This window comes from Pan paniscus, chromosome 7 (genome assembly GCF_029289425.2).
Source record: "Pan paniscus chromosome 7, NHGRI_mPanPan1-v2.0_pri, whole genome shotgun sequence".
NCBI lineage: Eukaryota > Metazoa > Chordata > Mammalia > Primates > Hominidae > Pan > Pan paniscus.
The window spans coordinates 70,729,687-71,306,402 of record NC_073256.2 but is presented as its reverse complement, the minus strand read 5'-3'; the positions used below and the strand labels follow the sequence as shown (position 1 = coordinate 71,306,402).

The 576,716-nt window shown below is 40.2% G+C and overlaps 1 protein-coding gene and 1 pseudogene across 3 annotated transcripts; one reads left to right on the top strand and one right to left on the bottom strand.

The window, feature by feature from the left end:
* Positions 1–112,650: 112,650 nt before the first annotated feature.
* Positions 112,651–553,904, bottom strand: XKR4 (XK related 4). Of its 3 annotated transcripts, none has more exons than XR_004672896.3 (4): positions 552,638–553,574; positions 298,449–298,648; positions 128,030–131,505; positions 112,651–121,131 (listed from the first exon to the last, which is right to left on the bottom strand). XR_004672896.3 is itself a non-coding variant. In XM_034966105.4 (3 exons), exons 1-3 carry the CDS (start codon positions 553,441–553,443, stop codon positions 130,559–130,561), a joined length of 1,953 nt encoding a protein of 650 aa, XP_034821996.1. In that variant the 5' UTR covers positions 553,444–553,904; the 3' UTR covers positions 112,651–130,558. The 3 variants fall into 3 exon arrangements, 1 of the variants encoding a protein (XP_034821996.1); XR_004672897.3 differs by having other exon boundaries at positions 129,348–131,505; XM_034966105.4 differs by having other exon boundaries at positions 112,651–131,505; positions 552,638–553,904.
* LOC100968289 (myotubularin-related protein 5-like) lies at positions 193,100–206,481 on the top strand (annotated as a pseudogene).
* Positions 553,905–576,716: the final 22,812 nt, after the last annotated feature.

The window sequence follows — 576,716 nt, the reverse complement described above, 5'->3', positions numbered from 1 at the left end:
TCTGGGCTTAGATTTTTTTTTTTAATACCTTGGTAGGGGTGATTTTTTTTTTTTTAAAGAGACAAGGTCTCATGCTGTTGCCTAGGCTGGAGTGCAGTGGTTCAATCATGGCTCACTGCAGCCTCAAACTTCTGGGCTCAAGTGATTCTCCTGCCTCCACTTCCCAAGTAGCTGGGACCACGGGCATGCACCACCATGCCCAGCTAATTCTGCAATTTTTTTTGTAGAGACAGTGTCTCACTATATTGCCCAGGCTGGTCTTGAACTCCTGGATTCAAGCAATCCTCCCACCTTGGCCTCCCAAAGTGCTGGGATTACAGGCATGAACCAAGGTGCCCAGGCTAGATCATTATTTCTCAACCCTGGTTACATATTAGAATCACGTGGGATGGTTAAAATATAATATGCCTGGGCTCTACCCCCAATTAGTTAAATCATAATCTTGGCAGGGTAAGGATTTTTTTTAAGGTTGCAAATGTTTCTAATGTGTAGCTATAATTAGAATTTCTGGTCTAAACCTGGGAACCAAAGGGTTGCTCTCAGGTGTTGATAAACTTGCTGAAACTGCATAATATTAAAAAATTGGAGTGGCTGCCTCACTCATAATGTATTCCCTTCTTCGAGAGGAGTCTTTATTTACAGCATAAGAATCAGGTGGCCAGAGCCCATCAATTCAGCTTAAACATCCAACCCAATGAATCCATCAAATCTATCAGCATCTTTGCCCTGGAGCCTTGCTTTTATTTTTCCATTTTTTCATTTCTATTTTTTCTTTATTAAACTCTTTCTCAAAATAAACATAGCTTTATTTTTTGTATTAAAATAATACATATTAATAGAAATGAATTCAGACAATACAAAAAATTGTAAAGTAAAAATAAAATATACATTTAATTCCATGATCCAGAGAGAAATCTTATCAATATTTAAAAATTTATATTCACTTTTTATTCAAAAACACACAACATAAAATTTACCATCTTTACCATTTTTAAGTCTATGGTTTAGTACTAATAAACACATTCACGTTGATGTCAAACAGATCTCCAGAACTTTTTAATCTTGCAAATCTGAAACTCCCTTTTGGTATTTTAAAATACTTTTTAAAATTTGATATTCTCATTTTGTTTATGCATCATTTTACTGATTTTATTAAGTTGTCTATCTGTGTTCTCTTTTGGCTCATTGAGTATCTGATGACAGTTATTTTACATTCCTTGTCAGACAGCTCACGGATATATGTTTCTTTAGGGTTGGTTTCTGGACTTTCATTTTATTCCTTGGATTGGGCCATATTCCATATTTCTCATGTTTCTTTTTGTATGCCTTGTGATCTTTGGTGGGGAATGGGGGAAAAGGGATTAAGACTTGGGTATTTGACTCACTCAAAACTGCTCAACTACATGGAAACTGAACAACCTGCTCCTGAATGACTACTGGGTACATAACAAAATGAAGGCAGAAATAAAGATGTTCTTTAAAACCAATGAGAACAAAGACACAATATACCAGAATCTCTGGGACACATTCAAAGCAGCGTGTAGAGGGAAATTTATAGCACTAAATGCCCACAAGAGAAAGCAGGAAAGACCTAAAATTGACACCCTAACATCACAATTAAAAGAACTAGAAAAGCAAGAGCAAACACATTCAAAAGCTAGCAGAAGGCAAGAAATAACTAAGATCAGAGCAGAACTGAAGGAAATAGAGACACAAAAAACCCCTCAAAAAATCAGTGAATGCAGGAGCTGATTTTTTGAAAAGATCAACAATATCCATAGACTGCTAGCAAGACTAATAAAGAAGAAAAGAGAGAAGAATCAAATAGACAATAAAAAATGATAAAGGGGATATCACCACAGATCCCACAGAAATAGAAACTACCATCAGAGAATACTATAAACACCTCTATGCAAATAAACTAGAAAATCTAGAAGAAATGGACAAATTCCGGGACAAATACACCCTCCTAAGACTAAACCAGGAAGAAGCTGAATCTCTGAATAGACCAATAACAGGCTCTGAAATTGAGGCAATAATTAATAGCTTACCAACAAAAAAAGTCCAGGACCAGATGGATTCACAGCCGAATTCTATCAGAGGTACAAGGAGGAGCTTATACCATTCCTTCTGAAACTATTCCAATCAATAGAAAAAGAAGGAATCTTCCCTAACTCATTTTATGAGGCCAGCACCATTCTGATACCAAAGCCTGGCAGAGACACAACAAAAAAGAATTTTAGATCAATATCCCTGATGAACATTGATGCAAAAATCCTCAATAAAATACTGGCAAACCAAATCCAGCAGCACATCAAGAAGCTTATCCACCATGATCAAGTGGGCTTCATCCCTGGGATGCAAGGCTGGTTCAACATATGAAAATCAATAAAAATAATCCAGCATATAAACAGAATCAACGACAAAAACCATATGATTATCTCAATAGATGCAGAAAAGGCCTTCGACAAAATTCAACAACACTTCATGCTAAAAACTCTCAATAAATTAGGTATTGATGGGACATATCTCAAAATAATAAGAACTATCTATGACAAACCCACAGCCAATGTCATACTGAATGGACAAAAACTGGAAGCATACCCTTTGAAAACTGGCACAAGACAGGGATGCCCTCTCTCACCACTCCTATTCAGCATAGTGTTGGAAGTTCTGGCCAGGGCAATCAGGCAGGAGAAGGAAAGAAAGGGTATTCAATTAGGAAAAGAGGAAGTCAAATTGTCCCTGTTTGCAGATGACATGATTGTATATCTAGAAAACCCCATCATCTTAGCCCAAAATCTCCTTAAGCTGATAGGCAACTTCAGCAAAATCTCAGGATACAAAATCAATGTGCAAAAATCACAAGCATTCTTATACACCAATAACAGACAAACAGAAAGCCAAATCATCAGCAAACTCCCATTCACAATTGCTTCAAAGAGAATAAAATACCTAGGAATCCAACTTACAAGGGATGTGAAGGACCTCTTCAAGGAGAACTACAAATCACTGCTCAATGAAATAAAAGAGGATACAAACAAATGGAAGAACATTCCATGCTCATGGGTAGGAAGAATCAATATTGTGAAAATGGCCATACTGCCCAAGGTAATTTATAGATTCAATGCCATCCCCATCAAGCTACCAATGAGTTTCTTCACAGAATTGGAAAAAACTACTTTAAAGTTCATGTGGTACCAAAAAAGAGCCCACATTGCCAAGTCAATCCTAACCCAAAAGAACAAAGCTGGAGGCATCACACTACCTGACTTCAAACTATACTACAAGGCTACAGTAATGAAAACAGCATGGTACTGGTACCAAAACAGAGACATAGACCAATGGAACAGAACAGAGCCCTCAGAAATAATGCCTCGTATCTACAACCATCTGATCTTTGACAAACCTGAGAAAAACAAGCAATGGGGAAAGGATTCCCTATTTAATAAATGGTGCTGGGAAAACTGGCTAGCCACATGTAGAAAGCTGAAACTGGATCCCTTCCTTACACCTTATACAAAAATTAATTCAAGATGGATTAAAGACTTAAATGTTAGACCTAAAGCCATAAAAACCCTAGAAGAAAACCTAGGCAATACCATTCAGGACATAGGCATGGGCAAGGACTTCATGTCTAAAATACCAAAAGCAATGGTAACAAAAGCCAAAATTGACAAATGGGATCTAATTAAACTAAAGAGCTTCTGCACAGCAAAAGAAACCACCATCAGAGTGAACAGGCAACCTACAGGATAGGAGAAAATTTTTGCAATCTACCCATCTGACAAAGGGCTAATATCCAGAATCTACAATGAACTCAAAGAAATCTATAAGAAAAAAAAAAACAGCCCCATCAAAAAGTGGGCAAAGGATATGAACAGACACTTCTCAAAAGAAAATGTTTATGCAGCCAACAGACACATGAAAAAATGCTCATCATCACTGGCCATCAGAGAAATGCAAATCAAAACCACAATGAGATACCATCTCACACCAGTTAGAATGGTGATCATCAAAAAGTCAGGTAGCAACAGGTGCTGGAGAGGATGTGCAGAAAGAGGAACACTTTTACACTGTTGGTGGGACTGTAAACTAGTTCAACCATTGTGGAAGTCAGTGTGGCGATTCATCAGGGATCTAGAACTAGAAATACCATTTGACCCAGCCATCCCATTACTGGGTATATACCCAAAGGATTATAAATCATGCTACTATAAAGACATATGCACACGTATGTTTATTGTGGCACTATTCACAATAGCAAAGACTTGGAACCAACCCAAATGTCCAACAAGGATAGACTGGATTAAGAAAATGTGGCACATATACACCATGGAATACTATGCAGCCATAAAAAAGGATGAGTTCATGTCCTTTGTAGGGACATGGATGAAGCTGGAAACCATAATTCTCAGCAAACTATCACAAGGACAAAAAACCAAACACCGCATGTTCTCACTCATAGGCGGGAATTGAAAGATGAGAACACATGGACACAGGAAGGGGAACATCACACACTGTGGCCTGTTGTGGGGTTGGGGGAGGAGGGAGGGATAGCATTAGGAGATATACCTAATGTTAAATGACGAGTTAATGGGTGCAGTACACCAGCATGGCACATGTATACATATGTAAGAAACCTGCATGTTGTACACATGTGCCCTATAACTTAAAGTATAATAATAAAAAAAAAGACTTCGGTATTTGAAACAAACAAACAAACAAACAAACGTGACTTCTCCAAGTCTCTATGAACTGACTTCATGTAGGAGAAGACCTTGACTGATCAACCCTAATACAGACTCTGTCTAGGACCTTTCAAACCTTTTCTGAGGATGTATCTTCTCTGCGTTTGTGTGTACTTTTTGTCATCTACAGTTCCCTAAGAAGCATATCTCTGCTTTTTCTCAGAAGCCTGTAGTATCTTTCTTTGCCTTGTGTCTGCTTGAGGAACTGCTCCTCTAACACCTCATGGTTATCCTGTCTGTTCTCAGCAGCTTCCAAAGTCGCCGGTCCCATCAGTGATCTGAGTCAGGCAAGACAGATAGCAGTTCTTCAGGCATTCCTCAGATTAACCAGAGCTGTGGATGTTTGGTCTACCCTTTTGTTTCGGTCCTGAGGAAGAATCCTTGCTGTGGGAGGTTTTCTCTTGGTTGTGCTATGCTAGGCTGGATCGGGAAATGACAAGGACGGGTGTACAAAATGTTCCTGTCCTTTTTTGCTGGAATTCCTTATTGGTTTTATGTTCGTCAGGGTGCTATAATATTCTTGTCTGGTCTCCAAAGTTCTCATGAAGGTGTTCTGGTCTGTTTATTGTTGTTAACTTAGTGTTATTGTGAGAGAATGAGAACCTAATGCTCCCTGCTTCTCCAATTGCTGACATTCTTATTAACATTTTGATGTGTGCTTTCCATATTTTTCTATGCATATATAAAAATATGATTATATTATACATATTGTTTTGTAATCCTTAAACAATGTAGAAACTTAAAGATAATGGACTAGAAGCGCTCATGTGTGCTACTCTCAAGGAGAGAAAACAAAAGGGCAAGTAAACACTGACTCTGCAGGTGGATCATCTGAGAAAACACTTTGGGATCCATCAAGGCAGAAGGGGGACATAGAGAGCAGAGAGGAGCAAAGCTGTGCACCAGCCTGTCTGGGTCAGCTTGGAGCCAGGAGAACCTCTCTAACATGGGAAAGGGCAAATGACTGAGATCTTCCCTCGGGATTCACACTGTCTGCAGGGACCTGTGAAACACTGGGAATGAGATATTCACCCTGCCCCCTACTCCCATACTCCCACCATGCTTCTAGAGTGAGTCAGTGAGCAACCCAAATGTTTTGTGGGAGCAACTCGTGAGTACAGGGGGACCTCTGCAAGCCTTGGGCTCTGGAGCAGATCAGCACCAGAGCCATAGATTCAATAGAGGCCATAGTCATGATGCCTGGGAGCAGTATGATTGCTCGACACCCCCTCATTGGACAAGGCTTGGCACCAGATTCTGGCCCAGGAGTCCCACAGCTGCCTCAACTCAGCCAGCAGCTGCAGCCTCCTGCTGTCCCAGGAAGCACCCACACAGCAGTGAATCCGCCCCTGTCACTGATAGCCAGGCAGGCATCATATGTAGAGCTCCCAGCCCAGTAGTCCTGCTTCTGTGTGAATTCAGCTGGAGGGCACAGCCTCCTGTTGTACCAGGAAGCACCTGAATGGCAGGTCATGTGACTCCACTCATGACTGCTACAGGTAGCCAGGCAGACAATACCGGCTAGAGCTCCAGGCCCAGCATTCCCACTTCTGTGTGAACTCAGCTGGCAGGAACAGCTTCCTGCTGTCCCAGGAAGCACCCAGATTGCAGAGTGGGCAACCCCACTGCCCTGCCACCGGCAGCAAGGTAGGCAATGCCTGCTACAGCTTCCATCCCAGTGGTCCTTTTTCTGTGTGAACTCAGTCAGTGGGTGCAGCCTCTTGTCCCAGGAAGCACCTGGACTGCAGGGTGGTCAACCCCACTCACTCTCACCACTGGTAGCTGGGTGGGCAACACCTATTAGATCTTCTAGCCCAGTGGTCCTACTTCTGCCTGAATTTTCTGAGAGGCACAGCCTTGTGTTGCCCTGGAAACACATGAAGTGCAGGGCAGGCAACTCCACCAAACCCTGCCTTTTATAGCCAGATGGGCCACACCCACTGGAGTTTCCAGCCCAGTGGTCCTAATTCTGCTTGAACTCTGCAGGCAGGTACAACCATGTGTTCCCCTGTAAAGCACTTCAATAGTCAATTAGGGCTGACCTGGCAAGGATATGGCCTTTCTGCCAAATGTGGTCCCTGTCTGAGGGAACTCTGTGGACCAGAACACCCAACAAAAGAAACTCAGGCATGGAGATAGAAATTGGAAGGGGGGCTCCTCCAAGATCCAGGAGTGGTCTAGAATTGAAGCCAGTTGACTGAGCCTACCTTATACCATGATCAAGCCCCTGATGGCATCAAAAGAGACAAAATTTTTAAAAAGACCATCCAAAGGACAGCAACCTCAAAGACTGAAGAAACATCATCCCACATAGATGAGAAAGAACCAGTGCAAGAACTTTAGCAACTCTAAAAGACAGTGTCTTCTTACCTCTGTACTAGCTCTTAAGGAATCGTTCTTAACCAGGCTGAAATGGCTGAAGTATCAGAAATAAAATCAGAATATGTATAGGAACAAAGATCATTGACATCCGGGAGAAAGTTGAAAGCCAATCCAAGGAATCCAAGCAATCCAATAAAGCGATACAGGAGATAAAGGATAAAACGGCCATTTTAAGAAAGAATCAAACTAAACTGATAGAGCCAAAAAACTCACTTTAAGAATTTTGTAATACAATTGCAAGTATTAACAGCAGGCTTGACCAAGCTGAGGAAAGAATCTTAGAGCTTGAAGACTAGTTCTCCAAAATAACACAGTCAGACAAAAATAAAGAAAAAAACAATAAAGAAGAATGAAAAAAACCCTCTGAGAAATATAGGATTATGTAAAGAAACCCAATTCATGTCTCCTTGGTGTCCCTGAAAGAGAGGGACAGAAAGCAAGCAACTTGGAAAACATATTTGAGGATATCTTCCATGAAGATTTCTCCCAACTTTGCTAGAGAGGTCAACATTCAAATCCAGGAAGTGCAGATAATCCCTGGGAGATATTATATGAGATGACCATTCCCAAGACACACAGTCATCAGATGCTCCAAGATTGAAATGAAAGAAAAAATGTTAAAGGCAGCTAGAGAGAAGGGGTAGATAACTCACAAAGGGAACCCTATTGGGCTAACAGCAGACTTTTCAGCAGAAACCTTATAAGCCAAAAGAGATTGGGGTCCCATATTCAGCATTCTTAAAGAAAAGAAATTCCAACCAAGAATTTCATATCCAGCCAACTAAGCTTCATAAGTGAAGGAGAAATAAGATCCTTTTCAGACAAACAGATGCAAATGGAATTTGTTACCACCAGACCTACCTTAAAAGAGGTCCTTGAGGGAGTGTTAAATATGGAAAAGAAAGACTGTCACCAGCCACCACAAAAACACATTTAGGAACATAGACCACTGACACTATAGAGTAGCCACCCAATGAAGTCTGCATAAAAACCAGCTAACAACATGATGACAGGATCAAATCTGCACATATCAATATTAAATTTGAATGTAATGGGCTAAATGCCCCACGTAAAATGCAACAGAGTGGCAAGTTGGATACAGAAGCAAGACCCAATTCTATGCTGCCTATAAGAGACCTGCCTCACATGCAATGACACTCATAAGCTAAACATAGCAAGATGGAGAAAAATCTACCAAGAGAATGGAAAACAGAAAAAAGCAGGGGTTGCTATTCTAATTGCAGACTTCAAACCAGCAATGATAAAAAAGACAAAGAAGGGCATTACATAATGGTAAATGGTTCAATTCAACAAGAAGACCTAACTATTCTAAATATATGTGCACCCAATACTGAAGCAACCAGATTCATAAAGCAAGTTCTCAGAGACCTACAAAGAGACAGATAATGACACTATAATTATGGGAGGTTTTGACACCCTCCGGACAGTATTAGACAGATAATTGAGGTAGAAAACTAACAAAGATATTAGGGATCTGAACTTGACATTTGACCAAATGGGCCTAACAGACATGTACAGAACTCTCACTCAAAAACAAAAGAATATACATTCTTCTTATCTGCACATGGCACATACTCTAAAATCAGCTACACAATTGGCCATAAAACAATCCTTGGCAAATTCAAAAAGCAAAATCATACCAAACACACTCTCAGACCGCAATAAAAATAGAAATCAACATTAAGAAAATTGATCAAAACCAAACAGTTACATGGAAATTAAATAACCTGCTCCTGAATGACTTTTGGGTAAACAATGAAATTAAGGCAGAAATCAAGAAATCCTTTGAAAATAATGAGAGCAAAGATACAACGTACCAGAATCACTGGGACACAGCTGAAGCAATTTTAAGAGGGACGTTAATGGTGCTAAAGGCCCATATTAAAAAGTTAGAAAGATCTCAAATTAACAATATAACAACACACCAGAAGAACTGGAGACCAAAATCAAACCAACCCCAAAGCTAGCAGAAGCCAAAAAAAATAACCAAAATCAGAGCTGAATTGAAGGAAATTGAGATGCATACAAAAGATCAATGAATCCAGGACTTTGTTATTTGAATGGATAAATAAGAATGATAGATAACTAGCTAGATTAATAAAGAAAAAAGAGAAGATCTGAAAAAACACATGTAGAAATGTCAAAGAGGATATTACCACTGACCACAAAAATACAAAAAACTCTCACAGATGACTATGAACACCTCTATGCTCACAAACTAGAAAACCTAGAAAAAATGTATAAATTCCTGGAAACATACAACTTCCCAAGATTGAACCAGGAATAAATTACATCCCTGAACAGACCAGTAATGAGTTCTGACATTGAATTAGTAATAAAAATCCTGCCAAAAAGAAGCCCAAGACCAGAGAGATTCATAGCCAACTTCTATCAGCTGTGTAAAGAAGAGCTGGTGACCAGGTGCAGTGGTTCATGCCTGGAGCAATTTGGAAGGCTGAGGAGGGTGGATCATTTGAGGCCAGGAGTTTGAGAACAGCCTGGCTGACGTGGCAAAAGCCCGTTTCTACTGAAAATACAAAACTTAGCTGGGCTCAGTGGGTCGTGCCTGTAATCCCAGCTACTCAGAGACTAAGGCAGGTGAATCATTTAAGCCCAGGAGGCAGAGGTTGCAGTGAGCCGAGAATGTGCCATTGCACTCCAGCTTGGCCAACAGAGAGAGATTCTGACTCAAAAAAAAAAAAAAAAAAAGCTGGTATTATTCTTACTGAAACTATTCCAAAAAATCAAGGAGGAAGGACTCCACCCTAGTTCATTCTATGAGGCAAGCATCATTCTGATATGAAAACATGGTAGAGACACAACAAAAAAGGAAAACTTCAGGCCAATATCATTGATGAACATAGATGCAAAAATCTTCAATAAAATACTAGCAAACTGAATTCAGCAGCATATCAAAAAGTGAATCCATCATGATCAAGTAGGCTTATCCCTGGGATGAAAGGTTGGTTCAACATATGCAAATCAATAAATGTTATTCAACACATAATCAGAACTAAAAACAAAAACCATGTGATTATCTCAATGGATGCAGAAAAGGCTTTTAATAAAATTTTCAACATCCCATCATGTTAAAACCCTCAACAAATTAGGCCTTGAAGGAACATACCTGAAAATAATAAGAGCCATCTAGGACAAACCCACAGCTGACATCTTACTGAACTGGCAAGAGCTGGAACCATTCCCCTTGAGAACCAGAACAAGACAAGGATGCCTACTGTCACCACTCTTATTCAACATGGTACTGGAAGCCCTAGCCAGAGCAGTTGACCAGGAGAAATAAATAAAAGGCATTCAACTAGGAACAGAGGAATTCAAACTATCTCTCTTTGCAGACAATATGATTCTATACCCAGAAAACTCCATGGTCCCTCTCCAAAAGCTCCTAGATCTGGTTAACAACTTCAGCAAAATTTCAGGGTACAAAACAAATGGACAAAAATTAGTAGAATTTCTATACACCAACAACGTCCAAGCTGAGAGCCAAATCAAGAACACAATCCCAGGCCAGGTGCAGTGGCTCAGGCCTGTAATCCCAGCACTTTGGCAAGCCAAGGCAGGAGGATCACTAGAACCCAAGAGTTTGAGACCAGCCTAGGCTGAACGTAGCAAGAACTTGTTCCTAAAATATAAAAGTTAGCTAGGCATGGTGACACACACCTGTGGTTCCAGCTATTTGGGCGGTTGAAGTGGGAGGATCACTTGGGCCCAGGAGCTTGAGGCTGCAGTGAGCCACGATCACTATGTGCTCCAGCCTGGGTGACAGAGCAAGACCGTGTCTCAACAAAACAAAAATGCAATCTCATTCACAATAGCCACAAAATGAATAAAATACCCAGGAATACAGCTAACCAGGGAGGTGAAAGATCTGTACAATGAGAATTACAAAACACTGCTCAAAGAAATGAGAGCTGACACAAACAAATGGAAAAACATTTCATACTCATGGATAGGAAGAATCAATATTGTTAAAGTGGCCATGCTTCCCAAAGCAATTTACAGATTCAGTGCCATCCCTATCTGATTACCAATGACATTCTTTGCAGATTTAGAAAAAACTATTTAAAAATTCATATGGAACCAAAAAAGAGCTGAAATAGCCAAGGCAATCCTAAGTAAAAAGAACAAAGCTTCAGGCATCATGTTACCTGATTTCAAACTGACTTCAAATTATACCACAAGGCTACAGTAACAAAAAAAGCATGGTACTGGTACAAATGCAGACACATAGACCAATGGCACAGAATAAAGAGCCCAGAAGTAAGGGCACACTCTTACAACAATCTGATCTTCAACAAAGTCAACAAGAATGAGCAGTGGGGAAAGGACTCCCTGTTCAATAAATGATGCTGGGATAACTGGCTAGGCATATGTGGAAGATTGAAGCTAGACCCCTTCCTAACACCATATGCAAAAATCAACTGAAAATGGATTAAAGACTTAAATGTAAAACCTGAAACTATAAAATCCCTGGAAGATAACCTAGGAAACACCATTCTGGACATAGACTCTGGAGATGGTTTCATGATGAAGACTCTGAAAGCAATTGCAACAACAAAAAAATTGACAGGGACCTAATTAAATGAAAGAGCTTTTGGACCACAAAAGAAACTAACAACAGAGTAAAAGATGAACTACAGAATGGGAGAAAATATTTGCAAACTATGCGTCTGACAAAGGTCTAATATCCGGAAACTGTAAGGAACTTAAACAAATCAACAAGCAAAAAACAAGCAACCCCATTAAAACATGGGCAAAGGACATGAGCAGACACTTCTCAAAAGAAGACATACACATGGTCAACAAGCATATGAAAAAATGCTCAATATCAGTAATCATTAGAGAAATGCAAATCAAAACTACAATAAGATACCATCTCACACCAGTCAGAATGGCTATTATTAAAAAGTCAAAAAGTAACAGACGCTGGCAGGGCTGTGGAGAAAAAGGAATGCTTATACACCGTTGATGGGAAAGTAGATTATTTCAGCCATTGTGGAAAGCAGTGTGGCAATTTCTCAAAGAATTTAAAACAGAATTACCATTTGATCCAGCAATCCCATTAATGTGGGTATATTCCCAAAGGAATATAAACCATTCTGCCATAAAGACACATGAATACATATTTTGTTGCAGCACTATTCACAATAGCAAAGACATAGAATCAACCTAAAGGCCCATCAATGCTAGACTGAATAAAGAAAGTGTGGTATACACATGCCATGGAATACCACACAGCCAAAAAAAGAATGGGATTATGAAATCACGTCCTTTGCGGCAATGTGGAGGGAGCTGGAGGCCATAATCCTAAGTGAAACTAACACAGGAACAAAAAACTAAATACCGCATGTTCTCACATATAAGTGGGAGCTAAACCTTGAGTACGTATGGACACAAAGAAGGGAAAAACACATTGGGACCCTCTTGAGGCTGGAGGGTGGGAGGAAGGAAAGGATAAAAAAACTATCCATCAGGCACTATGCTTATTACCTGGGTGACAAAATAATCTGTCCACCAAACCCCTGTGACATGCAATTTACCTATATAACAAACCTGCACAGGTACACCTAACCCCCCCAAAAAATTAAAAAATAACATAGGCATTTTCTTTACAGTAGATATTGATCTTCATTAGTATTTTAGATTTGGGTAGCAACATTCCATTATATGGCTGTACCATAATTTAATGAATTAGCTATTTAGAATTTAGCAAACATGCCTTCTAGTTTTTCACTTTCAGTAACACTATGATGAATACCATTCTACCATAAAAAGGGAGGAAATTCTGATGTGCTACAACATGGATGAACCTTGAGGACATTGTGCTAAGTGAAATCATCCAGTCACACAAAGATAAACACTGTACGAGTCTACTTATATGAGGCACCTAGACTAGTCAAATTCATAGAGACAGAACACAGAGGGGTGATTACCAAGAGTTGTGGGGAGGTAGGAATGGGAGGTGTTAATAGTGATGGGTGCAACAACTATATGAATGTACTTTGTGCCGCTGGACTGTACACTTAAAAATGGTTAAAATAGCAAATTTTATGCCATGTATATTTTAGCCCAATTTAAAACATTACTGGGGTCATCTCCAAAGGACATAAGAGACACTCAGAAAGGGCAATTTGACAATCAAAAAGAATAATTATTGCAGTAAGTTAATATATGTATATGCCATCTTAAAATTGATAAGTTTATGATGCTAAAAAATTCTCACTTATTAATCATTTTTGGATACTGCTAGGAAACCAATTAGCTCATTATTCTGCCAACTGGTAAATAAAGGTAAAATAACTTTTTTTTTAAAAAAAGTTATGTGTAGGGACAAATACCATTTGCAGCTAGTTTGAAGGATCTGTCTTTTTGGCCTTCATGCTTTGGTATTTATTTTCACTGAAACCTGGCTATTTCCTTGTATGTAGGCCTTTTGCCAGCCTAACAGATGAGGTTAGATATGGCCATTCAAAAGAAAAATGATCAAACATCAAATGTGTTTTTTGTGGGGCATGAATCTCAGCCAGGAATGCAAAAATGACCTTTTTTCTTGATCCGTAGCTCTAGTTGTTGAGACAATATTATATTATTACTTTTGTCAGAATAGGATTAAATCTGATTTCCTGAAAATGGAACTTAGAACACTAAAGTTGGAGATTATTTAAGTTGGAATTTGAGTAGTATACAACATGATATTATGAACATATGCATAAAATATTGATTTTCTTCTAGGATTTGTTTGCATTTGCTATAGAACTTTATTTAAAATTGTTGACTAGATCACTCTCCATGAACAAAATCACCTAAAATTGTAAAGAGCACCAACAGCTAGTTGTATTTTATTTAATGTCCATTTTATTGATATTATATGTTTTGTTTTTTTTTTTAAGAGAAGGACCTGTCCTTTCTTTTTTTTTTTTTTTATTATTATTATACTTTAGGTTTTAGGGTACATGTGCACAATGTGCAGGCTTGTTACATATGTATACATGTGCCATGTTGGTGTGCTCCACCCATTAACTTGTCATTTAGCATTAGGTATATCCCCTAATGCTATCCCTTCCCCCTCCTCCCACCCCACAACAGTCCCTGGTGTGTGATGTTCCCCTTCCTGTGTCCATGTGTTCTCATTGTTCAATTCCCACCTATGAGTGAGAACATGCGGTGTTTGGTTTTTTGTCCTTGCGATAGTTTGCTGAGAATGATGGTTTCCAGCTTCATCCATGTCCCTACAAAGGACATGAACTCATCATTTGTTATGGCTGCATAGTATTCCATGGTGTATATGTGCCACATTTTCTTAATCCAGTCTATCATTGTTGGACATTTGGGTTGGTTCCAAGTCTTTGCTATTGTGAATAGTGCCACAATAAACATACGTGTGCATGTGTCTTTATAGCAGTATGATTTATAATCCTTTGGGTATATACCCAGTAATGGGATGGCTGGGTCAAATGGTATTTCTAGTTCTGGATCCCTGAGGAATTGCCACACTGACTTCCACAATGGTTGAACTAGTTTACACTCCCACCAACAGTGTAAAAGTGTTCCTATTTCTCCACATCCTCTCCAGCACCTGTTGTTTCCTGACTTTTTAATGATCGCCATTCTAACTGGTGTGAGATGGTATCTCATTGTGGTTTTGATTTGCATTTCTCTGATGGCCAGTGATGATTAGCATTTTCTCATGTGTTTTTTGGCTGCATAAATGTCTTCTTTTGAGAAGTGTCTGTTCATGTCCTTCGCCCACTTTTTGATGGGGTTGTTTGTTTTTTTCTTGTAAATTAGTTTGAGTTCATTGTAGATTCTGGATATTAGCCCTTTGTCAGATGAGTAGGTTGCAAAAATTTTCTCCCGTTGTGTAGGTTGTCTGTTCACTCTGATGGTAGTTTCTTTTGCTGTGCAGAAGCTCTTGAGTTTAATTAGATTCCATTTGTCAATTTTCGTTTTTGTTGCCATTGCTTTTGGTATTTTAGACATGAAGTCCTTGCCCATGCCTATGTCCTGAATGGTATTACCTAGGTTTTCTTCTAGGGTTTTTATGGTTTTAGGTCTAACATGTAAGTCTTTAATCCATCTTGAATTAATTTTTGTATAAGGTGTAAGGAAGGGATCCAGTTTCAGCTTTCTACATATGGCTAGTCAGTTTTCCCAGCACCATTTATTAAATAGGGAATCCTTTCCCTATTTCTTGTTTTTGTCAGGTTTGTCAAAGATCAGATAGTTGTAGATATGAGGCATTATTTCTGAGGGCTCTGTTCTGTTCCATTGGTCTATGTCTCTGTTTTGGTACCAGTACCATGCTGTTTTGGTTACTGTAGCCTTGTAGTATAGTTTGAAGTCAGGTAGTGTGATGCCTCCAGCTTTGTTCTTTTGGCTTAGGATTGACTTGGCAATGTGGGCTCTTTTTTGGTTCCATATGAACTTTAAAGTGGTTTTTTCCAATTCTGTGAGGAAAGTCATTGGTAGCTTGATGGGGATGGCATTGAATCTATAAATTACCTTGGGGAGTATGGCCATTTTCACGATATTTATTCTTCCTACCCATGAGCATGGAATGTTCTTTCATTTGTTTGTATCCTCTTTTATTTCATTGAGCAGTGATTTGTAGTTCTCCTTGAAGAGATCCTTCACATCCCTTGTAAGTTGGATTCCTAGGTGTTTTATTTGTTTTATTCTCTTTGAAGCAATTGTGAATGGGAGTTCACTCATGATTTGGCTCTCTGTTTGTCTGTTATTGGTGTATAAGAATGCTTGTGATTTTTGCACATTGATTTTGTATCTTGAGACTTTGCTGAAGTTGCTTATCAGCTTAAGGAGATTTGTAAACCCCACCAGCAGCTAGTTGTATTTTATTTAATGTCCATTTTATTGGTATTATACATTTTTAAAGCAATTAATATTCCTTCAAACATTAAACATAAAGAATTAATATTCCTCTACATAGTTATATGCTCTTAAAATGAATAAGTCAAAACTTATACATTTAAGAAATGAATTACCCAAATGCTTAAGCATTGATTGCAAACTTAATCAAATCCTTCTAAACATCAAATAAAATTACAAATCTAATCTATCTAATACTTCACACACATTAAAAAGCAAAAAAAAAAAAATGCACAGCATTGTAGCAATAATTACAAAACTGATTGTATTTACTAATACCAGTTACAAATATGCTAATGCCATGGATGGATAAATTGATTGATTAATTTTATCTTCCTGTGATTGTATTCCTTAGGATTGCAGAGAGTTTTATAAGACCTAATAGACAAAACAACAACAACAAAGAAAACACCTCCTCAGACTAGCTGAGGTTGCAGGATACAGTTTTCAAGAAATTGATTCTTGGTTAGGACCCAGCATTCATTGTGCAGGCCAAGACTTTTAAACACGAATGACGCTTAGTGCTTTTTTTGTAAGTCAGTTTCCCTTTTTATATTAATGAGACTTTTAAGTCCATGTCTTTCACAAGACTTTTAGTTCCTGAAGCTTTATGTATTTCCAAGAAATGATATATTCTCTAACTTTCACATGTTCTGCATTTCCAAGCTTATATTGCCATTATGACCTGATTTCTCAGTACAATTGCAAATTTATGGGTGTCTTGCACTATATCTAATAAGGTCATCCAGAGTTTTTACAGCTAGAAGTGAATGAGGAATTAGTCTCATCTTTGGGACATTGACTAATCGATCACATTGGAACAATTATTTATCACCACCAATATTGATGAACTGCTAGATTCTGTTTTTATCTGGGTATTTCATAGTTCACTGAGGTTCCGTTCTCTTTTAAAAATATCTTTTTTCTCTGTTTTTCAGATGGATGATTTCTATTTTATTTTCTTGTTTATTCTGACATCTTCAACCTATTGTTAAACCCATCCCATGAATTTTGAATTTCAGGTATTATACTTTCATCCTAGATTTGTTATTCCCTTCTTTTTCTTTTATGTTTTCTATTTTGCTGCCAAGACATTCTCTCTTTGCATCACTTATGGGTATATTTTCTTCTGTGTCATAGAATATAGTCATTGCAGCTGCTTTAAAACCTTTGCAAATTCTAACCTTTGGCTTATCTCAGAGTTAGTATCTGCTGATTGTCTTTTCTTTTAAGTATAGGTCACATTTTCCTGTTTGTTTGTATATCAGAGAATTTTGGAATGTGTCCTGGATATTGTAAATGATCTATTATATAGATTCTGGATTCTGTTATGCTATCACAAAAAGTGTTGTTGTTTTGTTTGTACAGGCAGTTAACTTAATAAACTCAAACTGCAAACTCTGTCTTCCCTGTTCTGCTCCAACCTGGAGCTGGGCTGTGCAAGTGTGATTCAGAGGTTGTCAAGGGATTTGGACAGAATTTGCCTCTCTGGCTCTCTCCTTTCTGATATTTCCCTTCTCATTTTCCAACTACTGTTTCTTCCCAATCTCGGCTATCTTTTTCTTCAAGCTAGTAATACTTAAAATTGTTTTTTAACTCTCTGGTTTAGCCACCCCACATGGTATAGATTGATACCTCTCCTCAAGGCTAAGAATCATAAAAATGGGAATCTCATTCAGTGCCTTCCCATCTTCCATGTGTCCATCCCCTTCTACTATGTTCCTGCCTTTGTTTGCTCTTTTCTACCTTCAGGTAGTTGCTTTTATATTTCATCTAGAGTTTATAGTTGTTATTTGTAGGAAGTTTTAGGTTTTCTTTTTATGATTCACTGTCCTCTCTATGTCCATAAAGTTCATGCTAGAATCAAATGGTATCCTACATTTCAAGTTATTTAAGGGAAGCAATTGTAATAATTTGCTTCACTTGATCTCACAAAATATTTTGTGCATTATGAGGAAAGATGGGAGCACAATGGCTTTGTCTGAAATTCTCACTCTCCTATCCTGTGCATGCTGCAGTTAGAACACGAGCATGTGGCAGAACCATCAGGGCAGGACAGCTCTGGCAGCCAGCCGCTTAGAAAGGGCCTCACCAGATGGCAGTCCCATGGTAGAGTCTACCTCAATGTTACAGCAAATTAAGTTTTGTTTTACTAGTGTTTTAGAACTGACCAGCTTAACAAACTCACAAGAGTCCAGTGTGCACCAGAAAGTTAATTTATTGATCTGCAGCAGAGATGTGAATATTTGTGTATGACATACAAGGTGCTTTGCATCATGGTATCAGTGTTTCTGTAAGCCAGATTACTAATCTGAATGCTGTTCCCTGGTATGGAAATGGGCCACAGAGAGATAAATAATAATTATAATAACAATAACAATACCTGTCATTTGCCTGGTGCTTTAAATTCCTTTTTGTTAATCTTCACAGCAACCTTGGAAAAAAGATATTAGCATTCCTATTTTATAGTTGAAGAAGCTGACACTCTAAATTTGAGTATCTTTTTTAAGGTCATAAATCTAGAAAACATTGGAGACACTTTTCCTGCAATTTCTCTGAATCAGAAGACTTCTTGATCATCACACTAAAGGGTTTACATTTTAGATAGAAAAATCAGTCGTGGTCTTCACTGAAAGCACCAGGCTATGCACAGTTGATTGTCTTTGGCAGTTTGGGCTGCTATCACAAAGTACATAGCCTGGGGGGCTTATACACAACAGGAATTTATCTCTCATGGTTCTGGAGGCTGGAAGTCTGAGATCAGGGTGCCTGCAGGGTCAGGTTCTGCCGAGGGCCCTCTTCCAGGTTGCAAACTGCTGACTTATTGTATCTTCACATGGTGGAAAGAGAGCCAGGAAGCTCTCCTGTCCCTTCTTATAAGAACACTAATCCCATACATGAAGGCTTCATCCTCACTACCAAGCTACCTCCCAAAGGGCCCAGCTAGAAATACCACCACATTGGCATTAGGTTTTCACATATGAATTTTGTGGAACACAAATTTTGTCTATACCATTGATTTTCGCATTTCTAAGGTCTTTGCTATCTTTTGCCTTTTTCAGCTGTCCGGCCTCAGGGTGTCTTCATGACTGTGGTTTCCTTGTGCAGTGACCGTATGTGTGTGTCAAACAGCCTCAGTGCTTATGGGCTGACCTGCAGGTCTGCTACAGGAATGTATTAGGTGGGTGCAAAAGTAATTGCAGTTTTTGCATTGTTGGAATTTGTCGTTTGATATTGGAATACATTCTTAAATAAATGTGGTTATGTTATACATCATTTTAATGGGCACTTCTCTCTTTATGCTTTTTGCTAATGACTTATTACTTGCTCTTTATTTTAGACTTTGGAAACGATGTTTGACAAAAAGCAAATTTGAGCGATTTTCTTGTTCGAGTTCGAAATGGGTCATAAAGCAACAGAGACAACTTGCAACATCAACAATGCATTGGCCCAGGAACTGCTAACGAACATATACTGCAGTGGTGGTTCAAGAAGTTTTTCAAAGGAGACCAGAGCCTTGAAGATGAGGAGCTTAGTGAAGGGCCATAAGAAGTTGACAATGACCAATTGAGAGAAATCATTGAACCTGATTCTGTTACAACTACAGGAGAAGTTGCCAAAGAACTCAACATTGACCATTCTATAGTTGTTTGTCATTTAAAGCAAATTGGAAAGGTGAAAAAGCTCGATAAGTGGGTGCCTCATGAGCTGAGCGGAAATAAAAGAGAATTATCATTTTGAAGTGTCACCTTCTCTTATTCTATGCAACAATGAACCATTTCTTGATCGGATTGTGACGTGCAGAAAAAGTGGAATTTATATGACAATCAGCGATGACAGGCTCAGTGGCTGTACTGAGAAGAAGCTCTAAAGCACTTCCGAAAGCCAAACTTGCACCAAAAAAAGACACTGTCACTATTTGGTGGTCTGCTCCTGGTCTGATCCACTACAGCTTTCTGAATTCTAGCAAAGCCCTTACATCTGAGAAGTATGCTCAGCAAATCGATGAGATGCACCGAAAACTGCAATGCCTGCAGCTGGCATTGGTCAACAGAAAGGGCCCAATTCTTCTCCATGACAACGCCTGACTGCAAGTCACACAACCAACATTTCAAAAGTTGAATGAATTGGGCTATGACATTTTGCCTTATCCACCATATTCACCTGACCTCTCGCCAACCACCTACCACTTCTTCAAGCACCTTGACAACGTTTTGCAGGGGTCCATAACTAGCAGGATGCAGAAAATGCTTTCCAAGATTTCATTGAATCCTGAAGCATGGACTTTTAAGCTTCAGGAATAAACAAACTTATTTCTCGTTGGGAAAAATGTTTTGGTTGTTATGGCTCCTATTTTGATTAATAAAGATGTGTTTGAGCCTTGTTATAATGATTTAAAATTCGTGGTCCAAAACCACAATTACTTTTGTACCAGCCTAATATTTCAGAGGAAGTGGGGCAGGTTTATATTCTGCCATGTGGGGAATCCTGGATTGCCCCACACTGAACTTGTGAGTTATTCTAGGGATGCTGTCATGTCTCTAGAAATTAGTTCCAGGTAACTAATTGCCTGGTCGGCTGCTTAAAGTGGCTCTGATTTTAAAATACCATGAGGGGATATATTTTTCTTGTTTGAACTCTCAATGCCCAGCTGTTTTAATATAGGTTTTATTCTTATTTAGGTATGGCAAGACCAATGGCTCAAAAGACGACTGCCATTGAAAAGATAGTTTGTTACTCACAGTTCCCAAGAGGAAGAGGCACACCATTCCATGGGGCCAAAGGGAGGATGGGGAAGCACCAGGGTTGGTCAGGTGGCAGAGGGAGTGAAAAAATGTGCAAGAGCCTTTATTATAGTTTCCATGAGCCAGAACAGGTGAGGCAGGGTAAACAGGCTTAGAATTGGTTGGTTTAAATAATTTCAGTGGGCTCTGGGGCATAGGGGCTGTTCCTGGTTGTCTGGTACCTGGCCTTAGGATAATTAGAGAAGGGAAATAGTGGCCCAGAGTGTGAGAGGGCAATGAAGGAGGTGGTGGGAGTAGAGTCTGGATTGGTTGCTTTGCATGTGAAAGATGAGCTCCCAGGTGAGTTGTTTCCCCACTCTAGGAATTGGCTACCCTGGAAAGGGCAGTACCTTCTGGGTCAGCAAGGCCCTAGAAGCCAAAGCATCAGAACCCAGAAAATAAAGGACATGGTTGATAACACTAGCAGAAAGTCATGCTCACCGACTGGTGATGTTTTGAGCATTGACACTGAGAAGATGGGCTCAACAGTGAGCTGCAGTGATGAGCAGGAAAGACAAGGTCTCCGCTTTCGTGGAGCGGGGCCAATGGAGTGCATGAACTTCTTGGGTTTCTTTCACTGCAGATTGAAACTCCACTATTTTCACTAGAACATTTTTTTTGGAGGTGTGTGTGAAAGGGAGGCAGCAGAGGGATCGGTTCCCTATGGGTCCTGCAGCTCATGTGCCATTATAAAGAGTCCTCTGTGCCCTCGGCCCCCATCACAGGGCAGGCAATGAAGTCCTTCGTCCCCTGTGAGATGAGAGGACCCCATGGGTGCTGGGCACTTTGTGAAGTGCTTTCACACGCCTGACTTCCTGTGTCCCTCATGACACCCTCTGAGGTGGTTATCATGTGTGTTCTGGCTCCTCAGATGTGGAAACATAGACTCCAGGAGATGAATAGCTCGCCTGAGGTTACCCAACTAGTGGGCCAGGTGGAATTTGAACCTCGCTTTTCTTAGAGCTTGTCAAAGCTACATGCAGTGTTGTTTTCTGGTGTGAGGTCCATCTTGGCTCTGGGAAATCAAAGAAGTTAACTTAGTGAGTTGTACACTTTTTTATCTCCTCTTGCCCTGCTCCCCGAACAGTAGGATAGCATTTTTGCATCTTTCACAGTTGGGAGCATTCTGCTGCCACTTTGGTTGGAGAGTGGGGAGGGGAGGGAGACCTTATGAAGAGTTTTCAATGGGCATCCTCACCCCAGATTTCCAGGTTTATGAGTTTAGGAAGAAAAAGAAATGTAGACACGATATTCACCAAAGCCTCAATACTACCAAGATTTTAGGTGGGAGGTGATGTCACCAGTAGGAAACACCAGTTAGGCTGCCCCCAGCCTTACTGTGTACACGCATGTAGTCTATCCCTGCCTTCCTTTCTGACAGTGGCCAGCAAGTCAGTGAATCAGCTTCAGAATGAGCCATAAGTGAGGATGTTCATGGTTTTTATTCTGCCTATTGTTTTCTGCCTTTCCAGATTTTTATAGAAGTTACTCGGAAGAGAGAAGGCATGCGACAATTTGAGTTTGTCCTTGATGTCTTTGGCTGTGTTTTTGCAGGGCTGTGTCTACATAGATGAAGGGGTCAGTAAGTAGAGAAATTTGAGAGGTTCTAAACACGTCCTGTCCTTTCAGATTCTTACAGGCAGAACCATCCCAGTTGTAACCCTTGTGTCAGCAGTTCTGCTGGCTGACAGCACAGATGAATATTCAGACTGTTGGCAGGTTTCTTAGTGCACGTCCCTGCCTGGAAACCTGGAAAACGTACCATAGCACTACAGCTTGTAAGCATGATATTCTAGCTTGTCAGGAAAGTTTTAATAAGAAATGTCAGGCAATTGAAAGTCAAATTCCCTTGCCTGAGGAACTAGAAAATCTGTTTCAGGAAACAGGCATTCTGCAGGGCCGTCCCTGCAGCATGGAAGCTGCCCGAGGCCTGTGGTTCCCTGGCAGCTCTTCCTGCTAAGGGGCCTTACAGGAGATTGGTTTGCTCGCTGCATGCACACTGTCCACTCTCTGCTTCCCTGCAGTTTTTTAGCCTCAGCAGCTCTAGAGTGTGTCTTGGAAATCTGCATTCTTAATAAGTGAGAAAAGCTTAGACAGATGGCTCAGTAAATGCCACAGGCACACCATAATTAGGTCACGGCAGGGCACTATCCTTACAGATACGTTGGGGACATCATATTAACTATATTTTCTTATTTTCTGCTTTTTTTTTTCTTTGGCATTTGGGGCCTCACTGACCGTGGAGAGAGGCTGCCCCTCCCAGGGCTAACTAATTCTTAGCCATAGCAAACAATTTGCCTGCGCACCTGTGTTGGACATGCAAATCAATCAATTCTGATTTACGTGCCCACCTCTCTCCTATCAGCAGACTTCTGCAGCCTGGGACTCTCGCCCTCTGCCCTGAAGCACCCAGAGCCAGGCACCAGACAACTAGTGGATATCCCTATACCCCAGAGCCCGCTGACATTATACAAACAATGTAATTCTAAACCTGTTCAGCTGCTAGTCCTGCCTCATCCATTCCTGCCCTAGAAAAATCACAATAAAGGCTTTTCCCATGTGCTCCTCTGGCTCCTGCTGCCTTCTGACAGCTGGTTGCTGCCCGGTGGCCTGCCTGGCGTGGTGAGCCGCCTCTTCCTGGGAACTTTGAGTAACAAACTATCTTTTTGTTTTTTAAATTTTATTTTTAATTGACAAATAATATTGTGTATCTTTGTGGGATACAATGTGACATTATAGTATATGGATTCATTGTGGAATTACTAAGTTAAATCAAACTTTTCAATGGCAATCCTCTCCTATCTTTGCCCTCGCCATAACAGGATCATAAAGCTTGCATTTTCAGAACAGGCATATGGGCAAGCTTACATACACTCAGGTGGAGACAATAACTGGTCTCTAAAGACCATTTGTTAATGATAATTGATTTAGGAAGCTTCTATAAGTCATCTTATCAATATTTTTACCATTGAATTAGGTAAGCATGTAGAAAGCGTATAAAAATGTGGATGAAAAGGTTTTGAATAACTTATATGTTAGATGACAGGGTCAAGTTTTAAAATAAAAATATCTTGACACATTACATTTATCACTAATACAAATGAGAGAGTAACAGAATAACTGTAGTGAACTCTGTTAAGAAATCAATTGCTTAATGGTAACTTAAACATAGTTCACATAAGAAAGATGTAGAGGTTGTAGGATGTAAATAGTTTTTCTAAAAAGTACAACACAAGGAAGGCTGTGCGCGGTGGCTCATGCCTGTAATCCCAGCACTTTGAGAGGCTGATGTAGGCAGATTACTTGAGGTCAGGAGTTTGAGACCAGCCTAGCCAACATGGGGAAACCTCTTCTCTACAAAAAATACAAAAATTAGCGGGGCGTGATGGCGCATGCCTGTAATCTCAGCTACTCAAGAGGCTGAGGCAAGAGAATCACTCGAACCCAGGAGGTGGAGGTTGCAGTGAGCCAAGATCGCGTCACTGCACTCCAGCCTGGGAGACAGCCAGACTCTGTCTCAAAAAAAAAAAAAAAAAAAAAAAGCGGCCGGGCGCGGTGGCACATGCCTGTAATCCCAGCACTTTGGGAGGCCGAGACGCGCGGATCACGAGGTCAGGAGATTGAGACCATCCTGGCTAACACAGTGAAACCCCGTCTCTACTAAAAATACAAAAAATTAGCCGGGCATGTTGGCGGGTGCCTGTAGTCCCAGCTACTCTGGAGGCTGAGGCAGGAGAATGGTGTGAACTCGGGAGGTGGAGCTTGCAGTGAGCTGAGATTGAGCCACTGCACTCCAGCCTGGGCGACAGAGCGAGCCTCCGTCTGGAAAAAAAAAAAAAAAAAAAAAAGCAACACCAAAGTGGGGTTCATTACGACCAGTGATATTGTCTGGGTTAAGGGATCTGCTGGTTTCACGTTGTACACTTACTATTACATCGAAAAGGCTGGATCCATTGTGATCATTACTTAAATGTTTCTTTTTAATTTTAAAAATTTTATTATTTTTTTAAGAGATGGAGTCTTGTTCTATTGCCCAGACTGGAGTGCAGCAGCATGATCTTAGCTCACTGCAGCCTAGAACTCCTGGACTCAAGTGATCCTCCTGCTGCGGCCTCCCAAAGTGCTGGGATTACTGGCATGAGCCACCGCCCCTGGACTGATTATTATTTTTAGAGAGCTCCTTATGAATTGGAATGTCTCCATAAAAGGATGACTAGAATTATAATGGGGTGAAAGCCATCAATGAAAATGGAAACCTCAAAAATTCTAAGAGTTATATGTGTAAGGGGGTTGGATTTATTCTGTGAGTTACAAGGCACAGAACTAAGGCCCATTGAGAAATTCATGGAGAATTGGATTTTACCTTCATATGAGAAAGAACTTTGTAATAATTAGTATCGTCAAAAATAAAATGAGCTTTCTAGAATCATAGAAAGCATTCAAACTGAGTAAATAACCACAGTTGGAGATGCGCTTTCTGTATTCAGTGGTTGGTTAGACTTGCTTACTTCAAAGGTACATTCTAACTCTAAAATTCAAAGCAAACTGAATTTTTTTTTTTTTTTTTTTGGAGACGGAGTCTCGCTCTGTCGCCCAGGCTGGAGTGCAGCAGAGTGATCTCGGCTCACTGCAACCTCTGCCTCCCGAGTTCAAGTGATTCTCCTGCCTCAGCCTCCCCAGTAACTGGAATTACAGGCATCTGCCACTGCGCCTGGTTAATTTTTGTATTTCTAGTAGGGACAGGGTTTCACCATCTTGGCCATGCTGATCTCGAACTCCTGACCTCGTGATCCACCCTCGGCCTCCCAAAGTGCTGGGGTTACAGGCGTGAGCCACCATGCCTGGCCAGCAAACTGATTTTTTTAACACCTTTGAGCCCACGATCTTTTGTATATGAGATAGTATACACCTCATAGGGTTTCACTAGCACATCACTCTCCTTTTTATTATAAAAATATAATAAAATTTAAATGACCATATTATTTTTCTTCAATCACATTAACAATATTTCTTTGGGGGGAAAAAACCTTATATCTGCAGGATAGCACAGGATAAATCTGATTTCTACCCTGAAGCTAGTGTTAAAGACAAAATGGTTAGTTTCTTCCTACTTATTCCCCTCCCTGGGACACACGCTTGGCCTGAATGGTCAATTTTATGTCATCGTCTAACTGTATGTTCTACAAATGTGACCAATAAGATTAGGGATTGTAGAGAGTGAGGTGAAATGAGGTGCCTTCTAATTTTATTGCTAACTTTTTACTGTTTGAAGATCTTGAAGCTAAACCTCAAAATCTTTGATAAGTTTCTCTTATTTTCAACAAATTGTGGACAAATTAAACTGGCTTTATCAATTTCATAGCTGGGAAAATTGTAAATCTTTTTCCTCCAAATTTTGCTTGACAAGGACTCTTTGTTAACTTAAAAATGAGAGAACAAAGAGACAAATAAAACAGATTCCCAAATTGACCTGGTTATGAGGTGTCATATGAAATAGAATTTGGAAGAGCCCATCACTGATTATATTTTAAATCTATCACTTGCCCCAAACTCCACTATTAACAAATTCCATATGAAAGTCTCTAAGTTTGGACATTGGAAATGAGATTAATGTCACAATAATGGGGAAAGATACCTGTTTATAAATTTTGTGAGCAAAATTGGAGAAATCTAGAATTTTTTATTCTGGTCTTATTCTGGTTTTATAACCCAGGGAACAAAATAGCCTGAACTTATTGGGTCTCATAATGCGTCCTCATTAATATAGTTAATTAGATACTAAAGTTAATTAAAACACCTGATGAATACTTCTTGCCACCTGAATTCCTCATGGTCTATTATAATGGATTATTTTGTTTATTCGTAGTAACTCTATTGGAGTGTCCTCTCTGGATAGACTCAGGATAAGGTCTCTAGGTTATATTTAAACCTTTTACAAGACAACTTTTTAAAGAATAGCCAAAGAAAACAGGTAAAACCAGAGCTATTGTGGTCAAGCAGTGCGGGGAGAATCTTGGACCCCGACTTCCTGGCCATTCTCTTTCATATGATTCCACCTAAGAACATGCTAGTCTGTCCCATATTCAAACAGGAAAATTCTTTACCCCCCTAAATTAATGAGCCATTTGGAACAGTCCATCTGCAGGTACCAGTTGTCCCTCGACGAATTGCCAGTTTGGTTTCTCAGGCTGCTAAGTGAGCTTTGAGAGCTTATTCCACTGTTGACTGTTGGTATGGAGAAGTAGATCAAGGACTAGATTGTTCACAGTTTTTGTTGCCTTTGATCTTGAACATAAATCAGTCACAATCTAGCTTTCCAGTAGTGCAAAGGAAAGAAAAAATAATAAAAAAAAGAGTTGGTCAGAATCAGGTGAAAGGAATTGAGTATACATCCCAGTTACTGACGTGTGCACATAACTTGTAAATTAGTACCACTGTGAGGTTCAAAATCAGCAGGAAGAACAGTATACTGAGAGGGTAGGTAAGTATAAGCAGTTTAAAAGAGGGGTGTATTTTGCTCCCCTGTCGCACCTCATAAAAAATGTACATTAATGATTTGAACTGTTTTTAGGTGCGTTAGGATCACACACCCGTGGTCCCATTTGCTGAACATGTGGGTTTATAATCACAAATAAAAGTCTCAAAGTGGGCCTGCTCTGTAAGTAGTGTCAGAAAGAATGACTTAAAGCCAGCGATTCTAAAACCTTTTAGACCAGCATTTATGGAAAAATGCCCTTCAAAATTCAGCTAGCTGATAACCAACAATTAGGTACAGGGGCTCAGCTCATTCAGATGCCCAGGGGTGCATTTTCCAACTAATTCTGCCCTGGAAGCTTCATCAAGAGAGTTTAAAATTAGTTGTTTCATGGGTGAATCATTGAGATATTTTTAAAAGGCAATGATGAGCAGTTCATAAGTGCTTTAATTTTTTTTTCAGTGATATCAATGATGTCCTCCAGTGTGGATTTCTGGACCCAGCCTTGAAGCAGGCACAGAGCTCTGTTTGAAGAAATGTTGGCTCTAACCTGGGAATATTCCTCCTTGTCCATCTTCTAGTCTGACAGAAGTCTGGTTATGTTCTTAATTTTTATAAGATTATTCAAATATATTTCTTTTAGAAACTTGCAGCAAGAGTATGTCCTCTGGGCTCTTGCCAGCAAATGACCATAACTTACTTCTCTCTGTAGCTATATTTTAGGCAGAAAGAAGGATTCATCCATCCTTTCTAAATTTCCCAAAATGTGGTGCATGGGTTATCAGCACGGAATCACTGGGGAGTTCCTTAAAAATGTCAAGGCCCCAGCCCCACCCTGGAACTATAAAATTCCAATCTCTGGAATGGGGCAAAGATGTCTGCAATGAAATAAGTGGTGCTGCTCCTGAATCATGAGCCCAAGCTGTCCACATTCTAAATCTACCTGGGACCAAGCCAGATCACAGAATCATTTTTACCAAAATGTGTTCTGGTGTAAAGTCCTCAGAGGCCTTGGGAAGGGCAATTGTGTAGAGACAGCATCCAATTTTCTGAGGCACGGTGGCTGTGATACAACCCCTCCTTCCCTGCTTTCCACTGTCCATGTGGACAGGACCCTGCCTGGAATGGGAGCAATCATAAATCATAATGCTTAACCCTCCTTTTTGGCCAGGATTCATCTCTCTTACTCTCTATTGGGTCCCTGAAGAAGTCTCCAGTTTCCTTTATATCTTAATCATCTTATGGTAGTCATTAAACAGAAATGCAATATTGTTGTAGTTGTAGAAATACTCTTCAGGATGTCATCCACTGTATCACTCCATCATAGTACCTCATTCACTGTTACCTGGGATAACTTCCCTTGGGTCTCACAACTATTGGCAGCTGTAGCCTGTCCAATAAATAACATTTGTAGCACCTTATGGTTAATGTAGATTTTGTAACTGTCATGTTTTTGGCTTTGCTTTGGTAATTAGGCAGTTCAGCACAGCCCACTTTCAATAACTAGTCATGTAGACCATTATGGTCTAATATCTATATATTAGCTTTTTAATTTTTATCTCATTATGTAACACCAATTCTTACTTTGCTATGATTTTTTTTCACCTGTGGAGTAAAATTTTTAATTGTCCTGGTACATACTTTTTGACTCAAAATCTATTAGGAATGAAGATATAAATGTAATAATAAGTAAATAAAAACAATAATACATAAACAAATTTTTGTTCTCCTTGTGCTCTGCACATAAAAGGCATTTAATGAATCTTTGTTGAATGAATGAGTGGTGAATTGTAGAAGATGTGTAAAGAAAATCTGGACATTTGCTATTTTAGCAGAGGACAAAAGAATAGAACCAGTAGTTACTAACAGTTACGGCAGCTGACAGGGACTGTGAGCTACATGCCACATACTTGATCATACTTAATCTTCACAAGGAATGAATGAGCTGGGTGTAGCCAATATCTTTAGTTTACAGATAAAGACTCTGAGCCCTAGAGAGGGCACTGACATCTCCAGGTCACCAAGGGTAAAAGAGAGAGCAGAGTTTTGAGCACATATCTTAGAGCCAAGCCCTTGGTTTAGGTGTTGGCAAGAACCCAGTGGCTACAGTACTTTGTTTGGCTTCTGCCCCTTGTTCCAGACACTAATTTGTCCTCAGTAATTCAGCTCTTAGCTGAGATAATCTTGTCTTCTGAGATCAAGACAAAATTAATACAAACTCTTGCTTCACCTGCTAGGTGAAATCCAATGTCTTCCTCAGGGGTTTCATGGTTCCTGAAGGCTTTTGTTCCCACAGTCAGTTCTGGCTCAGAGTTTCTGCTTTAGTGGGGTTCTTGAACCTCTCCCTGTCTCTCTCCTTCAGCTATTCTGTTCTCTGCCATATGCTGTCTGAAAGGGGAACTCACTTTCTTTGGCTAAGTTCCACAAACCCATTCTTGTGATTCACTTGTGGTTAGCAAGGCATGGGGAGACAGGGGTAATTTACAGACAGAAAATCCCAACTTATTTAACATTGATCATTGGCCCTGTTCTTAAATGTCCTTCAGCCGCCTGCTTGCCACAGGAATTTCTCACTGGCCACTTTCTCCAACAGGTGCCAGCCTTGTGGCTCAGTACTTCTCCCTCTCCTCACCCAGTGGCTACACAACCCAGAGAATTGGGGGTGTGGCTCTGCAAAAGGTGTTCCCTGCTTTGTGAGTATGGAGAGTTTTAATCAATCAGTTTGAAGATCACCAACTTGCAGATTAATTGATCTGTCTGAAAATGCCGCTGTGGTCAAGGTGTTTCTCCTATTTCCCTTTCATAACAGCTCCCTTTCCTACTTTACAGAAGACAGGCATGCCTTTCCCCTCAGCCCAATTTTTTTTTTTCTGTTGCCCAGGCTGGAGAGCAGTGGCACAATCTCGACTCACTGCAACCTCTGCCTCCCGGGTTCAAACGATTCTCCTGCCTTAGCCTCCTGAGTAGCTGGGACTATAGGCGCGTGCCACCACACGTGGCTAATTTTTGTATTTTTAGTAGAGACGGGGTTTCACCATGTTGGCCAGGATGGTCTCGATCTCCTGACCTCATGATTCACCCACCTCGGCCTCCCAAAGTGTTGGGATTACAGGCATGAGCCATGGCGCCCGGCCCCCAGATTTTACCATAGAGTATTGCCCAGTAGTGTTAAAATCGTGGAACAGAGGGCTCATTTAAAATGATGGTGTGGGCTTAAGAAAGTGATGGGCTCCACTGAGTGGTTAGCGATTCCTTTTTAAGTCACGTGGTTTCCAATTCTTGGCTTACAACAAAATTGAAGAAGAACCTGATTGCATTGCAGCTGATAGATCATTTAAAAATAAGCTTTGAGAATACACAACTATGCAGTATTTGCGGAACAATACTTAGAGATAATTCAGCAATTGAATGAACCTGTAAAATGCCTTGCTTTCCATCTACTTTTTTTTTTTTTGAAGCAAGCAAAGAGTTTATTAATGGACAATAAAGTACACACCAGAAGAGGAGTGGGCTGGCCCAGCTGGAAACAGCCTTGAGAGTTACATGTTGCAGTTTTTATTATCATAGACTTAAAAAAAATTCCCACCTCTGTCTTAAGTGTCTTCCTTTGTCTAGTTTCCTGCTTCCTGGTAAATCTCTTCTTTTATCCCCACTGAGTTTCTGCCCAGGTCTGTGAGATGCTTCCTTACTGTCAGCTGATGTACATGTATGAGTTCCAGTGATCAATGAGTCTTAATGGCAGCATTGCTCATTACTACCACCCTAGAAAAATCATATAGCAGTCAAATCTGTACTTATTGTGCCTGCATATCTCTTAGGAATTGTCCTTTTGCCCTTTCCCCCTTTTTATCAGCATGTAGCTAGCTACATTCTGACAGTTTAACCACAGTAGGAGCTATTACTGGGTGTCTTAAGGGGTGTTTCAGGGTACACTTTCTTCATAGGTATTTCCGCTCCTCTCTGATCAAATTTAGCATACATCTTTTGGGTTGTCTTTGGAGCATGAGATTTTTCTCCGCCAGGGGGTCTTTTTGTTTCTGCTCACATCTAACTAACTGACTACTCTAAAATTCCCTCCTCAATAGATTGAGACTCTAAAAATCTTTGAGTCTAGGGGCACTGTGGGTCTTCTGTAACTACTTCCTGCTGACATGAGATAAAGAACTCATCACTGTCTCATTCTCTTGCTCTTTGTCAGAAAAAGATTTCCTCCATGTTCTCCCAGAAGGTTTAACTTGCAGTGTTCAAAGGAAATGTGTAGGGACATGGCTGTCCAGAAGGGAGGAAAATAGGTCGATATTCCCGTTGCAGGACCATTTGAAATCTGAGAGTTTCTGTATGATTCTACTGTGTGCAGTAAGGGTTGAGGACCAAGTAAAAGCTTTGCCACATTCTTCACATGTGCAGGGTTTTTGCCCAGAGTGAATTCTCTTATGTTTAGTAAGGTGTGAGGATCTACAAAAGGCCTTGACACATTCTTCACAGTTGTAGGGTTTCTCTCCAGCATGATATTCTTATGTTCAATAAGGTTTGAGGACCTATAAAAGGCCTTGCCACATTCTTCACATGTGTAGGGTTTTTCAACAGTATGAATTCTCTTATGTTTATTGAGGGATGAGGACTGAGTAAAGGCTTTGCCACATTCTTCACATTTGTAAAGTTTTTGTTCAAAATGAATGCTCCTGTGTATAATAAGGCTGGAGGATTGGTTAAAAGTTTTGCCACATTCTTGACATGTGTAGGGTTTCTCTCCAGTATGTATATTCTTATGTTCATTCAGGCTTCTGGACCGTCTAAAAGCTTTGCCACATTCTTTACATTTGTAGGGCTTCTCTCCAGTTCTTTACTGAAGAACAAAAATGCTTTATGAATGACTCCTAGCCAATAAAAACAATCTTATCTCTTCTCCCCAGATGGTGCAGTAAAGACCCCAAAATATCGAGAAGCTTTTCTGAAATATTACAAGTATGTGGAAGAAAGAGGAATAGAGTCCTAAAGTCCTCATTCTAGGGTTGTGGGACTGTAATTTGTGACTGCAGGTGTGAAGTGAGGCACATAGAGTGAAGATGTTAGCATCATGGTTTATTGTAACTTGTTAAAACAACCTGTTCAATATGCTCTTTCTTTTTTGATATTTCGCAGAATTTGTTTTTGAAAGAGGTTGATCAAGTTTGTCCCTGCTTAAAAGCTCTGATGGATCAATTAGTAAGGGGCTGTTTAAATAAATTATTAGGCTGAGTGCCGTGGCTCACATCTGTAATCCCAGCACTTTGGGAGGCCGAGGCGGGTGGATCAACTGAGGTCAGGAGTTCGAGACCAGCCTGGCCAACATGGTGAAACCTCATCTCTACTAAAAATACAAAAAAATTAGCCGGATGTGGTCGTGGGCACCTATAATCCCAGCTACATGGGAGGCCGAGGCAAGAGAATCGCTTGAACCTAGGAGGCGGAGGTTGCAGTGAGCCAAGACCACGCCATTGCACTCCAGCTTAGATAACAAGAAAGAAACTCTGTCTCAATAAAAAATTATTATACAGCTTTATTTTTGCCACTTTTATTTATGCCACCTTTAAAAAGAGTGAAGACGACCTGACTGCCTCTATATGTATGTAAAGATATAAAAGATATGTTGCTATGAATGCAAGTCTCAGAACAATATTTAAGGAAGAATCCTATTATTTGTGGGTGGTCCTCTTACTGTTAATATATAGGACATTTTTGAATCATTTATCCTTAGGATGTAGGGTTGGGAGTTGTAGGGGAGCTAAGAAAGGAAAAACTTTTATTTTTCTCTTTGAACCCTTCTGTACTGTTTTTTGTTTGTTTGTTTGTCTGTTGTGCGATATGCAAGTTACTTCTTTTTTTTTATTACACTTTAAGTTCTAGGGTACATGTGCACAACGTGCAGGTTTGTTACATATGTATACATGTACCATGTTAATGTGCTGCACCCATTAACTGGTCATTTACATTGGTTTCCCCTTCATCCATGTCCCTACAAAGGACATGAACTCATCCTTTTTTATGGCTGCATAGTATTCCATGGTGTATATGTGCCACATTTTCTTAATCCAGTCTATCATTGATGGCCATTTGGGTTGGTTCCCAGTCTTTGCTATTGTGAATAGTGCTGCAATAAACATACGTGTGCATGTGTCTTTATAGTAGCATGATTTATAATCCTTTGGGTATATACCCAGTAATGGGATGGCTGGGTCAAACGGTATTTCTAGTTCTAGATCCTGGAGGAATCACCACACTGTCTTCCACAATGGTTGAACTAGTTTACACTCCCACCAACAGTGTAAAAGTGTTCCTATTTCTCCACATCCTCTCCAGCACCTGCTGTTTCCTGACTTTTTAATGATCGCCATTCTAACTGGTGTGAGATGGTATCTCATTGTGGTTTTGATTTGCATTTCTCTGATGGCCACTGATGATCAGCATTTTTTCCTTTTTTTTTTTGCTGCATAAATGTCTTCTTTTGAGAAGTGTCTGTTCATATCCTTTGCCCACTTTTTGATGGGGCTGTTTGATTTTTTCTTGTAAATTTGTTTGAGTTCATTGTAGATTCTGGATATTAGCCCTTTGTCAGATGAGTAGATTGCAAAAATTTTCTCCCATTCTGTAGGTTGCCAGTTCACTCTGATGGTAGTTTCTTTTGTTGTGCAGAAGGTCTTTAGTTTAATTAGATCCCATTTGTCAATTTTGGCTTTTGTTGCCATTGCTTTTGGTGTTTTAGACATGAAGTCCTTGCCCATGCCTATGTCCTGAATGGTATTGCCTAGGTTTTCTTCTAGGGTTTTTATGGTGTTAGGTCTACCATTTAAGTCTTTAATCCATCTTGAATTAATTTTTGTATAAGGTGTAAGGAAGGGATCCAGTTTCAGCTTTCTACATATGGCTAGCCAGTTTTCCCAGCACCATTTATTAAATAGGGAATCGTTTCACCATTTCCTGTTTTTGTCACGTTTGTCAAAGATCAGATGGTTGTAGATATGTGGCATTATTTCTGAGGGCTCTGTTCTGTTCCATTGATCTATATCTCTGTTTTGGTACCAGTACCATGCTGTTTTGGTTACTGTAGCCTTGTGGTATAGTTTGAAGTCAGGTAGCGTGATGCCTCCAGCTTTGTTCTTTTGGCTTAGGATTGACTTGGCGATGTGGGCTCTTTTTTGGTTCCATATGAACTTGAAAGTAGTTTTTTCCAATTCTGTGAAGAAAGTCATTGGTAGCTTGATGGGGATGGCATTGAATCTATAAATTACCTTGGGCAGTATGGCCATTTTCACGATATTGATTCTTCCTATTCATGAGCGTGGAATGTTCTTCCATTTGTTTGTGTCCTCTTTTATTTCATTGAGCAATGATTTGTAGTTCTCCTTGAAGAGGTCCTTCACATCCCTTGTAAGTTGGATTCCTAGGTATTTTATTCTCTTTGAAGCAATTAGGAATGGGAGTTTGCTGATGATTTGGCTGTCTCTTTGTCTCTTATTGGTGTATAGGAATGCTTGTGATTTTTGCACATTGATTTTGTATCCTGAGACTTTGCTGAAGTTGCTTATCAGCTTAAGGAGATTTTCGGCTGAGACAATGGGGTTTTCTAAAGATACAATCATGTCATCTGCAAACAGGGACAATTTGGCTTCCTCTTTTCCTAATTGAATACCCTTTCTTTCCTTCTCCTGCCTGATTGCCCTGGCCAGAACTTCCAACGCTATGTTAAATAGGAGTGGCAAGAGAGGGCATCCCTGTCTTATGCCAGTTTTCAAAGGGAATGCTTCCAGTTTTTGCCCATTCTGTGTGATATTGGCTGTAGATTTGTCATAAATAGCTCTTATTATTTTGAGATATGTTCCATCAATACCTAATTTATTGAGAGTTTTTAGCATGAAGGACTGTTGAATTTTGTTGAAGGCCTTTTCTGCATCTATTGAGATAATCATGTGGTTTTTGTCATTGGTTCTGTTCATATGCTGGATTACATTTATTGATTTTCATATGTTGAACCAGCCTTGCATCCCACAGATGAAGCCTACTTGATCATGGTGGATAAGCTTTTTGATGTGCTGCTGAATTTGGTTTGCCAGTATTTTATTGAGGATTTTTGCATTGTTCATCAGGGATATTGGTCTAAAATTCTCTTTTTTTGTTGTTTCTCTGCCAGCCTTTGGTATCAGGATGATGCTGGCCTCATAAAATGAGTTAAGGAGGATTCCCTCTTTTTCTATTGATTGGAATAGTTTCAGAAGAAATGGTAGTAGCTCCTCTTTGTACCTCTGGTAGAATTCGGCTGTGAATCTATCTGGTCCTGGACTTTTTTTGGTTGGTAGGCTCTTAATTATTGCCTCAATTTCAGAGCCTGTTATTGGTCTATCCGGGGATTCAACTTCTTCCTGGTTTAGTCTTGGGAGGGTGTATGTGTCCAGGAATTTATCCATTTCTTCTAGATTTTCTAGTTCATTTGTATAGAGGTGTTTATAGTATTCTCTGATGGTAGTTTGTATTTCTGTGTGATCAGTGTTGTTATCATCTTTACCATTTTTTTATTGCCTCTATTTGATTCTTCTCTCTTTTCTTCTTTATTAATTTTGCTAGCAGTCTATTTAATTTGTTGATTTTTTCAAAAAACCACCTCCTGGATTCATTGATTTTTTTAAGGGTTTTTTGTGTCTCTATTTCCTTCAGTTCTGCTCTGATCTTAGTTATTTCTTGCCTTGTGTTAGCTTTTGAATTTGTTTGCTCTTGCTTCTCTAGTTCTTTTAATTGTGATGTTAGGGTGTTGATTTTAGATCTTTGCTGCTTTCTCTTGTGGGCATTTAGTGCTATAAATTTTCCTCTACACACTGCTTTAAATGTGTCCCAGCGATTCTGGTACACTGTGCCTTTTTTCTCATTGTTTCCAAAGAACATCTTTATTTCTGCCTTCATTTTGTTATTTACCCAGTAGTCATTCAGGAGCAGGTTTTTCAGTTTCCATGTAGTTGTGCAGTTTTTAGTGAGTTTCTTAATCCTGAGTTCTAATTTGATTGCACTGTGGTCTGAGAGACAGTTTGTTGTGATATCTGTTCTTTTACATTTGCTGAGGAGTGCTTTACATCCAACTATGTGGTCAATTTTGGAATAAGTGTGATGTGGTGCTGAGAAGAATGTATATTCTTTTGATTTGGGGTGGATAGTTCTGTAGATGTCTATCAGGTCCACTTGAGGCAGAGCTGAGTTCAAGTCCTGGATATCCTTGTTAACTTTCTGTCTCGTTGATCTGTCTAATGTTGAGAGTGGGGTATTAAAGTCTCCCATTATTATTGTGTGGGAGTCTAAGTCTCTAAGTCTCTTTGTAGGTCTCTAAGGACTTGCTTTATGAATCTGGGTGCTCCTGTATTGGGTGCATATATATTTAGGATGGTTAGCTGTTCTTGTTGAATTGATCCATTTACCATTGTGTAATGGCCTTCTTTGTCTCTTTTGATCTTTGTTGGTTTAAAGTCTGTTTTATCAGAGACTAGGATTCCAACCCCTGCTTTTTTTTGCTTTCCATTTGCTTGGTAGATCTTCCTCCCTCCCTTTATTTTGAGCCTAAGTGTGTCTCTGCATGTGAGATGGGTCTCCTGAATACAGCACACTAATGGATCTTGACTCTTTATCCAATTTGCCAGTCTGTGTCTTTTAATTGGGGCATTTAGCCCATTTACAATTAAGGTTAATATTGTTATGTGTGAATTTGATCCTGTCATTACGATGTTAGCTGGTTATTTTGCTTGTTAGTTGATGCAGTTTCTTCTAAGCATCAATGGTCTTTATAATTTGGCATGTTTTTGCAGTGGCTGGTACCAGTTGTTCCTTTCCATGTTTAGTGCTTCCTTCAGGAGCTCTTGTAAGGTAGGCCTAGTGGTGATAAAATCTCTCAGCATTTGCTGTCTGTAAAGGATTTTATTTCTCCTTCACTTATGAAGCTTAGGTTTGGTGGATATGAAATTCTGGGTTGAAAATTCTTTCCTTTAAGAATGTTAAAAATTGGCCCCCACTCTCTTCTGGCTTGTAGAGTTTCTGCCAAAAGATCCACTGTTAGTCTGATGGGCTACTCTTTGTGGGTAACGCGACCTTTCTCTCTGGCTGCCGTTAACATTTTTTCCTTCATTTCAACCTTGGTGCATCTGACAATTAAGTGTCTTGGGGTTGCTCTTCTGGAGGAGTATCTTTGTCATGTTCTCTGTATTTCTTGAATTTGAATGTTGGCCTGTCTTTCTAGGTCAGGGAAGTCCTGCTGGATAATATCCTGAAGAGTGTTTTTCCCAACTTGGTTCCGTTCTCCCCGTTACTTTCAGGTACACCAATGAAACGTAGATTTGGCCTTTTCACATAGTCCCATGTTTCTTGGAGGCTTTGTTCATTTCTTTTTACTCCTTTTTCTCTAACCTTGTCTTCTTGCTTATTTCATTAATTTGATCTTCAATCACTTATACCCTCTCTTCCACTTGATCAAATTGGCTACTGAAGCTTATGCATGTGTCATGTAGTTCTTGTGCCATGGTTTTCAGCTCCATCAGGTCATTTAAGGTCTTCTCTACACTGTTTATTCTAGTTAGGCATTCATCTAATCTTTTTTTGAAGGTTTTTAGCTTCCTTGCGATGGGTTTGAACATCCTCCTTTAGTTTAGAGAAGTTTGTTATTACCAATCTTCTGAAGCCTACTTCTGTCAACTCATCAAAGTCATTCTCTGTCCAGCTTTGCTCCTTTGCTGGCGAGGAGCTGCAATCCTTTAGAGGAGAAGAGGCACTCTGGTTTTTAGAATTTTCAGCATTTCTGCTCTGGTTTCTCCCCATCTTTGTGGTTTTATCTACCTTTGGTCTTTGATGATGGTGACCTACAGATGGGGTTTTGGTGTGGATGTCCTTCTTGTTGATGTTGATGCTATTCCATTCTGTTTGTTAGTTTTCCTTCTAACAGTCAGGTTCCTCAGCTGCAGGTCTGATGGAGTTTGCTGGACTCCAGACCCTGTTTGCCTGGATATCACCGGCGGAGGCTGCAGAACAGCAAATATTGCAGAATGGCAAATGTTGCTGCCTGATCCTTCCTCTGGAAGCTTCGTCTCAGAGGGACACTTGACTGTATGAGGTGTCAGTCGTCCCCTACTGGGAGGTGTCTCCCAGTTAAGCTACTTGGTGGTCAGGGACCCACCTGAAGAGGCAGTCTGTCTGTTCTCAGATTTCAAACTCCATGCTGGGAGAACCACTGCTCTCTTGAAACTTGTCAGACAGGGACATTTAAGTCTGCAGAAGTTTCTGCTGCCTTTTGTTCAGCTATGCCCTGCCCCCAGAGGTGGAGTCTACAGATGCAGGCAGGCCTCATTGAGCTGCACTGGGCTCCACCCAGTTCGAGCTTCCCGGCCGCTTTGTTTTCTAGTCAAGCCTCAGCAATGGCGGAGGCCCCTCCGCCAGCCTCGCTGCCACCTCGCAGTTCGATCTCAGACTGCTGTGCTAGCAGTGATCAAGGCTCTGTTGGCATGGGACCCACTGAGCCAGGCGCGGGATATAGTCTCGTGTGCCATTTGCTAAGACCGTTGGAAAAGCTCAGTATTAGGGCGGGAGTGTCTTGATTTTCCAGGTACCATCTGTCATGGCTTCCCTTGGCCAGGAAAGGGAATTCCCAAACCTCCTGCGCTTCCTGGGTGAGGTGATGCCCCGCCCTGCTTTGGCTTATACTCCATGGGCTGCGCCCACTGTCCAACCAGTCTCAATGAGATGAACCCGGTACCTCAGTTGGAAAAGCAGAAATCACCTGTCTTCTGCATCACTCATGCTGGGACTTGTAGACCAGAGCTGTTCCTATTCAGCCATCTTGGAAAGATCTCTTGCAAGCACTATGTGCAAGTTACTTCTAACAGGAAATAGAATCTAGTTAAAAAATAAATTCATCTTTTTAAAATTTTTATTTTATTTTTTAGAGACAGTGCCTTGCTCTTTCACCTAGGCTGGATGTATTCCAGTGGTGTGATCATAGCTCACTGTAGCCTCTACCTCCCAGGCTCAAGTGATCCTCCCACCTCAGCTCTCTAAGTAGGTGGGACTACAGGTATGTGCTACCACACCAGGCTAATTTTTAATTTTTTTTTTTAGTAGAGACAGGGTCTCACTATGTTTCCTATGATGGTCTCAAATGAACTCCTGAGCTCAAGCAATCTGCTCACCTCTGCCTCCCAAAGTGCTGGGATTATAGGTGTGAGCCACCATGCCTGGCCCAATAAATTCATCCTGAAAATAAAAAAAAATCTTGATTGATGATGGTGCATTTGGCTTTCTGCTTTCCTCTGCCTGGGCTTCTTTTTTCCATTTCCCCTCCCATGGAATGCAAGCTCATTCCTCAGTCATAGGTCAACTATTACTTCTTTTGTGACTGCTCTCTCACCTGCTGAAGAAGAATCAGTCACTTCTTTCCTTGCTCTCATGATACTTTGCAACTATTTCTATGATGGCCCTTTTCACATTACAGCTGACTTTTGAACAACATGCGTTTGAACTTCATGGGTTCACTTATATTCAGATTTTTTTCAGGAAAAGTTCCACTAAGTGTGCCTGTCTCTCCTGCCTGTACTTCCACCTCCTTTTCTTTGCTTGTCATTTTTTTTTTTTTTAGTTTGTTTGTTTAGAGGTAGGGGTATCTATCACCCAGGATGGAGCGTGGTGGTGCTATGAGAGCTCACTGCAGACTCAAACTCGTGGTCTCAAGCAATCCTCCCACTTCAGCCTCCTGAGTAGCTGGGATTATGTGTAGGAGCTACCACACCAGCTCCACCTCCTTTTCACCTCTTCCGCTTCTACCACCCCTGAGACAACAAAGACCAACCCCTCCTCTTCCTCTTCCTTCCTGCTCAAAGTGAAGACAGTGAGGATGAAGACCTTTATGATGATCCACTTCCATTTAATGAACATATTTTCTCTTCCTTCTGATTTTCTTGATAATATTTTCTTCTGTCTAGCTCAGTTTATTTTAGGAATACAGTATACAATCCTGGCTAACACGGTGAAACTCCGTTTCTACTAAAAATGCAAAAAATTAGCCAGGCATGGTGGTGGGCACCTGTAGTCCCAGCTACTCGGGAGGCTGAGGCAGGAGAATGGCATGAACCTGGGAGGTGGAACTTGGAGTGAGCCGAGATCCTGCCACTGCACTCCAGCTTGGGCAACAGAGCGAGACTCTGTCTCAAAAAAAAAAAAAGAATACAGTATACAATACATATAACATGCAAAATATGTGTTACTTGACTGTTTCTGTTGTCATTAAAGTTTTCAGTCAACAATAGTCTATTAGTAGTTAAGTTTTTGGGGAGTCAGTCATATGTGAATTTTTGACTTTAAATGGGGGTCAGTGCTCCTAACCTATGCATTGTTCCAGGGTCCACTGTATATGATAAAACTTTTTTTCTGTTTGCACCTAGTAAGACCCACATTGTTATATTTTTAATACTTAATAGTGTCTAGAACTTAGTCCTCAGAACATTCTAAAAGTATAGAATTCAATGTAATTTGGATGAGCCATGAGAATCCAAAATTTATTCAAGCATAGGAAATATCTGGGAATAGCCTTAACAAAAAATGTCCAGGATGAACTCATTTTTGTGGTGGAATGTTCCAGAACTCTCTTTGGTAAAGCAAGCAAGGACTATATTCTAGAACCTCATTTTTAACAGCAATCAGTGGCAGATACAATGCATATTTGAATCAAATAACCGAGTACTTATTTACATGTCTTTAATATTTTTATTTTGGAATAACTGTAGATTCACAAGAAATTGCAAAGTTAGTACAGAGAGGTCCCCTGTACCCTTTGCCTTTTTCCCCCTAGTGGTAAGATCCTACATGGCTATAGAACAATGTCAAAGTCAGGAAATTGAAATAGCAGAAGAGATTTTCATCAGTCATGTTGGCTACTACCTTCACTTTCTGGAGCGCCAGTGAGTGTCCTCACTACATAGGAGGTCCTGGGGAGGCTGTAAGGGGACAAGACAGGAAGGGAGGGGAGCACCATGACGATACACGGTCAGAGCAGCCACTGTTGTGCCTTGAATCATCTCAAGGCCCCTCATGACATCCTCCAGGATACAAGCCCTGATACATTTGGAGCCCCTAAAAAATTTGGTCTTGTATCCTGGAGGATGCGTCTAGCAGCTGTCATGTCCAAGAGGGAAAACAAATATCACACTTATTTCAGCTTCATCTAGACAGCAGAGAATCCTTGACTTTGAGGAAGCTGGAGTGGAAAGTGAGGGTTTGGGCAACTGATGCCATTTGTATTTTTTCCCTTGAGATATAATTCACATTGCATAGAATTCACCCTTTTAAAAACTATAGTTCAGTGCCTTTTAGTATAGTCTCAAAGTTGTACAATGATTACCACTGTCTAATCCCAGAATATTTTTATTATTCCAAAAAGAAAGCCCTTGCCCAGTAGCAGTCCGTTCTTAGTTCTTCGTCCCTCCAGCCCCTGGCGCATTTCAATCTCTATGGATTTGTTTATGCTGGGCATTGAAAACAAATAGGATCAAACACTATGTGATCTTTTGTGCCTGGCTTCTTTCACTTAGCACAGTGCTTTCAAGGCTCTTTCAAGTTGTAGCATTTTTCAGTATTTGATTTATTTCCATGACTGAAGAATATTCCACTGTATGTCTATACCAGAATTTGTTTATCCATGTAGGATCGTATATGGCTATAGAACAATGTCAAAGTCAGGAAACTGAAATAGCAGAAGAGATTTTCATCAGTCATGTTGGCTACTGCCTTCACTTCCTGGAGCGCCAGTGAGGTGGATGTGTCCATTTGATGGACTATTGGGTTGTTCCTACTTTTTGGCTATTAGGAATAATGCTGCTATGAACATCTGTGGGCAAGTTTTCTATTTTTAAAAGTGCATGCTCATGAGAGCTCATTTGATTTGAACTATGCAAATAGAGTAGTGAAGATTCATTTATGCTAGACTTTAAGTTTGTCTGGCTAGTCTAGGAGCCAGTGCATTTTGGGAGTAAGAAATAAAAGAACCTCGGTTTACTTTGTTATGTGTCAGGGATGGGAAGAGAAAATATCTATCTGCCTGTGTCTTCTACATATTTTCAAATTACCTTTAGAAATTTAGTTCAGTGATGTTATTGGCTGATTATGTCTTCATTGTCATGGACATTTCACAGTTTATTTCAGAAATGTCTCCTGATACATAAAGTCTTTTAGAATTTGACAACCTATTCAGTAGCTTGATGGTTCCCAAACTGAGTGCCAAGGTGCCCTCAAGAAGGTTACCACAAGAAAATCACAGGAGCATGGCAGGATATTTTATATTTTTGAGTTCAGGGCACTCAAAACTAGGTACTGTTAGACAAGGGTAGGTTACAGTTTCAACATTAGATAGTGATACATTCTGTTGAAGTAATATCTTTGGGAAGCTGGAATTTTGGCAGTGTCTCTGATGAAAAGCAAGTACTACATGAAAGTCAACGTGGAACATAGGCCGGGGCGCAGTGGCTCATGCCTGTAATTCCAGTACTTTGGGAGGTCGAGGTGGGCAGATCACTTGAGGTCAGGAGTTCGAGACCAGCCTGACCAACATGATGAAACCCTTCTACTAAAGATACAAAAATTAGCCAGGTGTGGTGGTGCATGCCTGTAATCCCAGCTGCTCGGGAGGCTGAGGCTGGAGAATCACTTGAACCCGGGAGGCGGAGGTTGCAGTGAGCCGAGATAGCACCATTTCACTCCAGACTGGGTGACAGAGCAAGACTCCACCTCAAAAAAAAAAAAAAAAAAAGGCCAGGCACAGTGGCTCACGCCTGCAATCCTAGCACTTTGGGAGGTGGAGGTGGGAGGATTGTGAGGTCAGGAGATCAAGACCATCCTGGCTAACACAGTGAAACCCCGTCTCTACTAAAAGTATAAAAAATGAGCCGGGCATAGTGGCAGGCACCTGTAGTCCCAGCTACTCAGGAGGCTGAGGCAGGAGAATGGCGTGAACCTGGAAGGCGGAACTTGCAGTGAGCCGAGATCGTGCCACTGCACTCCAGCCTGGGCGACAGAGGGAGACTCCGTCTCAAAAAAAGGAAAAAAAAAAGAAAAGAAAAAAAGAAACTCAATGTGGAACGGGAAGTGAGGGTGGCTGTGTCCGTTCTGATTCAAAGGTTTGAGAAGCTGTGCAGTGCCCAACTGAAATATATCCCCAAAATAAGCTTTGTTGGGATTTACATGTTATTTGAACCTAACTACTTAATAAATGGAACTTTTAGGTATTTCTTTTGACTCCAGGGGTGCCATGAGAAAATTGAGGACCGAAGGCTGCAATAAACCAAGAAGTTTCAGAACCTTTGCTCTAGTATCATGTTTTTACAATTTCTAATATTTGCCAATAAACTCTCATTATTTCTGTAACATATCCCACCCTTTCATGAGGCCATGCCCTTGCATGTGCCTCTTTAACTTGGAGATCCTCTTTCTTGCCATTACCTTTTTTCCTGGAAAATTTTATTCACCCTTCAAGACTCAACTCAAATATCCCCTCTTCCGGGAAGTCTTCTTGACCTCCCAGGCGTAATTGGTTGCTGAATCTTCAGTGTTTTCAGAATATCCAGTTCATTCTCCCACTCTAATGCTCCCCACATTGTGCTATAATTTACCTGGATTTCTCTACTTCTCCTATTAGAAATTCCACAAACAGCTAGGTGAAGTGGTTCATGCCTGTAATCCCAGGGCTTTGGGAGGCCAAGGCAAGAGGGAATATTGTTTGAGGCCAGGAATTTGAGACCAGCCTGGGCAACATGGTGAGACCCTGTCTCTACAAAACAACTAAATAAATAAATTAGCCAAATGTGATGATGCACACCTGTAGTCCTAGTTACTCAGGAGGTTAAGGCAGGAGGATCTCTTGAGCCCAGGAGTTCAAGCCTGTAGTGAGTTATGATCATGCCACTGCACCCCAGCCTTGGTGACAGAATAAGACTCTGTCTCAAAATGAAAAATTCCACAGCCACAGAAACCACATCTTAGCACTTTTGTGCTTTCAGCACAGGGCCTAGGGCTCTGGTATGGACTGAGTAGCTGAACGAATGAACTGAGTAATAATACAAGGAAGGTATCTATCAGGCTCCCTACCACCTCCCATTTGGGATTCACATTTTTCATTGGGAGCAATTTACTATGGTGATATTGGAAAAGTACTACTACAATCACAATCACAGTGCCAACAAAGCGTTCTAATCAATCAGACAGACCATTTGAATGCAAATTTTGACCATTTCAAAGGCAATTTCCTGACCACCTCAAAACACATGCCAGACGCAAAAGTTGTGCCAATCCAAGATCTCTATTTTAAATGACTGAGTTCACTGCAAGTTCAGTCTGAATTGGGCTTAAATGCAATGAAATTGATAACAGATGAAAACTCAACAGGTTGCAGAATAATTATATACTTGTTACGATGTCCTCACTAATTGGAACACTAACTCAATGACCCTTGGCTTCTGAACTGCTACTGGGGTAACTGGCTGATACATCTGTTTGGTATGAATCTGCATATTTGCTCATTTGCCAAAAATGTAAAGTGGAGCCCTGAATTAGTTTCAGTTCACTTAATCACTCCCAAGCCGAGGAATCAGCTGAATATATCATAATGCTTCCCCCTCCCTACATCACACCACATTTTATATGTAAGCGAACATTCAAAAAAGCCAACTTAAAAGCAGAGTGTCCAGAATGTTGATTCACAGAGATGCAGACAGCCTTTGGCTGAGCATGCATTCCTCTCATTTATCTAAATGGGAGCCAGGTGCTTGCACCAAAGAGGAGACTGACAAAAGGAAGCTTTTTGGGAGCTCTTGTTTTCAAGTGTAAGGCAACACTTGTATCTTCTTAAAGGAAGGCCCCTTTAACTGTATTTCACTCCCTTCAGCAATGTGTGTATTAATAGATAAGTGTTTGCTCCAGGGTTTCAAAAGTTGTCCTTCTAACAGAATTAAAGTTTAACCTTCATTAGTCCCAGTGGTATTATCTCTAAAATAACTTCAGTTGTAGTTCTTTAATGCCAAGTTCATTTTATTTTATCATGGTTCTTAAATTATAATAATCGTCTCATCCCTTAGATTCAGTATAATTTTGTATTTATATTGTACTTAGCAGACTCAGGTTATCATTAAATGTTCTACAAAAATAAAAATATGGGTTCAGTAGCTGTAACCAACCAGTAGAGATGAAATGTGTATGAAGAAAGGGCCTCACTTCCTCTTCAAAACACCAGTTTGAACAATGTCTTGCATTGCTCCTTTTGGCTAACATTTATGTCATCTTTATTTCGGAGCATAAAGAGCAGTGAGTGATGGAGTTACATTTTGGTTTAGAAATCCGTTTATATGAAATGAACTCAGTTTGCTGTGCCAGCTTCACCATGCTGGACAGGGCCCTAAATCTTCTCCTCCCAAGCCCTGGACTGTTTCCTTGAACTGATACTCTGTTATAGTTTGGATTTTTGTCCTTGCCCAAATTTCATGTTGAATTATAATCCCCAGTGTTGGAGGAGTGGCCTGGTGGGAGGCGATTGGATCATGGGGGCTGTGTCTAATGGTTTAGCACCATTGCCCTAGTGCTCTCTTATGATAAAGTTTTGCCAAGATCTGGTTGTTTAAAAAGTATGTAGCACCCCTCCCCATTCCTCCTGCCAGCTATGTAAGACATGCCTGCTTCCCCTTCACCTTCCACCATGATTGCAAGTTTCCTGTGGCCTCCCTGCCATGTTTCCTATACAGCCTGCAGAACGATGGGCCAGTTAAACCTCTTTTCTTTGTAAATTGCCCAGTCTCAGGTAGTTCTTCTTAAAAATTTTTATTTAAATTATTTTTTTAAAAGATGGGATTTTACCATGTTGGCCAGGCTGGTCTCAAACTCCTGGCCTCAAGCAATCTACCCACCTGGGCCTCTCAAAGTGTTGGGATTACAGGTGTGAGCCACCATGCCAGCCTCAGGTAGTTCTTTATAGCATTGTGAGAACACACTAATACATGCTCATTTGTCAAGTACTGATTCAGTCTCTACCATGTGCCAGGCACTTTACAAGATACTGGCTTTTAGCAGTGAAGGAGACTGATAATATGCCTGACCCCATGGAATTTACAATCTAATGGGAGACACACAGCAAAAGCAACTTAGCCCCCTCAATCAAGATCATTATACAATAATGATATGGTTGACACAAGGTGCTGGGAAGGAATAATTTCTGGATATAGGGAGAGTGCTGGTAGTCAGGGAAGGCTATTTTTGTAACCTAACTCCTACGGTGATGGTAAGGGAAGGCTCCTTTGAGGAGGCACTGAGATGACAGAGTTCCTTGATCCCCTCAGGGGTCTTGTGACAGGGGTGTGGTCCCTTTGATCAAACCTCTTATGGAAGGGGGAGCATGCACACAGGCAGCTGCGGGAGCCAGATTGAGTGCTTTTGGGCTCCAGCCTGACGGTAGCATCTAGGGGTGTGTTACAATTAATGCTCTTTCAGCAGTTGCCATCTGTGTACAGCTAAGTGTTAACAAGCTCAGTGGAGAGTCAGGGTGACATCTTTTTATACCCTGCCCTCTTGGTACCCAGGTCCTTTTATGGAGTCCAGGAAGAATCAGGTCAAACCAACTTGAAGGATGGTGAATGCAGGAATTTTATTGAGTTATGGAGGTGGCTTTCAGCTGGATGGATGGGGAGCTGGAAAGCGGACGGAGTAGGAAGATGATTTTTCCCCTGGAGTTTGGCTCTCTTGTGGCCAAACTCCTCTCTGACCTTCCCCAGCCAAACTCCTCTCAATGTTCAGATGCTCCTTCCCTTCTCTCCTTCTCTGCCACTCTGCCACTCTTCTGCTTGTGGAGCCTTGGGTTTGAGGTTTGTATGGGTACAGCATAAGGGGTGTGGTGGGCCAAAAGGGAATATTTGGGCATGAAAACAGGAATGTCTGTTCTCATTTAGGGCCATGGGTTTCCAGGCTTGAGGGTAGGGCCTTTGCCAGGGAACCCTCCTCTTCTACCCTGTATTTCGCTGCCTCCTGTTCATATCAGTACCATTTAAGGTGAATCCCAGGGTGTGAAGGCACCAGCCTTGATGAGACCCAAGAGAAGGGCACCACAGGAAATGGGAACAGTAAGTGCAAATGTCCTGACAATGGAATGATACCAACCTCTGTCCCTCAACCCTCACCTCAACTTCAGCTCCCACCAGTGCCTCCAATACATTTTTTCCCATTTATCTTTCACGTATGTAAATTGATTTAAGATTCCCTCTGGTAGAGCCCCTGAAGTACCCCCAAAGCCAATCTTATGTAACACCGAGAAGGCAGGGGTTTTAACAAATTGCATAAACTAGTATCTAAAACTAAAAATATGCAGCTTTTCTAGAAGATAGCGCCATGGGGGCAGAGTCTGTGTTTTATCAGGGGGCCCCACGAAACTTATAACTTTCTAAGGCATGTCCTGTTTTACATCCTGTGAAGTCTATTTACAGACCAATGTGAGGAGTTACTATTTTGTCTGTTTTGTCCCCTCTAAGCAGGCCTCTGAAATGTCCCTAAGTTCCTGGATTCTTTTAATGCTGGAGGGAAATTGACCAAAAGGCAGCCCCAGCATTGATTGTTGTATTATTAGCCTGTGGCCTGCAGGGTTTCCCCACTACAGTAGGGACATCATCATGCCTACATTCTTCCTATTCCAGGAAGACATTTCCATTGAAAAGAGGTAAAATGGTAAAAAGGGGTGACAATGCATGTAAACAATCTCACCATCTGCCTAGAGTAGGAAATTGAGGAACACAAAGGCAAGGTGACTTTGCCTGATGAGAGTGGGGCTGGGGTAGGCTGGTGACCAATTCTGAGCCCAAATGACTTTTTTGAAATGTTCCCTGAGCACACCTGATTCCCAACCCCAAGGGTACTGTGAATTTGCACAGCTTCTGTGCACCCCAAGTACTCTGTCCTTGCCCATCCCAGTGAATTGGAGAGTATCTTACCGTAAACCTATATCCTCATTTGCATGGTGAACTTCTCTGTGTTTTGCTCTCTATGTTCAGAGTGCGTGCTCAGAAGGTGTTTGTCATAAATAAGTAGATGATATATAATCAATACAGCTCCATCAAAGCAATATTGAAAATGTTGACTGTAAACCAGCAGTGGTACCAGAGTCCTGATGGACTATGATAACTGGAGAAGGAGGAGGAGAGAGGAGACTTCCTCAGCAGAAGCCCTACCCACAATGAAATAAAGGCCACCACTCACTTAGCACTGCTAATCTTTCATCCACATAGACATTTTATTTTCCTTTGGGAGATAATGGGCAGAAGGTGGAAGAACTGAGATGTTTTGATGAAATTATTTCCTTACTTAATGGGAAAGTCTGAATGCTTTTTGTTGCTGTAACATCTATCCAAAAATGTGTGTTTCAACCTCTCTGCCTTAGCAACTCAGCAACCTTAATATTTTGAACAAAATGAAATCTTTCTTTGGAGGTTGAAAGTATTGTTATGCCTTGAGAACATCATAACGTCCAGACCCCTGCCCTGGTTTCTTTTGGACAATGCATAGGAAATACAGCTGAGTCTGCCCTGACTCCAGGGCATGACCCGCACATTCTTTGAGTAAATTTTAAAATAATTGAGTTTCCCTATGACCCATGCTTTTCCCCTGAAGTCATAAGCTATAAAAAGTTCTGATAAGTTTATGTTTCTGGTTAATCAAGGTTTACTGTCTGCTTTAAACTTAGTGCCAGGTGACACCTAGTAATCATTCTTTGTTTGGAGCATCACAGGCAACAGAGAAGTCAAGTTCATCACCAAGAGGCAGCTGTACTCACATCCTGGAAGAGATTCAATTCATAAACCTCTCATCTTTCTTCATTTTATTACCCCCAGTAGGGAATCTTTTAGCCTGATGCTATTAGTAGACAGGGCATGACCTTCCACTCTACTGTAATATTTTATCCTTTTCTATGTCCTCAGTTGGTGTGCTTAGTAAGAAGTTTCTCAAAAAATGGATATGGAGAGAGCAGGATAATTCCTGCCTTCCTAGAATATGTCCCAGCGATAAGTGGGCAATGAATGCTGATGAGTATTGATTACTTCCTTAATGAAGCCACATGTTCTGGAGTGTGTGTATGTGTGTGCATGTTTTGCAGCTGCTGTCTAGACTATACTCTGTATTACTCAACCATCAGGATGATTACAAATAATGAAAGAAAAAAATTGAAATGACATCGGCTGCATTAATTTTACCCATCTACAGTACTAACAATGTAGTTAAGAAAACATCCCCGGGATGTATTTTGCCTTCATAATGTATCAGTGGCAATAGCTGCAAAGAGTTTCTGGAATTTCACTCAAGTCACAGATGTGAACATGTTTTTATAAATTGACTTATAAAGAAATAATTATTTTGAGTAGAGCATGGAGTAGAAGTGGGCTTCATTTGATAATGATTATTATTATTATTATTTTCTTGAGACGGAGTTTCGCTCTTGTTGCCCAGACTGGAGTGCTGTGGTGCGATTTCTGCTCACTGCAACCTCCACCTCCCAGGTTCAAGCGATTCTCCTGCCTCAGCCTCCTATGTAGCTGGGATTACAGGCATGTGCCACCACGCCTGGCTAATTTTTATTTATTTATGTTTTTTGAGGTGGACTTGCTCTGTCATCCAGGCTGGAGTGCAGTGGTGCGATCTCGGCTCACTGCAACCTCCGACTCCCAGGTTCAAGCGATTCTCCTGCTAATTTTTGTATTTTTAGTAGAGATGGGGTTTCACCATGTTGGCCAGGATGGCCTCGAACTCCTGACCTCAAGTGATCCACCCACCTCGGCCTCTCAAACTGTTGGGATTACAGACGTGAGCTACTGTACCAGGCCAGATACTGATTATTTTTGATGTCATCCATTTCTGAAGACAAAAGGACCTGGATCAAACACCTACACACTGGGTACTTGATCAGGTAATTTGCCATCCTGAGCCTCAGAAACTTGCCTCAAAGGCTTGTTGGGAGGATAAAGCTGAGGAGGAAGCATGTCACAGGAGGAGAATGTTGGCTCTGAAGTCTGACAACCAGCTTTCACCCCTCATTGACTGGGTAACACTGGATAAACTGCCTGTCTTCTCTACGTCCCATTTTCCTCATGTATTAAAGGTAGATACCAATAGAGTCCTCATAGGATTTTTGTGAGGAATTAGATGGAGATATTGCAAGTCAGATGACTGTATTATAGTAGGTGTTCTTAAGGTGTCAGGGATGTTCATACTCTCCTCATAAGCCTGAAGAACTTCTACTTTTCATATAAGATTCAGCTTAAATGATGCAAGCCTGATACCAAAATCTGACAAACACACTACAGCAAAGAAAATTACAGACCAATGTTCTCCATGATTTTAGAGGTGGAAATCCTTGACAAAATTTTAACATGTGTACTCTAGCAATATATAAAATGATAATACATCATGAAGTGTGGAATGGAAAGGTGATTCAACACTGAAAAATACCAATCAACTCATCGTATTAATAGAATAAAAAAGAAATGCTACAAGCTCATTTTAATAGATGCAGAAAAGGCACTTGATAAAATTTAACACCCATTCATGAGAAATGTTCTCTGCCATGTCACAGCAGAAAATATATTTCTCAATTTGATATGGCTAACATCTTAGTGGTGATATATTGAACACTTTCCCCTTAAGACAGGAAGCAAGGTGAGGATGTGCACTCTACTCATTTCTATTTAAAACTAATGACTAGACAATGAAATAAGGCAGGAAATAAAAAAGACATAGATTAGAAAGTAAAAAGTAATACCATCTTTACAGATAACACAATTATATACATAGAAAATCCTTAAAAAGATCTAACAAAAATTCAAAATAATTTCTAGAATTAATAAGTGAATTTTACAATGTCACAGGACACAAATCAATGTATAAAAACTAGCTGTATTTCTATGTACTGGCACCAAGTAATTGGAAAATGAAATAACAAACTACATTTATAATAGCATCAAAACCCAGGAAACACTTAGGAATAAGTTAGCAAAAGATATACTGTCTTTTGGGAAATTACTCTGATGCTGTCCTAGACATCACAAAACAAGTGTTCACAGGCCAAATTAAAACATTAGGTTAAAACCCAAATCACATGTTTTGTTTAGTTAATTAATAACATAAACCAAAAAATCAAGGAGAAAGATCTGGGGTATTTTAATATACTTTGGCGAGGAGGCAAGTAAGTAGAAGAACCATATTGTCTGGATCCTGGGCCATGCTATGTTCACTTGTCCTGTCTCTCCTGTTGCTTAATCAGCCTTCCCCTCTGATATGATTAGAGGGACAAGAGCTGAAGTTTGAGCAAAGACAGAAGGTGTCCTGGGCTAGTAACACATGCTTGCTCTGTTGGAGAGATGCAGGCACAAGAAAACCTGGCCACAGTTTTAACTTGCTATTAGTTTGCTGAACAGCCATGGGTTTTGTTTTTCTTGGGGCCAAAATGGATGTCACTAATGGGTGGTAAATTAAGACCTTTTGAATATTGAGTGTTCATGAATATTTAATGTATCCTGAATAGTTTGTGCTGTTTGTATATTTAGCACTGCATATGTCTCATACATATTTAATAATTCCTGAATATTTATTTGAGGTGTATCCTGAATACACCTCCATGACATTTGGTGTATCATGAATATTTAGTATCCTGGTGCCTCATAAATGTTAGGCATGTTTTGCACCTTCCATCCTTTTCTTCTTACATTGGGTACGCACAGGCTTTACTTTGTAACTACTTATCTTGTATAATACCTCTTGTGAATTGTCTGTTCTAACAAAGATTTTGCTTATTATGCTATCTATACTTAAAACACTTTAAAAGTTTTTGCTAATGTTTAAAGTTTTTGCCAATGTTACCAACTACAAACATTTTCATCTTTCATAGTAGAATCAAATACTCCCAAAAGTCAATGTACATTACATGTGTAAGACCACTGTACTGAAAATTATAAAACGTTGCTAGGAGAAATTTAAACAGACCTATGTACGTGGAGAGGTATACCATGTTCATGTTTTGGAAAACTCAATATTGATAAGATGCAAAATTTCCCCAAATTGATCCATCAATTCAACATAATCCCGATTTTGAAAGTCCCAGAATGCTTTATTTTGTGGGGAAGGTAGAAATTCACAAACTGATTCTGACATCTGTTTGTAAGTGCACAACAATTTTGAAAAAGAATAACGAAGTAGAAGGACCTAAGCTACTTGATTTCAAGCCTTACTATTGGTGTTAGAATACACATATAGAGTGGATTCCACAAATAGATTCACATATATGTGATCAACTGACTTTCAACAGTAGTGCCAAAGTAATAAATGTGGAAAAAGAATATTTTCAGCAATTAGAGCTGGTTTAACAAAATTTTTAAGAAATGCACTGCAACCCATGTCTCACACTATGTACAGAAATTAATTTGACATGTATCATTGCCCTAAATATAGAAGCTAAACAAAGAGAAAAAGATAGGCAAACATTTTCATCATTTTGGGATAGGCAAATATTTTTTAGACACAAAACACTCCAAGAATAAAAGAAAAAAATGTACAAATTGGACTTTATCGAAATTAAAAATTTCTGCTCTTCAAGGGACACCATTAAATCAATAAAAAGGCAAACCATAGATTGGGAGAAAATATTCACAATGCATATGTATAACAAAGGTCTCATGCCTAGAACTCAATAATAAGATAATTCTTTTTTTAAAAAATGACCAAAAACTTGAACAGATACATAAATGAAGACTACAATTGTTCAATAAGCAAACAAAAAGATAATCAACATCACTAGTTATTAGATAAATGCAAATTAAAACCACAAGATACCACTTTACTAAAATTTTAAAAACCAGTGATACCAAGTGTTGGTAAGGATCTGGAGGATCTAGAACTCCTGTATTGCTGTGGGAGGAAAAAATTATGCAACGACTTTGGAAAACTATGCACCAATTTCTTATAAAATTAAGCATACCACTATCTGTGACTCAACAATTCTACTGTTAGGTACTTACCAGAGAAATTAAATGTCCACAAAAAGACATGTATTTGAATTTTCATAGCAGTTTTATTCGTAATAAATTCAAACTGAAAAGAACCTAAAAAACCATTGACAGAAAAGGATGAGTTCATGTCCTTTGCAGGGACATAGATGAAGCTGGAAACCATCATTCTCAGCAAACTATCACAAGGACAGAAAACCAAACACTGCATGTTCTCACTCATAGGTGGGAATTGAACAATGAGAACACTTGGACACAGGGTGGGGAACATCACACACCGGTGCCTCTTGTGGGGTAGGGGGCTGGGGGAGGGATAGCATTATGAGAAATACCTAATGTAAATAACGAGTTGATGAGTGCAGCAAACCAACATGGCACATGTATACCTATGTAACAAACCTGCACGTTGTGCACATGTACCCTAGAACTTAAAAAATAATAATAAAAAACCATTGACAGAATAATGTCTAAACAATACAAAAAAGAGAAACCATAAAGGGTACATATGATATGTGCCCTCAGAAGTCTCTGAATCCTCCTATGGGCTCTATGTATGCTCCTATTGCATGTGATGGCTGACAACTGCTTTGTTGACCCCGTCTCCACGTAGGCAGTGGAGAGCAGAGCTTTCTGTAGCAGGTAGCTGAAACAGAACTCACGGAAGAGGAATAAACTTCCCTACTTTTCTCTTTTATACCCTCAGGAGGGGTTTCACACCTTCTTGAATATAACCGAGCAAATACACTATAACAACTGTAAAAATAAGTTGTTATGCAATGGAATATTATTCAACCATAAAAAGGAATGAAGTACTGATATACACTACAACATGGATGGATCCTGAAAATATGCTAAAGGAATGAAGCCAGATGCAAAAGGTCACATAGTGTATGACTACATTTACATAAAATATCCCAAACAGGCAAATCCATAGAGACAGAAAATAAATTAGTGGTTGCCAGCAGCTTTGCAGGGAGGTGGGGTGGTGGGATAGGGGAGGGGATGGGAAGTGACTGTAAATGGGTATGAGTTTTCTTTTGGAGTGATGAAAATAGTCAGGAATTAGATTGTGGTGATGGTTATACAACATTGTGAATATAGAAAAAGTCACCGAATGGTAAACTTTAAAAGAGTGAATTTTGCTGAGCATGGCGGTTCACCCCTATAATCCCAGCACTTGGGAGGCAGAGGCAGGCAGATCACTTGAGGTCAGGAGTTTGAGACCAGCCTGGCCAACATGGTGAAATCCCATCTCTACTGAAAAAATACAAAAATTAGCCAGGTGTGGTGGCACACGCCTGTAATCCTAGCTACTCAGGAGGCTGAGGCAGGAGAATTGCTTGAACCTGGGAGGCAGAGGTTGCAGTGAGCCAAGACCATGCCACTCGCCACCGTGCTCCAGCCTGGGTGACAGAGTGAGACCGTGTCTCAAAAAAAAAAGAGTAAATTTTATGCTATGTGAATTACATTTCAATAAAAATACCAGTTGATACTTTTCAGTCCTTATTTTCTCTCTGTTGCATTTTTCATTCTTAATGCCTTCTTTCTTGACTCACTTTCTTCTGCTTTTCTTTTTGATACATTCTTCTTCTGATTTTACCTCTACTTCTCAGATTCGTCCTTTTAGATTTTCATTGGATATTCTTATTTCCATATTCATTCCTCAAAGCAATATTGATGGTCCTCAGAGTGTTGTCATGAGTCTGCTCCACCTCCGGGCATCTGTCTGCCTGTTGTTTCCATTATCTTCTGTATCATGGTTGATGGTATGTCCATATGTTCCACCCACAACTCTGTCCTGAAATCCATGCTCTTACACTCAACTTTCCATGCTTGGCTGTCCCACAAGCTCCAAATCTCAACATGTGCCAAACAATTTACCTTTGCCCCAAACCAAACTTGCTAGTACTCTTGTTTTCCTTATCTCAGAAAATTAGGGATCCTTCTTGACATATCCACTCCCGAGGATGGTCTCCCAGAGAGGGTGTTGGCTCCCAGCAGAGCTTCATAAAAATTGGCCACAACCCCGTGCTCATGGCTTTTGATTCTGTTAAGGTGTCCAGGTGGCAGGTTGGGATAAGAAGCCTCTGTGTCATCCAGTTGCAGCAGAGGTTTGGGCCTCACTTCTTGTTTATTTCAAGAGAGATTCTAGCAATCCAAAAATAATAATTAAGTGAAAAAGAATCTAGTGTAATCATGAATGATTTTGTTTCAGCAACAGGTAAACACTTAATTTTTAGCTCATTGGAAATGAGAATAATAAATATAAAAATAAAACAAAAATGCCTAAATAGTGGAACTACTTAATTTAATTTCTCTTTTATTGCTTTATGGATGTTGTTCATGGATTTCCAAACAAATCCCGGAAAAAAAGGTAAGTTGTTTTGTTAGGGAAATAACATCTCATCCTGGTCCATTCATCATTTCAGAGTGACAAAGCAAAACCACATTTATCAAAAAATTTACAAAGTTAGAGAAAACACAACTATAGAAATAAAACTACTAGTGTTCTTAACAATGGTATAAAGAAGCTGCAGAAACCCATCTAGGCAGGAAGAGAAATGAACAATCTGGTGGGATGCCTACAAAACACAAAAGACCTGCAAAGGAGGAGGCCTGAGACAGCTATGAGAATGATCAGAAGCAGGGGGAGAATGAGTCAGAGCTCAAAGAAATAAAAAATGAACACTGCCAAAACTATCTCAATGAAGAGTTTTCAAATCACTAAACACAATATTGTTAAAAAATAGCATGGCTTCACTGCAGTGGTCTTCAAGGGCTTATTTCAGATGATAAAGAAAGACTGGAGCCATGAAATTGTTACTTTGCATTTGCTTTAGAAAAGGGACAGAGAGTTAAGATCTACTTCAGATCAAAATGTCAATGTCTAGGAGCTATGGAAACAGAACTAAATGGTGCTTGGAGATAAAAAAGCAATTGATGCCAAAGGAAATGCATTGTCCTGTTTCCATTTTCTTATGACTATGGGTTTTAGAGTAAAGAATTGGTGAGTTAGTTAAAGACAGGGCCAAAGGGGAAACCAAAGATTGGATCATGAATTTTCATCCTGGCCTTGTTACTGAGAGCTCCTTGATTTTGTCTCAATCACTTCACTTCTCTGTGTCTCGCTACACATTGAGATTTGCCTGCTTCCTCAGGCAAGGACGTACAAAGCCCCCATTGTGTGCTAGGGCTGTGTGGCCTTGCACGTGTGACCGTTTTAGTTCACATCCCTCATTTGAAAGATGGTATCAGCTGAGACTCAGAAAGAGCTGTTAGCCACGGACAGAGCTGTGATGAGGACTCGGTTTGTTCCTTTGAAGCCAGAGCTCTCAGCATCACTGCAGGCTGGAAAGTAAAGGCTAAATTCATTATGCTTTGCATGGAGTGGAAAGTTCCAGTTAACGTGGAGGGAAAATTCCTTTACTTCATTCCGTAGATAATTAATATCAGCATTAAGTTATTTCCATTTTAAAAATGCATAATAAAAGCTCAGTGCCTCATTCTTCTGAAATATAAAGCTGTTAAAGTTAGAGATTAGATATTTTATTTTATTTTTTACAGATATGGTCTTGCTCGGTTATTCAGGCTGTAGTGCAGTGGCATCACACTTCATGGCAGCCTTGAGCTCCTGGACTCAGGTGATCCTCCAGCCTCAGCCTCCCCAGTAGCTAAGACTACTAGCTACTGGGCGAGCCACAACACCTGGCTAATTTTATTTTCATCTTCTTTGTAGAGATGGGGGTCTTGCTATGGTGCCCAGGCTGGTCTTGAGTTCCTGGTCTCAAGTGATCTCGTGCCTCAGCCTCCAAAAATGCTGGGATTACAGGCATAAGTAGATACCTGTTTTTTTTTTTTTTCAAGTGAGACTAGTTAACGTTTGCTGAATACTCATTAGGTTCCCAGAATGGCTTTTGGAGCTTTGTGTTTAGTGCTCAGTACCGTCTTATGAGGTCATTACTGGCCACATTTACGGATCAGGAAACAGAGGCTTAAAGAGTGAAGGAAGGAGAAGGTCATGGGACCTCCAGCTGAGCCCATTTCTGTGCCCCCACTGCATTACCACTGCGGCATGGAGAGGCCCAGGGGACCAGAACTACTTGTGCAGTCCCAGAACATGGTCTTATGAGAGAGGTAATATGAGGCATCCACCTATAAATGACCGGCTGAGGGGTGGAACTGGGAAGAAAATGAGGTGGGGAACAGATGCTGGAGAGGTTGTGGAAAGTGGTGGCTGCAGTGCTGGGAGACATTCTCAGCACCAAACCTTGGTCTCTCCCGCCCACTAACACCTGGACAAGGGAGCACGTGCTTCCTTCAACCCACACCCACGGGACCCCCGTGACTGCTGTTTTCCTTTCAAAGCTGCCAATTTTAATGTAATTAGTATACTTCCTAATACATGTAATATGTAGAATGATATGAATATAAATCATATTTGGAGTATTTTAATGTATATTGATTTTAAAACATACGTGCATAGTTTTGATTAATAAATATAATGATGACCATCATTTATTGGATGTTTGCTATGTGTTTAATAGTGAGAGGAACTATGATATAGCACAATACTAAAAGTATTATCAATTTTAGGAACTCGTCTAAGCTTTAAGAACCTGCCCAGGCACGGTGGCTCAAAGTTCTGTAATCCCAGAACTTTGGGATGCCAAGGCAGGCAGATCACCTGAGGTCAGGAGTTCAAGACCAGCCTGACCAATATGATGAAACCCTGTCTCTACTAAAAATACAAAAAAAATTAGCTGGACTTGGTGACACATTCCTGTAATTCCAGCTACTCGGAAGGCTGAGGCAGGAGAATCGCTTGAACCCAGGAGGTGGAGGCAGGAGAATCGCTTGAACCCGGGAGGCGGAGGTTGCGATGAGCCGAGATCACGCCACTGCACTCTAGCCTAGGCAACAAGAGCAAAATTCCATCTCAAAAATAAAAAAATAACAAAAAAGAACCTGCCTGAGGTCACTTTGAGGATGGTGAAGATGAGATTTGAGCCTCCTCTGTCAGATTCCAAAGCTGGTAGTTCTTAAATAGTGCCCCTAGACTAGGTCCAGGGCAGGAGGAAGGAGGCAGGCCCTGGCCTTAACTGTGACTCCTCCCTCTTCCTCACAAACCCCATCTCTGCTGTCTCCAGGACACCCACTTCTCCCCACCTCCAAGGCTGCTTCTGTCCATCCATTTCATTTTCCACTTTTGGAAGGGCCAAAGAGGTCTTTCCAAAACCCAACTTTAAACATGCCCCTTTCCTGATTCCAACATTTCAGTAACTCCCCAGTGACCTTTAGATGGAGCCAGGCTTCCTGACCTCTGAGGCCTCATTTCTTCCCACCAACCCTGAACTCACGGCTCTCGCCAGACTAAGGGACTTTGATTTCCTTGACCTACTGTGCTTCCTGTTGTGATTCCTGTTGTTAGGACTTTTTTTCTGTTTCTAATTTGGTCTTGAGGTTGCTTTCTGGAGAGTGGCCATAAGCTTTAGCTCTGCCCTGGCCAGGAGGAAAGTTGTTTGGTAATTGTGTGTCAGGTGAGACACAATGAGGAAGTGAATCCAAAATTCATGAAACAGAAGAAATTTATTACTCGCAGGTCCCAGCAAGGTCAGGGGTGTTGATTGGAGGCAGACGAGAAATCTGGAGGTGGCAGGGAGCTCAACTAGTGGTGGAGAGAGAGACAGAGAGGAGAACCTGTGGAACTATGCCTTCATTGAGCCTGTATTAAGCTTTATTAAGGTTCATGGGGATTATTTCTTAGGCTTCCCAAGAGGGGTGTGGATTGGCTACTTAAAAAAATATGTACATGAGGGGGAACCAATTTACACGACTCTGGCATTGACCATTAGGTTGTATCATGGTCAGTAGCTGTGGGATATGTTGTGTTTTGGGTCAGTGGGATGAGGAACAAGAGGGCCATGTCACAAACAACCACATGGGGAGGGGATGTTTTAATTAGGCCAAACGTGGCAGGTCAGCTGTATGCACTCTCTTATTACATAAATAAATAAATAAATAAAAGAAAGGAAAGTAGACAAAAGTGGCAGAGTACAACTGAGTTTTAGACAACTTATGCCTGGCTTAAAAATGGATGTTGAGGCAGCAACTACATTAAATAAATTGAAGACACTCCCTTTCAGCTGTCACTCCCTCTGTTGAGGTCATCTTATTTCCTCCATTGTCCTCTTCCTCCTTCAGCCCCCAGCATTGAGGCACTGCCCCTTGAAAGTGTTGGCTGAGCCCCAGGCATGGCTAGGTGCCCTCTTTGTGTCCCCTCAGCACTCACCACATTTTACTGCTGGCCCATATACCCCGCTGAGCTCTGAGAGCTACAGTCAAGGGCAGTGTCAGGTATGATTCTCTCCAGCTCCTGTGACAGCAACGAGCCCTAAGAAGTGCTTCATAAATATTTGACTGCATGTGGATAGGTATGCCTGGTATAGTGCCTGGCAGAGAATAGATGCTAAATAAATGGTAGTCATTTTTCTTTATTATTCCAGCTCTAATATGCTGGGATTACAGAAAGCTGATGAATCACATAGCTGGCATCTGGTCGGCACTGATCTTTCTGTGATGAGTCTACCAATTTGCACAATTCCAAAACCAAATATAGACTACAGGGGCAAAGAATTTCCATTTACAAATAGAGATGTGCTGATGGTATGCCTCATGGGTGAATTGGGGGACTGTCTTGAGTGCTAACCTGCTGTGTCTCACAGTGTCCTCCATGGCACCTGTTTGGAGATGTGATGTGCTCTCCGTGGGACTTGGGCTTGCCTATGTTGTGTGGTTTCATTCTCTGATTGTTGGTCCTATGCTTCATGCTCAGGAGCCTTTCTTGATTTCCCCGCTGGGCGTGACTTCTGTTTTTCTGTACTTTCAAAGCATTTCTCATTGCGCTGTACTGAAATTGAGAGGTAGAGCAAAGACCACCTGCAGGAACTGAACTCCTAGTAGTTACTCTGCATGGCTGTGAACATTCCATGTCAGGTACTGCTGCATGTAATCTTGATGAAAACCTCGAAGAAGGAGCCATTTTTCATGCCCATGTTAGAGATGGGGAACTTGAGGCTCAGACACTTGCTCAGAACTAGCAGAGCCCCCGGCCTAATTTGAACTCAACTCTATGAGCTGCAACTCTACCACAAGGCAAGGTCATTTTGCTTACTTGAGGGTAGTAGACTTAGAAATATCATCCATTTTTTGACTTTATGAGTTTTTTTCATGCAGAAATTTAAAAAATGTTTTATGTAGTCAAATTTCTTCTTCCCTTTTTACATGGGCTTCTGGATTTTGAGTCTTTCCTACATTGGAACACTCTCCCAAGAGCTCCTCTAATGCTCTTATAAAGGTTTTTATTTTGTTTTTCTTTTTAAAAAATATTGAGATCTTTCAGGTATCTGGAGTTAATTTTGGTGTCAAGAGGGAGTTAGAGATCCAGTTTATTTTTTCCCAATAGCTACTTGTTTACGGATATATCCTTCTTGCCTCCACTGATATGCAAAGCTTCCTTTTTTCTATACTAAATGCTCCTCTGTATGTGGTTTTATTTCTAGACTCTCTCTTCTGTTCCAATTTTCCTTTCTATTTATACATCAGTATGGTTTATTAATTATTATAGCTTTATACCATATTTAACTCCTTGGAGGGACTAGATTACTCCCATTGTTCTTGGTTTTTAGAAGAATTTTCCTCATTGGTTTTGCACATTTATTCCACAGTTCTTTCCTGAAACTTAACTTTTCACAGATGACATAGATGTGTACATATTAAACATATGGATAACTTCACTTTGAGCTTCTGGACAAAAGGACTTGTCATCTGTTTTTAAGCAGTAATTCACTCATGGGTAGAAAAGTGGCTGTATTTTGCATTATCTGGTGCAGAGCTTGGGCAGTTAACAAGAAGGGAGAAACTTGGAAGGTATTATGGATTGAAGGTTTGTGTTCTCCAGAATTTGTATGTTGTGACCCTAACCCCCAGTGAGATGGTATAAGGAGATGCGGCCTTTGGGAGGTGATTACGCCATAGAAGTGGAGCCTACATGAATGGGTTTAGTGTCCTTTTAAAAGAGACCCTCGGAGCTCTCTTGCACCTTCCATCATGTGAGGACACAAGGAGATTACCATCTGTGAACCAGGAAGTGGGCCCTCACCAGACACCAAATTTGTGAGTGCCTTGATCTTGGACTTCCCAGCCTCCAGACCTGCAAGAAATAAATGTTTATTATTTTAGACACCCAGTCTATGGTATTTTTGTTATAGCAATGTGAGCTAAAATGGAAGGAGGGATATATAGCTAAGGACTAACATCCTGTTGCCCAGAATCAAGACTGTTAGAGTTGGAAGACATTTTAAACATTAACTTGTTACTTGATAGAAGAGGAAATTGAATTTGTTGGAATTTAAGTGACCTGGCTAACATCATAGAATTAGTTGGTGGCAAAGTCAAGACAAGACCTGTCTCCTGTCTGTCAGTTGAATCTTCTTTCCACTACGTTATGCATCACTCCTTCTAAAATCATTAGCAGAGGGATTTTCTTTTTGAAGTAAAGGTGCGGGAAACTTCAGTTCTTCCTAGTCCTTCCCTTTTAAACTTTTCACAGAAAGTCCGCATTAAAAGAAAATGTACCGGCTGGGCGAAGTGGCTCACGCCTGTAATCCCAGCACTTTGGGAGGCTGAGGCAGGCGGATCACAAGGTCAGGAGATTGAGACCATCCTGGCTAACACTGCGAAACCCCCTCTCTCCTGAAAATATAAAAACAAAATTAGCCGGGCATGGTGGCAGGCACCTGTAGTCCCAGCTACTCGGGAGGCTGAGGCAGAAGAATGGTGTGAACCTGGGAGGCAGAACTTGCAGTGACCCGAGATCGCTCCACTGCACTCCAGCCTGGGTGACAGAGCAAGACTCCACCTCAAAAAAAAAAAAAAAAAAAAAGGAAAATGTACCAGATCTGAAAATTTTGTTGTTTCCCCTTCATTTAAAGCCTACTCAGTAAGTTAGCAGGAGTTGAAGCATAACAGTAGAACTTTAGAACACTTTTTTCTTTACCCAAATTAGTAATGGTAACCCATACATTTTATAAGAATTGCACCCCACTTTCCCTAGGCTTTTCATTGTTTCCATTGATAAAACATCCTCTACCATCTGGAGAGAGCTAGAACTTGGCTTCGTTTCCGTTTGGCAGCAATAGCACTTTGAGTAGTGAAGGGAGAAGAATGAGGTGTCCCTGGAGTCACAGTTTCCCCAGCCAATGATCGTTAGTTCTAGAGATAACTTTATATTTCTCTCCACAGTGATGGAGTAGAAGTTTCCAAGTGAATCCCTCTGACAGCTGGCTACGGGGGCAAGCATTATGCATTATGTATCCCAAATGCATACTCACTTTACGCCAAAAATATTGGATAATATTTTCAGACAGCTAAGAGGAGACAGATACCTTCTAAATTAAAATTGATGAAGAATAACTGAGGGTGCAGCTCGGAGCCCGTGTTTATCTTCCAAAGGTTAAATCTGGATAAAAAAATTTAATCTCTGCCATGTCATGCTTATTACTTGGATGATATATATCTGTGTTAATTATTTTCTATTTACGTGAAAGGCAGTTTAAAATGTGCGAAAGTGTAAAACAAATGCATACAGCTTTCTTTCACATGAGCCAATTTTTTATGCCCCATTTTCCAAAAATATGTATCTTATTCCAGGAAGAAGTCAAGATCTGTGGCCCGAGTTAAGTATATTGGCTGTTAACAGTCTGCATTGCACGTGGCTATTTATAAAATGCTCTACTTTTGCCATCTGTTCTCTGCGTTCTCTTGCCTCTGTCTATTCTACGTCCTTTTTTCCCAACATTTTGTTGGGCTATGGCTCCTGAAAGAATTTCCAATCCTCTTTTTTTCCTTTGGCTAGGGTTCCTTTGTGATATTTGATGTCTTTCAGGGATTGTCTAATGATGTCTTATGCACTCCACCCACTCCCACGTTATATATTTTTGGTTTTGGTTTTTGTCCTTCCTTCGGCTCAGCAGCAAAAATGCTGCTACAGCTTCTCCTCCTCACCTCACCTGGACCCAGGCTGGACTGGCGCCTCCAAAGGGTGCTGGTGAGTCCCCAGGACCATCCTCCCCCTGCTTGTCTTCCCAGTAGCTCAGGCCTCACTGCTTGCTGCTGGACACAGTAGCTTCTTCCATCAAACCGGAATCCATTTTTAAATCACTGATTTTTAGATCAACATGATTTTCTTAGAGATCACAAAAGGCAGTCTCCCCATTTTATGGATGTAGAAACTGAGACTCAAAGATGGCAAATCAGGCCAAGCACGGTGGCTCACACTTGTAATCCCAACACTTTGGGAGGTCAAGGCAGGTGGATCACCTGAGGTCGGGATTTCAAGACCAGCCAGGCCAACATGGCAAAATCCCATCTCTACTAAAAATGCAAAAATTAGCCAGGCATGATGGTGGGCACCTATAGTCCCAGCTACTCAGGAGGCTGAGGCATGAGAATTGCTTGAACCTGGGAGGTGGAGGTTACAGTGAGCCGAGATCATACCACTGCACTCCAGCCTGGGTGACAGAGTGAGACTCTGTCTCAAAAAAAATAAACAAAAAAGGTAGCAAATGGCTTGCAGAGATGGCAAATGGCTCGCTTTTGGTAGAGCAGAATGATATAATTAGTAGACTTTTAGCTGATGTTCATGACAAATTTAAGATATGGACAAGAAAACAAATCCTACAAATATAGTAATGGTGAGAATCATGAACCCTTATTAACCTCATGATAATCCTGTATCATAGAAAAATATCACAGATTGGGTGGCTTAAACAGCAGAAATGTATTTCTCATAGTTCTGGAGGCTAGAAGTCCAAGACCAACAGACCAGCAGGATCGGTTTCTCCGGAAGCCTCTCTCCTTAGCTTGCAGATGGCTGCCTTCTTCCTGTGTCATCATATGGCCTTTTGTGTGTGTGTGTGTGCACATCCCTGATGTCCCTCAATGTGTCCCAATTTCCGCTTCTTCTAAGGACGCCAGTCATATTGGATCAGGGCCCATTCTAATGGCCTCATTTTAACCTAATCACCTCTGTAAGGGCCCTGTCTCCAAATGCAGTCACATTCTGAGGCACTGGGGGTGAGAACTTGTGTCCCCTCAAAGTCCATAACATCCTGTGAGGTCAGGATTACTTATATCCCCATTAACTGATGATGAAAGAAGACACAGAGATGATAATGAACTAGCTCACGTTTGCTCAGAAAATAAGTGGTGGAGCCAGGATTTGAACTCAGGCAATCTGGCCTCAGAAACCTGCCAAGAGTGTTCAGTGCTCAGAGTCCTGCGGAGAAAATGTCCCATAATGACACTATTACTATTATAATGTTAATATTGTCTACTAAATAACTTGTGATACATAAATATCGTTTTCTATGAAGAATAGGTTTTTTTTTTTTCATTTGCCCTGACTTTTGCCAGTTCCTTTGGTTCTCCTTTGCTGTTTGTCAGCAAGGTCAAAGGTTCATGTCATCCAAGCCTTGTATAACACAGCTATGTCACCTAAGGTACAGCCGTGTCACCTGAGGTGTGTATAACACAGCCATGTCACCTGAGGTGTGTATAAAACAGCCATGTCATCTGAGGTACAGCCATGTCACCTGAGGTATGGCCATGCCACCTGAGGTGTGTATAACACAGCCATGTCACCTGAAGTTGTGTATAACACAGCCATGTCACCTGAGGTGCATATAAAACAGTTGTGTCACCTGAGATGTATATAAACACAGCCATGTCATCCGAGGTGTGTATAACACAGTTGTGTCACCTGAGATGTATATAAATATAGCCAGACACCTGAGGTGTGTATAACACAGCCATGCACCTGAGGTGTATATGAAACAGTTGTGTCACCTAAGATGTGTATAAACACAGCCATGCACCACCTGTGGTGTATATAACGCAGCTGTGTTACCTAAGGTGTGTATAGCACAGTGGTGTCACCTGAGGTGTGTAGAGCACTGTGTGTGTATAAACACAGCCATGTCACCTGAGGTGTGTTTAACACTCTGTGTCACCTGAGATGTGTGTAAGCATAGTCATGCACCTGAGGTGTGTATAAACGCAGCCATGTACCACCTGTGGTGTGTATAACACATCTGTGTCACCTGAGATGTATATAGCACAGCCATGCACCTGAGACATTCGTGAAGAGTTGTGGAAATGTAAAGGAAATATTAAAGGAGATTTGAGTTTTCCTTTGGAACACCTAAGCCTAGCTCATTCAGAGCTAATTAAATGTGAGATCAAGGGCATATGAATAAGTAATTTTAATCACAGGATTTTCATAAAGAAACTTAAACACACCCTTATTTTACAGAAGTTTCCTATAGTCTACTTTCATAAAAGATGGAAATACCTGTATATTGGTCCTACAACCTGGAAAATATTTGCCAAAGAAATTCAGAAACACAACAGAAGGAGAGTTGAATGCTGCTAAAGAATAAAGCCATGTACAGGAAGGCTGTGGACTCATCCTCATTACTGGTCATCCTATCATCTCATTCAGCAGTGAGCTGCCATCTCCTTTCTAACTGCAACTTTAACATATCTGGGGACAAAAATAGCTGTCCTCACTCCCTTAGAGTTCACAGGAAAAAATTACCACTGCAGGCCTTGCTATTATAAAATGTCCTTGGTCCCCACCAGCTGAATGAGCCCCAAAAGACAATATCAGTGACGCTGCTAAAAAGAGTCAAAAAGGGCCTTTTCCTCAGCTAAAGGAGAAGGCCCAAAGTTCAACCTCTACTGAATACTTGTCAATGAAACAAGATTAAAAAATGCCCACGAATTTACACAGAAATAGCAAATCTTTTAAAATATCAAAATAAAAGTAAAGCCTTTTCCTGTCATTTCAAGTATCCTAGTGAATAAATGAAAAAAATGCAAGTATAACTATATTAAGGTTTTAAGCCTTTTACTTCCCAAACTTTAATGATTCACTGCAATATCACATCATGAAATGTAAACCTATGCTATAGAAAAGCTGTCAGTGACAGGAAGACTGATGTTTCATATCCTCATTAATAACATAATTTCTCATATAAAGCATGGAAAGAGTAAATGTAATACACATTTCAATTTTCATGATGAAGGTTTAGATAAATCAGTCATTATCTCTCTTTATTTTATTGCTTTCAAGTATTGGCTTCTAGTTTTCCAAACAACATCTAGGCACCTTCTAACAGACCCTGTCACATAACCTTAAGGATGTCAAGTGAAACTCCTGATCTGTTTATAAGGAATTTTAGACCCAGACTCAGTGTCATCTCTACGTCATGCAGCTCCTGCTGCGTGCTGGTTCTAACACCCCAGTGTGCAGTCTCCCACACCAGCCGTCTGTCTGCATCTGTCTCTACAGGAAGATGCTTCTGGGGAGGAGAACAGAAGAACATTCCCTGGCACAGATAATTTGTAAGATTTCTTAGACCTCAGAGAAATTATAATCTCTGTATTAAGAACAGTTTTATCTAAGGTAATGATATCATCTAGGTACTTCCACTAAGCCTAAATATGTTTTTTCCTTGTTCCTAATATCACATTCACTAAGATATTTACAATTCTAAAACCAGGTGCCGCTTTTACATCTTGCGCAGTGATTAAGTATGGGAAGCAATCTGAAAAATCCCAAAGCATGCAGGTTTTACTGCAGCTGCAAACTTGTAAATATAGTGAGTGAATACTTAAAAACAATTGCAGCTGATAAGTAAGAAATGTCAGCACGCTTCTTTCTGAAAAGGATTTGAGGAGAAAACAAGTACCTGCCTATGTAGAAACGTGTGCAAAAACTGAGACATTTAGTATGTTATTAAAATAGTGACTTCAGTGATAAAATGATCACAGGTAGACTGGTTCTCTGCACAAAACAAGATAGGACCTTTTACAAAAAAGTGCAAGTACTGCATATCATACGCTGTAGCATGCTAGCGAGCTCAGCGGATGTGATGCTCTGGCCCTATGTTTGGGTTGCAAATCCATTTAGGGTTGCAGAGCCTGGAACCAGCTCTTGGAATTTTCCTCTGCAGTCTGTGAAAAGTAAGGTGGTTGTTAAGAATGCATTCATTTTTCCTGGTTGTCCAGTTCTGTTCAAATATTACTGAGTGTTCACACTTTATTTAATAAGATCAAGCTGTGAGCAATTATGTGTCATGATCCATGTCAACAAAGTACTTGGACTTCAAAGGAAAAACAGTGTGTTTGCGCAGGAGTGTTGAGGAAGTATCTACCTAGGAGGAGTTTAAAAGATTGTCCTTAGGATAAGTCTGGAATGTTAGGCAGACAGAGCAGTGGAGATGCTGGGAGGAGAGCGGAAGGCCTTCCAGGGAGTGAAGAGCAGGAGCAAAAGCATATCAAAGTGGTCAGGGATGGGATGAGTTCTGCAGAGGAGAATATGGGGGCAGGAGCAGAGAATCTGGTGGATGAAGGCCAGGCTGTGACAGGCCTTAAGCTGTCATAGTGCATCCAACAGGGAAGCCTTGGAGACACGGCCCTCAGAAGTGTTTGGAGCTTGGTTCCGAGGCTTCACTGCACTTTGGTTCCCCATCTGTCTTTTCTTAGTGTTCTATATAGGTCTGGATGCCAGTTGTTATCTCATCCAGCAATGCTCAGACTTTGAGATAACTGAATCACACAATTCAAACGAAAATCATGCTCACAGCAAAAAACAAGTCTCCAATGTGCTTGCTGTTTGCCTGGATGCAGTGGTCAGTCTTCCGCAGAACGTACCTCCTTTCCAGTTAGTTATTGAGGCAAGGAGATAAGTCATTGTTGCCTAGATCTCGGGTTCCTCTTGCCTTTGGACCCGGCATGCTGTACCCAGTGATTGCAGAGAACACTGCAACATGCCTTTTTTTGTGCCTCACACTGAGCAGCCCAGTTTACAAAAATGTTGGTGGTCTGTACAGCAGCGTGTCAATTTTTGATATGATGCAACTGAATCAGGCCCTAATTTTTTTTTTCTTGGCTGTAAGGAGAGGAGATATGGTTCTTAATGTCACTGAAGGAGTGGAAGAGTGGGAATGTTCCCCGAAGATTCTTCTGGTAAGCCAAGAGTGTGGAGGCCCTGCAGGTCTGGGGACCATGTGTTATCCCTGCATAGGCTCAGTAGGCTGGGACTCCCATACGAAACACTAGAACTCTCTCTGAGCCCCAGGCACTATTGGCTTTAAGTGCATGTGAATCTTGTAGTGAAAAAAAAAAAAAAGGTTTCAAGTGCCAGGCTTGAGATAGATTTTAAAAAGTCTTTTGTAGACATTATAGGTGTCTTTATGGGTTGAATTGTATCGTCTCCTCACAAAAGGCATGGGCTGAAGTCCTATCCCCCAGTACCTCAGAATGTGACTTTATTTGGAAATAGGGTTGTTGCTGATGTAATTGATTAAGATGAGGTCATACTAGAGGAGGGTGGGCCCCAATTCCACAACTACTTGTGTTCTTATAAGAAGGGGAAATTCAGAGACAGACGTGTACACACACAGGCAGGACGCCCTGTGAAGATGAAGGCAGGAATCAGGGTGATGCTTCTACAAGGCAAGGAATGCCAAAGAGTGTCAGAGACCACCAGAAGCCAGGAGAGAGGTGGGGAACAGATTCTTCCTCCCTGCCCTCCGCGGGAACCACCCTAATGACACTCTGATCTCAGACTCCTGGCCTCCAGAACTGGGAGACAGTCTATTTTTGTTGTTTAAACCACTCAGTTTGTGGCTTTTATTGTGGAAACCCTGACAATCTAATAAGGTCTCAACCACAGAGGTGGAGGCCCTGCCTAGGGGAGCACCCTCCATGCAAAGGGCATGTCTTGAAAGGAGGTGGGTGAAAAGTGGTCCTTATTTTTCCAAAGTTTCTGGGTTTTTTTCCTATAATTGCTGTGCAATTTCAGTCAGTCACTTTTTAAAATCCAAATGCTAAATTTCTTTATCTTACGGAGAGGGTGGCTAGTTTGGTCAAAGTCCAAATGGTGGTATGCTTTTGGTTCTGGTTTAATTTGCTGCTGTTTTGGTGAATCTAAACATTTATTCAGGTTGCCTGGACTAGAGCTGTAGTTCCAAACTAGAGTGAAAGTCACACTAGTTTATTCTTTACTTAGACTGTTTTCACTGAGCACCTAGTAGGTGCAATATTTTATTTCAGGTACTATGGAAAATGCCAAGTTAGAGGGAATATAACCCATGTCTTCAAATTACTCCAATGGAAAATATTGCTTATAAATCAATAATTATAAAACTAATTTTTTTCAACTTTTATTTTAAGTTCCAGGGTACATGTGCAGGATGTGCAGGTTTGTTACATAGGTAAACATGTGCTACGGTGGTTTGCTGCACAAATCAACCCATCACCTAGGTACTAAGCCCAGCATCCCTTACCTATTCTTCCTGATACTGTCCCTCCACCTACCTCCCCATTGACAGGCCTCAGTGTGTGTTGTTCCCCACCATGTGTCCATGTGTTCTCATCATTCGGTTCCCATTTATAAGTGAGAAGAGGTGGGGTTTTGTTTCCTGTTCCTGCATTAGTTTCCTGAGGATAATGGCTTCTGGCTCCATCCATGTCTCTGCAAAGGACATGATCTCATTCCTTTTTACAGCTGCATAGTATTCCATGGTGTATATATACCACATTTTCTTTATCCAGTCTATCATTGATGGGCATTTGGGTTGATTCCATGTCTTTGCTATTGTGAATAGTGCTGCAGTGAACATACACATGTATGCATCTTTATAATAAAATGATTTCTATTCCTTTAAGTGTCTACCCAGTAATGGGATTGCTGGTTCAAATGGTAGTTCTGCCTCTAGATCTTTGGGGAATCACCACACTGTCTTCCACGATGATTGAACTAATTTACACTCCCATCAACAGTGTAAAAGTGTTCCTTTTTCTCCACAACCTTGTCAGCATCTGTTGTTTCTGGACTTTTTCATAATCCCCATTCTGACTGGCGTGAGATGGTATCTCATTGTGGTTTTGATTTTCATTTCTTTAATGATCAGTGATGTCGAGCTTTTTTTCATGTTTGTTGGCTACATCAATGTCTTCTTTTGAGAAGTGTCTGTTCATGTCCTTTGCTCACTTTTTAAAAGGATTGTTTGGTGTTTTTTCTTGCAAATTTATATAAAATTAATTTTAAATTGATAAGTGCTCTAAGTGAAATTTTATTTCTAGTAATGGCAGGCTAGTTTACTCAGTTCAAGATTTCTTCTGAAAATAATAAATTATACTGGACAAAATATTTTAAAACAAAGCACTGAAGAAATGGGGAAGGACCAGGGCAAATCTGAGGGGTAAGTGGAGCACTGAACAAGGAAGCCACTCCTCTTTTCCCTGCCCTCACACCCTGGCTCCTGTGACAAGCTCAGAGCACCTCGTCCAAACAAAACCAAGGAAACGCTTTATCTGGGAAGGTTGGGACACCATTCCTTGGGTTTGTCTTGGAGATAGCCCAGTCATGATTTAAATTTTTTTTTTAGTTTAATCTTCTACATTCAGGAGGTACATATGCATGTTTGTTACATGAGTATATTGCATACTGGTGGGGACTGGGCTTCTCATGTACCCATTACCCAAATAATACTATTTGTATTTGGTAGTATTTGTATTCGGAACATTGTACTCAATAGGTATTTTTTTGACCCTCACCCCTCTCCTGCCTTCCCCACTTTTAGAGTTCCCAATGTCTATTATTTCCATCTTTATGTCCATGTGTGCCCACTATTTAGCTCCCACTTATGAGTGAGGACATGTGATATTTGGTTTTCTGTTTCTGAGTTGGCCCACTTAAGATAATGGCCTCCCCTTCCAGCTATGTTGCTGCAATGGATATGATTCCTTTTTTAAGACTGTGTAGTATTCCACAAGATATATATACCACATTTTCTTTATCCAGTCAACTGCTGATGGACACTTAGGTTGGTTCCATGATTTTGTTATTGTGAATAGTGTTGCAATAGACATATGAGTACAGGTGTCTTTTTAATATAATGATTTCTTTTCTTTTGGGTAGATACTAGATAGGTTATTTTTTAAGAAGAAATATCCAAGGAGAGAGATCTTGGAAATATCTACATTAAGGGTTTAGGAGGAGAGTGAGAAGCGGTACATGGAGACCAGGGTCTCAGAAGTAAAAATGAGAACCAGGAGAATACTACATCTCCAGATCCAAGAGAGAAGAGGTGGATATCAGCTGAATCTACTCAGGCAGAGCTCAAGGAGGGTGCACACTGAGAGACGACTGTATTTGAGGACTAGGGGGTCATTGGTGAGGAGAAAGAGGGGATGGAGAGGGAAAGGGAGATGGCTGTTGGGTGAAGTGGCTGGAGTGAAGGCAATGACATGAGGGAATTTTTAGGGAGGAAGAAAGACTAAAAGGTCTTGTATAGTTGCAAGGATCAGAGAGGCACAAAAGAGTATTTTGATGCCGAAGGCTCTGGAGGTGGCAAAAGGAAATGAGACCGAGGTGAATGAATAAAGGAGAACTGTGTCTTCTCTGGAGGCAGGAGTGAGAAGAGAAAGCAGGGAACATGGGGCCGAGAAAGGCCACGTGTGCCATGAGACTGGGGAAAGACCCGGAAGAAATGCATTTGATGAAAATATTAACTAAAGGGCTCTCCATGCACAGGGAATTCTAGGTAGATATAAACTCAGATATTTTTAGAGGAGAAAAAGTAGGCACAAACTATTCCTTGCAGCTTCAGTGTTTTTGACATGTTTTTTGACAATGGTACAAAGACCTCCTGTCGTGTTGTAGAGCTCTGGACAGCTGAAACAGACTGAATGGCATTAGCTCAGGGTTCTGCTCACTTGCATGAAGGCTGGAGAAGGCAGCCCAGGCATTTATTTTTCCAAGGTATCTTTGTAGGCAAGACAAGTGCTTCATCTTCTTGAAATTGCCTCTAATTCCATTAGTGTGCTCTGGCAGAGATGTTTAATACCCGCTTCTTTACAATGGCTGCCATTGGCTGCATTTCTTTCCCATGCCCACTGAATTTTCAACAATTTCTCTGTCGGAAGCAGCTAGGGCTGCTTGATTCTGATAGGACACCCTGAAAGGGAAAACAGTGCTTTGCTCTCTGACTTGCGTTCCAAGCGATTGATGCAAGCCGACCCTAACTGATCAACTTGGGATAGAAGGAGGCCACTGTAACCCTGATTATCTCAAAATTCAGTCCGAAGAGCAAATAACTCATCAGAGTATAAGATGTACATTCCAGGAAGAGCTCCTTTTTGCTGAAACAGTGACACCACATTTGCTACCTTCTGTGACACATGCTGTTTTCAGAAACGCACTCTGGGTGTGAGCTCTGGGGAATGTTTCTATCCACAAGCAAGGCAATGTTAGTGTTTGTGTCTGAGCATCGAGCTGTGCAGCACGTTTTTATTTATATTCAGAGTTTACAAACTGCTTCAGGGAGCTCCTCTGGGAACTGCAGTGAGGAGAGGTGGGTGCCGGGCAGGCACTGGAAGGAGGCTTTTGGCATTTGAATAGAATTTGTTTGAACAAAAGTTCCTGATGGGGGAAGAAAAGAAAGGAAACCGCTATTTTAAATCAACCAAAGCCTATTGCCTATCATGTTTCTTGGCAATTAAACAAGCAGAATTTTTTGGAAAGAAAGTTATTACCCTGGTTTGTAAATAAGGAGCTTTGGGTTATACCTTAACAGTATCAATGCCACTAAAAGGAAACTGATTTTTTACAGTTTTTCACCTTAGTGAACCTCTAAAAGCCATATCTTTTCCATCTGTCAAAATTATACTCCTTTTAAAGATATTTCTTAGCCCTAAGGCCTTGCACAAAATATTGCTCTTCTAATAGTATATCCCAGATTCCTCAGTCATTAATTTTCTTCCAGCCTTCTTGTTGCATTTGTTAATGTGTTTATTATACTGCAGATCACAGAAACCTTGCATTAGATTTGCTTGCATTTTTGTGTTTTGCATTTGTCTCTTCCACAAGACTCTGAGCCTCTGGACAGCCCCCATTCATCCTCATATTCCCCATGGCACCTGTCTAGGCATGGGGACTTGTACAGAGTAAACCCTAAATAGATTCTAGTTTTCCTGAGTTCTCAGAAGTCACAATTTTTCCAACAGGATAAGGTAGCCAAGTAAATATTTATTGTAATGAAAATAAAGTGGCTGCCTGTAATAATAAAGTACGTAGGGCAATGTTTTTACTTATTTAGAGAAGTCATGGATGACAAAAATCATTGTGGTCAATAATTGGAGACAAATCTTCTTAAGTCGTAGTCCTTATCAACTATTCTGTTTCTAGAGGCTGCTAAAGTGTCTAGTTTGACAGCTACCAGTATATCTTTTATACAGTGGACATATTCGAGAGACTTGTGGACTCATTTGAAATATCTTCATCATCTTGAGTCATTGTAGACCAGGTACTCATTCTCATAAGTCTCTAAAATTGTTCCAATAGCTGTTCTTGGGAATAAAAGTGCAATACATTTGCATAGAATTTTCATCACAGAACACAGGTGAGATAGGTTCCTTATCGATGATGTGAACTCCTTGGGCTAGCTTTATTTCTCTACACTCATGAAGCTGGGTAAAATTATTTAATTTTATTCAGTTGTATCTATACTAGGTTGGGTATTGGAAACCCAGGTATGTTGAATAGTGGCCCCCAAGGATGTCCATGTTCTAATCCCCAGAACATGTGAATATGCTATCTTATATGGCAAAAGGGACTTTGCAGATGTGGTTAAGAATTTTGAGGTGGGGAGATTGCCCTACATTCTTCAGATGGGCCAAGTGTAATCACAAAGGTCTTTATAGGAGGGAGGCAGGAGACCAGAGTAGGTAGCAGAGGTACACTGATGGAGGTAAACGGTTGGGAGGATGCAAAGAAGGCCATGAGCTGAGCCAAGAAGTGCAGGTGGCTTCCCAAAGCTGGAAGAGTCAGAACGGATTCTCCCCTGGAACCCCCAGAAGGAACCAGCCCTGCCCACACCTTGATTTTAGCTCTTTAAGATTTATTTTAGGTTTCTGACCTCCAGAACTGTAAAATAATAAATTTATGCAGTTTGAAGCCAAGTGTGTGGCAATTTGTTGCAGCAACTGTAGGAAATGAATACAGAAACCATACAGAGCATAGTCACCATCCATAGCATATCTGTGTCTACCAGGCTGCTGTACACTTCTCACTTATAGCTGATGTTCTCTGTCATTTTTTCCTTGGACTAAGCTCATGGAACAAAGCTTAGGAATTTAGAAGCACAGGAATAAGTGAGTTTAATTTTTCCTTTAAAGACTAGAATAGCATTGGAAATGGAACATGCTGAATAAGAGTAGAAACAGCTTTTCTCTATGGCCCTGTCAGTACCCTTCCTCCTGTTATGCTTCTTTTATCTTTGAGGTGAATGCTCCACCTGCTGTTGGAAAGCTGTTTAGTGCTAACTAGAAGCTTTGCTCCTGAACTCATCATAAACTTCTCGGTAGAATTGTTGATGTGATCACAGGATCAGAAGGGGCAGTTTGACCTTTTTTAAAAAGAGTGTGTTTTATTTGGAGTATTTTGTTTGCAAAGAACACAGATTCAATCAAGTTGTTTCATGGAATTAGATGTTTATTTTAAGTGGAAGTTGATTATAAATGTGACAAATATAATTTTGTTCCATAATATTGGGACAAAAGGAAACGGGTATTTTTTAATTTTTCTAGATCAAATACATTTGGCTTGGCCCCCACTTGCCAGAGTTGCTGGTATGTTTACAACTAGTGATGACTGGAGATTGAGAGGTCCTATTCCTCTTCCTTGGGGTTTTAAGAAGCTGGGGCTGTCCCCAGAGGACAAGCTCCAGTGTGCATGAATGCCTCTGCTTCTATCACACTAATGTCCTGTTGGCCAAAGTAGTCATAGAGCCAAGCCCAGAGTCAAGTGAATGGGTGGCCAAGTATGCAACACCATGAGCACTGAGAGCAGGGCTCATGAGGGACCCACAATAACCATTCAGCAGAGACTCTCTTAGCTTTTCCATTCAAACCACTTAGCTTTTCTATTCAAACCAGCTCACTTCAGGTTAAATTTCTCAGTCATGAATTTTTATAGTATTTGGTGATTACTCTTTTCTGGCAGTAATCATATGAATTTTTTTTTCTAATGGTCTCTGTTCCATTTGACTGTTAGTGCCATGAGGGTAGGAAACATGAAGGTCTTTTTCCATGCCAAATCACTTCCAAAAGACTTTGTGCCTAGAAAAGTATAGGAGAGGGTCCTCTTCCCCCAGCAGAATGGGACCAGACAGACTATTAGGTGACACAAACATGTCCACTAGGTTGCTCCATAAGCAGTTTTCTTAGACTTAGCAACCCTGTGTTGGATGCGCCGATTACAGAGAGTTGAGGATGAAGTTTGGGGCCATGTGTCTTCAGCATTAAGTAAGTGGTCTCAGATCAGGTTATAGAAGCATCAAGTCTGAGGGCAGGCTAGGTTCCATCGCACTGTTCTGATTCCAGAGCTATCCCTTCATCAAGCAGTTTTTGGTTGCTCATTTTGCTCCCTAATAGGCCCCTGATTAGAAAGAGAGATTTCCCTCTTTGTCAAGTATTACGGTTTCCCCCCTCTTACAAGTTAGAGTCATATAGGTTGGTTGAAGAAATCAGCTCTCCAGATTTTTGATCAGTGATAGATGCTTGAGAAAAAGCAGGATTGAGCAGTCTGAACACAGGCTTTAGAATAAGGCAACCCTGGATGTGAATGGGGGTTCTGCTGCTTCTTATCTGCCTAGTATTGGCCAAGTCACTGAGCCCCTATGGGTCTGTTTCACCATCTGCAAAATGGTTATAATAATATCTTTTCTTTAAGGTTTTAATGAAGATTAAATTAAATACTGCAAATAGGACTACCTTCTTCCCCACCTGAGCCTTCCCTTCCTCCCCGTGTCCCCCTCCCCAGTTGGTCACATACTGCCTGGTATCAAGAATTCTTAGGACAACAAAACCAAGCCTATGCTAAACCCTTAGGAAGAGATAATGTGAGATTAATGTGTGGAGACAGAGCATGAAGTGTTTGGAAACACCAATTTTAATCATAAGAAAGAAAAGGATCTAAAAAATAACTTATTTTTAGACTCTAGTGAAATATTCAAGCCAAGAGCAGAGTTCTCTATTAAGTACAAAAACATTACACACAAAATGAGAATAATCTATCTCAAAGCTCATATTTATTGACTTGGGGTGATTAAGATACCTACTTACATAAGCATTCTGAGCCTTTTTTATAAATGGTTGGAAAATCCAGAAAAAATTTGAAAGAAACCCAAGAACCACTCATGAGAAAGGATAGAGAAAACAACATAATAATTATTTTTATACTTCTAGTTTTTTTTCTGAAGAATAAAACAGGAGGATTCTATGCCCAATCTTCCTTTGATGCTGATAGTTTGGAAATAATGGGATATACATGGAAATATATGGAAATATATATATAAGGAAATATATATATATTGGAAATAATGGGAATATCCCATGTAAGCACATGGATATTCAGGATCTAAATGACAAAGAAGACAGGCATTAAATTGGTTGAAATTCACTACATAATTCTGGAGAAATCACTACATAATTCTGGAGAATTCACTACATAATTCTGGAGAATTCACTACATTCACTACATTCACTACATAATTCTGGAGAAATCATTTCTACAAGGGCTTTGTCCAGATGCTTCAAAATTCTATAGTCCGAGAAATCCTGCACCTTGTGTTATCCAATGTATTGCTGCTCATATTAACAACTTTTTATTTATTTATTTATTTTATTATACTTTAAGTTCTAGCGTACATGAGCACAATGTACAGGTTTGATACATAGGTATACATGTGCCATGTTGGTTTGCTGCACCCAACATCTCATCATTTACATAAGGTATTTCTCCTAATGCTATCCCTCCCCCAGGCCCCCACCCCCCAGCAGGCCTCGGTGTGTTATGTTCCCCACCCTGTGTCTAAGTGATCTCATTGTTCAATTCCCACCTGTGAGAACATGTTCTGTTTGGTTATCTGTCCTTGTGATAGTTTGCTGAGAATGATATGAATAGTGCCGCAATAAACATATGTGTGTATGTGTCTTTATAGTAGCATGATTTATAATCCTTTGGGTATATACCCAGTAATGAGATTGCTTGGTCAAATGGTATTTCTAGTTCTAGATCCTTGAGGAATCACCATACTGTCTTCCACAATGGCTGAACTAATTTACACTCTTACCAACAGTGTAAAAGCGTTCCTATTTCTCCACATCCTCTCCAGCATCTGATGTTTCCTGACTTTTTAATAATTGCCATTCTAACTGGCGTTACATGGTATCTCATTGTGGTTTTGATTTGCATTTCTCTGATGACCAGTGATGAGAATTTTTTCATGTGGCTCTTGGCTGCATAGGTGACTTCTTTTGAGAAGTGTCTGTTCATATCCTTTGCCCACTTTTTGATGGGGTTGTTTTTATTCTTGTAAATTTGTTTAAGTTCTTTGTACATTTTGGATGTTAGCCCTTGTCAGATGAGTAGATTGCAAAAATTTTCTCCCATTCTGTAGGTTGACTGTTCACTCTGATGGTAGGTTCTTTTGCCATGCAGAAGCTCTTTAGTTTAATTAGATCCCATTTGTCAATTTTGGATTTTGTTGCCATTGCTTTTGGTGTTTTAGTCATGAAGTCTTTGCCCATGCCTATGTCCTGAATGGTATTGCCTAGGTTTTCTTCTAAGGTTTTTATAGTTTTAGGTCTACCATTTAAGTCTTTAATCCATCTTGAATTAATTTTTGTATAAGGTGTAAGGAAGGGATCCAGTTTCAGCTTTCTACATATAGCTAGCCAGTTTTCCCAGCACCATTTATTAAATAGGAAATCCTTTCCCCATTCCTTGTTTTTGTCAAGTTTGTCAAAGATCAGATGGTTGTAGATGTGTGGTGTTATTTCTGAGGCCTCTGTTCTGTTCCCTTGGTCTATATATCTGTTTTGGTACCAGTACCATGCTGTTTTGGTTACTGTAGCCCTATAGTATAGTTTGAAGTCAGGTAGCATGATGCCTCCAGCTTTGTTCTTTTTGCTTAGGATTTTCTTGGCAATGCGGGCTCTTTTTTGGTTCCATATGAACTTGAAAGTAGTTTTTTCCAATTCTGTGAAGAAAGTCATTAGTAGCTTGATGGGGATGGCATTGAATCTATAAATTACCTTGGGTAGTATGGTCATTTTCATGATATTGATTCTTCCTATCTATGAGCATGGAATGTTCCTCCATTTGTTTGTTTCCTCTTTTGTTTCCTCGAGCAGTGGTTTGTAGTTCTCCTTGAAGAGGTCCTTCACATCCCATGTAAGTTGGATTCCTAGGTATTTTATTGTCTTTGTAGCAACTGTGAATGGGAGTTCACTCATGATTTGGCTCTCTGTGTGTCTGCTATTGCTGTATAGGAATGCTTGTGATTTTTGCACATTGATTTTGTCCCCTGAGACTTTGCTGAAGGTGCTTATCAGCTTAAGAAGATTTTGAGCTGAGACAATGGGGTTTTCTTTCCTTTCCTTTCCTTTTTTTTTTTTTTTTTGAGAACAGAGTCTCGCCCTGTCGCCCAGGCTGGAGTGCAGTGGTGCAATCTTGGCTCACTGCAAGCTCCACCTCCTGGGTTCATGCCATTCTCCTGCCTCAGCCTCCTGAGTAGCTGGGACTATAGGCACCTGCCACCATGGCTGGCTAATTTTTCTGTAATTTTTTAGTAGAGATGGGGTTTCACAATGTTAGCCAGGATGGTCTCGGTCTCCAGACCTTGTGATCCACCCACCTCGGCCTTCCAAAGTGCTGGGATTACAGGCATGAGAAACCATGCCCGGCCAGGGCTTTCTAAAGATACAATCATGTCATCTGCAAACTGGGACATTTTGACTTCCTCTTTTCCTAGTTGAATACCCTTTATTTCTTTCTCTTGCCTGATTTCCCTGGCCAGAACTTCTAACACTATGTTGAATAGGAGTGGTGAGAGAGGGTATCCTTGTCTTGTTCCAGTTTTCAAAGGGAATGCTTCCAGTTTTTGCCCATTCAGTGTGATATTGGCTGTGGGTTTGTCATGAATAGCTCTTATTATTTTGAGATACGTCCCATCAATAACTAGTTTATTGAGAATTTTTAGAGTGAAGGGCTGTTGAATTTTGTCGAAGGCCTTTTCTGCATCTATTGAGATAATCATGTGGTTTTTGTCTTTGGTTCTGTTTATATGATGGATTACATTTATTGATTTGCATATGTTGAACCAGCCTTGCATCCCACGGATGAAGCCGACTTGATCATGGTAGATAAGCTTTTAGATGTGCTGCTGGATTCGGTTTGCCAGTATTTTATTGAGGATTTTTGCATCAATGTTCATCAAGGATATTGGTCTAAAATTCTCTTTTTTTGTTGTGTCTCTGCCCTGCTTTGGTATCAGGATGATGTTGGCCTCATAAAATGAGTTAGGGAGGATTCCCTCTTTTTCTATTGATTGGAATAGTTTCAGAAGGAATGGTACCAGCTCCTCTTTGTACCTCTGGTAAATTCGGCTGTGATCTGTCTGGTGCTGGACTTTTTTTGGTTGGTAGGCTCTTAATTATTGCCTCAATTTCAGAGCCTGTTATTGGTCTATTCAGAGATTCAACTTCTTCCTGGTTTAGTCTTGGGAGGGTGTATGTGTCCAGGAATTTATCCATTTCTTCTAGATTTTCTAGTTTATTTGCATATAGGTGTTTATAATATTCTCTGATGGTAGTTTGCATTTCTGTGTGATCAGTGGTGATATCCCCTTTATCATTTTTTATTGTGTCTATTTGATTCTTCTCTCTTTAATTCTTTAGTAGTGTAGCTAGTGGTCTATTTTGTTGATCTTTTCAAAAAATCATCTCCTAAATTTATTGATTTTTTTGAAAGGTTTTTTTTTATCTCTATCTTTTTCAGTTCTGCTCTGATCTTAGTTATTTCTTGCCTTCTGCTAGCTTTTCAATTTGTTTGCTCTTGCTTCACTAGTTCTTTTAATTGTGTTGTTAGGTGTTGATTTTCGATTTTCCTGCTTTCTCTTGTGGTCATTTAGTGCTATAAATTTCCTTCTACACACTGCTTTAAACGTGTCCCAGAGATTCTGGTATGTTGTGTCTTTGTTCTCATTGGTTTCAAAGAACATCTTTATTTCTGCCTTCATTTTATTATTTACCCAGTAGTCATTCAGGAGCAGGTTGTTTAGTTTCCATGTAGTTCTGTGGTTTTGAGTGAGTTTCTTAATCCTGAGTTCTAATTTGATTGCACTGTGGTCTGAGAGACAGTTTGTTGTGATTTCTGTTCTTTTTCATTTGCTGAGGAGTGCTTTACTTGCAATTACATGGTCAATTTTAGAATAAATACGATGTGGTGCTGAGAAGAATGTAGAATCTGAGTCTGTTGATTTGGTGTGGAGAGTTCTGTAGACGTCTATTAGGTCTGCTTGGTGCAGAGCTAGTTCAAGTCCTGGATAACCTTGTTAACCTTCTGTCTCGTTGATCTGTCTAATATTGACAGTGGGGTGTTAAAGTCTCCCATTATTATTGTGTGGGAGTCTAAGTCTCTCTGTAGTACTCTAAGGACTTGCTTTATGAATCTGGGTGCTCCTATATTGGGTGCTCCTGAATTGGGTGCATATATATTTAGGATAGTTAGCTCTTCTTGCTGAATTGATCCCTTTACCATTATGTAATGGCCTTCTTTGTCTCTTTTGATCTTCGTTGGTTTAATGTCTGTTTTATCAGGGACTGGGATTGCAACCGCTGCTTTTTTTTTGCTTTCCATTTGCTAGGTAGATCTTCCTCCATCCTTTTATTTTGAGCCTATTTGGGTCTTTGCATGTGAGGTGGGTCTCCTGAATACAGCACACTATTGAGTTTTGACTCTTTCTCCAATTTGCCAGTGTGTGTCTTTTAATTGAGGTATTTAGCCCATTTACATTTAAGGTTAATATTGTTGTGTGTGAATTTGATCCTGTCATTATGATGTTAGCTGGTTATTTTGCCTGTTAGTTGATGCAGTTTCTTCATAGCATCGATGGTCTTTACAATTTGGCATGTTTTTGCAGTGGCTGGTACCAGTTGTTTCTTTCCATATTTAGTGCTTCCTTCAGGAGATCTTGTAAGGCACGCCTGGTGGTGACAAAATTAGCATTTGCTTGTCTGTAAAGGATTTTATTTCTCCTTTACTTATGAAGCTTAGTTTGGGTGGATATGAAATTCTGGGTTGAAAATTCTTTTCTTTAAGAATGTTGAAAATTGGCCCCCACTCTCTTCTGGCTTGTAGAGTTTCTGCCAAGAGATCCACTTCCCAAACCCAAACTTGCACCAAAAAAAGGTCACCATCACTCTTCGGTGGCCTGCTGCTGGTCTGATCCACTGCAGCTTTCTGATCCCGGCAAAACCATTACATCTAAGAAGTATGCTCAGCAAATTGAAGAGATGCATAAAAAACTACAACACCTGCAGCTGACATTGGTCAACAGAAGGGGCCCAATTCTTCTCCATGACAGCACCCAACTGCACCTTGCACAGCCAGTGCTTCAAAAGTTGAACAAATTGGGCTGTGAAGTTTTGCCTCACCCTCCATATTCACCTGATTTCTTGCCAACCGACTCACTTTTTCAAGCATCTTGACAACTTTTTGCAGGGAAAATGCTTCCACAACCAGCAGGATGTAGAAAATGCTTTCCAAGAGTTTGTTGAATCAGAAAGCATGAATGTTTATGCTACAGGAGTAAACAAACTTATTTCTCATTGGCAAAAATGTGTTGATTATAATGATTCCTATTTTATTTAATAAAGATGTGTTTGAGCCCAGCTATAATGATTTAAAATTCAGGGTCTGGGCTGGGCATGGTGGCTCATGCCTGTAATCCTAGCACTTTGGGAGGCTGAGGTGGGTGGATCACCTAAGGTCAGGAGTTTGAGACCAGGCTGGCCAACATGGTAAAACCCCACTTCTACTAAAAATATAAATATTAGTTGGGCATAATGGCAGGCACCTGTAGTTCCAGCTACTCAGGAGGCTGAGGGAGAAGAATCACTTGAACCCAGGAGGTAGAGGCTGCAGTGAGCTGAGATTGCTCCACTGCATTCCAGCCTGGGTGACAGAGAAAGACTCTGTCTCAAAAATAAAAAAAATAAAAAATTAACAAATAAATAAATAAAATTCAAGGTCTGAAACAGCAATTACTTTTGCACCAACCTAATAGCTTTTTTTTCTCTCCCCCATATGAGGATAGAATCTGAAGGTGGCTGTGAGCAAACAAGGAAGGGGGTTCTCACCAAAGACCAAACTGGCTGGCCCTTGATCTTGGACTTTGGACTTCCCAGCCTCCAGAACCATGAGAAGTAAATGTCTTTTGTTTAAACCAGTGATCTCCAACCTTTTTGGTACCAGGGACTGTTTTTGTGGAAGACAATTTTTCCACAGACTGTGGGGGTTGGGGGGTGGTTTCAGGATGATTAAAGCACATTACATTCATCGTGCACTTTATTTCTATTATTACATTGTAACATATAATGAAATAACTATACAACTCACTGTAATGTAGAATCAGTGGGAGCCCTGAGCTTGTTTTTTGGTAACTAGATGGTCCCATCTGGAGGTGATGGGAGACAGTGACAAATCATCAGCCATTAGATTCTTATAAGGAGTGCGCAACCTAGATACCTTGCATGCACACTTCATAACAGGGTTCGTGCTCCCATGAGAATCTAATGCTGCTGCTGGTCTGATAGGAGGCAGAGCTCAGGTGGTAATGCTCACTTGCCTGTTGCTCACCTCCTGCTGTGCAGCCCAGTTCCTAACAGGCCATGAACCGATACAAGGCACCAGGGTTGGGGACCCCTGGTTTAAAACTACCCTGTCTATGATATTTTATTACAGCAGTCTGAGCTAAGATACAGGTTATTTTCCTCCTTTTAAAGTAAAGATGGACTTGTCCAGCAACTCATTAACTATCCCCACTAAGTGGAGTGCAACTGAAAATCAAGGGAAAATGTTAGTTGATGAAACTGTCTAGCCAGGTTGAAAAACAGACGGATAATATACACCAGTGATCATTTGAGAAGAATGTTGAGGTGGCTGGTATGAATGTTCCCTAATAAAATAACCTAAACAATGATCCAGAAATAGCATATTAAAAAACACAACTAATTTTTTTCTTCAAATTAATGAGTCATCCAATTGTTTCTGGTGGTAGAGCCATGGTCATTTCAGTATCTTTCAATGATTGATGGCATCATTAATTAATGTCATAATTTTTGAGAGTACATTTTGTAAAGTTGTTATATTTGATATACTAATGAACTTTCAAACGAGAACATCTGTTGTCTTCTTGTTATTCACAAATTTTACTAATCTTAAAAATAGAGCTATCAAATTTATTGGAGATGGTTTATTAATGTGCTTAATCTGACGTTACTGATTATTTTCTTATTGTTTCAATATCAGTCCTTAGTCCCCAGGGAATTAAATCAAGGAAATGAAGAGCTCTTTTCTTCTTTTCCACTGCCTAATTCCCCTTGTTTGTCATTAGTGCTACATGACCAGTAAGGCTCAAGGTCGGCAATATTGAGCTCCCTTATAAACTTTAGGGGGGTATATTGATTTCAACAGTCTAGAAATCCATCTTAAGAATAGAGATAAGCAATCAAAGGACAATTATTGAGTAGTCAATAATGCTATTCCCTTGGACAATGAACTGGGAAAAATCCCCCTTCTTTTATGGCAGAATTTTCCACTTAGCATTATATGTTGCTTACGTTGATAAATTAGTTCAGCCCAGTATTTTCCTTCATAATCAGTTATCCCTGAAGGGATGAACTATGGGAGAGGCAGCCTTTCCACCTGCAAATTCCTGTAGATGACATTGTGGCAGAATCTATATTTTGTGCAAGAATGATGTATACCACAAATAGGGTGTACACTTAGGCTTTGACAGAGAAATGAAAATGGGAAAATCACCTTCAGAGATAATTTGTTACTGATGAGACTAGGAGGAAGTCCTTTAAATCACATGAAAAAATTCTCAAGGAGGTAATACAAATAAAATTTGATAAACTTGGTCTAATTAATGATGACATTTATTATTGGCAAGACAGGAGGGTGATATTCTGCATGGAGATTGGAAAAGAAATAAGGGTGAGTAAGAATTTTTCAATATTTCTTGAGTACAGTAGAGATCCAGGTGGCTTAGGAAGAAATATTTTCCCTAGGGCAGGGAATAAAAATTTATCATGAAACTGTAGATGTTACCAGTTCCATTGCCTCTGTAAATGCATAACTTTAGCCTTTCAGTTTACAAATATGAATCTTGGTGTGTTAATCAGAATCTTCTTGTGAACAAGTAGCAGAAATGGTCTCAGACCAGCTTGGCTTATGTAGGAAAGGAGTTCTGATGGCTCACTGGGGAGGTGTCATGTGGTGTGACTCAGGCAGCTGCAGGAGGGAATGGGGTATGCGGGGGCAGGGAACCCAGGTCAGAGAGGCCTTGCACTTGGGGTTTAATGCTCTGTGCTTGCCATTTTGATGTTCTTAATAATTTTATCTCTGAATGTGTAAGTGAAGTCTGATGGGACAAGGGAGCATGGACCAGAGGCTCGGTGCTTCTGCTCACAGGTCTCCTTCCCCCGGCTGCATGGGTTCTCCACCGACTACTTCTCCAGCCTCTGGTGCCCAGGTCTAGGGTTGCCAGATTTAGCAAAAACAAACAAAAGCAAAGAACAAGACAGGATGCCCAATTATATTTGAATTTCAGATAAACAGTAAATAGTTTTCAAATAATATATGTCCCAAATATTGCACGGGATATACTAAAAAATTATGTTGTTTATCTGAAATTCAAATTTAGCTGAGTGTCCATATTTTATCTGGCACCCCTCTTTCCAACCCTAGTCACCCTCTGTGGCCCTCAGCTGGGTAACACATGGCCTTGGGTAGTTCCAGGCTGGGATCATGGTGTGAGTTGTCAGGGAGTGAAGGTGTTGCCCATCTCTCATTTAGGTACCTCTGTGGGCCTGGAGGGGAAGTGCAATGCCTTTGGGGGCCCCCTGTCCACATTGGGAAGGGGAAACTCCTGGCTCAGACCCCTGTCATGGAGATCTTCAGGTGCACCAAGTCTTGGCCCTAGGAGCATGACGTTCAGGGCTGGCCAGTCAGTATCCTCGCGGCCTGCAAGAGGTAGTTAACAACAAGAGCAACAACAAACACTTGGTGAGTCAGAAGACCGCAGAAGAAAGGAAAATACATTATGTTTTAATAGTATTTAAGGGCGTGTTTTTCCTGCTTTTGGACAAGGGACTCCCCAATTTCATTGTGCACTTGGCCCTGCAGATTATGTAGCTGATCGAGGGCTCATTTAACATGAAAGGACTGTGGTATTTTTGCAATTTACTAGAAGTGGAGGTGCAACATTGACACAAAGCTCTCTAGTTCACTTCTCTGCTTCTTTATGAAAGTGGACTGTCTTCTTAGAGCATAGCTGCCAGAAGCTTCTCACCGAACAGTCTCACAGCCATGGCCAAGGAGAAAGTGCCAGTTTGAATGAGGCTGGGATGCAGTCTGCTGCCCTGGCTTTGGCCCTGGGTCCACCCCTGGACCATCACGGCAGTGTGAGGTAATGCGATTGCATAGCCAAGTTGTGAGTTCCTCTTTCTGTTAGCAGAGAGAGCTGGGGGAGGCTGTAGAACCAACCTAGTTAGAGGAAGTCCCTGTGAAATGATTTCATTTTTCTACCCTAATTTGATTCTTCTACATTTATAGTTAGTATGACTCTTTCCTGTGGCTCTTCTATCTCTGAATTAATTTGTAAAATTAATTCCCGGAAGCTACCTGTCATGACATAACAAAATGCAAAGGTCCTTGCAACACAGTGTAAGGGAACTCCTGCAACTCAAACTCTCCTTAAAAACTGTAAACTTGTTACATTTGGAGTTCCTTTCAAATTATATATGGGAGACTATCAGATGTGCAAATTAGTTCTCATCTTTCCATTTATTTTTCTGTTTGTTCATTCAACAAATATGTGGTATGTGCCAAGAACCAGTCCTAGGGGCTGATGCTGACTCAGGGGAGAAAGATCTACAAACCTGTAAATCCTATTAAAATGTAAAATTGTCTAGTAAGTCCGCAGCAGGAGCACCAAGAGCAAGGGAAGTGCTCATCCTTGCTTCTTTCTTTCTATTTTTGAAAAAGGGTCAGATTTGGGAGGAATGAGTCTTATATTGTGGAATAAGAGCTCAGACTGTTGTTAATTTATTAACGTTTTCTGACGGATGTCTGATAGAAGGAGAAGGGGCTCTGAGAGCTGAGTAGTCTAACTGTGATATAGTCAGGTGACTTGTAGCTAGAACTGTTCTGTATTGGTTCAATAGCAACAATATAATTGTAGCCTAAATAGCATAAACCACTTTCCTGGGAAATTATACTACAACTGTGTCCCAACTGTGAGGAAGTTGCAGGCAGTTTCCTTTTCTGTGTCCAGGAGGGGGTGTTTTTCACTTTCTTTTATACACATGTATAATGGTTCATTATTTCTGCTTCTCCTTTGCAAAAAACCATTTAATACTTTGAGCTGAGAAGTGTCAAATGGACTTCAGCTGACAGATACTAAGGTAGTCTCTTTTTTCCCCATACAAATATTATTCATTATGTTTATATTTTATTATAAAATAACTTTGAAATAAGAACTAAGAATTATCAGTATTAAATTCCCTTTTTCCCACCAATGTTACCCAACTTGATAGATTTCAAGCCATGCAATTATTAAATTTTTATCTAAATATTTCTCTGATTTTAACATAAAATTTTTATTATATTGTAGTTATTTCTCATGGGTTCAGAGAAACATATAAATTGCCACCTTTCACCACTGATTTTTTTTAATGACTTTTTTTATTTCAATAGGTTTTTTGGGGAACAGGTGGTGTTTGGTCACATGAATAAGTTTTTTAGTGGTGATTTCTGAGGTTTTGGTGCACCCATCACCTGAGCAGTGTACACTGTATCCAATGTGTAGTCTTTTATCCCTCACCACACCCCACCCTTTCCCCTGAGTCCCCAAAGTCCAGTGTATCATTCTTATGCCTTTGTGTCTTCATAGCTTAGCTTCCACATATGAGTGACAACATATGATGTTTGGTTTTCCATTCCTGAGTTACTTCACTTAGAATAATAATAATCTCCAATTCTATCTAGGTTGCTGTGAATGCCATTATTTCATTCCTTCTAAAGGCTCAGTAGTATTCCATGACACACACACACACACACACACACACACACACACATATAAAATCATATTTTATCTATTAATTGACTGATGGCCATTTGAGTTGGCTCCATATTTTTGCAATTGTGGATTGTGCTGCTATAAACGTGTGTGCAAGTATCTTTTTTGTATAGTGACTTCTTTTACTCTGGGTAGATACTTAGTAGTGGGATTGCTGGATAAAATGGTAGATGTACTTTTAGTTCTTTAAGGAATCTCCACACTGTTTCCCATAGTGGTTGTACTAGTTTACATTCCTACCAATAGTGTAAAAGTGTTCCCTTTTCACTGCATCCACGCCAACATCTATTATTTTTTGATTATGGCCATTCTTGCAGGAGTAAGGTGGTATCGCATTGTGGTTTTGATTTGCATTTCCCTGATCATTAGTGATGTTGAGCATTTTTCCATATGCTTGTTGGCCATTTGTATATTGTCTTTTGAGAATTGTCTGTTCATGTCCTTAGCCCACTTTTTGATGGAATTTTTTGTCTTTTTCGATTTGTTTAAGTTCTTTGTCAATTCTGGATATTTGTCATTTGTTGGATGTATAGGTTAGTGTCAAAGCCTGATAGGTTCTTCTTGCCTGCTTCCCAGAAAAGCCAATACACTGAAAACAGCAGTATTGCTGCAAAGAATGAGTTTAATAATTATCTGCCAGCCAAACAGAAGAACAGGGGGTACTTCTCAAATCTACCTCCCTGAATTCAGAGGCTAGGGATTTTAAGGGTACTTTGGCAGGCAGGGGGCTAAGGAACTGAAACAATTGATTGGCTGGGGATGAAATCACAGAGGTGTCTGAACTGTCTTCATGCAGCTGAGTCAGTTTCTTGGAGGGGATCTCAGAACCAGGTGGCGTCTCTAGGTTTGCTGAAATACTAAATCTGAATAATATCTCAAAGACTGATTGTTTAGGTTTTACAATTGTGGTGTTATCTATAGGAGTAGTTGGGGAAGTTATAAGTCTTGTGACCTCCAGATAAATGATCTGAGGCAGAAAGCAACTTATAGAAAAGCAAGCTAAGCATTGGCAAGTTCTTGTTTAACTATGCCTATTCTTTAGCAAAGTTCAAGCCACTCCCATAATTCTAAGCTTGTCTTATGAATGTGGCTTCAATCTCTGAACAAGGAGAGGGGTCAGTTTTCTTCACCTCAAAGTTTAACTATAAACTAAATTCCTCTCATAGGTATCTTCAGCTCCACACTAGAATGAGCAAAAAACAATTTAGCCTGTGAAGTTAGAAGCAAGATTGAGTTAGTCATGCTAGATTCCTCTCATTTCTTATAATTCTGCAAAGGCGATTTCAATGCTAGTAACTTTATCTTAACTTGTCAGCATCTAGAACTGTGAGAAATAAATTTGTGTTCTTTATAAATTACACATTCTCAGATATTATGTTGTAGCAGCATAAGTAGACTAAGACACATATTAAAACCAATTCAGAGACTTCCAGTTTCCAGTCTGGCATGTAAGAAGTCTGGAAGTTGCCACTCTGTCCTACCAATAAGTAAAAAGCTGAACAAACTGAAAAATTAAAAACTCTTCATGAATTTGTAAGAGAAACGATATCACAGGACAAATTGCTGCCTTTAGAATTGGAAAGACAGACAGGAAGATAAAGAGAATAACAATTCACCAGAACAAGAACATCCACAGGAACCATGACCAGGGTTGGGAAACTGAATTGTAATTGATCAATCACAGGAGGCTCAGCATGGACAAGTCTGAGAGATAAAAACTCCAGGGGTGTGGGTCCAGTCACTGGGGGCCCCATACTGTTGTTGAGTTTTTCCTCCAGGAGCTTGACCAGGTTCTCACAGTGAATATTGGAGAAAAAACTGCTTACACTTCCGGCAGAGGGAGGATAAAAGGAACTATTTAAAAATATATCAGAGTAGTCTGTTGTTCTCAACAAGGTCTACCCTCAGAAGAAACTATTTTACCAGAGCCTACACTGCTGGGATTTTATCAGAGCCTAACTGACCTGGGGAAAGAGAAATATTCAACTTCAGCAAGTTTTAACTTTCCTTGTGGAAGAAGAAAAATATTTGTCTTAGTCCATTCAGGTTGCTGTAACAAAATACCCTAGACTGGGTGGCTTCTAAATAACAGAAATTTATTTCTGATAGTTCTAGAGGCTGGGAAGTCCAAGATCAAGGCAATAGCAGATTCAATGTCTCATGAAAGCCCACTTCCTGGTTCATAGATGGCCATCTTCCCCTTTATGTCCTCACATGGTGGAAGGAGCATGGGTCTCTCTTGAGACTCTTTTACAAGGGCACTAATCTCATTAATGAGGGCTATACCTTTATAACAGAATCACCTCCTAAACGTCCCACTTCCAAATAGTATTACCTTGGTGATTAGGATTTCAATACATGAATTTTGAGGAGACACAAATATTCAGCCCATAACATTCTGCTCCCGGCCTCTCCAAATTTATGTTCTTCCTGCATGAAAAATATGTTCATTCCATCACAATAGTCCCCAAAGTTTTAAGCCATTCCAATTATCAACTCAAAAGCCTGAAGTCCAAAGTTTTATCTAAATATTGTCTAAATCAGATATAAGTGAGACTCAAGCTACACTTCATTCTGAGGCAAATTGCTCTGCAGCTCTGAACACATGAAATCAAACATATGCTTCCAAAATATAGTAATGACACAGGTATAGGATAGACATTCCCATTCCAAAATGGAGAAATGGAAAAGAAAACAGTGACAAATCCCAAGTAAGTCCAAAATCTTAAAGTGTGAGAATCTTTACTTTCACCAGGTTCTCACAGTGAATATTGGAGAAAAATCTGCTTACACTTCCAGCAGAGGGAGGATAAAAGGAACTAGTTGAAAATATATCAGAGTAGTCTGTTGTTCTCAACAAGGTCTACCCTCAGAAAAAACTATTTTACCAGATTAATTATTCTCACACCTGGTAAAGTGTGAGAATAATTTTCTTTAATTTGATAATTTGCCTTCCAGGCCCCTGGAGCAGGGGTCCTGCTTTCTGGACCTATGGGATTGGCAACCTTGTCCCCATGGCTTTGGCATTCTGTGTGGTGCCCACCTCCAAGGTGGTTGTGTGCCTGGGTCATGTGTCTGAAGTTCCCCAGAGCTAGAATTGGACACTGGTGAGTCTATTAGCCTGAAGTCACAGGGGTAGCCAGGCTGCCGTGAATCTGCTGAGCATCGCCCTAACAAGGGCTCCCTGCAGTGACCACATGCACACTGGGGCTTTGGGCAGTCTGGGTATGTGAAGGGAGTAGCAGCCCTGATGAATTCTCAGTTGCCTTTGGGATCATTCTTCCATTGTCTTGGATGATAGGTCCTGTCTCCTGTTTAAATGGTGACTAATCTTTGGCCACATCCTTGGTTTTTTCTCCTGAACAGTATCCAACTTCAGCTCCCTCTAGCTTTCCACCTGGAAGAAGGAAAATTCCCAACTTCAGCCTACTCTGCCATCCTGTCTCACCTACTGGGGTGGTGGATGGGGGAGTGGGGGTAAGGGGGGAGGGGGAAGCACTTGTGAAGTTCATAGTCCGGAGGCACAAGCCCGCTAAAAGACTGAAATTGAATCACAGGACTATAGTATGCTTTCCAGTCCCTCCTCTCACCTTACCTACACATTACTAAAGGTCTATTTATAGCAGTTCCTTTTACTGAGTACAACATGTCTGCTATTAAGAAAAAATTCCATCTCATTGAAGTCTGAGTGTTTGGAAAAAAAGAAAAAATTACAAGGCATATTAAAAGGCAAAAACAGGCTGAAGAGATAACAAGCATGAGAACCTTACTCAGATGTGACAGGGGTATTGAAATTATTAGATCAGGAATCTAGAACTATGATTAATATGCTAAGGACATTGATGAATAAAGTAGATGGCATGCAAGAACAGATAGGCAATGTAAGCAGAGAGATGAATATTCTAAGTAAAAACTGAAAAGAAATGCTGGAGATCAGAAAATGTAACAGAAATGAAGAATGCTTCTATGGGCTTACGAGCAGACTGAATATGGTTGAGGAAGGAATCTCTGAGCTTGAGCATCTCTCAAGAGAAAGTGCCCAAACTGAAAGCAAAGAAAAAAAAAAAAAAAGGAAAAAGATATGTAAGGACTGGGACAACTACAAAAGTTTAAAAACGTTTAATGAAAATACTAGAAGAAGAAATATAGCCAGGAAGAGAAGAAGTATTTGTAACAATAATGACTGAGAATTTCCCAAAATTAATGTCAGACACCAAACCACAGACTTAGGAAGGCTAGAGAAAATCACGTAGGATGAAAGCCAAAAAAAAAAAAAAAAAAAAAAAGTCAAAAGCATATTATATTCAAATTACAGAAAATCAAAGATTAAGAAAAAATTCTAAAAGAAATCAGAAGGAAGAAATCATCTTACACCTATAGAGGAGCAAAGATAAGAACTGACTGACTTCTCTTCGGAAATCATGCAGGAGAGAAGGAAGTGAAGTGAAATATTTAAAGAGAAATCATCCTTCAAAAATGAAGGAAAAACAAAGACTTTTCCAGAAACACAAAAATTGAAAGAATTTGTTGCCAGTAAGCCTCCCTCACAAGAAATGTTAAAAGCAATTCTTTACAGAGAAGGAAAATGATATAGGTCAGAAACTGGGTTCTGCATAAAGAAAGAGCATGAGAGAAGGAATAATTAAAGTAAAAACTTTTGTTTTCTTATTTGCAGTTGACCTAACAAATAACAGTTAATTTAAAATAATAATGGCAACATTCTACACTGTATTTGATATATATTATATAAATATATATACATATATGTATCTAAATAAATATATATACACATATATATTTAAATATAAGCAAAATGAATGACAGTTATGATCCAAAGGATGGGAGAAGGGACTTAGGGTTATTTTCTTATTATAAGGTACTTGCACTATATAAGAAGTGGTATAATGGTTCTTGAAAGTTGTAAATGTATATTGCAATTTTTTTATTATAAATGTATATTGCAAATTCTAGGGCAATTGCTAAAGAAATTTTTATAAAAAGAAGTATAACTAATCTAATATGATAAGAAAGATGAGAGAATGAAATTATTTAAAAAATGCTTAATAAAAACTACAGGCCGGGTGCAGTGGCTCATGCCTGTAATCCTAGCACTTTGGGAGGCCGAGACAGGTGGATCACCTGAGGTCAGGAGTTTGAGACCAGACTGGCCAACATGGTGAAACCCTGTCTCTACTAAAAATACAAAAATTAGCCAGGTGTGGTGGCGGGCACCTGTAATCCCAGCTACTCGGGTGGCTGAGGCAGAAGAATTGCTTGACCCTGGGAGGTGGAGGTTGCAGTGAGCCAGGAGCACGCCACTGCACTCCAGCCTGGGCGACAGAGTGAGACTGTTTCTCAAAAACAAAACAAACAAAGAAAACTACAAAAGGTAGAAAAAGAATAGGAGACAAAAATAGAAATAACAAGGACAACAAATATAAAACAGTGACAAATATGATAGATATTGATCTAACTATATCAATAATCACTTTCAATGTCAGTCATCTAAATTCACCAATGAAATGAAAGAGTTTATCAGAATGGATCAAAAAACAGGACCTAAGCATATGTTGTCTACAAGAAGCCCGTTTTAAATACAATGACACTTATAGATTAATAATAGGTCTTCAGAGCAAGGAAATTTATCAGAGATAGAGTGAGGCATTACATAATGATAAAGGGGTCAGTTCTCCAAGAAGGCATAAAAATTTTTAATATGTATGTGCCTGAAAACAGAGCACAAAAATGTGACACAGAAACAGAACTGCAAGGAGAAATTGATGAATCCACTGTCATAATCAGAGACTTCAACACCATTCTATCAGAAATGGACAAATCCCAGCAGGCAGAAAATCAGTAATTATGTAGTTAAATTCAACAACACCATCAATCAACTGGGTATAATTGACATCTATAGAGAACTTCATCCAACAGCAGGACAATACACATTATTCTTGAGCTCACATGAAACATTCACCCAAATAGACCACATTTTGCATCATAAAACACACCTTAACAAATTTAATAGAAAAGAAATCACACGACGTCTGCTCTCATGCAGTTAACAAAACTAGGAATCAGAACAGAAAAAATGTCTGGAAAATTCCAAAATACTTGGAGTTTAAGCAATACACTTCTAAATAACATGAATCAATGAAGAAATCTCAAGAGAAATTTAAAAATATTTTGAACTAACTGAAAATGAAAGCAATTTGTTGACATTTGTGAGACGCAATGAAAGCAGTGCTTAGAGAGGAATTTATAGCACTGGATGCGTATATTAGAACGGAAGAAAAATGTAAAATCAATAATTCCCTAAAAGAAGAGCAAATTACTCCAAGGTAGGAAAGAAACGAGAAAATATAGAGCTGAAATCAGTAAAATTAGAAACAGAAAATCAATAGAAAAAATTCAACAAAATCTAAAGCTCTATCTTTGAAAAGATTAATAAGCTTCTAGCCAGGCTAGCTAAAAAAAAAAAGGAGAGGACACAAATTATTAGCATCAGAAATAAAAAAAGAGACATCACTACAAATCCCTTGGACATTAAAAGGACAATAAAAGAATATTTTGGACAACTTTATGCCTGCAAATTTGAGAACTTAGATAAAATGAATCAGTTCCTTGAAAGACCCAATCTGGGTAGACCTATATGTATGTACTTAAAAAATTAAATCAGAGGGGGCGGGGCCAAGATGGCCGACTAGAAGCCGCAGTAATTGTAGGCTGCCATTGAAAAGAACCAAAACAGAGTGTGAATCCTGCACCAGCAACTGAAGTATCCGCGTTCTGTCACCAGGACTGACTAGGCGGCTAGCGTGACCCAAGGAGAAGAAGGAAGGGCAGTGTGGTGCGGCAGCCCATCTGAGAACCACACGGGCCGGGGAGCCCCTATCCCCCAGCCAAGGGAGTCGGTGAGTGAGCGTGCTACCTAGGCTGGGAAACTGTGCTTTTTCCACAGAACTGTGCAACCCACGGATTAAAAGATCCCACTTGTGAGCCCGTGCCACCGAGGCTGAGGGTCCCAACCACAGACATGCGCAGATTCTCAACAGCCACTCGGCTAGAATCTGCCTAAGCTGAGTTCCTGGGGAATGGGCGGCCGTCACCACAGCTGCAGCTGCCTGCTGTCTAAGCCATCTGAGCTCCTTGCGGGAGGGGCGGCAGCCAACACTGGGACTGCTAGCTGCCTAACACGCTAAGCTCCCAGGGTGGGAGAAGGGTGGCAGCAATCTCTACAGCTCCAGGCTGTGCTTTTCCCCTGCTGGAGCCAGGGAGGCTAGACAGCTTGGTCCCAAGAAGTATTCCCCACAACCCAACACACCTGACTGTGGCCGACTTTGGCCATAGTGCCTCTTCAGGCCTGACACTGACCCCTCCCGGCTCACTGAATGGGGACTTCCTGCAGGAACTCCAACAACTCCAGTCAGGGACTCAGGGACAGAACTCTGATCTCCCTGGGCCTGAGCCCCTAGGGGAGGAGTGGCTGTAGTCTCCTCGGACCAGCAGACTTAGTCTTTCCTCCTGCTAGTTCTGAGGAATCCAGGCAGCCCAGACAAGTGGGTTTCCCCCAGACAAGTGGGTTTCCCCCCAGCGCAGCACATCCCCTCTTCTGAGATCCAAGGATAGGGAACATGGGCTGCTGCCCCTTGATGGGAGAAACAACAACAAAGAATTTCTGGCCATTAAAAAAAAAAAAGGCCGGGCACGGTAGCTCATGCCTGTAATCCCAACAATTTGGGGGGCCGAGGCCGGTGGATCTCCTGAGGTCAGGAGTTCGACACCAGCCTGGCCAACATGGTGAAACCCTGTCTCTACTAAAAATACAAGAATTAGCCGGGCGTGGTGGCGGGCGCCTGTAATCCCAGCTACTCAGGAGGCTAAGGCAGGAGAATCACTTGAACTCGGGAGGCGGAGGTTGCAGTGAGCCGAGACTGGGCCACTGAACTCCAGCCTGCGTGACAGAGCGAGACTCTTTCAAAGAAAAAAAAAAAAAAAACAGCTGCCCACAAAGCTGATTTAGGTTTTTACTGTGATTGAATTAAATGAATAGATTAGTTTGGAGAGATATGATAATTTACAATATTAAAAATGCACATATAACCACATTTATTCAGGTCATTTAAAAAATGTTCTTTTTGAAAAGCTTTATGCTTTCTTGTTTATTACTATATAATGTGGAGATAAATATTTTTGTTGTTACTTGAATGAGAATTTTAAAATTTCTGTTGTGTTTAAAAGTATTTTTCTCCGATTCATAGCACAGTGTTCCTCTTGTACCTGTCACCTTACTAAGTCTCTTACTAATTCTAATCGTTTTTTTTTTTTTTGAGATGGAGTCTCACTCCGTCACCCAGACTGGAGTGCAGTGAAGCGATCTTGGCTCACTGCAACCCCTGCCTCCCAGGCTGAAGCAATCCTTCCACATCAGCCTCCCAAATAGTTGGGACCACAGATGCGTGCCACCATGTGTGGCTGACATCTGTATTTTTTTTGTAGCGATGGGGTTTTGTCATGTTGCTCAGGCTGGTCTTGAATTCCTGAGCTCAAGCTATCCGCCCACCTTGGCCTCCCAAAGTGTGACCCACTGCACCTGGCCACTAATTCTAATAGCTTTTCAACTGGCTTTCTTAATATTGTCTAGGTGAAATTTGTCACATGCCAATAATGATAGTTTCAAATATATTTATGGATTTATAATATAATACATCTCATTTATTTTTCTTCTCTTATTGCACTGTCTGGAATATGTAAAATAATCTTGAATATCATTAAGATAGTGAGCTGTCCTTGATGTGTTCATTTATGAATAGAAATTATTCTAATGTTTCATAATTAATATGTTTGCTGTCTCTTGCTGGTAAATATCATATACTAGTGAGGGTTCTTAGTTTTACTCACTCTAACTAGTTTAGAAGGATTTTAGGTAGCTCGTAGTATTTCTACGTGGGCCTGAAAACAGGACTGGGATACCCCATACACAGAAACAATGCAGTCTGGGATGATAAAGCCAGGAGAAAGCCCCAGTCACATCACCGGACTTTTATAATGGAAGCACCACCACCCCCCATCATTTAGAACTGTGATGACAAGGAATGCATTCAGAAACTTTATTGCAGCTGATTCAGGAGAGCCAGGTGCCTCTATCACTCCAAGTGCCAAATATCTGAGCTCTTCTTACAAGGCACCTGAGTTAAATTGCTTAATTTTGAATATCTCACATGCGTGCTTCTGCTTGGCAGAGCTAGGTTACATGCCAGCTACAAAGGACCCTGGCACAGGTCATTGTTGAACTTGCCATTTCTTAGAAACATGTTAGAATAGGTACATTGTGAGCTAAACTTTTGTATTTTCTGCCTACTCTGTAATTGATTAAGGACATTTCTTTCTATTCCTAGGTTATTCAAAGAGTTGTGTTTTGTATGTGCCAAATTTACTAACATCTTCTTTTTAGCACTTATTGAAAAGGCAATGTAACTTTTCTTTAATCTGTCAGTGAATATTATGTAATGTTGAGAAATCTTTGCATTCCTTGAATAAATCTTACTTTAAAATTAAATAGGCTGGGCGTGGTGGCTCATGCCTGTAATCCCAGCACTTTGGGAGGCCAAGGCAGGTGGATTACTTGAGGCTAGGAGTTCAAGACCAGCCTGGCTAACACAGCAAAACCCCCATCTCTACTAAAAATACAAAAACATTGCCAGGCATGGTGGCATACGCCTGTAATCCCACATACTCGGGAGACTGAGACAGGAGAATCGCTTGAACCTGGAAGGTGGACGTTGCAGTGAGTCAAGATCGCACCACCGCAGTCCAGCCTGGGTGACACAGCAAGACTCTGTCTCAAAAATAAATACATACATAAATACATAAATAAATAAGCTGTACTTCTGCATTGGATTGAATAGCAATTTTATAGAATTGTTGTATCTAGTATTCATAGAAAAGATAGTTATAGTTTCTGTGTGTGTGCTATATATGAGCAATTTTTAGGTGAGGGTTGTACCATCTTCCTAGAATAAATTAGAATTTCCTTATTTTTCCATGTTATGGAACCACATTAAAAAAGACACAGAAATTCCATATTTCTGAAATCTGCAAAGGAGGTCACCTGGAAAATTGTATTTTTTCCTATTTTTGATTTCCTTTTCAATTTCTTCTATTGTTATTGATCTACTCAACTTTTCCACTACTAGAGCTAATTGTGGTACTTTGTTTCCTGAAAACATGAAATGATTACCACAATCAAGCTAGTTAGCATATCCATCACCTCACACAGTTATAATTTTTTTAATGGTGAGAACATTTAAGATCTACTCTCTTAGAAAATTTCAAGTGTACAGTATAGTAATATTAATTATAGTTACCATGCTGTACATTGTCTTCAGAACTTATTCATCCTGCATAACTTAAACTTTATACCCTTTGACCAACATCTATTTCTCCCTCATCCCAGTAACCATCATTCTACTCTCTTCTTTTGAGTTCCACTTTTCTAGATTCCAAATATAAGTGAGGTCATACAGTATTTGTCTTTCTGTGTCTGGCTTCTTTCACTTAACACAATATCCTCCAGGTTCATCCATGTTGTCATAAATGATAGTGTCTCCCTTTTTAAAGGCTGCATAATATTCCATTTTATTTGTCTATCTCCATTCATCCAGTGATGGGCACTTGAGTTGCTTTTATGTCTTAGCTATTATAAATAATGCTGCAATAAACATGGGAGTGTGGCTATTTCTTCGACATATTGATTTTATTTCTTTTGGATATATAATCAGTAGTGGGATTGTTGAATCATATGGTAGTTCTATTTTTAATTTTTTGGGTAACCTCCTTACTGTATTTCATAATGGCTGTACTAATTTACATTCTCACATATATAAATTTCCCTTTTCTCTACATCTTCACCAACACTTGTTATCTTTTGTCTTTTTGATAATGGCCATCCTAACAAGTGTGAGGTGATGTCTTATTGTGGCTTTAATTTGCATTTCCCTAATGATTAAGGATGTGAAACATTTTTTTCATGAACCTGTTGGCCATTCGTATGCCTTGTTTTGAGAAATATCAAGTTATTTGTCCATTTAAAAAACTAATTTGTTTTCACGTGATTGAGTTGTTTTTTTTTTTTAACCATTACTCACCACCGACATATAAGTCAATTGACCTATTAACTACTTTAAAAATTTAGATATTTACCCCTCTCTATGTGTCTCATTAATGATAGGAAATGCTAGGCTTCTGATTATTGAGATTTGTTTTTGAACCAGTTAGTCTGACTGAGGATCAGAGATGTGCATTCATAAGAGTGCATGGTGTTAAGTGAAAGTTTTAGGAGGCCTTTGGTTTGGACTGAGCTCCTGCACTAGGCCCAGCAGACTAAACCAAAGCCACTCTGGCTGAAGCTCCATGCCACCAATCTGAAACTAAGTTGTTTACGTGAACTTCCAAGAAATCAGGAGAGAGAGAGATAATAGCCAAATCCCCAGACAGGCTAGTTTTAGCTGGCAAGATAAGGAAGTATCCTCTGCTTTCACCTTTATAAGGAAAGTAATACTGAAATGACCAATCTGCTTTCAGTTTTCCTCGGCCCCTTTGTCTATAAAATCAACCTCCTCTGCTCAGCTGATCAGAACACTCATTCTATTTTACAGAATGAGGTGTTGCCCAATGCTGGAGTCACAAATAATAGCCAATTAATATTTTAAATTAATTTGTTATAATTTTGTCTGTTGACAATGTGATGATAAATGCTCTCATACTGAATTCATGTGCATATTTTGTTCCTTGAATTTGTTCTAAAGGAAAGCTATAAAGATATTTAACTTAATGAATTCTGCTGGTGAAATGCCTTAGATCACAATCTCTTTCTAAACAACGACTGCAAACGTGTACATGCGTAATTGACATAAACTGCGCTTGTATGAATGCAGGGGGAACAACATCATATTTGATAATCAAATGCTGCAAACTTTCTGGGGTCTTTACAGGCTCTTGCAAATTTGAGGGCTTCCAGGATGCCTTGATTCCTCTTATCACAGTGCTGCCTCCGAGCCAGTAGTTTCCCGAACCCATCCACTCTCATGCCTCAGTGTCTTTGTGTATGCTGTCATTCTCTGCTTGCAATGGGGTGGGTCCATGAGAATTGAAAAAACCTGATTGAAAGCTGTTCAATAGGAAAAAATAAGAGAAAACATACAGTAATGTAGTAGGATTTGATTAAACATATTGTGTTAGTTTGCTCAGGCTGTCATAATAAAAGCATTATGATTGTGTGGCTTAAACAACAGAAATTTATTTTCTCACAGTTCTGGAGGCTGGAAGTCCAAGATCAAGGAGTCCGCAGTGTTGGTTTCTTGTGAGGCCTGTCTCCTTGGCTTGTAGATGACCATCTTCTTGGTGTGTTCTCACATGGTCTTTCCTCTGTTCATGAGCAACCCTGGTGTCTTTTTGTGTGCAAATTTCCTCTGATAAGGGCACCAGTCATATTGGTTTAGGGCCCACCCTAACAACTCCAGTTCAACTTAGTCACTTCTTTAAAGGTTCTGTCTCCAACTACAGTCATATTCTGAGGTACTAAGGGTGAGGACTTCAACATATTAATTTTGGAGGGACATAATTCCACCCATAACACACATCAGTGAAACAGAGCTGGCAGTAGGGGATTGAGAATAAGGGAAGAAAGGAAAAGGAGAAGGTTGAACTAGACCTCGATTGTTTATGGCTTTTTGTGCCCTTTCCCCAGTTCCCCACCTTGTCTTGACCTTCATCTTGTCTAGACCACCCCTCACCTTACCAAGTGGTGTGGTGCCTAAAGGAACTTAGGCATAAAAATTACTGGGGAGCAGAGAATTCTTGGTTGAGTTTAGGCATCACTAGGCCAGGTTTGATCATGCTCAAGACAAGGCAGTTTGGTAAGACTGGGAGGAAGCTGGCAGGTGACTTATTCTGGCAAAAGTCAGGTGTAGTCACAAAGAGGCAGCAGAGCAAGTCAGTCTTGCAGGTGTTTTACAGATATGTTGAGATGGAGTATTGTGAGGGTTTATTTCTAAAACTTCTCTCTGCATGCTTTATCATTAGGATCAGCAACACACAGGAAGGCCACAGCAAGCCACAGATGCCATTGGGTTTCCAACTCCCTGCTCTGGTTCTCTCAACTCCCTGGTACTTCTTCCAACATTGGTTCTCATGAAGAATGGCAATCATCAGCATTCATCTTATCTAAGTCAGTTAGAGTATATTTTCCAAAAGGTCACTGAATATTTGAGTCTGTTTAAAATTATTGTGAGAGTCACTTTATAAATAGAGTATAAGGGCTGTTGTTTGCCAAGTGTGGCTGCATTAAGTTGATTAGATGCTGAAATGCATATGCTGTGGAAACAGAAAAGAATATGAAAAAAACAATATAGATCTTGTTTGAAACATTTTGGATCCGCTACTCTAAAATATAGTATCTATACCTGCTGCAACAGTTTCAGGGCATTCTTTTACTTTTCTTTTCTTTTTTAATCAATTGCTGTTTTTGGCAAAGACTTTCTTACTTCCTAATTGCCCTAAATTTCTTTTCTTGTTAAAGACAAGTTTAACAATTGAATTCATTATCTCAGAAATTAACAAAGACTTTAATTTTTTAGCAACTGTTGATTAGTGCTGTGCTCCCAAGAAGTATTAATCTTAAGAAATCCTCTGTAAAAATATTATCCAATTAGGTTCAGTTAAAAGGAGACAAAATTTCAGATTTGTGGTTGGAAGGCTGTTATAAATTGCTATGGACTAAATTATAGTCCCCCCACATCAATTCATATGTTGAAGCCTGGACCCCCAATGTAATGATATTTGGAGATGGGGCCTTAGGGAGGTGATTAGGTTTAGATGAGTTTATGGGGGCGCTGCCCTCGTGATGGGACTAGTACACTTATAAGAAGAGACCAGAGAGCTTACTCCCTCTCTCCATGCACATGTGCAGAGGAAAAGCCATATGAAGAGACAGCGAGAAGGCAGCTGTCTACAAACCAGGAAGAGAGCTCCCACAAGGCACTAAATCTGCCAGCATCATAATCTTGGACTTCCCAGCCCCCAGAATTGTGAGAAATAAATGTCTGTTGTTTAAGCTACCCAATCCATAGCATTTTGCTACAGCAGCTCAAACTGACTAAGAGAGACATTCATACATGATGATCATATTTGTGAACACTCTGGAGGTCCAAGTTTTTTAAACTTCAAGGTAGGAAAAAAATTCAGCCCATGTAAGAATAGACCCTATTTCTTGTTAACCCAAATCTAAATGCTGACCAATCTGTCTGTGTTGTCATGATCTTACTAGCATACCCTGAAAAAGATTAAAAATAAAAATCAACCACCTGGTATTGAAATTCTTTATATTCTACATGTTAGCCCTTTGTGAGGCAGTGGGCATGCAATGGTCAATAAGACACATGTAGCTCAAGCTGTCATTGTGCTAATACACCTGTTAGGGAGAAAACATGAAAATAGGCAATTACGAGAATAAGTGCTCTGAAGGACAGGATGCGGGGGAGCACTAGGAGCCCCTGGGAGGAGAAGGCAGAGAAGCTGAGGTTTAAGGGTGGTCAAAAATCAGAGGCAAAGAGCAGGAAGAGTTCCAGGCAGAGAGCTGTTTGAGAAACTCAAATAATTTTTTTTGTAGTTAGCACATAGAGTTGAGAAAGAATATCATGAGAGATGAACCTGAAAGAGTTTCCCATGTCGGGACTATGCTGGGCCTTCTCAGCTGTGGGAGTCTGAAGTTTATTTTAAGGCCACTGATGAAGCACTTGGTAACAACTTGGTTATATTTGCATTTTAGAAAGACTGTTCTGGTTTCTATGTGAGATGGACTGGAATAGGGCAAGAAAGGTGGCAATGGTACCCAATACCTGGAAGGGTTGTAGCAATCCAGGAGGAGATGACAGAGATGGGAAGAAATGGGTAGAATTGAGAGATACTAAGAAGCTAGACCCATTTGGTAATTGATTGGATGTTGGGGGGAGGTGAAAGAGAGGGAGGAGTGGAGGATAACCTCTGGATATCTGGCTGTCACATGCTAATGACAGGTCAAATAAAATAGATGTAAAGTATCCCCTGGACTTTGTCTTAGAAAGGTCTGTGAGGACCTTGATGAGAAGCATCACAGGAGCATGGAGGCCAGACTGGAGTGACTGAAGGAGTCAGTCGAAGGCAGAGAAATGGAGCTAATTAGGGAGGCCTATTCTTTTTTTTTTTTTTTTAAATTGTGTACTTAATTTTTAATTTTTTTTAATTTTTAACTTTTATTTTAGGTTTGGTGGTATGTGTGAAGGTTTGTTATATAGGTAAACATGGGTCATGGGGATTTGTTGTATATATTATTTCATCACCCGGGTGTTAAGCCCAGTACCCAATAGTTATTTTTTCTGATCCTCTCCCTCCTCCCACCCTCAAGGAAGATCCTAGTGTCTGTTGTTTCCTTCTTTGTGTTCATAAGTTCTTATCATTTAGCTCCCACTTTTAAGTGAGAACATGCAGTATTCAGTTTTCTGTTCCTGTGGTAGTCTGCTAAAGATAATAGCTTCCAGCTCCATCCATGTTTCCACAAAAGACATAATATCTCTATTTTTTATGGCTACATAGTACTCCATAGTACATATGTACCACATTTTCTTTATCCAATCTGTGTCACTGATAGGCATTTAGGTTGATTCCATGTCTTTGCTATTGTGAATAGTGCTGCAATAAATATTCACGTGCATGTGTCTTTGTGGTAGAATGATTTATATTTTTCTGGGTATATACCCAGTAATGAAATTGCTGGGTTGGTTGGTAGTTCTGCTTTTAGCTCTTTGAGGAATTTCCGTGCTGCTTTCCACAATGGTCGAACTAATTTACACCCCCACTAACAGTGTTTAAGGGTTCCCTTTTCTCTGCAACCTCGCCAGCATCTGTTATTTTTGACTTTTTAGTAATAGCCATTCAGACTGATGTGAGATGGTATCTCATTGTCTTGATTTGCATTTCTCTAATAATCAGTGATATTGAGCTTTTCTTCATAGGCTTGTTGGCCACATGTATGTCTTCTTTTGAAAAGGGTCTGTTCATATCCTTTGCCCACTTTTTAATGGTGTTTTAAAATTTTTCTCTTGTAAATTTCTTTAAGTTCCTTATAGGTTTTGGATATTAGAACTTTGTCAGATGCATAGTTTGCAAATATTTTCTCCTGTTCTATAGTTTGTCTGTTTACCCTGTTGATAGTTTCTTTTGCTGTGCAGAAGCTCTTAAGTTTAATTAGATTCCATTTGTCAATTTTTGCTTTTGTTGCAATTGCTTTTGGTGTCTTTGTCATGAAATCTTAGCCCATTCCTATGTCCAGGATGGTATTGCCTAGTTTGTCTTCTGGGTTTTTATAGTTTTAGGTTTTATATGTAAGTCTTTAATTAATCTTAAGTTGATCTTTGTATAAGGGTCCAGCTTCAATCTTCTGCATGTGGCTAGCCAGTTATCCCAGCACCATTTATTGAATGGGGAGTCTTTTCCTCATTGCTTGTTTTTGTCAGCTTTGTCAAAGATTAGATGGCCGTGGATGTGCGGCCTTACTTCTGGGCTCTCTATTCTGTTCCTTTGGTCTACGTGGGGAGGCTCATTCTTTATTGGAGCACTGTTCACTGCAATGCACTGTCACCCATTTTCCACATGGTATATAAGGAGGATAGAATGATGTTGCTGGGCACATGGACTTCTAGAATGGGATTCTGTGATTGTTGATGTTTCTCTTAATTTTATGGATTAGGATGTGGTTGAGGCAAAGGGGATTTTTGACAAGTTTTCACTCCTCTCCTTCCAACACTGCTGTGCAGGATCAGAGTGGCCCAGCTTAACAAGTGCTTACCACCAGAAGCCCTGGTCCTGCTTGTTGCCTTGAATGGAATTCAAAATACAGAGATAGGTCCTGGTCGACCAAACACCTGCTCAACCAGTCCTCTTGGTTTGATCCTAGGGAGGGTTAGGAAGAAGTATGTCTCCCCAAAGAAACTGAAGAACCCCTCAACCAGGGAAGAGTCATTTCTGCACCTAATAGTCTCTGTTCTTCTAAGACTGAAATGGATGGCTCTGAGGAAAACCACCAAGGGAAGTGGTCTTGAGTCAGTTTCTTGGGAAGGAGTCAAGCTTTGCCTCTAACCGTGGCTAATTTTTTAACCCATCCACTTTCTCTGCCCATTCAGTCTTGAGCTTAGTGGACAATCCCACCCTTCTCTAGATTCCCTCTACCCCTCCAGTCCCAAGGAGCTTCTTCTGATGTGTGTTCATCCTCCAGCTTATCAGGAGGTGTCTGTGTCCAAGCCCCCAGCTTACTTTTGCAGTGTGACTCCTGTCCACCCCACTGAGAGCAGCCTGTCCTCTCTTCACTGTGTGGTGTCAGGATGCACCTCTCTGACCCTGTTTGGATTCTGCTCCCCAGGGATTGCTGTGAACCTCTCAGGATTCTGCTCTGGCCTGTAACTTGCTTCCCCATGGCCTGTCTGCACACAGTGCTGTATAGCTGTGGGGTTTCTGGACAGCTGCATGATGGGTAAGATTTGGGTCTGACCATGTAAGATGATTGAAAGTGGCCTAATTCACCTCTTTGTTCTTCATTCACCTATTTATTTACTCACTCCATAATCATAGATTGGTGATGTATTAGGGTTCTCTAGAGGGACAGAACTAATAGGATATATGTATGTATGAAAGGGAGTTTATTAAGGAGACTTGACTCAAACGATCACAAGGTAAAGTCCCACAATAGGCCGCCTGCAAGCTGAGTAGCAAAGGAAGCCAGTGGTGGATCAGTCTGAGTCCCGAAACTCCAAAAATAGGGAAGCCAACAATGCAGCCTTCAGTCTGTGGCCAAAGGCCCGAGAGTCCCTGGCAAACCACTGGTGTAAGTCCAAGAATACAAAAGTTGAAGAACTTGGAGTCTGATGTTCAAGGGCAGGAAGCATCCAGCATGGGAGAAAGATGAAAGCCGGAAGACTCAGCAAGTCTGCTCTTCTATCTTCTCCTGCCTGCTTTGTTCTAGCTGCACTGGCAGCTGATTAGATGGTGCCCACCCAGATTGAGGGTAGATCTGCCTCTCCCAGTCCACTGACTCAAATGTTAATCTCCTTTGGCAACACTCTCACAGACACACCCAGGAACAATACTTTGCATCCTTCAATCCAATCAAGTTGACACTCAATATTAACCATCACAGGTGAGGCCCAGGCATTTCAGTTACACGTTTTTAAAAGATCTCTACAAAACATTTAAAAACTGCCCAGGTGCCAGGTGCAGTGGCTCACACCTGTAATCCCAGCACTTTGGGAGGCGGAGGAGAGAGGATTGCTGGAGCCCAGGAAGTTACAATGGGCTGTGATTGCACCACTGCTCTCTAGCCTGGGTGACAGAACAATACCCTTTCTCAAAACAAATAAACAAAAACAAACAAAAACTGTTCAGGCATCTGAGGCTTGAGGGAGATAGTTGGGACAGAGAACTCAAATAAAAGCTGAGTTAGTACTGTCCAAGTGAGAAATATGAGTCAATCTAGTAGTTTAAGGTGAGAAATGACAAAGGTGTGAAGTAGAAAAGTTGGGATAAGATTTAAGACATTTCGATGCCATAATCCACAGGACTTGGTGGCAGATGGGCTATTGGAGAGGAAGGGGTGGGAATAGTTGAAGACAGCACTGGGCTTGCCAGCTGGATGTGCCATTTACCATGATGTGTAATTAATAAAGAGAAACGGAAAGATAGTGGTTTTATTTCTTTATGTTGAATTTCTTAATGTTGAATTTCAAGCCTCTATGGCATGTTTGGGTACTGAAGTCTGGTAAACAACTAAAGTTATCTGTGTGGCGTTAGGGAGATGGTTCAGGGCTGATGATGAACATTATTAATTTATTTAGTTTTTAAATTTGCTTATTCATATGCTTCTAATTTTCAAAATAAACAGTTTTTTAAGATTTAGCTACTTTATCTTTTATTGATAAATAATAGTTGTCAAAATAAACCAATTTGAAGCAGATTTCAAAGATACTGGCATATCATAAAACAAGGAATTTTCAGAGTGGAGTTGTCAGTGGAGAACAAAAATGTAAGGCTTAAAAAAACAAGTCTGTAGGATGCATGGGTGCACACGCGTGCACACACACACACGTGCATTTACATTTTTCTAGAGGTAGGCTACTCTGAGATTTTTATGAGTTGATGCAAAGAGGAAACACTCGATTCACTGTATTTATGAGATAGAAATGCTACGGAGGGTTATGACTATCCTTGGTTCTGACATCTGAAAGATGCTTCTTCTATGGGTTTTCATAAAGAGGGCAGCATGTGACTACAGAGAACAAGACTCTTAACAAGATCCACAGAACAAATTTAACACATGTGAGCTCGGATTTGTAAAAAGTCCTTTAATATAAGCCAGTGGCATAACACCCAAAGCAATTGTTTTGGGGGAAGATGATGGGATCCAGGTTGACAAGCTATCTGGTTTTTACAAAAATAAAAAATAAAATCTAGACCTAGAAAGATCATAAGCAGTTGCTCATAGGTCCACATCTGGTCAGTAGACATTGTTTGTAATATGTAATTTTTTTTAAACAAAGTAATTATTTGAATTACTGGAAAACATGAAACATTAGTTTTCATAGTTAAAAATCCATTTTTATTTTTGGCTTCTCTTGAACTGTGAGAAGACCTAGTGCCACAGGGCCAACCTGGCTGTGGTCTCCAGGTTGCCCCAGTCTTTCCTCAATTATGTTACCTGCCTGGCCCCTGCAGATATGACATTTGTGGTTTCTGCTACAGGGACACATATGGACCACATGCCACTTAGAGAATCCTTAATGTGAATTACTTACGACAACTTTAGATAGTAATTATGTGATAGAAAATATAAGGTTATATTCTATGACAAAAATTTGGAACACAGGTAGGAATATCCATTAGCATGTTTTGGTGAGATCTGTATGCTTCAGCTACTCATTGCACTTGAGTTAAGGCTGTTATCTTTTTATGGATTCAAAAGATTGTGTCTGAATGTAATGTTTCTCTCTCTTTACCCTGACATGCAGAGTAAAAATTTTCCTCAGGAAATTATTTTGGATTCCCACTGACACATGAAATATTGTTGATGGAAGTCCCAAATATCTAGGGATTTAACCTTAAATACATTAAATTTGGCAAGAATGGTTGTACATACAGATGGATTTTGACTTTTAGGAGGAGGGCCTGAGTTTATGGCTGTTATTTTTTCTGGAGGTGGAAATACAGCAAAGGCATTTATTATGTGAATGGTCAGGGTGGGACAAGGCACTTGGCGGGTTTGGTCATATGTGAGCATTGCAGGGAAATGCGTAGAAGGATTTTAAAGACAGCGCTGATTCAATTAAACAGTTTAGGTGACTGTTGGCTTTGGATTCCCTATTAATTCAACTGAGATCCTGCTCCACGCAGTAGGCACTGGTATACCTTTGACACTCCTGCATAACCACAAGTGCTTTCTTTGCAAGACTCCTTCAGCAACCCGGGTTTCCTGCACACTGATTCAAGGTGATCATTTCCCATTTTCTCCTCTTTTTGTGAGTACTCACTTTGATTGTCTGAAAAACTCAGCCATTTCCTCAAGTCTCTCCAGACTGAATCATGCCTTATAAATGTGATTTCTAGGTACAAATCTGTCAGAGGAATTTCCAGTTATTCCCTTAGGTGGTTACCCCTTTTTCAAAAATCTGTCAGATAAATTCAATTCACACCTACCATAGCTGCCAATTTCTTACTCACTGATTAACTGGTGTATCAGACAAGAATATTCTCAGATAGCTATGCATTCAGCTACAGCTAATTCTCTTCACTTCAAATATTCTTTGCCTATTTGCTTGGGATCTTAATTATATTACTTTTTTTTGTTTGTTTATGGTTTACCAAGACACTTATTTCTTTGTTCTTTACTTTCAAAATGAATTATTAATAATTAATATTTTTATTTAATGCAATAAAGTTACCTTAGTATTTGTTATTTTTAATTGTTATAGGGTGTTTCATTGCGAAGATGTACTCTAGTTTAATTGCATATTGTTTGTTTTTCAGGTATTTCCAGCTTTCTCTGTTATAAACAGCTTTGTATATACATTTTAGGAGATTTTTTTCAGTCTAGTGAGGTTCAGTATTTTTATCAGTTGCTTTTTGGGGCTTCGTGTTTCTTTTTGATTATAATTTTTCTCCCTGTTTTAAATTTTAAATAAAATTTAGAAAATATTTCTCACCTTGAGATGATATTAATATACTATTTTTGTAGCTGTACTTTTTTACGATTATATCTTTAGTCAATAGGATCTTGTTTATTGGGGGAACCAGCCCCCAATATTTCAACATAGGTTCTTTTCTATTTTCCCTAAGTGTTGGCCAGTCTGAGAAATAAAGAGAAAGAGTACAAAAGAAAGAAATTTTACAGCTGGGTCTCCGGGGGTGACATCACATGTCGGCAGGTTCCATGATCCCCCCTGAGCCGCAAAACCAGCACATTGTTATTATAGATTTCAAAAGGGGAGGGTGTACAAATAGGGAGTGGATCACAGAGATCACATGCTTCAAAGGCAATGAAATATCATAAGGGCAGAGAGGCAGAGTGAGATCACAAGGCCAAGGCGAAACTAGAATTACTGATGAAGGTCCATGTCCCACTGGGCACACATTGTCATTGATAAACATCTTAACAGGAAATGGGGTTTGAGAGCAGAAAACCGGTCTGACTAGAATTTTGCCAGTCTGGAGTTTCCCAATCCTAACGAGCCTGGGGGTGCTGCAGGAGACCAGGGCATATTTCATCCCTTATCTATAGCTGCATAAGACAGACACTCCCAGAGCAGCCATTTTAGAGACCTCCCACTGGGAATGCATTAGTTTCCCAGGGTTATTCCTTGCTGAGAAAAGAATTCAGTGATATTTCTCCTATTCGCTTTCTGAAAGAAGAGAAATATGACTCTGTTCTGCCTGGCCCCACAGGCAGTCAGACTTTATGGTTATCTCTCTTGTTCCCTGAAAATCTCTGTTATCCTGTTCTTTTCAAGGTGCCCGGATTTCATATTGTTCAAACACACATGCTTTACAATTTGTGCAGATGACGCAATCATCCCAGGGTCCTGCAACATACATCCTCAGCTTACGAAGATGACGGGATTAAGAGATTAAAGTAAAGACAAGCATAGGAAATTATGAGGGTATTGATTGGGGAAGTGATAAATATCCATGAAATCTTCACAATTTATGTTCAGAGATTGCAGTAAAGACAGGCATAAGAAACTATAAAAGTATTAATTTGAGTAACTAACGGGTGTCCATGAAATCTTCACAATTTATGTTCTTCTGCCGTGGCTTCAGCTGATCCCTCCATTCGGGGTCCCTGACTTCCCGCAACACTTGTTTTTGTTTGTTTTTAGAGACTGGGTCTCACTATGTTGCCCAGGCTGTCCTTGAACTCCTGTGCTTAGGGGGTACTCCTGCCTGAGCCTCCTCCTGAGTAGCTGAGACTACAGGCATGATCCACTGCACTCAGCTCATAGGATCTTATTTTTGGGTAAGAGGATGTTCTTAGTGGTGAGTCTGTTATCCCAAGACCTTCTAATGAAGAGGCCATTATTTTTTCACTGATTTTAAATTATCATATACTCAATTCACTTATTTAATATGTGTAGACTCTATTTCTGGACTTTTTTGGGGAGGGGGGGTTATTGATTTATACATTCCTGTGCTGGTAGCACACTCTTGTGGTTACTATTACTTAAAACAGTTGGGAGGGCAAGTGGTCTCTCTCTTTGTCACCTAGGCTGGAATGCAGTGGCACCATAACATATCACTGTAGCCTTGACCTCCTGAGCCTCAGTGATCTCTCACCTCAGCCTTCTGAGTAGCTGGGACTAGAGGGCATGCCACCATGCCTGGCTAAGTTTTAAAAAAATTTTTCATTTTGTAGTGTCAGGGTGTCATTATGATGCCCAGGCTGGTCTTAAACTCCTGGCCTCAAGAGATTCTCTCTCTTTGGCCTTTCAAAATGCTGGAATTACTGGCATGGTCCACTGTGCCTGGTCCCATATAAAGTTTAAAATCATTTTGCAAAGCTTTATAAAAGACCTTTGTGGATTTGTTTGGAATTTTATCATGTTTCTAGATTAATTAGGGGCAAATTGCATTCCTTACTAAATCAAGTTTTCAAATTCAGGATTTTGGTATGCTTTTCTTTTTTAAAAATTCCCCTTAAACATAAATTTTATTTGTTTTCAGATTACAATCACAATATCTACTCACTGTAGAGAACATGAAAAATGCATAGCCATTTCTTTTTTCTTTTTGTTTTTGGACCTCAGGTAGAGAGAATTGAGCTAATCATATTCCAATTTGAGTTCTTTATATGTCTCTGGTCCATGGAGTGCTCTGTAAAAGTTATAAAAGCCTAACTGCTATAACAAACAACCCCAAATGTCAGTGGCTCAACCCAGTAGAAGTTTATATTTTGTTCATGTCCATTTTGGTTCAGTGAGGGTGGGGCGGGGACTCTGCTCCATCCTCTGGTTTGGGGCCAGGCTCCTTTCTTGGTGTGGCTCCCTCTTCCACCCTGACCCCTTGCAGACTATGTCAGATGCGCTCATCATAATTTATGAATGTCTCTACTTTTGCATCACCAAATAACACCATAATTAGTGTGTCTGAACTGCTTCCCCACTAGACTGTATACTTTAAGAAGAAAATGTGTTTGATTCATATTTACAATACTAATACCATGCATGGCACATAGTTGTGATTTTTAAAAATGTTAATTAAATTAATAGAATAAAAATACAAATGCTTTCAAAAAAGACTAGAAGTGCATTGCAATGGTGAGTTTCTAGTGTTTGTGCATTTAACAGTGTTACTATTATAATCAGGAAAAAAGGAGACCTTAATAATTGACTGTAAAAAATAATGAGTGAACGATTGAGTTTTTTTTCATTTCTTTGTTTCTTCTGATCATTTCGTTATCTGTTTCTATTAATAGTTGTTATCCATAGAAGTCTCTACATATATAGTCAGTTCTTATGGTACAGTTATTATTTAACATTTTATGAAAGAAGGCTTTTATAAACCAGTAGAATGCTTACCAACTGCATAGAAAATAGAAAAACTCTTTAAAATGAAAATATAATATTTTAAGAAAAACAATTACATAACATATAGCACTGATTTTTAGAAAAGGCAAACTTTTAGACACATAATCTTTTAAAAAAGTACTTTTGAGCCAGGTGCAGTGGCTCACACCTGTAATCCCAGCACATTTGAAGGCCAGAGTGGGAGAATCTCTTGAGGCCAGGAGTTTGAGATCAGCCCTGGCAACATAACAAGTCCCTGTGCCTACAAAAATAAAAAGTTAGCCAGATGTGGTGGTGTGTACCTGTAGTCCCAGCTGCTCAAGAGGCTGAGGTGGGAGGATCACTTGAGCCCAGGAGTTTGTGGCTGTAGCAAGTTATGGTGGTGCCACTGTACTCCAGACTGCGTGACAGAACAAGACCCTGTCTCAAAAAAAAAAAAAAAGTACTTTTGTCCATTGACACTTTTTCTGTTCATTAATAATTGAACAATTTATTTGGATTTTTAAGCTCCTTTGTGATCTGAAAATCTCTTTGCTTTTATAGTCGCTCTAGAGGAATACCCTTTAGGACTTCTCAGAAATAAAATAAATAAATAAAACATCTACTAAAAAGAGATATAACTTAATTTTTAATGTATTTTAAATTTGACAGAACTCAGCTTTGCTTATTTCAGACTTACATCGTGTTGCCTTGGGAACATGCCTGTGTACATGGCCTCCTCCTTTCCCTTCCCATCCAACACCTATGGTGTCCTGCCCTCTTCCTAGACTTAGACAGAATCAGGAACACAGACTTCTGTTAAAATGACCACAGTGTACTTTATTTAATGATTTTGGTACCTTGTGTTGCATTAAAATAAAAAAAAAAACCTACAAAATCCAAATATATAAAATTTCAAGTTTTCTTTTTTTCTTTAAGTTTTACAGGAAAAACCATGTAACCAAGGAAATTTGTTCATTATGAAGTACTACTTTCCACTTCATTTCATCACAAATTGCAACTTACTTAACAGACCAAAATAACTATGGTACTGTAGTACATCAAATACTCCACACACTGTGCTTCAAACTAGGGCACTGGGGGTCACTGCCTGCTGACAGTGGCTTCCCGCGAATAAAGACACACTTACAATCTGAACGCTAAAGGGATGTTTGGATACATGGAATTTGAATATATATATTTACAGGAAGGAAACAAATTTAATAACTAGTTTAAGTCTCCATTTCAAATAAAATTCCAAATACATTTGTACAATGTTTACAAAGTAAAAGCACAAGAACTGCCAAGATGATCATTCGGGTCCAGGCACTGTGCTCATACTGGGGGAAATGTCTACACCGTTCCCTACGCACACTCGTGGGGTCTCTCGGACCTTATTTCTGTAATGGAGGGGGAAGCACAGGAATGGCATTTTTGCACAATCAGAATGTCATGCAGATAGTTGACAACAGGGGACTGAGAAATTACTGGTCCATTCTCTTCCATTTGCTGTTCACCTGCCACCTGTTCCATTTTTTTTCAGAGATAGATTTAAAACAAAACAAAAAAATTGAACAGGGAAAGGAGCACAAAATGTTTAAGGCAAATTAAGCAAATATAGAGCAGCTTATCTTGATGTTGAGTGGAAATGAGGATTTTACCCAAAACCAACCTTAGAAACTAACAAACAAAATTAAGTACAACCTCCTGAGGTTGGGTGGTGTATATCATGTACAAATTTTTGAAAATTGCTTTGCACCAAATATCCTTTTGAAATGTTAAACGAAAGACTTATTGATTACAAAGTGCATGGTTTCATGTTTCTAAATAAAACAACAGTAGCTGAGGTAGTTAGATGTGAAACTTATTTACTTAAAATAACTGGAGAATTAAGAACAAATATTGGTAGCAAAAATCCTTGCCATTTGGGAGCAGGTTTACATTGTGCAGTGGTTTCATGCTAAGCACGATGTTTCTATTTTTCTATTAGATGTTATTAATTAAATCAGAATATTAGTGGTAGTAGTATTTGTTTCCAATCTGCTTGGTAGGATGTTAGTACAGACGAAGTTTGTATCCCTAGTCATGTCATTTGTAACTCAGGCTCACACCATTTCTGCATTGAAGCTATCATGTAAAATGGCATTAATTATCATTACTAGAAACTCCAATCCAAACTGCAAAAAGAATTAAGTAAACACTGAGAAAAGAATCCATAGGAAGGATGATTTTGCTCTTGCTTTAACAACATTTTTGTCATAGCCCTAAATTCAGCGTGCTATTTGGTTTCAAAGAGAGAAGAAACCTCTGGCTCATTGCTTGCTGTCTTTGTTCTGAGAATGGGAAAAATGTAATTTGCATATCCTTCATCGACTCACCCTAGGCTATTGAGCTGTCTGGCTACAGAGAGGAAAAGCAGAAACTATTTAGTAGAGGCAAGGTTCTCATCCAAGAATAGCTATGGTCTCTTTCTGCGCTCTTTACCAAAGAAAGGCTTCAGTTGGGATCTTCAATAAGCAATTGACCAAATGATGCATTCTTTTCTTATTTGATACCATCTAGATATAAAAGGAATTTTGTGATGATAATAATATGTCAGCAATACTAACACACGTAAACTAATTGGGAGACACTCCTTTTGATCAAAAGAGAATTTCCATATGTTTTCTATCACTTGTTCATGGAATACAATGTTAATGGGAAATATCCGTGAAAGTTGACCACAATTAATACATTTACAAAGCATCACATATGTGATGTTTACAGAATGACTGGTCCTCAGCAGCATAATCACATGAATCTTTGCTGAAAATTGTAGTTTTTCTAAAAACTTTCAAGGAGGGCTCTGGAGAGTTCCATGTGGTCTGGAAAGCCTTGAAAAGAGGCTGAAGTCTCCTTTCTTCCAGTGATGAGATGTATAGCTTATATCTCAAGTACATGTTGTCTCTACTTGTCTTTTCATCTGTTTGGTGAAGAATCTAGACTCTGTCATTTCAAAGGGTTGTCCAGCTCTAACACACTTCAATTCTGTTGTGTATCTTTGTGGCAAAATCTCCCCATGACATACTCACCCCACTATCTTCCTCCCATCCTGGTCACCCCACCTGTGAATCTGCCACTTCCTTCTTCCAGGCCCCTACATCTAGTCCAAATAGGCAACACCAGTTTTCTTCTGCAAAAACAAATAAAAACACAGTATTTTCCTTTATAGCAAAAAGGATATTCTGCTGCATTTCTGGTTGGGGGAGTATTGATACTAGGAACTGGGCGGGGGAAAAAGGACAGTCCCAATTATTTTTTGACTCACTTACTATTCTCATAGTATTAGTCCAGAAAAACAATACTTCAGTCTGGTTTGGCAGCACAAACTTTAAAAAAAATGAATCAGATAATTGCCTAGGTTAAATTCATGCTTCAGAAAGTTTAATACCATGCATTAGATATTAATTAACCACCTCGAAATGTTAAGGCTTTGAAATATCACTGCCAATTAGATTTTAGAATCCAGAAGAGATTATATTGAGTGCGTATCTTATGTCAGCTCCAAGCACAAGATGATTTCAAACCCACTTCTCAAGGTAAACTTTCTGAAACCCATTTTGTATTTTTAAGAGTGTGCACATTTTTTCCACAATGGAATATAATCATTAAATAAGGGCACAATGATAATATTGATGTACAACAACTTTGCCTCATGAAGCCATATCATGAAAACATTATCTGCTTTGCTAGTCTAGTTTTATGAATGTATTCCTATATCATGATATTGCCTCTATGTCTCAAAAATTACAAATATTTATAAACCAAAATGATGTTATTTCACATTAGTTCTTATCAGGATTAAATTTTTAAGTACAAGAAAACTTGTCACTTTTGGGGAAGTTGTACAGGATATTCTCTGATGTTGTTTTCACACTGTCTCCTTTATCCTTTAGTAGAATTCCCACCTAAGCACATGTAAGCATATGTATATCAGTATATAGCTGAAGCCCTGTGTAAAAACTTCTCCGAAATATTTGAAATGTAGTTATAACGTGAAAATGAATCAATTCAGGAGTTACAGGTGGAAATAAGGCTTTACGTTCTTTTATTGTGTTGTAAAGATGTGTCATCTTAGGGGTGAAGAGGATACTCAATGGAAATGACACCAACTCTAATCTCACTAATATCTGTTAAAAATCTTTCCCCAGTAGTGGATTTCAGAACGCCACCTGGTGATCATGAGTACAGAACTGGGGCATCATGCACGCATTCTGAAAAAATGCAGCTTGGGATCAGGCATGCAAACCCCTCAGGCATCAGGAGGAGACAAGTTTTCTGGGTGCATTTTAATAAACATTTAGTAAAATTCAGTTTGGTTAACAGGAAAATTGCCAACTTATATAAAGCATCTGAATGTCTGGATGAAAGGAGTTGTCTCATTAAAAAGCTAATCATTGAAGAAAATTATACATAGACCTTTGAAGGAAAAGTGTTAGTTTTATATAGTGATGAAGAACCATTGTATTCTCTGCTTGGTGAGTTGTTGCTGTTGTGTTCCTCAGACTCCACTTCCTCCGTGCTGCACACAGCTCTCTTCTGTTAATGCCAGTTCTCAGGAATGACAGCACTTTCTAACCTACAAGCACTTTAGCAAATCTAGCTAATCTCCACAACACCCCTATGAGGTAGGTAAATAAATATCTCTCTTTTGCATATGGGGAAAATGTGGCCAAGGGTGAGTTTCTGAGGCTGGAGAGATGGACCAGGGATTAGGGCTCAGTTGTGCAGAGATTCCCATTTCCTTTGTCCCAGTCACTGACCCATAGACCCTCCCATCCCTGCATCCAGAAAGGAATCCATCCCATAGTGTAAAAGGATATTGTTTTGTAGAATAACATATTTAAGTATATTTAAGACAGTCACTATATTCAACATGGATTTTTGGTTTTCTACGACACCATAAATTCCATTGATTATCGTACTACCAAAGATCACTGAATAAAATGCTTTTGTGGAGGACAATAGGTTGTCACGTCTTTGTTGCTGATTCAACTAAACATCCTGTTGGTAACATGAAGGTAAAAAGATTTGAAATGGGATTTGGTGAAGTAAAAATCTTAGGGAAAAAGAAAAGCAAAACTGAATTGGGCTGGTACACACATCTGCGATAGGACTCACAGTGATGATGTTGTGGGGCCTGGGGGGTCCTTACTACACAAAGTGGAGGATCCATTTGATTTCATAAAAACATTCTGCTTGTAAGGGAAGGAAGGACCCAACAAGTAACTTTATTGCCTTCCCCATAAAGACATTCTAACTTGGCACTGAGTGTAGAATGTGACACAATCAAAACCCTACCTACAAATCTTCAAAACATTTAAGTTTTCCCTGGAAATCCCCTCAATATCTTTGCATAGTTGAATACCTTTCAGTACTCTGTGTGCCTGCTCACGGTGAATCATTTGTATCATGTTCTGCAACATAAGTGCTCTTAAAGAAAACTGGTCTGAATAGCTTGTCTGTTTTTCTGCTAAGCTTCAGGACCATAAATGAGGCAAGCACAAAATTTGAGACAATGCTCACCAACCCAGTGTCAAATCAGGAGAAACAAGCTCATCTTCCTACTGTCACAATGAAGAAATGTCCACAAATAATCAGGAACGCAAATGTCAGGATGAACATCTCAGACTTTCCTTGAGGGAGGTGAATTTTCCTTTGACGTAAACTTTTTCTTTTTTTCCCAGGAATTTTAACGATGACTACAAAGATATCACTAAATATTCCCATGTTTGTGGTAACCAGTTGGTGCTTGGAAATTGGCATGACATCAACAAACCAAACCCAAAAAACTATGTATGGTATTTTGTTTGGTTTGGGAAAAATAGCTTTTACTTCTATTAACATTATAAAATTCACCATGAAATAATTTTGTCAAGCAGTTTGAATGGTTTTTAGGCTTAAAAAATATCATAAGGAATGCTTAAAATTAAAACTTCTATTTGAAGAATAAAAACTTAACAAACTTATATTTCCCTTGAGCCATTTTATCAAGTAGACTTTGTGAATAACTAAGATGATATGAACAGCAGAAGAGCAATGATACAATTTATGAAAGATAGCAAAGACTGAATAGAAAGTTTCTTGCCTGGCAGGGGCCAAGTGAAGGAGGGTGTGCCGCAGCCAGGCCCAGAATGCCCAGGACAGCCTACCTGACCTCTTTCATTCATGTGTTTGCTGAAAGTAAATAAAAATTAAATAACATTTGTTCTGCATTATTTCTCTTTGCACAACAAAGAGACCTTTAGCAGCAGAATATGACCAGCAATTGCTTACGGCGCAAGAAAGTTCAATTCCATTACTTACAACACCTGAGCAGTCTGTCTATCCAGAAACACCAGACACCCAGACGGAAAACTGTATGATTCAAACATCTCGACTTTTCCAAATATCCGTATGTTTGATATCATGAAGACAAAATTTACCACCTGAGTGATCTACTTGGCCACTTTTCATCAGGATATTTGCAGTCATGTGGACAGTCTTTATTTTTTAATAACTCCTTGTCTACTTTGGTTTAGTGACGATGGTTCAGCAATCATCTGGAAAATTCAAATGTTGAAAGCCCCCCAAAGAAAAGAAACTTAGTCAGGAGGAAGAATCAGAGCTTGAGGGCTATCAATGGTCCAGTGGTTTTGTCTATGTTGAAAAATTGCTTAACTGTTCATTTCTTTCCACCTCCATTATTCTGAAAATTATTCTCTCAAGAATTATTTTTTCCAGTTTGGGAATAGATACACAGACTAGGTGACTGGCAGAATTGAGATTCACAATATGAGTGAAAGATTCTAATGCTTGTAAACCCAGTTTAGTGTGTTTGGACACAGAGGCTCTTGTGACATTGTGATATATTTACAATGGGAAGATGAGTAAGGCCATGGTAACCCTGAATCTCATTGCTGTTAAAAGGAGGGATGGTTAAGTGGTTCATGTTCTACAAACAAGGGTAACTTACAATACCTTGGAATACCTTATCTTAGAACCCACGAGAAGCTCTCCTGCAGAGCCCATAGGGACCAGTGGTCAAGGAGAACTATCACAGGGGGTGGGTTCCCCTAATGACAGAGTCACTCTTAGACATGACACCACTGACATCTCTGTTTTCCCACTTTCATCAGGCCCTAGCCTTTCCAAAGTGGACATGTCTGTTGTTATAGTTATGGACTGGCAGTGACTATTTTGAACTTCTCTGCTCTGTGAAAAGGCAAATACTATGGATGAGCCACTGACAGGTTTTCTCTTCATCACCATACTTGGGCCTCTACATTAATAGATACCCTCTGACCCAACACCCAATCCTGCTAGAGTAACTCTTACCCATGAACCTTGCTTAAGAGGACTATTTATTGCTCCCATATCTCCACGATTGGCCACCTCATTGTACATTACAGAGTATCTTTGTACCTATGTGGGCTCTGGGGTTCAGAAAATGAACATTTTGTTTAACTTGTTAGTTTTCATTGCTCGGCAATTGAAAATAAATCACGTGCACAGGAAGGGGAACATCACACACCGGGGACTGTTGTGGGGTGGGGGGGAGGGGGGAGGGATAGCATTAGGAGATATACCTAATGCTAAATGACGAGTTAATAGGTGCAGCACACCAACATGGCACATGTATACATATGTAACAAACCTGCACGTTGTGCACATGTACCCTAAAACTTAAAGTATAATAATAATAAAATTAAAAAAAAAAAAAGAAAAGAAGTCACATGGTGGTAGACCACTTTTTGTCCCCATTTTATTTCAGGGCTTGCGCCAAGAGCTAGTTCTGAAAACTGACTCGCCGTGATACTAGTGCTGATAACTGGGAAGATCATTCAGTAGTGCTTGCTATTATACATCTTGGTGATAACTACCAAGGTGATAGCTTTGGGAGGAGAAACATCTTCGAAACACAAGAAAAAGAATCCCTGCTTCTTCCTCTTCTCGTTTTTCCTCTAGACTGCTTATTGACAAATCTGATGACTTCCACTCTTTCATCTAGGGTGAACTCCTAAAATTGTTATACCAAAAGATTAGACAGAAAACTTTACAAGAACATGTGAAGGCCCGACTCTCTTGCATACTGTGAAACTATGACCTGATAACTTCTGGTAACTTCATTCTTATCTCGTAGCTCAAATCTTTCTTTGAAAAAAAAAAAAAAAAACCCAGAAGCAAGGGAGAAAGAACCATGTCTTAAATTAAGAGATGCTCTGTTTACCTCTATGTGAAAATTTAGTCATTAAGAATATCAGGGCCGGGTGTGGTGGCTCACGCCTGTAATCCCAGCACTTTGGGAGGCCAAGGAGGGCAGATCACGAGGTCAGGAGATAGAGACTATCCTGGCTAACACGGTGAAACCCCATCTCTACTAAAAAATACAAAAAAATTAGCCGGGCGTGGTGACAGGCGCCTGTAGTCCCACCTACTCAGAAGGCTGAGGCAGAAGGATGGTGTGAACCTGGGAGGCAGAGCTTGCAGTGAGCCGAGATTGTGCCACTGCACTCCAGCCCCTGCGACAGAGTGAGACTCTGTCTCAAAAAAAAAAAAAAAAAAAGAATATCAGATTCGTGATCTTTGAGCTCGTAACCAAGGTTTTGCAGGGCCTGAGAAGCAACAAGATAGCCAATTCCACATAGAAATGGATCTCGGTTTGGAACTGCTAATGTCACCACCTAAGAAGGCAGGAATCAAATTATTCAGTAGCTGCACCCATGCAGATTTTACCTCTGAAACTGAATAAAAACTCAATTTTTATAAATTGGTTATTACAATGCTGACAATGGTAGTCTCAAGAAATGAAATAAAAGCAGCAACTGTACTCAGACAGATCAATTATTCAACAGATGACAGTGCATTATTTTCATTTCCAAACATGTGGATTTGAATCCATTTAAAGCAAGTCTCCACGACCCAGTACCCCGTTCTCTGAGCTATGCAAGCCCCCGGGAATATTTTTCTTTTTTTTCAAAACAGCGTTTACTGGAAAAAACAAATGAAGCAGATGAATATTCATAGCGTGAGCAATAAGAAGCAGGTAGCAGGAATTCACTAGCGCTCCACTTCACAGAGGTCTTTCTCTTCAGGCCTGTGCACGTCATGGTACTACGGCTGAACGGAAGTGCTCCTTTTTCACTAACTGATTAATGTTCCCTTGCAGGAGCTTGGTTACAATATTACAAGTCAAGAATTTGCAAGATTAAAGTGTCTGTTGAATTAATTAACTGCAAATCACCTCCAGTAAAGCTTGACAAGCTCCAAGATGTTTCTGTAGAAAAAGAAGGGAATCGATAGCATCAGCAATAGGCAGCTTTGTGACAGTGGAGACTGTATTTCTGAGTGACAGCTCACTGCTACCTTCCCTCCTCTTACAGCAGGAGGGATTTACATCTTTCCACAGAGCCCCAAGCTTCCGATTCAGACCGTGGAAAATGTTTCACCCCAGGCTTTCAAAATATACTTCAGAAATCCATTTCCTCTTTTATGTACAATGCATTAGAAAGGTTAATAAGGGAAGTTGAATATTTTAATTTTTTGAAAGAATGATATAAAATGACAATTCTTTCACTAGCTGACAGGTCTCCTTTTTTTGGTTATGTTAAGGTGTGTTATTGCTCCCAATTTGAATAGAATAAAAAAAATCACAAGGGGCTCAGTAGAAAACCACAGGTCAAAGGTTAATTGCTAAGTGAATGCAACAGCGCTCAACACACAAAATGCTCATTTTCTAGACTCACAATGGCAATGCTGGTGTTAAGATGCGTTCTACTGGTGTGCGATCAAAATGGGAATTTTGATTACAATCATAGAAACTCAAACTATATTTTCAACACATTTAGTAGTGTTTTGGAACTTCTTGATGAATTAATCTGAAATAATTAAAAGTGTTGATTTGATACAGCTCCATACCAGAATGCCACTAGAATAGGTAAATTAAATTAGCTTAACCACATCTCCATCTGATAACATTTGTAGTACTTAAGTAATAATTCGATTAAATCTGTTTTAATATAAATTAAGCAATGGAGAGGAGGAGAAGGTCAACAATTTGGTAGATGGAAATATAATAAAAACACAAAACTTTATATTTTCTGAAATTCTTTTTTTTTTTTTTTTTTTTTTTTGAGACGGAGTCTTGCTCTGTCACCCAGGCTGGAGCGCAGTGGCACGATCTTGGCTCACTGCAAGCTCTGCCTCCTGGGTTCATGCCATTCTCCTGCCTCAGCCTCCCGAGTAGCTGGGACCACAGGCGCCCGCCACCATGCCTGGCTAATTTTTTTGTAGTTTTAGTAGAGACGGGGTTTCACTGTGTTAGCCAGGATGGTCTCGATCTCCTGACCTTGTGATCCGCCCGCCTCGGCCTCCCAAAGTGTTGGGATTACAGGCGTGAGCCACTGCGCCCGGCCTATTTTCTGAAATTCTAATAACAGTGTAGATGACATACTTCAATTACTAGCACAAGAGAAAATTTTGTGTCAGTACTGTGCTGGTAATATTTGCTTAATATTTTGATTAATTAGTTTTGGTATTGTTTTTTTCGTTAAACAAGATTTTTGCTTAGCAAATATTATATCAGTAATTATATGCTTCTTTTTGTCTGGTCCAATGACTAAAATAGCAATAATTGTAGTAAGGAATGTGGTAATGGTGGCATGAACCTAGAGATCATGGTACCTTGTAACATTTATTAGGTCAACTCTTTTATTAATGCATAATGTGACTCTCCAAGGAACTTGAATTATTCTGTACTCATAAAAGTTAATATGCTTTCTTCTCTCTTTTCTTCTACTCCTTAGAGGGCCAATGGGTTTATATATTCCCTGACCAGAATTATTTCACATAAGGAAAATTAGTTATACAAGTTAATAGTGATCTTTAACAATCTGCTCCTTACATATGTGGGAAGCCAATCACTCAGGAGAGAATGCAATCGGGTCCAAAGCCAGTGTGGGTTTCCCCAGGAAGCTGGGGCTGACTGTCCTGACTCCTGACTCCTGACTCCTGAAATTGTCATGCAGCACAGTGCTGCTCTTCTGGGCATTGGAGGAAAGGCTTTAGAGAAACAGCTCATGTTTATGTCCAGAAATTTGTTATTCCTAAATAACCAGTATGCTGGAGAAATACAGTTATTGAAGAATGCTTTCTTGAAAAATCAGAGAAGTCACCTATTGGAAAACTCTTCATTTTGGAGTCTCCCTAATTTCATGCCTTTTCTTGAAATAAGTTCTCAAGAATCGCTTCAAAGTTTATCCAAAAATGATTGTTTTCAATCAAATACTATGCACCAAGAGAGTATTTCAATTTTTTTGTGTGTTGTGATATCAATTTAAAAATATCTAGTGTTGGAGAGTCATATAAACAAATTATAAAATTACTTTTCTCTTTATAAGCAGTCATCTAGTGTTTTTTTTTGTATTTGTATTACTTTATGTTCATCATCATTATTTCATATATTAATTGTATATTGTAAGGCTCACATGCCACACAATGGCATTTTGGTCAATAATAGACTGCACATATGACAGCGATCCCATAAGACAATAAAACTATATTTTTTACTGTAACTTTTCTATATTTAAATACACAAGTACTTACCATGGTGTTACAGTTGCCTACAGTATTCGGTACAGTAGCATGCTGTACAGGTTTGTAGCCTAGGGACAATAGGCTCTACCATATAGCCTAGGAGCATGGTAGGCTCTACCATCTAAGCTTGTGTAAGCACACTCCATCACACAATGACAAAATTGCCTGACGATGCATATCTCAGAACATAACCCCATCCTTAAGTGACACATGACTGCATAGTCTTAGAAAAGCTGTGTTTCTTTCTTGCTTCAATATGGAATTAAATATAGATATTGAGAAGAGAAGAAACAGTGTGGTAGAGTAGAAAAGAGTAAGAGCTGACGTCAGAAAACTATGATTGTGCTGCTAATAGCCAGACTGTGAGCTATTCCAGTGCAACTTTCCTTTTGTGCTTGACTGTGCATTGCCTAGCCAAATGAGTTGTAGAGGTCAAACTTGTTGAATAAATGACTCAGGGAAAAAATAAAAGTGTATTGTGTAATCCTGATCACAAAAATTACCTGTTCTTTTTGGATCTCAGTTGTCTCATCTATAAAATAAAGTGATAAAGCAGTACTTAGATTTATTTTACATGCTATTTCCTATAAAAATCAGTGACTTCTAATTTTATATAAATTCATAAAGATCTCTTAAATCAAAGTAGGAAGATAGTTACTTGTATTTTAATACACTACATTCATATTGATCATTGAAGATTTTTTAAAAATAAACACCAGGGTTGAGAAAATTTTTGGTTTATTATCGGCTACCTTTTTAGTATCAGTTCAAACAACACACACACAGCTTACTAGGCAACAATATCATTGAATGGGTTACAACTCTGTCATCTTGCAGACCTTCAGACATGCTATATCTAAAGTGAGAAGGGAAAGAACACATCAATTATTTTATAATTCAATTCAACAAATATTTGGTTGACACTTGCAGTATTATTGGCATCTAACACTGAAATAAGGTTCCTAGACTTATATGATTGTTCAAGCTAGTGCTTTAATAATCCTCTTAAATATTAAAGTTTGTGACCTGCAAGATATTAAATAAAATTTAGGGAAAAATTATGGCAGTGAAACAGAATTACCTTATAATTTGAAAATATCACTTCAAAGACTTGTTAGATCTCCTTCCTTCCTTCCTTCCTTCCTTCCTTCCTTCCTTCCTTCCTTCCTTCCTTCCTTCCTTCTTCCTTACCTCCCTCTTTCCCTCCCTCTTTCTTTTCCTCTCTCTCTATCTTGTCAAAATGCCAAAGTAAGTAATGGGGTTTAGTTTTTTTTCAGTCTGCTTAATTGGATGAAAACAGCATACACATATAAAATACAAGAGACATGGCATCAGGTTAATTTATATTTATCACTTAATTGAATACATAGTGGAGCCATAGGAGGGGGACAGTTGCCTGGAATGGAAGAATAGCATTTATCTGCCTACTATGAGTTAGAGTTAAGGTAAAATTTAGTTACAGGTGATAGAGACTTCCATTTTACATCGACTTTTACATTTTTAACTGTTCATTTTGAAGGACATCTTTGACTTTTAAATAAAATTTTCTTGGAAAAATTTGATCATCAGACCATGATTCTGTTTCTTCTGAAGACTTGCCAAATCAGGACTAGATTTTGTGGGAAGAGTCATTGGGCTCCCAGAAGTCGCAGTTGTTGAAAGCTGTGCTCAACCCTCAGCCCCACTGTTTCCTAGCTGTGGGACCTTTGGGCAAATTGCTTGACATCTCTAAGCCATTTACAGATTTTGTCATCTGTAAATGATGCTTAACTCACAGATGGCAGTGAGGACTAAATGAAAACACATAGATACAGCTCTTAGTCCAGCACTAGGTGCGCAGTAAATCATCCATCGTGGTGAGCTACTCTCAATGTGGGAGATGGAACCATAAGAAAGTCTATGGGGAAATGAAATAACCAAAAGCAAAACTTGATTTAGGCAGCTCGTTTCTGACATTAGGCTGTCAGTATATTACGAAAATATTTCAAGGACATTAAGTCATCTCTTGTTTAGCAGAATATAGGCCTCAAGGTTGACAAAAGCTTTACATTTGGGGGCCAGGTCACTGCCTGAAATATATATATGTATAAATGCAAATGGCTATTTGGCACTTCTTCCATGTGGCTTTCTGCTGTGAGAGCAGGCTGCTTGCATGTTAGCCTAATTGCTTCAATTAGCAAAATTAAATGGCTCATTATGTTTTTATACAATTCCACCCACATTCTGCAGTTTTACTTTAGAATGAGTAATGATACTGTCGAGGCTGTAGATTGAGAGTCTTGCCACATGCCCATTTTTAGGACAGCAACTAGATAAGACATATGTCAACACAACAACTGCAGTGGTCTGATGCTGCCACCCAGGTGCCTATGTGAGGAGAAGGGATGCCACTCGAATGCTCAGGGCATTTCATGGCCTGTTACAGGTCCAGACAAGAGTCTCAGAAATGGGGGATAGAGCGGAATCACCCATCCTTGGCCATTTTGAAACACTGGAGCATCAGGTGGGAGGAGTGTTATGAGTCAGAAGCTGACACAAGCGATCTTTTTGATTGTTTTCAAAAATGACATTGGATTGCCGAGACAAAGGAACGTTGATCTGCATCTGTCACTGAAATTATAGGAATGACCACCCCAGTCCTCCTGTGTTTTCACCATGCGCTTCAACCATCCTCTGAGCTATAATCTGAATGACAGTATGAGCTATTTTTAAAAAGGCTTTAAGGAATTCTCCTTAGCACATAAAAATGCAGGCATCTCATCCAAGCTTTATATAGAAACAGCAATGGCTAATGGCAAAGATATGTGGAAAATGCAAGGGAGCATATATTTAGTCTAGAAAATGGTTCATTAGAAAAAATCTCTGGATTCTTGTCTAAACATTGTGTCAGAACTTGTTTCCATTCAACGGCATTTGGTATATTTAAAAGCAAATGTGTAACCTTACACAATCCTGGTAAGGACAGAAGAGGTTCTCTTTGCTCAATTCAATCTGTTCAGAGAAAGAAACTTTGAAGTGACACAGAACTATTTTATTCAGCTGTTTAAAAGATGAGATCCTTAAGAAGTGATAAAACTCATTCGAGCTAAGAAGTGCTGAATTATATTTAGGTATTTCCAACTGAAGTTCGTAAGTGTGTTGGTCTTATAGATGGACTGTAAGCTTGGGTTGGTTTTGAAAAAGGAGCAGGAAAATGCTTCTTTTCTAAAAAGTTTATGTACAATTTATATGCATAACATACCACTTTATATACATTCAAAAGCAGTATATACTTTATCCTTTTCACCTCTGTTACTTTAGTTGGAAAGTGTGTGTGTGTGTGTGTGTACATACATATATAGGTACGTATATATACATATATGTATGTACAGACACACACTTAAAAGGCACATATATCATTTTTAAAAAACAGCCATTGAGTTTTCAACTATTCTCATTCACTTTTAATTGTTCTGTGCAATCACTTCCTTTACTCATAGAGCAAAATAAATTGGGCATTTAGAAATTAACCATAAAATACTTCATTTTACTTTTATCTTCAGATTATCTTTTGCTAATACTTGAATTATATATTCTTGCCATGTCAGTAAGAGAATTTATTATATTTGTTGGGTTAACAGCGTTTATCACAAATGAGTAGTAACTAAGTGTCTGCAAAGTCAATGCTATTGAACTAGACAGTATGTAGTTAAGTAAATAAGCAAAGAGGATTTAAAGGACATAGTCATTTTGGGAGACTAAACTTTGACTTACATGGAAAAATTATTTCCTTTTCTTTCACACAAACACTTAAAGTGTCACTATGGTTAAGATACACACACACACATTATATATATTCATTAAACATGGTTTCATATTTAGAAATGCAAGTTTAAAAGTAAAACAAATTACAATGTTGTTCCTTTAGAAAATTTCCTGATCCTATGCAAAAAGTGAGTAAGAGCAGATCTCCCTCTTAAATGGAATCAAAGTGGACTCAGACACGGAAAGGAGCCTGCAGATAAGGAACACAGCATTTCCAATTTTTTCCTTTGGGATTCTCCAGTTACTGTCTGCGGAGGGTTTAATGGCAGATTGAAAAGGAAATGTTAGAATTAAAATATAAATACAAAAATGAAACTTTGTTTCTTTGTACATTGACGATGTCTCTTTAAATCCGAATACTTTAAACTCTCTGTTATCTGTGCATCTAGAAAACGAGTAAAAGTTGTTATTACCACAACAGTCTGATGGCAGTGTAGTGCTTCCTGAATCATGGAAGCAAGGCTAAATCATGATTTATCTCTTGTTTTGCTCTTGTAATCTTTTGAAAGGTTGTAATTCATCACATCATGGATATGTTCTTTCCTTAACAAGAATTCATGCCTAATTAAAACATCATAATCTCCAAATATGTCGGATAACAGAGCATTTACAGTATTTGGGAAATCACTGAAAAATTCAACCTCCTTACATTCTCCTGACTGCCAATCTCACCTCCAAGTCAAAGCACAGTACATCATTTTTCATTGACATAGTATTCATTCTGACTCTTAACATGTTGAATGAGGGATCAAGTTGAGAAATAACTTAGAACTTACATGATTGAAGCATGATGGGGCCTGTTGGGTTTGTGTTGATTGATTGACTCTATTAGACTGTAATCTGTGATTTACTCATAGAATCAAAGGTACAGTTCAACTGAGAAACTCAATTTCCAAAGATCATCAGTTAAAAGTTGTCTTGGAAACAATGAAGCTAATAACTCAAGGTTCTGCACAAAAGTGAAGAATTTGCCAAAATCGTTTTTTCCTTCTACAGTGGGGGTGGAATGTTTTCACCATGTGCTGACAAGAAGAGCCTTTTCCTGGGCCTTTACTGGTGACTAGGTAATCTTTCCACATCCCAACAAAAGATTAGTATTTTTTAGTGGAAATCTTGCTTGGAGGATCAAATCATGGAGTACTAGGAAGTATGTCTACTTATAAAAATTGTCTATTTTTTAAAAAAATTGATTTGGGGCTTTGTACCAAAAGAAGTCCTAGGTTGAGCCCTCTGTTACTTCCTGTGGATGTCATCGTGGGGACACAGTCTCTGGATGACACACCCATTACAGGTGGTGGCTAGAGAACTGGACTACTTTGTGTGAATTAGGTCCAAATAACCGAATAATTAAGTTAAACTTTTTTCTTTTTCTTTTTTAGTGGTTTGACTAATACTTAATCTATCAGTTGGGTTAATATAAAACCAGGGAAGGAAGTTTAAGACATCTTCCACTGTGGTCAGGTTTGTTATAATGGATGGATGAAAGTAATCATTTACATCTTTGATTTCCTGGGAAACATTGGCCAGTCTTGACAAGCCCTTTCTATTTAAGCTGATTCTCTCTTCACCTGATATTGTGATAGCACCCCTGGCCAGGTTCCTGGGGGCACCAACTTGCAAAGTAGGGTGATCTTGCAAGAGACAAATGTTTTCAATCTGCTGAGGCAGGCTGATGGAATTTGTGGACCAGTTTCTGACATCCCAAGTAATTATGATGCTTAAAGTATTTTAAACGATTCCAGGTCTATAAAAAATGTGATGATGCCTATGTGTATACCCTATATTTTTTATTACAAAAATATTGAAATAATCCATGAGTTATTCCACTCTGCACCAACTATAAAAAAATACTATCAAAGTTTGACCGGCACTTTTAATGCAACGAAAAGCACCATGACCGAGGACACTGAGAACAGAAAGCGGGGAACGTTTACTTGCTGTACGGAGGTATTTAAAACCCAGAAGCTTGTTGTAAGAGTGCGACTTTACAGATGATTCAAATACACATCTTAGCTGGATATAGTGATAAGCCCTCTCTCAGTTCAGAAGGGTTTTTTCATAGCATATTCATTGCATTTGTCTGCTCATACTTACTAAAAAGTGTCCCAAAGCCTCTAAAAGACACATCACTTTGACCTTGGATTGGGGGGAGGAAAAGTCTGTACACAGTGGAGAACTTGATTGCTCGTTCTCTCGCCTGCTTTTAGGGGGCTCATGCCACTCATTCTCAGTTGTTTGGGGCTTCCACGTCAGTCCTGTGGTTGGATGGTGTTTGGCACTAGAAAGGAGTGGCACGGAGTCTTCCAGAGTCAGCGTCTGCCTATGGTCACACAGAGCCACTCATTCTGCGTCTGGAAACAGATCCGGTTCCAGCCCATTCCTCTGGCTCGCGCCGCATTGCCGTTATGTCCCAATGGGCGCTGCACATGCCTGGGAATCAGACTCTCATTTTGCCTTTTTCCCCACTTCCTCTTTGTGTACCTGTTACATTTTTGCAATTGAATACTGAATCATGATTACTATTTAATTTACATCATGAAGTTATTGAGCTCCTTGGTCTTGTTGAAAGCCGTACATGGGCTGCATAGGATTTCTGTCAAAAAGGATGTTCGCAACTGAAAATTTAAAATATAAAACAAATCCTGAAATGTGTAGAAAATGAACCACTCCATCAATGCTAACACATGTGTAGACAACATTTGGGTTTGCTGTCCGTTGGATAGGATTTTCACACATGGTATGGATTTCCAAATGAGAAAATGGTTTATGAATTCTTTTCTAAGCAATGCTATTTTTTTTCTCGAGGGATGTTTCCCTCTTTCTTTGTTTTTATATTCCTGTGGGAATCAGAGCTTTGCATCAAGAAAAGTCACCTAAGCTTTTTTGACAGAGGACTGGTGTAACTTATGTGTGTTAGTGTATGTATGTGTGTATGACTGAATCTATTTTTATGGAAAGATCAGTTAACGCCATCAAGACACCCTAATGATTGGAGGCAAAATTTTTCCATAATAATAGTACCCTCTGGTGGGTGCACCCAAGACCGTGCAGGAGGAGTTTGGTAGCAATGGAGAGTCCTACTAAGCCAGCGTCATTCTTTCAGGTGGAGTCAGAGACTCTCGGGTGCAGCTGCTTTGAAGGAGACCAGCCGCCCCCAGCCGACAGGATCAAATGATAATGGTGATGACGGTCCCACTAGGAACTTCACGGCTCACTGCCCTGCTCTAGGATGAAGTGTCATTATGGCCACAGCCCTGCTGTCACCCCTTCATCTGGATGTTGTGGGTCCTGCAACTCCTTTTGCTTTATAAAGTGGTTTCGTACTCCAACCGCTCCTGAATAAGGGCATCATCTTTGTACTGCAGCCTTGGAGGAGATGGGGAACATTCAAAAGCTAAAATAGCCTTTCGGAGGCTTCGGTCCAAAACATGTCTCTCCCATGCTGGGTACCTATTCCTGAACAAGTCAATTTTAATGACTGATTCTTCAATCCGTGGTGGGCGAGATGATGGGGTGGATGGGGCAGTGGGCCTCACTTGAAAGACAGGTACACACCCATCCCGCTCTGCGAATTTCTGATCGCGGTCGCTGACAACACTGCGGTTGTTGGAGATGGACCGTAGGGTGCTTGTGGCCACGTCTGGGGGCAAAGTGAAGGCAGCGGCTGGGTCCTCACAAGCACAACTTGGTGACTGCCCGAATCTGGGTCCATTGGGATGAAAGAAGGCATAATACATCAGCATAAAAACAACGCCAGTTAAAAAGCTGCTGAACACCACACACAGCGCTGGAATGGCAAATGCGTCTGCAATCTGGGGAGCCTTGTAGAGGTACCAGAGGGCACTCAAGGCTGTATTTTCCAAAAGGATCACAAAATAGTAAATGAATAGCCTGCAGCGTGTCCTGCCTTCCTTGACATTGAACCAACTGAAGATATAGATAATCCCCACCACCATGTCGAACACTATCTCTTCCCATTTGGTGATACAGAATTCTGTCTCACAGTGGACGATCCAGAAGGTCATGATGCACCAGTGAAGGACGATGAAGATCCCAAAGTACAGCTGGAAAACCGAGGCAAAGAGGGCAAACGTGATGACCCTGGCGGCGATGGTGAAGAAGTGCCAGCAGAACTGGATGATGACGGCCATGTAGCTGATGGGCTTCTTGTCATCTCGAGAGTCCCGGAGGGCCTTCTGGTAGGAGGCCAAGGCCCAGGCCAGGGACACGAGGGAAGCTGCCGCTGTGAAACCTACAAAGGCAAACAGGAAGACAGTCTGTCAGAAATCAGTTGCAGCAATGACTCCTGGAAGTCACACAGAGCTGGGGGCTTGAGGAAGACTGGCTTTGACCTCAGCAAAGACTCTTAATTTCTTTGGTTTTTTTTTTTTTTTTTTTTTTTTTTTGGAGACAGAGTCTCACTCTGTTGCCCAGACTGGAGTGCAGTGGCACCATCTCTGCTCACTACAAGCTCCGCCTCCCGGGTTCACGCCATTCTCCTGCCTCAGCCTCCCCAGTAGCTGGGACTACAGGCGCCCACTACCATGCCTGCCTAATTTTTTATATTTTTAGTAGAGACGGGGTTTCACCATGTTAACCAGGATTTTCTTTGTGTTTTAACTCAGATGGGGATCCTCGTATCTGTCTTCTCTAAGGCTCATCCATATGGAGAAGTCATGAAGCTAATAGGAATGCTACTCAAACCCAGCATGGGTGTGAGACCTGGAAATGGGATGGAGTTTAACTTTCTGTATTTGGTGTAAATGGACTAAGGAGGTAATTTTGTGAAGTGGGAAAATAACCATGGACCGGAGGCTGTCAGAACTGGGTTGTTGCTTCAACTTTGCCACTTACTACCCCCATGACCTTGGACTATTGTTAAAATGGGTGTCCTCATTTATAAAGTGTGTGATCTCCAAAGTTCTCTGTCAGCTTTGTGATTCCATGATTGAAGGGGATATGTAATCACAAGAAATCAGGGACTACCTGGTTTATCTTTCTGCTTGTAAGCAGGATTAAATGTAGTTTATTCACAAAAGACAGTTTATGCATTCTTAAAAATAAAAGGTGTCTGTACAACATCCTTGGCAATGTTTCTTGTGATACCTGGTGCACAGTTTGTCCTAGTGCAATCTGGCACTCTTCCTACAGCCTTTATCTGTTCCTTATTGCCTTTCCCATAAAAGAAGACATGTCCGTTCCCTGTCTTCCATCTCTTAGCTCTTCATAGATGAAAGATTGTGCTGAAATTATTTTTCAATCACTTCTCTTATTTTATCATTTTATTGGCCCCATTTGGTTGGTATTCCCTCTAAAAGTAGGCTTCCAAATGTTAAAAGTCATTTTTATTGTTTTCCTCGACTCTTGTTCCACCTCCTGTATGGCACAGTTCATCTCTATCGTCCAGATGTGGCCAGGGCTCACCTAAAAACACACTGGCCTCCTTTAGGAGAGAGCTCTTATGGGAAATTCCTCTGTCACAGAAATGGTATGCCAATCTGCATCGCAGCTGGCTTCCCTAATGAGCTGAACCAAGACTCACCAAGACTAAGAATGGTCTCATCTATTTTAAAGTCTGGCTGGCTTTTTCTTCACCAAATCTATTATTAATCATAACCAGGCCCCATTAAAGCCTTTCTCTTCTTTTGGATATAATAGAAGATATGTTGATTGCCAAGATCTTATAATGGAATTGGTACTTTTTATTCAAAAATATTTTTATAGGGAAGAGCTGTTGTCTATGATCCTTGAAAAATGAAAAGAAAGTACTCTTGTGGAAAAAGACCACACTAATTGACAGGAAATACATTCAACCCCAATAATTATTTCTGATACATCCTCGTTGAGTAAGGTGAACTCCAAAGAACAATTATTGATAAGGAAAATATTTTCTAAGAGCCATTTCTCATATTTCCTCCCAATAAAGCCAGCAGAACAACTAGACATGCTACACTGGGACCTTCAGGTTTTTCTTTTCTTTTCTTTTTCTGGCTAGCACAAAAATCTTTAATTGCTGTAAGTCACAGGCAGCTGTGGTGCTATTTATAGATCAGTTAGAGACCAGTATACAAAGGAGTTTCTGATAATTTAATTTCTAAGCAACAGAAAACACCGACATCAATTATAAAACAAATTCTGGAGTGAAAGAGGGGGAAGGAGAAAAAGTTTAAAAAATGACAAAAGAAGGTGAGAGAAATGCGAAATAAAAGGTAATGGGATAACGACTATGCGAACATCTTTATTATCACCTGGGGATTTAAGAACAAAAGATTGTGCCGTTTTAATTTCGACGCTTTTGTAGGGCATAGAAGCCGCTCATATCTCTCTTCTTATGTGTACCACTTGCAAACGTGTAGCTTCTCACTAGACTATGCTCCCTTTGTGCTTTTAAACGCGGCGCCCAGCTGGGTTTCTGCCCGGGAACGCCCCTCCCCTTCCTGCACGCCGGCCTCCTTCAGCACAGCTGGGGCACAGCGCCGCCTTCAGGAAGATAACTGCACCGCCGGTCAGGCTCGCGCCAACCAAAGCCGGGTTGTTAGCGGGGTGGTCAGAATGGTTCTACCAGTTTGCACAGGAAGACGTTACTTAAGGCTGCTTTCCAAAGCAGTGAAAAAATAGTAAGAAAACTTTAAGTACACAGTATCATGAAATGATGATATGATCTGTTGTCAGATTTAAGAGAATAGAAACATTAGCCTCCTTCAAATTACTCTGTAATCTCTGCCCCTTTTATTGCGTGTCCTAAAAGAGTAATTCAGCCTGCGTTTGACACTCCAGGAACTTGTTAAGATGATACTGTAGCCGTAGAAAAATGAAGGCTTTCTATCAGCTTTGCTGTCTCTATATCTTACAATTTAAAAAATCTATACCAAAGGGAAATTTCATGTCCCTGTGATACCCTCTTTATGAATTCTCTGCTTTAGCAATGAGAATTTCTCTTCTTCCTGTGTTGATGATGATGATGATGATTTTTTGAGACAGAGTCTCACTCTGGCTGGAGTGCAGTGGCACGATCTCAGCTTACTGTAGCCGTCACCTCCTGGGTTCAACCCATCCTCATGCCCCAGCCTCCTGAGTAGCTGGGACCATAGGCGTGTGCCACCACGCCTGGCTAAGTTTTGGATTTTTAGTAGAGAGGGGGTTTCACCATGTTGGCCAGGCTGGTCTCGAACTCCTTGCTTCAAGTGATCCTCCTGACTTGGCCTCCCAAAGTGCTAGGATTTTAGGCGTGAGCCACCGTGCTGGGCCTTCCTTTGATTATTATTTACTTTTTCTTCTGTTTAACAATTGATTTTTATAAGACAAATATATGCTGAACAGAAAATATGGGGTCATATACAAGTTAAGACCCTTACAACTTCACAAATTCACAACTGCCACAGAACACTTAGTTCTTTTGCTCTTTATACACATAATACGAGCTCAGTTTTTTCCAATGCCAAGACAGACTTCCTCAGCAAGGCATGGCCTTATTCTTAGAGTTCTCTGGAGCTTCTGATATGCAGTGGCACAGTGCTGGAACACAGGACTCTGAGCACTCCTTTAGCTATTAATGTGTATTTTAAGTTGTTATTTGAAAATAATTTCAAACTTACAGAAAAATTATAAGACTAGAAATATTATATTGAACATCTATATTTCATTTGCCCTAATTGTCAACTGACTGTATCATTGCCCTCTCTCTGTCTCTGTCTCTCTCTCTCACCCATTTGCGATTAAATGCATACATTATGGTCCTTTATCCTAAAATATACCAGTGTTTATTTCCTATGAATAGGGGCATTCTCTTACATAACCACATAAAGTTATCAACTTCAATCAATTTAACATTGACACAGTACTTTAAAAAAATCCACTATCAGTATTCTAGTTTCACCAATTGACATTAACAATGTCCATTCCAAAATTTTTCTCCCCTATACAGGATCAAGTCTAGAATCAGGTACTACATTTAGCTGTTGTATTAATTCAGTTTTCTTTAATCTGGATTATTTCCAAATACTTTCTTTGACTTTATGACACTGACATTGTTTGAAGAAAATAAGAAAAAAAGAAAAAAAAAGGTGTTCCTAATTTTGGGTTTACCTGCTGCTTCTTCATGGTTGCATTGCTAGGCAGGAATATATAAGTGACATCGAACAATGTATTTTTTCAGGATCATCATACTAAAATATGACGATTCCTTCAGTGGCCCCAGGAAAAAATATATAATGGGTCTGTCAGTCTTTTCTTTCAAAATAATGAATAGTATATCACTCATGAAAACTTGCTTCTAAGATCAAGCTATAAAAACAGCTACAGGGGACTAAAAGGGATTATATATTATTTCTTAAAATGTGAAAATAGGTGATAAGACCTTAGAGCTTACCTAGTGCAATAATCTTATTTTATAGAAAAGAAATTGATTCTCACTTTGAGAGGTTATCTTCCCTCTCTCCTGCCTCCCATTTATCTTGGGTGAAAATTGTCCTTCTCCAAAGCGAACTCTCCTGCTTCCTAAACAAGGGCGCTAACAGTTAACCTGCCTTTCTCTGGATTCCATCTCCTCCTCTATAAGAGCGCCTTCCCCAGATCTTACAAACATGTAACAAGCCTCCTTTATCCCAAGAAACACCATTGGTGTGATTTTTTTCTCTCTCCTCTTCTTTATTTCAGATGTGTCTCCTGTTTTCCCTCCTGTTGTTTCTTGTTCCCCCATTTTGGTCTGGTTGTCCTTTAGCTACTGGCATTGCTTGGGATGCAGTCCTCAGTCCTCTTCCCTTCTCAGCCTTTTTCTGGGTGACCTCAGTCACTCCATGTCTTGAATCCAGCAGACATCAAATGCCCATCTGGACTCCCAGCCTTTCTGAGCCCCAGTACTGTGTGTCTGACTGTGAGACCTGAAACCCCACGGGCCTACGATGAAATACCTGGAAGCAATCTGGCTGTAGGTGACAACATTTGCTTTCTCATGGAAAGAACACAATTCTTCTTCCCTTTATCCCCCCCTGTTGCTAGTGTAATGCCCTTCTCAGAATTAGAGGGAACATGAATTTCCAGATAGGTGGCCACAGTTCTAAGAAAAGGATTTTATGTGCAGCTTGACTGAAATGCCATGTCCAAAGTCACCCAAATCCATGTGTTCATAATGTGCACCATTTTAGGTCATTGCTTCTGTCACTGAACTGAGTCGGGCTGATCCAGATGTCTTTGCTTTCTTACTGTATCACAGCCTGACTAATCAATCTGACTTTGAATACAACAGTTCAATGACCATAAAGTTGGTATGACAGTTTATTCCATCATTTTGAACTGATTATCAAATAGATATGTATGTAGAGAGATTCTTTTTTTTTGAATACGGGTGGTAAAGGAATTTGGACATATTATAATCCAAGAGTTTTCATTTTGAAACTCTAGACTAGGAGATATCTACTTCTAGCCCTTCAGATTTGTGCATCTGAATTATTGTAGACACTGCTGAGTAAGCCAGAGGCTAATTTCTCAGATGTCTAAGATACTTGTCCATTTTCAATAAAGATTTTTCAGAATAATAGTTATGGGTCTAACACTAGCTCATTAGCGAATTAACATTGCAAGGGGAACTGATAGAAATCAATATGATGAAGTCCAAGTGCACAACAACATTTTGAATTTCTTCCCTCTTCTTTTTGCTTCTCATGGGTTTATGTTCCCTTTAGGGCATCTCTCTTCATGCCCTTGTTTTCCTCCCCTTCTTTCCCCCACTCCCCTGCTTTAACTCTGCTGTCATCTATTTCCTCTTCTTATTGAACATAGTATGGAATTAAATTATTTTAAAAATAGCTGTGTTACGTGAACCCAGGGGGCGGAGCTTGCAGTGAGCCAAGATCGTGCCACTGCACTCCAGCCTGGGCGAGAGAGTGAGACTCTGTCTCAAAAAAAAAAAAAAAAATTGTATTAATGACATGTTTGGTGTTCCCCAAATCTAACTCCACATATGTTCTTAAAGCACAAGCAAAGCTCAGAATAAGAAAGGAAGGTACTCTATTTAAATGCCAGTTGTCTGCTCTAACTATTCTTTTCTTTACCTTTGCTCTGATTCCTGTGGCTTTGCTCCAAATTCAGATTCGATTTCAAGGCTTCCCACAGGGCCCATTAGACGGACTCAACATCACTAAACTCTGCTTTTCATCACCAGTAAATTGCTTTCCTATAACCTTCCTCTAATTTGTGTCTAAAAGCAGTTTAAATGAGAGAGGTAGAGAATTCTCGGTATTAGGATTATAAAAAATGATAGCTTAGAGTATGGTTGAGAGTGGGTGTGTGTGGTGGGCAAAAACTATCATCTCAACTTATGCATTATTTCCTGTTGGAAATAATGGATAAAGGGTTAATGTCGGTTGTAACCCCCCCACTTGAAAACATTATAATCTGAGTCCCTTTGATTTTGAAACCTCTAGACTAGGATAGGGCTATCTCTGGCCCCCAGATGTAAATTGGGTCTCTCCACAGACATGTTTCCATACCAAGTACCCATTCCTGTTCCTTAAGAGCATGGATCCCACTTTATAATTATGCTTCATTTTGTGCTTGTTTAATTATTGTATTTCTCACTACAGGGGGTCTTTTAGGCGGGGATAAATACTTGTTTATCTTTCTGTCCCCTTGAGCATTGCAAAGTGCTTAACATATATTCAGAATTGACACTTAGAGGGAAAAGAAGGAAGGACGGAAGGAAAAAAAGAAAGAGTATTCCAAATGTAGAGCCAGAACCACAGAGAGAATGAAGTGTTCAAAAGATTTGCATGGTTCTTTATTGTTCCTCTCTTCTGCTTCTTTGCAATTTCAGTTTCAGCTGCAAATGCCAAATCACTGTGTAATAAAATCTGAACTCCTGTTGTGTTGTTTGTGGTCTGGGTGTAAACAAGAATTCGTGGAAATCCCCAGAGCACGCTTCGTAGGATGTACAGCCTAATTCTCTAGATGGAAGAGGCTCAGTAAATTAACCAAGTGCTCGAATTCTTTGATTCTTCCACGAAGAGAATGAGCCTGTCTTTTTCTTTCTCCCTAAGGAGGCCATAACCTTCCCCTGCGACAGGCAAGCCAAAGTTTGCACTCTCAGAGAAACTTCTGGTCACTGGCCCACATTCACAACCAAATTGCAGCTGGTGAGAAGGGCCCTTTTTTTTTGTTCTAACTTAAAAATTTACTATCATGAACATTTACAAACATACAAAAAAGCAGAGAGAATAAAACAACAAATGCATCCTTCATACGGAATCAGCTAAAGGGCTCTCATTGACTTCTCCTTTCTCTTTATTTCCAGAGTCAGAACAGCTGTGCTGATGGCTGGGCCTCTCTCAGGACAGCTTGGAAGGCCCGACCTGGCAGCTCTCTGGGCCCACCGGAGCTCTCCTGCCTTGTCTTGTACCTGCCTCTCTGTGCTCCAGCCACACTGCCATCTCTCCATTTCTCAAATGCTACGTAAAGCCGCATTCTCTTCCCACAGATAGAAAATGCTGCGCTCGCCCTTGAAAAGCCTCTCTCTCCAATGAATTCCCACTCATTCCTCAATTTTCAGTTGAAGCATCATTCATTCCTTTGGGAAACCTTTTCTAGCCCCTAACACCCTGCATTGGTCCTAACATACCTTGGCATGACTGCTGTAGCTCTGTATCTGCGTGGGTACTGACGGATGTGACCCCAGGAGGGAGGGTGTGCAGCCTGTGGCTCACCACGGTATCCCCAGCACCTGTCTCTCTGCTTGCCTATTAACTTCCTAAATTAGTGCATTTTCCCCTGTCATTAAAAAAAAAAAACTTTAATTTTTTCATTTGTATATATTGACAGAGCACAAGTACAGATTTATTGCATGCCTATGTTGTATTGTGGTAAAGTCTGGGCTTCTATGTGTACCCATCACTCAAATAGTAAAATTGTGCCTGAGAGGTAATTTTTCAGCCTCAACCCCCTCCACTCTCCCACCTTTTGGAGTCTCCAATGTCTATTATTCCACTCCATATGTCCACATGTACCCATTGTTTAGCTCCCACTTGTGAGTGAGAACATGCGGTATTTGACCTCCTCTTTCTGAGTTATTTCACTTAGGATAGTGGCTCCCAGTTCCATCTATGTTGCTGCAAAAAAACATGATTTCAGTCTTTTTTATGCCTGCATGGTATTTCCATGGTGTACATGTACCATATTTTTTTTAATCCAATCCTCCTTTGATGGACACTTAGGCTGACTCCATATTTTTGCTATTGTGTATAGTGCCACGATCAACATACAAGTGCAGGTGTCTTTTCAGTATAATCATTTCCTTCCCTTTGGGTATGTACCCAGTAGTGAGATTGCTGGATGGAATGATAGTTCTAATTTTAGTTCTTTGAGAAATCTCCATACTGTTTTCCATAAAGGTTGTACTGATTTACATTCCCACCAACAGTGTATAAGCATTCCCTTTTCTCCACATCCTTGTCAACATCTGTTTTTTTTTTTTGACTTTTTAATGAATGAGTACACTTGCCATACAGTAGCTTTTCTCATATCATTTCCCTGTCTTCCCAACATCATTGCAAACATCTTGACTTCCCTTTTTCTCTCCCCATTTCTTCATCCTTTCTGTTGATTTCAACATTTTTAGAGGAAATTTAAAGTATCTTCTCACAAGTAGTTTTAAGAATGGATGATTTACAACATAACCCTACTATAGAGGTGAGATGATCACATGACCATTCATTACACATATATCTTCTCCTCACATTCTCACCATAATTTTTTCCCCTAAAGGCATAATTTCTAAGTAAACCAACCAAATAACAAACACAATACTGAATTTTAGATGGCAGTATAATATTGATTTCTTGCAGTCAAGAAATTTTATAGTTTCTTTAGTGCATATGAGGCTCATAATCATAGACAAATTAAGAAGGAACAAGCATTTGTTGGGCCCTTGCTTTGTGCACAGTGATATGTTAGGCAACTACAGCCTTTGTGCAATATAAGTGTCATAAGAACACTTTGAGGCAAGTATTGTTTTTTGCAAACAGGCAAACAGAACCAAAGAGAGGTTAAATGACTTGCCCATACTCATGTAATTAGCAATGAGAACAGGCATCAGAAGTCCTGCTTCCAAAGCTCCATCCACCACAATGGATTGGTATGGTTACCTTCACCAACAACCAGAGCATGAGACTTACAAGTGCAGGGACGTCTCAAATCTCCCACAGTTCACACTCACGGGGTACATGGCAGGCTGTGGAGGACCCTGGAGGTCTTTAACTCTTGCCCCCTCTTTAGGCAACTGCTCCCTAATAGGTTTGCCTCACACTGATTCCTGTAGGACTGTAGCAACCATATTGGTGCCAAGGCCAAAGGATCAATTTTGGATTCTTTTCACAAAATGGATCAGAGGCACAAGCACCTGGGAGGAAAGCCATGCTTTTCTCCTCTTTGCACTTTCTGATCTAAAAGATGCCTCCTAGTCTTCTTGGATTTTTGCCTGAGGAAAGACAGTTCCATATTTGAGTTGAATCATGTGATCTAAGAGTAGCAGGTCACAAAATGAATATCCAGAGCCAGAATGGTTTCCCATTTCTGCAGTGTGTTTAGAGATTGTCTTTTAGTTACAAGTATAAAAGCAGTAGATCCTCTTGGCTGGAATCATAGCTAATTAACCTAGTTGAAGGAAGGTAATAATTGAAAAAAAAACGTGACACCCTCTATGCTCAGATCTTTGCTGAGTGCAGTGAAGGGAAGGAAGGTAATACAAGCTCCACCGGATCTAGGGCTTTCTCAGTATCCCTGCACTGAAGCCATTTTATCTCTGTTTTAAACCTTGTAATAGTTCTGATTAAAAATATTTAAATGCTTTAATATGTTTAGTTTTGGTAGGGATATACTTTCTTTTGGTAATCCATTTGGAGGATTTCTACTTCTTTGCAAGGCAAATTGAATGTCTGCTGAGGAGATGATAAGGAAAACAACGAATTGAAATTTAAAAAAGTTTTAATATAAAAAGAGTTGGAGGAAGTTGTTGGGAGAAGCAAAGTGTCTCTCCTCCTTCTTGACAAATATGGAAGATTATTTCCTTCTGGTTGGGAAAACATATCTCAGATAATCTCACATAGCTCCATTCCATTATAAAATTTAGTTTTTTATTAAAATTTCTCAAGAAGACAAATATTTTAAGTGTGGGAATTTGAAACTATCTAAACAATACTTTCTCTGAGAAAAAAATTCTGTAAATGGGAGAAAGCAAGAAGGCCCTCTTCTTTGTTCAGTACTACATATTGCGTGATTAATTTTACACTAAAAATAAAATGATGATACAATAAGTAACCTGAGATGCCCAATAGAATTAAGTTTTTGTTTAGGGTAAGTTTATTTTCCATCCCACGTTTAAAAAAAAAGACACTGAATGATTTTTTTGTTTTTTTTTTTGTTGCTTTTCTACTTTCAGGGGCAGGCGAGAAATGAAGAGGGAAACACGGATGGAGACAGGAAGACAAGCTGTGTCCCTTTCTTACCTGTCCATGAATGACATGGCTAGAAAACAGCAAGGTTAATCTGCATTTAATGATCCCAGCATGCTTTGGGAGGCCGAGGCGGGCGGATCACTTGAGGTCAGGAGTTCGAGACCAGTCTGGCTAACGTGGTGAAACCCCGTCTCTATTAAAAATACAAAAATTAGCCTGGCATGATGGCACATGCCTGTAATCCCAGCTACTCGGGAGGCTGAGGCAGGAGCATCACTTGAACCTAGGAGGCAGAGGTTGCAGTGAGCCAAGATCATGCCACTGCACTCCAGCCTGGGTGACAAGGGTGAGTGAGACTCCTTCTCAAAAAAAAAAAAAAAAAAAAAAGAATCCCAGCATGTAGCAAGCAAGCATTGCTATGTGTCTGACTTTTTCTCATTTATTTCTCACAGCACTACTTCTTCAATGTAAATTTTTTGTCCATTCTACAGATGAAAAAACTGAGGGTTAGAGAAGTGAAATAATCTTACTTCTCTAAAAGGGGTGGCACACTTTTTCTGTAGAGGCCCAGATATATATTTTGGGCTTTGTCAGCCATATGGGTCTCTGTCACAAGCATTTGGCTTGGCTGTTATTGAGAGAACACAGCCATTAATAACTAAACAGATGAAAAAATAGGAGGTGGGCTGGATGTGGCCCATGGGCCTCAGTTTCCTGGCCCCTCACTCATTTCACTGGTGGACACATTTCTAACATGTAACAGAAGCAGGATTTACACCCACATTTTTCTGACTTCGAAGTCCTTACACTTTTTCCTACATGCATGGAAACATTTTAGGCCAATTGTGAAACCTGGTAACTCAAAGAAACTTTTTTAGATGGTTACAGTATGGGCATAGGTGGTGCTGTCTGCATGAAAGCCCAGAGGCACGGTGGCCAGCCAAACAACCAAACAAACCTATGGAACCTCCTGGTGTCAGTACATCCTATACACAAGGTGGAGTCTGGACATGAATAAACCTCTTGAAAAGGGACTCTTTCCACCTGTGGGTATCTGTTAAGGATCGCAGATGCCACATCTCGATACACTTCCTGATTATTTCCAGGACAGCAGGCAAGCACTTGCAGAGTGAACAGGCATGATAGGTTCAGGATGGTCCCCTGGGTGCTTCATTCTGCCCCTATTTGTGGGAAGGGCAGCTCTTCTACCCAGCCTCACCCCTGACCATGCTGGCCAAAGCCTCTGAGATGGAAATTTAGCTGTTCTCCTTCCTAGATGTCCCTAAGGTGCCTTTGTAGTCTGCCATGCATGTGAATTCGATGGCCCACATGCCACAAAACATCCGCAAGCATCACTAATATTGACAGTTACTGGCCTATTTAGGGGAATGTGTAATGAGTGCATCCCTGGGAGAGTGAGTCTACATCCCTGGGGTCTGTAATCAAGTGTGAATTCTAAGGAGAAAAGCAATCCACTCACCCACATTCAGAGTTATTCATGCTTCGAGGACTTGGAAGGGGGCCCAGAAGATGAGAAATGGTGACACTCACACTGCCTCACACTGGGACCAGGGTGAATGAAACTAAGGAGCACAAGATATGCTTTGGCAGCAGGTGTTGGGGTAGGTGGCACAAGTAGAGGCGGTGCTGGTGTGGGATGTTCATGATCACACAAGGTGGCACCAATATTTGCATTTGTGAACCTTGAGACCTGAAGCCCTTTTCTGGTAGGAGAGTTGGGAGTCTGCTTACACGAGTCTCTGCCTACCAGGTAGAGAGGAAGGAAGAAAGAACACCTGTGGTGGGAGAGTTTCTCAAGGAGAGACCCCAGAGAGAACACACTGGCGTGCCCATCCATGGAGGGGTGTATTGGTAGCTGTGTTCCAGTGACCTGCGGGTTGCACTCAGAAGGCCCAGACTCAGATCCTCCCCACTTTTTCCTCCTCTCTCCATCCCTCTCTCAATTCTTTCCTCTCATAAATGTTTATTGAACACCTACTAAGTGCCAGGCACTAAGGACACAAACATCGTTCCCTAGAGGAACTGAAAAATCAGCATGGAAGACAGACATATATTTGCAACATACATATTTACAGCATAGTGAGCAGAGTGTAGAGAAGAGAGAACCTGTGCACTAAGGCTTGGTCCAGGAGGAGAAAGGCAGCTCAAGAAGAGGTGGGCACAGGCCAAAGCTTGCAGGTGTGGCTGAGGCTGGCCTGGGTGTGTCTGAGGCAGGGCTGAGGAGGGCTGGCCAGAGGAGGCAGGAGGCTGTGGTCATGATATCCCAGACAAAGGGACTCAGGTATCATCCTGAGGCAGTGGCACCTTTGGCAGCCACCTGGCAAAGTGCGTGTATGATCCCTGAGTGGGCAGAGTGTGCCAGAGGGAAGGGGACCCTCCAGACAGAGGTGGGAGTTATCTCAATACTTGGGTGAAGATGGCAGTGAGGGTGGGGAAGCAATTTCTGTGGAGCTCTAGAGGATGCAGAGGTCACTTCTGGAGCTGCGTGCCTCTGGGCGAGTCACTTGACTTCACCCATTTTTCATGGATTTGAGTGAGTGAGAATCAGTGACACCATGTGTCCGTTAGAGCACTTTATGAACAGAAAAGCTTCTCTATAGATATAATTGGCCATTCTGAATCCTAGCTTTGCTTGCAGTTTTGCCCTCCCCACTCCACTCCCCCTCTGGAGCTTTTCAATGCCCCGGGATTGAAGGAAATTTTATTGGAAGATGTTGGTTTGAATAGAATAGCATGACAGAGAAAGAATACAATAAAAGGTACAAGCTACAGAATAAATATTTTTTTCTTCCTTAGAGATATAAAAGAAATGCTTTTGACAGGATAATATTTTTAAAAATCAGCTCAAAGTATGAGGAAAAATACTGGCCATTATTTACCTGTGCAGAATGTGTACTTAATATTATTGGCTTAAAGGCCTATGCAATAGAGGCCACTTTGTTGGAAAAAAGGAAGGGCGAAGTCGAAGCTGTTCCAGGATTTGCAGAGAAGTCTGAGACAGAAGCAGGTTTTAGTGGCTTCCTTCCTCAGGATTTTCCTGAATTGTGTACAAGAAAGGAGGGCATGGCCCAGCTCATAATATAGGGTCCCTATATGTGGGGGTTCCTCCTGATGCTGAAAAGGAGGCAGAAAGGGAAGGACTTGGGGGCAAGGGGCTGGTTGGGGGAAGGCAGAAGGTAGAGGGAATGCCTGTCCAAACCCTTCTGAGGTCCTGGGACCTCAACGGACACTGCCTTTGTCTGCTTTTGATTGCTTATGTTTCCTGGCTTCATTCTGCAAATAATTTCTGGCAGAAATTGATGCCCTTTAAAATTACCTCACCTTTTACACACAGTAGCTTTCTGTAAGGATCTTGAATATAGAATTGGTTCCTTGGCCTGCGGGGTTCAGGGGGAGCAGGAAAAGGACTTTTTCTGTGTGTCTGGGGTGGAAAGGGACTGGAACCACGGCTTCTGTCCTATTTTCCAGCGTCCCACACCCTGGGTTGCTTCATTTTTACTCTGTCAATAAAAAGAACGTGGCTTGCTGCTGGGACCATTTAATAATGCAGCAATAAATTGTGCTTTCAAGCCCAGCAGTGCCTTTCTAGGTGATTTACAAAAAACAACTCAATACCCTGAGGACATGGATGGGTAGCATTCTCTGCTCTAATGGTTGGACTGGCTGGGAGAAAGCCCACCGTGTGAGGACCCCAAGGGCTCAGAAGTGGGCCAGCCTTCTCAGTCACCCTTCTCATTGCGGGGCACGGGACCTGGGCCATTGCTCCTGCAACTCTTAGGGCATCACTTGGCATGCTCCTTTACACACTGTCTCTGGGAGATGCTCAGGGCTTTTGAAAAAGGAAAAAGTTTTTCCTGGGGAAGACAGACTATGAGAGCATCTAATAATATGATGAAGATCACCTTGGAGAGGAGAGTAACTCGCTGCTCTTTTTCCGGAGCAGCAGCTTGATCTCAGCTGACACAGTTTAGGATTTAGGATCAGATGTGGGGTGGGAGGGGGTCACACTGGGGCCCTGCAGGGCTTTGGGAGAGTGGACTCCTCTTCATTCCCATCTGCCCATCCCTGAGTTTAGGACCCCATCAGATGCAGCCTCCTATCTGTCCTCCTGGTAACCCCTCTCCCTCCCGTGGGGTTTTTAGTTTGTAATTAAAATGAACTGTCTATGATGGAAATCTGATCAAATATCTCCCCAGCTGAAAACCCTTCGAGGACTCCCTATTTATGTCCCCACAAGATAAATGACATAACAAATCCTTCCAGAATTGCGCCCTCCCGCTTCTCGTCCACTTTCTGCCTGGAGACCCCCTTTCTCTCCTGGTCTCAGGGTCTCCTTTCTCCACCTGAAGGACTCCTTTGACCACCTGGAGGACTCCTGGGATCCTGGCTCAGGAAGCCGTTTTGTCCCTTTCCATCCACTCTGCCACCTAGGCCTTCTGCACGGCCTTCTTGCAGTATTGACCTTCCCTGAGGACTCAGCCTGTGGGTGTCTCTCCTGCCCCTGGGAAGGGAGACACAGGCACCATTCTGCCTGCTGGGTGTGGGTGTGTCACCTGAAGCCCAAGTAGGTTCTGCTCTTAACTCCAAGGACTGTGCTGGGAGTAGGGGAGAGAGAGGCTGTGGAAGTGCTTTGTAAACTGTAGAGTTTTACAAATACTAGGTATTACCTCCATCATTCAGAAAACAAAGCCCAAAGGAAAGAACCTCACAGTCTTGGTTAACCAGGAGCACTATGAACTTTCTTTTAGAAAATCGCTGGCTGTGAGAGATGCCTTTCTTGCCGAAAGAACAGATGATCAGACCTATTAAGGATCCTTCTAGTCTAGGGTTGTTAGAGGATGAAATGGCTGGCACTTTGGCAGCCTTTAGAAACTTGGCGTGTGATAACCAGCTTCCAGGTTCAGGAGTACCAAAGCCAGTCCAGCCAATCTTTTCTAGTATAACCTTATTTTTAGAGATAAATAAGCCTTTCACCAGCTTATGTAAATTACTTCCATATTTGTCATGGATGATTATAGAGAGCTTCTTCCCCATACACACTCCTAGGAACAGGAGTCACCTTTTAGCAGACCTGCCAAATTTTGAGGTGCTCTGATAATTACTGTATTTTTTAAATAACAAAATTCTGTTTGGGAAGGCCTACATATTTGAAGTGACCTAAATCATTGCATGTTTGGGCTGATTATAGAAATTTACTGACAGAACCAGTGAAACAAAGGACAAGATGGAAACGAAAAAGGAAGTACAGAAATTTAATTCAGTTTAAGAAGCATTCCTGGAAGTATGAGTTCACAATTAAGTTTTGGATCTTACAAATCAACCTCTTAAAGCAACATAGTGAGTAGTTCTGAAAATCATAAATGGCAAGAAAGAACCTTGGTCAGGTGTTGTCTCTAGTAGGCACCTCACACGCCTGTTCAGAGCAGTGCTACGTATTCAACAGGCAGCGGAGGACAGAGGCAGTGCTCCCCAACTATGCCTTCTAGAAGACTGAAAAATGATGATGAAGGAAAGAAGTAAACTTTTTCAATCCATATATTATTTGATTCATATTTGTGACTAAGATAATGAATTAAATAGTATACATTGACATTCAGCTATTTCATCTCCAGTTCCAACAGTTTATATACTTAAGTTGGCTTCAAAACTGTTTTATATGTTCTCCTTTCATTGGAAAAATGGAGGGTTGCTTTATACTAAGACTCACCTCAAAGTCAAGTCAGTACACGAATCCCCTGTCCCAGGCAGTCTGTAGCCTGAGTTCAGTGACCCTGAAGAATAAGCAGCGATGACTCCATTCATTTTCACACTGTTGTGTTCTTTTCTGATTTCTTTATACTCAGTTGTTCAATTAAGTAAACACTTACTGAATGCCCACCTTGGGTTGCCCCAGACTAGCCCCTGGGAATGCTTAGGGCCTCCACCTCCTTCTCTCTTGAACCTCTTGTGTTCTCTGAACTGTATCTGGGTCTAGTCTCCATCATCCTTCCAGGCTGACAAGTATGTGATGCTTGCTTGAGCCATCTCCTTTGAGAAACCTATCCTGTCCTCTCCCCACTGGTGGCCAGAAAGAAGCTTCTCCTCTGTGTGACTTAATTGTCAAGCTACTTGTCAGTCTTTCTCTTTTGTGGCATTCATGAGGGTAGGGACTGAGATCTATTCATTGCTGCACTTCCAGAAACAGAAAAAGCCTAGCACAATTGATAATTATTTGATAAGTTGTATTGAATTGAACAGAATTGAATTTAGAGATGTTCTAAATTGAGGTATGGCTTGGATGCTGTTTTTGCTGATAAAAAAATACAAATGACCTGGATCAGGGACTGCTTATTAGCATCCTGGGGACTGAAATAGCCCTTGAGGACAGACCATATAAAACACAAATCATTAAGAATCCAACGTGCATTCCTTTCCTGACCAAGACATGTCCCTAATAGGACAGAAGTAAGTTCAATTCATGCCATCACTGCTTATAAAGGTTTTTCAATTAGGAATTTGTATGCTAGCTAGCAATAAAAGAACACTAATTTCCCAAGACAGAGACTTTTAAATGGAAATGACCAATTCCACATTCAAGGCTCTTTCTAAATCTTTGAAAATGGATGATAATCGTGGAGAAATAAGAACACTTTTACACTGTTGGTGGGACTGTAAACTAGTTCAACCATTGTGGAAGTCAGTGTGGCGATTCCTCAGGGATCTAGAACTAGAAATACCATTTGACTCAGTCATCCCATTACTGGGTATATACCCAAAGGATTATAAATCATGCCGCTATAAAGACACATGCACACGTATGTTTATTGCGGCACTATTCACAATAGCAAAGACTTGGAACCAACCCAAATGTCCAACAAGGATAGACTGGATTAAGAAAATGTGGCACATATACACCATGGAATACTATGCAGCCATAAAAAATGATGAGTTCATGTCCTTTGTAGGGACATGGATGAAGCTGGAAACCATCATTCTCAGCAAACTATTGCAAGGACAAAAAACCAAATACCACATGTTCTCACTCATAGGTGGGAATTGAACAATAACACATGGACACAGGAAGGGGAGCATCACACATTGGGGCCTGTTGTAGGGTGGGGGGAGGGGTTAGGGATAGCATTGGGAGATATACCTGATGTTAAATGACGAGTTACTGGGTGCAGCACAACAACATGGCACATGTATACATATGTAACTAACCTGCACATTGTGCACATGTACCCTAAAACTTAAAGTATAATAAAAAAAATCCAACAGTACTAATAAAAAAAAGAAAATGGATGAGGATCAATTATTTTCAGCTTTTATAAATATATGTATAGGGGTGCTTTGATAGTATTAAAGAAGCCAAGTCTAAGTTCTCAACAAAAACTCTGGGTTTATACATGTCTCAGACTTTTGGGGTTAGTACAATACAAGGAACTGAAAAATTTGGCAATGCTGTTATATATGTGGTCCAATGGCTGTGACAATCATGTGATCATTCTGAGGCCAATAGTCCCAATTAAGCTTATTCTGAATGATAAACTTGTAGAAAAGACTTGAACCAGATAATCATAAAGAAACATATCTCAGTAAATGATTGATAGAGAATAAGAAAAGAAAGTGACACCACAACCCTAAGCTAATATTAACTGAGCTTCCAAGAAGCCAAAGTGAAAAAAAAATTTAATGAGTTAAATAATTCTTGTCATTGGATAAAAGAAAGTAGTAATTGTCCTTGTGGAATATTCTGTCAGCAGTGAACCAGCATAGTCACTGCATTTTCCATGGAATGCAATAAATGCTGCATTCACAGTCTATTGCTTGCATTATATACTTCATCAGAAATTTAAACCAACTCGTGTACACAGTAGGTCTGTATGGACTTTTCATCTCTGAGTTGAAACACAATGAGAGCAGAATGGACTTCTTGTCTGAGTCAAGCAGGCACAAAATCAGCTTTTCTCAGATATTAGTTAGGGAAAGGGGAAGTAGGTAATGGGCAGATAATGGACTGGTATGCACATTAAATTATCTCTACACTATTAACAAGATGAGATCTTAAACAAAGATGGTGCAAGGTGGAAGACGGGGTGTTGACCTTCCTAGGGCTTCAGCCAGGCTCTTAATAAGACACTAAGAGAAAGGAAGGCATACATGAAGTCAGTGCTGCTGCTGGGGGTAGTGACTGATCAAGGCACTGCAGTACAGGTCTATAGTGTGTGCCTGATCTGCAGCTTTTCTTTCTGGCTGAGGTCTTGAGTGGGAAACCTTGTGGCTGGTATCTGATTTTTGCTATGAGCCTTTCAGGCCTATCTATTTGATCTCTAGTTAGTAGAGACACCAGACTGATTCAGGAGTCCTCTCCTTACATCACCCACTGTCCTAAGTCCTCCCAGATGCCCTGTGGACTAAGAGAGAACACCTGTTGTTTAATTTGCATTTCATGCATTCGTGGGAGAAGGGGCACACAAACACAAAAAAACCTCTGAAAGGATACAGGCTGTGTTTTGCGAGGGGAATCTCATTCTGTCTTTCAATTACTTCAGAGCTATAAAATGGTGGCTACTGCCAGTTAGAAGTTAAAGCATTTGCACACATTTATGTTGACCAGTGCAGAACCTGTATGACCACATATGACAGCTCTTGAAAAAGTTGCTTTAAAAGTTCAAATATATATTTTGATATAGGAAGATTATTTGGTGTCATGATGGACATGGCCTGATTTAAAACAAATTACTTCATGTATCTTAGTATCTGTTTTAGTTTTCCTGTTTTTAAAAATCAGGTTGTTCAACCAAAAAGAAGATTAATAAGGAAATAGAGGACTTCAGCAGAAAATACATTTTTCTTAAGCACACATGCAACATTCTCCAGGATAGACCATACATTAGGCCACAAAACAGGTCCTAAACCATTTCAAAGGACTGAAATTATAGAAAGTATATTTTCGGATCACAATGAGATGAAACTAGAAATAAATAGCAGAGGGAAATCTGTAAAATTCACAAATACATGGAAATTAAACTACATACTCTTTATTTTTATTTTTTAAAAATTTGTTTTTTTTTGAGATGGGGTCTTGTTCTGTTGCCCAGGCAGGAGTATCATGGTGCAATCATAGCTCACTGCAACCTGGAACTCCTGGGCTCAAGGGATCCTCCTATATCAGCTTCTCAGGTAGCTGGGACTATGGGTGTGTGCCATCATGCCTGGCTATTTTATTTTATTTTATTTTATTTAGTAGAGATGAAGTCTTGCTATGTTGCCCAGGCTTAAACAACATACTCTTAACCAGTGGGTCAAAGAAGAAATCACAAGGAAAATTATAAAATATCTTGAGACAAATAAAAATGAAAAAACAACGCAGCAAAAACTAATAGATGCAGCAAAAACTAATAGATGCAGCAAAGCAATGCTAAGCTAAAACATCTATAGATATAGATGCTCACATTGAAAAATAAGATCTCAAATCAATAATCTAACTTTACACCTTAAAAAACTATAAAAAGTAGAACAAACTAAACACAAAGCTTGCCGGAGAAAGGAAATAATAATAATTAGAGCAGAAATAAAATAGAGAATAGAAAAACAATAGAGAAAATCAAGAAAACCAAAAGTTAGTTCTTTAAAAGGATCAACAAAATTGACAAAATCTTTAGCTAGATTAAGAAAAAAAAAGAACCTCAATTATTAAAATCAGTAGCAAAAGTTGGGACATCACTACAAATTTTACAGAGTAAAAAGAATTATAAGAGAATACTATGAAGAGTTGTATGCCAATTAGAATTGGGTAATCTAAAAGAAGTGGACAAATTCCTAGAAATACAAAATCTACCAAGACTGAATCATAAAGAAATAAAAAATTTGAACAGACCTATCACTAGTAAGGAGATAGCATCTGTTAGGCAAAACCATCTAACAAAGAAAAGCCCAGGGATCTGATGGATTCCCTGGTAAATTTTACCAAATATTTAAAGAGGAATTAACATAAATCCTTCTCAAATACTCTCAAAATACTGAAAAGAAGGGAACAATTCCTACTTCATTCAAGAATTACCTTTATACCAAAGCCAGATAGAAACACTACAAGTAAAGAAAACTACAGCTGGGAACGGTGGCTCACGCCTGTAATCCCAACACTTTGGGAGGCTGAGGTGGGCAGATTGCCTGAGATCAGGAGTTGGAGACCAGTCTGGCCAACATGGTGAAACCCCATCTCTACTAAAAAAAAAAATTAGCCAGGTGTGGTAGGGTGTGCCTGTAATCCTAGCTACTTGGGAGGCTGAGACAGGGGAATTGCTTGAGCCAGGGAGGTGGAGGTTGCAGTGAGCTGAGATCGCATCACTGCACTCCAGCCTGGGCAACAGAGTGAGACGCTGTCTCAAACAAAAAACAAAACAAAACAAAAGAAAACAAAACAAAAACAACAACAACAAAAAAGAAAACTACAAACCAATATCCCTTATGAACATTGATGCAAAAATCCTCAACAAAATACTGGCAAACTGAATTCAGTAGCATACTAAACGGATTTTGTACCATGACCAAGTAGGATTTATTCCTGAAATACAAGGATGATTTAAGATATAAAAATTAATTAATGTAATACAACACATTAACAGAATGGAGGGGGAAAACACACCACATTATCATCTCAATAGATGCAAAAAAAGCATTTGACAAAATTTAACACTATTTCAAGATTAAAAAAACTCAACAAACTAAGAATAGAAGGAAACTACCTCATCATAGTAAAGGCCATAAACGAAAAGCCCACAGCTAAAAAAATACTTGATGGTAAAAGACTGAAAACTTTTCTTCTAAGGTCAAGAAAAAGACAAGGATGCCCACTTTTGCAACTTCTCTTCAAAGTAGTATTAAAAGTCCCAGTAAGAGCAATTAGGCAAGAAAATGAAATAAAAGACATCCAAATGAGAAAAGAAGAATTAAAATTATCTCTGAATAGAGAACATAATTTGTAGACAATTCTAAAGATTCCACAAAAAACATGACAGAACTAATAAGCCAATATTGCAAAGTTGCAGGATAAAAAATAAATATAAAATCAGTTGTGCTTCTATATGCTAACAGTGGACAACATGAATATATTTGCAATACATGTAACGGAAACATGAAAAGGAAATTAAGAAAAAATTTCATTTATAATATCTTGAAAAAGAATAAAATACTTATAAATTAACCAAAGAAGCAAAAGTATGTATATAGAAAACTACAAAATGTTGCTAAAGGAAATGAAAGAAGCCATAAATAAGTGGAAAGATATCCTGTTTTCATGGGTTAGAAGTCTTAATATTATTAAGATGTCAATACTACCCAAAGTGATCTACAGACTCAGAGAAATACCTATCACAATGACATTTTTTACAAAAATAGAAAAATCCATCCTAAAATTCGTATGGAATCACAGAGGTCCCGGAAAAGCAAAAATAATCTTGAAAAAAAAATTTGAATCACAATTTCTGATTTGAAAGCTTACTACAAAGCTACAGTAATCAAAACAGTGTAGTACTGACAGAAAGACAGACAAATAGACCAATGAAATAGAAGAGTGAGCCCAGAAATATACCCCCACAGAGATGGTCAAACGATTTTTGGCAAGATTGCCAAGACATTCAATGGGGAAAGGAAAGTCTTTTCAACAAATGGTCTGGGAAAACATATGCAAAAAGGGTGGACTCTTACCTTACACCACATGCAAAAATTACCTAAAATGGATCAAAAGCCTAAATGTAAAAACTAAAAGTAGAAAATTCTTAGAAGAAAATATAGAGGAAAAGCTTTATGATATTTGATTTGGCAATGATTTCTTGGGTATGACACCAAAAGTATAGACAACAAAAGAAAAAATAAATTGGACTTCATCAAAATGTAAATCTTTGTACATCAAAGGATACTATCAACAGAGTAAAAAGACAGTCATAGAATGGGAAAAATATTTGTAAACCATATGTCTGATAAAGATATATTTAAAAAAAACTATAACTCAATAACAACCTCCCCAACCCAAAATTCAATTTAGAAATGGGCAAAGGAATTTGAACGATATATCTTCAAAGAGGTTACACAGATGGCCAATAAGCACATGAAAAGATACTCAATATCACTAAGGATTAGAGAAATACTAATCAAAACCACAATGAGATATAATTTCATATTTCATACCTATTAGTATGGCTATTACTTAAAAAAAAAAGAAAATAGCAGGTGTTGGTAAGAATGTGAAGAAATAGGAACACTTGTGTACTGTTGGTGGGAATGTTAAATGGTGCATCCCGTATGAAAAACAGTATGTCAGTTCTCCAAGCAATTAAACATAGAATTACCACATGATCTGGCAATTCCATTTCTGGATACATAGTCAGCCCTCTTTGCCCATGGGTTCTGCATCCATGGATTCAAATATATTTGAAAAACATTGAAAAAATATATTTTTCAAATTGAAAAGATTCATGGATCAAAAATATTTGAAAAAAGAGGATGGTTGTCTCTGTACTCAACATGTACAGACTTTTATTTTCTTGTCATTATCCCCTAAACAATATGGTATACCGACTCCTTACATAGCATTTACACTGTATTGTACATTGTAAGTAATTTAAAGGTGACTTAGAGTATATGGGAAGATGTGCTATAGGTTATATGCAAATACTACACCATTTTATATAAGAGACTTGAGCGTTTGTGGATTCTGCTATCCCAGGGGGTCCTGGGACCAGTCCCCCGTGGATACTGAGGGATGACTGTATACCCAAAAGAACTGAAAGCAGGGACTCAAAAAGATATTTGTTCACCCATGTTCATAACAGCATTATTCACAATAGCCAAAAAGTGGAAACAACCCAAATGTTTATTGATGGATGAATGGATAAACAAAATGTTACATATATATATGTATGTATTTACAACATACACAATAGAAAATTATTCAGTCTTAAAAAGGAAGGAAATTCTGACACATGCTACATGGATGAACCTTGAAAATATTACAACAAGTGAAATAAGTCAGTCACAAAAAGACAAATATGGCATGATTCCACTTCTATGAGGCACCTAGAGTAGTCATATTCATAGAGATAGAAAGTTGAATGGTGGTTGCCAGGGGCTGGAGGTGAGGGGAGAATTAACAGGTAGTGTTTGATGGGTACAGAATTTCAGTTTGGGAAGACAAAACATTTCTGGAGTTGGATGGTGGTGAATGTCTCAGAACAGTGTGAATGTACTCAATGCCATTGAACTGTACACTTAAAAATGGTTAACATGTTATGTAAAATATACATAATATCAAACCATAAATTTTATTTTGCATATATTTTACTACAATAAAAACAATCAGGAGCTATTTCTAATAAACTTAACAGTTCAAGCGGAAGTTGTACACTGTCGCTGAGTACTAATTTGGCACCAGATACATTTAGGTTTCTATAAAGTTTTTTAAAAAATTGAATTTGTTGCTTTACATTGACTAGTCCCTCCAATCTGCCACAAGCCTCGGCATTCTCTACAGTATTACACCTGTCTGTTCTACTTAACTGATTACCTGCCAGGGCTCCAGAGTTATGTAAATTTGAAACTCAAGTAACTCTATCTTGCATCTCTCCTGTTTCTATCTATCAGCTTGCCAGCACATATCTTTTGGGTGAAGAGCCATTCTTAGTTACTTGTAGGCATGTGTGTATAATGGCAAAGGCTGTATTTTGAACCTGGGTTTAGAACTAGAGTTGAATGCTGGTTCTACCTATAGCTCCGTGGCATGCAGAGCTTCAGTATTCTCATTTGTGGAATAGGGATAGCAACATTAATTTTTTAGGGGTTTTGCAGGGTTAAATGAGATTGTAAATACAAAAGCACCTAGCGTGTCCCTGTCAGACACCAGAAGGTTCAGCAAATGTTGGTTTCCGTCTTCTCTTTGCCCCCATAAGTGATCAGTCTTCCCATGAGAGGGAATAGTGATGGTGTCATACAATTTTCCTAGATTAGGGTTGGAAGAGGACAGAGGAGGGTGGTTTAGTAATTTCCATAAGGGTCTCCTGTGGTGAGCTAGACTGTAAGATCCTAGATGAGAAGGACTCTTGTCTACTTTGTCTTTTAGCTGTATGTCTAACATGCTGCTTAATAAGTGCTTAGAGAATAATGGGTGGATCTTGTCAATGTGGTAAAATAAGCATCACAATGACATTCACCTATCTTTGATGACAATCTCAGGGAGAAAAATAGGTCATCTGGACCTTTGAGAATAGCATATGGCTTTCAATACTGGTGAAGATATCTTACACTTGCAGAAATATGGAGAAAAAATAAAGCCAGGAAAACAAGGGGAATTCAAGGATTATGATTATTTTTTCCTTGTTGCTGCAATGTTCTTGTTACATTAAGTTTTTTTTTTTTTTGGCCCAATTTGAAGGAGCAGATGCTTTTCCCAGAACTTCTGAGTAGCTTGCTCCTCATCGTGCCCTTCCTCCCTGCAGCACAGAGCATTTCGAGGACACCTTTCAGGCAGTAAAAGAATTTCCTCTCACCTTTGCTCTCAAGCTCTAGAGAAGGAAGATGGAAGAGTTGAAAGAAGAAAATGAATGTGATAACATTTTTGACACTGGCTATTATTTTCTTTCCTCTTACTTTCAAGAGGTATGCATACTCTGTTTCATATACACACAAGGAAGGCACACCTAGGGATTGAGAAATTCACATACTGGAGGAAAATCTCCAGGCTCCATCCTGAATTACAGTGATAGCCCAAACAAAACAAAGCAAAATCTGAAAGGAGAACTGTTTGCTAAAGACAGCGCAACAGCTGGATATTCAGCCGACTGCTGTGTAAATATATAAATAAAGACCAAATTAGTATTATTAGTGTGTGACGGCTCTCTCTGCCAAGCTGCTGTAGTCAGTTGCCTTGAATTCTTTTCATCATCTTTGCAAGTCTCAGTTCAGTGGCGTGATCAGTCCCAGGGGCCATCTCACAATAGGTCACTGCAGATGTGAGGAGAACAAGTTCTCTCTGCTAACAGACCACACTTCTGGAACACTTTTCAGGTTCCTAACTTGTAAATTTTCTAAAATAACACCAGAAAAGATACTTGCCAGTCATTATTTTTGCAAAAATGAAGCCCTCTGGAGTGGAATAACTCTGTCCTTGGGGTCCCAAGGACTATCTGATGTGTGTCACATGGTAGGTGGGAAATGATTTTCAAACAGTGGGATAAATAGTATTGAGAGAAAAGTTGCATTGATTTAAGGAACATGTTAATAACCCCTTTCTTTAAAGGACCTCTATGCTCCAGGCATTTAAAATAATGATAATGTCACCTTAATGTCAAATTTCATAGTGCTTCCCCATACATTATCTTAGCATAGCCTGTGGGTTTCATATTTTCACATTTAATGTTTAACTTTGGTGCCTATAGTTTCTATAAGATTACTATCTAGAAGTCAGTCGACATTCTTTCTGGATTCTGAAGATATTTGTTAATGTTTCCTCAACTAACCAGGAGAAGACCAAATGAAAAAAGGGGGATTTCATCTTATGTTTGATTGAAATGTCAGCAGATAAATTGGCTTTATTTACGGCCTTGAATATCTTGCCCCTGAGGCAGACTGCCTGGGAGTGGATGGATCCTAGAAAGTCAAGTCCTTTCACTTCTCTGAGTCCCAATTTCCTCATCTACAAAGTGGAAACTCGATTTTTCAGAAAATTTGGATGAATTCCCATTGCAAGTATCCAATGCTAGGGATATAGACTTAAAGTAGTGAGCTTCTCTCTCTCTCTGTCGCTGTCTCTCTCTGTCTCTGTCTCTCTCTCTCTCTCAGGGTCTCACTCTGTTGCCCAGGGTGGAGTGCAGTGGCAGGATCAGAGCTCACTGCACCCTTGACCTCCTGGCCTCAAGCGATCCTCCTGCCTCAGCCGCCTGAGTAGCTGGGACTACAGGTACACGCTACTGGCCCCAGCTAATTTTTGTATTTTTTTGTAGAGATGGTCATGTTGTCCAGGCTGGTCCAAAATTCTGACCTCAAGTGATGCTCCCACCTCGGCCTCCCAAAGTGCTGGGATTACAGGGGTGAGCCACTGTGCCCGGCCCTGCATCACCTGTTTCACAGCAGCCAGGCGACCCCTGGAGACTGTAACCTTCCTGCTAGGATGCGCTCGGTGCCTGGACAGGACTGGTGACAAAGCCTGCTGCATGGGCCAAGCAGAGGTGCCGGGGACATGCACGATCCTGACCCTCTGCACATGACCTGACCCCCTGCATGCCCTGTCCAGGTTCACTCTGGGACGGAAGGCGACCATGGGGATCCGTCTTCCCTAGCAGTGGGACCGGGTTAGTCCAATTAGACAGGTGGGCCTTAGGGCGCAGCGGCTGCCAGAGCCCATCCTTGGAGGTTAGGCCATGGGAGGCTGAGGTGTGTGGTCCCCAGCTGAGGCTCTTTTGGTCTTTTCTTAGCAAACACACATTCAGAGATATTTTATTATTAAGAATATCAAGAAAGCAACAAAGAGTAGTCTTAAACCCCAAGTGGAGCCCTGCAAAGCCAGGCCCTGCACCCCTGTTCTGGCTCCCTCCCTAATCCTCGGGGCCAGCCTGGAGTGGGGAACAGCAGTGGGGATGGGGATCTGAGTCTGAGAGATCCCGGGCCAGTGGTGTAGGGTCTTGCAGGAGAGCATGAGGACTTTGGGGTTCACTCAGTGTGAGGTGGGAAGGTATTAGGGGCTCTTGAGAAGAGAGGTGACAGGATCCGGCTTGGGTCTCACAAGAATCCCAGGCTGTTGTGTGGTCACTAGACTGCAGGGACAAGGGCTAGTGCAAGGAGGCCAATAAGGTCATTGGAATAATCCAGCAGGCTCGAAATAGGAGAGATATACATTGCACATTTGTCTTTGACACTTGCATTTGTTTACTTGAATTTGGATTGAATGTGGGGTGTGAACAAGAAGACTCAAGGATGATGCCAAAGGTCTTGCCTGAACAACTAGAAGAATGAAGTTCACATTTTCTGAAGTGGGGTCTTCTTGGGAAGACAATAAAGATAATAATGGGACTTATTTCACTGGATTGTTTTGAGGGTAAATAAGTTAATAAAGCAAAAGGTTAGAACAGACACATATAATAAACATTCAATAATTATTGGTTATTATTTTCCCAACTTTATAAACGTCAAAAAAATATAATCAATAAGCTGCCTGTTATGATGGCCCATTTAAAAACATATTAAAAACACACACAAACAAATCCTCCCACAAATTTTGTAGAGTCCTTATCAGAGCCTTTTTCATTATTGTATTTTGATCAGCACATATACATTTATATTCAATCTCTTATTTGACTTTTAGTGTTGAGTTTAAGTGCTTAGCATAATAGGGAAACGGCAGTTTGTTAAATAGACATCTGGGAAATACGGTTCAGGAGTTTGCTTTTAGAGCTCAAAAATATTTCTCATAGATCAGTGAAGAGAAGAGACATTTTCATGGACGAAAGTGTATTGCAGCACGAGTCTCTCCTGAATGCACACAGGATGGATGTATTTACCGGACATTGAGGTGTAGGATTAGGGAGCTCCTGGGCAGGATCTTACAGGCTTCATTTTTCTGGTGGAGATCACTACTGAAGGGACAGATTGGGTAGGCTTGTATGGATATTTGACACAGTTATTTTCCCCTAGAACTATTCAGATATATTGAATAAATTCTGATCTGTTAAATGGTACTTTCTAATGATGGGATTATAATTTATGAAAATATGTCAAATATTTGAGAAATGTTGAACTAGGAAAATGAATTGCTCACCTCAACCAGAATTAGATATGCAGTGTTTTGTCTGAGGTGCACTTGTAGGATATATAACATATAGAGATTCAAATATAAAATCACATTCAAAAGCCTACATAGTTTTTGCAGGGGAGTTGGGAGGGAATCTAGGTTTTCACTGTAGTTTCTTAAAGAAGAAATTTGTCCAAAGTTGCCTGTAATTGCAGATTGGTTTTATAAGAATACCCATTACTTATGTGAGAAGCACTGTGCAATCTTAAAAATGTATTATCAATGCCCTAATTTTTAGATGAGTAAACTGAAGCTCTGAGAGGTTGGCTGTCTTAAGATCTCTCCTTTTGTAAGGGACAGAATCAGAATTTAAGCCCAGGTCTCTGGTTGGCTCAAATGGTAATTTTTTTTTTGTTTTAAAGAAACACAATATGAGTTTTCTTTTAGACTGCTATTTAAAGAGATATTTGCATTATCAGACCCTGGTCCAGGAATTGGCAGCCAGGGTGAATAAGAGACAATGATTCTGTTGACTATAGAAAGGTTTCCAGAGTCCTAATCTTTATCCATTAAGCATTAGAGCTTAGAAGCATTCTTCTTAACCCGAACAGCTCCCTCCACTCAGTATGCGAGTACTTATTGCCCTCATTACTATTACTTAACATATATCAAATGCCTATGGTGTCCCACTTCCTTACAGACCATATCGTCAAAGCCCTCTTGGCAACAGCCAGCAGGTGAGCTTTGACTGAGTGACTGAATTAATTTCTAAGCAAACATTGCTGACTTCATATTCTCAAGTTAATTTGACCTTGATGTTATGCTTGAGGCAATTTTTCTAAAATATTTCTCATATGGTGCTTTTGAGGTGTGTGAATATATACATTTGGTAAAGAACTTCTTTCACTGTGAATGTGATGGCAGCTGCAGGCCATCTGGAGTGGCCGCCAGCTGCAGCGAAGAGGCAGTAGCAGTGGCAGCAGAAGCAGCTGCGGGAGCAGTAGTGGCAGTGGTGGGTCTCCTGTGCTTTGCATCCCTAAGGCAGTCGACTGAGCTGCCCCCAATCCAACCTCTCGCAGCTGGGTGGGACCCACTCCCTTGCCCAGAGCCTCTGCTCCTCCAGACCCTGGCCCTACATCACTATTATCATCCACCGCCACTGTGGGGAGGGCCTGGGGGGGAAGCAGACAATCCTCAAATCCACCCCTGGGAGGCCCCGTGGAGCCCACCACCCTGGAAGCCACTGTGATGGGGCTGGGCCGAGCTGCGTGCCAATGTGGTAGGGCACAGAGGAATGGGTAGAGAGGGGCACAGCGAGAACCTGGAACACCTGCCACAGGCTGTGAGGAAGCACAGCTGGGGGTTCATGCTCCATGGAGCCAGCAGGAGCTGGGACAAGTGGAAGCCCTGCTCCTTCTGAGTGGGTGGGGTGGGAGCTCCTTGGGTGCAGCTGTAGCCACTCTGCTGCAGCTCCAGACCCAGGCATCTCTGTGCTCTTGGGGGTCCAGGAAGGCCCTCCCTACCTGCAGCAGGCTCAGAAGTACCTGCTCTCACTGCCTGGCTTCTCCCTGTGGTCAGTGCCCACTCCAATCTCAGAGCAAAGTAGGGGACAAGTCTGGGCCAAGTCTAGGCACTGTAAGCCTGGCTGGGTGTGCACATGCTCGAGGCAGCACTGACATGCCAGCTCCCTGCTACCTCAGCCTGCTCTGGACTTTGGGCACTGACAAGCGTGGGAGGGAGGCCAAGCAGGTATTGAGGACAGCCTGGTGCTGGCCTGCCGGCACCCCTCAGCATGAACAGCCTGGGAGCCATGAACAGTGGCAGGAGACAGACAGGTTCCTGGGTGGAAGTGGGCATGTGCCTGGTGATGCCCCACCTTCCAGCTGGGGAGGTCATGAGGCCTGGGGGCAGGGCAGTCAGTCCTGCAGACCAGAGGGGGAACTTGTAGTGCTTTTCCCTGGGCCTGCCCATGGCCACCCATGGCTGTGCATGGACCAATCAGCATGCACTTCCTCCTGTCTGAGGTCCATAAAAACCCCAGACTCAGCCAGACTCAAAGAGAGGATGGAGAAAGGACAGACAACCAGCTATAGAGAGGAGCGGCACTCTCTGCTGAGAACTGAAACGATGATAGGATGACCTGCTCACAGAGAGGAGCTACCCTCTCTGCTGAGAGCTGAACACTCGTTGGACACCCTGGCTGCAGAGAGGAGCTACCCACTTTGGGTCTCCTCTGAGCTGTTCTATCACTTAATAAAACTCCTCTTCGTCTTGCTCGCCCTCCACTTCTCTGCATACCTCATTCTTCCTGGATGCAGGACAAGAACTTGGGACCCATTGAATGGTGGGGCTAAAAGAGCTGTAACAAAAACAGGGCTGAAACATGCCTCTTGCTTGCCATGTTGTGGGTGAAGAAAAGGAGAGGAGAGCTGCGGCTCTTTGGGGAGCCCAGACCTGGGAACTCCCCAAGCCAGGGCTGTGACTCCCTCTTTGGAGCCCTGTGGTTCCTGGCATCTCCAAGCTTGTGGGCACCACTATGTTCCCTAGTGCCAGCTGTGGGTGCTGCTTGTGGTGTGCCTGGTCCAGCTGTGCCCTCACAGGGAGCCAGTGCCTGTGTTGGCACCTGGAGCTGCCCACCCTGCAGCAACAGCTAGCATGCCTGGACCCCACGCTCCACTCATACACCCCTCGCTGCTCTGTGCCTGGCTTGCCCTTGGCAGGCGTGGGATCTAGGCCAGTAGCATGAGCCAAACGCAGCCTGACAGGCCAAGTGGGCAGAATGAGCCCAGTGGGACAGAGCAAAACTTGGGCAAAGGCACCACTAACCACAGAGGTTTCCAGCTGGTGAAGTGACACCCCAAAAATCCTATAACAAATGGATGGATACGAAGGTTACTAACTTACATTGTGTTTGGGGACCACAAGCAATTAATACCACAGTGAGCAGGAAATCAATACAATCATTGTTTTATCCATTCCTGAAATGGAAAAAGGAGAACTGTGTGGATGGGTAGCACTATTGGGTAAAGGGCACAGTCATCTTTAAAGTCTGTTCCTGTATGGTTAGCCCAGATATAGGTTGACTTTTCATTCCACTGCTTATTAAATAAAAATAACAGAAACCACAGTTATTTTTTGAGAGTTTCCTATGTGTCAGGCTTTTCAAAAATAGAGTCATTAAAGCCATAGCTTTAATGTAGCTATAGCTACAGACCCATACTTGGTCTTTTATACTCTTCCCTAAGCCACTGTGGCTGGAAACCTGCAAACTGCATTTGCCAGATTTTGTGCTCAGCTGGGATTCCTTGCTGGCAATGGGAGGCACTCATAACAAATTAAATGTGGGAAGAAAATAGAAACTACCCTGCTTATGGCAGAGGCAGGTGACTACAGACTATTGCAATAGTGCCAGCAGTTCTAGTACCTCTGGAGGTGAGCATAGATGCCTGCAGAGGAAATAGCTAGCAAAACCCAGGCTTTCTGGAGCTCACATGCTGTATCAGGGCAGAGAAATGAGGAATTAGGTGGTCATTACTCCTGGTAGGATGCTATGATTTTCTGATGTTTCTCATCTTTGGAAACCACCAATTTTCCCAATTTTTGCTCCTTTAGCTCCCACATTTTGTCTCTTAATTCCTTAATTTAAATCACTTTCTAGCTTGAGATACCTAGAGAAGTTTGTGTTTTTCTGAATGAACCAGTACTATATCCACTTGGCCCACACTATCCTCTAGAGTCCACTGTGGATAGACAGAAACTTTCCCCCAGACCCAAAGAGTCATTGTTGGCATAGTTACAATTGCCCTGCTACTGAGGATCACATCTGCCCTGTCTGAGCCACAACTTTGTAAGGCTGTGCTGGCACAGTGCTCACAGATTCACAGGGCCCCTGGTGCTGAGAGAGTGACCTCAGATGTTATGGCTGCAAGTTTGATAATGCCAGGAGAGAGATCTAAAATTCAACTGAATAGCAATACATCATCTGTAAATCACGAGACTGAAAAAAATGCAGGATTCCATGGAATTTAAAGGCCTTTTAAGACAGAAAGAAAGACATGTCTATATCTTAGGAACCAAACAAATGAAGAATCTGATCAAACGATCAACTGGAGTTGGAGTTGAGCACTGCTGTGAGTAGACAGAAGAATTAATGTGTTTATCTTGCATTCAGGAATGTGGGCCAAGTGGCACTTCTTCTAAGCGATGGCATCATGGACATGGCAATCACAAACAGTACTCAGTGAGTCCCCTCAGGACTGCCTAGAACACAATCAGTACAATCAGTGTTGTGGTTCAGTTAATGGGGATGGTGACTGTTTTCCTTAATGGGTGAGAATCTTTTAAACCCAGTAAAATTCAGAATTAAATATAGAAATGTTTAAGAGAAATAAAATCATGGCTTAGTATTTTGGGGTTAAGAAGAAACATATACATATTTAGTGTTTAATATACTTGTAATTTTTGAGACAATCTGGCCCATTATAAAGACATTCTTGAAACTCCTACTAAATATATAAAGCATGGACAAATTATCCAGTTCTGAATTTTTTTCCTTTCCATAAACAACTAGACAACTGGAAAAAATATAACAGACAACAATTTCAGATACTGAACAACAGAACAGGCCTGTATCTTAAATAGAAAGAAAATAAATTAGGTGAGACCAGCAATTGCCCTGGCTCTTTGCCTGGAGACACCTTCTAAACTGTGGCACAGGGAAGGGGAATTCAAGTAGAGCATTACTCTGAAAAAGGCAGATGTCAGTGTTCAGGAGAGCTGAGATGGCTGAACTTTGTGGGGAAGAATACCGGAGAGCAGGGAGTGATGCAAAGAAAAAGTTCCAGAAACCTGCATAGGCATCCTTTTGAGTTTTTTGTTGAATGCTCTGCCATGTATGCATAAACTAGGCAAAAATAGACTCCTGGGGAGTTGTAAACGGAACAATTCTCAGAGCTTACATAGGGCTGTGATACTGTACGTTTTGACCATCCAAAATAAAAGAAGCCAGGGCTGTGGTGTGTGCCCGTAATCCTAGCTACTCAAGAGGCTGAGGTGGGAGGATCACTTGAACCTAGGAGTCTCAGGCCAGCCTGGGCAACACAGCGAGACTCTATTCCCCCTCCTCTCCCCAGCAATAAAAACCAAACAAACAAACAAACAAACAAACCCCCAAAGACATAAAAGAGCCCATTGAACACCTGGAGCATTCAGAAAAGACCCCAGAAGGCTATGTCTTAAAAAGTAGAGCTAAACTAGCCTTAGAATAAAAGATACTCCAGATGTGCCCTACCAGTGTTTTAAAAGAGGCCCCCAAAACATCAAGCTCATCCACAAGTAAGTTAATTGCCTGCCAGGACAAAATTCAACATTCTTTCAAAGAAGACAACAAAATTCAAATTCCAAATATGCCACATCCAATAAAAAATCATTGATAATGTAAAGCTACAGAAAAATGTGACCAGTAACCCAGAGAAAAATCAGCCAATAGAAACATAACCTGAAATAATAAAGATAATGGAATTAACAAGTGTTAATTTAAAAACTGCTATTATAAATGTGCTCATGAATGTAGAAGAAAACATGGACATGATGAGGAAAGAAAAGATATAAAATAGAGCCAAATGAAACTTTAAAGGTGAAAAATGTTATATCAGAAATAAAAAATACACTGGATAGGAAGAACAGAATATTAGACCTCATAAGATAAAGTCAGTGAGCTTGAATACATAGGAATAGAAACCATCTAGACTGAAGCACAGAGAGAAAAAGGCTGGAAAAACCCATCTGAGCCTCAGTAAGCTATGAAACAATAGCAAACTGTCTATCACTTGTGTAACTGGAATGTCATAAAGGTGGGGGGGGCAGAAAAAATATTGGAAGAAATAATGGCTGAAACATTTCTAAATTTGAGGAAACTGTAAACCAAGGTTCTCAACAAACCACAAGCAGAAAAAAACCACAAGCGTGCGCGTGCACACACACACACACTATACATACTCCAAAGTACTTTGTATTAAATTGCTAGAAAGATGTGATAGAGAAAAAAATCTTAAAAGTAGTCAGAGTAAAAAAGTAATTAAAAAAAACATGTCATGTACACAGGAACAAAGATGACTGCTGACATTATAAACAATGCAAGCCAGGAGACAATGAAACAGCGTCTTTTATTTTTAATTTTATATTTTTTGGGGGTGAGAAGTGAGGTTTTTTGGTTTTAATAATTACAACTTTTAGATTTAGAGGGTACATCTGCAGGTTTGTTACCTGGGTATATTGCGTGATGCTGAATTTTGGGGTACAATTGATCCTGTCATCAGGTACTAAGCATAGTACCCAATGGTGAGTTTTTCAACCCTTGCCCCTCTCCTTCCCTCTCTCCCCTAGTAGTATTATGTCCATGAGTACCCATTGTTTAACTCCTACTTTTAAGTAAGAACATTTGGTATTTGTTTTTTTGTTCCTGTAGTAATTCACTTAGGATAATGACCTTCGGCTGCATCCATGTCGCTGCAAAGAACATCATTTTACATCATTTTATTCTTTTTTATGGCTGCATAGTATTCCATGTGTATAGGTACCACATATTCTTTACCTAGGTCACCATAGATTGGCACTATAAATGATCTCATAAGAAATATTATAGACAGTTTATGTTGTAGGGAAAGGATATTAGAAGCAAACTTGGATGTATGCAAAGTAATGAAGAGTGTCAGAAATGGTAAAGATTAGGTAAATATAAAATGGATCTCCATACTTTCAATTTATGTAAAAAATAACTATTTAGGCAAAAACAATTATAATGTACCATGGGGGTTTATAACACACGTAAATGTATGATGGCAATAGCACAAAGGCTGGGACGGGAAAGCAGAAGTATACTATTATAAAGATTTTATACATCAAGTGGCATAAAGTGATTTGAAGATAGATGGTGGTGGTAAGTTAAAGATACATACTGTAACCAATTTAATGTGTAATTGATTTTGACTTGATTTTCATGTTGATGACTTACCTAGTTCATATAATTTAAAATATATGTTTATATTCATGGGCGACATATATCTAGGAATTATGTAGAACTTGAAAATGTTTAAATAATTCATTTTACTTACTGAGATACTTAAAAATAAATATATTAAATGAATAGATCTAGTATAAAATATTTGATGCATCATAATAATCCTTTTTTTTAAATAACAAAAGTGTTAGACTGAGGTCTAAGAGGGTAACTGACTTACCTAAAGTAACACAACATGAGGAGCCAGGACTTCATCTTTTAAGTCCTAGGTTTGTTTCCAAACTTATCTCTCCACGGGTTTTTAATTTGCAAAAATATCTCCATGTTTTTGTTGTAACTATTGTTCTTAATGGATAAATACTTGAAATTCTCTTTTGTAGCAAAATTGACAAACAGTTTTTGAAAGGGTAACATGGTTACTATTAAGTTACACCTTTAAAAAATTAATAGACTATTTTTTAGAGCAGTATTAGGTTTATAAGAAAATTGAGTAGAAAGTACAGGGAGTTTCCATAGCCTTATTCTGCCAGTTTCCCTTATTATTAACATCTTGCATTAATTATTGTGATGCATTTGTTACCGATGCAGTACATTGATGAGCCAATATGAATACATTATTTTTAACGAAAGCCTACTGTTTACATTAGGGTTTACTCTTCGTGTTGTAAATCCTATGGGTTTGGACAAATGTATAATGCCATGTATCCACCATTGTAGTATCATACAGAGTGGTTTTACTGCCCTGAGAATCTTTTGTGTCCCATCTATTCATCCTTGTCAGCCCCCTAACCTCCAGCAACCATTGGTCTTTTTATTCTCTCCATTCTTTTCCAGAATATCATATAGTTGAAATTCCGCAATATGAAGTCTTTTCAGATTGGCTTCTTTCACTTAGTACAATACGTTTAAAATTCCTCCAAGTCTTTCTGTGGCTTGATAGCTCATTTCTTTTTAGTGCTGAATAATATTCTATTGTCTGGATGTACCACAGTTTATCTATTTATCTATCAAAGGACATCCTAGTTGCTTCCAGGTTTGGCAATTATGAATAAAGTTGCTGTAAACATTTGTGTGCACATTTTTGTAGGAGTTTACATTTTTAACTAACTTGAGTAAATATCTAGGAATGTGATTCCTGGATCATATAAGAGCATGTTTAGTTTTTCCAAAGTGGCTGCATCATTTTACATCCCTCAGCAGTGAATAAGAGTTCCTGTTGCCCCGCATCCTCATCAGTATTTGGTGGTGTCAGTATTTTGGATTTCTGCCATTCTAATAGGTGTGTAGGAGTAACTCACTGTCCGTGACTTTTTACATGTTACAATCTGCTGCTGATCATAATCCTGAAAGACAGTCCCAAAGGCCATAATCCCGTATGTTGAAATACAGAATGATCAAAAGCACTAATGTCTAAAATTCTTAATGTCTAAAATTCCCCATATACAATCCTGAATGATTAAAATTCCAGAGTTGGAAAACCTGAAAGCAGAGTTCTGTGGAAGGGATTAGTGCATTTTTGGTTGTATTTGGGATGGTGGCATCATGTTAAGTGGAACTATTATCTGTTATTGGCTTTACTTGGAAGTGAAGTATGTTTTAAGACAATGTGTACGGGTGCCAGGCTGACAATGGGAGGACTCGTGAATTTAATTTTAGGTGTCATTTTGACTGGATTAAGGAGTAACTAGGTGGTGGCTTACGCCTGTAATCAATCCCAGCACTTTGGGAGGCTGAGGCAGGTGGATCACATGAGGCCAGGAGTTCAAGACCAGCCTGGCCAACATGGTGAAACCCCATCTCTACTAAAAATACAAAAAAGTTATCTGGGCATGGTGGTGCATACCTGTAATCCCACTTACTCGGGAAGCTGAGGCATGAGAATCGCTTGACCCCGGGAGGCAGAGGTTGTAGTGAGCCAGGATTGTTCCACTGTGCTCCAAGCCTGGGTGACAGAGTAAGACTCTGTCTCAAAAAAAAAAAAAAAAAAAAAGAAAGCATGTCTAGAAACCCAGTAAATGCATTATTTTGGGTGTGTCTGTGAGGGTGTTTCCAGAGGCAATTAGTGTGTGAGTCTGAGTGGACTATGTGGAGAAAGACCTGCCCTGAATTTTGGTGGGCACCAGCCAACTGACTGTGGGCTCATAGAGAACAAATAAAGAATGTGAATTGGTCTTTCTCTGAGAGTTGGGGCAGACTTTTCTCCTGCTGTCTTGAACATCAGAACTCCAGGCTCACTGGCCTTCAGACTCTAAGACTTACACCACCTGTCCCCCAGGTCCAGAGGCTTTTGGCCTTGGACTGAGAGTGACATCATTGGCTTTCCTGGCTCTGAGGCCATCTGAGTTGGATTCAGCCATCCTGCAGCCATCCCATGGTCTCCAGCTTGCAGACAGTCTGTCATGGGACTTCTTAGTCATCAGAATTGTGTGAGCCAATTTCCCTAATAAATCCCCTCTCATATCTCTATATACATATTCTATTGGTTCTAGTTCTCTGGAGAACCCTGACTAGTACAAATTTGGTATTGGGGAAACTGAATTTCATTCCTTCTTACCGTATTCCTTACAACACAATAAAAGAGATCTGTGAAATTGCTCCCTCACAAAAAGACTGTGATAAGTTAAGTGTATGAAGGTACTTAATGGTGAAAGATAAAAGTTTAAAAGCTAATTATTATTGGTGCTGTGAAGGTGGAAAATTGCTTAATTGCTGAGCAACGACCAGACTTTCAAATGGGCAGCATATACCTACAAAATTTGTAGACCCCAACCACTATCCAAATACAAGTGCAGTGAGTGTTTCAAAGATCAAGTGAAAACACAGGCAAAAAATACAAGAAATCTCTCCTGCCAAACTATTCAATTGTGTATGACTTCTGCCCCTTCACACATAATGCCAACTGGCTATGCCATGTATATAATCTTTGTGTTATTTCTGATGCTAGAGGTATAATTGTGCGGAGACTTTTAGAGAGTTCTAATTTGTTTCATGCAATTTTTGCAAATTTGACTTCAGGAAAGTACATTATCACAAGTGTTGACTTTGTATATAAGAACATTAAAACTTCCTCAATAAATGTAGAGATGTTCTTTTTGTGCATCTGTGGTTGTAAAAGATACTATTTCTTGACAGCTCAGCTCTTTGGGTGACTGCATATGCAGGGGTGACTCACTGAGGTTTTTGATAGATCTGGTCAAAAGACTTAGGTTTTCTGTCATGATATTAATATTTCAGACGACTGTAGCTATAAAGCTGGGTGCACACAATTATGCACCAAAGTGATGTGCACTTATACCTCACTTTCTGATAGATTTTTTTGTGGTTCATCTCTTCATAGCTCTTATACCTGTGTGACTGTCATTAGAATTCCTGGGTGTTTATGCTTGCAAAAATTTATATGTGATTATTTATATGTATCTATTTTACTGTATAAAGTGGCCTATGAAGTAGTATTCTTTCATGTTTTATGTTTCTTAAATTCCCTTTTAAGAATGTAAATAAATGCTTTTTAAGAACAAAATTAAAATTATATTTTCCAGAATTATGTTTTTGGGCTTATGGCATTCAGATTGAGTCTTTTGAGATTATGATCAGCACTGGTTTTTCCAATCCCAGAACATCCTTATACTTAGCTCCTGGGGCCCTCAACAGAAGCCAACCCCTTTCCTGTGCCCCAGTGGGCAACTGACCACCCCAATGGAGAGAAACCAGAAGGATTACAGTAGCCAGCTCTATAACCAGTAGAAAAAGAAACACTTAGGCCGGGTACGGTGGTTCACGCCTGTAATCCCAGCACTTTCGGAGGCCAAGGCAGACGGATCACTTTTGGAGGCTGAGGGGGGCAGGAGGTAAGGAGTTCGAGACCAGCCTGGCCTACATGGTGAAACCCCATCTCTACTAAAAATACAAAATGCTTAGACCTAAGTATTTCCTTTGTTTCTGAGTGACTGTAAATAGTATTATATTTTACATTTCAGAGTCCATATGTTTATTGATAACAAGTAGAAATATAATTCAGTTTTCTATGTTTATCTTATATTCTATGAGCTTGCTGAACTTTTTAGTTCTAGTTTTTTGTTTGTTTTTGTATATTCCTTGGGATTTTTTGTTCAGATAAGCATGCTGTCTGCAAACAGGGATAGTTTTATTTCCTCCATTTCAAAGTATATGCTTTTTATTTCCTTTTCTTGCCTTATTGCAGTGTCTAGAACTTCCAGTAGTATGTTGAATAACAGTGGCCACAGAGGACATCTTGCTTTGCTCCTGACCTTACAGAAAAAGCATATAGTCTTCAATCATAAAGTACATTGTAAACTGTAGGTTTTTGTAGATTTATCAAGTTGAGGATGTTCTCCTCTCTTCCTAGATTTCTGAGAATTTTTATCATGAATGGATGTTGAATTTTGTCAAGTGCTTTTTCTGCCTCAGTTGATATGATCATATGTGTTAGAGAGGATTCTCCAGAGAAACAGAAATGATAAGGAATCAGCTCATACAATCGTGGAGGCTGAGAAGTCAGATCCAGGAGAGCTGATGGTATAGTCCCAGTCTGGGACTGAAAGCCAGAGAAATAGAAGCGCCAGTGATGTAGGTTCCAGTCCAAGTCCAAGTCTGAAGACAGGAGAAGATCAATGGCCCAGTGACAAGACAGGCAAAGGAAAGAATTCTTTCTTACTTAATCTTTCTTTTCTATTCAGGCCTTCAGTGGGTTGAAGGAGGCCCACCCACACTGGGGAGGACAGCCTTCTTTACTCAATCTAATGATTCAAATGTCAATCTCACCCAAAAGCACCCTTACAGACACACCCAGAACAATATTTAACCAAATAACTGCGCACCCTGTGGTCCAGTCAAGTAGACACATAAAATTAAACATCACATCATGTAATTTTTCTTCTTTGGCATGTTAATCAGGTGGATTACATTGATTGATTTTCAAATATTGAATCAGACTGTATCCTTAGTACAAACCCTGCTTGGTTATGGTGTATCATTCTCTTTTAAATGTTGTGGAATTCTAGTTTGCAAATATTTTGTCAATGGTTTTTGCATCTATGTTCATGAGAGATATTAATCTGGAGTTTTCTTTTTGCATTGTTTTACATGTAGAGTTCAGGGTAATATGAGTTTCATAAAAATAATTGGAAAATGTTTCTTCCTTTTCTATGTTCTGGATGATTGTGTAGATTACTATTAATTATTTAAACATTTGGTAGAATTTTCCAGTAAAGCTTTCTTGGCCTGGAGAGTTCTTTTAAGGAGTTTTAAAATTATTAATTCAATATTCTTCATAGATATGGGGCTATTCAAGTCATCTCTTTCATGCTGGGTGAGTTGGGGTAGCTTATGTGTTTTAAGGAATTGGTTCGTTTCACCTAAGTGCTTTATGAGAGTAGTGTTATTCCTGGTATTCTCTTGCTTCACTCTGGATATTGTATGGTGTGTAGTGATGTTTCTTGTTTCATTCCTGATATGCATATTTTGTCTTCTCTCCTTTTTCTTTGTCAGTCTCGTGAGAGGTTTGTCAATTTTATTGATCTTTTCAAAGAACCAGCTTTTCATTTTCGTTTCATTTCATTTCATTTTCTCTATTGTTTTTCTGTTTTCACTTACATTGCTGTCTTCTCTTACCTTTATTATTTTCCTCCCTCCTGTTTTGCATTAATTTTGCTGTTCCCTTTCTACTTTTTTTTTTGTTTAAGGGAGAGACTTTTCACTTTTCTAATGGATGCATTTAGTATTTCCCTCTCAGCACTGCTATACCTGTGTCCCATACATTTTTATATGTTGTATTTTTGTTTTTATTCAGTACAGTGTATTTAAAAAGTTTCCCTTGAGACTTCATTTTTTACCTATGTATTATTTTTGAAGGGTGTTGTTTAGTTTTCAAGTGTTTCCACCTGGCATCCGTGATCACCCATGAGTGAGGGGACCAAATTGGCTGTTAAATCCTTCATATCTAGGCTCAATTCAGTTTTCCAGCCCCATTTCTCATTACTTCCTGCAACGAAAACCTTATTTCTAGCCAAATTTAATGTTTCATACCACTCTCTTAACATTAACATGTGCCTTTTTGGCTTTGCATTTTTGCTTATTTTTAAAATTCTTGGAAGACCACATTTTATTTTCATTTCCTAAATAACAGTTGCAAAGCTACCTTAGGGCTATACTATAAAGAAGCTCATACTAAATCTTCTTAGTTTAGAAAAAGTTTGTAGTTGAAATTATAGAAATATAATGAGGAGTGATGATGCTGGGTGAAAGATGTGGTCTGAAAAAATTGATCAGATTAAAGTCCGGAATCCGGGTTACTAATTATACACCCATTTTTTCCCCAAACAATACAGAACACTAAGCCCTGAGGATGTAGGATGAATGTCTACCACCACCTGAATGAGTGAGCCTACAGTCAATTTGCACTCATATTCATTTACTTAGAGAATTTGAGTAATTTTCTCAGTTTATTATGAACAGGGCTAACAATGATTCATTTGCAAAGTGCCTAGGTTAAGAAGATCTCAAATTTGAAAAGCTTTTAAAAATATAATTGATAATAGCATGGCATAAGGTTTCTCAGAAATTATTATAGTCTTTAACCTAAGAAAATAAACATATCTAATTGAGGCCTGCTAAATAATGAAAAATAAAAATTCTGTTTTGGAAATCCAAAATACATTCAATGAAAATTATCAGTTAGCAAATTTCATGCAAACAATTCCATTTTATTATAACCCTTTGAGTATATATTGGACTCCTTTCTAAGTTCAAAGAGTTTAGTTCAATTATTTTTTACAAAATCCAACATATAATCATCCAGTAAAGTCTACTGGGTAGTAAATGAATCATCGAATAATACTTTTCTATTCAGGTTTGCAGATGTGTTTATTTATTTATTTTTTTTTAATTTTATCATTATTATACTTTAAGTTTTAGGGTACATGTGCACAATGTGCAGGCTTGTTACATATGTATACATGTGCCATGTTGGTGTGCTGCACCCATTAACTAGTCATTTAGCATTAGGTATATCTCCTAATGCTATCCCTCCCCCCTGCCCCGACCCCACAACAGTCCCCAGAGTGTGATGTTCCCCTTCCTGTGTCCATGTGTTCTCATTGTTTAATTCCCACCTATGAGTGAGAACATACGGTGTTTGGTTTTTTGTCCTTGCCATAGTTTGCTGAGAATGATGGTTTCCAGCTTCATCCATGTCCCTACAAAGGACATGAACTCATCCTTTTTTATGGCTGCATAGTATTCCATGGTGTATATGTGCCACATTTTCTTAATCCAGTCTATCATTGTTGGACATTTGGGTTGGTTCCAAGTCTTTGCTATTGTGAATAGTGCCGCAATAAACATACGTGTGCATGTGTCTTTATAGCAACATGATTTATAATCCTTTGGGTATATACTCAGTAATGGGATGGCTGGGTCAAATGGTATTTCTAGTTCTAGTTCCCTGAGGAATCGCCACACTGACTTCCACAATGGTTGAACTAGTTTACAGTCCCACCAACAGTGGAAAAGTGTTCCTATTTCTCCACATCCTCTACAGGACCTGTTGTTTCCTGACTTTTTAATGATTTCCATTCTAACTGGTGTGAGATGGTATCTCATTGTGGTTTTGATTTGAATTTCTCTGATGGCCAGTGATGATGAGCATTTTTTCATGTGTTTTTTGGCTGCATAAATGTCTTCTTTTGAGAAGTGTCTGTTCATATCCTTCGCCCACTTTTTGATGGGGTTGTTTGTTTTTTTCTTGTAAATTTATTTGAGTTCATTGTAGATTCTGGATATTAGCCCTTTGTCAGATGAGTAGGTTGCAAAAATTTTCTCCCATTCTGTAGGTTGCCTGTTCACTCTGATGGTAGTTTCTTTTGCTGTGCAGAAGCTCTTCAGTTTAATTAGATCCCATTGTCAATTTTGGCTTTTGTTGCCATTGCTTTCGATGTTTTAGACATGAAGTCCTTGCCCATGCCTATGTCCTGAATGGTATTGCCTAGGTTTTGTTCTAGGGTTTTTATGGTTTTAGGTCTAACATTTAAGTCTTTAATCCAACTTGAATTGATTTTTGTATAAGGTGTAAGGAAGGGATCCAGTTTCAGCTTTCTACATATGGCTAGCCAGTTTTCCCAGCACCATTTATTAAATAGGGAATCCTTTCCCCATTGCTTGTTTTTCTCAGGTTTGTCAAAGTCAGATGGTTGTAGATATGCGGCATTATTTCTAAGGGCTCTGTTCTGTTCCATTGATCTTATATCTGTTTTGGTACCAGTACCATGCTGTTTTGGTTACTGTAGCCTTGTAGTATAGTTTGAAGTCAGGTAGTGTGATGCCTCTGGCTTTGTTCTTTTGGCTTCGGATTGACTTGGCAATGTGGGCTCTTTTTTGGTTCCATATGAACTTGAAAGTAGTTTTTTCCAATTCTGTGAAGGAAGTCATTGGTAGCTTGATGGGGATGGCATTGAATCTATAAATTACCTTGGGCAGTATGGCCATTTTCATGATATGGATTCTTCCTACCCATGAGCATGGAATGTTCTTCCATTTCTTTGTATCCTCTTTTATTTCATTGAGCAGTGGTTTGTAGTTCTCCTTGAAGAGGTCCTTCACATCCCTTGTAAGTTGGATTCCTAGGTATTTTATTCTCTTTGAAGCAATTGTGAATGGGAGTTCACTTATGATTTGGCTCCCTGTTTGTCTGCTTTTGGTGTATAAGAATGCTTTTGATTTTTGTACATTGATTTTGTATCCTGAGACTTTGCTGAAGTTGCTTATCAGCTTAAGGAGATTTTGGGCTGAGATGATGGGGTTTTCTAAATATACAATCATGTCATCTGCAAACAGGGATAATTTGACTTCCTCTTTTCCTAATTGAATACCCTTTATTTCCTTCTCCTGCCTGATTGCCCTGGCCAGAACTTCCAGCACCATGTTGAATAGGAGTAGTGAGAGAGGGCATCCCTGTCTTGTGCCAGTTTTCAAAGGGAATGCTTCCAATTTTTGCCCATTCAGTATGATATTGGCTGTGGGTTTGTCATAGATAGCTCTTATTATTTTGAGATACGTCCCAACAATACCTAATTTATTGAGAGTTTTTAGCATGAAGCGTTATTGAATTTTGTCAAAGGCCTTTTCTGCATCTATTGAGATAATCATGTGGTTTTTGTCTTTGGTTCTGTTTATATGCTGGATTACATTTATTGATTTGCGTATGTTGAAACAGCCTTGCATCCCAGGGATGAAGCCCACTTGATTGTGGTGGATAAGCTTTTTGATGTGCTGCTGGATTCGGTTTGCCAGTATTTTATTGAGGATTTTTGCATCAATGTTCATCAAGTATATTGGTCTAAAATTCTCTTTTTTGTTTGTGTCTCTGCCAGGCTTTGGTATCAGGATGATGCTGGCCTCATAAAATGAGTTAGGGAGGATTCCCTCTTTTTCTATTGATTGGAATAGTTTCAGAAGGACTGGTAACAGCTCCTCCTTGTACCTCTGGTAAAATTCGGCAGTGAATCCGTCTGGTCCTGGACTTTTTTTTGCTTGGTAAGCTATTGATTATTGCCACAGTTTTCAGAGCCTGTTATTGGTCTATTCGGAGATTCAACTTCTTCCTGGTTTAGTCTTGGGAGAGTGTGTTTGTTGAGGAATTTATCCATTTCTTCCAGATTTTCTAGTTTATTTGTGTAGAGGTGTTTATAGTATTCTCTGATGGTAGTTTGTATTTCTGTGGGATCGGTGGTGATATCCCCTTTATCATTTTTATTGCGCCTATTTGATTCTTCTCTCTTTTCTTCTTTATTAGTCTTGCTAGTGGTCTATCGATTTTGTTGATCTTTTCAAAAAACAATCTCCTGGATTCATTAATTTTTTGAAGGGTTTTTTGTGTCTCTATTTCCTTCAGTTCTCCTCTGATTTTAGTTATTTCTTGCCTTCTGCTAGCTTTTGAATGTGTTTGCTCTTGCTTTTCTAATTCTTTTAATTGTGATGTTAGGGTGTCAATTTTGGATCTTTCCTGCTTTCTCTTGTGGGCATTTAGTGCTATAAATTTCCCTCTACACACTGCTTTGATTGTGTCCCAGAGATTCTGGTATGTTGTGTCTTTGTTCTCGTTGGTTTCAAAGAACATCTTTATTTCTGCCTTCATTTTGTTATGTACCCAGAAGTCATTCAGGAGCAGGTTATTCAGTTTCCATGTAGTTGAGCAGTTTTGAGTGAGTTTCTTAATCCTGCTTTCTAGTTTGATTGCACTGTGGTCTGAGAGACAGTTTGTTATAATTTCTGTTCTTTTATATTTGCTGAGGAGTGCTTTACTTCCAAGCATGTGATCAATTTTGGAATAGGTGTGGTGTGGTGCTGAAAAGAATGTATATTCTGTTGATTTGGGGTGGAGAGTTCTGTAGATGTCTATTAGGTCCGCGTGGTGCAGAGCTGAGTTCAATTCCTGGGTATCCTTGTTAACTTTCTGTTTAGCTGATCTGTCTAATGTTGACAGTGGGGTGTTAAAGTCTCCCATTATTATTGTGTGGGAGTCTAAGTCTCTTTGTAGGTCACTAAGGACTTGCTTTATGAATCTGGGTGCTCCTGTATTGGGTGCATATATATTTAGGATAGTTAGCTCTTCTTGTTGAATTGATCCCTTTACCATTATGTAATGGCCTTCCTTGTCTCTTTTGATCTCTGTTGGTTTAAAGTCTGTTTTATCAGAGACTAGGATTGCAACCCCTGCCTTTTTTTGTTTTCCATTTCCTTGGTAGATCTTCCTCCATCCTTTTATTTTGAGCCTATGTATGTCTCTGCACATGAGATGGTTTTCCTGAATACAGCACACTGATGGGTCTTGACTCTTTATCCAATTTGCCAGTCTGTGTCTTTTAATTGGAGCATTTAGCCCATTTACATTTAAAGTTAATATTGTTATGTGTGGATTTGGTCTTGTCATTATGATGTTAGCTGGTTATTTTGCTTGTTAGTTGATGCAGTTTCTTCCTAGCCTTGATGGTCTTTACATTTTGGCATGTTTTTGCAGTTGCTGGTACCGGTTGTTCTTTTCCATGTTTAGTGCTTCCTTCAGGAGCTCTTTTAGGGCAGGCCTGGTGGTGACAAAATCTCTCAGCATTTGCTTGTCTGTAAAGTATTTTATTTCTCCTCCACTTATGAAGCTTAGTTTGGCTGGATATGAAATTCTGGGTTGAAAATTCTTTTTTAAAGAATGTTGAATATTGGCCCCCACTCTCTTCTGGTTTGTAGAGTTTCTGCCGAGAGATCCGCTGTTAGTCTGATGTTCTTCCCTTTTTGAGTAACCCGGCCTTTCTCTCTGGCTGCCCTTAACATTTTTTCCTTCAACTTTGGTGAATCTGACAATTATGTGTCTTGGAGTTGCTCTTCTCGAGGAGTATCTTTGTGGCGTTCTCTGTATTTTCTGAATCTGAATGTTGGCCTGCCTTGCTAGATTGGGGAAGTTCTCCTGGATAATATCCTGCATGGTGTTTCCCAACTTGGTTGCATTCTCCCCATCACTTTCAGGTAAACCAATCAGACGTAGATTTGGTCTTTTCACATAGTCCCTTATTTCTTGGAGGCTTTGTTTGTTTCTTTGTATTCTTTTTTCTCTAAACTTCCCTTCTCACTTCATTTCATTCATTTCGTCTTCCGTCACTGATACCCTTTCTCCCAGTTGATCGCATCAGCTCCTGAGGCTTTTGCATTCTTCACGTAGTTCTCGAGCCTTGGCTTTCAGCTCCATCAGCTCCTTTAAGGACTCTCTGCGTTGGTTATCCTAGTTATCCATTCATCTAATTTTTTTTCACCGTTTTTAACTTCTTTGCCATTGGTTTGAATTTCCTCCTGTAGCTCAGAGTAGTTTGATCATCTGAAGCCTTCTTCTCTCATCTTGTCAAAGTCATTCTCCGTCCAGCTTTGTTCCATTGCTAGTGAGGAGCTGCATTCCTTTGGAGGAAGAGAGGTGCTCTGCTTTTTAGAGTTTCCAGTTTTTCTGCTCTGTTTTTTCCCCATCTTTGTGGTTTTATCTACTTTTGGTCTTTGTTGATGTTGACGTACAGAAGGGTTTTTGGTGTGGATGTCCTTTCTGTTTGTTAGTTTTCTTTCTAACAGACAGGACCCTCAGCTGCAGGTCTGTTGGAGTTTGCTAGAGGTCCACTCCAGACCCTGTTTGCCTGGGTATCAGCAGTGGTGGCTGCAGAACAGTGGTGGCTGTAGGACAGCGGATCTTGGTGAACTGCAAATGCTGCTGCCTCGTTCCTCTGGAAGTTTTGTCTCAGAGGAGTACCCGGCTGTGTGAGGTGTCAGTCTGCCCCTACCAGGCGGTGCCTCCCAGTTAGGCTGCTCGGGGGTCAGGGACCCACTTGAGGAGGTAGGCTGCCCATTCTCAGATCTCAAGCTGCGTGCTGGGAGAACCACTACTCTCTTCAAAGCTGTCAGACAGGGACATTTTTGTCTGCAGAGATTACTGCTGTCTTTTTGTTTGTCTGTGTCCTGCCCCCAGAGGTGGAGCCTACAGAGGTAGGCAGGCCTCCTTGAGCTGTGGTGGGCTCCACCCAGTTCGAGCTTCCCGGCTGCTTTGTTTACCTAATCAAGCCTGGGTAATGGCAGGTGCCCCTCCCCCAGCCTCGCTACCATCTTGCAGTTTGATCTCAGACTGCTGTGCTAGCAATTGGCAAGACTCCATGGGCATAGGACCCTCTGAGCCATGTGTGGGATATAATCTCCTGGTGTGTCATTTTTTAAGCCTGTTGGAAAAGCGCAGTATTAGGGTGGGAGTGACCTGATTTTCCAGGTGCCGTCTGTCACCCCTTTCTTTGACTAGGAAAGGGAACTCCCTGACCCCTTGCACTTCCTGAGCGAGGCAATGCCTCGCCCTGCTTCGGCTTGCTCACAGTGTGCTGCACCCACTGTCTGGCACTCCCTAGTGAGATGAACCCAGTACCTCAGATGGAAATGCAGAAATCACCCATCTTCTCTGTCGCTCACGCTGGGAGCTGTAGATTGGAGCTGTTCCTATTCGGCCATCTTGGCTCAGATGTGTTTATTTCTAACATGCAATTTCACTGATTAAAACCATATCTGTTTCCTGCCTGAGTGGCATTTTGACCTCTGGGGGGAGCATTCTAGAATTCCTATCCCTTCCCAGGTACTGCTTCCTAAAGACAGTCAGGCGCCCTGTGAATTCTGATACTGGCTTTTCCTTCATGTCACACATGACTGGGTCTTGGGTTAGTGCATTAGGCAGTGGGCCTCACGTTGGGGTCCTTAGACTAACTCTATCCTCGGGAGAACTGTGAAAATGTACTTTCTGAGGCTCTACTTACTACCCACAGAATTAGACTGTCTGTGAGTGATCCCGAAATCAGCATGTTTTTCAAGTACCCTAAGTGAACTAAGAGCTCATTATTTATGAGGTAGCCAGGTGCGGTGGCTAACACCTGTAATCCCAGCACTTTGGAAGGCTGAAGTGAATGGATCACTTGAGCCAAGGAGTTCAAGACCAGCCCAAGCAATTGGCAAAACCCTGTGTCTACAGAAAATTAAAAAATTAGTGAGCGTGAGGCTGGGCGTGGTGGCTCATGCCTGTAATCCCAGCACTTTGGGAGGCTGAGGAGGGTGGATCACAAGGTCAGGAGTTCAAGATCAGCCTGGCCAAGAAAGTGAAATCCTGTCTCTACTAAAAATACACAAATTAGCTGGGCGTGGTGGTGCATGCCTATAATCCCAGCTACTTGGGAGGCTGAGGTAGAGAACTGTTTGAACCTGGGTGGTGGAGGTCACAGTGAGCCAAGATCATGCCACTGCACTCCAGCCTAGATAACAGAGTGAGACTCCATCTCTAATAAATAAATAAATAAATAAATAAATAAATAAATAAATTAGTGAGCATGGTGGTGCACACCTATAGTGCCAGCTATTCAGGAGGCTGAGGTAGGAGGATTGCTTGAGCTTGGGAGATTGAGGCTGCAGTGAGATCTGATCACACCATTGCTCTCCAGCCTGGATGACAGAGCAAGACCTTCCCCCATCACCCCAAATATCCTAACAACAACAACAACCACAACAAAATAAACAAAAAACATTTATGAATCGCTGGTCTGAAATAAGACAATCCACATTTTCAGGCATGGAATTCCCCTGTATGTTGTGTAATTTGGCTCACCTGCCCACAACCCTGGGCCATCACATATAGTGCGGCTATTATTCTACCTAACACTGCTCTCTGCATCTGGGTGCCATTTCACATTACTTTTGTATGAACTGATGGGGGCAGAGGTCACCACTTTACTCTCCATTTTATTAGCAGTCATTTCCCTTACCTACTGCCTTGGTATCCGTGTACTATTTAGTATCACTGACTATTTATTGTATTATTTTGCATGTATTTATAAGTTCTTAGGTTATTGTTTTTAGTTGTATAACATCTCAGTATATTTTGTCTCTCCAACAGGATTTAAACTCCTTGAAGACAGAGAGAATGACTTTGTTTCTTTAATATTCTGGAACAGTTCCTTGCTCGGGACTCTAAGGCCAGCACGTGTTCATTAATGCATTTTAACAGGCTGGTTTTCTGCATACAAACATTCAGTTTTAGAAGAACACTCTGATAATGTGGTGCTTGGGTGTCCAGATATAGATTACCTAATGAGATACGGGAATAAAGCACTGGGTGCATGGTTCCTCCAGCACTCTGTGTGAGGGAAAGGACCATTTTGGCAGAGCCTCATTAGCATCCATAGGGATTTGTGATTAATTAAAAATGTTAGTGATCATCAGTGCCTGAGAGTCAGGGGAGATGGATACTCAGCATCTGCTCCAATAATAACTTAAATGCCCCCAATTTTTGTCTATATTCTAATCATCTGAGTATCTATTTATTCCAGGAGTATCTTAAAATACTAGATGACATTTCACTGAAGCCAATGAGTATTTCCTGAAAACTCAGAAACAGATTTTTCTAGAAAAATCTTTATACTTTTTTTCTTTTAAGACGGTAGACTTTGTGTGTATATGTGTGTGCACAGTGTGTATACAAATATGTACAGAGTTAGAAAGGCTACCTGATTTTTAACTCTCTATAGAGAGAGCATACTCCAGGAATATGTGCTAATTGGTGCAAATAATTTAGTCACAACTATAAAAATTCAATTCAGCCCAATATGTAAAGTTTTATGTCTTTGTGGTAACTGTCCATCAGTGATCAGTAAGTTAGTAAGTGTGCTTGTGTTGATAAGTCTGTTTTAGGCTAGGAATGGTGGCTGATGCCTGTAATCCCAGTGTGTTGAGAGACAGAGGTGGGAAGATCCCTTGAGCCAGGAGCTCAAGACCAGCCTGGGTAACATAGCGAGACCACGTCTCTATAAAAATAAAATTAAATAAAATCGGTTGGGTGTGGTGATGTGCTCCTATAGTCCTAGCTACTGGAGAGCCTGAGGCAGGAGATCACTGGAGCCCAGGTGTTGGAGGTTGCAATGAGCTATGATCGTGCCACTGCACTCTAGCCTGGATGACAGAACAATATCTCATTGAAAGAAAGAAGGAAAGACAGAGAGAGGGAGGGAGGGAAGGAAGGAGGAAGGTGGGGTGGGGAGAGAGACAGGAAGGAAGAAAAAGAAAAGAAAAGAAGGAAAGAAGGGGGGAAAGAAGGAAGGAAGGAAGGAAAGAGAATCTGTTGTAACTTTGGGTTTAAGTGAAATTTTACCAAAGTAAACCATTATAGCCAATATAAGATGTGTTTCACTACACTTGTTTATAGAAATGGTCCATATGCAAAGACATGGATCTGAAGTTTCTTTTAGAACTAAGACAAGGATGTACTTTGGTGCCTCTGAGAAACTGGCACACTTATTCCTTTTTGAAAATAGGAACTGCATAATTGACAGTGTCTGCCTTTCTGTTTGGCTGCCAAAAACCTTAGAACCAAATTTAAAGCTCAGCTATACCAATTATGTGGAGATTTAGCAGCTGAATATCTATGTTACTTTATCAAGTTATCTTGACATTCTACTTATTATTTTTCAGATACCCCATACCTGAAATCCTTCATGGAAAAATGTGGAATGAATAAATTAGTAAAATAAATAAGATAGGGTTGTTGCTTTGTGACTTAGGAGGGGAGAAGATATTGGCTATCACAGAACCTCAATTTTCACCCACTAAACAAGAACAATAACACTTTCCTACTTCCTTCACAGGATGGGTGTGAGGATTAATTTAGGCCAGGTCAATTATAAGCAACTATACAGAAGGTATTTTTTGCAGAGAAGGTCCCAACTTTAAAGCTGAAGCTATATTTACTCTAAGGATTTGGAGAGGTCACTAAGGTGTATGAGGCAGGCCAAGGAAGATTGGAGGAGAGAGTGAATTCTAGAAGGGAATCAATCCAATTGGGTGAATGGAGGACTAAGGTGAGCTCATTGTCCAGGACCAATGGATCAATATTAGTGAGTGGGGTAATCGTATTCATAGTATGCTAGCCCCTTTATGCCATACTTATGCTGAGGCCCTGGGTAGGGAAAGTATAAAAATTAGAAGACCTGTTTCACTAAAATCTCTGTAAGATGCCGAGAACATAAGGCAACGCTTCTGTAACCAAGTAATAGTGCAAAGCATAAATCTACCAGTGGTGCCTCCGTTTCCTCACCCCCCATTATTCTTCAGAATACTCCAATCTTCTTGAGGTGATCAGTCAATTTATCCCTAATAATAGAAATGACTTTGAATAAAGTTCAGTGGTGACCTCAGAATAGCGAAATCCGAGGTTTCATCTTACAAGTCTCTCTGGAATATGACAGTGCGCATTACCTTGTCTACGAAGTGCTCCTCTCTGGAGTTGCAGGACCCCATCCCTCTCTCTGACCATTTTTCTCCCCCTTGTTGCTGGTTCCTCTGCTGCAGCCACACTCCAACACTCACTGAACTGGGGTCAGCCCTTAGACCTGGTCTCGTTTCCCTCTGGACACTTTAGGATTCTGGGTATCTTGTTTGACAAGTTATACATACTAATAATAGTCAGCATAACAATGCATGTTCATCACTTATTTTAAAAAATAGAACATATTCACATCTATCTGACTGAATTTGCATTTTGAAATGACTCCTTGAATCAGAGAGAAAAGGAACTAGCATGTGGAGAATTGTATCTAAGTCCAGATATACCCTTCATCCTTTACAGACACACAGATGATTATCATTTATGCAGGAAAAAAATTGAGAGCTACCTATCCCCTCCATTCCTAGCTAATCTACCATCTAATCCCAGTGACCCTAAAACTGTATCTTTATCCCAGAACTTTCTCCTGACTTCTAGGCTGACACTGAACAGGATCATGATACTCGAATGTCCCTTAGGAATTCAAACACAAATTCATTATCATTTCCCTCTGAACATCTCTCTTTTATTCATCAACCCACCAGGAGTTATCCTAGATTTATTCTCCTGTATGCACCACTGTGTTTATGTCTGTTCTCTCATTGCTATAAAGAAATACCTAAAGTTGGGTAATTTATAAAGAAAAGAGGTTTAATTGTCTCACAGTTCTGCAGGCTGTACAGGAAGTGTGGTGCCAGCATCTGCTTCTGGGGAGGCCTCAGGAAGTTTCCAGTCATGGCAGAAGGCAAAGGGAGAGCTGGCACATCACATTGCAAGACAGGAGCAAGAGGGGGTGGGGAAGGTCCCAGAACTCACTGAGCAAGAACTTACTCATCACCAAGGGGATGGTGCTAAACCATTCATGAGGGATCTGCCCCATGATCCAATCACCTCCCACCAGGCCCCACCTCCAACACTGGGCATCACATTTCAGCATGAGATTTGGAGAGGACAAACATTCAAACCATATCATCCACATTTGCATCTGGCCTCCAAATTGTCTATATTTCTGTACCATGCTTTAGAGCTCTGTTCCTTCCTCTAAATCCATGGCCTTCACATGTTAGTGAACATCAGAATCCCTGGGAGGGCTTGGTACAACACAGATGGCCGGGCCCCAACTCCGAGTTTCAGATTCTGCGTGGATGCGCACTTCTAACAAATTTCCACACCGTGCTGATGCTGCTGGTTGAGGGGAAAAGGGTGGGCAGTCACACTTTGGGAAACACAGGCTTAACTCATTGCTCTTAGTGCTTTGTTTTGTCTCTAATCCTTTCCTACTTGTCCTAGGTAATAGTCTCTTTACTTTCCTTACCCCACCTCACAAAACTCTTTACTTTTCCTCTCTACCTGTACTGCCTGATAGAACTTTCTGTGAGGATGGAACTGTTCACATGTACTGTCCAACACAGCTGCCACCAGACACATGTAGGTACTGAACACTTTAAATGTGGCTGCTGCCCTCAAGGACTGAATTCTCAATTATTAAATAGTTATTTAATTTTCAATGTGGCTAGTGGCTACTGTACTGGATGGTGCAACTCTATATTGTTGCCAGACCTTTCCAGGACAAAAGTCTATTCACATTTCTTCTTTATTTAAAATGTCCTGATGGTGCCACATTGTCTACAGACTCAAGGTGAGGATTATAGTGTGATTCATGTCTAGCTTTGAAATCAGGTGGACCTGAGTTTGAATCTTGGCTGAAATATTTAATAGCCATGTTGCTTTAGGTAAGTGAGTTAATCATTGATCCTCAGTTTCCTTGTCTGTCAAAGTAAATTACTTATTATAGTGATCATAGAAAGTGATCAGTAGGAAGGATCCATAAATTATAATGAGAAGCTGATACATACTCACTAATAATAATGATAATGATAGTTATTGTTCCAAACTTCTTTGTAAGACATGTAAGTCCCTTCACAACTGGGGACTTGCCTTGCTTAAAAAATTTGATTTTGATATATCTTGTGTATTAGTCTGTTTTCACACTGCTGATAAAGACATACCTGAGACTTGGCAATGTAAAAAGAAAGAGGTTTAATGGACTCCCACTTCCACAGGAGTGGGGAGGCCTCACAATCATGGTGACATATCTCACGTGGCGGCAGACAAGAGAAGAGAATGAGAGCCAAGTGAAAGGGGTTTCCACTTATAAAACCATCAGATCTTGTGAGACTTATTCACTGCCACGAGAACAGTATGGGGGAAATTGCTCCCATGATTCTTTTATCTCCCACTGGGTCCCTCCCACAACATGAGGGAATTACGAGAGCTACAATTAAAGATGAGATTTGGGTGGGGACACAGCCAAAAACCATATCACCTCGTCTTGTACCTTAACTTCTAGAATTCTAAATTGTTTGCATTTCCCCCCAATATTATCATCAAACGCATGCTTCTGTGCCTTCAGTAATAATGGTTCCTTGCTAGTCCACCCTTGAGAACATTACTTATCTTTTTATATTAAGCCAATAGGGTTACTTTATCTATGAAAACCTTTACTTTCCCCCATTACATCAGATAGAGCTGAGTACCTCCTCCTTTGTGTCTACAATGCACCATTTCTATCATGGCACTTCTTATTGCACTTATTTGTCCATGTGTAATTCCTTCTCCAAGACTGCATTCCTAGAAAGCGGGGCCATTTTAAATATTTCACCTCTTAGGACCCAGTACATGATACATTGCAGGCACTTAAAACCTGTTTGTTGAGTGAATGATTGACCAGGTCCTGTTAAAGGGCAGAGTTCGGTTGTTTCCTGAGCAATGGAAAACCATTCAAATCTTTAGTACAAGATTTGTTCCTAGTTAGCTCATAGCTTATAGTCAGGCTACTGGCTTCCCTGATCCTTAGAAGTTGGAGATTGGAATAGAGCCTCCCAAGATTCCGTACAACTCTAACACACTCTATCCTCATTGTCTTCTACATAGATTTTTAATTTTTTTTAAGTTCTGCTATATTATGCTAACATGGAATATATTATTTTGGCACCAATGAAAATATTGTTTCTTGGAAGTAGGATACAGATTTAAAGTGATTACTTGTTATTTTTTGTTTGTTTTAGCTAAAGTCAATATCCCAACATTTACAGAAACTTTAAACACTGAAAATAGAAATTCAAAATCCACCCTAAAAGGCAGGAAATGGCAAAATATAGTGTGTAATCAGGAAATATTAATAGCAAGGATCTTGGGAGGCTAAGACACTGGACATAAGCATGGGGAAGACAAAAAGAAGTGTGAAAAGCCAGACTGAGACATATTGTAGAGGGGTTTCATTGCCATTGTTCTTAATTTAACAAAAAATAGGGAACCATAGGAATGTCAACCTGGCTACAGTGTTGTGGAGTTATCGTATCTGGAAAGTTGAAGAAGATAAAGAATTTTCAACATTGAGTCCTGGAGGGACACACGGCGGCTCAGAACTAATGTGTTTGGAGGAACTGGAAAAAGGCAGGGAGACAGATGTTGCAGTTGACAAATATTCTGTCCTTAGATACTGATTAGCTATGGGGCGAGGGAAGGATGATGAAAAATTATTCCTTTTTTCATGCCTGCATACCAAGGACTGTGGTACAAATCCAATAAATATGGAAACCAAGTAGTTCGAGAGGGATAGCAAGAGTTTGGTTTTGAATATTTGACTTGGAAGTGACAATGGAATGTTTTACAAGAATGCATAGTCAGAATCTGAAAATGAAAAGAGGGAAAACCTTGAAGGCAAGATTTTAGACTGGGAATTTGAAAAGGGCAAAGAAAGAATATAAGCAGAAAACCTCAAGTCAAACATCAAGACGAATCAGAGAGTTAGATTTCCCTGGGACCTTAGAGATCAGCTTGTTTCACTTTTTCATTTTATAGATGAGGACATTTAATGCCTGAGACTTCAAGGAAGGTTTAAGAAACTTATATCCTTATATTATGATTCATTCATCTATAAAAAAGGAGAGATTTGAACCAACTTTTTAATAGATATAAGGTGATTTTGTTTCTGTCACGGAAATATTTCATCATTATTTTTTAATACAGCAGGGAGAAGAGATCTTGCCTAAAAGGCATACTTTCTTGATTATCCAATGTATTTTTTTAAAATAAGACACGTTTTAGGGCCCATATTAAGAAAAAAATATTAGATATAACATGGAAATAGTGCTCAGAGATGGGGATAAAACTCAAGATTAAAACTAAATACTCTAGAAAAAGTTGGTTTCATACTTCTGTCTGTTTTCAAATACTCAGAACTGTAATCTGACAGTCCAAGACAAGAAATGAAAAAAATAATTGAAGTTGACACCCTGCGTCCTGAAAGCTAACAGAATGATGTGGTATATTTCCCACGACCAAGTCATTTAGAGGAATGATACATTCATCTCTCTGGCTGGATACCTTAGGTTAAGAATTGGATTACATAACAATCAGAAGATGGATGGGCAATGCATTATGAGAAACATCTTTGTACATGATTTCCCACTCTATAGTTCCTGTCTTCTGTGATGGAAACTGGAAATCCCATTTGATTTATATGGTTCTCTCTTTTTAGAAATAAACAGTGCAAAAATATGTTAAAGCATAAGAAAGAAACCATAAATGTTAATAGATCTGATTATGAAAGTTAAAAATTTTTACATGGCATGAGTCTCTGTAACCCAATTTTTAAGACACCGAAAGAAAATACTATGGAAACCATAAATAGTTAATATTCTGAATATTCAACATGAGGTTATTAAAAAACAAGTAACAGATAATTACCCTTAGAGGAAAACAACCACATAAGTGGACTGGTAATTTGCAAAAAAAAAAAAAAAGCAAAACTTGCCAAAGGCCATAATAATCTTACTATTAATCAAAGAATTCAATACTTGTTCTCTCACTGTCACAATCTTTGCCCAGTGGTCCCAAGCCAACAATATTTGCCTGTTTTTGGCAAAGATTAAGCATAATGATAATACCCAGTGTTGGGGAAATTAGCACTTTACTGGTGGAGAATAAATGTTCTTCAGAAAATCTGGCAATTTAAATCATAAATCTTAATAAATTTGCAAATTCTTTGTGGGAGGGAGATTTCTAAGATGGCCCCCAGTCCCCACCCTCGCCAACTCCCAACTCAGTACACACACATGTGCAATCCACTCCCCTTGAGTGAGGGAGAGACTGTGGATATGAAGGGATAGCACTCCTGTGATTGTGTTACAGAATATGGCAAAGGTTAAGAGATTTTGCAAATGTAATGAAGGTGCCTAATCAGTTGACTTTGAGTTAACCAAAGGGAAGATTATCCTCAGTGGGGCTGGTCTAACCAAATGAGCTCTTTAAAAAAGAGTCTGGAGGCAAGTGTCATGTCACTTGCAGGAACAGATGCTGTCCTGTTGGCCTTGGAGACACACATTGTCCTATTGTGGAGATGGCTACATGGCAGAGAATGGCGACTGAGCTCTAGGAGCTGACAGTTCTGTACCCACAGGGACCTGCATTCTGCCAGCCACAGGGAGCTTGGGAAGGACCCTGTGCCCACATGAGATTGCAGCCTTGGCTGACACCTTGAATGCAGCCTTGTGAGACACAGAGTGGAAAACCCAGCCAAGCCCTGACTAGGTCCCTGACCCACAGAAACTGTGAGGTCACAAACATGTGTTGTTTTAAGCTGCTGAGTCTGTGGTAATTTGTTTTGCAAAATCAAAAACTATTAAATTTTTTAATCAAATAACTTAGCCCAATCTTGAGAATTTATCCTGAGGTATTAATCAGATATCCAAACAAAAAATAAATGTATAAGGATGTTTATTTTAGAATCATTTACTGATAAAAGACTAGAAACAACCTAAAACTCCAATCATAGTGGATTGATTCAACACATTCTGATACATCATATATTACATGGAAAGATTTAAACCAAAGTGGCAACAGATTATATGGATAGTAAGATGGTAAAGAAATGTGTTTATCCATACTTTTTTTAAAAATTATACTTTAAGTTTTAGGGTACATGTGCACAACGTGCAGGTTTGTTACATATGTATACATGCGCCATGTTGGTGTGCTGCACCCATTAACTCATCATGTAGCATTAGGTATATCACCTAATGCTATCCCTCCCCCCTCCCCCCACCCCATAACAGTCCCTGGTGTGAGATGTTCCCCTTCCTGTGTCCATGTGTTCTCATTGTTTAATTCCCACCTATGAGTGAGAACATGCGGTGTTTGGTTTTTTGTCCTTGCAATAGTTTGCTGAGAATGATGGTTTCCAGCTTCATCCATGTCCCTACAAAGGACATGAACTCATCATTTTTTATGGCTGCATAGTATTCCATGGTGTATGTGCCACATTTTCTTCATCCAGTCTATCATTGATGGACATTTGGGTTGGTTCCAAGTCTTTGCTATTGTGAATAGTGCCACAATAAAATACATGTGCATGTGTCTTTATAGCAGCATGATTTATAATCCTTTGGGTATATACTCAGTAATGGGATGGCTGGGTCAAATGGTATTTCTAGTTCTAGATCCCTGAGGAATCACCACACCAACTTCCACAATGGTTGAACTAGTTTATAGTCCCACCAACAGTGGAAAAGTGTTCCTATTTCTTCACATCCTCTCCAGCACCTGTTGTTTCCTGACTTTTTAATGATTGCCATTCTAACTGGTGTGAGATGGTATCTCATTGTGGTTTTGATTTGCATTTCTCTGATGGCCAGTGATGATGAGCATTTTTTCATGTGTCTGTTGGCTGCATAAATGTCTTCTTTTGAGAAGTGTCTGTTCATATCCTTTGCCCAATTTTGATGGGGTTGTTTGTTTTTTTCTTGTAAATTAGTTTGAGTTCATTGTAGATTCTGGATATTAGCCCTTTGTCAGATGAGTAGGTTGCAAAAATTTTCTCCCATTCTGTAGGTTGCCTGTTCACTCTGATGGTGGTTTCTTTTGCTGTGAAGAAGCTCTTTAGTTTAATCAGATCCCATTTGTCAATTTTGGCTTTTGTTGCCATTGCTTCTGGTGTTTTAGACATGAAGTCCTTCCCCATGCCTATGTCCTGAATGGTATTGCCTAGGTTTTGTTCTAGGTTTTTTATGGTTTTAGGTCTAACATTTAAGTCTTTAATCCAACTTGAATTGATTTTTGTATAAGGTGTAAGGAAGGGATCCAGTTTCAGCTTTCTACATATGGCTAGCCAGTTTTCCCAGCACCACTTATTAAAGAGGGAATCTTTTCCCCATTGCTTGTTTTTGTCAGGTTTTTCAAGGATCAGATAGTTGTAGATATGCGGCATTATTTCTGAGGCTCTGTTCTGTTCCATTGGTCTATATCTGTTTTGGTACCAGTACCATGCTGTTTTGGTTACTGTAGCCTTGTAGTATAGTTTGAAGTCAGGTAGCATGATGCCTCTAGCTTTGTTCTTTTGGCTTAGGATTGACTTGGCAATGTGGGCTTTTTTTTGGTTCCATATGAACTTGAAAGTAGTTTTCTCCAATTCTTTGAAGAAAGTCATTGGTAGCTTGATGGGGATGGCATTGAATCTATAAATTACCTTGGGCAGTATGTCCATTTTCATGATATTGATTCTTCCTACCCATGAGCATGGAATGTTCTTCTATTTGTTTGTATCCTCTTTTACTTCATTGAGCAGTGGTTTGTAGTTCTCCTTGAAGAGGTCCTTCACATCCCTTGTAAGTTGGATTCCTAGGTATTTTATTTTCTTTGAAGCAATTGTGAATGGGAGTTCACTCATGATTTGGCTCTCTGTTTGTCTGTTATTAGTGTATAAGAATGCTTGTGATTTTTGCACATTGATTTTGTATCCTGAGACTTTGCTTAAGTTGCTTATCAGCTTAAGGAGATTTTGGGCTGAGATGATGGGGTTTTCTAGATATACAATCATGTCATCTGCAAACAGGGACAATTTGACTTCCTCTTTTCCTAATTGAATGCCCTTTATTTCCTTCTCCTGCCTGATTGCCCTGGCCAGAACTTCCAACACTATGTTGAATAGGAGTGGTGAGAGAGGGCATCCCTGTCTTGTGCCCATTTTCAAAGGGAATGCTTCCAGTTTTTATCCATTCAGTATGATATTGGCTGTGGGTTTGTCATGGATAGCTCTTATTATTTTGGATATGTCCCATCAATACCTAATTTATTGAGAGTTTTTTAGCATGAAAAGTTGTTGAAATTGGTCAAAGGCCTTTTCTGCATCTATTGAGATAATCATGTGGTTTTTGTCTTTGGTTCTGTTTATATGCTGGATTACATTTATTGATTTGCGTATGTTGAACCAGCCTTGCATCCCAGGGATGAAGCCCACTTGATCATGGTAGATAAGCTTTTTGATGTGTTGCTGGATTTGGTTTGTCAGTATTTTATTGAGGATTTTTGCATCAATATTCATCAAGGATATTGGTCTAAAATTCTCTTTTTTGGTTATGTCTCTGCCAGGCTTTGGTATCAGGATGATGCTGGCCTCATAAAATGAGTTAAGGAGGATTCCCTCTTTTTCTATTGATTGGAATAGTTTCAGAAGGACTGGTAACAGCTCCTCCTTGTACCTCTGGTAAAATTCGGCAGTGAATCCATCTGGTCTTGGACTTTTTTTTTGCTTGGTAAGCTATTGATTATTGCCACAATTTTCAGAGCTGTTATTGGTCTATTCAGAGATTCAACTTCTTCCTGGTTTAGTCTTGGGAGAGTGTGTTTGTTGAGGAATTTATCCATTTCTTCCAGATTTTCTAGTTTATTTGTGTAGAGGTGTTTATAGTATTCTCTGATGGTAGTTTGTATTTCTGTGGGATCGGTGGTGATATCCCCTTTATCATTTTTATTGCGCCTATTTGATTCTTCTCTCTTTTCTTCTTTATTAGTCTTGCTAGTGGTCTATCGATTTTGTTGATCTTTTCAAAAAACAATCTCCTGGATTCATTAATTTTTTGAAGGGTTTTTTGTGTCTCTATTTCCTTCAGTTCTCCTCTGATTTTAGTTATTTCTTGCCTTCTGCTAGCTTTTGAATGTGTTTGCTCTTGCTTTTCTAATTCTTTTAATTGTGATGTTAGGGTGTCAATTTTGGATCTTTCCTGCTTTCTCTTGTGGGCATTTAGTGCTATAAATTTCCCTCTACACATTGCTTTGATTGTGTCCCAGAGATTCTGGTATGTTGTGTCTTTGTTCTTGTTGGTTTCAAAGAACATCTTTATTTCTGCCTTCATTTCGTTATGTACCCAGTAGTCATTCAGGAGCAGGTTGTTCAGTTTCCATGTAGTTGAGCGGTTTTGAGTGAGTTTCTTAATCCTGAGTCCTAGTTTGATTGCACTGTGGTCTGAGAGACAGTTTGTTATAATTTCTGTTCTTTTACATTTGCTGAGGAGTGCTTTACTTCCAACTATGTGGTCAATTTTGGAATAGGTGTTGTGTGCTGCTGAAAAGAATGTATATTCTGTTGATTTGGGGTGGAGAGTTCTGTGGATGTCTATTAGGTCCGCTTGGTGCAGAGCTGAGTTCAATTCCTGGATAGCCTTGTTAACTTTCTGTCTCATTGATCTGTCTAATGTTGACAGTGGGGTGTTAAAGTCTCCCATTATTATTGTGTGGGAGTCTAAGTCTCTTTGTAGGTCACTAAGGACTTGCTTTATGAATCTGGGTGCTCCTGTATTGGGTGCATATATATTTAGGATAGTTAGTTCTTCTTTTTGAATTGATCCCTTTACCGTTATGTAATGGCCTTGTCTCTTTTGATCTTTGTTGGTTTAAAGTCTGTTTCACCTGAGACTATGATTGCAACCCCTGCCTTTTTTTGTTTTCCATTTGCTTGGTAGATCTTCCTCCATGCCTTTATTTTGAGCCTATGTGTGTCTCTGCATGTGAGATGGGTTTCCTGAATACAGCACACTGATGAGTCTTGACTCTATCCAATTAGCCAGTCTGCGACTTTTAATTGGAGCATTTAGCCCATTTACATTTAAGGTTAGTATTTTTAGGTGTGAATTTGATCCTGTCATTTTGATGTTAGCTGGTTATTTTGCTTGTTAGTTGATGCAGTTTCTTCCTAGCCTTGATGGTCTTTACAATTTGGCATGTTTTTGCAGTGACTGGTACTGGTTTTTCCTTTTCATGTTTAATGCTTCCTTCAGGAGCTCTTTTAGGGCAGGCCTGGTGGTGACAAAATCTCTCAGCATTTGCTTGTGTGTAAAGTATTTTATTTCTCCTTCACTTATGAAGCTTAGTTTGGCTGGATATGAAATTCTGGGTTGAAAATTGTTTTCTTTAAGAATGTTGAATATTGGCCCCCACTCTCTTCTGGCTTGCAGAGTTTCTGCGGAGAGATCCGCTGTTAGTCTGATGGGCTTCCCTTTGAGGGTAACCTGACCTTTCTCTCTGGCTGCCCTTAACATTTTTTCCTTCATTTCAACTTTGGTGAATCTGACAATTATGTGTCTTGGAGTTGCTCTTCTCAAGGAGTATCTTTGTGACATTCTCTGTATTTCCTGAATTTCAATGTTGGCCTGCCTTGCTAGATTGGCGAAGTTCTCCCGGATAATATCCTGCAGAGTGTTTTCCAACTTAGTTCCATTCTCCCCGTCACTTTCAGGTACACCAAGTAGATGTAGATTAGGTCTTTTCACATAGTCCCATATTTCTTGGAGGCTTTGTTTGTTTCTTTGTATTCTTTTTTCTCTAAACTTCTCTTCATGCTTCATATCATTCATTTCATCTTCCATCGCTGATACCCTTTCTTCCAGTTGATCGCATCAGTTACTGAGGCTTGTGCATTCGTCACATAGTTGTTGTGCCTTGGTTTTCAGCTCCATCAGGTCCTTGAAAGACTTCTCTGCATTGGTTATTCTAGTTATCCATTCGTCTAATTTTTTTCAAAGTTTTTAACTTCTTTGCCATTGGTTCGAACTTCCTTCTTTAGCTCAGAGTAGTTTGAAGTTCTGAAGCCTTCCTCTCTCAGCTCGTCAAAATCATTCTCTGTCCAGCTTTGTTCCATTGCTGGTGAGGAGCTGCGTTCCTTTGGAGAAGGAGAGGCGCTCTGATTTTTAGAGTTTCCGGTTTTTCTGCTCTGTTTTTTTCCCCATCTTTGTGGTTTTATCTACCTTGGTCTTTGATCGTGGTGACGTACGGATGGGTTTTTGGTGTGGATGTCCTTTCTGTTTGTTAGTTTTCCTTCTAAAAGTCAGGACCCTCAGCTGCAGATCTGTTGGAGTTTACTGGAGGTCCACTCCAGACCCTGTTTGCCTGGGTATCAGCAGTGGAGGCTGCAGAACAGCAGATATTGGTGAACCGCAAATGCTGCTGCCCGATCATTCCTCTGGAAGTTTTTTCTCAGAGGAGTACCCGGCCGTGTGAGTTGTCAGTCCGCCCCTACTGGGGGGTGCCTTCCAGTTAGGCTACTCGGGGGTCAGGGACCCACTTGAGGAGGCAGGCTGCCTGTTCTCAGATCTCAAGCTGTGTGCTGGGAGAGCCACTACTCTCTTCAAAGCAGTCAGACAGGGACATTTAAGTCTGCAGAGGTTATTGCTGTCTTTTGTTTGTCTGTGCCCTGCCCCAGAGGTGGAGCCTACAGAGGTAGGCAGGCCTCCTTGAGCTGTGGTGGGCTCCACCCAGTTCAAGCTTCCAGGCCACTTTATTTACCTACTCAAGCCTGAGCAATGGCGGGTGCCCCTCCCCTAGCCTCGCTGCCGCCTTGCAGTTTGATCTCAGACTGCTGTGCTAGCAATGAGCAAGGCTCTGTGGGCGTAGTACCCTCTGAGCCATGTGTGGGCTATAATCTCCTGGTGTGCTGTTTGATAAGCCCATTGGAAAAGCACAGTATTAGGGTGGGAGTGACCCGATTTTCCAGGTGCCATCTGTCATCCCTTTCTTTGACTAGGAAAGGGAATTCCCTGACCGCTTGTGCTTCCTGGGTGAGGCAATGCCTCGCCCTGCTTCGGCTCACGCAAGGTGCGCTGCACCCACTGTCCTGCACCCACTATCTGGCACTCCCTAGTGAGATGAACCTGATATCTCAGTTGGAAATGCAGAAATCACCCATCTTCTGTGTCGCTCATGCTGGGAGCTGTAGACTGGAGCTGCTCCTATTCAGCCATCTTGGCTCCACCCTCCCATACTTTTTGATTTTATTTTCTTTGATAAATATCTATTGGTTTCTAAAACAGCCTTATTGATGCATAATTTAAAGCCATAATATCCACTTGTTTTAAGCATATGGTTCAATGATTTTGAGCAAATTTATTCAGTGGCACAACCAGTGTCATAATCCAATTTGAGAATGCTCTATCATTCCAAAATCCTTCATGCCTGTTTGCAGTCCATTCTCACTCCCATCCCGTTTCAGATAGCCACTGATCTGCTTTCTGTTACTGTGGTTTTGCCTTTTTTATTATTTAGAATTTTAGAATTGGAATAATACAATAGGTAGTCTTTGTGTACGGTTTCTTTTATTTGCCAGATTTTTGAGGTTCATTTTATTGTTGTATCTATCAGTTGTTATTCTTTTGTATTGCTGAATAGTATCCAATTGTATAAATATACTATACTTTGTTTATGCATTCACCAGTTGATGGACATTTGGTTTTTTTTTTTCAGTGTTTGGCTATTATGAATAATTCTGCTGGAAATATTTGTGGACAAAACTGTGTGTATACATATTTCATTTCTCTTTAGAAGTTACCTGGGAATGGAATTACTGGGTCATACATTAATATTATTAATATTTAACTTTAAAAAACCCCATCAAACTGTTTTCTAAAGTGACTGTACCATTTTACTTCATCACTAGCAATGGATAAGAGTTCTAGTTTCTTCACATTCATGCCAACACCTGGTATTGTCAATCTTTTTTATTTCAGTCATTATAGTGGGTGTGCACTTTTAATTTACATTTCCCTAGTTACTAAAAGATGTTTAGTATCTTTTCATGAGCTTGTGAGCAATTTCTGTGTATGTGTTTTTGGTTTTTTTTTGGTGAAATGTCTGTTCAAACCTTTTATCTATTTTTATTGAATTATTTGTTATATTATTGAGTTGTAAGAGTTATTGATATATTCTGGACACAAGTCCTTTATTAGATATGTTATCTTCAAATATCTTATTTCAGTCTATGGTTTTCTTTATTTTTCTAAAGTTGGCATTTGAAAAGCAGATTTTTAAAATTTTTATGAAGTTCAATTTCCAATTATATTATTTAATGAGTCACACTTTTGGTATCCAATCAAGTAAAATTTTGCCTAAATTAAGGCTAGGAAGATTTTCTTCTGTGTTTTATTCTAAAGTTTTATAGTTTTAGCTCTTACATTTAGGTCTATGTTCTATTTTGGAGTAGTTTTTATGTCTAATATAAGCCAAGGGTTTATGATCATTTTTTTTCTCATGAATATTCAATTGTTTTAGCATCATTTGTTGAAATCACTCTCCTTTTCTAATGAATTGTCTTGGCCTCTTTGTTAAAACTCAATTGACCATAAAGGTAAGAGTTTATTTCTGGACTCTATATTCTGTTCCTTTGATTTATTTGTCTGTCTTTATTACTCCAATATCATTACACTCTTGATTACTGTAGCTTTATGGTTAGTATCAAAATTAGTCAGTGTGATATGAATAGGAGGTACTAGGTAGAAAAGGGTGGGGTCCCTGGTGAGGTCTCCCCCTCAAGCCTGGACCTGTGACCCAAAGTGAGAACGTGCATTTCTGTTTTCCCCCTTGAATGTTGCCTTTTCCAAAATGACCCTGGCCTGCCCTGCTCCCCATCCTGCACGCATATAAACCCTAGGCTCCACTGGCAGAGGGGCAAAGCAGTGCAGCAGAGAAGGAGAGAAGAGAAGCAGCAGCTTGATGTCAGTGAGAAGCAGCTTGACTTCAGAGGGACAGCTTGACAGTAGGACGTCAGAGAAGAGTTTGTCTGGGGACATTCCCGGCTGAACTCCAGGGGAAGACCACCTTCCCACTCCATTCCCTTTCCAGCTCCCCATCCCACTGAGAACCACTTTCATTGGCAATAAAATCTTCCGCATTTACCATCTTCAATTCTTTCATGCAACCTGACTCCTCCTGGATGCTGGACAAGGTCCCAGGTGTGGGTGCAAATGCTGTCACACTGGCCCTCCACTGAGCTGTCTAATACTTAAGCCATCCACGGATAACAAAACTAAAAGGGCATACTGTAACTCCAGGGGTCATGGGCAACTCCTAGACACTGCCACTGGACCACATGCAGTTCTACTCCTGCTGGTTGCCCAGAAGCACTCATCCTAGCCTCTGCACCTGCTCACCTGCATGCTTCCCCTCCCATGAGGGGTTGAGACCTGTGGGCTGAGTAAACAAGCCAACCCCTTCACAAGTCTCATGAAGGGGTCAAGGGAACTATCTCATTTCAAATATACATTCACCAAATTTGTATTTCTTATTCAAACTGTTTAGGCTATTCTAAGTATTTTGCATTGCCAAATAATTTTTTTTGGATCGGCTTGTCTATGTCTATGGAAAAATGCTCCTGGAATTTTTGTATGGATTGAGTTTCAGCTGTAGATCAATCTGGGGAGGACTGTCATATTAACAATAATGTTTTTCAATCAGTGAGCATGGTACATCTCCTTTCATTTAGATCTTTAAATTTCTCACAGTAACGTTTTATGGTTTTTTTGTGTGTAGTTCTACCTCAGGTTAATGCTAACATAATTCCAGTAAAATACAGCAACTTTAATATAATTCCATTTCTTTCATCTTTTTTGATTATTACCATCATAAATAAATACACACACATATCCATAAACCTAACTGTGTGTGTATGAATATGTAAAACTTTAACAATAAAGTTTTACAATAATTGTTTAAAATGTCTATTTTCAAAAGGAAAGTAAGTGGAAAAGGGGGTCTTTCAATCTACCTACATTTTACCACTTCCCGTGCTCTTCATTTCTCCCCATGAACTTTAGTTTCTGTCTGGGAATGTTTTATTAAGCCTAAGATGCTGGGAATATTTTGTTAATCCTAAAGTTCTTCCTTTAATGCTGCTTCTAGGTCAAATCTTCTAGTAATGCATTTTCTCAGTTTTCATTTACTTGGAAATGTGTTTATTTTGCTTTTATTTTTTGGGGAATAGTTTTGATGGCCACAGAATTCTTGGTTGACAGTTAAAAATATTCAGCAAAGCCGGGCACGGTGGCTCACGCCTATAATCCCAGCACTTTGGGAGGCCAAGGCGGGCAGATCACAAGGTCAGGAGATTGAGACCATCCTGCCTAACACGGTGAAACCCCATCTCTACTAAAAATACAAAAAATTAGCCGGGCGTGGTGGTGGGCGCCTGTAGTCCCAGCTATTCAGGAGGCTGAGGCAGGAGAATGGCGTGAACCTGCGAGGCAGAACTTGCAATAAGCAGAGATCATGCCACTGCACTCCAGCCTGGGTGACAGAGCAAGACTCAGTCTCAAAAAAAAAAAAAAAAAAAAAAAAAAAAAGAAAAAGAAAAAAAAATTCAGCACTTGAATATGTCATTTTACTGCTTCCTGGTCTTCACTGTTTATAATGATAAGTCAGCTATTAATCATATTTTTTTCCATATCTGATGAGTCATTTTTTTCTCTTACTTTTTTCAAGATTTTGTCTTTGTATTTCTATTTCAGTCATTGATTATGATGTGTCTAGGTGTGAATTCTGATACGCTTATCCTATTTGGGGTTTGTGGAGCTTTTAATATTTGTAGACAGCCTTTCATCAAATTTGGAGGATTTTATCTATTATTTTTTCACATAAATTATTTTCCCCTTCCCTTCTCTTTTTTACTTCTGGGACCCTTATTTCACATATGTTGGTAGGCTTAACATTGCCCCACATGCCTCTAATGCTACGTTTATTCAAAAAAAATTGTCTGTACTTTTCAGATTGAGATATTTCTACTGAACTATATTTCAGTTTACTGCTTCTTTCGCCCCTCATCTCAAATTTGCTGTTGATATAACAAGCAAAATCTTCATATTGAAAATACTTTTCAACTCTGGAATTTCTATTTGGTTCTTTTTCACTTCCAATATTTGGGTTCTATTTCTCTGTAAAGATTATTTATGGAATCATAGACATCATGTGTTTCATTAATTATTTGTTTGCCACATACATCATCTAGGTCTACTCTGAGTCAATTTCTTTTTTTCTTTTTCTTTCTTTCTTCTTTTTTTTTTTCAAGATAGAGTTTCACTCTTGTTGCCCAGGCTGGAGTACAATGGCGCAACCTCAGCTCACCGCAACCTCTGCCCCCTGGGTTCAAGTGATTCTCCTGCCTCAGCCTCTCCAGTAGCTGGGATGACAGGCGCACGCCACCAAGCCAGGCTAATTTTGTATTTTTAGTAGAGACAGGGTTTCTCCATGTTGGTCAGGCTGGTCTCGAAATCCCTACCTCAGGTGATCCGCCCGCCTTGGCCTTCCAAAGTGCTGGGATTACAGGTGTGAGCCACTGTGCCCAGCTGCTACTCTGAGTCAATCTCTATTGATTCCTTTTTTTCCTGAGTATGGATCACACTTTCCTAATTATTTGCATGCTTAGTAATTGTTTTGCCCCAAAATGGAAATTTTAGATAATATATTATGGCAACTCTGAATTCTGACTAATTTTTCTGAGGATGTTGTTGTTGATTAAGTAATTTCCATAGATTTAAACTGTATAATCTTTCTTTCCCATGACATGTAGCTATTGAGGTTGTCCCTTTGTCTGCATAACTTAGAGATCAGTCAAGATTTGGCCAGATTTTTCTCAAGCACCTTGAACCCATAAAGCTCCAACCTCCTGATGACTGATCTTTGTGTGGGTCAGGAAGCACATTCAGAGTTCTCCCATTCTCAAGTCTGCCATGGCCTTACTTTCCCACCTGGCTTTCTTGAGTCTCACCTGCACAAATGCATTGGTTATCTGCAAGCCAGAAATGTGTGGTAATCTTATCTAATCCTACTGTGGATGTATCATATCCAGGATCTCGCTAATCAATTTCTTATTGGTCTACCACTTGTAACTGTGATTGTAACCTTGAGCTGGAAAAGCTACAAGTCTTCTTTCTTTTTTTGTTTCCTACTGAGTTTCCACTTTTAGCGAGGAAGGCTATAGTATTTTGACCTATTGCCCAATTGAGTCAGCCCCCTCTAGCACCAAAGTTTATGAATTCCATGTTGAACTTCAGGTTGGTAAAATTACTGTTCTTACTGACTGAGGGGGAGGAAGGATGGAGGTAGTCTTTGCGAAGAGGGCCACAGATTCCTGCTGCTTTTACCTGAAGCTCTATAACATTTTCAAGAACAGCCAGGCGGGCCAGCTGGCTGAGAAGATGGTGTCTGGAGCTTGGGCCGCCGCCGCAGCCGCAGCCGCCGCCGCCGCGGCCGCCGCGGAGCAAACCCGGGGTGTCCAGGGTGCGCGGTCCAGGGCCAGGTCCGGGCCATGAGCGCACAGCCCTCGAGTCCCCGAGCCGCGGAGCCCGCCTGCGCCCCTCTGGCCGCCCAGCGTCCCTCCCCATGGCGCGCATCACAGACTACTTCCTGCTGGTGGCATTCAGGCCGCACACGCGCGGAAGTGGGAAAGGCCAGGGCCAGATTCTGCAGTTCTTCCCGGAGAAGGACTGGGAGGCCAACCCATTCCCCCAGCTGTTTTGCCATTCCAGCGGGTGGCAACTGTGTCCCGAGGGGAATCCACCGACCTTCTTTGTTGCTGTCCTCACCGACATCAACTCTGGGCGCCACTACTGTGCTGCTTGACCTTCTGGGAGCAGGAAATGACACGCGCTAAGGATGCCACAGAGTGGGAGGAAGAGGAGGATGAGGGAGGCCAGACGTACCTGTCGCCCACAGAGCCTGCCCATCTGCCCAGATGTTTGCTCCAAAGACGCTGGTACCTGTGTCGCGACTTGACCATGCGGAGGTGTTCAGTAACAGCCTCGGCCTCATCTATGCCATCCACGTGGAGGGCCTGAATGTGTTCCCAGGGAACGTAATTGGGAACCTGCTGACGTGCACCGTGCCCCTGGCTGGGGGCTAGCAGAGGACGATTTCTTTGGGGGCTGGTGACCGGCAGGTCATCCAGACTCCACTGGCCGACTCCCTGCCCATCAGCAGCTGCAGCGTGGCCTGCTCTTCTGCCAGCTGGGCATCACCAACGTGCTGTCTTTGTTCTGTACCGCCCTCATGGAGCACGAGGTTCTCTTCCTGTCCCGGAGCTACCAGCAGCTCACCGATGCCTGCAGGAGCCTCCTGGCATTGCTGTTTCCTCTCAGATACAGCTTCACCTATGTGCCCACCCTGCCGGCTCAGCTGCTGGAGGTCCTCAGCACACCCACGCCCTTCATAATCGGGGTCAATGCGGCCTTCCAGGCAGAGACCCAGGAGCTGCTAGACGTGATTGTAGCTGATCTGGTTGGAGAGACGGTGACCATCCCTGAGTGTGTGCACATTCCACCCTTGCTAGAGCCACTGCAGAGTCAGACGCACAGTGTTCTAAGAATGGTCCTGGACCTGGAGCTGGAGTTGGTTGACCTCGCCTTCCCTCCACCCATGACGTCCCCCTCCTCCTTGAATATGCAGGACAAAGAGCTGCGGCTCTTCGATCAGCTGCTGCAGGGCTATCTCTGGTGCCTGCAAGTCGTGTGCATTCACCCGGAGCCTGTCATCCGCTTCCATAAGGCAGCCTTCCTGGGCCAGCGTGGGCTGGTGGAGGACGATTTCCTGATTAATGTGCTGGAGGGCATGGCCTTTGCTCTCTTTGTGTTGGAGTGTGGGGTCCCGTACTGCCCCATGGACCTGTTTGATGAGTTAGTGGCCCACGAGGTGGCACGGAGGTGGGTGGATGAGAACCACCCCCAGTAAGTCCTGCATCACATCCAAGAACTGGCAGAGCAGCTCTACAAGAACAAGAACCTGTACTCAGACTTGGCGATGCACAAGATGCAGAGGCCGGGTGACAGCAGCCGCCTGAGATGGGCGCCCCGGCCCTTCCCCTGGCTGGATGAGGGCGCCATGCAGTGGATCGTGGACCAGGCTGAGGCCAAGATGCAAGGTGCACCCCTAGCCATGAAGGCTGCGAGGAGGACCACAGGGCCCTCAGGGCCCCGCATGACTGCCATACCGGACGGGTGCAGCAGGCTGCAGGTCAAGAGCCCAGGACAGCTGGAGGTCGTGGGCAACTGCATCTCCCACGTGTTTGAGGGGAAGATGCTTGAGGCCAAGAAGCTGCTCCTAGCTGTGCTGAGCCCCCTGAAGGGGCGAGCTGCCTGCCACTGCCTCATCCGGGAACTGTACCTGCATGTGGAACAGAACTGGGCAGTCCTGGACCACCAGCAGTTTGACTTTGTCATCAGTATAATGAACTGCTGCCTGCAGGACTGCACTTCTCTGGACAAGCATGGCATCTCGGCTGCTCTGCTGCCTCTGGTCACAGCCTTCCTGGAAGCTGAGCCGAGGGGTGTTGTAGTTCTCTTACAGCTCTGTGCAGGAGCACGTGGTGTGGAGCATGCCACAGTTCTGGGAGGCCGTGTTCTACTGGGACATGCAGACTCATATCTGGGTCCTTTACCTGGAGCCCACCGAGGACCAGGCCCCAGCCCAGGAGGTTGGGGAGGCACCTTCCCAGGAGGATGAGAGAGCGCTCTGCCCTAGAAGTGGCTTCTGAGCAGCAGTGCCTGTGGCCATCCCTGAGCGGTGAGAAGCAGCAGGAGCTGATGCAGAAGGAGGAGAGCACAGTGTTCAGCCAGGCCATCCACTATGCCAACTGCGTGAGCTACCTCCTGCTGCCTCTGGACAGCAGCAAGAGCCGCCTGCTTCAGGAGTGCCCAGGCTGGGTGACCTGGAGAGCACCAGCAACAGCCTGGTCCCCAACAGCGTGGCTGGCAGTGTGGCTGAGAGCTATGACACGGGGAGCGGCTTTGAGGACAGAGAGACCTGCAATGTAGCTGGGGCTGTGGTCCGCTTCATCAACCGCTTTGTGGACAAGGTCTGCACAGAGAGTGGGGTCACCAGTGACCACCTCAAGGGGCTGCATGTCATGGTGCCAGACATCGTCCAGATAAACATTGAGACCCTGGAGGCGGTGCAGTGGGAGAACCGGAGGCTGATGCCCATCCAGAAATCCAAGCTATTGAGGCTGCGCCTGCTGTCTGGTGAGGAGTGTGTGCTGGATGGCCTGCGCATCTACCTGCCACCAGATAGGCGTGAGGAGGGTGCGGGGGCGGGCAGTGCGGGGTGGCCAGCACTGCTCCCAGCTGAGGGCGCCGTCTTCCTCACTACGCACCGGGTCATCTTCACGGGGATGCTCACAGACCCCCTGGTGGGGGAGAAGGTGGTGTTCCGCTCCTTGCCGGTGGCCGCGCTGACCAAGGAGAAATGCATCAGCATCCAGACTCCTGTGGATCAGCTATTGCCGGACGGGCTGCAGCTGCGCTCCTGCACATTCCAGCTGCTGAAAATGGCCTTTGATTAGGAAGTGGGGTCTGACAGTGCCGAGCTCTTCCGCAAGCAGCTGCATAAGCTGCGGTACACACCGGATGTCAGGGCCACCTTCTCCTTCACCCTGGGCTCTACCTACACACCCGGCCAGCCACCCTGAGTCACCAAGAACAAGGGTCCTTCCCTCAGAACCCTGTCCTGGAACCTGGTTAAGAACGTCAAGAAGACCATCGGGCGGCAGCATGTCACTCGCAAGAAGTACAACCCCCACTCAGCTAGGAGCACTGGGCCCAGCCGCCCTCTGAGGACCAGGAAGAGGAGATCTCAGTGTCGGAAGAGCTGGAGCCCAGCACGCTGACCCCGTCCTCAGCCTTGAAGCTCCCCGACCGCATGACCATGAGCAGCCTCCTGGTGGAAAGGGCTTGCTGCCGCGACTATCAGTGCCTTGGCCTGGGCCCCCTGAGCAGCCGCCTGAGCCGGGCCAAGTCTGAATCCTTCCGCATTTCTCTGGTCAACCGCATGTATGCCATCTACCGCAGGTACCCGGGGCTGCTGATCGTGCCCCAGAGTGTCCAGGACAACGCCCTGCAGCGCGTGTCCTACTGCTACCGCCAGAACCGCTTCACCGTTGTCTGCTGGCGCATCCGGCGGTCCAAGGCAGTACTGCTGCATTCTGGGGACCTGTACGGCATAGGTGTCGTCGGACTCTTTAAGGCCCAGAACGCACCTTCTCCAGGCCAGTTCCAGGCAGACTCGAGTAGCCTGGAGCAGGAGAAGTACCTGCAGGCTGTTGTCAGTTCCATGCCCCGCTACTCCAGTGCGTCCGGAGGCAACACACTTAGCGGCTTCTCCTCAGCCCACGTGGGGAGTCACATTGGCAGCCCCAGAGCCAGGGTCACCACTCTGTCCAACCCCATGGCGGCGGCATCCAGACTGACTGCAACCCGAGGTAAGTGGGGGCAGTGTCTGGACCTGTGGGAGCAGCAGTGGGCTTGGTGCCAATGTGGGCTCCCTGCTAGCTGGCAGAGACGCGATGGCCCCACCCCAGGCCAACGGGTGTCCCCCGGCCCCCGACCCGGGCTTCCTATGGCCACAGCAAGCAGCCCTCTACATCCTCGGGGACAAAGGCCAGCTCAAGAATGTGCGGCCGGACCCCCTGCAGCAGTGAGAGCTGGTGCCCATTAAGGTATTCCAGGCGCGGCAGGTGAAGGCTAGCTTCAAGAAGCTGCTGAAGGCATGTGTCCTGGGCTGCCCTACTGCTGAGCCCAGCCTAGCCTCCTTCCTGCGCTTGCTGGAGGACTCGGAGTGGCTGATTCAGATCCACAAGCTGCTGCAGGTGTCGGTGCTGGGAGCGGGGAGCTCCTGGACTCAAGTTCCTCCGTGCTGATGGGCCTGGAGGACGGCTGGGACATCACCACCCATGTGGTATCCTTGGTGCAGCTGTTCTCAGACCCCTTCTACTGCACGCTGGAGGGGTTCCGCCTGCTGGTGGAGAAGGAGTGGCTGTCCTTCAGTCATCGCTTCAGCCACGGGGGAGCCCACATTCTGGCTGGACAGAGCAGCGGCTTCACACTATCTTCCTGTAGTTCTTGGACTGCCTACACCAGGTCCACCTGCAGTTCCCCATGGAGTTTGAGTTCAGCCAGTTCTATCTCAAGTTCCTCGGCTACCACCACGTGTCTCGCTGTTTCCAGACCTTCCTGCTGGACTCTGACTATGAGCACATTGAGCTGGGGCTGCTGTACGAGGAGAAGGGGCAGCGCAGGAGCCAGCTGCCTTGCAGGTCTCTGTGTGGACCGGATGAGCAAGAGGACAGCCATGTTCCACAACTACATGAATGCACCCGAGGACACAGAGGTCCTGCGGCCCTACAGCAACGTGTCCAACCTGAAAGTGTAGGACTTCTGCACTGAGGAGATGCTGGCTGAGGGCCCTCCCTATGACTGGGAACTGGCTCGGGGGCCCCCTGAGCTCTTGAGGAAGAACGGTTTGACGGAGGCGCTCCCCAGAGCAGGTGCTGTGTGGTGTGGCCCTGCTACCACAGCTGCCCCCGAGCCCAGCCTGACGCCATCTCACGCCTGCAGAGGTTGGAGACAGAGCTGAGCCGACCCGCTAAGCGCTGGAAGGACACCTGGGACCACGCGAAGGCTGCACGGTGCCTTGAAGCCCGGCCAGATGGACGTGGCACCCCTAGCTCCCTCCTACTGTCCACCGCACCTCACCACCGCTGCTCGCTGGGTATGTACCTGCAGGAGGAACCCGTGGGCTCCACCTTGAGCCTCAGCCTGGAGAGTGACCAGAATAGAGGCTCGACCGCATCTGGCTCCCGCCAGGCTGCCTGCGGCAGCACCAGCACCCTTACAGCCAGTTCCAGACAGCTGAGAGTGAGAACAGGTCCTACGATGGCACTCTGTACAAGAAGGGGGCCTTCATGAAGCCTTGGAAGGCCCGCTGGTTCATGTTAGATAAGACCAAGCACCAGCTACGCTACTATGACCACCGTGTGGACACTGAGTGCAAGGGTGTCATCGACCTGGTGGAGGTGGAGGCTGTGGCACCTGGCATGGCCACCATGGGCGCCCCTTAAGAGCGTGGATGAGAAGGCCTTCTTTGACATGAAGACAACGCCTCGCGTTTACGACTTTTGTGCCCAGGACGTGCCCTCAGCCCAGCAGTGGGTGGACCGGATCCAGAGCTGACTGTCGGACGCCTGAGCCTCCCGGCCTTGCCTGGCTGCTCTGCTTCCAGTCGTTACCGACTACTAGGGGTGGGCAGGGCAGCCCTGGCCATGTTTACAGCCCCGGCTCGGCCCTCGGCAGTAGTGAAGCCCCGAGCCCCCAGCACTTGTGTGTACAGCCCTAGTCCCTGCCCCACCCTGCCCGGCCAGCCCTAACTTATTTCGGTGTCACAGCTGAGCACCGTGCGGGGAGGTGGCCAACGTACAGCCCGCAATGGGCCTGTAAATAGTCCAGCCAGCTGGCTGCAGGCGAATTGTTTCTAGAACCAGAGTCTATATAAAGAGAGAATGAATGCAAAATAAAATAAAATAAATAAATAAATAAATAAATAAATAAATAAATAAATCTAGAATAAATATCTCAATTTGTTATCACCTTTGGTCAATTTTCGACAATTTTATATGTTTTTTTTTTTTAACCTGAGAGGATTTGCTAATCTCTTAATACCACCATGACTAAAAGTTCAAGTCATTTACTATTTATTTAATAAGTCATAACACTGGATTTTAGGGCTACTGGAAGAGTGCAATGCAAAATGCTCTTTTAGATATGTAAGGCCTCAATCACAGAGCTACAGGCAGTTGCTTATCCTTCCAGTAACACTCTCTTTATTTTTCTTTATTTGTAATAATTTTCTTTTTTTGTATACATGGCTGTCTTGACTGGTTCACCATGGTTCTTTACGAAGCTACGAATAGACATAATGCACAAAATGTGGTTTCTAGCTTCATCCCTGTTCTATGAAGCAAAGCTTCAGCCTACCAGGTTGACTACTGCATTTTAGTTGATTATTGTTATGTAGGGCATGTGGGAGATCTTTAGTGGGAGAGATAAATAGTGGGCAGGAAACCAGAAAACCAAGGATTATAATAACCTTACTAAAGAGTAGAAACCCACTAAGAGAAAAATAAATAAAATGTGCTAGTTAGCAAACTCCACCTGCAGCCTCTTCCCCAAACCACATTTTCCTCACTGATTAAAACCATCTCACTTATGAGCTAGACATTACGCAGATGTGCAGATTTTGGCTTAATTAATCAAAATCCAGTAGCATGGGTTTGCCTGGATTCATTCTGATTGCAAAAATCCCTTCAATCAGTGACTTGTAAAATAAATGTTCAGATTTTCAAGACTAAGCTTTGTTTTTCATAAAGTGTTTTTCATTTCATTGATTGGTACTTGTGCACACCGCATCTTGTTCTCTGGCTAGAAGTCCAGGTGTATGGGAAGAAGAGCGCTTTATTGAGTCACTCTTTTCCAGAGCAGTGACTATTTTATATGAATAAAATGAAGTTTAATAAATTGCCAGGCTTATGAATAGAAACTTATAAAGCATAGAAGAGGAAATCGATTCCTGGCAACCTAAAAATATACCAAAGAAAGAAAGAAAAAACTGCAAAATCGTACAAGCTTGGCTGTTCCCACTTTTGCTGTTCTTTTTAGCAAACTTGACAGGCAGTTTGCTTGCCAGAAAGCTTTGTAACTGGGGCTGACTCAATCTCAGGAGTGAGGGTGGGGGCTCAGTGTCATTCACTCGCCTACTGACATCATATCAAAGTATTTGACAGACACAATTTACTGTGAGAGGTTAATGTTACGTTCCTTTAAAACGAATGGTTTAATAAACCAAACATCAAAACTGTCTTAAAGAAGTCTCAAATTCCCCAGTCTCAGACTTCTAATTCTTCAGCTAGAAAGAAAAGGAATTTATGGGCTGTCCCTTAAAATTCTACAGGTTAGAAAATACAGTACTCTAAAAATGAAGTTCTCAAGAAAAAATGTCTTGCCTGAATTTTATTGCAATCTTTAACAGAACTGCTGGTGATTAGCGGTTTCTTTTCTGTGAAGGGGAGACTACAGGGCTGTCTATTATATAGTAGTGGACATATATCATTTCATGGTACTCCACAAACTTTCAATGAAAGAATAATGATAATAGTAGATAGTGACACTAACATAGCTGTACAAAACAGTGTAAAAGAATCAAAACACTTGTTGAATGGAAACTTTACTTCCACCCCTGTTATTATGTGGGGTTTTTCCTTTCTTTCTTAGCCAACCTTTTTGAAAAGCTAGTCTGTGTGTGTTATCTTCCCTTTCTCCCCTCTCAAGGGAGCCGTAGGGTCCAACTACCAAGAGCCCTAGGGTGCATCTACCTTCTGTGATCTCAACTTTGGAATGATGCACGGATTTGGCTCTCACTTTCTATCTAATTTATTAAGAAGTCATATCCTCTTTTCAGTCTTGCCACATAGAATGGTTTCTAATATTCTTTTGTGCTCACCTACCTTTTAATTATCAGCACATTCCTAGAGTTAGCTTTGATGGTTTCTTGGCTGGCAGATCATAAAGGTCCTGTCCAGATCACTGGTTCACCATCTAGATCTGTGTATTTTTACTATTAGTTGCTTCATTCCTCACTCCTAACCTCTGCTTTTTTTTTTTTCCCCCAATCAGGTAGGCTATACCATCATTTCAAACAAAAATCGGGTGAAAGATAGGACTAAGTTACTTCTCTAGGGTTAATGAATTTTTCCCTATCCAATTTTTCTAAAAAGAGGGATTGAGGTTTTTGACAATAAACATACATTTGGGGCAGGCACTATTGCTTTTCTGTAAGGGTTTGCTCTTTGAAGACTATCTTCCACTCTGCAAACGCCCATTGACCTAAGTGGCTATTTCCTTGGATAACTGCAGGAATCTCTTTCAGAAGATACTGCCTGGCAAAAGTTTTGCTTGTCATTGCGTAGGTATTTGTCTGATGGTGAAAACATAAAGCCACTGTCCCCTCAACTTTATTGGGTAAGCTGGTCGCAATGGAACTACTACTGATCCCCTCTTGAAATTGGTCAGTTAGCCGGGCACAGTAGCTCACGCCTGTAATCCCAGCACTTTGGGAGGCCGAGGTGGGCAGATCTCCTGAGCTCAGGAGTTCAAGACCAGCCTGGGCAACATGGTGAAACCTCATCTCTACTAAAATACAGCAACAAAAAAATTGGCCAGGACTGGTGACCTGTAATCCCAGCTACTCAGGAGGCTGAGCCTGGAGAATCACTTGAACCCTGGAGATGGAGGTTGCAGTGAGCTGAGATTGCACCACTGCACTTTAGCTTGGGCTACAAAGTGAGATTCTGTGTCAAAAAAAAAAAAAGAAAAAAAAAGAAATCGGTCAGTTAAAGTTTTTGATTCATCTCCCAGTGCCAAAACCCTGGCAGAATGGCTGTGCCTGCTGAGGTTGAGCCCGTGTTATGCACATTGTAACATGTGGATAAAAGCTCCAAGGTTAGTTTGCGCTGGGCCAGGTACCTCCACATGATGGTTGAGTTGAACTTTCAGCATAGCTTTTTTCTGCCTTCATGGGAATAACGCTATAGTTTCAGGGTGGGGGCTGAGCTAAGTATTGGAGTGGAGTGAGGCAGGAGGACAAAGTGCAGCAGCAAACAGGCTGCAGGTTGGGAACAGTAATCTCTCATTGGCTCACTCCATCAATCAGCCCTTCAGACAGAAATGGCTCACACAGCACAAGGAGATTTTTCTTTGGAAGATTCTCAGAAGTATGCAGTCGGAGGCCTTTTCTGTTAGGAGATTTGGCTTATGCAGCTGGCATTGCTGACAGCATGGCAGCCTATTTAGCAAGGCTTCGTACTGAACACCTGTGTACATGAATAACAATGCCTGAAATAACCTTGTTGCTACTCTTACTGTGGTAACCTTTACTCTTACAATTGTTTTTCTCATTCTCTCAAAGGCTTTTTGTGTATGGTGGAGGAGGGACAGACTGTATCTTCTGATTTGACTAGGGGCAATAGTGCCCAATCAGCAGGCTAAGTGGGAAGGATCCCACCCTAATCTCCCGCCCTAGACAGCACATGCTCTGAGAAACCACTTCTATCTGTTCATGGTCTAAAAACTTACCCTAGCAGACATAATTTCAGGCCAGAAATTTTTAACTCTGATTTCTAGGGCCTTTTCTCTTAGGGAGAAAATATTTTGCAAGTTTTCCTTAGTTCAGGAAAACTCTCATATTAATGGGGCAGACATATTCATATAGTCAATTAATATAAAATTAAATACATATAAAATAATCAAAGTATAGTGCCCTTCTGTAATTTGCCTCTCCCACCCAACATTGTGTTTTAAACATTCATACATGTGGCCGGGCACGGTGGCTCACACCTGTAATCCCAGCACTTTGGGAGGCTGAGGCAGGTGGATCACGAGGTCAGGAGATCGAGACCATCCTGGCTAACACAGTGAAACGCCGTCTCTACTAAAAATACAAAAAATTAGCCAGGTGTGGTGGTGGGCACCTGTAGTCCCAGTTACTAGGGAGGCTGAGGCAGGAGAATGGCATGAACCCGGGAGGCGGAGCTTGCAGTGAGCCGAGATCGCACCACTGCGCTCCAGCCTGGGCAACAGAGGGAGACTCTGTCTCAAAACAAAAACAAAAACAAAAACAAAAAAACAAAATTCATACATATCAATATAGCTGTGGTTTATTCATTTTCATGGCAGTGTAGGATTTCATGATATGACTATATCACAATTTTTATTTTTCCTTTTTACAATCAATGGACATCTAGGTTGTTTTGCCATAATTATAGATAATGCTGCTATGAATCATCTTGTATTTATATAGTGATGTGTGTGTAAGAATTCTCTAGTGCATATGCATAGAAATAGAATTGCTGAGTTTTGGGGCTGTGTATATTAAACTTTAATAGATGATGCCAAATTATTTTCTAAAGTGATAGTACATAAAATACATAAAGTAACATACATTCCCATTAGCAGTACACAAGAGTTCCTGTCACTACTCATACTAACCAACCCTTGGCATTGTGTAACTTTTAAATTTTCAACTTGCTGAAAATGATTTTGATGTATATTCCCATGATTGCTGAAATGCTTGAGCACATTTTTGCAAAGTTTATTAGTAATTTGTACTTCCTCTTCTGTGAAATGCCCAAATCATTCACCTTTTTAATTGATTATTAAAAATTCTTTACATATTCTAGATACTAATCCTTTGCCAATTATATTTCCTGGAAATATCTATTGTTTATCTACTTCTCTTTCCCGTTTTGTGAAGTCTTTTGATGAAAGAAAAAGTACTCATTTTTAATGTAGTTGAATTTATTAATAACTCTCTGTATGGTTTTCATTTTCTGTAATTTTAAGAGAGATTAATCCATATCCTGAGTTTGCTTCCTATACTTTCTCTTAATGGTTTTAACATTTCGCTTTTCATATTTTATTTCCACATTCATCTGAAATTACTTTTGTTTTGTATTATGAGGCAGGAGTCTTTTTTTTTCTTTTTTGTTTTTTGTTTTTGGAGACAGTCTGGCTCTGTTGCCCAGGCTGGAGTACAGTGGTGCCATCTCAGCTCCCTGCAACCTCCACCTCCCAGGTTCAAGTGATTCTTGTGCCTCAGCCTCCTGAGTAGCTGGTACTACAGGTGTGTGCCATTATGCCTGGCTAATTTTCATATTTTTGGTAGAGACAGGGCTTTGCCATGTTGGCCAAGCTGGTCTCAAATTCCTGAGCTCAAGTGATCCACCCTCCTTGGCTTCTCAAAGTGTTGGAATTACAGGTGTGAGCCCCTGTGCCTGACCCATTTTGATTTTTTCTTTTTTTTCTTTTTTCTTTTCTTTTTTTTTTTTGAGACGGAGTTTTACTCTGTCACCAGGCTAGAGTGCAGTGGCACAATCTCAGCTCACTGAAACCTCCGCCTCCTGGGTTCAAGTGATTCCCCTGCCTCAGTCTCCCGAGTACCTGGGACTACAGGCACAGGCCACCATGCCCGGCTGTTTTTTGTATTTTAGTAGAGATGGGGTTTCACCTTGTTGGCCAGGATGGTTTCGATCTCCTGACCTCATGATCCATCTGCCTCGGCCTCCCAAAGTGCTGGGCTTACAGGTGTGAGCCACTGCTCCACGCCTTTTTTTTTTTTTTAATGTAACTGATTATAAATTTACAAACAAACAGTATTGTTTCTTTCTTCCTAATCCCTATGTCTCTTGCTCTTAAGGATTTTTTAAACAACCTCAATCATTGAACAGGACCTTTGCTGTGGAATTTTAAAAAAATCATTCATGGTTGTTGAATTTTATCAGAAGTTTTTCTGCATCTATTGAGATGTGCCTCCATTAATTTGTTAATGTGGATATTATACAGTAATATATATTCAAATGTATTAACCTGATGCTGGCCTTTGGCTCTTATTGTACATTGCAGTATTCAGTTTATTAATATTCATTTATAATTTCTGTGTCCATGTTCATAGGAAACATGTCCTGTAATTTTTATTTCTTAGAATTCCTTTGCTGTTTTATATATCAGTATTATACTAGCATGATAAATTAGTTGTGTAGTATTCACTTTCTTACCTATAAAAAGTCTGTTAAAGTTTATAGAATTCACTTGTAAAACCAAATGAGACTGATGTCTTTTTAGAAAGATTTGAATGTAGTGATTAATGTTCTTGTGATTATGGAACATTTAGGCTTTCCATTGCCCTTTTTAATTGAGACATATTTTATATACTATTACATTCACCTATTTAAAGTGTACAATTCAGTGTTGTCCAAATTCCAGAACATTTTCATCACCCCCTGCAAAAAAACCCACATTTCTATTAGCAGTCACTCCCCATGCCTCTTTCTCTCTAGCCCATTGCAACCACTAATCTACCTTCTGTGTCTTGGATTTTCCTATTCTGGACAATTCATATAAATGGAATCATATAACGTTTGATATTTTGTGTCTGGTTTCTTTCACTTAGCATGATGGTTTCCTGGTTTATCCATGTAGCATTTATTAGTACTTCATTCCTTTAAGGCTAAGTAATATTTTGTTGCATGGCTATACTATGTTTGATTCATTCACTCATCAATCCACAGATGCTTGGTTTTTTCTATTTTTGGCTGTTATGAATAATGCACTTTAATGTACAAATTTTTCTGAAACGTATGTGTTCAAATCTCTTGGGCGTATATCTAGGAATGGGATTGCTGGCTCGTGTGGTGCCTCTGTGTTTAGCTTTTTGAGGAACTGTGTTTCAAACTGTTTTCCAAAACAACTGCACCAGGTGACACTCCCAGCATTAATATTTGATGGTTCCAATGTGTTCACATCCTTCTCAACACTTGTTAGGGTCTATCTTTTTGGTCTTAGCCATCCTACTGAGTATAAAGTGGTATCTATTTCATTTTGAATCAGCTTTTATAATATGTATTTTTCCAGAACTTTGTCCAATTCAACCAAGTTTTCAAATTTTTAGGCATAAAGTTATTAGTAATATCTTTTCTTCAGCAAATATATTAATGCCCTTTTTTATTTCTTTTTAAAATTTGTGCTTTCCTCTTAAATTTTTGATCATCATTGTTAGGTATTGATCCATTTGTTATTATTTTCAAAGAAAAAAATTTTTGTTAATCTTTTGTATTGTGTCTTTCCATTTTACTTATTTCTGTTTTCATAATTATAATCTCATTTTTTTCATTTTCTTTGGGCTTATTATTTTCTATTTTAACCTCCTAATTTGATACCAAACTCACTAACTTTGAGTCTTTCTTCTTTTTCCAATATATTATTTTTAAACTTATTGTTTTCTTCTAAACACTGTTTTAGCTATACCTCATAAGTAATAATATATCATGCCTTTATTGCATTTCATCCAAATTATTTTTCAATTTACTTTATGCTCTATACTTCGATTCATGATTTCTGTTTGTTTTGAGAATTATGCCTTTTAACTGACCAATGCTTATTAAGTTATATATTTTTTAATTAATTTATAACTTCAGAATGTTGTAGTCAAAGAAATGTATCTGTGTGAAACCAACTCTGAAATATATTGAGACTTGGTTTAGGGTCCAGAATTTGGTCTGTTGTCATAAATGATCCGTGCATTACTCTAGAATAACATGTATTATGAAGTTGAGTGCAATGTTCCCCATATGTCCATTGTTAGATCAAGCTTAAAAAATGCATTTTTCAAATATTCTATATACTTCCTCATTTTATCTACTTAATCTATTATTTACTGAGAGCTGTGTTAAAATTTGTCAATTTCTCCTCATATTTCTGAAAATCTTTGCCTTTTATATTTTGTTGGTATATTATTAAATGCCTGTAAGTTTAGAACTGTTATATTTTCCTGGTGATTTATTTATTTTTAATTGTAATTACCTTCTATCACTGACAATGTGCTGTACTTTATTTTTTTATGTTTTTTCTTGAGACAGGGTCTTACCCTGTCACCCAGGCTGTAGTGCAGTAGTCCAATCACAGTTCACTGCATCCTCAACCTCCCAAGCTTAACTGATCCTCCCACCTCAGCTTCCAGAGTAGCTAGGACTACAGGCATCCACCAGCATGCCTGGCTAATTTTAAACATTTTTTTTTTTTTTTTTTTTTTTTTGTAGAGATGAGGTGTCATTGTGTTGTCCAGGCTGGTATCAAGCTTTTGGGATCAAGCTTCTGGGCTCAAGCAATCTTCCTGCCACAGCTCCGCAAAGTATTGGGATTACGGGCATGAGCCACCGTGACTAGCTGTGTTGTATTTGACAGCTTCTATTTATTCCTGATACTTGAATAATTGTACCAGCTATCTTATTTTAATCATATTTTTACCTTTTAATCTTTTTGAATCCTTAGGTTTTAGGATCATTATTATTGTTATTGTAGATGTAGAAAGAGCCTAATTGCTCTCATGTTTTAATTGTGATTATAGTTCCTTTACAATCATTGTTATTTTCAATATATTTATATCTATCTCTACTATATAATTTACGTTTTATGTTTGCCCACTCTTTTGGGCTCTTGTTTTCTGCTCTTCTTGTCATCCCTTTGACTGATTAATGTATCCCTGATTCCATTTTTCTTGCTGCTAGTTTGGAAGTTATACACTCTATTTGTATTCTTTTAGAGATTGTCTTAGAAATCTTCATGTGCATATTTAACCTAAGGTCTAAATCAGAATATTTGCCCACCTCCCAAATAATTCCCACATCATAACTCCTTTTAAGTCTGATCATTCTGTCCAGATTAATATGCTATTATTTTTGGAGGAATTTATATCTATTTTAAATTCTAACTCTCCCTAAATTAGACTTTTTAAAATTGTTTTAATACCATTACTCTTTGCTTAGATTTACCTACACAGTAATCTTCTCTCATCCCTGCACCCACTGAATTCCTTCTTGCATCTTCTACCTTTTTTATAGAATCATTCTACTTGGAGTTCAACATATTTTATGTTTCTTTAGTAAAGGTCTGTTAATATTAAATTTTCTGTTCTGTTTTATGAAAATATATTTCATTCTTGTAACTAAAACATACTATTTTCTGGATACACACTTCTAGGCTGATAGTTTTTTAAAATCTCTCCACACTTTGAGGATACTATTCTGACATCATCTAACTTCCATTTCTGTTCTTGAGAGCCTAGCTGTTAGTAACAAAACTCATTTCTTTGTAAAAATCTGGCTTCATCCTTCTCTGCACCCTACAGCTCCCTATATTCCTCTATTTATCTTTGTTTTTTTGGTGTCCTGCAGCTTCACGCTACTATGTCTACTTAAGGATTAACTTGATTTATTCTTGTTAAGATTAATTAGGCTTCTTGAGTATGAAGATAGACATCTTTAATCAACTCTAAAAAATTCTTAGCTATTACCTCTTCAAATATAGCCTATCTCTAATTTCCTTTATTTTATTTTTCTGGAAGTACAATTAAATATATGTTAACCCTTTTTACTCTATCATCTATGTATTTTGACATTAAAAATATTTTATATGTCTTTGTCTCTTTGTGCTGCATTTCTTCAGATTTGTCTTCCACTTCACCTATTACTTCTTTGGCTATATCTAATCTGCTGTTTAATCTACACATACAAATTTTATTTTAGTTTTTCAATGTTTTGCTTTCAGAAATTGTATTTGTCCCTGCTCTAACTGATTGCCTCTTATTCTTGCACCATGCTTTCATTTCTTTATTTAAAATACTTATTTTATATTTGAATCTAATAGATCCAGTATCCGCTGACTTTGCCAATCTGTTGCTGAGGTCTTCTGCCTCACACTCATGGTGGTCTGTTCCCTTTAGAGAATTTTGTCTCTTTAGAGAATTCCCTGTTTAGAGAATTCCCTGTTTAGAGAATTTTGATTGGGAAGGAGCTCATCTTCTTTGGGACTTTATACGTGGGCATTATTTGAGGCATGGATTTAATGTGCATTTTTCAAAGAGTATTTGTTTGGTTCTGATGGGTGCTTGGGGATAAAAATCAACCCATGGTACATTCAATTACGTTTTTAGCTTGAAGATTCTAAGGTCACACAAGTAATGTGAACTTAAGACACATGTCCATGTCAGAGTGAGCAGGTAGTTGGAAATTCTCACAAAAGACATTTTAATTTTATTTACTTCTGTACTCAGAGTCTAGGCTGAATTACGCAAGGTCCCTATGCAAGACTGTTTCCTTCATTTCCAACCCCTCACCCCCGTCCTAGTTTTCCCACACTTTGAGGTTCTGGCTTTATGTAGGTATTTCAGATTGGTCTCCTGCATTACTTGGGCTCATTAAAACTCAGTTTCTCTGTCAATAGAAATGAGCAGATGCTCTCCAAGTGAAAGCTAGTGTCATACTTGTTGCTCCAGATAGTGCTTTCCTGTTGTTTATAGCGTCTCTTGTCCTTATGTTCCTGCCAACTCAGCTATGTCTCAATATTTTAAGATATATTTTATATAACATTTTATGAGTTTTCGTACCAGAGGGTTTTCTTTCTTTATATAATAAGCCATATTGTCAGGCATAGAAGATCACCAATTTCTTCTTTAAATTGACTTAGGCAGTCTCATTTCTTGGCATCTTCTTTTATAAGTCTCTCTCTCTTTTTTTTTTTTTCGAGATGGAGTCTTGCTCTGTCACCCAGGCTGGAGTGCAGTGGCACAATCTCGGCTCACTGCTACCTCCACCTCTCAGGTTGAAGCAATTCTCCTGCGTCAGCCTCCTGAGTAGCTGGGATTACAGGTGCTCACCACCACGCCCGGCTCATTTTTGTATTTTTTTTTAATAGAGACGGGGTTTCACCATGTTGGCCAGGATGGTTTCGAACTCCTGACCTTGTGATCTGCCCGCCTTGGCCTCCCAAAGTGCTGGGATTACAGGCATGAGCTACCACAATCCTCTCTTTGTGTTTTATCTCTTATTTCCATATTTTCGTAATCTTCAGGCCAGGAAGAAGCCTATTATGAGTCATTATCCCTGAGCATGCAAGGCTATTTCAGTGCATTTCTCTAGGTGTTCCCCTTTGAATTGAATTGGGACTTAGTTAACTTTTTTTTTTTATCTGGTAATGTGTTCCTAGAGCCCTGCTCATTGAGTCTCAAGCCACCCTCTCTTGCTCTTACAGGGACTCTGGCTGTTACATCTTCCTTCATGATTGCTTCCAGAACCTTTTCAGTTTTAATCTATTCATCTTGTTTCTGCCTGTTCCTACTTTCTTTCTTCTTCTTCTTCTTTTTTTTTTTTTTTTGTTTGTTTGTTTGTTTGTTTGGAGGACCTGCACAGGCTCTAACTCCCTTGAAGGGGTGTAGCTGGGGTCTCACCCAATTCCCTAGTTTCTTTAAAAGATGGCCATGATTATTTACACTGCTGCTTTTTCTGCTTTTTGCAGCTCACTCAATGTTTCCTTTTAGAAATTTCTTATTCTTGTTGTTCACATATCTAAATCACCATTGCCAGTCTGTGAGCCACATGCAAAACAAGAGCAGTCTGATTTCAGAGCCCATATCTATACCAGTATGCAACACTTCCTCCCAATAAATAAAACTATGTATGTAGAGTAACTAGCATTGTGCAGCTTACACAGTGAGCACTCAATGAGTGTTTGCTACCTCTCCTTATATCATTCACATTCTCAGATCCATATGATTTTTGGGGAACTGGTGGGGTTTTTAACCACGGGACTCTAACACTGACCATGTAGGTAGCTAGGAACATAATTAGAATGAGGGAAGTCTTGGACTCATGTTATAAACCCTTGAGAGTAGGTCAGAATCCCTAGACTGTCAGCTGTATCTCTACTTAACCCTGATTCAAAAATCACAGGTAAACTTCTAAATCTGATTTGGGGTAGAAACCTCCTCCCTTAATATTGAAAATTGAGGCCAGGCACAGTGGCTCATGCCTGTAATCCCAGCATTTTGAGGCCAAGGAACGTAGATCACTTGAGGTCAGGAGTTCGAGATCAGCTTTGCCAACATGGTGAAAAATAAAAATAAATTAAAAAGAATAAAATAAAAAAGATAGAAAATTGAATAAGCAGTTTGCTAAAGTCATCTCTTGATTCAGTTTGGATATGAGATTATTAATACTTTTATGCAGAAATTATTTCCTTAACAAAAACATTTAAAAATTAGTTTACTATGAAGAACACATATTCAATCTCTGTGTTGAATTCTGAATAGGAACGGCAAATCCCGTACCTTTTAAAACATAGATTTCCTTGTTTAGAAAACTCGATAGGGCAGAACTAACAATGGAAGTAACAAAACATGCTGTGCATATACATGTGTGTCTGAGACCCCCCTCAGAATGTACAGACTTTGGGCTCAGGGAACCAGCTACCGGGCCCTCTGTGATATTTGGATCAATCAACTCTTGAAGCTCAAAAGGTCCATAAAGATAATCAAGTCCAACACTTTGGCTTTGAGAAGGGGAAGTGGAGGCTCCAAGAAGAGAAGTGATTTGCATGGTTGTTGCCCCTGAATCCTGTGCCTGGTGCCAGCAAGGCTCTCCTTTCACAGAGACATGACACCAAGCTATTTCTGATGACATGTACTTCACAGTAAATTGTCAGTCTGTGAGGTTGGAGGCCAAAAGACCATAGGAAGAAAAGTCCTCTTTGAGTTATAAGAAAAAGCATGGCCCAAGGAAGTCAAAATGTTTTTCCGAAGTAATGGAAAAAGACTTCTGAGGTCAAACCTGAACACATCTTAGGAATTTTCCAGGATAAACTTCAACTTCTGTGCAACACCATTCTAATTTGGTAGAGGTAAATATAGGCATCTGATCAGGAACTTGTCAAATACATTTATTTTTAAATTCCTCTTTCCTTAAAAGCACATCTGCAGACTATTCTTAGCAGAGATGTAACATCAGTGACTCACTCCTTAATTGACTGTGGTAATGAAGGACTCTCAAGGGTTAAATTTTGGTTGGCTAAATATTGTCATTGAAAAGAGAATCACTGTAAAGCACCTAGGCATTTGTGGGAATCGAGAACCTGTTAATTAGTCTTAATAAGAAAAATGTTCCTCATTGAATATATTATATGGTTCACTTTGAAACCCAATCATAAGATGGCTTGTACATTAAAGATTAACATTGAGAGAGAATAGAATTCCATATGCAGGAAAAATGGTGTGCTTAATAAATATGTAGCATTTGAAAAAAAATATGCTCTATTGAAAGGTGATTTGCAACAGGGCAGCTTGTTTGGGGCAGCTCACTGTGCAGAAAATGTTGCAGGGAATGTGTCTTTCCGTCTTCAGATGGAACACTAGCAGTTCTTTGAAAATCCTGTGGAGGGTTTCAGGGCAGCTAACTCATATCTGAGTATATCTTTTGATTAGACTGAAAAGTTACTATAATCCTAATACCTTGAGAAGCCCAGGAAGGAGGATCGCTTCAGCCCAGGAGTTCAAGACCAGCCTGGGCAACATGGCAAGACCTTATCACAATAAAAATTTTTTAAAAAATTAGTCAGGTGTGGTGGCATATGCCTGGGGTCCCAGCTATTCAGGAGGGTGAGGCAGAGGCATTGCTTGAGCCAGGGAGGTTGAGACTGCAGTTAGCTGTGTTCATGCCACTGCACTCTTTCTTGAGAGGAAGAGCAAGACCACATCTCAAAATAAAATAATAATAATAAAAAAAAAGAAGTTGCCTATTAGGTCTAGCTGTAGGCAAAGCTATAAAAAGGGCTGTAAAAAGCTATAAAAAGGGTGAAATTGGCCTTGAAGTTCCTTTCCTACCACTGCAGTCATATGCTGGACCCTTTATGCTGATCTTTGTGAGTACCCTTAGGGTACTCACAGGGTCTGAGAGATGCCCTAAGCTTCAAACTTATCTCCTTTCTCCCCCTCATGGATGTTTTCCTTCATTGTACTCAATTCTAAGGGAGGAGACTCCTCCTTTGTTCTAGGGCACAATGGGTAATAAGGAGCAAGGATTCAAACTAATCCTAGTAAATGTATCAGCAAGCTAATATATTAGCGCTATAAGTGGACTGAATGTTTTAACCTGGACAAAATGCATGCAGCTTTGGAAAGCTCTGAGCAGCTGACGCAAAAGCTGGATTCATGCACAGTCTGGTAGACAAGTGGGGGCATCTTTTGACCAGCCAAGACCTCTGTTTCCATTGTGTGTGTATGAGTGGCCCTGTTTCCAAAAGCATGAACATTTCTTAGACTTTCAGAAGTGACTGCAGGCATGCTTGTGTGTGTAGTGAACTCCACACCCAAGCATTGCTGATTTTTGTGGAGTAAGGAGTTGTATGATGGGCTGCAGGGTGAACCCCACGTGGCACAGCAGGGAAGGGAGAGCTGGCCATTTGTGCCCCTGTGTAGCCTTTGAAGACAGACAAGGACAGCTCTGGGGCAATCAGCAGGCACAGTGTAACTGTGTGAAGGAGCTCTGAAGTAAATTGTTTGTCCACTAACAAATAAAAAAGCAGCAAAGTCGAAACACAGTGGTATTAATCTTCACCACACTGAGTGGGTGGAAATCCCATTACCATTAACAGATTTACTCATAGAAGTCCAGCATATCCACAGGAGACTCTGTTTGCAAACATTGTATGATAAATAATAATGATAAAACTAAAATCTCAGGACTGTTTATTCTGTGCATGTTAATGAGGTGTAGCTTTTGTCTCCATATCACCAATCCCTTGATGGACTCTCATTTTCAATCTGGCTTGTATTCTGTGATTGGATTTTATCCAATTAACTAATATCTAAACAGTCTTGATTGCCATTTCTGCATACACACACACACACACACACACACACACACACACACACACACACGATTGGTATCAAGTAAGAACAATCAAGATGAAGGTTTTCAAACTCATATTAAATTTTTACATAAAATATTTTCAATGTTGAATTTAATTCTTTTTGGTAAGACTAATTCAAATCTACGAATAAGGTTAAACTACAAAGACTCCCTTCATAGCTAATTCAATTAGGTTACAAGTTTTAGAGAACAGAGAGAAAATATGCTGTAGATTTACATTCTGGGTCATTGTTAATTTTCTCTAATGTATATATAGGTGGTCATATTCCACATTTTACATATGTACTTATTTTTTAGTAAGTAAACTTTTAAAAATAAAGAGTGAAGCATCTTATCTTGAACTTGATTTTTCTCTGGTGATAGCTAATTTATTTATTTTTTGAGACAGGGTCTTGCTCTGTTGCCCAGGCTGGAGTGCAGTGGTGTGATCACAGCTCACTGCAACCTCAGTCTCCTCGGCTATGAAGCAATCCTTCCACCTCAGTCTCCTGAGTAGCTTGGACTACAAGCCTGTGTGCCATGCCCAGCTAATGTTTTTTATTTTAATTTTTTGTAGAGATGGGATCTCCCTATGTTGTCCAGCCTGGTCTCAAACTCCTAGGCTCAAGCAATCTTCCCACCTCAGCTTCTCTAAGTGCTGGGATTATAGGCAAAGAACTAGATTCTTGCTCTGCAACCCTTCCTCCTAATACTCATTTAATACACACTTGCTGTGTCTATCGTACATAACAAGACAATTAGCTCCCTTCTCTCCTCTTCGATCTTTTTGGTTATACTTGCCTTTTCAAAGGTTTCGTTTGTTTAAGGAATGGTTTTCCCTTTGAAGAGGTGACAATGCCTTTTTGTCTCGGGTGAAATAGACTCATAGAAAGTGAAACTTCTCTTTATGTACAAATGACCATTGGTAGACCCATAAAAAGAAAACTACACTTAAATCAGTAATCTTGAAAATGAGAGTATAAAAAAGTAAACAGAGCCCAAGTTAATGATTTGCTATTATTATCTCTTCCTATATTAACTATTGTTTGGTCACAATTATAATGCAGAGAACTAAATCCTATGTGTAATGTCATCATTTAGCGACTTCTGTATAGGCTCGCTATTACTTTATGCCATTAATGAAAACACATTCTCTCCTTGGTGTGTTATAGTTCCAAGGCACAGCTTGTTTGTTAACTAGTATTTAAGAAATTATAAACCAATTGCATTTAGATAGTTAGCTCTTTTCCTCTGTGATATATTTTGGTCTCAGTATTTTGAATGATAAGAAATAATTCTTGGGCTGGGAAAAAATTGTTACTGTGAAAAAAGTGTCATATGAATTTTTAAAAAGTGAATTGAATTTCAGGTTTAAATTTTAAAATATATAAAGTAAACTACACAAAAGTGATACTCCTTTACAAGCCAGTTTGCCACCTTGAAGGCTGGACACAGAGGGCAGGCCATGATCACGAGAGCAGGACATGAGTGAAGACCCTACCCCACCTGCTACTTTACTCAGAAAGGCCTTTGGTGGCCACAGAAGGCCCCACATTGAAACATGCATTCCATGATCTTCCTTTCCTTTCCTCTCCTCTAGTGTAGAAGGAAAGGTAAGATCAAGCAGGGAAAGAGCCTAGATTTTAGAGGGCCAAGCGTAGACTTTTTTGGGAAAAAGTTAATGAAAATAAGGTTCAGGAAGGCAGACAAGAAGGCCTCCCAGAAGAAATGGGAGCAATAGGAATATGACTAACATAATTCCTCTGGTAAATGGAATTTTCTGCAAACCTCAGATTTCTTTCTTCAAAACGTTTTCATATTTACAAAGCAATATTTAATGTGTAGATATGTTCAATGATCCACCACTCACCTATGGTAAAGATCACAGCAATTCCTATGAAGACCCCCTTGCTCTCACTATCTGTCTTTTTCTAATGGAAGACAAAGGCAAACTGGCAATGCAAGGATCATACAGGGAGCAGGCTGTTTACTGCAGCACAGGGGCACGAAAGGCCTGCACTGGCACAGCATTTACTTCCTGCCAGGTGCCATTTAAAGAACTGTACAAATATTTAATCTTCAGAAAACCCCTAGGAGGTAGGTGCTACAATTGCCCTCATTTTTCAGCTAAGGAGACAAATGCAGAGAGGTTAAAATAGTTGCCCAAAGTCACATAGCTAGTAAATGGTGGAGCCAGGATTCCAACCCAGGTGGCCTGGTTCTGAGTTCACTACACATTGCAACAATGAATAACCCTCCTCCTGCCCCAGCCACCCAGCACACACACAAGCCAATGCTCAGATTGCAGTGAGCCTTCTCCTGGATAAAATTTACAACCAGAGAGAGAAGGCATTTGAAATTATAGAAAGAGCTAAATGCTATAACCCACAATATTATGTGAGCATGATTGGATTAACTATCAATGGGTTTGCTTTTCCAGTCCATGAAGAAAGAATCAGATGCTAGGAAGAGCTAAATGCTATAACCCGTAATGTTATGTGAGCAGGATTGGATTAATGATCAATGGGTTTGCTCTTCCAGTCCATGAAGAAAGAATCAGATGCTAGAATAGTTCAGTTGAGTAACCCCAACAAATGAGTCTTATCTGATAAGGGTGAATTTTTCTTGAATAGGTTGTTAGCTTCTTCAAGAAGACAGTTGAGAAAAAATACAGAAGGTAGTATCGGATGACAAAAATATACATAAAATGTATTTATGCTAGGAACTGACAACGTCTAATTTCAGATGACTGCATGTAGTGATAGTAGTCAAATACCCTGAGAAATTGAGAAGTTGTACACACTATCTATCTTATGTTTTTGATAAATGCTAACAAAGAGTCGGCTTCGATAACATAAACACAGGTGTATACATTTGATGCTCAAACTACTAGGAACAACATGAGGAGTTTTCAAGCTAAAGATAATCTGCTTTCTGAAATCTCTTTTTTTTGGAAAAACTGAAGGTGAAGATAATTGATCTTTAGTTGTAGTTACTGATATTATTAAATACTGGCATTTAAAAGCATTTTGAACTTTGATTCTGAATTCCCTTTAATGTGAAATAAATTCTCATTCAATGTATACATGGAGTTGTACAGCCTAATGATGTTTTGGGAATTAAATAAATTATGTCTATTAACATCACTAAAAAGCTTCTCTCTATACATAAAGCAAACAGAGGCACTTAGATATTTTTTCCCTCTTCTGACATTTGGTTTTATCTCAGGGAAAAGACTAAACTTCAATGTGAGCACATTCTAATTACTTCTCCAGTTAAGGTCCAGCCACTTCCACTACATTTGACTTATTAGTTAATCAAACTCCTTTACAAATCTTTTTCTAAAGAAGCTTTGAGATAATTGTGAGTTCACATGCACTTGTAAGAAATAATACGGAGAGATCCTGTATACCCTTTACTCAGTTCGCCTCCCTGTTCATGGTAACTGCTAGGGGCTGAATTGAACTGAATTGTGTCCGTTGCCCCACATTCGTGTGTTGAAATCCCAGTACCTCAGAATGTGACTCTATTTGAAGACTGAGGCTTTAAAGAGGTAATTAAGTTAAAATTAGGTCACAAGGGTGAGTCCTAATCCTATAGGACTGATACAGAATGAAGACATGTGAAGACACCAGAAGACAGGCAGCTACAAGCCAAGGAGAGAGGCCTCAGAAGAAACCAACCTTACCTACACCTTCATCTCAGACTTCCACACTCCAGAACGGTGAGATATAAATTTCTGTTGTTTGAGCCACCATCTATGATACTTTGCTAAGGCAGTCCTAGCACTAACATAGTGACCTCTTACAAAACTATAGTAGGATAGCACAGCTGGAGTATTAATATTGATACAATCAGGAAGCAGAATATTTCCATCACCGTTTTCAGCCACAACACCTCCCTCCATCCTTACCCCATATTTACCCTCTGGCAACCAATCGTCTGCTCAGTATTTGTATAATCTAGCATTCCAAGAATGTTATATAAATTGAATCATCAGTTTGTTTATTAATGCACCGGTTGAAGGAAATGTAGATTGTTTCTAGTTTGGGGTATTATGAATAAAGCTGCTATGACTATTGACGCATAGGTTTTTGTGTGGACATATTTTTAATTTCTCTAGCATAAGTGTCCAGGAGTGCAATGGCTTGGTCATATGCTATTTTAATGTTTCATTTTTAAAGAAATTGCCAAACTATTTTCCAGAGTGGCTATACCATTTTTAATTCCCATCAGCAATGTGTGTGGGGTGGTGCAGAATTCATTTTCTCTGCATCCTCACCAGCATTTGGTGTTATCTCTATTTTTTATTTTAACCATTATAATAGGTAAGTAGTAATATTTCATTGTAGCTTTAATTTGCATTTCCCTAAAAGCTAATGATTTCGGAGCATCTTTTCATATGCTTATTGCAATCTATATATCCTCTTTGGTGAAATGTCTCTTCATATCATTTGCCTATGTCCCAGCTAGATTATTTGGGGGTTTTTATTGTTGAGTTTTGAGAGCTCTTTATATTTTCTAGATACTAGTCATTCGTCAGATGTGTGGTTTGTAAATATATTCTCCCAGTCTGTAGTATAGGTTGTTTCTCCCCTTAACAGTGTCTTCTGCAGAGCAAAAGTTTAAAAGTTTTGTAAAGCCCAATTTAGCAATTTTTCTTTTTCTTTCTTTCTTTTTCTTTTCTTTTTTTTTTCCAGAAAGACAGGGTCTTGGTCTGTCACCCAGTCTGGAATGCAGTGCTGTGCTCTGCTCGCTGTAACCTTGAACTCTTGGGTTCAAGTGATCCTTCTACCTCAGTGCCCCACTAGCTCAGCCTCCAGAGTAGCTGGTATGACAGGTGCATGTCACCACACCTGGCTAATTTAAAACTTTTTTTTTTTTCATACAGATGAGGTCTTGCTATGTTGCCCAGGCTGGTCTTGAACTGCTGGCCTTAAGCAATTCTCCTGCCTTGGCTCCCAAAGTTATGGGATTACAGGCATGAGCCACTGCACCCGACCTCAATGTTTCTTTTCTTTTTTTTTTTGTTATCAATCTTGCTTTTGCTAATGAAGTTTAAAACTCTTTGCTCTAGATCCCCAAGGTTTTCATCAGTATTATCTTCTAAAGGTTTTGTAGTTTTATGTTGTACACTGAAGTCTGTTATCCATTTTGAATTAATTCTTGTATAAGAAGTGAGATTTAGGCTGAAGGTTTTTGTTTGTTATTGCCTATGAATGTCCAGTTGCTCCAGCACCATTTGTTGCAAAGACTATTTTTATTATATTAAATTGCCATCACATCTTCACAAAACATCAGTTTGATATATTTGTGGGTATATTGTGTGTGTATATATTTGTGGGTATATTGTGTTAGTTCCATTGATCTACGTGTCTGTTTCTTCAGCAATACCACAGGGTCTTGATTATGTAGCTATATTGAAATTGATTCCTACTAGTTTGTTCTTTTCATCCAGAATTGTTTGAGCTATTCTAGTTCGCTTGCTTTTCCATGTAAATATTAGAATAATTTTGTCTTTATCTAGAAACACTATTGCTGAGATTTTGATAGGAATTGCATTAAACCCACATCCATTTGGGAAGAATTGACAACTTTGCTATGTTGAGTCTTAAAATTAATGAACATAGTATGTCTCCCTATTTACTTAGATCCCTTTCACTTTCTTTCGTCAGTGCTTTATAATTTTGGCATAGAAGTCCTGCACATGTTTTGCTGACTCTACACTGAAGTAGGAGGGCTCTCTTGTTTCTACTGGATGGGCGTGGAAGTTCAGGCTCTCCATATAGTCTCATGTGACACACGGGGGAGTTGAGAAAAGCAGACTCACTGCCTAGCGGGGATGAAAGTCCGGACTTCTTCTCTAACACCACTCCAATGCGGTTTGGGATGACTCGTTATAGCCTGACCAGGGTGGAAGTCAGCTCCTTGCTTAGCCGTGGCGGTGTAAATGAGGGTGGGAAGGGTTTTCTGTGGTGTTTGGCTGGAGTAGAGTGGCAACTGTCTAAAAGTCTACCGTCTTGCTGGGATGTCTCTCTACCTGGTCACTTGGCTAGAGAGCGCAGGCTTTTTGGGGGCTTTTTCGATTGATGGGATTACCAGGTTGCCGGACGTCATCCCCAAATCTGAAACATATGAGGCAAAAAGAAAACTCAGGGAACTCTTTGCTGTGTTGTTCATTGGGCGCCAAAAGTCCCTGTCTGGTCTTGCTAATCTCTATACTGTTCAGAGTTTTCTTATGTTTGCTTTATATATAATGTTCAGGGCTTTTAGTTTTACTTAGTGAAAAAAATAGGATATGCATGTATACTACATCTTCCTGGATGCAGAAGTCCTACAAATATTTTTAAAGCACATAAAGTTGTATAAATCACATCCAGTTCCCATAGACTGAAAAAAGTTATATAACATTCTATTTGTCTCAATACAATTTAATTAAATTTTAACTACACAAATGATAATCTGTACTTGGAGACTGCCTGTAGTAGCCTCATCGTGAGACCCTGAGTGTTGGTCTCAATGAGCTCATCTGCAGATTAGGGTAATGATTATAAACTATAAGAGAGTGGTGTCTGCCTCTTTTTCACCTTTACACACTGGGAAACAAAGGATTAATAAACATTTGTTGGATAAATAAATAAATGATATACTTTGAATGATACAACCATTAAGTAGCTAGACACTGTTGGAAGTTTGACATCTGTTGAGGTACATTTGCTCTTGAAATAAAAGTCTACTATTTAGTTTGAAAGAACAAGTCTTTCTAAAATTAAATATGGACTATTGCACAGAGCTTATTATTCAGAGTGTGTATTACAAATAGCTCTTTCTGTTGTCTTAATTTTAGAGAAATGGTGAGAATTTGTTCCCCTTGTGTTATATATGTGCCTGTAACCAAAATTTTAATTAATAACTGGTTCCAGGGTCAGGTGTGGTGGTTCATGCCTATAATCCCAGCACTTTGGGAGGTCGAGGCAGGGGGATTGCTTGAGGCCAGGTGTTTGAGACCAGCCTGGGCAACATAGTGAGACCTTGTCTCTACTAAAAAAATTTTTTTTAAAGAATTGGTTTCAATTAATACCATAAAAATATATCAACTTTGACATACCCACCCAGCTCTAAACATAGATACTTTAGAGTTAACACATCCTTTTATTTTTTAACTTTTCTGGGAATAATCATCTAATATACTTTTACTTTGAGAAAACTTCTTCCAGTTATTGGACGTCTATTCTATGTATAGTAGAGCATCATTTATAAGTGTTTTTAGATAACTGCTGAACATCAAATTCAATAATGCTGCTATTATCCAATACATGTTTATATAATGCAAAATGTAGTATTACAGTAATAATCTAAGAGACCGTTACTAGCAATTACCATATTTTACATGTGGCACTGATCTGATTCACTTTTATTACCTGGAAATTCTGGTAAATAATTTGCTGTGAATAGCAACTGTAGGCAGTGGTAGGAAATCATTATTCCACAATGTTATTACATCATCTATGAATTTACAGAAAGTCAGTCAATATTTAAAAATCAATTTTATCCCTCTGATAGAGGAACACTATTCTGTTGCCTATACTAGGACATTTAGACAAATACAAAATGTATTCAACTGCTTAACTTTTTAGCATAGTTTGGGTTGGTTTCATGATTAGTGGTGGCAAAAATATCATCTAATTTCAAACTGGTGGTTGAGTTGCCTCCGGCTCAATTTATCCTAAATATCAGAGCCTATTTTTAATGCCTGACTCGTGTATATGTTTTCTGGTGTCATCATTTGCTTGCTTATTTATTCATTCATTCGTTTAGCAGTTTTGTATTACTCTGCTTGGTTCTGGGGATCAAAGAAGAATAACACACAGACTTTATTCTTAAGCATGTACAAGTTAAGTGAGGGAGATATAAATGCAAAAAGATAATTAAATATGACTTATTAAGTTCCGTGATAAATGTATGGACAGAACCTTAAAGGAATGTACAGTAAGGGCACCAAACCCAAACCCAGCCTCTGAGTGTGTGTGTGTGTGTGTGTGTGACAGAGAGAGAGAGAGGGAGAGGGAGAGAGAGAGGGAGAGAGAGCGAGACAGCGAAAGTGAGCATGCCATGAGTTTTAGGAAAGGCTTCAGGAGAAGAAAATACTTGAGCAGAGTCATAAATACTCAGTAGTAGCAATTAACCAGGCAAAGGCAGTGGGGAGAAAAGGAATTGAGCTAGCATTACTAAAGCAAAATAAACTCTGTGCAATTGTCCATATCTAAGTTTGAAAAGTTAAATTCTTTTCAACTCAAGTATAGACTTCCATTTCCATGTTTGTGAAGAAGTGTGTTCCTTACAAAAGTCTCTGCCTATTTAGTGTTTATATCACCCCAGAGATAGCTCCAGTCACCCATTTATGATTTACCCAGGGAACTGAAAGCAGTATGGTGTTGGTGAGGAACAAGGAGGGAAGTAAAATGTGAGAATCTAGTCTGAAGATGGGGTAGAGAGGGAGGTGCTTCCTCTGAGAGCCCCCGTGCTAGACTGAGTGAAAAAGGAAAGCCGCTGATGGCATTTAAGTAGTTGGGTCACTCAATTACATTTAATTTGTAGCTTGATTGCTCTGATGTCTCCATGCAGGGTGGATGTGAAGAAGCCTTGAACAGAGAGAATGGCTGTTACAGAGGATCAGCTGAGAGGTATGAGGCCCACACCAGGAAGTGGCAAGGCAAACGGAGAAGAGATAATGAGCTTGACACAGTCATCAGGGATCAGGGTTTGAATGCAGTGAGCTCAGAGGGGGAAGATTATGGGACCACCCAGGTTTCTCGTGTGGGTAACGGAGGGGCTAACTCCAACAGATAGAAGATACAGGGGAGGAAATAATGGAAGAATGGGCACGTTCTGCTTTGAACATACTCATTTGGGAGGTGACTCTAAGAGTTAAAGGTGAAGATGTTAAAGGAAGTAGCATGTGATAGCCTGAAGCTCAGAAGGATCAAGGCTGGAGATCTCAATCTAATAATTATCAGCCTGAGGGTAGTAGTTGTCATCGAGATGATGAGAGAGGCTAGACGAGAGTGCGTTGAATGAAACAAACAACGGGGCAAGAACAGATTCTAAGGAAGACTAAATTCCCAAACGGTGAGGCGCCAACCTCCAGGTGAGCATTCAAATCCCAGAATTGGCATTGATGCTACATTTTTTGTGGCTCTTTGAAATCATGGAAGACCTAACTCTAGGCTGGAATCTTAGTTACTCTAGGTCTAAGCCAACTGTGTGCCTCCAGGGATCAGAAAAGAATATCATTCAGTGAGGCCACTAGGTTGTAAGACCATATGTGACCCTATTATTGAGGGCCTCTATGTGGAGTTAAGACAATAGGGCTTGATGAGGACTGGGGAAAACTGAGTGTGCTCATTAGAGGGCAGTCATAGCTCACCACAGCTGTCACCATTACAGAATACAGGCAGAGATTTAGATATTCCAGTTTTTTATGGGGATTAGGAAATCCACATTTTTACGTAAAGTATGCCATTTTTTTAAACCGTGGCAGCTAATTAAATGTAAAACTCTATGCCAGAGGCCAAGGGGAAAATGAAAATGTCTGTGGTCCACTGCTTTGTGATCTGCAATAGGCAACGGGGTGGAGTGACTGAGAGTGACGCTGAAGTTCAGGAAGTAATGAAGTCCCATTCACAGGGACTGAACTCTATTCATCAACAAATACCTATTTCATTCCTAACACGTGCCAGGTTCAAGGAATTTGGCAGTGAATAGAAGAGTCAAAGCTTCCCCAAAGTGAATTACACACAAGGAGGTTGTTTTCCCTTGTGGATATTCTCTTTGTGATACTGACGTGTGGTTGAAACAAACCTCAGTGTTTGTGGCAGAAGAACCAGTCAGTTGTTGGCTGCTAGTGCCTGACAGGTTGATATTTAGCAGTGCCATTTATTAGATGCCTTGTATTTATCTCTGCAAATATTAAAAGCAGACCCTGAAAAGGTTCTTAAATTCTCTGTGCTTCTGTTTTCTTGCCTGTAAAATGTGCATAATGATAGTACCAACTGATAGAATCATTGCGTGAATAGACTGAGATGATGTCTAGAAAGCGTTAAGTCCACATTCTGGCTCATGTTAACTATAAAAAATGTTGACTATAACAATTATGGTTATGGTCTACTTGGCACCCTGCCTATGTGTCTAAAACAAGTACTTTTTGTAACGCATAGAGGATGTAAATATGACTTTTGGTCATGGAAATATGGGTAGTTGTTTGAGAGGCAAGCCTACATTTTTGAAAGTTGTACTTTGAAGAAACTGATTCCTGGGGTACAGGGCAATGCCCCGAGGTGATCTGAAGCAGGTGCAAAATCAAATTAATTGCCAGTCAGTTGCATGTGCTCCTACAGATAAGCTCCCTCAAGCTGTGCTCCTGGGATGGCCGAGGTGTGCGTTTGGATTATGTAGGGACTGTGGGGATGCTCTTGACAATGGAGTTACTAAAGGAAAGGTTTGCTCCCATCCACACAAACTAACACCTCTTGTCTTTCAAGTGAACTGATTCATGGAGAATCTATTCCTGACCCTCTGTGGCAATGCTGTCCTGCTGATCTCATGAGACAGAACCTGTGAGTTTGACTGGGTCTGACAAGAATGGCGCATTTCAAAGATCTGTCTTGCAATAGAAAGCACTTACTACTTCAGTGAAATGTTAATTAAGCACTTCCTATGTGCCAAGCACTGAGACTGGTGCCGGGTTTGAAAACAAATTGGACAAATGCCCAGACATCATGGAATTTATAGTCTAATGAAGAAATTGTTCTAGTCTGCAAGAAATAACATAAGTTGAGGCTCATACTGTCGTGCATAGAAGGAGCACTTAATCTGAGGCATAGCCATGGCTTCCCAAAGAAAGTGATGTGAAAACTGACCTTTAAGATCAAGTAACAGATCAAGTAATAGAGTAAGCCAGACAAGGAAAGATGGCTCACACTTCAGAATAAGCAGGGGCCACGTTTTTATTGCATAACAGAGGCAAATAAAGCATCTTTTGACTTAACTGGCTACTATTTTTAAAAATTATGTACTGGTGGGTGCGGTGGCTCACGCCTATAATCCCAGCACTTTGGGAGGCTGAGGCAGGTGGATCACCCGAGGTCAGGAGTTTGAGACCAGCCTGGCCAACATGGTGAAACCCCTTCTCTACTAAAATACAAAAATTAGCTGGGCGTGGTGGCAGGCGCCTGTAATCCTATCTACTCAGGAGGCTGAGGCATGAGAATCGCTTGAACCTGGGAGGTAGAGGTTGCAGTAAGCCAAAATCGTGCCACTGCACTCCAGCCTGGGCAACAGAGCAAGACTTTGTCTCAAAAAAAAAAAAAGTGTCAAGATTTGGCTTTACGATAACTTTCAAGATGTGTGTTTTTGTTGATTTAATAGATTATGCAAATTATTAATGTACATGTTGACGTGGGGCATTGTCTTAGACTTAATGTCATTTCTAAATAAGCCTATTACTTGCCAGTTCCATAGAGCTCAAAGACATTCATATCTGTATTGATGTCACAGAGACAGGCAATCCATCACCCATTTATCTTCCCCTCTCCCATTGCCACCCCTCTCATTTAGATCTTTTTACTTCTTATTAAACGAATGCAATGCTGTCTTCACTGATCTCTTTACGTCAAGTTTTTTTCCTATTCCAATTTTATGCTTTGCTGCAGAATTAAATTTCCTGAAGTGCAACTCTGATGCTATCATTCCAGTGCTTGAAGTTTCTCATGCTATCCCCAAAGTCTGCGGCGTTAATAATAAACCACCAGTCTGGCATTCTCCACCTTTCACGTGATTCCAGCCTACCTTTCTCAGCTGCTCTTGCACTGCTGTGTTCCCTGGGATTCGATGTAGACTACTTGCTGTTCTGCTTTCCTGCCTCACTAGCTTTGCTTTAGAACATCCTTCAGTCTCGAATACACTTCTGCAGCCAGTACATGTTGCAATATTCATCTCACGGACCAAATCAAATCCTCTACTGTTTGTGAGGTCCTCCCTCAGCCTCCCCACTCCCATTATTGCATTCTCTCCTTCCTTTAAATCCCCAGTGCTCTACCCATATACACAACACTATATGTCTACTGTTTGTATTGCATTTGTAAAATTATGCCTTTATTTGTGCAGTGTGTATATTATTCTGATGCATTGGAAGTAAGAGCTGTGTACTTTTCAACTTTGTATTTTTTATATCTTTTAGCATAGAATTCCTCACATTGTAGGTGATATCTACCAATTCTACTAGCTAGTAATGTTTTTTCACTGCCAATTTTATTTATGAATTGAAAAAGTCCCAATGTTATGTAATCTTATTTAGTATGGTCTCAATTCATGGAACCACTAATATTTTTGTCTTGTATATGTTCAGCACATATAGGCCATAGTTATTCTTTTGTTTTATGCCTTAAAGCTCATGGGACATTAATACATACATCAATACAGCTTCTCCTTGGTGTAAGTGCAGAAAGGTGAGAAGACAAATGGCTCCCAGGAGCTTACTGAATTAGCAAAGACAAAGGTGGGGCTGGAACCAAGTACCTTTTGTTCTGAGCCCTACCATTTGCCACCTGCAGCTGCTTCCCTAGTGTCTCATTCTTTCTTCCAAAGACTCAGTTCAATTTAAATACAATTACTGAAATCAGTATTTACTCACTATACACACAGATGTCAATTAAGACTGAACTTGGTTATTGTAACAAACTGAGGGAGGAATTGCAATTTAGCCTGTGTTGGTTGTCAAGTCTCAGTCTAAAACCCAGGCGTGTAGCCCAAATTATTCAGTGTCTGTCCTTATACCCTAAATTTGTTAAATAACTACCATCAGCTAATTTTCAATGACTGTTATTGCATGCAGGCCTGTTGTCTGTTGACGTGTCCCTGGAAAGACAGAGAGAGAGAGAGAGAGAGAGAGAGAGAGAGAGATGCCGAGGTGCGATGCCTGGATGTTTCCTCTTAGTGTCAGAATTATTTGTTGTTGCTGCATTAGGCTTCAGGGAGAGCTAACATTTGCAGGTCAGCTCCATGGCCCATTGGTTGGATCCAGTTTCTTTTTCTATGAACTTGCCTCCAGCAAGTAAACCGTATGGCAAGGTGGGAAGATCCCTGGACTTAAACTTCAAAGATAAGTTTTCATCTTTCTTTTAGCTCCATCATTAATCATTTTGTGACCCTGGGAAATTTGCTTAATCTACCAGAGGTTTGATTGCCTAATCTCTTTAAAAAGTTATTGTGAGAATCAAATAGGATAACATATGTGAAAGCACTTGATAAACCTCAGAACACTTTACAAGGGGAAGTGTTTTTAGAATCACTATTATTATTAGAAGAGAGAAATAAAGCAAGGGCTTGAATTCAATTCTGTCTAAAAGCTTGAATAAAAAGTAGATTTCACTTATCTACTTGTTATTTTGGGAAGCATTTTATAAAGTAAAAGTAGCATAGCATTTGCTAGGTTATTCCAGAAACCTATTTACCACTGCCTTACATTTTTCAACTTTATTCATCAGATTTAGTCATTGAACCACAAGGAATGAAGAGTAATCACAATCTATAAAGATAACCAAATAGAAAAGTGTAGTTTATCATACCATCTGAACAACAACAGCCAAAGGATCTTTCTTTTTTATTTATTTATTTATTTATCTATTTATTATTATTATACTTTAAGTTTTAGGGTACATGTGCACATTGTGCAGGTTAGTTACATATGTATACATGTACCACGCTGGTGCGCTGCACCCACTAACTCGTCATCTAGCATTAGGTATATCTCCCAGTGCTGTCCCTCCCCCCTCCCCCCACCCCACAACAGTCCCCGGAGTGTGATGTTCCCCTTCCTGTGTCCATGTGTTCTCATTGTTCAATTCCCACCTATGAGTGAGAATATGCGGTGTTTGGTTTTTTGTTCTTGCGATAATTTACTGAGAATGATGATTTCCAATTTCATCCATGTCCCTACAAAGGACATGAACTCATCATTTTTTATGGCTGCATAGTATTCCATGGTGTATATGTGCCACATTTTCTTAATCCAGTCTATCATTGTTGGACATTTGGGTTGGTTCCAAGTCTTTGCTATTGTGAATAATGCCGCAATAAATGTACGTGTTCATGTGTCTTTATAGCAGCATGATTTATAGTCCTTTAACAGCCAAAGGATCTTTCTAAACATCTTTCTGGATATTTGTTTTTGTTGTTCTAGACTATAAAGATAGCATGGCTTCCTTTTATGCACAATCTTTTCACAGGGGTTGACTCAGCTCATTGTTCTTTTGCTTTCTTAGAGAGAAAGATTTAATCTATAAGACAATAGCAACAAATCCAAAAAAAAAAAAAAGCCCAAACCACATCAAAACAAAACAAACCAAGTGCTTTCTATGTTTGTCATAGTACTTGACTGAATATACCAAGGCTTTTTATAACAATTGTTGGAGTGATCCTTATTTCAGAAATCAAACAGCAAGAATTTCACTGTTAACGTCAAAGTCCTTTTATCATTGTGTTACCAGCTGTCATCATTGTTGTTTAAGAGTTGGATACAGAAGGAAGAAATTGGAAGAAGCAGCTAATGAAAAATAGAGAGTAATATTTCCAAAATTTTCTCCATTCTACCCATCCAATTTTCTTAAGTATCCCGAGTAAGCAATGACAACCAAGCTGAACAAAACCCAAACAAAAACTTTCTTGAAGCTTAAGTGATGAAAAGAATGGTCAGTTATTGAAGAGACTGAGAATCTGGACACTGCTGAGGAATGAATCAATCCATTATTAATTTGCTAAGTAGCAGGACCCTAACTAGGTCTCAGGAGATCATGTTATTGTTTCATTATCTACTTAAGAATGTATCACTCCTGTTAAAAGCCTCAGGGAGCTAGTTCAATTACATCATGTATTAAAAATATTTGAATACAATTTCAGTAGTAACAACAAAACACGAAAGTGAAAACGGTTAGAACTAGTAGTTCGTATTGAATCATGGAGTCTAGAACAGTCAGATTTAAAAGATAAGCCCAATACATTGGAATACCAATGAGGTGTTGTGTCATGGAAGACCTCCCAGATGGAGTTTCGCTCTTGTTGCCCAGGCTGGAGTGCAATGGTGTGATCTCGGCTCACTGCAATCTCTGCCTCCAGAGTTCAAGCGATTCTCATGCCTCAGCCTCTTGAATAGCTGGGATTACAGGCACCCACCACCACTCCGGCTAATTTTTTGTATTTTTAGTAGAGACGGGGTTTCACCATGTTGGCCAGGCTGGTCTTGAACTCCTGACCTCAGGTGATCCACCTGCCTGAGCCTCCCAAAGTGCTGGGATTACAGCCGTGAGCCACCGTGCCTGGCCCTCTTCTTGGTTTTCATGCTCTTTATTCGAGGCTGGAACATATGTCAGACACCGCTGTAAGTAATTGGAGATAACTGGTAACTGCAGCAGGAGAAAGCGCTGCCTGTCCTGATGGAGCTCATATTCTACCGGGAAATACAGTCAATAATCAAATCTAAAGAACAAAAGTATGGGAAAATGGGTAGAAGTAAATGCTAATTAAAAAAAAAAAGCAGGGCAAATTGGAGAGCAGAAGCATCAGAGAGCAGTACGGGCAGGAAGGTCGTGATGAGAAGGCGACTTTCAAGCCACTGCCTGAAAAAGTGCAGGAGCTGGACAGGTGTCAGGAAGGGCCTTCCAGGCAGAGGAAACAGCCGCTATCACTGAGCCTGTGCCTCACTGAATGGTGGGTCATAGAGGGTCCGAGAAGATCTGGGACGATGTTGAAGGATTTTGAATAGAGGAGTGAGATGAACTGGCTTTGTGTTTTCACAGAATCATTTGGGCTGCTGTGTTGAAAATGGACTGAGGAGACAGGGCAGAAGAGGGGAGGCCGGTTAGACCAGTACCTCAGGCTACCAGGACCTGAGCAAAGTTATAGGATCAGGATGAGGGCAGCGGAGGGGGTGAGACGCATGCTGAATTCTGGACCTATTTTTAAGTTAAAACCAGCAGGATTTGCTGATGGAAGAGATGTGCATGTAAAACATACAGAGAAATCTAGAATAGCAGAAAGGGTTTTAGCCTGAACAACTAGAAGAATGGATTTGCCATTCACTGAGATGGGAAAGTGTTTGCAGAGAATCATCAGGAGCTCCTGTCAGGCTTGAAATGCTGTTGCTGCTGATGGCTCGAAGCTGAATGCCCTCTCAGGGATCTTCCCTGCCACGGCTATCCACACCCCTTCCATGAGTACAGCCTGTATCTAATCCAATGGCCACTCGAGGTGTGGATAGGAAGTCTCACCCCCTTGCCTTAATAAGGGACAGTTGAAAGGCTTCCCTCTCAGGGGGACGGGCTGAGGCCTCTGTAGCAAGAACATTGCCATCTAGCTCCTCTGGTCCTGTCCTGCCTCCTCCACCCTCACTGTGTTGTTTCTGAGAGCACACCTCAGTAAATTTTCTGCACCCAAATCGCTGTCTCTTCCTCAGGGGATCCACCTTAAGACACCTTCTGTGGGCTCCCAAAATAGGAATGACACGAGCTCCTGATAGATTCCTGTCTTTCTTCTTGGTGTAGCCAATACCACTCAAATTCCATTCAGCATCTGCCTTGCAGAAAACTGTGGTGATGATCTCCCCAACTAGATCATACTAAGTCCCCAGAATGCTGTACTTTTTCTACAGTTTGCTCATAAAAGGTAGTGCATGAACATTCGTTATGCGGTTAACAGATAATGATGATACCTCTGAACAGAAACTAAAAACAAGTAATTAAAGATGAAAAGCAACACTTTTAAATTGAAATCGGATATGTCGTTCTACTTTTGTGATTCACATACATCCAGCAAAATGATAATACCCTACAGCTACACTTTTTTGAAAGTTGGAGTGCTGTCAGTCTGTTAGAGTGATGACCAGTTTGCAATTAATTTGTTTTCTCCTCCGGCCTCTAAATCTATGTGTGGATCTGCATTCTATCCAAAATTTGAAAACAGAAAAATCTAAGCAATTATATGCAACTGTTTTTGTCTACCTTGTGCCAGAGAACATCAGATTCGACTGTACCCTTTTGAATAGACTTGTGTGAACCAAATTAACCAATTTATGAAATGCTTGGCCATTTAGACAGCATGTAAAGAAAAGAAAAGAAAAACTTCTCTCCTAAACCGTGGCTGGGTGCAGAATGGGCTGCAAGGCATCATCTACTCCATTCCTAAACTGCCCGCTTGGGAAAACCCACATGCCTTCTAAAAGCTGTATTTAGGGAAGAGAGAAACTAGAGTTCACTTGTGGGGCTTCTTCACTTAAGCCTCTCTAGTACCCACGACGACAATGGTTCTCAGCCTTCGCTGCTCATTAAATCACCTGGGGACCTTTAACACCTCTGATGCCTGGCTCCCACCTTCAGAGGTACTGATATAATTGGTCTGGGTGTGGCCTGGGCAATGTGATATGTAACCCCGCCCCAGGGGACTCTAATATTCAGAGCAGGTTTGAATATTATTTTATTTTCTAATTTTGAAACAATTAAAACTTCATTAGAAAATTGCTTTAAGGACAGAGTGATTATGGGATTAAATGCATAGATTATGCAGTCATAGAAACTAGATCATTGTCTTGTAAGTTAAAAACTGTAGACTTGGGCATAAGGCTTAAATTCATAGAGAATCGCTGTGGTATCAGGTAAAATACATTTCTGGCTACAATCAGATTGGAAGCTTTTGGCTAGATACAATATAGCTAAACACCATTGATGGAAATGAGCTGACTGATGGGCCCTGGCCACTGTCCCCTGCCGTCGTCCTCTTCTTGTCACCCCCCTGCTTGTGATCCTCCAGCCAGGCTGGCCTTCTGCAATGAGTCAAGCTCTTCCTGCAGCCCAGAACAATCCACCTCCGATCACCTTAGCATATTGATGTCGACCGACTTTCTATCAGCAAAACTGATCTCAGCCAAGTAATATCCGGCCAGATCCTTGAGCACCCTGCAGTCACTGTTATTCCAGCGAATGAGACTGTGAAGCTATGGTTCACACAGGGTATGGAACTGGTAGGGTAAGATTACATGGTGAGCATGTAATTTAGACTCATGGCCTAAATATGTTTGCAAAGATCCTGAAACTTTCTATGCTAATCCAGACGTTTCTTCTATAACATCACCAAAATAAAATGAAGAACAACCAGTCTTATGTTTCCCAAGTTAGAAGCCTCAGAGCTTTCTCTTTTCCATACTCTGTAGCTTTATTACCTATGGACTTTTCTCGTTGCTCCATTTTCTAGCCCTTTAATCACTTCCGTGCCTCCCTTTAGAGAGTTCTCCTAGTTCTAAGCATTCATTTAACTTTCAGGGCTCCAGACCAGGTCTTTAATTACAAACTTAAAAATTATGGCGGGAGTGGAAAAATATGACCTCATATTGCTTAGTGCTATACTTATTCCTAAAGACAAAATCATATTGCTTCTACTGCAGTAGCTTCAACTCTGCCGTTCCTCTGAGTCACCAGGTTACCATTGTTTTGATTAGTATGATGATTATCAATAATAATGACGGCATCCATAAACCATAAGGCTACTTTACGCCAGGCACCGCAGTAGAAGACTGTCAAGAGTTGTGTTGTTTAATTCGTATAACTCTATGAATTGAAGCCTTATGCCCAAGTCTACAGTTTTTAACTTGGAAGACAATGATCTAGTTTCTATGACTGCATAATCTATGTATTTTTCACCCTATAATCACCCTGTCCTAAAACAATTTTCTAATGAGGTTTTAATTGTTTGAAAATTAGAAAATAAAAATAATGTAGACCAGGAATTCTTCTGTAACAGTGGCTTCGAAGGAGTTTAACGGTTTGCAAATACAAAAGGAGACATGGGTTTCCTGCAGCAATAGTTCATTAACATACATTCAGATTTTTCTTTCTCTATCCAAAGACTCAGCACCCAGCCCACAACAGGAGCTCAATAAATGCTTGCTGAATGTGAGGTGAGGTCTAAGGATCTGTATCTTTTCCTACATTACATGAAGATAACTTTGCTGTTACGTATTTAGCTTCTGACATAATCATTACTTTTTACAGCCATGGTTTTTCTGATGGATTAATATATTCTTTCTTCCAGTCTCTGCCAATGTCTAAGCTTAACCCTCCCCTGTCCAAGTGAGGTGCCCTTGCCCTCCCTGCCTTATATGAACCTAACAGGGTAATCAGACATTCTGAAGGATAAAACTCTCCCTTGATTTCTGATCTGAATAATCTCAGATAAAATCATGACTTTGAAAAGGCAGTACCTATAGTCTGACATCGCTTTGTCAAGCTGTCTTTAAGATTTCTTTTCTTTCCTCTGCATGATCACAGACTATTGTTAGTGATGTAAGATGTACTCTGCCTGTTTTGACAGGACTAAATGTTCTGAACAAGAAACAAGAACAGATATGTATAGCTATCCTGCACACCTAGGTCTCTGTCCTGGAGGCACTCCAATACCACATTACTTTCTGATGGCACAGAAATTAAAGGCCTGGTCTGGAGCTTTGTGAGTTAAATGAATGTGTAGAAAATGTGGCGTCTACTTTGAGATGCTGGAGGAAAAATTATTATTCCTTAATAATAGATAGAAGGCAGAGGAAGAGACACACAGCACTCTTGTCCTCTTTCCAGCATCGTTATTAGACTTTTCATTAAAGATGGCTCGGAAAATTGCATGGATTACTCTAGGCACAACAGTGAATCTTAGCATTTAAACAGGAAAAATAACGTATATGTGGTCAGCTGCCTCTTAAATGGTCCCTAGTGATCTCCACTTCCTGGTCTTTATGCACTTGTGAAATGTCCTTTCCTTAGTTGTGGCCTGGACTTAAATAGAATATAGTACATCTGAGATTATATATATATTATATATAATCTCAACATAGAGATCTCTATATATAATCTACATAGATTATATATCTTACATATATTATATACTATATATCTAATATATATAATTTATAATCTATTACATATGAAACAAACTGTGGCTTCCATCTTATTGGGTGCTCTCTCTTAGGCCACTCGTCATTTCTTCTGCTAGTCTATAAAACTTTTGGAGAACAGAAACTCAATGCTATTACTTTTTGAATTCCTGTAGGTTCCAGGAATGCACCTTGCAAGAAGCAAATGCTGACTAAATATCTGATTAGTAAATATGTGAATAAATGTTGCCTTTGAAGACCAAGGAACAGTTAGGCAACTTGATGTTAGACAAGGCCTCTATTTAATACTCTAATCATTTCCCTTGATTATTCACACATTTTTAACATATTAATAACTGACTTCCAAGTATAATCTCTGCTTGAGGTTTCTCTTTCTTACTGTAGAAGACACAGTTAAACCTTGAATAAATGACATGGCTTCATTATTTCTTTATGATGAAGGAATTTTATAACATGTGATCATAAATTAATGCAAATCTCTATATTTTGATTATCAAAAGAATACAGTTTATGTAACAATGGGTACATATCATTTGAAAGTCTATAGAAAATGAGATTGTCTTCATTGGCAATTAACAGACTGTTAACTAATAAGTAGCAAAGCAATGTTTTACTTGAAGTTATACTTTTATACTCTTGTTCCTTACTACTTTGTTATGGTTATCTTTCACATAAAACATAATTGCTACAGGAAGGAGGGGAAAGTGGTGAGACTGATTGGATTAAGTGAGACCTGTGAGCCTGAGCTACATCAATATCGCTTGAGTGGCAAAATGCATCTCTCTGGTTATTATACACATCAAGAAAAAAATCAGACCAAGTTTTAAAGAACTTAAACAGAACCAGAGATTTAAAAAACTTGTTTAGTTATATTAAAGGACATTTAAAGGATGCTCTTTTGCTGCCACGAAAAAGGAAGTAATAATAGAAAGAAACTTTAAGTAAATATTGTCATGGAAGAGATACTGCTGGGAGCAGTGGCTCATGCCTGTAATCTCAGCACTTTGGGAGGCCAAGGCAGGTGGATCGCTTGAGGTCAGGAGTTCGAGACCAGCCTGGCCAATCTGGTGAAACCCCGTCTCCATTAAAAATACAAAAATTAGCCAAGCATGGTGGTGCGCACCTGTAATTCCAGCTACTCAGAGGGCTGAAGCAGCAGGAGAATTGCTTGAGCCCGGGAGGTGGAGGTTGCAGTGAGCCAAGATTGCGCCACTGCACTCCAGCCTAGATGACAGAGTGAGACTCCATTTAAAAAAGAAAAAGAAAAGAAAAGTGAAGATATGTCTGTCGTAGGAGCAACAGAGCAACTAATTTCTTTGTCTTCATTTCTTCTCACAAAAAGGAGGAAATAATCAGTAAAACAATGTCATATATGTATAATTGTGGACTAAATATTAGTAACTGGACACAAGAAGGATGTCAATAAAACTACTCAGGGTAAATCTGGTTTCATTTGTCTTCCAACCCTGCCCTTCAGAGCAGAAGGTTGCTGTCAATGACATTGTTATCTGACTTAAACATGAGGATCGTTCTGCTGGCGACTTTAATTACTTTCTCATCAAAGCCATATTGGACAGCTCCAGAAATTTCTTCTTTGCCTTCTAGGACAGCTTAAAGGACAAATGATTCTCCTCCCTCCGTTGTTCATCAGGAATGGCAGGAAATCATTTGGTGTAGCCAACTTTAGTGAGGCTCCTCGGGAATTGCACACGCATGGCGGGAACAGAAACGTGAGAGCAGCTCTGAGTGTTCTCCTGTTCTTAACACACTTGATGCTGCCAGAGCTGAAATTCTCCTATTTGAATCAGGCTGACTAGCAAGAAGGTATTCAAGGACTTTTTGTTTCCATTGTTTTACATATCCTTTTGTGAATAAATTTTGGAGGGCTTGAAAATGTTTCTGTTTCATGGGAGTCACATGGCCTGGTAAGACTGAAGGAAGGGGCAGTGTGCATCAAGCAAACCGCAGCGCCGGGTGCAAACGTTGGGAATAAAGGAATACTGGACTGGGAGTTGGGACCCTGGATGTCAGCCTTGACTCTGCCATTGTCACTTCAAGGATTTTGGCTTTAAAAAAATTTAAATAAGCAAAGCCATATTTTCCCCTTTATTTATTTAGAGCTATGAACTGGCATGATGGCTAATAGAATCACAACTTTGTGGCTGAAAAGAGCTTTAGAAATCTCAGAGTTGTCCCCTCCCACTGCAGCTTTAGAGAGAGATGAGTTCGCATTTTCGCAGTGCATGGATGAGCACCGGGGCTTGGTAAACGGTTGGTTTTGGGCTCAGTCCACAAACGAGCCAGCTCTCCCTCCTGTCTCCTTTCTTCTTCCCCTCAGTGACCAGTCCAGGGATCTCTCCAGGACCCCATGGAAATCAGCGTCCACCCTGATGCCCCTTTCCTGCTGCCAGCCACAGATCTGAGAAATACTTCCATTCTGTGCTCTATGAAATTTTCAACTGCCATAAAGAGGTTAAAAAGTGGCATAATGTTTCCTTGAATAGTTTCCATATATGATTTTGGGTAGACTAAATGTGAATCTTCTCAGATGAGCATCTTTAAGGGATGCTTTTCTTTTTCAGGAAAGCACTTAGTTGTCATTAGCTGACAGGATTTCTCGTCACTGTCCTTCATGGGTGGCTGCAGCAGAGCGCTGTCAGGCAGTGCTGGGCCTGAGGGGCTCAGGCGCCCACTGAGAGTGATTATTACTGCACCTGGGCCACTTCGCCACCTTGGTGACAGGGCGAAGGCACTCTCGCGAATTCCACTGCACTCAGCTGGAAGACAGACGCTGATTGTCAGGGGAGGGGAGGAGAATGCTGGCCTCCTTTACGAGTCTGACCTCATTCCCACAGAGTCAATGGGCTTGGGTCACTCATCTCTTTTCCACAACGTGTTTTGGGAATCAGGGTTAGGCAAGTGGTCAGTTGAAGAGCCAGCAGAAACATTCCAACCTCACATCATTCTTAGATTCTCTGCGTGTGACTCGAGTTCTTGGATTTGACCACCTTTTCTTGGAAGAATTCAATTTTGAAAACTCACTGAGTGCTTGTTGACTGTTGAGGAATAATAACAATGATAGTTTTTAAAAAATCAAAGCTCACGCTCACTTAGCACGTAAATGTGCCAGGCTCTGTGCTATACACTATACAAATATGAGGACATTCAATCCTCACAAGAATTTGATGAGGTCAAATCAGTTATGATCCTCATCTCTCAGGTCAGGAAAGTGAGGTGACAGGGATGAGGTCTCTTGCCCAAGAGTCCAGGCAGGGCTCATTAGTGGTAGACTTGGGCTTTGTTCCCAGGGTCCTTCTGCAGGGCTGCCTCCTAAACCACCATTCACTACTCAAGAAACTTGCAGCCTCCTTGTGCTAACTAATGTTAGTACAAGACCACGTGAAATAATTACTAAATAGTGGTAAAGGCAATGTGATGCAGAAGTGCAAGGGAGAAAGATTTGGTTGTAAGTCAGAGCATGTGAGAAGATGGCAGGCCTTCCTGGCAGAGGCACGAGTGAAGAATGCACAGTGACATGAGGGTCTGGAGGGGCTCAATCTGTCTTGGGAAGGGTGGGGAGCAGCATGCCCACAGTGTGCACTCTATGGAGCCCAGGGTGGGGAACAGCCTAGAACACAGTTTGTAGCAAAGTGGGTTTGAATCCAAACAAAGGTGGGTGGATTTTATTCTGCAGACCACAGGTACTACTTTTAAATTTTAGAGAAGAGTGTCACGAGACACCTGTGTTACAGGGAGGAAACCTGGATGTCAGGAGGTGGATTTAGGTAAGAGAGATTGGGGCAGGGAGGCCCATCAGGGTCCCAGGGGAGAGGCAGGCAGGGGCAAATGGGGACGGATGGGGAGCAGAGGCACGGTGCTTCAAGGCCTGGTGACAGTGTGCATGTACAGGGGGATGAATGTGAGTCCACAAAGGGCCCTGGTTACTAGCCTGGGTGTCTGAGAGGCTGGTGGAGCATCTGTCCAGTGGAAGCCCAGGGAAGGAGAGACTCTGGTAGCTGCTTTGGAGCTGAGGATTATAACCCAATTATAGACTTAGTTCTTGTACATGTGTGAGGCTCCTGCAGGTCACCTGTATGGAAATACCCTTGACTGCCCAATAGGGGCTCATGGCCCAGGGAGAGATCAGGGCTGCAGTCCAAGCATGCAGACATGCTTGGAAAGCCATCACGGCCAGTGGATGGACCCGGAAATCAGTGGAGAAGGGAGGAGACAAGGATGAGGCCGATTGGAGTACCTTCTGGCAGCAAGCAGCAGTGGAGGATGGGGTGTTGTCTGAGAGATGCAGCCAGAAGGGGGGTGAGTCAAGAAATGGGAGGAGAGGGCTTCAGGAAAGAGGGAGAACTTTTACCATTTCCATTTCAAAAGGCTTTTTTTTTTTTTAAAGGCAAATGACTGAGAGGAATCAACTAGCCATGGCAAACAGAAATACAGCAATTCTCCATCATCTCCCTGCTCCAGTCAGACTGTTCTCACGATTTATTTCAGACAGATGAAGATGTGCTTCTGTGTAGCTGGGAGCAGTCAATTAAAGAGATTAAAGGCAGAAAGGCTGCTACGGCAAAAGTATTTAAGTTTTAGTTTCTTCTGCAGCTGTGCTTTCTCCACTTTCTCAGCAATCAGAATTTCCTTACCCTCTGTTCTTTGTCTGTTGGAATTCAACAGAAGCTATTTATTTTCTCCTATAGGTTTTTTAAAAAGAGATCCTAGGGCCATAGATTTTTATTTTCAGTGTTTATGCCATGTATGCCATCTAAGCATAGGAGTGCTATATTTAGTTTAAACTTTAGCATGCCTAAAGAACTCATTCCTTTATCCCCAATTTTAGGACAGGCAAATCAAAGTTAAGAGTTCACGTAAAATTAAACACTGTGGGTTAGGCAGTGTCAAAAAAAGAAAAAAAAAACTGTTTCATGTTCCACTGACCTCTGCAGGCAAATCCCATTTCAGTCTCTACGCTTGTTGAGTCTTACCACTTACAGATTCTTACAACAAGCTGCCACTGAAATCATCACATTCTGCCTCTTCATTTACTGACTGAAGCTCGCTCTGGTTAAATAATTTACCCAAAGTCCTGGGGTCAGAAATGTCTGGATGTCCTTATAAAAGCCCACAGCTCCCACAGTTGAAGTTTCTTCTCACCACCCACAAGCTCGGTCTCACTCGCTCAGGTGAAATGTGCCTTAGAGGGGAGGGATTTAAGAAACTCTAGTGCAGAGCTAGAGCAGGCAGGCGCCTGCTTGCTGCCTGCCAGGCCTGCAACGCCTCTCCAACACAGGGTTTACACATGGCTTTGGCTTTATGCCTGAGAATTGGTTCACAGCTTTGGCAACCACATGTCTGCTTTGTTTCTGTGCCTCATGGTCCTATGTCCAGCATCTTAGTCCTTCCTAGACACCAGAGCCTCCTGGACCCCTGTCCACTCCCCTCCTGGTGCTGTGGCTCCTTTTTTTTTTTTTTTTTTTTTTTTTTTTTGAGACGGAGTCTTGCTCTGTCGCCCAGGCTGGAGTACAGTGGCACAATCTCGGCTCACTGCAACCTCTGCTTCTCAGGTTCAAGGGATTCTTCTACCTCAGCCTCCTGAGTAGCTGGGACTACAGGCGCACGCCACCATGCCCCGCTAATTTTTGTATATTTGGTAGAGACAGGGTTTCACCATATTGGCCAGGCTTGTCTCGAACTCCTGACCCCGTGATCTGCCCGCCTCAACCTCCCAAAGTGCTGGGATTACAGGCGCGAACCACCGCACCCGGCTTGTGGCTCCATCTTTGAGCCTGGGGCCCTGCTACCTTCCAATAGCCTACAAGCTTGGGTTGCTCATTGCCTCGTTGCCAATATTTGCCACCTGCCAGGAGACCTCAGGGCTTTTTCAGGACCATTGTGTCCACATAGTCCAGAAGCCCTTCTGCCTGACGCTCTGGACCTCCAGCCCCTCTGGGTTGTGTCTGTTCCTTTGGGGCCTGCACCACCCACTGGGGGGCTGTTCCACACCTAGTCTTCCTCATCCTGCTGCGGTTCCCTGGGCCACATCTTGAGATATGATACAGAATTATTGAGTAGTGAAGCCAGGACTCCTAACTTCTGAGCCAGCATTTTTTTGATTGAGTCATGCTTTGTCTTTTGTTTCCTGTTTGTTCTAGGTCTGCCACTTCCTAGCAGTGTAAATTTGGGCAAACTCTGGGCAACATTCCTATTGGAAGAAAAATCAGGATGATCATACTAACTTCCAAGGGTCATTAGGAGGATTAATGAGATAAAAGAGCTGGTGGTATATACTTGGCACTCAAAACTGTTTAACCTTCCCTGAAGTCTCTTCTGTAACCTCTCATCCCCTTTTTACTAATTGCCTGCTTTTTCCCTGTGTGATAGGGGCTTACTGCAGGGACACATACATTTGTGGACAGGCATTGGAACAGCACTGGGATGCCGCTCCACCTGTCTTCACTCACTGACAAGAAAAGTGGTGGGCATACCTTTGAAAGTAGGATCACATCTTCAGGTTAGTGACACATGGACTTGCAATAAATACCTCATGAAATGAAATCCGTTGCCCTAGTTTCATGGTCTCTTTAAGGCCTTTCTTTGCTTATATTTTGTCTCCCATGAAAGAATGGACACAATGATACTCCCTTCTGAAAGTGTAAAAGCAAAAATAAAAGCAAAAATCCCCATATGGAAGAAAATTCAATGAGACTGCTTAACTGAAATATTTAACAAGAAGAAAGCAGCCTTTGAAATGCCTGACCTTCTTAGCAACGGTCTTTTCCGTGAGCACCTCTAGTGCCCAGTGCTCCACAAATGTGATCTTACTTAGACCTCACAAGAACCCTGGAGAGGCTCAGAGACTTCCCCGGGTGTCAGGGGGAAAAGAGTGCGGTGGAGCCGATGTTGAGCCCGGGGCATCTGACCCGAGGGCCCGCTTTGCTCACTGCATGGAGCCGCCTCTCAGTTCATCAGGCCCGTGAATGTGCAACAGACAGGTTCATCACTCCGGCGGAGCCAGCGTGGACAGCGGGACCTGTAGGTGACACTGCAGCTCTTCTAAGTCCGTAATTCTCAAGTGGGATACTGAAAATTGCTTTAATGACCACTGTAACTCCATAATCAAATGCCTGGAGTTCCTTCTCCTCCGTCCATGGGGCGGTGATTCCTGGGAAGGAGTAGGAAAGCTCCGATTCACATCCGACATGTTCTTCCTCTGTTCCTCTGCATTTTAAAAACCTAAGTCCTCTCCATGCGAGGCTGGCCCCAAGTTCTTTCTGGCCATGGCCTGTGTGGGGAGGCTGCCTCCCTGGCACCCCAGGCTCCCTGTGATTTTGAGATTGTTCATTTGGAGTCCTGCAGCCACCTTAGGACTCCACAGAAACCTCTGATGAGCCATGATGGGGTTTGCTGGCTGGAGAGGCAAAAAGAAGGATCGCTGTCCTTGGCCATGTTTCTGGTTTCCTGGCTCCAGGATTTAGACATGGGTAACAAGGACAAAAACATGTGAATCCTTTTCTACTAAGAACCCCTATAAGGTATTGGATAGTTCCAACAATGTACTTATTGAATATGTTAGCTAATAATGATTCCCTGTCTTCCTGCCTTCTGTACTGACTCTCTAAAGAAGTAAAAGGCCTTAGAGTCTCACTTTTTCATTCATTCTCTCACTCTTTCCTATAGTAGACACTGAGTGATTCATATGCATCAGATAACATATTAGACATTTGTGGCCAAAAGGCCAAAGACATTGGCCTTTATAACAATGGGCATGTGTTATTGTTCCTAATTTATAGCTAGGGCAAATGAGGCTCAGAAGCATTAAATAATTTGCCCTAAATCACAGAGCTCCCAAAAGAGGGAGCTGGGATCAAGTGGTTGTTGACACACATGCTGACATCTACATGAAGCTTCTTTGGCAGGAGAACAGGAAGTAGGTAAGACCTTGGTTCCGGGGCCAGGCAGACCCGGGCCTTTCTGGCAGTTGCATGTATATATTCATATATATGATCTGTGGGACTGTGGGCAGGGCACTTAGCCCTTGTGAGGCCTAGTCTCATCTGTGCAATGAGATGGTGACAGCATCTACCTCATAGAGGTGATGCGAGGATTGAATAAGGTGCTTTGAGTGTAGCCCTGAGCACAGTTAATGCTGATAGGTGGTAGGGACTATGACTTTTTTAACCCCTATTTCTGATATGGAATGGAAAGGCTGGAAGAAAAGATGCAACTAGGGAGCACTTAGGCTTCAATAACTGCACCATATAGATCAACCAAAGTTAAACTTTCCCATTAATTCCCTGATTGCCCTCATTATCATATTAATTAAATAAATTTTACAAGTCTTATTACTGTCAAATCACTTTATCCAAAGGCCATGGCTCAGATCAGATGTCATACACTCAGAGGCTGAGGAGGAACAGAGACATCTCATCGTTGATCAGGGTCAACTGATCAATTGCAAATTGGTTGAGACTATAAAATCTACATGTGTTTTACTGATGGTTTGGAATCACATGGCATTGAGGCTGCTCACTGCTGTGGGGTCCAGATGCTGGTCCCTTTTGTATGCAGGTGGAAGGGCTCACTTACAGAGAAGGAAGTCAGCAGAGATGCCTTGGAGGCCTATTTCCATCGCACACATTCTCCTTTAACAGAGGCCTCTGAACACTGAAGCGGCAGCAGTGAAATGATCGTTGTAAAATGTCTCTGTTTTGATAAGGTCATACTCTTTTGGACTAAGTGTGTTTTCCACTCACTTCCTTCTCTAGACTCCTAGAGTCTGGACTATCAAAGGGAGTTGAAGAAATTTCAAAATCAAAGAAATTTGGGAATTGAAGAGTATCAAGAGTGTGCTACCATCAATGGAATCTGCGGATTCCTCACCAGCTAATCAGGGCAGGCTGATCCCTGCTTAGAGTCAAATGCCATACATGTGACAAGTTTTAATGTTGTTCTCTCTTAAGCTGTTTCTCTGCACTGATAGAATCTTGGAAGCCAAGAGGTGATTGACCTGCTGCGTCTCTCGGCTCTCCTCACCATAAACAAGGTGATGAGACTTTTGAAGTTTTCAGAAAGCAAACAATGAAAGGCAGCAGCTATGTGGACAGTTGCCAACATCACTATAATTTAAGCTTTCCAGGGAGCAAATCCCATTGTGGGTAGCAGCCCTCCTGTCTGCTGCTATTAGATTTCCGTGTCCTCTCTCTGGCCCCTCTCAGCTTGCCCATCCAGGCTGCCAGGCCTGATTCTTCGCTACATGTGTCCAATTCGACTGTGACAATACTGACGGCTTGACTTCCACAGAGGATGGGAGGGTTTCTCCTCTGGCCCGACGGGTGTTAAGAGAGCTGGGTTAGCACTGGTGTCTCAGGAAAATTGCTCTTCATTCCCATGAAGCAGAGAAACACTTTAAAAGAATGTCTAAATCATCTGGTGTATTAAGGCATCAAGTTCTTGCACAAATTGTACCAGACATTCTTTTCGTTGTGGCAAGACAGGCATTTTGCAAGGATGTCAAATCACATAAAGCCGCAGCGCAACACAGCATCAAAGACGTAATCTGTGCTTGTCGCTTTGTCAGGCAGGAGTTACCATTAATAAACCCAGCGAGCGAAGTGGAATCCAAACACACTTTATACCTCCACCATGATGGACAGGTGAATGCCTTGGCAAGAGCTACTGTGGTTCTCCTGGCCCCTAGATATCTATTTTCTTTTGATATTCTACAAAAAGCAGCCAGCAAGACAAGCAGCAATCCAGAGTAGTACAAATTAAGAGCTTTGTTCAAATCCTTAATATTGAGAAACAGGGCATGCTCAGACTTAGCAGATTCAGGCATGTGAACTGTTGGACTTACTATTTATAGATCACAGAAATTAAAATAACAAGTGGGTTAGCGAGATGAATGGACACAACGATCTTTCTGTAGTGAGCATGGAAATGGATGTTTGTCTGCTTGTTCTTTCTTCAGACTGGAAACTCCTGGGGAAATGACACTACCATTGCCCCCTAAAACACAAGGCAGAAGTGGAGTTCAACATACAGGGGGCTTTGGACAAGGTTGCTGCTGATCATGGTTCCTAAATAAGCTTTTGGGTTCATTTCCTGATCTGTAATCAAGGAACAAAGGGATTGTGCTCTAACATTTTTTATTATAAAATTCAGTGACTCTATGTGTCATGTGATTATCTATCTTATCTATTGTCTACCTATCTAGCTGTCATCTGTCATCTGTCTACCTATCTCTCTTTCCTATCTATCCACCCATCTATCTAATCTATCTCCTTACATACACATTTATCCCTCCTAATGTTAACAGATACCAAGAGAAACAGTGTTCGTATTTTGAATACTCTGAGGATGCTGCAAAACAGAGTTTAAGGTAATAAAAAAAGCACACGTACACATCTACGTGTAGACTCTTTCAGAAACTACTCCTGGGCCTTCCCTCTGCTCTTCTCTTTCTCCAAGGCTATAGCAGGTTGAGGGCATAAAGAGGCCTGAGAAGAGCGAGTGATGCAGGGTCGATATTCAGGTCAGGTTGGAAGGGGTGCAGCCAGGTGTGCCCTGGCGTTCTATGAGCTTCTGGGATGTGATACTTGCCAGGTCTCATCAGTGAACACCATAAAGCTTTTTATTGAGAAGAAAATTGTTGCTAACTACTAAAGTTACTTACAAAATGTTTGTTGAATAAGTGAGGGAGAGAGGGAGGAAAAGAAAAAGAGGAAGAACAGAGAAGAAAGTTGGTGGGGAGAGGCTAGTGGAAGCTCTGACAGCATGTTTTGAACCCTCAGAAGACTGGGAAGGTTAAACTGTCTCAACAGGCATCTTGCTTTCCCCAGCCTTGCTTACAGTGGATGCTCAATACGGACTTGAGTGATTAATACAGTGATGAGAAAAATGGAACTGCAACCTTTTAATTGCTTAATTGGTGGCCATAAAGTGATGGCCGACTGCCAAAAGGCTAATGGTTGTCTGCATTCTGGTGATATTTTTCTAAAGGTAAGTCTATTATTTTTTATTTGTCCTTCACTGACAGGTGCCTAAAAAACGTAGTTTGAAAAAGTTACTTCTAATTCACTTATCTTACTTAATTTATAGATCTTTCTCACAGAAGTAGCCTAGCTCTAAAGTGAGAAAATAAAATGTTAGGAAAACTATTTAAAAGCCCAAGTAATTGGCTGGTAAGAGATCCTTTTTGACCCTAAAGGCAAAATTTGCAAAGTTAACGAAAACTGTGGTTTAAAAAAGGTGTACATAGAAATCTGCAGATGCTTGAAGCTGATATGACATACTATTTTTTAAATCAACAAAATTTAATTTAATTACTGATAAAGTTGAATAGGCACAAGTACTCTATTATAGAAATGAGGTTAGATTCTGCAGGGACAGAATGGTGTCTAGGTAAAGCAACCTACAACCAGGACCACAATGATATCTGAGAAGCCTCCTGTGGCTGTGAAGAGTGTCGTAGGATGGGAACCAAACCCCAGCCTGCTCCTGGCCCTTTCTGATTCTGATTTGTGATGCTCCTGACCTGGACGGAGCTGAAAGAGGTCTGTTTTCTGACTGTGGCTGCGCACCCTGACTCAGGCAGGTCTGTGGGCCCACTCTCCCTTTCTATTTGCTGTGTTTTCCCTGCCAGGTTTTCGTATCCATTCATCTGGCTCCAGCTTGTGAACCTGCCCGTGGCCCTTGTCTGCTTCTCTTGCTGGAAGATTCACTCTGATGGGCATTATCCTGAATGCTGCCCTCACTCTGCTTAACCCTGATCAAGACAGAGGAAGGAAGTGCCCACAGTTTTGCCCCACAACATGCACTGGTCCATATTTTCACAGTGAAAATTACAGCAACAATTTGAATCATAGTAAAAGTCTCTCATCATTTTGAATACAAGCTGCAGAAATGGATGGGGCTTATGGCTGGGTCAGTTCTGGTATGGAAGGATGTGCATGTGGCCTCCCAGAGGGTGCTAACCCCACTTTCTAAGAAGTGTGGCCTTGTGAGCACCATAGGAGTGACAGGGTTACTCTTTTGGTCCCACATTGGCCAGTGAGAAGGTATCTTGTCCTTGAAGGAAACCTCAATCCTGAGTTCCTTAAAGCAATGTCACTAAGACCTATTTGCGCAGTGGTTCATGTTCTAAGTGTTTGGTCTGCATGGGTGAAGGTGGCCCCAGAGCAAACACAGCCAGGGCTCAGCACAGAGCAGTTCCAATCTCTATCCTCCACGCAGGGGCAGGTACCCTGGTGCAGTAGTTCCCAAAGTGTGGCCAGTAGAACTCTGAGGTCCCTCATACCTTTCCCAAGGGTCTTTGAAGTAAAAACTGTTTTTATAATAATTCTAAGACATTTTTCCATGACTTATCCACTGGAGTTTTCTAGAGGCTACCTACTGCTATTGCAACAGATTGAATACAGAAGGAGATACAAGAATCATCTATTATTAGCCAGACGTGAAAAAGATTCGCGAAAATACAAAATGATGTCCTTCTCATTAATTTTTTTGTTTCAATAGTCAAGTTATTTTACATAAAGTAGTTTATTTTTGTTAACATGTAATGCTAATTTATTACTGCTAATTTCAAATGAATTAGTAAATATGTACTTATTCCTGTTTTAATTTCTAATATAATATTAGATTAGATATGATATCACCACATCATAATGATAATTGATAGGTGTAACCAACACAAACAAAGGCCTTTTCGGGTCCTTCAGGGATCTTTGAGTGAAAAGAGGATCCTGATCACAAAATGCTTGTGAATGGCTGCCTTAATGGAAAGGACCTGGCCTTTGGCCCCAGATGGACCCAGGCTTGAATCCTAACTTCTCCCTTTAGTTCTGAGGGTGTTGGCAAGCAGCCTGCCTTTGCTGAGCTTCAGCTTGCTTGTCTCTGGAATGCAGATCATGCTAATCCCCAAGGAGGTTCTGCAGGTAGGATTGCAGGAGCCTCAGCTGGAGCTACAGCTGCAGCTGTGGACAGCCCTCCAGGAGGTCCACTAGACACCGGCTGGAAAATTGAGTGACTGCATCTCTCCCTTTGTCCTCAGCCTTAGCTGGTGCAAGGAAGCTGCTTTAGTGAACTTCCAGGAACTGAGTCATTCACATAGACTCACTTTCCTTTCCTCTCCTGAAGATTCATGATAACCATCATGCCTCCCACTCCTTGTGTGCTCTGGGATACCAGATGGCAGGAAATGGACCATTTCAATCACAAAGGGAGCTGTCCTCAGGACAGCCACAACAAATGCCAGCTCAGCCGGCATGTCCTCTCAGGTTGCAGGTGGAACAAGTGGAGCACAAAGCATCAGACCAATGTCTGCAGTTCCAAAGTGGGGAGTGAGTGTGCAAATGCTGGCGCCTGCGTGTCTCCACGGTTACTGACCCAGATACCATGCTTTCCCTGGGGCAGTCACCTGGACTTGACCTAGTCAGGTACAGCATCCACAAGGAACAGCATGAGCAGCATGTACCTATGAGTCAAGTGCTAGGTGTGTATGGCTGAGTTAATACATCATCCATTTGTGGCTTCTCCCACTGTGTCTGCCTTTAAGATGTGAACTCAAATTCTCTGAGCACGTTCATGATACTAAGGCCTTCAGAAGTCTTCCTGGAGAGAGAGGATCTTAAGAAACAGGGCAGCAGACAGGCAGGCAATCTTATGAATACAACGTGGAAGAGGGAAGGCAAGGCACGACCACCCCAGATTTTGGAAGCAGTCTGTGAACATATCTGGGTCTGTGTTATTCAGCAGCCCATTGCTGACTTCACTTATAGGATTCTAGAGCTTTTCATTCCCTGTGGGAATGGAGACCTTTTGGGTTTAGATTAGATCATTGGATTTGGAAGTTTGGGGAGAGGCTGACTAAGCTGTCCTTGCTCAGGCTGTCTCTCTGCCATCCTCTCCTCAAGCCACTCGGACTCCCTCATTACCACCCCATGGGGATTCCTCCTCTCACTGTGTGTCAGCCTCAAAGAGAAAATGATTCAGCAGGGACTTGGGTTCCTGTACTGCTAGGCTCTTCTCCGTGTGGTCTAACGATTCCTTGCCTCGGAGGATCCACCTCAGACACGTCAGAACACCAGACACCAGAACCTGGGAGGTATGGGTATGTAGATCTGAACTAGACATTTTTCAGCATTTCTTAGAGAGAGACAATATTTTGGCAGAACATTTCTAGGGGATGGGGAGTCTGATGATGGTGGGGTGCTATGTGAATCTTAGGAGTGGCACCCATCACGAGCTAGAGGATTTTAGGTCTAACAGAGATGTTGCTACCCCTGTTAGTTTCCTCAGGATCTAAAACCTGTCATTTGGAATGTGGACTTATGTGTGGTTCTGTTCTCTAAGACAAAGTTCTCTTCATTCTCCTTTAGTTTGTATAGGTGTTTTGAGATTTCCACCTTTCTGAACTGTGCTGAGAAAGACAAAGGTATGGATGCATCAGAGATGCCCTTGAGTGCAAGTTTTTAAGGAAGAGCAGCATACCATTAGCATGTTGGGGGCAGTGGGAGAAACCCGAGGGGCAGAACCTGGAGACACTGAAGCTCCCTGATTCTCCCTTCCAAGGTGTGAGCGAGCAGGCTGCTCCTGTCCTGGAGGTTTTGTGCCTGCATCCTCATAGCCTCACCAAGTCTCCACGATGGACTCCCGTGCCCACTTCTGACCACTCCCCTTTTCTCTTCTGTTCTTAGGTTAACTTGCCTTGCCCAGCCCTCCTATGTAGAAGAAAGATCAGACAAAGCCTTCGGTCTGTTCCTTGCCGTTATCCAGCCAGGCTGCCCTCCCAATGGCTGCATTGGCACGAGCGCCCATGTCAGAGCTGTGAGCAGTTTCCTTGTCGAGGCCAAGTGGGATTACAGACTTGGATTCCTGTCTGTGCCCTTATTCTAAGAACCCAGGGTTTCTAGTGCATTTCCACACATGTTGCGGTTAGGGATGGGAATAGGAACATGCATTTTAAATGACAGAGAGAAATAGCAAGAAAGGTTTAATAAAATCAGGTAGAAATCAAGATTATGGGGACTATTCTGCTCACACAGTTATTGTAACCGCTGAGCTATCATCGGGAAGAAGTTAGCTCACAAACCTATTGTTTAGCTACTGGCGCATTCCAGAAAGAGTGACTGTAAGTGTTGGGAGTACTTTAGGGTGAATTATCTTTTCCTTTGGTACTTTCTGCCTCCTTCTGTAGCAGACATTCATCTTCTGTACACGTGGACATAATGAGCGCAGAAAATGCTAAGCCTGGAGAGTGTGGGGTGGCTCTGCCATGCAGTCCTGTTGGGACAAATATTGTAGAAAGTCCAGACTCCCCACTGGAAGTCAGTGTCAGAAGAGAGGCTCCAATACCACTAGAAATAAATCTTTTTCTTTGTGATAAACCTAAAGAACAACACTCGCTACTTCCAGAAAATCTTCCTTAGAGGTATTCAGAGGAATAAGAAATACAGTGCTGTGGTGTACTAAAATATTGCCATGATGAATACTAAACTTTTGAATTTGAAATATTATGAAATTCAACAGACATCAAAACTTTTGCAGAAAACCACATGATATCCGTAGAGCTCCACATGCACTAAAACATTATTTTTTCAGATGATAATATTTGAAAGCAACAAGAATCTTAAAAACTCTCCAGGGAAACGGTCACATTGGCTGCCCTTGCAATGAATTTGTCAACATGTTTTATTTGGCTTTAACATTTTAAATATAAATGTCTTCAGTTTTGCTATCAAGTCCTGTTTCCTCGCAACCCTGTCTGGTTTCACTCATTTCCAGTTCCTTCTTGTCTCCTCCTGGATGTTATTAATCAGATGCTGGATTGGTACTCAGTGTCTTTATTTTAAAGGTGAAGGTCCGGAGAGGTGAAGTGATTGAACTAAAGCCACAGAGCCAATTAATGCCCAAGCAGAGATGAACACGCCCTCCTCCCCCGTGTGGAGGAACGCATCCTCCTTTCACCGAAGGATGCTCTCTCCTTATTTTTTAATCCTACCAACAAAGAACGGAGCTATTCTCATGTATTTTTAAATAGCATGCTATTTTAGACTGCTGTAGAAATTCATAAATATATAAAATGATATCTGCAGAATGACAACCCTGGACCAATATCTAAACAAGAACATTTAACTTCCGATGACTCCCTCATTTGGGTGGGTAGGGATGGGGCGAAGGTGCATGGCGAGGGTGCTTGATGGCCCATGGCAGTCCTCCTCACCTCCCTCTCTAAAGTTGCTCTGGGGTGAGCAGGTGTGGGGTCAGGTCTACTTCTGGGAACGCTTTTTGCTGTAGGCAGCCCTTTTGGAGATAGAGGGAGGTTTTGAAAAGGAGAGGAAAGTTTTATCCCTTCCATCCTCTGAAAGTGCACATATCCCTGGTGGGGATATCAGGGTTTTATTCTGTATATAAAAACAAATTTTCTATCTGTTATCACATTTCTTTAAAAGGACTAGATAGATTTTCACTAAAGCCAGGGGACAGTTTGGGTTGGGCTGATTTCAAATAATGCTGTGACACATACATGGGGGATGTCAAAGAGATTAACCCCTGAGAGGTGTGACTGGAGGAGCCCGTGGGTGGTTCCCACCCTCAGGGATGATGAGTGGCTGCAGGCTCCCACTGAGTAGCCCGTGAGTCCTACATAGAATCTGCTAAGGTCTGAATCAGCATCTGAAACTGGACCAAGACATCAAGGTTTTTAAGGACTTGCAGTGAAGCTGGAAGACCATTGATGAAGGGCTTAGCTGAAAATGAGCTGACTGTGACAATGGGACTTAGAATGCATCCATGGGCTTGGGAGTGGTGTGCACATGCCTGCATGCCTGTGTGTGCACCCATGTGTGTGTGCATGTGTGGTGGGGTGCAGTGGCAGGAAGTAGTTCCTAGAAAGAAAAAAAAATATATTGAACTTCGTTAAGGGCACAGCTCCAGTGGAGGCAAGGTCACAGCCCACTAACAGTATTCAACCTGGTTGTTCCTGACTGTGCCACTTGGCCACCTGTTGCTTTCAGGTCACAAGCTGCCAAGCCCCAACCTAACCCACAGCAGACAGATGCCTGTTTTAATGTGGTTGTGCTGCTCCCAGGTAGGAGCTGGCAATCTTTTGAATAAAGCAGTGAGAAGGGCTCTGGCTTTCCCTGCATTGTTTCCTGAAAACCTTTCCACTGAGATTACACAATAGAGGAAAGAATAATTGCGGCAAGAGAAAGTTTAAATACTACTCATATTATTTACGCAAACACAGAGTCTGCCAAAGAAGTACGGTGAATGTCCACAAAACTTCCTCTCAAAGATTTTTCCCTTGAAATTAAAGAGAATAATTGAGGCAAAAAGTTAATTTTCTTTTGAGTTACCTAGAATATTGCCTTGTTTTCTGCTTTTTTGTGCAGACATAGAATTAGGCCAGTCAATCGTAGAGAAAATGTGGAGAAATACTCATCTTTGAATAAAAAGACTGGCTTTGAAAATTAACCTAAATTTGTTTTATCTTACACTGTTCTATGCAAACTACTGCCCTGCAGATGAAAGTGTGACAGTGGTTATTGTCAGACACGGGAAAATATATTCAAAGAGATTTCCCAGTAGATTTCATGCTTTATTTTATACTGAATACAATTTAGCCCATTACAATAGTTGGAAAATCCAAAGGTAAATACATGTAAAGTCTTTAAAGCATGATTTTAGTTTTTAAAGTACTGTTAAGCCTCACTAATTTATTTTAAAAAACAAACAAGGCTGGAATGCCAATATTAACACCAACATTTGCATTCAGAATCCATTCTCCTTTGAAGAAATCACCACACAAATATTTCCAGTTCCGCTTTACCTCCCTGTCCTAAAGTCAATATCCAGGAGTGAGAAATGAAAGAAAACAGAGGATATGGATGCAGGCTCTAACTATGACTGTGAAATAGATGGAACTTTTCTTCAGGTCCTTTCTTCTGGGCTGTTCTTTATCTCTCCCATCCCTTGGGGACTCTGGTGACATTCCTCTCTTCCCTTTAGCCAGCTGAAGCTCTCAAATTGATCCCCAATTACCCCAAGTTTTCCGTGACATTGATTTCATCCTCTGCAAAAACAAAACAAACAAACAAACAAAAAACAAACAAAAAAAACCAAAAAACCTTCCCCTTGCCCTCTGTCCCAACAAAATGTTTGCAGGGCATCTACCCAGTCCAGGTGATAAAGAAGTGAAAATAAGGCAGAGCTTTGCCACTGGGGATCTTCCCCAGCCAAACAGCACACGCATCTCAGAAGAGGCCTTGAGCCCCCAGAACGATTGAGTCGTGTAAAAATAAGCAGCACTATTATCAGGGTCAGTGGTAAAACATTTTGTGGAAGGGCATGTTATGAACTGAATGTGTCCTTTTGAAATTCCTGTGTTAAAACCCTAATACCCCCATGGTATTAGGAGGTGGTCAGGATGTGAGGAAGGACCTCCATGAATGGGATGACTCTTCTTATAAAAAGAGACAGGAGGGAACCCACTTCCTCTCTCTCTGCTCTCCATGTGAGGATATAGTGAGAAGGCTGCCTGTAAACCAGAAAGTGGGCCCTCAGCAGACACTGGGTTTTTCAATACCATGGACTGTCCAGTCTTGAGAACTGTGAGAAATAAATGTCTGTTGTTGAAGCCACCCAGTCCATGGTGATTTGTTGTAGCCGCCAGAACAGACTAAGATTTAAGGCAGTTTTTTTACTGTTCCTTAGGTCATACCTCCTGGATGATGGCTCAGCTTCCAGCTTTCCACCTAGACCTAGTGTAGGCAAGATGGGCCCCATCTACCTAAAAGCCTCCCAACTTGTTCTCCGTCCTCATCACTTGCTTTTCCAGCCCACTTGTCCCACACATCCTGGTGAATGACCATCTTTCTGCAGAGTGAATGACAGGCCATTCTCCTCTCAAAGACCCTCACTGATTTCCCATCACCTATCTATGAATTCCAGACTCCTTATTCTGTCTCTCTAGATGGCCTGTGGGCTGGGTCCATCTGCTTCCCCAGCCTTCTGTTTGACTGCACCCTGGTACACATCCTGTGCTCTCATGATGCCACATGACTTATGATTTCTCAATCAATTCCTCACTTTTCTACTTCATGGTCATGCCTTTCCTGGACTCTCTCTGCCTCCGTTCTCTGCTTGCAAACTGTCCATTCATGTGCTGCTTTCTCCATGGGAATGCAGCGTGAGCCCCGATCCAATCAACTTGAACTCCCAGAGCATGTGCCCCATCTTCCTCAGTGGTTCTCATGGGAAGAGGTGCTTGTCACAATTATTTGAGGAGTTTCCTCGAACAATTCCCAATTCCTAACTTTCCTTTCCTTCTCCCAAAATCACTTCATAAAGCTCCTCAGTGATTCGCTACCTCCCTGAGGTGGAAAGATTGCACACTATTGCTCTGATTATTCAAGAGGGCTCATTACCTGAATATTCATAATCCCAGGCATTATAATTATAGCACTCCACAGAGAAGTAAAATATTATCAATAAATTGACCACTTACACAATTAGCTCCCTCAATCATGCCTCCCTGACTAATACTATCTTGGTAGTATCTGCTGGAAAGCCTAGCTGATTTTTGGATGGCATTTCAATGCAAAGTGATTACAAAATGAAGATGAAAAGATGGAGAATTTCATGAAGTTGATTAAACCGATGCTGGTGATGCTGGGGAACTCTAAATCACAAGCAGGAAAAGTGAATATCAGTGTATGAAGGCCAGATAATTGAAGAAAAAAACTAAAAGTGATAATTAATGTCATGGTAGCTCCTCCTAGAGAGAATGATTTGAAGAGAATTGAGTAAGAAATGCTTATGGAATAGCTGGTGAAACTTGTGTGTGTGTTTAAATAACTCTCTTTATGAGCATGCTGTGAAAGCCAAAGAGGAAGTGAAAGATATTTCGCCATGCCAGTATATAATCTGTTGATAAGATGATGCCCATACCCCCCATCAATGTGTAATTATTTGTTCTATGAATCAGTGTATAGTGTAAGTCAAAACCATGTCTTATTAAATATAATAAAACAAATGTATTTTCATGATGCTTAGTTTTATTTTTCAAAATAGAGATAACTTTTTTAGCTCTATGAGGTTTGGCTCTTATGAGAGCTATTGTAACTTGTTCTTCTTTGGCATTAATTTTCCTCAAATAGTAAGGACCTCCTCTAGTTAGTTACTCAGATGACTACATACCTAATTAGGCAGTAAGCTCCTTGCAGACATCATTGAATCATCAATGAAGATGCCAATCTTCATTCTTATATCGATAGTGCATAACTAGTATCCAAGGGAGACTGAATGAAGGTGAGCTAGTTAAAATTAATAGTGAATGGAAAAATTGGTTTGGTTTTCTTTTGAGAATTAGGTTTCCTTGGGCTTCAAAAAAGCAGTTGAGTTTTATCATTTTGGCTACCAAATTGAGAGATTATTTTTGTTTTCTTACATTGATTTATTGCATTTGTTCTACATTTCCAGTTAAACTTCTCATGGTCAGGGTCTGCTTTCATCGTTAATCCTCATTGTTCCTATAAAGGCATCATTCTAGAGCTCCACTTGGTGATGAACTGTCTTGGGCAGAAGGGAATTACTCAGACAGGCTCATGGGCACAATCTCGACTTTTTGAAAGAAGAGAAAATTCTGGATCTCATTTATTTACTTGGAAAAAGGAGGCATTTATGTTTTATGGGTAGTGCTTTAAGATGACTCAATGTCTTTAAAAGGGACGTTTGTTTATTATTACCAACTCAACTTCTATGTTTAGGATTTTCAGCTGAAACTAGTAGCCAGCTTGATGACTTCTGGCCCTAACTTCCTTGCCAGTTATCATGCTGCCTACAACTGTATTGTGGACGGTTGAGCAGGCCAAATTGCTCCCAGATTTCTATATTTCATATAACAAAACATTTTCTTAACTTTTTACTAAGATTTCAAACCAAACAAAAGCAGAAAGGTTAGTATAATAAGCCCCCATATAGCCATCATATAGCTTCAACTATTATGAATATTTTTGCCACAATTGTTTCACTTATTTCCTTCCTTCCTTCCTTCCTTCCTCCCTTCCTTCCTCCTTAAGAAGTATATTCCAGCCATATGTCATTCTATTCTTATGTACTTCAGAAGAGAAATGAGACCAATTATCCTTTAGAAATCCCATATTTTACGATTTTCTGCTTGATTCTTTGTGGTGAAATGTAACTCAATTATATTTTTGTTATTTTCTGAAGAAGAGATGCTGATGTCTCCTTCATAGTGCATTATTTTAGGAGACATATGACACCTTGTCTCACTTTTTATGATTCGAAGACAGCCTGATCTTCACATCGAGAAGTTTCTCATCAATCTTTCATCAAATGGCTTCACCCATTTAATGATCCTTGCTAAATCCATTATTTTATTTGGCATTTTAAAATGATGATGCTTCTAATTCTATTATTCTTTCCAGATTTATTGGCTGAATTTTTTTTTAATAAGAACTTCCCCTCATCAACAGGGGAATTTGGTTATCCTGCATTCAGTGCTTACAGGAAAGGCAAGATAAATGTTTACTTCTTAACTTTTAATTGCCAACTTTCGGAGTATAAAGTTGGCACCCTAGTTAATTCCAAAATGTTGAATAAGGTCCACTCTTCCCCTCTTTCGAACTTTTCCTTGTTTATTCATTGATATTTATTTGAGAAAGGGTCTGGCTCTTTTGCCCAGGCTGGAGTGCAGTGGTTCAATCTCAGCTCACTGTAACCTCTGCTTCTTAGGCTCAAATGATCCTTCTACCTCAGCCTCCTGAATAGCTGGGACTATAGGCATGCGCCACCACACCTGGCTAATTTTTGTACTTTTTGTAGAAATAGGGTTTGGCTATGTTGTCCAGGCTGGTCTCAAACTCCTAGCCTCAAGCAATCTACCTGCCTCAGCCTCCCAAAGTGCTGGGATTATAGGCGTGAACCACCATGCTCGGCCTCTTTTAATTTTTAATAGTAACTCGAATGTACTTTTTAAAAAATATATTTAATGTGTTTCAGCCAATTAATTAATTGTCTTTTTAAAAAACATTGTCTCATCTTTGGCCAAAGTCCCTTTGTGTTGGCTTTGGTTTTCTTTTAATGTGACCTATGAGTCTTTGGTAGCCTCTTTGCTTTCTGGGACAGTAAGACGCTCCAGTCTCAGCCTGTGTATTTCCTCCCCTGGCCTGGGAACCCACCATTCCTCCAAGGAGCCCTCTCTCAGTAGTGAGTGATACCTGCACTTGACAATCAGGACTATTGGTGTGTTCATTGCAGTTGGGTTGTCATTTTTTCCATGCCTTTTTAGAGGACATCCATACAAAACACAAAGCTTCAGGAAAAAAAATCATGAGCTCATCCTCAAGTTAAACTTGAACTATAATAATGAGCTTTTTACTTACCTTCTTTCATCTTATACTTGTAACTCCTTCGTTTTACACTGATAGCCTTGGTTCCTAACAACATTAACAAAATTACTTATTTCCACCATCCTACACCCTATATAGGAGAGTTACAAAATGATTGATAGTAATATTACAACTACAAAATTGACTATTAAAGTGTAAGATCTTCTTTGCGTCTCTATTTTTCTTTAGAATATGTCTAAGTTAGTATAGCCAAAACACTGGTTTAAAACATTTGAAATAAGTCATTTCTTTGTAGTTATGTCATTAACTTGGCCTATAGATTAATTCATATGCTTATTTTAATATTTTAGGTATAGTTATATTTTGTTTTTTATGTTTTGAATATGGAAAATATATATTTCTAAAGTTAAATTTATATAACAAAGTATATTAAGAGAAGTATCCTTTCATTCCTACTTCCTATTCTTTTGTATATTCTTTATTTTGGTTTACCCTTTTAGTGTTTGCTTTTGCAAACATAAGAATGTGTGTGTATGTGTATTTTTCTTCGCATAAAGGATATATACCATATATATTTTTCTTTGAATTTACAGTTTTTGACAATATATCCTAGAAATTGCTCCAATTGGAACACAGATTTCTTTTTCTTTTCTTTTTAAACGTACATTATGCTCCACTGTGTAGCTATAAAAGAATTTATTCAACTAGTTCCTTAGTGGTGGACATTTGGGCTGATTCCAATTTTTGTTGTTATAATAAAGCTACAATGAATAAACTTGTGTAAATATCACTTCATTTTTGGGAGGTGTATCTTTAGGGTAGACTCTGAGAAGGGTTTCTGGGCCAGGGAAGAATGCACCTGTAACTTTCTGAGGTATGACTCCATGGGGTCATGTGGCATCCCATCAGCCATACATGGGAGCTCCTGTTTCTTCACTGCCTCCCGGAAAGAGAATGTTGTGAGACATTCGGACCTCTGTCAGTGTTACAGGAATATCTTAGTGTAGTTTTGATCCAGTTTCTCTTATTGTAAAGAATGCAAACCATTTTTTTGTGTGTTTCATATGTCAGCAGAGAATGTTGTAAAAGTTTTTGATTCCTTAGAGTAAAGCATTTAATCAAACTCACCATGTAACTTGCCAATTCGAAAACTCAAATTTATTTTTACATTTAACAATTTGGTAGCAGGATAAGAAGGAGATGAGAATGGCTTTGAAGTCTCTTTTTTCTAAAACTATATTCTGGGTCTCTCTCAGGTAAGTAAATCTCCCAGTGCACTTGGCAACGTACAGCGAACAAAGTCATTGTCAAGGCCACTGCCCAGGTACAGGGAAGAAACCAGTGCCAGGTGATTCAGGGCCAGAAGATGGTGCATGAAAAACAGCAGCAGGGAGAAAGCAAAACCTCGTTTTATAATCAGTATGTGAGAAAGCGATTCAAACACTAACACCAAAGTGCCCAGTACTGAGCTTTAGCGAAATGAGATTCTAGCCCTGCTGCCCACAGTCTAAACTTAGGCAAATACAGCTTCTAATGGAGGGAGAAAGTTACTAAGAGTCGGTTTTACAGGTACTTACAACATTAAGGTTTCCCTATATGTTAGAGAAAAACAATCAATTGATGTAAACTATGATGTATGTTGATGGAACAAAAATGCAGCATTTACTTTGTAAAAAACCCTTTTCAGAGTCTTCTAATGAAAGAGCAAATATAAAGGACAAAGACTGTAATTCCTTTCTGATATAAAAATTGTATTTATTAGGCTTTCCATTGCTAATCATAAATGTTAAATTGAAATTGGCAAATGATACCATCAAAAAACTTCCTCAGTTTTTTGATGAGATTCACAGGAACATCACTAGAAATCTAAGGTCAAGAAGTTAACTAGAGAAAGAAATTGATTTTCTTTTTGTTTTTAAATAAACCTTAGCCAGAAGCCTCCACATGCTCACAAATGTGTTGTTAAGTTTATCTTTTGGCCTTACAGACAAACTTACTGGAAATTGAGATAACCACGGGCCATTTTCCATTTGTTAAAGTTTGTTTTTTCCCGTTAGCATTTCCCCTTAGGACTGAGGGGCATTTCAGAGGCCTCTGAACAACATCCATATAACAATTAGAACCTAGAATCAGCCCTGGGCAGGAACATTGACGTGAGTCTTGGGTCAGAGAGGGGGAAAGAGAAATATTAGCTGTGTGGGCTCCAGTAGGCACTAGGAACCTGAGGACACGGATGTGTTTCCAAGTACCTGAAAATAGCAGTAACTAAGCAGAGAAGGGAGTGTGTTGCCAGGGACTTAAAGACAGGCTTATAACTTCACTTCATTTCCACAGATGTTTAATAAGCACTGAGACTACAAGAGTCTGGCAAACTGGGGGTACTCAATAAATATTTGTTAAATGAGTAAATGATTGCGAGACTCTGGAGTAGAGGCTACAGGAGATAACAATCTAGCTCTGACTTTATTTTTCTCACGTGGATGGTATATCTGTATTCCTTCTTCACTATTTGCCATTGATTTATTCCATCTTCCCTTGAAATTTCATATTAAAATGCACTTCTTCCAATCATTTTCTGATGGATTCCACAAGACAAATAGAATCCATTAGCCAGTATGTAGTCTTCATCTTATATTGCTCTTTATTGTAAAAGATTAGTTTTATAATAATCTGGGGCCTTCTGAACATTATATAAATTCTGCATAGGTTACAGGAAACTTGGAGTGACATATTAGCTAGCAAGAAATCATTTCCTATCAGGCTGAGAATATATTAGTTTTCTGGGGCTACTGTAACCAAGTACCACAGACTGTGTGACTTCAACAACAGAAATTTATTGTCTCACAGTTCTGGAGGCTGGAAGTCCAGTACCAAGGTGCCTGCAGGGCCATGCACTTTTTGGAAGTGCTGGAGAAGGATCTGTTTCAGGCCTCCTTCCCAGCTTCTGGTATTTCCCTAGCTGGTGGCAGCGAGACAACAGTCTTCACATGTCTCTCTCCCTGTGTGTGCATGTTCGTGTTCATGTGTCCAAATTGCCCCTTTTTAAAAGAAGACCTGTTATATTAAATTATGATCCCCCACCCTGATCACCTCATCTTAGCTAATTATATCTGCAAGGAACCTATTTGTGAATAAGGTCCCATTCTGAGGTGCTGAGGCATAAGACTCAGACATATTTTGTGGTGTCACAATTCAACCCATAACAGTAGTCTTAGTGGAGAGATCATCAATTACGTGTCATTAAATGCTTGAGTGTAAGCCGAGGATAACAGATCTGAAGAGGGAATTAGTAGAGCTCACTATCCTTTAATTGTCCTATGAGTTGGATATAGCTAAGGAAGTCCATTGCTATGGACTGAATGGTTGTGTCCTCTCAAACTCATACGTGGAAGTCCTAATTCCTAAGGTGATGGTACTAGGAAGTGGGGCCTTTGGGAGGTGATTAGGTCATGGAGGTAACGCCCTCATAAATGAGATGAGTGCCCTTATACAAAGAGACATGAGGGAGCTTGCTTCCCCTCTTTCTGCTCTCTGCCACAGGAGGACAAAGCAAGAAGGCACCACGTATGAATGAGGAACCAGCCTCACCATACACTGAAACTGCTGGTGCTTTCGTCTTGAACTTCCCAGCCTCTGGAACTGTGAAAAATAAATTTCTGCTATTTATAAGCTATCCAGTCTATGGTATATTTTTATAGTAGCCTGAATGGATCAAGACATCTGTCAATAGTAAAAATTTAAGAGTAAAAAGTTGCTCTTTTTTATTCCAGAAACAGCCTTTTGAGAATATGTCATTATGAATAAGACATTTTTGGCCTTAAAAGGAAATTATCTTGTTGAGATGCCAGGATACATATAATTTAGAAAACAACAAATTGGTTAATATTAAATGACATTGTTCTGAACCTGCAATGAAAAGAAGGTAAATGTTTAGGCTGCCCTGGTTGCAAACATTTAAAAGTAGAAAGAGATTGACTTCCTAAATGGCAGAGTTAGGAGCCCAGCAGACCCCCTCCCTAGTGAAACAACCATTTAACTACTGAAAATTATTTTTTTAAAAATTGCTATTAAAATCTGATAATTGTCCTAACTTACAACACCAAGTAGTGAAGCATCTATTCAAGAAAATCTACTAAATCTCTGTGAAAACAATAAGACACAGTGACACTTAAGTCACGACCTGCTCATATCACCCTCCCATCTCTCAGCTCAGTGTGACAGAAGTTCCGTTCTGAGTGGGAACAGAGATGGGGCTCCATCTCCTCTTGGCTCTCAGTCTAGAGCTACAGTTCACCCTGAGAGGGACAGGCTATTGGCCTGTCTCATTACTCCCAGTTTTGGGTTGCATGTGGGTACAGCCAAGAGGATGTGGTTCCCCTCTCCCACCAGTCTCCCACTTGTAGCAGCAAGGCAGCTGGCTGAGAATACTGGGCCCTGGTCTCCCTAGCCCCAGCTCACTCAGAGGGCAGAAGGTCTATGTCCTTCTGGGGAGGAGCAAGCTGAGAAGACTAGGGTCTACCCTTCCTACCCAGAGCCCCAGTTAATGGAACAGGGGAGTCATTGTGGGAGAAGCAGGTTGCTGACCACAGCCCTAGCCCTAGGGAAGTAGTACACAGATTCTGCCTAGGGAAAGAGGCAAGGCTTAAGAAGAAAGAGCTCCAGCATCTCTGCCAAAGGGGACAAACTTTATCTGTAACAGAGAATGTGGAAGTTCATGCCTAAGGGCACTGTCAAAACCAATGTAGATCTTGGTGGTGAGCAATAAAGAAGGTAATCGACGATAGTCACAGCAAGAGTGAAATGGCAGATCCCCAGGAGGTTTTACAGAGAGCCAAGGACAGCCCAGAGGGCTGAGAAGAGTGCTCCTGGAGTCAGAGCAGCCTCAAAGACAAGCAATGCCTTACAACTTTAATCAGATCAGACCATAGGGCACTTTATGCACAGGGTATTGTCAAAAACAGTACAGCAATCAGCTAGTAATTAGCAGAGGCTAACGGCCAGGTGTGATACTACAGAAGCAGACATGGAAGCTTACTGGGGAGATCAGGGAAAGAGACAAAGACAGCCCAGCTAAAATAACTAGAAAACTGCCACATTAAGACTAAGATATAAAGTGTCTGTGACTTGCATAGTATTTTATGCAACATATAGTATTGTTAATAACTGCAGAAGCAATAGACATTTGTTATATGATACAATGTATCAGATCTGGATTTTTTAGAAGTGATGGACTAAGATACATAATAAATGTTATAATGAAGTTTCTTCCTAGATGAAAAAGAAAATCTGTTTAAAAACAAAAGAAAATAAATGTGTTAGAAAAGCTAGTCCTGTCAATTTAAAACGAGGTGCATTAAGTCCACTGGCCTGTACTCCCACTTCCCATTGTACAATGCAGGGATCTAGAGTCTTCATTTTTCCAGTTGCAGACTTATCTCCTCTTCGCTACTACATTCCATGATATATTAAAAGCAAATTGTTTCAATGGCAGCAGGTGTGGAAATACCTTCCCAATCTCCATTTTGGCAATACTGGGTAGAACTTTAACCTACAGAAACTTCTTATTGAATCCTCAATTAGGAACGCGGGAACACATTGCAACAGGTGTCAATCTGCCTGGCAGTTATTTGAATGAACGCCTTTCTGGCTCAGCCATATCCAAACCATTAGGTAAGACTTTTATAAAAATGGCTTTCATCAGTACTTTGTGGGGTGTGCTAATTAACTACTGGAAGCAAGCATCCACGATGAAAGATCAGGGCCAGAACTCCCTTTGCAGGGACTCTCAGGCTTGCTGCATCCCGTGTGGATATCATGCATGCAGTGGACTCTGGGGAAGACTCAGCGAGGGACCCAGCAACTCACGAGGTGGTGATGCAAGACTCTCCCCTGATCCCAGGAGGGGCTCCCCGAGGATGTGAACATTACTAAATGAAACATCATGGATGTTTCAGATCATGGTGGTGATTATTTGCTATCTCCTCGTCCTATAAAATGGATAAGCATTTTGATGTCTTGACATTTCATTAGGCACGGGTGTATTCCATTTCACAGGGCTTCAGACTCTGTCTTCTGCCTTCAGACTCATTTTAAATACACTTTGGATAAAATGATTTTAAAAGGATTTTTAAAATTAAACATATGAAATATCTAAGCAATTAACAGAAAAAAAATAAAGACAACACAAAGAATTAGGAGCCATAAAGCACATTTTTATTCCTATCACTTTAATTGCCAGTTCTTTTTGTTTGGTGTTCTTTTTGTTGGTATAATGGAATGTCTCTCCTCATGGTTCTTTCTAACAGGTTAAGCAAAATATTTGCATATGAGTGCAATGTATTTCTAATGTGCTATGTACTTTCTAAAAGGTGAGACTCCAAAGATGGATCCAATTTTTTTAAAAAATATACCAAAATGTACACATGAAATCTCTAATGACCGATATTTCAAAGCAATTTTCTTGGAAGCCTGCTCTATCTACTCTATTCCATGATGTTACTTTGCTGAGCTGTCTCTGGAATTAAATTATTTCATTCACTTATTCAGTAGATATTGAGTACTTATGGGCTAGGTACTCTGTAGAAGCTATAGATACAGCTGAAGATAAATAAAGCATGATGCTTGACTTTCAGAAGCATATGGCTTAGTGGGGAAGGGAAGAGTAAGGTATGTGCGGAGGCTCAGAGACAGCTTCACAGAAAGGAGGTGATATATGTGCAAATTCTTGAAGGGGAGGATGTGCCAGACGAAAATGGGAGGAGCGCAGGGTGAGCCCCAGGAAACAGTAAGTAGATGTCCACACAGGCTGGAGTTCTGAAGCCTGTCCGCAGCCTTTGCATAGGTGGTATTTGTCAAGTGGGGTGTGATGAGAAAACAAGAAAGATGAGGTGGAGAGTAGGCAGGGCCTGGGAGGAATAGTAAGGCCTTCAGAACCAGCATATGATGTTGTCAATGACTCCTATCTCTTTCTTTATAATCACAAATTTTAGTTGCCCTTAGAGCATATTGGCAATGTAGAGCATCCTTCTTTACCTGACTTAAATCTGTATTTTCTTGACATTTTCCAAAAATTATACCTACTTTAAAAAAAAAGAGGCTACACTATTGTTGTATTAAGGCCATTCAAAAGAATGGTCACTAGTTACAATGGCCATTCTCAAAGAGGAGTCCCTGCTGTATTTTTAGCCATGAGAATAAATCACTGAGCTCATCCATGGAACCTGTTTTGGGTGCCAAAAATATTTGAAATTTGTAAGTTGAGTGTATTTGCTAAAGAGTCAGAATGATTGCCTTATAAACACACATTGGAGACTGATGGATGCTTTTAGAGGCACATTGGATTTGCTCTCAGCTACTGGCTTGGGTTGGTTTTCTTGACAGCTTACATTTACTGTCATTATTCCTAATTCCCTGTTTATTAATTTGTAGGTCAATGTCTCCACCTCACTGTGTTCAGGGACCTTCTCCCCCAGTCAGAATAAACTTAGCTTTTTGAGTGATTCTAGCCAATGATCCAGTTAAAAACAAACACAGCAAAAAAGGAGAGTCCTTGCTTGGAACTGCCATTTCTCAATCTAACGTTTGGCTATTTTTTTTCTCCCCTGGTAAAAATATTTCAGCAGTTCAGATGGTAAGTTAGTAGGCTACTATTTCTAGAACATTTTCGTTCCAAGCCTGCAGCCATTCTTACTCTAACCATAATCTGACAAGTTAAACACAGTCAATAAAATAATAAAAAATAAATAACACATTTGCTATCTTACACATTTTTCCCAGCACACATTTTCCTTTCCTGCAGAAAGTGAAAAAATGTTTTTCCTGGTTTTGCTCATGCCTTTTCCTGCCTGAAGGAAGACCCAACTCCAACACATTCTTCCAAACTTAGCCTCCGAGCTCCTGTCTTGACCCTCATTCACCACCTGTAGGCACACAGGACAGATTGTCCTTCCTGAAACACGTCCTGTGCTTTGCCATGTGCTGTTTCCTTCTCTCGAAAAGTCCTCACCTCTAGTGTCTCCCTTTTCTGCAATCACATTCTGTGTGTCCAAAAATGATGCGACAATACCTAGGACAACTCAAAAGGGAGACTTGCAGATTAAGCTTCCAAATTCTCACTTGATGCCTCCCCTTACTAATAACATATTAAAATATAAGCCAGAACGTGGGACTATTTCTGAGTAAACATGATTTGCCGTATTGTGTAGAAGGGTACATGTGCTGTGTCTCGGGAGCCAGATTGTCTGAATATGAATCCTGGTTCTGTCCTTTTTCTTCCTATAACCTTAGACAAGTTATTTTTCTGCACCTCTGTTTCCTTATAAGTGACATTGGGATAATAAAGGATCTACCCAACCTTCTAAGCAGACTCAGACATAAGATTGGGATAATAATGGAACTTTAAAGGCCACTGGGAGGATTAAATGAAATTAATACATGAACAATTAGAACACTGTTCTAATTATTAGAAAAATTGGATCATTTCAGAAATGTTAACCATTTAATATCGGTCAATCATTTTAGCAAATTTCAAATTATAATGCGAATTTGCCTAAAAATTCCAAAAAATTAAAAGCCAAACACCCAAATTCCTGCTCTTCTACATAATCAGAATGCCTAAACCAGGAGTAACTTAATGGTTCCCCGTATACTCAGCTGAGTGATTTCCTCTCCTTCTCCTTGTCCTTCTTCTAGGCCCCCAGCAGTTCCTGTTGCTCTTTGCTATATGTACTGAGAATCAGAAACTGCACATGAGACTTGGGATGTATAAGAAACCTCTTCAGGTCAGAGATGTAATTAGGTAGATCAAAGGCTGGGTCTTTGCAAAGGCCGCATCAAATGCAACTGTGCTTTCAGTCTCTTTTATTTATTTATTCATTTTTTATTGTTATTTTTTGAGACGGAGTCTCCCTCTGTCATCCAGGCTGGAGTGCAGTGGCGAGATCTCAGCTTACTGCAACCTCTGCCTCCCAGGTTCAAGCGATTCTCCTGCCTCAGCCTTCTGAGTAGCTGGGATTACAGGAGTGCGCCACCACACCCAGCTAATTTTTGTATTTTTAGTAGAAACGGGGTTTCACACTGTGGGCCAGGTTGGTCTCAAACTCCTAACTTCAAATGATCCACCCGCCTCAGCCTCCCAAAGTGCTGGGATTACACCACGCCCGGCCTCAGTCTGTTTTAGTTTGAACATGTGTTCATTCATTTACTCACCCAAATGTGCCTGGGTGTGTGGTACATAGATATCTACACATTGGACTCTCCCTGTAATTCACCTATCCATAAGAATATTTTGGAAATTAATGAGACCATATACCTAAAATCCTGAATAGTTAAAAAAAAAAAACCAGATGCTAAAAAGAAATCAAGTATTGATAAATGGAACTACTCTCCAGAATATAAGCTGATAAAGCTTGGTATTATTTGGGCATCCACCCAACCTTCTGTAACAGACTTTTTAACAGACGAATTTCCCCCCCTTAAGATGCTTATCAGTTATCAATAGAATTAATACCTAGTTGAGATTTTCCAGAATCAGAGATCTGAACTTTTTAAATACCCTCCCTTTCTCCTTCCTTTAGTGGTTCCACTGCAGTACTCTGGCAACATTAAGAATCACCTGATTACCTTTATTGCTATAAACTCTAAAACAAACCACCTCAGCCATATCGGCCCAAATTTATCACCCCTCAGTAATTCAGTATCATATTTTATTCTGCTTCTCAAAACCTAGTAGCTAGCATTTTATTCTTTGGAATGTATGCACAACTGCTTTTGAAAAGTGGTTGTTTAAAAATAAATATTACACTTTGTATAATAGTGTCATGTTCAAAGTGATCTTGTCCCGGGTCAATGACTACTTTCATTCATTACCTCTATTCCTGTTAGACTTAAATACAAGTCATAGTTTAAGTTCTTCTACTAAAATATAAAACCTCAGCATCAGGAAAAAAAAATAATCATTTTTTTTCCTGGCCATTTAAAATGGGAAAATTTGACAAAGGCATCTCCAATTATAATGTTATAAAGCCTTCAAACATAACTCTTTCCTTTAATTGTAGTATTTAAAATTTGCATAAGATTTAATTTTTTGGGAGAAGCTTTAGAATAGAAACACAACATAACTGGAAGACAAAACATAAGGTCTCTTTCTGATCCTGATGTGACCTCTCCCCTTAGTCCCGGCATTTAACCTCCTGGATCTCAGTGCCCCCGCACCCTCAATTTGGGAAATGAGAATAAGAATACACATTCCATGTGTGGGTATAGAAAGAGATGTGATAGAGGGGGAAGTGTTTCTGTGAAATGATGCTACAGTGCGATGTCATAATTTTAGGTGGCAACTTGACTTAATTAAGGGATATCTGGATAGCTGGCAAAGCATTATTTCCTGGTATGTCTGTGAGGCTGTTTCTGGAGGAGAACAGCACGTCGGTCCATGGACTCAGTGGTGGAGATCTGCTCTCAATGTGGGTGGCTTCCACCCAATTGGCTGGGGGTCCAGATAGAACAAAAAGGCAGTGGAAAGGTCAATTCACTGCCTTTTCTGAGGCTGGGACACCCTTTTCCTCCCTTTGGACATCAAAAGTCCAGATTCCATGGCCTTTCAACTCTAGGACTTGCACTAATGGCCCCTCAAGGTTCTCAGGCCTTTGGCCCTGGCTGAGCTACACTGTCCACTTTCCCGGTTCTTCAGCTTGCAGACAGCCTAGAGTGGGACATTTTAGCCTCCATAATTGTGTGAGCCAATTTCCCTAATAAATCCCATCTCTCATATTTAGAAACTTAAACACCTTGTTGATTCCAAATTATGTGCCTTGGCAACAAACATAAAAGTTTTCTCAGTTAAAAGAAAGAGGCAGAGGAAAATAATTTGGAATCGACAATAGAATGGTAAAATATAAAAGCTAAGATCTGAAATACATCATATTTAGAGTAATTTTAATTTTTTCATCTTGAAATGAAAATAATTACTTTTCATCATCTCCAATAAATCTGGATTTTTTATTCCTGACTTTATTTTTGACTATATATAATGTATATATTGCCAAGTCTCTTGAAGTGGACATTTAATGCATCAGCATCTAATTTATTCTTAGATGTGAAATTGTTTTAAAGGAAAACTGTTACCTAAATATTAGGTCCACCAAAGAAGATTGAGTATCAATAAAACATTTTATAAACTGAAATAAACATGGTTTTACTTACTTTCAATCTGAGATTCAGAGATGACCTAGTTTGACTCTTTTATCAAATGCATACATCACCTTTTCAGTGTTTGGTTATAGGTCGACTGCGTGAATTAACAGTAGGTGCTAAGCACAGAGCAGTTACTAGAGACAACAAAGATACATCTGCGAAATCAGTAGCAGGTTCCTGTCCTAGAAACACACAGGGTGAGTTGATAGAGGCACTTCTTTTGGTGATTTAGTGGATAGAATTTAGTTTCTCTCTTGGCATTTGGGTGTAAACCCTACTTAGTTTCCCATAATAAATCACTTATTAGTTCTCTGAATAAATTGAAAACATTAAAAATAACTAAGAATGAATGAAATGGAAAAATACAGTAGCTGAAAGCTCAAACAGACTGAGTGTTCTTGTTGTTGTCTCAATGTCTGCATAAGAAGAAAGATGTCATGGAACTCAAACTTAATTTCCTGAGGGGTTTCCTTTCTCTTTCAACATTTAAAATGAACATGTCTTTGCTGGATAATTTTGGTTATTATAAGAGTGTCTTGCACTCTTCCACTCCTTACACTAAACTCTTTTTGAAGGGGGTTATGATAGGAAACATGGCAGAATTGCTTTCAGATTTGCTTCCTGTTGACTTCGGTCTTCTGATTTTTTTCCCAGGATGCCACAGCACATTTGGTGCCCAACCTTATTCCCCTTCATTTAAGTGTGTGCCTAAAACCTATGATTTCTCAAGGATGCTAGCACATATTTGAGAGAAACAGATGTTGCCAATGTTTCTCAAGTCAGTCTCTCATCAGAACCAATGGAGCATTCAGACAGCAGGGACAGGCAATTTCCCTTTGCCACGGGACTGTGTTTAATTATGTTAGCACAGGAAGAGGAAGCACAAATGTGTTTTTGAGTCAAAATTAAGTGCCTGGCTTTGAGCTCAATGCCATAACGTGCATGATGTCATAATAAGCTATAAGAAGTGTTGACAGTGCTCATAACACTTGAGGTAGTTTCCCATTTCAGAGAAATAAATGAAGTCTCAGAAAGGCTGAGAAATCTGTTCCAGTTTTCAGAGCTTGGTGCACCAGCCTGGATGGTCGGTTCTCCCACAGCCTCTGGAGGGGAGGGCCTCTGCCCCAGGACCCACCTGAGGATGCCCTGGAACCCTGTGCTCCGGGTGGAGTGAGGAGCTCGTTGGGGCCAAACAAAGTGCATCCTGATTCCGCTGGACCCCAGCCTGCAACAAAACCAAAAGCAGGATGACAGCAGCCTGGTTCTATCTGCTCTCCTTGGACATACAAATCCGAAGAACAAGTGAACACCAGCACCCGGGAAATGCTGCAATGCCCCAGAGCGCATTTGTTGTAATCACATCTCATGTCTGTGCTCTGAGAAATTAAGTAGAAACCGGTAGCCAGCATGGGACTTGCCCACAGTAGGCATTCTGCAAAAACGCATTGAATGCATGAGGAAAGAGGATGTTTCTAGCTTCCTGATGTTGCAAACTAAAAAGAGCATTTCTTTGAAACATTTCTAATTAGTATGGTGAGTATCCTAGTCCTGAAAAGTAGAGGTATTTTTTTGTAATTTGGTAAATTTGGTAATTTTTTGGTATTGGGGGATGGACTATGAAGCACCTGACAGCATTTAATGCACAATTGATGAGCAAGAAATAATGACATGCCTCTTGAGTGCATTATGTTGATATTTTGCATTCAGAGGAGCTGACGTGATGAGCTGACAGAGAGAAGAGTGTGGAGTCTTCTTCCCGGCCACCAGCAGGATATCTGACCCCCAGACTGTAAGCCCTATCACTGACTTCATGATATCTTGCTTCTAAAAAGAAGCTCCAAAATTCTGCTCAAAGAACAGCAGGGTTACTCATGAGGGTTCACTTGGAATAAGAGAGTAACTCACACACAGCTAGTAAGCTGTTATGGATGACTGGATGGTGACTGTGGGAGTTTTTGTTTTTACATGAAGAAAAGACAGTATTTCCCCAACATGATTCATTTGGCAATATTGTATTCCATGTGATATACATAGAGTTGGCTAGTGTTCAAGCTAGAAGGGGGTGTTGGGACCATTTAATATTTTTGTTAAAATATTAGATGATGAGAAAACTGAGTCTCTGCCAAGGTAAGACATGCGCTCATTCCCTTAGCTAGAGAATCATAGAGTCAGGGCTTGAATCCACTGCCTTCTGTCCATTGACTTCCCATTCTCCATTTCTGTCTCTCTCTCCACCTTTTTAAGTAAGTTTTTATTGTGAGTATAGGCAATTTCTATGTGCAGTTTTGAACAGAATAAAATGCCCTTCCACTTAAGAAATTAAATATTACCAATGTCTATGAAACTTCTTCCTCCTTCCGCCTCATTCCCACAGGCAACCACTTTCCTGAATTTCATGTTAATCGTACTCTTGTTTTTCTCCATAGCAAGCTACCTCTCTTGATTTTCAATATTTCTTTTATTATGAGACCCAGATGCACAGATGTTCCCCAAAGCACAATGGATATTTTATAGCTCTTAATATAAGATCAGAATTCTAAGGCAATAAAAATAGCCAGTTAGCATTCAGACCAATCTTGCATTTGCACATTATTAGCCACTGACAGCTCTCTTTGGCTCTGAGATGACACTGCTGACTCTGACCATTAAGAACTTGCTTTTTTGGCATTTCCACATCCTTTGATAGTGTAAATTTATAAGAATAATGCACTTCTTTGGGGATTCTTTGTTTCTCTAAATTCATTGTATTATTTCATATTCTACACATGTTAATGTAGTCTTGTTTCAAAACCAGAAAATAACAACAAGACCAGATTTCCTTTTCCCAACATTCACACTGTTCATGGGGACAAACAAAAACATTTGTACTCAAGCCCTGTTACTTTTAATTTCTATTCCCCCGATGAAGACAGCATCTGATTGGTACTATGGCAACAGGTTGCCTCAAGCATCGAATAGGTATTACTTGCACACAATCTTCCCCACAAATTCTCTTTATAAGTGTTAGGAGAGGTGTGATCTTCTCCTAGAACTCACTAAATTAAACAAGGTTGAAGAAAATCTAATTAGTGTTTCCAGACATGCCTTTCTGGGGTCTGATTATATCAGATTACTGTTCATATTTTCTCCTGTATTCACAAGGCGCAGGCACAGCCTATAGATGTCCTTAAAAGTGGCAAGGGAGGGAACATCAAGGCAGCCTCACGACATGCAGGCAAAACCACCTCACGGTGTTCTGGGGTTTTTCTCTGACTTTTCCTATTTCAGGTTGTTCAGGTTTTTTCCTTCTTCCTTCTCTCCTTTCCTTTCCTTCTTCCTTCCTCCCTTTCTCTCTCCCCTGTTTCCCTCCTTTCCTCTTTCTTCTGTTGCTCCTTAAGGGAAAAAGCAGTGATGTATTCCTCACTCATTTTCTAAGTTTATTTGCTAGCACTGCCGTGGCTGTAAGGTAGATACTGTGGATTGTAAATGGTCTGTTCCTTTGAAATCTGTACTAACACATCAGAGCTGAATATTCCCTATGTGACAAAGAGGAAAAGATACTTCTTGGGTACCTGCCAATATCAGGTACGAGACAGAGCATCCGCCCTTCACATTGTCTCAGCAAATTCTCCCAGGTGCCTGCCTATGAGGTACGGGTTACTATCCCCACTCCTTTGATAAGGAAGCAGATGCAGAGAAGTAGAGGAGTGCATCACAGGTGAAAGTTACTAAGTGGTGGAGACAAGATTTCCAGCAAGGGTTTTTTGACTCAAGTTTCCATTGAGAGCCTCAAAACTCACTGGAGGAGGCAACCTGCAGACTTTTCATTCTCCAGGTGGTGGTGGTGGCGGGCACAAGTGCCATTGTCATCAGGCATTATAACTCGCAAATATTGTGTTACAGCTTGAGAAAGTCTGTGCCTGTTACACGAGGTATATTTGTGGGTCCGTCTCTCTCTCTCTCTCTCTGTGTGTGTGTGTGTGTGTGTGTGTGAGTGTGTGTGTGTGTGTATGGAGAAGGGTATGGAGAGAGAGGTAGAGACAGAGAGACAGAGAGAGAGAGAGAGAGAGGGTGAGAGATGAGAAAATAGAAAGAAATATAATGACTTTTGATGACTCATTTATTAGAATTAATGCTATGCACTCAGCCCAGACTGCCTCTAACATCATTAAAATATGGCCACCAGTTTTAGGAATCCTATACTTTCCCAGAACTGTAGGAAATATCTCCACACATATGATACAGATGAGCTTGTGAGAAAAAAGATTAGTTTTCACATTTAATGGATTGAAGTTGATGTCTATCCATCTGAAAAAGTCTAATATCCAGAATCTACAAAGAACTTAAGCAAATTTACAAGAAAAAAACAAACAACCCCATTAAAAAGTGGGCAAAGAACATGAACAGACACTTCTCAAAAAAAGACATACATGTGGCCAACAAACTTAAAAAAAGGCTCAACATCACTGATCATTAGAGAAATGCAAATCAATACCACAATGAGATACTATCTCATGCCAATCAGAATGATGATGATTAAAAAGTCAAGAAATAGCAGATACTGGTGAGGTTGCAGAGAAATAGGAATGCTTTTACGTTGTTGGTGGGAATGTAAATTAGTTCAACCATGTGGAAGACAGTGTGGTGATTCCTCAAAGACCTAGAACCAGAAATACCATTTTACCCAGCAATCCCATTACTAGGTATATACCCAAAGGAATATAAATCATTATATTGCAAAGATACATGCACATGTATGTTCACTGCAGGACTATTCACAACAGCAAAGACATGGAATCAACCCAAATGCCCATTAATGATAGAACGGTTAGAGAAAATGTGGTACATACACACCATGGAATACTATGCAGCCATAAAAAGGAATGAGATTGCGTCCTTTGTAGGGTCATGGATGAAGCTGGAAGCCATTATTCTCAACAAACTAATATAGGAACAGAAAACCAAACACCACATGTTCTCACTTATAAGTGGGAGCTGAACAATGAGAACATGTGGACACATGGCAGGGAACAACACACACTGGGGCCTGTTAGGGGAGGGTGTGGGGGATCGCATCAGGGAAAAGAGCTAACGCATGAGGGGCTTAATACCTAGGTGATGGGTTGACAGGTGCAGCAAACCACCATGGCACACATTGCTACCTGTGTAACAAACCTGCACATCCTGCACGTGTACCCTGGAACTTAAAAAATATATTTAAAAAAAAAAAAAAAAGAAGAAAATGTATCTTATTTCCTCATAAATATTATTTTCAAAAATGTCAAGGCTAAAACTATTCTGTGCTAAAAATATAGGTGAGTGGACAGAGCAAAGTCTAAGTGCTGCTTGCCGGAAGATTCGTGAGGTTTCAGGCCTTGGGGGCAGCCTGGGTGAGAGGACAGGAGCCAGCAGGTGCAGTCAACTCTGGCTCTAGAGGGCGAGGAGCTCAGCCCAGACCAAGACCTTGGGGAGGACGAGGTAACATTTCACCTCAAGGTTAGGTGAAACGAGTTTAAATTGGTCCACATCCATTTAGGAGAGAAACAGAAGGTGAATGAGGGAACTCTTTTCTGATAAATTTAGACAGAGGGTGAGGGCGCTCTTCCCCTTATCCATTGGAGGCAGGCAAGGAGGAGGTCAGAGGAGGACATGGGCAGGTGGTGCACGCTCCATTGTCAGATGGCTTAGGTGCTTTACATTGTTTATTTTATTCTGTTCTAACACAACACTGCAATTTAGATCTTTAAAATTATTTTCCAATCAGAAAAGCCAAGGCTCAGTGTCGTGAAGTCACACACTCAAGGCCACACGCTGTGTGAAGACATCAAAGATCATTGGCAGTGGAATTCCTCCACACTGAGGTCCTTTCCCGGTGGGATGGAACTTGGAGCACAGGCCTTGGTTGCAGCTCCACCCATTGCTGGTTGCTGGGGGCATCACCCTTGTTACTGCAAACTGCTGGAAGAGGCAGGAAAAGTGCTCCTGCTGCATCTCCCATGACCAGCTTTTCACAGCTCCATCACCACAGTCCACATTCGGTTTATGTCTCTGTCCTAAAACGTGTGCTCTGGGCCACTTCACTAGTTTTATTCTTTCCTTTATAGTCTAGAAATTCTACCCTTGCTACCACGATGCCTTCTCCTCTAATTTGCATTCTTCATTTCTTTCCTAAACTTCGCACTGATGTGTTCTGCTGTGTGCCCCTGTGGTCTCTGAATTGTCAGACCCATCAGGCTCTTTTCAGCTCTCATCTCCACAGGTCCCTCAAGGGCATTTCTTTGGAAACTCCCCATCCCCATGCTCTTCCTGTTGCAGGACTGTTAAGGAATAGACATGATTCCAATACACCCACCTCTCTCTTATTTTCTTCTCTGGCTCTTTCTCCACTATGGCCCTTAAATGGTGGTTCACTTTACGAGTTCTGCGCTTGGCCTTCTCCAATGAGCTCTCCCTAGGTTGTCTCTTCTATTTTTCCCTGCTTCAACTATCAACTCAGCTTGAGGTACAGTGTGTGCAAGTCCTCTCTCACTCTCTCCAGGTGGAACTGGTCACTTCTCTCTTTGGGTGTCCACTGACCTCTGGGCCTACCCAGGACCACTTAAGCACTTATTCATATGCTGCTCCCCCTTATGAGGCTGTAAGCCCTTCAAGGGTGAATGGTGTTAGTCATGATCACTTTCTAGTATCCAAGTCAGCGCCTGCCATGGATAGGCGCCCACTACATGTTTATCGTAATAATGTGATACATTATTATATTTTGTAATATACACTAAATAATGAAGATTTCCTTCAGGTCTTGATGAAGACACTGCAGCCTGTCTTTGGGAGGTGTGTAGCTGGATGAGAACAAGGAGTGATTTTTCAGGACCCTTGGGTTTCAGGATCAAGTTCACATCATTCCCTCCTGTTCCTGGTTTGGCTGTGCTACCACACTTGGCCTGAGTAAGAGACCTCGCACTTCTCCGACTTCCTGACCTGCTCTTATCTGATCTCCCCTCCAAGCATTTGTACACTTGAAATCACTGCACTCATTCCGAAAGGTTCAATACTCACTCCCTTTGCTATCAAACTTCCTGGCCAAAGTGAATTTGAAAGAGAGATCTCCTGTGTTCACAAAACATTAAAAAAAAAAAAAAAACTTACTTCACATAGTTTTTGTAACAGCTTTTCTGTGTTGATTTCTTTAAAAAGATGTGACAAAGTGTTTTGCAATTACTTATTCTACCATTTATTCCAAAAGTCTTTGTTAAAAATACCTGTTTTCCATTGGCATCATAGAGGATATATTTTAGATTTTTTAAAATATGAATTTTAACTCAATGTTTTAGATAACAAATATCTGGAGGTGCCCCTTCATTGAAGGCTCTATGCTGGAAACTCCCACTTTTCAACCCTAGTGTAGGGAAGTTCATGCCCCATCAAATTGCCCAAGCATTTGAACCGGTAATACTATGGATGTTTAAAATATTTTTGGAGTGTTGGCCAGGTGCGGTGGTTCATGCCTGTAATCCTAGTACTTTGGGAGGCCAAGGCGGGTAGATCACTTGAGGTCAGGAGTTTGAGACCAGCCTGGCCAACATGGTGAAACCCCATCTCTACTAAAAATACAAACATTAGCTGGGTGTGGTGGTGCATGCCTGTAATCCCAGCTACTCAGGAGCCTGAGGCAGGAGAATCCCTTGAACCCCGGAGGCGGCGGGTGCATGAGCCAAGATCGCCCCACTGTACTGCCGACTAGATGACAGGGTGAGTCTCCTTCTAAAAAGAACCCCAAAAGTTTTTGTAGTTTTCGAGTCTTGTTAGTCTTGTAGTCTCTGAGACTTTTTCCACAGCTGAGTTATGAGCTGTGGAAATTTAAGATCACAATGAAAGTGCTGACAAAACCTTAGCCAGGCAGAGCTCAGCAGGCCCTGTCCTTCTGCAATCAGGGCTCATTGTGAGCTTTGAAGAGTGAATCTCCATGTGATTTTATCCTAACAAACGTTTACATACCAATTGAATCAGCTTCTCCTTCCCAACCCCCTTGCATCTGCTCTGACAGTTTGCAGGGCTGTCTCTGTTCCACACATATACCCTCCTGTGTATGAGCAGTACCCTGGGGGGAAAAAGCTGTTTTAAAATCCCTCAATAGGAAGTGATCCTGGTTTTTAAGTTCTGCTGAGTCATCAAGAAAATATTAGCTTACCTCTCTGAGGAATACTTTTAAAATCAGTCTAATAGCAATCTGCTGAATAAATGCAAAATATATTTATACCCTAGAATATACACATCATGATGTGAAAACTATTTAAGAGGTTGTGGGAGCTTCCCTTACCCACCCACCGACTCAATCCAAATTGGGTCACAAAATCCTGATCCTATAACTGTCTGTGGCTTTCTAGAAAAAAAAAAAAGCTATTTGGGAAAGTACCATAGTAAACCACTTTTGAATTTTTTTATTAAGCTGACCTTACCCGTCTTTCCTTTTGTCCTTGCTCAGCAAGCATTCTGATTACCATTCACATGGTTATTTTTAGTGTTTAGAAATAATAATTACAGTGTGTTGATATTCAGTCAAAGCAAACGTCAGCTCTAAGTTCCCACACTGGCTAAAGGTCAGGTGAATGGGAGATAAATGTGGGCTTCTGTTTCCTCTAAGGTGTGAAGTGCTAACACATTACTGAAATTTGGGGAGGTTAGAGGTTGGCAAATGAAGACACCACAGGAAAGGCCAACAAGCAGCCAGTGTTTGGGGCACCATTCCTTGCAGACAGCTCCTTATTGATGCTTCTTTGTTCCAAACAGGATTGAACTGACTGCTCTAGATATTTCCTCCAGCTCTCCTCTTCCCATAGCCATAGCACGTGACTAATTACACTGTCCACCACATCCATGACCCCGCTCCTCTCCCTGTGCCTGAACATGTCTGTGTGCTCACCACACCTCAGAGGGAAGGAGAGGCAGGAGAGAGGAGAAATACTGAGTGGAAAAATACCAAGATTTGTGCTTGATTATTGGAGATAATTAAGTAGAACCTAAAAATAGTCAGGCCTCTTATTTCATATTATGTTCAAAATGATTCAACTTCAAAGCTATTCACAGCTGTGCTGGGGGTTGATATACCATAGAGCTGATTTCAAGCACTTGAATCAATGATAAGTAGAAGAAACTTCTTTCTGTTCTTCTAAGTATAACTTGGGGTGGTACCATGACTCAAGAGACTACTGAATGTGAAATAAAGAGATCAATAATATCATTACCTCCACGACAACCATCATTTATTCTGCCAATACTTTTAAATAAAGTGGAGCCATATGGCCAACACACCAGTGAGTTTTGTGATTCTTTCCTTATGAAGTTGTTGGTGATGAGTCTTTAAAATTGAACTCCATAAATGTATTGATTAAGCAGACTAGTGGTTTACTATTTTGTTGATCTATTTACTGATATTCCCAAGTATCCCAAGTATTGAACAATGCAAAGACAGACTCAAAAGTCAGAAATACAGGAAAATACGTTGTGGTACTTTAAAAGTATATATGCAGGGATTTACTCTGATACCAAACACCTCTTTCAAGTGTTGGGAATAAATCTAATTACATGCTGCCAATAACATCAGCAATTCCATGGCTTTGTGGAGACTGACCACCAGCATTGCTGCACAGACACAGGCACATATGGCATCCCCAGTCTGGTTTTGTTCACATTGCTATCTTTTCCTTACAGAATATCATTTTTCCTGACAAAGTATTGGGCATAATTTGTGGCCCAGCTCAAAGCCACTATTTTCACAAAAACTTTCCTGATACCACACTCCCTGATGTCCTCCTCCTTCAAACATCAATAGCATGGCATTGCTACTTCCCTTGTACCATTTTGCATACGAGATTGCTCTGTGTCACCAAAGGACCTCAAAGTGACCACCACTAGGACACAGCACATTGACTTCTAATAATGTTTTGGTCTCTCTTTTCCATTAGACTGAAATTTTGGAGAGCAGGGGCTGTGTCTTTGTATCTGTCTTGCCTAGCATAGGGCTTTGTCACATACCAGGCGTCCATTCTTGCTTCTATTCAACAAACACCCAGGATCGCCTGCTCTGTGCTGAGTATGGTGGTTCCACTGTGTTGGGAAGGAATGTGCGAGTGCCCTGGAGTGCTGCCCCCATCATGCTGCCACGCTTGTTTTTGCATCTCGACGGAATTTTCCAGCACCTGGCAGGGAGGAGCTGTCATCTTTCTTTTATACCCTAAGGGCTTAGCACTAAGTGCTATTGGATAAATGTAATATATTTAGAAAGACAAAGAAAAAAATCACAACTCTCCGATGTAGGGGCTGCTGCTCCTAATTTTTATAAGTTTGGCTCTTCACAACTTCTCATTGGTCAGACTTTTGTGAAGTGTTTTGAGGAGCTTATGTCTACTCTCCTTATAATTTTGGTTCAAATCAAGTCTCTGATGAAGATGAAGCTGCTCTTACAATTTTGTTTCATTACTAATGAACTACTGCTACTTAATAGATTTAATAAAGCTTATTATGAAGGTGGATACAATAAAGTAACAAGGATAGAAATTAGAACACTTCTGAGAATTATGCCCTTTACATTCAGATGGGGCACTATTAAGAGCTCTTTCCTAAATCTCAACGGATTTGCCCCATTCTCAGCCTTTGTCACCTTTATTGACCTCACTGACTTCCTGAGCATTTGTGTCAGAAACTTGAGATGTTACAGAGCTCTTCATAGTCATCAAAATGACCAATTTGACATTATATAATAAAAAACTTTGTTGGGAGGCCGAGGTGGGCGGATCACGAGGTCAGGAGATCGAGACCATCCTGGCTAACACGGTGAAACCCCGTCTCTACTAAAAATACAAAAAATTAGCCGGGCGTGGTAGCGGGCGCCTGTAGTCCCAGCTACTCGGGAGGCTGAGGCAGGAGAATGGCGTGAACCCGGGAGGCGGAGCTTGCAGTGAGCCGAGATCGCGCCACTGCACTCCAGCCTGGGCGACAGAGCGAGACTCCGTCTCAAAAAAAAAAAAACAAAAAAAAAACAAAAAAAAAAACTTTGAAAGCCTGCTTGCCTTTGAACCCAGCAGTTCCACTTTTAGCTATTTATTTTTAAGAAATAATTAAGGCTTGCTGCAAAGATTTAGTGTTGTTGTTGTTGTTGTTGTTGTTTTTCCTACAGATGGGGGTCTCGCTCTTTCACCCAGACTGGAGTACAGTGGTACAATCATAGCTCACTGTAGCCTTGAACTCTTTGGCTCAAGTAATCCTCCTGCCTCAGCCTCCTGAGTAGCTGGGACTGCAGACGTGTGCCACTGAAGCCAGCTAAGATTTAGTTCTTAATGTGTTTATCATAGCATTATTTATTATAGCAAATATATATAATAACTTATGGTTTCAGAAATAGAAAATTACTCAAAAAGAAAAGGATAATCCATATATTGGTATGTTATGTGGTCATTAAAAATGAAGAACTATATATATTATTATGAATATATGTTTGTGATATATTATTTAAAAAGGACACAAACTGGTATCCAATATTGATTCTATTTTAATGTAATATATATTAAAACATTAAATAAGTTTACACAGATAAGCAACAAAATATAATTCTTAATTATTTCTTAGGGGCAAGATTTTTATTCTCTTTCCCTCCCTGCCTCCCTCCCTCCCTCCCTTTCTTCCCTTTCTTTCTCTCTCTCTTTCACCTTCCTTCCCTCTCTCCTTCCCTTTTCTTTCTTTTCTTTTCTTTCTCTCTCTCTGTCCTCCCCTCCCCTCCCTTTCCCTCCCCTTCCTCCTTTCCCTTCCCTTCCCTTCCCTTCCCTCCCCTCCCCTCCCCTCCCCTTCCCTTCCCTTTCCTTTCTCAGCATCATGCTTGTGCCCTAGGCTGGAGTGCAGTGGCATGCTCTCAGCTCACTGCAGCCTCAAGGGATCCTCCCACCTTAGCCTCTCAAGTAACTGGGACTACATGAATGCACCACCACACCTGGCTAATTTCTTTTCTCTTTTGTAGAGATGGGGTCTTGCTGTGTTGCTCAGGCTGGTCTCAAACTCCTGGCCTCAAGCAATCCTCCTGCCTTGGACTCCCAAAGTGCTAGGATTATAGGTGTGAGCCACCATAACCAGCCAAGATTTTCATTGCTGAGTGGCAGGAAGGTGATTTATACTTTCTCCTTCATGCATACTTGGGTTTTCTATTTTATCTTTAATAATATGTGTAATAGGGAATAAAAGTAAATATTTTAAAAATTCCAAATATGTAAAAGTTTTACAAATACAGCATTTGGAGGAGGGGAACTTATATTGTGTCCTTTCCTTTATGTAAAATAACACTGTGACATTCCACAGGAACTTGTGAGCAGTCTGTATTGGCTAGTCCAACTGAAAAGCCAATACAAACTGAAGTAGCTTCTGAAGATGGTAAAAATCTGTCAGCATTCTTCAGTCAGAGGACTTTTGAGTGCCTTCCATGTTATAGGCCTTTTCCTATACTTCTTGCTTCATGGTGCTCACACTCTAGTAAAGGTGATGAGAATAATAATAAAACATATGGATGAATAGAATTTCAAAAGTCCAAAGAGAAAATCACACAGAGTAAGTAGATGGGGGCATCTGTGGGAAAGGGGAGAGCTGTGTGTTTTAGGAGTGATGTTGGAGCCCCATCCTGATTGGAAAGGGATGAGCTATGTGAAGACCTGGGAGAGTGAAAGGGCAATGGTCCAGCAAATGCAGGGTCCTTGATGGGGCAGCAGCCAGGGCCTGTCTCAGAGACAGAGGACGGCCAGCCAGAGCTGCAGGACTCACACGAGCCAGTGGGAGAGTGGGGAGACTTGGAGGCTCCACAGCAGGGGCCTTGTCACATGCCTGTCACCAGTTTGTACTTCATTTAATTGCAGCAAGAAGTCCCCAGGGAGTTTTAACGAGAGCAGTGAAGTGATAGAAAGATCACTGTGGGCCAGGCACCATGGCTCACACCTGTAATCCCAGCACTTTGGGAGGCGGGTGGATCACCTGAGGTCGGGAGTTCAAGACCAGCCTGGCCAACATGGTGAAACACCGTCTTTACTAAAAATACAAAAATTAGCTGGGTGTGGTGGCGTGTGCCTGTAGTCTCAGCTACTTGGGAGGCTGAGGCACGGGAATCGCTTGAACCCGGGAGGCAGAGGTTGCAGTGAGCCGAGATCGTGCCACTGCACTCCAGCCTGGGTGACAAAGTGAGACTCTGTCTCAAAAAAACAAAAAACAAAAACAAAAACAAAACAAAACGCATCGCTATGGCTGCTGTGTGGCAAGTAGGCTGTGGGAAAAGGTGAAAGGGGGTACCAGTTCACTGGAGAAGGGTAACTGAGCTGGTGTTTGGAGAGAGTGTTATCAGCGGAGGCGGCAAAGGGTGGTCGGATTTGGGATGTGTTTTGGAGGTGGAGCACACAGGACTTGCTGATGGACTGGATCAGGGGGTGAGGAAAAAGAAGAATGAAAGATACTTTTCAGTTTGATTATTATCAGGAGATGCAAATTAAAGTCACGTTGAGATACTAACCCATGGGTAAAATTCAGAGGACTCACAATGCCACGTTTTGGAGTGGATTTGGAGCAATCTCAAGACACACACTGCTGGTAGGAATATAAATTGGTACCAGCACTTTGGAAAACTCTTTGGCATCATCTACTCACATTCAGTGTCTGTCTGTACCCCATGACTCAGCAATTTCACTCTTAGGTATGAACCCAGAAGTAATAGGTGTGCACATGTATTAAAGACACATTAAAAATATTCAATAGTAACATTAACCATAATACTCCTAAGCTGAAAACAAACCAGTGTACATCAACAACCACAAAATGGACAGAGATTTATTCTTACAATAAATTATTGTAGAGCAATGAAATGAATGGGTTACAGTTACGTGGAATCATATCTCACAAGCACAACACTGAATGAAAGAATCCAGAAACACACACACATACACACACACACAATAATGTATGTTTCTATTTATATAAAGGTCAAAAACTTGCAAAACTAATTTTTTCAAATAGTGATCACATGTAGAACGGTGGGCACACAGGTAAGGAGGGGGTAAGAGCAGGGCTTCTGTGATGCTGAAAACGCTCTTCCTTTGACCTCGGGAGTAGTTTCTCACAACTGTGTACTTTTCTGTATATACGTTACACTTGAAAACAATGTTTAAAAATTAGGAAACAAAAACAGAGGATAGGAAGTGAGGAAGAGGAGACAGAGGATAAGATGAATTTTTCAAGCAGTTTGTGAAGAGCAAGAAAGTAATGTGGTAGTGGGTGGTGGAGTGGGTTCATTTTTTCTTGATTACAGCATGTTTGTTTGTGTGATGATGGCAGTGATGCAGGAGTGAGCAAAAACTGATAATGCAGAATAGGGAGAGAGAGGGTAATTCCAAGAACAGGGTGCTTGAGCAGGTGGCAGTGGACTCCAGGGTAGAAGAGAGGGACTTTAGCTGGGAGCCAGCATATTCTCAGAGGAAAGGCAGGACATATGGGTGAGGAAATAAAATAGCTCTTGTTTTATTGCCTCTATTTTCTTACTGAAATCAGGTTAAGAATACTGGAGTCAGACCGTTGGAATATGAGGCCACCAGAGAAAGTAGGAAGCAGTTCATTTTGGAGCAGGAAACGGAATTTCAAGGGGGACATAAGGTAGGCTTGCTGGACAAGGTTGAGTGGCCACGTGAGGTCTGTGGTCACACATTTAAGGAAAGATATGTCCGTTGCCAGACTCGGCTGCCTGGGCGTTTTCATGACACAACCTCCATGATCTAGAGCGCCTGCTTTTGTCTCATACCATAGCCTTTCAGGCCTTCACCTCCAACTGTTACTCAGAAATAGCTTTAACAAGCTTCGTTATGAAGTTTCTCAGCTGGGAGCAGACGCAAGTCACAAAACAGAATGGGAAGTGTGTGCCAGCTCCCTCCACCCGAAAGGGGGGACTCTGCAGACCCTTTTCTGGACTCTCTGACTGGCCGGCTGCCCGGTGGGTTCTGCCAATAGGTGGCACTGGTGGGAGGTTGGAAGGTAGGAGGAGAGGAGAAGAGACTTTCTGGTTTCCTCTGCAGATCAGCATCCTATTATCACTGGGCCTCCACAGCGCCTGTCTCCAGCCAGCCGCTGCTTTTGGCATTCCTGGCCCCAGCCTCGTCCCAGCCCAGGGGAGGCAGCAGCAGCCGGCCTGTGCCCTCCACAGCCGGAATGTTCCAGGTGCGCCCCACTCCCTCGCTGCCTGGCTGGCTCCATGGCTGTCCCCGCAGCTGCGAGGTTGCACCCCTTCTGTCACCCAGCACTCTTCAGGCAGTACCCTTCCCTAGAGGTCTGAGCCCTCTTCCTTCACTCCTCTAGCCCTACAGATAAGAGCTTCTTCCTTCAGTTACGAATCTCCTGATTTCATGAGCATCACTTTTCATCCTCTCACCCTCCCAGCACCTGTGCCGCCCATTCCTCGATCTAAATCCTTTTTTTTTTTTTTTTTTTTTTTGAGACGAAGTTTCACTCTTGTTGCCCAGGCTGGAGTGCAATGGTGTGATCTCGGCCCACCGCAACCTCCGCCTCCCGGGTTCAAGCGATTCTCCTGCCTCAGCCTCCCAAGTAGCTGGGATTACAGGCATGCGCCACCATGCCCGGCTAATTTTTTTGTAATTTTAGTAGAGCCGGGGTTTCTCCATGTTGGTCAGGGTGGTCTCGAACTCCTAACCTCAGGTGATCCGCCCGCCTTGGCCTCCCAAAGTGCTGGGATTACAGGCGTGAGTCACCGCGTCCGGCCCCCTTCTTTAAAAATATCTAACATGTTCTACTTTCCTAGTCTGGGGTGGTATGCTACTTGATACATCATCACAAAAAGCAAAATCCAGCAGCTAATGACCTGCCATACAACAACGAAGCTCAGTGGTTTGGACCCACTGGAAGACTGTGCGAGCCACCCTAGTGAACGTCGTGCGTGAAGGGCCAGCGGCAGCCAGCGCGCACAGCAGGCTGCAGAAGAGTGGAGCCGGCTGCAGCCTCATGCTCCACATCCCAGGGCAGCCAAAAGGTCCTCCCAGGGGTCCTGAGGCTGTGATGCAACTGGATTAAACACACCACTTTGCCCTGGTCCTACCCAAGTTTTCAAAAGCTGTCAACATAAATTTCATAGAAACAACTCTCTTTCACACTGTATTTCATCAGTTTATCTATTAATAATACTAATTCAACTAAATTAAACTAATTAACCTAACTAAATTATGTAATGCAAACCTAAGTTTACAATAAAAAGACGTTGGTCGGGTGTGGTGGCTCACGCCTGTAATCCCAGCACTTTGGGTGGCCGAGGTGGGCAGATTACCAGAGGTCAGGAGACCAGCCTGGTCAACATGGAGAAATCCCATCTCTACTAAAAATACAAAATTAGTCGGGCGTGGTGGCGGGGGCCTGTAATTCCAGCTACTAAGGAGGCTGAGGCAGGAGAATTGCTTGAATTCGGGAGGCAGAGGTTGCAGTGAGCCAAGATCGCACCACTGCATTCCAGCCTAAGCAACAGAGCAAGACTCTGTCTCAGAAAACAAACAAACAAAAAAAACCAACAAAACAAAACAAAACAAAAACCCAACCAACCAAACGAACAATAAGAAGGACATTGAGAAAAACAGTTTCAGACACCCAGCTTAACTCTGGCAGAGTACATAGCTCAACTTCAGACAACTCTGCCTGGGGACTAAAAGCAACCTGCTTGGCATGAATATTCAATGTCCTGAGGGGCATCGGGGAGAACACGCTACAGAAGGAGCAGGGCGTGGCCTGAGCAGAGCTGGAGAGGAGGACTCATCCCGTAGGAGTCTCGCGATGATGAGCATCCTTCCAGCTGAGGCGGTGGGCCCGGGGGTGGAATGTGCTGGGCAAAGTTGGATTTGAGCAAAGACTCGCGCGTCAGATAGAGGAGGGGACCAGATGTCCTTGATGCTGCCTTCCTGCTCCTTCCAGTACCATCAAGGACGTCAGAACTGTTCGATCGGAACTGTGTGATTCAGTCCATCAGAACCGTCTGACAATGGACACATGGCTGCTCAGGCAGAGGCTGCCTGGCCCCTTCCCGGAGCAGGTGAGCTGGAAGTGCTGTAAGCCCCCCTCTCATTTTAAACTAATTAACCTAACTAATTAAACCAAATTATTGATCCTTCTACAAAATGGCACCACTCAGTCTGGAATGCACCCAGATAAATGGGTGTTTCTAAATATGTTCTGTCGTGTTGTTTATAGCGTCACATTATAAACTTTTAGTAAAAAGTGAACTTCTTTAGTACAAATGTTGCACAGAGCTTCACACACCATCATGCACAAACAAGCTTTCAATAAATGTGTTAATTAACTACGATAATAGCAACTGCAGAATAGGCAGATCCAGAGGGACTTGGAGCCTAGACCCCTCACAGACTGGCACTCTCGCCTGCACTCTTCCCCCTCTGCAGAATCCAGAGGTAGGGGCAAGCACATTAGAAGACAGTGGTACAGGGCAAAGGAGGAAGGCCTTGGGCACAGGGGTGACTGGGATTTTCTCTAACCCAGGTCATTTAAATGCGGCTGGAGACAGGCTGGGACCTGTTTCCACCTGCTTCGCAATGAGGTGGGGCAAGTTGCAAGCCAGTGTTAGGTCTCAAGAGTGCTCAACAGGAGAGGACAAATGAGGTGTTTTTCACAATTCGGGTATTTCTTGGTTACCCTAGTTAGCAGGTAACAGTGTTTGCCGGATATTTGAGGCCAACTTTACTTCTGACTTCCTGTGGAGCCTCATAGGATGCAAGACAGGAGAGGAATAATTAGAAACACCTTCCAGCTCCCTGTTTCCCTTTTCCTTTCACAAAGTACTCAGGATAAACTGTTGGCAAAAGGAGTTTTTTTCATATTCTTCTAGAATATGAAGGAATGAGAAGTTGGTGTTTTTTGTTTTTGTTCAGTAAAGCTTTCCTGGGCACATGGCCTGTGGGACAGCATTTGCTGGTAACTCACTCAGCACACCCCAGCTAAATACACTTAGGGTGTAGGATGAGATTTTCCATTAGTGATAAGGTAGCAATGGGAAACAAAGAACTAAAGCCTTCTGGAAAAAGTGGAACATTTAGGTTGGTGGATTGGTACTCAAACAATTCATCTAGTGAAGGCCAGATATTTGTTTGTTTGTTTTACTTAGATAGTTCCTCTACAAGGAAGCATTATTTCCGCACAATGTTTCCTCTGTGCAGACAGGTGACTGTGCTGTACTCAGCCTGGGCTGTGGTTTATACACCCTCATTGAGAGCATCCGCGATGTGCCGTGATTCTACATGGTGTTCTGGGCTGCTCTGGGGAGCACAGCCTTTGACCCCAGGGAGCTCTGATACAGCAACACTGTATTGCTGAGGAAGGCTGTGGACAGTTGTCTGTACATGAACTGGTATTTTCTCTGCCTATCATGGGAGGCTGGGTCTGTGCAACCAAAATAAACTATTCATAATATGACAATCACAAAACTAAAACTGACTGCTCATTTTACAGGTTCTTGGGGTCATTCAAAAGTCCAGATGGGGTAACTCTGACCATGAACCTTCTACCTTTGTTGGCGTCATTTAGACAGACACGGAGGTCTGAAATTCTGGGTGACTTATCTTAAGCTGTCTTTGTTTTTTCAGTCTCAAGGCTTTTTAACTTGATTGTCCTCCACCATTTCAGGCTTAAAATGTCTAAAATGCTCTCCCCCTAAGTGGCTGCTCCTGCTGACCTGCTTGATTTTATTGTCACCAGGTTCTCTCTCAGTCAAATGGACTCAAGCTTCGGTCTCTTTTGGTCCATGCTCTGTCTGTCAAAAGACCTGACCATTCTCTCTTCATGATGTTTCTTGCACTTCCTTTCTAACACACACCCCTTAATTCAGGGTTCATGAGCTCAAATTTGAACTGTTTTTCCCGTTTTCACATGCCTCAAATTCTCCACCTGTTATTTCCCTGTTCTAAAACTCAGGCCCCACGTGAGACCTACTCAGTGAGAATTTGCTTTTCCATAAGATTCCCTGGTAGATTTCTGCAAGATCAAGCCTAAGAAGCCCTATGCAATGGGCCAAGGGTCTGCCGAATCCTTTGTGTGTACTCTCTCATTTAATCTCTACAATCCTATGAATTAGCACTATTATTATCCCTCAGTATTCATGGGCAAATTGAGGCTTAACAACGATAAGAAAATTGCCTGAGATCAGGGGCTGAAGTTCTGGACACCTTGAGGAAATACTAATGTGGAAATAAAAATGTGAACGAGCAGTTAGGACCGGATACTCTGAGGAGGTTAAACTGAATTCTGCAGGACGAGTAAGAACTAGACAGGCTAAGTGTGAGGGGACGAGAATATTCTGGAGAGGTTAATAGCAGGTGCAAAGGCCTGGAGGTGGGAGAGAAATGGGAACATTTTCAGAACAGCGAGGAGCGCAGCGTGGTTGCAGAGCAGTGACTAACGAGGAGAAGGCTGTGACACAAAGGCCTTGGAACTTGCTCAGGAATCTTGTTTAATTTTAATGAGTGCCAAGGAGAACACTGAAGTAGTTTAGATTAGAGTCTAAGCGGCTCTAGGACCGCTCCAAGGAGAAGGGAAGGAAGAGGGCACGGGTGAGGATGAAGCTGTGGGCTATCCACAGGGGTCTGGGTGGGAGTGCATGTGGTCCGGCCAGGGTAGCACAGTAGAAATGAGGTGAAATGAATGAGTGAGATTTTGCTGGAAGATACAACTGACAGGCCTCGGACCACATCTTCCTCAGCATCTTTGGCACCCTCACTAAACAGGTAGAGAGCAGCACCCTCCACGTGGACACTAACAGAAATGCCATGGTCCATCTCCGTGGTCGAGTGGGGTCTCCCTCCCTCCTTCTCCCCATCCCACTTTCCTTCCTGCCTGCCCTCCTCTCCCCCTCTCAACGTCCCTCTCCCCTCTCCGCCTCTCTCCTAGTGAGGATAAAGGATTGGGATTGGAAAACCATAATGACATGTAAACTGGAAACTCTCTGGAAGTACAGTGAGCACTACCTGTGCAGGTACAGCCGTGCATGCTGTCTGGCCTCCTGGTGTGTATCTTATACTCCAGGGGGAGCTGGCTCTGGGACATCCCAGATCCCGTGGAGAGTAGCTGCTGCCTTGTAATATGTCCAATGTGACTATGGAGCGTGAAGAGCTGCATATTCAGGTTTGAGACTCAGCTTTGCCCTGATTCCTGCTCTCTGAACAGATGCCAAACTGTGCCTCTTGGGCCAGTGCAAATGGAGAAACAATTATGCTCCAACAGTTCTCCCTGGGCCTGTCAGCCTCCAGCATGAGGAGGCTCCTCTGACTGAGTGACTACATAAGGAAGGAGAAGCAGCTGACAGTGTTCTAGGGCTACCCAGCTTCCACGAAGAGAATACAATACCTAATAACAGTTATAAAATGTCATATTTCTTGTCTGATTTTTCTTATTTTTTAAAAACACTGCAGAGAGTGGTGGATGGTTGAAATTGGGTTTAAAGATCAATTTTCTTTCTATCCTAAAAAATGGTAATTTTAGACAGTCACATACAGAGTGACCATTCTCTCCCTGCTAAATAAGAATGTTTTAGATATTTTGATTCACAGCTATCTGCAAATGCTTTACAGATTTCATGCCTATTGATTATTTACATTCATAGCAGAGGGCTGTGTTTTCACATGTAAATCCCAATAATTTTTTTTTAACCATTGAAGATGTATGAAAATACATGTCAAACTAGGTTATCACATTTATTTTTCTTTTCCTAAAGGGGAACAGCTCTGTTCTTAGAACTCACATCAATTTAATTTATCAGCTGGTTTGTTTGTAAGTGGGATCATCTATCAGCAGAGGGGTATTTAGAAGCTGTCCCTCTGAAGACAGGTTTCAGGTTTCTCTTCAAAATGCAAAAGGAATCACAGAGTGTTGCCTGGGCTGGTCTTCGTTGGCTGGAGGGTTTGTCGTTGTTTTTCACTGTCAGATATTTTCACTCTTTGTTTTGTAACACAACCGTCTACCCACCTGCCTTGTTAAAAAATCAGTAGCAATAAGATCAACATAGTGGGCTTATTCCTCCTCTTGACTCAATGACTTGCATTGATTCTTAGTGATATTTGGATCAACCTGTCTTTTGGCCACCTTTGGAGTGAAACAGAACCTAGTTTCCCTACGCCATTCTGAAACTTGACAGCAAGGCTTGCCTTGGCTAAGGACGAGGTCTGGCATTCAATGCCTGCAGTACACCTGACGTATATGTGTCAAGCTTAATCGGTTAGCTGGGGACACTAGATGTGAGGAAAGAGCCAAAGACTCAAAAAACGCAACTCAACTCTTGGTTCCTATGTTTAGGATAAATAATCTGATGAAGACTAAGGATTGCATTTTCCTCATTTTTTTTTTCTGTACAATTTTATGTATCGTCCTTAAACTGAAAATGTGACCTCATTTTCTCAGATCCCTCTCTCACCTTCCCTTCTCTATCTCCATCATCTTTGGAAGAAAAATCTCTCCATAATTTTCCAAATCTTTTAGAAAACTAGTAGAGATACTCAGTGACCTCGGGCCACCAGAAGGTGACTTGCAACCCTCCACGTGTGCTCCCGGATTTTCTCCCTCTAGAGAGTTCCCAATTGTATAATTGTACTAAGGAGTTCCCAAGTTGTTCTGGAGATGAGCACTAAATTCCTGACAGAGATTTAGTTTGATGTTGCCTTTCAATTTCATTTGTATTCTGGTTTACAGATCATTTCCTAAAACATATACCTGGCATTATATGCCTATTGGGAATTCATTGATTCAAAGATAGAATAGAGCTGTCAGGAAGTTTGGAAATCATCCAGTTTAACTTGTGACCTTTACATTTGAGCAACCTGGGGCCCAAAGAGATTAAGTGGCTGTGCGAGGTTTTATAGTGAGGTAGTGAGACAGCCAGAGCCCAGGCCTCTGCATGCCCAGCTCATGGTCTTCAACCACCAGACGCAACGAAAAACAGTCATCCACAACTAATTCACACGGCCTTCTGCCTTCTCCGTGCTTTTCTCTTTTTCTGTGCAAAGACTCCACTTTCCTCTTCTTCCAATTTGCTGTCTAGCAATTGAGAAACATACATTGTGGATCTCTTTGACCTTATTCTCAAACTTCTTGGACCAAAGCTATTCTAGTGTGAAACTAGGGTTGGGCCAGGAATCTATGAATAAATGGGTCACCAGCTACCAATACACATTTTCTCTTCCTTTTCCTATACAGGTAACATGCACCCTGATTCTGTCCCCCAAATTAAAGCACTCAGCTTAAACTAGCATGCTCCATGCCATAAAAAGTTATAAGGACAGTGAGGAGATTCCCCAGACCAACCAGAACAAAACCCAAATTGGAGCATGACCCAGCACAAGGGAGCAGCATGTGCCCAGAGGGGTGCACAGAGGCCCTGCTGAGATCCAAACAAAACGAGCACCTTACAATACGTTAACTGTGTAACAGCATCTATTTAGTTACAGGATTGACAAATTAATAGGAAATGCTTTCCTTAGAAAATGCCCTCTTATCCATCATCCATGTGCCCATGTATTCACCTGTTTACCCACCAGTCTGTCTAATCTTCTTGCTGCCTTATTCTAGAAAGGATTTGAGCAGCAGGCTTTAAGGAAATGCCTGGCAGCTCTGCTGTAACTGGAATAGTCCTACTGATGAGATCATCAAATATGAGAAAGCACAAAGATATTAATCTGATAATAATATCCATTTTATAAAACTTCATAGTATATAAATATTAATAAACATTCACAACATTTTTTTCCTTTATGACCTTCTTTCTTTAAATATTAGGGTAATCTCTACCATTTCCTTTTAATCTCCTTTTTCTCATTGTCTCTCTCTCTCTCTCTCTCTCAACATCAAAAGGAAATAGTAGGAATTACTCTAATACCATATATATATACACACACACATGCATACACACATATGTATATTAGAGAGAGAGAGAGAGAGTTACTGCTTTCTTTGCAACTTTTGGAAATTATACCATTATAAAAACCAGAAAGCCTCAGTTGACTGACTCTATCCCCACATCGACCAAGTGTAAAATCATAAAGATTTTTTTTTTTCCTACTAAGAGGACAGCTGGAGAGCAAAAATGCACTGTCTTTCAATTAATCAGTCATGAGAAGCAATGGTAGGAAAACATCATGCATCATTCACGAAACACATGTAAAACAGCAGACACATCACAGGCCTGTGTCAACAAAGGGCATTAGGACATTTCCTCAGATTGTGACAAAAGTAGCCAGTCAATCTTTCCCCAAATTCAGAAACCAAATTGCAAGCCCTTACCTTGGAGGGCCTGTAAGCTATGAGTCTGTACGATAATGCAGAGCTGCAGGACCAGCTGTGGAGCACTTTCCAGAAAGGTGGCTAGCAAATGCAGCATGCTCACATCCGCATACTCATATACCATTTTCCAGTAAAACCTCCATCTGTCATTCTCCCCACTCTGTCGGCTTCGAATACCTAAGTATATTGTGTGGAAATATCTAGAAAGAAAACATGGAGAATAAGAAAGAGATGAGTGATGATAGTTTATAATTCAAACTCCAGGGTTGTTCTTTTCTGCAAGCCACCATATGCAAGCAAGCACAAGAAACAATTACCTCGGGGGCTTATGAGTTAAAGTCCAAAGTTAACTGCTTAAGAGTACCCATATTTGTAAATGCTCACTTTGAGAAGTCACTGCAATTTTAGTCCTCATAAAGACCTTCTGCTCAATTGCAATATGAAGAAGCGTGAGGTGGAATGTGGTGGAAATTCAGGTGGAGAATGGGTTTGCTACTTTAAAGATCTACATACATTCTTTTTTGTCAGTTTCTTTATGTGCTCAACGGTGTTCATGAGGGGATTTCTCCTAGGACAGAATGAAAGCCTGAAATACCAAAATGTATGTGCATATAAACCTTCTTATGCCTTAAAAAACCACTTTTTATTATTGCAAATTCCCAACATATACAAAAGGAGAAAAAAATAAAGTAATGCATCCACTATACCCTTCCACCCAGTGTACGTACAGTTGATCCTTGAACAATGAGGGTTGGGATATCAATGTAGTTGAAAATCTACATATAATTTTTGACTCTCCACTTCACTAATAGCCTATAGTTGATTGGAAGCCTTACTGATAACATAAACAGTCTATCAACACATATTTTCTATATGTATTATATACTGTATTCCTACAATAAAGAGAAAAGAAAATATTAAAATCATAAGGAAAAGAAAATATATTAACTATCCATTAAGTTGAAGTGGATCATAAATGTCTTCATCGTCATCATCTTTACATTGAATAGGCTGAGGAGGAAGAGGAGGGGTTGGTTTTGCTGTCTCAGGGGTGGTAGAGGTGGAATAAAATCTGCCTGTAAGTAGACCTGCACAGTTCAAACTTGTATTGTTCAAGGGTCAACTGGAGTTATCAACATATTGCCAATCTTTTTTATTTGTACCTCCACTTACGTCCTGTCACCAAATTATTTTAAAGCAAACCCTGGGCATCACATTATTTCATCTATAAGTATTTTATTTAAAATAATTTTAAAACCAATATTGTGATCACATTTACAAATAAAGACAGTAATTTCTTAACAGTATCAAATACTCAATGTTCATATTTTCCTGATTATCACAATTTTTTAAGTTTGTTTGAAATGCAGTCCAAACAGGATTCACATAAGATGATTATTTGATACGTATCTCAAGTCTTTTTTACAACATGGATTATCCTTCCATGTCCTTTTAAATTTCTTGCATATTTTCTTCGTCTTGATTTTAATGATTGTATTTGCATGGTGTGGTTAACATATCTATCCTTTGTGTTTTCTGCAAATGGGTAATTAGTGTTAGAATTTTGATCAGCTTCAAGTTCGACTGTTTTTGGCAGGTGATGTTGTGTACTTTCATCAGGAAGCACATCAGAATTAGTTGTTCTATTTTATGATCTTACCATATACTGATGATATTGCAATCAAGGTTGCAAAATGGTGATATTCAGAGTCCATCATCCTTCTTTACTTACTTGTTAGAATACTTCTTCAGCTCTCTTGCCAATGTCTCTGCAGTATTTGGTTGTCTGGAGCTTGCTGTCTGGTAGATCCCTCAAGAAAGGTACATAGGGATAATATTTCCCGAGCTCTTGCATATTTATAACAGTATGTAGTTCTCAATCTTGCCTTGGGTGAGTATAGGTTCTTTTGGTTACACAGACCCAAAAGTTTCACAGTTTTAGTTGGAGATTGGTACCTACTTTTAGAGTCTGTGAATGAACTGCATTTACCTAGTGCAAAGATTCTCAGATGCCAAGAGCGAAGGATAGCAGAGATACAGCAAGGAAGTGCAGGTGCAGAAAATCCAGGCAAGCTTTTCACCGAAAGCTTAGGTTGGATGGATATAGAATTCATGCATATTCCATGCAAGGTCCAAGATCTGCAATTTATTTATTTGAGCCCTTTAAATCTGTCACTTCGTTGTTTACTAGCCTAGTGTTCTTATGGAAAAGTCTGATAGAAATCTGACATTCATTCTCTTATAAGCTACTTGATCTTTTTGCTTTGAAGTCCGAAGCATATTTTGTTTCTTTTTAGAGATCTATGGTTTTATTAGAATGTACCTTGATATCGGCTGTTCTGCATCCATTTTCTGAAGAATGTGATATGTATCTTCATTATATAGCTTCAGGTTTCCATGTGTAGTTTTAATTTTTCTTGAATGATAGCATTCAGTATTTTTTCTAATCCATTGCTTTGTCTTTCTTCTTGGATGCCTCCTATTGATTATATATGCTATATCTGCTTTATTCTGTGTCTAACAGTTTCTCTTGAATCCTTCTAATCTCAAACTTCTTCTTGATTTTTCCTCCTCTCCATCTTCTATTCATCTTCTCACTATGGTGTGTGTATAGTGCCATATCCCTTCCAGTTGAGTTTTCATGTCTGTCCTGCTTTTTTTTTTTAATATAAAATTCTAGGCTGGTCATGGTGGCTTACACCTGTAATCCCAGCACTTTGGGAGGCTGAGGTGGGCGGACCACCTGAGGTCAGGAGTTCAAGACCAGCCTGACCAATATGATGAAACCCCCCTCTCTACTAAAAATACAAAAATTAGCTGGGTGTGGTGGCACATGCCTATAATCCCAGCTACTTGGGAGGCTGAGACAGGAGAATCACTTGAACCTAGGAGGCAGAGGTTGCAGTGAGCCGAGATCACATCATTGCGCTCCAGCCTGGGCAACAAGAATGAAACTCCATCTCAAAAAAAAAAAAAATTCTATACTGATGAGTCCTATCCATCATCCTTTGTGTCAAATATTACTTTTTTCTACTTATTTCTTTTATGAATTTTTCTAATTCTGATTTATATTGTTCTTCATAGCTTTTACAATTTTAAAATTTTCTTTCAGGTCATTTAGAAGTATTTGCTTATGATTTTTATCCATTTTGTGCATGTGTGTTTTTTTTGTTTGTTTCATTGTCTATAGAAACATCAGTTTTCTTACTTTCTTTTCATTGTAATAATTGATAATTTTCTTGTTGCTAAGTTTTAAAAGTTAATTTAGTTTCCTATACTTTTAGGAGGGATGAGTGGGCCAGGATAGCTGAGCTTGTTTTACAGCTGTAACACACTCTTCTGGTGTTCTCATGAAGTGGTAAACAGAATCACTTGTTACTTTCTGCTATCAGCTGCCTCTGCTCCTCCCCCCTTTTATTTGGACATTCTCTCTCATCTTTTGCGGTTGTCCCTGTCCTACTCAGTTTGGAATCTATTCCCAGCAGATTCTCCTCAGTATGGAGCCTTGTTTGGGAAAGGCCTTCAGTTTCTTAGTTAATGGGATTAAAGGACCCAGCCCGCTCCAGTAGCATCAGATTTGGTTGCACTGTGGCCTCCTTGGACTCACCCCTGCATTGGATCATTGAGAACACCCTCCCTCCATGTCTCCCCTCCTACTCTGAGCTTGGTTCAGGGCACTTCTCAGGGAGTATCTAGTTCTCAAGGTCTTCCCTCTGCTTTCTCCTGCATGGTTTTGATATCACATTGGCTCTTACATGTTGTCACTAATTTGTCTCTAGGTAATTATGGGGGTATCTCAACACTGTTTTATCATCCACAATTCTTCAGTTTTGTCAACCTAGTTGCTCCGCCTATTTTAATTCGATAATTTTGGTAGACTAAAGAATGATGTTGCTATTGTCACCATATTTGCAGAACATACCATTTTAAAACACAAAATGGCTTTAATCATTCCCTTGAACTTTTGGCTGCTCTGTATGAACTCTAAGGTGAAGCTTGCTATCGTGCACTTTACAGGGACTTTCATGGGCAGATCTCTTTCTCCCACCGCTCCACGGCTGCAGCTTGTGATGAGCTCAGTGCAAACTGCTGGTGTTTCCTTTCTTCTACCTCCATGGCTGTTCACATGCTTATGCTTGGAATAGCCCTGGAATAGCCTTTCCTGATTCTCTGACTGCCAGGCACATTTATGAATAAATAGTCTCCATTCGATCATCACCAATCATCCTTGAATACTCCATGCATATGCAACCTGTTTGTATTAGTTTCCTAGAGCTGCTTTAACAAAGTGTGACAGACTGTGGTTTAAATCACAGAAATTTATTATCTCACGGTTCTGAAGACTGGAAGTCTGAAATCAGGGTGTCATCAGAGTTCATTCCTCCTGAAGTCTGTAAGGAAGCATCTGTTGCATGCCGCCCTTCAGTAGTTTCTGGTGGTTTGCTGGCAATCTTTGGCATTCCTCAACTTGTAGAGGCATCATCCCAATTTCTGTCTTCTTCACAGGGCATTCTCCCTGTGTGTGTGTCTGTTTCTGTGTCTAAATTTCTTCTTTATATAACTACACAGTCATACTGATTAGGAGTCACCCCAGTGATCTCATCTTCACTTGATCATGACAAAGATCTTATTCTATTTCCAAAATAAAGTCACATTCACAGGTATGAGGTTAGGACTTCAGTATCTGTAAGGGAGGACACAATTCAACCCTAACACTTTTCTATCAGTGTTTGATCTTGTTCACTCCATGACTTCTCCTCCCCTGTTTAGTGATTTCCAAGTCTGTATCTCAAACTCCAACCCTCACCTGAGATTCAAACACGTGTCCCCATCTACTTTCCAGATTTCCCGCAATCATATAAAAGCAAACATATTCAAAACACCTTGTTAGACTTCTTTCTAAATTTGTCCCATTTGCTATACTGGGGAGACACTTCCATCCATTAAGTTGTCCAAGCTAAATCTAGGGGGCATTTTAGGCCTTTACTACTTACATCTGGTAACTATATTCTGGAGCTTTTATCTCTTTAATATATTTCTTTTCCTCTCCCTTTACTAAAGTCAGATTCTTTGGGTTTCTATTTTGGTTCTTTAATCTACTAATGGTATGACTTTGGGCTTAAAATCTCTCTGCCTTAATATGTCCATCTTTAAAGGGGGAAAATCACAGTACCAATCACATAGGTTGACCTGAGAATTAAATGTAATAAAAGTGAAGGACTCAGCACAGAGCTTGGTATTAATAGATAGAAAGCATTCAGTAAATGCTCGTTCTTACTATTTATTGATTGACTTTGAAAACGCTAGTGGATTCTTCCCATTGCTTCTAGTGTGACCTGTCTGTGACATACATTGAATCCAATTTCCATCACCTTTAAAACCTCAATGACTCCCCACTGCCTAGAAGACAAAACAGTTAAGTCAATCAATGCAAATGAAGGCATTTAAGTTTAAAACTTTTAGTTTTAACCTTTCTTCCTAACCTTTGGCCTCTATGCCCTATCCCATATTCTATGTTCCCACACTCATTGAAACACTCCCTGCTCCTTGGAGATGAATCCGCACCTCGTGCCTTTGCTCATGTGGTTCTCCTGCCCTGGAATGCCTCTACACATTCCTTATCACGCTGGAATCTCTACTATTTTATAATACTCAAGAATTCCCTCTCCCCACCCGGGTAAAACTGGCCATTCCATTGTTCGAGCCCAAATTATCTTTATTCAGACTTTAACTAGGGAAAAATAACATTATTTTTGTATGTATTCATCTGTGAGTTCATCTCATATTCTAGAATATAAACTCCCAGAGAGGAAAGAATGTCATTTGTCTTTGTACCCCTATAAAGAAACATCTGGCTCAGTTTCTGATGATTAATAAGCACTCAATTAACATGCATCCTTTTATGGATTCAATGAGTATGTATTGAACACATGCAATATTTGCAATTTTGTGTTTTTGTCCAAGGGAAACAGGAAGTCACTGGAGAGATTTGAATGGAAAAGTAGGGAATCTGACTTGCATTTTAACAAAGTTGGTTATTGTGTGGAAAATAAAGGATAGTAGGGCCAGGAGAAAAGTAGGGGCATTGGCCGGAAGACTAGTGCAATAATCCAGGTGAGAGAAGATGCTGGCTTTGATCAGGGGGGCCAGTGATGTTGGCTGTGTGAAGATGTAAGAGTTGGCTATCTTGTGAAGAAAGCACAGACAGTGTTTGCAGGGAGTGAACAAATTAATGAATAAATGCTGTACTTCCTTGCAATTCTAACAGAAGGTTTAAATTCAGGACCTCCACGGTCAGTAGAACTCCCACAAATACCTCCCTGAGCTACTTTCTTTCTAGTTTTTTTCTGGGAGAAGGCTATGTATACTCCCAGCTGTTTGTTTCTATAGGCTAAAAAGCTACAAACATGCTCCCCAGGGACTTGAACTCTTCTGGTACAATGAGACGTTTGTTTTTATAGCACCTTGAGCTCACAGTTAATCTGATCCTGGTGACAGGTTTCTTCCAATAGAATAAAACAACCAGTATTAGGTTTCACAGAGTTTCACATAATAAGACACAAAATCAAACCTTCTAATACTGCACATACAGAGTTCAAACATCTATAAACCAAGGATGGCAAAAAAAAAAAAAAAGCTGTTTTCAGGTCCTGAATGGGGAGTTTTTTTGTTTTAATTTTGGTAAACTATATATAACATAAAATTTACCGTCCTAATTATTTTAAGTGTGCAGTTCAGGAGTGTGAAGTGCCATCACATTGCTGTGCAAACATCACCACCACCCATCTTCAGAAGTCCGTTCACCTTAGAAAATGGAAACACTGGCTGGGCATGGTGGCTCATGCCTGTAATCCCAGCACTTTGGGAGGCCAAGGTGGGTGGATCACTTGAGGTCAGGAGTTCGAGACCAGCCTTGCCAACATGGTGAAACCCCATCTCTACCAAAAACATAAAAAATTAGCCAGGTGTGGTGGCGCACGCATGTAATCCCAGCTACTCAGGAGGCTGAGGCAGGAGAATCACTTGAACCTGGGAGGCAGAGGTTGCAGTGAACCGAGATCGTGCCACTGCACTCCAGCCAGGGTGACAGAGCGAGACTCTGTCTCAAAAAAAAAAAAAAAAAAAGAAAAGAAAAAGAAAAGAAAACATAATCTCTATATCCACTAAACAATTCTCCATTCCCCTCCTTCCCCAGCCCCTGGCAACTACCATTCTACTTTCTCTCTTCTCTGGATTTAACTCTGGATGAATCTCTGGATTTAACTACTCTGGATATCTTCTCTGGATATAAGTGGAATCATACAGTATTGGTCTTTTTGTGACTGGCTTATTTAATTTAGCATAATGTCCTCAAGGTTCATCTGTGCTATATAGCTCGTATCAAACTTTACTTTTAGATGGGGAGTTTTAAAATGCCTGAATTTTTGATGGAGGAAAGACCTCCATACAACATAGCAACTCCTTGATGGGTCCAGCTTACAAAGAATGACACAGGAAAATATTCTAGATTAAGGCTCCATCTACCAGCCTGGAAGTCCTGCCCTTAGGAAGTAGGGGCGGGTGGGTCACGTGAAGTGCCAGGCTGGTGTCCTGCACATGCTCTTGCTCTTTGAAAATAACTATAGGCAAAGAGCACGCACAAATTCACTCAGGATTAGCTATGAGGATATACAGCATTGTGTTATTTATAGTACAAAAAATGGTTAAAACCCAAATGCCCAATGATAAGGTATTAAACAAATTATAACACATCCATTCATTGTATATTGTTAAGGCAAAAGGCAGGTTAAAATAGTATAGCCCATGTATCCCATTAATAATTTTAAGTGTGTGTGTGTGTATGTGTGTGTGTGTACACACAGAATAAAATTTAGGACATTTAACACCAAAATATTAAAGTGATGATCTCTCAGTTGTGGGATCATGTGTTATTGTTATTTTTGAAATTCATAAACAATGCTGTAATAAACTTTCATGTAGCTAAAGTGCTGAAATAGCTTTCATATTTTTTAAGCTTTTGATATATATTGTAAAATTGTTCTCTAGAAAGACTGTACTAATTGGTAGTGATAAGTGTCCTTATTTTCTTAAACCCTTATGTGTTATCATTAAAATTGCCAATTATATGGGTGGACAAAATGCATGTTCGATTAGTGACTTTTATTCTTATTGAGGTTTAACATTCGTTGGTGTGTATTAGCCTCTTGTATTTATTATTCTGTGATTTGCCTGAACGTCATTTTCAATTTTAATGTGTTTATTTTTCAGGCCCTGATCCTCAAATTTGGCTTATTTAACACGGACCGTGGTAACCAAATCACTGACAAATTCCTACCACATATTTTACACTATAATATTCTAGCTTGGAATCAGAGGATGCAGAAGCTGGAGGGATGTAGGGATCAGATGTCCAAGGTGATATGGCTGAGAGATGGAAGCTGAGCCAAGGTCCCCGATATCCCAATACCAGGTTCCATGATCATACATTACATCTGTCCAGCTTGCATTATTCTGGAATTCACCATAGCAAAAACGATCAGATGGTATTTACTGCATTTCCCAGTCTTCTACGTGCTTTTTTGCTGAGAGACAATAGGTGCAGAGGTTAAGGACTTCAGTTCTGAACAATCATGGCTCTGTCAGTTCCAGAACTCTGGGGAATTACTTTCTAATTTCTAAACTTTAGGTTTCCATCCTGTTAAAAAATGACTAATTAAAAATAAGATGAGATGATGTACATAAATTACCTAGTAAGCAATAAGTAAATATTAGACGTCAGTAAAAATAAGTTGTTTTTTTTCAGGAGTAAAATCAAAGTAGCAATGATACCTTAATCTTTGGATTTTCCTTTCAGCTACCTGGGCTCCAAGACATCTTGAGACTCTGATTTGTGTGGGTCAGAGAACTCAAAGTCTGTGGAAACCATTCTCTCTTTCATCTCTCTCTCTCTCTGTCTGTCTCTGTCTGTATTTATCTAGTTCTATATGTCTATCTGTATCCATCTCTATCTCTCTATCTGTATATCTGTCTATATCTCTATGTAAACATCTCTATCTACTTATCTGTCTGTCTCTGTTACTCTATCTAGATCTCTACCTATTTCTGTATCTTTCTGTCTCTTTTATCTATCATCTCTCTCTGTGTGTATGTGTGTGTGTGTGTGTGTGTGTGTTTATGTTTGTCTGTCTCTCTCTCCCTCTATCATCTACCTATCCATTATCTATTCATCCAGTCTATCCAGGTCCTTCCTGGATTGTATTGTAACCTCATGTCCTATATTGTAACCCCATGTCCACTTCTGACACTGGGGAGAGGAGGATGGCTGACAGCCAGTCCCTGGAAAATGACCCTTTGCACACTTGAAGAGAAAAGCCAAGCAGTCTTGTCTCCTTGGAAACTGTGCTGATTGTATCTAGAAAATATTCTTTCCTTCTGGTTCTCATAGACGATATCCTGTGAGCCAGAATTACCCCCTGAGAAGGCAGGGATGGCCGTCCCTCCCTCACAGGCTGTGTGGGGATTAGATGGGAGGATGTGCCTGGCACACACATGCCTCACTCATGACAAGCACGCTGCCATGAACCGTGGCTCTTGATGTTCTGGATTCCTCTAGATTGCTGGTCTTTTCCCCCCTCATAACTGAGGTGATTTGACGTCTTCAGTCCTCGTCATTTTCTCTAGGCATGTTATCCTGCATGGTGTTTTGTCACATTGGGTTAGATCAGTCTGTTAATCAGGATCTGGGCTTCGACTGACCTTCCAGAGGAGAAGACGAAGATGTCACCACCCTACTGAGAAACAAGCTGATTTCTGGGCTTCCTGAAATCCAGGGAATCCAGGCTGGGGGCTAGGTAGGGTGGAGGTTGGGGCTCACTAAGGTTTTCCTTTTGAGGATTCTGCGTGGTTGTAAGAAAATATCTCTAAAGAGGTTGGTCAGGGAAGTTCACAGTAATGAAAAGTTTCAGGTCCACTTAGATATTTATACAGATGGCAGAGAGAAGTCACAGAAAGCCATATACACAGTTAAAAATTTAGCATAACTACCACAGAGTATCATTAAAGGAGGAAAAAAGTTTCAAGGCCTTGCCATCAAGGATGAAATATGCCATGAGCATGAGAGAACAGTGGATTAAATACCCAGCTCTCATTAGTGCTAATGGGAGATGTTCCCGATAAAAGCCCTCTCTGAAATGTCAATGTGTTCTGCCTCCTCTTCAGAGGTAAACACATTTACAAGACACTTGCTTTCCTTACCATATGACTGATTCATTTTCTCATATGGTCATTCTTATTATTTATTGCCTTGGGAAGCATGCTAAGGGAAGATATAGTTTTGTTTACATCACAAAGGTCACCAGGAATTCTGCACTGACTTTATACACATAATCTCAGTCCAACAACATCTTGACTTTGTGATTTCCTTAGCATTTTTGAGGATGTGCATGAAAACACACATGCATAACTCCCCACTACACCATGCACATGGACACCTATATGTAACCCATCCCCTCCACAACGCAGGCACAAAATCAAGTCCAGTGAGATTCTGAACATGTAAATTGCATTTAAATTCTCAGCTCCTTTTCATCAGTATTTTCCAAGTGCTAAACAGCACCATGGACTCAAACCACAGCCTCCTATGTCACTAAGTTCAGACTGAAACATAATATGGCCTAAGTGACAAGCTTGGCAGGGAAATCTCAAACATCTGGTATGTCAAAGATCACATAGCTAGTACATATTTAATCTAAAATTGAAATAATTGACATAATCCTTACATTACTTGTGGGGAAATGGGATGTATGTGAGTCATGTTTCAGACAGTTCATATGTAAGATAAATATTTCAATCCCTAAATAAGATTTGACCGAGTGTTACATTAACTGCTGATATATCCATAGCTGAATAAGAAATCATTAATACCTATGATGATACTATGCAAATATATTCTAATATTGAATTTTATTTTGCTATCTTTTGTACATTAAACAGTTTGGCTGTTATCAGTTGTTATTTTTACTGTCTGAAAAATACAGAGTGAAATCTGTGCAGAAGAGCTTTAAATAAACAACATTACTAAACAGTGATTCCAGCAAGTGATATTTTCTTCTGTTGCCTGGCTACAAAGCTTTCTAAACACACACACACACACACACACACACACACACACACACACACACATAACCTCAACAGGTTTCTGTTTTTGTTACTCTTAAGAAAATTGTATGACTTGTCATCCTAAGAAGTTCTTTATTGGGTAAGCTAAGCAACAAGGACACTCACACCACCACCTTGTTTTAGTACCAGGATATTAGGCTTCTGCCTTCTCCATTCTGTGGTGAATAATAGTAAAAATAACTTAAAATTCTGGCCTATATTCTATGGTAGAACATTTTCCTAGTGGCTCTTGTTTCAAGATTAGACTTTATTTCCCACTAATCATCCAAAGGAAGAAAAAACTATGTGAATTGAGGGAGAAAGAATGAATCGGGGCTGAGTGTGGTGGCTCACGCCTCTAATCCCAGCAATTTGGGAGGCCATGGCAGGTGGATCACTTGAGGTCAGGAGTTTGAGAATATCCTGGCCAACATGGTGAAGCCAGTCTCTACTAAAAATATAAAAAATTAGCCAAGTGTGGTAGTGCGCGCCTGTAATCCCACCTACTCGGAAGGCTGAGGCAGGAGAATCACTTGAACCCAGGAGGTGGAGGTTGCAGTGAGCCAAGATTGTGCCACTGCACTCCAGCCTAGGTGACAGAGCAAGACTCTGTCTCAAAAAAGAAAAAAAAAAAAAAAAAGAAAAAGAAAATGTAAACTCTATACCCACTAAACAATGATTCTCCATTCCTCCTCTTTCCCCAGCCCCTGACAAACACCATTCTACTTTCTGTCTTCTCTGGATTTGACTACTCTAGATATCTTCTCTGGATATAAGTGAAATGATGCAGTATTTGTCTCAAAATAAAAAGTGACTGAATTGGATAACCTTCTATTTGACACAGGCATTAGGGGTCATGGTCATAGGGGACAGTTGGGGCTGTCTTCCACCCTGAGAGTACCAGAGCAGGCTGTGACCCACACTCCACTCTTCATTGTCATTGTCTCAGTGCCCCGAGTACACCACCTCTCACCAGAGGCACCAAACTTCTCCCAAAGCAATGAGTGTGCATGTAATGTCCCGCTCATGCTGATGTTACGAACATTCACAGCAGGAAAAGAGAGATGGGGAATATGCACAGGGCCTTCCAAGAAATCCTTGAACCTGATCACTTTTTCCTTTTTAAGCACACTTTAATTTTTCTTCCCAAGGGCAACACTGACTCTCAGACTAATGAGGCTTTAGGTTTCTCTGCATACACTTGACCCATGAGCTGCACTTTGATTGCCTCCATCTCCTTCCTAGATAGAAATAAGGAGAATTAATTTTGGCCCTCAAAGAAGATCATATTTCAGTGGCTACACATCATGGCGTATGGCATTGTAAGCTTACACAAAGTACAGTCATACTTATTCAGCATCTTGTATTTCATAAAGGCTTATTTTTATTTATTTCCTTTTTATTATTTTATTCTTTTTTTTTTTTCTTTTTTTGAGATGGAGTCTCACTCTGTCACCCAGGCTGGAGTGCAGTGGCATGGTCTTGGCTCACTGCAACCTCTGCCTCCCGAGTTCAAGTGATTCTCCTGCCTCAGCCTCCCAAGTAGTGGGGATTACACCAAGTAGGTGTGGTGTGCACCACCACACCCAGCTAACTTTTGTATTTTTAGTAGAGACAGGGTTTCACCATGTTGGCGAGGCTTGTCTTGAACTCCTGACCTCAAGTGATCCACCTGCCATGGCCTCCCAAATTGCTGTGATCTGCCCACCTTGGCCTCCCAAAGTGCTGGGATTATAGGCATAAGCCACTGCGCCTGGTCTCCTTTTTATTATTATGTGAAAACAACATTTATCTATGGGATATGTTTTGCTTAAATTTTATACATATCTCTCACGAAGATATTTTTTACATGAGTAGTTACTCTTCAGGCATTTCCTTAGACCTAGAGGAGGAAGTAATAGAAGTTTTTTCTCTATTAAATAATTTCTCCTGTAGTAGGCACTATGGCCAGGGCCTCTTGGGCAACTTGGTGAGTCCGGCTGAAATAGGAGAGGAAGTTGCTGAACTTGGAAGGAAGGTTCTCTATGCACTCGCATCGCCTCATAGCAACTGTACCTAACAAAAGCAGCATTTCTCCCCAAATTATTCTTCTGTAGAGCTCCTACATGCAAATATTTTAACAGTAAAATGTGTATTCAAATGGAGAAGAGTGGCTTGAAGTAAATAGAGCAGTGGTTACTATTTGACGTAATATTGACATGGTGACTGTGATCCAAGTCTTCAAATGATTAAGAGGCTACTGGCAGAAATTATTAGCCACATTAAAAAAAAAACAGACAGGGTTAACAGAATATTTGTTCTCACAACTCAGGAAGCAGTGATCGTGATAGAATCAGAACCTTCATCCTAAGCCCTGTTCACGTGATTTTATGATAAATAAGGAAAGCACCGAGTGTCTGTGTGCATGTGTTTGTGCAGTGGTTCATTCTTTTTAAAGTCACAGCACTACCTTATAGCATTTTACTGCTTCACTTTAGCAGATTTATGGATGTTTATAGTTTTAAAAGATAACTGAAAAATCCATAGGCCTAGGGTGCCTGACCCATCACATCCATTGGGCAGCCAAGTATGGAGGGGAGAGAGAGAGTCGGGGCGTAACAACTTGGGGTGTTGTGTGTTTCTGGTGGCCCTGAGGTCCTGTCTGAAGTGTCCAGAAGCAGTGCACATCACAGGGATTGATTTCACCAGCAAAGTGCCAACTTCCAAGAGCTTCGATGCTTACAGCATCTACAGCCACACAACCTGCACCCGCCACACCCCATCTCATCTGAACGCTTTCAGAGGTTTAGGTCCAAATGCAATCATTTTGTGTTCTTTTTAAGGCAGTGTGTTATTGTGCACATTATTGTCTCATTATAATTGTATTATTTATTCATTCATTCATCCGTTCTAGGGGAAGAAGAAATTCAAGCTGTGTCTCTCCAGAATCTTGTCAGAATTAGAAAACATAAAATACAGTGTTGTGCAAAGATGGAGAATAAAAGAACCCAAGGTCTGGCTAGATTGAGTCTGAAATACTTTAGTGGTTGTGAATAGGAGGACTTTCTTGAAAGCAGCAATGCCCCTTCTCTGCATGAGCCCAGTCTGCAGGGGCCATTAACTGTGCCCTCTGCAGCAAGATTCTGGGAGGAGAGCAGACAATGTTTGTCTGCTCCCAGCGTACATTGGCAGGTTTGGTCTACAGTTTATCACTGTTTCATGTGGGCAGCTAATTTCTGAGAGTGGAATGCTGAAAGGCTTCATGGGCCAGCATTTCAGAGGCTGTGAGACCAATTCAATAGGAGGAAAGCATCTGAGCTCCCTGTGCCAACAGCCTGCCCATGCCTGTGGTGGGAATGTTTCTGGAAACGGCTTCCGTGGAATATAGCACAGAGCAGCTCATGAAGATGAGTCCAGGAAAGGGCGAAAAGCTTTCACCATCATAAGAACCATAATTTTTCTTATCTTATTGGTTCAGCAATATTTGCTCTCAACTGTTTTTAGCACCCCAGGGAAAATCATCATACCACAACGGGGTGTAAGAATTTGGTAAATGGGCTGTTGAAAACAATGTGCTAACCATGGCAGGAGTTGGATGATCCTCCATACAAAGCATCTAGCAGCATGCAGAGCCCTTCTCGAGAAAAGTTTCTGAGATCACTTTCCAAGCTAGGTACTATAAAGAATTTTACCTAGGCATTGTGCCTACAGACAAAAGTTCAGTGTTTCCAAAAGGAAAGTCTCCTTTGACTAAAACAATTGATTCATTCTACTCTTTCATTCAACAAGTATTTGTTGAGCACCTACTTGGAGATCAACACTCCTCTCGAGGGAATAGAGCAGCAAATGAAATAGGGACTTACATTTTAGATGGGGAAGATAAGCAATAAACAAGTACAAGATAAAATATACAAGTTTATGCTAAGTGCCAATAATGAAGTAAGACAGGAAGGAAAGTAAGGAGTTTCACGGGGCTTGCAAGTTCAGATGTGTGGCAGGGAAATATACTAGAGAGGTGAAACTTGGGTCAAAGTCCAAAGGAGGAAGAGGAAGCAAGCCCTCTTCGTTTAAAATCTGGAAGAACATTCCAGGCAGAATGAACAGGAGGCGTTGAGGTGGCAGTGTGTGTGGTCCATTCCAGGAGCATCAGGGAGACGAGTGGTGGAGCAGATCGGAGGGAGCAGTGGGAGATCAGAGCAGAGAGGCAGTGGGAGGGTCTGATCACATAGGGCGTGGTGGGCACTGTGTGGACTGTGTGAGTGAGTTGGGAAGCAATTAGAGGGCTTAAAAAGGGGAGGAGCACAGTGAGGCCAACATCTCATGAGGACTTCCAGCAGCTGTGCTGAGAATGGCATGAAGGGGAGCGAGTGTAGAGTCAGAGGCAGGCTGTTGCAATAACCTGGCAAGTGATGATGGTTGTTAGGACCTGCACAATAGCAGTGAGGAACTGGGTAGATTCTGGGTATTTATTTTGAAGTTAAAGCCAGTGGGATTTGTGACCATGTTACACGTTATTTGTAATACTCATGGAAGACATGGGGTGTGAGAGAAAGAGGAGGCAACGCTGACTCCAAGATGTTTGCCCTGAGCTCCTGGAAAGATAGAGTTGCCATTTACAGAGATGGGGCAACTTAGATGTGAGATCCACAGATCATGATGAGCTTTGGACAGTTTAGGTTTGACATGCTTTTTAAATATTCAAGCAGAGATCTTGAGTAGACAGTTGGATGCATGCATTGGAATTCAGGTCCAGTCTAAGGGATTATTTGGGAGATGTTATGGTATTTAAAGCCATAAGACAAGATGAGACTGCCCTCACTTACAGTGCCAGCCTTAATGTCTTCCTGTGCATCCTTACTATGAGTGGGTTCAGTGCCCACCGAGAGGGTTTTACTTCAAAAGGCACCATGCTTAAATACATCAGGCGGCCCCAGGGGCCAAGGATCCAGCTTCTCTCAGGGAGGTGTGAATGTTCAGGAGGTTTCTTCCTTCCTAAGGCCAAGAGTTTGAAAGCCGGCCTGTTGTCCACCTATGGGGTTAGGAGGAAATTAAATGGCATCGGTTTGAAATTAACTTGAAGATAAGGTTTCCATGATGTCTAAACCTACATGCTCTTTGGTCATCTTTTTTTGGTGGGTGTGCTGGTAGAAATGACACAGATGTCTTCAGAAAGTTCTTCATTGCAGAGTAGTCAGAAATATCCTTACTGGAAAGGGACAGAAGGAAACACAGAGAATCCAGGGCGCCTTCCTGGCACATGTACGCTGAGACATGTCTCTGCCTGTGGTCCTGTAGCACTCACACTCTGGTACATCCTGAGGGTTTTGTTGTAGACCTCATGCAGGGCAGCCTAAAAGGACTGGAGAGCCAATGCCCTGGGAGCAGCCCTCTGCCAATGAAAAGTGGGAATGGGAGCATCAACACCCCTGCTGCCCACCTGCCAGGTAACGTAATTCTGAAGGGTTCTGACCACTGCCTCACAGAGGAGTCCCCAGTGGGCTTGGGTCCCAGCTGCCCACAAAGGTGACCTGCTTATGAACACACTAGTTTCTCTGTGTGTTCCCCTTCCCTATTCTCTGACTAGTACTTCCTGGGACCACCTTTAAATAAACCTCTTGCACTCAAATCCTGATCTCAGTTGTATCACAGCTTCCCCGCAGCACCCCCAGTGATGTGCTTCTTTCTCTAGACATAAATCCTCCAAAAGTACCATTGGTATTACATGAGTTCCATGCTCAAACACCCAAGAATGGTTCCTAATTTTCCCACTGTGTCTTGATTCTTCTTTTGAGCTCTTCAGGTTGTCGATTATCAGGTCCAGCTTCACAGGTTATCTCTGCGTGGTGACACATGTGTGACCCATGCAGGCTGCTCTCCCTGGTCCTTCATGTCCCTACTGCTTCCTCCCTTGGTAGAGACTACCCCCTATACAAAAGGCATGACCAAATCCAAGAACCATTCCTTCAGGTTTAGCTCAAGCTTTCCCTAACTGCTCTTCCTACCACAGTGACTCTTGTCCCCTGAGATTCTACTGAACTCACTCGGCATGAAAAGTCTTGATGCCGAGGAGTGATCCCTAATTCATGAATAAGAAATAGATTTTGTTGTGCATCCTAACTGCGACCCACTGGAGGTGACTGCGCTGGGAAGGATCCTGAGCTGGCCTTTGGGATCCCTGGTGTCAGTTAGTGACATCTGCTCTTTGGTGAGCAGAAGCCAGTGCAACAGGTATTTGCTCAAATTACTTCATATGCTATTTAGTCTTAACTGTCTCACTTGATTACAAGCTCCTCAGGCTGGTGATTCTGTTGTACATAGTTTCTCTCTCCTTTGTGCCTATCCAACTCATCTTTCTAAATGTAAATTCATTAATTGAAACTTAAAGTTGAATTATGAGGTTCTAACATACACACACATGCACATATGCACAATGTGTCAAGAACCAATGCCACCACCAAACACCACACAACCTCAGCTGAAAATGCATCTCTGTTGGCTGTGAGCTTACAGTTAACTATGTATGCATTCAAATATAAAGGACTTTAAACCATTTCTTTTGTTCTTGTCTTTGAGCATTGTGCTATACAGACCTTCCTTTTGTGCCATATCATATTTTACTATCAACCAGTGCCTCCTAGCCAATTGTTTTTAATCACAAAATAAATCAATACAGAATGGGCATGTACACGTATTCTTTTAGGATATAATTTGAACCATTCTGGTCATTTATGAACTGAAGTTATATGTCATGCTTTGGACTCAATTTAGCAACACCAGTGGACAATAAGACTTGATTTTCTTTTTCAGGTCATAGAGGAAAATCCAACCGATTTCATGCTTTATTTAGGGAATAGCTTTTTTTTTGCTGTTTTTTTGGAAAAAACATAATAGTAAAAATCTAACACATTCCTATATTCTTTTTCTGAACTTCCAGTGTGGTTTGTGGAAATGTGATTCATGATGACATATTAAATATTAAAACTAAAGTAAGATTAATTGAAATTTATAGGGCAGTTTTTTCTAATTTACTGTCTAGCACACAATTTTTAGCATGCTGCACAGATAACGAAGGACTGCCTACGTCCTCCTGTTTTATGAAAGCCTAGTATTAAATTTAAACTTGCTAACATTAAAGAAAAAGAAGGTGCCATGTCACCCAGATTCAAACTTCCCACTTGGCTATGAATGGTGACTGAGGGGCAGTCGAAGGAATGCATCAAAGTGAGGCATGACTGTGTATGTGGGCAGCTGTAAGGTTTGCTTCTGTCAGTCAGCTTTCCGGAATGAACACGCATGATCAGGCAAAGGAAATTAACAGTGTTTCTGCCTAAAATATGTGCTTAATGGGTAAAATGCTTTATATATGTTTTCTTAGCCTTCTCGGAAGCCTTATGAAAGTGGTGCTACTTACTCTTTTTGACCCATGAGGAGTCTTCACCGTAGGGGGGTTAGATCACGTATAAAGTTTCCACAGCTAATGAGAAGTGGAGTTGAGCATAGATGCCATTTGTGTTGGCCTCCAAAGTTCATGCCCTTCAGACACAGCCAGCCCCATGGCCACAGCATCCTATGTTATCAAACAGCCTCGCGTTTCCAGTCCAGGAAAATTTGTCAATTACTCATGCCTAAATTGCCTTCTGCTCTTCTATTAAAATTTTATTTGAGTCAGAACTATCTAGTTCCCTCAATATGCAGTTGAACTTGATATACTATTTCATTCTGAACAGCCTTTATAGTTCTGGTTTCTAGAAGGAATCCTGCTGTGAGTCCTAACACCAAACTATCTACTGGTCAACAGCTGCATTAAACAGTTCAATTTACTTATTGCTCAACTTCATCTGGAGCAATCTTACTGGCCTAAGAAACGTTAGCTTTGTCTGGAATCCAAACAATCAAGTATGATTTTTCTTGAGCATTTTTAAATTGTCTATGTAAATCCAAAATATCCAAAAATCAACCCCTAAAGCTTAATTTGGTTGAGGAGCTTCAGGCTTCAAGTGCTGATGATTGTGTCCTCTGGGTTCTCTTTACTGTATTGCGGCCAGCCTCCCAGTTCAGCTGTACTCCAGCCACTGCCAAGGTCATTGGCTTTGCACAGGTATAACCTGACCACATCTTGTTGAGTTGCAGTGTTTGCTCCCACTTTTTGTCCCAGGACTTGTCAGAAACAATGTGTAAATAAGAGGGTGTCAACATGTGATGGGGCACCCCTTGACCAGGAAGGATGGGAGGAGTTATTGGATAAATGCCCCCCTCTATCCTGTCTCCATGTGTCCAGCTCCCATGCCCCACAGTGGTGACCAGCTTGCCATTGCACCCTGGGCTAGCCATTGCCGCTTTCTTGGCTCCTACTCCAGTGCCCTGGAACCACAACCCAAAATACAGCACATGCACACTAGCTCTTGTCACAGGCTGGGCTTTGGAGGGACCCAGGGTAAGACGTTTACCATAAGTGAATCAATAACTTTATTTTTCTCACCAAGGATTGTGTGGGAGGGGGATCTAGGAAAACAACAGTTGCCCAAATAAAAGATGCAAATTTTAAAACAAAATTTGGGAAAGCAATTAGCATTTTAAAAAACAGATCCTTTTTTAAAGAGAAGATTTCTCTAATATCCATGTGACCTTCCCTTTTCACAATGCCTGACAAAAGTTTTACATTTTTTTCTTATTGCTCAATTAGCTTTGTCGTACAGGGCAGGCCAAATTGGCCTATTTCTGTAATCAGTTTTTGATTCCAGTTAGCTTAGGCAAGAGACAATATGGGAGACATGCTGTTCATAGCAAAAGGAAGACCCTTCATATTGAATATGGCAGCAAGGTAACCAAATGTCACATATTATGACTTTCTCATAACACAGTGAGGAAAATATTCTGCCTTTCCTGTCAAGAATAAGAAAACTACTTATCCTGTTCTCAAAAGGACCACAGGATTCAGAGCTGAGACAAGCTAGCAAAGGGTATTCCTTTAAAAAGCCTTTATTCTAGGTATTTCAGTGATGTTTTCAGATTATGTAATTTTTTCACAGCCACTCCCTTCATATCTACTAATTTATTAAAATAGCTGTTTATCTTACCATTGCCCCTGCCACTGCATACAATTCTTTGATCATTTCCCTTTGTCCTTCTTTCTCTTTCACTGGCCTCTGTCTTTCCTCCACCTCAGTTGTTAATATGATATACCCTCCTAGATGTTTTCACCCTTCCCAGGCATAAACTGGCAACAAGGAATAGAAAATACAGCTTGGTGCATTTCTGAGCAGCCTTCATTACACATGAAAGGACTGCAATTACTAGTTGAGAAACATGGCCCTGATTCATAAAATATCATAAAGAAATATTAAATTGCATGCAGACCCTCTTAAGGTGGAAAGGAGGATAAAGAAAATATAAAAACTGGTGGGCAAAACAAACAAACAAAACCCCATGATTTGATTAATGGGGCACTCTCTTCAAGGGTCCAGCTTGGGTTCCAGAAACCCCCATGTTGATATTTCTAGGGACTATAATTTCTTTTCTGATAAAAGGCAAATTTTGGTAGTAGGAGACACTAGGGCCCTTTTTAGTGATGAGACCAAATTGGCTCCCCATCTGCTGTTTCCCACTGAATTTCTGAATATATAGATGGCAGTCACATCCACTGTTGGGTAAAGGCTGGCCAGGATGTAACTGCGGCACACAGAAATGTTTCAGACCCAAATATAAAGCATAATATTTAAAGTAAGTATTCCTAAAATGTCAAGATTTCCACCAAAAAAACCCTTGCAAGTTTAGGATTATTTGCTTTATGGAGTTCAGCTATGAAATAAATACATGTTCAGGAGCTCATTTGTTTAATAATAGAGTAAAGGTTCATGTGCGCCTGATGCATGCACACCACTAGGCTAGTCACTGGGAGAAAACAGTTCTTGACCTCATGGTGCTGATGGTTTAATAATAGAGAATTGTAGTGTACCCCCCAAAATTGTAAATCAAATATTTAAATATACTCTGGAATATCTTTCTCCCTCCCCCTCTAATCTGCCTTCCCTTTCTCCCCCAGGCAACCATTAAAATGTGTTTAATATGCATTATTTTAGTTGTCATTTGTTCTTTAAAAAATCGTTTCATTTAGAAGTAGTTTTAGGCTTACATAGAAATTGAAAAAAATAGTATATAGAGTTCTCATGTGACTCAGCTTTTTCCAGTGATAACATCCTACATAACCATAGCACAATGATCAAAACCAAGGTATTGACATTGACATTGGAACAATGCTATTAACTAAGTTATAGACCTTATTTTGACTTTTGCCCAGTGTATTAGTCTGTTTTCATGTTGCTGATAAAGACATACCCAAAACTGGGAAGAAAAAGAGGTTTAATTGGACTTAAAGTTCCACATGGCTGGGGAGGCCTCAGAATTGTGGCGGGAGGCAAAAGGCACTTCTTACATGGTGACGGCAAGACAAAATGAGGAAGAAGCAAAAGTGGAAACCCGTGATAAACCCATCAGATCTTGTGAGACCCATTAACTATCACAAGAATAGCCCAGAAAAGACCTGCCCCCATAATTCAATCACCTCTCACCAGGTTCCTCCCACGACACATGGGAATTGTGGGAGTTACAATTTAAGATGAGATTTGGGTGGAGACACAGCCAAACCATATCACCCACTTTTATAAGTACTCTGTTTTTCTTTTCTTTCTTTTTTTTTTGGTATAGAATTGCATAAAATTTTTTATAACATATGTGGATTCATGTAACTAACACTGCAGTTAGGATGCAGATAATCCAAAATTAACTCAATTATGCTACCCATTTATGGTTCTAACCACCACCAACACTAACCCTGACAACCACAGATCTGTTCTCCATCACTACACTTTGACAGTTCAAGAATGTTATATAAATGGAATTATATGGTGTATAACATTTTGAGATTAGATTTTTTTCATTCGGCATAATGTCTTTGAGATCTACCCAAGTTGTTGCATGTATCAATCATTCATTTCTTTTTATTGCCAAGTAGTTTTCTTGTATAAATGTACAAGTTTGTTTATCCACTCACCCTTTGTAGGACATTTGGATTGTCTCCAGGCTTTTGCAATTATGAATATACTGCTACAAATATTCAAATACAGGATTTTGTGTGAACATAGGTTTCCTTTCACTGGAATAAATAACTATAAGTGGGATTGCTGCTTTACATGATAATTGCATGCATCACCCTCTAAGACATTGGCATTATTGGCATTTGTTTTTGCATTTGTTCTGTTGGCATGCATTTTTTATTAAATGGTATTTTGTTAAAAATATTTTCCTTTATTTTTTTCTCACAGTGCCATGTTTTTAAGATCCATAGATATTGCCATGTGTATGTCTAATTCACATAAAGATTTTTTTTTAAACTGCTGCATAGTACTTCAAAGAAGCTTTCTACTTCAAATAATTCTATAATAAGTCATTTTGTGAAGTAAATGATTCTTTGGAAATGTATGCACCCCACAAATAATTTGTTTAGTGAATTTAGATTTCTGCTTCTTGGGTTTCCTTAATATAGTTGTTAACTTTATTGCCTCTGGGCTTGCTTCATGGTTTTATTCATAGATGAAAACATTATCAGGTACTGACAGCAGCCATCTGAGTTTAGACCCAGGTCATGTCTACAATCCAGGCCCTATGTTGTCTAAAATTTTTCCAGAGTTAATAGCAGTAGAACTGACCCTGCCATACATGGAGCAGTTTCATAGGCTGAGGCTTTTCTTGTACACTGCTATCCATCTCTAAAGAGCTGATCCAAAGCCTATGGATGAAGGACCCAGAAACAGCATGAAGTCATCCAGGAACAGTATCTACATTAGCAAAGGACCCAGGAAAATTAGCTCAAAGTGCTTGATTTTCACACAGGACTAGAGGTCACATAACCCCAGTCCTTCAGACATGTGTCTGAGGGAAATTTTGTTTTTTACTGTGACTTCCTCCTGTGGAAGACAGTAATTCTAGCAATGGCCCACACATTATCTGTATGTGTACACCTGCACCCATACACATCTCAGGCCATCAGGTCAACAGTTGCTTTATTAAAATTACTTTAAAATTCTGAAATGCACAGGTATATGAGGTTGGTCTTTATGATGGCATGAAGTTGGGAGTGAAGAGAGGGGTCCAGGAATATTGCTGCAAGTTTGTCCAGATCAACCTTGAGTATACATCAGAGGCACCTGGAGGGCTGGTTAAAACACTAAGTGCTGAGCCTTCTCCCAGAATTTATGAAACAGTAGACCAGGGATAAAAATCAAGAATTTGCTGATCCTGCTGCTCTGAGGGCCACAGATTGAGAAACTGTTATAGATGGAGATGTTATCATGACCCAGCCCTAAGCTCCAATTATGTCTTATTAATATGTGCACTTATGCCAGTTCTCCTGATTTAATTTATATCCTCCAGACATGCTAAGGACTTCCATAAATGTATTTGTGAAGTCATTTACCCCATATGTAGCAGCAGACACTTCTGTTCTTCTATGTAATCACTTCATAGTGATTACCAAACACTTGAGCTTCACCATTCTAGGTTATTCAGTCCTCTCTGACATCTATGAGGTAATGTCCTCTATGTTTATAACTTAGGTTTGTTTAATTAGTAGGTCTTTCATTTCCTTCTTTCATTTTTCTTTATTAAAATTGTATAGTGATGTCAGAAACATGGTACACTAGGAAACTCCAGATCCTTGTTCTCTCAGGTGAACATTAAGTAAACAACTAGAGTGGCTAAAATAATTTTATAGGAGCACTGGAAATCAGTCAAAGATATACAGCAACCAATCTCCTCATTAAGAGAAAACTACATTTAAAATGCTGCAACATTTCATGACATTTTTACTCACCTTTGCCCCATCCCCTCCTTGATGTGGTGCAATACAGTCTGGGGAAAGCAGTGCTCCAGTCCCCAGCTCCTTTCTACAAACCAGGAGTGTGAATCAGACCAAATTTGTAACATTCTACCTTGTCTGGGGACATCTTCAGATAATGGTCTCTGTGTCACCTAACTCAGCACTCAGACTTCCAAAAGTGGCACAGCTTGAATTTCAGGCTAGAGAAAGCCATTGGAGGCTATTGTTATAACTCAAGAAAATCGCAAGGGGACTACACACCCACAGATACCTGAGGCCAGAGATTACTGATTGAGAAATACAGTAGAACAGCTGAGGTCATGAGAAAGAAAAGGGGTGAAACTCCTAGGGAAATTAAGATTTTTAAAAGCAGCCATGTATATGGGGGAATCAGAATAAAGCACACTCATAGGCCCAAGGTAGAGGCATGCCCAGAAAAGTCCTGAGAAGACTTTAAGTCTTCAGTTTGAGCTGATTAGTGAAGGTCTTCCCCTCCATAGAGCCAGTTTGCAAAGATAGAGGGGTGGCTATTTGTTCAAATGCCCAATTTTCAACAAAATCAGAAGGCATACAAAGACATGGACAAACATGGCCAATTCATGGCACAAACATGGCAAAACATGGCACAAAATAAATCTCCAGAAACCAACCCCGAAGAAACACAGGCATCAGACTTACTAAACAAGACTTTAAAATAACTATCTTATATATGCTCAAAGAGCTAAAAGAGAACATGGACAAAGAACTAAAAAGAAAAACTCAGGAAAACAATGTATCAACAAAATTAGAATATCAAGAAAGAGATAAAATTTTTAAAAAGAGAAATCCTGGAGCTAAAAAATATAATAAATGAATTGAAAAATTCACCAGAGGGTTCAACAGCAGACTCAAAACAGGTAGAATAAATCAGCAAACTTGAATTCAGGTCATTTGAAATTGTCAAGTCTGAGGAAAAAAAAAAAAGAAGAAGAAAAAAAGTAAATAGAGCCTGAGGGACTTATGAGACATCATCAAGCAAACTAACATACATATTATGGAAGTTCCAGTAAAAAAAAAAAAAATGAAAGAGAGAGAAAGGAATAGAGGGATTACTTGAGGAAATAATGGCCAAAAACTTCCCGAATTTCAGGAAAGATACGTGTATACAAATACAAACAGCTGAATGAACTCCAAGTATGATAAACTTAAACCCATAGCAAGACACATTATACTCAATAAGATAATTAACACTTTTCTTAGCTGAAACCTTGCAGACAGATGGCAGTGGGATGATATATTTAAAGAACTGAAAGGCGGAAAAAACTGTCAACTAAGAATTCCATATCTGGCAACACTGTCCTTTCAAAATGTGGGAGAAATTAAGACACTACTAGGTAAACAAAAGCTGAAGAAGTTCCTTGCAACTAGATATGTCCTACAAGAAATTTTAAGGGAGTCCTTCAAATTGAGGTGAAAGGATGCAAGATGGTAACTTGATGCCAGATGAAAGCATAAAGTTTTCTGGTAAAGGTAAATACATGAATAAATATAAAAAAATTATAATTTGTTTGGTAACTCCAGCTTTTATTTTTCTGCAGGATTTAAAAGGTAGATCCATAAAAATAACATGAATGTATGTTAGTGGGTATATGCTATATGAAGATATAATTTGTGACATCCATAATAAAAAGTGAATGAGTACAGTTGTAAAAGAGTAGTTTTTGTGTGTGATTGAAATTAAAGTTTTGTTATAACTTTAGGATGTTATATGTAATCCCTATGGTAACCAAAAAAAGAAAATCTATAGACTATACACAAAAGGAAACGAGAAGGTAATCAAAACATGTCACCACAAAAAATCAACTAAATACTAAGGAGGGCAGTAATAGAGGAAATAATGGACGCTATAGCTAAAAGACATACAGAAAACAACAAAATGATAATAGTAAGTCCTTCCTTATCGGTAATTATTTTGAATATAAATAGATTAAACTCTCCCAATCAAAAGACACAGATTAGTAGAATGGATTTAGAAACCAGCATCCAATTACATGCTGTCTGTAAGACACATATCTTATATCTAAGAATAGATTGAAAGTGAAAGAATAGAAGATATTTCATTCATACAGTAACCAAAAGAGGGTAGGGATGGCAAACTAATATCATACAAAATATTATAGACTTTAAGTATAAAACTGTTATAAGGTACAGAAAAGGACCTTATGTAATGATAAAGGGTCAATTTATCAAACAGATGTAACAATTACAATGTATATGCCTCAAGTATCAGACTTCCTAAATATCTGCAGCATTGACAGAATGTAAAGGAGAAGTTGACATTCCTACAATAATAGTTGGAGACTTCAATACCTGACCTTCAGTAATGGATAGAGCACTAAAAAAAAGATGAACAAGGAAATAGAAGATTTGAACAATATATACCCAATTAGACTGAAATACATCTATTGAAGTCCACCCAACAACAGTAGAATACACATTCTTTTCAAATGCACATGAGATATTCTCTAGAACAGACCATATGTTAGGACACAAAACAAGTCTCAATAAATTTAAAAGGACTGAAATTATACAAAGCATCTTTTCTAATCACAGTGGAATAAAACTAGAAATCAATGGCAGTAGAAAAACTGGAAAATTCACAAATATGTAGAAATTAAACAACATATTGTTAAATAATCAATGGCCCAAGGAAGAAATCACAAGGAAAATTAGAAAGTATCTTCAGGCAAATAAAAATAGAAACAACACACCAGGGGCTGGAGGCAATGGGGAGTTATGGTTTCATGCGTACAGTTTCAGTTTGGGGTGATGGAAAAGTTCTGGCAATGGATGGTGGTGATATTTGCACAATAGTGTGAATATACTTAATACCACTGAACTGTATACTTGAAAATGATTAAAATGATTAAAATATAAAATTAATTTTATATTATGTATATATACCACAATAAAAAAAGATTGTACAGCAAGCAAATGATTCCATGGACTCACAACTTGTACAAAATGCAGATCATTGTAGCCAGTCACATGTGAGCCAATACTGCAGTCCTTTCCCCACTCTTGCCATCTTGTCCTGGTCAGCAAGATTGGTGAGTGTCTGAGGGAAGAAGTACTTCATGCCATGAACACTCACGACTTCTGGGGAGGAAGGGAATGAGCCTTATCATGGAGACTCATGGAAGGTGCTTGGATGTGGATGACTTGGGGATATGTAGGTGAAGATTCCAGGAAGTTTAGGATTTCAGTAGAAAGCTGCAAGTGAGCGTAACTTCATTACTGCTGAATTCAGTTGTTTTGGGTAGAAGAAGCAACCCTTCAAATCCATGACATTAAGAGGATTTAAGGGTAATTAATTTACTCTGGACAACAATGTATTTTTTTTTAATAAAACAGCATGTTTTTTCCATTTTTTACTCTGTGGGAATTCACTACTTACACAAGTGATAATTGATTGCTTATCATGTGTCAGATATATTACTCCCTTCTGGGCATTTTTTCATTTAATCCACATTTCTTGCCACTGGGGTAGAGATAATTTTATTTTTCTAATTTTTCAGGTGAGGAAACTGAGTCTTAGTGAGATTGGGTCACTGGAGAGAAGTCCCCTACCTAGTAAGTGGCACAGCTGGGCTTTAGACTCAAGTAGGTTTGATTATCATGCCCATGCTTTTAACTGCTTACCTACACTGCCTTATTGGTTTTTGAGACTGGTTCTGGTAGAAGATAAATATTATATGTCAATTAAAAATCACCAGTAATGTCTGATCCAGCTCAAATATGGTGATGGTGATAGTGCTGCTGCTGATGATAATACTGATGATGATGACACTCCTTATATTTATAACCACACCCAATTCATAAAGTCCCTTTATATATATTTGTTCACATAATCCTAGAATTAACCTTGAGAATTAGTTATTATTCTTATTTTCCATATGGAGCCTGAAGCTTGGAGAGATTAAATGAAAACAAGAGAGTGGTAGACTCATATTTAAACCAAACCTCTATGCCTAGTATCTTCCATTACATCATGCTGCCTCATGTACTGGGGTGATTGTGCTTTTGGTAGTCGAAAGTGGGCAATGACAGGGAAACACACAGCAATGTTCTTGTATACTTCTTGATGATAAAACAATAGGATTTATTTGCATGAGTGGATTAAACAAAGCCTTATAACATATGGAACTTGGAAACCTCAATACATTTTAGAGAAGGAACAAGGGAAGGAGTTCCTACAGAAAGCTTAGGAAGTACACGCCAGTAAACAAGAACTAGGTATTTAGAATCTCTAATTACTAAGTTAAGACATGTCGAATGTGATTATGTTCCCTTTTATTTAGTGTATTACTTTTATTGCTGAAACATAGTCCATGTAGAATATTTATGTAGACCAGGGGTGTTCAATCTTTTGGCTTCCCTGGGCCACATTGGAAGAAGAAAAATTGTTGTGGGCCTTACATGAAATATACTAACACTGACGATACCTGATGAGCTAAAAAAAAAAAAAAGTGCAAAAAAAAAACTCATGTTTGAAGAAAGTTTACGAATTTGTGTTGGGCGGCAATGCAGAGCCGTCCTGGGCTACATGCAGCTGTGGGCATTGGGTTAAACAAGCTTAAGACTCTATAGGCTAATTTGGAACTGTAGTCTCCCTTTTTCTCAACTTTTTCCTCATTCTATTTTTCTTCACAAAATTTAAATACATCAACTCTGAGTTCTACTATCCTGGGGCAGGGGCAGGGGCATGAGATTTAGGAACTCAAGTTTCACGGTTGAAAAGAAAACACAACACTATTAAATCAGGATTGTTATGAAGATTCAATGCATATTCACTGAGGGGCCCCTTGTTCCAGGAACTGATCTAGGCACTGGAGACAGAGCAGTGGACAAGAGAATCAGGGACCCTTGTGCCAGGGCGTCTGCGAGGTAGTGGAGGAGAGACCATGAGCAAACACACCAACAAGATAATTGATAATTTCTATGAAGAAAAGAAAACATGGCGGGTGTTGGTGGTAAATTAGATTGGGTAGTTAAGGACAGGTTCTCTGAGGAGGAGGTAGTAAAGCTGAGATCCGAAAGAAATGGCACTGCCAGCCCTGTGAAGATTCAGGGAAGGGAGCTGCAGGCAGTGCAAGCACAAGGGGCTAAATCTGGGTTGAGCGAGGCACATTCAAAGACTAGAAAAAAGGTCATGTGGTGGCATCACTATGAGCGACAGCAATTGAACCTGGAGGGAGCCAGGGGCTGGGCTCTGCTCTCTGTGCAATGTGAACCCATCTAATTGCTACTCTGAGGAGACTGGATTGCAGGAAACACAGGTGAAGCTGTTGTGCTCTTCAAGTAAGAGGTCATGGTAGTGAGGTTGAAAGGAATTAGATGGGCTGAAGGCCTTCAGAAGGTCAAAGTGACCTCACTTTCCAAAGGACAGGATGTGGGGAGTGAGGAGATGCATCTCAAGACAATGATCCATTAGGAATAATTATATAGCACTTGCATGGTATCTCATGTTTGGGACACTGATGTTATGTTCTGGTGAAGGTGGACTACCTGAAGACGGGGGCTGCCTCTTCCTTATTCACCATGTACTGTTTCAGTAATATTATGTATGGGCCTTTAACTTGAAGCCCACATATGAAAAATTCAATCAATAGTGATATGGTTTGGCTGAGTCCCCACCCAAAATCTCATCTTGAATTGTAACCTCCACGTGTCAAGGGCAGGACCAGGTGGAGGTAATCGGATCATGAGGGTGGTTTCCCCCATGCTGTTCTCTTGATAGTGAGTGAGTCTCATGAGATCTGATGGTTTTATAAGCATCTGGCATTTCCCCTCTTTCTTTATAAATTATGCAGTCTCGGGTATTTTTTCATAGCAGTGTTGGAAAAGACTAATACAAATAACCATAAGAATGTGAACTTTTCTAAGATTTGGTTGACATCATCACCACTAGATACTACCATTTTTATCACAAAGCTGTATCTAATTTTTTGCTGCTAGAGTTATCCATGTGAATTTGGCAACTAGCATCTTATTTGTTCTGGTTGAAAGGTTGGACAGACTTTATTTTTCTCCGTGTAAAATGTCACAAAAGTCAAAGCTATTCTAGAGAACATTTGTTTTTACCCAGATATTTTGCTAAATTCTTCTGTCAAATATGGTTCTTTATGACCAAAGAATGTTAATTAACATTAAGACAATCACTGAAAAGACATGCTATACTTATATGTATTAAAAGACACAAATACTATTTGATTGCAAGGTCTCATTCAAGTATGGCTCCAGCAAAATACAACCTTGAAGCAATTTAGAACTATAATAATTAGAATTATTATGCATTAGGCTTATTTTAACTCTAGTTTGACCTCTGTGCCATCTCCAGCAATGAATAAATGATATGGTTAGAAATTGAAAGAGAAACTGCCTTAAACAGGGTACTTGAGTAGTTTGTGTACTTTATGAGCACCTACTTTCCTTCACACTCTTGATTTGGGGATAGCATAAAAGATGCCATCCAAACAAAAAGTTTTTTTTTTTTTGGCTTTCTTCAAAGGAAGAGATGAATTTTGAGCATATATTATAAACATTTTATTTTTCTAAATGGGGGAGAAAACCTAGCGACTTCAATAAAAGTGCCCTGACTTTAAAAGGTCACTTCTAACCAAATTGTGAGGTAATGTTAATGATTATAAATTGTTTACAATGATTATGAAGCTAATGATTTCCCTGTTCCTCTCATTTAGGTGCCTACTGACCTTATGCTTTGATTTCTGGACAAGCTAGACAAAAGCATTTGGAATGATCTGACATGTTTCATAAACGCCTTGCAACGATCTTAAGTGATTGTGTTTCTGCTCTTGAGGCTACCAGCCTCCGAGGTCTTTTTCTCAAATAAGATGACTTCAAGCATAAAGAAGAAAGGGAGAGAGGTTTCCTCATTGTCCCTCAAAATCATCTTGTGATCCCACATTTGACCATTGGCCACATTTATTTTCTGGCTTCTTTAGGCCGTCTTCTCCTTGAAAAGTCAAATTAATTAGGCATAAAAACTCAAATATAATCTTGCAGCCTAAGCTCATAACTCAAATCCGCCTAACTTTCACAACTTTTGAAACCAGTTGTAGGGTGGATGTGGTGGCTCACACCTGTAATCTCAGCACTTTGGGAGGCCGAGGTGAGCAGATCGCTTGAGCCAAGGAGTTTGAAACCAGCTTGGGCAACATGGTGAAGCCTCGTCTCCATAAAAAGTACAAAAATTATCCAGGCACAGTGGTGCACGCCTGTAGTCCCAGCTACGCAGGAGGCTGAGGTGGGAAGATCACTTGAGCCCAGGAGGTGGAGGTTGCAGTGAGCCGAGATTGGGCCACTGCACTCCAACCTGGGTGACAGAGCAAAACTCTGTTTCTAAAAAAAAAAAAAAAAAAAAAAAAGGAAAAAAAATCAGTTGAGGGGAATATTGTGTAGTATATCTTACAAACCAGAGAGACTTAATTTATAATCTCGTTAAACAAATCACATAAGCACTTTGAAACTCTTCATCTGCAAGATAAAACAACAACACTGATCATGCCTGGTTATTGTGAGAACTAGAATTTATGTCAAGCACTCATGACAGGGCCTGGCATAGTAGGCATTAAACAAATGGTGATTATTACAATCGCCAACATCCCCACCCAGGTATATATGATTTTTTTGCCTGAACAATTGCAGTATACTAACAGGTCTGCCTGTCTCCGGTTTTCTTTCCTCTGTATTTATCTTCCAAGATACCCCTCATTATCAGGTCATTCGCAATTCAGAAGTCCTCAGTGCCTCTGTTGTCTACAGGATCAAGCCCACATTCTTCGGTTTGGCATTCAAAATCACAGGCTAAACAATTGGCTTAATCCATACTTCATCCTTATCTCTATTGCATAAACCCTGGCACATTTATGCTACTGATTTGAAATTTATATTCCACCTTATATAACAGTTTCCTTTCTGTCTGAACAAGTTTTATCTCCTCAACTATATATCAATTTCTTAGAGAGGAATTACCAGGTCTTATTCTTTTGTAAAAATTTCCCCATAGAATCCATTTGTATAGTGTCTCTTACATAGACAATTTTTAAACAATTGTTCTTCACAGTGATAACATTTGGGGCCAGGAAGACAGGAAATTATGTCTACCAATGATGGGGGAGTGAGCCATATCTTGACATCTTGTCACCTCTTCTTGAATCTTCTTAAAATTATTTAGGAAAGAAAAAATAATATTTAAAATAGAAATAAAGGAAGCTTACGTAAAGCTTTTCTTAGAAGTCTTCAAAGCTCTTTAGGTTTAGCGTATTTTATTTATATTCAAATTCAAAGGAGACATTTAAGAGTTGTTTTCCTCATTTTAGTTTTAAAATTAACTGAAAACCCCGCAGGGTAAATTATTTGCTCATGCCAATACAGTAAATCAGTGGAAGATTTGGGGTCACAACTCATCTTTCTGCCCCCCTGCTTGGAAATTCAAGAGATGAGTGGAAGAAATCCCTGAGGTGAGAAAGCCCTGACACCCATTCAAAGGTTAGTGCAGTATAGATAATTAAGCCCAATCCATTAAGCTCAGAATACATCTATAGGCAAATGTATAGGAGGGTTAATTAAAACAGTTTCTTCTCCATTTTTGTTTTCTGATTATAGCACAGCAACACTAACATCTTCCAAATGGTCTATTCTTTGTGCTAAAATTATGCCTCATATTTTACCCTTTAACTAGGTTTTTATTTATTTTTAAAAATCTCTTTGATATGCATTTACTTAGCATCTACTTTGTGGCACATAAATTTTGTGGCACATAAAATACATGGTCCATCTTTTGAAAGGTATGTGAAAGAAATAGAAGACTCAGTTTTGACTGTCAAGGGTCCTTAATTCTTACTGAATGAATTAGATATACATTAAACAATCAGTGACCCTGTAGAATTATGTGATGAGAAAGGTGGTAAAATATTTGTATAGGAGGCAAAGTTATTTTAAAGTTTGATATGGGAAGGGAAGGTTTCATGAAGTTGGGAGAGGTAGTGGTAAAGGAATGGATTTTTGAATCAGAGTTTGCTGAGTTTGAAACCTGGTGCTGACTCTTAATATCTATGTGATCTTGGAAAAGTTATTTCCTATCCCCTAGTCTCAGCCTCTTCCTACAGAAATTAGACATACACATATCCCTTAATTGGAACACTGCATTCTAACACAATATCAAATGCATATCAGGAACTTAATAAATGATAGTTTTCCCCTACAGTGAGTTAAGCCATAAGTAGAAATGAAGGGATAAAGGGAAAGGCATTAGGTCAATAGAGCACTGAGCAAAACTTCGTGGTCAGAGGAAAATGGCATGTTTGTATAACAATGAGAACATGTGTACTTCAGAGGATAATAACAGGACCAGTACACAGTGTCTAGGATATGATCTAAAGTTACATGACATTCAAGAACCAGGAAAATGTGGCCACTTCTTAAGGGCAAAGAAAATAAATGCTGGGTGCGGTGGCTCACACTTAATCCCAGCACTTTGGGAGGCCAAGGTGGGTGGATTGCTTGAGCCTATGATTTTGAGACCAGTCTGGACAACGTAGCAAGACCCTGTCTCTACAAAACATTAAAAAAGTAGCCAGGCATGATGGCTTGCTCCTGTAGGCCCAGCTACTCATGAGGCTGAGGTGGGAGGATTGCTTGAGCTCAGGAGGTTGAGGCTGCAGTGAGCAGCATTTGCACCACTGCACTCTGGCCTGGGTGACAGAGCAAGACCTTGTCTCAAAAAAAGACAATAAAAAATGTCAACCCTAAGATAACCCAGATGTTAGAATTATCAAAAATATTAAAATGACTATTATAACTGTACTATATAAGATAAAGGCAAACACATTTAAGTAAATGAAAAGGTTAACATTCCTAGCAGAGGAATGAAAGCAGAGGAATAAAAAGTGAACTAAATGGAAATATTAAACTTAAAAACACAATAGCTCAAATTTAAAAAAAATGGCTAGACAATAGTGGAATAGTGATAATAGAGAAGTCAGTGAACTTGAAGACAGATCAATAGAAATGATCCAATGTGAAGAACAAAGACAAAAAAAGACTTGGAGAGGGGGCTGAAATGAACAAAGCATTAAGGACACATAGAACAATGTTCCACAGTCTCATACTGAGAAATCCCACTTCTTGGTATTTACACAGGAGAAATAAACAGAATTATATACAAACCTGCACATACACATTTACAGAGGTTTTTATTCAAAATTACCCAAACCTGGAAACAACCCAAATGTCCTTTAACTGGTGAATGGATAGACAAATGGTACATCCACACAATAGAATGCTACTTAGCAATAAAAAGGAACAGAGGACTTATAAACACAATAACATGGCTAAATCTCAAATCGCAAGTTTCCAGTGAAAAAAGCCTGTCTCAAAAGCTGCATATTGTATGATTCCATTTATAAGACATTCTGGAAAAGGTGAAACTATAGAGAGAAAAAAACAGGTCAGTGATTGCCAAGGGCAAGAGTTGGGGTTAGGATTGACCGCAAAGGGGTAGCACTACTGAATATTTGGGAGATGGAACTGTTCTGTACCTTCATTGCAATGATGAGTATAGGGCTGTGTGCCTTTGTCAAAACTCATAGAACTCTACACCAAAAAAAGTGAATTTTACCACACATAAATTAATAGTAGTAATATTTACCACATATATGTTAAAAAGCAAAATTATATACTCATCTCAATAAATGCAGAAAAATCACTAGTTATAATGTAACATCCATTCATGATTTAAAGTATTTTAGCAAGCTAGAACTATAAAAGAAATTTCTTAAGCTAATATATGGTAAGTGCAAAATCCTTACAGAAAACATCATACTGAATGGCAAAACGTTGAAATATTTCTTTTTAATATGAGAAAAAAATACAAGATGACTATTTTTACAACATTTATTCAACAACATACGGGAAGTCCTCACGGGAAGAATGCAAGAAAAAGAAATAAGATGTAAATATTGACAATAGAAAACAGAGTTGCCATTTTTGAAAGATAATATGATTGTTCCTATATTACAACAAAAAGAATAGAAGATAAATGACAGTGTTAGCAAAATCAATGAACAAAAATAAAATGCAAATATAATGTAAAGACATATCACGTACTCTAGCAGGGAAGTATAAATTAAGATCTTAATGAGATACTACTCTATACTCATCTGACTGGTAAAACTTAAACAAATATCTGGCCATATCATGTTTGGTAAGATTATAGAGCAAGAGAACTCGTCTTCTCTAATGGTAGGAGTATAAATTGTTAAAATTCTTTGGAAAATAATTTTAAAATATCAGGCAAATTTAGAAATGCTTCTGCCTTATGGTTTCACAATTTCAAGCAAAAGTCTGTTCCACAGAAATGTTTGAACATTTGTAAGAGATGGCATGTATGATAATGTTCATAGTTGCTGTTTTTACTAGCAAATGACTTGAAACAGGAAAATTTTCAACAACAGCGGAATGAATAAATAAATCATAATGATGACACATTCAAATACATATGGACATAAGAATTACTATATACAGGTAAAGATAGAGAAACTACAGCTATAAATAAGAACGTGAATGAGATTTAGAAACATACTCGAGTGAAAAAGCGAGTTAAGAAAGACTACTTGCAACGTGAATCCATTTATACAAAATTTGAAAAACATGCTAAATTAAGCAATTACTTAGGGATAAAAGCATGTGGTAAACCTATAAAGAATGGTGTAAGAATAAAGAACACAAAATTTAGAATAGTGGTTATCACTGAGGAGACAAGCAAGGTGGAATTGGGGAAGTCAGGAAGGATGTCAAAGATTGTAAAGATAAGTTATTTTTTGTTTGTTTGTTTGTTTGTTTTTCGAGATGGAGTCTCGCTCTGTCACCAGGCTGGAGTGTAGTGGCATGATCTCGGCTCGCTGCAACCTCCGCCTCCTGTGTTCGAGAGATTCTCCTGCCTCAGCCTCTTAAGTAGCTGGGACTACAGGCGCGTGCCACCACGCCCAGCTAATTTTTGTATTTTTAGTAGAGACGGGGTTTCACCACGTTGGCCAGGATGTTTTTGATCTCTTGACCTCATGATCCACCTACCTTGGCCTCCCGAAGTGCTGGGATTACAGGCATGAGCCACCGTGCCCGGCCCAAGATATGTTTTTAATAGGTGGTGGGTTCACAAATATATGCTGAATGCTAGATGCCCTTCATCTAGTTTATACATTTTAAAAATATCCACCATTTAAGGTAAAAATTCTAATGAGTAGGTAGGGAAGGATGAGTCTACAAGGAAGACAGACTATGAAGAGGAGAAAGCACAGAGTATGCTGTCCCAGAGTCAAGGCCAGGGTCTATAGTCTCAGGTGCAGATGAGTCCTGGAACTCAGTAACACCCTCCGTGAGAACAGCTTTGTTTTGATGAAGTAGTTCATGGGAGGGGTAGGCTGAGCAGAAAGTCAAGGTTAAGAAATGGCACCAATAAGTATAGACAACACTTTCAGTAATTCATGTTGTAAAGAAGACCAGAGAGACAGGGCTGAGGAGCTGGTGATTAAGGAGCCTGCTGAGGGAAGATTTTGTTTTGTTTAGTTTAATAACAGAGAGAGGAACTGGGTTGAAACTAATGACAGAGAATTTATTGGAAGAGAGAACTTGAATCTGCAAAATAGAAGAGGGATAGTCAGTGGTTTAGGTGTTATAAGAAGGCAGGAGGAGGCAATGACCAAAAATAAAGCCAGGCAGAATGTTTGGACCTAGATGCAAGGAAGCTTACCTCCTCGTTTCTATCAGGGCACAAGAGAGGCAAGCAGAGATAAGATGCAGGTATGGTGGTGGGAGGCTGAGGGATTCCAATCTGGCTCTTCTCTTCTATGCAAAGAAGGATGTTTGGGGGAGGTAAAGAGTTAAGTGAAGGAAAGAGAAGACAGATTAATGGTCCTTTCATTCAAGGAGTTTGTGGCTACCTTAAATTTAGAGGGAGACACACCAATACATAAAAAACTACGACAGAAGCCTTCTGTCGTAGTTTCTGATGTTTCTAACACAAAGAAAGGTGTGTCTCATGCCAGTGAAGGAATCGAGTCTGACTTTATAGAAAGGGTTACTACTGAGTTGGGGTTTGACAAATGATTTGGTATCTGTTATACATGCAGACTGCCAGAATCAGGCATAATAGAATCAAGCAATATTTAGTGGAGATGAAAAAAGAAGGATATGCTCCCCACAAATCATGTTAGGATCTGAGGCAGACCTGATATAATGCCCCTAATTTAACATCTGGATAAAACATTTCTACTTTTGTGAAAAGAAGGCCAAATACCGTGAGCTTTCATAGTATTTATGCTAATAGCAGAAACTTTCTCCCCCTTCTACCCTTTTCCAAAACAAGCTACTACTCAGAGCTTGGTTGGTTCAGCGTCAATTGGGTATCTTTTGTTGGTGATGAGTGAGTTAATTTACATTGAACTTCAATCTCTTCCTTCCTTCAAATAGGAAGTTAAGGGTAGGTAAGTACTTTAACTCCTACATATTATCAGGGCAAGTTCTGAGCCTAACAGGTGAGGTCTTGAGGTTGTACAGAAGTCAAGCAAGTTCTGACTTTTTTCCTCTCACTAAAAGTACTCATTGTTTGAACCAACTGTCAGCTCTGTTGTTTTGCACTGTTAGAGCACTGCTTTTCAATGACTGTTTTTCAGATCAATACAGAGTAAGGCTTTCTAGCCTGCCTAACGTAATATAACACATTGAACGCACTGGCTGCTGAATTATTAAGCCCTTGTGTTCTGCAAGAGATGGTGCAAGAAAAATAAGTGCTAAAATGAGAGAGCACAGAGAAGTAAGTTTCACCTTTCCAGCAAGAAACTGGGAGAGAAAGACATAACAGCTACTGCTAAGGTTCACCCTTATTCTACATCTTCAATTAATGCTCCCTCCTCTTGACCACACTCTTTGCTAAAAAGTACAGATTATGGATCCTGCAATCAGATGCACATGAATTTCATTTCTACCACTGCCTAACTGAGAAAACAAGGAAAAATTATTTCATCTCACCAAGTAACTTTTCTTTATGTCTAAAATAAAAATAACTTACTTCCTAGAATTGTAAAGACGAAAGGAGATGAAAATAGCTTTTGCCTAATGTAGGTCCTTCATACTTTGTTATATTATTAATATGTGCATTATATTTTATAGCATTTTTTATGATGTGCCTTGAATTTCACAGTTGTGTCCTCTGACTGTAAGCTCTTCCAGAAACAAGATTGCAACATATTCATCTTTGAAGGCCGGCAGCACGTTACAGTTTCTTGCCCATGAATCAATGTAAATTAGAAAATAACTGCTTCATTTTTTTATCCTTACAATGGAATGGCCTTTAGAAACATCACAAATGACTTCACTGCAATAACCTTTTGGAGTTCAATGGTATGTGCATCAAAAGAGTGACATATTTGATACATGAAATGAATTTAGATCCTTTTATTTCATGTTATGTTAATGGTCAAAGAATAATGCTTTTGCATTTCTGTAGTAAACCATTTAAAATCTACCAAAGAACCACAAATCGCAAACTATACCTTACTTGTAGGTATCAAGTCACAACTTGTAGGTCTAGGTTTTACTTTTCTTTTGCTTTTTTTAAAGAAAAATATCACAGGGAAAAAAAAGTAATATAAGAGTTCTTTTGATCTGACTTGATTATGAATTTTTGTCAGTGTATTTCTCTCTTTTCTTTTTCACAGGATGTCACAATGACCTTAATAGTTTTCCATGGAAAAAATTAGTTGCAGAGAGAACAAGCTGCCACAAAGAGAAGAAAATGAACAAAAGTCAACTTATGATTTCATGGGAGGCACCTCTCTTTTGCTTTGACAATAGGTACTGTACTAGAACATTGCTATCCTGTACTATTGAATTTTAATATTGAAACTAATTGTTTAGGTCTTCAAATACTCTTTCTTATTGTGGATCTACATGGCCCTACTTGTTAATTTGTCACATCTGATAATAGAGAAACTTATAACAACTCTTTTCCTGCAAAGTTGGAAGCACTGTCTTATATGAAACACTGCTCTGGAGGTTGCGTGCTTGATGGGGGCAGGTATGTTTGTTTCTGATGTTCTGCGTGTATGTCTTCCCACTTGAACTGTTAGCTGTTTCAATACAGTAACCATTCTGTATTCATCTTTGTACTCCAAAAGTTCATTGTAATGTTAGGGTAGTAGGTTCTCAATGAATGTTTCCAGGTAGCAAGCATTAATCTCATTTAACAAAAAGGTGATGCAAGCCCAAAGCAAAATTGCATTTTGCTTTCTCCCTGGATTGGGCCTATGCCATGGAGAGATATACTTTGGTTTGGTTGAGTTTGGGACAAACTGCTAATGAGAACAGAGAAGAGGCCCTGAGGTCAAAATTGTTTGGTTTGTGCCATCAAAGCCTCCTGTACTTCTTCTAGTTGATAGTAGGTGTTCAACAAACTCTCATTGACATGAACAGAAAGACTTCACTGCATTTTTATAATACTCCATAACAACCATTTATTGATGTTTGAGATATTTATAATGCTACTTTTGACTTCCCTCAGGATTATCTGCTCTTATAGTACCTATTTGTCATGATTTTTATAAAATGGAAGATATGGGCTAATGATTCAGGCTAGTCAGGGTAATTTTTAGGAAGATACTTGCAAGATAAACGATCATCCTGCCTGTCTCCCAGTTCTAACCCTAAAATGATCTAGTGTCAGAAGACATTGATTCAAGCCAACAATTGAGGCAACTTAGCATTAAGCTAACTTTCTACTGGTTTCAGTCCGACCTTGAACATTGGTTCTAATAAACTGGATTATTACTTGGTTCCTGTGAATGAATTACAGTGTGGTACTACCATTTCATGACCTGGCTTCCTATCTGTTTTCTTAGTGGTTTTTATTTTTATTTTTTCTGGATTCTCCAACTACACTTAGATTGAAGCCATCTTCCTTGGGCTCAGAATTCTGCTCCTGAGTCTCAGCCCCTGATGTTAGGACCTCCTGTGTCATGAGGACCCCTATGCCATTCATCAACTCTCTGTATTGCTGGGTGATTTCCACAGTATTTTCTTGACATCATGCTTTTGTTGACCACGTCCTGCCTGAGTTGTCCACAGTGGTTCTCTGTCACTCACAGTAATGGGGTGACCTCCAGATACTGAGCCCTCCATCACTGCCTGGGCCTAGCATGGACTGAGGTCTGACATGACAACTGGCTGGAAGGCTGGGGCTGAGCTGAAAATGCCACAGTACTGTCTCTTATCCATAAATAAATCAGAGCCAATGTTAATATTTAGCATGAAAACTCTTTATTTTATGAATCCTGCTTTCTCAGATGCAGTATGAGTTATTTTTTCTAATGAAAATGAAATGTGAGGAGGTATTTTAATTTATCAAAGCTTTACCCCAAAAAACATAGACTAAAACCCCAGCCTCAAAAAGACACAATAAATCTGAAGTTAGAAAAATAACAACCAATGGGGGGAGGGGCTTTTTATTTGTTTACCTGTGATCAATCATTTCGGGACATTAGATGCAAAACTCAGACTAATTCAATGCTACTTTAGATATAAGTAATTATTTTGTTCACTCATCATCTATGATAGAATGCCAAGTAATTTAGGTAAATATTTCACATGAGTGATTATAAAATCTTTCAGAAATGAGCAAGCTAATGATTACTATAATTTTGTTTTTTTTCCTAGTCTGTAAGTTTCCAGAACAGATGTCTATGTACACTTTGGCATAAAAAACAATTCTTATTTTAGAGGGTAGTAGAGGTAGTAGGTGCCCTCCTCTGGGAGACTTATTTTTTGAGCCACTGAAAATAAATATTTATTAAAAACTTCCCAGCCAGCTATTCCTTTTAATTAAAAGTCCCTTTAACATCCGATATACTTCTGTTATTCCCTTAAGGACCATTTTAGCTTCAATCTGCATTTAATATTGAATTTGCACCAGGGAAATTCATTAGATACAAGCAGTGTAAGAATTCCTTTATGTTTCCATCATTTTAATTCAGTCCAAACCATAATGCCTCTGAGTCATCTCAAATATGCTTGGGGGTTGCAGTAGAGAAAGGGTGGAGTGGATCGGAGGAAGGAACCAGGTAAAGGGGAAACTGGATTTTCAGATAGGTTTGCTGCAATCTAGGGATGTGGTGGGGCAGGCCAGAGGAAGGGGCAGAGGAAAAGGGAGGAACTGGACATTTGGATGGGTTAGCTCAATCACATAGTCTCAGAACACTACTGTGTTCTGTAAACCATCTTTCTAAACCAAAATCAATGTGTGATTTTCTTCCAATGTCATCTGTAAATCATAAATATTCTTAACAAAGATTCTGTCCTAAATAGATCTATGCTATAATCACCTTTGACAAAAGGAGTATATCTAGACAACTCATGACTTTAATCCTGAACCAAAACTGTTTGTCTCATCCTTGGCTTTCTCGCTACATACCAGAAATCATGAATGAGGAGAATGGGATCGACCACGGTGAGGCTGGAGATCGGATGTGACTGTCCTATTTTTCACAGCCTGAGAATCGGTGCTACTGGTCACAAGATGTGGAAGATTTGGTGTTTTGGTAGGAAACATCCCTCAACAGATTTTCAAAATAAGATAAAATGGCTGTGAACGTGCTTTAGAGACTGTAAATTATTAGCGTGAGCTGTCACTGTTACTTTGGAGGGGGCCACATTGAACGGGTTCATCTGAAATTAGAAAAATCCTTTATGGTGCTAAGACTCCATTCATTTGAATTTTGAATTCATGTTGCAATGATTTTTTACGGTGTAGGTGATTGTTTTTGGCTTCTTCTAGCCACCAGCTAAGATCTAAGATCCCAGAGTAGCAGGGACTCTGTGAGATTCATTAGTGAGTCTTCTTGCCTTTAGCTCAAATCACACTAAATCATGAGGGTCCATACAATTTTTAGGATTTTCAGAGAGATGCTATCATGTTCCTGTGTTAAGGTTTTTACTTGGAGAAGAGCATGGAAAATATGGAAAGTGCATTAAAAACTCCAGTGTTTCTTGAATAGGTAGCCACTCTCTCCTTTTCACAGAACATTGATTAAACACACCTTGGGGGTTTTCTAGACTGACGAGGCATGGGCATAATGAGGTGGTTTTGTAGAATAAAAAGTTCTTTCCATTTGGTTTTATTTTTTTAGAGACAGGGTCTTGCTGTGTCACTCAGGCTGGAGTACAATGGCATGATCATAGTTCACTGTGGCCTTGAACTCCTGGACCCAAGCAATCCTTCTCCCTCACCATCCCAATTAGCTAGGACTACAGGCAAGTTATTCCCATTCAAATGGGTGCTGAGTCTCTCCTGGGAATGGCACAGCCTCAGCGTGGGAGTACCAGCAACAGCCCTCTCCAGAAGGTCCTCCAGAGAGCAGGTTAGGCGCTGCCACACATCTTATTTACTTATTTTGCAATATTAATAAGAACATGCTCCTCACGGACACTGACCAAGGCTGGACGGAAAACCCAACCATTTATTGCATTTACAAAAATTCCCCTGGAACCACTGGACTCCGAACACCTGACATTTAGTGCCTGGCTTACTTATCTCTGTGTCCTTGCAGCTCAGAATAGTGCTGTGTACACAACAGCTGGTCCATGAATGAGTGCTAAAGCTACCTGCTAATAAAATTAGTACCTGTCATTTAAAATAGGTCTCCCTGTCCCATTCCACTCAGGTATCAAGTTGACACATTGCTCTAACCTGGACCTGCTCTCTCACTTGAACACTCAGGAAATGCATGTATAGTTTTAAAGATCATTTGTAATGAAAATGACACCGTGAAATCACCTAGTTTAGGAATGGCAAATGCACAGTGTTTCTGCCCTCTCTCCACTCCTGTCCTTGCAGTCAGCATGGCTCCAACACAGTCCCTCTGGATACACATTCCATGTGGACCTCTCCAACCACAGAGCCTTCTCCACACTGAGCTGTCACTGCAGAAGAAATGGCCTTCCCTTCTTGAATGTAGTTTATCCTCACCATTTTGCGGATGGGAAAATTGAGGTTCAGAGTGTGAAATGACTCTCACAAGAGTTAGGTCGGGGAGGTGGGATTAGCTCCCAGACTTTGGGAGCCAGTTACCAATTGCCGTAATGTGCACACGCATTCTTTCTCTCTTTAGTAGTTTAAATTCAGAATACTTAATGCTAAAAATCAAATATTGTGGTCAAAAAATTCTAATCCTTAAAGAAAAGTATTTCTCCTTCAAGTTCTTATCAGAATACCAGCCAGTCCTCCAGGAGTCTTTTTGTAATAAATATTGCAAAGCAGATTTGGCCCTCACAGGTGTTTGTCTCAGCACGGTGGTTTCCCCAGGAGCTGAATGTCGGGACAAATGGTGGCCTCTCCTGCTGTTCCTTGAGGTCGGTGCCCCAGCGATGGGGGGGCCTCAGGCAGAATGGGCATCCCAGGGTTTCTTTAGCCCAGAGAAGACCTATTATGACTACTAGGTCTCCTGGGGTTGGAACTTGCATGCCTGGGGCTGGGATGTAATTGAATTACCACTGGTACAGGGAACAACATCCCTGACCTAAATTCAGGGTATCTGTCTGCCAGCTTTTGGCACGAGGTTGGCTCATAATTTGACTCACATTTTAAAATCTTAATTGCTATAATAATTGGGTCTGCCAAGTTCACAAGCCAGCCAAGGTCTTAGAAGAATTTTAACCAAAGGATGGAATTTCCATCTGGTGCTGGATGAATCCTGAAATTGTAGCTGCTTCTGCTGCCCCTCCTCCTGCTCAGATACATTTATTTTAGGACTGATCACATTAGGAGATTGCTTATAAAATCATAAGTTATCATTATTATTGGTAGCTGTGATGGACAAAGATTAGTCTGTTCGTTGAAAAGGTAGGAAACTGTGGGTGTCCAGGGTTTAAATGACTAGGTCAGAAACACTCATAACTCTGCAGAAAAACTTGGTGAAATACCTCACCTCCATTCTAATTCGTTATTCTGTATTCATTGGTTTCCCAGAGGAATGCTGCTTTCAAACGAGAGCCCCCAAAACCCCAGCATGAGAAGATCTCAGTGGCTATCCTCCCAGGCCAAATCACTGGAGGCAGCAGGTGACTCGAAGTTGCTTTTGACATTCAACACAGTTCACTTTCTGTAAAAGAATGGCATTGAGGAATATGGAATTTACCCTCATTTTAACCTTTATTTCTTATGCCAGCTGGTTGATGGGGTATTTGCCCAGACTGAACAAGTAGACACCCCCATCTAGTGGCTTCCAGAGTACCCTGCTCTCTCTCTCAGCATCTTGGGCCTCTTTTGGCCAAAGACCATGCATGCTGCCGCTGGGTAACTTGTGCTCTTTCTTCCACAAGGGCCAGAGTGCACCTCAGGAAACTGCCAGGGGCAGTGCCTCCAAAGCCCTAGCACCACTTTGATCTTTTCCCGAAGTAAATTTAGCAAATCAGCACTCCCTTCATTTCACCCATTACTCTAATAGCATCCTCAGAATGGATTGGACATGAAGCTTGTACAAATCAATGTTATAGCTCCTTGCCAATTACTGTTTATCCTACCCTAAAATATTCCTCCTACTCATGATAGTAATGTTGTAAAAAGAACACAATGTATATAGCAATTTTTTTTTTGAAGAGTGAATTAGGGAATCTATCAAAGCACTAACAGACTGGGAAATGCATAATAATAACACTTTTTACTTCTATGGTTTCTATCCACCAAGGGAATTATAGATGCTTTATATAAAACACAGGATTAAAACAGCAATTAAAATGCTATAAAACCAGAGAAAGGAAGCAGAATAATGTAACCAAACAACTGTGTCATATGAAGTTCCTTAAGAAAAAACTAATCAAATGTTTTGTCTTGTTTAAAGAATCTAGTTCAGAACTATCCTAGGGAGGAGACAGAGTCCACATCTAAGATCCACAACAACCTGGGTCCAGTCTCTTTCTCCTTGTCTTGACGCCATCTATGAATAGAAGATGATAGAAAGGGTCTTAGATTATATATCTGTCTTTGGATTCTAGTGATTAGAGACAGCTTTATGAGAAAAATTTAAATTAAACCCAAAAGAGGAAAAGAATACCATCAAATAAAATAGATGCTCATAAAATTCATGAAAAGAGAATACTTCTAAATAAGATCTTGATGGGCGTTAATTACATCAATGATGGACTATTGTTCTACCGACATTCCAACATAAAGAATTTTGGTATTCATGCTAAATTCCAATGATCATTCCCTGAAGTGCCTGCAGTTTTGACTATTTAGAGACTTATTGTTTAAATCTCACCAAAAGTGCTAAATTGGGATCCCAGGATAAGAATCTCAGAGGTGGCAAAAATAACCATAGTGTGGGGTTTGTATCAACTTCTTAAATATGCCTTCTTATTCTGCCTTTGTAATTGGCTATATAAATAAAGGAAACAAATATGAAATTCATTACTTAAAGTTCTCATTCCATGAACCTTGAAAAAGACAAAGGTGTCATTATAAGTTGGCAACTATGAATTTTTGTTATTATATTTTATTAACTTGAGGAAATGGTTTAGTAACCTCTATTGATAGAAATATCCTGGTCTAATCTCCTATTTTCAGATGGAAAGTGCTGATTTTTCCCATTAAAAAAAAACAGAGTCAGAGTGAATAAAGGCAAAAACTTCATTGTATCCACATCTAAAAATCACAGAACAGAGTTCAAAGTGGCCACATTTTTAACTAAAAAATCACAAGAACCTCATGGCTGGAAGCTTTTTAGAATAATTATCCTCATTTGACCATGAAATTAAATGGTGCTAGAACAGGCTGTTTCCGAGCAAATTTAACCAGAATCTACTGATTTAATTTTTAATTCAGTAGCTGGTAGACGACTCTGGACTGCAGACCAAGGAGAAGCCAGGGTTTTATTGACATAATCAACTGCAGAAGCTCTTCTTGTGTTTAGTTTTTTCTTTTCTTTTCTTTTTCTTTTCTTTTCTTTTTTTTTTGCTAAACTACAGAGACAGTTTCAGTTATTTTAGGTTCTGTATGACTTTTCTTTTACCTTCCAGCATGCAAAGGAAATAAAAAGAATTTTAAATCTACCCAACTTCAATTCTTTAAAAATGATGATATGTCCCCAATGACTTTTTTCTCTATAACCTGGGGATGCTAATAGGAAACTAGGCTATCATTTCCATTGTATATTAAGAAATTTGTACCCTTTTCTTAGCTATGATACTTGTCTGTAACAAACTGTGTTAGACCCTAAGAGCCTACAAATTAACTCACCTGATTCACTGCATGATCTGGGTTCCCCTCACCTTCTAGCCACATCTCCAGCTGCCCCGCTCCTTTGATCTGGTTACACTGGGCTTATTTTAATTCCTTGAGTATCATGCTCTCTTCAGCTGGCTGGATCCTCTCACTACTTCCCTATTTTGCTCGACTAATTCTTTCTCTGTCTTCATTTGCTCCTGGGGGCCCTCTGAGCCCCTCTCTGACACTCCAGCCTGAACTGAGGCCCTCTCCTGGGAGTTCTTTAGCAATAGTGTGGCTGCTCATGTGTTTCCCCATGACACTGTGAGTGTCATCCATGAAGGCAGAGGAAGGCTCTGAGAGCTTGCATATGCTGTCATTGCTCTGCTGGTTTTCCCTTGGGTCCCTTTACCAATTCTAGGCACATGAGCTCCCTGTGGGCTTTCACTCCCAAAATGCCAACTGTTGCAACTCTTTGCCAGAAGGCTGCCCTCAGGCAGCTGGAATTTGCTCAGCTGGCTCACACATGGAGCAGGTAGTGCCTGGGAATTCATGCGAGTGTGGACTGCCCTTAAATAATAACCAGCTGCAGTGGGGATATAAGCACCCTAGTTCCCAGGTGGAGATGATGCTGAGGGTGACTTAGTGGTCTCTCTAGAGCTTTCTGAAGGATTGACCCTATAACACCCTCTGTGGGTCTTTGCTTTCCTCTCTTCCCCTTCCTGTCCCACTTCTTTATTCCTCCAAGTTTTTCCTGAGCATTCCGGAATAAACCTTTTCTCACGAATCTCCCACTCAGGGTCGGCTTCTGAGGAACTCAACCTGAAAACCATATAAAGAACTCCCATAAATGTTTGTTGAGTTAATTCAAGCATCTTTTTACACCCAAACTTTTAGCCCTCTTATGTTATGGATGGATGCTCAGAGAGAGTGTGACTTGTCCAAATGTACTCAGGGAACCAATGGCAGAACAAGTCTACTAACACCAGTGCCCCTTCTACAAAATTATATGCCATTTATTCCATTATATTGAAAAGATACTTTGAAAAGAATAATTTGAATCTTTAGATCTTCCCATTTTAAACACAATAGTAATAACAGAAATAAGCTAATATTTATGGAGTGCTTATCACGTGTCAGGTGCTATGCTAAATGACATATACATTATTTCATTTGAAACTCACAATGTTCTATAAAATAGGAAGTATTATTTTTCCCACTTTATAGATGAGAAAACTGGGGCTTAGAAAGGATAAGGGCTTTGCTGAAGGTCACGCACTTGGAAGTCTGACCCCGGAGCCCATTCTACCAAAGACCATGCATATTTTCTCCGATTTAAAAATATTGACGCAGTTGTGCATAGCATTATTTTAAATCACTCCAAAGAAATATATTTTTAAGTTCACACTTAGTGTGTTTCTAAGGACTTTGGCTCTTGGTGTTTTTCTTTTTCTTTTTTTTTTTTTAGAGGGGGTAATGGAGCCCTTTTGAAAGTTATAGATGTTTTCTTCAAAAACATGCACACACACACACAGACACACATGCACACACAAATATTGACTAGAGTTTCCAGATGAACGAAGGACCCCCTGAATTAAGGATCCACATAAATAGGTTAACATTCTCTGCTGTAAGGCACATTAGACATATCATCATCATTAATGAAAAGCCTCTAAATGATTAGCAGCAGATGATGGCAAGGGAGCTAGTGTACCAAGCAAATTAGATAGCTTTGCCCCTACATTCTAGGTTTTAACTAAGGCAATCCATAGTCATGGCTATAATAAGCAGCAAGATAACAATTTCCTACAATATTCTTTATTAAAAATTGTACTGAGATAATTGTTGATTCACATGCAGCTGCAAGAAGTAATACAGAGATCTCTTGTGCACTTTGCCTTATTTTCCCTAATGGTAACATTTTGCAAAACTATAATATAATATCTCAACTAGAGTATTGACATGATAACACTCCACCAATCTTACTTATATTTCTCTCATTTCACTTGTACTTATTTGTGTGCTTGTGTGTATTAAATTGTATACAATTTTATCACACATTTATGTTCACGTATACACCACTATAGTCAAGATACTGAAAAGTTCCATTACTACAAATACCATGTTGCCCTTTTATAATGACATCTATTCCCTCTCACACTTTCTCTTCCATTCCCATTCTAAACTCTTTGCAACCCCTAAATCTTTCCTCCATTTCTGAAATGTTGTCATATTAAATATGAGATTTAAGTGGAATCAAATACTATGTAATCTTTCAGGGCTGGGTTTTTTCACCCAGTATAATTCTCTGGAGATTCATCCAATCTGTTGTGAGTGTTGGTGCTTTTTCTATTGCTAAGTAGTGTGCCATGGTATGTGTATTAGTTTTTGATTGCTGCTGTAATGAATTTCCACACACTAAGTGACTTACAACTTTTTGTGTTGGTGTCACTGGGTGAAAATGAAGGAGTTGGCAGGGCTGTGTTTCTTCCTGGAGGCTCTAGGGAGGAATCCATTCCCTTGCCCTTTCCAGCTTCCAGAGGCTGCTGCATTCCTTGGCTTATGGCCTCTTCCTCCCTCTTTAAAACCAGCAAAAACAGGGTAGGCCTTTTCTGAACTTGCAACATTCCAACCTCCTCTCTTCAGATTCCATTGGTACCACTCAGAAAATCCAGGAGAATCTCTCCATTTCCAGGACAGCTGATAAGCAATCTTAATTCCATGCAACTTTAATTTGCCATTGCCATATACTATAGCATATTCACACATTCCAGGGATCATGATGTGGACATCTTTGAGAGGGGCATTATTCACCTGTTGAAGGATGTCTGGGCTGATTCCAGTTTCTGGATTATTTCAAATAAAGCCACTATGAACATTCAGGTACAGGATTTTATATGAACACAAATTTTCATTTTTCTGATATAAATACTCAAGATTCAGATTGTTAGATTTTATGGTGATATGGTTTGTCTCTGTGTCCCCACCCAAATCTCATAGCAAATTGTAATCCCCATAATCTCCACATGTCAAGGGAGGGACCTGGTGGGAGGTGATTGGATCCTGGGGGCAGTTTCCCCCGTGCTGTTCTTGTGATAGTGAGTTCTCATGACATCTGATGGTTTTATAAGTTTTTGACAGTTCCTCCTTCACACACACTCTCTCTCCTGCTGCCTTGTGAAAAAGGTGACTGTTTTGCCTTCCACCATGATTGTAAGTTTCCTTAGGCCTCCCCAGCCAGGCAGAACTGTGAGTCAATTAAACCTCTTTCCTTTATAAATTACCCAGTCTCTGGTAGTATCTTTATTTATTTATTTTCATTTTTATTTTTTGAGATGGAGTCTTGCTGCGTCGCCCAGGCTGGATCGCAATGGCACGATCTCGGCTCACTGCAACCTATGCCTCCCAGGTTCAAGCAATTCTCCTGCCTCAGCCTCCCGAGTAACTGGGACTACAGGCACATGCCACCATGCCCAGCTAATTTTTGTATTTTTAGTAGAGATGGGGTTTCACCATGTTGGCCAGGCTGGTCTTGAACTCCTGACCTCGTGATCTGCCCGCCTCAGCCTCCCAAAGTGCTGGGATTACAGGCATGAGATACCATGCCTGGCCCTCTGGTAGTATCTTTATAGCAGTGTGAGAATGGACTAACACATATGATAACTGTATTTAGTTTAGTTTTATAACAAACTACCAAGCTGTTTGCTAGAGTGGCTCTACCATTCTCCATTCCCACCAGCAATGTATAAGTGATCTGGATTCTTCACATCCTTGCCAGCAACTGCTGCTGTCACTGTTCTTAATTTTAGCCATTTTGATAGGTGTATGTTGATATCTCACTTTGGTTTTAATTTGTACTCCCCTAATTTCTGAAGATGTTGCACATTTTTTCATGAGCTTACTATCCATCTATAGATTCTCTTTTTTCTTTTGGAGACAAGGCCTCATTGTCACCCAGGCTGGAATGCAATGGTACAATCACAGCTCACTACAGCCTCAACCTCCCAGGCTCAAGCGATCCTTCCACCTCAGCCTCCCAAGTAGCTGGGACCAGACATGTGCCACCATGTCTGGCTAATTTTTAAAATTATTGTTTTAAAGATAGGGTCTCCCTATATTGCTCAGGCTGGTCTTGAACTCCTGGGCTCAAGTGATCCTCACTCCTTGGCCTCCCAAAGTGTTGGGAGATTATTACAGGTGTGAGCCACTGCACCCCTCCTGTATATGCTGTTTAGTAAAATGTTTCTTCTTGCCTTTTGCCCAATTTGTACTTAGGTTGTTTGTTTTTTGACTGTTGAGTTTGGGAGTTCTTTGTAACTTCTAGGAACTAGTCCTTTGTTGGGTATCTGGTCTGCAAATATTTTCTCGCAGTCCGCAGCATGTCTTTTCATCCCCTTAGCAGAGTCTTCCACAGAGCAAATGTTTTTAATTTTGATGTAGTCCAATTTATCAATTTTCCTTTTCTGAATCATGCTTTTGGTGTCAAATCTAAGAACTCATTGCCTAGTTCTAGGTCTCAAATATTTTCTCCTATTTTTTTTTCTAAAAGTGTATAGGTTTAAAATGTACATTTAAGTCTGTGATCCGTATTGATCTAATTTGTGTATAGGTGTGAGGCTTAGGTTGAGGCTCTTTTTTTTTTTTCTGCATATGGATGTCCAATTGCTCTCACACCTTAAATAGTAATTCAAGAGAATTTGGATTTTGCATATGGAAATCCATCTTACCACCAATTGCTCCATCTCCAAGGCTATCTTTCCGTCATTGAATTGCCTTTGTACCTTTGCCAAAAATCAGTTGAGCACTTATATGAATCCATCACCTTTTATACCATGTGATAAGGTTAGGCTGTGTCCCCACCCAAATCTCATCTTGAATTCCCACCTGCTGTGTGAGGGACCTGGTGGGAGGTAACTGAATTATGGGGGTAGGTCTTTATGTTGTTCTCATGATAGTGAGTAAATCTCATGAGATCTGATGGCTACTATAAGTGGGAGTTTTCTTGCACAAGCTCTTTATTTCCTGCTGCCATCCATGTAAGATGTGACTTGTTCCTCCTTGCCTTCCGCCATGATAGTGAGGCTTCCCCAGCCACATGGAACTGTAAGTCTAATTAAATCTCTTTCTTTCATACATTGTCCAGTCTCAGGTATACTTTATCAGCAGCATGAAAATGGACAAATCACCATGTCATGATTCCATATGGACCCTTTTTGTACTGTTTTAGGAGCTGCTTTTCTTAGTCTTAGTTACATTGACCTTTTTTGCTGTGTCTCTGTACTTGAAAGCTGGATAGCTACCTGCAGGAGATGCTAAATAGCAAAGTACAATGAAGCTTCAATAAGCATTTCCTTAAATGAAAACAGCCTACCACCCATTTCAATGTTTATAAACCATGTACAGTTTATCGGCCCACATGCACAGCTTTTGGACAAAAATGCACAGTTTTTTTCATCTCTGTTTAGGAGCAGGTAAATACACCCCACTTTAAACAAAATTTGTGGTTTGTAAAATTTGCCTTCTCCAAGCATCATCTAAATCTTATCTTTCACCCGATCCCTTCAGCCCCTTTTGTTAGTTTCTCTTAATCAGAAGAGAGAAAACTAAACAATTTACCTACATTTCTTGGTTGAATACACTGAAACTAATTTTTACTTACATGGTACATCTACCATTAAAATTAAGAATTTAAAGCTTTTGATATCTAATTGGGGGTAGGAAAGAGTTTTATTTTTATTGAGGGGCAATGGTAAGATCATTTCATGGATCAATATACAAGTCATATATTTTTCCTTCAGTGATTGGAAGGGCATTGAGCTTGGTGGGTTGGGAATGAGAACGGCTAGAACCTCATTAGGCTAATTTCCCCAACATCACCAGCATCAGTCCTAATATTTATACAGTGCTGTGTTTGTTAAGCTAATCAGTAATTTTATAAAATATGTCAAATTTAATCCTCATTGCCATTGTGAAGTATTAATATTATTATACCCAATTTACATAGATAAAGTCTAAAAATCAGACATGCTAAGTGACATACTCAAGGCACGTATGAACTTGACTGAATCTTCTGCCTTCCAGTCCAGTATTTGCTTCACTCTAACAAGCAGAAAAGCTTGACCTTTTTAGGCTAATTTGGGAGTAAGAGATGAGAACTCTCTCTGTAGCCTTCCTGTGACCCCCTCCTTTCTCTGGGTCCCTAGAGCAATCAGGTGTCCAGGAACACTCACTCCAGGAGAACTGGGGCCCACCCTGCCACATATGAGATTCCCCTGCTGGCACAATGCCGTCAGCACTTTCTGTAATGACAGAGATGTCTGGTATTGGCCCTGCCCAATATAGTAGCCACAGCCACCTGTGGCTATTGAATCTTTGGCATGTAGTGCTGCAAGGAATTGAATTTTAATGATCATTAATTAAAATGTAAGTTTGTATAGCTATGTAAGGCCAGTGGCTGCTATACAGAACAGTGGGTTCTAGACCTTTCCCCTGTAGTCCCATCGCCACTGGCTGAGCCCAATCTGGGTGCCTCTCTCTCCCATCATTTCTGATTGTAATCTGTTTCATAGTCTTACATTAATATAAATAAGTATTTTTAAATTCAGTTATTTTCTTCAAGTGTTTAATAATCTTATTGTTATTATCTCTTTTTTGTTATGATGAAGCTTATCATTTCTGCCTCTGGTAATAAAGTGTCTGCACATAGGCTCAAAATAAAGGGATGGAGGAAGAGCTACCAAGCAAATAGAAAACAAAAAAAGGCAGGGGTTGCAATCCTAGTCTCTGATAAAACAGACCTTAAACTAACAAAGATCAAAACAGACAAAGAAGGCCACTACATAATGGTAAAGGATCAATTCAACAAGAAGAGCTAACTATCCTAAATATATATGCACCCAATACAGAAGCACCAAGATTCATAAAGCAAGTCCTTAGTGACCTACAAAGAGACTTAGACTCCCACACAATAATAATGGGAGACTTTAACACCCCACTGTCAACATTAGACAGATCAACTAAACAGAAAGTTAACAAGGATACCCAGGAATTGAACTCAGCTCTGCACCAAGCGGACCTAAAAGACATCTACAGAACTCTCCACCCCAAATCAACAGAATATACATTTTTTTCAGCACCACACCACACCTATTCCAAAATTGACCACATAGTTGGAAGTAAAGCACTCCTCAACAAATGTAAAAGAACACAAATTATAACAAACTGTCTCTCAGACCACAGTGCAATCAAACTAGAACTCAGGATTAAGAAACTCACTCACAACCGCTCAACTACATGGAAACTGAACAACCTGCTCCTGAATGACTACTGGGTACATAATGAAATGAAGGCAGAAATAAAGATGTTCTTTGAAACCAACGAGAACAAAGACACAACATACCAGAATCTCTGGGACACATTCAAAGCAGTGTGTAGAGGGAAATTTATAGCACTAAATGCCCACAAGAGAAAGTAGGAAAGATCTAAAATCGACACCCTAATGTCACAATTAAAAGAACTAGAAAAGCAAGAGCAAACACATTCAAAAGCTAGCAGAAGGCAAGAAATAACTAAAATGAGAGCAGAACTGAAGGAAATAGAGACACAAAAAAACCTTCAAAAAATTAATAAATCCAGGAGCTGGTTTTTTGAAAAGATCAACAAAATCAATAGACCGCTAGCAAGACTAATAAAGAAGAAAAGAGAGAAGAATCAAATAGATGCAATAAAAAATGATAAAGGGGATATCACCACCGATCCCACAGAAATACAAACTACCATCAGAGAATACTACAAACACCTCTATGCAAATAAACTAGAAAATCTAGAAGAAATGGATAAATTCCTCAACACATACACCCTCCCAAGACTAAACCAGGAAGAAGTTGAATCTCTGAATAGACCAATAACAGGATCTGAAATTGTGGCAATAATCAATAGCTTACCAACCAAAAAGAGTCCAGGACCAGATGGATTCACAGCCAAATTCTACCAGAGGTACAAGGAGGAGCTGGTACCATTCCTTCTGAAACTATTCCAATCAATAGAAAAAGAGGGAATCCTCCCTAACTCATTTTATGAGGCCAGCATCATCCTGATACCAAAGCCTGGCAGAGACACAACCAAAAAAGAGAATTTTAGACCAATATCCTTGATGAACATTGATGCAAAAGTCCTCAATAAAATACTGGCAAACCGAATCCAGCAGCACATCAAAAAGCTTATCCACCATGATCAAGTGGGCTTCATCCCTGGGATGCAAGCCTGTTTCAACATACACAAATCAATAAATGTAATCCAGCATAAAAACATAACCAAAGACAAAAACCACAGGATTATCTCAATAGATGCAGAAAAGGCCTTTGACAAAATTCAACAACCCTTCATGCTAAAAACTCTCAATAAATTAGGTATTGATGGGACCTATCTCAAAATAATAAGATCTATCTATGACAAACCCACAGCCATTATCATACTGAATGGGCAAAAACTGGAAGCATTCCCTTTGAAAACGGGCACAAAACATGGATGCCTTCTCTCACCACTCCTATTCAACACAGTGTTGGAAGTGCTGGCCAGGGCAATTAGGCAGGAGAAGGAAATAAAGGGTATTCAATTAGGAAAAGAGGAAGTCAAATTGTCCCTGTTTGCAGATGACATGATTGTATATTTAGAAAATCCCATCATCTCAGCCCAAAACCTCCTTAAGCTGATAAGCAACTTCAGCAAAGTCTCAGGATACAAAATCATTGTACAAAAATCACAAGCATTCTTATACACCACTAACAGACAAACAGAGAGCCAAATCATGAGTGAACTCCCATTCACAATTGCTTCAAAGAGAATAAAATACCTAGGAATCCAACTTACAAGGGATGTGAAGGACCTCTTCAAGGAGAACTACAAATCACTGCTCAATGAAATAAAAGAGGATACAAACAAATGGAAGAACATTCCATGCTCATGGGTAGGAAGAATCAATATCATGAAAATGACCATACTGCCCAAGGTAATTTATAGATTCAATGCCATCCCCATCAAGCTACCAATGACTTTCTTCACAGAATTGGAAAAAAACTACTTTCAAGTTCATATGGAATCAAAAAAGAGCCCGCATTGTCAAGTCAATCCTAAGCCAAAAGAACAAAGCTGGAGGCATCATGCTACCTGACTTCAAACTATACTACAAGGCTACAGTAACCAAAACAGCATGGTACTGGTACGAAAACAGAGATATAGATCAATGGAACAGAACAGAGCCCTCAGAAATAATGCCACATATCTACAACCATCTGATCTTTGACAAACCTGACAAAAACAAGCAATGGGGAAAGGATTCCCTATTTAATAAATGGTGCTGGGAAAACTGGCTGGCCATATGTAGAAAGCTGAAACTGGATCCCTTCCTTACACCTTATACAAAAATTAATTCAAGATGGATTAAAGACTTAAATGTTAGACCTAAAACCATAAAAACCCTAGAAGAAAACCTAGGCAATACCATTCAGGACATAGGCATGGGCAAGGACTTCATGTCTAAAACACCAAAAGCAATGGCAACAAAAGCCATAATTGACAAATGGGATCTAATTAAACTAAAGATCTTCTGCACAGCAAAAGAAACTACCATCAGAGTGAACAGGCAACCTACAAAATGGGAGAAAATTTTTGCAGCCTGCTTATCTGACAAAGGGCTAATATCCAGAATCTACGATGAACTCAAACAATTTACAAGAAAAAAACAAACAACCCCATCAAAAAGTGGGCAAAGGATATGAACAGACACTTCTCAAAAGAAGACATTTATGCAGCCAAAAGACACATGAAAAAATGTTCATCATCACTGGCCATCAGAGAAATGCAAATCAAAAGCACAGTGAGATACCATCTCACACCAGTTAGAATGGTGATCATTAAAAAGTCAGGAAACAACAGGTGCTGGAGAGGATGTGAAGAAATAGGAACACTTTTACACTGTTGCTGGGACTGTAAACTAGTTCAACCATTGTGGAAGTCAGTGTGGCGATTCCTCAGGGATCTAGAACTAGAAATACCATTTGACCCAGCCATCTCATTACTGGGTATATACCCAAAGGATTATAAATCATGCTGCTATAAAGACACATGCACATGTATGTTTATTGTGGCACTATTCACAATAGCAAAGACTTGGAACCAACCCAAATATCCAACAACGATATACTGGATTAAGAAAATGTGGCACATATACACCAGGGAATACTATGCAGCCATAAAAAATGAAGAGTTTGTGTCCTTTGTAGAGACATGGATGAAACTGGAAACCATCATTCTCAGCAAACTATCGCAAGGACAAAAAACCTAACACCGCATGTTCTCACTCATAGGTGGCAACTGAACAATGAGAACACATGGACACAGGAAGGGGAACATCACACTCCGGGGTCTGTTGTGGGGTGGGGGGAGGGGGGAGGGATAGCATTAGGAGATACACCTAATGCTAAATGACGAGTTAATGGGTGCAGCACACCAGCATCGTACATGTATACATATGTAACAAAACTGCACATTGTGCACATGTACCCTAAAACTTAAAGTATAATAATAATAAAAAATAAATAAAAAAATAAAGTGTCTGATGAGAACAGTGAGAAACACCAGCTTGGACCTCATTTCATCACTATTATTCTTAAATTAAAATATAATCCTCCTTTACTCTTAGCCTTATAGTGTAGAGCCTTCATTGTTCCTTCCTTTCCAGACCAAAAGCTGCCTTCTGAAAACCCAGTTCTCCAGATGTTCTTCTCCAATGATGGCTTCACCTTTGTTGGGGCGATCATCCTGCCTGACTCTTGTCTTGCATCCCCATGATGGAAGCACCTTATTCCCCCACATTTAGTAAAGCTGCCCTGAAGGTGGCCAGCAGACTCTCTCCCTTTAGGGCTATTTCCGCATGCTTGCTCCTCCCCCTTGTGTAAGCCGTCTGTCTACCCTCATTTTCATCCTCCACTGCAGCCTCAGTGCCCATAGACTCACTTTCCATTCCACGACCCATCTCCATCCAGATGCTTTCATGCCCATGAGGACAATGCATCTGAGGCTTAGATGCCTGCCCACTCTATCTCCTTGCCCTCGAGGACTCCCACCTTCACTCCACCTCAGCTCCTGTCTGTCACCTGTCCCTGAACTAGTCATCACCCAGAAATAAACTTAAGAAATTCTGAAGCCGCAAACATTCCCATTTCTGATTTCCACCTGCTGTTTATAATGCCTTCATTTTCACTCAGATTCAGCTCCTGCATCTGTCATTTAACCCATGGAGACTTCCAGGTCCCAACACTCATCTTTCAGGCTCATCTATCTTTCCCCCCTTCAACACACAGCATAGAGTCTGTCATCCATCATTTCAGTGACTCCCTTATCAATAATCTCAATGCCTTTCCTGCACCCCTGGTTTGACTGAACCACCTGCTTCACCTTTCACATGCCTGAGCAATAATGTGCTGCTGGAAGAGTCGTCCTATCAGCTCTTGGTATCCATGAATTCGTGGTTCTCCACCTGCAGCGGGGGCTTTGACACCTCCAGACAGTCTTGTGTCCTTAGTCATGCTCCCTCCCCTCCCAGAAGGCCTCCCTTTCCTGGGGAGCTCCTCCAGCCCATGGTTTCAGTGACTGTGAGTTGGTGACGTCTAAATCTGTATCTCCGGTACAAATCTCCCTCCTTAGGTCCTGGAAGACAGCTCCCCTTGGATGTCCCACAGAGACCTCGAATGTACCATGTCCAAAACAGTGTTCAGCCTCTTCTGACTCAGAGCTGCTTCCCCTATATCCCACCTCCAGCCTTAGAGGATCAGGCACCTGACATTCAGCGCACACAACAGAATTCCAGCGGTCACCCTGGCCCTTCCTGTTCTTCACTGTGTATACCAAGTCACCAAGTCGTTCTATTTTCTACAACATTTATCCCAATATGTTGCATCTTTTCACCCCAAGTCTTCCTGCAGTCCACATCACAATAATTTTAACAGAATTCTTACTCACTCTGCTGTGCTCTCAGATCGTCACTAAATTATCTTTAAGACATTGTCTTTCTCAGAAACAAACATTATTATGTCCTTGACTGAAATTCCCCAGTGATCCCCAATGCTTTCAGAATCAAGTTCACGGTCTAAACCCTTCAGCACCTGACCCTGGCTGGCCTGTCTGGTCTCACTGTTTGCTTCTCCCTCAGCCCTTCAATTCCACAAGTGGTGAGGAGGTCACACGGAGCCTTGTTCATTTCCTCATCTGTGACAAGCTCCCTCTTGTTCTCTTAGCCTTGTGCTCCTCAGGCTGCCAGAAATATCTCCACTTTGTCCTGGAGGGTGCTTATTATCACCTACTTATTAAAATTAGCAGGGCCAGACAAATCCATCTTGAGAGTCACTCTATAAAACGACTGGCTGGTGTTCTCCAAAATGTCAATGTAATGAAAGAGAAATAAACCTATTCCAGACTGACGAAAACGAAAGAGACATGAAGATGAAATGCAACACATGGTCCTGGGCTGGACCCTGTTTGAAAGGCAAAAGATGTTGTAAGGAAGGGCCAGACAATTGACAACATAGAATGTGGACTGTAAATCAGATAAAGGTCTTGTGTCAGTGTGAATGTCCTGAGTTTGATAACTACACGACTGTTCCAATAGAGAATAACCTTGTTCCTTAGAAATACACACTAAATTATTAAAGGGTAAATGGGCATGGTGTATTCAACCTATTCTCGAATAGCTCAGAAAAAATTTTACACACATATATGTGTTTATATTTGCATGACATATATATGTTTATATATGTACATACATATACATGTGTGTGCATGCACACAGAGGGGCAGACAGAAGAGAAAATGGTAGAGCAAATGTGGCAATGATATAGGTTGGATGTTTGTCCCCTCCAAATATCATGTTGAAATGTGATCCCTAATGTTGGAGATGGGGCCTCGTGGGAGGTGCTGAATCATGGGGGCCGATCCCACATTAATGGCTTGCTGCCCTCCCTCCAGTAATGAGTTCACAGGAGATCTAGGACCTCCCCCTCCTCTCCTTCTCTTGCCCCTTCTTTCTCCATGTGATATGCCGCCTCCTTTTTGCCTTCTGCCATGACTGGAAGCTTCCTGAGGTCCTCATCAGAAGTAATGCTGGTGCCATGCTTGTAGAGCCTGCAGAACTGTAAGCCAGATAAAATTCTTTTCTTTATAATTATCCAGTCTCAGATATTCCTTTACAGCAATGCAAACGGACTAACACAGGCAATGTAATAAATTTGCTGAATTTTGAGTAAAGGTTATAGGTGATCTGTGTGTTATTCCTGGAATGTTTCTGTAAGTTTTTACATTATTTTACAAAAGAAAGTTAAAAAGGAAGTTCTAGGATTCTTTGATTTCCAGTTTTGTAACTGTTGAGCAAATGTGAGAGATTCTGTCATCATTATTTTTGGTACATAAGAGCTAAAATTAAAAGGTGTTACAGAAATTCTTCCAGTATAAAATATTTTATTTAAAAACTTGCTGGGTAAAGGCCAGAAAAATAGACTGTAAATGTAACTAATCATATGCAATGTTTAGAAAAATTCTGAGTATATACAAAGTAATATTATAATTGGATGATGAAATTGCTGATGGAACTTTACATGATTTCATTTTCCTTGTTCTTATTGCTTGTTTTCTTCTAATTTACTACAGTAAATATGTGTAAGTTGGTTAATAAGATTGCAAATAAATTTTAGGTGCTTTAACAATGAATATATAAAGAAAAGAAAGCCAATAAGTCCATCTTCCCCAAAGCTTCAGTTGATAGGATCTGGGAGTAAAGTACCTTTAGAGACAGCCCCCTTTGGGCGTATCTTGAACTACTTGATTATCTATGTACCTAAGTAGTCATATGTCTTCATTACAGAAATATTTTTTTAAAAACTTATGTGTTTAAAAGTTATGACAACATTCCCAGTCTCTTTTCTTTATTTGTATAACTTTCCCAATAAAGCAGAAACTGTAACCTTTCCCCTGTAAGGATGAGCTTTTTTATCTCAGTAGGTCATGGCCAGATTATATGCCACCCTGTGCCAAATCTCAAAAATCCTGAATTCTAGATTATATGTTGTAGGTTTTCAAGGGCAAGAATCTTGCCTGTTTCAACCTCCATTGAGTACCTGGTACATATTGATTTTTAACAAATATTTTATGCAGAAACAGCTCCATTCTAACCCATCTTGCCTTAACTGAACATTTTATGCACTTTCTAATTTGATCGCCAAATTTAACATCGTATTGGACCTTGAGCTAATGAAATTTTAATCCAGTATTACTCATTCAACAAATCTCACGTTTCTAGTCTGAAGCCTCTTTTAAATGTGCTCCCCAAGCTCTTGGGTATCATTTCCTGATGCTGTGTTGATCAGCATGTTGGAATTGTCTGTTTATGAGTAGACACCAATCCTCCAGCCCAAGACACTGTGAGCTCCTTGAAGCATTTACTTACATGTCTGGAATGTAGTCTAGCACAGAATAGGCTTTTGAAATGTGTTTTCTATTGCTTATAAATCTAAGTCAACATCTCTATTTTATGGATGAAGAAATAGAGACCCTCAATCGTTAAGCATTTTGTTCAGGGTCACACAACTAAATATTAAAAATAGGAATAAGAACCCAAATGTATTAACTGATGGCCCTTATTCTTTCTTGTATAATATATAATTTTGTTATTTCTTTTGAACATCTACCTACATTCATAAACACATACATGTTTTGGTCCAAAACAACAGTTGTGGTGAGTATGAAAATTGCCAACTTTATCTCAGCAGTCCTGCTTGACTTCTCCAATCTTAGGGTCTCCTCTGGTCCTGCATAGTCTTGGGCAGTTTCTTTCCATCTAAAACTGTTACTTCCATCTTCTAATCTCAACAGGAGCTCAACTATGACCTTTTTACTTATGCATAATTGGTTCCTTGTTGTTCATTAATTCTCTAAATTTGCACTGGAATTGGATTGCAAAGCTTGGTTTCTGTGTGGTATCTGTATTTGTCTTCTCCATAAGAAAAAAAATAGTATTGGCAAATTGGAGGATGGAAAAAGGTGCAAAAGGCTTTTGAAAAGGTAATTAATTAAATTACTTGTTCATAATCTTAACAGGTAATTATGAAGGAAACCATTAGCTCCTGCCCAATCTCCAGTCTACCCTTTTCTTTTAATAGTGGGATGCCACATTTTAGCTGGCCATATGGACGTTCAGTCAAAGACCCCATTTTGCAGCCTCACTAGCAGTAGCTGAGGGTGGCTGTGTGACTAACTTCTAAACCAGGGAATGAAAATGGAAGTGATACGTGCAACAGCATTTCCTTAAAAGGAAAGAATATGCCCCCACCTCTCCCTCCTTCCCCTCATGCTGGATTCCTGGTATGTTGCTGTTGGACAGAGCAGTCACCTTCAACATCACATGGTGGAGGTGTGACCAGGATGTTAGAGCAACAAAATGTAAGGAACCTGGACCCCTGAGGACAGCCCAGCCCCATACCAGCTTTAGACCATTGATCCCAACTTCTGCATGAGAAAAATAAACTTCTGTTTATGTATGTCATCATTATTTTGAATTTCTCTGCTACAACAGGTGAACTGTTAGTCTATGAAATACTATCTTCGTTTTATGCTATTCAATCAGTCTTAATAGATTTGTGGAGTACAAAATAATAAAAATGGAATAAAACATTAACTAAAACACTCAAACATAAAGTGAATACATGTGATCAGTAAATCTACCCCCATTTATAAGCTCGTCAAGAGTAGACAGATAATTAGTATTTATGCTCTATTGAGCAATTTTATTATCCTTTTTGAAAAATACGCTTAGGAGACACAGTCCTAGCCAAAAAGAAGCTTGAAATTCAGTAAGTGCCAAGGAAACACACCCTGCAAAGGGTCAGACCAGTAAGTGCCTTATTCTTATCTCAATAATCTTATTTTACACACATACAACTTTTATTCCATATTTCCCACCATGCCTTTGTTCAAACCATTGTTCTAGCTAAATTGAATTATTTACAGTTTCATGCAATAATCTTTTAACATACTGTTATTTCTTTGTCCCTGCTACCAGCACATAGTAAGTGCCCAGTTACTATGTATCAAAAGAACAATTCAATCTTTCTTCACTGTGGAATACCTCTTCCCTATCTCTAAATGTCTCAGTCTTATTAATAATACTAAAGTACAAGCATCAGAATCTATCTCCTAGAAGAAATATTCTCTGATGTCCTCAGCTGGAAATGATCCCCTTTTTCTGTGCCTTCTCATAATACTTTTCTGTCTTTCTCATGTCATTCATTACTACCTTCTGTCACAGAAATTTATTTTTATCTCCTCTTCCCTCCTATGTGGAGCTTGAAAGCAATGGAGGAAGAGAACTCGTGGCAGAATCACCTCTCGATTCCTTCCCTTTACAGCTAGCCTAGTGTCTTACACTGAGTGTTAGCAGTATTAATATGTGAATAATGATAATAAAATGCATATTTTTGTAGATTATTTTTATCATGAATTATCTCAACTGGTCTTGTTGATTTGGCATGGAGAAAGAACAATAAGGAGAAAGAAAATGAGAGAAATATATGAGTTCAATACTTTTGTATTGACAACTTAATGTGCAAAGAGACACTGGATTCATTGGGTAATATTTTCAACAGGTTTTGCATGAATTTCCCTACTCATATCCTGAGGTCTTCGTCTTTCCCCCATGGTATTAAGACAGACTTGAGTCATCGATTGCACAGCCAGAAACAAAGGCTGCAAACACTCACCTATTAAGTAACCAAAGCAAGTGTCTAACTGATAGAAGTATGCTAAAGGAATATTAGACAAATAAATTTGCCAAATCTTAAGATACTGGATAAAAAGATGGAACAGGTCTGGAGACAGTGAGGGAGTAAGGAAGCAAGAATAAAGCATATCAGGATGTTGTGTGAACAAAGAGTCAGTAGTTAATTGCCCCTCTTGATGCCATCCATTGAGGATTGCCAATCACGAGATGTTGTCTATTAATGTTCCAGTTGGAGATATGATAACCTGTGCACCAAGGCTTTTCTCAGTGTCTCCCACCTCGACTACATCCCTTTAGCCCAGAGAAGACACCATCACTCATGAGGTAAGGTGGAGGAGATTAGCGTGTGTGCTGGAAAGGTGGTAGGAACATGGATATCTTGAGAAGTGATAATGTCATGAAGGAAAACACACTTGATCAAGATGGGAGTAGTTGGTGTATATTTACCCAATCAAGTGGCTTTGTAAAGAATACCTGTCCCTGTTCAAGAGCTTCTTAGAGAAGATAAAATTTAAATTAAGTCTTTATGAGGATGATAGAGAGGGCTTGGGAGGGAATTCTAAGAATGAGAAGCAAACTAACAGAAATGAACAAATCGTGAGGTAGGAGACAATTATCAGTATTGTAAAATCATAATGGTGGATAATAAGAAACAAAGTTGAAGATGTAGCAAGGTAAGTCGATAGAAGGCTTTGAAAATATTCCAATGGATCCAAATGTTTATATTCCTGTTTTCCAGTGTCTTGGACGTGAAGTATTTCAATGCGTTAATGTTTCAAGATATCAAAACGTAGATGTTAATGAGCTATTTGGAAAGTTACTTTGATGGTAACTGGAATAAACAGCTTAAATGCAGATATAAATAAATCAAGACTGGATGGTTATTTTTTCTAAGTATTTTATTTCCTAACTATGAGTCTAGATTCACTATATCAAATTAATTATGACAGAATGAGTCAAATCAATATTGTAAGCTCAAATTTATCTTTGAATCCTATAAGTACCCATCTATGCGAAGAAACAAAATTAGCATATAAACATTTTCTTTAGGAAAATGGCTTAGAATAGAATATTTTCCTTAAAAATGGGTAAAGCTTTTACGGTTTCTTCCTGATAGAATATCTGCAATTTTACTAAAATTACATCATGATTTTACTAAAATCAAATCATAAAAAGCATTTATTTTAATAATATATAAAGTGTTTCTCAAAACTTAAGCAGATATAAATGATAAAATGTATGTGATGTCATTTAGAATTATTTCCCCATAATGTAGCTAATCATGTTCAAAAAAGAACTTCTTACACTAATTTTATAAGAAATATTTTTTAAATGATTACAACTGAACATTTATAATTTCACACTTGTTCCTTCTTCTTATAAAAGAGCTTATATTAAACTATATGGATTTTATTTTATTTTATTTTATTTTTTGAGATGGAGTTTCACTCTTGTCACCCAGGCTGGAGCTGCAATCTCGGCTCACTGCAACCTTTGCCTCTTGGGTTCAAGTGATTCTCCTGCCTCAGCCTCCCAAGTAGCTGGAATTACAGGCACCCACCACCACTCCAGCTAATTTTTGTATTTTTAGTAGAGATGGGGTTTCACCATGTTGAGCAGGCTGGTCTCAAACTCCTGACCTCAGGTGATCTGCCTGCCTCGGCTTCCTACAATGCTGGGATTAGAGGTGTGAGCCACCGCACCTGGCCAAACTATATGGATTTTAAAATACAACAGAAAAAATGGCAGTTGTCAACACTAATGAGTATGTCCTCTGAATGTAATAGAATCAGCTAGAACCCTATAACAGAAAGACAGGGAAACCTCCAAACACATGGACACCAAAAAACACACTGCTAAGTAACCCATGGACCAAAGAGGAAGTTTCAAAAGAAATTTAAAAATATATACAAAACTGAATGAAAATGAAAATACAATATTTCCAAATTTATGACACATAGTTAACACAGTACTGAGAGGAAAATTAGTAGAACTAAACACTCACATTAGAAAAGAAGAGTCTCAAATTAACAATTCATGCCCCTACCTCTAGAACCTAGAAAGAAAGAGGTAAATGAATTCAAAGCAAGTAGAAGGAAGGAAATAATAAAGATTAGAGCAGAAATCAATGAAATTAAAAAACAGTAAAATAGAGCAACCAATTGCTTGTTTTTTGAAAAGATTAATAAAATTGGCCAATCTTTATCAAGTTTGGGTAAAAAAAAAAGAGAGAACACACATTACCAGTATCCAGAATGAAACAGGAGACATGACTACAGACCCCACAGACATCAAATCCATAAAAGAGAATGGTATGAACAATTCTGTACATATAAATCTGACAACTAAGATGAAACAAACTACTTAAAAAAACACAAACCACTATAACTCACCCATATGAAATAGATAACTTGAATACCCCTATAACTTTGAGAAAAATTGAATTCATAATTTAAAGACTCTCCCTGCAAAAATCTCCAGGTCTAAATGGTTTTATTGGCTTGGTTTGAATAATTAACATAAACTCTATACACTCTTCCAAAATATAGAAGAGAACCCTTCCCAGTTCATTTTATAAAGCTAGTATTACCCTAATGTCAAAACTAGACAGACACAGCACAAAAGGAAAAACTATAGGCCAATATCCCTCATGAATATAGACTAAAGAATCTTTAACAAAATATTCACAAATAGAATTAAGCAATACATATAAAAATTATATACCATAACAAATGGGGTTTATGTCAGAGATGCAAGTTTGTTTCAATATTTGAAAATCAATGTAATCCACCTTAATAGGTCACGAAGGAAGAATCACATGATCATATCAAATTATTCACAAAAAGCATTTGACAAAATTCTACATTCATTTATGATTTAAAAAAATACCTCAGAAAAGAAAGGATAAAGAAGTACTTCCTCAGCTTGATAAGGAGTATCTACAAAAAACTTTGTCCCTATTTGCAGATGGCATGATTGTCTACATAGAAAATCCCAAAGAATCTACAAATAACAACAACCCTCCTAGAACTAGTAAGCCAATTCAGCAAAATTGCAAGATGTATGATAACATAAAAAACTCAGTTGTATTTCTACATACATGTAATGAACACCAGGGAGCTGAGACTAATATTATTACCTCTTACAGTCACTCAAATCAATGAAATAGTTATGTGTAAACCTAATACAATGTACAAAACTGTATGCTGAAAACTACAAGATGCTGGTGAAAGAAATCAAAGATCTAAATAAACTGAAAGATATACCATATTGGTGGATTGGGAGACTCAGCATAGTAAAGATGGCAGTTATTTCCAGATTGACATACAGTTTTAACAAAATTTCAATAAAAGTTCCAGCAAGATTGTTTGTAGACATAGACAAGATTGTCCTAAAATTTATAAGGACAGGCAAAGGAACTAGAATAGCCAAAACAGTTTTGATGAAGAATAACATGAGAAGAATCAGTCCACACAATTTCAAGACTTATTATACATCTGTAGTAATCAAGACTGTGTGGTATTGGCCAAGAGTAGACACATAGATAATGGAACAGAATACGGAATCTAGAAATGGACCCACACATATATCACCAACTGATTTTTGATAAAGATATAAAAGAAATTCAACAGAGGAAAAATAGCATTTTCAATAAATAGTGCTTGGAACAATCAGACACCTATAGGCAAAAGCAGGAACCTTAACCTAAATCTCACATTTTATATACAAGTTAATTTACAATGGATCCCAGTAAAACATGAAATGATTAAACTTTTAGGAAAAAAATGGGAGAAAATCTTTGAGATCTAGAGCAAAGTTCTTAGATTTGACACCAAAAGCATAATTCATAAAGGATATTAACAAATTAGGTGACATAAAAATTAAAAACTTTTGCTCTGCAAAAGACCCCATTAAAGAGACAAAGTCTGTTTTTCCCACAGTCTGGGAAAAAATATTTAAAACCACATATTTTACAAAGGAATAGTATCTAGAATATATAAAGAAATTTTCTTACTCAATGGTAAAAAAATAAAATAGACATTACCATTAGTACTTGGGCAAAAACATGAAGAGAATTTTCACCAAGGAGGATATACAGATGACAAATAAGTACATTTTTAAAATGTTCAATATTCATGGACACAGGGAGGGGAACACCACACACTGGGGCCTGTTGGGGATGGTGCAGGGTGAGGGAGAGCATTGGGAAAAATAGCTAATGCATGTTGGGCTTAATACCTAGGTGACAGGTCGATAGGTGCAACAAACCACCATGGAACACATATACCTGTGTAACAAACCTGCATATCCTGCACATGTATCTCAGAACTTAAAATAAAATAAAATAAAGTGCTCGTGCCTGTAATCCCAGCACTTTGGGAGGCCAAGCTGGGCAAATCACTTGAGCTCAGGAGTTTGAGACCAGCTTGGGCAGCATGGTGAAACCCCATTCGTACTAAAAATACAAAAATTAGCCAGGCGTGGTGGCTGGCGCCTATAGTCCCAGCTACTCCGGAGGCTAAGGCAGGAGAATCAATTGAACCCGGGAGGCAGAGGTTGCAGTGAGCCAAGATCGCACCACTGCACTCTAGCCTGGGTGACAGGGTGAGAGTCCATCTCAAAAAAAAAAAAAAATAATTAAATTAAAGAATTAACATCACACACAAAAATTCAATATTATTGGTCACTAGGAAAATGAATTAAGACCACAATGAGGTATCACTAAACACTTACCAAAATGACTAAAATTAAAAAACAATGACAATGCCAAATACCAGTGAGGATGCAAAAAATTTAACCAGTCATACATTATAAGCGGGAATAAAAAATGGCACAGCTATTCTGGACAATAATTTGGCAATTTCTTTCTTTCTTTCTTTCTTTCTTTCTTTCTTTCTTTCTTTCTTTCTTCCTTCCTTCCTTCCTTCCTTCCTTCCTTTCTTTCTTCTTTCTTTCTCTCTCTCTCCCCCTCCCTCTCTCCCTTTCTTTCTTTTTCTTTCTTTCTTTCTTTCTTTCTTTCTTTCTTTCTTTCTTTCTTTCTTTCTTTCTTTCTTTCTTCCTTCCTTTCTTTCTTTCTCTCTCTCTCTCTCCCTCCTTCCTTCCTTCTTTTTCTTTTCTTTTTCTTTTTTTTTGAGACAGAATCTCACTCTGCCTCCCAGGCTGGAGGGCAGTGGCACTATCTTGGCTCACTGCAACCTCTGCCTCCTGGGTTCAAGCAGTTCTACTGCCTCAGCCTCCCAAGTAGCTAGGATTACAGGAACCCACCACCACGACCAGCTAATTTTTGTATTTTGTAGAGATGGGATTTCACCACATTGGGCAGCCTGGTCTCAAACTCCTGACCTCAAGTGATCCACCCTCCTTGGTCTCCCAAAGTGCTGGGGATTGCAGGCGTGAGCCACCTCAACTGGCCTGGCAATTTCTTATAAAACTAAACCTGCAACTTCCATTTAACCTAGCCATAGCACTCTTAGGAAGGTGTCCCAGAGAAATAAAAATTTATGTTCATACTAATATACATAAATGTTTATGACAGCTTTATTCATAATAGTAAAAAACTGGAAACTACCCTTGTGTCTTTGAACAGGTAAACGACAAAAAAACTGATGGGTACATCCATACCATGGTGCACTACTTGGCAATAATAGAGCAAACTGCCGATCCATGCAACATCCTAGTGGGATGTCCAGATAACCATGCTCAATGAAAAAAATAAAAACAGCCAATTCCAAAAGGTTATGTGCTACATGATTCCATTGATACAACATTCTTGCAAAGAGAAGAGATTTGTTATTGCCATGGTTCAAACTGGGGGTAAGAATGGAGGGAATTGAGTGTGGCTATCAAGGAATAACTTGAGGGACCCTTGTGTTGGATTATTGTCCTCAAGTTTTGCAAGATGTTACCTTTGGGGAAACTGGGTAAAGCATACAATGATCTCTCTGTATTATTTCTTACAAATGCATGCCAATCTCTAATTTTCTCCAAATTAAAAAAAGTATTAAAAATACAATAGATAAATATGGCAGTTGGAGAAAGCAATGAATATTTGCTTTAAAAACAATTTGCTCTGTACTGAGCTTAAATATTCTCCAAGTATAAGATTCATTATTATCTGGCATACTAGTAGGATGAGCCTGAAATTACATTTACAAGTGAATTAAAATATCTGGTTTCATTCCAGAAAGTACTTTCAGGATCCATTGTAGAAGCTACTGTTTAAAAAATTTTAAGCATAAAGTTCTTAAGTGAATTAAATGAATTTTACACCCCTTACTTTTCTGGCAACATCTTTAGCAACTTTTTAAAATTACTGCAAAACAGCAAAGCCTAAAATTAAGTCACTAGGCATTGTAATCTTCACAAACAACAGAGCTCTTTCCCCAAGCCCTTGAAAGCCGAATTGCAGTCTTCGTATGTGACTGAATACTGAATGTCCCCTTGGTGGAGACACACTGCCTCTGAAAACTGATACGCTTCCCCATACTCTAGGGGTATCCAATCTTTTGGCTTCCCTGGGCCACATTGGAAGAAGAATTGTCTTGGGCCACATATAAAATACACTAACACTAACGATAGCTGATGAGCTAACAAAAACAAAAAAATCACAAAAAAATATAATAATGTTTTAAAAGAGTTTACAAATTTGTGTCAGGCCATGGGTTGGACAAGCTTGCCATATTAGATTTAGAGGAGGAAAGGAAGATGGGGATATGTCTTGTGCAAAGTAAATTCTGTCAGGTTCTAATAGTCAGAGTTCCTTTATTCCTGCTAACTAGGGTAGGCAGCACTCAGGGAAAGCTTCTTTTTAAAATTTTTGCTTGCAGATTGTTAGCAAACAACATACTTATCTTCAACAGCACACCTAGTTCCCCAAAGCAAAGCTCCAAAGGAATGGCATTTTGTGTAAGCCCCTTAGGGAGAACGGGGATGGCGAAGACAGGAAGGAAAAGGAGGGCTGAGAGGCTGATCCCCTCCCCACAAAGGGTGAGCTACCTGCAAATCTGCAAAGAAAGCCTCTGGAGTGATGTGCTGCCGGCTTTGTCAGGACAGCAGGGTCTGATGGCACAATGGTGCAATGCAGCACTCATTTCCAAGATTCCGTCTCTCATTAGGTTCAAGATTCTGTTTTGCTCTGGGTTCCCTGGCTGGGATCCTAAGGCCTCTTAGGAGAAGTTGAAACATCTTGGATATTGGGATTCCTAATGGGTACGCTCACCAGCATAGCATGTCAGTCATAGTGTTAATAGACACACGTGAAGCCTCTAATATGCAAATGTGCTTAGATTTAAATTGATTTTCTAAATATGATCTTGAGTGTAACAGCTCCCATATGAGGTTGCTTTTTTCAAATTCTCCAGCAACCAGTAACACATTACTAAATATATAGCTTGTGCTCCAACTTTTGGCACTTCTAACCTTTATTTTGATTTGTCGGTGGTTGAAAGTGTTTGGTGATTTGTTTTTGTATTTTTTTTTTAATTTAAATTGCTTCCTGTATTATTGAAGGTTCCCCCCCCACCACCCAATAATTATTTGATATAACTCATTTTGACATTTAAATTTCCAACCTCAAAGTATAACTTTCTCTTCTATAGTTTCAATGGTCTACAGAAAACCAAACAGAGAGCTTCTAACCAACCAGATCTGGTTTGCCTAATTTTCACATTTTACAGGTATGGAATAACTAGAATTAATATACTTAAAAAAGGCTTTAATTCAATCCTGAGCAAAAATCTGTAGCTGATCACTTTATGTATCTTTCATTAGAAAGTAGACCTTTTAACATTTAGCTCTAAATATTTTTAATTCTTGGTATTTTAAAGACACATTCCCCATTTGATGGGAGGTGAGTGCCCATCACATTCAAGGGTTTCCCAATAAGGTGTGTGTACTAAAGGAATGAACTTAAAAGCTATGAGATCCCATAAAAAGAGGAAAAGGGCACAGCCTCCCTGCTGTCAGCAGCTTTTGGCTGAAGGCATGCTGTGAGAAAGTCGTGTAAATCTGTTTCCAGGACAACACTGGCTGACAGCTGCCTGCCCTGGGACCTCCAACAGCCCTGCTGCTGGAGGGCGCTCCCTCTCCAGGGACGCTCACTGCTGCCTCACTGTGGGCTAGCTCCTCAAAAAACAATATGCATGCCCCCGTATCCCCTAGGAAGCCAGAGACTGAGCCCTCCCACCCAGTACTCCAGACCAAAGAGGCTGCCCCTTGGTACAATGCCTTCAAAGGGTGTCTGTTCTTGACATTCACATGAGGAAGGGGAAGAACGGACCCTGCGGTGTCCAACAGTAGCCCTGAAGGCTAAGTGCATTCTCTGGGTTGCCTCTTCTCTCTTCCCATTTTCATAAACTCCACATTTCTCTTCACAGCCCAACTCCCATCTCACCATCTTCTGACCTTCTCAGACGATCTCATTATGTCTGAGAAGATCTCCATTCTTTTTCTCTGTATTTTCAGAGCCACTCATTTCACAATTGTCATTTTGAGGGAGGAGACCCTCTTTGTTTTGCACTGGGGCTCTTTGACAACACTGATGATAATTCTTTCTTTTACTTGGCAACAAATGTGACTGCTGTTCCCAAGCCAGTTACAGCCGATTCTGTGCAGCTCGGCAGATAGACTTATACACACAGTAGGTGAGAAATTGATGTCTGTAGAATTCCTGTGAGCCTGCTTTCAACTGCATTAGAAAATAAACTCAGATTTGCTTCTTAGTGTCCTGAATGAGGCAATGTCACCATCAAACTGCTGTGAATAGGTAAGAGAGGTGTAATAGGTTGACATCAAGGATGGTTGTTTTGGGGGAGGGGTATAGGGGTTGATAAACACGTTCAGAAACAGTTGCCCCTATGGGCCCATAGAACTTGGCTATAGACTGACTGAGCCAGACAAAGCCATCTCCACGCATCCCCAAGACCAGATAAACTCAGACAACTTGGAGATCCTGAACACCCCTAACAGAGAGGTGGAAGCAATGTGTACAGTATGGAAGTACTGGAAGAAGGGGCGCGAAAACTCTTCGAGGAGTTCTCTTCCTGTTTCAATTCAATTAAAAGGGATTAGCAAGCCTTGCTCTAAATATACCATTTTTTAAATTGTTTCCACCTATTCTCTGTGCTTTCCCTCCTCCTTTCCTCCCTCCTTCCTTCCTTCCTCTCCTCTCTCTCTCATGCATATCTACCGTTTCATTAATTCAATTCTTCATTCATTCACTCTATACTGTCTGTTGCTAAGTTTTCACCTGAAATAAAGATTTATTTTTCCCATTCATCTCTTAACTTTAGGAATTTCCCGCTTCCCATCATAGACCTTGAGTCCCTCCTCTTGCATCTCCCTACTCACATCCATTCCATGATATTCATGTCCCTGACAACTGATCATTTTGTAGAATCATACTCCACTTTACATAATGGGTATGTGTGCCTACTTGATGTACTACTTAAGTGTGGAGATCCAATCAGCTGACATTAAAAAAAATTAGAGAATTGAGAAAAAGTAGAAGATTTGTTTAAAGACATAGCAAGTAGTACAGCCCTTACAAACCATTGTAAGATCTTGGGCTTCTACTCTGAGGGAGATGGGTTGTGAACAGCAGTGTGATATGATCTGAGCTGGTTTTTAACTGGATCAATCTGACTGCTGTATTTAAAAGAGGTTGAGGGTTTGGGGCAGCAAAGCGAGAGATTGCAGTGACTTAGGAGTAGCATTTGAATTAGTGGCAGAGGGTAGGGTTCTAGGTTTTTTTCTGAGGGTATAACCAACAGGCCTCCCTCATGGATCAGATGTAGATTGTGAGTGAAAAGGAGTTGAGGCTGATGCAATAAACATATGTCTACATATTCTTTGGCAATCCTCCCTCAGAAGGTGGAGACTAATTCCCCTCCCCTTTAGTGTAGGTTGGACTCGTGACTTGCTTCTAATGAATGGAATGTGGTGGGAGGGACAGGCTCAGGGTGTGTGTCACATCATAGGACACATCACTATGTCCCATGACTAGGACATAAAAGGCATTGTGGTTTCCTTATTGGGCTCTCTCTCTCTCAATCATCTGTTCTGGAGAAAGCCAGCTGCCATGTCACAAGGACACTCAAGTAGACCTATGGAGATGCTCATGTGGTGGGCAACTGAGGCCTCTTGCCGACAGCCAGCATGGAACCCAGGCTTTTTGTCAGTAGCCATACGAGTTGGGCCATCTTGGAAGGGTATCCTCCAACCCCAGTCAAGCCTTCAGGTGACTGCAGCCCCAGATGATGTTATTTCACCCACCTCATGGGAGATTCTGAGTCAGAATCACCCAACTAAGCTGCTCCTGAATTTCTGACCCATGGAAATTGTGAGAAAATAAATATTTGTTGTTTAGAAACAAACTAATGAATCATTAAAATTTAATAAAATAACATTTACAAATATTAATGAGAGTTCACATTATATAACCTAGTAAATTTATTGATATAATTTCTGTATTTTCTCACATAAGAAATAAGAAGATATTACCTACAAAGAAACCTAACACCTTGGCCATCATCTCATCATAAATCAAGCCTCTGTGTCTCTCTTTATTATTAGAAAAACAAATGATAAATAGGTTTCTAGGCATAGTACCAAAGAGGAGAAGAGAAGGCATGTTGCACCCATGAGTCAATTATATTAGACTTCTGTGATCTATCCTTCAACGTGTAGTCATGGCAGAGCTGGAAGGATGGAGGGATCACGTCACAGAATCACAATTTGGTTATCTAGTTTAAAAACTTACCAAAGGGCAATTGCTTCCTTTGTCCACTTTCTCTTTCTTGATAATGTCCCAGTAGCATCATTGTGAAATGAGCTGGCCTCACATCAGACCCAAGGAAAATAACTGTGAGTTATTCACAGGCTTCCAGGAGAGCATCTGATGAAACTACAGTTTTCTTTATTCTGAATAGAGAAATATATGTGCATTTGGATGTGCAAAAACAAATATTTTGTTAATTATAATTTTATTGGAGTTTATTTCTCAAGAAGAAGATTCTGGAATGCTTTTTCAGCTTCAGAAAAAGATCAGTAGCATTCTCCTCCACAGAAATAGCCCTGGCTGTCAGAATGGTGGTTTCTATTCGAGTGCTCATTTGCTGCATAATTTTAATCAAAGTCACTGCTGACATTTGGCTACTACTTTACAGTTTATAAATCACTTTCACATAAACTAAGGAATTTGTCATCTACATCACAGTCTTGTGAGGGAAGTGTTAATGTACAAAGTTGACAGACAAGATCCTGAGTTTCAGAGAAGTCTGGAATTGCCTTGGGCCACAGAGCAGCTGGTGATGGAGCTGGTATTTAAAATTGGGCCTTCTCAGTCTATGTCCACTATTCCATAGCTACTTCTTCAAGTCATCCAGCTGTCATGAAAAAATAAAGCACTTAGCACCATACCAGGCATATGATAATAACACAATAAATTATTACAGTCATGCATCACTTAACGATGACGATATGTTCTGAGAATTGCATCATTAGGCAATTTCATCATTATGTGAACATCATAGAGTGTACTTATGCAAAACTAGATAGTAGAGCCTACTACACACCTAGTCTATATGGTATGGCCTATTGCTCCTAGGCTACACACCTGTACAGCATGTGACTGTACTCAATACTTTAGGGAATTGTAACACCATGGTAAGTATTTGTGTATCTGAATATGTCTCAATATAAGAAAGGTAGAGTAAAAATATGATATAAAAGATTAAAAAATGGTATGCTTATATATCATACATTCATAGTACCACGACAATAGTAATTTTACAATGAATGGAACTTGAAGGACTGGAAACTGCTCTGGAAGAGTCAGTGAGTGAGTGGTGAGTGAATGTGAAAGCCTAGGCCATTACTATACAGTTTTGTATAACTGGCAGAGCAGTAGGTTTGTTTATACCAATGTCACTCAATATAGTTTGGATATTCATTCCCTCCAAATCTCGTGTCAAAATTTGATCCCCAATGTTGGAGGTAGGACAAGTGGGAGGTGGCTGGGTTATGGGGGCAGATCCCTCATGAATGGCTTGGTGCCATCCTCAGAGTAATGAATGAGTTCTTGCTCTATTGGTTCACAGGAGAACTGGTTGATTCAAAGAGTGTGGCATCCCTCTCCTCTCTATCTATTGCTCCATCTAGCACCATGTGATGCCTGCTCCCCTCTTCCACTTTGACCATGGTTTAAAATTTGCTGAGATGATCATCAGAAGCAGATGCTGGCACCCATGCTTCTTATATAGCCTGCAGTTCATGAACCAAATAAACCTCTTTTCTTCATAAGTCACCCAGTCTCAGGTATTCCTTTACAGCAACAGCAAATTGACTAAGATACACCACAAACACATGAATTACGCATTGTGCTGTGACCATAAGATGGCCATGATGTCACAAGGCAATAGGAATTTTTGGCTCCATTATAATCTGTGGGACTGCTGTTGTATATGAGGTCCGTAGTCAAATGAGATGTCATTTTGCAGTACATGACTGTATTATCATTAAAGGAACCAGGATAATACCCTGCTCTATTGAAGAATTATGGCTAGAGTTCTTTCCCTCAAGTGAGTTTTGGACCAGAATCTCTCTGTCCCATCTCATCAGAACACCCACTTGACTGCCTAATCACTTCACAGAGCTGACATCAGGGTTATTTTGTTGCTTCCACTGACCAAGCTCCAGCAGGAAGCACATAAGCCAAGGAAGATGTTAGGTGAGTCCTACAGTTACTTTGCCAATTTTCATTGGGAATAATGCAGGCTCAGCCAAGAAAGAGCAATTCAGAATTGTTAATACACAGTCTGAGAGCTGTGCTTGGTGTTTGGGGATGTAAAGTTGTGAAGCAGTCTTTCCTGGTATATGGGGAAAAAAATCATACTAAGGATTTCATTTGGGGATTTTTTGACAGAACATGTCAAGACCCCAGAATATAAACAGCGAGAGAAATTACTTAAAGCATTTCAATGAAAAGATACTTCCCTCAGGGTTCCCCAGCACTCTCAAATGTGGAATGAGTTACAACAAGAAGTTTTCTCCATGCAGTCTGTATTTCCCTCCTTTCTTACAGGTTGATGAACTTGACATTGACTGTGAGGTCATAGGTCAATGTGAGTGGCATGCATGTTTCTATGTTTTTCATCAGAAATCAGGATTTTTTCTTATTTAAGTTTAACTGTAGGGATTTCCCATTTCCCATTTTGACCTTGAGTCCCTCCTCTCCCCTCTCCCTATGCACATGAATTCCTTCAGGATAAGATACATGAGGTGTGTGGTGCTGATCAACCAATAATTTTGCAGAATAACAAAACCAACCTCTCTTAAAGGTATGTGTGACTATTTGATGAACTACTTAATTGTGGCAACCCAACTCAGTTGAGGTCAGAGGATCATTATTTAAGGTGCACCAGTATTGCTATGAAATATCACTAGTAATTTATTTAAAATATGTGAATAATTAATATTGAAATTATCTCAGAAAAGTCAATGCCCAGCTCCTGCAGAGGGAAAGACTAAAACCCAAGGAAGTTCCCTGATTTTTTTCTAGGGGCAAATAAGGATGTTACTTTTCCATTAGTGTCTATTGTCATTTGAAACCTGAACCACTGTGAAAGACTTGTCTTTCTTCCCAGAGAAAAGAACTTGGTAGAACAAGTAGTTCGTTGTATAGTACATTTTAACAAAACTATTAGTTCAGATACAGAATAAAGCCTTCTTCGAACAACCTAGAACTGTTCATTGGAAGATTTAATTTTGTTGTTTAACAGGAAGTGGATGGATTTTTAGGATAAAATTTTAGAGTCTTCATACCTATATATATTAGAGTATTTTAACGTATAGAATGGGCATTTAGTCTTGTTTTCTAAACTCTTATTGATTTCAGTAAGGCCATTGATACCTCATATTATCATTAAATGGCCTCTGAATAATTTATGTTTTCACATCTAAAATCAAGTATTTTTTAAAAATCCATATATCCTATTAGTTTAAAATGAATTTAACTCCTTAAGGATTATAAATGGTTATGCCAAAGTAAAGAGTGAGTATATTTATCTGTCCACTCATTGAAAACAATTAGAAATAGTCAAGCAAACTGTAGGCTTAAGCTGTGCTTCTTATTTATATGGTCTCATCATCATGGAAAGATGAGGGGGATAGATGCACATAGGACTAGATGGCTGCAGAAGCACCTTTCCTAGTCTTGTAATAATGTAGTTATCTACAAGCTGATTGACAGCAGGGCGTTTGCTACTACACGTTTATGTTTAAGTAACAGCACAACCTGAGTTAACCTAGTTTACCTAGTGGGTTTTCCCATTTGCACATTTACTGAATCTTGACAGCATTCTCAGTTGCAGATCTGATGGCTCAGTGGGCGCCTAACAAACAAACTCCCTTTTGAGCCAAAGGAAAGAGAAACAATGGCTCTGACAAACGTAAAAACAATTTGGCTCATTCTCACCCAGGCTTGCAACACAACATTTGGTCAGGGATATTGGAACGCTTTTCTGTGCTCTCCTGACACAGACCTTCATAAAATGGCTTCATTTTAATTTGAAAAGTGGGCAATCTTTTAATATCAGATAGCTTGCATTTGAATGAAACACAAACACATTACAAGGCCAAAGGGAGATAATTTGGTCATTATTAATGATGTTGTTACCTTTAGAAATTTGGTGTATCTCTTCGAGAACAATGTAGAAAGCTTTGTCAACCCTTATTCATCTCAGCCTCACATGATCATTGGTTTACAGTTGAGAGAAGAGCAAATGTATGGCTTTATTCTGCAAAAAAGCACAGCTGTTCACATCTATTGCACTCATACCTAGTCATCTCTGCTGGTCTCTAAGAGATACATCTTTCTGGGAACAACACTCCAAGACATGGCCCCATTCTGGAGGAAATGAGCACGACTTCATGATGAAGACTGTGTGCCCTGGCTGATGGGCTGAGGCGAACAGCTGTCCCCAGAGCACCATACTGGCTCACTCTACGAGCATTGGAAGAGGTGGTCCACATGGAAAGTAAAGGCTCTTGATTCAGAGGAAGCTTTCAAACCAGCAAAGCATGACAGTTGAGTTGAAACTATATTTGCTCTACTAAACTATATAATTTGCTACCCTTTTCCACTTCTGATGTATAACAAAATAGAGGAGAGGATCACAGATTCACCTAAACAACAGCTGGCAATTTAAAAAGTGAGCAAAAGAGCACATCACAGTTGGAGCAATGCAAGTGCCCTCTGCCAAGCCGAGAGTGGAGCCACTGAAAGTGCTCCCACCTCAGCATCATTTGGGAATTTACAGATACGCTGTGGGTGGAGAACCATGGTGTAGAGTCAGTGTCTCTTACAGCACCCTAGACATTGCAAAGAGAAGCTGGAGCTGAGCCCCACAGTTGACAAACACACTCACGGTTAACACTTTTCAAGCTTCACTTGAAAGCTTGAAGTGAGGACACTTCCCCAACCTACGTCGCTGGTTACCAGCGATGGGATCTCCTGTCTGAGATCACAGCCAAATGCCTTGCAGTTTTGTGATACTTTGTCATCAGAGTTGAACTTCTTTGATGTACAGTGATTATATAAGCTGTGGAATCACTTAGGTAAGAGAAAAGAAAAATGAATTCATCTTTTTGGACACAATAGATTCTCAAATAATAATTATTTCCCAAAAGCTAGTGAATGTCTGGGTTTTTGTTTTTGTTTTTGTTTTTTTGCTTCTCTTCATGTTGCAATCTGTGGTTCCCTGAGGTGAGCATGAGTTAGCATAGTATCTCAAGAGTTGCCCACAGAAGCTGGAGAAGACTTTGAAATACTAAACAGTTCATTACACAATTAAATTGTTATATATGCAGTTGTAGCTGTAACAGGAAAGAAGTGCAGGCCAATTTTTACATATGATTTTGGCTATTGCCTCTAGAGGTGGTGAAAATTGTACTTTGTGATGTTGAGTTATATAATGAAATTAAAATATTTTGTAATATTTTATAAAATTATGACAACTTATTATATGTAATCTATTGTAATATTCAAATATGAACTTGAGTTCTGAATCTAAGTATTGCTTTAAAAATGTCAGTGACAATTCCAGTTGGTACTTCCTCAGTCAAGTGAAGTTTTTATAAACTGAAATTAGTAAAAAACAATTTAAAAATTACAACGACACCCAAGAAAACTTCCTAATTTAACATTACTATCTTTAGGACAAAAATTGTGTGAAGATATTGATTATAGCAACATATTAGAGGTTTTTGGAAATAAAGACAAATATTTACAATAAATAGATAATAATTTGTGAATGATGTATGCTTTTTTTTTTTTTTTTAAAGACAGGATCTTGCTCTGTTACCCAGACTGAAGTGCAGTGGCAGGATCTTGGCTCACTGCAACCTCCGTCTCCAGGGTTGGAACGATTCTTGTGCCCCAGCTTCCCGAGAAGCTGGGATTACAGGTGTGCATCACCATGCCTGGCTAATTTTTTTCGATTTTTAGTAGGGACAGGGTTTTGCCACATTGGCCAGGCTGGTCTTGAACTCCTGGACTCAAGTGATGCAGCCACCTCACCCTCCCAAAGTGCTGGGATTATAGATGTAAGCCATTGCACCTGACTGGATGTATGCTTTGTTTTATTACTTAGCAGGTGCTGCTGATCCATAGCCTAATGCTTAGGACTCCTGCATTAATAATTAAGTCCAGTCACAATTGATATTTCACTCACTTTCAGACCTATATAAGCAATAATGATAAATATTCACATATTTTTTTATTTTGACATTTTGAAGGTATATTTATCAAAGTAGGAGAATAAACACAATAGAATATATTTCATTTAGCAATTTGTAAGATTCATTTTTGACTTTTAAGTGTTTAGACATGGCACATGGGCCTCCCTCTGTAGTTTTATTCCACAACCCAGAAGTGTTTGAGGAGATATGTGTATGTAAGTACAGGTTGAGCATCTCTCATTCAAAAATCGAGAATGCAAAATGCTCCAACATCTGAGTTTTTGAGCATCGACACACCTAGAAAGTAGAAAATTCCACACCTGACCTAATATGGTGGGTTGCAGTCAAAACTTTATTTCATACACAAAATTATTAAAAATATTATATAAAATTAACTTCAGGCTATGTGTATAAGGTGTACATAAAGTAGAAATGAATTTCATGCTTAGACTTGAGTCCCATCCCCAAGATATCTCATTATGTTTATGAAAATATCCCAAAATCTGAAAAAATTCAAAAATGGAAACACTTTTGGTCCCAAGCATTTTAGATAAGAGATACTCAACTTGTATGTGTATATACATATAAAATAGCTCTGCCTGTTATCAAACAGTATATCAGTGAATATGCTATTGTATTCCATTTATTATTTATTCAGCACCTTTGTTAGTAGCACCTTAGCATCATGGATTTATAAATGATGGATGGTGAACATATCATGATAGTTGAGAGATGCACATAATTGAACAGGGTCTCATGTCCATAGTTCATATTGACCTCAGTGGGAGCCTACAGTCCTCTTAAGGGCAGGAGCTGGTACATAAATCCTGGGAAGCAGTCATTCTGTCACGCATTGCTCAATGATCCAACTTGGCTTTTAACTCTCTTCTCCTAAGTGCTGTCAGACTCAGCTATACACAAACACAGCTGATGAAACCCAGTCCTTATAGGTTTAATCCCTCCAATAGTTCCACATAAACAAATATTCCATGACACAACCACAGTTTGCATGGCTTTACCTAAAATTGAATTTATCTTTTCGTTTGTCTGACTGGATTTATTTTGTTCTTTCTCTTTCCACTTCATATGTTGATGCCTCTCTGGAATTTGCAAAAAAAATGAAATTGCCCTTTTTTTGAATTATTGCAAAATAGAATAATAGTCGATGATTTGTTTCTGTCTTGACATTTCAAAAACAGTAATTAATGTGCCCAATATTTACTGAAATAGTATAAATCAAATTTCTCTGTAATCACTTATTTAGAAAACAGTAAGAAAAATTGTTGTCTGTTTCATAGCAGGATTCTCAGAAATTGTGGGGTTCTAAGGAATGATAGGAAATAGAAATTACTTCAGATTTTACCCTTGCATCTCTATCTACAAATTAATGTGAAGAATTGCATTGTGGTTTCCTAGCATTCAAGCTACCTTCTCAAAAATGTAGAGATGGAGGGGTGATTATTAATTTCTTCACAAAGCTCTCATTCCTTCAGTGGTTATCGCTATCGTTGTATTGACAGCGACTACTTGAGCAAAGGGAGTTAGAAAGGCATTCAACTTTCTTGTGCATTTGTCAGATCATTGGAATAATTTTGTCCAAAATCTGCTGTTTCAGAGGGAGTAGAGTTTATTGCTGAGCAGCTTTGTTTCTCTGGGTAAAAGTCCCTTCAGCTTTCTACTGTTCATCACCAAACCGATGTCTTTAAATAAACGAGTCATCGAGGGTGTTGTGTTAAATACAATCTAAGAGACCCAGGAAAAGAATGACATTTTAAACGCTGTGTGAAGTGTAGTTCTATTACTAGGGATGCACCGTGTATAACGATTTCAGTCTCTCTAGTAAGAAGAAATTGTTTTTACTAATTTACCAAGAGCCTTAACAATCACACTATTTGAAGCGCTGTTAAGAAAGATTTGGAAGAGTTAATATGTAAACGAGGCATCAAAATGTTAACATGAATAACCTTTAGCATCACAACAGGGCGGAGAAGAAAAGCAGAAGTTCTATTTGGAGGAGATCTTAGCAAGGCTGGCCCAGGTGGGACAGTCTCGGCTCATGGTCCTCTAGTGAGGACAAGGTTTTCTGAGGGGAATCTGACAGAGGAAAAGCCTTATACTTAGGATCAACACTTATTCCAGGTGACTTGGACTAATTAGTATAAGCTAGATAAATGTGGTAAGAACTTTATAAACCAGTGGACCCTTTGGAAATTTTTTCTTGGCTGAGTAAATTGTTCAAGAAGAAATTAATGAGGAGTATAGGCAATATCTTCTTGAAATAACAAAAAGTATTTTATGGCAAAATATCAACGTTGCAGATCTAGATTCTGCAATGGGGGATGTATTTATTCTTAGGATGATCCAGTTATGAAGAAAGGTCATGGGTTGAACATCACTTCCCTGATATTCTCTAGCTTAATTACACCCAAATCAGAGACCCTTCCCTGATATTCTCTAGCTTAATTACACCCAAACCAACAATGCTAGTTATCCTGTTCAGCCAAAAATGAATATATTTATTATACAATATCTTGGAGGAGTCAAAGATATCCATGTGATTTAATTCTTTTCCCTATGTAACTGAAAAGCAAATTTCACTTTTGTATTCCCTTTTGTTTCAACTATATTAGCTAAATTATTCCTTATATCTATTACTATAAAATCCATTTACACTTTTTTCTGTAACAATAGGATATAAGATAGACTTATAAGAATATTATATTTTAATCACATGCTTTAAAAACTATTATTAGACATTTTGCTCCTATTAATTATCTATTAAAATAGAAATTTGAAATGATGAATATTTTACTTTTGAAATGGAAATATTTTCTTTAGAACACAAATACCGTATCTACTTTCTAAATATTTTGTACAGATGTTTCATTTTTTAGGAATAATCTTCTGCAAAATACATAAACTTCTTATTAAATTTAAAATAAGATTTTCAAATTCCAGTTTTCTAATATTTTCCTAGGAAATAAGATGTAATCCCAGATTAGTTTCAATACAGGAGTCCTGTTTTCCACCCAAGCACATGATAAAGGAGCCTGCTTGACTGCAGTTGGCACTGTCATGGACTGAACTGTCGCCTATCCACCCCACTTCCCCATGTTTAAGTTCTAACCAACAGTACCTGAGAATGTCACTGTATTTGGAGACAGGGCCTCTGAAGAGGTGATTAAGTTAAAATAAGGTCCCCAGTATGAATGACGGAGTCCTGAGAAAAAGAAGAAATTTGGCCAGGCACGGTGGCTCATGCCTGTAATCCCAGTACTTTGAAAATACGAGGCAGGCAGATCACTTGAGGCCAGGAGTTCGAGACCAGCCTAGTCAACATGGTGAGACCCCGTCTCTACTGAAAATACAAACATTAGCTGGGTGTGGTGGTGCGAGCCTGTAGTCCCAGCTACTCGGGAGCCTGGGGCAGGAGAATTGCTTGAACCCGGGAGGCGGAGGCTGCAGTAAGCCAAGATCATGCCACTGCACTCCAGGCTGGGTGACAGAGCGAGACTCAGTCTCAAAAAAAAAAAAAGGGAAATTTGGACCCACAAATATATTCAACAAATGTGCACACACAGAGATGACCATATGAGGATATAGGGAGAAGGCTGCTGTCTGCAAGCTAAGGAGAGAGGCTTCAAGAGAAACCCATCTTGCTGACCCCTTGATCTTGGGCTTTGGTCTGTAGAACTGTGAGAAAAGAAATTTCTGTTGTTGAAGACTCCTCGCCTGTGGTATTTGTTATGGCAGCCCTAGTAAGTAATATAGCACTAGTCATATATTATTAGTGATAGAGACACTGACATAACTTGGTTTTTCACATTTCTGGATTCTTGATTTTGGTAATCATCTTTATCTTGCTTCAGGTCCTGAACTTGCTCAATGCCCTGATTTCAGTTTGCTGAAGATCTTATGCATGAAGACAGTGAATGAAATGACTCTGGATAAATAAGCCTCATTCCTGTATTCTTCAGTTTAAAAGCAAAAATTCAGAATCAGAAGGCTTCATATCTACCTTCTCCTTTTAGCCCCACTAGATGGTAGTGTAACCACCCAAGGGGTTCACCTTGCCTGCTGCCTAGACAGAACCGATTCATCAAGACGGGAATTGCTATAGAGAAAGAGTAATTTAAGCAGAGCTGGCTGTGTGGGAGACCAGAGTTTTATTATTACTCAAATCAGTCTCCCAGAGTATTTGAGGGGCAGCGTTTTTAAGGATAACTTGGTGAGTGGGGGGAAGCCAGTGAGCCAGGAGTGCTGATTGGTCAGGGATGAAATCATAGGGAGTCGAAGCTGTCTTCTTGTGCTCAGTCAGTTCCAGGGTGGGGGCCACAAGATTGGATGAGCCAGTTTATTGATCTGAGTGGTGCCAGCTGATCCATCAAGTTCAGGGTCTGCAAAATATCTCAAGCACTGATCTTAGGAGAAGTTTAAGGAGGGTCAGAATCTTGTACACTCCAGCTACATGACTCCTAAACCATAATTTCTAATCTTGTGGCTAATGTTAGTCTTACAAAGGCAATCTAGTTCCCAGGCAAGAAGGAGGTCTGCTTTGGGAAAGAGCTGTTACCATCTTTGTTTAAACTATAAACTAAACTTCTCCCAAAGTTAGTTCAGCCTACGCCTAGGAATGAATAAGGACAGCTTGGAGGTTAGAAGCAAGATGGAGTCAGTTAAGTTAGATCTCTTTCAGTGTGTCAGTCATAATTTTGCAAAGATGGTTTCAGTAGTGACTCGTGACAAATCTAACAAGAGCACATTTAGTCAGTGAGGATGCAGCAACACACACACACACACACACACACACACACAGTCCTCTTTTCTCCAAACTACATTATCTCCATTCTATGCTATTCCTATTTTACTAGAGGGAAAAATGAAGCTAACAGATCTTGTAATGTTTTCTTCCATTGAATGGAATTACATCACCACATCACACCCTTAGAGATAGGCGGAGGCATTCTAGACACTTTTGTTGAAAATTCAGTTAATTGTTCCAATGTAGGCAGTGGTGTTTATCCGAGAAGTTTATACCCAATAGTTGAAATATCTCCAGACATGAATAATTTATTAGAGGAAAGGAAGTCATTCTACAGCTAATTAAAATTTACTCTAAAACATAATTCTTGGAATTCTTCTTTAAAGGACAGAATAAATTAATTATTTGCCACAATGGTAGCTAAACAGAGATGTCATTGGTAGCAAGTTTTAAGGGTCTGAGAATGTTTATGTAGAAAGTCACACTTGCTGTGTATGCTGATTTAACACACTTTGGGGTTAGTTACTCTGTGAGAGAGGCATGTAGGCACTGAACATGCTGGGAGGGAAGACATTCAGTCAGAGATCTCCAAGGCAGATCTGGAGGCGGGCTGGCAGACAGGCAATAAACAGAAATATGGTATGAAGTGCTGAGGCCGTGTTAAAGAGGTTCTAAGCCTGTATCCTGAGGAGCAGGCTTAGACTGAAAATTGGGGACTGCCATTTGCTCTGTGACAAATGGAGGGCCCACACATTCTGTTGAACACCTTTCTTTTGCCATGGCTGTTTTTATGGGGCTATCTCATGACACAGTGGCTTTACCCAGCAACATCTTTAAGGTGCTGCTCACACCATTCTAAACTTTACTTATTATCCAATTGCTTGTTAATGTTGAGTTACCAGCTTACTCTGGATTTTATTTTTTAATAAAGATCAAAAGCCTTCCATTGTGTTCTTGCTCTGATAGCAATGGAGCTTGATCTATGCCTGTATGAAGAAGCCCTAGCCACTTCAGTAGCTGCTTGTCATGCATAGAATCACTTCTTATTCTTTGTTCTTTTCATTATACCTGTTAGGATCAAACTCTCCCTAAACACTTGTGTACCCAACTCTCCACCATCCACTGCCACCACCACCTTTATGTATAAAACAGAAAATTCTTCATTCACATTATTGTCCTGAGAGACTGAAGATACAAATGGACAAGGCTAGACCATCTAAAAAACAGAATTTTGACCCACAATCTGTAGCATCTTGCCAGGAAATTGTCCCTTTATAAACAATAAGCAACCCAGGAAGCCAGCCTGCTGTAAGTGAGACTTGCAGGAGGCCAGATTGCTCTCTAGAGACAGTCCAGGAAGCTAAACAAAAACTGCTGAAACAATCAGCCCCAAATGGCTGGGGACTGATTAATAACTGACTGTGTCCCTGAGTTTTGTCCACAGTTCCCACTTAAGACCAACCAAAGAAAGCCAAATACACACCCCAACCACTCACACAGGATGTCCTGTTTCTAGTTAGCTGCCTCCAGCTGCCCCTGGCCATCAGCCGCCATCAGGGCACACCTGGAGCCATTTGCTTCTCCACTATAAAGCTTTCCAGCCCTCTGCCTGTGATAAGTGAGTCTCTGCCAAACTCAGGGGATGGTGACTGACTCTCTTGCTACAGCAGGCTCTGCATATTCTTTGCTTCTTTTCTATTTGGTTGGTCTTCCTTTATTTCCAGTTTTTTCCTTCTCTGCCTTCTCTCTTAATTACTACTTTTTGAAATCCTCAAAACAAAAACAAGTAGTTAAAGATATGTGCACTTAACCTTGCCTTCCATGATTTTATTTCCCCTAGGGTCAAATGTATTTAGTAATAGCCACTCTGCTTTCTGCCTTTCTCATTCTTTTAGCTTACTATTAATTAATGATTCACTTTAAGGTATTATGTTCTGTTGAACTATAAAGGAAGCCATGGAGAGGAAAAGAGATTCCACACGTTGGAAGAGGACCTTCAGACTTTCTAGGTGGGAGGTGAGAAAGAAGAGTGAGAAGGCAAACATAATTGTAATGTTTTGAAGTCAAATGATGGGGAAGATGGTCATGCTTTTAAAAGTAAAAGGGGAAGTCTGGAGGAGGAGCCTTGTAGCAGAAGATGCCAACTGTCCACCAACATGCATGTTCTTTGTTCTTCTTGAGCACAAGCAGAGACCATGCTCAGCCTCCCTAGCTCTTAGGTATGGTCAGAGGTTGATGTTCTGGCCAATGGAAATGAGTTGAAGTATTGCAGCTCACTCTTAACCAGAGCCCTGCAGGCAGGGGTCTTAAGGCTGAGCATGGGTTCTATTTTATATGCCTTTCACCCCTCTCTCCTGGCTGAGATAGCCATGTGCAGAGTAACCTGAAGGTCATGTGTGGAAGAATAAATGAATGACTTTGCAAAGAGAGCTATCACCAAAATGGAGCACCTCTGCTACCTGTGAGGATAAGTTTTCATACTCTTCAGCACTGAATGATTTGGGAGCTTCTTGTTAAAGCAGTTTAGCTTACATTACCCAATGTAGGTATGTTTGGGACATACACTCTCAGAGGAGTAGAATCAAACTCCAACAGTATTGCATAAGTACCTGTAATGTTCCAAACATTATGTTACACCCCAGAAATATAAGTCTGTTAACACATGGTGCCCTTTGTGAGATGTTCACAATGGGAATCATCAGATAGACAACAACATGAGGTGATCAACACTCCAGAGCTGGGCCTGACACACTGAGGCGGTTCGTGAAGGAAACTCCTAACCCTTCCTGGGAGAGTGGGGAGGATGCCAAGACTGGAAGCATTTGAGATGACACTTGAAGGATGACTAGGAGGTCACTAGCGACCAAGACCTCAGTAGAGGTAAATGTGGGAGGTGGGGACAATGATAAAGGGGAAGACAGTGAGTCATAGCAGTGCCAGGCACACAGCAAGGACCTGCAGAGAAGCAAGGTGGACTTCAGAGGTGATTCACTCCAATATGTATCTGATGCACAAACTCCCTCTACCACCCCCTAGGCATGTGGCATTCATCCTTCTCAAGGAATAACCAGAGTGCAGGGAACACACCCCACAAGAAGGGTTCCATCCTCTGTGGAATACACCCAAATGGCCTGTGACGTAGTGAGGATGCTTAATTCACATTTGGCCTACTGTTAAATGACATGTAAAGATTTTGACAGCAATGCCAATGACTCCAAAATAACACTTCCAAAAGCATGGCACGGTTGCATCATCAACCTACCATAGTTAACCTCTTCCCTGATCTATTCTGAACTTATTTACTGGCATTTCTATAACTGAAGTTTCCATGCTTACTAATTTACCAACATATATAGGGTCCCTCAGTGCCATTATTAACATGAAAAAAGATACAAATCTCCACAGTGGACAGAACATACAGGTTCCATATTCCAGGATTCCTTTGAGGTTTTGTCAACTCAGTCTGAGCTTTTGGGCAGCGGAATTGATTCTTAAAGACTAATGGTAGCTCTGATCGGGTGCTAACTTTTTAAGGAAGGCCAGTTTCTCAACACTTGGCTCTGAGCTGTTATTTACCATGACATAGTGTATGCATGACAACTCTTTATAATCCCTCCTCCCTTCATTCTTTCTCCACTCACTAAAATATGCAGTATTCTGGGAAAGGAGTGTTCACACACCTTCAACAACTCTGATAATACCACATGCATATAAATGTATATTTTTATCATGGAACCAAAAATTGAAGTCTTTCTGAACCATATTAACAATTTCAGATTAAACAATTTATAAACTATGGTATGGATTTAGTGATCCTACACCAATTATACAAAAAAAAAGTATTGTTTCTTTCTTGCAACATATGCAATGGTATCAACTCTTTTATTCCACAAACTAACTCCTCAAAACACAGCTTAGAACAACAACAAAAAAGAGAGTGAGAAAGAGAGACCACAAAATAAACAAATGACTAAAAGCCCTAACGCCCAAAATACAGGAAGTTTATTTTAAAAAATGTATTACATTGTTTAAAGAAAATTCATCTGGGCTTTATTTAGAGATAATTTACTCTTATTTTACATAAAATTCTAACTATTTTGGTTCCTGTCAATCCTACTGTGCACCACGCACAGTAGAAGCTGTAGCCCCCAAATCACCAAGTTAAAAGGAAACATCTGAGGTACTCCATAAGTGGCCGAAGTCATTAAGGAAAGATTTCCAGAATCCTGTTTAAGGTGGAACTTTTGCACACACTTTAGCACAAGTTCATCCAAAATGATTAAAACATGTAGAAGTCTATTTAGAACATATAGATGTAGGGGCTTTGAATATTTCTTCAGTTACCTGGAAATTCATTTATGTAGAACCACTGCTTATCTGACAAAGCTAGATAAACATTCTCCACCTCCATCTCCTCATCTAATAAAATAGGAATAGAAATATGGCACTTACAGGGATCTTGCGGGGATTAAGTGATTTAATGCCAGTAAAAACAATTCACTCAAGGCTAGGTTCATTTTAAGTGCCCAACAAACGTTGATGCTGTTGCTATTATTATTATTAATTGTCTTCCTAACTATCTTTTTTGAAGGGAAGGAACATATACTAAAATTCTTTTTATTACCTATAAAATAGGGCCTTGCTTTTGGTAGATATGTAGTAAATATCTGCTGAATTTTAAAAACCTAATTATGTAATGCGGCATTTTTACCTACCATGTATTAAAATACACGAGACAGGCTAGCACAATTAGCAGTATCAACATCAGTTGCAAGCTGTCTTTCCTCTATGGTGCTAAATCTCTTCAACATTTTACCTTGAGACTAACATTGGTATCATTATACCAATTTACTGTTAAGATAGAAATAAATTCTGTTTAAAATTATTGCCTTGTAAAGTTCTCATCTGCTAGATCTCAATTAAAATGCTGAAAATATAGCAAACTTCCCTTTCTCGAAATGAAAATGAATGACTCTAATTCATAGAGAATCTTGTTACCCTCTCCATTCGTTTTAATCTCGTGAAGATAGAGCATAATGTACTTATGATGGCAAAATCAATAGACTTGGGTGCTGTTCCGACAATGTCTTTTCATAATTATATATTATCCATTAGTTGGTGTAATGAACATCCAATATAGGACAGAGCCCAACTGCACGGCTTTTTCTCCTCAATTAATCGCTTAATCTTTCATTTCCATATGTCCTCTTTTATCCCTTAGCCAGAACTTGTTTTTCTAAATTAACACCATTTAAAAGAGAAATAGGGTTGGCTCAGTTTATACATCACCACAAACTATTCAGCAGGTCAGCAAACATCTTATGAGATTTCTCTTCTTCCTACAGAGCACTTCTACTGTCTAAGAAATAATTGGACGTGAGGTGCAGGATGGAAGAAGCTCTTAGATGAGTCTGTCCTTAAGTTCAGAGAGTAATCAGAGGATCTTCTATCAAATTATAAATCTTTTGTCAATTGTAAAATTATTATAGTCATTATAAAAATAATGCAACTCTATTGCAAAAATGAAAAAAAAAATAGGAATAAAACCCTAAACCCACCAAACTATCACAACCCTTATTAACACGTTGGTTACAATTGAATGCCTGAAACCTCTCCTTATGCTGTACTTAATTTTACTGGTGGATTGCAAGCATACAACTCTATTAATAAGTCCCTTTGCTTTGGGAGTTGTCTGTTTCAGCAGCTACGTGTGCATTATGCCAGCTAAGACCTGTTCTGTGGCCTTGAGATAGTCATTTAAGTTTTCTGGGTCTCACTTCCTCACCTGTGAAGTGAGGATAATAACACTACACTTACTCCACAGGGTTGCTGGAAAAAGCAGTTTACATTATATGCAGACATTCTTTACAGCCTCAACAGTGTCACATAAATGTTACTTACTATACTGGAATTTAGTTTATTTGTAACACTGGATGGTCACCAGATGCCTACCATATAGTAACCCATAGGTTTTTTTTCTCTAGTTTGGATATTCCTTATTATATTTCACTTTTGTCTAAGCCTCTGAATTAGCTCCATTGATTTTCTGCTAGCTCCCCTTCACCTCCCACACCTACTTGATATCCTCACCATCCTTATGCTCTGGTTGTACTAAAACTTCCAAAATGCTTCCTGCACCAACCCCATCAGATTTCTCCATCTTTCTTTTTCCAGTAATTATTAAAATATTACCTGATCTTTGATCTTGTCATTGCATAATGGGAGGAGAGGTTGTGAATTCATTTTGACCATCATTAGGGGACACAAGTCCTGTAATGCCTCTTGGCCACTACCACCACATAACATGCACTCTATCCCACAGGCATGCGATGCTAATGATATTTATACAGGATATACACTTTTTGTCTCTGCTTTCTATTAGACAAACTCAGAGGAGGGGTCTCTTTAAGAGGATCAGATCCACCCAGGACACGCAGGGTGAGGAATAGAGGGCTGTTCTGGTTCTTGCCCCAAGACAGAATCTCAGCTTCCTTCTTAATTCTTTAACAGCAAAACACAGCCATGCCATCCAGAAAATCAAAAAACCTCTCATTTTTGATCTCATACTTGAACAGATTGCTTTTCCCTCCCTCTCCATGTACATCTTGTATTCCATTCTGGTTGCAACTGACTAGTCTTTAACTTTTTCACAGGTATATTGAGTTTCTATCTTCTTTCAAAAGGGCTGAATACCTCTCCTTCTCTGTGTGCTGTCATTAGCAAATGTCACGGGCACTCTTTCTGCTCTATTACACTCTTCGCAGATTAAATCTGTGTCCATTCTGACTGTAGACCTTTAAGTCAAACCCATGGGGTGCCATGCAATGCACTAAGACAGAGCCAGCTGGAGGATGGTGCCATGCAATGCACTAAGACAGAGGCAGCTGGAGGACGCAGCCATGGAAACAGAGGGGTTGCTCCATACCCCTAGAAAGCCCCACTGTACTGCGCTCACATCACTCCTTGTCAGCTTTGCCTCATACGTGCTCCCATGTTGCCCCATCACACCGAATCATCAGACTTGTAAGTTTCCATTTCTTTTCTTGAGATAGGATCTCACTCTGTCACTGAGGCTGGAGTGCAGTGACACAATCATAGCTCACTGCAACCTCAACCTCCCAGGCTCAAGCAATCCTCCCACCTCAGGCCCTCAAGTAGCTGGGACTACATGCCTATATTTAAGAATTTTTAAATTTTTTATTATATATTTATTTATTTTTTGAGATGGAGTTTCACTCCAGCCAGGCTGGAGTGCAGTGGCATGATCTCAGCTCACTGCAACCTCTGCCTCCCAGGTTCAAGCAATTCTCCTGCCTCAGCCTCCCAAGTAGCTGGGACTACAGGTGCACGCCACCACACCCAGCTAATTTTTGTATTTTTTTTTTAGTAGAGACATGGTTTCACCATGTTGACCAGGATGGTCTTGATCTCTTGATCTCGTGATCCGCCCACCTTGACCCCCCAAAAAGCTGGGATTACAGGCATGAGCCATCATGCCCAGCCAGGAATTTTTATAGAGACAGGGTCTTGCTATTTTGCCCAGGCTCCTAGGCTCCTAGGCTCCTAGGCTCAAGCAATCCTCCTGCCTTGGCCTCCCAAATTGCTGGGATTACAGGAATGAGCCACCATGCCCAGCCCCCTCCCTTTCTTACTCTTAGGTTGAACATGGTTTTTATACCCTACTTATCTTCCCTCCTTCTGTCTCTGAGAAACTCACCCCATCTGCCAAACCCAGCTCTGGCCTTCAGGATCCCACTGCTGAGGGACCAAGTTTGGAATGGGTTCGTTTTCAGGCCAGCCTTGGAGCCACATGGGGATCTTAACCTTCTGGAATAATTTGTAGTTGCCTTCAGCTGGCATGAAGCCAAAACTGACTTCAGCCCTGAAACAGACACATGTCAAATGCACATTTTGAAGCAGTTGTAGACACATATTTCCTAGTCTTTATTTCCTGACCAGTTGGAAAACACTCTGCAGAGAGGACACTGCTAGTGGTCCTGATGATGGTGCATCTTCACCAGGAATGGGATTCTGGAATAAAATCCATCTGCTGGTACTGATACCCTACTAGCTTCAATAGCTTCTCCTTGACAGGATAAGGGTGGAAGATGGCTTGCAGAAAAATACACAAGCAGACATCTTAGGATGATTGCGAACACAGTGGTCAAAAGAAATGCTTCAAAGTCATAATTTAAGTTGATGCATATGGCCTGTGGAAACCTGGCTGTAGCAGACAGAACTATCTGGCATCTAGCAACTAGAAGAGACTTTTTTGGTTTGGAATTTGGAAAGACTGAGATTCTTCCCATATATCCCCAGGTCTTAAAAGCAATCTCTCTTCAAAAGCAAATACAAAGCACGTGTGTTATATATAGGAATATATCTTCTGTCTATATTTTGTGTAGACAGAAACAAATCATATTAAGAGGAATGATGTATAATGACCATATTGATGCACTGCAATTCTCAATTCAGGGTTTTCTATTCTGCATGCTAATTAATTGCTTTGTGTGAGGGTTTCTGCCTTAACGACAATTTGCAAACCATGAAAGTATCTTCCCTTTACATGATTTCTTAGTTAAAATTACAAACCTCATGGAAATTCATAGTTTCACATACTAAGGTACTAAATGTGGCTTAGACATTGACTTTACCAGTTTATCTGGAGAAGAGCCAGTGAAACACAGTTGTGAATAATCATACTGATTGTTCTAGTAACCCTACAGATGTTAGCCAGGGACAGTTCGTTCATCTATTTGCTTACATCAAATATTTCCTAAGGACTTCCATGTTTCAGGCACTGTTCTAGGCACTAGTAGATACAACAGTGAACAAAATAGGCAAAATTTCTGTTCTCATGGAGTGTGTATTATGGAAAAGAAAGAAAAAAAATAAACCAAGAAACATAAAATCTGCCACATACTGATAAAGGCAAAGGAGAAATAGAAAGCAGGGTGATGGGAGGCAAGGATAATTAAGGATGCTGCTTTAGACCAAAGTGGAGTGAGGAGGGAGCTGGGATGACATGCAGGGGAAGAGCCTCCAGCCAGTGAGAACAGCAGGTGCCAAGGCCCTGAGTCCAGACCGTGCCTGGCATATTCTAGTAATGGAAGGAGGCCAGGGTAGCAGCAATAAGATGAGCAAGGGAGATTTGGGAGACATGTAGTGCTTTGGAGTACCATGCCTCAGCCATGGGTCCTGTTCTGGATGGTGAAGAAATGTGCCTTTAAAACAACTCATGTATGGAGGCTCCCTTGGCCTTCAATACACTTGCAATGACCATTTTCCTAATTTCAATCAAGAGAATGAGAAGCGGCCCTAAAAGTTCTTCAATGCATTTCTGCAACCCTGAGTGTGGCTTGATGACTGCAGTACTCAGACGTTTGTTTCAGCCAAGTGCTGTGTTTTAGTCTGCATTCAAAAAGACATCGATTCCCAAGTGTTGACCCTATGTTAAATGACTCAACAAATTACCCAGATACTGTTTGTAAGGTGAAAGAAAGAAATTCATAGCTCAAAATTGCACGTATAGCACAATATATTGGAATACAGTAAGGACTGGAAAGAGAATATTTGTAAACTGTTTTGCCATCCTTGGGTGAAAAGGTGTGCTATAAATAGCATTACAGTGATTACTTCAAATATGCATATTTACATATGCATGCTATTTCAGCTTCAAAATCTGAGTGCTCTAGTTTTGTATTTATTTCTGCCTTTATCCCTAGAAGAGCATACCTACTTACCAGATCTGGCTGACCCTAAGGAAAAGTGCAGGGAAGAGAATGAGAAGAATGGCATCAGATCACACAAAGAAGACAACATGGGGTGCACTTAGGACCTCACCTCATGGGCCATGACCAGGGCACAGATTACAGCCCTTGGCACCACCTTGTAATGGCAACAACGGCCACAGTGGTGTCACACATCCATACGTTCTCCTTAGAGTGGGACACTAATGCTCCCCACATGGGGTAGTGACACTCCATGTGCCATAGAAAGGTTTAAAGCAGGAAAGTAACATAAGTCATTTCTAGTTTTAAGAGTTTTAAGGAGATCACTCCTGGGTTATGATGGACTAAAGGGGCAAAACTAAAGGCAGGAAGCCCAGTGGAGAGAGGGGGCTGAAATGAACTGAGGCAGAAAGAGCAGGGTGGTCAGAGGGACAGAGAAAAAGCTGCAGGACTCAGAGGCCAATGCTGTGCAGGGCGTGTGGGGAAGTGAGAGACTTGGGAAGGTATCTCCCTGCCTTCAGGGTTTCTATTCTTGTAGGAAAAGATTTCACCACATTATGCTCTTGCCCCGTGGACCACAGTGATCCACAATCCTTTCGTGCATCCATCTAGCCTATGGGATGCCTCCAGCCCATGACAGTTTCTTGATCTCACATCCTCGTTGGCATGGACTTTGAAATCTAAGAGTGGGCATCTAATGCCAGCTCTACCACTGTCATAGTCAGCTTGGGCTGCAATAATAAAGCACCACAGGGTGTGTGGCTTAAACAAGAGACGTTTACCTCTCTCAGCTCTGGAAGCCGGGAAGTTCAAGACCAAGGTCCTGGTTGACTTGATTCCTGGAGAGGCCTCTCTTGCTGGTTTACAGACGGTTGTCTTCTCACTGTGTCCCTACATGGCCTTTCCTCAGTGCATGTGAGAGAAAGCTCTGATCTTTCCGTTATCTTCTTTAAGGACACTAATCCCATCACTGGGGCTCTACCTTCCTGCCCTTAACTAAACCTCATCACTTCCAAAAGTCTCCCACCTCCTAAATCCATCACAATGGGGGTAAGGCTTCAACATGTGAATTTTTTCAGGGACGCAAACATTCAGTCCATAATAACCACTTATTAGATATTTTGTCTTAAGCAAATATTCAGATCTTTCTGAGCCTGTTTCCTCTAAGATTAATGGAAAAATCATATCTCCCTCACACGTTTGTTACATGGATTAATTCTGGCAATTTATATAAATAACTAGTTCACAGAAGGTACTTAATAAATGTCAGAGCCATTATACTTAACATGTGTCATTAAAGAATTAATTTATCAATATCCTACCTATTTGTTAATGTCCATAAAATATTTACATCTATATTCTCCATTATTATGCAAAGTCAGACTCATTTTAAAACTTATCTAAGGCAGTTTTCAGATGATATCTGGGAAAAGTTCGTCTCAACCTTATTCATTGAAATTTCTCAACTTAATGCTCTCATGACCTCTCATTTTATTAAGATTAATAACCCTCTCTCTTCCAGGATGTGGATAAAGATACTGCTTACAGTCTACAAAAAGATACTTTATATGAATATACTTTTTTTTTTTAAAAAAAAGCCAAATCTTCCCTTTTCTTTCTTAGACGAGAACTTAATATCACCTTCTCATATTCCAGAAGTGACACTTTGATCTATTAATGACCAAAGACTATTTTTAAATTCCTCGAATTTCCATGCCCCATGGAGAACTCACGTGATATTTACAGAAGGAAATCTGCTCAGCTGCCTGTTTCTAAATCCCTATTAGTTTCAAACCAATTTCATTTTCAAAGAAAGCTTGAAGCTTTATTTTGCATGTTTTGCATGAGCCTAGAGAGCAAATTCAAAAGACTGCCAAAGGCCACCTTCCATCAATTTTGAAAATCCTGACAGTTTTGTTTCTATTACTCTTCAAAAAATGATGGGTTGGCTTGGGCGCAAAGGAATTCAAAATGAAAGATCTTTGACCTAAACCTTGTTGGATCAATGCTTACACCCGAGAAAAGAAAATAATATTTTTAAAAATCATAGCATAAACTAAGATCTGAAAGTGTTTCTGATGTTAGAAAACATATTTTAAGTTATCTTGAGTCACAGAATGTTAGAGCTAGTTAGATCTATATATGGCTAGGTCTAGGATATTAGGTCTTTGAAGAATTTGGGGGTATCTTGTCTGACCCATTTCTTTTCCAGAAGAGGAAGCTTAGTTCTGGAAAGGTTCAATGCTTTCCCAAGGTCACGTGATTAGCAACTGCCAGCATTAGAACCCAGGCACCCTGATTCCTAGTCTACTAATTTTTCTTCTGTGTCTCTTCTTTCCTCTCCTTTTCTTCCCTTTAACAAAATATGGTTCCCCTAACATCTCACCTTCCCAGGTAGTGATATAGGAGTTAAGAAGAAATTATTTAGACAGATTGTGAGGGTAAGGAAGTCCTTGATAAAGTTTTGCTTTTAATGAAAAGCAGCCCCCAAATCATTTTCTTTTCTAACAAGGAGCAGCCTGTAAAATCAAGCTGCAGACATAGACAAGCTAGAAGCTTGCACAGGTGAATGCTGGCAGCTGTGCCAATAGGAAAAGGCTACCTGGGACCAGGCATGTTCAAAATGGTGGCTCCATCTTCCCTTTTCCTTGCCAACCACATGTGCAGTCTGGAGCAGACTACATGGCACCAGTCAGGCAAAGATTTCATTTGCATAATAAAATTAGGGTGGGGTGGCCAGCTTCCCTATGCACTATGCAAATGTGACACCTGGTCCAACCAATCTTTGGGCTCTGTGTAAATCAGACACCGCCTCCTCAAGCCTGTCTATAAAACCCTGTGCACTCCGCCACCAGCTGGAAGACCCACTTGCAGGCCCCTCTCTCTCACAGGAGAGTGAGCTATTCTCTTTTTTTCTTTTTCTTTTGCCTAGTAAACCTGCACTCTAAACCTCACTCCATGTGTGTCCATGTCCTTGATTTCCTTGGCGTGAGGCAACGAACCTCAGATATTTACACCAGACAACAATACTGCTTCAGTAGGGTGGTGGAAATACTAAATAGCCTTTTCCATACCTTTCATAGAAATCAATTCAATACCTCTAGGGCAAACAGATCCATTTTGTCTATTTACTTGTTTAATTGAGGTCACAATAGGTGATGGAACAGAAATGAAACACCATGAGGAATTTTAGAAGCAAATTATAAAAAAGGGGAGGTAGTTCAACTAGCTGGAGAATTTTGGATCTCTGAGAGAGTCAGGTTAAAGAGTGAACAGGTGTAGGGGAAAGAATAGGGATTCATTTGTCCATATATTCTGCAAGTATTCTTTAAGTGCCCACTGTGCCTGGTACTGCTTTAGGTGTTGATGATACAGCCAGTGAAAAAATCCAAAATGCAAGCCCTCATGAAGTACACCTAGTAGGGGAGATAGACAGCAAGTGAGATAGAGGAGTAATTGCAGAGAATCCTGGATAGTGATAAGTGTTAAGGTGAACACAGAAAGAAGGGAAGAGCCACAGGAAGTTTTATACACAAGGGGTGGGGAGGGGCAGTCGGTGGGTGGGTGAGTGTGTGGTGTGGAAATTTTAGATAGGACGGCTAGGGCAGGTCTCAGTGAATTTGAATAAAGGCCAGAAGGAAATCAGATTCATTAAGTTTAAGTAGAATTTCCCATTTCTAAATGTAATAAAGTCTGTTAGGATTCAGGACTATTAATTAACATAAGCCTTTCGGTTCTCCACTGAAAAGTGCCATAAAATGACCAGATAGGTAGATCAATAGGGCTAATAATTTACATCATTACAGTGCAAGAGCCTCGGGAGAGATGAATCACTTCCCTCTGCTCCAGGAATGTGCTTCACCCTCACGCACATCAAGCGAGGGTCCCCACATCAAGCGAGGGTCCCCATGCACTCCAGCCTCTCAGAGCTGTGGAGTGTGGGCTCTGGAGTCAGTTACAACGAAGGGCAAACCCCAACCTCACCACTTCTTCAATTGCTGTAACCTTGGGCACTCTTCCGTCATTCTCTGTACCTCAGCAACTGATCCATCATAGGGTAGGAGAACGAAATCAACTCATATCGTACTAGTAGCTACCATTCCTATCATGTTTGTTAATGCCCGATATTAAGTCCTTTACATACATTATCTAATTTAATCTTCATGATCAAACTAGGTAATTTCACCACCATTTCACAAACACGGAAGCCAAGGGTTACAATGGCTAAATTCTCAGGAAGAACCTGAACCCAGAATCATGGATCTAAAGCTGCGAGGCCCACCCCAGGTGCGTCCCCGTGCAGTGGGTGCAGGTGCTATGATCTGCAGTGCAGCAGTGCTTGGCCAGTATGAAGTTCACCTTCTCTGACCTCATGCACTGTGTTGTAGAACATGGTGGCTTAAAGAGTCCCAGGCATTTTCCCTGCAGGCAGGGACACGAATGCCTGAGCTTCCCCTGCCTTGAGCCTGTCTTTCTTCTGTGTCCTGAAATTCAGTCTCTTGTGATGAAGACATTCAAGCCACCATCCATCCAAAAGAAGGAGTATTCTTAAATCTGAGAAGATCCTAAAACCAATCTTGGTTTTACCCAGCTTTTCCCACTCCCCGGTGGCTGCACATTCTCTTTCTGGGGCCACAGGTCCTGAACTTTTGAGTTTGGGGCTTGGAGGGGACAGCAAGGAAGTGACAGCAATGCTAGAGGCCTATGCCCCACGGGAGTGCAGATTTAATCCTTAAATAAGAATAACAACATAAATGATCATTAGCAAGCTATTAAATGATGATGCTTTTAATTAAAAAATAATCAAATCTGTTTAAATAATAATAATGATTGCTCAGTATGGAGTGTTGACCCATTACCAGACATCAGGCTAAGTGCTTTGCTGAAATTTTTCCCATTTCACCGGACAGCTTTGTGAGGTAGACAATGATGTCATTCCCGCTTTAGGTTTCTCATAACTGTAGGAAGGCAGGGAGGGTCTCCAGGGATTATAGGAATTTAATTGACTTGAGCAATCGGCCTGTTTTACAGTCTTCTGTCATGCAGTGGTTTTAGAAACAGCTTCTGACAGACCCCAGCAATTTATAGATGAACCCAAGCGAACGTTCCTCTTTACCTTGCTAAAGCCTCCCTGTGATCCATGTGCTGGCCTAATCACTCACTGCATCTGAGCAACTGGGCTCCTCCTCTACACGTGAGGATGCACCCAAACCTCTCTTCCCTCCCCATTGCTCTGTAAAACCTGTCTGTCGCTTTCCCTCGGGAAGACACTGCTTTGGAGGATATACCCAGTGTCCTCCTTCCTTGTGCCAAGTAATAAAACTACTGAGCAAAACCTGCATTCTCATGGAGAGTTGTTTGTTGCTCACCAGTCATAGGTACCCTGTTTTTTTCAGTAACATAACTGAGACACAGCTGTTAGATGAGGTGCCTGGGGTCACCAGCTCAGGACTCAGCACTGGGGCTGGAATCCAGTCCAGAGCCCATGGTCTGAGCTATTTCACTGACTGTTTCATCTTGTGTGGCTCCTGCTGGATTCCCACTGGGGGCAGGAAGAAGCCAACAGAAAGGCAACCTCAGAGGAGAGAACAGAATTTGTGTATGAAGAAAACAAATATGACCTGAGATACATTTTAGATGTTGGAGGGGCTCATAGAAAACACCGGAATGCAAAAATCAATTGTTTTCCTCTTTTCAAACCCTGGAAATGTGTTTCCTTTATTTGAGAGCGAAAAGCCACAGTATCAGTTCAATATTAATAAAGTGTCACATAACTAAACATACTCCTGAAAGTTTAAAATGCAAACCCATGAGTATTTAGTATACACATATAATATTGATTCTGCATATATTTGCATAAAAGTTTAAGTTTTTGAACTTAAAGCAGAAAGGAAACATACTGCTATAGGGTTTTCATTCCAGATTGCAGATGAGTGGCCAGGATTGCTTTGAAATTCCCAGGAGCAGGAACTCTTTTTCTTCTCTTAAGTACATGCCCTTTCTCTCTCTTTCTCTCTCTCTCTCTCTCATTTTCTCCCCTCGTCCCTTCCTCTCTCTGAATTGCTCTTTCTTCTCTTTCTCCTCCACTCTGCTCTCTTTTTTCATTTCTGTCTCCATCTTTCTCTTTAGAAATATCTATTTTTAAATTTTCAACTGTGGATATATATTTATTATATGAACTCACTTGATGCCCTGTCCTTTATTTCAGACTTCGTGAGTTGACTCTGTCTAATTCTTAAGGAAGCCTTAGAATATGTAATGAAGCTATATATGGGCTTTAATCTGCCCCTGTTTGGATCAGCTTCCTCCTTACATTATGAAGCTGTGTGCATGGTCTGAATGTTGGTGTTCCCCCAAAATTCCTATGTTGGAACCTAATACGCAATGTGATGGTATTAAGAGATGAAGGCTTTGGGAGTGATTAAGTCAAGAGGGCTCCACCCTCATGAATGGGATCAGTACCCTTACAAAAGAGGTGGAAAGGATGCAGCAAGTAGGTGCCATTTATGAAGAATGGGCCCTCACCAGACACCACATCTGCTGGACCCTTGATTTTGAACTTCCCAGCCTCCAGAAGTGTGAGCAATATATTTCTGTTATTTATGCATTACCCAGCCTAAGAAATTTTGTTATACAGCCAAATGGACTAAGACACCATGTCAACCCAGGCGTGGTTTATGCCACAGAACCATCTCAGAAGTAAAACTTCTCATCTTCCAGGTGCAGATGACCTGACTGAGACTCTATTTTAAATCTTACCTTTGAGGTTTCAGCTCCACCACCTTTAGCATTTAGTAGGCATCTCAGACTTGCCTCATACCCCTACCTCTGAAATCCCATTCCTCCATCAGCATTCTCTCTCTCAATGGAGAAAATACCCTTACATCTAGTTATGCAAATGAAGAACTTAGACTCTTCCCTCAGCTCAACTCTAACATCCCATTAATTACCAACTTCTGCTGATATTGTTTCCTAAATGTTTCCCAAATTACTATCTCCTTTCCATCCCAACTTCAATGCCTTGGTTTCCAGTTTCCTGGACTAATTGCAAATGCAGCCGCTGAATAGTTTCCCAGAACCCAGTCTCATCTTCCTCAAATCCATTCTCCATACAGCCACCAAGGGGATTCATACAAAATGCAATCTGGCCATGCCATTCTTTGGTTTAAATTTTTTCAAGGTACCAGTGAAAGTTCAGAATAAAGTTCAAGTTCTTCAATAAGATCCATAAGACCCAAGTCCTCAGTCTCAACTTCCTTCATTCTCAGCCTCATACTTTACCTTCTAGCAACATAAGACTCTATGAAGTCTCCACCTAATTTTGTGAAGTATCCTTTTCCTGGAATACTTTTACCCTGCCTTCCTCAGCCTCAGCTCATCCTTCAGCTCCCCTGAGCTATTAATCCTTTTAACTCTGCCTAGATACAACCCCTAGAAAAGGGGCATCCCTTTTCTACTCCAGGGCTTGACGCACCCCGGCATCCTAGACACACCTCTATCATTGCACAAATCTCCCTCTGTTGGAATGATTGGACGATGTGTCTCTTGTACTATTCTTCTGTAAGCTCATTATGGGCAGGAAACATACCCTTTGTGCACCATCTTCAGCACCTACAACTTTACCTGGCAGACAACGGACACTCATTTGTATCGCACCAGCTCTGACCACAGGCAATTTGTCTATCACAGCTCATGTAATTTATGACTTCACAAACTTAAACAAAGAGCTCCTTGCTAATCTCTTAAGGTTAACTGTCTCCTATTTGTGTAGTTTTTCTCGAGGGGCTTACTTTTATGTTTAATTACAATTCTTGTACATTTGTATGTGTGCAGATATATAAATATAATTATTATTATTTAACATCAGTTTTTAGATTTGGTTGTTCATTTATACACTAAGCATACCCTGATCACTTTCTTTATGCCTAAGCATCACTCTAAGTGCTGAGAATCCAAAGACAAAAGACCCAGTCTTCGCCTTCATGAAATTTACAATAAATTATTTATTATATTAATTTGGTAATTGGATGAAAATAAAAAGTTATTGGGATAAATGCTGGAAATTGTGTGGGAAATTATGATGATAGCTAGCAGACAGTAAGTACCTAATTTTTAAAATACTGCATTCATTGACTCCTCATTGTATACTGTTGTAGGCACTTTCTATGTTTTTTCTTTATTTCTGACTGTAGGCTCTGAGAAGTAAAATAACTTATCTAAGGTCACACCGCTAGTAAAATTCTAAGTCAGGTCTGACAGATTTCCAAACCCTAGGCACTCTACCATCCAGAGCCAGAAAAGAGAACATGTTCATAGATAAGCGTTTTCTCTAAAAAGCTCATGAATGTAATTGTGGAGACATGCAGGTATTTACTGGAAATTTTGCATTGATACTCAAGGAAGTTGTGCAGAATAATTAAAAGCCTATTTGTTTTGCTTGGCTTTAGCTTAAATTCGGTGCACTGGGTGTGGCAATGCTGATTCTTTCATAGCATCCGGAAAGCATCAGCTTGGTTGTCGTGCATGACATCCGCTAACAGGGAAAGTGTATCATGATTTCAGAATATAATTCATGAGTAGACAAAATCTTTCAATATTGGGGGCCAGTGGGGAGAAATAGAAAGAGGAGTCTTTGGTAGTCAGGAAGTTTTTAACCCACAAATAAGTCAGTTCGGACCTGTGGGAAATCAGGTTGAGCCTGGGCTTCATTCCCTGAGGCAGAGGCCACCGCATGTGGGGAGGTGAAATGACAGGCTGACTCTAGAGAGCATGCGGTTCTAGGGTTCCCCGAACAGTTTGGCATATCGTTCCCCAGCCTCCAGGCACAACCTGACCCTCTGCTCAGTGCCTTTCTAGCATCAGGAACGAGATTGTCTAGGTGCAGTTCTGAGATCGATGCTTCCTTTATCAAACCGTGAACATTCCTTTCTAGTCAAAAAAAGGATCATGAGTTCCATGAGATTGTTTAGCAAGACACTGAAAAAGGTCATTTATAGATTTTGCCTAGAAAAAGAAAAGCACTTGAAGTTTGTGCTTTATCCTGTACTCTCTGAACTGGCACACGCCCAATCCATGACAACCGTGGGCCATGGATAAGAGAGCACCAATTGTGACGGGATTACATACAGTGATTATTTGCTTGGAACAAACAGTTACAGTGTGTTTAAAATGTGTTCAGGTCCATTCTCACAGCACCGTACAAGTGAATAATCATTTTTCTTATTTGGAATGGAAGAGAAGGGCTGTGAGAATAGAAAGAGCATACCTTATCTCTCTCTATATATATCTCTCTCTCTTTCTTTTTGACACAACATAAGAAGAAAGGCTCAATTAAAGAATTAATCTATGTGAATGTAACAACTTCACGACAGCAAGCGCTCTCATTTGTTGAAGAGAAAAATAAGATCAAGCACAAGACAGAGAGGAGAGGCAAGGTGTACAAGAAAATAGGCGACAGGCCAGGCACAGTGGCTCACGCCTATAATTCCAGCACTTTGCGGGGCCAGGCAGGTGAAGCGCTTACACTCAGGAGTTCGAGACCAGCCTGGGCAATGGGGTGAAACTCTGCCTCCACAAGAAACACAAAAATTCCTGAGGCATGGTGATGTGCACTTACAGGCCCAGATACTTGGGAGGATTGCTTGAACATGGGAGGTGGAGGCTGCAGTAAGCCGTGATCATGCCACTGCATCCCAGCCTGGGCAACAGAGTGAGACCCTGTCTCAAAAAAAAAAAAAAAATGAAATAATCTGTGAGAGACCAGCTCTGAACCCCACAACACTGTCACAAAAACAATAACCCCTTTGCCTCCTTGGCTTTGATCTTCTCTAAATAAAATGTGACTTGCTGCCTGCATTAAAGTTCATCATAAATCCTTAAGGTAAGAATCTTGGAACAAGACACAATCTGTGCAGTGCTGGAAAAGAAACATTACAGAACTGCTAGCCTTTCATTTTTCACAATGGTTCGTTGGAAAAATTATGGGGTTGGATATTATTCTATTGCCACTTTAATTGTAGCTATAAAAATAAACCCAGTAGAAATTATAGACGAAGATTACAAAAAAAAGTGTGGTTTCCCTGCCATCTATGTAGATAAATGGTATTAAATCCATCGTCTTTGTAAAGAAGCATCTCAGGAAAGCAACACAGAGGCATGTCGCCATTGAATTGCATTTCGCTTCCATGGTGGTGAAAAGTTTTAGTCATATTTTTTTTTTACTACCATGGAGCTGAGGAAGGAAGAGAATATTTACGTCGGAAGGAAAAGGCATAGCATACCAACTAAAATTTTCAGATCACCCAAATGCTCCATTTTCAAAACAGTTTCTGTTTCTACATACAAAACTCTTCAACAAAGCAGGTAAAATCAAGCAAATGCATTTGATTTGTGTTCTTTCCACTCCCTGCGCTTTCCTGTATCATATCCTACTCTCCCTGGTTTTTGGAAAGCTGGAGGCCAAGATGACATTTCATCCCTATGTTCCATCCCCTGCCTGAATATAGCATAAGGCAGGACAAGCTGAAGGCAACGAGCCCCAGAAATAGCCCATGCATATCTCATTTGGTCTGTACTCTTTCTGATTCTGATCAACCTTCATTTTCTGCCATTCCTTCTGCCTCTGACTCTCCCACTGGACAAAGAATCAAACTAAGTCCCAGCTCCTCACAGACTTTGAGCAGGGTCTCTTTCTTTTGAGGCTTTCCCACGGACTGACACATCAGAAAGCAGTAAACTACACACCTTCTGGCATAAACAATGCATGTCCTCATTTACATATGGCCATCGAGGCAGTGTATCCTGGGGATGGCCCAGTTCTGTCAAAGCAAAACCTGAGTCAGTTTATGCATAAGAATGTGGACTGACAAATTTTACACATTTCGGATTATTATTTGCACCAACTCCTAATTTCCCATCTATGGCAAATGAATCAAGGTCGGGCGGCGTCTTGTATTGGTTGCCCTCCTCCCCAGCCAGCTACCCGTGTATTCAGCAGACATTTAAGTGTCTGCTTTGTTCCAAGAGTAGGCAGTCAAAATACACAATAAAACAAAAATAGTCCTTGCCTCTCAGCGTACATGTTTGAGATCCTTCAATTTTAGGAAATAAAAGGCAATGGTTTATACAGTTTCACATCTGCATTTTTTAAATAGGAGGTTTCAGCAGACTTGCCCAACTTGATGGCAAGAATCTAACTGAAACGAAGACATCATAGACAAATTTGCTTTCCTTATGCTTAGTATACAGTTGCTGCCACCCTGAAAAACCCTCTTTCTTAAACCATTGGGACATACTGAGTCTGGTTAGAGAAGTTTTCTACAAATGCACATAATTTAAATCCATTGGAGGGGGAATAACATTTTTATGAAGCTTTATCCATTCTAATCCAAGGTGGGACAAATAAGCATTTTCCATTTGAGAAGAAACTGATACTTCTGTAGAAATACAGAGGCTCTGGTACTCATGGGATTGGCCAGTCAGTGTAATATGCTGTGAAACAATTGCTATCTTGGCCAATAATGACAAATAGAACAAATGCATGATAAAAAGTGACCAGATATTAGAGTAAGGCAGGCTTGAGAATGAGAAGGCTAATGTATTTGTTTTAGAGACTGATAAATTATGTTGGCATAGTGTTTCACTGGTGGCTCAAGCCAAACATTTGCAGAGTCATAAAGCAAAACGAATGCTATCTCATTACTGTATTTCAAAAGAGGCGTAAGCGACAAAGGTATTAGAATCACAACTTCATGTTCATTCTGATCCTCCACACCTACTGTCTTAAAAGAAAATGAACTTCCTTCATGGTTTAGAGATTTAGAGTCTTGACTTAAAAAAAATTCTGGATATTTTTATTCATTAAGCTTCCAAATCTTTTATAGGAAATAGCTACTTACTATTTTCCAAAGCTATATGGATCTATAGGACCCGTTCTATCCCAGTCACATAACTAATTACCTTTCAATGGTCTTTATGTTTAAAAAAAGTTAATAGGCAGGCAGTGGCAGCAGACAAAATTTTATATAAACCTGCAAAAGAGCCAACTGCCACTTATATGCAATTTGAAATTCAGCATCTCCTCTAAAATTCAGCAGCTGAAAGCTGTCTCTGACTCCGTTAATCTTGACCTTAAATGAATGTGGGCGATTTTCATAGTTCTGGATGACACCTGAAAAGTAATAACATTGGTAAAAACAGGTTACAGAAAAGGACTGTATTCTTACCTATGCCAATGTCTATACCTTACCTCTATTATACCTATACCTACACCGATACTTAAATATACACCTACACGCATATCTATACCTACACATACACCTATATCCACACTACACCTGTAACTATACTTACGTCTACGCCTATGCCTATACTATACCTATACCACACATATATCTATACGTACACCTATTCCTACAGCTTCTTGAGGGTGTACTTCGTCCCTGTTGGATTTCTAGCACTCTCAAAGTGTGCTTTATAAATTTTGTGTATTCTGTGAATACATGGTTCTCCCATAGATAAGGATGAATTATGTTGACCACTGAAAATGGTCTAACACCAATTTGCTGTCTAAGTGCCTAACAACAGGGTTTTCCATGGTTTTAAGGTAAAGAATCATTTATTATTTGAATTATTCAAAAAGTATGAGTAAATTTCCTAGTATATTCTAAGTGCTGTCTTCACTTCTATTTTAATTGAACATTCTAAAATTGACATTCACAGTTGCTAGTAAATTTTTTTCCATTTCAAATAAGATGATTAGCAGCCAAAGAATGTCTTAGATATTAGAAAGTGCAAATGGCAAAATTGCCTCTATTAAATATCTTTTTAATTCAGGAGAGTTCACAGCCAGTTAGGCCAGGTAGGATGTACAGGATGAGCTGAAATGAGAAGCATGGGTCAGGACCACACAAGGTGATTCCAAATGTCCTTGTAGGAGCTAGGGAACACAGCCAGCTCCCTTAGAGAAAAACCTCTTATGAAGCCCTAAATTAGACATCCAAAGGTCCAGAATCAGGGCAGCCAGAGCTAGAATGTAAAAAATAAGTAAATAAATCAAAGGAGCACTGTATGACCTGCTTTTTTAGATATTTCTGAGGATCTATGGGCTTCTTTACAATAAATGTGCTTCATTCTATTATGTTATTGTCAGAAGAGAGATAATTTGATAATTTTGACTTTATATTTGGAAACTGACCTGCTGCAGCCCTTTTGAAAAGAAAATGTGTTCTTAGATTCACATACAGCTATCCCTTAGCTGTCTCGAAAGTGCACTTCTTAGGAAGCCATAGCAACTTTCTAGTGAAATCATCAGGAACCTAAGATCCTTTTCCTGAAAGAATTATAAAACTTACAAATGACCTTGAACAATGTATATTAGCTTAAATTCCATTAAGATTTTAGTGGATAAGAAAAGGCTCACACAACTTCCTAATGCTAGGAAAAAAGATGTACACTTAATTTTTCAGATAATTTCTGTGCTTCACAGGGCACTAAAAAAAAATAAGTAAGTAGTTTTCTGGTTACTGAAGTTTCAGTTTCCTACTCACATTCTTATACATTAGAGTACCTCAAATCAAATGGTGCTATTTAACACTGTGTAATTCTCTATATAAATGAAAGTAGTCAATATGGATGTGAAGTAAGAATGACAAGAGTTGACACATTAATTCCACAGAATACTAGACAATCCTAAATAAGACTCTAAATTTGAGTATGGCTACCTCATTGGCTTATTGAAAACAAAATCTTTCTAACTGACCTTTACATAGGTCTTTGTGAATATTTTTTGGTGCATCTTCAACTGATGCTTCATTTGATGGAGCTGCCAAACAACTGGAAAGAACATAATCTATTACTAAAAAGTTTCCAAAGCTTAAAACTTGAATGACAATTTGAAACTGTAAATCCATAAAGCATGTAAGCAGCACCATGCACTTGGCCCGGGGATGAACTCCTGATGAAAAGGGAGTCAACCCACTGGGTGGACAGGGTCGATCATGAGAACTGGCAATTCAGATTCGACTAGGAGGTCACATGAAGTTGAGCCTAGGCAACCATATTGACCATGTAACTTGAGTAGATATAGCGTCTACAGAAAGTAGACTGATGTTGCTAAACACCCTCCAAAAGAGAAGACATAAACCCCAGGTGGCTCCAGCAAAAGGAGCAGAGGGCGAGAGAGTCATTGCTTTGTCTCCAGTGACTTCCCAATTTCAGGTTTTAGCTCTTCATGAGTACTGTTTATATTCGTGTCCTTGAATTGCAGGAAATACCCCTTTCAACAATGATCTTTTTTTGCTTAAGTTGCTTTGAGAGGGCTTCATTTTGCTATAGCCAAACAGTGTCTGACCAGAATAAGAACTTCATGAAAGCAGGGATATTGCCTGTTTTAACCATGACTTAGGAACCATACTTAAAGATCAACAAAAATTGTTAATGAATTGACTAGAGAGAGAAAGAGAGAGAAATTCTGCCAAAGGAATCTGCGAAGGATAGATGGTGAGGATTCCATCTTCCTTTGCCAAATCAAGGTCCCAGAAGGCCCATCTTTATGTCTCCACTGAGACATGATAGTGAAGTAGAATAAGGAAAAAAACAAGTCACAAGTCTATGGGATGTCACATTGCCCTGGGACACTCTGAGACTCCAGCCTGCAGGCAGGAGACCCCAGACAGGGAAAAGCCGAGAAATACAGAAAAAAAAAGTTTAACTTACATGAAAGAATATTAAGTTTGAAAATATGCTGAAACATAAATCTGCTTATATAGGAATATTTACATTATTTACATTCATGTGGCCCTATGAAACATGCAAAAAAAAAGTTAGAAAACCTCTGAAGATAAATGAAGCAGAGTGAATATATGAGTACTTTGAGAAGTAGAAGGGCCATTTATAAACACAAGGCCCTGTATGAACACTACTAGTGTTACGTATTGTTTTGATATATGATAAAATATTTATCACTGACTGAGAAACATGGAGGTACAAGCTGTGTGTAATGCAATCTGACTTTCAGACTTGGCTTACACGTCTGCTAATGCTGAGCTATGATGCAGGTAGAGGCAATTACATGTATGCATGAATGTCAAATGGCAGAAACTAAATTACAGAACAGAGGATGAATGCACTTTGGTGGGGATGAATCAGCTATTTAGAAAGCCTATGTAGTATTGTATGCCTATGAAAAAGAAACTAAAAATATTATTAGAAACTGGGTTCCTTGTGATGAATGATAAATGTTCCAGGAAGAGGCTTCCAGCCTCTCTCCATTGGATCTTTGGTGGGGGTGAATAAGAAAAAATAGGCTGGGCATGGTGGCTCACGCCTGTAACCCCAGCACTTTGGGAGGTCGAGGTGGATGGATCACGAGGTCAGGAGATCGAGACCATCCTGGCTAACACAATGAAACCCCGTCTCTACTAAAAATACAAAAAATTAGCTGGGTGTGGTGGCACACACCTGTAGTCCCAGCTACTTAGGAGGCTGAGGCAGGAGAATTGCTTGAACCTGGGAAGTAGAGGTTGCAGTGAGCCGAGACTGTGCCACTGCACTCCAGCCTGGAGACAGAGCAAGACTCTGTCTCAAAAAAAAAAAAAAAAAAAGAAAGAAGGAAAGAAAAAGAAAAATTAAAATTAATAATGTAAGTGGTTCTGTACTGGTTACTGAAAGAGTAGCCCAGTAGGGCTCTGGAACTCATAAGAGAAAGGATAAAGCACTGTGATTGTAATTGTGAACTGCAGAAGAAACCAGATCTTAAGTCTGGCAGAAAATGTCAAGAAAGGGAATGAGATCATGAAGGTGACTCGGGAGTTCAAGCACCATCTCCCTGCGTGTTTAGCAACATTTTTTGTATCAGGAGAATATAGGACTCATAGTTGTAAGATCCAGCTTTCTATTGGCTATATCACCTGTTGGTCATATGGGCTCAAATAAGTCATTTAATCCCTCTAAAACTCAGTTTCTTTATTGGTAAATTAATGATGATGACGATGGTTTTGCTCAAAATAAGGATTTGTAAAAATCAAAAGAGCTAATGTTTATACAAGTACTTTGAAAACCAATGTCATATAAAGTCTATTAAATAATTTAAAATAATTCCTTTAAGAAGTCCTATAGCAAAGCTGAGGTCAGGCAATTTGGGAGGCAGTTTAAGGGTCAGGAAAAAGGGGCCTTCTCCTAGATGATTATAGGAAACCTTCCAGCTCATAGCTTCTCCATCTTCCTGCCCACACTTACCACTGGAACCTCGGGCTTCATCTGACAATTGGAGGTGCACTCTCACTTTCAGAACTCCCCCTGCTATTCATATTAACCTAATTTCTCCTCTTTGGCTTAAAAATATTGGAACATGAGGAAGAAGAAGAAAAAGAAACAATACTTGGGATGGTTTACCTTAGCCCTGGTTTCCTAAGGGAGTACACTTGCCTTTCCCTTTTCCTCCTGGCTTGGCTTTGTCATGACTTCTCCAGACACTAAGACATCTTATCTCTCTTTCTGCAGGTCTGTACTCAGCCGGCCCTCAGGGATTTTCCTCAGAGCACAGTGAATAAAGAGGGATCTCCATGACTCTCTGGGAGCTTACCTGTGGCAGCTCTCATTATTCTCCTGTTACAAATGAGGAAGTTTTGTGGCTAAAAGGTTGAGTGATTGATTCAAAGAATGACTCTGAGTCATTGTTGAAGCTGAAAATGGAATCCAAAGCCCCTCAAAGTAAACTAAAAAAAAAAAAAAGACTTTAATGGGGTCTTTCTTTTTGAGACCCCAAAACCTTACAGAATACCCATGACTCTCAATAGTTTTTGGAGAAATCTGCTTTATCCATCCCAGATTGAAAAACAAAGGAAAATGTGCATGCTATTAGTTATATACTTAGTAAGTAGAAGAGAGATTTTCAAGGGCTTAGAATGAGGAAACTTTCTGTTCTGTAAGCCACTCGGTTGACATGGCTGATCGGTACATTCAATTTTTCTGTAGGTACAAGTGATCACAAATAGATGAGACCAAGATGTTCTTTAATCCCTTTCCCCAAATTATGTTCTGGCTGGTGATACACTGGTGAAGCCACATCATACTGCCTTGTGATAAGCTCTTCTCTCTCTCTCCTTGCTATCTATGCTTCCCTAGTGGCTGCCCTCAGATTGTGTCCACTGCCCCCGAGGCACTGAGGAGAAGAAGATTCCTATCCATACCAACTTTGCTCTAAGTCCTCTTTCAGACTTGTGATTTCTTCAATTCAGCAGTATATGCAAGATATGGTGTTGGGTGTTAGGGATGCAGCAAAAAACAACGTAGGCACCATCCCTAAATAAAAACACAAAGGCAGAGGCTATGAAAGGGGAGAAGGACAGAGTCTCACTCTGTCACCCAGGCTATAGTTCAGTGACACGATCTCGGCTCACTGCAATCTCTGCCTCCTGGGTTCAAGCGGTTCTTGTGCCTTAGCCTCCTGAATAGCTGGGATTACAGGCATGCGCCACCACGCCCAGCTAATTTTATTTATTTATTTATTTAGTAGAGACGGGGTTTTGCCATGTTGCCCAAGTTGGTCTTGAACTCCTGGCCTCAAGTAATCCACCCACCTCAGCCTCCTAAAGTGGTGGGATTACCAGCATGAGCCATGGCACCCAGACTAGATTGGGAGGCATTTCTAAGACACAGTTAACTGGGGCTGATGATGGGTTGAATGTGAAGTGAGAGACAGATTGGAATCAAAGACATCAAAACTCTCAGACTGATTCTAACAGGGGTCCTCAGTTCCTCACTGAGATGGGGAGACTGTTGGAGCAGCAGGCTTCTGTGGAAAATTTAAGAATTCTGCTTTGAACTTGGCAAGTTTGACATCCAAGTAGAGATACTATACAGGCATCAAGACCAGGGAAAAGAGGACAGCAAAGAAAACAGAGATGCAATCAGTGAGCTAAAGATTATGTGAGAGCCAGAGATAGTTAGCAGGGAAAGGTATGGACCCTTTATTTAAGCTGCTATACCACACAGTAGGATTATTTAAATATACATATTATATTAATATAGGATTATTAAATAGTATATGTAATTTTCCCCTGCTACAAAAAGAATATGAATGAGCTTCTGCACGGCAAAAGAAACAGAGTAAACAACCTACAGAATGTGAGAAAATTTTTGCAAACTATGCATCCATCAAAGGTCTAATACCAGAATCTATGAGGAACTTAAACCAACTAGCAAGCAAAAAACAAGCCCATTAAAAAGTAGGCAAAGGGCCAGGCATGGTGGCTCATGCCTGTAATCCCAGCACTTTGGGAGGCTGAGGTGGGTGGATCATCTGAGGTCAGGAGTTCGAGACCACACTTGCCAACATGGTGAAAAATATAAAATCTCTACTAAAAAATATAAAAATTAGCCAGGCATGGTGGCAGGTGCCTATAATCTCAGCTACTCGGGAGGCTGAGGCAGGAGAATTGCTGGAACCCGGGAGGCGGAGATTGCAGTGAGCCAAGATCGCGCTATTACACTCCAGCCCAGGCGACAACAGTGAGACTCTACCTCGGAAAAAAAAAAAAAAAAAATGTTGGCAAAGGACATGAACAGACACTTTTCAAAAGAAGATATACATGCAGCCAGCGAGCATATGAAAAAATGCTCAACATCACTATCATTAGAGAAATGCAAATCAAAACCACAATGTGATGCCATCTCACATCAGTCAGAATGGATATTATTAAAAAGTCAAAAAATAACAGATGCTGGTGTGATTGCGGAGAAAAGGGAATGCTTATACACTGCTGGTGGAATGTACATTAGTTCCGCCATTATGGAAAGCAGTGTCGATTTCTCAAACAACTTAAAACAGAACTACCATTTGATCCAGCAATCCCATTATTAGGTATATACCCAAAGGAATATAAATATTTCTACCATAAAGACACATGCACATGTACGTTCATCACAGTACTATTCACAATAGCAAAAACATAGAATTAACCCAAATGCCCATCAACGGTAGACTGAATAAAGGAAGTGTGGTACATATACACCATGGAATGCTACACAGCCATAAAAAAGAATGTGATCGTGTCCTATGCAGCAACATGGATGGAGCTGGAGGCCATTATCCTGAGCGAACTAACGCAGTAACAGAAAACCAAATACCACATGTTCTCGCTTATAAGCGGCAGCTAAACATTGAGCACACATGGACACAAAGAAAGGAACAACAGACATGGGGTCTACTTGAGGCTGGAGGGTGAGAGGAGGGAGAGGATATAAAAACTACCTATCTGGTACTATGCTTATTACCTTCATGATGAAATAATCTGTATACTAAGCCCCTGTGACATACAATTTACCTGTATAACATACCTGCACATGTTCCCCTGAACCTAAAATAAAAATGTCTAAAAAGCTATAAAATACTCAAAGAAGAAAAATAAGAACCAGAATATTGGATATTTGGTTTTTTCAAAAGTAGCCACTGACTACTTTTTCCTAAATAAGCATGCACACGCACATAGAATAATTACTGTTGTGTTTATTTAGTGTTTACTGTGTGTGGCAGGTGCTGTGAATGCACTTGCATGCACTGTCTAGGTTATCGTTCATCGCTACCATGCAGGGAGATCCTACCATCACCTTCCTCTTCCAGTTGTCCCTTGGCAGAGCTCTGTCTGGAACTCAAGTTTTTGATTGCAGGGCCTGGATTTTGCCTACTTCTCTCTAGAGCCTTACAGAATTGCAATTAAAATGCACATATTGAGCAACAGGAACTCTCATTTATTGCTGGTGGGAATGCAAAATGGTAAAGCCACTTTGGAAGATAGTTTGGTGGTTTTTTACAAGGCTAAGCACACTCTCACCAACAGCCCAGCAATTGAGTTCCTTGGTATTTACCGAAATGAATTGAAAACTTATGTCCACACAAAAACTTGTACACAGATGTTTATAGCAGCTCATTCATAACTGCTAAAACTTGGAAGCAACCGATGAAAAGATGGGGAGGAAACTTAGATGCATATTAATAGTTAAAGAAAGCCAATCTGAAAAGGTTACATCCTGTAAAATACTGAAAAAGGCAAAACTGTGGAGACTATAAAGAGATCAGTGGTTTTCAAGGGAGGGAAGGATGAATGGGTAGAGCACAGAGGATTTTTAGGCAGTGAGACTATTCTGTAAGATACTACAATGGTGGATACATGGCATTGTACATTTGTCCAAACCAGAATAATGTACACCACGAAGAGTGAACCTAAGGTAAACTATGGACTCTGGGTGATAATGATGTGTCAATTCAGGTTCGTCAACTGTAACAAATGTATTCCTCTGGAGGATGTTGATAAGTGGGGAGGCTGTGCATGTGCAGGGGTAGATGGTATATGGGAAACCTCTGTACTTGCTCTTCAATTTTGCTGTGAACATAAAACCGCTCTAAAAAATAAATATAGTGAAAAAAGGAATACAACAAAAATAGGCCTATTGTCTTATGAGTTGCTTTACCCCCAGGTATTAGTTTTATTAAACATGACTTTGGTGATTTCATAGTTTATACGACTCAGATGTGCCATTATTTATCTGATCCACTTCTTATTTTTGGACTTTTAAAAACTTCACATCATAGTTTCCCTCATGTAACAGACAGCTCTCTGTAGAACTCTCTGGACACATCTCTGGTAATGCCCGCAGACTAGATCCGAGACGTAGCTCTGCACACACACCTCCTCTGCGGCTCCCTGCCAACTGCCTTCTAAAGTCAGGGGCTAACTCAACATCCCGCTGTGGGGTGGGCACACGTCCCTTCTGTTGCCCACTCACCAACCTTCTGAGTGCTTATTTTTTTAATCGATGCCATTTTGAAAGTGATAATGGCATCTCATCAATTATTCTGTTTGCATTTACTTGATTTTTAGCAAACATCTTAAAATACTGTTATTTACTCTATATCCAATTTTGAACAAAGTGATTCAGAATCTTGTCTATGCTTCCTTCTTGCAGTGCCTTGTTACCTCCTCTCATTTCCTTTGTCACAGGTGATCCAAATCCTGAGTTCCAGTCTGTCTCCCTCAGAGACTCAGGAAGATGATAAATGCTGATGTGGCAGGGATGGAGCCAAGATAAGGCTGCTGTAGACGGGTTCCCACCAGACCCTTTGTACTCATAACCTTAAATTACACTGTCAGGAGAGAAGATTGCCAAGGAGATGCTGGTGCTGACTTCCACTCCAAAGTGGTGTCTCTGAAGAAACATATGCCAATCAGGACAAGAACAAAGCTTTTGAAACCTTATGGGGGACTAAAAAAGATTCAGATGTGATTCAGTTGAGGGGAAGCAGGAATGAGGCAAGTATTTATTTAATAGTGAATATATGAATGAATATGAGCTGCATTCATAGGTAAAATCTTCTGGCACTTAAACCATTCAGAATATAAAAGGGTTTATTATTTTAAAATTATTTACATTTCAAGAAGAAATAATAACTAAAAGTTTAGCATGTACAGATTTATAAACACAGCTATACCCATAACATTATTATTATTATTAGTATTGTCATCTTGCTGTTGCTACACAGAGCTAGGTTTATGTGCAGAGTTTAATCTGTACACTTGTCATCATTATTATAGACTAGGTCTAATAGATATCATTCACTGAGTATCACTACCTGTTAGACGTTAAGCACTTTATGAACATTATCTCATCAGATTAAAATCCACCTCTGGAAATCTGAAACATCAAGGTAGGCAGGAAGGAAAGGTATTCACATCACATTCCTTAAGCCATATATGAGAAATAATGAAGGAGACCTAGGGGAATGATTGAAACCCTGAAATTCTAGTATTGAGATTTGGAAAGAAAAAGGTATGAAGCCAAATTTGGCTTATCAGAAGGCCAGAAATCCTCCTTTAGGCAGGAAACAACATACATATCAGTGCCAGGTACACTGAAGGCTCCTTGCATCACTTACTGCTGTCCCAGGTGTCCCTAGGCCAATACCCCAGGGATTGGTCATGTGCCTGGGCTGATGGACTGCAGTGAAGACAGAGAAAGTCTAGCTTTTCAGGGCTTAAAAAATAACTCTTATTCACTTTAATGATTAAAATGCTCCTGCAACTTAAAGAAAAGTGAGAACAGCTGCAATGCCAGGACCACAAAGGTTGCTGTAGGGCAGAAAAAACACTGAGTGTGTGTCAGGACTCACTGGACTCCTATGCAAGAAGGGCCTGAGAGATAAGTGCCATGAGGATAGGGATCTATGAGGGAAGAGAAACAGGAATATACAAGTTGCTCAATAAATTATTGTTGAAAGAATAAATGACTGAGTCCATGAATGCACGGGTTGAAAGTTCCAATAACAAACACTTGATGGGCTAGGAATAAAAAATCTACTGTGCACTCAAATGTCTGAGGTTAAGCAAAGTCAAATACACTAGTTTTGAAGGTTTCTTTTTTTAAAGTAGATGTGAGTACAGAAAGTTTGAAGCCTTTATTCTTAAAATAGACAGGCTGCTTGGCCCTGCTGGCTGAAGACTCAGTCTGATTACCATGTGAAGTCATCTGTTATAAGACAGGGCCAAGTAGTCCTCTTCAGATGGTTTCCAGAATGCCTTACCTTTCCTACAAACCAGAGTATAACACTGGAAATAAGGACGGTCTCTCATATTGGAGTTGCTTTCCTCACCATGTGCAACTCAATCATTTCTTCATTTCTGACTCACATGAGTCACATGTATCTTGGAAAATGTCATGGCCATAAAGTTAGTATGTTATCTTGTGAAATGATAATTTACTTATGAAAAGCTCTTTCTCTCTCTTTTTTTAGCAATGGACTTCCAGAGATGTGAGGCTATTCCCTTGCCTGTGTGCCCTGGAATCTACTAATATTCCTCATAGGCTCATGCTCCTTGTGGGGAAAATAAGGTTTATTTTCCGTATTGTCCTCTGTAGGATAATGAGGCTCAAATGATTCCTGGACAACTAAAGTTTTAATCTCCCATTCCACTTGATCATGTTCTCTCTGGCTCTTGAGCCTTTCCTATCTCTCTGCCATGTCAGGTTCAGATACTCCTTCAGATGCTAGTTAAACTGTCCCGTAATTCATCAATATAGGTGACAAAGTCCTTCAGCATTATGTCTGTAAATGTGTTTTTTTAAAAACACATGGACTATATATCTTAGAACATATAGGTTATTTAGTACTTGAATGTTAGCTTTGATGTCTAATATCTTTCATTTAGCTTCTTATGTATTTGATCTGTATTTTTATATTTTTTTAAATAAATATATCCTTTTACTATTTGGGGCATTTCATAAATGTATTCTAATTGGCTGGCTTGTGAGAATTCATTGTTAGAAAAGGATATGATTAATTCAGTTCAAAGTTGCCTGCACATCAACTATGTTTCAGGCACTGTGCCAGATGCTGGGGACAAGAACATGACCCCTGCCTTAAAAATCTTAACAGTTTAGCAGGTAGACAGAAACATGCACACAGTGAGATACTCTAGGTTCACCGATACAGATATAGGTAGATATACACACTCACAGAAGCAGGGTACTTAGTTCAGCCTGGTGGTGGCAGAGGGTGCTGAGGTCTGGGGAGAGACCATTAGGTCAAGTGTGAATAAGAAGCACTTTGAGGAAATGGTTTGCAAGAGTTCTCCTTCTCAAGAGCTGCCTTGAAGTATCAACTACCATGCAACTGGTGTGTAGGAGGCCACTTTTGAAAGCTGCGGGATGGAATGGGAATTTGGGTTGAATAATTGAAGAAGGGATGTCAAGAGATGATTATAATATACCAAGAAGGGTCATGACCAGATGTATAAACTTGGTTATTTTTCCAAATTATTGAAGAAATGGGAGTGAATGGGAACACTTCACATGAGAACAGTTACAGGGCAGAATATTAGAAGAATGTCTACATAGAAAGGCTGAGGGGGGAAGAGGAACACAATCAATTCAACAGAAGCCAGGTGGGGCAGCAGAAGGAGAGTGGCACAGAGACAAAAGGTAGTGCAGTAAGTTATGCAGACAAAGACATGTTCCTATTCTCCAGAGCTTAAAAGTCAGTGCAAAGATGCTACTTGGTTTTCAGTGAGCAACAGGCATTTCTAAATTGCTCTGGGCTGCAGGCAGTATGTCTTTTGCATATAAAAAAGTATCATATGGTTGAGCACAGGCTTTATTGATATTGATCTGTTGTCTTCCTTTTCTATCTGAACACAATTTGAGCTATCACCCGTGACCAAACAAGATACTTCATGTGTAAAGTGACACAAATTCATGACATCTCTACCTAACACAGAATGGTGAAGCTAATAGTGTTTTCCAGGCTCCAATATCCTAAAAATTTATTGATATCTCAAACATCGCTGCAACAATAAATTAAGTCATTGTGGAGAACAAAGGATGTTAAAACAGAGCCCAAATTATTACATTTTTTTATATGGGTTAATATGAAAAAATAAAACCTGCCAGTTAACCAGGGAAATGGAAAGATGAACTTAAATTTTATTCACTCATGTGTGAATAAAATGTGTCAACAACTAGTGGAGTTTAGAGGAAATGCATAGGTTTTGAAGTCAGATAGATAGAGAATTGAGTTGTAACTCCACCATTTACTTATTTACTACCTATATGAACCTAGATAAATTATTCATGTTTCTGAAACTCACTTATTAAAATAAGAATCACTTTGTTGCTTACATGGATGGATGAAATTTGAGGTTTTAATTTATGTTGTTTTAATTTTTCTCTGTATGTGGCAGACTGCTGACTGGGACCCACTTTTAATTCTCTCCTCCTTTTAATAACAGAACTGCACTTCCTCCTGGGTTTTCGCTGGGCAGTTGGTGGCTGGCTCCTGTCCCTACATCCCAGCCTCTCTCGCAGCTAGGTGTGGCCATATTTAGATGAGGGCACAGGGAAGTGGGAAAAAATGGTATGTGTAACTCCAGATCAGGTTTAGGGTATGTGTAACTCCAGGTCAGGGGCTTTGACCCCTCCTGGCATATATAGGTGACCCTTGAACAACAAGGGTTTGAACTATATAGGTCAATTATATCTGGATTTTCTTCTGCCTCTGCCACCTGAGACAGCAAGACCAACCTTCCTTTTCCTCCTCCTCCTCAGCCTACTCAAACAAGAGGATAAGGATGAACACCTTTATGATGATCCACTTCCACTTAGCCATGCTTTTCCTGAATTCTGCTTCCCTCTCCCTGCTGGCTGGAAGATGGTGCAGCTAAACCAGCAGCCTTGGGCCTAGAGATGAAAGCTGCATGCTTAGAATGGTATCATTGGCCTCTTGGCACATAGCTATACATGTGGCTGGGTGGCCTATCTACTTTTGGATTGTGTTATGAGAGAGAGAGAGAGATAAATGTCTATTTATGCTATTGTACTTTGGGGTTGCTTTGCCTACAAATTAATTCTCATTTTCATCTCCAGCTCCTTCAAATCTTATTTTTTTTATAACACTGTCTCAGAGGAAATGTGTGACCAAGACTTCTGTTTGTTTCTTTTCTTTTTTCCCTTCCTTCCTTCTTTCTCTCTCTTTCTGTCTCTTTCCCTCTTCCTTTTTTTTCTTACCTAAGCTCTTCAGCTAGGCACTACCCTGGGGATGGAGGAGGAGAGAAGACAGATGGTGACAGGCTAATTTTCCACCAGTCTAGAAGCACAAGGAGTCAGTCATAAATCAGGTGAAGTAACAGAAAACGAAATGATTACGTCTTTTATACTTGATGGATTTTGACATACTACATCAGGATAAAATCAATTAACAAATATCATGTGCATCACAAGTGTTCATCCCCTTTAGTCCTTGTATTAGTTCTTCTACTATATGTTAGACCCTCTGCTCATAATCAAGGTGTGAAAGTAGTGGAGATATGCAGAAGTTGATCCTTGAACAACATGTGCTTGAACTGCATGGGTCAATTTATATGCGGATTTCTTCTGCCTCTGCCACCCCTGAGACCCTCCTCTTCCTTCACCTTCTCAAGATAAGATAATGAGCATGAAGAACTTTATGATAATCCACTTCCACTCAATGAATAGCAAGTATATTTTCTATTCTGTATGATTTTCTTAGTAACATTATCTTTTCTCTGACTTTATTGTAAGAATACAGTATATAATACATACAATGTACAAATTATGTGTTAATCCACTGTCTATGTTATTGGTAAGGCTTCTAATCAACAGTAAGCTATTTAAGTTTGGAGGGAGGCAAATGATACATGTGAATTTTTGACTTTGTGGGGGGTTGATGCCCCTAACCCTCATGTTTTTTAAAGGTCAACTGTATTCTCTGTTGCACCCCCTCACCTCCCCAAGGAATTCAGCTCCGTGAAGGAGAGTGATATATGATCACAAAGTTTTCTATAAAGTTATGTGGACTCAGAGGAGGAAACTAAAACTACCTCTGCCTTAGAGAGTGGAAGTCGACTTCAAATCAGAGGAACAATTGAACTAGACCTTGAAGAAGAAGCACAACCAGAGGGGACATGGAAGAAATTCATTTCCCACTTTTCAACAATAAATAGATGATAGCTTGCCAGAAGGTTTTGAAGACCATGATCATTAAATGAGGTGGTAGGAATAGTGACTGAAAACACCAGAAAGAGGGAGAGAGAGTCCAGACAAGGCGGGTCCAAGTGGCTTGGTTTCCCTCCAGCCTTTTCCTTGGCTCCCTCTCCAAGGCATGAAAACGTGGCCTGGCTTCTCAGAAGACAAACAGCAATATTTCAGGTGAGATGTGGGGAAGACACATTCAAAGAGAAACGGGAGAAAAGGGCCTGTTGCTCAGGAAATGGGGAGGAGCTGGGGCGAGAGATGCGGGAGGGTAGAGGGCCTGACTGGGGCAGGTGTGATGACAGAGGTCTATCAAGGGTGCTGAATTGATTTTAGACAATCGAGTCTGGTCACCCATGGCTTCAGGGGGAGGTTTGTTGGTCATGCAGCATTTGATGGCAGGGAGTCCACTAAGGACAGCTCTGTGGGCCAGCCTCTTGACTGTTTTTCCTCTGGGAAGCAAGCACAGGTGATTCCCTTCACACCTGCATTTGGAAAGGTCTCAGCCTCACCTGGATTGCACTGGAGTCAGGTTGAATCGATTATCTCTGAGGCATGAAATGCTCCTTCATGCAGACCAGGAGGTACAAGGCCAGGAACCACTGGAGATCCAGGCCAGGGCTGGACTGTATGCAGCCTCATGAGGCCTCCCTTTAATACCATTTTCCATTCAAAGGTAAGGAGAAGAGAAAAGGCAGCAAAGCATCACTCACTTCTCTTTGTTTTGCCAGGATCTGGGCTTCTTTGGCTCCCACCTGAACCTCATTAGTTCCACATTGGTGTTTATTTTTCTCCACCTGCCCTGACTCACTGTGTCCTGCAAGGGCCACCCTGAGCCTGTAGGCTGGGAACATGCTACACTTTAGGATCAGTGCAAACCAGGTGTGATGACTACACCAGCCAAGCAGGCCTGGAACAAGGCAAGCTTTGGGGTTCTAAATATGGTCAGATAAAGACACCTCTGAACAATTTAATGCAGAGAGGCCTGAGCTGGCTCACCACAGAGCCAAACTCAGTATGAAAAATCATGGCCCAAAGCTCAATCAGAGGCAATTTAATTAAAGTGAGTTGGTTATCTAGGCCCAACAAAGCTTGCCAATTTGTAACTTGGCACCCAGCAGTCATGGGCTTTTTTGACAGATTCTCTGTCCTCTATCACCCAGGATCAGGCTGGGCACTGGTTTGGCTTACATTTTCCTTTCTATTGCTGCAGCGTCATTTCATGCCAAGCTTTGCCTTCAGGTCTGAACTCTCTTTTTTGTCAAAGGTGAATAGTTTGTAGGTCAAGGAGAGGGAGGTAGGGAGACAGTTGGTGTGGTGGGGAAAGGTAATGTTCTTGTAAACATACCTGCAAATGATTCTTTGCCAAATAAAAACAAACATATTTATGTAGTGTGATCGTTTAACTTACTAATACAATTAATAGTTAAAACACATACACTGCTTACAACATACCAAATACTGTTCTAAGCACTTTATTTTCATTAAGTGCTACATTTCAACAACCTACGAGGCAGATATTTTTTGCATCCATATTTTACATTTGAGGCAACTGTAGTGGTTTGAATCATGATCCTCTCAAAATTCATGTCCACCAGGAACCTTAGAAAGTAACCTTATTTGAAAATAGGGTTTTTGCAGATGTAATTAGTGTCAGGATGAAGCTGAGATCACGCTGGATCAGGGTGGGCCCTAAATCCAATGGCCAGTATCATTATTCAAAGAGGAGAGAACACAGGTACAGAGGAGAAGGCCATGTGAGGATGGAGACAGAGACTGGGTGATGCCAACGAGCACCAGGACTGCCAGCAGCCTCAGAAGGTGGGAGCAAAGCATGGAACAGATTCTCCCTCAGAGGCTCCAGCAACCAACCCTGCCAATCCTTCATTTTATACTTCTGGCCTCCTGAGCTGTGAAAGAATAAGTTGTTATTGTTTCAAGCCACCCAGTTTGTATAATTTGTTATGGCGGCCACAGGAAACTAGTGTGGCAGCTGATGCCCTTGCCCATTGAACACACAGATATTAAAGGCAGGGCCAAGGAGCTGGGATGCAGAGCTCATGTTCCTGGTCACCCTGCTCTGAAGCCTCCACAGCCATAGGGGTCTGCGCTATGTCCTGAGAGGCTTCCCTAGAGCCTCACACCTGGTTTTCACTGTGTGTCTTTAATGCGTTTGATTATTGTATTCTTGATGATGAGCCATTCAGTATCCCTATTTGCTACAATATTCCTGTGTTTGCTTCACTGCCTGCCAGATTACAATGCCTATTAAAATAAATATGCTTCAATTACCTTAAAATCACTCAACATTGCCAGTGTTCCTACTGATATAAAACTACTGGAGTGATGCAAATTTTAACAAGAGTTTGAATTTGGAAGTAATAAGGTTTTGTGAGAGGTGTAATGTAGAGTGATTTCAGTGTGAGACATTTAGTAATGTCTACTTCAGACAGGAGATGTTTAAATTCAGAAGCAGCCTTCAGACTCGGCCCCCAAAGATACTCAATTTGGGGTGATCTAAAAAGCTATGCATTTTCTATTTCTATTAACAATTTTAGTTCAAAATTCAAGTTTAATTTTAGTGAAAAATATGTTCGAGGTAGCCATAAATGAACAAGGATGGAAAACAATGTATTTTTGCAAAAATCGGATTTTGCACTACTTTAAGTACAAAAGGAACAATTTCTTTTTGGAGGAGAATATCCAAATCTATAGGGTGGGTATAAGGCTGACAGTATTTTCAGGTCTGAGCAGCTCCAGGCTGTTAAAATTACAGCAGTGTGAAATTGAAAGCTGCATCTCTGTGGGTAATAAAGGCTTCTGTCTCCCTGGTCCACAGGAAGCACATTTTGCTAATATCTATCTTGACCACAGTTTCCTAAATCCTGTGTGCTATTAATTCGGACTTCAGGGAATCGATAAAAATGGTATTGGCTTTGGTACTGACCCATGAGCTTCTTCTGGCTCTGACACATGTATTCTGGGGTTCCTATTTAGGACAAATTTTATTATCTGATTGTTATCTTTCATCTCTAAGTCCATAAATGTAATAATCACAATCTCTGAAATATAATCTTCTGCTTCTGCTTTTTTTCATGCTTTATTCAGTGTGTTAGCAACAGGTATGTGCTTGCTGTATTTTCTTAATCCAATATTAAAGGAGGGTGTTTCAATGGGGTTAAGGAAATGAAAGGCTAAAGCAAATGTGGGAAAAGTTCCCGAAAATGTCAGACTTCATGATTTTGCATTTTCCTTAAAATCACAGTTCAGGCATTTGCATACTTTGGGGGTGTCCCCATCCCCCATGACAAATATGCAGTGTGACTGAACAATCAGATCCACCTCAGTGTGGCAGGCCTCATGGCCCCTGGCCATGTGATAAGCCATGCTCTGTGTGCCTGGCATGCCCACACATTTGCAATGAACCCACATCCTTTGCAAGCCTGTGCAGGCATGAGGCCATGCCCTTCCAGGTGATGGGACCAAGTGCTGTTCCCTGACCTGAAAGGTAGCTATCTCTGGCCTGACCATAACTTTGACCTGGTTTAAAAAAAAAAAAAAGATCGGATGGCCCCAGTGGGAATTTAGAATGACATAAGAGACTACATTAGTAAAAGGACAAAGGACAAAAACCAGAAGACATGAGGAGTATAGATAAATTTTATTCATTGTAGAAAACTGGGGTGAAACTCTGAATTATTGCTGCAGAGATCAACAAAAATGCTCCAGTTCCTCCCTTTCTGAAGCCAGGCGTTGTAGCTTTCCCTGGATTTCTGTGAGGCAGCTCTGTGTCCTTATAATGAATTCCCCCTTTCAGTTGAGTGACTTTAATTTACAATCAGTTGCCTGGATCAAAACACAGAGTGTAAAGTGACCTCAAACCAGTCATCCAGCCCTCCAGATACCTACTTCCTCCCACGCAGATACACCATCCTTCATTCTAGTCCATGCCCACTTACAGTGGGCAGCAAAGACATAGATTAACATAGCTTGCAAAGGAGGCAAGAACAGAGGCTATTAAGAGAGCAAGGGTCACACAGAGCCAGAACAGAGAGAGTGGAAGAGACCAAAATGCACAGCAGAAAGAATCAGACAATGAAAGTGGGCCAGGCTGCAGAGAGCTCATAAACACACCCTGGTTGCTCCCTGATCTCCTCATTGGAAATGTGGGAATACCTAAGACTTGGAGGGCAAAACAGATGCTGTCTTAAGAATAGGGAGGAAAATCATCCTGAGAGTTTGATACATTATAATTGATATTTTTTATTTAGCTCATGAGTAATTTTTGAAAAATGGGTTTTGCATTTAACAAAGTGCTACTATGGGAAAAATTCAGGCAATGTTCAAGTTCTACATGATTTTTTGTATGTTCATAAAAATTTTAAAAATTTGATGTTTCCAAAGCAGCCGCAAGTGTATAAAATGTCCAGGAAACTGACCACAATTTTAATTTTTCTTCTGTCTTTTTGATGTCTTGGAGAAAAAGTTTCAAAATGATTATAGAGTATGATTCATCTTTGCACGCTTTCCAAGCCATCTGTAGGACACTGAGAGAATCACAATTTCTAAGCTGTGAATATATAGCTTGCTCCAAGTTCCAAACTGTGGCCTGGCAGCTGGGTGCTAATGGGCTCTTCTCAGCAGTGCACCCAGCTAATGGCCTCTTCCTGGCACTTGGTCAAGCATCACTAATGTCCGGCAAGTTGCCTGCCCACCCCAAAAGTGAGAATTCCACTTTCCTATTTGAAGAGAGCTATCCAGAGGTCCCTCCCCTTGGCCACAAGAGCCAGGGGACTTGGATGTACAACCCAATGGAAAATGACTCCTGAGGGGCAAGATGTGATCTGTGGTCAGAATGACAGGATTGAGATAAGATTCCATTTTGAACCACCCATGTCTTTCTTTTAGGAGCCCATCTATCAGTTTCATATGATGTCAATATCAAAGAAGTGTTTATGAAGCTCCCAGTCACAACTAAATGAATCTGAGATGATAATTGGCCCTCAGGTGGGAAATGTGCACATGAATAGATTACAGCCAAGCATCTCAAGCTCTCTAAACTCTCTGCTCTTCATGTACACAGAGTGGTAGGGAATCTCTCCAATTTAAGAGACTGGAGTGGAGTTTATAGGATTTGTAAGGACTTCCACTCTGCAGGAGGGATTGCCCACTCTAGACCCTGTGTCCATGTTCCCCTGAATTTATTTTTCATTTGGCTCTGCCCAGATAGCACTGGAAATCTGCAAAACAGGCTCATGAGACTCCATCCATCTGCCAAGATTAAACATCCCAAGCCTGGTAATTCCTTTGAAAAAAAAATATGATCGATCATCCCTTTCCCCTTTTTTTGTCTGTGCTACTTCAATTTGAACCCCATCTTAGTTGTGTGGGAAGGATGGGGCAGGCTGGGGATAAAAACAAGCAGTGAGCCATGATCACTGCCCAGCCTGGGCAATTGAGTGAGACCCTGTATCATAATAAAATAAGATAAAAGCAAAAACAACAGTATACGTTAAATCACTGGTGCCTTCATAGCTAAGTGAAATGGAAGGGCAGATATTCTATTATAATATGTTCCACACACATACACTAAAGCAATATGTATGAAATGAGTATTGTCATCATCTTGTCCTACTTTACTCAGGGTGTTCCCTGATGTCAAGCTAACTACATGTAAATAAGGAAAGGTTTCAATTGCGTACTTCAGTTCATTCCTCATATTCAGATGATAAATGCTTGCCTATAAGCCTCAATATTTTAATTTTGAGTTTATGAGACAGAAAGCTAGATTTAAGTGCATATATAGATACCACCTTTAATTAGATAAACGAATCAATCAATTTGAATACAGACTTTAGCAATGGAAGAAACCTCATTAACGTCAGTTTTGAACTCTTCATTTTAAAGAGCAGGAAGGAAAGGCCCAAAGAGACCAGGCAATGTGTCACATGCCTCTTAAGCAAAATCCCCAGAGCTCAGACACAATCAGACTGAGCAGCTGAAGGCAGGAGGAGAGATGAGTGTGGAAGGATGGATGGATGAAAGGACCGTGAGTGCTTGTTGAAGCTCTCTCCTACTCCGAGCACCAGTGGCTTGGCGGGATCTCTGTGTAGCACAGAGATGTTGTCACCAGTCAAGGAACCAGAACAAGGAGATAAAGGTGACCAGTGGTTTGAGCTTTTCATAAAAGCATTATTTCCAGTTATTATTCTTCTTCTTCTTCTATCATTTCCAGTTTTTCCTCTATTATGAGATTTTCATTCCTACTTTTTAAGATTAAAATGTCTCATCCAGGTGGGCATGGTGGCTCATGCCTATAATCCCAGCACTTTGGGAGGCCGAGGTGGGCGGATCACTTGAGGACAGGAGTTCGAGACCAGCCTGGCCAACATGGTGAAACCCTGTCTCTACTAAAAATATGAAAATTAGCCAGGCATGGTGGCACATGACATAGTCCCAGCTACTCGGGAGGCTGAGGCAGGAGGATTGCTTGTGCCCAGGAGGCAGAGGTTGTAGTGAGCTGAGCTTGCACCACGGCACTCAAGGCTGGGTGATGGGAGAGAAACCCTGTCTCAAAAAAAAAAAAAAAAAAAGTGTCTCTTTCTAAACATAATCATTGCTACCATAGATGGTAATTTAAAACATGTCTGTAGTAGGAGAAATAAAAGTGATTCCCCTCCCTAGTTTTTTCTAGTTTTGATTTTTTTTCTAATTGTTTTATTTACTGCTCTATCATATCTAACATTCTGGGAAACCACTGCCTTAAGCTATAATGAGTCACTGGAGATTTTTAAATCAGGGAGTAACATGAACAGAGAAGTAATTTGAGAAAATTAATTGTTCTTTAGTGGATAGTATCAACTTTAGTGGGAAGAAAATGGAGTCAGGATGTGTGCTTAGAAAATGATTGCAACACAACCCACATAGAGTGAGAGAAATGGCAGGAAGGCCCGCAACAAAGGACACCAGGCAACGAAGGAGCAGAGCAAAGACAATGCCAAGGCCTCGAGCCAGGTGCTCAAAAGGGGCATGAGTTACACAGGCACCAGGGAAATCTGGAGAAGGAATTAGGAAAAAAAAAAAAAAAAAAGCTAATTAACTTAACAATAGTTATACCGGCTTTGAGGATATGGTAGATGCACAAGTGAGAATGTCCAGCTGGAGTTGGCAATGCAGGACTAAGCTTCTGTAGGGGGGCCAAGGTGATCCTATGGGAAAACCCACATAAATGTAGTAGACGCAAGAAGAGAGACACACAAGGGACCAAGGACTGGAGACAGTAATACATCCTTGACAGAAGGGAAGGAAGCAGACAGTGAAGGAGACAAGTGAAAGTGGAGAAACTCAGGAGGAATCAGAAGTTTTTACATGAAAGAAATAATGTTCAATTCTTTCCTTTCTTAATTATATCCACCCATGCACTATTCATCCTCCATCCATCCAGCCATGTAACTGCGCATGGAGCACTTCCTGTGTTCCAGGCCCTGAGCCCTGCACGCAATAGTCCAGTGCTGCTCTAGATACCACGAAGCCTGAAACGACTGACGGAGACAATCAGGTTTCCGGGAAGGGAGCGCCAGCTGAGGGATGTGCCTCACCTGCGTCAGCTCTGCGTCTCCCAGCTGTCTCTTTGTTTCACTATCCTCTTTTGCTCCACAGCCTCTGGTCCTGTCCAGGAGCATTGGTCTGAGGTGCTATGTGGAAATCAACACAGGGTGGATGGGTAGTGCTGTCAGCCGGCCCCTTTCAGAGAGTGGGCAGGCTCCATGGCTGCCTGCTGTCTGCATTACAAACAGGATGGATTTAAGCAGCCCCACTAGAAGCCTGCTAGAGCAGGTAGGCTGGGTTTGGGAACCTGGTCACGGACATATGACAACATGCTCCAGTCAGGGACAGCAGCTCCCTTTGCAAAGGAGTATTTTTGTTGTTGTTGTTGTTTTGTTTTGTTTTGTTTGTTTGTTTTTCAAGTTCTTTAGAAAAACATCAGTTGAATGGAAGGGAACCCCATGATCAGAGTTTTTCAGAGGCTTTTCTTTTAATAAATTCCCTAATCCAGAATCATATTTTAGAGATAGAAATAGAAGAGAGAGAGAGAGAGTGTGTGTGTGTGTGTGTACATACACACATATACATATATTTCAACACATATTTAATGAACCATGCAAAATGAAAACAAAGTAATTACAACTGTGGTGAGCTACGAAGAATATAGACATGGTGCTACTACATAAAGAAGAACAGAAGGAGGCCAGCAGTAGATTGCCTCCTCATTTTGTAGAAGCGGGTGAAGGTCTTATTAAATTCCTTAAATTGCTACATGTTTTAAGTGATTTCTTCAATTAAATTGCAAATAGTAACATTACATTGATTTTTTTTTCTTTGTGGGGATTTTAGCTATTGGATTTAATTATTCCATTTATATTTCACATACGTGCCTAAGGCTTCTGAGAATGAGAACTTGTAATGTCAAATAAATAATACATAATTTATTTGTATGTATTTGTATGTATGTATATGTATGTAATACATAATACATAATAAATAAAAGACATTCTTCAAGGATTCTAGGTTAAAATCTGACTTTCCTTAAAAATGATTTCTTGTAGATTCATCCTCTTTAGATGAACAGTAGTTATTTTTTATTAAGTGGTTCTTTTTGATATCTAATATGTTTAGCAAATCGTACTTAAGGACTGCATCGTGAAATATGCCATACTCAAAGCTATGCATGCCGCTGTCTCTATTGTGATGATCTCAGTTCCCACGTGGCAGCTCTGTTAAAAACAGTAATGACATGGCCAGGTGCACTGGCTCACGCCTGTAATCCCAGCACTTTGTGAGGCCAAGGTGGGTGGATCACCTGGACTGAGGTCAGGAGTTTGAGACCAGCCTGGCCAACATGATGAAACCCCATCTCTACTGAAAATACAAAAATTAGCTGGGCGTGGTGGTGCGTGTCCGTAATCCCAGCTACTCTGGAGGCTGAGGCAGGAGAATTGCTGGAGCCCAGGAGGCGGAGGCTGCAGTGAGCCAAGATCACACCACTGCCCTCCCTCCTGGATGACATAGCAAGACTCTATCTCAAAAAAAAAAACACAAAAAACAAAAAACGGTAATGACATTATGTGGCAAACAGAGAACCAACAAAAGCCATGGATTCATAGAACAGCCTGAGCTGCACATTCTTGGTCATGACCATGCACAGCAGGGAGCAGTCCCTGGGCTGCACTGAATGTCCCACTCACACAGGGGTGGCTGTGGCGGATCTGTGCTCTCAGCACTTGCACCCCTTTCCTCTATCTGTCTCCACCTGGTCTCAGGCTGTCTCTGCAGAAGTGTCACCCAACTGTCCCAATGTAACCATGAGTCAGGCAGCTCAGCCAGGGCCCTTTCAAGTCTTATTAGTTCAAGCAATTAATTTTACTGCCACATTTTAAGGAAGAGACAGTGATTATCTTTGAATGGAAGTGGAGAGCTCCTGGGCTTGGACTCAGACACACCTGGTTGGTGCACTGATTCAACCTCAGGCTGGATGAGCACCTCCTCCTCCTCATCTGAGAAAGGAATGGCAACTCTTACCAAGCAACGTCATTGGGAGGGTAGTGAGCAAGTGTTGGTACCACCCTCAGTCTTGGGCCTGCCTTGGTCCCTCAGTGGTTCTTTATAGAACGAAACCATGATCTGGAAATTGTATCTGTTGACTAAGTAAAGATTTTCAAGTCTTTGTAAGTCTTTGTGCACAGTGTAGTGGGATCATCACATCTTTCAGCTATGATAATAACATCTATAATTAGTTGAGGCCTGCCAAATGGCAGAGTTGCTCATAGGGTAGGGAACAACACAGATGAGAAAACCAACAGCCACGATGGCATGTGCTAAACGCCACAAGGACTCTATGCTCAGGGTGCACTGGCAGAAGGTGGGGGTTGCCACCACACACAAGGGGGTGGGGGTGGTGTTGCAGTATTCCAGAGGACTTCTTGAATGAGAGCATGCCTGGGAGTACACAGGTAAGTAAGAGTGAGCCGGGTTGTGGGTGCCTTTTGGGAAGCAGCCAGATAGGAAGCTGATCAAGGTCCTCGCATATTTTGCTCACGCTCCTGACTTTCATCTCAACAGTGATGGATAGCTGGTAAAGGCTCCTGGGTAACAGGATAATGGGATAAGACTCGTGTTTGAGGAAGATACTCTGCTGTCAGTGGTAAGATTCTTCAAACAAGAGGTATTAAAGGAAGGTGGGAAGGTAAGATCTGTTAGAAGGTGATTTCAGCAGTCTGGGCAAGAACAATGAAGGCATGAACTAGTTTAGTGACAGTGGGGATGAGGAGGAAAGGTAGAGTTGGGAGGTGTTTAGAAAGTAGGACAGGTCACACTGGATGGCTTGTTGGACTTTAGGAGTTCTAAGGAAGAAGGAGGAATCTCGGAGGGATTTCTAAAAAATGGGTTGGGAAGATAGATTTTTTCACTTACTAGGATGGATACGTCTTGTCCCTACCTCCAGCCCCACCACCATTCTCCTGGACATTGAGTGTAAAAATGCTTTGTTCTCTGAGTCAGCAATTATGTCATAGGTCACAGGCAGTGTGAAAGACCTCTTTTACCATGCTTTTAACTTCACACATAGCAAAGTTTCTCCTTCAGCCTAATTTATATGTTCAATCACCTACTGAGAGTGCATTTTCTGTCCTCCATGAATTAATGCACACAATTCTTATAGACCTGAGAAAAGATTTATACTCTTGCTTTTATTTTGAAGTTCATTAAACCACATTTCCGGCATTTCCTGTCTCCTTTCATGAATCCTGAAATAAATTCTGTTTTGTTAATCTTTGTATTTAAAGATATGATTGACTTAGCTCATCAGAGTATGGACTTTGAGGTTCTTGGTTACATTTTGAAGGATTTTTTCTTTTTAATGCTGACTCATTGATCATTTTGGCCCAGGCATTCATGTGGACCACAGTCGCTGTGGATGCAAAGTGGGCACCCTGGTCAGGGACGGTGTTGTCTGGGCCAGACAGAGGCAAGGGTCCTAAAACTTTGGCCTTCATGATCCTGGCCAAATCTGGTCACCAAATGCCTCCTATACTCTTCACTTCTTACAGAACAAAACAAACTTTCCTACTCAACAAAAGCAAACAAACTAAAACACTTGAGACATTATAATAGTACATTTTATGTGGAGTATCTAGTTTCACCTACTGGTTGGCGCCTGTCTCTACAATTCTCTAGGAAACAACCGTCAGCACCATGCAGGGCAATGTCATTTCATTCAAAACAACCACTCATTGCTTTCAAACAAACTTGATGTGCATACGTTCATGTGGGCATTCACTAAGAATGTGATGGTTTCATGCATAGTTCTGCATCTGGCTCTGGATGAATTATGACTAAAATGAAAACAGATGACTAGGCTGGCCTTGTGGGTCACTGTTAAACCCACCATCTGTCTCCATAGGAGGAGAATGGTTCCATAGATATTTCCAGGCATGGAATGTCATTAATAGGACCATTGGTCGCTGAGCACCATGATGGGGTCAATGATAGCAATGATTCTATTATATAGCCCATTTAGACTGTGGGCAATGCAAAATGGCTAACAGGCAAAGAACACCATGTTAACTCTTTATATAATCTATCCCACCTAAAGCGTAATTTCTAAATATTACAATTGTGCCATACAATGCATATATTTATCTGTAAGTAACTGTTTATCTTGTAGAGTTAGTCATCATCTTTTAAAAATGTACATTGTGAATTGAAACATTATATCCTACCAAAATTAAAAATAGCCACATGAAGCAGTAAAAGAGTCACTCAAGTTTGTAAAATCGGGATTATGCATAGTCATACTGTGTGACGTTATGTTGCATAAATACGAAGTGAGACACAGGTATTTACTTGAATAGCTTAAGGAAAGCACAGGGAATGTAAGTTTTATATTATGTTTTATTCTAAGTATTTATAATGTACTAATAAGCTTTAAAATTATTTTACTTAATTCACAATGCCATATGCCCAAATCAACATATGTATCATTCATTAATTAGTAACAGAAAACACCTAATTCTTATTCTTAATGTCTTTTAACCCCTTTAGTGCTTCTGAAATCACGCACAGTAAATGCCATTATTTGAAACCAATGTTTCTATAGAACAAGAAATGCCATAAAGCAACATTTAGATAATATAATCTAGCATTTTCCAAAATGTTTACCATGGGATAATAAACATTTAGGATTCTTTGTAGGAAAAAAGAATGTAAAGTTAAATGAGTTTAGGAAGTTCTACATAACACATCTCTCAGTAACCCTCAACACACTTGAGAAATGAAATTTGCCAAATTTGTTTAACCCAGTACTTCATTAGGCCATTCTTTTTTATCCCTCAATATTGAACATCAAATTCTCATGAAACTAAAGTTCCATACAGCACACTTTTGGAAGTGCTATTTTTAAAGGAGTTTATAGCTTAAATCAATTGTGGAGAGTCAAGAATAATTAAAAGTAAGTGACAAAGTTGAGAGTGAACTAAGTCATATGACAAAATCATTGAGTCTGTTCTGTAGACTACACAAGAGCCAAACATCATTTAATTTTCTATCTTAATATATCCATTTGCAAATTCTAGAATTGCTTCAATGAAAGGTAAACTTCCTTTCAAGACACAACCGCAATTATCTATATCGTTTGACAATTATCCATATTCTTAATTCTAAGATTTGCTAAACTGGACTCGATTAATTGGAACTAATTTTAAAAGGTAGAAATTTAATATCTCAGGGAAAATGAGAACCAGTGTGAAATAAAAAGAAATAGGATAATCAGTACCTGACAGAATAAAAGAATATAATTCTTAGAGGAAGGAGGCAAAAATGAAAAGGGAGAGAGGAGGGAAAAAGAAAATGTAGGAAAAGCAGATGTATATATTTATGCACATTTAGTTACGCAATGTTCTTTCCATCTCACTAAATGTAAGACAAATAGGTTTAAATATTTTTCTGCAAATGCAGTAATTTATTTTAGAGCTGTCTTTCTCTCCTCTGATTTCTTTCCTTTTCTGTTTGTGAGTAAGTCTATTCTTTCTACTAGGTCTATTCTTTCTGCTCACTAGCAGAAAGAATAAAGAGAAGTTTGGTGAAGAATCACGCAGCTTAATCCTACCATGTCCAAAACCCAACTATCTCTCTTCAGCCCCAAAAATCTGTTGCCCTCCAGCGAAAGGTAACAATATCTTTCTGCTTAAGTACCCATGACAAAAATCTAGCCTTCACTCTAAACATTTTTATTTCTTTTATCCCTATATTCAATCAACTAACAACTCAAGCAGTTGTTTAAGGATGTTTACAGTGAAGGTGAGCAATCATATTTTTCATTATAACTACTCCAAACATTTAGCGGAATTTCAACTACTTTCTAGAAATGCATTGGAAAAATTTTAGCTACTTTCTAGAAATGCAGAATGAAAGAAATGCAATTATTTACTTTACAAATTTTGATACAATCCTATTTTATATCACTTTCTTAAAGTGTCAAATGTCTGAACTCCATTTGGACTGTAAACTGGAGTAGGGTATGATGTCACATTTTTATCTTGTAAGTTTCCACAGTGTCCCATATATTACTGAACACAAAACAGGATATTAAATAATTTTTGGATAAATAGATTCAGAATAATTCTAATACAAAACCAGAGTACAAGAGAGGTCTTCCATGGGAGGCATCTATATATCTGGAGAAGGGAAGGGTTAGAAGACTAAGAAATCTTATGTCAGTTATGCGAACATCAGACCCGGGCTATAATTTAACTGTTGCAAGAATGACAGACATAAAGACATGCGTAGTTGACACCCATTGGTTCTGCCTGTGCAGCCTTACCTGTGCTGATAGCATCAGGGTTTTTCTTTGAGGACCTAACTTTGCCTCCTCATGCTTGCAGTCTTGACCTCAGTCAGGTGCTCTTTCCTCTCCTGGACAAGAGAAGGCCATGAGATAAAGAGCAGCCAGTCAGATGCTCTTTTCTGGGAATCTGAACAGTGACTGGAGCCAATTCAACCTCATGATGTTGCCCTAATGACATAGTCCCCTACATCTACCACTTTGACTCTGGAAGCTGCCTGGCTCCTGCCCTTTCTGTGGTGTGAATGACCTTATATTCTTAAAAAAAAAAATCCCCTCCTTTAAATATATTAGCTATAATCATTTACACAAAATTGACAGAGAATCAAAATGTCCTCAGAGAACCAAACTTCCTTGTATATACATGTGTAGTGAGGGTTTCATTCACTCATTCCATCATTCAACATGGATGTACCAGAGAATTTGTGCTGGGAACACAATTGTGAATAAGACAAAGTTCTACCTTTATGGATCTTTCATTTTGAAGAGGCAGAAATAAGGACATAGACAAATGAATAAAATACATGTGGATTGCTGTTAATGTTATGAAGGGAATTAACAAAGAATCATAGTAATGATCTACTTTAGATTCAGTAACGGAGAAGACTGTGAGGTGGACAAAAGCTTCCTCACTAAGGAGACTGTGGCATGTCATGGCTGAATGTCAGTGGCTTTATTGGAATATGGTCTTCATATAGTATTTTTTTAAAACTGTGAACAGTGACCTATTCAGGAGTTTAAAAATCAATTCAGTGAGCTGTGGCCAGTCTTTTAAAAGTGCAATAGGACAGAATAAAATAGACTAGAGAAGTAGAGCAGAGCAGAATGCGGAAATATCAGAGAACATCGCCCACAGGAAAGGTGAGTATTTCATTAAATTTTTGTTTCCCTGGGTCATGGTTTTAATGAGTTTGAAAAACATGATCTAAGAAAACATCTGAGAAGACAGAGACTACACATGCTACAACTAACAGTACCAGGGCAAAAGTCTTAAGCAAGGACGCGAAGGTGGAGAAGAGGATGCACCCACATCTCAGGGTTACTAAGTGGGCCGGGGGCACTCTCTGGGACAGGAAATATGCAGGGCCCAGGGACTCAGTCTCCTGGGACAGATTAGTTGTAAGGAAGAATTCACTCATTCCAATTCAACAAATATAGAGTAGAGAATCTACTCTGTGTCTAGTCCTACCTCTGGTGAGACAGGTGGATTCACCCTCCTCTTTCCTCATGAACTGACAGCTGGGGTTGGTGGCTGGAGTGGGCCAGTATCCAACCATTGGTGTCATCCAAACCCCAGCTGACAGAGGAAAGCTTGTCTGGTGAGACCCTCTGGAGAAGGGGCTGTAAGACAGCGAGTGAGTCCAGTGAGGCACTGTGGCACTAGAGCACCCTGGAAGAGCTTGTGTCTCCCTCCACATCACTGCACTGGGGAGGTTGCTGAAGAGAGCGATGGGGGTGGGAGAGGGAACTTCCTGAGCTCAGCCAAAGAACGATAGTGCCAATGCAAAGAGGGTCACCAACGTGTAGTCTGAGCACCACAAAGTTCCCCCAAGGACATCTGAGCCCTAAGGTGATGATCACCTTGGCTCTGACCATCAGAAACATCAGGGTGCAAACCAGGGCCTTCAGTGTGTGGGCCAGGAAACCGCCACACCCTGCTCTCAAGGGAGGGGCTGCCCCGGAGAGCAAATGAGCCTGTGGGGACCTTACAGCATAAAATGAGACAGTCTCATTGACTTTCTTAGTGACAAAGACTGTCATTATTGTTGCTTTATCCTTTTCTATTTTACCACACCTCTTTAGAGATTAGGTTGACATAATTCATCTGTGTCCCGGGTTCATAAAACACATTATCAGCTTATCTTATATAATTTTTGTATTGTTTTATCCATAGGTTGACAGGCAATAAAAGTAAGAAAAAACCTAGAAGACTCTTCCAGAAGGACTACTCCAACCAGCAGGGCTGGGCTCCACATTGGCCGGCCAGCCTTGCAAATTCTAGTGTTCCAAGGCCACTCAAATCAAATCTTGGCTGGCCACTCAAATACAAATCTTATATGTATTCTCAAAACATATAAACCAATGAGGAGATGGGAGGAACAATAAGTATCTCTTGAAAGAGATAATCATTGGACATGGATTGCAGGTAAGGAAAGGTCTGGCCACATTGAACCATCAGTATAGTATCTACCACGAACGTGGAGCCTGCTATATGCAAGTCACTGTATTAAGTACTTTAGATTTAATCCTTATAACTATCCTATATATTAATGTCCTCATTTAAAACATTATGATTAAAGATTAAAATGGAGATTAACTATTTCAAGATCACCTACTCAGTAAGTGGTAATGCTAGAACCAGATACTGGGGGAAGAGAACGGAGGGCTCAGCTTCTGGGGAAAAAGGAGACGGTAAGACCTAGAAGGTGGTCGGAGTTCAAACAAAACTGGCTGGGTTTGAGAGCAAAAATGTGTGCAGTTCAGTGGGAACGCCCCAGTGGGAGAGCTTTGAGAGTCTATGGAGTCCATTTCAGTCACACTGGGACCTGCCCCACTTCCTCTAGAGCCAGGCTTGATGACTACAGGCTCAGGAACTGTGGGCTTTAGTCATGAAGCCTAGTTGGTGCTAGAACAAACAGACAATGCTATATCCTTTTAAACATTTTGAAATTTGTTTTATATTTCAAGAAAATTAAATATTTATGTTCGCTTTCATTGGCGTTGCAGCATTTATATAAGATGTTTAATGTCCAAAAAAGACTGACTTGCTTCCTTTCCCTTGTGGAATATAATTGCACATTTTCAGAGCATTTACATTCGTTACACTTAATCATTTGTTTATTCTATTCATTTGATTACACAGGCCAAAAAATGAAATCTGTAGTTTTCAATGCTATCATACATTAAAAAAATTATTTATTTTTAATTGATAAATAATAATTATGTATATTTATGGGATGCAAAGTGATATTTTTATCTATGCATACATTATAGAAAGATTCAGTAAACCTAATTGACATATCTATCACCTCACCAATTTCTCATTTTTTTTGCAGTGAGAATATTAAAAATCTATTCGTTAGCAATTTTGAAACATACAATATATTATTTTTAACTATGGTTATCATAGTGCAATAGATCACAAAATCTTATTCTTACAAAATTCCAGATTAGTGCCCATAAAAAATCCATTGCCTAAACATGGAATCCTAGAAAATTTTTGGAGTATATATATGTGAAACAAATGCATAGGAGAAATTTCCAATTTTTCTCTTTCCTTAAAGCTCCCATAAAACAGAAGATATGTAAAAAGTTTAACTTTATTTCTGAGCCCTTGTCACCAAAGCAAAGGGAAGAGTAAAGATTATAAAAAAGCAAACATCTATACAATAGCTTACATTTATATGAGCCTCAGATTTGGATTTTTAAAAAAAATTTATTTCACTGGGAGTCAACATTGGTTTGCTCTAAGAAGGGATGGGGAGAGGTTGTTGGTTTGCAAGACTTGAGGTCCATTTCTGATTCATCAGAAATTGACTGAAGAGAGCATATCATTCATTATGCAGAGACATCCTTCTCAGAGTCCAGACAAAATAACTGAGGTATTTTAGTTTTTGGAGCCCCTTGGTAAGCAGATCAATTTTAAGAGAACTGGCACAGACTGAAAACCAGTATGACTCACTTCCCCCGCCCCACCCCAACCTGCCATGCTCCTGTGCAGAGCTCAGTTACACAAGAGCTGTGTAATCCAAGCCATAGGGGAGCCTTTGCCAAGAATGAATTGCTACTCTGAGCATGAACTGCAAACATCCAGAGTGAAGTGGGAAGAGCAGATTCTGAATGGGAAAGGAACAAAGATCCATCGCAGGGCCATGAATGAATCAGCTATCATTTACTACTTAAGGGCCCGGCAAACAACAATGCTTTTGACAGGTACCTTAGATATTACTGCCATTTCCTGTAATTACTGAGAGATGATGAGAACTGAGCACCTGATTGCTTGGGGAATGGCTCACAGAAACCCAACTCTAACAAGGGATTCATGACTATCCTTTTTTTCAGACGTTTATGCCAGAGTAAAGAATAAAGGCCCTTCTATCTTACAAAAAAAAAAAAAAAAAAAAAAAGACTACTTCTATAATTTGATTTGAGGATCTAAAATTTTGCTGGGTGGGCCTTTGAGACAAATATCTATCTGAACCTTGGAGGTGTTTCAAATGCCTGCTCTTGAGTGCGTCTCAGATATGAGAACAATTCCTACAGAACACTAACAGCTCTTCATAAGCCGAGTAATGATTCTGAGCAGATGAGAGGAATGCTCTTTTTTGGAGAAATGTAACAACATCTCCAAAACTGTAGAATCATTATCTACTGTTTGTTCAAATTTATACTTACTTCAAAGAATATGATAGCTTGCTATAAAGGTGCCTTGTGACTGAACACTGAAATGTTCTGTATGAAAGTTTATATCATAAGGAAAAACAAGGCCTATGGGCCCATACACATTGGAACTATTTTAAAATCCATTTTCACAATAGATGTAAAAATCTTCCTATTTCTTATAACTTAAAAGGGATTGTTTGCAATGATTTGGAGACCAGTTTTTAACCTTTAAATTTAATTCTGGTGGTAATTTTTGTTTATTTTTATTACTCAAAACCTGTGCAGGACAAATGTATATTAGACAGTATCTCAGTCTCTTCTGATATGTGGATAACTCTCACTTAAATTTTAGAGCATTTTGCCTCATACTATGTTTCATAGAGAATTGAGTTTCTTGCTAAGTGCAAACTGAAATGCTTCCTTTTTCTAGGGAAAAAATGTCCTTTGGTTTTAAAGGATAATAACCACATATCACATGACATAATTATATCACTTGTTACAAAAGTGGACTTTTATAATACGGATGTGAATTCAAACCTCAGCTTTTATAGCTGTAAGACATTGTGGAGATAATTATTCCTTTTTGGCTTTAGTTTTTGTATCTTTGCAGTAAGTAAAGTAATATGTAGCTTACTGGTTCTTGTGAAGAGTAAATGAGATAACATTTGTTGAATGCTGGCCCACAGTTCCCTTTCTCCATCTCCTATTATTTTTTTTGAGACAAACAGCTTTGAAACATCCAGTCAAAAAGGAAAGGAGAGAGGCACAGGGAAGAATTATAAAAGACCTTCTACTATCATTGTTGTTTGTTTTTGCCACTGAAGTACTGGATAGAACAAAGTCTTCTTATATGTTTACCTTTGTTCTTCTTACTTTTTCCCCCATTAGAAGTAACTACCATCCTGATTCATATCTATGATTTTATTGCCATTGCAAAGCAGTCTTCTGAGAATGCATTTACCTGTGTGTATCTATCTATCTATCTATCTATCTATCTATCTATCTATCTATCTATCTATCTAATCTGTCTTCCTATGTATTTTGAACTCTGTAAAAAAGGGTATTATACTTACCTGAACTTCAGCAACCAGCCTGTATCCACAACTCTTTTTAGTTGTGAATGACTCATTTTTTCTTTTCAGTAATAGTCCATGCTTTGAATATACCACAAAAGTGCAAGAGTATCTCTGGGCTATATATTCCCTCAGGAATGCAATGGCTAGGTCACATGTTCAACTTCATGAGATAAAGCCAGATTATTTTCTAACATGGTGTACCAATTCACACTCTTAATGGCAGTATGTAGGAGATCTTATGGCTTCCAATCTCCTCCAGTGCTCAGTATTATCAGACTTCTTAGTTTTTGCCAATCTGAAGGATATAAAGTGGTGTCACTTTGTAGTTTAAATTTGAATTTCTCAGATTACTAATGTAGTTTAGCATATTTTCATATGTTTACCAGCCATTTATTTATTTTTTTGGTGAAAGGACTATCCATGTCTTTTTTTTTTTTTTTTTGAGACGGAGTCTCACTCTGTTGCCCAGGCTGGAGTGCAGTGGCGCGATCTTGGCTCACTGCAAGCTCTGCCTCCTGGGTTCACGCCATTCTCCTGGCTCAGCCTCCCAAGTAGCTGGGACTATAGGTGCCCGCCACCACGCCCGGTTAAGTTTTTGTATTTTCAGTAGAGACAGTGTTTCACCATGTTGGCCAGGATGGTCTCGATCTACTGACCTCGTGATCCACCCGCCTCAACCTCCCAAAGTGCTGAGATTATAGGCGTAAGCCACTGCGCCTGGCAAGGACTATCCATGTCTTTTTTGCATATTTCTTTTATAAGTATTTATAAATAAGTATTTTTTGTCAAAAATATTTATTTATTTGCAATTCTAATGCTTTCTTATTTATATATATGGCAAATATCTTACTCCAGCTCATGACTTGCTTTTCCATTATCTTTATAGTTTTTTTTTTTTATAAACAGAACTTCTTAATTTTAATGCTGTTGAACTCATCAACGTTTTGTGGCTAATAATTTTTTTTTTTTTTTTTTTGAGATGCAATTTCGCTCTTGTCACCCAGGCTGGAGTGCAATGGTACAATCTCAGTTCACTGCAACCTCTGCCTCCCAGGTTCAAGCTATTCTTCTGCCTCAGCCTCCCGAGTAGCTGGGATTACAGGCATGTGCCACCACACCCAGCTGATTTTGTATTTTTAGTAGAGGTGGGGTTTCTCCATGTTGGACAGGCTGGTCTCGAACTCCTGACCTCAGGTGATCAGCCCGCCTTGGCCTCTCAAAGTGCTGGGATTACAGGCGTGAGCCACCATGCCCGGTCTGTGGCTAACAATTTTTATTATATTTTAAAAATCCTTCTCTACCCTAAGTTCATAAAAATATTACTCTATATTGCTCAATTTTAATTCCTTGGTCACTAGGGCTTGATAGCAAGCAAGGCATGTGCCACCTCATTTGCTTCTCCAGGAGAGTTTTGGCAATACTTGCTTTTTTGCCCCCATTTCCCTTCCATATACATTTTAGAATCAATTTGTCACATTCCTGTGAAAGTACTCTATGGATCTGGATTACATTTTCCTTGATCAATTTGTAGAGAATTGATAATGCATGATTTTTAATTTTCCTATCCATGAATATAGTATATATCCACTTAATTAATTCCTCTATAAAAATGTTCAATGACTTATAAGATTTTTCCACAATTGTCTGGTTTATTTTCATCATATGTATTTTTCTTTAGTAACTTATGTGTTTAGATTCTACTAAAGTGGTAAGTGCTATGTTTTTGTGGGGAGAGGGCAGTTTTCTATGTAGACAATCATGCCATTTACAAGAAAACAGTTTCTTTTCAATTGCCATCATTATTTATTTTGTGTTCTTGCATCATTCAATACCTCAAAACAAAATCAGCACTAGTGGGCATTTTTGTCTTGCTCTTGATTTTAAAGGAAATATTTCTAATGTCTCACTACTAAGAATAATGTTTGTTATAGGTAGAGGCCCTTTCTCAGTTTAAAGAAATATGTTCTTGTCCTAGTTTCTGAGAAAGTTTAATTATAATTAGTTGTTGAATTTTATTATTTTTTTCCTGCATCAAATAAGATGATTATTAAACAAAGGCTTTTAACCTAAAAATCTAAAAATCAGATTTTTTAACATTTTTGTCTATTGTTATGGTGAAATACATTTATAGGTTGTCTAATGTTAAATTATTCTTGCGTTCTAAAGATGAATACAATTTGATCCTAGTTGGATTCAGTTTGCTAGTATTTTGTCTGGCAATTTAACTTCTGTATCCATGAGTGCAATTGGTCTGAAATTTGTCTTTCTCACACTGATGTTGTGTAGTTTCTTATCATATAATGAATTGTCTGTAAGGTGTGTTGCCTTTTTTCTATTCTTTGGGGAAAATATTTTAAGATTGAAATAATTCTTAACTACTTATTCCAGAAAAAGCTTTATTATGCTATATGCACCCAAGGAGCTTTGTTGGACCAGTTTAGGCATACAACCTATACATGTCTGGGCAAGTTATGACCTCAGTAGTAAGCCCTACAGGGTTCCCCCTAATGTCACAGGAGATGAATGAGGAGTTATGATCTATCACATGTGGTAATACTCAGCAGCTAAATGAAGAGTAAGGGAAAAAATAACAAGCCCTTGGTCTGGGCTTTAGGATTTTTTTTTTTTTTTTTTTTTTAACCATACTCTAAATCCAAGTAAGTTTAAGAGGCAAATGATAAAGATGTTAAAAATTCACAATATAGGAAATACGAACTGACGGTAGAATCACAATTTACTATTCTATGTTGCTAAAGACACATACCCTGGAGAAAGAATAATTTCTGGCATATTTTCTTCTTTTATGTGTGTATTTCATAAATCAAAATTCTCTCATACATCAAGAAAGACATAAAAAAATGATGCTTTGTTTTGTTTTATTACTGGTCCCAGAGACAAGCAAAAAGCTCCTTCACACAGTAAAGTGGAGGGTAGTTCCTCTTCCTTTTACCCCTCCCCTTAGGTACCCACAGGTAAACAGGGCACCTTGGGGTCAGTGCAACCCTGCCCACTCCACCCCTGGGCCAGAGAATTAAACTCTAGATTACCATGGTCATTACAGGGATGCAAAACTTCAATTTCAATGAGATTGAGGGGCTTTCCTAAATGAATCTGTGGTGTTTTAAAATGAAAAACCATCACTACTCAATATATTTTGGTGATGTCCATGTACCTGTATAAATGTGATCAATGATAGCTAGACATTCAGGACAAATTAATCTTCTCATTCATTTATTCCTTATCACCATATGTACAATACTCACTATAGTAGGGTATTGAGCTAAGAATTATGTAAAAAACAGAAAATAAAATAGTACTAGACACTAAGTTAAGCACTGTGAAAATTACAAAGTTAAATAAGGCAGCATGATTGACTTGGATGAGCTTAGAAATGGTATTGCCCTCAGCATGTTTACGATCTAGCATTTTTATTCACAATATGCATACAGGTACCAGGGCTTTTTAAATTTACTGAATTGTGTTTTAGTTACTTAAATTTTTATTTTACTTTGTCTGAACTGACAAAGTAAATAATAAGTACTAAACAGCTGGGTGCGGTGGCTCATGCCTGTAATCCCGGCAACTTTAGGAGGCTGAGACAGGCAAATTACTAGAGGGCAGGAATTCGAGACCAGCCAGGCCAACATGGTGAAACCCTGTCTCTACTGAAAATACAAAAATTAGCCAGGTGTGGTGGCGCACGCCTGTAATCCCAACTACTCTGGAGACTCAAACAGGAGAATTGTTTGAGCCCGGGAGGCGAAGCTTGCAGTGGGCGGAGATTGCACCACTGCACTCCAGCCTGGGCAACAGAAGGAGACTCGTCTCAAAAAAAAAAAAAAAAAGAAAGAAAGAAAAAAAAGAAGTATTAATAGTAAACTGTTATTGACTCTATTGAAACTGCCTTTGCAAAAATTATAACACAGAAAACTACGATAGTGAAAGAGATCTGACCTAACTGAGTCCATCTTACTTCTAACCTCCAAAATGTCCTTGTTCATTCCTGGGCATAGGCTGAACTACCTTGGGAGGAACTTAGTTTATCGTTTAATTTTGAAACATGACAGCAGCCCTTTCCCAAAACAAACCCCCTTCTTGCCTGGGAGCCAGACTACCTTTAAAGATAGTCTAACTAACAAATTAGTCACAACATTAGAAATTATGATTTAGGAGTTATACAGCTAGAGACTGCAAGATTCTAAACTTTCCCAATTGCTCCTAGAGGTTACATCACTATTGTAAAACCTAAGATTGGTACTCGAGATACTTTTCAGACCCTGCACTCCATGGATCAGCTGATGCCACCCAGATTGATAAACTGGCTCATCTGGTCTTGCAGCTCCAACCTAGGAACTGACTTAGTGCAAGAGGACAGCTTCGACTCCCTATAATTTCATCTCCGACCCAACAATCAACACTCCTCACCCTCTGACCCCTACCCACCAAATTATGCTTCAAATTCCCTGAATTCGAATTCCCTGAATTTTCAGGGAGACTGATTTTGTCAGAGGTGTTCGAGCCAGAGCAACTCCATCTTAAGTGAGGGCTAGGAAAATGAGGCTGGGACTTGCTTAGCTGCATTCTCAGAAAGTTAGGCATTCCTAGCTTCTAGACGTTTATGGTTAAAGGAACAGACTGATAGCATTTACTAAACAGACCCAGACTTACGAGTGTCCTGATATTCCAATATCTTGAGAACAGAAGCATTCCTAATTTTGCTTTAAAGATAATAATACCTTTATCTCACAGTGTGCAATCAATCCTTTTCAGTAAATTTTATTTTGGTATTCCAATATTCTTTAATAAATAATTCTAATATTTTAAAATAATTCCTATACTCTGTAATGTATAGCTATTCTGCTACAAAAACTGGATGAACACCACCCAACGATTTGGTCGAGGCTGGTGCTCAGAATGGAGAAAACCCAGGAATGCATCATCCCTTGCAGAGTTTTGCTGTAACGAGATTTGCTTCTGTCTGAATTCCATGAATAGCACTCATAGTAGTAGCCTCTGAATTTTTAAGGACAAAACAAAAAGGTGTAGACCAAAAATAAAATTCTAAGCTTCCCAACCAGCTGCCTTTAAATGCCTTTGGCCCTCTCCTCAGCCAATGGCATTTTAAAGTAAACCTGAAGTACTAGTTTAGGCCATGATGGGAATAGATGGTAGGATATGCCTCATTATACCTCCCTCCGCTTGGAATTTAGGCACAGCTGACCAGCATTAACATTAACACAGACACCTTAAGACTGACCAAACAGACTCTTTCTAAGCAATAAGATACCAACATGACAGAGAGCAGATCTTCAATAAAATCGAAGTATTTTACTCCAAAATATATTTCTTTGACCTACTTAGAAATGGCCCTGCAAAGCTATCTCCTGTGGGGAAAATCTACATTCCATAGAGAATCTTCTTCATTTTCCATGTCTTTTTCCTGATCCAGGAGAGAATTAACTAAGTGTATGGTACCTTTTAAAGTCTAATAAGAAACATTTACAATCTATTGCCTCTGAAGCCTGCCACCTGGAGGCTTCATCTGCATAATAAGAACCTTGGTCTCTGCAACCCCACCCCTCTGCCTTTTTTTTTTTGTTTTCACCCAGACACTCCCTTCTATTGATTCCAGGTCTTTAGATAAACACCAATTGCCAATCAGAAAGTCTTTGAATCCACCTATGACCTGGAAGCTCCCTGCCCCTCCACCCCCTTGGGGCCTCCACCACCTCATTCCAAGTTAGACCAAACCCATGCACATCTTACATGTATTGGTTGATGTCTTATGTCTCCCTAAAATGTATAAAACCAAGATGTACCCTGACCACCTTGGGCACATGTTCTCAGGATCCTCTGGGGCTCTGTCATGGGCCATGGTCCTCATATTTGCTTGAGAATAAATCTCTTCAAATATTTTACAGAGTTTAACTCTTTTTCAACGACAAAGACAATGAAGAATACTTGTGGAAAACTATTTTTTCATGTCTATAACTGAAACCAGTAGGTTAGTATTTGGGCAGGATATACTTTAAACGTAACTCTAAATGGCTTTATTTTACCCGAGTGAAAAAGGAAGCACAAATTCTTAAAAATTGAAAACCCATGCCCACATTCTTTCCCATGGAGTAATTAAATAAAACTGTCTTATGGTAATTATTAAAAGACAGAGAAACAGTAATTTTAAAAAGTGAAATTCATATAGTGACATACCATAGTAAAGACCTAATTTGAGTTGGAAATATTGAGTACTCCCTTCCTAACCTAGGACATTCCTGGCAGACACCTGTCAAAGAAGTTGTATTTCAAATCTTGATGTGTGCATTGGTCATTTTGACAAAGTGCTTGACTTAATCTCCAAGCCTGAATCTGATTAAAGGGGGGACAATGAAATTTTCCTCTTCTTTGAAATATAAAGAACAAAATGGCAATACTTAAAGCTTCTGAGTAAATAAATGTAGATGTACTATAAATGATATTTGAATGCTTTAGGACCTTCTATCTAAATTGTCTCTAACTGACTAATAGTTTAAGAACACCATTTGAATCTGAGAGAGGAGAAAGGAAGAAACCAATCAGGCAGGCAGTTAAGGTGGGTCCTTGGTTAAATTCTTTCAAACAAAAGAACAGCCTGAAAAATCAAGTTCCAGGCACAGATAAGGGAACATGACCAGGGCCTTGATTAAGATATCCCCACAGCTGCATAGCTAAGAAAGACTACACAGGATACTTGCCCAGACAAGCCCACAATGGAAAATTTCATCCCGTGACATATGTGCAGTCAGGGGAACAAAGTAGCATGGAGTAACTCAAGCTAAGAACCTATGTGTGCACTAGGAGGAAAGGGTGGAACTACCAGAAATGCACACCTTATGCAAATGAGACACCCTGCCCCCTGTCAATTTCTTATAAAAGCCTCTGTATCCAAACCGTGAATTGGCAACCCATTTTTCTGGGACCCACCCCTCTCTGTAGCAAAGAGCTATTCTCTTTCTTTCACTTATTACATTTCTGCTCTAAACCTCACCCTGTATGTGTCCACATCCTTGATCTCTGTGGCCATGAGACAACAAAACTTGGGTGTCACCCCAGAAAATGGGGCTTCTTCAAATCCCTCAACAATACGGAAAAACAAAATAGTTTTTCTTCTTTTTATAATCACTTACAAACCTGCCATTTTATTCATGGGAGAAAGATGAAAACTATGAAAAAGGTCTGAAAGCTGTCATAAAAAATATTTACATTTACCACAGCAGTTAATCTTGATCACACATAGGTGTGGTAACTACCTAGACAAATGCAAATTACAAGACCAGAATTAAAGATTGGAGAGGATGGGCTGGATGTGGTGGTTCATGCCTGTAATTCCAGAACTTTGGGAGGCTGAGGCAGGTGGATCATTTGAGGTCAGGAGTTCGAGACCAGCCTGGGCAACATGATGAAACCCCATCTCTACTAAAAATACAAAATTAGCCAGGCGTGGTGGCGAGCACCTGTAATCCCAGCTTCTCAGGAGGCTGAGGCAGGAGAATCATTTGAACCCAGTAGGCGGAGGTTACAGTGAGCCAAGATCACGCCACTGCACTTCAGCCTGGGCAACAAAAGCGAAACTGTCTCAAAAAAAAAAAAAAAATGGAGAGGATGAAGGCATAAAACTCTAGAAAAGATGAAGTCTGTGTTTCCTGGCCTGGACACCAATATGAGTTCATCATTCAATCTTTGGGAAAATTATAGGATCTTTCCATAACTAGGTCTGCAAAAAACAAGTACTCCCAAAGATTCTGTCTTCTTGGGCCCCAAATACTTGGACTCATGTCTAGAGGAAAAAATATATGTTCAAAATCAGAAAAAGGCATGGGTTCTCATACTGGCCTGTCCATTTAAATCTTACTTAGAAGGCCAGCAGGCACTCAAGCCTCTTCTGGTCTCTCTCTGGAAAGGGGTGGGATGTGTGTTGTGATGTGAAAAGAAGAGGACAGGCCTCCTGGCCTGCAGAGCAGATGAGCAGCTCCTTGCAGCAACATGCACCTGGCCTCACAGCCACATCAACCTCACAAACCATGTGTGGGACATGGACCACAATGGGACCTCCTGAGAAAGTTGGCTTCCCCACGGCACGTCCGCGGAGCACACCACAGCAGTGTGTGGAAGAACTCTGCCAACACCAGTTATGATTGCTATCCTTAACCCTGCCCTCCCCACAATACTCTCTACCTTAAAAAACGTGTCTTAATAAAATCAGGTGGAGGATGCACAGCGTGGAATTACGTGCACGGGCTCTGGAGTCAGACTGTCTGTGTTTAAATTCCAGACCCATCACTAGCTAGGGTGAGACTCTAAGTGACGAGCAGATTAATTGATTTCTCTCAGTGCTGAGTCTCCTCGTCTGCAAAATGGGAACGAGGACAGCAAGTGTGGGAGCCCATGTGTAAAGCACTGAGCTCAGTGCATGCCCCTAGCAAGTGGGGGCCGAGCAGGTGAGAGAAGAATAACACACACACACACACACACACACATAAACACACTGCTCTCCCTCTTTGGGGCCACGTTCATTGTGTGGAATTGAGTGAGGTCAGAGCTGAAATTTACTGGCTTGGGATGGCTTTCTGCAGCTACTCAGCTGGTTATTCAGCACAAACCTGGTTGCCTATGAGCCACAGGGGATCTTTTGGGAAGATATTAATTTGAAACATGAGAGAAAAAAAGACCAAGAAAACCAATGACAGTGCCGAATTACAGTTTATCAAACAAGGCAAAACTTCTCTTCATCCTCTACATACAACCTTTGATATGTGTCCATCCACTGGAAGGATCTTTTTACTTATTAGCTTGGGACTGATTCAAGAGCAGCTTGTCCATTCACATGCATCAGCACAGGCCAGGCTTGCAGGGGACAAACTGCGGGGGTCCACACGGTAGGGTTTTAAGGTTTCTCTCACAAAAGAAAACAAACTAGGCTGGGTGTGGTGGCTCATGCCTGTAATCCTAGCACTTTGGGAGGCCGAGGCAGGCAGATCACAAAGTCAGGAGTTCAAGACCAGCCTGGCCAATATGGTGAAATCCCATCTCTACTAAAAATACAAAAATTAGCTGGGTGTGGTGGTGGGCGCCTGTACTCCTAGCTACTTGGGAGGCTGAGGCAGGAGAATCACTTGAACCCGGGAGGCAGAGGTTGCAGTGAGCAGAGATCGCACCACTGCCTGGGTGATACAGCGAGACTCAGTCTCAAAAAAAAAGAAAAGAAAAAAGAAAACAAACTACAACAATGAGAAACTTTATTCCCACTTAATCACTGGATCTAAAATAACACAATTAGAAACCCCCTTCACTTAAAGTTATTTTCTCTAATGGCTAAGAGGTGTATTGGGAAAAAATACTAAATGTGAGGAATTTTCATCATATCTCTGCTACTAGGCATGTCACAGAACAAGCGAATTGGGTTTTATGGACTTGAGTTTCTTTAACTAAAATACAGCACTAGGACTCTAGTTAATAATATTACATACTGGAAATTTGCTAACAAGAATAGATTTTAGGTGCTCTGACCACACACAAAAAGGTAACTCTGTGAGATGAAGAATATGTTAATTATTTGACTGTAGTAGTCATTTATGAATATGTCTGTCAAAACATCATGATGTGCACCTTAAATATACACAATAAACATAATAATAAAAAACATCCCACATTAGACCAGAGGATCACTATAGCCCACAGGCTACTATCATTCTGCTAAAACAAGGTAGCTGGAAGTTTGTGGGTCAAATGTCGTCTCCAAACATTTATGACATGGTTTCCTGAAGCAGTTGTAACAAGGGGAGTTGAGGAAGAAGAGAGGGCCTGGGGAACGTGCTGGAGGTGAGGTCTAGACACCCTAAAATCAACCTCTCTGGTTTCTTAGATTTAATCACATGGCCCAAATTGATTCTCCCTCCTCACTCCCTCTCCCCCTCCCCCTGTCTTCCTCTTTTTCTTCCTCTTCCTCCTCCTCTTCCTCTTCCTCTTCTTCTTTATGAGAAGATGAACAAGGATTGGTGTCCCATTTACTAAAATTCAATAGGGGTAAAAGACGTGTGTGTGTGTGTGTGTGTGCGTGCGTGTGTGTGTGTGTGTGTGCACGTGTGTGTGTGTATAAGGTGTGACATTCGTATTTTGCAAGAGAATGGACAGTAATTGAGGAAGGATTGGGGCTAGGGATGATAATGACAAGGTAATAAAGATCCCTGCTATGACAGAACTCAAAATGTAATGGGGCTGACAAGTGTGTCACACATAAAAGAAAGCCCAGTACACACATGTACAGTATGATACAATCTCCGGTGCATGGAATGAATGGAATAATTAGGGTTGGGGCGATGCTTGAGGAAAGGCATGGTCACAGAGAATGTGAGATTGACACAGCATCCTGAATCTCTATTTGTAGATAGGCTCTGGACACAAATGTCCCACTGTGGGAGGAACAGGGGTGTTGGGCAGGTCACCGGTCAGCCACTGCCCCACCCTGCCCCCAGGACCCATGCATGCTAGATGATAAATTCCAGCTAGCTAGCTTGGAAGCTGCAAAGAAGTACAGTCCTTACCAGTGAGGCAGGGGAGATGAGAACGGGACAGCAGAGCACCATGCCATCTGGGGCAGGACCTCTCCTTCCCTGCTCAGCGTGCTTTCAGTTTGGGAATTTGGGGAGAGTGAAATTTCTCTTCCAAGCCTCTATTGCTAGTAGAAATGCCAAGTGGATCACAGGACTCAGCTGGATTCTCCCTGATTAAGCAGACTATGCCGCGGGGCAGGGTGGTCTTCTAATATGTGTCAGTTACTCAGCTGAATGAGAGGGTTTCCAATTCCCATTCCTGCAAGAATGCTCTGTAATTCTAAGCCTTGGCATCTTTAGTAAAATTTACATTCTTTCTGCAATAACTATATGGGATTTCTTTCACCAGTTCAAATCTAAATCTTTACTCTTGACCATGAAAAAAAATGGTCTTCGAAACTGCATATTTTTAACCAAAAATTAATGTTTCTGCAAAATCATAAGTATGTCAAAAATCAAATGCCTGCTAAGGTGAACAGTCTAACTTTTTCAGGGACAATATTTGTGGTTTATCTGATAGTTTCTCTTTTTGAGAAGTTGGGGTTTTCTTTATCATAATTGTAGGTTTATTTCTAATTTCATCTCTGGCTCAGAGCAGATACTCAATAAATGTAGATGAGCAAAAGGAAAAAGAATGTTTTTCGTTTTGTGTGTGCTGTGGACGAAGGAAATTTTACAAGCTTCATAAGTTATTTTTATTAATATATGCCCTAATGAGAGGTGAAGCCAGGTGGGCTCCTGGGTCGGTGGGGACTGGGAGAACTTTTCTGTTTAGCTAGAGGATTGTAAGCACACCAATCAGCACTCTCTGTGTCCAGCTAACAGTTTGTAAATGCACCAATCAGCACTCTGTAAAAACGGACCAATCAGCACTCTGTAAAATGGACCAATCAGCAGGACGTGGGTGGGGCCAAAGAAGGGAATAAAAGCTGGCCACCCAGCCAGCAGTGGCAACCCGCTCAGCCCTCTTCCATGGTGTGGAAGGTTTGTTCTTTTGCTCTTCCCAATAAATCTTGCTGCTGCTCACTCTTTGGGTCCGCACTACCTCTGTGAGCTGTGACACTCAACTGCGAAGGTCTGCAGCTTCACTCCTGAAGCCAGAGAGACCACGAACCCACTGGTAGGAACAAACAACTCCAGACACGCCACCTTTAAGAGCTGTAACACTCACTGCAAAGGTCTGTGGCTTGACTCCTGAAGTCAGTAAGACCACGAACCCACCAGAAGGAAGAAACTCTGGACACATCTGAACATCTGAAGGAACAAACTCTGGACACACCATCTTTAAGAACCCTAACACTCACCACGAGGGTCCGCGACTTCATTCTTGAAGTCAGTGAGACCAAGAACCCACCGGAAGGAACCAATTCCGGACACAGTAAGACCATATGGGATGTACATTTTCTCATCATGAGATGCTCCAGAGAAAAATGACTTACTTGAATTCCCACATCTAATGTTTTATCAAATATAAAACTTTACTGTGGCTTTACTACCTTCTTAAAATTATTGAGTAAATGATACTGCAAAAGAATGGAAATTAAACAATGTTGATTTTTCTAGGTCACATTTTTCACTAATAGTTAGTTTTTTAAAAAGATGTTATAGGAAACATTCTTTGGCCAGTATCCCCAAGAAAATAATGCTGCACTTCTTTTTTTCTGAATTTGCTGTTTCCGGTTTGTTGTCATCCTAAGTACATTTGTTCATTTATTTCCCAAGTCTTTATGCAGCCTCTCGTTATAAAAACAGAATAGAAGGAACAGTCTCTGCCTCTAAATTTGAGTCTAATTTTATGACAACAAATTTGAGTCTAATTTTATGACAACAAATACATGTCAAATAATTTAAGTACAAAACAAAATAAAATATCAGAAAGTACAATGTGCGTGTTGTATGACATGAAAATTGTAAAACATGATCAGCTAGGCAAGAAAGATTTTTGCTTCTTAGAAAAGGCTGGCCTAATAACCATCTCCTTTACTCAAAATAAGGAAAATTTTATTTTGCTGTTTATGTTTTAGTAAATATAAGAAAGCACAAAATCAAATGGGTGTTTTTCACTTTTCCAGCTGTGCTAGCATTACTCACAGCACTTCTGGAAAGCCTCCTGGGGAACTGTCTTCACAGCTCGTCGGCAGCAATTAGGAACACGAGTTATGCCTGACACATGATCTGAGTCAGTGCCTAGCCAGGCACCAAGGGCCCACCTAGCTGCCTTCCATGTCATCTAACAATGCCCCTGTTGGGAGTGTCTCAGAGCTTTTTGTATCTGCTATCAAAATGTGAAAATGTATCACCGAGTCATTCTTATTCTCTTCCATTTTGTCATTTCTATTATTACCAGAAACTAAAAAAAGTATAGAAAATGTACTTTTACATTTTTTATAAATTATTCTCAGGGATGAGAAGTTATATGTTTGAAATTCCAGCTCAAAATATTCTTTCCAAGAATTTTCCCTTCCTTAACCCACTCCAAATTCCAATCTTTCTCTACTCTCTGTATCCTCAGGTTTACATTATCCAGGTTTTTTGTTCATATGTTTCATTTTTTATTGACGACCTCTTGTGTAGAAAAGAGTTGCAGACATGGGTTACGTGGGTATAAACTGGCACAGCCTTTGTGGGTGACATCTGGCAATATTTATCAACACTCACAAATATTTATACTCTTTGTCAAGGAACTTTTGTGCTTCAGAATTTATCCAAAATATCAGAGAATTACATATAGATGTGTGAAGATTTTTATCACAATTATTTAAAAGAAAAAATTATATATAATGTTAAGTGTTTTGGTGGCTAAATGGTGACATAAAAGTTTGGTCCATTCCATTTAATTCCATTTTTAATGCTGCTTGTTGTTGTGATTTGTTGGTCAATAACTTTGGATTTATTTTAGGAGGCTGAGGTGGGAGGATTACTTGAAGCCAGGAGTTCAAGACCAGCCTGGGCAATGTTGCGAGACCTGTCTCTACAAAACAATAAATTAGCAGGGTATGTTGGCACTTGGTATAGTCCCAGCTACTCCAGAGGCTGCGGTGGGAGGGCTGCTTGAGTCCAGGAGGTTGAGGCTGCAGTGAGCTATGATTACACCACTGTACTCCAGCCTAGGGGACAGAGCAAGACCCTGTCTAAAAACGAACAAACAAAAAACAAAAAACAAAACAAACACCCAAAACTACTATGGATTCACTTTATGTACACATCTCTTCCAGTGAATCAAAGGCTCCGGAAAGGTGAGGTTCTTTCTGTTACTTAAAATAAGGCCACATATCTCCATAGTGCCCCGCAAAGTGCTCTGGACACAAAAGTTACGTGAGTGCTTGTTAAGACCCAGATTTTCCCGAGAGCTAGAAACCCCTTTATGAGTCATTTTCTGCAGCTTAGTGGTTTTCAGTGTTGGCTACACATTCCAGTGACCTGGGGAGTTTAAAAGATAGCAATGCTGGGACCCCATTACCAAAGCCTGTGAGTTAACTTGTCTGAGTATGGCCTGGACGTGGTGCTGAGTCAGGTTCCCCAGGTGGTTCTAACTCCAGCCCAGGCTGAGCACTGCTGCCCCTGCCACAATCTTCTTCAAACCTCCCCAGCAAGAAGGACCTGGAAGCTTATTGTACACACAGGCTACCAAGCCTGTCTTACATCAACCTCATTCAGTAGGTCTGAGATGAGGTCTCTCTTATGAAATCTAACCACCCCTGCAGTAATCTTTATCCTCAGGGAACTTGGGAAACACAGGGATAGCTCATGGCTCCCCTGAAAGTAACTAGGTGCAATAAAGCCAACTCTTATTCATCTGTGCCATGTCGTCTTCGTGCCCACCTTTGCGAACCTTTCCCCAGTGGATGCAGCTGTGAGGTGTGTGAAGATGCAGTTGGGGACTGGGTTGGCAGGGAAGGGCAGAGAAGCGAGGACAGCATGGCAGGCGCAATAGTGCAAAGCCAAGTTACAGGCGCCGTGCTTGGCAGGCCAATGCTTTATTATTACAGACAATGAATCACAGCTGGTGCCAGTTGTGCTGGGCACACATGTCTGTCATTTTATCCGACACCCTGGTAGCTATTCTGTGCCAAGCTCCTTACCCCACATTTTACCAAGCCTGAAATTGTTTGTACCTTGCTACACAGGGAACAAGCACTCAGTGAAGCAGTCTCCTCGGTCTTTCAAATGCCTGCAACTTCGTTCAGTGAAGTGTGACCAACCCTCCAGCTGTGGCTGGATCCACAGGCTCTCCCTAAAGGTCAGGGTGTACGAGCCAGCAGGGCTGCTCTGCAGACTTTGCAATGAGCTTGGAAATCTCCATGTCTAAAGGTTGCTCTTTTGGACCTTGAAAAATAAGTTTGCCTTTGAGCCTTTGACTTTAGAAATGGTCTCATTTTGTTTTTCAAATCTTCATCAACGATGATTCATTTTAGTCTGCCTGGCCTTTGCTTAGAAGCAGACTTAAATCTTAGCCAAATGAAAGTACTCCAGTATCTCGAAAGTTACAAGTCACAAGTATGCTGAGATCCCAGCACAGGGCATGGAGCCCAGCAAACCCCAGACCTTCAGCTGTAAGTGCTGGTCATCATTTCCAGGTGAGCCACGATGACAAAACTTTGGAAAACACACCTAAAGAGCCTTATAGTAAGCCAAATGCTGAGCAGGAAACTAACGCTCCTTGGCAAACCCTGAAATGTTAATTGTTGGCCTGGAATTGTCTGGAAGGCACTGAAGATGAATTCCACGTTTGTGGAGGGGCCCCTTGGTGAGGGCATCCTTTCAGGGCATGACTCCAGCCTAGAAACTACATTGCTTCGCCCTTTTTATAAACCTCCCGAGGCAACTCCCAGCCTCCCTCGGTAGTTATCCTACTCTGGTTCCATAAATCATTTCACTTCTGGTAAGGCCACGAGCCAACTGGCTGTAATGAGATATCGAACCCTCCGGTCCCTCATACTCCCGACTGATTATGTATTCACCAACTTTTAAAAGGCAGGTCCAAGCTATCAAGTGCTCTTCAAATTTGGAGCCAACTTCCTTGTTAGGATTTTGTCCTTATTAGAATCTGAGCAGTTGTTGGCACCAGTTCTTTCCTCTTCACACCATTTGCCTGAGTGGGAAAATTCTTGAGCAGTTACTCTTCTTTAATGCGGGTAATAAAGCTAATATCATGGCCTCCATTTTGTAAATAAACCATATCTCAGTTTTAGCAACCAAAGAAAGACACTCCTTTTTAATAGAGGACACCTGATTTAATAACACATTTCTCAAACAACACAAATAGATGCCCTATATGGACACAAGATACTGATTGGAAACCATCCTTTCCTATAAATGCTCAACTTTGTAGGCAACAAGAGGCTGTACCAATTCAGCAGGAATGTGCATGCGATTTCAGTACTTATCCAGGGCCATCAGAACATTGGCTTTCAATTGGGCCATGCAGCCATCCCTCACTTCACACAGAACACTGGAAAATTCCAGAAACAGGTCTAAAACTTCAGTTCTTATAGCTTATGGTTACAAAGCTCCCCACTGAAGTCACAAATTTTAGCCATAGAAATAGCAAGCATTCTAGAGACAGAGTAAGAGGTCAAAGTGGAGACAGGAGGGGGCTGCCCACCACATAGCACCTGTGTCCTCCCTGATGAATTCCAGACATTCTCTGGGTCTCAATTTTCCCAGAAATGCTACGAGGAAAATGACAAATTTTAAATTACTCTCCAGTCTAGAGAGGACAGGGATATATAAATATAACAGAGTAGTCTCCTTACTGTGCAGGTTAAACTAAGCTTGCATTATCACAGCATGGGCTGTAACCATACCTATTGTTGGCATAGAAATGTCCCAGTGACATGACAATTTTTCAGATGCATTGTCTTCTCAATTCAACTGCAGCCACAATATTTTTCAGTACCTCTTTATTTGCCTGCCTTATTCTAGGCTCTGCAGATATATATTGAAAAGACAGAGTACTGATTAATCTTGATTTCTTCAAGGCTTTCAACTAGCAGACATAAAGTCAATTTTATAAACTTGATTTATTTTTAAATTCACATTTGTTTAATTATCTGTGCTGGAGCCAATACATATCCTTAAAAAAACAACAGATAACCACAACAATAACAAAATCCCCAAGAAATTAATATGATGTTTCCACTGGCAGGAAATGCTTCTCAAATAAGTAGTACCTACATTATTAGTTAATATAAATAGAAAGGATATTTTAGTATGATTCAGTTAGCCCATTGTTAACTATGATTCAATACTAATACAGCTAATAGCAACTGTCTACAAACATAAAGTTCTTAGTTTATTACCAAATGTGTAACCCGTTTAGCCATTATTAAAATATTAAAACATTACTGTTTCTGCTGGCATATGCTACAGAAGTCCAGAAGGTAATTATCTCATGTATAGTCAAGCAGCCACAGATACCTCTCTCCCGTAAGACTTTCATAGCAAGGCTTTCTTTTTGTAACAGTAAAAATCACACTACATCATACTACTGTGTCAACATATTATTGCAAATCTGAATTAGAGAATAACCTGACTTATTGGATAGAGTGATTTTTTAACCATATGTCTTAAGTGCTTGGAAAAGCTATGGTCACTTCTATTTCCATAAACATTTTACTAATATTATGTTTATACTTAATTTTCTTAGCAAATAGATGAAGTATAAATTGTAGGATTGCCTAAATTATCCACCAAAAGTTCTGAATATGTAACTGTATTTGTAATCACATGTCTAGCTACCTTTACCCTCACCATGTTTTATTGGAACTGTAAAAGGATATAGACTGGCCGGGCGCAGTGGCTCACGCCTGTAATCCCAGCACTTTGGGAGGCCGAGGCAGGTGGATCACGTGAAGTCAGGAGTTCAAGGACAGCCTGGCCAACATGGTGAAACCCCGTCTCTACTAAAAATACAAAAATTAGCTGGGCGTTGTGGTGGGCGCCTGTAATCCCATTTACTTAGGAGGCTGAGGCAGGGGAATCACTTGAACCCAGGAGGCAGAGGTTGCAGCTGTGAGCCGAGATTGTGCCACTACACTCCAGCCTAGGTGCCAGAACCAGACTCCGTCTCGAAAAAGAAAAAAGGATACAGATTTACCCACATGGTACTGTTTAACTGATGTGGATGACATACTGATGCAGTTTGGAGTTGAGGGCTTTGGAATCAGAGGTTATAACTGATACAAGGTTCTACACCTTGCCAGCTACCTGACCTCAGGCAAGCAATTTAACCTTTTTAAGCTTTGGTTTCTTCATCTGAAAAATAGAGAAAATAATAGTACCTACCCAAAAGGATACTGAGAAAATTAAAAAACAATGCAAATAAAGTGCATAACACAGTATTTGTCACGTAATAAGCCTTGGATAAATGTTAGCTGCTACTATTACATGGCTATCTTACAGTACAACACTAAAGGGACCACTGATCAAGCTAGAGGAGTTGTTTGTTTATTTTCTCTAATGTTAGTGATCCATAGCTGTGATCAGAAGAGTTGGCATGTGGTAGAGAGAGTCAAATTAACAGTCCAAAGACTCAGTGCTCAGATCCTGTTACTTATGAACTCTGAAACTGTGCGCAGGTCGTTAATATCCCTGAGCCTCTGTTCCCCCTCATCTGCACAATGGGAACCTAAAGATAACTTACAGATAGGTCTGTGGTAAAGATGAACTAAAATAACCATATGCAGAATTATTTTAGAAAGCGCACAGTACCTAAATGATGTAAGTTATTAATGGGTGCTTTAAATAAAAGGAAATGATGACAAAAACTAACAATTATCTATGAACTACACACAATGCTAAGCACTTGATTCATTATCTCCTGTCCCTAACTGTAATCTGATATCACAGAAAGGAAATTATGCAGTTTAGCAATCTACGGATAGCTGAATTCTGATATTCACCTCTCTAGTTTTACCATTTTATTTTGTTTTTCTTTTTTGTAAACAAAGTCTGACCCAGTCCACTGTTGTTTTGGGAAGTGCCTTTGACCTTCTATCACTGTACATCACCTCTAGCTCTGTAGTGAGCCACTTTACAATGCTGCGTTAATATGTAAGAACTTCCTAAATACAAACTGTAAGTACTACAAGTGCATTTATTGCCTTAACCTTGTTGTCCACATTGAGATAAGTTTTTAATCACTTCCTTATATGTGAGCTGAATCTTTTAAAAAATTGTTTTGCATATCCTTTCCAATTGCAGGAAGATGGGGGGTTTATAGCTGGTTCAAACTTAGATTGTCAGTTTGCTAAAGTTAAGGCTAAATTATATTTTCTGTAGACATCAAGATACATAGCATCTCTCACTATAACAAAGTGGGGGGTCAGGGTGTGTTTGTTATGCTTGTCCTAATGTCATAAAAGGATTCTGGCTATCACCCACTATTACAGGGTTGTATATTACACAGGTATAAGAATGCCATTCACATTGTAATGATTGTTATTTATTATAACAAATTTCTGGCCGATACGAGTATTTCTTCTAACATTTTCTAAGATATGAACATAATTTTTCTAGTAAAATCAGTATTTTACTATAATTTTCTAACTGATGACAAGTGTATCCAAAGGTAAGAATCCATTTCCCAACTTATATGAAAGCACCCATATGAGTTACAGTTATACAAATAAATATATTAACATATATTTATATATACATTTTATTATAACATATAAAAATATGCGCCTATTTATAACATTATATTTATAACTTTTCTTGACTTAGACCCTCAATAATTAATGCCTTATTATCAGTTTAAAGTTGTTCTTTTACTGTTTATACTGGTTTTTGATAATCCATACCATATTCCATAAAAAAGGCTATTGACATTCAGGAAGGTATGTTTTAGATTTGGCATCACACTACAAGTTATCCAGGTTGAGTAGATGTCATTGTCACAACCAGTCATTACTTTGATAAAATCCCCATCAGGGTAGCGCAGATATTATATTATTTGGTCTCAGGCCACGGAGACCCAACCTGGTTGATCTGCACAGGCAGAGGAATTCTGCCCTGAATTTGTTGGCTGCCAAATTGGAATCAATGGCAGCCGTGATAGAGATGTTCCTGCGCTTCATGAAGAACAGATCCAGAGCATCAGGGCCTGACATTGCCAAGTAAGCAAGACCTTTGATTTTCATTAAAACATTTTACTTGGCCAGTGTAGAGGCCTTCAGTCTGGGCATTTATTTATTTATTTATGGTACCACAATTCTCAGGCCCAACATACAATTAGGCACAACTTCAGTGAAAATTTTTTACTGTAATTTTAATCAGGAATTTTAGTCATGAAACTTTGTTTTTAAAAATTAGCTGAACCCGGTCGGGTGTGGTGGCTCACGCCTGTAATCCCAGCACTTTCGGAGGCTGAGGCAGGTAGATCACGAGGTTAGGAGATCAAGACCATCCTGGCTAACACAATGAAACCCTGTCTCTACTAAAAATACAAAAAACTAGCCAGGCGTGGTGGCGGGTGCCTGTAGTCCCAGCGACTTGGGAGGCTGAGGCAGGAGAATGGCGTGAACCCAGGAGGCAGAGCTTGCAGTGAGCCGAGATTGTGCCACTGCACTCCAGCCTGGGTGACAGAGCGAGACTCTGTCTCAAAAAAAAAAAAAAAAAAAAAAAAATTAGCTGAACCCAGCGCTTTGGTGTTAGACAGATTTCATTTTAAAGTTTAAAATAGAAAGCTCATATGGAGCTTATTTTATCCATTCATGTAATCACATTAAAGATATCACAAAGTGAATACTTTTTGTCCATGAAGTAGCAAAAATCCACTTTTCGCAAGCAGTTCCTTAACAAGCAGCTCATTAACAGCTGATGTGGTTAAGGACGCATCCTACTAAATGGTATTAATATACCAGCAATGTATCACCTAATATAGAGGTGTGTGGAGACACCCCATTCAAAGAATCACAAAGCAGGAGAGAATCAGATTATAGATATATGGAAATGGCTGAGACGATTGTTGAGCTGAATCATCAAGAGTTGTTACAGCTTTTATGGTATTACCCCAAATCATCAGTGGCATTATCATAGCCCCTCAAACTGCAGTGTAAACCATCAGGTCCTCAATTCTCCCTCCTGACATCCATAACTAGCAGATTATTGTAAGGGAATATGAATTGTTTTTCTCTCCCCACTTGTCTCCATTATGGGCTGTGTTACTAGTTACTGAGCTTGCATCATCATTCATACCAGAAATGGCTATAGGTGAAGGAGCCGGAAGTCCTCTGTTGAGCCAACGCTACCTTTCTTCTTCTAGCGTCCGTCCAATCACATAACATTCACTGTGTGCAAGCAGAGGCAGACACCCAGAGAGCACCAAAAAGAGGGTCATCCTTCATTCCGTCCATTTTATGCTGTCCTAAAAGATTCTAATTCACTCTCCCTCTTTCTAATTCATTCTTATTCTTTTAATAGAATGAAAATCTAAATATTAATAGCACTGGTGCTTTTTTTGGATTCTTTCCTTTATTCAGCTAATTCAATTGTTTCCTAAATTTCCCCAGCACTTAACATTATTTAAGCAAACCATGTCTTAATCCCCATACGACATTTTCTTTTGCAAACCTACAATCTGATTTTCTTAGTTTGTTAGATAATAATGCAATGTTTTAAAGATATTCCATTACAAACTTTCCAAATCTGGATTCAAAATCCTTAGTGAAAGTACAACAGGCCAGGTGCAGTGGCTCATGCCTGTAATCCCAGCACTTTGGGAGGCTGAGGCGGGCAGATCACCTGAGGCCAGGAGTTCAAGACCAGCCTGACCGACATGGAGAAACCCCATCTCTACTAAAAATACAAAAAATTAGCTGCGCATGGTGGTGAATGCCTGTAATCCCAGCTACTCAGGAGGTTGAGACAGGAGAATTGCTTGAACCTGTGAGGTGGAGGTTATGGTTAGCCAAGATCGTACCATTGCACTCCAGCCTGGGCAACAAGAGTGAAACTCCATCTCAAAAAAAAAAAAAAAAAAAGAAAGCACAACCACCCACATGTTCCTGTGGGATTTGCTATATTTACTATAAAGAAGTAGAGGGAAACTGTCTCTTGACTGAGTGGCTTCTCTCTGCCTGACCTGCAGCATGAGGACACTACCCTCAGCTCTGAGAGCTAGAGAAGAGTCCCTCTGCAACAGTTTCCGACAGGAGCATGCTGTGTCCCTCTGGTGCCATAAAGCAGCAGATGGCAAGCCAACTACTCGCTGACTTTCCCGGAGACATCTATAAAACCATAAATTCCTAAGCCATCTGGTGAGAGACTGATTTGGCAGGTTTGGGGCGTGGCCTGAGCTGTGGTATTGGTAAAATGTGAAAATACCTCTAGGTGCTTTGATGGGCAGCCTTGTTTAGAAACCATGGCGGCTAACATAAATAGCAGTCTTCAAATATTTGTTTGTATATGCAAAACTAAACACCTCCTCTGATATTTAAAGTAGAAACCTAAAAGTGCTTAAGTTTTAAAAATTGTAAAGGACATATAATTGACATCATTTTCAATTTTAACTTTTACAATTTTAATTTTGCAATGGTATCCAAATATCTGAGCAATTTGGGAGTTTAAATTGTTCATTTTAAAAATATGTAAACAGTTTTTAAAAACTTGATATTTTTTATAACTCCTTTTTCTCCTTGAGTTTTTATTTCCATTGTACTTCCTATACTGTATTTCAGGCTAATAATAAATTATTTATATTTAGGCTATATATTATAATATACTAAAATATATGTTATATATAATAGTATATTTTATTTAAAAAACTAATTGATCATGCAATTATACTTGCCTGAAATAAAAGGTATGTATACAAACTAAAATGAAAATGTAAAAGAGATGATCATAGAACTCTCAGTGTTAAATTTTATTTTTGTTATATTATTATTAGTGTACAATTCATCAAAAACATAAACGTTATATTTTTGATAGATAATTATTAACATTAATAGTAAAATTTGATGGTAAATGAATCTAATATGAGATAGATACTGCTTTTTTTCCAATTAGTTCATGGACTTGTCGGTGAAAATTATTTGTTGCTGAAATAAACAAGGGACAGTATCGACTCTATTTCTTCCCTCCCTTTTTATTTTTAGAATTAAATACTAAAAAATCTTGTTTGCATAAATAGATGGGAACAGAAGCAGTTTCTTTTTAGAGATCTATTCAATTCACTGTACTCTTTCCAAATTATATGTTCCCAGTCACGTAGACATCTATCATGGAATATAATTTTTTTACTCATCTATCACCTGGCAACTTGATTAGGCCCTCCTTTAATTTTATGAAAAGCAAAGAATTAGAAACCAGCTAGCTTGTAAAAGGATTTGTTAGCCACAGATTGCCTCCCGCTCACTAATACCACTGACTTCTTTCATCAATATTTGAATCATTCCTTTGTTTGACACCTGAGAGGTTTTTGCTACCCCAGGGCTATTAGAGGGCTCCAAATGGGTGCATCTCTTTCTCATAAAGTGAGAAAGACTGACTGTGAAAGCCTTAGCAGGAAGGCAGCACTGTGGAGATTAATTTTAGCACAATATATAAGGAAGCAAATGATCTGAAAAGTCTGAGCCCACATATCCTGTTGAGAGCCATCATTTTTTTCCAACGGTATATTTATACCTGTTTGAAGACCGCTGCCTTAAAGTGTGCTGCGAGTCTCTTTCTGTAAGTTTGATTGGCACCCACCGAGTAGCTAAGGAAAGAATAATGTCCTGCAATCATGGTATATGGGTAGAAGGCACCTAAGCCTGAATCCTGGCTGGAGAGAAGGGAGCCTTATTTGCCTTGGCTGTGAGGTCCTCTAAGTGGGTCAGCCTTGAGATCTCCCTGAAGCAGCCAGAGAGGGAGGCCTGGCCAGTCGTTGTCAGGGTTCATGGGAGCTGACAAAAATATTTCAGGAACGTCTCCATGGCTAAAAGACATATCATTTCAGTGGTTGCTGGCAGCGCCACACTCTCAATTTGCAGGACAGCTAGACCATGCCCTGTGGGCTAAGAAACCAGTCTTTCTCTGACTCATCAGAGAAATCCGACCTGGCATTTAGTTACTTAGGTACTCAAAGAGAGTGGCTCACTGATGGAGCAGGCCCTGACCATTGCCTGGGGCACAGACTGAAAGGTGGACAGGAGGGGGACCCAGGCAGGGAGCTCTGTGGTTTCAGGCTAAGTGCTAGGGGAGGCTACGGCAGGGCCCCAGGGGACAGGAAAACAAGGCCAGTGAAGAGGCCTCACATTCCCAGCCACTCTGCAAGGTCGGCTATGAGGTAGGAGGGCAGAGTGGCCTGGTAGCTGGCCAAATGGTCACAAGCACAGCCTCTGATCCTCAACCATCTCATACCCAGAGCTCCCAAACACTGGTGGAGGCACCATTCAGCACCAGCCTGTGTGACTGTGGCAGGGGATCTGGGGACCTGAGGGGGCTTCACCCCACGGGGTCCTAAGCAAACCACACAGCCAGGCTTCAATCTCTCTTGCATTGCTTCAGATTATTTTTAGCATGGGGACTCTCATTTCTGCAGATGAGCAGCATTTGTTAACCCCGACAGTGGGGACAACTCAAATAACTTGCTCCCGAAGGGATCTATCAGGAAGGTGAGCACAGGCGCATGGACCCCAAAGAGCAGCTGTAGGCCCAGAAGGGGGCCCCAGCCACCCTAGCACAGCAGCTCTAAAGATGTGTGGCAGCGAGAGACCCAGCCTCAGCCGGATAGAGAGAGGTCAGGGCAGGGAGGGACTGATGGCAGGTGGGAAACATCCCAGCAGCTCTGTAAGTGAGCAGTGAGGGAAAGATGCATGCAGTGGGGTGGCGGAGAGACCTGGGGAGGGAAGAAGGACTGCAGCAAGCGAAAAACAAGGGAACCACAGAGAGAAGGCATGAAAGGGACTGAGAAGTGTAGAAACAGAAAAAACATCTACTGATCAATCCTCATGCAAGCACGAAGGTTAAAAAGAAGAAAGAGGGGCACAGAGAAAGCAAATCATTCTTCTCAGGCAACACACAGTTCGACGGGTAATGGGGGGAAAATGGGAAGTGCAGTTCTAACCCAGTCTGATATAATTGAATTTTTTTCATCCAAAGACCTAAGGTCTCCTGTGATACAGACACTCCCATCACCACTGCCTTCTGTCATCTCACAAAGAGGAAAGGAGGGGAAGGGAAGAATGAAGGAGGAGAAACAAAAAAAGGCCCTTGGGGTGGGGTGGGGACAGCCATGACACTGTGGCCCTGCTGGTCACACATCCACACAGCCTCACTCAGTGGAGTTCCCACTCCCACATGGGGACCGAAAGCCCCCACAGCCTCTTCCACCCTACAACGCTCCCATAAAGGCCCAGCCTCACTGTAATTCCACAGTTTTCCTCAATCAGATGGAGCTTCCTACATACAAGTTTGTTCATTTTCATGTGTTCTCACCCCCATTTGCCCCACAAATCTAACCAGAATAATGACCCCGAGATTAAAGATGGACAGAGGAATCACTGCTTTATTTTACTTGTGCACAATGTACCCATACAGTCCCAGCTGCTGTATTGGTCTGCACCTGACAACAGGAAAAATCTGGAATTCTCCCTCAGGGTCTGCCTCAATAACCCGAGTCTCCCGTTATTCACATGGCTCTGTATTTCAGATTAATTTTGATCCAGTACAGAAAAAGTTGGACTTTCTTTTCAAGCCATTAGGCTTTATTTTTCTGCCTAACTGCAAAATAAGTAGGTATAAAAAAATTGCATAAACAAAACATTCACTTTCAATAATTGATGCAACTCCCAATCATTCAAAATAGCCCCAAATTTTGTTATATAAACATCAGTGTGGCCATTTTTTTAATATTTGAGGGGGAAAAAAATCCCTTCTATCTTAGTAGTTTTATGCTCCAAGTCACTTCTGACTATAATGGTTTGTGGAATGGCTAGCACAGGATTTCAACAAAGTTAAGGGACTTTGTAAGAATTGTATTAAAAGAAAAAAAGAGAAGGAGAGAAAGAAACTGGGAAATGGAATCGTGTCCTAGTCTAAATGTCACAGTGTGTCTTTACATAATGGCTGAATGACTTAATGACTATTTACATAGACATTAAAGCCATATCCATCAGACCATTTCAGTGAACACTTGTGAAGAGTGGGAAGATCATTAGAGAGCAGATCATGATCTTTAGTAAAAGTCAGACCCTGGGCACAGAAGAGCTCTACTGGCCAAAGTGGACAAATGAAGGTCTAAAAGTCTAATGCCATAGATCTGGTTTCAGATAAAATCGAAAGACTAAACCAGTAGATATAAATTGAACACATATTATTACCATAGAGAAGGCTGGCCACTCTGCAATCCCTGCTGTAGAATGCATTTCAAGATGGTTGCAGGATTTGGGAGGAGAGAGGAGCAGTCCAAGCAGGTGGCAAAGCCAGGAGGGTTTGGATGGCTGGAGGAGGAGGTGGGGGTGGTCTTTATCCTGTGCATGGAAGACTCTCCAGACTCATGAATAGCTTGGAGAAGGACCCCTCAGAAGTCCTCCTATTCACCCAGGCTCTAAAGCACAGAAGGGAGTTTTTCCATAGAGCTACAGACTAAGGCAAACTCCATCACCAAATCCTAGGAAAGATGGGAAGCCCTGTGGATCCAACTGGTTCTGGCTCATTTTAGTTCTCCATGGAAGCCCTTTGCTAAAATGAAAAGGTTGGCATTATCAGCAAGCCTAGTCCATATAAGATGAAGTGAGAGAAGGAAAAGGCTAATCCTATACTATATGGTTTCAAAGACTGAAAAAACACTGTTTTCAATATTTTCAAAAATAACCATTTTCGGATTTTCAAGGCTGCACATCATGTACGAGTTTCCATAAAGCGGAGGCCCTCTGGACCCTGGCATTCCTCTCTTTTTGCTGCTGGTCCAGAACACAATATACTTTAAAACAAGTGATGGCCCTGTCTGTTCAGCATACCATACGTTACCTTTCTAAAATTATTATGCCTTTTCACACACATTTTTATTCCCTTATTTTTATCTAAGCCCACATAGCAGTGTCTCCTAAAGTTAAGTGATCATAGAATCAACTGAGTTCTTCTTAAACATAGAAATTCAGAGGACCATCTCCCAGGCAGTCTGATTCCCTACTTTTGTAGTTGGCCCAGGAATGTACATTTGTAAAGAGTGGCTGGGTCAAGTGAGGGAAATTTTTGGAAAAACTGTGATAAAGAACTGTTGAATTAAACCAAGGCCTCTTTCTCTACCTCATACTTTCTGAAAAGAAATATTTCTTTTTCTAATCATAGAGCTATGACCACTGGCAAGGAATTGCCCTTATTGCCCTTCTCTTACTGTAAGTCACTGAAGCCTAGTAATTGTTTGCCCTGTATCGTTAGGTACAGACAATTTTACTTGGTGAAGCACAGGGCTTGATGGTCCTTCCTCCTCCAAGCCCAGCCATTCCAGTCCCACTTCTGCTCCCACATGCTCAGGAAAAGAAACTGCACAAACAGAGGACAAACTTTCACAGGCTCCATTCATAGACATGCTCCAATAAAGTCATCTCAAAATGGTTTAAACACACATGCAGATTAAAGCCAATGTTTCAGGTGGATTCAGTCTAGCAATATACTCCCGGTAGGTTTGTCTCCGGGCAAGTGAGTTGGTGATTCAGAATTTTTATTTCAATTCAGGAATACCTTTCTGACTAACAGAACCAAAGTTCTTTAAGGAATAAAGTATATGGCTTAGTTGAAATGTGACAGAAGTGCCTGTCGTGTGAGTTTTTAGGCTATGTGAACACCTCTTTCTAATTCCCTCTCCTTTTCCTAATATAAGATTCACACTGATACCAACTCAGCATAGAACAAATGGTGGCAGAAAGGAGACTTTATAAAGAACAGGAAACAAAAGTGCTGACAAATACAAATACAGTAATGTGCAGCATAACGATGTTTTGGTCAACAGCAGACCTCACTTACCATAGTGGTCCCATAAGATTATAGTGGAAGCTAAAAAATTCCTGTCACCTAGTGACAGTCTAGCCATTGTGATGTTATAGCACAACATATTACCTTTTCTGTGTTTAGATGCTCAAGTACCACAGCGTTACAACTGCCTACAGTATTCAGTACAATAACACACGATACAGGTTTGTAGCCTAGGAGCAACAGGTTCTATTATATAGCCTAGGCATGTAGGAGGTGCTACCATCCAGGTTTGTGAAAGTGCACTCTGTGACGTTCCCAGTGATGAAACCGCTTACCGATGCATTTCTCAGAATGTATCCCCGCCGTTCATTGAGGCATGATTGTACTCATACATTAGCTGTGCCTCGGCAGACGTTTCTTAAGAAGTTTCAGAACTACATCTTTGAAAGGAAGTTTTAAAAAGATTGTCAGCTGACAGGCAAAGTTCTACCTTTTTCAGAGTATGCTAGGCTCTTTTACTATATAACAAGGTATGCTTATCCTCAGGAAAAAAATGGAAATAAATGAAAATAAATTTAACAGGCATTCTAATCCTATCGAAATCACAATTAACTCTTCAACTTAGGAGCCCAGGATGTAGTAGGGCAGAGAGAGAAGTTCAAGACTCCAATCCTGTTTATCTCAGCTTGGACCTCAAATTACACTTGTGTGTTTAGATTCTAGTTCCCGATCTAGATGACAGAAGAGATTTGTGAATCCTATCAGCTACCACAGAGCAGGCATTCCATATCTTCCAGCTGAATAAATAATAATAACCGACTTTAACTGAACACTTGTTATGGATAGATTCTGTATTAAGGACTTTAACTTGCATTATCTTGCTTATCCTCCCAACAACTCTATTAGTAGGTATTTTGATTATTATTGCCATTTTATAGATGGGGGAACTGAGGCTTAGCAGGGTTAAGTAACATGCCCAACTCACACAATTACTAAGCATCTTCATGATTTTGTCACCCATCTTGAAAGTGCTGGAACAGGAATTTAAACCCTAGCAGTTTGACCCTAGACCCAAAAACTCTTGAGTATTTCACTTTACTCTTGTATAGGTATCAACTTACTTGGTTAATATCAGGAATTCAGGTTTCTGTTTTCAAAGGAGACACTTCAGAAAACGTTCCTGTCTTTAAACTTAAGAGGATGCATGAGACAGGAGCTGTTGATCGACTGTCTTGGAAGAGGGTGTAGTCTCAACTTGAGGTCTTATTCTTACTATTTGGCTTCTTTTAATGACTAAGGATTACTTTGGACAAATTGTGGATTATTATAAGATCTCAGAGTTGAGAGGTTGTTTTGTCTTTTTAGGAGAAATAAGTAATTACTTTGAATTTGGTAAATTTAATTCCCACCATTATAAAGGAAAATTAAGAATAAATCAAATAGACTTCATTTCATGGTTAAGACTTAGAAGAGTAAGACAACAAACATGACTATTACTCATGAAACACTGCTAAACAACTTTAAAAGGAGATTAGTTGCAAGAGGTGTTTCATAGATTTAATTCTAGTTGTAACTCAACTATATACTCCTCTAAGTTCCCATGAATTCAAACCCAAGTGTCTACTTAAAAATATGTCTTATATTATAAAACAGAATTAACAGCATTACTTTAACAGGTTAAAAAATGATACCAGCACTAGGCAAAAGTTATTTTGATTTTTGTCTTCATTGGAAAAGGCAAAAAAGGATGCACATTCTGAAAAAAAGCACTTAAATTTCCAAGTACATAGAGAAAACTCAATCTTTAAATGTTTGCAAAAGAAATGGTTTATATAATTAATAGTCACTTTAAATGCAAGAAATTGCTTACAAAAAATAAATTAACTCCTGGACATGTTTCATGAGACCTGCTTGCAACTTTTGATCTATCATATGTTTTCAGCGATTGGAGATCTTGTCTTATCTCAATTTCTCTGCCTACCATAGCTCTTATTCTCTATATGTGCAGCATGAATAAACACATAGAATTACCAATGAGCTAAGAAAACATAAAACATCCCCAAACAGAGACAAATAGAAAACAATAACAATAACCTGAAATGAAGGTATTTTTGCCAAATATAATTTTTTAAGTGCTATTATTTCTAAAGTAAAGTTCTTATGTCACATTGTGCCAGTTAAAACCAAGTCTTGATGGTCAGATTCCTGAGAAGGGGACACTGGTCGACTTGACTCACCTGTCAACCAAGTTCATTAAAGCCCCTTCCTAATTATGACATCATGATCTCAGAATCTTGAGAATTCCCAAATTCATTACAACAACTTCAGTCTATAATTCTCCCCACTTTTTAGTGTATCTATGTGTTTACTATATTTCCTTAATTGTGTCACTATCAATAGCAGGTATTCTTCTTCTTCTTCTTTTTTTTTTTTTTTTTTTTTGGTCCTGGAAACAGAGATTTTCCCACTAGAAAAGAGACTCTACATGTCAGACCTGAGTAACACTGGAGTGTGGTGCCTGGCAGTCTAGATTCCCCCGCAGAAACACTACAGCAAGTGATTCAAATTCATGCCACAGAAAAGTTACAGGAAGCCACTGTCCTTCAAACCGTTAATGAAGAGCTGAAATTGAGAATGTCAAGGCTGTGAAAGGCAAGGGTTCCTGTACTAAACTGTGCATGACAGATACACATTCTCTCAGACCTAAACAAACATTCTCTGTGGATTAGGAACCATTATGTAAATGCCAGTCTTCAGAAAAAAAAAAATAGCACAACTAAGAGAGGTTTATCTTCCATCATAATTACTTCTTTAGTAATCATAGCTCGTATAATTGCTTGTTCCCTAGATACCAGCCACTTGTTTGGTGACTGCATAATTACTGATTACAAATATAGCAATCTTTTATTTCATTACTATTATTACTTAATCTGGGGGATCATATTTTCCTTCAAGAAAAGCAGGATATATTATTAAGCACATCTGAGTGTGGAAAAAAAAGTATATATTCTATATAAAAGAATACACAGTTGATTATGTCAGGGGTTCATCTCTATTTGAATTTTTTAATTAATTATTATTTTTTTTTTTTTTTTGAGACGGAGTCTCGCTCTGTCCCCCAGGCTGGAGTGCAGCGGCACCGTCTCGGCTCACTGCAAGCTCTGCCTCCCGGGTTCATGCCATTCTCCTGCCTCAGCCTCTTGAGTAGCTGGGGCTACAAGTGCCCGCCACCATGCCCGGCTATTTTTTTTTTATTTTTAGTAGAGACGGGGTTTCACCATGTTAGCCAGGATGGTCTCGATCTCCTGACCTCGTGATCCGCCCTCCTTGGCCTCCCAAAGTGCTGCAATTACAGGCATGAGCCACAGCGCCCGGCCTCTATTTGAATTTTTAAAGGCAAATATTGTTTTCAAATTTTTACTGATATGGTCATCTTTTTGGCTTAATTAAGCAATTTGTTAAAATAAATGGGGCCTATGTATGTGCAAGAATCAGAAGAGAAGAACTTTTAAATCTAAACTATTATTTCTCTGCCCTTTAGGAAAAATACAAATTAGCAGTTTTGATACGAGGGTCAAACTTGTTGATCTTTCACATTATTCTGGGAGATGAATTGGTTTGCAGCCAGAAGGGTGGGAAAACTGAATGACTGTGTTTGCAGCTTGCCTGTACCACACTGTTTTAGACTTTGAATGTCTAAAACCTTAGAATGACCCTTATTTCAATGTAAATATGAAGTATTTTCTTTCCCCAAAATATAGTTTGGCAATTACCAATGATTTTTTATGATCAATTGTAGGTTTGGTATATCAACAATACCACTGGCCTTTTTTGAGTCTAAGAGGGTCACATGAAATTAACAATAATTTGACTGCATGAAGTCCCCAGAATGATCAAAAGTGGTATGGTAGTTGAGGGTCAACTAGGCAATCTAGGTGGAATCAAACTCTCTTATACTCTATTCTGAGAAATTCCCACTGTCCATTAATGAGTGAATAATCTGCAATTTCAGCTAGAGCCATGAGGCACATAGTTCTCTTCCCAGAACTAAGTATTTAAAACAGGTACCTTTTACCTAGCTATAGAAAGTGATGGCAAGCCCTGGAGCCCAAATGTTCCAGAATTCCAAATAATACTTGAATATTTACAACTGCTTTTCATAAAAAGTTCAAGCTTGTTTCATTACTATTAGTCTAAATATTATATTAACAGGTATGCTAGCAAGAAGGCCTTTTATTAGCTCCTGGATTGTCTCTCAATTATTAAAAGAGCGTTCAACTTATGGTTATTTTCTGTTTCTGTCCATCAGAAAACCCAGCTGATAAGAAAAATAGCTTATTGAAAAGGAATACATCCACACCAGTAGTGTAAAGAAGTTAAAAGAAGAAATAAAGCATGAGGTGACCTTTCAACAGGAATTACTGCCTCAATGCCAGTGGTTGAAGTGGGATTTCTCAACTGAAACATATCAATACTGAAAAAATTATTCCATGTCGTTTACATAGTGATAGATGAACTTTGATTTGAAATGATTTTGCAAATGAGATTGCCTCAAGCAATAAAAACAGAATTGCCATATTTCTCTGATCCCTTTTCATCAAACCAAGCTATTAAAAAATAAATTTACTTTGTGTTACTGCTTAAAAATACAATGGCTCAGATCAGTTTATGTGCAGAAACTATTGTTTGGCTGTGTGCATTTTTTATTTAATAATTTTAAACTGAACCTCAAATGGTATAAGGTTAGATGAACTGTAATTAATGATTGGCATTCATTGTTGGGCATGTTCACTATTGAATATTAAGATATTGATATTCATAACTTTTGGGAATTAAATAACCCTTTGATTGCATATTACTATGCTGTAACTAATAATTATTTAGCCTTAAAAAAGAAAAAATAGATCTACACCCGAGAATAATAATTTATATTACCTAAACACAACAGACATCCTGATTAGAAGACATAAGAGTTAAGGTTGACATTGGAGAAGTAATTTTTTGGAGGTTGTAAAGGTGACTAATGTTTACCAAAATTATCACTGAGATCATCACCGCCCTTATTTAACACGTACTTAACAGTGAAACCCAGCGTGGCACAGAGATGTATACGAAGTTTGTTTCCAAAGAAGAGCCAATGTAATTGTGCAGACACACAGAGCAGATACACATGAAAGAAAACAGCAGAAAAATACACAACTTCCATTGTGAAAAGTCAAGGCTTGGTAATGTCCAGAAAGATGTAAGTAAAATTCTCCCAGCAAAGGGCTTCAGGGGACTCTGATTCCTACAACAAGAGAAGCAAAAGGGCAAAAAGCACAAGTTGCGCTGAGTAATATGGTGGCAACAAGAAAAACACAGAGATTTTCAAATCTCAAAATTATCTGCGAGACATCTGGTTTCAGCTTAGAGATGTTGAAAGTATCACTCCCACCCTTACAACAAGGAAAACGGTAAATAAACAGTATATTAACAACTTTTCTTAATCCCATGAGAACACTAAGGATGGACAGCAACCAACCAAGATGCATCTGGGGTCAGAAAGGTATCTACAGGGACCAACAAAACCCAGCATTGCAAACACTCCATGTAAGCTGTTAAGAAGATTCAGCTAAATTTTTTTTTAATATATTGCTATAGGCTAAATATGGGCTATCAAAAAGGGAGAAGCCCTGTAGATGCAGAATAAAAGTGTTCACACTCTGGTCAGATTTTTCTCCATGAACCCTATTAGGCATTTGGGAAAGTTTGATAAGAATCCTGAGAAAGCATCCTTGATGGAGCTGGCAGGGGGAGGGGAAAAGTAGCCATCCTCAATGTGTACACACCTAATAGAGATTCAAATTACATAAAGAGAACACTAACAGGACGGAAAAGAGAAATAGGCAAATCTCAGCTGTACTTAAGAGACTTCAACACTCCTCTCCGTAATTAATACAGTAAGTAGGCAGAGAATAAGTAAGGATATAGATGATTTGAACAACACTAACTGCCAATTTGATCTAACTGACCTTTATGGCTCATTCCACCCAATAGCAGCAGAATAGACATTCTCAAGTGCACTGGGACCATTCACCCTAATAAACCACATCCTGTGGCATAAAACAAATCTTGACACATTTAAAATAATAGAAATCATACAAAGCATGTTCTCAGATCATAATGGGATTAAACTCTAAATCAGTAACAGAGAGATATAAGAAAAATTCCTAAGAATTTGAAAATTAAGCAGTACACTTGTAAATAACCCATGGATCAATGAGGAAGTGTCAAAATAAACTTTAAAATATTTTGAATTGAATGAAAATGAACAATGAACATACATCATAAAAATTTATGGGCACAGCTAAAGCAGCATTAGAGAAAAGTGATAAGAGAAAAGTAGCATTGATGATTTCATTTTCAAAAGAAGAAAAGTCTTGAACCATTAACCTAAGCTTTTACCATAGGAAACCAGAGGAAAAAAAGATCAATTCCAATCCAAAGCAAGCAGAAGAAAGGCAATAATACATATTAGAGCAGAAATCAATGAAATTGAAAATAGAAAGATATGTATTTTTAAATCTATGAAGCTAAAGCTGATTCTTAGATCAATAAAATTGATAAACTCTAATCAGAAATTACTAATCTTGGGGATAAAAAAAGAAAATCAATATTAACCCCATAGACATTAAAAGGATCATAATGGGATACTAGGAACAACTCTCTCCTCATAAATTTGACAATGCAGATAAAATCAATCAATTCCTGAAAGACATAAACTACCAAAATGCTCATTACAAACGTTTTAAGACAAATAAATGGAGAGAGATACCATGTTCATGGATTGGGAGACACAATTAGGGAGATATAATTAGGACCTCAATTTTTCCCAAACTCATCTACAGATCTACACAATTCCAATCAAATCTCAGGATAATTTTTTTGTATATGTTAAGTTGATTGTAAACTTTATATGAAAGGCAAAAGGTCTAGAATAGTCAAGCCAATATATCAAAATAACAAAGTTGAAAGATTCATATTACACAATTTTATAACATACTATTAATCTACAGTAATCAAAACTATGTGGTATTGGTAAAGCCATAGACACATAGAGCTATAAAACAGAACAGAGAGCCTAAAAATAGATGTGCACAAATATAGTCAATCAATTTTTGACAAAGGTAAAGTAGCAATTCAATTAAGAAATGGAAGCCTTTTCAACAAAAAGAAACCCTAGACATCCAAATGTAAAAACATAAACCTTGACACTTACCTCACCTCATGTACAAACACTAACAATAAAGATTATAAAACATAAAACTATGAAACTTTTAGAAGAAAATATAGTAGAAAAATCTGTATTATCTTTATTTTTGCAAATGCACCAAGTGTGATCCATAAAAGAAATGCACCAAAGTGTAATCCATAAAAGAAATGCACCCAAAGTGTGATCCATGAAAGAAAAAAATTGATAAACTGGACTTTACCAAAATTTAAAACTTTTGCTCTGTGAAAGAGAATGTTATGGGAATGAAAAGGCAAGCCACAGGCTGGAAGGTAACATTTACAAGCCACATATTCAATTAAAGAAAAACAACTAACTTCCAAAATTCGTAATGAATTTTTAAACTAGAACAATAAGAAAATGAAAAATTTGATAAAAGATAGCAAAAGATCTGAGTAGACACTTCAAAAAAGAATAATGGATAGCAAGTAAGTCATGGAATACATGAGGAGGGAACAACACAGAGTCAGGTACAGCCTTGGCCTTTGGGAGATCATAACTTTTAGATGCTGAAAATCAACAAAAACAAATATTTTAATTACATATAGCATTATGGAAATCAAGATAAGGGAGCAATTAATTCAGTCTGAAGGAGTTCAAAAAGGATTCACACGGGAGAAGATTTTTAAGCTGATTGGTCTTAAATTTCCCAGCACAAAAATGCTTATCTTCTCGGTGCTCCATAGCTGTATTTTACAGCTGATCTTCATGAAGTCAACCTCGAAGTCCTCTTCATTCTACCAGCTGACTTCCTCTTCTTTCACCTTTTTCTTTTCCTCTATCCCCAAAGTCAGTGTCATCATCTCCTGCCTGCAGGGATGCAGCAGGCTTCTAATAGGATTACTGCCTCAACCTTCATGCTGCTGCCCACATGACCCTTCTAAAATGCATACAAATTATTCACTTACCTGCTCCACGAATGTCTATCAAATGCCTACTGCATATCCGTAGTGGTCCCTCAGCTTGGCTAAGATATTTCAATAAAAATAATACATGTTTCTGGAAGGATGAAAGGAAGGAGGACAGTAAAGAGGGAAAGGGGCTGAGGAGAAAAGAGAGAAGGGAGGAGTGTAAAAAGTAGAGATATGAGGGGAGGATGTAGAAAAGTTTGTGGAATAGTTATCAGAGTGACACATGGAGAACACCTGTGGGATGCAAGGAGATGACACTGTTGTTAGGGTCAGAATGAGACACACACAGAGAAAGAAATGATATTAGACCCAACCAATTAATTCTCACAAAGGATGAGCTGGAGAATCTAGATGCTTATTTGACATTTAAGCTTAAGTACCAAGACAACATCAGAAACCAGAGTAGGTGTCGTAAATAAGACTTGGTTCATTTTCTTGTAATTGCAAATTTACTCTCGAGACATAGTAGGAGCTTGGATCTATTCATAGAAGATCTGCCAATAGGACTTTAAGTCTAACTTTAATGTTTTAATTCAATGGATTCCTCAATCATTTTGCATTGATACCATCATTGGCATCATTCATTCATCTACTCATTAGCAAGTCTGTTGTGATCTGTGTCAAGTAACTCCTCAGTATTTGAGAGAAAAGTGAATCTCTTTTGTTAGACAAGAAAGCTTAGTGAGAAAGAAATAATTTAAAAAAAATACCTATTTTGGGGCCAGGTGCGGTGGCTTACACCTGTAATCCCAGCACTTTGGGAGGCCAAGGCGGGTGGAACACTTGAGGTCAGGAGTTCAAGACCAGCCTGGCTAACATGGTGAAACCCCGTCTCTACTAAAAATACAAAAAATTAGCCAAGTGTGGTGGCGGGTGCCTGTAATCCCAGCTGCTCGGGAGGCTGAGGCAGGAGAATCATTTGAACCAGGAGGCGGAGGTTGCAGTGAACCAAGATCGCACCATTGCACTCCAGCCTGGGTGACAGAGTGAGACTTCGTCTCAAAGAAAAAAAAAAAGAATATGTATTTTTGTATGAATATACCTGGTGACGCTAGAAAAATGTCTCCCAAGTTCCTTTCGCCACATTGACACCCCTGAGCTATATTAGCAGAGAAGATACATAGGGAATGAGTTATCTCTCGAATAAAGTTGGTGTTTTACCTCTCTAAAATAAAATTCATTAGAGCTATCAACATTGCATATTCATTTTCCTTGACGAAGACTTGGATACAGCAGCTGCATATCCATCCAATTTATGCTCATTCATGTAAAGGTATATTCACACACCACTCCATGCAGCTGTGCCTTTACAGATAATCCCCGACTGATTAATGGTCAACAAATGCTGAAATGTGTGCTGCTACTGATGGTCATTATAAAGTACCTCCGACTCATGAATCTTTTCAACTATCTAATCTAAGATGATTTAGTTCATTTGAACCAGTATTTAATTCAAATAGAAGGGTTTATAATCCATGTGTTGACATCAAGATATAGCTTATTATGCATATAATTATAATAACATTGTGTTTAAACGTCACTGCACAAAAAGAATGAGTATAATTAAGGTCTTCTAGGAGAGCTTGTTATTCTAGGTTCTGCTAGAGGAAGAAACTCTTCTATAAATACTTCTCTAAATTTTCCAGCTTTCATTGAAAAGAAAATATGATTATATTCAAATATGTAATTTTATTATAATGTGATATTAGTGGGAATAACACAGAAGATAAATAAAAAAGGGTAAAACTGATAGTCTTCTGACAATATTCCATTATGCCAGTTACAGTGCACTGTTTCTTATAATCCATTCTGTATTATTGCTGCACTCCAAGAAACCAAAGTAAAGCTGTATTATTATCTAGGCAACAAAAATAGACAATTTCTCAGCAAGAACGTAGAGAATAAATACTCTACCTCAAGCTAGTTGTGCTTTTGGCATTTACAGATAAGGATGCAAAGCTGAAACATACTCCTTCAATCTGTACAAAAAGCTGATTAATATACTTCGGCTATTTAAAAATCAATCATTTTCAGGCTACAGATTACTTTCTAATGATCAACGGTCCAGCACGAAAGCCACAAATGGATACCAGTCTGAAAATGTGAGAGATGGCCTGTTTTGAGGCAAAACAATACCCCTCTTGCTAAAACCTGAGAACGTTAGAACTGAAAGAAATTTTGAGAAGTCTTGCATGTCGGCACTGGCATACAGCAGTCACTCACTCAATGCAGGATGAGTGAGTGAATGAACAGGTGGAATGTTGTCATGCTCCTGTCATTGGACAGAGTTGTAGTTAAACCATCTCAGAAAAATTAGCCTGCTTTATTTTAAAGTTTCTAAGGTAGATATTCCAAATATTGTTTGGTAATTCAATTCAGTTTTTATTGTCAGGATTTTTTTCTACTAGTAAACTCTGATATTTTATGACTCCATACCAATCAATCTCTGATTTCATGATGTCTAGCTCCTCCTGCCATATTTAAGCCCTCTTCCTCTTGTCTAATTTTTTCTGGGAACACAAAGAACAGGTTCTCACTATCATTCATATTTCCCTAGTCCTCAGATAAATCCACTTAACTATGCCATACCCCACCAACAAGATGCCAAAAAGTAAACATTCTGAATTCTCTGCTACTGAGAGGAGTGTCTTGGATTATTCTTTGGGGAACACCAAGGTAGTTGGGACCATGGTGACAACCAACAGTAGGAAGCAAGATAGGACGTATAAGCGGGGCCATTTTTGTCTGTGCAGACCAGAACTGTTAGAGATGGAAGAGTTCCAAAAGGTTTTTCCAACTCTGGTTTTTATGTTGCAAATGAGGAAATGGAGATCAAAAGAAGTTGGGTTAATTTTCTGAGGTCACACAACTAGTTAGTGTCGAGCTAGGACTAGAAACCATGGGGTCTAGTTCTGATGGTCAGCTCAGGGGTCTCTCTTCCAGCACAGTACAAAGACAGGTTTTGGTTTTATTTTGCCAGGAGAACACATGATAGAATGATAGAAGAAGCCCGCTGCTGGGTGGGGTCAGGAGATCTGTTTTAGTAATAATAGTTATTATAGAAAACACTGTTTAAAATATGATAGGCATTGTACTAAATGTTTGATGTTCAGTAACCCTTTTAACCTTCATAACAGCTCAGTGAATTAGGTGGTATCATCATTTTCATTTTACAGACGGGGAGAGTCTGGCACAGTTTAAGCTGTCAGCCCAAGATCACACAATAGTTGGTATAGCTGGTCTTCAAAGCTCACTCAACTAGGTTATTTAATGCATCTCAGCGATTACTTCACCAAGACAATGAGAGGACTAAACTATAAGACTGTCCACTTCTACAATTAAGTGTAAGGAATAACATTCTTTGCTTTGTAGCAATTTTCCTAGAAGGCTTCTAATGCTTCTTATCGCTTTGTCCATTTGTATGCACACAAGCACAAGAATGTGAGCAACCTTGGAAAAACCGGAGGGCAATGCAGAAATTGCTGACAGTGGCTTCTCTTCCTGAGAAATCACCATTATTAAAGGGGTTTGTTTCAATCCTTAATAATATAAATTTTGGAGCACCTCCACAGGGCACTGAGGTGTCCTTAAGTGAGTCAAGGCTGGTCCTGGCAGGACATTGATCCTTGGCTGCCTACACAGCTCTGGCCAGTGGGATTTGAGGAAAGGGGACTGGAGTTGAGCAGGGAAGGTATGGACATCACACTTTAAAAAAAAATAGCTTTCAGGAGATGAAGAACAACCATGACAAATGCCAAACAAATTGGAACCATCTCAAAGTCCACAATAGCCATGCTATAAAATCAAATCCTCTGGGAAAGAAGCAATGTGACATTTATAACTTCAGAACAATGACATCTCCCTAGTTGGTGTTAGTGAAGGCTGCCTACGAGGAATGACAAAGAGAACATGTTTCCTCCCAGCAGGAGTATGTCTGCCAGGGCTCACAGGCCTGCTCACTCTGTGACACACACAGCTAACTCAAGTTGGGGAACAAACTTTCAAAGCCCACAGGAGATCTGTGCATGGGTCAGCTCTATGAAGAGATTAAAAGGTGGGCACACGATCCTCTTCCTGATATTCTTATGTGCTGCTACACTCAGATTCTTCCCCAAAACTCAGCTGTGCCTGAGATGTCCCCTGGGTGGGAGCCCAGTACTTAACTGTGTTATTAGGAGTCCCTAGAGTCAAGTTGTTTTATAGTTAAGAAGTGGTCAGGCGTGGTGGCTCATGCCTGTAATCCCAGCACTTTGGGAGGCCGAGGTGGGCAGATCACCTGAGGTCAGGAGTTTGAGACCAGCCTGGCCAACATGGTGAAACCCTGTTTCTACTAAAAATACAAAAGTTAGCCAGGTATGGTGGCACACACCTGTAATCCCAGCTACTTGGGAAGCTGAGGTGGGAGAATTGCTTGAACCTGGGAGGTGGAGGTTGCAGTGAGCTTAGATCGTGCCACTACACTCCAGCCTGGGTAACAGAGCAAGACTCTGTCTGGAAAAAAAAAAAGAAGAAGGGTAGACCACTCACATTTATGGATTTAACACTTCTGCTTGTGTTTATCTGAAAATTACTAGGCAAATTATATGGGGTAATTTTGTGATTTGGCTGCGCACAAATTTGCCTCGTGATCATTTGCTGGAGATAGATATTGGTGTGTAGAAGCGAATGAGCCACGGAGTAAGATAACTGATCAACACTTCCACAGCTCACCCTATCACCATCATCCTGGGCACATGATTCTCATGCAATCATTAGTTCATTATTTATGTATGAGAAAAAAAATTAGCTATCTTGTGGGAGAAATTTTAATAGATGTAAAAAGTATACCAAGGTGTACCATGAGGAATCTGAACAAGAAACACATGATTCTCAACAGAAATAAGGTCGAAGTCAGAAGCCTGTCCACATTTGAGAAACTGGACATTTATGAAGGTCTAGAGTAACAATGTCTTGTGAATGTCTGGTGCCTACTATAAATAAAATGAATTGCTTTTAGAAAGAACGATTTATTCTGTGTTCCAAAGACCTGACATTAAGATTTAACTGGAAAGTTTTCCTACATATGCACACACACACACACACGCACACACACTCACACCCCAGTGCCCAGCCATGTGAGTAGGATGTGCACAATGGAGTGGAGCACTCTACCTTTCAACATGTCTCTGGAGGCAGCGGCTGGAGACCGTGCACAGGGTGCAAGGCTAGCAGAGCGAACCCCACAGTGAACTCTTTCAGTGACAAATGGATCTAATCCATGTCGCAGTGCTCAGCCCCAACCCTGGATGCTGCATTTATAGAATACATACTTCTCAACACCTTGAAAAATGATGCAATGTAAGTTCCACATGCCAGATATAAATATTAGTGATTGTGCACAAATTGTTCTTTCATTCTGACAATATAGATCTGCACTTTGTCACAGGTCACCTGCGTATCTATGATTTATTTCAGTAGGTAACCTAGAAAGAGGACGTGTGTTTATCTCAAGCTTTAGAAGAGAGCCTCAACTCTCTATCTGCCAAATAGAGAAAAAAGTGTCATATTTTTATGGATATTAATATTTTCATTCTATAGAGTGCAAAGTGACCATTATATGACTTAACATATTTCTTCTAACAACAATAACTAGTCTGACGGGTCTTACATCCCAAACATCTAAATGTGCACTTTCCCTAGAACTTTATGCACCACTCACATAATGGATACATGATTATTTTATTTATTTACTATTTATTTTAAGTATTATTACACACTGATATGGTCTTCTCTATAAATGACACAAAAGCAGATCACTTCTTTACAGACAAAACCTAAAATAGAGCATAATCAAGCTTAGTGCATTTTATTTTTATTCTGACGGTGCTCATGTTTTTTGGTGCCTCTATTTCCATGACATTGGCCTAGCCATTAAGAAAGCTCAGATTCTGAATGGATGCAATTCTTTGTGGAACTAACATTTGACATAATTCTAGACATGTAGTAAAGTGCCTAAATAAGGTTTCTTCAGTCACTGAACGACCAAGCATAAATCTTGATTATTTCAGCAGGAATATTCAATTATAAAACTGGGCATTTAAAAATGTAGTCAACATTCACTTATCAAGTGGCTGCATCTCTTAACCAGGGCATCAGGTCTTTGGAAGCTGAAGTTTATATTATTCTTATATTACTCATAATCTGCCCAAATGGACTCCATAGCAACCAGAATACTGAATATAAAACTGCTTTCTGTCAAAGCCAATTTCTGTTGAATCTTTCAGTTACAAAACCTAAGCTTCTCATTAAAATATCTTTGAAACCTCTTTAGCCATTAGGTGAAACTTTGCTTCTAAATCTCTACTTATTCACAGTGGCACAACATTCCCTGAGTTTCCTGACAAATCTCACGTGAATGATGATAAGTTTCAAAATGCTATCTTTGGGTGTACTCTGAGCCAAATGCAACAGCATCTTATTAGGTCTTATTTTGAATTATAGTGTGTGTACATGTGTAAAATTCTGAAATCTACCAGTGAAATTCCTTTCTTTCAGTGGTAGCTGACCTCCATCACATCTCCTTTGATTGTCTTCTCATCTGGAGAGGAACTTGAGATCCCTAATGAGATCCTAGAGAGCAACCTGAGACAAACAGGCCATGGTATGGGATTGTTGGCTGAGACAGTCATGCTGTGACACACGCTGCTCCGTGAGATGTTTCTGGTGCCACCGAATCAGTCCCACCTTAAGCCTCTTGAATGACAAACCATCCCTGAATTGTCTCTAAGTGGTGCAGGATTATCCTGTCAACTGGGAGAGACTAGTGACAGTTACTACTTCAACCACCCGATAAGTAGGACTGAAAAAAGTCAAAGCCCCAGGCCTTCCCACCTTTACCTACGTACCATCCAACACATTACAACAAAGAGCCATTCAGCTACGGACGAAGGGTAGTAGGAATTAACCTAACATCACCAGGTGGTTGCTGTATTTTTTTTTATAATGGAAATGTTCAATTAGATATTCATCAAGCACTGTTAAATGCCTTATGACAAGCACTTTGTGAAGCCCCGGACACTCCAAAATACAGAAGATGTAGTCCCCATCCTTTTCCTCTAGTCCAAGCAACATACTTTAGTTCTTTGTGAGATGTGCAATGCAGGATGCAGAAAAAACAGCTATACTCTTCTTTTAGGTGGAGTCAAGGTCCATTTAAACAACTGCTTTTACTCTAAATAGAAACTGACCTACAAAAGCCAGATCTCTTGACATCTTAGGATGATGGATTTATGCGAGAAATTTAGAAGATATTTTTTCAGTGTTCCCATTGTTTAAAAAAAAAGTCTGCCATGAAACAGGAAACTTGTCATTAGACTAAGCATTTGCATTCTTCTTTTTTTTAAATGATCATATAAAAACATTTTAATTGTATTATCTGCACCGAACTCTAGATACCAATAATATTTCATAGTTCAAAAGTGTTCCTTATTAGAACAATGATTTGATGCTACACCAAAATAGCAGTATCTCTGAAAACTTTATGGATTTTTAATGTATAATGATGCTTCAAATGCTCACATCCGTAATTCTTGCAATATTTTCTTAAAATATGTCAATTTCTTTATCTTTTATAAATACTTCATGCAAAATTTGAGTTGTGAAAGAATGACACATTTTTGAGAGCACTAAGTGTGTAAATGATTATATATACAGTGAGGCATAACCTTCCCTTGTGCCCACCAGCCAAATTGTTCAAATTCCTTTGATGCTGGAGATAAGTAAGAAATGCAGTGTAGGACAGCATTTGCATTCTTAATTGGTGGTACTGCGGACAAGCCAAGTATGCTTGGGAAAGGCTATTGTGTCTAGCCTTGTAATTGACCTACGTGAGTTCAACAAACTTTTTTAACAATGTGCCTGGCACTGTGCTAGGCAGTGGGGTTTCCGAGATGAGGAAAACACTGTCAGAATAAAAATCAGCTCCTCCATAAGGAGACCAGAAAAGGTGTTGGAGGAAGGGTGGAGAATAGAGGACAACACAATCAAAGGCATAAAGCATGAAACAGTATCATGTGTTCTAAAGTTATACATTCTTTCAGAAACAGAATGCTAAAGAAACATTTTTAAAATAAACTATATATATTTTTGTATTGATGTTGCATGAAGTGCAAGACAGTGGAGGAAGGGGAGTATTTGGAAAGTAGGTTAAAGAAGTAGGAAGGAGTAAGGTCATACCAACAATAATAAAAAAAACAACAAATGTTGATGGGAGCCCCTGTGCTATGCTGGGAGCGGACTTTAGTGTGCGTGCAGTACCCATCCAATTGTCAGCACAATGCTGGAAAGGGGGCCTGCCAAGGGGACTCTTAAGTGCTAATGTGTCTGCCTATCAGCTGAGTGTTTGTGTGGGAGATTGGGGGCAGGACAGCTCCCAGGGGTGAGCATTTGCAGTAATTCTATGCTCCAGGACAAAAGAGGTTAAGAAGTGAGCATTTCCTATAACACAAATAACAACAATACTCACTCCAGCTACAAAATTTGTGTGCAAGCAACACTGACATTTTTCCCTGCTACCATGATGAGCAAGCATGTTCTACAGTCAGAGGAAAAGAAAAGAACACTATCACATGGAACACTGAAACGAAACCAGATCAACCAACCAATAGAAACTCAAGGGGTCATACGTCTAGCTCTCATTCCCAAGATAAATGAAACCTTGAGCATTTCCCGTAAATCACTGATACCCTAACAAAGGCCATTTTACTCCCAGATTTTCCATTGCAGACATCTGAAAATGTGTCATGGTCTTTGTGGCTACGACAATTATGCAAGAACATTTCTTTTTTGTCTGTATGAACAGACAGACTGTAAACCTGATAAATTTGGTAATGTCATACATGTGTTTTTTAAATACCTGTGCTGTTTTCAATTTGGCTATCCACCTTATACTTAGGCACAAGTTTGTTTCTTTTCCTAAATGCTTTTCACTCTGTCTTTGTTTTATACTATAGGAAAGGGGGAAGTTTAGAAAATTGTATATATGTATTTATATGCATATGGGTGTGTATATGCATATATTTTATTAATTTTGAAAGGATGTAGAAGAAAATATAACATTTTTTACCAATTTGGAGCAGGGGAGCAATTGGATGGGTGGGGCAAGAGTAGGTGCAAGATTTTTCACACTGGATGGATTTTTGTACCATGAAGATATATTACCTACTTAAAAATAAAGCATGATGATCTCCATTTCAGAGATGAGGAAACTGAGGCAGAGAAAAGGTGAGTAGCTTCCTAAGGCCTATATCCTGTAAGTGAAGGAAAACGGGGACTTTTTTTTTTTGAGAGAGAGAGAGTCTTGCTCTGTCGACCAGTGCAGTGGCATGATCTTGGCTCACTGCAGCCACCCCCGACAACCTGGGTTCAACCTGAGGCATGATTCTCATGCGTCAGCCTTGTGAGTAGCTAGGATTATAGGAATGTGGCACCACACCCAGCTAATTTTTGTATTTTTAGTAGAGACGAGGTTTCACCATGTTGGCCAGGCTGGTCTCAAACTCCTGACCTTAAGTGATCTGCCTGCCTCGGCCAGGGAAGAATTTTAATGATAGAACACGTCTATCAGAAAGACCCCTCTGGAGGAATGGATTGCAAAGCCTGGCAGTGGGGCAAGAAGGACAGCCGGGAAGCAGTTGCCATAGTGCAGGTGATGGACGATGGGGATCTGGACTCGGGAGGCACAGATGGAGAACAGCGAATGTAGCTCGGGGATAATGGAAGGCGACATAAACTCGGCTTATGACCAGGCTGTCAGGCGAAGGGGAGGAAAAATGCAGGGCAATGCCTGGGTCTGTGGTTGACAGTGTAGGCTGTCAGTGTTGGCAGGCTGCCCAACAGAGATAGGGAAAACAAAGCAAAAGACAACTTGTGGGAGGAAGGGTGAAGGGATTCATCTTGGAAATGTGTTTTAGGTGCTAAGAACATACAGACGAGGAACCAAGTCCCATTAGGCAACTCTCCAGAGGTATAAGGCTCAAAATAAAGGCCAGGGAGACCTAAGCTGGTCACCAGGTAAAATGACACGGAGACCTATGAAGACCTGCCATATCCATGTTGTAGGTGAGCCCACAGAGGCCCTGAGCTGGTGAGAAGCTTTCCAAAAGTCTATGGCTGAGTGCTAGATGTGGGGTTCAAGCACCGGCTTGCCTGTCCCCAAGCCTCATCTCTTCCCTTCTCTCCATTGTGTCTCCCACCAGACGCTGTAACAGATGATGGTAAGGACACATTTTATATCAAACGCCTCACCACTAAATACAATGTCAGCATTAACACCTCACAAATATTTCTTAATTACTCAGAAATGTATTTTTATTTTCTCGATTGTAGGTACTGAAAATCATCTTCACTATTTCCTGAGCTCTTCTTCACGGTACAGTGTGTATGTGTGAGTATTTTTACCCATTTTCTGCTCTTATCTGTAGAAAGCAATATAAATCTAGGAAGTAAGTATATTGGCTATTCCCAGGAAATATTAATTTCCAGAAGGTATGTAATAATCTGATACCAAAAATACCACAGGGGAGTTGGCAGGAAATTATCAGATAATACTGACAGGAAGCAGAAAGTTCCATGTTAAAGAAGAAGGGAGGGGGAGAGACTTTGACCTTCTGAGGTTGGACGGGCAGACTAGGAGCAGTGCAGCTCACCCCTTGCCAAGTTCCAAGCTCCCGCCCGTGTCCGGAAAGTCAGAGGAAAACTTTATCCCAGAAACTCAAACTGTGGGGCCTAAGTGCTCCATCTTTGGTTTGCTGACTGAAATGTTTCGGTCGAGCCCATCATGACAGTCGTTATGCCTGCCAGGTTAAAATGGGTGTAATCAATAATCAGAGAAGGTGATGAATACATATGTCTCATGCATATCTGCATTAATTTCTTATTGGTGCTGTAACAAGCTACCACAAATTTAGGGACTTAAAGCCCTACAATTTACTTTGCTTACAGCTCTGTAGGTCAGTTCTCAGACACGGGTCTCACTGGGCTAAAATCAAGCAGCGGGTCTATGTTCCTTCTGCAGGCTCTGGGGAGAATCTGTCTTCTTGTCCTTGCCTGCTGCCTGGGGCCACCACATTCCTTGGCTCATGTCCCCATACCTCCATCTCCACAGCATGCCTGTGACTCCCCATTCCTGCCTCCCTCTTGCACTTTTAGGACCATTATGATGACAACACACCCCTACATAATCCAGGATAATCTCCCTGATCGAAAGTCAGTTGATTCACAACCGTATTTTCATCTGCATCACGGAGTCCCCTTTGCTTTATAAGCTAACGTGTTCACAGGTTCCAGGCATTAGGATACGAATATATTTGGGGGGTCCGTTATTCTGCCCATCACACTCTCTTACAAACTTGACTAGCTCATCATGCATAATCCAAAAGTGGTATGTTTAGAACATGCTGTGAACTTTTGGTTGAAGTACATAAAGAATATGAATATGAATACAAATTTGAAGCAGGAAGGAGAACTATTGCCTGTTTTGTTGAACTATGAAATAACTAAGTTATTTTAATAACTCAAGATATATGCAACATTATAAAATGGCAGATTAATAAAAGTTAAACTAGGCTCAAGAAGTGTTAGCAAATTCTGGTTATTCTTACAAGAATCAATGCTGTTTAGGAGCAGAGTAGGAATTCCTTGCACACGATGACTCCTTTCTAGTTGGGATTTCTTATCTATACAAATATCCTTATTCAAAGTTGTACACTTAAATTCTGAATAGGAGATAGTTCCACTGTGGCTTTACAACTTTCAATTTTGATTTAATTAACGAAAGAGTTTAATACCACTTTCTTTGAAATCATAAAATACAGTTAGATGGAACGTGGGGAAAAAATGAAATCTTTTTGCACACTGCTGTGTTTCTGACAACAAGAGAGAAAGGACTGTCCTGATCCAGGTGTCCATGCTGTCATGATGGTTTTGTGGAAGGGCCAACCTGGTGCCCTTACATAATCCAGGATAAGATGCTGGGTCCTTGCCCACCTGGCATTATGTTGGAAGTGAGAGGTAAAAACACACAGGACCTGAAGAAAACATTGAGTCGATACCCTTCTGTAACTCTAAACTGATGACTTTCATATTGGGTTTGGCATTTACTGTTCAGATTCAATCTTTGAAAAGGGATGAAACCACGGATGGGCATTACTGCCATTTTACCTGCCCTTCCCACCTTCCTCCCTGCAGCGTTCAGTGGCAACAGTCTAGTTAGAAACCACCACTGGCAGAAAGGCTTAAAGAACTACGAGCCACCCAGCACAGAGGTAAGGGAAATAAGATAGACAAGTTTTCTAATGTTTCAAACTACATATGAAGACACTTGCAAATGGCTAAGAACAATTGAATATGAAATATGAAAGTATTGAATCATGTCAATATTTTAAAGGGCACATGTTAAAAACCTGATTGCTTACCCTTTCAGAATTTAGTATGCAACATGTCTAGAAAGAATAAAAATTGGACCAGAAAGTATTTTTAAAAGAACATGATTTGAAACAAATAAACCTATCAATTTCTGAAATGTTCATCAAGACGTGATCTATCAAATGTGAAGTGGATTTTTCATAGGCCTGCAGTTTGCTAGGACTATTCCACATGACTGGTTAATCAGTTAACAGGACACAGACGAGCTGGTAGATTCAGAATATTCAGCATATACACTTGGAGTGAATTGCCATACCTGCATTTGTAAAATAAAGGCAGACAGTCCTGGCATTTCTTGCTCATAATGAAGGGAGAGAGTCTGACCAGCAAGGAGAAGCTGAGCAGGAGATTTGAAACATCTCTAAAAGTATAAGGATGAGCTGATAGAATTTTTACCACAGTTTTGATAGAAGAAGATACATTGGATAGGCTTCAGAATTAAAAACAACAAGAGAGTGAAAAACTAAAGCAAACAGATGAAATGAGGCAAGGGAAGTAGACATCTGTTTTCTCCAAGGTGAGGATCAAAACCATTCATTTTAATGAGAGTGACATTTCCAGAGTGACTTACCCGATACTCAAAGCACAGGAACAGAGAAAAGTGCACAGAAGTGGGAACATAGGATGCATTTTAAAATTATTATAAGGTAATAATCCTTCAGCCTCTCATGTACTTTAGAATGAAACAAAACAGGATGAAGGATTTGACAGATGATATTGGATTCACTCATCTCCTGCTCCCCAACTTAAAACATCCATTCTGTCCTCTACATTTTTGATGAAAAACACCACCACACACAAACCAAAAAAAGCAAGGGAAATGGAAACAGCTCTTCTACTCAGGGTCCCACTTGTCCAGAAATGAAGAAAAAGGGAATGTTTGGCCAATAGAAGAGTTCCAGATTCAGAGAGTGAATGATAAATATTTCACTGGACTATCATTTAGAACAACAGACTTTCTGTATGATTCTCTTCTTAAACAATGATTATTATTTTTAAAGAATCTAAGAGTTCCCCAATTTTCATGGTTGTATTTTATTCCACCATAAAATCATCTCCCAAAAGTACCTATATTTCTCATAATGAAATGACCAATTTATTACCTGATTTGACCCATCAGCTTCATTTTACAGTCGGTTACTCCTTGAAATTCTTGCTTTAAATGGTTTTCTGGATACCACACTTGCCTGGTTGCCCTACTTCCCTGGCCACTCCTCTGGCTTCTATGCTGGTTCAGCCCCAACTCTTTGGTCTCTAAATGTTGGAGTCCCCAAAGCTCAATCATTGCGCCTCTTTTCTTTTCAATCAGTGTTCATTACCTTGGGGATTACATCCATTTGTATGACTCTAACAGCCATCTGTTAGTTGGTGACTCCCAAAAGTATATGTCCAATCTGGACACCGTACTAGTTAGTGCAACACTAGTTTCTGTCTCAGATAAACTACTGAATCTCAGTGGTTATATGCAGATAAACTACTGAATCTCAGTGGTTATACGCAACAAAAATTCATGTCTTGCTTCCTAAGTCTATTGCAATCATTCCTTGTTGGCAGGTGGCTTTGCACCTGGTTATTTGGGGTCCTGGGCTCTTTTCGTCCTACGGCTCTGCCTTCTCCTTTCAGCAGTCCTCTAAGGATGGGGAAAGAGCTTGGAGCATCATACTCATGAGATCTTCACAGCTGAGCCTGGATGTGACACATAATACTTATGCTCACTTTCTGTTGGCTAGAGCTCAGTCACAAACCCAGACTCACTGCAAGGAGGCCACGACACACAGCTTCGCTGAATCTCATGAAAGAAGTGTAACAAACATCTCAGTCTTAGTATACCCAAGTACAGAACTTATAATATACCTCTCCAAAAAACTCATCCTTTCCAGAGTCTTCCCCTTCACATTAAGTAACTACTCAATTCTGCCATTTGCTCAAGCCATGGCATCATCCCAATTCAACTGTCTTCCTTCCACTTCCCACATCCAGTCCAGTAAGAAATCTGCTGATGCTACCTTCAGAAAATATCCAGAATCAGGTCACTTTCCACCACTTTTGCCCCTTCCATCCTAGTCTAAGTTTCCATCCTCTCTCCCTTGAAAGCTTTAAATGTCTCACCTTCTTGAAGTCTGTTCTCAACACTTAGCCCAAATGAGCCTTTTAAAATCTAAATCTGATCATGAATCTGCTCAAAAGTCTCCAATGGCTTCATATATCATTCAAAGCAAAAGACAATCTGTGCTCTAGTCCACCAGATGGTACTGGGTTTGGTCCCATCCTTATCTCCTGCTCTTCACCCACTGCTCACTCCAGACACATTGACCTTCTTGCTGCCCTTGAACATGCGATGTGATCTGTCTGAGATCCCCCTGCCTGCATATTCCCATATATCACATAATTCACTACCATCATGTTCTCAGGGAGATTTAAATTATTCCAACAGCATACCCAAAACTTCTCATGCCACTCTCTGCTTTATTTTTTCTTCAGAGTGCATATCATCATCATACATATTATGTGCTTTTCTATTAAGGTGTTTCATTCTGTTTCCTTCCATTAGAATGTGAGCTCCATTAAGGCAGACACTTTTGTCTATTGTTTGTTTGCTTTTGCTGCTGTATCCACAGTGCTAGGATACTGTGTGACACATAGTAGGTGAGGTGCTTAACACATATTTTTTAAATGAACAGATAAAATATTTCCCTTTAAAGACTCAGCAGAGATGACTGTTCCCCTTCCAACCAGACTGTCTCCTTGTGCTCTGTCAGCAGAAGGATGGTGCTGGAACTTCTCTATAGATTCAGAGTTCAGTTATCCCTCAGGATTATCAGAGTCGCTGTGCATCATGGCAAAAGAAAAGAAGATACCTTCTACGACCAAATATAATAGATACAGTTGAATTGAGCAATTTTTTATTGCTGATTTAATATTTATTGGGCCACAATTTGGGAAACCCCAGTATCATTACTTCCTCCCTCCCCACCTCATTTGCATGAGAGAGGCAGCCAGATCCACAGGCCTCACTACATGTATGTTTCCCTGCTCCCATTAAGCTTGTTCAGAGTAATGCCAAAGTCACTTCTGACGACATCACACTTGACCCTGAGTAGCAAAGATACACACACAGCAAAGGTAGAAAGTATCTGGATTCATTTTATTTGTAGGCAAGTGGTTACTTTTTCTCAGGATATATAAGCATTGACATCCTATTTTCCCATAAACCTCTTTGACCTTCAAATACCATATTTCATGAATTTTCTTTTTCTTTTTTTTTCTTTTTTCTTTTTTTTTTTTTGAGACGGAGTCTTGCTCTGTCGCCCAGGCTGGAGTGCAGTGGCACAATCTCGGCTCACTGCAAGCTCCGCCTCCCGGGTTCACACAATTCTCCTGCCTCAGCCTCCCACATAGCTGGGACTACAGGCACCCGCCACCACATCCAGCTAATTTTTTGTATTTATTTCATGAATTTTCAGATGAAGAGATGAAGATTTTAAGTCACTAAGAGTTTGAAACCCCTCTTTGCTGACGTTGATTATGACACCACAAATTGTCAATGATTAGAATTTAGTGAGAGTTTTGTGGATTACTTTCAGTTTGCGGCCTTTTTTGAAATATATTTCATGATACTTTGCAAGTTTAGCATTGCCAAAATTTTATATGAACTATTCAGGCAAAAATATCTTATTTGCTGGTACAGACGATTAATGTTTTATAACACTGAGAAAATTAAAAAGCTATAATTGTCATGAATACTAATGGTGCATAATATGTATGAAGGTCATTACATGGTCAAAGATCTTAAAATAGCTGGCATTTTGATTAGCCCTGGTTCCTCTTTTGTCTCCCTTTACATAAATTCATTAACACACCCCTAACATGCATTAGTCTCACATTGAGAGACTCACCAATCAGCATTCTAATTCCAGTAAAGAACAGTTGAGTTAACTTTGTCTCTGCATTCAAAAAGGAACTATTGGGAGGAACAAGCATACTGAATTTTCATTGTCCCATGTTCTATGGGACCTGCTCATCCTACTTCCTAGGGCTGCCCATTCTACTTCCTTTCTGCCACTGGGCCATAATTTTGTAGATTTCACCTTTTGATAAGAAATGACCACCCTGCCTCCGAGTGAATTCAAAGGATAGATCCTGAACACAGGGTCTGTAGGACATGGGGAGAGGGAGGGTGAGACAGCAAATGAGCTTTCAGGAATTTCGAAGCACAGCATACTACTTTTTGGTATAAGGACTGGCACTTATTTTCAACCTGAGCTCTGCTGAACGTGTGTGTGTGTGTGTGTGTGTGTGTGTGAACTTTTGTTAGAAGGAATCAGAATAAAGCATAAAATAAGAAAACAATTGGTAATGGTATTATTACACATGGGTTTGATTTGACTTGATCTTATTCTCTTGGTCTCCTTCTCCCTGTAAACTTAAAACATGTGTGGAAAATTGCCCATGCTGTCCTTTCTCCTTTCTTGCTGTCCAGCCATCTCAGGGCTAGGCCCATGGGCATTCATTTTGCCCATAAGCACTACCCTCAACGTAAAAAAAAGTTCCTAAACATTTTCTGAGTACCAGCAAGCTCAGGACGTTGAGCTTGCAGCTGTGGAGAATACCCCGGTAGACTGTTTCCAGCTCTGTCCTCAAGGTGCTTTTATTTTCCTTTTTGGGAGATCTGCCAGTCAAACAGGAATGTGAGTTTGTTAAAGGCTGAACCTCTGAACTTATAGGAGTTATTTCTCCTCAGGGGTCATCTCGCCCCCCAAATAGCTGACAGCATCCTGCCCACTAGGAGAATGGACGAGGGTCAGGCAAAGAGAGACAGAGAAAGAGGGGATGGGTCTCAATGCCTACAGAATTCAGGAAAGGTGCTGTGGGGAGGCGGGGGACGAGGCAACCTGTGTGCTGGGCCAGGCCAGTGGTGCTTGGAACAAACTCCTGTAGGGCTGGTCTGGGGCTGTGGTCTGCTGAAAAGAGAAGCTGGAGGTCTTAATATGGGTCACAGATAAGGGCAAAGGAGCCTCCTGAAGCAGTTGTGTGCATGTGTGCGAGGGATGTGTGTGCAAATATTTTTATAACTGCTTCCATGCTAGCATATGCACGCAGGCATTAATGAGCTGAGCACTTCTAAGTATGTTTTCCCATTCTAGTTTAAAGACCACACATGATCATTATTGGTGCTAATTAACATTCTTTATATAATATTTATTTATTTATATTTCATTTATTTATTTATTTTTGAGACAGAGTCTTGTTCTATTGCCCAGGCAGGAGTGCAGTGGCACGATCTCGGCTCACTGCAACCTATGCCTCCTGAGTTCAACCGATTCTCCTGCCTCAGCCTGCCAAGTAGCTGGGATTATGGGCACCTGCCATCATGCTTGGCTAATTTTTGTATTTTTGTAGAGACAGGGTTTCATCATGTTGGCCAGTCTGGTCTTGAACTCCTGAACTCAGGTGATCAGCCCACCCCAGCCTCCCAAAGTGCTGGGATTACAGGTGTGAGCCATCATGCCCATTCTAATATTTATAATTATTTAAAATAATGCAAATTATGTAACACGTTTATCTGAGCTATGGAACAAAAAAACACAGAGTCCACAGGAATAAACTGGGAATATTTAGAAGTCTACATTGAAGTGAAATTCTATGTGGAACCACGCAGCTCACCAACAAAACTGGAGCTGCCTCTTTTGCCATTTACTTGCTTCTGTATTTTCTCTCAGGCCCACAAGGGCCTCATCCTCTCTTCCTGCAGCCCTTACCTAAATGCGATCTATTTTAATAGAAGGATCTGAAAGCCACTCACACTTAAAAGCAAGTAGCTAATAATAAGTAAAAGCCTTCTCTTTCCAGGGTTATCTTCATGTTAACAGAGATCAGAGGCTTAAGTTCAAAGAATTAAGCTTTAGATGTCCCAGCAGGTATGTGTATGTAACAGGAGGGGGGTGGATTTATTTTAGGGAGAGAGACATTCTACTGTCACTGAAATTACAACATAAAGAATTTTGCCTCGTGACAGGCAAGGCCAAGACTAGAAATGATGTGAACTCTGATCCTTCTCTGCATGGTGACATTAATAAAAAATGTAAAGCATTTTACAATATTATATATTTGTATAATATGTATTTCGTAACACTTTAGGCTATTATATTTTTAAAATTATGCCCCATATATATGTTCAGGGATACATACTATTCAGATATTCTGTAGAATTCAGCTAAGAATAACTATTTCATATGTGCATATATAGTACAGTTTTTTTCATTAGAAAAAAGAACCTAGCATAGATTTTGGACATTTCTAACCAAGTAGTTTAAATATTGAAAGGGTAGTTCAATTTCACACAGTAATACCCTAAATTGCACTATTGAGACCACAACACTGAATATGCTTTCTGTGTGCCTACCTTGTTTTCAAGGAGGGACTTTCAATTGTAGTGGAAAGAACAGGGATTTTGGAACCCTGGCTTTAAAAGTAACAATCATTAACAATAATATCATTTATTCAACGACTAGTATGTACCATGCTTTGAGTAAAGCACTTAGATACATTGTCTTATTTAATCCTCACAACACTTTTATAAAGAAGATATTATTATTTCATTTTGCAAATGAAGAAGTTGTGGTCTTAAGAATTTAAGAAACAAAGTTCATTCAGTTACAAGTTGTGCAGGAGATAGTAACATTTAGGTCTATCTCATGGCAAAGATCAGTAGGCTTCACCATTAACTCACTTATTTTAAAAGATGCTTATTGCTGCTCCTCTGCACAGTGCTGGACAGTGTTGGATGCCAAGGACACAGAGACAAATAAGTTGTGGGTTGTATTCTTGAAGCCCTTACAGCCTGTCGGAGGCACTCGGTGTGTACTCTAGGGACCACAGTAGACTGTGATGAACATCATGAGGAGAAAATGAACAAGGTTCTCCAGGAGTGGAGAGGAAAAGAGTCACAGTCAGACATGGAGTTAGGTTAGGAAGGGCTTCCTGGAGAAGGTGGTGATCAAGGTGAGCTTTGAAAGACAGGTAGGAATTATTTAGACAAGGATGACCAATAGATAAAGGTGAGATCATGAATACACTTCTATCTAAAGCCTTGAAATAATATGGCACCACCAGCTCTTCTGCAAATCAAAGGCCCGTGGTGGTAGCAAGCAGAGATTGCAGAAAATGCACAGGCCAGTTTGTGAAAGAATTGATCAAAAATACAGGAAGCACCACAGGATTTTAAAGAGGAGCTGACAGAAATGCACTGGTTTTTAAGACCTCAGATACTTAACTTTGCTAAGCACAGTTTTGTAACCTGTGAAGTGGAGAAAAGAATTTAGTGATGAATGTATGTGCAGTAAGTGGCCATGGGTGGCACCTGCCTGGAGGAATTGCTCAGTGACCAGTAGGCAGGTACCAGGTACTTCTAAACACCATCCAAGTATTCACTTACCCAATCCCCACTGCAACATTAGAAGTTGGTACTACTATTAGTCCACATCTAACAAATGCAGACAACTTGTCTAGGACCAGACAGACAGCAGCAGTAGTGGGAGGTTTTGTGCGCTGCTCATCCTGCCCTTTTCTGTTTTTTCAGATGGTGGCTGTAAAGGACCCACCACTGCCCAGCCCAGCAGGTGCTCAAAGACTCTAGTTTCCCTTGGGACCTCAGAGAGAAGCAGGGAATTATGACAGTCACTGTGATGTAAAGAGGGGACCAACCAATCCCATTACACAGAAAAATGCTATGAACACATTTGAATAAGTCTAAATCTGCATCTTTTTTTTTTCTGGGAAAGATGTCTGCGAGTGAAATAAATGTGTCTGTTAAAGCAGAAAGGAGAGCTTCCGGTTTTATTGCAACTGTGTGGTATCTATGACTGTGTAGAAAGATGGCTGCTGCTCCTGTGCATGGCCACGTGCTGTGAAGGATGGAACCCCCAGCCCACATTCAGAGCCACCATGGGAAGCACTTCCTGTGCAGGTCCAGGTGCTGGCAATACTCAATGGAAGAGACAACCACCGAAGCTGAAGCTCAGAACACAGGTCTGATTTGGATTAAAGAAGCCATCACACCTACTCAACAATCACCAATGTCTCCAGAAAGCACCCTTGTCTTTCCTTTAAATCTCCAGTATGCTTTGAAAAACTCCACCCACCGAAATACACCAGATGTTGCCTTCAAACTTTTTTGTGTGAATTTTATTAATGGAATTGCATTTATTTATTTATTCAGCAAATATTTAATGAATTCCAGTTATACCAGAGGCACTATGATAAGGGCTAGAAATAGAGAAATGTAACAGTCCCTATTCTTAAGCAGCTCAGACTAGTACAAACATTAGGTTGAGCCACATGAATCTGCCCTTTTTACAGGCAAAACAGTCAAACATTGGCCATTTTGTGTGGTTCAACCGAATATAACAACAATGAAAATGAAATACAATGCATATTCATAGGGAATTACGGAAACAGAGTGAGGCATGTGAATCCCTCTGAGGGAGTAAGGAAGGCTCTGCCAGGAACTGTGTTTCGTGAAATTATAACACCCTGCCTACTCTGGCCTTTGGACTCACCCTAGACCTTGTCCTTGCCAAAAGCTGCAGTTAGCAACCAATCTGAAATCTTAGGCCCACCATCCCACTAAATTACCCCTGCCTCTTTTTCTTCTAGTTCATACCTACAGACCTCTAATTCTAACCCTCCTGATCCACTGATCCTACTCCCTCCTCACTGTCTCTCACCTTTCCTCCCCTCCTTTCCAGCTTATATTGCAAATTACATGGCAACTAATTTAAACACTCCTTGCATACACAATGCTGCATTCTCACTTGAAAACACCACATCTTAAATAAACTCAACTTTCTGCCTAGTTCAGGCCTGCACCCATGAGCTGAATATGGCTGGAGTAAAAATACAACCACGTCAATGGTCTCATGTTACACCCTTGACTCCCATTCATGACTACACCCTTATGCTTCCAATCATGCATACTTCCTTAGTGCACTAATTCCCTACTTTCCTAGACAATTCTCTACATTCCTACATCATTTCTTTTCTACATTCCTACATCATTTCTTTTCTACGTTCTTTTCTTTGCTCAAATCAATAGCACCTCCCCACATCCTGACTTTTATCCAATAATCTCATGACAAGAAGTGATCAGAGAAGAACCATCCCTAGCATCATGTCAACTTTCCTACCACATCACTACTTGAGTCTATATGCGATGCTATGCAGCCAGGACCACAGATGAACTAGCCTCGCATGTATCTCTACCTAGTCCTTTTCTCTGTGCTCTAGATCTCATTCCTTCTTCAGTTTCAACTTCATGGATTACTTCTACCAACTATTATTTTTCCCACCTTAAACCAACAGACAAATGGAATCTTATCTTGCCTTTTTTTGATGTTCAGGTTGGCACAAAAATTGTTTTATAGGGTCATTTGTACTTGATGTTTACAAGTCATTCCTCATCCCATGTTCTCACTTACTCACGTGCCTTCAGACTTTTCATCATTCCCTTTAAACTGTTCTTATATAAGGCAACATGACCCCAAGTTTTTGCTCAAAAGATACAGATGCCATTTCATAATATTCAAATTGGATGTTCCCTACAACCCCGTCATACTCATCTTTCTGTTTTTATAGCACGTATTACCTTGTAATATAAAATGTGTGTGTGTATACTTGACTCATTTATTTTGCTTAGTATTTGTCTTGTCTGCTAGAATTTAAGCTCTGTGAGGGCAGGGATGTTTGCTTTGTTCATCGACATATCCCAAGTGCTTTGAAATGTATGGCATAGAGCTGACATTCAATAAATGTTTGTGGATTAAAAGACTACTTCTACCAATAAAAGAATAAAATACCTATAAATATAGCTAACCAGGGTGGTGAAATATCTCTACAATGAGAATTGTAGAGATACAAAATACTGCTCAAAATAGTCAGAGATGACATAAACAAATGGAAAACATGCCATACTCATGAACAGAATGAATCAATCTTGTTTAAATGGCCATACTGCCTAAAGAAACTTACAGATCCATGCTATTCCTATCAAACTACCAATGATACTCTTCACAGAATTAGAAAAAAACTTTTAAAATTCATATGAAACCAAAAAAGAGCCAGAATGGCCGAGGTAATTCTAAGCAGAAAGAACAAAGCTGGAGACATCACATTACCTGACTTCAACATACACTACAAGGCTACAGTAACCAAAACAGCATGGTATTGGTACAAAAACAGACACATACACCAATGGAACAGAATAGAGAGCTCAGAAATAATGCCACACATCTACAACCATCTGATCTTCAACAAAGTTAACAAAAACAAGCAATGTGGAAAGGTAAATGGAATAACTGGCTAGCCATATGCCAAAGATTGAAACGGAACCCCTTCCTTGTACCATACACAAAAATCACCTCAAGGTGGATTAAAAACTTAAATGTATAACACAGAACTATAAAAACCCTATAAAATAACCTAGAAAACACTATTCTGGACATAGGATATGGCAAAGATTTCATGACCAAATTGCCAAAAGCAATTGCAACAAAAACAAAACATGACAAATGGGACCTAATTAAACTAACGAGCTTCTGCACAGTAAAAGAAACTACCAACAGAGTAAACAGACAACCTATAGAATGGAGAAAATATTTGCAAACTATGCATCCAGCAAAGGTCTAATATCCAGAATCTATAAGGAACTTAAACTAATCAAAAAGCAAAAAATAACCTCATTAAAAAGTAGTCAAAGGCATGAACAGACACTTTTCAGAAGAAGACATACACACTAGCAACAAACATTTAAAAATCCTCAATGTCACTAATCTTTAGAGAAATGCCAATCAAAACCACCATGGGATACCATCTCACACTAGTCAGAATGGCTATTAAAAAGTCAAAAACTAACAGATGCTGGCAAGGCTGCAGAGAAAAGGGAAGGCTTACAAACTGCCAGTGAGGAGTTCAGCCATTGTGGAGAGCAGTTTGGTGATTTCTCAAAGAACTTAAAACAGAATTACCATTCAACCCAGCAATCCCATTACTGAGTATATTTTCAAAGGAATATAAATCATTCTACCATAAAGACACATGCACATGTATGTTCATTGCATTGCTATTCACAATAGCAAAGACATGAAATCAATGCCCATCAACAGTGGATTGGATAAAGAAAATGTACATAGACACCATGGAATACTACACAGCCATAAAAAAGAGAGAGATCATGTCCTTTGCAGCAACATGGATGGGGCTAGAGGCCATTATCCTATGCAAACTAATGCAGGAACAGAAAACCAAATACTGCATGTTCTCACTTGTAAGTGGGAGCTAAACATTGAGTACATATGAACACAAGGAAGGGAACAACAGACATTGGGGCCTACTTGAGGGTGCAGGGTGGGAAGAGGGTGAGAATAAAAAAAACTACCCATCAGGTACTATGCTTATTACCTGGGTGATGAAATAATCTGTATACCCAACCCCCATGACACACAATTTACCTGTACCACAAACCTGCACATGTACCCTTGAACCTAAAAGTTTTTTTAAAAGGCAAAATTCTTTAAAAAAAAAAAAAAAAGTATTTCCAAAAACGTTTAGAGGTATTGTAAGCTTTTCTCATCTTGCAGAAGATAAGCACACATTAAGAGTTTAAATAATGTTCTAAATAACAAAATAGACCACATCTCCCTCTTATCATGTTATCTAGTGTTATCTAGATGATGCTATCTCTTTATCATAATTTCTTTATTCCTAAGAAAAAGAGATTCCTTCAATACACATTATTCCAATTTTACAATAACTGAATAAGTTCCACTTTGAAGTTTCCTCCACTTCTATTTTTAAACCTATTCATAAATATCTCTATAAATAATGTACGATACAATCAATGTTAGTCAACAGATTTTTTAAAATCATAAAGGTTCGTGATTTGCCTTAAGTCAGACATGTAGGTGGTGGTTTGTTCTAGAATTCCATAGGACAACTGGGTCATGGAAAGTTGTTATAGAAGCTTTCACAGCAGACACTAACATACAGCATGAAACTTCAAACACAATGAAAAGTGATTATGCACATATTTACTGAGCGCCAAATCAGAAGACAAGGTGCTGTTCCTCTGCTTCATATTTTATGGACTGTTACTGTATTCTGGATACCAGTTTCATCCAATTGTTAACAATTTTCTCAGAGACTTGTTTATGCAGAAAGTTTACGGAAACGTGTTGTTGGTGTAATCTTCCCACAGGTGAACCTTACATGCTGGCCCAGGGGGCATGTCACAGGATTTTGGCTCCCTGAACACTTAAAGGATACATCCCTTTTCCCATCTTTCATTTCTTAAGAACTTTTTAACTTTTATTAACGTTTAAACTTATTTTTTAAAATGAAATAGTATCAAGAGACTTACAATGGGGGAAAAAAAACAAGCCCACACTCCATTCTTTTCTAGTTAGGATGCCCAATCCCACACCCCAAGCACTTTTAACCCTTTTTAGGCATTTCTTCAGTTATCGCCAAACTCTTTATGTTTCTATTTGTTGTCTTATGAAACTTAGACACAGTTACAGAATGAACTATTAGTGAACACCTGTTACAGAAGGCAAAGATCTGACTTACACACCCCACCCCACCCCCGCCCTTCCTCCCTCTCCCCACCCCCACCCCCACCATCTTAGGCGGTGACTATGTGCGCAGCGTCTTACCTTGAGCACACTGTTGACTGCAAGTCCTTACAAGTCTTTACGCGGTCATTTGGATTCAAAATTATTGCATATTTTAATGTTTTTTTCTTACATTTATTGCTATTTTTTTCCCTGAGTGTTCCAACAGATCTGCCAAATACCTAGCAAGATTCCTCCCCGCCCCCCACCAAATACACAGAAACAATACTAAACAGTCTAAGCCTTGTTTTCCCTGCGGAAGCTCCTCTCCCACAGTCACACTTCCCAGCTCCCATCAACACTATCTCCTCCTAAAGGCCACCTTCCTGGGTTTGAAGCTGTTTCTTGTATCTCATATGTCTTACTCACTCTCAGTTAAATTCTTAATTTGGCAGAATCACATTCTCTAGCAGTGTCTTAAGATAGGTTTTTGAGTGATTTTTTGTGTGTGTGAGTTCTTGCATGTCTGAAAGTGTCTTTATTTTGCTCTTATGCTTGATGGATAAATTGGCTGAATATAGAATTTCATATTGAAAATCATATTCCCCTCAGAATTTTAGAGTATATCTCTGCTGTTTCCTGTTATCTACTGTTGATGCCAGGGTTGAAAGCTATTCACTGTGGGTGACTCATCTTTTCCCAACACTTGTATTTAGTCTTTGTCCCCGATATTCTAATATTTTTGATTCGGGTGGGTATATGCATTCTTCCTTGTTTATTAGGCTGGGTGTTTGGTGGTCCCTTTTAATTTAGAACTTTAGATTTTTTTTTTCTCTCTCTCTCTTAATGCCTTTATCTTTTTGTTCTACTTTCTAGGAAATTCATTAACTTCTTCCAAATCCTCGACTTCTTTTTTTTTTTTTTCACATTTCTACCTTATCTTAAATTCCCAAGAGCACTTTATTATTTTCTGACGTTCCTGTTTTTACAACATCCTGTTATTTTACATCATATGTAATATCTTTTAAAATGTATATCTATTTTGAAATCTTCTACTCCCATATTATGTTATTTCCAATAATTCTTTCATTTTTTAATTTGTTCTGGTCTGTGCTTCGCATCGAGGATGTTCTACCTTCTGGTCATCGTTAGCTGTCTGCTCACATTGAAGAGTATGTGGTTGTATTTTCACCAGGGTTGTTCATTTTCTTCTGAAAAGGATGAGGGGTATACAGCTGCTGCAGCTGTCTGGGAGCAGCAATGTGGGAAGAGGGCAGGGATCTTGGAGATCAGCGTGCAGCATTATATTCAATGTGTTTTCAGACTGACACCTCAAACCCTACTCTGTTTTGGACTCATGTCCAAAGCCTCTGAATCAATTTCTCTAGAGAATCAATTTCTGGTCTGCAGAAAGGGTGAAGAAGAGAAGTCATCTGTTTTCCTGGGATGGAGGAAAGAGCTCCTTGAACTGCTACAAAGACCCATGTGCCCATTCTGCCATGTTTATACTGACGTTCCCTGATTTGGTCCTCACGTCGTACACCAGCGACATTTTATGGGCTGTGTGAATATAAGTTTTATAGTGATCCTTCCCAGTCAATACATACTCCCAAATCTCTATTTAATTGACTTATTTCTCTTCTCCATAAACAAGCTGCTTATTATAACCACTTTCTATGAACACTTTTTAAGTGAATTTAGGCTATTTGCAGCTGCTAATAACCTAATGATGGGAATGAGCTTCTTGTCTCTATTAAAGTGCAGGGTTGTGATAAATAGGTCTCTGGCCCCAGTATATCTCCCTGGAAAGCTTTTCAGAGGATTTTGCCCAGTACCAAGAATATACAAAGAATGTTGTCAAAGTCTGAAGCCCAGGAAAGGCAAATGGGTGCAGGTTAACTGTCTCCTATCCAACATTGGACATGGTTTGGTGGAATCTAATAACTGATGTCACTGGCATTAAGTACCTTTTTTTGGGAATATTTAACTTTTAAAAACTAAGTAAAAGTAGAAAATTAAATTTAAATAGAAAATGTCCTCTAAATAAGAATATCAACTCTCGCTAGGCTTCAAGTTTGTAAAACATATGATTGATATTATATGGAAAGCATCACAACACAAGAACTATGTGAGCCTTTTTCAAACAGCTTTCTCAAAATTTGATTTGTATAGAGGCTCAAAACTATAACTTAAATTGTCATATATAGCATAACATTTTTCAACTTTTTAAGGATTACAATAAAAGCATCCCTTGAAATAATTATTGAATTAGTAACAGATTCTGAAAACAGATTTGCAAATCCAAGAATGTGTTAAGATCAGAAATGCTACTAATCTTCCCTATGTATACAGGGAGAGGAATTCAATCTTCTTTCCTGTCATTAAGAGTCCTAAATGCAATCAATGGGCCATATACTCTCTAATCTGTGCCTGGAGCTGAAAGAAATGTCAATAGAAACTGTGTAGGAAGATCAAGAGCAATGAGTTTATCAATGTGTTTACTTTTCCTGGGAATACATCTCATCAAAACTATACTCTAAGCCAACATGCTTTATCAATTCCCCTCTATCTTTGATTTGCCTGTATGTCTAATATCTTCCTGCATTAACAAGTCTTGCTTTCTTTTTTCCAAGTGGATTTGCATAGTATCAAGAAAGCATGAACATATCAGCTAGTGGCAGAGGAAATCTTTGATTTGTCTGTACCAAGCACTTGATCTCTGTCTCCATGCCCAGGAGGATATCAGCACTGGGCACTTAACAGTTAAGATTTGTCATCAAAATAAACCTTTCAAAGAGAAAGGAATTCTTCTTAATCCAAGCATGTTACTTTTGTATTGGAACTCTTAAGGCATATTCTCAGGGTTCATCACATATCATAAAGTATGAAGAAACATGTGATTCAACTTGTCCCACATTGATTTTATTTTTATCATTGTAGTGGACACATATCTGTGAAGGTAGTTCTCCTAGAAACAGCAATGCTAATTTCCTCCTCTTCTTTTCTCTGGCAGGCTGAAGTGTTGGTGTATATGTTCTTCGAAGGTCACAAGGTCATGGAATAGTCTTTGAATATTTTCTTCCATTAAGAGTCCAATGCTTTGAGAAATAACTAATTCATTCTCTCTTATATCTTCCCTCGGGAGAAAAACTAGAAGGTAAAAACACCAAAAATGTCTATTTTTTGATGTGTGCTCCAGCAAAAGCTTTTCTATAACTCAGTTGGACCAAGAATTGTTTGTAAGTTGAGTAAACACAAACAACTCATCCAATTTTAAAACTGGGAGGCCCTCAAAAAAGGTCACCTTGATGCTAGAGTGTGTGTGTGGCAAGTGTGGACCTTCAGTCTCGATCATTCCCAAACAAGGAAGCACACTAAGGTCAATCCAGCGTGAGCCTGGATCCTCCTGTGGGAGCTCCAGAAAGAACTAGTCCAATGACATCCCCTGGAATAGAAGCTATGGCCTCTAGTGCTTCTCCATTTTAACCCCAAAGCCCTGGGTTCATACTATAAAGAACGGGTACCAGACTTCAAGTTAGACCCTAGAGCTACACTGCATCATTTTATGCTCACACTTCACAGGTGAGTAATTGAGGTGGTAGCCATGAAGTAACTTGCCTAGGCTCAAATGTAGTTAAGGGATGAGCTCAAATTGGATTTCAGTATCTCAGTCCAAAACGTTATGTCATCTCCTATTATCTGAATACTGAAATGACTGAACTGTATTAGAGCAAAACAAATCAGTTGATTTTTTTCCCTTTACTTTTTAATCAGTTATCTTGGTGTTTCCAGCTTCACAAAGCATTAGTATTATCAGCTTTTCTCATTTTTTGTTTGGATGAGTACCATTGCTAGATTTGGTATATAATTTAAATACATGAAAGTTGGAAAGAATCAATTAAAAAGTAATCTACCCTTTATAAGAATTAATAATTTAGAATGTAAATGACTGACCATTCATTTATCATTCTTTGAAGACGGAAAAATTTTTCATAACCTGTGTATTATTTTCTTAATTTTTACCTCATTAATGGTTCTGTATAAAACCTGCCATTTTTCTGTAAAGCAAAGATATATGGTATATAATGAACATTTTATTGGATTTCAAATCAGGCCTTAAAACTCTCTGGAGAATCCTTTAAAATTACATAGAATCTATCATCTAACTTTAAACAGTATGGAAATGTAAAGATAACAAAACTATCAAAGCTAGTACCTCATTAACCTCTGGTGAATCTGTGATCTAGAGTCCTCTTTCATAAACATAGTTCATGTTAGAGGCACCTTATTTTGCTAATATTCCCTTTTCTTTGGAAGTTTTCTAGGTAAGGGTAATTTCAAAACTACTTTTCTTCTATTGGAAGGGTAGAAATTATTCTCATTTAAGTGGATCTTGCTGCTCTTAGAAAACGCAGATAAGATGGGCAATTTGCCATTATAAATCAGAAGCCGTAAAAATCTTCATATTTTCACCCAGCAATTACATTTCTAGGAATTTAATTTAATGAAATAAAAATACCAAGAAAGAATTACTTGCAAGATTCTTCATTGTATTTTGACAGTAAAGATAGTGACGATGTTAGGGAAATGGCTAAATTGGTCAAATAAATTTTGGTAAATTCACTCATTGGAATATTAATAAGGCATTAAAATAATGTTTTTGATAACTATTTAATGATATGAGGATAATGAAGTGTTAGTGAAAATAGTAGCATGCAATTCTGTAGACCTGTCTCTGTCTCTGCATTTCAATAGAAATACACAAAATTATTGATAGTGAGGGGAGCGCATACAGCAATTTAAAATTCCTTTTTTCATGCCTTTCTAGATTTTTCAATGTTTACAAGAAATATGTATTACTTTTATACTTATAAAAAACAATATATAAATGTTTCTTAAGTACACTCTACTATAATAGATTATGATAATCTATTTTTTGTCATATAGCTAGATATTTGTGCTGGGAATGCAGCATAATGCTTGAATTTCTATGTGCAGCTTATTCACTGATCATTTTGTAGTCATGTCATGTATGAGACAATGAGGAGAGACAGAAGTTTGCGGTACAATTGGCAGCATGTCTTATGCTTCAGATGAAGTTGGTGATAGAAATTCACCTTGTATTCCTGCTGTTTTTCCCATAGCCTCAGCTTCTTTTACTGTCAGTGTTAGATCAGATAATTGTTAAGGTCAGATAATGTCCTGTGAAGTTTGCTTTGCAGGCCGGAAATGAAAGTATAAATTCTAGATTTAACAAGATAGTGGTGCTATTCTTGTTCTTTAAATATTCATATGTAGCTAATATTGCCTTAACCATCTGGAGATGATTTGGGGTGTGTATTACCTATAGCTTGAGAGATGATAAATAAAACACAATCTTACACTGACAAAAAGTACTAATACACTGCTGTTATTCAACTTCCTTTAAATACTGAGTGCAAGTTGAGTAATTGCCAAAATTAGAGATGGATTTCCAACCAATCATACCTTGGCTAAAGCATCTGTTTCTTAAAAAGGTTAGACGGAATGGTGCAGGGAGAAATGTTAGCTGTCTTGCTGACATAAATGTAGACAAATGTGTTCATTCACTCTCCATTCTTCCATCTATGCCTTCTTTTTTTCCAATGACTTTTGGCACTTACTATGCACCAGTATTGTGGAGACCACCATGAGAAAGACACCATCATCTACCCATGGAGCTTGAACTTTACTGGGGTATAAAAACACATAAATGGCTGTGACATGTCATAAATGTTATATAAGAGATGCTTAGAAGGGGTTATGCATGTCCACACAAAAAAAAATTGTCTGGTAACATCTGAACTGGATTTTCCAGGGTGAGGAGGAGTTTGCTGAGCAGAAAAAGGGAAGAAGGACAGACAGGTGCAGTTATAGGGAGCAGAGGGCCCTGGCAGGGTTCCGGGGGTGAGCTGAGGAATGGGAGAGTTATGAAGGGTCATGCACGACTCCCTAAGTATGAGTGATATCTTTACAAGAACCATACTATAATCGTTGCATGCTCAAATTATATTTTATCTACGTAGTCTGGAATAGTTAAATCTAACCCTCTGCTAACAACTTTCTTCCTCCTACTTTCTTCTTTAGCAACCCATATACTAAAACATACCAGCATCAGCCTGCAATAAATCTGCTGTGTTTTACTTATAAGCACAGATTTTAATGTAAACTGAACCAAAACAAGAAGAGAAAAAAATGGCACAGAAATACAGTTACAGTTACCTAGCAATGTTCAGTGTTTAAACTATTGCTCTGATTAACTTGAAGACCTAGTTATGTAGATCAACAACAATTTTAGTAAATAACCCATGAAATGGTGTTTATATAATCTTAGAGTAGTAATGCATAATCCGGGTAATATTGTCCCACATTTTACAGATGAAAAATGGAAGCTTTAGGCTGATTTGTCTGGGATGATACATCTAGGAGTAGAATGGACAGTACTTGGATCTAAATCTTTGAGCTTGAAGAGCAGGTTTTCCCCTTGAACTGTGGTGCACCTTTGAAGGCAAGCCTTTCCAATATAAAGAATGTGTCAGTATGGTTTCCCCTTGTATGGATTGGTTATCCATAAATAGCCAAGGCCCTCACTATGATTTTTGATAGGCAAGTTTCCTTAGATCCAGCACCACATGCTCCTAAGAAAGGTGCTCATGAGGTACATCTTAAGGCAGCACCTGCTTCTGCAATAGTTAACAAACAACTAGACTCAAATATATCAGCTAGTTTTTTCCTAATCCCAGCCTGCTGGCTGCTGTCCGGCTATGGGCTCAGCTAAGCTATAAATACTCCAAAGGCCAGAGCTTGGGGCATCTTCTGAAATGCTCTTCCCATTTGACAACCATTCTGAGAATGATCACCCTGTTAGTTATCAAAAACCATCCCCGTGCTGCCAAGAAACTCTGATGAACATTATGTAATGTATAAATTTAAACTTTTTCTCGATGCCAAAGGCTCCCCACCACCCCATCCAGGCCCACTTCTTTTCTTTTCTTTCTCTTGCTCTCCTACTTGTGTGTGTTAAGCCTTTCAAATGCATCATCTCCTGCTCCTGTCCCCACCCCGACCTCCCTTCAGATTCTCCTACGTCACAGCGTAAGGCAGCTCTAGTATTATATTTTTTCATGTTCCCTAGCACCTAGAAAAAGGGAGTCAATTGAAAGAGAGAACTAGTTGACTAAAGTAAATGATGGAAACAATTAGTTGGATAATATGGGGGACAATCAGGATACCTGGATGGGTCTAGCAAGCTATAAAGAAGCCATAGACTCTCGAATGGCAGAGACACAGCCAGCAGCTCTGCTTGCAAGGCTCAGGCCAAGCCATGCTGCCCATTATCCAAATACATTCATTACAAACTTGTTTCTAGGCAAAGATTAAATAGGGCTACACCTTAGAAGTAAAGGGAAAAAAAAGTAAATGCGTTTACTGAGCAGCATTTCTTCAATGTCATCTAATTAAGACATGGGTGCACTTGGCTTATTTGTACTTTTGTCTTCAATAACACTTTCATCCTCAAGTCTTTAATAATTCATAGTGGGGAAGCACCTCAGTAGGAAGAGAAACCCATTCTCTGCTAAGGATGCTTTCTGTGACAGAGCCAAGGAAGTCTGCAGTCCAGCTCTGAGAAATAAAACACCATCGACCTTAAAATAGATGCGCCAAATTTTAATTTCCACTTGAGCTAACTGACCACTTCATGGGTTTAGAGTTGGCTGTTAATTGTTTAAGGAAATAAAGAAAAGAAAAAAATCTTTAATTATTTCAAAGACAAATAATAAATTATAATCCTAAAGTAATTAAATCGGATAAAATATAACGTGGTTTGTTGCGGAAAATAAAGAGTCCAGAATTTAAATACCTTACGCTCTGACATGCATTTTACATTATTTGACCTGATAACTTAACAATAACTGAAAAGAAAAAGCTCCTCATTGCATTCTAGGTCTGAACATGAGGCACAGTCCTCATCAAGGAGATAGGGATTGGATTGTCATTTACTGGTCAACCTAAGCTATGATATATACATATATATATATATATATATATATATATATAAATTTTTTTTTTTTTTTTTTAGACAGGGTCTTCCTCTGTTACCCACACTGGAGTGCAGTGGTGTGATCTAGGATCACTGCAACCTCTACCTCCTGGGTTCAAGTGATTCTTGTGCCTCAGCCTCCCAAGTAGCTGGGACTACAGGTGTGTACCACCACGCTCAGCTAATTTTTGTATTTTTAGTAGAGACGGGGTTTCACCATGTTGTCCAGGCTGGAGCTATGGTAATTTTTAAGAAAAGGAAGCTATATGCCTTTGTGAAATGTTTCCATCTTAAAATTCAGATATCAGAGCTCTGTATTTATGGAACCACTTGAGCACTCGGTGTTCATGCATTTTTTGCAATTTTGTAAAATGGACCAGTGCACCTGTAATTCAATGCCACCTCCTTTTTTTACAGGTTAGAGAAATGAGGAATGCAAGACCAAGGCCACCAGAAGTCCCAGCCCCTGTCCCCACTGAGAGTCCAAGAGTCTTGTCCCCCAGAGACAGAGACAGCTATGGATCCATAAAGAACAGACATCTTGGCTCACAGATGTCATAGCCTTCTTTTTCTTGGTTTATGTCATTCATCTGGTTACATTTTTCTCTTTTGGAAAAATGTCATATTTGTGATGGACAATCATAAAATGGACAAAACAGGCCCACAGGACCAAAGCTTCAAAGATGAGATTTTACTTCTCGTGCATCATTGGTAATTTATGGGCCTGCCATCGCATGCATCCATTCATAGAAATTCTCCCCAAATCTCGATGCCAGTGCTCTCATACACACTACATTTCAAGCCAAAGAGACAGATTTAGAGGCATGGGAAAGGGACAAGCAGGCCACAAGCCTCTTGCCTCCTCGGACAGGAACTACCCCACCAGGAGGCAAGGAGGCCCCTCAAAAGCATGTGAACTAGAATCTGAATCATGAGCTTCAGCACAAAATAGTTTGTGCTTCATAATTAAAAGGCATAATTACTGAAAGAGGTTATTAGCTCTCCTCCCTAAGTGTCTTTAAAAATAGGAGAGACTTTCCTCTATTTAATGTGATTTCAGCATTCTCAGCTCCCTCTTGAGGCTGGTCCACCTAAGTGGCCCAAGGCTTTCCCAATCTCTTGCTTATGGCTATTGGCTGTTGTATTATCTGACAGTTCACATTTTCTGTTATTTTCTGAAGAGTTTTTTTTTTCTAAGTAAAGCTTTCCTTTCTTTTGTTTGAGTCACAGCACATGTTAATTGAAGCTTGATTTTCTTATATACCTGTTTCTCACATTTACTGGAATAAAATACACTGAAAAACAGATGCTTGACTTTAAAGATCTCCAGAACCTATTTTAGTGATAAGTATGAATATGTTGAATACTGTGACCTATCATATCATATGGACTTTGGCTTTAATAAAGTGCCCAAATTATTTTCAAAAACAGCATTTCGTTGTGTTGGATATTGCATGGCTTCCCTTCTATGGAATGATTACCTCTAAACTGCAACATCGGCTGCTATGTGCCTCTCTCCAGAAGGGAGCTCCAGCGTGGGCAGAAGCAGCTGCCCCCTCCCCTACCCGAAGGGCATCCGTATCAAGGGACAGCAGAAGGTGGTACATCCCTGAAGCTGGGCCAGTCCCACCTTTCATTTGCACTGCCCACACCCTATTTCTTCCTAAAAATATTTCACCTTGAGAAATTAGAAAGCAAATGCCCTCAGTGAAAATATTTGGGGTCTTTGACCCAGACAGCAGAGCAAAAAATTATTTTAAGCCCCTTTAAAAGACATGAAAAAGATACAGTTTCCTCCAGCATGTTATGTCCAATACAGTAGCCACTAGCCACATGTGACTATTTACATTTAAGTGAGTTAAAATTAAAAATTCAATTTCTCAATCACAATTGCCACGTTGCCACATTTCAAATGTGCAAATAGACACATGTCGGACAGCACAGACACAGATCAGTTCTATCACTGCAGAAAGTTCTGCAGTGGAAAGCACTCTTCTAGAAAATATGGTACTTTGTAAAAGAATGGTATTTGTCATGGTGGAAACTAATTTCCACCTCATTATACTTATATGTAAGAACATTCTTTCAGAAAGTCTTTCCTTAACTTCTTGGAAAACAGGTCCCTTCTTGTCCCCAACTCTGAACAGTCCTTCCCGTCAGTCATCTCTGCCAAGCTCATGTCAGCGGTTTAGGAAGGTTCCCAGGCAGTCTCGGCTTTTCTTTGGTAATTTCAAGCTTGATTTTAAAGTAGGTAAGGAACACATCTTCCAGACCTCTTAGAACACTAGTAGTCAAGTCCAATTATGAAACATAAAAGGTATAGCAAAAATAGTGTGGCCTTAGATCACATTTCATGTTCTATGATGACTCAGGTTACAATGTCATTTCATAGTTACCATTTGCAAAGCATCAGTTTTCCTTCACATCTCACTCAATCAACAAACATAAGCCAAAGATAATGTCTACATTACCACATGAACCTAAAACATTTTTTCCAAATCAAAATGGGTGATATGTCTTTACTTCACAGATAGATCTGTTTCCAAACATGAAACCACTCAAATCTCCCCATGAGACACTGGAGTGAACTGGCGGGCTGCTATGCATTCATTTTGCATCTACTGCACACAAAATTTATGAGATGAAAAGATGTAAACAGATAGCTCTTGTTCTTAAGGACAATAGAAATGTACTTTCATGAGCATACATGTAATTAGAGAAGTTTATTTCAAAATCCAGACTATTTAAATCTCTTTTAGGTTCTTGAATAGCAAATAAAACAGCTTGAGTTAAAAAGTACGTATATATTGCAACTATTCAAAAAGTTGCAAAAATATTTGGATCATTTTGATGCGCTGTAGATACCATCTCACATTTTGTATAAATCGGCCAGATATTGGACACTCTCTCCAGTGCCCCAATTATGCCAAATATTTCTGGGAGGAGGAGCACTACAGAATGAATCTAAAACATTGCAGTCCTCTTAGGGAAATTACTTTTTTTTTTTTTGAGAAAAAATTTTAGGTGTTAACTGTAGTGGCAGTGATTTTAAATACACTCTGTTCAGAAAAAGAATAAATCAATGTACACTGAAGTATTAAGAATGGCTTCATAGGTGGAGTAGAATGTCAGAGGAGCATTCAAGAAGAGAAGGACATGGAGTAGAGGTTTGCAGAGCGTGTGAGTGGATTAAAATGTTTAAATGACCGACGTGATGACCACAGGAATGAGCAGGCGTGTTCTATGAAGGGGTGATCCAATCTGCCTGCAGAAGCACATGTTGGGGAGAATAAAAAATAGTGGTACTAGGCCAGGTGTGGTGGCTCACACCTATAATTCCAGCACTTTGAGAGCCCAAGGCGGGCGGATCCCTGAAGGCCAGGGGTTTCAGAACAGCTTGGCCAACATGATGAAACTCTGTTTCTACTAAAAATACAAAAATCAGTTGGGCATGGTGGCAGGCACCCACAATCCCAGCTACTTGGGAGGCTGAGGCAGGAGAATCGCTTGAACCCTGGAGGTGGTGGTTGCAGTGAGCCAAGATTGCGCCACTGCACTCCAGCCTGGGTGACAATGGGAAATTCTGTCTCAAAAAATAATAATAAAATAAAATAAAATAAAATAAAATAAAATAAAATAAAATAGTGGTAATACTGTGAATAGGGAGGGTGGCCTAGCTTCCCATGTCAGGACTGTTGGGATTATGTGAATGCATTTAAGGCATCTTATACAGGGCAGAGCTCAAACAGGCAGCTCGAGAACCACACTTCACATACCGAACCTCTTTTTTATGTTGTTTTGTTTTGTCTATGACTTACAAGTTTTATCCAAAAAAAATTGGATTAGATGCCAAAATTTAAATATCAGGAAGTTTCACAGAAAAATCTGGCTTTCCAATTTCTTTTGAAAAATTGGAAGATCTAACAGCACTAGGCCAAAATCCATCATGGCAACGGTTGCCTGGAGCTGAATAGCTGCAGACGGCTCTCTTTAAATGGGTTTTCCCTGGGTTTCAAGCACTATTTCTAGGTGGGCTTGTGCTGTTGGCTTTCTTATTATAGAATTTTTTTTTTAAAGTAAATTTTTTTGTTTTCCATACAGACTTTGTCAAATCAGGAAATGAAACCCAGACCAAGACATCCCTGGGTTCCAATGAAAATTAAAGAAAGCATAATTCTCTAGATGTTTAACATTGCAAAGGCCATTATCTGGCCTTTACACATTTGCATTACCAGGTCCCCTAGGGATTTGGGTGTGAAACTCCTGTTAAATAATATGGACAAGAAGAGATGCAAAATGAATGTGTTGTTTTATAAAGACTAATCTGATCAGAAATAGGCTGAGATAGATTAGAGAGAGCAGAAGTTATAAATGAGGAATCTAGCCAAAAGTCTGCTGCTATAATTCAGCCCTGAAGTAATGAGGATTTGAATTAGGGGAGAAGTAATAAAAAGCAGAGAGAAAGGGGCCAAGTTGTTGTAAATGATAGATTACCTGTTAGAGATAGAAGTCTGGTAAGAGCCAAAATTCACTCCAGCAAAATTACTGTGTGTAGAGATTTGGTTTTCCACTAAGGGGAGGCTCCTACCCCACAAGGCTCTTTGCTGTATTTACCGGAAATTCGCACATTGCTTAGTGTACTGACATGCCCACAGAAGAACCCACACTTGTCTGTAGAATTGAATAACAAAGAAAAGAACATGGGTCATTCTTGGGACTTGGAGGCACATCCTGTCCTGACTCTCCCTCATGTTGTGACTATGGGCACACCACCAAGTGTGTGTGTTTCATATCTCAGTGTCCTATAAGACCTTGATGGCCCCTTTTAATCGAAAAATTATAATCTCTTCTGTGCCATTTCCTTCTCTGAATAATGATTCCTTTTCTTCTAGAAGTAGAAAAAATGTAGTTATTGCATTACACAGATGTTGGCTCTTTTGGGGAAAATCAAAATTTTATCAGAAGTTAGATAATTTTTTATACTTTTAAATCATTATTAAGAGGTAAAACAACATAAAGAATTATGTTAGCTCTTTTGGGAAAAACCAAAATTTTATCAGATGTGAGACAATTTTTTATACTTTAAAATCATTATTAAAAGGCAAAACAACTTGAAAAATTATTGGGCAGTGTCTACACATACACACTTTAGGACCCAGCAGTTCCACTCCCAAGTATATATCCAGAGAAATGTGTGCATGTGTTCAACAAAGAAATGCATTCAAATGATCAGAGCAGCACTGTTTTTAACAGCCCAAATTGGAAATAAATTTCTAAACATGAAGCAATATTTGGCAAATCTGCAAGATGGAATACTACACAGCAATGAGAATAAGTGAACCATAACAACGTACAACAGGAATGTGTCTCTTCAGTTCAACTTTGAGTGAAAGAAGTCAGACAAAAATGAATATATCTTGTATAATACCATTCATGTGAAGCTAAAAAAAAAAAGGCAAATGAATTCAGAGTATTAGAAGCCATGCTCATGGTCACCTGCAAGGGACCGCTGCCTAGCAGGGGCATCAAAGGGGCCTTCAGGCGCTGCTCCTTCATCCACATGCTGGTGATATGAGAGGGTTCATTCTGTAGATGCTCCTGGAGCTGCATTTCACTGTGTTTGTTTGTGCACGTATGTTACACATCACGCATACATGCAATAAAAGGTTACTAAACAGCAACAATGACAGCCACAGAAAATGTCAGTCCCAATTGTTTAGCTTCAAAGTCTAGAAGATTGCTGGATTTATTTACCAAAACTGGAAATTTTTTTTTAAAGTTTATTGAGTACTAAGAATTAATACACTTTTGGTCCCACTTTGTTATTTCTTGTGTTTAGATTTCTAGAGGTCAACTTTCCAAATCTAAGCTATGGTACACTTGAAATAAAAAGTTTTAAAATATAATTGAGTAAGCATTTATATTTTAAAATATAGAAATCTCTTCATTTTGAACATGTTCTTGGCCTGCATGTGGTTTGGAGGCCCTGGGGCCTGCTTTTCAGGAGGACCTGGGAGGATCAAGTGGGCCACAGACGACTTACGGAGCGCCAATGGGTTGCCAAGAGTCAGGACAGACCGTTAATCGGATGAGGAAGTAGGAAAGAGGGCAGGCAGCCAGTACGCTGAAGAGACCAGTGTGTACTACACCCTTTCCTTATCCAGGAGAATGGCAACTTCTACGAGGAGAGGTCTAAGAGCAAGTTTCAATGACATGAAGTTCTGCCGTTTGACCAGCACATCAGCAGGAGAAGACAAAGCGCTCAGGAGAGCAGCAGTGAGGCCAGTGGGCTCCCTGTGGGGGAAAGAATGGAGGTAGGGAGAAGAGAATAGTTAAGACTCCCCAGCAGCCCAGAGAGTCACCAGGGAGGCTGCAAGGCTGTTGGGGGTGGCAGGGCTCTGAGTTCAGCCCTCAGTCTCTTAAGCCAGCCCAGAGATGGCTTTATCACCCCTGGAAATAGAGAGGCGGGGCCTGGGGAAGGGTCTACTCTGAAGCCTGCAGGCATGTGGCTCCCACTTGGAGGTAGAGCTCCTGCGGACTATGCAGTGAGCACGGGACCCCCCACCCCTCTATGCCCCTTAAAGCTGCTTGACTCAAAGCCCCAATTCAGTCCAAGTCAACTCATTTTCTTTTCTGGGAGCTTATAATTGAGATTCAGGGATTGGAATCTGTGTCAAGCTGTTTTAGGGACTATTACTTAGGACTGGGAGGAAGAGGACCAGAAGACGCCAGTCCACAGACACACACACACACACACACACACACACAGAGAGAGAGAGAGAGAGAGAGAGAGAAGCAGAAGCACCAAGAGAGACAGAAAGGAGAGCTCAGGCTCACTCGGATGCAGAGGGTGACGAGAATCAACCCCCACTGCCAAGTCTCTGCACTGGGGTTCCCCTGGCCTTCCCCCACTCTTCTCTCCTTTGATTGCATCGGTTTTCATAGGTTTCTGACTCGTGTGACCCTAAAGTCCCTGAGGAAGATGGGATTTGGGGCCCCAGTAGAGACGGAAGGTGAGGAGGAGGAGGGCAGGAGAGAAATCCGATCTCCTCACTGTGGCCCACAGCGATGCCAGAGCGGCCACAGTTGAGGGGCACGGGAGGGACAGGACACAGGGGAAGAGAAGAAGAATACCTCCAGGAGATGCGTCTGGAGAGGGGGCTGGAGGCAGAGGAGGAGGGAGGTGGTCCTGCGACAGCCAGGCTGCTAGGCAGGGCGGTCCCAGTGCGGAGTTTAAAATAAAACGTTTGCCGCACAATTTATAGAAATAGAAAGATTAGTGGTTGCTTAGGGCTGGGAAGGCGTGGGTGGGAGGGGAATGGGGACTGATTGCTAATGGGTACAGAGTTTCTTCTGTGGGGTACAAAAGTGTTACAAAATTGATTGTGGTGATGTTTTCACACGCAGTGGACATACTAAAAATACTGAAATGTACACTTTAAATTGGTGAATTGTGTGGTATGTGAGTTATATTTCAATAAAGCTGTTTATTAAAAAATGCTTGTCACAACACAATAAAAATGGACAAATGAACATCTACAGTTCATCTGAAAGGTCTCTCAGACAGCCTAATGATCCTAGTTTTATTTTCTTAGTTGACAGAGATTACTCTTCTAAAAATAGGCCACAGTTGATGGGCAAGGCGCCCTTCATCACCAAGCTGAGGTCCTGCCTCAAGCATAATGCAGGATGGGCCCAGGAATCCACAGCCAGCCCAGGGCCAAGCACCCTCAGGCCATGCTCTGGGAGCTGCTGGAGCAACACTCCAGACATCTGATACACCAGACATCCCTGCAGGCATAAGCTTATGTCCATTCCAATATGAACAACAAACAAACTCAGAAGTTGAAAACCCCAGAGCAATGCATTTTCTAGCCCACCTTTTATTAGCGAAGAATAACTGCATCATGGTGTTGGTAAGAGCCTGGGGAACTGTGCCCTAAGCTCTTGGGCTGAAGCCATTCCTTAAACTGAGATCTGCAGGCACTGAGACCCCTGTGGGACCCCAGCAACAGGAGCATCTTGTCATGAGCAAAATGAAGAAGTTTCTCTGTCACATGTGGCATCAGGAGACAAAAGTCTTAAACAGTGTGTGAACAAACGAATGGACCCAAACACAAAGTTTTCACAGACTTCCATGAACACCACATTCCTGAATTGTCACACTTCCCTTCCTAAGAGTTAAAATGGAATCTATGATTTGAAACTAATCATTATTTATTAGAGTCTGCAGACGGAACTCACCTTTGAGATAAATAAAGCAGAAAAGACACTCAGTCAAGATACCAACCCAGGAATAACTGCGGGAGAATTTTCATCTAAAAGAAATTCACCTTGTAAACTCTTTAAGAGGTACTGTTTTTCTATCTAATAAATAAAATAGGATGAGAATCTTTCTCAGTAAGAGTCTCAATTTTTGGTACCTTAGAAATTAACTGTTAGCTAATTAAAGTGGAAAAGCAATGATTTGTAAATATATTAATTACATAAAACTTGGTAAATTAAGGATATGTGCTTAATGGTGTACATATTTAATTAAGTAAAAAGGTTTTATCATTGTTTTTTATTGATGAGGATGAGATAAATAATAGCTAAGCATTCCTAAATACTCTCTGCCAGGCATAAATACATCTGCTGGTGAAATGCTCACACAAACCTTTTGAGACAGCAATCATCATTACTCCCATTTTGCAAATGAGGAATTGGATGTTTCAGGAGTTCAGTATTCTCTCAAAGAAATTAAGCATTGTTAAAAAAAAAAAAAACTACTATTCTCTTTTTAACATTACATGTCTGCTTTTCAAGATCTTCATTCTGAATACGGCATTGATGTCAAGGATGTTCTCTGAGTCATCTGTTTTAGGAGAACCCTATTTCAGTTAGGGCTCAAAGGTGCTAAGCCAGCACTTTTTTTTATTTTTTATTTTTTATTTTTGAGATGGAGTCTTGCTCTGTCACCCAGGCTGGAGTGCAGTGGCTCACTGAAAGTTTCAAGCAATCCTTCTGCCTCAGCCTCCCAAGTAGCTGGGATTACAGGGGCCTGCCGCCACCGCATCCAGATAATTTTTGTATCTTTAGTAGAGATAGGGTTTTACCATGTTGGCCAGGCTGGTCTCAAACTCCTGACCTCATGATCCACCTGCCTTGGCCTCCCAAAATGCTGGGATTGCAGGCATGAGCCACTGCACCCGGCCTAAGCCAGCACTTCTTACATTTCCTTATTGCAAGTCCCTTCTCATCAGCACGTGGGATCCCCCTGGGACAAATATGGGACTGATATTACTGCCCCCTTTTTAATGAGGATGAAACAGAGTTTGAAGCCAGACAGCTGTAGGAGAATTCAAATTTGAGTTTACAGAATCTTGTCCCAATATGAAAAAAATATACACAGGTACCATGTACACTTTCACTCCCTACTGTGCACAGATTAAGCACAGAATTTAAAGATCTCAGACAGACGAGCCACATCATTTCTTACTTAAGGGTGATCACTGAATCTGTGTTCTCAACCTTGTTCCCTCCACTCTCTTCTAGGACTTAATTCAACAGTTATCTTCTGTCATCCCTGCATATTCAACTTAATCTTTTTACATGGGGTCCTTCATAACCAACATCAATTTACTCTCATCTCCAAAAAAATAAAAAGTAAGCAAAATGAAGCAAGCAAAAGAACCACCTCCCTCAACTCTGCATCTCCATCTAGAAACTCTATCATCTTCCCTTAGTACAGTGACCAGTGCATGGCAGACCCTCAACAATATTTGTTGAATAAATGAGCTGAATGTAGGCCTCATTTCATAAAAGGAAACACAAATTGACAGTTACCTTTAATTAGAAGCACATCCCTTGTTTGGTGGCACTTAGCTTCAATTTTTAGACATCATGCTTTAGAAATATTTAAGTGCTCTTTAGCAACCACTGTTACATTAATATATTTCTAGAGCATCTAAGAAAGACTTCATTTTTATCTATTCTATTTTTTTTTTTGAGATGATTCTCTAAATACTTTCCTGTGAGCTGACTTTCAAAACTTCTCCCATTTCTCCACTTTGCCCAGCTCCTCTCTCTTTCCTCTTCCCAGAGCACATGCTCTTGGTTTCGTTATTGGAGGGGTAGAATAAATTGGGTTTTGGTACCAACAGATGATCCAAAAGCCTTGTGGCCTCCATTGACTTCAAGTTCTCCCTCACCTATTATCTCTCTTGAGCTGGCAAACTTACATAAATGAGCTAAATATCAATAAAGGAGTAACTGGTGAGACAGCCTGAGAACAAAAAAAAAGGAACCCTCTGGACTGAGCATGAACAGACATTTGCTTTAGAATTAGTCATCCCTCCTTGGTATACATTGTAGAACGCCAAAGTCATGGCGGGCTTCAAGAAGGTAATGAGACAGCTCCTTCACTGTGTGAGATTATTAATTAGACATGTAAAAACAGCCACACTTTCAAGATACCAGAACAATCTTTTTAATACAAATAATACAGTTGGGTGTGCCCTTTATACTAGATAATAAAGTTATTATTGTTACTATCCAAATTTTTCTTTCATTCCAAGGTTAGGTCTTTTATAATTTTCTGTGAAAGGCAAGCTCATATCTGTAATCCCAGCACTTTGGAAGGCCAAGGTGGGAGGATCACTTGAGATCAGGAGTTCGAGATCAGCCTGGGCAGAAGAATGAGACCTTGTTTCTACAAAAAAATAAATAAATAAAAATTAGCCAGGTGTGGTGGCATGCACCTGTAGCCCCAGCTACTTGAGAGGTTGAAGCAGGAAGATCACTTGAGCCCAGGAGTTTGAGACTGCAGTGTGCCACTGCACTCCAGCCTGGGCAACAGAGCAAGCCCCTATCTCAAAAAAAAAAAAAAAGTTTTCTTCTGTGAAGCATCTAAACCTCTTAACATTTTTAGCTTTGGGTTATAAGTTATTCAGATTATTAATTTCAGATATTTTTATATTTTCCTTTCCAATTATATAATAATCCCTAAAAGACCTTGAGAAAACCTGCTATTCTTTAGATTCCTCTTGGATTTAACTAAATGCCTTGATCACAGCAGGTGCTCAATATATAATAATTGACTGGTAAATAATGGACAATTGAGGTAATCACTTTAAAGGTAAATTTTAAAATCTTTAGGGAGAGGTTGAAAGGCCTGCAAGGAATCTCACAAGTTTTTTTTTTCCCCTCCTCTCTCTACTCACATCCCTAACCCATTCCCACCTCCAACTTTCTTTTGACTTTGTAGAAGGTCTTCTAACCTTTTTTCTAGCAGATTATTGGGCTATCTTCCCAGGAGTTGACCTGGGAGTCTAGGAGATTACTAGACATAAAATGCTCACAGTATAAGTTCAGCTCCAGAATCTAAAAACTATTGTTCTCAGAAATGTCTAACATTATCGGTTTTCTGGAGTTAAGGCCATATATTCATTCCAGTTCTGTCCTCAGCAGAGATAACAGGCACTTATTCATGCTATATTGTAATTAGCTCTCTCTCTATGCCTCAAAGACGGGTGCCTTTGAATGCTTTCTTTTTTACATATTCTTTTCTGGATATGCCAGTTGTTGTTAATTTAAAACTGTAATACATGTGGGAAGCCCAAGAGTGTTTTTTGGGAAGTATTTTAAGAGCTAAAGTTGTTTAAACTTAAGCTAAAATGATTTAACAGACTTTCTCACTTTTTTTATAACTACCATTTTAAAGTCTCCATCACTAAAGAAGCATAACCAATTTGTTAAAACACATCAGATTTACCTACAGTAAAAAGAGGATGTACAATTCATTTGTTATTAGGGAGCAAAAAAAGATCGAAATCTATACGTTTTAATTATTCCAATTATTATTGTTTGACTGCTGGCCAAGCTTTCTGATAACACAGTCATTAAAGGCATTTAGACTATTCGTGGAGCGTTGATATTATATTCAATACACTATTACCCACATACTACTACTTACTCAAAACACTCATGTGCGTAACACTTTGCTGGTGTGAGGAAAAAAATTAAAGGATATGATCTTTGTTTAAAATGCTTAAAAAGCAGTCATGAAACTGAGGAAATACTTGAAGAGTCATTCATTCAACCCCAAGTATTTGTCAAGTTGAGACTGTTCTCTGTGAAGGAAGTGCATCTGCTGCTGCCAAAATAATTCCCTGCTCGCCCCAGGCACATCCAACAGTGTGTCTTGATTATAAAATAATGGTGAGTATATTGTAAATTGTTTGCAGTAAAGACAAATTAGTGAGCATGGGCCAGGCATAGTGGCTCACACGTGTAATCCCAGCACTTTGGGAGGCGAAGGGGGGCGGATCACAAGGTCAGGAGATTGAGGCCAGCCTGGCCAACATGGTGAAACCCTGTTTCTACTAAAAATACAAAAATTTGCCAGGTATGGTGGTGTGCACCTGTAATCCCAGCTACTTGGGAGACTGAGGTGGGAGCATCATTTGAACCTGGGAGGCGGAGGTTGCAGTGAGCCAAGATCGTGCCACTGCACTCCAGCCTGGGGACAGAGCGAGACTCTGTCTCAAAAAAAAAAAAAAAAAAAAAAAAAAAAAAAAAAAAAAGTGAGCATGTTGAAAGGAAATCTCAGAGAAAAAGAAAAGATTTATATCCAATGTTTTCTTCAGAGCTGTTCCACTTCCAAAGACCAGAGAGAGGAAGTGGTCAACATGCAGGAAGGGTGTGAGTGCACCGGCCTGCTGGGTCAGGGGTCAGGAAGGTGCCCAGAGGAGGTGTGCAAGGTGTAATGGGCATAAGCTGGAAAATCTCAGCTTTGACTTTACTCTCCCTGTTTTTTGAAGACTCCTCTATCCAGGGAGCCATCTGTCCTTGGCTTTTCCTCAGTAGACGGCTCCGATGACAGAGAAAGCAGAAAGCAATACAGAAAGCAATGGACATGGTGGACTGTGCTCCTTGTCATCAACTGAGGGAAAAGAGTTAACATTACAGATGGACAAAGAGTGAAGCCACCGATTCAGATATGATTTGGGGGGACCCTTAGATTTCATTCTTTCTGTCCCTATTCATACAACATCCAACAAATATATATTGCATATCTACTAGGTATAAAGATCTGCTCTAAATAGAAGGATTACAACATAGTGGTTAAAGAGTGTAGGCTTTAGATAAGTGTTTTAAAAACTGTGCATCACAATTGATTTGTATAATCAATTTAGTATGTTATCATAAAAAAGAAATAATATAGAACAGAATATATTCAATTTAGAATATATTTGTATATATTAGGGTGGTGCAAATGTAATTGTGATTTTTGGCATTACTTTCAAGCCATGTATGTGTGTAGACTTACATGTATATTAGGTTGGTGCAAATGTAATTGCGGCTTTTGCCATTACACTGTTTCATGAAAGTTTTGTTTTTCCATTCATACATATATGTGTAGATACATGTATGTGTATATTTATCATATCTACCTCTACTGATTCAGACTGTAAAATGTATTTCCTACTATGCATGTTGTCAAAAAACTAAAAAAAAAAAATCCAGCTTCTCCATTTACTAGCTCTGTGCCCTCAAAGTACTCTGTACCCCATATTCTCTGTCTGTTTATTAGGGTTTGGGTTGCGAGAATTAAATGACATCATCCACTGAATGTGCTCAATGTGGTGAACAGCACTCAGTATATGTGTGCATTTTAACAAAGGGTATAAGCTAAATGAAGTTTCACAAAACAACTTGCTTCATTTGGTGCAAGAGCCCACCAAGGCAGGGTTACAGATATTATTACTCCACATACAAATGAAGAAACTGCAACTCAGAGATTGTAACTTCCTCAGTCATGCAGCTAATAAATGGCAGTGATAAAGGCAGAAGCCAGGTCTTCTGACCACCCCATGTCTCTCTTCCCACTATGTAAGAGACACCCAGGAAAATGGAGCTCATTGCCATGCTGGGAAGAATGAACAGAGAGAAAGTGAATGCATGAATGAATGTAGTTAACATTATTTTGACTTTCTCTCTGCCTTCTTTTTTGTCCTTTCCTAGGTTTTACATGAAAGGAGCATTGGCACATGAATGTATACATCTCTTCGTTTTACATTTTGCTTTCTTTACCCTCACAAATTATATACAGGCTACTGTCATCCACATGAACACACACAAATAGCTTCTCATAATCACATAAATATTTTTTGATAAATCAAATTAACTTTGAAAAACAGAAAAGAAAGGAAGGTCCCACTCCAAATAGCATCCACTACTCTGATCTTCACCTGCTTTCTCTTCTAGAATTTCGGGTGAGCTCAGCTGACCTGGGCAGTTGCCATTTGGGAGCAAATATTAATATATGGTAGATATAAATTTAGCATTGTGAGGACATGATTATTTTCTGTAATTAGCTGTTATAAACAGTCTTTACTTTGAAATTTAGTAATTAAAAACAATTGACAAATTGTTTTAGGAAAAAAAATCTGTCTGGAGAGAAAATTCTTCCAAATGATCTAAAAAGTTGAATTTGTGAATCTCCCCAGTCTCTATAGCTGTTATGGACGTTTTCACTTCTGAGCAATGCACAGCTGAGAAGCTTCTAACAATATTAACTTTGCTGTATTTCCCAGAATGTCAAAATATCTCATAAATTTTCATCTCCATTATTTGTGATTAAATATTCAGATAAAATTAAGTGCAATGTAATTCTCCCTGTCCATCTCTTTTAATTGATGACAGTTACTGAGGGGAGCAAATATCCTTCATTATGTATCAAAATACCTAATTAAGATTTCAGCAACTTTGGCTAGTTAGCACATTCTCAGTCTTCCTATGCAAACTATTGTTGTCATATTAATTCGCACTACTTATATTCCCTAGGCTCTGGAGTGTTAACTTATTACTTGGTAATTGCCAGTATCAACCACTGCAAGAATCAGTCACTCTCACCTTATTCACAGACACGAGATACCTCAGCACCCAATTCCTATTCATGAAGCAGCATTTCATCCTAATCCATTACACCAACCCTTGAACTGAATCACACAGATGACATGCTTATTTCCAACAGAACCGAGTGTGTGGAATTTGATGGAAACTGCATGTGTGTGCCTTGGGTAGACTCACATGTCTTATGCATTGAAACCTATTTATCCACATTCCTGTGCAAGATGAGATGCATCCCTGCTGTTTCCAGGTCTTGGCCCAGCAGTTTTAGCCAGAGCAGTTTAAAAAGTTTTCTTTCCACACTCACACTTACCCTTTATTGTAGACTCTTAAAAATTTCTTGTGTATTCCACTATCTGCTTTTCCATAAGCTTGTGGCTGTTTTCCATTAATTGTTCGTATTTTTCTTGAACATGAATTTAGATAAATGAAATGAACAAGACAAACAAGGCCCCTTTTTGCTCAGGCAAAAATGCATTTCTCTCTCTTTCCTCTCATCTCCACCCCGCAAAGGTGTCCAAACCTCAGTCATCTTTCAAGGACCAACCTGGTCACATAGTCACTTGTCACCCACTGGCTCAACCCACCCTAGCCAGGACTAAGCTTACCTGATGATCATGTGCTTCCAGCTGTCCTCACAAATCGGAGAATGGCCCCCCATCACATGGCACAGGGAGCTGAGCACAGATGGGACACCCTGGTTTGAGTAACTCACCTGATCCTGGGCCTCGGACGCCCATTCCTTTTAGTAGAATTCTATTCTGAGAACATCCCGGATGCACCACTCCTCCTTTACACCCAGGCTTTCCCACTTAGGAACTCCCCACCAGGCAAGTACGTTAGGACCCAGCAGCCACACCACCTTGAAGTTAATGGTCTGACGAGCTCAATTTCTGACACGGGATTCTAGTGCAGAGGTTAATAATATGGCCCTGGAGTCAGGCACAGTAGTCTCCCCATATCTTCGGTTTCACTGTACATGGTTTCACTTACCCGCGGTACAGTACAGTGAGATATTTTGAGAGCCACAGAGAGAGACCACATTCACAACTTTTATTACAGTATATTGTTATAAATGTTTTATTTAATTTTTAGTTATTATTGTTAATCTCTTACAGTGGCTAATTTAAACTTTATCATAGGTATGTACATATAGGGAAAAACAGTATATATACGGTTTGGTACTATCCACACTTTCAAGGGGTCTTCAAGTGTATTCCTTGTGGATAAGGGGGGAAAACTATACACATGGATTGAAAATTAGCATTCCCTGTTAATTATATGATAGTGGGCAGGCCCCTTAACTTCTCTTTCAACCTCTTAGTAAAATGGAACAACAGTGCATATTCTGTAGTGATTGTGAGAATTAAAGGAGATCGTTAATGTGAAGCACACTGCCTGGTGCATGATACAAGCTCAATAAATTGAACCCATTGTTGTCAGGCCATGTTCCCAAACTCTGCCCATCTATAATGACTGCTGACTGCTGGTTACATGGACATTCCCATGGCCTGACCAATGATCTGGTAGTGCCACACCCTTCGGGCTCTGCGCTATACCTGCCATATGAAACTGCTCCTCTAGGGCAGACATCTGATCATTTTATCCCCAGAATGGCTCTCATTAAGACTCTGCACAGGCCAAGTGTAAACAGCATGCTCACTGTAACAAATATTAGGGAGGCTGGGCATGGTGGCCCAATGCCTGCAGTCCTGGCTATGCAGCTTTGGCTGCAGTGAGCTGTGATCATACCACTGCACTCCAGCCTGGATGGTAGAGCAATACTCTATCTCAAAAAAAAAGAAAAGAAACAGAAAAAAGTTATGTTCAGATTGTCAGGGCTTTTACTTCCTTTACTGAACTCAATATCAAGAAGATGCTGGGATATCTTTTACAAAGGCCTTGTGATGAGCATGTCAATCGCGCACTGAGTTATTTACCTCCACTCAGTTCAGGGGATGCTAATGCGAGGCATCTAACGTGCTGAAGAGATTCAAACTGCAAGGCGAGAGGACTCTTATCTAGAAAGACAAAAGGATCTGGATCTTGAGAATAGGCAAGAGAGAAAAGAATGATTTCCCACTACACAAATAATTAGATGTATGCTCCACTGTGTAACAAAGTAATCATAGAAATGTTTCCACTTCATTCAGAGAAAGTAGAGAAGGCCTGTTAGAATGTGTTTAGAATGAGAAGGATCCCTGAAAAATGAACTTAAATGCAGGGGGAAAACCTTCCTGTTTTCTTTGAGGATCTCTAAAGTCAGGCTTCTCAAGTTTAAAGTGCATATGAATCACCTGAGGAACTCATTAAAATGCAAAATCTGATTGTGATCTAATGGATTTAAGGTGTGGCTCAAGAGTCTGCATTTGTTATTGTTGTTGTTGTTGTTGTTGTTGTTTTTGAGACAGCATTTCGCTCTTGTTGCCCAGGCTGGAGTGCAATGGTGTGATCTCAGCTCACCTCAACCTCCGCCTCCCGGGTTCAAGCTATCCTCCTGCCTCAGCCTCCTGAGTAGCTGGGATTACCGGCATGCACCACCATGCCTGGCTAATTTTGTGGTTTTAGTAGAGATGGGGTTTCTCCATGTCGGTCAAGCTGGTCTCAAACTCCCGACCTCAGGTGATCCGCCCACCTTGGCCTCCCAAAGTGCTGGGATTACAGACATGAGCCACCCCAAGAGTCTGCATTTCTAACAAGAAGGTGAGGTCAAACTTGGAGTAGCAAGGCCGTGAAAGGTCAATAGGTTATGTTCAGATTGTCAGGGCTTTTACTTCCTTTACCAAAGAAACTTGTGTCATGTCCACACACACACACACGTGCACATATACACTACAACTTACATGAACCCCCTCATAGATAATGGGGGCCTGGTCATCTGGTCAACCTGACCTAACAGATTGGCATCTAGGAACACTGTGAAGGCAAAGCCAGGAACCAGGTGCACAGACATTGCAAACTGAGGCTCTGTCCAAAGGGGCTGGTATGAGGCAGATAGAGTAAATCTGAGTTTCGCAATTGCCCAAATTAAAATCCGAAGTCCTCACCTTGGCTGACAAGACTTCCAGGGCATGGCTCCCTGCTTGCCCCTCCTCCCTCCTCTGCTGCCACTTGCTCCCTGTGCTCCAGGCACACAGCCCCTTTGCTTTTGTCACTGTACCATGTGTGTTACTGCTACCTGGAATGCTCCTGTCTCAGGTTTCTGCATAGCTGACTTCCTCACTTGCTTCAGCTCTCTGCTCAAATGTCACCTTAGCAGAACACTCTGTATAAAATGGAACCCTTCTCCCTGTTCTCTTTTCCTTCTGCTTTATTACTTTTTTGTAGCAGATAACACCTGACATATTACCTATTTATTAGCTTTATTGAGTATATCTGTATTTCCTCTCTGGAATGTAAGTTGCTATATCTTTGATGCCAATAATAGTACCTGATATATCAAAACAGCTGATTGGAGCTGAAAAGTTTCTCTAGTCAGCTTATTCTTCCATTCTCTTAAGTGATGATTTCAACCATCATTCCTTCAAACTTGTAATCCTGCTCTACCCACACCCCACACCTCCGCAGATAGCCTTGCCTCCTAATTCAAAGATAATGGAAGTGACCAGATGGACAGCAATCCCTGAATCTGCACCTGTCTCCTTCTTTCTCCACCCAACACAGACCATTTCTTCCACATGTGCTCTTAACACCGCTCCTCTCTGTGTCTCAGAAACCCTACAGGTAGAATCAAACTCAGTCTCCAGTATCATCCATGTCAATTTTAATCTTCCTCTCCCTCTCCCACCACCTCCCTCACCCTTTTCAACTATATTCAAACATGTTCCAGACTCTCTCATGTAAAATATAACAATAAGGCCCTAAAGAAAAAGTAAACTGAAGACTCCTACCTTCCTAGACCTGTATTCCTCTCCATCCCCTCTTCTGGTCCTCAGGGTCAACTTTCTCACCCTGAGTCTGTCCACCACTCTCAAAAATCTGGCCTCTGCCACCGCACTTCAGCAAAACGGCTCTTACTTGGGTTTCCACGTTACTAAATCCATTAAACATGCCACAGTCAAGGAGTTAAGATCTACACAAATGAGGTCAAACTATTGCAGGTTAGTGAAGAGAATGGTTTGTAAAACTGAAATGTAACCGTAACCCCACTTCTTCTGATCAGGAGGTTCAGCTCAGATTGCAAGGCAGTTTTACCTCCTGGCACCCGACCTGCAGGAGTGAGAACTGATAGGAGAATTTTTTTCATTGGAATTTGCCTACAGGAAAGAAGTCCTTTGAGAGCATTATTTTTTTATCTTAGAAAATTCTTTTCTTGACTCATAATATCGTATGGGTAACCAGCCTTGTAACCAGAAAGAAAAAGCTATATTTTCCTCTAACCTGAAATCTTTGGGTTCTCTCTCCATTTTCAAAACTCAACAGATGTTCGTGCTGTCTCAAAAATTTTATGAAAAATATTGTTCTCACTGTAAGTTTAATATTTCCTTATTCTGAGTCAAAAGTCTTCTCAGTTCAGCTGGCATGTGAGAATATTTGTAGAAGCTTCCAGGTCTCCTGTGGTTGTGCTGATGAAGATTGAGAGCCTATCACCATTGTTGGTTAGACAATCCTATAAACAAAATGTTGGTATCCATCTCTCCCAAATTCCAATCCTCAATCCACCTCCTGACCAAGCATCTGCGTTTCAACATCCTGAATAACAGTACTGCTGCATGAATAACAGTACTGCTGCATGGATGACAGCGGGTGCCATTTGCACTTTGATTACCTGTGTCATTCGCTGTCTTGGAGAGAAACCTCCCATAAGCTTTCTCCAGAATGAGAAAACAAGAATCTGTCTGTTTGTTGCACAGGTCAAACATAAACAGCTGAAATGTCAGCAATCATGGTACGTTTGGTTTGCTGGTTTTTGTGTTTTTTTCCGACATGTTTAAATGAGTTTAAACAGTCATCCAAGACAGACTCAGCTACTTTTTCACTTACTTCGTCACATGAAGTGTGGTGCTTTTACAAGATGAAGTAAATGAATACTGACTTTGAAGGCTTGCCTCAAAGTCAGACTTGACTAAGTCACTCTGCATCCCTGCGTGTTCATCCGGAGACACATGAATGACCATTCTTGGCTGAAGCCAAGTCAAGGCCAGCTCAGCAGCCTGTGAGTGTCTTCAGTTACCTCTCAGTGGGATGCTTGCACTTCTATGTGCATGAGAGCTGAGACTGCAGAAGTTCTAGTAGAGCACTGGCCCTGCTTAAGAGTTAGGCACCGCAATGAGATACCATCTCACACCAGTTAGAATGGCGATCATTAAAAAGTGAGGAAACAACAGGTGCTGGAGAGGATGTGGAGAAATAGGAATACTTTTACACTGTTGGTGGGACTGTAAACTAGTTCAACCATTGTGGAAGTCAGTGTGGCGATTCCTCCATGATCTAGAACTAGAAATACCATTTGACCCAGCCATCCCATTACTGGGTATATACCCAAAGGATTATAAATCATGCTGCTATAAAGACACATGCACATGTATGTTTATTGTGACACTATTCACAATAGCAAAGACTTGGAACCAACCCAAATGTCCAACAATGATAGACTGGATTAAGAAAATGTGGCACATATACACCAGGGAATACTATGCAGCCATAAAAAATGATGAGTTCATGTCCTTTGTAGGAACATGGATGAAACTGGAAACCATCATTCTCAGCAAACTATCGCAAGGACAAAAAACCAAATACCACATGTTCTCATTCATAGGTGGGAATTGAACAATGAGAACACATGGACACAGGAACGGGAACATCACACACCAGGGACTGTTGTGGGGTGGGGGGAGAGGGGAGGGATAGCATTAGGAGATATACCTAATGCTAAATGACGAGTTAATGGGTGCAGCACACCAACATGGCACATGTTTACATATGTAACAAACCTGCACGTTGTGCACATGTACCCTAAAACTTAAAGTATAATAATAATAAAATAAAATCAAAAAAAAAAAAGAGTTAGGCACCAGGCTGGGCATAGTGGCTCACGCCTCTAATCCCAGCACTTTGGGAGGCCAAGGAGGGCAGATTACCTGAGTTCAGGAGTTTGAGACCAGCCTGGCCAACATGGTAAAACCCCATCTCTACTAAAAATACAAATATTAGCCAGGCATGGTGGTGCATGCCTGTAATCCCAGCTACTTGGGAGGCTGAGGCAGGAGAATTGCTTGAGCTCAGGAGGCAGAGGTTGCAGTGAGCCGAGATCATGCCACTGCACTCCAGTCGGGCCGACAGAGTGAGACTCTGTCTCAAAATAAAATAAAAAATAAAAAAAAAAGAGGCACCTAAACTTAAATGATAGCAAATGATAGCCTTCAGCAGGTTTTAATACTTCTTTTGGGGGGCATTTTAGCTGGCTGATAAAAGAATAGGTGAAAAGTGGAGAAATCCTGAGTTTGTTAACCAGTTTCTTGCATGCCACTGTCTTCCCACAGTACTCCATGCAACCCACTAGCACAGGACTCATCACTTGCTATGTATGACTAGTTTTCTGATCTGTTTATCCAACTGGATAAAATTTCCCTGAAGGTCAGAAACCACATCCTGTTTATCTGTGAACTCTCTTTGTTTTATAAAAAGGATTCCTCTTTAAGATTTTTTGTAAACAGCAGTTATTACTTGGGCTTTTGTACATTTTAAGGGAAAGACATTGCATAAATCAAAGTCACTTGAATTCTCTAATTGTGGTTAACCTGGTGAAGCACTTGATTGATACATGCTATTTGACTAAATGAATGAGTGAATGCCTAAAAATAGCATTTTATGGGATTCCAGTAGGGAGACCCCAAAGCAAATTTAGCTGTAATTGACAAACTGTATTTTTTAGCAGTGAAGTAGCTAGAACTGAAAATCTGATGGGAACTTTTTATGGAACTTCTCTGGGTTGTGATGGGCTTATTTCTTTATGTACCTCTGTTCTCCCCATCATATTCCACCTCTACATTACGATTGCCAAAGCACAATTTGCCTTCTGAATTGTATTTTTTGAATCCACTCCAGCTGGTTTAAATAGAGAAAGATTTATTACAAGATATTATATGACTTGAAGAATTTCTGGAGGGATTGAAGAACCAAGCCTGGATGCCCCATGGCCAGGAGCAATGCAGCTGGACAATGATGAACAACACGGAGACTTTACTTCCAGCAACTCTACTGGAGCTACGACGTGCTGCTCAAAGGAGGACAACAGGGACAGGACATCAGAATCTCCATCACTGTTTCCCCAGAAGAATAAAGCATTTCCCAGCATGCAGCCATTACCTTAACTTGCTCATTTCATCATTCCAAGTTACCACCAATACAAGTTTTTGGTAGAAATGGGTTCTCTAGCTGCATGAAAGGGCTGAAACTTTTTTTTTCTTTCCTCCTCCCTCACTCTCTTCCTTCCTTCTTTTATTAATTAATTAATTTATTTCTGTAGCTTTCAGTTTCTATCACATAAGATGCACCAGAAGTGAGTTGGTGTGGGTGTCCAGTGAGCCAATCTATAATAACTGCTCGTAAAAAAAAAAAGGAATACAAAATTCTCCACCTCTCCAGGTGAGGACTACAAACAGGGCCCAATTCAAGGACATACAACCTGTGTAGTAACACAGGGCTCACACTTAGAAGGGCCTTGTATTTGGTTTCAAGAGAGGCAGATTTTAGATACTGAGCAAATACAAACAGAATTTTAAAACAAGGACAGATTTATTTACTTATAAATGAACTTGTTCATCTTTTTGTATGTTAAATTTTTTTTTCTGGGAATTGTCTTTGCATATTCTTTGCTCATTTTTTAAAATGAGTTGTTGGCCATTTTTTCTTATTAATTGGTAAGAAATGTGATGCTAGGGAAAATAGGCTTTTGTGTGTAATATATATTGCAAATAAATTTTTCCAGTTTGTGATGTCTTTGAACTGTTTATGGCTTTTCCTTTACTTATTTTGCAAAAGGATTTTACCATATTAATGGGCAATGTTTGTGAAGAAATAAAAAACCAAGGCTGGGCATGGTGGCTCATGCCTGTAATCCCAGGACTTTGGGAGGCCAAGGCGGGCGGATCACCCGAGGTCGGGAGTTTGAGACCAGCCTGACCAACATGGAGAAACCCCATCTCTACTAAAAATACAAAATTAGCCGGGTGTGGTGACGCATGCCTGTAATCCCAGCTACTCGGGAGGCTGAGGCAGGAGAATCGCTTGAACCCAGGAGGCGGAGTTTGCGGTGAGCTGAGATCGTGTCACTACACTCCAGCCTGGGTGACAAGGGCGAAACTCCATCTCAAGAAAAAAAGAAAAAAGAAAAGAAAAACGAGCAAGTTAATAATAATAATTGCAAATAGAACTTCTTACGATCTATAACCCTATGAAAAGCACTTGCTAAAATGGATTTTTTAAAAATAGGTAAGATCTGTTATACTTACTTCTACCATCAACAGCATTTTGTAGGAAAACAGCTTCATGTTAAAACTTATGAGTTTAAAATACATTCATAGAATTAGCAGAGGCTAGATGTTGCCACAATTGGCTGCCTAGCACTTGATAGAACTTTATTAAATACTTTGATGAATTATCAAATGTAATATTTCAAGCATGGATAGACTAATCACCTTTGAATAAAATGATGGTTATCTTATATTGCACTTAGAAATCTCCATCTAGCTTTCCAAGTAAAAATGAGGATAGTGACTTTGGGAGGCTAAGGTGGGAGGATTGCTTGAGGCCAGGAATCCAAGGTTGCAGTGAGCTATGATTATGCCACTGCTCTACAGCCTGGGTGACAGAGCAAAATGCTGTATCTAAAAAGAATAAAAAATAAAATAAAAGGATATTGAAAATGGTTTGGATGGCATGTATGTCTGAGAAAACAGCAAAAACCATGGCCAAATGTCACTAAATTATTGAGATGCTGAAAGCTCCTCTGAAGCTCAACGCTTACTCTGATGTTACAGAAGGAATTGTGATTTAAAAAATGTAGCTTTAAAAGTTAATGGAAAAGATTAAAAATGACACCAACTGAATGCGAGGAGATACCATATTACAGTAATAATAATAAACAATCATGAGCTTTAAATCTTACAGCAGCGCTGCTGCTCAGAAACAAACTAAAAGGAACCTTGAAAAGGGAAACCACCACAGCTCCTTTTGTCCCGCCTTCAGGGAACAATGCTGTTCACTCTGTATGAACCAGAGGCTGGGGAGAAGGAATGTAGTTTTGCTCTACTAAAGAAGGTTCCACAAAGAGCTGAGAAGAGGGTGTGGTGATAGGAGCAAGCAAGTAGATGAATGGCCAAGGAGCACAGCAGAAGGAACCACATGGAGAGTGAGCAGCGTCGCCAGCTTGGGAAAGTCTGAGCCAGCATTCCAAGTCAGGCAGGAGAAATCAGGGGAAGTTAGGGGAGGCATTTGTAAATCTGCATGGTGTTAAGATGACAGCTTTGAGGAGGGCAGAGAGAGGGTATGGGCCACATTTAAGACAAGAAAACTCACCTTGTTTTAAAGATAGTGGCAAAACAAAAAAGTAGATCTCATGGGATTGCTATACCTAAAAACAGTTTATGGTGACATGCAGGCAGGTCAAGATTGGGGGGATGCTAGGATTACTCTTGCCATTGATTTCTGTCCAATGAGAATTGTTAACTGTAAATTGTAGTTTCAGAGTCTAAAAAAATGGTGCAAATTTCATCACTTGTTTGCTCTCAGTCCTTAAGAGAAAACAAGAATGGGATCAGCACACTGATAAATCAATAAATCATGGCTGCCACTTGGAGGTGCAGGGGTGTCCCCTGTGGGACACACACACAGCAGGAGGATATTACATAGAGGCACGTGTCCGAGGCTGCTTCTGAGAAGGAGCAGTGAAACCAGCAGGACCAATGCTACTTGTTAAGGGCCAGGCCTGTCCTGAGTCTGGGATGGAAGGTACTCCCATTTTCTCAGTGGATAGCTGCTCCTGAGATGTTCTCAAAGGGAACCAACAGGCAGACTTAGACAATGCAGTGTCATCATGGACTGAAGGGTTCTGAGATTCCTGAGCCTATGCTCTGGGCTCAAAGGGAGTGCTGACTGCAGAAATCCACTCCTTCCACCCACTGGCCTGATGCCAGCTGCTAAACTCAACAAGGAGGCCAGGGGCATGCTTCATGGGAATGTCCTGGGCATCATATGCCTTTTCATTTCTGTGGATGAGGTTCACAAGTAAAACAGAGTATCTAGAAATGAGGAATTTACTCAGTTTTCATGGGAATGAATATAAAGTCCTCTAATAATTTGCTGATTTCCATTTCATTCATTCAATCAATAAATATGTATTAAATGACATGGACCATATACCATACCACATGCTGGGGATACTACTGTGAGCAAATTAAAGTGTTTCTCTTTCCATGAGGAGCACATTTCAGAAAGTGGCAGAATTTAGAAAAGAAACTAACCAGTGTGAGGCTAATAAAACCAAGAGTCAATCTGAATCAATAACCCTGTTCCACAGTAAGTGGAAGGTATTAGCAAAGAAGTGCAAGCCAACAGATAAATATCAGGTACAAGTGGGTTCAGAGAGGAGCTTGTACACACACCCCATGAAGCTCGATCCACACCCTGCCATTCCGTCTTCACCCATCCTTCCAGTTCACTTTCCTCTCATTCGCTGGAAGACCCCCTCCATGTGACCACAGTAAACTCCTCAGGTGACTACAGGTTTAATTAATCATTTCTTAAACAGAAGGAAAAAAGAAAAGGGCAGGCACTTTGCTGCAAGTCACAGCATTTAGAATAGAGTTCATTTGAACAATATTTCATTCAATTGTTATTGCATCTCACGTTTGTCCAGTGGAATTTCAGAGCATTCATCTCTAATTCAGGTAGAACTTTGTTTTTCCTTTGAAGCACACGAAAACGTGATTCTTTAACACGTGCTAATTCCAAAAACAGAAAGACATGCTCACATACTGACTATTCACAAGTCATTCCATTCTAATCAACAGACTTACAAATTATTTTCACTCCTGAGAGGTAAAAGTCTCAATCCCTTTCAAAGCTAAGAGGCGTCAACCAGATAGAATACTGATTATGTTTAATTAATTTAATAAGGTTTTAGTGTCATTCTCAGCCTTACTAAAATAGTCATAATGCATCATGTAAAATTTTCAGTTTCACAGATATTTGTATAAAATTTTAAAACCAAAAAGGTTTAAGATATATTAACAAATTTGGGAACACAGATGAAACAAATTTTTATGCAAAATGAAAAGACATTTCTACTACTTTGACATGTGACACTGACATTTGACACCAAAGTTGTTTCTATACAGTGCAAAGTAAACAAGAAAATTATCTGACTATATAATTTAGGCCAAAAATTATTAACATGGCCATCTTATTTGTTGGCTTTAGTCAAACAAATGAGGATGAAATTTTTAATTCATTATCTGCTTTTAAAAATTATAAAAATAATTCAGCTCAATCCTAGCTAATACTATAACAATTTAGATATAGATTCTGGCAAGGCCTTTTAAAATATTTTTTAAAAAGAAGATTTTCTGCCATTTATACATACATTTTCCATTCAGGCCCATTAGAGGCAGAGCCCAAGCGGAGCAGAGGTGAGTGAATCAGGCTGCCACCCCAGGGCAACTGTCCAACTCTCAGGCAGAGCTCCAAAGTACGTCAAAGGGGTGTGTGTGTGTGTGTGTGTGTGTGTGTGTGTGAGTAATGTTGTATTTGTGCCGTGCCTTTTTTTCTGTAACATAAAAATTATTTACCTCATAATTACATTTGTAAAGTAATAATTATACTGAGCAAGTTTAAAAACCCACAAAAATCACTAATTCCCAAGGTACAAAGACAAGTTTTGTTCCAATAGTTTTTTATTTCCCCCATGTGAATCTAGAGAGTTGGTACCAGAACTCAATGTCTACATGTCCAGCAGAATAATTCCATAGAACTACCTAGTCACTAGAATAAATACAATATTTTACAGTAATTTAAATTTTTATTATTTTATCCATTTCTCATCAAGCATAATTATGTGATCTGTACTATAAAGCATAAATTCTAAACAGCAAACTACTCCCTAATTTTAGTGTGTCTGTAACTTGGACAAGTTCACGGTATCTTAACTCTTTCTAGAATAACATCGTGTGCCCTGGTTCACTACTCTGTTGCCCACCATAGGGTCATTTGGCACAGGGAAAGTGCTCAGAAGTTGGTAAGTGTGGGAATGTGAAACGGTACAGCCACTCTGGAAGACAGTTTGGTAGTTTCTTACAAAACTAAATGCACTCTTCCCATATAATCCAGCAATCATGCTACTTGGTATCTACCCAAATAAATTGAAAACTTATGTCCACACAAAACCCTGCATACAGATGTTTATAGCAGCCTTGCTCATAATTGCCACAATTTGGAAGCAACCAAGATGTCCTTCAATAGGTGAAGTGATAAATAAACTGTAGTACATCCAGACAACAGAATATTATTCAGCATTAAAAAGAAATGAGCTGTCAAGCCATAAAAGATATGGAGGAATCCTAAATGCATACTGCTAAGTGAAAGAAGACAATCTGCAAAGGCTACATACTATATGATTCCAACTACACGACATTTTGGAAAAGGCACAACTTCAGACAGTAAAAACACCAGTCATTGCCAGGAGTTTGTGGGGATGGAGGGAAGGTGAATTAGGCAGAGCACAAGGAAGGTTTCGGACAATGAAACTATTCTGTATGATACGTCATGATAAATACATGTCATCATACAAGTATTTAAAACACAACAAATGAACCTTAATGTAAACTATAGACTTTAGTTCATGATAATATATCAATATTTTCCGTCAGTTGTAACAAATGTACCATACTAATGCAAGATGTTAATAATAGGGGAAACTGGAAATGGTGGGTGGGAGAAGGGGAAGAGGGCATATGGTAAGTTTCGGTACTTTCCATTCAATTTTTCTGTAAACCGAAAACTTCCCAAATGAAGATATACTGAAATAAAAGGTGACAGGGGTCTCAAAAGTACCATTTTCTTAAGAATATTTACTGAGCAGTTTCTAACCCATGTTCCCAAAGTATCAAAGACAGAGAATTCACCACATCCTAATAATTTGAATTTCCTGGACCAGTCAGGCACCTATAGCTCACCAACAGAGGTCTTTCCAGGGTGGAGTTCACCCGCCTATAAAACAAACAGAAGTTCATTTCTTAAAGTAAGAAAGGTAAGCCCTACTTAAACTCAAAACATGTGCTACAGTGAGAGCTTAGGGAACTGAGAAAAGGAAGAATCAAATTTACAACCAAACTCCCTTTAGGCTCAACAAGAAACCCATGAATGAATGGCAAAGTCAGTTACCTTTGGCACAGGAGGTTGGTTAAGCAGCAGGCTCCATTACCAGGAATCCCTAATTAACTTCTGTCGAGAAATTTCCTAGCTAACTGGAGCTGACTGTGAAAACAAACCCTCCTTCTGACTTGCACACATGTTCATGCACCATTGTAAAAGTTCAGGGTAGTTATTACTGAGTTGTCACAGGCTCATTAATTATCCACTATACTGTATTAAGCTTTACTCTGGTAAATCTTTTTTAATTGCCCAGCCTGCATTTACAGAGCATCTTTATTTAACATGCTCCCAACTCTGTTTATGTTTATGCCTTTTCCAATAATTCATTAAGTAGAGTTCTTAACCAGCACTACCAGAATCTTTAGTAAGAACTCAGCCAAGCCCACTTAAATGCTTTCACTCCACTCATTATGGAGCCTTTTAAAGCTCAGAAGATTTTTCAAGTCCACCCCTCACTCACACTTCCTTTTCCCCACCTCTGAAGAGTACAGGAAACTTCTTTCTCCAGTACTTTCAAACTGCAATTGATTCTTTCCCACTTTGAAAAGGAAAACTGTTTGAAAATACATGTCTGAGTGTGGCCTGTGAGCCTCCCCTGACACTCATTGCTGCGCATTCCCCAACACAGTCAACTTCGGATTCCTTAAGAGAGCGCCCAAGTTGCTGGTTAGTTTGGCCCCAAACCCCCTTCTCATCTGCTGTCCTTCTCTCCCTCTCCCCTTCCATTTCAGCCCTCTACACAACACAGCAGAAGATATCTTTGCCCATTCCTTTTTTTTTCTGCTTAACATTCTCTTAAGTCCCACTTAAAAGCTCCTACCTCTGTGAAACCTTCCCAGCAGGAGTCCCTTCTGGGAGGGACTTCCCAGTCTGAGAGTCTCTTCTGGGAGGGACTTCCCAGTATGGGAGTCCCTTCCCAGACTACATTCTCTCTGCCCTTGCTGATAATGCAGGGCACCTTTGAGATATAAACAGTTATAAATGGCAGACTCTTGCAGGACAGTGAATTCCTTGAAGTCAGAGAGCACATTTTAATAACGTGTGCGTGCTCAGAGCCTGCTTAGAGTGAATGCTTGGTAAATATTTATTAAATGAATGAGTGAAGGCATTTTCACTCCACAGTATCTGAGTTTAATTAAATCATGTCTGCTTTTACCCACACATCCTAACCTATATAACTACATGATCACATGTATATATGGAAGAAAATCATGAAAAAAAAAGTGCTATAGATTTTCCTGTTTCTTACAGCATATTACTCAGTATCAAAAATCTAAGTAAATTAGAACAAATTTTTGTGCCATGAACTTCGAAAAACATATTTAGAAATCACCTAGTCTCTCCAAAAAAAAACATACTTTGCAATAAAATCATTTAACTAAAAGAAAAATGATACTGCACAATTATTCATGGAATGCTACAAAGAAATTAAAATAAGGACCAGAATAAAGTTGGTGAGCCCTTTCAACGCAAGTCATATTCACTTTTGAGAAGCATCTTTTGAACGGGAACAAGGGAATTCTTTTGATTTTTAGAAATGAACGTTTGGCATTGTTTATACAAAGACTAGCTGTATCTGATACCGAAAATTTTGAATTGCATGCATTTGAGAGTGATGAATCTTCTAGCACTTGCCTATGCTGGATTGTTAGAGTTGGTCCTCTGAGATAGGTCTTAGGAGGTCAGTTTGAATATGTCACATAGATATAAATCCTAGTGGCCTCAGAGAGAGAGAGATGTGACTGACAGAGGAGCTTTGCCTTGAATGCTTGTAGTAGAATTCATAATTCATGAACATATGTGGGGTAGAATGCTGCTAGTATATGCAAAGCATGACTACATACAAAATGAGGATATAAATACAAGCTAATGATGTACTATTCACATGGGAATGGAATCTACTTAGCATTCTTTAGTACTACGCATTTCCCAATGGAAATAATATGTATTTTACCAGTAGGTATCAAATGAATTTGACACATTTTAGATAAAACTGACCTATAGTCTCCGTGTTTGAAATCTGTGTGACATATCAATCCCAGGAATAGTTTATCAGAAATCTAGCCCAGGTCAATAAAATGTGAATATCAGTCCACACGCAGATATTCAATAAGGTATATAAAAAGAATTGATATTCTCGGTTTAGGTGCCAGTTTTCATAGAACTGCAGAACTAGAAAAGATCCGGAAATGATCTGATTTCACTCCCACCCAACATTTTATAGCTGAGAATTTAACAGCACTAAGTGAAGACTCAAATTTGACTCCAACAGCTGGTGGTCACCCTGGTGGTCAGCAGAAAATCCCATAATTGGTCTTAATTAGTTCTCATTGATATTATGGTAACATTGAACTCATTACCATTTTTAGCACAGTCTGAAAGGTCAAGAAATGCTTCTCCAGGTGAGTCTTGGATTAACCTTGGACTAGTAAGATATAGTGGGAAAAGCATGAGATTCGGAAACAAAAATCATGAAAGTGAGCCCAGGTACTTGCTACTTGGTAGCTGTGTGCACTTGAGCAAGTCTCTTGCCCTCTCTGAACCTCAGCTGGTTCATCCTCAGATGAGAATAGCAATAATACCTACCCTGGGAGCCTGATGAGAAGATCGGATGGTTTAACAGAATGAATGTGCATGGCAAGCTACAATGGCACTTACAAAGATTTACTCCTTATCATCATCATCAACTACTATTTATTAATCCACCAAATAAGCACAGCATGTTGCTCGGCCTTAAGCAAGGCAGGAAGCAGGGAAGGCAATGAGCTTTACTCATATTAGGGATTTTGTCTCCTAAAGAGTCCATTTTTACCAGCAGCTAATCTTATTTGCAAAATCCATTAAGTAAACCTGCCTCAGCAGCAAAATAACTCACTGCCCTTTCCCTGGTGACTTCTAGTAAATTCTTATCTAGTATTTTGAAATATTTCACTTTGGATTTCCCTCTTCTCACTCCTCAAAAAGACCTGACATCATCTAGCTCAGCAATGTCCAATAGAATAGAATAATGCAAGCCACATACACAATTCTAATTTTCTGGTAGCCATATTTATAAAGTAAAAAACAACCAGTAAAATTAACTTTTATCATATATTTTTTATTTAACCTGGTATATCCAAAACATTATTGGTTCAATGTGAAATCAGAATAAAAATAATACGATAGATATTATCTTTTTTCTTCACATCAAGTCTTTTAAGATCCCTTGGGTATTTGACACTTAGAACACATCTCAATAGGGACCAGCCCATTTCAAGTGCTCAGCGGACACAGGTGGGTAGTAGCAAGCATATGGAAAGCCATGTGGGGTGACCACACCTACTGAAAGAGGAGACTTAGAAAAATTACCTTAGTAACTCTCCATGGAAACATTTAAGAACACTGAACCAAAAAATCACCTCCCAGCACATAGATGGGGGAGGGAACCCTAGCAAGAAAAGTGACAGCATAGCAACACCAGCTCTTACATGAAAGGGAAATCAGAAAACTATTACTTTGAAAAGAGGCATTTCTGGGAAGGTCATCCATTTCTATCTTGTTTAATGTGAAATAAGGAAATCAATAACATGTCTACACAAATATGCATTTTATAAGGCATCATTCTCATTATCCCTTTATTCTAAACTATAGACACTGACATGTCTTGTCACATTGTTGAACGTTACATTTCTCACGTAGGAAGACAAATGGTGAAGCATGCCATCAAGCTGAGCCATCCTATTTCTCCTTACAGTAAACCTGTGCCTTGTGGGCCTCAGGGGTCACTGAGGAGGGGAAGTGCAGGGAGCAGGTTGTTCACCAGAACTCTTTCTGTATTGTTTTATTTAAATATGCAGCTAACTCCTGGCTGGGGATTAGTCCTTCACACCTGGAGTCCCAGTTCAATTTTCCTCAGTTCCTATCTCAGTTCTTTCTCCATGTAGATACAGAGGCTCTTCGGTCTAGGAGATTAAAAGCTAAGGCAGAGGAATGTTCAGAAACCCAGCCTCGCTCTCCACTATCCCTTCCATCCAGCCAGCATACACAAACTTTGTCCACCCTCACTACTTCTTTTTCAGAAAAATATAAAAATAAGCCCAGAACCAGCCCACTCCACTTCTCTGAGCAAAGACAACCACTATCATGTCTTGGTCAGAGCTCTTCACTCTCTATTCTTGGTGTCTGGTTACTCTGAAGCCAATGGTTCCCTCAGCATCCACCACTGTTGTGAAGGCCTGGTCCCTCTCTCACCACCTCCTGTCCACTTTGATGACTCCAGTCCTAAAGCCTAAATGACATAAGGTCTGAGTACTGCATAAAACTGTGAGAGGTAGGCAGTCAATGTGCTTAATTATCTTCTTAGAGATTGGTTCTGCAACATAAAACCATAAAATAATGGACTTTGTGTGTGTGTGTGTGTGAGATGAAGCTCTGTCACCAGGCTGGAGTACAGTGGCATGATCTCGGCTCACTGCAACCTCCACCTTCAGGTTCAAGCAATTCTCTTGTCTTAGCCTCCAGAGTAGCTGGGACTACAGGTGCGTACCACCATGCCCAGCTAATTCTTGTATTTTGAGTAGAGATGAGGTTTCACCATGTTGGCCAGGATGGTCTCGATCTCTTGACCTCATGATCCGCCCAGCGTGGCCTCCCAAAGTGCTGGGATTACAGGTGTGAGCCACCACACCCAGCCAATAATGGACTTTCAATAAAGACTTCAATCTTTCACTTCTTTTGCCAATCAAAACATTTCACATTTTGCTTAAAGCATTGTCTATAAGGAGATTCATTTGTGTGTGTGTGTGTGTGTGTGTGTGTGTGTGTGTGTGTGCACCTATCACTGTTAAGTTTCCAAGCAACAACCCTTGCTATACTACACTTGCTATATAACCTAGCTCATACTAGGTGTTTGGTGAGAAAGCCAGTTACAAATATCTGGAGCAACTATATTTCCCATTAATGTCCAGCTCACATTAGCCTTTCTGACCATTTGAGCTGAAATTTCCCTCCTCTGTAGCAGCAGTAGTTGCTCCATGCTTTTCAAACTCTAATGTGCATAATAATCACCTGGGCATCTTGCTACAATGCTGGTGGCGATTTGGCAGGGCTAGGGTGGGCCTGAGATTCAGCATGTCTGAGAAGCTTCCAAGAGATGCTGACAGTTTGGGTTTGCAGATTCCACCTTCAGTAACAAGCCCACAGCTCTGTCCTTGGCACATCATCACAAAGAGATTTAGGGGGGATGCCCATGACTAGGCTGCTTTCCTAGTGAGTAGACTTTTTGAAAACATATTATTTTAATGTATTTTCCTTACTATAATCCTAAGCAGATGTTTGTGGAGTCCATGAATAAAGGGGCTAACACTGGTTGCTTATTTTAGTCATTCTATTCTCAGCAACTGATCTTAGTGACCAGGCAGTGGTTTAGCAGATGAGTTGCTCATGAGCTTGCAGGCAGTTGACGTCCCTGAGTGAGAACCTGCCTGCAGTCCCAGCTCTCTGCCCTCCCCTCAGTTGGAACAGAAGTAGATCTATTGTGAATATAAATCAAACAAATTTCTCTTCAGTTTTACATTTTGAAGCATGGGCATGGTTTACTGTCTTGATGTCCTTGATTTCAGATTCTTACCCACCTCTCCAATTAGTAAGCTTATTTCTGGCCTTTGCTTGGATTCCCAGGGTTGGGATGTTGTGCTTTGGCCCCATTTGTGATGATGTGCTTTGGCCTTCACCCTCTGGACTCTGACTTCCTGTCCACTTCTGATAACATAAAATTCTCAGTCAAACATGCACAAACTGCTGACCCCACTGGTGCTCTCAATATATTTTTCAAAAGAAGATATATAAGCAGCCAACAGACATATGAAAAAAATGCTCAACATCACTAATCATCAGAGAAGTGCAAATTAAAATCACAAGAGTACCATCTTACACCAGTTAGAATGGCTATTATCAAAAAGTCAAAAAATAACAGACGCCTGTGAGGTTGCAGAGAAAAGGGAATGCTTTCATACACTGCTGGCAGGAGTCTAAATTAGTTCAAACATTGTGGAAAGCAGTGTGGCAATCCCTCAAAGAGCTAAAAATAGAACTACCATTTGATCCAGCAATCCCATTTCTGGATATATACCCAAAGGAATATAAATCGTTCTATCATAAAAACAACGTGTGTATGTTCACTGCAGCACCATTCACAATAGCAAAGGTATAGAATCAACCTAAATGCCCATCAATAGCAGACTGGATAAAGAAAATGTAGTACATAGATGCCATGGAATACTACACAGCCACTAAAAAGAGTAAAATCATGACTTTTGCAGCAACTGGATGGAACTGGAGGTCATTATCCTAAGTGAAATGACATAAACAGAAAGTCAAAAAACACATCTTCTCACTTCTAAGTAGGAGCTAAACAATGGGTACACATGGACATACAGAGTGGAATAACAGACACTGGAGACTCCAAAAGGTGGGAGGGTGGAAGGGGCATGAGGAATGATATGCCACCTATTGGGTACAATGTTCACTCTTTGGGTGACAGGTACACTAAAAGCCCAGACTTCACCACTATACAATGTATCCATGTAAAACAACTGTACATGCACCCAGTTAATCTATAAAAATTAAATAAATATATATCAAGTTGACCTCATAAACCTGATCATTATCACAACTCAAGTTTTTCTTTCTTTGCCCCTGGAACAAACTCATCTAAGAGGAGCTTGGCCTGGCTGGTGAAGCCCTGCTTTAAGCTTAGCTGTGATGTATCTCATAATGGAGGTCAGTACGATTTTCCTACTCCTTCTAAGAACTGAAAATCTGCTCTCTGATTGTGGAATAAAATTATTTCTTTTTGTTCATTTCTCTCAGGGCTAAATTTTTCTTCCACTAGCTAACAGATGCATGCCTTATGGACAACATGCTACTTTCCTATTAGCAGATTAGAGAAGGCAACACAGTGATATTTTCTAGAGTATTTGGACATGCTTGTTAGATAAAACCTTCAGGCTTCCTCCCTCTTTCTCATTTGATTCCAATCTTATTTCAAAGTAGGTAGATATTATATCCTTAAATAATTGTAACTCTTTATGACTTTTCAGAAATAAGAACTCAACTAATATTTGTGCTTTCCTTAGGATGGGGTAAGGAAACCCACACCCCTCTAGAACTCAAGTTTTCAAACCTAGCCATCACCCCATCAGGAAGAAAATCCCACAAGGTATATATCTGTGACTGCCACTCTTACGAGTAGTAGATTTCCTGGAAATACAAAACTTGATTGAGACATGCCTCTTAATTTATGTTAAAATAACAAATTCAGGTATTATAAAGTGTTTGGGACAGTCTTCTGGAATTAGCCTACATTTTAAAAATGGATTGTTATTAATTTTACTCTTGCAAAACAGGAAGTTAATTAATGAGCTGAAAGTCTATCAAAACAAAAAAAAGCCTTTACAAATCCTTTCCTTGCCTCACTAAAGGATCATTTCCTCATTGTTACTGTCACACCGATACAGTGACTATGCCATGAACTAATGATAGAAGTTATAGGGAATCATTTAGTTGCTGTTATTGCTACGATTGCTACCTTTGCTTTGATTATTGACTCTCTGCTACCTTAAAAAAAAAAAAAAAACCTGAAAAGTAAAGAATTCAGCCCCAGACTGAGATCTTTATTCATGACTATTACCTGTACTGCAGATAAAAGAAGTCAGACTGCTTTCACATGATGAAATCTGTCAGATTGGTGATTCAGAAAGGCAACTCTGTCCTTCTTAAATAGAATGGACTTGAGGGGAAGTCAAACCAGTCATCTCAAGTCTTTTTCAAGTGGTGTTCACTATAGATCCTACTTCTATATGTGCATGATTCTCTGTTTGACTCATCGTTACTCACCCCACACAATGCCCACTGCTCTGTTTATATAAAAGGATTCCCCAACAGGGAAATATGGCATGTGTATAAATTAAACAAAAGAAGTAGAACTGATTCAAACAGCCTACTTATGAATCATAAAGATGAGAAAATAGTTTGACATACTTTGTTCAGATAATTTTAAAACAGATGCTTAAGGTTTTTAAAAATTTTAAATCTGAAATGTTGGCATGGGGTTAAAAATCGTTCAGCTTCACATCAGATTTCTAAGAACCTAGAATCCAGGGAATTCCTATCCCCAGGGAGTTCTCAGGGAAGGCTAATGCAATGCTCTGTTCTTCTAGCAGAGTGCACCATATCCCTATGTTTAACAAGGATAGGCCTGGATGTCATATCTTTGTTTTAAATCCAATTTTAAATCCAATTTTCAGAATATTAAATCAGTGACAGTGTAACCCAGGACAAGCTTTTAATTTAAAAGCAAATCTAGCTCTGGCAACCATTTTTCTCATTGACATAATGGATAGTTCTTTCAAGCCTGCGAAGCGTTGTTCTTATTTGTTAATCACAGCACTCCAGCTGTGCATACCTCACCACATGAAATCTAGATGGCAATTTTGGCTTCTCCAGTCTATATGGTATATATCTCAGAATCAGTGACATGGAAGACTTTTGACATCATTTCGAATACGTAGATATGTGTTTTTAATGAAAATTGTTTTATTTGATTATAGCTAAAATTTGGAAATGACGTAAGGTTAATTGCATTATGTAAATACGCTTAAGACTCTCTATGTATGAATCATGCCAGTTCCTGGGAGTTTAGACACTAATATTATCAACCCTGGAAAGTCCCTTGTATATCCCCTTGGACTTACATAGAGAAAGCCTACAACAGTGGCCTTAGGACACCTGTAGACATTCTAGTGCATATACCCTAGGTACTAGGCAAGTGAAAAGAATGTATAATAAGAGCAGAATCAAAACTTTAGACCTGGAAAGAACCTAGGATATTATTTTTAACCAATCACATCATACAGATAGAAAATTAAGACCCAGAAGGAGGAAACCAAAAGAAGACCTAGTCTGTGAGGCTCCAGGAGCTGGGCCGTGTGTGTCATCTGCACCCACAATGGCACATGACCCAGAGCAGTCAGATAGCCTGCCTGGAATCTGCTGCTATTGGAGACCAAATCATTTCTTCTGATACCCCACATTTAGTCCAATTCCCAAAAGGACAGATGCCTCTTTAAATAAGCTTTATCACTGACATTCTAACTATGACGACCCTCTCCGTCTATTTTAGGGTTAAAAAAGACCTAACGGTGTCACTCAGACCACCTCAGGGATTTCTGGACTGATTCATTTTCCTTTTAATCTTTCTCTAGTTTCTCCTACAATCAGCAATCTGTATCAGTTCTATGCATATACTAGATGTAGAATTGATGTTTCATGATGATAAGAATTACAGTGATGATGGTGGTGGTGGTAGTAACTGGAGGCTGCAAACGTTTTGAGTAGACTGAAGCATAAAAAGTACCAAAAATTCTTCCATATATAAGTATATTTTCAGGTAGTCAAGTATAGGTAAGAATTCAATGAAAAATACCTATCAGATAGCTTCTCCACCCTGACTATTCAATCAGCAAAACCAGGAATACAAAGCTGGGCTTCTAGCTGCATTTTTCTCAGACTGTAACTAGCGATTCACAAAATTTACCCCTATTTTCCCAACACTACTAATCTAAAAAAAGAGCTGGGGTGATTTTTCCTATCCTTCCCAGATGACATTGCACCTTTTCTGATTCACCGCACCATTAGAATCTCAGAGAAGCCACTAAGTAGTAAGTTTAGCTACACCTTCATCAAGAAGAAAGAATAGTGCCTGGGTTCTATTCACAGATCAGTAGATATTCACTGACTATGTATTCTTTTACCTTAAGTTCCACAACCACTAGACTAACTTCATGAGAACTTGCCATGGTCTTCCTTCCTGACCAGCCATGCTGTCACTTACCAAGGACACCATCATGTTGTTGGGATGAGGTCACTTGTTATGGTGGTCAGAATCATGCAATGCCATTTAAGAGAATATTTCTTATAGAGTATTATTAAATATAATTTTCCCTAAATTCCAACAACAATTACACATTACAAGATCACACGTGATAAAACATTCCCTCCTGACTAGCACCATACTGAGCCTTTTACGTGAAAATGCATAAGGATAATAAATCCAACTCTAATCTCTGGTCTTGCTTCCATAGGTCCAGTTAGTTGTTCCATACAAATTTCTAAAGTAAGTAAAGAAATGTACTAATCAGATTAGCCAGTAAGTCCATGTGAAGGAGAATCAGTACATTATTTGTTAGACGGTGATTGGTGTTACTTAAATTCATAGGTGGACTATATCATTCAAACTGTAACATATAAAATATATTTACTAGCAAGTTGTGTGCTTGTATATTCAGTCATGAAGAAACATTTTGTAAGAGATTGAGCAAAGACTTTCAAAGCTATTGCTCCAAGGATTTGTGGACATTGTTCAAAACTGATAGTATACATGTATACAGATGCTACACATTCAATTGTTCTGTTAAGTTAGTCTGTTGGGGAGTAATAAGTATAAAAATATTTACCTTTGTGAAGTAAACACTTCATAGTTCAAGTGAATGGAAAAAATTTACAATCTTTGCACTAGTTATTGCAAAGACATCACAGAGATATACCCACCACAGAGATTTATACATAAATTATTCCAATTCATACAGAAACCCAGGTAAATGCACAAGGAGCTGTCTGATTGTGTGTGGATTTATACCTGTCAGCTAACTCAGAGATCTTGATGCCAAAGCCAGCACTCAGGGGTGGCATATGGATTTGTGATGCTCCAGGGAAGATACTGAGTCTATAAACCAACGAATAGATTTTAAAGTGGCACAATTACAGTGTTGCACGAAAATGCATTCTACTTCTTTCATCCACAAAAAAGCAAAGGTTAGTCTAATATGTTTGGAGCAGCATGTTATGATGGAGATTATCACAAAATCTCAGAGCTGGAAGATGATCTTCTGGTACAACCCTCTGTATGAAAGTTAGTCTCTCTACCACATCTCTACCTAATTTTCCTGACTATGCTTCAACACTCCAGTGATGGGAAACTCACTGCTTCTAAGGAAGCCCAGTTGATCTGCAGATATCTTCGACTACTAAAAAAATTCTTCCTTCCATCAATTCAAAATCTCTTCCTATAGGTCCCACCCATTTTGTCCCAGGGGGCCTACACAAAAGTCCAATGCCTCTTCCAGGTTACAACAGTTCAGCACTTACTATGGAGCTCTCAAGTTTTCGGGCTTCTCTTCTACCTCATCATCCTCAGTACCATCAGCCATTTTCCATGTTGCTTTCACCCCTCCCATATCAGTATTGAGTTCTAGCTTAAAATCTGTCCAGAAATATATGACCCAAGGAGGAAAACAATTAAAATTCTCTCTCTCAATTTCCACATCTGCAAAATAGAAGTGCTACCTGCAAGATCATTCAAAGGGTCAAATAAGAAATAGAACATAGAAGCTCTCTGGACAGTTAAATGTGACTAATAAACATAAGGAATATATTTCTATGGATCAGAAGAACTAACTTTCAATAAGGTAAAAACCACTGTATCCTAAGAAAATAACTCTTCAAATAGTAACACCAAAGAAAGTTTTGCCAATAATTTACTTTAATATAAATACAATTAAAACTTTCAACCAACTTGTTTTTCTGAAAAATGACTCTCCCATTATCATGGTTCTATTTATATGTCCCAATGACATCCAAACTCAAAGCCTGTGAAGCCAATAGATTTCCATGAATGACAGAGACATGACTGAGTCAGAGATGAATAATGACATAGCCTCTGAAGCTTTCAACTTTCTGCCATTCCTTTGAATAAAACAGTGTTTTAATACTTTCGTTAACAGTCCTCACCCCCTATAATCCTTCATGACTCCTTCATGCCTTCAAAATACAATCTAAATTCCTTTCATTATCTGGCCCAACTAGTTCTTCATCTCATCTCTAGCTACTCTCCCTCCCTCACTCCATATGTAGAGCATGCACTTAACCTGCCTTATTCTTTCTTGCCTCTCTGCCTTTACACATTGCATCCAGGGCTCTAAAGTCAATGTCCCACTTTACTCAGAAAGCAGATTTTTCTCATCCCTCAAACCTTTGCTCAGATATCCCCTCTTCCAGAGAGTCTTACCTGAACCATCAAGGCAGTTTGCGTTTCCTGTTTCTATCGTGCTTATTTTCTTCTATTGAGATGGTCTACTGACTTTTCTGTCTTCCCTATTAGAGAGTAGATTCCTTGAAATATATATATGTTATTCATCATGGAATAATTAGTAACAAGCACAGTGCCTTGCACATAGCAGGTGCTCAGTGAGTGTTGAATGACTAATTAATTTATATGTATAGAGAGGAAACACATATATGCAGAAAATAACCATTTGATAAACTCAGCAAATGGCACCAATCTTGCCTAATCTATATCAGAATTCAGGACTAACTCAGAATTGAAAACCACCTTTTCTAATAGTCAAAGGTGTAACCTATATCCTCCTTAGTTTTTCTACCCATTCCTTATCTCTAGAACCTCTTTATCTTTTGTAATTAACTTTTCACATATTCACATACATTATGCCATGTAATCATTAAAACTACTACGAGATCATGTTCCTTAGCTGGGATTTAATAAAACAACCTCAGTATGTCCAAATGGTATAGTAAGTTAGGCAATGAACTGGGAGTTCAAAGAGCTAAGCTCAAGTCTCTGTTTTACTGTTTAACTACCGGTGTGTTATTGGAAAGATCCCCTAATCCATCTAAACTGCAGCTCCCTTTCCCACTTTGCCATCCACAGTGAAGGTAAATTGTTATTTTTATACATTGTTGTCATTATTATCCAAGTTGGCACTTGGAGGTAGCCAGTTCAGCCAGAAAAATCACAGACTGTATGGTAAAACGGGCCCCGTTTTTAATCCTAACTACACTACATAATAGTTAGGTGACCCTATTAAGAGGTTAAGCCGCTTACTTAACCTCTCTGAGACAGTTGTCTCACATATACAGATACTAATAATTTCCTTTTAGGTTATTTTAAAATGTAGATGACATAAAAAGTAGAAAAAAACATTTGTATATTTTTAAAGTGCCAATAAAATTGTTACTATTTTTGTTTGGCCAGTTTTAAGAATGGCATGTTTATCCAAGTGTTTTGCATGCATCATTATAAGAATATTTAATAGATGTGACTTTAAAAACTTACTGATAACTGTACCTTAGCTTATAAAAGGCTCTGAGAAGTCCTGCTGTAGAGAGATCTGTTTAACTTTGTCTAATCTGTCATTTTCCCGACTTATTTGAACATGGGACACAATCAGTGCCTTCTGGAATAGCAAGCATGACAAGAGCAGAAAAAACTGCATTTTCCTCACATTTTTCCCAGATGACTCTCATGATGGATACTCAAAAACAAAACCCAAGAGAGTAAGAATAGTGAAAATGCTCCCCACTCTACCATCCACTGACTTATTATTTATAATGTGCATATTTTCTAGAAAACAATTAACTATGTACATACATACATAGGAGAAATTCAGGTAGAGTTTTAAGAGTAAACTTCATAATTTCTGAAGGAAAAAGACATTTGGAGGCAATTGATCAAAAGCATGAGGACTGAAAACTGTTCTCTTAGGGAATTTGTGATTCCCACTGGCTAAACTGCACTCTTAGTAATTTCTGGAATCATATGAGAAAAATAAGAAAGGAATGTACTTTCGCATTCATTCACAGGCACAGTTCCTTTAAAGTCATAATTGCTCTTTTCACATGGTAGCAAAAATTCACTTTATTATTTCAAATAGCTCTTTCCCAAGCTCACCTCCTGCGACTTTAAAAGCTGCCATTAATTTCCCATTAGTAAACTTTAATTAAAATGAATATGTATCATTGCTTTTAGCAGTTGCATTGTAACACATGTATAAATACATGCAAATCTTACCCACAATGTTTCAATGGCTATTTCTAAACAAGCAAATGCTTTGATGTTATTTCAAAAGACTGTATTTAGAGAAAGCTTTTAGAATCTGGTCCTTCCCTAAAATAATTAGAATTTCATGGAAACACAAGAAGCAGTTACCAACCTAGCTAAAATCTATTTTATTGATCCCAGAAAGTAGCATGTTAAAACATGAATAATGACCTCTGTGCTTTGAACCACTCAGTACTCTGGTGTTTCTGCAATATTTGTGTATAATGTATTGAAAAGAAAAGCTAGAAGAGGCAGAGGGATGCTTCTAATTTAAGGAATCATAGTGAGTCTAATAGAAAAATCTGAGATGAGTTGCACTTCGTTGGCTTATTATCAAAGATGCATCTACTCCCCCAAAGTTCCATATGAATGTTCAACACTCAGAGAAATAGAAACATATTAGAGCGCATCTGAGTGTTAAGTTCCATAAGCTTTCTAATCCCTTTCCAACTTCCTACATTAGGCTAAAGTTTTGTTTTTTTGAAAAATATACTTCATAAACAGAAAATGATGCTGATTAGTCTTAGATCATGCTTTCACCAGATTACTCTGGCATCCCCCAAATATTTTAATCAGAATCTGAGAATAGTTAGATTAGGTGATAATTCAAACTTATCTACTACACACATTATTCTGAAAATGTTGACAAATATTTCCAGAATATTATATCTGATAATATTTCCAACTACAATATTCCTCCTAGATGATCACGCATTATCAGTATTAACTTTAAAGCCTCTAAGGAAAATACTATAGAAATGCTTAACTAAAAGGAGCCATGTGTGACCACAGTTTCTCCAAGTCTGGGTCAGTTAGTGCATTTGTCTGACAGCCTGCGGTTTTCTTTCTGCATTCAAACCTTACCCTTCCATCCCTTCTCTCCCCGCCCCCACTCCCTACCTCTGCAATAACTTTTCTGTATGATAAGTTGGCCCAGTGGCTATGGTCTCTCTGACATGTTTTTAGGCTCATATCTTTTCCTAATTATTTCTCACACTCTGTATATTATTCCCCGAGAAAATTAAGAGTCATTTTTCAATTGGGGAGATGTTTGGTTTAGAAGGTATAGTAAACACAACTATAATTAAAAGGACTTCCTCAGTTCACAGGATTTAATATCAGATTTTTCATAAAGAATCAATCTGTAAAAAAAATTACAGTTTTTCAGTTAATAGGATAGAGAAGTATTTGAATTATTTACATAAGTCTAGAAACTTGAAAGGTGGTTAAAATTAAGTGATTTCCAAATCTTGATAAAGTTTGAAAAAGTTAACAAATGGAATGTTAAGCTTAATTTACCAAATTATCAGATTAGAAATGCTAATCAGATGCATCCTAGCCAGTCAGTAATTTCAGTAATTAAATTAAGCACTTAAGTCCTTCATCATACTTGAAGAGCATCAAGCTATAAGTCTTCCCAATAGTCATCCATGGGAAATATAGCTATCATATTTAACTAGCATTTCAAAAAGTTACTTTGAGTCCAAAATATGTATGAAGGTTTCCAACATCAATTTGTCTGACTGCATATCAAATATCACTTTTCCAGAAAGTGTGTGCTTGAAAAAAAATGTTTCACAATCTGAAAGGTCACCATCTATGGCAATGTTCAGTCTGCTTCACAAAGCTCTGGTCCCAGGAAAGGTTGTGAAATCACCACACTTGCTCTTCTCAGGTGAACATATGGTTGTTCATCATAAATAAAAAGAAGTTTGTGGTTCTAGTCCACAAATCCTCTAACTTGTTTCCACAGGGGATACTTCGGCATAGTCAACAACTCATATCTTTTATCACAAAAATAGCCACAAATAAAATTGAAAAAGAGCACCAGTACCACAGAGTGCAGTCCCATATTGGTGTACTTTCTAGGAATTGTCCTCATTTCGCTTATACCACCTGTTTACTAAGTTATTTTAAAACCAAAAAAGCTCTGACATGTTAGAATCTATAGACTTCCATACAAGTAATTTTTATAGATGTAAAATATTGCTTCGAAATCTGCTAGTAGCATATAAAAGTCAAAAGAATGTATTCCTGAGCATACTATTTCATTCTGCTCCTAAGTCCATGCAGTGACTGTTCAAGTGGTGGTTTCACTCTGCCCAAGTTTAGCCTTGTATTCCAGTTTATAACTGAAGTGATCCCTGTGTAAAAAGACTTGGTAGATCAGATGACAAGTAGCAAAGTAGCCAACGAAGATGCCAAGTACAACTAAAGTTAACATGGTGCCCCACCCCTTTTCCAAAGGCTTGTAATTATATGAGAAATTAGCTATGGAGATATTGCAAGATAATCAGAAAGGGCACTCTAAAAGTAAATCTGGGCCCCATAAAGTTTACTGACTCATGCTCGGGGATATATATATATATACACAAAGTCATTTGCCTATTAGGATCTTTACTTTGAGCAAAGCATTTCTCCAGCAGTGATCATTAATATGTGGGTACTTTTGAGCAGCAGCAACTCCCATTTCACTAGAATTAGCAATTTTTTTTTCCCCAGGGAACAAAAGAAACCATCCAAATGGCAACACACACCTCAAATTCAATATAATAATAAAGGAATTTTAGAAGATGTGACAGGAATCCTCTCCTACTCACTGAAACAATATCACTAAAAATGGGGAAGGGGGGAGGGGGGTTGTGGCATGCCAAGAGCGAGAAGCCAGTAAGGCAGAGTGGGAAGACAGAAGGGATGAGGTGATCGAAACCACTTTGCTGTCCTTCCCTTGCTTCTCACTTCCCTCCCACCCTAGACTGAGATTGCAAATTTTAAAAATGCAAGCCCCAGTTCAAAAGAAACCCAAAAAACTGGAAGAGTGTGACTAGGGTTACTACCAAAGCAACCCTGAAAGATTTCCGTGCAAAAGCAAAGCAGTGGGGATGTAGTAGCAGCAGCAAGCCTCCCTTTTCCCCCACCCATTACAGTACCTCCAGATTTGCCCGAGCTGCAAGATGTGGATGAGTGACTGCAGGAGCCAGATGCAGAAGGAGCAGGACGCAGACCTGTGCTTGCCACTGGCCCGGGTAGCCCCGCTGCTGTTGCTGCCGCTGTTGGCCGCGGCGATGTTGCTCTTGCTGGCGTTAGATGCTTGCCTTTGCGGCGTGGAAGGACGAGCCTCGCCTTCCCCGGCTGCAGACCCACCGCCGACCACCGTCTTGCAATCCGCTCCAGGCTGCGGGCAGCTGGAGGCAGCAGCGGCCGTGGCGCTGTCCTCGGTGCTGAAATCGTGCACAAACCAGCGGAAGCTGAACACTTGCACCGACAGCGAGCCGAGCACCACGAAGAAGAGCGTGAGCCCGAACCACCAGCGCTGGCCGCGCAGGTAGTAGTCCACGGCGAGCCAGACGTCTGTGCCCACGTCCGCGAAGTACACGGCCACGGCGGCCAGGATCCAGAGGCAGTCCCACAGTGAGTAGCGCCGCTGCTCCCTGCCCAGGCGCAGGCACAGCGCCGCCGAGCCCGCCCCGCCGCCGCCCGGGCCGGCGACGCCGCCGGAGCCGCCCGAGCCCGCGGAGCTGCCGCTCCCGGCGCAGCAGCAGCAGCAGCGCGAGCAGCCGCCGCCGTCCGGGCAGCAGCCGCCCCCGGCCGCCTCCTCGTCCTCGGCTCCCGACCCCGACGGCAAGCCTGGAGCCAATCCCTGCACCGAGCCCGAGTGGTCCGAGTTCTGCAGCGGGGTGAACGCCACGTCGCTGCTTTTCTTCATTTTCAGCCTCCCGTCTGATTTAGCGGCCATGATGCCTCCACACCGGAGGAGAGCCCTCCTTTATCTGACACCTTTCCCCGCTGTCTCCTCCTCCCGCCACCTCCTCGACTCGCCCCGGCTTCCCTCCCAGGCGGTGCGGCTCCCCCTCCTCCTGCTCCTGCGCCGGGTCGCCCGCCGTCCGCCGCCGCCCGCCGCCCGCCGGGCTGGGCGCTGGGCCGGGCTAGCGGCGCGCCTGGGGCCGGCAGGAGCGCCGCCTGGCTGCCTGAGCGGAGCCAAGCTGCTCGCGGCGCCCCGCGCGCGCCCCTGCCCGCCGCCCGCGCTCCTCGCCGTCCCGGCTTCGCTGCTGCCGCCCGAGCCGCCGCCGCCGCCAGCAGCAGGAGCAGCAGCGGCCGCCGCGGCGCTCCTCGGACCTGCACATTCCTCTCCTCCCCTCGCGCGCGCTCCCTCCTCCCGCTTCCTCTCCTCCACCAGCTGACTCCGAGGGAGAGGATGACCTCATCCCTTCTCTTCCAGCTGCCGTCGCTCCCACCCTGGCTCGGGAGGGGCGAGGGAGGAGGAGGGACCCGGAGGAGGGGCCGGGACCGAGAGGAGCGGCAGGCGGGGGTTGGGGGACTGCCCTGGCGGGTCCCAAGGGCCGGGAGGAGCGGCCAAGGGGGCCTGAGGGTGACAGTCGAAGGCCCCCACTCCCGGGATTTCGGAACGCTGGGTGGATTTGAGCGACACTGGGGGAGGGGGAGGAGCGCGCTGAGAGGAGGGGTCCCTGCGTGCAGCCCTCGCGGAGGACGGCGGAGAGTGGGCACGGACGGGTGTGGCGGCAGCAAGGGCCAGGGAGGAGCAGGCCTCTTTGTATTCCGCTCGGAGCCGCCAGCACCTGCAGAAGGGCTGGGAGCGCGGCTCTGGCCGACGATGGTGGGGAGAATGGGTGTAACTCGGGCGCCCGGGCTCTGAGGCCAGCAGCGGCAGTGGGCGTGCCCGGCCTTGCCAGAGAGTGCAGGGGAGAGAAAGGCGTACGGGGCTAGGAGCGCGGAGCCTGGTGCCGCGCCGGCAGCTGAGGGCGGGCGGGTCCGCTGGGAGCCCCGAGCCAGCGCCCTCGGTGGAGGCAGCCGGCATTCCGAGGGCTCCCGGCTTCTCCGGCGGGCGGGGGTGCCTGAGCTCAGGCAGGTGCGGAGGCGCTCCCGCCCTCCGCGGCCCAGGCCCCTGCCCGACGCCGGGGTCCCTCGCACGTTCTCGGCGGCTGGAAAGCTCTGAGCCGGGAGGAGCGGCAGCCCAGTGGGCACCGCACCGGCCCTCGAGGCGTCCTGCGGCAGGTGGGAAGGGCAGCACCCCTGGCGGCGGCGCGGGGCGCGGCCGGCAGCCGCGGGAAACCGAGTGCCACCCCACCCCCGGCCCGCGGGCGGGGAGTGGCGGAGCCCGGAGCAGGCGCCACCTCCCTTACTCCCTACTCCAAAACTAGAAATACCTTCTCTTAAAGCTATAGGGATTGCAAACTAGCTGTGTGGTCCCACAACTCCAGAAATGACTCGAAAAATTAAATCTGTGATCGGAGTGATTCAAGGAGAATACAAAATACGTTGTGGTTATAAGAGATTTTTAAAACCTCAATAAAATATAGGATCTTCATTTTTTTAATAAGGAAACTTAAGCTTTGATTTGTCTCACTTAGCTTTTGCAAATGTAAGAAATAGAGAGTGTAATTCTTAAATTATACTGTGACTCACATACTTGGGAGGTAAGTGAGGCAACACGAGTTACACTGCCACTAGGAGCACCAGTTGGATCTTCTAAATCAGGAGGCAAACCATGACACCCCCCACCCACCCCCGCTTCTCTCTGGTAGGCGCCAGGTGAGTTCGAACTAGTACACAGTGCCATTCTTAATGAGTAACATTATGAAATAGAAGTGCACGGATTTCTCTGCACGTGGAAAGAGCCGCCTCACGCATTGTGTGCTACATATCAAGGGCTGTGTCATCACCAACCTGGATAAGGTGGAATTTGCCCCACGCTCTGGATTCATTGCCTTTTATTCTCACAGACTGGTGCCCAGGACCCTCCCTTGGTTGGCCTTGACCTGACATTTTGGCAGGAGGGTGTTGAGTCATAGAGTCTCTACACGATTACATGGCATGTACAAATCCGGTATTTCTAGCGAAAGGAATAGCCAAGTGATAGCTGAGGGGCAACACAGTCCCACTAAGATGCTTAGTATGCCAGGCAAGCGGGTATATTTTTAAATCCAGCTTTAAAATTGGGTCTTCTTGGAGTAGAAGAATCCTTTTTTGGAAAACACCCTGATTCTATTTCTCCGGAGTCCAAATCTAAGATTCCATCTCCAGGGTGCTACTGCTGATCTTACTCTCTGCCAAACCATTAGGGAGAGAAATGATCTCTTAGGTAACTGGGTCCTAAGGGATGGAGTGTATTCTAGGTAAAATGCAGTGTCTTAAATTGCACCAGGCATGAAAAGGCCCTGCAGAGTATCTGAGGTGCTGAAGACCTGGGGCTGACTAAAGATTCCCCTAAAACAGGATGTTTCTTATTCGACTGTATCCTCTGCACCTGGCACAGCACATGCACAGACTATTTGCTCAATAAATATTAGTTGAGTGAATGCATGAATTTATAGAAAGAACATTCCATGACAGGAAGAATGCTGCATTCTGTGCTAACGAATGTTCCCATGGAAACATAGGAATTATGAAACTTTTTATGTTAGGTTCTAAAAAGAAATAACTAGTAACGGTTTCTTTATTAATACATTTATTCAAAAGTCTCTTTAAGGTTGCTGTCTGAACCGTATCTGGAAAGTAATGGTGACGCGTAGTTAGTGGCAGGAGTTTACAAGCAGGAGGTCAGAGGATGAGCTTCACATCCAGGCTTTGCTAATTACTGGCCCCATGACCCTAGCAAATTAATACACAGGATTAATATGAGGATTAGATGAGATCATGTATATTACGGGGCTTCGTATACAATACTGTTCTCAAGAGTCTGTAATCTCATAAGTCTAGTAATCACATTTTAGGATATAGATTTTAATATTACCTGCTCTATCATAATCATTGCACCTGTCAAGGCAGGTGGACATAATGGTTGCAAGTTCAGAGTTTGGACTTATCTTTGTGCATGTTATTTAACTTGCCTGTCCCTCATGCTCATCGTCTGTTAAATAGAGACAATAATGATCTCTAGAATTTGGTCTTATTGCCAGAAACAAATACTAATACTAATAACAAGGAGGCATGTGAACTCTTAAACGCTGTGTCCAGCACACTCCACACACAACATTCTGTTAATATATTTCCTGTTTCTTCCAGCCCCCTCATGTCTTCTGGCTTCTAGACTTTTGTGTTTAGCTCTCCAACTCTACTTAAAACTAGAGTTCCTCAAAACACAGTCCTTGGACTACCTGCATCACAATCAGTTGTTGTTTCTTACAGATTCCTGGCCTATCAGAAATGTGATCTCTCCATCAATGATTTTGTCTTCCATCCAGTCTGAGAGATTTATTCTCGTTGTATAACCCAGGGGTCCCCAATTCCTGGGCCATAAACTGGTATAGGTCAGTGGCCTGTTAGGAACTGGGCCACACAGCAGGAGGTGAGCTGTGGCAGGCAGGGTGAAATTACCACCTGAGCTCTGCCGCCTGTCAGATCGGTGGAGGCATTAGATTCTCATGGGGGTGCAACCCCTATTGTGAACTGCACATTGAAGGGATCTAGGTTGTGTCCTCCTTGTGTGAATCTAACAAATGCCTGATGATCTGAGGTGGAACAGTTTCATCCCAAAACCATCCCCCCAACAACCCCAATGGAAAAATTGTCTTCCACAAAACCGGTCCCTACTTCCAAAAGGGTTGGAGACAGCTGGTATAACCTAAACCTTAGCGTTACTCAACAGCTTCATAATCTCCACTTTACATACCTCACACTCTGATTAACCCCTCCTAACTCATGAGCTCACTCTCTCCTGTACCCCTGGACCTGTTTTCTACCTCATTTTCATGTCCCTTAACCCCTTCATGCCCCCCCCTTTCTTCTTACACGATGTAAATTCCATGCTCATTCATGATAGGCACCTCTCACACACTTCCTCATCTCTGTTGTCCCTCTTACTCAACAAAACACCAGCCCTGGTTAAACTCTGTTCTCCACCTACATCAGGCCTGACCCTGTGTAACTGGCTGTAGCTGGAGAAGGGGCGTGGCCCTGCACACTGCACTTCTTTCTATCCTGGACCTTTACCCGGAAATGGACCCAAAGGCTGCTCCACAGTCACACCTCATCTTCCCAGTCCATTTGCATTCCTGCTCTTTTAAATTGTGTCTTTTTATATTTTCCTTTCTCAAGCTTTAAACACCTCCTTCCCCATTCTTACTCTCCCCTGATGACTCTGCTTCCTATTTCACTGAGAAAGATGAAGCGACCAGAGCAGAACCCACACAAGCGTTCAGCACCTTCTCTGCCCACCTGCCAGCATGTGTACCACTCAGCCTCCTGCTCTACAAGGCCAACTCCCTTGCTGTTCACCAGCCCCCACCCCTCATGCTGCTCAAGAGCTCAATTCCACACTCATTGCCTCAATTATCAATGTTCCCTCTCTCCTGTACATCAGTGTACAAACACACTGCTATGTATCCACTAGTTAAAAAACAAAGCAAAACAAAACTTTTGATTCCAATTCCCTTTCTAGTCACCACTGCATTTCCCTGAAACCTTTTGCAACAAAGCTCTCTAAAGTTGCCTAAACTTGCTTTCTTCAATTCCTGTTCTTCGATCCTCTCTTGAACACATTCAAATAAACCAACAATTGCTCTGCTGGAACTGTTCTTACCAAGTCGCTGGCAGCCTATTGCCACCTTACTGAACATTTCAGTCTCACCTTCCTTGACCCCCTAGTGGCATTTGACATGGTAGAACCTTCTCTTCTCAGTGAAATCTGCTCTTCCCTTGGCTTTCACTATATCACACACTCTGGGGTTTTCCCCTGTTTTGAAGCCTGCTTCTTTGCTAATTCTGGGTCCCTTGCTAATTTCTTCTCATTTCTCCTACCTTTAAGCTGGTTCAGTCTTCATATCTTTCTCTACGTGTATTAGTCCATTCTCACACTGCTATAAGGACATACCTGAGACTGGGTAACTTATAAAGGAAAGATGTTTAATTGACTCACAGTACTGCAGGGCTAGGGGGACCTCAGAAAACTTACAATCATGACAGAAGGAGAAGCAAACATGTCCTTCTTCACATGGCGGCAGCAAGGAGAAGTGCTGAGTTAAGCAGGGGAAAAGCCTTTTTTAAAACCATCAGATCTCATGGGAACTCACTCACTATCACAAAAACAGCATGGAGGTAACTGCCCCTGTGATTCAGTTACCTCCCACCAGGTCCCTCTGATGACACATGGGGATTATGGGAACTACAATTCAAGATGAGATTTGGGTGGGGACACAGCCAAACCATATTACTGCCTCTTCTCACTCTCTTGATACTTTCATAAAATGTCATGTTTAAAATTACACCTATATGCTGGTGACTCCTGTATTTATTTCCCCAGGCTGGAAACCCCCTGGATCCCAGAATACACCCAACTGCTTTCTCAACATCTCTACTTGGATGCCTCTAGGCATCTCAAATTTAAAACATCCAAAACTGAACTCCAGATCTTCCCCTTCAAAATCTGCTGCTTCTTCCTCATTTCCTTTAATGACAGTTTTGTTCTTTAAGTTTCTCAAGCCAAAATAGGGTCGTCATCCTTGACTATATCTTTCTCTTAGACCCCTTGTCTCATCTGCCAGAAAATACTTTTGGTTCTACCTTCAAATTACATTTTTGAAGCCAGGTGTGGTGGCTCACACCTATGATCCTAGAACTTTGGGAGGTCAAGGCAGGAGGATTGCCTGAGGCCAGGAGTTTAAGACTAGCCTAGGCAACATAGTGAGGCCCAGTCAGATGTTAGCAGTAATGCATATTCTGGTGTGGCTTTTGTGTTGGCATCTACTAGGATAAGTTCAGAGTTCAGTGGGAAGTGTGTAGGCTCTCTGCAGAATGCAGAAGTTATCCTGTTCCCCCATGTTTGTCAGCACAAAGTGAGGTGGAATCTTGGATTGGAAATCAGAATTATAAGGCCCTAGGTAGGCAGGTAACAGAGCAAGACCGCCTTGAAGGTGGCCTAGAGGTAGGAATTAGGTATCTGAATGAAGGGAGGAGAGTACCCCACTCACAATAAGGATAGCCAAAGGAGGATATGAAGTGAAGGTGTAAAGAAAATGAAACAAGACTTATGGCTACTTGGAGAAAAACATTCCAGGAATAAAGAGCAGCACATGCAACCACCCTGGGGCAGTAGCTTTCCTGGTGTGTTTGAGAACTAGTAAGGAGAACAGTGTAGCTGGAGTGGATGAAAAGAGTAGCTGAGGAGTCAGAAATAGGGTTAGAGAAAAACCGATTGTCTGGGGGTCAGATTATGTAGGACCTTGTATGCTAATACAAAAACTCTCCTTTTCATGTGTGCAAGATGACAAGATATTGGACAACTATAAGCCAGGGCTGGCTTCTTGGTTGTGCAACCAGAGCGGGTACACAGGGCTCCATGCTCAGAATGTCCTCATGCTTCAGTGCTCTCATGTCTCCAACATTTTATCTTTGAATGTGTGTTTTGTAAGTGAAGTGCAATGGGATGACAGAGCATGTGCCAGGGACCTGGCGCCTCAGCTCACATATGCTCCTGGCACCCTGTCTTCCTAGGATGGACTCCAGATGCTTACTAACTACCTCCTGGAGTAGCCTGCCTGGCTACTCCCTCTGTGCTATTGCCCACCACCCCAATGGGGGCTTGGGCATAGAAGTGTGGGGTGTCAGAGTCAAGAATGTGCCCCATGACATTTCAGGATGAGAAAGGGTGACTCTCTCCTCCCTGGGCTGGCAGCACCAGGTGCATTCAGCCAAAGACTAAGTTGGGGCCTGTCGCCCACCTGGGATCCAGGTGCTGATCATGTCCAGGTAAAGACCACACTCTCTTAGAAATTGCTTAGCCACAGTGGGTTGGGGTGGAGGTCAATGGGAAGGGGGATTTATTTCCCTGCCCCTGGCTGGGGTCCTGCATTTTAGTTTGCACTGGGCCCCACAAGTTTTGTAGCCAGCTCTGAGGAGCAGTCAGTGAGTAGTTGAATAGTGTGATCTGGCATGCTTTTTAAAAGGATCACTGACTGCTCTGTTGAGGGTAGGAAAGCAAGGGTGAAAACAGAAAGACCAGTAAGGAGACAAGAATCTAGCTGAGAGAATTGTGTGTCAAATCAGGGGGATCAGGGAGGATGGTAGGAAATAGTCAAAAATATTTATTTATTTTTAAGATGGAGTCTTAGCTATCATTCAAGCTAGAGTGCAGTGGCATGATCATAGTTCTTTGCAGCCTCAACCTCCTGGGCTCATGTGATTCTCCCACTTCAGCTTCCCAAGTAGATGGTACTACAAGTGTGTGCTACCACACCCAGCTATTTTTGTTTTTTAATTTTTTGTAGAGATGAGGTCTCAATATGTTGCCCAGGCTGCAAAATCCATTTTTGTAACTAACTTTCCAGATATCCATTTAATAAAGGGAATAACACATGGCTCTGTAATGTAATGTAAAACTATGAGATTAAAAGCTTACAACCAAGAGGAAATAAAATTATGTTATGCCCTATGTTTTTCAAATACATTGCCTTACTAAAACCTCATTACACATTTGTGAAATAAACCCAGACAGATCTACTACTACTATTTAAAAAAAGAGAGAGAGAGTCAAATAAGACTTTGAGAGTTTGAAAGACTGCCCAATACCACAATTCCTATGGGATAAGTTAAGAGGATGTAATGTTTTTCTCCCAAAACTACAGAGACTCTTGAAGCATTTAAAATAAAAGAGTGGCATGCCTGGTTTTGTGTTTTGAAATATGCATTCTGGTAGCAGAGTGGAGAATTAAAGGGCGACTTTGTATAAAACCTTTCTGATTTATGATAGTCCACTAATCTCTCATGTATACTCCACGCCCAGAGCCTAACACAGTGTCTGGCATATTAACAGACATTTAATAAATATTCTAGAAAAAGCTTTCCCAGACAAATACTCTGCAGCTCTTCTGAGGATTGTTAGAACTATAATTGTTGCTTTTGAAATGCTAAAGCTTGAACAGCATAGAGACTGCTGAAATGCTGCTCAAAAAATCAGCAAAAATGACTGTTCAGAAAAAGTGAGGGCAATGTTAAAAGACTAAAGTTTAAAAGTTAGTTGAAGAAGGAGCAGGTTAGTGCTAAGAGATACAAGTACCAACAATTGTCATTAGAGGAATTGAGGGGGTTGAGTTGTCCCAAAATTTTAATTTCCATATTGGCATAGCAATATCAACTAAGTAAAGGAAAAAACCACCAAGAATGTAGGTTAGGGTCCAAAATGAAGTATCTCAAATGCTGGGAACACAGGTTTAGATTTGATGTCAATTGAAAGATTGAACACAGGTTTAGATTTGATGTCAATCAAAAGATTGACATCATTTTCCGATAGGAACAAATGATAAATGGTGATTAAATCCCCAAGACAGCCAATAAAACCTGTTTAACCCTGACAGCGCTGAAACATAAATTTGCAATAGAAAAGCAGAAAACATATCATTTCCATACTGACACTTATTATTAAAAAATTAAGATTTATCAAGAGAGTTTTATTTCTATTAGAAGCTGGTACTTGAGAGAAAAGTAAGATAATGGAAAAGTAAATGAGCCCTTCAGAAGAAGGAACTTAATTCTTCCCACCAAGCCCCTCTTATTGTGGCCTGCGCTTAGCAACTTGCTGCCAAAGAATAAAGTGTGGGAAGAGGAAGAATAACTTTCTTTGGAGAATATTGCAAACATTCCCTTAGCGGGGTGATCAAGATCAACATCAAAAGGGATGGCCACTGTCAACATGGAATGAGGACACTTCATTTCTGTGGTTTTCTTCCCCAAAACTTATGACCCCAGTCTAAACGTAAGGAAAACAAAAGAGAAACATAAATTGAGAGACATCCTGCAAAACACCTGACCAGTATTTCTTAAGGCTGTCAAGGTCACTGAACACAAGGAAAATCTGAAAAACTGTCACTGCCAAGAGGAGCCAAAGGAGATGTGATGATTGAATGTCATGTGGTGTCCTGGATGGGATCCTGGAGCTGACATTAGTGAATGAAGCAGTGCAATGTGAATGAAGCCTATGAGGTAGTTAAAAGTATTGTACCAATGTGGATTTCTAAGTTGTGACAAATGTGCCATAGTAATGTGAGATGTCATGAATGGGGAAACTCAATGAGAGGTATATGGGGACTTAGTACCATCTTTGTTAGTTTTCTGTAAATCTAAAACTACTCTAAAATTTGTCGTTTTTAAAAATTGGAAAAACTGGTACTTGGAAATGATTAATAAAATCAATAAAGTTAAAAGCAAGAAAAAGAGAAAACAAAAATTATCAATATCAAGTGTGAAAGAGAGGCTGTCACTTCAAATTCCACTAGAATTTAAAAGGTAATATGTCATAGAATGACCATAGGGCTCAGCAATTGCAGCCTCGGGCATTTATCTTGGAGAAATGAAAATTTACATTTTCACGAAAAGGAATGTTCATGGCAGTTTTATTCGTAATCATACTAAAAAAAAAAAAAAACACACACACACAGAACAATCCAGACACCTTTCAGTGGGTGAATGGTTAAGCAAACTGCAGTACATTCACACTGTGAAATACTACTCAGCAGTTCAAAGTTACATACTGTGGGCCGGGTGTGGTTTTTACACCTGTAATCCCAACACTTTGGGAGGCTGACATGGGCAGATCACAAGGTCAGGAGATCAAGACCATTCTGGCCAACATGGTGAAACCCCATCTCTACCAAAAATACAAAAATTAGCTGGGCGTGGTGGCACGTGCCTGTAATCCCAGCTACTCAGGAGGCTGAGGAAGGAGAATCACTTGAACAGGGAGTCAGAGGTTGCTTTGAGCCGAGATTGCGCCACTGCACTCCAGCCTAGTGACAGAGCAAGACTCTGTCTAAAAAAAAAAAAAAAAAAAAAAAAAAAAGTTATATACTGTGGTATAACCTTAGAGAATATTCTTCAAGTGATAAAAATACAGAAACGACGAAGAAATTAGTGCTTACCAGGAGTTAAGGATGGAGGAGATGGCTACAAAAAGATCCTGTCATGGTGAGAATGTTCTGCCTCTGGACTGGTGGGGAAGACACGAGCCTACACATGTGATAAGTTGCATAGAGCTGAAAGTACACACGTGTATGATAGGGACATATTATAAGCAACTTTACACCAATAAATTTATCAACTTTTAGGAAAAAACACCTAGGAGGGTTTTGCAAATATATTGAAGGAGACCTTCCCACTTCTTTTTTAAAAATTTCAATAATACATTTTATTTGAGCCCGTATGTCAAAAATATTGCTATGTTAAGGATATAATCCACATAAAAATTACTGAGATATTTTACTTTTTATTAACCAAGTTATTGTAATCTGATGTGTATGTGACTTTTACAGCACCTCTTAATCCATGCCATGCATTTCAAATGCTCAGTAGCCATGTGTGGCTGGTGGCTACCATAATGGACAGCACAATCCTGCCCAAATTAATAAAAAAAAAATATGGTGCCTTCTCTCTATAATGGTGGAACACATATTATTTTATTTTGAAAATGTACAGATAGGCCAATGGGATTGCTTTTTCCAATTTCAATTATTGTGGTTTGCAGGTAAGAGTTACAAGCATCCCTTTCTAGTCTTCTGAGTTCCAAATCAATTGAGAACCAGACACAAGTTTCACACATCTGTAGGTCAAAATATCAGCTTCAATGTTTTTTTTTAAGGTGCATTGGGTAGTGTGGCTTCCATCCATCTGCACTAAACTTCCTAATCTTGGTCCCTGGCTCTGGCTTTGCACAACTTGTCTGCATGGGGATGTGTAGAGAAGACTGAACTCTTACCCAAGGGTGTTTCCCTTAGATAAGGGGCTGGAGGAGACAGAACCAGGAAGAGGCTTTTTCCATTGTCACTAATCAGAAAAACACATTTTCCTCTCTTTCTGGAAGGAGGAAATTTGAAAAAAAGTCTTTCTGACATTCATTCACCTGGGGGACAGAGTGGACAGCCTCCTGTTCTCAGGGGCATTAAAAGCTGATGGTTCAGGTTCTTTCTTCTGATTTTACTTCAAAATTTATGGTTTTCCTTTTTGTTGATGCAGATATATCACTAGTATTTTTAACTTTAGGGCTTTGGGGATGTAAAGGGCTAAGAAATAAAATGCACATGAGACGGGGAGAGGGAGTAAGACAAGAATGAGGAAAGATTTCTGTGAGAGATCAGTGGGAATTCAGAAGAGGGCTAGAAGGAGGAATGGAAAGAACACGATGTGTTTTAATAAAGAGATGAACTTGCAGAAATGACCAAATGAGGCAAATAGAGGGAATGGGCATAGCATGGCACAACCAGCCCAGGACTAGATATCATGGAACCACAGACAAGGGCATCCCCTCTTGCTCCTGGGTGCTCCTCTTCCAGACGCAGGAATGGCACAAGGCAGGGCTTTTCTGCACACTGGATTCCATTATTCCAGGTGTTCACATATGCCTGGGAGGGCAGAATAAAGGATGTATTGGGAGAAGACACTGGATCAGGAATATACTCACTCACAGGTGGCCAGGTGACTGACCCCCCAGCTCAGGTTTGCTGGCAGTGGAGAGTGGCTAAGGATGGGCAGCCTGGTGGGAAGGGCATGCAGTGTGCACCATGTGCCTTCTTTGGACAGGGGCCACCTTTCAAGCCACCTTTAGAGACACTTTTTTTCCATTGTAGTGGCTTAAAGAGTGTCTCCCCAAATTCATGTCCACTTGGAAGGTTAGAATGTGACCTTATTTAGGCCGGGCACAGTGAGTGACTCACGTCTGTAATCCCAGCACTTTGGGAGGCCAAGGCAGGTAGATCATCTGAAGTCAGGAGTTCGAGACCTGCCTGGCCAACATGGTGAAACCCTGTCTCTACTAAAACTACAAAAATTAGCCAGGTGTGGTGGTGCATGCCTGTAATCCCAGCTACTCAGGAGGCTAAGGCAGGAAAATCACTTAAACCAAAGAGACAGAGGTTGCTGTGAGCCATGATCACACCACTGCACTCCAACCTGGGCAACAGAGCGAGACTCCACCTCAAAAAACGACAACAACAAAAAGTAAACTTATTCGGAAACAGAGTCTTTGCAGATATAATTAAGGAAAAGATTGAGATAAAATCATCCTGGTATTAATAGGGTAGGACCTAAAAAATCTAATGACAGTGTCCTTATAAGAGACAGAAAAGGGCACACAGATACACAGGGGAGGAAATGATGTGAAATAAAGGCAGCAGTAGGAGGGATGTCACCACAAGCCAAGGAATGCCAGGCACTACCAGAAACTGGAAGAGGCAAGGAAGGTTCTTTCCCCACACTTGGCATCAAGGAATTCTACAAAGGGTAAAGGTAAAGGCATTATGGTTTACAACAAAGAGATCCAGGTTGCCCTCTGCCAGTTCTATTTAATAAAGAAGGAGATATAGAAAGATGAAAGGCTAAATTGTGCCTAGTGATAAGGAACAGAGGGAATAAGTAGTAATCAAAGCTTTATTGGCTTCATGTCACATCGGAAATCCCGATTGCCACCAATTCTGGTCAAGTTCCCTCTGCACTGGTCCCTTCTTTGCTACTTGCTAGCTGCCTAACATGTGACATGTCCTCCAAGCCTGTGGGTCTCTGTGTGAATGAACATATGGAGAGTGCATTGGTGTTTTGTGGACCCCGCTATTTATATTCATGCAATGCCTACTCCAGGGGGATTTTCTGGAAAACCAGAGAAGACGCAGTAGCTCTGCCTCTTAAGGTCTATTATTCCTAGAGCCGAGCATCTCTCTTAGTTGACCGCAAACTGATCATCACACATGTAGCCCAGATCTCAAGTACCAAGAGTGTGGCCAAAAGTTTTCAAATTAATTACTTCATTAATGCAACAAACACGGAGGGCACACTTTCTAAGTGTAGACAACTGCAGGGAGTGAGCATAGCGGTGCCTTAAATGACCCTGGACTTTAAGATCCAGCCAATCACAATTTCATTCTGGTACCCGATGGGTGAGTATAAAAAGTGGAGAAGATTGCCAGGTGCAGTGGCTCAAGCCTGTAATCCCAGCACTTTGGGAGGCCGAGGTGGGTAGATCACCCAAGGTCAGGAGTTCCAGACCAGCCTGGCCAACATGGTGAAACCCCATCTCTACTAAAAACACAAAAAAATTAGCTGGGCATGGTCGTGGGCGCCTGTAATCCCAGCTACTCAGGAGGCTGAGGCAGGAGAATCTCTTGAACCCAGAAGGCGGAGGTTGCAGTGAGCTGAGATCATGCCACTGCACTCCAGCCTGGGTTACAGAGCCAGACTCCGTCTCAAATTAAAAAAAAAAAAAATGCGGAGAAGATGTAGATCACTCTTTCAAAAAGCTTTTGCTCTACCTTGGCAAATAAACATGCATACCAATAATATAACATGAAAAGTATATTAGCGATACATATAACATAAAATAAGAATTCAAGTAGTGTATAATTAACTCTGGAATCAGGGACGGCTTTGCAGAGGAGATGGTGTGTGATGAGGGCTCCTAAAGAATTAGCAGGAATTCAGCAGGGAAGCAGAGTAGAGACATGTGCATGAAATCATGCATGGCACATTTAGTGAATTATGTGTAATTAATTTCACAAGAAGATAAGTACATGGAGAGAAGAGAATTTCCAAAACCATCCACCTAAAGGGATATATTCAAGGTGAAAAAGATGATGAGGGAAAAATGGGCCCATCAAAATCTGAATTGCTGCAACATCAATGTCTCAGGTATTGATGTGAGCAAATTCTGTCCCACAGCACTTGATCCTCACTATCCTTAATCTGCTTCTAGATTGGCTCCCAGGGCTTCGTTCATTCAAAGGTAGTGGAGAGAGCAGCTCCAGAGGGTCCAGAGACCCCATGCTCACCTCCTCTTTACTACTCCTGAATCACCTTCCCAGCAGGAGCTCCCTTTGAAGTCTGGAGAGAACTGGGCCCCGCTCCAGCCGCTGCTGAGCTCCTTTTTCCTAATTCAGTTCCGAAGTTCCTTGAGAAAGTGCATTATAACAAACGGAGGTGATTCATGCATGCCTCGGAAAATATGAAGATGCAGAAAGCAGCGGAAATGGAAACTCCCTATTGTTTGTCTAATAAAACTGGAAGATATTGAAAAACCCAGTGGCTTTACAGTTCAACTTTTCTTCTTCGCAAATTAGATGTAGATTGAAATTGGTTTTAATTATTCTGATAAAAAGATAAAACATAAAAATGAAAATGTACAATGCTGGAATAATTCTCTTTTCTGTGATACTCAAGCTTATACTGTACTTTCAAAAAAAAAAAATCCTCAAACCTAACCAAAACAAGCAAAAACACTCAACACCCAGACAGAATTATAACAGGTATTTAATGTTTTAATGTTCCTGCTGCTTCCCAAAGCCTCTAGTGTGTGTTACCCATAAATTGTAGAAATATAATAAACCACTTGTCAGGTTGGATAAAATATTTGATAATCTTTTACATAAACAATTTCAGGAGAATTTGATTTCAATTGAATTAAATTGAATCATGACAAATTGTTTAACGTGATAACAAACAGACATTATTTAGTAAAACATCCACCAAAATGCAATGATATTATTTGAGATGCTGGAAAACTCTTAAGGAAATGTGTAAATACATTAGAAATATACAGAGGATTAATGGAAATAATTAAGTTAAATAGCCTGAAAAGCCTACCAAATACTTTTCCTACTCAAATGCAATTTTTATTTTCTAAATTTACAAAGGTTAGGTGTAACTGTCTGCTTCATATAGGAACAAGTGCAAGGAGAAATATGGTTTTGATGAAATAACTCTCAGAAGGCAGATTCAAATGAGAAATTTGGTTTGCTGAAGCATGCTGTGGATACATAGTGAATATTGTGTGGACTGCCCACCCAGTACAGCCTCCCCGAGAATTCCAACATCCAGGGGGTAGTTACAAAGCAAATGTCACATCATGTATTCAACACAAGTATGTTTTTGAATAAGTGGATTATACATGATATTGGCACATGTTTCATTCACAGAGTCTGGTGCTGTTTAAACTGTGGGTGTCATCAAGGTCAAAGGCACTAAGGTCAGTCAGACTTTGTTCTTCTGAATATTGGATTCAGTTTCTTATCTTTGGAACTTGACGAAGTCAAATGGCTTCCCTGAATCAAGAAAATGGGGATGTCTACAGCTTTTTATCTATAGGTCATAGGTTTTAGTATAAAAGATACTTCATTAGGAAAGAAGAGAATCAGAGACCAGGGGGAAGTGAGGAGGGTCAAGACCTGTCTTCACTGCCATGAGGTTCTAGGATCAATAGAGTCTGGAGTCAATAGAGATGAGCTTCAGATGCCTGAGTTAAGTCCACTCTAGACCCATTTTGTGTTGCAATTTGAATCCTGAAAATGTCACTGTTGATAAGCAGGATAAGCTGGAAGCCCTGGTGTTTCCTGGTTGTACCAAAGTATCCTTGCCAAGCCATCCTTGGGGATGGTTATGTGTCTAGTAGTGTTGAAATCATGAACAGAGAGACTTGTAAAAGAAGGTGAATGTGGGAAAGAGGACAGTGATCGTCACTCAGAAACACTGGGTCAATCACCACACAGTTGGCTGCTAACCAGAGCCCCTGGGGTATCAGGACAGGGTTGCTCCCTCTTGGTCCACAGTGACAGGACACATAAACTCTTAGGGCAGGATTTGGCTCTGATCGTGCTTACCAACTAAGTAAATCAGTCAGATGAAACTGATGAGCAAACCAAACTTGTATTTTGAGGATTTTAAAACAAAGCACTCAGCCGCACTACTAAGCTCATTATACTGAAATCACACTGTGAGGGTTCATTGCAGGTGCCTACACCATAGAAGAGATGACTGACATGATTTGACCATCAGGAAACTTTGAGCAGTGTTTGTTTTTAATTATATCAGGAACAACTCTAATATATCTAGAGTGGATGTATTCAAGTGTGCATTGTTGGAAAAGACTCAACTGAACAAGACTCACTATCTTGTTGCATCCTGTCCATCATTTAACTATTATAGACAACATGGTAACAACTTTCTTGTAGCGTGATGATGGCCAAAAGAGATAGAATCAAAGTTATTAGGATTCACTTAATAAATATTTGTCTGTATGATTTTTTAAATTTCTCTACAGATCTTTTTTACCTTAATGCTTTAAAAAATCTCCTATTTGTTTCCTGACTTACTGAATGTTTCAGAGTAATCTACTTACTAAAAATACCTCATAATTAAGTATATGCGTGCATATATGTGTATATCCATTTATCTATCTACCTGTCTACCTATATATCTACCTATCCAGAATCTCCTATATAAAATATTCATATGACATATTAGAAAGTTTAGAAAGCAGAAAGAGAGACCGGGCATGGTGGCTCATGCCTGCAATCCCAGCACTTTGAGAGACGGGTGGATCACTTGAGTTCAGGAGTTCGAGACCAGCCTGGCCAAGATGGTGAAACCCCGTTTCTACTAAAAATACAAAAATTAACTGGGAGTGATGGTGGACACCTGTAATCCTAGCTACTTGAGAAACTGAGGTGGGAAAATCGCTTGAACCCCAGAGGCGGAGGTTGGAGTGAGGCGAGGTGGCACCACTGCACTCCACGGCAGAAAGAGAAATGTTTTCTCTCTTTGTTAAAATGGGATACCCCATTCTTCAGTTTATACTTCCTCTTTTCTTTTCAAATAAAATATTTCTAGTTATTTGTTCAGTTGATTTTTCCAACATTCCATTTATATAAGCAACTTGGGCATTGCTCTCTGAAAGCCTGGGACTGTAGTCTCCAAGGACAGTCTCTAATATAAGAGATGGAAGTGACTACCCTCACTACTTGATCACAATAAAAACAACATATTTTGAGTGAGTTTTAAGATTAGGATACATTTCCCATGCTGATCCGCCCCGGATGAGTACACTCATCAGACAAAGGACAGATGAGGTAGAGGGTGAATCCTCCACCCCAATAAGCAACACAGCCACTAAAGGAAAACAAATAGATTAGGCAGGGCTTATTTACACATGAAAATCAAATATGGCATCAAAGAGAATTATGTTACACACAACTAATGAAAGGCACAGGAATGAAACAAAGCACATAGTGGATCACAAAGTGGTTTAGTATAATGAACACTGATACTAAGTAACCTGACTGCACTCCTGGGATTGGAGTTAAAATCCATTCCAGTCCCTAATGCAGCAGAAAGTAAGGAAATTATATTTCTGAAGGGCTGATTTTATGTCTTTATTTGTCTTCTCGGATCCCATCAGGGGCCACTTGCATTATTACCATTCAGGACACAGAGAAACTTCCAAGATCAATGTCCAAGAGGACCCTGTAGTTTTCTTTTGGGAGAAAGGTCACAACTTAACAGGAGATGATCAGTAAATAATCATTTCTGAATCTGATTGTTAAAAGCAAAAAAAGAATTTTCATCTCAATTCTGAAATTATTATTATCACAACATATAGCGCTTTGAAATAGGCAAATGATCACTGTGAAAACACGACAAGTCCAGACAAACCTTTGGTCTATAGGGAAAAATCAACAGAGTTTGAGCAGTGTTAGGACCTGGGGCTGATATTTGAACATTCCCATGTGTATGTAGACCCAAGACATTTCAGGTGTATTTTTCTAGTTAATTTTCTCCAACTTCTACACTTTTTATTTCTGATCATAGCAAGAGGCAGATGCCAAATCTCATGAGAAAGGCTGTTCACGGGGTATTTCTAGCTTGTCTGAAAATAGGAAGTGCTAGAAATTTCATAGGAAAGTCAGTTCTTGTTAGCTTTCTGATTCAATTTTTGCAGACCAAACTGATTTGGATATTAAAGCCTGGAAAAAAAATAATAATATCATAATTATTATCGAAAGTAGTGACAATCAATGTGAGAAGGCAGTAGAATCTAACAAAAGGCCATTGAATCATGGATCAAGAAACCAGGAGTTTCATTTCAACTCTGAAATTTACCAGGAGACCTCAAACGAATCACTTAGCCTCCTTTAGGCTCAATTCTGTAATCATCAGGATGAGGTTAGACCAAATCAGTAGTTCATATATTTAGCTGCATAAAAATGGAAGTGCTCTTTTGGAAGAAAGGGTGATGGCTACTTACATAGTATGTGGTCAATAAACTCTGATTGAAAAATTGAATCTCAAACTCATTTAAGAGGCAGGTGAGGAACTCCACAGAGCATCTTGGTAAAATTACTTTTGAAAATTTGAATAAAGAGTTAAAGCCACCAGGTGTGGTGGCTCACACCTCTAATTGTAACACTTTGAGAGGTTAAGGTGAGAGGATGGCTTGAGGCCAGGAGTTTCAGACCAGCCTGAGCAACATAGTGAGTCTCCGTCTCTACAAAAAAAAAAAAAAAAAAATGAATTAAGGCTTTTCTGGCATAGAAAAATCAAAAAATAAAAGTGGGGGCGGGGAGACGGCTCTTTAAAAACTACCATCAATGTGAAGTAGATGCAGGATTCTCTTGCTTGGGTAGCTGGAAAGTTACATTTGTTGGCATGCTTTGGTTGCCAGAAATAGAAAGTATGATTCAATCTGGTTTAAGCAACACTGGTAATATATTGATTAACATAACTAAAGAATAGCAGATCTAACTCAGGAGAGACTTCCCAGAGCTTCCCAGGTCATTACGATCAGCCTTTCTTTCCCCCAAAGTCTCTCAGCATCGGCTTCCTCTGCGTGGGGTCATCATCTCTAGGATGACCCCCTCTGGCCAGCAACATAGCTGCAGCAGCTCCAACCTCAAATCCCATAGCACACTATCCAGAGAAAGAAATTATCTCTCTTCTGACAGCCTCCAAAGAATGAAGAGGCAGCTTATTTTCCAGAGTCCCTAGTAAACATCTGTCTTATTGGCCCAAATTGCAATGTATGTTCATCCATGACAAATTTCAGACAGAAGAAACACAGCCATTGGACTAAGCCAAGACTCACCCTTACAGCAGAGAATAATGTTGTTCCCACTCAAAGTCCACAGCTGGGAACTTTTGGAAAGAGAAGGAGGAAAGGTCATCACCACATCCAGTTCAGCTTTTAACTGTATTAATTTAACACATTGCCATGTTTCTCCATATAAATCCAGTAAAAAATTCCTGGGAGAAAAAAGGATGTGTCCACATATAATCATCACTCCTTCATAACATCTTATTAAAAGCCATATGGACATTCAGCTACTAGATGTAAGGACAATTTCTTAATTCAAAGAACTGCACATGAACTAGCTTGCAAATATAGAAAATGTACAAAGATGGCAAACTGCCAGCATGTGTCTTCATTTGTTCTTTATTTACTCATTATTCTAGCAAAGCTACTTATTATTGCCTATAAATAGGTTATATACTAAAGAGCCTTAAACACTACAATGCTATTAGTGTATTGTTTTGACATGCTTCATAAAATAATAATAGTATGCTTATAATTTCAGGTGAAGAAATGTGAGAAATAAAATAAGCTTTTACTTGAGGGGAAAAAAAAGGAGAAGTACATGAAGAATAAATGCTGGAAAACCCAAAAGCAGATTCATGGGTAAAGCTTCATAACAAGGAGTCCATTGCTTTCACACTCCACCAGTGACCCATGTCGGGGAGAGAGAAAAACTTTCTGGCCATCGGTACAACCCACTGTAAATCCAAGAGGCGGTTAGCAAATACGTTCCCTAATTGTAAGGACTAATCCTCACTTCATCTGAAACCCAATTATCATGCTTATGTCTTGAAAATGAACTAAATTGCTATTTCTGTGATTCATCCAACACACTGAAGAAATAATTGGTTGTCGTCTAAGACTTTCCCCAAGGCACACACACACAGTGGATACTCATTGAAAACCTGCTCTCTGCTCCTAGTTTCCTTAGGTGCTGTGAGGTGATAGAAGAAAAAGATTTGGGATTCTTGTGAAGAACTTTATTATGTTTTAATTTTTACAAATATTATTTGTTTGGTATAAAATTTTGCTGCAGGAATAAATATGTGACTTCTTTAAGATATTGGTTGAGTGCATTATGTAGGTGAATGGAAGATACTGAGGAATATAGAAATTGCTAGTAAAAATCCAGGGACAATATATACCTTCTTTCAAAGTGTAGTTCAGACCACAGATGTTCCTCACCTTACAGTGGGGTTATATCAGATAAAACCATCATAAGTTGAAGATATCATTAAGTTGAAAATGCATTTAACACACCTAACCTACTGAACACCACAGCTGAGCCCAGCCTTCTGTAAGCGTGCTCAGAACACTTCTAGCCTACAGTTGGGGAAAGTCATCCAGCAGCACAGCACACTCTAGAGCATCAGCTGTTCACCCTCGTGACCATGTGTTTGACTGGGAGCTCTCTGGCTACGCTACCAGCATCGTGAGAGAGTATCTATCACACCACTTCTACTGAATGCATATCGCTTTTGCACCATGGTAAAGTCAAACCGTCAAACCATAGTAAGTTGGGACCGTCTGTAGTGAGAAAGGAAGTAGAGGCTTCAACTGCAAGGCAGCAGAATGCCAAAAGCCTGCACAGAAGCATCTTGCCAAGGAGATGGAAAGCGGCCTCTCACAGGGGACCTTTAGTATCCCTGAAGGACCAAAATGCACTCCTACGTCCTGGGAGTCTCAATGATAACGAGCAAATGATGGGTGAAGCTCCACAACCATCTCTCTCAGCCTTTGGATGAGGGAGATCTAATAAGCACTGTTCTGGCATCCTGACCTAGAGGAATTTTAAAGCTTTGCAAAGGCTTGTTAAGAGACTACAACCTATTTTGAGTGACTAAAATCCTGCCGATTTCAATGTTACAGGCTTCTGGGAAACAGCTCAGGTAGCAAAAATGCCGGCACATGATCCCTGGTTTCGCAGCTGGCATTCTGACTAACCAGGGATTGTTCAGACAAACAGCTGCATCTTTCTGAGCCTCAGTTTTCTCACCTATGTATACCCATTATGGACACACTTTCTTTAGGGTTTCGGTAGTTCTACAACGAAATATGTACAAAGTGTGGTGGAGAGCAGGTGTTTGAAAAATGCTCATTCCCTTCCCTGTCCTGCTGTATATCATTCATACACAGATTAGTGTCTGATTCTGAGCTGGTTGTACCAGGATGAGACAATTGAGAAGTAAATCTGAAGATAAAAGCAAAGCGAAGAGCTCAAGTGAGAGATTTATTATTTCATTTTTTTGGATGAATTATTTGGATATTTCAGGACAAGAGAAAATCCCCACTTTATGTTTCCTATAAATGAGATGCTTCTTGAGCTATAGGCTTTCTTCCTGGTTCATAAACCTTTTGTATGACAGTCAATAAGGATTTGTGGACCACACTGGATCAAGGAGAGCAGCTGAATTACCTGGAGGAACATTTTGGGTTTGAACAGCAGTTCATATTTTGTCTATGCAGAAAGCGCTATTGGAAAATTTTAAATTGAGTGGCATTATACAAAAGATCTCCTTCAGTTTTGAAGTCTCCATTTGAATTCCCAAGTCTGCCTTTTTGGGTGCCAGGTCCTTCAGAAGTCATATGGATTCAAGCAGGAAACAGACTCTCAGGAGGTAGGTGGTCACTCTAATGGAATCTTCATATTAATTATATTTCTTATTTTATTTGGATTGGCCTATCTTACGGACCAAGTGTTTATACCACCCCCACTCCAATTCATGTATTGAAGCCCTAATGCCGAATGTGACCATATTTGGAGGTAGGGCCTTTGGGAGGTGATTAGGGTTAGATGAAGTCAGGAGGATTGGCTCTGATGTGACGGACTAGTGCTCTTTTAAGAAGAGACCCCAGAGAGCTCTCTCTCTTTTCCCACATGCACCTCTCTGTGAAAATGGTGAGAATAATATCTAGCTTGGAAAGTGGATAGAAAGGTTGAGTGAATTGCTTTCCATATGCTGAGCTCAGTGCTTGGCAGTTAGCAGGGGCTCCACAAGTAAATATTAGTTCCTTCCTTTGACTGAAATCTTACCTTGACAAGACATGTTTCAAGTGCATGCCTTCTCCTTCCATACTCCCTCCAGAAGAATCCCAACCTATAAGAAGTAGGTACAGAGTCTGTGATACCTCATTCCTCCACCCGCACCCCCCAAAAACACATACACGAAAACCCAGAACTAAGAAAAACTCCTGCTGGACAAGTAATGACCCTGAACTAAGAGACTTAGGAAAGTAGCAGGTGGAGATAAACATTTCAGTGGATCTAACAGCAGAGCTGAGGCTGAGTGCAGGTCTTTAGGTGATTGCTCCCCAATGTCATAGGGAGCAGTGAGTCAGAAGCTAGGTGGGAGAACAAGAGAAATTAAGCAAACACACAGAGAGAAGATGTCAACCTAAGGTAATCAAAAAGGTCAGAATGTAGCTGAAAGAGAGTTTATTCAAGCGCAAAGGTTAAGGACTGCAGTCCAGGACACATTTCCAAGTTGCCTTGGGGAGTGCTCCAGAGAACAAAAGCGAGGATCAAGTCATTAAAGAACTAAAGGACGACTCATGCGAGAGAGTGATTACAAAAGCTGTTCACCAGGACTTCTCTTTGGTTTGCAGAAATAACACTGGTTAGTGACTGGCTATACATTGTTGAACTACAGGGTATGTGGCATTTTATGGCTACGAGGAATCAGTTTAGAGCCTGCAAAGCAAGTGGCTTCCAGAGGTAACTATTAAGCACAGGGAAAGTGAGACATAACCGCTTTTACATTTTAAATGCCTCTCTGGGCCTGATAATTTAGAGGGGCTTGCATTCCTCAGATAAAAGGCTTTTTTCTTTCTCAAAGCTAAAAGGCAGCAGTAAGATCCAAGCTCATCTCTACAGCCGACTTGGTACTGTGTGGTGGGAAAAATCTTTTCCTTTACCCATTTTAGATTCTCCACCTAGGGTTCTATACTGAATCAGACAGGGCAAAGATAGATTAACAAGAGAAAAACAATAGAAGTTCATTAACATGTGCATCGTGCATGTGACACACGACAGTACCCAGAGATGAGTAGCTCAAAGGGGGTGTTTAGAACTTAGGCTTATCTACCATCTTAGGCTAAAGGAAAAGGGGTTTGCAGCCTCTGGATGAGGAAGAAGCAAGCTATGGGAAGGTGACCAGGAAAAGTAAGGCAAACCACAG

What these genes read in the sequence shown, in the direction of transcription:
- XKR4 (XM_034966105.4), bottom strand. Translation starts at nt 553,443, where the DNA reads ATGGCCGCTAAATCAGACGGGAGGCTGAAAATGAAGAAAAGCAGCGAC. An exon ending in CAGCTCGGGCAAATCTGGAG is followed by an intron (nt 298,649 to 552,637) that starts GTACTGTAATGG and finishes TTTTCTTTCTAG; the next exon opens with ATATTTCCACACAATATACT. An exon ending in TAGCTTACAGGCCCTCCAAG is followed by an intron (nt 131,506 to 298,448) that starts GTAAGGGCTTGC and finishes TTGCCTTTGTAG; the next exon opens with GTTTCACAGCGGCAGCTTCC.